Here is a 549,912-nt window from a genome sequence, read left to right on the forward strand (position 1 = left end):
TAACATCCATTAAGCAACCAGAAATTAATTTTAAGAACTCTTGAGATAAATTGCCTTAGACTCTTTATGACATCCGTTCAAGTTTTATAATCTTTGTTGCCTCTTGCAACAATTTAGGAGACAAACCACTGCTGGGAACAGTACAATTCCCTCCACCCCTTCCAGATGACAAAAATTCACAGACTTCAAGAGAAATCTTGGGGAATGGGAGAAGAAAAAAAATACACAAACAGCAAGCACTACAGACATTGAGATTTATTGCTGATTTCCCCATTTGGCAAAGCTGTCAACCCACCGTGGTTCCATGAGGGAATTATCTCCAGAAGCCCCGTTGCCTATGTCACTGTGCCAGCTCAGACGATGTGACTACAGACCTGTGCGCAGCGGCTTGCTGCTTTCAGAACAGTTGGAAACAAAGTCCATCCTTCCTGATACTGAATTCAGGGCAGGATTTGGGCTCTGACATTGTTTGGTATAACCTACTGTCAGCTTTCAACAACAACAACAAAAAAAACGGGGAGCATCCAGTGGGGAATGCTGCTTTTCCTGAGTTCAGTTCCCTGTGCAAAAAGCTGCTACTGAGAGGTTTTTGCACAAGGCCAATGGCATGAGACAGCACAGTTTTTCCTTTACCACATCAATCAGAAATAGTTTTGTCTTGTGCTTTGAGGCAAAGGCTCCTAATCATCCTACCAACTATGCTGCTCTCTTACCAGCACTAATAGCACAGTTTTTCCTTCTTAATAAAAAAAAAACATAGGCCTTTTTCCCTGTGTTTGGTTGCACTTCTTCATTCTTGCTGCTGCATTTTATTCGTGATAGGCTCTCTAGGCTGCAAGTCAGCTCTTTTCCAGCTGGCGAGATCTGGTTCCGCTTTACGTGCCTGTCCTTTCAGTGTACACAAGCAAAGCTTCTCCAACGCCACTGATCACAAGGCTGTAAACAAAGCAAACCACAAATTCAGCATCAGGCAAGTCCCTTTACTTGATACAATGCCAAACACACCACAGCATTAAGAGAACTGAATTAATTTGTCTAAATACATTTCAACCTAGAGACAGTATCCCAGGTGATTTTTTCACTTGTCTTGATAAGAGGCTGAAAAAATAAATGTCTTATTCTACAGATCTCACCAGAAACTACCCTTTCTATATGTTAGGGCTGATGGTAGTTCAAGTGAAAAGACACAAGTCTACGTAGAAAAGATTGCATGTAGTTAGGAGAGTAACTATATGCCCACATGCCAGCAAGAAAAGGAAGGGAAGGCAGGAGGAGATGTAAAGCCTGGGTTTTGCGAGCTGAGGAAATCTGGAAAAAGCATTTTGCTCTGGGGAGTTCCCACTGTCCTAGGGAGGCCAGCAGAAATCCTTGTGTTTGCTGCTCTTTGCGAGGAAGCTGGCGGAAGAGAAGTGCCCTGGCTGAAACGGCACATGTGCCCAGGCACTTCCTTCCCCTGCTGCTCACAGCACAGTGGTGGCTCTAACACTTCTCGCCAAGACTCAGGCATGAAGCAGGATGAATGTCATAAATCCAAATGAGGATGAACGCTTTTTACAAACAAAACCATTCACTGAAATAATCTATCAACCCAACTTCATTTGTGTAATAGTTAAAATCTCCAAAATCTTTCCTGCAATCATATCCGAGAGGAATACTGTAGGATACAGACTCTTCTCCACTTTCGCAACATTGCAAAGCTAAGAATATTGACCTTTCATCTTAGCCTCATGGCTTAGTTAGATTATGAAACAGAAAAGCTCCTTAATGAACTTCATAAACAAAACAAACTTTTATGAAGTTCATTTGCAAGAGTGTTTTTTTTTTCCCTAAGATAAAAATGCATGTGAAGCTGAAGGCTCTGGTCTTTAATAGCATTACATTCACTTATATGATTAGTTTTGGTGAGCTGCTTTAAAAATCGCGTAATTCCCCCTGTTCCTGAGAGGAACAAACATTGTACAACCATGACACAATACCTCACAATTACACAGTAAGCAGCCCTGGGAGGTAGGTGCTGACAGCCTACTGTGGAGACAGAATACCTCCACAAGTGGAACTGCCAACAAGGAGCTGCGAGGGCTGCAGGCTTGTCAAAATGATCTAAAACACACGAGTCTGTGTGCCTGAAATCACTAACCACCTGAGCACTTCTCTTTGGAGAGGGTTAACTCCCATGTCTTGCCTAGATTTCAGCACCAGTTCTAAACACATCTCTGCATTAATTCCTTTGGAAGCTAAGGTGGGATAATGTATTCTTTTTTATTCCGAGGAGAGAAACCCGATGCATATAGGAAGAACTAAAACCAACAGAGTCTTAAAAATTACTTTTTTTTTTTTTTCCTTTTTGTGTGTTCTCTACAAGATTTTTGACAGACTTAAAAAAAAAAAATCTATCACTGCTGTAGCACTCTGAAAATTAGACTGGCAATCCTATACAAAAGATTAAACTGTGCAACACTGTTCTGTAAAAATGCACCTGCATTTAAATTGTTTATAATACCTTATGTCCTTCATCAGTGGAGAAGAAGAAGCCCTTTCTGCAGGACTGGAAGTTTCAGGTATTCACAAGCCCATGCAATCCGTACTTAACTAGATTACTAGGCCAATAGAAACAATCATTATAACAGGGATGAAGCAGATCTAAAATCCATGGCTAAACGCCAACCCTTTATTTACCTTCGGTTTACCATCTGGCAAATCCTTTGGCTTCTGTTTATTGTGGGAGTGACAGCTAACTGCCTTTGCCCATCACTCAGAAATTAACATATGATATCGTCCATGACAAAACTGGAGCAACACTAAAAACCTCAGTGATTAATGATCTCATGAGTGCTTTGCAGCTGCTATCATCTAAGAATATTTCCAGAGCTTAGCCAAGGCACTACCGAGGCACAAACAATAATGGGACTTGAAAATAAATAAAGATACTTTTTAATTGTAACCATGAAAGGGTAATACTGGCCTAAGGGCAGCAAAGCAAAGTTTCTTTTAATGATACAGACACATTCATTATTTATATTACATACAGGAGGGCATGTAGTATATGTGCAATTATACAGGTCTACGTGTTCACATTCATAGTGATACTGCTTTTATTTTTCCATACGTTAGTGAATATGTATGTATTATAAAAGCCTACCTCCAGCATGCAGGACAGACCTGTGCTAATGCATGTAAAATGAGGTCAGGAACAGCAAGTTAACGGCCTGTGCTGGGAGTCTGGCAAGCACATTGCTGTTAGATCAGGCTCTTGTGTACACAGGCCACATAAATGTGAGCTAGAGCTACCGAAAACCACAAAGGACTTACCTTAGCATTTGAGATTATGTATGCATGACATACATATGGGGATGCACATTCACATATACATAAATGGGGCTAGTTTAAAGCAAAACTCTCCTTTCCCTAATTTCTTGATCACACCTGGGAACGGAATATGCTAATTCCATTCAGTGCAGGGCTGAATCCTTAGACTAACAATCAAACTCTGAGGACAGGAAAAGGGAGCCTAAAGCTGTTCAAAAGCAGGCAGGCTTATTTCTAGTAACAAATCTATCCTCAGAGATACATGCCTAACCCCTTCTTTAGTTGTTATGTGCATGGCAGAAGCACTTGAGAGCATCAGCCCTGGGCTGGGATTCCCTTTTGCTGGGTGCTCTTCAAACACAAACCACTGTCTTTGACCAAAGGAGTTTGCAATCCAATCCTTTATATCAGTACCCAAAAACGTCAGGTTAGGTGATTCGTAACGCATGGCTAAATGTTACAAAATCCAGGTACAGATTTGGAAAAAAGTTTATTAGTAGTAGTTTATTTTTCTACCTCTATTTATGCATTCACAGTATACACAGCACTAGGGTCTATTCAGAAACTTGAATGCACTCTATTGGCTGAAAAGACTATTAACCAAACCATGACTCCTACGTTTTACATCCAGTTCTGCCACTGATTTATAGTATGACTTCGAATAGGTCATTTATTTGCCTATTGCATCTTTTATCTAGCTGTAAAACATGCTGAGTGAATCGTGGTGGTGCTAAATGTCTGAAATGTCCACGTTCTCCCACAGAGGGAGAAGAAACACTCTTCTATTCATCTTGCTGTACTGAATCCATCACACCTGGTTCTCCTTACATGCACAATATTACTAGCACTAATAGAGTTTGCCATTTGAAAAGTATTTCCACATGAAACACTGTGTGGAAATTCATTTCTACTGTTGAGAAAAAAGTTCACAAAGGTACTTACCAAGAAATTGTTAGTGCGTTAGCAGTCATGACAAAGAAGAGTGGTGATAAGCTAGCAGTGATAACCTGTAAAATTGAAAGGAGAAAAAAAAAAAAACACAAAACAACTTAGTGACCTTGTGACAACACAAACGAAAACTGAAATACTTTCGTTGAAATTAAATTTCCATATATGCAGACTTTTTTTTTCTTTGCATTTACAACTATTAGAGTCCAAAAATAGACAGTCAATGACAGGAGAAATGCAATGAGACTATTCTAAGCAGTCAAACATTGCTGAAGGTGGAATTCCCATCCTGCCCAACCTCCCTCCCCTGCGTGAGCACAAAGACTATACACAGGCACCTCCTTTCTCCTCTGCCCTGTGTGAGGCAGGCCAGAAGACGACCCAACATGTGAGGACATGAGAGCTGTGCAACCAGCTCAGAGCAAGAACACGAGGTATCCCTGGGAAGCACGTTTCAAACTCAGGTTAGACGGGGCTTTGAGCAACCTAATCTAGTGAAAGATGTCCTGCCCGTGGCAGGGGCGTTGGTCTAGGTGACCTTTAAAGGCCCCTTCCAACCCAAACCACTCTAAGATTCAATGAAAACACACTGCTCATTAGGCTAGGAGATAACGGAGAAAATAATACGACAATCACACACTGCAGTTGAATTTTAACTCCTACAGAATGTGGGATGCAGCAGATGCAGGGCAGGGAACTACAGCAGAAGGTCCCTTTACTGCACACCCCAGTTGGTCTGGTGGGGAAACCTGCTAGCTTTTATTTGCCGATATTATTTTTATTAGCAAACTAGACTGGGGAAGACCAGTCAGGTCCTGGGTCAAAAAGCCTTACATTTCTGATGAGAATGAGAGCTTTAAATGCATAGTGGGCGTAGAAAAGATGGAAAAAGGAAAAAAAAGGGAATGGTGTAAATAAAAATAATGTAACTTCAGCGTGTTTCTACCTCAAATATTTTCTTACACCAAGGTGTCCTGGGTGAAAAAGATGGGGACAAACGACTTCATATTTTGATCCCAGAAACAGCTAGTTCCTGATGTACAATGCTTTGCAGCAGATCCCTGTCTCAACAGCCATGGAGCTACCACATCTGCAGTCTGCTCTCGGTTTTGGAGATTTTGTTGCCAGATGGATAATGTAAAATGGAAAGAGTTCAGAGAACAGTGACAGAGTCATTAGATGGAGGAATTGATTTTCAGTCAACAGTTAGGATAAGCAATGCCTGTGGGAAAGGAAGACTTGGTAGTGATTTACAAATACTTGGGAAACACAAGCACTGAGGAATGAAGGGAACTATTTAGGTTAATACAAAGTTGCCCAAGTAAAATGATGAAATTAAGAAACCAAACATTTAAATAATTATCAGCTAAGATTTCCTAATAGTTGTTTGTCTAGTTGTCTCCCCGGGGATACAGCAGAAACCTCATTCCTTCATCTATTAAAAACTTGTTATAACATTAATACGTGTCCAGCAGGGAAGTAAATGCTTCTTTGTAGTAAACTCCGTGCGCCAGAGCTTGAGCCAACGATTTGTTAGCCAATACCCGTTACATTTGCCACGGCTGCATTTTCAAAGACAGGTTTCTGAATCTGCAGATCACAAGCAGCAGCAGAAGAGATGCTGGTGCATCGCTCCTCCAGCCCCAGTCTAATAGTTGGAGGGGGAAGGGGGCGATAACGTAAAGTTGGTGTGATGCCACAGAATGGCAGTAAGCAACACACAAGAACTGTGGTGCTTGACGGGGACAATACAGTGATTGCCACCTCTGGGGATGTCTCTAATTTAGGAAGAATCAAGGGATGCAGAAATGGCTTTTTTTTTTTTCCTCCTAGGGATTACCGTAAACCACACCCTGGCTGCTCTCCATTTGCTGATGGCACGGGCACCTTGCAGAGGGAACAAAGCAGGAGATGGGTTTGATCCAAAGATGCCACACCACAGGACTGCAGATTTACTCCGTTCCTCCACAGCAATCAAACTGCCAGTATCTATACAACCACTGATACATCTCCTGATGCAAACCACTCATTCATCTGACTTACATAGCCCTGTACTAACTATCAGAGTAACATACGGGAACATTAGGCAATGCTACAAAGCCTGAAGGTAACAGTGGAAGTGAGAACACTGCAAGTCCAACCCCTCCGAAGGTGAATCTTTCATGCACTTTCCCTAACACAGCTCCTAGGCTGGATATCCGGCAGTCCAAACACAGCACCCTACAAATGCATCCACACCTTGATCTACGGGGCTGGATTCTCCCTCACACACCTTGCAGCCACTCTGACCTCCGCAGACCAACTTCTCACATCCATGTCAATGACCGCAGAATTAACTGCACCGAGCTTATCTCAGGCTAACGTGAGTTTATTACATAAAGATGCACAACATCCACTGTCATGCATGTAAACAGGGATTAACGAAGAATGGCAGCTGTGACATTTACACTGCTTTCTTTTCTTTAAGTTCTCCTGAAAGAAACTCAAGTGCTGCGTTTGAGAAGTGACATAAGTTAAAGCTGTGTCACCCACTCCATTGTAGAGTCATGTTTATCAGAAACTTGAGAGGAGGCCAAGAGCAGAGAAACAGGCATTTAAGAACCCTGTGAGAACAGGCCTTATCAAAAACAATACCCCATTCTACTGCGATCATCCCAAAACTCTGCAAAAATGCTACTGCAGGCTGTAGCCTTTTGGACTACTGCTGCAGAACACTCTTGTATTTCTGAAAAATTATGTAAGGGTGCCTCAGTGCCAAAGAGAAACAAAATGTGCGTTGGAATAGCACATGAAATAAGCATGCACAAGAAAAAAAAAAAGAAAGAAAACAAAAGGAAAACACGTTGCTAAAAATGTCCACCTTTGATTGTTTGTGTAATGTAAAAATGAGAAACAAGTTTTCAGAGAAGTTAACCATATAATTTGTTCCAGGGGAAGTCTCTAAAATCTAGACATACAGTTCAGAAGATTATTTTCCTTTTACTGCATTTCAGCGTTTCCTGAAGTGTTTTGAGTGCACGTGTACTTAGTTTAAAAAAAAAAGACACCTACATTGATGTCCTGAATGTCCTTTAAAATAAAAATCACGCAAAGTGTGGTAATCTCTTTCTTCACTTTAAAGGTCACAGTTGTCCTCTTAGGCATTGAGACGCCTTAGGAAAAGGAATGAGCTTGCAAGACAAAGGAAACCAAGTAAAAGGCAAATTAAATTAGTGGTTTCCAAATCTATCTGCTGAATCATTAAAAGTAGGAGATGGAAAGGAAAATTTTAATTAGGCTTAGCCAGCCTGTTTAAAGCAAAGGTCCCCAAGATTCTGACATGCAGTCAGAATTCTACCTAATGATATGGATACTAATTCTACCAAATGATTTAGACTCAATGGTTCAACCCCAACGATTTTAGAAACAGGAATAGTTCCATGAACTCTGGCTACCCACGTGCTTGTAGAAACTGTGACCATGCAGTGCTGCAAAAGCTATTTTTAAAACATTTATACTGCAAACATTTGTACAAAATTCTGAAACAGCTTTCAGCGATTAGGAAAAAAATCTGAGTGTAGCATCATTTAACAAAACATTTCCATGTGAGCTGAAGTTGCTCCTAAGAAATCATTTCAAAACCTTCCTTGCTCAAAAAGGAAACAAAAAAGAAAAAAAAAAGGTTGCTTCTTGAAATAAACCATTTTAATTTTACCATGTCACTCTGCTGTACCGTGGAAACGACATGCATTTGAAGGGAACATTTGATTAACACCTATTTACCTTGATCTCAGCTATTTCTATAGTTTCAATCACTGATTCATTTACAAGTAGTTTTGTAAGTAAACAAACATTTTGGTATTGCAGAGTACATTTGCTGTCTCTGTCAAAAACAGTTCCAGTTCTTTACAAAATCTATCAGCACTGAAGGCAATAACTGCATCCTTGTGAAGGACACTTATCTGGGAGTCAAAGGAGAGTGGTCTGAATCTCCACTGCTGCAGGACCCAACCTGCAGAAAGTCATTGGCCTGGCCCAACGAACCCTAGCTGAAATGGCTTCCACAGCAAGGCAGATAACCTGCATGAGCTAGGACTGCAAGTCCCCCCAGGAAGGAGAAGGAAGAAGCTTAGAGCAGCGATCACTGTGAGCACAGGGAGAATTCTGCAGGACTGCTGGAGCAAAGACTGGAGCTGAGTAGTTAGATAATTAAACAGAAGGGGCTTCTTTACATTGATCACCTAGTACAGGGAGCAAACGAGAACCAGAAAGGGAAAGAGAGGATGACCCAGCACTATGGCTGGACTATGCCACGGAGAAGTCTCTTAAAACAGCAGCCCTTTTACAACTTAGTCGTTGTAAGTACTAGAAGTACTCACGAGTACTAGAAGTGGGGTTGGACCCACCTAGAAGGGATGGGAGAGCAGGAAAATACGGACTCATTCCTCAACTTATAACCTGGACCCCGCAGAGGGAAACAAAGCTGGTGAGATCGCTGTTCCAGCCTCTGAATGGGAGTAATTTTGGGAAGATTCAGTGATAGGAAAGAACCGATCATTGCAAACAGTGAAACAGAAACAAGTGAGGCTGAACCCTTTTACCTAATGACTGAGGACACACAGAAGCTCTGGGGTTTGTGCATTGTAGAAATCATGATCATCAAAGATAACTCATCAGAAGTTGGTAGGGCATGAACTGTGGTGAAACCTTGAGGAAGGACTGTGAGGAATCGTGTAGGAGTCAATTCCGCAGGTCCAGCATTTGCCCCACATCAGGCTGAACTACAGGCAACAAGACCAATGGCATCATCAAACTCCTGGGTACCAGTCTAAGATTCATCAAGCCCAAATACCCTAATATGTGGAAGAACTTGTTGCACAGTAGGAGCACATCCAACATGCAAAAGTCAACCTTCTACAGGCAAAGAGGCGGCACTGGAAAGAACGTGCTCTCGTGTATCTGCATTTATGAAATCTGCTTACGCGATTCATGAATGGATGGAAGCACGATTACCACAAATTTTAAAAAGTTCCCAAAGAACTTTGGTAGGCTGCTACACAATTCCTGATGTGAATGACCCCCTCCTTTCTCCTAATCGCTTTACGGTCAGATGACAAAACGTTCAGAAGAGAAAGCAAAATTTGTTTAATAAAAGTTGTTTTAAAAACTTAGGAAAAAACGTTTAGAAATCATTTATTATTAGAAAAAAAGTCAGAAAAATAGTTTTTACAGATAACAAAACAAAATACATAGACTGTATGGAGAGTTCTTTGCTGAGTAAACTTAAGAACAGCAAGATTACAGCTGGTCCAGCTGTAACTGGATCTACTTCTTGACCACAAAACGTAAGAAAATTCTGCTAAGTCTGACACACGGCTTAAAGACAGGAGATGACAATAGCATCCTAAAGGTTCCCTGTTCTTGACAAAGCAGACACCTGGATCCTGGGAGACACAAATGTGGGACTACACATTCTTTGCTGCCTCACATTCTCCACTGAGCAGCTGTGATTATCTCATAGACTTCACGGCGTCAATTCTTGAACAGGTCAAACCAGCCAGTACTGGCTAGATAAACGTGTCATTCCTGAGTGAGCTATCATTGATCCCTTCCATCCATGACCTCACAAGTACCTTAGCGAAAGATCTTCAAGCTGCAAAAGCTGGCTCTGGATTTTGAGTATCTAACATTTCTGAGGTGTACAGGAACATGTTTATGTAGCCAAGAACACAGATGAGGCCATTTTCAGAATTTAGATTCTGATTTAATCTTCCTATCTGGAATTGAAAGATATGGGGGATTTAGTCCAGACACGAACACGATTTGTTAATAGTACGACTATATCTGTACATACCATATAAAAAGTATGTTTCCTCTGATTCACTGCTAAACTAGAAAGTTAAATGTCATACATTGCTTGCTGTAAGCGAACACAGAATACTTTATTAAAGTTTTCCTTACTTTGTGTACACAGAGCCAATCCTCGTAACCTCACTTCTCCAAACTGCCAAAACCTCTGTCCTTACAGAAATGCATATTTTTTTTTTTTCCAAAGACAGTGTTTTGAAATGGCTCATCAAGTTCACTCACTGTTCAAAATAAATCTTCCTATTTATCATCAGGTCATCTTCTCAAAACATCAGGAAAAAGCTTCTGATGTACGTAACCTTTGTTTTCATTCTACTGGTGGAATTAAAGCAATGTCAAGCTTTTTATAGACATAATATTTGTTTTGTCCCTCTTCTGCATGTTTTAACCAGCTGCTAAGATAATTGTCAAAAATCGCCAGGGAAATGGATCGCTCTTAGCGCTGCTGAAAGCAGCTACATCAAGATAACACATTAACATGAAAAAGGCAGAAATTACAGTGGGCAAGAATCAGTAACAACACACATTATTTCGTTTCTTGAAGGACAGCCACTGAAATAAGTTATCAAATGTTATTGTTACATCTCTTGTATATACATCTACTTGGCAGCAAGCATATGTACATACGCACACATACAAAACGCTATGCGAGGTAGGGAGATCTAGCAACAAATATCTTCAGAACAGGAAAAAAGGAACAGTTAATCTTATGTTATCGTCTCTATTCAATAATTCACATTTTCTGAGCTATTAACACCATTCCTCCTCGTTTACAAACATTTTTCATTTCAGCTGGAGTAGGAGCCATTTCTATCAGCTCTCCTCTACCTTGCTACATTCCAATTTAAGGCAACCAAACGTTGTCAGAGGGGTAACTCTGTATCTTAGCAAGAACTTTTTGATTCAGAGGTATCTGGCAGTTGCAGAGCAGACAAACAAGACATTGACTGGGACAGCTAAATACGTGCAAGAACGCCCAGGGACCCGGCTCTCCCCTGGCTAAACCCTAACTGAAGTGGTCCAGTGTGTTCTGAGAAGCCTTTTTGAAATAACCCAAACCTGAGAGATCTTTGTAGACCAGGTACTGACTGCCATGTTCCACAAACTGCAGAAAGTCAGCGTTGAACAGCCAGAGGCACCGATGAATTCACCGATTACCAAGGGCTGTTGCAGGCACTGGGACCGACCTTAGCTGGGTAGAACTGGGGGAGGAACAAAAAACTCTGCTGGAGCTGACAACCATGGTGCACACCTTTCCTTGCAAGATAGGATGGGAGAAGAACTAAAGTCAGGAACATCCGGATTAATTGTGAATAAAGCAGGGGAAAAAAAAAATCAAATGCAAAGAAAACAAATAAACAAAAAAACAAATAGAAAGAAATAAATACACAGTTCTACTCCAGTGTTTAACAGTCAAAATAAAGCACCATTAACAGCTGTAGGTACTGTGCACAGAAGATCTCCCCAGGACTGCAGAGTACATGAAGGAATCCTGCAAGCTGAACCAGACCAAAATCAAACTTGCATTAACTGTTTAATTTCAGGTCAGTTTGGGGGATGGCCTACCACAGAAATAAGAACTTCCCCAGAAGCTTTCGAGCACATTGCCTATTACAAGAAGGCTTTCCCTGCAATCTGCATCTTTTCTAGAAGCACAAAGAGTCCTTGTAAATCATCTTTAAGATGTCAAAGCTCATCTCTGGTTAAAAGCGATATAGGAAAAGGGGGCAAAGCTCCTCCATCCAACTCTTCTGTAAAGCCTCCTTTATTTATCAACACATTGAAAGGACTCGAGAGAGATTTTAACTTCGTTCTGAGGGTCTGTTGTCACCAATCAAAAGGAAAGACAAAATGTGCTGCTTAACCTAACAGCTCCAGGTGATAACACAGCCCCTTTGAAGGAGCAGTACTCATAAATCCACAGACAAGGAACAATTTTAAGCAGACACAGCTTTCTGCAAGGAAAAATAATGAATCTAGCCTCGAAGCACCAAAATATTGGCCCTTCCAAAAGGAAACGGCAATGCCATAATCCTGCCTGAAAAGCTGAGCAGCCCAAACAAGGAAAGAAACCATTCAAAGTGAAATGCATTGGAACAGGGGGAAAAGCAAAAGAGGTTTTGCTCTTGGTTCTGCTCATTAGCTTAAAGCTAACTTGAGCATGTCTGCTGCATTACCCTCAGTCTGACCAAAGTGCAGACGTACCCTAAGGGCTTTTGTTCCCTGATGGACTTAACAGGAGGCTGACACAGTCACCTTTTCAGCACACACCACAGCATGAATTCAGTAGACACTGCAATGAATTCGTACATCACAGCATCCAGAGGTGAAATTTGCTCAGAGAAGGTGGATTCTGCTCAGCTCTCCTGAAGTTGTATTCGGAGAAGTAAGAAAACCCTTTAACCCTTCCTGATACACACCCTGAGCAGGTTGTTGCTTAAAGGATAGCATTTTCACAATCCACAAAGCATGAATCTGGCCACACAGAAGTCTTACCAGCTGCAGTAGATTTCTTTGAGATCCTTTATTTCATGTCTGCCTAAATGCCTGCACACATGTCCACCTTTCCTGAAGTACATGTTCCTTGAAGGGGATTTGGTCACTCCTCTGTCCTTTCTCTATATTGTACATCTATTTTTTGAGTGCTATTAAAATAATAACGCCAAAATCGATTTTGAACACAGTTCAAAAGAGCACAGTTAGATCCGTGTATTGTGACTCAAATGCAGCCAGTGCCTAAACACGTCCTGGCATTCGCACACTTAGTGGTAAAGATAAAATTCACTTCTAGTGTGATTAATCTATTTGACTTTCATAGCAATTAACTTCTCACCAGCTTAAAACCACCTACATGTTGCATTCAAAACATAAAACATACTAAAAGGAGGGGGAGAGTAGATTAAATGACAAACGAAATCAGAAACCTGCCCTCTAAAATGTTTCCAGAACAGCAGCAGTATAAATGTTCTGTCTAGCAAAATCATCAGATATTTTTAATTTTTTTTAACCAACACCCAAAAGAGCAGTCTCTGTCTCACAGAGGAGTATCTTTATATATTAGCTTTCCAATTACTTTGAGAAAACAGATTTCTTAATTACATCTAGTATGATTTTAGAGGGCTGAGAAACCTCCGCATTTCCATGCCTGGATACATGCAGTTCTAGTATTTAGGGAAGCAGGTATACATCCACTGCTTTCTATCACATTTAAGAAGAATTTTTTCACTGCTGTTTTTTTGTATGTACTTTTTGTTTCCAGGTTGTGATGGCCAACATAGCCAAGACCCTGATCCTACACGTACAAAATCTGACGCAATAGGTGGATGTATCAGGTCCCTTAAAGTCATTCATTATCCTGTCTTCTCATATTAATACATTGTCAAGGACTAATATAAAATCTTTTCAGATTAATATGATACATTAATTATTTTTAACCCAGAGCACCCGTGTGAATGCCAGAAGAACTGCAAAATTATTGTATAACTTCATCATTTTTTTATTCCTTATAAGACGAAGGTGGCCAAGCCATTGTTCCTGCACTGTATGCATCTCATTAGCAGTTTGGCTGGGGGAGAAAATGAGCCATCAGGGGATACTGAAGCTGTCATTACCAGGCCATCCTGGAAGCCAGCTGTATGCCCATCCCCATCCTACAATGCAGAAAGGGATCAAAAAAGCCTCCATCTGTATCTTGCCTCTGAATCACTTCTAGACATCCCTCTCTGCCATCACCTTAGGGGAGTGTGGCACCTGTCTTGCTGCTCTCAGCCACACGAACACACACATACTGTATGTAGCATAGAAACATATAAACCTGCATCACTGATGAGATATGACTGGACATTTGCAAGTACATCCTAACTACTTTTGAATGCCTAAAAGGTGTGAAAGATATCCTGAGACCTTATAAAAAAAATCTCTGTAGAATATTAGATTTGGTTGAAGATTATGGTAGCTATTTCTTTTTGGAGATAAGCAGCTACTCCACCCTAACTTCACCACTCAAACACAAACATCAGACTTCTGTCACAATAAAGAGAAATCAAAACCAAGAAGCATGTGCCCTCTGCTACTGGATAAAATGGCAAAAACTTACATTTCCCCCTCCTGTGACTAATGAGATAGCTGGTGACATGCCATCAACTTCCAGCCTATGAAGTGTAGAATGGCTATGGCACTGAACTCAACTTCTACTTAAATATTTCTCTTAAATGTGACCACTGAAAATGTAATCCAGATACCGATCTCTCTCTCAGTATTCACCTGTATTGAGGAGAAAAAGGGGAAATGATGCAGAATTCATCTAAGTTCTTCCTGAAGCACGCCTTGCTGATACGAAATTGCTATGAATCACGACTCAAACAGGTGGGTGTCTATGAACCAGACTAATAGCATCTGTTTCGCTAAGTTCTGCATGCGAGGCACAATCCACGCAGCAGCTGAAGCCTTCTCAAAGAAGGACAACAAAGGTCATTTAATAAGGGATAAGAAAAGGCTTAATTAGACCAAATAACTGATTTTCTTTGCCTTTGATGAGAAGTACTTTGTCCATTCTTGCTGTTACCGGATTGACTGCTGATGCGCGTACAGATGCAATAGATGAAATATATTTGTATTTCTAGGTTATGTTAAATATAAGTCCCAATGCCTCCTGCTTCCTGCAAAAGCTTCATGCACTGAAATGCTAAACTGTACTTTTCCTCTGTCATTTCAGCCTGTTGAGGAGTCTCTTCTCCTTACGTTCTGTCCCACTGCTGCAACGGCCTTAAACTGCTCCTGCCACTTCTTCTCTCCCTTGAAACCTCTGAGCTCAGAAGTTGGTAGGACAAGGTTTCATAATCATCTTGTTCTTATTATATGAATTATTAAATATTTGTGTAATGGAGCAAGCAATTATCAACAGCAACAACAGCAGCAGTGAAGTGTTCTACCTATTAAGATCCCGAACACCAACTGGAGTGAACCAGTGAACCAAGGATTTGTTTAATCAAGTACTGGTTGATGTCAGAGGCATCAGGAGAATTTATAATCCTTCCCTAATGCAGCAAGTCTGCGGCTGATGTGCACATCAGAGGAAAGGAGAGGGATCTGCACACTGACCTTAGCTTATAGAAAACTTACACCCCTTGGCACACAGTTTATTAGTCTTTTCACTTCTGTACTACAAAGATTTCCATATAATGTTCTCTTATGCGGAAAACACTAGGGACCACATCACCGAAACCATCCGAGCATATCTGACCCTGTAAAAAAAAGTTTTTGTTTTGTTTTCCTTGAATTTTACTGGTTAGTAATATGGCACAACTTGCTAAAGAAATATTTCTTTTGTCTGATTTGAAAAGTATTGCTTTTCATTTCTGGGGAATGGCCAGCTGTTCTAACGCTCTGCCACTGTAAAATACTGCAGTAAAATACACTTCATCTTACATTAAGCTCAGCAATAGCCTTTTGGCATTCCAAGTTACTCTTTACCTCATCTAACCCTTATGAGATTATGAAATAGCGATTACTATAAAGAGGCTGATAACCCAGGTAAGAAGACCCTCTTTTTCATTGTCATATTAAAGAAGCAAACCTAATAGGCAAGCTGACAGTTTGCTATATATATCTGGCACAAAAGGAGTTGGCTGCTTGTGAAGAACCCAGCTCAGCATCTGCCTGTGTCTGTCTTCCTCCCAAATGCTAGGATCTAGTGGATGGGCCAGCAGCCAGATCAGGCAGGATCTTTTACCGTAACAGCCCACCCTGCAGTATCAGGATGTTAGAGTGAAGGTGGGAGACGAGGCAATTCCAAGCTCCTCACGGGTGAACCAGGACTTCCCGCAGCAGTGGCTCAGCTGGCATCCAGGGGAAAAAAAAAGTTGGTTCTAGTGATTAGAGTGTAAGTTTCTTAGCAGTTTGGGTCCATGAAGAAGAGGAAAATTAATCTGAGCTTCTCAGAGGTAGTATATAGCAGAACTGTGGTAGATGATGATATTTTTAAGAATAGACTGATATATGATAGTTTTTAAGAATAGACTGATCAGTGACTGCAAAAATTCTTGACCATTTAGCTACTTCATGTCCATTTCACAATTCTCAAAGTCCAAATCAACCAGGCTGATATTTTCAATCACTGTCAGTTCTCTCCTGAAGTGTAAGAGGACATCATTCAAGGGACTATGACCTCAGAGAGAAAACTTCAACAGTGAGGTGACCAGGCAAAAAACAGCCAAAAGACAGATAGATTACAGGCTATATCAGCATGTTTCTATAAGCGCAAAGAACTGAATGCCTTCCCAAAAGTCAGGTGGGCACTCAATCCAAAGCCATGTGCTTTGGTGTTGCCGCATACCAGATAATACCTTCACAAAGCAGATGGGAAGACTGACAAGAGAAAATGTCCCCGAGCAACCTGGGAATCCAACAGTGAACCTTCCTTCCCCACATCTTTGTGTAAGAAAGCAGCCAGCAAACATACCACAGGCATCAGCGAGTGTAGTATGTGATCCTCTGCCAAACACAGGATGAGACACAGGCTACTGCTGACCTCTACAGTCTTGACCTTGATACACCTACTGCCACTACGGGCTCACCTTGGGAAAAAGCATACAACTGTGCCTCTGCTACAGCCCCAAATGCTCACGTGGGCACCATGGAGATGAACACCAACGCAACTGTGAGCTCTGAGGCTACCTCCACAGCTGGTTTAAATGACCCTGATGTGTCCTGACCCACTGTGCCAAGACTGAGCTGATCCAGGGCACCTTGCTGCAGAGGGGTGTGCTGTACACTCTCATTGACCGCTCTCGCCATTCTATATTGCCTGAGGGTCTCAGGCTGAAAATTGCAACCTTGAGGCCACTGTCAGTTCAGCACCTGTGAGATTTTATGAATTTTGTGAAGCTTACCGTGCCCCTGAGTATTACTGCTATAAGTGAATCCCACGCATGCTGCTTTGCTGCTGTATGGATAGCACAATGCTGCTGAAAGGCATTCAAGGATACTGCCAGAGTCAGTGAGGAAATCTAGTTTAAGGGGAATATTTTAGGTGTGAAAAGGGCATTATATTGCTTTTTCCATCATTATATAATCTAAAGAAACACCTGAAGTGGTTATGATCCTTGTCAATATTGTCAGATGTGAAAGAATTTTCTGTCATGACTAACTCAGAACTCTGTAGGGATATCGCTAGTATCAAAAATAGCAGAGGAAACTTTAGGATGCGTAATCAAGTTGTTTTTTTTTTTTTTTTAAATCTGTTAGCAAAAATAGCAAGTTTCCATCAACCTCTCTCCCCCACAACACGCACAATTTTGTTATTTCTGTGCACATATGAAGTCCACTTCCTATTGTATTTCCCATCTCACGATTCCTTTGGGAAAACCTAATTTATAAGCAAACAATTCCCAGACTAGATAACTAAATCTTCCTGCTGACCCCTTTCCGTACAACCCAACAACAACAGTCACAGTCTCTGTCTTTCCATTTTCTGGTGTGTTTATGCTGTTTTAGTAATGATGTAATGGAAAGAAATCGACATGCTATTATTATTATTATGCTAAGGATTGCAAAGAAGAATTGGTATTCTTTAAGGTTTTAATTTTCCATTCAAAAACAAAAGTCTTTCCAAGGCTTTCTAACCATTCACTGTTACAAAAGGTCAAAATATTCCATCAGAAACCTTAAAAAAAGCAATACTTGGAAAAATGTTGTTTTTAAATGTGATCATAGCTACTCCATTTTGAGTAATGCCTTTTATGAACAAAGTCACAAGGTTATGCACTTGGTTCTGTGGGTGTCAGAAGTCTGTGAGTGTCCCACGCGTGAGAAGACAGTGACAGAAGTGACTACAGTCTGTGGGCTCCCATTCACTCAAAATGGGTGAGGAAGTAACAGCCAAGACGACCTGTTGCCTCCTGCCCTCTTAGCACATCATTCATAGCAACATACATAGCGAGAAAGCTGAATTCTGCCCTCTTCCTTTCCACGTTAGCCATGGATAGGAGAGGAACAAACAGTGGTCATCTCTTGAGACTGTCTGAAGCTTAGGTAATTTCCCTGAGCACCATGTATTTTAGGGATAGGATATAGATCAGGGGGCAAACCCTTCAGTCTGCCTCCCCCAGAGCCCTGTGGCTGTTTGCTGACTTTTGTCAAAAAAAGTCAAAATCCAATCCTTAAGAAAGCATCCAGAGTGGGACTGAGAAATGAACACACTTGAGATTTTGCAAACACTGGTTCTGAGCTGGGGGAGGGAGGGAAGGAGATGGGAAGAGCCATTTCAGATAGCAGCGTCTCACTACCATGAGAAGCTTCTGAAGAAAGCAACCTGCAGTGTGAGACCAAGTGCCTATCAGGGGTCATTGATCAGGCTCAAGATTTGTGAGGCCCTCTGGAGACACCTCACTCATGAAGGGTTTTAAGAACCAGAAAGACAGCTGCTGACCCAGATCCTGAAAAGAACCAGGAACCAGCAAGGGGAAAGAGGCCATTTTCTGCTCATTTTTGGAACCCTACACTGAGACAGCTCTGAAACCTCCTACATCAGTATGTTGTATAATGCATGGTTTTCCCATATAACTTTTTTATTTACTTCAGTACATTTCCGACGGAAACAATTTCCAAACCAGCCCTTATTCTTTTGTCTTCTCTTTGTCACATTTATGATTCATCTCCCAGCCTCGGCTCTCCATATGAAAGTAACTCCAGGAAACAACACAGGATACTAGGAATAGTACTAGTAATAGTAGTTCCTTGGCATAATAGATGCCAAGGAACCAATGAACCTGCGTCCTCTGCAATTCAAACTTCCATTAGATTAGACAAAATCTACTTTTAAATTGTCATTTTCTACTATCAAATATATAGGGAGTGTGTCAAGGGCTGGGGTGAAAAAATAGCTTCAGAAAACATACTCCCAACCAGCAGTCCTGCAGTTATCTTTATGTGCAAGAGAACGACAATACCAAATGTACACAATGCACTTTAAATCGATGCTCGGTACGGATAAAAGGAAACAAACTAATTCAGAGCACCTCTTTTGGGCTCAACCTATCAATTCATGTCTGCTGAGACTAGAGATTTATTATACTGAGCGCAGATGAAAATTGTGCTGCGATGCCACCCCCAAGCAGCAACACGTAACTTTATGTACTTACCCTGTCGTGCCCAAAAGCTGCGTAGCTGCCATTTTTCAGTGAATGCACAAATGCAGCCCTATGCAACACCTGTTAATATACATATTAAAGCTTAACATTGCCTGGAGATGCAAAATCTCCAGTAAGTCTCAGCTATTTTTACAGGACAGCTTCCTTAAATTGTATTAGTGCCCCAGGGAGCCTGCGCCACTTCGCCTAGCGGTCACGGAGCACGCAGAGGAGTTGTTATGGAGACTGATTTCTTCCCAACAATTACATGGCGTAATTAGTGTTGGATGCTACGACGGAACTATCAAGCTGTCTCCATGGAAACTACCTGAAAACCTATACTTACAGGTTTCCAAAACTGGGGTGCTTTACAGACCTTTAAGATGCAGTTAAGAGCACACTGATCACCTTACCTGCTCATCAAGCTCAGCTGAGAAACACTTTCTCTTCCGAGGTATTTTGCAGTCCCCATGGTGACTGACAAACACATGTGACAAGGATAAAGTTACGTATTTCATAGGCTGAACACAAATTATAATAAGAATTTTTACCATCCTTAATCACGTTTATGCATGTGTGTGCATATCCACACGCATAAAAGTACACGCGGCACGTAGGTGGAGGAAGCTCACTTCTACATTTATAAACTCCTTAGCATACACAAAAGAATTAGGGTCATGGAAACTCCCTCTCTCAGATTAGAGGAACCAGTGGCAGGAGGAACCATTAGAGGAACCAGATTAGTGGCACCAGTGTGGTTTGAAGTGCACCTACCAGCACAGTCTGGTCAATTCTAGCACACAAATCTCCCTCTCTCACGCGGCTTTGGCTTGCATCTACACGGCCTTTCCATGCCAGGCAAGCAGAGATCTCCAGACAGCCTCACGTGCAGCACAGGGTCTTTGCTGAATGAAAACATACTGCGTTTATGGAACTGCAGAGGGAGTTTATGACATTCTTGCATAAAGTTTTGCAAGGCCCAAGCCATGAATCTCTGTCACTTTTTGCCTACATACAGCAGCGCACAAAGAGGAGACTACTTCCATCTGCAACAGAACTAAATGGGCAAGTTCCAGGCAAACACATTCTGGTTATAATATAGGTATAAAATTCTTAAACACAATGTTTTATCCAAAATCCTCTCCCATGAGGGCAGAGATGCACAAGGAGACCTATTGCTTCACATCAGGTGCCAATGGCAAGACTCTCTTGCAGTGGCACCTTCTTCTGCAAGGAAATACCCTCAGCAGAAGTAAGGAGCTGACATTCTAGACTAGAATGTTTTATAGCACTTGCACGCTAAGCAGCAGTGCAAGAGAGGAATTAAGAGAAACACGAACAGGAGCGCATGCTTTAGGAAAGGCTTTAAGACTACAAAAATACGGAAAAAGTTGAATTTGTTTTATTTCTCTTGGTTGGTTTGTCCCTGTAATTAAAGTAGATAAAATTCTCATGTCAATTGCTATCTGTGGAGAGGAGCAGTGAGCACAACCAGGCTAAGAGATGCAGAAGATTCACTGTTGTGGCCTCTTCATTTTATGAGAAGCAGGAAAAAATAGAATTTCTGCTTTAATAAAAAAAACATCAGTACTTTCCAATCTTTAGGAGTGTTATCATCCATTTTTTTTTCACTGCTATGAAGATGGATCTACTCTATCCTTTCTCTTCAGGACACCACAGGGACCTAGGAAGCAGATACACAGGCACAAAATATAACATCAAAGACTACAGGAGACATTCTGAATAGCCGTACAGCGGGCTACAGTTAGGTACATCAGACCCACGGATAGGATATTCTTTCAGATGCTTCTCCAAAAGTACTTTTGCAATGTCTGGCAGCCAGCACTAAACACAGGGTGACCTGGGGCAACCACTTCTAAAGTTAACAAACAAGAAACCAAAGCAGCTGTCAGGAGATGCTTTTATGTAGCAGGGAGCCTCCAACACTATTCAGATACACTGGAGATTACATAATTGGGCATAGGATGGACATAAGGAAAAGAACTGCATACTCCTGGTCTGATTAAAGTAAATTTTCTTCCAGCTAATGTGTAAGAAAACCAGGGTAAAATTCAGTGCAACTTGACTTCGGTTATTTTGTCAGAGGAGGGAGGAAGAAAGAATTCAAAATGCACCTTCCACTGACCCTCCCCTTTTACTCTTCCTCCTTAAAAAATGTGTCTCAGTAGATTCCTGCTGGAAATAAGCTGAATTCACCACTCCAAGTTTTACTGGGATAACACTAAACACAATATGGGAGCATAAATTCACAAGTAACCAGTATCTCGCTCTAGGAAAGTTCTGAAATACCACTGGTCCCTCCTATTCAGGATTTAAGCTTTTCTGCTGCCTGATTTTTAGGGTCACTAGCAGGTTTCATCACCAGATATAGATTGGCAGCCTTAATATAAACAAACTCACTGACAGCACTGTTAGAGCTCATTAGCGTTCCCACAGCTGCTTCTGTCTGTATATATGAGCATCTCTAGTTTTTCTTTCCAGTACATGACCCACGATACCAGCACAGCTTTCAAATTAAACCAAGAGAACTTAGTATAGCTTCAAAACCTTGCTCTTCTGGGGATTAAATCTATGCAAAGCTATGACAAAGCATTCCATATTTCTTGGGCTTCTTGAAAGTTTTTTTTTGTTTGTTTTTCAGATCGCTTTAGTGATTTTTTTTTTTTTTTTTTAGCATTTCTCAGGAATCTATACAGATATGACTAATGCACGGGCTATTTGCTTTCACAGCAAAAGTGCGGCGTGTTTGTCACTGCAGACATCACGCAGGGCTACACACACAGATGAAGTCTGTGCTTTGTCCGTCCATGCACAGAGCAATGCTTTGACAAGAAAGCCGTCAAAAATCATTACAGGGAAGAATTCAAAAACCTCATACAACGATTAAGTTGCCAGAGCCAAAGTAAGTATCGTAAAAACAAGTTATGACCCAGCTCCAGTTTTTAAGTGAATGAAAAATTAGAGGGCAGGGAGGCCAAATATGTGGGCTTCACAAAGAATGTCTCCTCGAATCTTTAAAGAAGCCCATCCAGCTCTCATGGCTAGCTTATTGGTGTATTGGCACTTAACGAGAACTGAAGTGGTGGCAGCAATCTCAGCCCCAGCTCATCAGTCACATAGGTACAAAGCATCCAAATGGAAAACACATTTTCTGATTCTCGGCACCTCCCTCGAGGGCTGTGCTGCTCGCTGTCTGAGGACTTCAGCATTCTCCTTTCTTGGCTCATTTGCAGGATAAACATATTCTGGCCTCAAAAGCTGCTCCCTTCCAACTGCTGGTGAAAACTCCAGTCAGACTGAGAGATTAAGAGGATGATCTAGGGCACTACTCAATACAAGAAAAATGCTCATGTGGGAACGCAAAGCCGCTGTTGTTACCCGGAGTTGTTGTGTTTTTTTTTTTTTCCACTGGATCTCATTTCATTATGCAAGTTCAGATTCAAATAGTTTCTATCTTTAATCTTTATCCACTTTAACTTCCTCCCCCCCCCCCCCCCCCAAGGGCGTCACACACTTAGGTTTAAGCACATTTTTACAGCACTAGTTAAACACCGCTTTTCTGCGCCTTTCATCCGTTCATGACTTATGATGTGATTCAGACAGCCCTCGTATCTAGGCCATGCGGGTTGGATCAGCATGCAGTTACGATGCTTCCAAACACCTGCAGGAAGCAGCGTTAGTGATCAGGTAGATATGATTCTTCCTAACCCCTCCACAGGTAAATCTGTGGTTTGTTAGAGTTACAAAAAAGCTGGTAAGAATTTTGCAGGAGCTGGTAGATCAGCCCCTACCTTTGCAGGTAGGTTCAGCTCGTTGCTTTCTGCCCCTCTGGGACTATCTTTGCAGTCCCTCTTGGTCCCATCCTAAAACTGACACACAGTATTTCTGAATTTTTTTTTTAAGCATTCACTGCCTTCTACTCCAGGAATCAGTTGCAGTTCAGCACTGAGAGCAGCAGCTCCTCTGTGTCCTGCATACTGCCTCAGACTGAGCTCAAAAAAAAAATCTTATAGTGAGCTTTAACATTCTTACCATGAGCTTTAAAAACACTAGTGAAAGACATTTAGGAAATTGCTCCTTTTGATAAAATTAGAGCTGCAGACAGATCTCGTGTCCTGATTGTTTATTCCCCTCTTTGAATTCAAGAGGAGGCATATAATTTGAGCACTGGGTTAGAAGCTACAGTAGGAAAAGGACTAATTTGCTCTGTTACAAAAGCCTTCCTAAGCAAGATGAGTAATTAAACCACGCACATGCACACAGACCCTTTAAAACTAAAGAACGGATTGAATTATCACAGTGATAAAAGCTAAAATCTTTAGTTGCTACAAAAGCACGTAATTTCATTGACAACAGTGGCTAGAACAAACTTTGTCAAACTTCGTCTAGAGCTGGCCAAACCCCCACAAATCTAGAAGTCCTTGAACTTTGGGAAAGCTTTGATCCAGTCCAGACCTTGTGGCTCTGATTCACTTCGGCTGGGAAGTACCCAAATCTGCTTAAAATATATTTCACAACACATCTTCGCCTGAATTTTTTGGGGATAGGTCATAAATACCACATGTAGAACCATTTCTCATTACCCACAATACCTACGAGCAGAGCCAGCTATTCCCAAAGCATTAGAAAACAAAAATGCAAGAGCAAGCTCTAGATCAGCTGACTTGCTACCAAGGAGCGAGAAGAAAGTTAAAGCACTAAAATCTGCAGCCAGAACGTTTGGGAGAAATTCAAACCGGTGAGGAAATCCATACGACTTGGACAGCATGAAACAGTTTGCAAAGCAAAAATGAGCCATACCTCTCCCTTCTTGTTATAACCAGAAAAAAAAAAATAGATATTTAACTACAGTTTCTGGATAGGCATGTTATGCAAGTACACTTTTTTTTGTTAAAGGTAACAGCTTCATTACTGTAGTAGGAAAGCTGTGATCGCCAACCACATAGCAAGGCTGTGGTTTTCAGATAACCTAGCTGAGGGTGATGAAACGGGGTAGTAACTAGCAAAGGGGTCAGACCAGCTCTTCTGACTGCATTTATAATTGATAATCTAACAAATGAGCTGTTACTAACTTACAGCAAGTACAGCCAGACCCTAGGTCCGCAGATCACGGGCTAATTCTGGGAAGAACAGACCTCAGGAGGTCAGAGCAGGTTGCTCACCACTTTGTGCAACCGGGTCTTGAAAACCTTCGAAGACGGAGACCGCACGGCCTCCCTGGGATACCTGTGCCCCTGCCAGACTTGTCCTAGGGGTCAAAAAGTTCTCTTTTTTACACCCAGTGTAAACCTCTCATTTAGACTTACGCTCATTAGCCTTTGTCCCGCATCCATCTTCTTGATAACATCTCCATGGGTACTGGGGGAAGGCTGCTGCTAGGTGCCCCCAAAGCCACTTCTCCAGCTGTTCAGCTCCAGGCTGAACAAGCCCAAAGTCCTGCAGCCTCTCCTAAGAGGGGATGTGCTCTAAGCCCCCTGACTACTCTGGTGATCCTCTGCTGAACCCGCTACAGTTTATCAATGTCTTTCTTGTATTGAGGGGCCCAAAATAAGTTTCTAGGCCAAGACAGACTAGATCGATGGGCTGAGTTCAATTACATGAAATTCAGGACAGGAGAGCAACAAAACTGGTGAAGGGACTAGAAAACGTAACTTCTGAGGAACAGCTGAGAGAACTGGGATTGTTCAACTTAGAGAAGAGAAGGCTGAGGGGAGATCTCATCACTCTCTGCAACTACCTGAGAAGTTGCGGCGAGGAGGGTGTTGGTCACTTTTCTCAGGTGACAAGTGATAGGACACAAGGAAGTGGTCTCAAGTTGTGCCAAGGGAAGTTTAGATTTGATATTAGGAAGAATTTCTTCGTGGAAAGGATGGTCAAGCATCGGAACAGGCAGCCCAGGGAAGCGGTGGGCTCCCCATCCCTGGGGGTATTTAAGAGACATGAGGACATGGCACTAAGGGACATTTTTTAGTGACGGGACTCAGTCAATCAGGCTGATGGTCAGACTTGATGATCTTAGAGTTTTTTTCCAACCTAAATGATTCTCCGATTCCCCATTCCAGACGCTGTCTAACAAGTGGTGAGTAGAGGGTGATGATTGTTTCCACTGTTTTACTGCCTATGCTACTTTTAATACAACTCAGGATACTTTTGGTCTTCTTTACTGCCAGGGCACACTGCTGACTCATGTTCAGCTTCCTGTCCACCAAAATCCCTAGATCCTTTCTCACATAGCTACTTCCCAGCCAGCCAATCCCAACCTGTAATATTGCCAGGGACTCTTTGTTCCTACGTGCAGGACTTTGCATTTGTTCTTGCGGAATTTTTTAAGACTCTTGTCGGCTCATTTCTCCGGTCTGTCCAGGTCCCTCTAGAGTGTAACCACGTCCTTCAGCTGTATTGACTAGTAATAAAACCATAGAATATCCTGTGTTGGAAGGGACTCAACAGGATCATCAAGTCCAACTCCCAGCTTCACACAGGACAACCCAAAAATCAGACCACATGTCTGAGAACATTGTCCAAACACTTCCTGAATTCCAGCAGGCTCGGTGCTGTGACCACTTCCCTGTGGAATCTGTTCCAGAGCCCAACCACCCTCTCACTGAAGAACCTTTTCTTAACACCATCTAATTGTGTCCCCATCCAGACTAAAGCAGCCTAATTTGGATATAGGAACTTCGTGGAAGATATTGTCAAAAGCCTTACTAATATCGAAGCAAATGACATCCTCTGCCCTGTGACGATGGCAATGGGAGTGCTGGTATTGATCTTCACAGAACTAGTTTTAACTCTTGATTCTGGGAAGACATGCTGGAAACAACGGCTGGTGCACACACTCTCAGGAGGAGTATTTTTCTCCAATACACCTCTGGTAGGTATTGATTTGTAATACTTGAAATCAGCAGGCCAAATCCTCAGCTGCAGTAATCAGCACAGCTCCACTGAACTCAGTCTATACACAGCATTTTGCCTTAGCTAACAATCCTGACTTACTAAGCACCTGAACAATATTTGTTGCCTGAACCCTTTGTGCAGGTTGCATGGCCAGGCTCTGCGAGCGTCAAATAGGAATAGCATGGGAAACTATGGAGATGCAGGACTTCCTTTGCCCTCCCGTGAGATGCATGGATCTGCCATCTTTCTCTTACCTTTGCAAGGAAACTCCACGCTGCATATTGCCCTGAGGTTGTGCTGCTTTTTAGCTTCACTGTGTGCAACATCAGAAAGAATCCCAGCAGCCCGCTGCAAAGGATGGGGAAAGCTTGTTAGCAAAGTCTCTTAATTTCAGCTAAGCAGTCTCTTACAAGCATCTCAGTTCTAACACGGGACTGAACAGGCACCCTTCAAGCAGTGTTAATCTTATTTGGAGAAAGCAAACTGGTTGACAACAGCTTACATTATATCCAGCAAATCTGGGGTTTTGTTCAGTCAGTGACTAGAGTCTGAGTAAAGCAAGTCCGATGGTCTTATGGTTGGTCTCCAATGCACTTGCATAATCAGAAAAGTAGAGATTATTGGAAACATGAGGTCAAATATTTAACTTGAGGCACTGAAACAGCTCTGAATAAAGGCAATGCTAATTTCAACAGAAACCACAATTTTGGCAGGTAACTCACTCCAGCCTCCACAGAGGTTCAACTGAAAAATAACCATTGGAAGCTTTCTGCCTGAGTTTTCGAGTTGTTTAAACTTCATGAAGCCTAAATTCCAATTAAAAAGTCAAATACCTCTCTACCAGATAACAGATAGACTCTAGAAGACTCAATAGCATTAGGAACAGAACACTCCAAAGCCCTGTGCTGGAAATAAAGTTAATTTTGATTCTCAAGTCACAGAGGACAATAGTCCATCCTGTAGCCAAGGCTACTCTAGAAGGAACTGTTCCACATCTCACTGGACCTCATAAAGCTGACAAGCTTTGGCTCTGGATTTTTTTTTCCCCACTTGCAACATACTTAAAGCCTACTGGCTGTGAACAGTGAAATAATACAAGCCAGCAAGCAGGGAATGGAAAAGGACTTCAAAATACACGTGGCACAAATCACTAGGTGGCTGGTTACGAGGCACAGGATCTTACAAAGTACTGTGGGAAACGGCATGGGAAAAGAGATAGGATCCACAGGGGGCACACGCGGCGAGGCAAAATGTGCCTTGTTCCTTGGTCGGTGTGCTGTTCTTGGCAGCTGATGGCCCCCCTGCAGTAGCAGAAAGGGTAGAAGATCGTGGCGCCCCAGGTTAGAAGTTCCATGCTGGGCTCTGACACCTGAGTCAAGTGCTGCTCCCTGCTCAGGGCATGTGGAAAATCATTTCTCAGCCACATGTCAGTGCAGGTGGTTTTGATACACCAAGCAGTAGGGTAAGATAACTGCTGAGGAGTAGGAGGTACTACAATTTCTTACGCTTAGGCATAACACAAGACCCCAAAGGACTACCTGCTGTGCCTGTAGCCAAGAAAGCAGATGATGCTTTAGTGATAAAAGAACCAAACAGCTGCCAGTTGCAGAGGATTAAGTACCGAGCAGGAGAGCATCCCACCCTGAGAAATCAGTGAGTTCAATACAGCAGCACTGCCCAAACTTCTGAAAGTTCAGTAGCTGGCTAAAGTTTGTTCCATACCTTCTGCCCTGCTGAAAAGTGCTTTTAGTCAAAGTGATTTGACGGCATTTCATGTAATTCAGGCATAAAAAGTGAAACAAGTAATTATCATACCTGAAATACTGATGTCACAATTAAACACCATTTTATTTCATTAAACAAATGGAGCACTTTGTACCTAACTTCTAATGCTTCAGACATTCTGCACAGGTGGTACATTTAGCCCCACCAGTTACCCTTTAAATTGTGCAGGTTTTCCATCAAGTCCTTTACATCTACAAAACACCACATAGACAAGATGCGGGTAAGCAACTTGTTTCTCCATCAATTCCTTTCCAATTATTTTAGAAAAGTGTAGTGTACAACGCTATCTAATGTGTGTACTGAAGCTGGGGCAATGGAAATAGAAGCAGGAGGCTACATCAGTGGTAAAATTGTATTGAAGTAAAAGAGAAGTATGTCTGGGCTAGCTAAATATCCATTAGTGCCTGAAGTTACATTTGTCTTCAAGAAGAAACAGATTTCACCAGCTATTAAGGAACAAGTTATTTGATAGCTAACTGCAATTTGTTTGTAGTAGGTACAGTCCACTCTTGAAAAAAAAAAAAAAACAAAACACTTTTGTACCACCAAACTACAGAGGAATTATTTAACAATCATTTTTAAATAACACCTTTTCACAGAGAATCCAGATATAAATAAGAAAACACATAACAATCAGGAAACATTTCCATCATCAGTTAGCACGAAAACATTTTTCCCTCTCTAAAAAGAGAATACTTCCATTAGACAAAAGACTGGAGAGGAAGGACAGGAATAAATTATATGAGATAATTAAGACCTATGGAAAACATTTATGTTGTCCTGTGAGAATTACATTACAGGACAATGAACTTTTGCTACTCGAAATAAAGGGATGCTTGTTAAAGCTTTTCCCTTTTACCCTCAAAAAACGTTCTGCCAAGTAACAAGATGTACAAGCAAATAAATCCATGTACACCCGTGCAGTGCTGAAGACTAATACTTTGTAATCTCTGCAAACAGCAAGTTTAACAAGTGCTAATCCAACTTGGGAAGCATTTAAGAGATTGCTATTTATCAAAGCTTTGCTACACTAGGTAAGAACTACTTTGCTGGTGACTGGGAACTCTCCGGGTTCACTCAAACAATCACATTTACTTCGTTTGCACAAACTTTAGCACATTTAAATCTTATGCCTTCAAATGCATACCCACAGATACACATTCTCTGCAGTTTTATTGGCTTATGCCAGTAGAAACTAGGATAGCTCCAATTTTTTTTTAAACCGAGAGCCAAGGCTGGAATTCAACAGTAATTTGAAAACATTCACATGTCCTGTTACAGAAAGGTTACCTGGCGCAGCAACTGCTATGAAATCTGTAGAAGTACAAGAACGGAAAGTCCAAGGCACTGAAGAGATCACCTGAGGGACAAAGCAATACACTCAGTGGAACACAGGAAAAAAAAATTACCACTGTTACAAGCAGGGAACAGCAATTATACGAACATTACTAGTTTAACATTCCTTTGAGCCTTTACAGCTGGCTGACTTTTCATTTGTGATGCTTTCCACATTTCTAGTGTGCTTAATGATTTCTCTCTGACCTTGACTCCAGCCAGTCCCTGCCTTTGGTTGAAAAGGAGAAAAAGGACTATACAAAATGTAAGAATATTCTTTGGTAGCATATGGATGATCCTGCTGAAACAACAGTTGCCAGTGGCTAGACATGCATCGCATCCACTTCCTTCAGAAGGTTGTGATGATTCCTGTTGAAGCAACAGGAAACACAGATACATGTTGGCTGCTTCTTCCTCTGGAATTTGAACTCTGTCACACAGAACAAGTCAAGAGGTTTGAGAGAGTTCTCCCAGATCCAGGCAGAGCTCTCAAGTACTTGCATTTCCAGGAACCTGGGCCCTGGTTAATCTTAGCAGCAACAATTCCTGGGACTCCTCCGTCCCTTGGGCTCTACAGATGCAGATGCAGCTCCATCTTTCACTTTTTGAAACGCAGGCCTATTTTCCTTAGCATTTCTGTCTATCCTGGTGGGAAAATGCTATATACACAATACGAACCACCAGTCAAAAGGGGGAATTCAAGTTTACTTAAATGTTTTTGGCTTTATTTTTCTGACTGAGCAAGCATTCTACTGAAAGCAACAGACAGACATCTTTATCCTTCTAACTGTTAAAACGCCTGTACGAGAGCAATATTTTCCACCATCAAATATTCGGTTTCTTCCATTTTAGCCTTTGATCTTTTGCTACTTCAAATCCTGCCACAGGCTTAAGGGATGGAATACACCTCATGAAAACAACAAAACAAAATCTTTGCATAGCACTGAGGGAAATGCAGAGAAGGAAGCTCAGATCTATTGGGAGTGCTGGAGCACTGCTCTCAAGAGGACATGTTCAGTAAGGGAACCTTTGTTCTTTACCATGTACCACCTCAAAAGCTGTTGTTTGTTGTCTGCCCTATGATGCTTCTTTGCAAAGGGCAGTTAAGAAAGATATTACCAAATATCAAACACAAATTACAGCGTCAGGTACCTTCCTCTCTTCTTCCTACAAAATACCTTATTATCAGTCATACTGCAATTGAATTCCACAGCTAACTTCTACAGGGTCTGGCTTCTAAAAACTTGCACGAAAAGGAAAGGCACTACAGAAGCCTAAAAAAGGAGCAACTCAAACCACTTTACCTGCTGGATGGGACGCGGAGGCCAACAACACCACACTGAAAAATAAAAAAAGATTAATTATATATTGCAGTAGTTGTGACATGGCCCCAACATTATGAATTGACAGCTTTGCAATTTTTTTTCATAGTGAAACTTATTTCAGTTATGTAGAATAAATGAGGCATAGATAATAATACTAAAAAAGGTAGTTGGAAAAGAATCTCCAGGGCTGCCACCTCTAACTTGCAACAGGGCTATTGCCAATAGTTGATCATGTCCTCTGTCTTGGGTGGCTCTGCCTGAAAATGCCAAGTCTCAGAAATCTGCCAGCATGGAGATTCCACACCTCTCTGGGTGACTTGCTCCAGGGCTACCCTACCCTCCTAACAAAGAGGTTTTTCCCTGATGTCCAGTTTGCAAATCACTAAAGCTACAACTTATGGCTCTCGTTCCACGTTATACTACCAACTTCTCCTTAGAAGAGTTTGGCTAGATCATCCGGGTCCTTTGGGGACCCAGGAGTTGGACTCAATGATCCTTGTGGGTCCCTTCCAACTCTGATACTCTATGATTCTATGATTCCATGACCTCTAACTGCCTTTCAAGAAGGTGTAGGCGTTGTTAGTCTCCTTGGTCTCCATTTTGACATTCTCAACAAGATGAGCTTCTTCGAACCCTCCTTCTAGCAGGCCATGTGCTCTAGGTCCCTAACACTGTCAGTAGCCCTGAGCTTCTGTCTTCAACTGGGAAGCCCAAAACTGCACAGAGCATTCCACCTGCAGCCTCCGCAACACTGATAATGACTTCTGTCAATCTGATATGCTCCTAACATAGCCCAATTTGCCATGAACATACACTACCGCCCTAGGTTGATTTAAGCATTCCCTGTTACTCCTCAAGCCCTTTGTAACATAGCTCCTATTCAGTCAGACGGTGACACTGAGACAGAATCTAGATGGAACTACAGATTTGAGTGACCCTCTCTCCAAGGACGAATTTCAACAGCGTGCACAAATGTCTTCTTTGTAGGAATGTCCATATGTTGTATAAGAGAGTTAAATACCCAGTCCTATGCATGCAGTTGTACACGTGCTGCACATTCATGCCCAAAATGTTAACTGGAAAAAGAACAAATGCTGCCATTAAACAAGTTGAAAAACATGCATGAAAACGAAACAAAGTACCAGCCCAAATGATACACACTTTTTACAAAGATGCAAGTGAACAAGAAAATCATCTGTGACTAGTTCTTTAACTGGAGAATTACTTAAGACTTCTGAGATCCTACATGGTCTTCTTGCTCTGAGTTTGTAGCACAGGCTGTACAGAGCCTCCTTCAGCACTGTTGATTCTTCCTATCAATTTATATTTTTTTTCCCCAAAACTTTTTTTATTCCTCAGTGTTTCAAAGTTTAAAAGGCTACAGAAACATATTCTGGAGCATTATAGGATGGGAGAAATGAGTATGTCTTCCAAATCAGAACTAGAGCTTCCTACAGACACCAACACACATCCATGTTGAACACAAGGGACAAGAAAGAGAAGGAGAAAAGAATATCTGGAGAAGCCACTTCCCTGAAAAGTAGCAAGCACTGCACTTAGGAAGGTGAAAAGACATTCATTAATATTGTGAATGGTAAAGCTAGGCAGTTTCCCTTGCTAATTACCAGTGATTCTTACAGGTCACTGGGCACAGTAATAGCACTGAAGTATAAACCCAGCCAGTAGAAGGACACGTGATGAAAAGTTAAGGCAGAGAAAGAGCTGGAAATGGTTCCCAGCACACATGATGGCTAGAAAATGTTGCTTGCTGTAAATGAGTGACCTCAGGTACTCATTATTGACTGAATAAGACAGACAACAGGGGACTGGAAGTAAAACTATCACCACTGATGAGAATTATGACTAACCTGTGTTTCTCCACTTTTGCTTTTTGCATTATTACTTTTAAAACAAAATAACAGTGAGATCGGGAAAAGCTCTAAGACAAACTTCCTTCTGCAACCAAGAGGGATTGATAACCATACCAGACATCCCAGGCCGCAATCCAAAGAAAACATGGAGAAGGTTTTGTTTTCGTCCTTGTAAAGTGAAAGGAAGGTTAAGGCACAAGGGTTAGATGGCATTAAAGCTGTACTGTAACTCTGCCCTGAACAGAACATCAGTAGAAAAGACAGGAATATGTTATAAAACCCGATCAGGGATCCAGGAATTTCCAGAAGGACAGCCTGAACCTCAGGCCACAGCAGGATTCCCACGCAGGGCTTCTTCTGCTCCTCTGGTCTTCCCCTGTACCCACTAGTGTGGGCTGGGTCACCTGTGGTTTTCTGTCTAACCAAAAAGAGGTTTTGCCAGCAAGGAAAGTAACTTATGCCTGCAAAGCTGCCTCTTCATTGCGGAAAATCTACTGTAGCTAATCTGTCACTTCTGTAAATTAAAAAAGCTCTTTTACAGCCAGATATAGTTTAGTTGCACAGAATAAAGCCTTTCCCCGTATCTTCAACGGTACCATTTATTCACCATTTGAAAATCTCCTGCCTTAAGTCTTTGCTTTCTCTTCACTGGCAACTGCGAGGTTACCTTGTGAACAAATACCAAATAGTAAAAGATATTGAGATATACTGAAGCTTTCTTCCAAGTTCACCCCAAGAAGGAACATATCTCTACCTGCATCATCATAGGAGAAAGCCCAAGACAAGCTGCAACCCACTTCTAAGACACATTATACATCCCTCCACATGCCAGGTAGACATTTCTACCCCCGCCTCACACTAGCCTTTGCCAGCTGGCTGTCGAGAGAAATCTGGCTCCTGCCTTGGTGAAAAGTAAGTGACTGGAAAGGAATAAAAGAAAACGCAAGATTACTGGAAAAACAAACAAACAAAAAAAAACAGCATAACAAGTAGGAAGTATCAGAAGCACAAGAGTCAGAATGCAGTGAAATACATCACTGTGGTAAAAGAGGGTGTTGGGAACAAGACTGGAGGATCAGAGGGACAACAAAAGGGAGAGGGATGAAGAGGAGGATTGGGCTGGGCACAAAGAAGCAACATCACTCCTCCCTTCCCTACACAGCACAGCTCTGCTTTCCTTTCCCTACGTTTGTCCCTGGCCAGGCTCCCTCTTAAAAATCCCCTGAATAATCATGCTGTAAGTGATGAAGTAAGAACACCACCACACTTTCATCATCAACAAGTATTTCTTCAGATCTGGAAAGTTCCTGTCCATATACATTTGCTAACACTCTAACTTAAGATGTTCTCCCCCACAAAACTGTTTCAGATTTTAAAATGAGAAACAGAGCTTACAAGGACAGCACATGTTAGGAGACTGCTAATTTCAGCTGCACCTCTGGAAGCATTCAACAGAGCCAATACAGTTATTTTTTCTTAAATTTAAATACATGTATTTATAATCCGACATATTGGCGCAATGTTACACCCAGTTGCTTGGGACAGAGCTTTTAATCTGCTCCATCCAGGCAGTGCCTCCACACAGAGCACAATTTTGGTTTTGCACTGACAGAAACAGTTTGAACAGACCCTATGATGACAAAAACTACTTGGCTGTGTTCACACAGCTGCTTTCTTTTCTCCGCACAGCCACATGTCAGCCGTTTGATCTAGTTAGAAATAAGAAGCTACAAAGGCCTACTGATAATAGCGCTAACAGGGGGACATTGCACTAATACCGCTCTAGGAAATTCCCTCGCAGAAGCTCATACAGACAAGACCACCAGTAGATGTTGCTGTCCTGTCTCAGAGATGGAACCAGGATCCTGTCACGGCCAAAACAGTCCTTGAGAGGAAGCAGCATGCTAAATCACAAAATGCTGGGTACCCTCTGCCAGAGATAAGCACATTTACAGTAATTCTGAGCTAGAACTGCCCATAAGAATCACAGAACCTTTAAGGTTGGAAGAGACCTCCAAGATCATCTGGTCCAACCATCCCCCTACCGCCCATGTCACCCACTAAACCGTGTCCCTAAGCACCACGTCCAACCTTTCCTTGAACACCCCCAGGGACGGTGACGCCACCACCTCCCTGGGCAACCCGTTCCAATGCCTGACTGCTCTTTCTGAGGAGAAATGTCTCCTCATTTACAACCTGAACCTCCCCTGGTGCAACTTGAGGCTATTCCCTCTTGTCCTGTCACTAGTTATCTGCAAGAAGAGGCTGAAGAAGTCTGCACTCATCCAGAGTAAAAGGTCTTCTGTTCAGTGCCATTTAGAAATACTTTTGACTGTTTCCTACAGAAATTAAGTCCTTGCAACAACACCGTGTGTCTGTCAGCCATCTTACATAGCTCTCAAACATGCTGACCAGCTTCACACCACTGTGCTTCACAGTTCCTTAGCTGAGAAGCTTCGCCTTTTCAAAATCCTCTACAACCATAATCATCCTTTCCATGTAATGTGGAACTCCTGCTCTCTGCTGGACACAACTTCACAGACTTCAAAGGATACCATCAGCTAACATCATACAGAACATAGATCTCACTTCTCAATCGAAGCTGCAAAATTAAGACCTTCAGCCAAAATCTGAATAAAGGTCGAGGCCCAAATGCAGTTTTCAGCTAAAATGACAACCAAGAGCCATAGTTGGGCAGCTGACAAGTGAAAAAAAAAACAACTGATTTTACTGCTTGTGTAGTGATTCTTCCTTCAACATTAAACATACGGCTATAATTCATTCAAGACTTCATGGATTATCTCTGTACATAGCAACACATTTGCAAGCTCCATGACTAACATTCTTCAAAACAGTTCAATAAATACAACTACCTCCTTTCAGTAAAATTGATTTGCTTTGCACTTCACACTAAATAGGAAACAACAACTGACTTAAAACAAGAACCTACTTCAGGCAAATTGATATTCAGGTACTGTCAACACATGGGACCTTGGTGAACAGACACTGGACCCATACAAACCCCAAGTGGCCTGCGTTACTTTTTCTTTTTTTTTTTTTAATGGAAATAGATCTGATTGGGCTATGATAGAAAGAGATACATGGTGTTATGCTGATGATGCTCATAAGATAAATGGGAACCTAAGTTAAGTAACTATCTTACACCAGTGTCCCTGATGTGTTCCTGCCAGGCATCTTTAACGAGGTCAGATTAAAGCACACATCCATCTAATCAAATGGACAAGCACTGCACTTTTGCTATGCTTATTCCTAACTTCTGTTCTGTGTTCCACTTCCGCCCTGACTAATTTATGTATTTCAGTCCCTTTGACCACCTTTCTTCCTTAGAGCTCCGCATCCATACTCCAGAGCATTCCCATACAACTTTAGTTACCATTCTAAGAAAAGAGGTCAATATATACAAGCAGATGTGATAATGGATGGAGAAGGATCTAGTAGTCTCTTTACACCTTACTTCAAATAAAGCCTTACAGAAATCTAGTGGAAACCTTACACACTGAATGCTCTAGCTTATATAGCTCTTTGGGGAAAGGACTGATTTGTTCCCAAATAAAACAAAAAAAACCACACACACACACAAAAAATAATGCAACCAGGGGACTCTGGTCTGTGACTCAGGCTCTTTTACTAACTACAAAATAACAAGCCAGTTTTATATCTCCAAATCAGAAAAACAGCTAAAGGTCTGAATTACTCAACCCCACTAATGGCACTCTCAACAATCAGTTACTGCTCATGTTCTTTGCACGTGGTACTTTTATAATCACTGCCTCTCCCTCTGGCAATTTAGTTTAAGTTTGATTTTCTGTGGTGGAGATTTTGCCAGGGAGTTACTCAGTAAATATTATTTCTGGAAAAGATGGATCACTTGTGCACATGGTGATTAAAAATTCGTAATTAACACCTCGTTACCTCCCCAGGTGTATACTGGCATGCCCACCTACAACCAGAGCCAAAACCATGCAGCTGCTAAGCCATATTCTTCCAATGAACGTCCTGCTAAATAAATACATTTAAGTAGTGGTAGCTCTGAGTTTCCTAAACAAGACATGGTTAAAAATGAAGACATATACTACAGAAAAACAACAACAGTGTATCAAAAGCTTATTAGTTTTACCTGAATACATAATTGATGTACTGTTGGTCCAATTCACTAGGAGAGGAGAAAAAAAAAAAGTGTTCTTTTAGTAATGCCATTCACTTGATATAATAGATCAGTATAGGTAGTAGTATTATAACACTGTAATGTTGCAACATATTTGCATTATACATGTTATAATTATATAGCATACTTATAATATTATAAACAAACTATTAATATCATAATATTAATCAGCATACTAACCTACACAGCTTTTGCACACTATTTCTGTTGTTACTCTGTCAACGGGAGTCTCATTGAAAGTAAAGATATGGTGAGTTTGACCAAAATTTAGACCCTTTAAACAAAGATGGAAAATTGTTTTGAAATAAATGAGCCTATCCATACCCTATACACATGTTGCACACATACACTTAATATGCAGTGGCAACACACCCTTCCCTATACAGACAATTGCAGATTATAGACACCACAAATATGTCATGTGAACAATGCACCTGCTTTCAAAACTACTGTATGGTTGAAGGTCTGGTGTGCAAAGCTGTTGCAAAGTCTCAAGGTTTTAAGTTATTCAGACATTCACATCCTGCAACAACTCACCAGCTGTTAAACACTTTTGAGATTGTATCCCATTGGGAGACACTGACAGAGACAAACCTTGCAGCTTTCAAGTCTAACACAAACTAACATTTCCTCTTAATGCCAGTGCCAGTAACGAGGGGATATTTTTCCAGGATTGAGTCATCATCCTTTGATAACGGACTGTTTAAAACTAATTCAGTGTTTGCATTAGCAGTATAAATATCAATAACTGCATGGTATTCTTAAGATCATCAACAACAAGGCTCCTCTTGTAAAAGTCATTAACGATTAAACAAGAGTGATCCAGTTCATCCTGATAAAGCAGAGATCCCTACAGTTTACCAGACTGCTACATAGATCAACCCTCTTTTGATAGTAATCTCCTTCTTTTTAAAAAAATATGAAAACACAATACCTGAAAGAACTAGGTTTCCATAACTTGTGAAATACTTTGTAAGCCCCTGCAATTGAAATGATGTGCAATTACCATAGCATGCAATCATTCTGACAAACAACAGCTTATCTGGTCATCGGTGCTGACAGATGTGGAACCCCTCTAAATTACAGTTAGAAACACAGCACAAAGGATACATAAATCATGAGTAAAATCAACCTATCGCTTCAAATTAATGGTTTTCGAAGTGTTATCACCTCAGATTACTGCCATTATGACATATTGCTGCTAGTCCTTCCAAAGAGATGACTTCTAGCTCATGGAAACTAAAAAATGGGGAGGGAAGTACAAACATGTATGCAAATGAAGTACTGAAGAATCCATTCTTCCCATTTTTCACCATTTTTCTGGGTAACTTCTATGATGTGTTCATCTATGTAGGCTCCTATAGCTGTTGGTTCTGAGCCATTTTTGCTCTTTACAGTTCTCTCAGCTCTAGGCTCTCCAGGCTTTCTACCATCTATCTATCTTTACCTACTCACCTCTTGGTTAGCTCCCACTTCTATTTTGGGAAAGGCTTTAAGCACTCAAGTAAGGAATAACACAGCTTCAGGCTCTACTTCTTTAGACCTCTTTACCTTTTTCCCCCCCTTTTACCATTTCTCTTCAAACCAAGCTGAAAGGCAAAACATGTACTTCCTCTATGTTCTATTGGACTATATCCAAATTATGTGATAAGTTAGTTCACCTGTTCACCCTTTCTCTCAGCATCATTATTTTGTGTTAGTTGATAGAAAATGCAATTACATAAAAACTTCAACGGCTACATAAACAGCTTTCTCTCAGAAATAAGCAAAATGGAAAAAAGATGTATTTTGAGCATAAACATTATGTTGTCACTTCCTACATATTTCAACAACACAGATTAGGGCTCCTGGAGGTTCTAAGCAGCGTTCCACCTCTGGTCTAGCAATGCTTTACAAAGGAAACAACTATGAAAGCAGTAACATCACTAGTTACAGCAAACAAGTAATTGAAGTGAAAAATCCGTAGACTGTTGTTTTATCTAAACGAGCAAATGTTTACCATATGACATTTCCTAAAGAAAAAGTAATACTTCTTATCTGTATACAACTTTTTTTAGCATGCAATCTCTAGACCTCCTTAGACACAAATACATATAAACACATAACCTCTGACCTAAAAAATTTACAATAGGAATACACAAAATAAAGAAGGAGTCATCCCTGATTTGCAGACAAGACTTAACATACGAATGAGTCACTCAGTCTTACAGCAGTTCTAAAAAAGTTCTACAAATCCCTTACAATCCAACTTAATGTTACAAATATCCTACTTAAATATCACTGCTCGTGTTTTCTTCAGATTTTTTAGGTCTGTTTTTAACTTTTCAGAGAATTATTATTATTTATTCAAATTAATGTTTAATCTGAAAAAGACAAAATTAAAACATACAAATACCGACAGGTCATGCAACTCTTTTTTGTTTATTTTTTAAAAATACATATGATTGCATCAAAAACACCAACATTTCAACACCCTTCCTCTGGGAACATATTCCATGATATTTTAGAATACTTTTTGTGAGCTTTTAAATAAAATGTGTGTGTGCAATAAAGATATTATTTGTTTTTCTTCATGTTTCTTCTCCCCCCTGAGAGAAGCATCTCTTAGAGGCCAACCATTAAAAACTCCCAGAAAGTCTTAGTGTTGATTAAAACTGTGTGTGTATTTTCTCATCCACAATTAACTGACGGCAGTATCTAGTTTATTCCTTTGTTTTCAAAGGCTATAAAAGGTATGCACTTTCTTTACTGACCTTCTTTATTCTTTTCAAATGTTTCTTATATCAAAAAACTTAAATACCAATAACTTCATAATAAAGCTGATTTGCTTCTACAACACATTTACTTTTCAGAATTCTCCTTCCAAAAGGAAATGACTTACCAACGCAGATCAAGTGAACTAGGGCCCAGAAATAACCATTTGGATCAAACTGCAATAACGAACATCCAAGTAAATTAAAGCATGTTCATATAAACATAGGTATTACTATTTCCCTGCAGTACTTCATAAAGCAAATACATTGGGAGCTATGCTACAAGTATAGAGAAGAAGACTAAGAAAGTCTAGAGAAGACTAAAGTTCTTTCTGTTCCCCTTAGAGATTTGGCATATGCAAGGTATCTCTATCCTCTGTCACCCCGGTTCTCAGCCTTGGTGAGGACAGCTCTATTTCTTTCAGATACAGACACCATTTTAAACAGCCTGAGACTATGAACTCCAGCCTGTTTACTCTTCTATCACAGCCATTTTTCACTCAGCAGAAAAGTTCACTTCTGGCTGCCCCTGGACATTTGGACTGGCAGTCGGGGAGGGCTGAGGGGATCAGAGGAATACCACTAAGGTCTTGGAAGTGGTGTTCTTTTGCCTCCTTTCTCCTCTCAGCCCCTCCAGCAGCTAAGCAGTCTCTCTCCCCAAGGCTCTCAGTAACTGCAGAGTATCCTAAAAGAACACTCTATGAAGAGAGCCTACTGTACTCAATCAATGGGGAAAAAATAAACATTTTTGAGGGGAATTCACTTGGCCTATTTTTGACGTCTGCTTTCAGGTAAAATGGATTATACACCAGAAGTTCCTACTCTGTATCATAAAGGGAGCTAGCTCAGGTGCAACACTGTTGATATATGTCTATGTTTGATCAGATGCATCCAGACAAGTCCCATATTCTTCCCACCTGACTTCGGATATTAACTGAAGTCTCTAAATCAAGGAAGCAGCCGTCCTAAGCCTCCAAAAGAGAGACAGGCATCCGCAAAGAACAGATCTATGCTGGACTGAGCTACTCTAGATCTAGATACCTCCTTTCTTTCTCCAGTGGCCACCAAAAGTGCACAGAGTGATTACAAAGCTTATTTAGGAAACCACTTGCACATTCAAACTGAAGTGATTTGCTTAAAGCCCTCTAAGAAGTTATACCAAGGTCTTTTCTGCCACTGACTTCACTGAAGAGTTCCATGTGTGCACTGGTCAGAGGTTTTGCCAGGATGCAAATACATTAAAACCAGCAAGATTTTAACAAGGCAATACGCCACACTTACAACTCCTTTGCAGGAATCCTGCCCTAGCTTACAAGTAAAAGCTGCATCCCTTATATGAGAACAAACATCAAGGTCAAACTAGAGCTGTTTTACAAAAACAGAGCTCACCTGGGTGTCAAACAAAGGAAGGCACACTGCTGCTACCAGAAGGAACAGCACGCTGTGGGAAAGAGAAAAAAAACAGACTAAAAGCTCGTACTCCCAGTGAAATATGGACACTTCCACTCGATTCTACACTGATGCTTTGTTTACTTCATTTTTATTCCACGTATTTAAAAAGCAATTTCTGCCACCAAAATTAAGTTTTACATCAGACATTCTTCATAGCTAATAATACAGAACAAAGTTGTGCAAGAAGAAAAGCAGCACAAAACATCATTGAAATTGTATTTATTTATTTATTTTTAGGGAATACTGTTCTTCACTTGCCATCTGGCCTCCCTAGGCTTCTTCAGAATACTAAAACCAACCCATCTCTGGCTATGAACAGATACCAAAAAGTTCTGCCATTAAGACAAACTCCTTATTACAATTTCAGCAGTGGTGGCTCCATTAAAAGTATGCTGTTAGCTCCAGAACACAGAGCAAAGTGGGAGAGAGTGGCAGAATGGCAGAAACGATGTAAGTGCAGCTCAAATCCTCCCCTAGTCCATTGAGCTGGACTAAACAAAACCTTAAACTGTGGCTGTCAGGATTTCTACGGGTTACAAAGAAAATGCAGGTGTAGAATTTCTATGGACGATCACTATCAATAATAGTGAATATCTGCTTTTGCAGCTCATTTTCCCGCTTTCCAGGGACATAGAAGGAAAAGACAATAAATAAGATTGAAAACAACAAACTGGTGTCCTTGGCGATAATCCACTAGTGAAAATAAGGCCACAGTAAGTCAGCTAATGGGAACAACGCGGAGGAAGTAGGAAGACAGGGCCTCCAAAGACACTAACATATAAACCAAAACTGTCCACTCTAAGTACAGCTAAAAGATTGCAAAGCGTGGAGGACAGTCTTTCAAGAAGACGGGCAGGAAGAATGAAACTTTTAATACATGTATAGCCAACTTCTGTTTGTCACTTTATCTCCTTTTTGAAGCCTGCACAACTAGGCCCAGCCAAGATTGGTAAGGTTGTTTATCAATGCTAACAGAATGATGCTGGATGTCACCCACCTCTTCTTTCTTAGGAAAGGCATTTTTAGCTATTTTTTATCACATTGTCTTTTTCTTACTGTTTATCCACTGGGTTATCAAACCTGATTTCCATCTCTTTTTCAAAAACATTCTTACGATCACTGCTTTGTTACTTCTAGCTTTTTTTTATTTTTTATAATGAGAAAAAAAATGGATCTATTTAAGGAATTGTTAAAAAATTCATTTTAAAAACATTTAATTACTTCTGTTGCAATCTAGACTCACTGCCTACAGGAATATGTCTTAATATTCTTCATTGTTTTGATGTGCTATTATCTGAAACAAATACAGAAGCTGGAGCCAAAACAAGTCTGAATTTGAATTTGAGCAGTTTTTAAAACTTACCTACAGACTTTCATATGAGAGGTCTGCTGTAAAAAAGAACATATGATATCAAAATTAATCTATGTGATCACAGATGATCTTCCTGCACATTAAAAAGCCACTGAACACTCAACAGCCCATTATGTGTGAGTACTGCTTAGCAAATTTATTTTGAAAAAAAAAAAAAAAAAAAAAGAACAAGGATTACAGATGAGCCTACCCTCATTTTTTTTTTTTTTTTTTTTTTTTTTTTTAATATTTTCAGGTTATTTACCAGCAAGTAAACCTAAAACCATCCTCTAACTTAATACCTGGTCCTCACTCGCATCTTGAAGTGTACCAAAACTGTATTTTGTATGTATTCAAATATTAAGTATCCTTAATTAATTAGGTATTATCCCAACCAAATCAGTCTTGGTCTAAATTCATGAGTTTCCCAATCCCCTGGGCCAAAATTATTCCCCTGAAGACCCCTAGCAAGAGCTGTGTTTGCATTATCCTTCCCCATCATGCTTTTGTTTTCAAAGACAGGAAATATAAGCATGTGAGCTAGAAGAAAAAGATAAAAACACTTTGGCAGGGACACTAGACAGGGAAATATGCCATAGGGACATGCCATGGTCCACACTGTTAAATACCTTAGTCATAACCTTTCAGAGCTCTTCAGCTTGTCACGAATAGCAAACAGCCATTTATTTATCTTCTATATGCACAGCAGAGATAATGAAGGGAAGATCTCTTCCACTACAAGCCACAGGCCATTGCAGAAATGATTTTGTGATTTCCCAGTACTACCTCACACAACAGCTCTGGTTAGACACTTAGAATAGCATTTCATTGCCTAAAAAGAAAAATCTCCCATAGTGTAGTTGAAGAGCCAAAAAAAAAAATTCTTATTAAAGTAAGTAGGAATTGTTCTCCTCCCTTTAACAGGTATTGGAACAGATTCTCAAGCACTCAGAAACAAATCCAAAAATGCATTGTTTGTCCAAAATTTCATGTGGAGATGTGATCTATCTAAGGGTTACAGTAAGCAGAATTACATTAGGTGAGTGAGCAATCACTATTGGGGTTCCCCATGGCTCCATTTTAGGGCCGGTTCTCTTCAACGTTTTCATAAATGTCTTGGATTACTAGGACAAGAAGGTATTTTGAGTACGCCTGCAGATCATACTAAATTGGGAGGAGTGGCTGACTCCATCAAGGGTGGAGAGGCCTCGCAGAAAGATCTTGACAAATTAGAGAGCTGGGTAATCACCAACCGTATGAAGTTGCACAAGGGCAAGTGCCAGATTCTGCACCTGGGAAGGGGCAACCCCGGATACACATAGAGAATGGGGGACAAGAGGCTGGAGAACAGCCCTTAGCTCAAACGATTAAAGTCTTACATCTGGCTTAAGAGAGATGGGACCAAGCCAGTCTTTAAAATGCAGATCAAACCATCAATATGCACTTGCAGTCTTTCATCAACTAAAGAGGAAATGAAAACATCAATATAGATACTTGTCAACAGCAAATCTCTCTCTGGGACTCATTAGGGACTTGCTATCACAGCGAGAGCAGAAAAGCACGCAGCAGTAATGCCTATATAAAAAGAAATGAGGTGTTTTGTTATAGGGCAGTTATATCACAGGAGGTGCCTTGAATACCTCAATTAACAGACCAATTACCTCTTTCTGCACAAACTTCTGGAAGCCACAGGTTATGACTTCTGCTGCATTCTGTACAGTGAGGAACACTGGAATTGGCTGCCATTGGGAGAGAAAAAAAAAAAGCCTGAATCAACTCAGAACAGTCACTGGCATAGGAATGGGTGCTCCTCTTAGGGCTAGCTGTCCCAGGGCTTCGTGTTATTTTGTTTGTTTTTAAATTGTAAACCCATGTCATATCTCCTAAAGGGGACTTAGACCCATTCCAAGAGCATGATCACTATTACAAGGCACAGGCATCTTTAACCCTGATTGCTTCTCCCACTTTTGAGTGCTCAGTCTGTTCATCCAGAGCTACCATTGCAGTATTTGCCACAGGTTTTGCCTCTCTATTCATGTATCTACAGCCTCCACGGCGCACCATTCTCATTAGTTTTCCCATCTCTGTCTGCGGGTACTAAGAATACAGTGTTACTCCTAGCAACAAAAGTACGAGTAAGATTATTTTCGGCAATTGCTTTCAGTTCCTGCTAGGAAGAGCTGCCAGAAATTAGGGTGGAAATATGATAGTTCACACACGAGTGATGCTGAAATTATATCCAACGAGGCATCTGGCCACCATCCCAATATGAAATCATTAAGCAACAAACCCCAGTGATAACAATAATGAGTAAGACGCCCATCGCCCCAAGCAAAACCAACTTGAATTAGTGGTTCATAATACTTCCTCCAAATCAGATCCATGGTCTCTCAGACAGTTGAAACAGAAGCAACTCTCTGCTCCAATTAAGATAATCTAAAGACTAAAGCAGTTGTAGGAAGCAGTATTTCCCTTCTTATGGATAGTATTTAAATCATGAGTAGCGAATAAGTTAATTTCTCAGTGATGTCCTTGCCTTGTAAGTATCAGATAGTATCACCTCCCTGTCTTGACTTTGCAATCAGAAATCTGTATTTTTCTCTTCTTTCCCATAAAGCTGGATAAGGATCACTACATAAACATTTAAAGCCATAGCGACAACTGAGGTGGATCCATAAACACAACAGTTTCACCAAGATAACTCTTAACACCTCTAAATTAGCAAGGAACGAAAAATCACACGAACAGAACTAGCATGAATTTGTCAGCTCCTGCTTCACTGTTTCTGAAAACCAATTCACAACCCTGTTGCTGGACAGCTAAGCACAGTAAAACAGAATTATCTAACATAAGCATCCTGAGCCTGACACGATAGGAAATACAAGTAACTGTAATGAAATAACCACATACAAGGCTGCAACATGACAGCAACATTTACATTATTCCTTTTGTGAAGCCAATTTGTTGGGTTTTTCTTTCCTCCCTCTCCCCTACTCCACTTTTGGCTCTTCCGTATGTGTTTCAGAGCCAACAATGGCTCCAGTTTGCCTAGCCCTGTTAACCTTCTCCATATGTCTATTGTCTTTGATGTGACTATGTCTTTAATTTGTGAGTGGACTTGATGCTAACAAAAAGAAAGGTTTGCTAGTTGGACAGGCAGGGTGAACAGGCTCTGTACAAACCTCCCCTCACAGTTCTGCATACTTTTGCTAATGCATCACAGTCCAGAGCTAAGCAGCCCCCTCCTCCAGTCCCAGCCCTGAACTCCTGGGCAGGAGAGACTGCCAGTGACTCTTGGGAGAGACACAAGTAGAGACTATATTACAGTCCTGGCATTGTACAGTAGCGTTTGAAAGTGGGCATCCCTGGTTTTGATCCAAAAAGTTCACATAATTTCTGCTTTGGAAACAAACCCACTTAATTCAAGTATACTTGTGAGGTGAGCCATTTTGGTACAAGGATTGGGAGAGTGCATTTTTCTTCTCGTTATGTCATAAAACTGTTGTAGGCAAAGTTACTGTAAATAAAGCTGGCACGTAAGATTGAATTTAAGACCAGTACAAGGAACTATATACTAATCATGGCCTAACACTACTTGTCTTTCTTCCTAAAATGGCCACAGAAATAGGCCTCAAAATCCTCATCCATGAACAACAAAAAGCCATGCAGAAATGCGAGATGCTCCTGATGAACGGTTTGGGATAAAAATCAAAAAAACATTCACAGGCCCTCTGCCACTCCAGCACATCTTACTCTTGAATGACCATGGAGTAGGAAAGGCATGGAAATAATGTAATTTACGGGACTCTGAAAGTAGACATAACAAGAGAGTATATAATTCAGACCTCCTCCACCTCTCAGGTGAGCAGGCAGAAAAGGTGCTGCTGCCAAGGCTTTATCCTTGTTTCCAGGCAGCTCTTTCCTTAGAGATCTTTGCTGAGTTTACACCAGGGAAGCCCCATGGAACTTGCTTTGATAAGGAACTAAGAGGAAGTAAATGCAATCACCATGAGAGAGAGCTAATCTGGAGGCATGTGGCTTCTGAGCATACAGCCAGGCTTTACCGGATATCACTGGGGTCTAAAATGAGGCCCACCGCATTGGCCAAGAGGACAGAGACCATCTGTCAGGTTTTTTTGAGAAACGCTGGCTCACTTAAGTAAAAGGCAGTCAGCTTTAATGAAAGCAGGTTTGAGATCCCATGAATAAACATTTGGTAGGTTATTGTGATTCAAATGGCTCATCAATCCAATGACTCTAACCACTCCCATAATCTCTTCCCAACTTTCAATTTATTTTCTCAAATCTTGTAAAGCCTTAAAGCCTCTCACTGAAAGAGTCTTCATCCTCTTCCTGGAAGGATTTCCCACAGAAATGTGTCCCATTCACTCTTTTGCTTATAGCTAAGTTATAGCTAAGAACTTCTGTAACTTCTTCCCTACTTGCACAGTTCAGACTACTGACAATCTGTCTGCAAAACCCTGAGTATCCTGGAGAGATGCTGAGTTCTTCAGACTGTCAGAGAGACCAAGGAAAGATGAAGGTATTTTGTGCTTTTTGTTACTGCTTTACACTTTGTAGGACCGGACTGCTGCTCTAGCACCATTAACAGATTCTGTATTATTTGAGCTCCTCCACCTTTCTTTTCCCCCAACCCAGGAACAGCATTAAACCCCCTGTACGAAGGGAACATTCTTTGCTCAAAAAGTCGAGGCGGTAATGAACTGACTTCTACTTGTGCATTTCTTACCAATCTAGATAGCGCCCTAGAGCCAGCGTAAATAATGCCCACAAAAAGTACTGAAGCAGGAAGCCACGACAGGATTTCGGACCTGTGAAAACAATTAGAATTGCATTACTTCACCACGTTCTGTTTACATGCAGTCAGCAACACTTACTTGCAAGGAATATTACATATATATTCAAAAGTGTGCATATTAAATTTATTGTCTGATTGTTCAATATTCCTCTCACTTACTAAAGAAGTCTCTGAGACAGAAATGGACCACTTCAACTAATCCCAAATAGACAGTATTTCTGCTAGTTCCTTTCCTGTACTTCTTCCTTGGCTGCTCTCCTACAAAAAAATGTTTATTTCATAGTAATTGCTCCTATTGGTTTTAAGGGAGAGCAATTTCATTTTAATAAGTTCCTTGATACACTGTAAAAGGAAGAAAAAACTTACAAATGAAGGCATAAAATGGCGCACTTGCACAGACAGCACACATTTTCACTATGTACAAATACACTTGCCCACCCACACATTCATTTCTCAGCCAGATTTACAAAGAGATCCTTCCTAAAGATCAGATTGTCTCTGTGGGAGCCTGTCTCTTGAGATTTCCTAATGATACTCCTTTGACTAAGCCAAACTCCTAGAGGCAGTTTGACAATTAATGGAGGAATGAAGTCATTGCAGATTGATCTTGCGGTGTTTTGTGTTTTTTTGTTAAGTCTTCGTTACGGCAGTCAGGTCAGGTCTCAGTTTTGAGAAGGGGCTTCAGAATTTGCACTCTTCCTTTTTTGATCTCGGTACTTCAGGGAAAAAATGAATCAGGTAGGTGGTAAACTTCAGAGAGAATAATGTAAGATTTTGAGCAAGGGAGGAAAGAAGTGACAGCAATTTAAAGGACTAAATCAGAGGTTTCCCAGGACTGAAGACAATGTTACCTTCATTCACTCTTCCTAAACCTTGAATTAAAGTTTTAGCATGTAATTCTGTTTCTTTAAAATGAAGGCAAATTATTTGCAATTCATCAGCTTGGATTATGCTTCCAACTAGCATATAAGAGTCAAAATATAGTTACCACTATAGTAACACACTTCATTAAATACTAAAAAACAGACAAATAAAGGTAAAAAAAACAGTCTAAATGAAGATACATCACGCCCAAGGATTTCTATAAGCTTTAAGACAAGGAAAAAAAAAAGTTTCCTTTCTTTATATAATTTTCCAAGATATTTGATTTAAAAAAAAAACAAAAACAAAACACAACAGTGTAACAAGAAATAGTCTTTATATCCTTCTACTGGCACAAAAAATTGCTGTTTATTTGTTTTTTCCCCTCCAGTAGTCATCATCATTTTTACAGAAAACCTGTGCCTTTTAAGGTTATTGACTTCAACTGGAATTTCGCTAAGATCAGGATTTAAAACTGTCATACCTCACTGCCAATGACTTCACATCACCAAAAAAATTGAATTGGCGTAAATTCAAGAAAGAAGGAAGGGAAGAAGAGAAATGAAGGGCTGGGAAGAAGGAACACAAGATGAAAACTTAATTTCCATTTAAAGCATCAAAATACTGCTCTTTCATGTTCCCCACCACTAAATTCTAGGTATGTGAAATATGTCTCCATTTCCAATGCAGCATTGTGAAGTGCAATGGAAAAGGGCTTCAGATACTTTTCCCAGGATGTGAAAAGAGAATTTTATGCTGCCAAGTGGGAATTTCAGGACTGAAAAAGAATGCATGCATGTTTGATGTAGTATGTCAGCACCAACGATCTGTCTTGCATGCAGACCAATTAGTAGCTTCCTATGCTGGCAATACAGCAATGTACGTGCAAAACAGGCAAGCTCAGTGACGTAAAAGAACTGATGAGTTTGTGGTTGCGGGGCTAGATCCAAAGCCCACTGAAGTCAATGAGCAGTTTCCCTGAAACCATTCTTTGAAGCTTTGGCTTAGGCAAGGCTCTTAGCTGCTGCTTAGCTCTGGAGAAAATTCAACACCAGCAGAAACGCCAAGCAGAACACAGAGGCCTTAGGTGCCTACAAGGGTTAGGCAGAAGCTGGGCAACACACTGCAGCACTGGAAGCATTATGCAGGTGATACACACATATCCTCTGCACTCCACTGCGTTCCTCTTTTGGATACAAGTTTTGCAGACAATCACTATTCACCCTGTAGAAGCAACAACCATGATGAGAAACTCCAGCAGTACTGAAGAGAAGCGTATGAAAAGCAGGATATCCATAAAAACAAAGAGAAATTACTCTAAATATTAAGTTTAGTGGAACCGAGGACCTGTTTTTATTTGCTTTATTGTGAAGCTAGTATTCCTGACTTTGTCATATCCTTCAGAAAAAGTGTAGTGATCTCTATGTAACAAAATAATTCTTCTGAAATACTTTGAGATAACCTGAGCTGGCTCAGAAAGCACGAGATCAGTCTGCAGAACAAAAATATTCAAGACTTTGTAGAAACACACAGATGGGTAGCAGTTTGTTATTTCCAGTATGAGAAGACTGATGACTGGATATAGTAGTTTTAAATACTCTAAATATCCTACATGTACACACACAAAATAGATCCAGAGACCAGAATTCTTCAAGAGAGGGAATAAAAAATGTCCTTTCCAGACCACTGGGAGAATATCTTTGCAGGGGAAACAGCAGACAAAAGCTCTGAAGCACTATGTTTTGTTTTGTTGTTTTTTTGTTTTTTTTTAAATAGAGGAGATCTATGCTACAAGTTGAGTTCAGCAAAGCATGCTCTTAATTCTTCTGAAGAAAGATTTAAATTCATGCTTAAGTACTCAGCTGAACGATAGCTAAAACACATCATTTAATTCTGGTCATTTCATTTGTTCCACAGCAGATACCAAATGCATGTTCTGGAAAACTACGGAAGAGCTTTCTCAAGGTTTGTTTAAATCAGTTTCCCTAGTGTATGCTGACATCTAGTGGTGTCTCGACTTTTTTACTTTCTTGATTTAAGGCAGAAGTAATTTCTCATCTAGTGATGAAAAGATGAATTAAAAAGGACATCGCTGATGGCTGTATTCCTTTGTCCTTCAGGCTGTACTGTGAAGACAAAATATGCATAAACAAGAGATATATTTGATAACAATATGTATCAGTAACTGTTACTAAAGCAAAGTTTGGAACCTAATTCCGCTTCAACCAGCATCAATAACTGCTTTCGGCACCAGTATCATTTTATCTAAACATAAAGATAAAAGATAGGAAGTTAAATTTTGTTTCCATTTACAAGTTCACTTAGGTTTCAGGGGTGATGTACTCACTTGCACACATTAAAAAAAAAAACAAAAACAAAAAAAAAACAGAACTTAGCCTGGTTCTTCTCACACACATACACGCAGAAGATTTCATTCTAAATGAGAAGCTACAATCAATTGCTTGTAACCCAAACAGAAAAGTTATCAGCTGTCATTTGCTAATACAGAATCACTGATTAAAAAAAGAAGTGAACTCTGGCAGTCATCTAGTCTGATACCCTAGATTCAGATTTAAGCCACATTGTTCAGGTCATTCAGTATTTTTTTTTAATATCTCCAGTGATGGGGATTCAACAATTTCTGTAGGTAAACTATCTTATAAATCGTAGCATTTTGTGAAATATAAAGGATATGCCACATTCCATACTATGGAATGGATCTATCTGAACACAGTACAGTATTCTAGGTGACTCTTCTAATTTGCAGCCACACTCACTTCAAGAAGATGATCTCGATCCAACAAAGCACATTTGAATTTGGAGTTTGATTATTATACCAACCCTGTGCACTGCAATGGCTACTCTTGCCATGCATTTATGAAGACTAGATGTACACATAAGAGTGTGTCCCATAAATGAGAATCATACACCTCTTAGAGAGGAAAGGCAGATTACAATTTCAGACTCCACTGCAATTAGATTTTAGGAAAGAGGGCTTTTAACTAATATTACAGAGGTTTCTATTATGGTACTTTTAAGATAATCTAGGGAGGAGATGCAGACAAATGCTTAGATGAATTAGCTTGTAGTCTTCTCTAATGGCTTCCTTTTTTCATTATCTTACCAAAAGTTACACTGAATCCACTTTATATTAATAATCTGTTGAAATGCATGTCCTTGAACGTTCATTAGACTGAAACACAAGACTTCACCTATACTTGTGAGGCAGAACACACAGATACACACAAAGTCTTATGTTTTTAGCAAGTTAGCAACTTCCACAACCAACTTAACCACGCTGTAACTCTACTACAGAAAATAAGTATTTAATCAGATACTGAAAACCCCACAGTACCTTGAACACAAGCTTATTTCCACCCAGCCCAACTTCCAGGAGATATGAAGCAGAATTCCACCAACTAACGTCTGCCACCTGAAATAGAAACAAACACTATCTCTAAATTGTTTGTCTTTTTTTAACCATGTGGAGCATGATTTCAGAATCCCTAGAGCTTCTCATGGCACACCCAGGACTATAGTTATTACTGTTTCTCCAGGTTATCAGGGATGGCACTATTCCTCTTCGAATCTTTCATTTTCTGGGTCTTTATTTCCTCCAATTTTTCCTATTACTTTGGTGCTTCCAATCCTCCCAGTTTTTTTTTTTTTTTTTTTTTTTTTTTTTTATAAAGGACCATCTACCAAGATCACCTTAGTCATGTTATTGAATACCCATTTTATTTTTTCTCCCAACACAAGATTAACAATAATAATAGTGCTGTTATAACCATGATAATCTAAAGATGCAATTGAGGCAAGGTTTGTGACAAGAGATATATAGCTGTTCATACATAAACTGTCACTGTTAGAGCAAATAAACATGATTTCAGAATTCAGACTGACTTCAGCTGGATGAACCAATAAGCCCCAAGGACGAAGTGTGTAGTCCTGGTAATTTCAAACATTAGCTTTATACTTTTCATTGTTATTCATGCTGGGCCTAGATTACACACTCCCTAGAACAGAGATGGCATGTTTTCCCAGCATCTTGTGTAGCAAGCACCAACTGAAGTGTCATCGACAATCAAATCATTATGCTGCAGGAGCCTCTGCTTCAGAGCATCTAGAGAAAACGCCTTTACAGACAGATAACTTTGCATATAAACCACAATACTGTTACACACCTTTTCAATGAGAAAAATCACAATTACACACGTTCTGAATTGACTTACCTATCTAATAATTTAGCCTGTCACAAAGGTATTCCTTAGTCTACTGCACAAATAGCATGTGAGGCCTCAGCAATGTCTGAAGGTAGTTTTGACTGCAGGTAAAATTAGTACTGACGTATGGTGATTTTTTTTAAGCTTTAAAATAAATGATCATCTCCCTTCTTCAGGCTAGTGGTTTTCAGAGAGGTGTTTCTTGGGTGAAAATACTTGAGCATTTAGCACAGACAGATACTGCACAACAGCATAAAGTCACGTTAACAGGTACAGAAATGGGTTTATTGATTATTCCCATTCACTCCAATAAGGAATTATTTTTAAAATCTCTCTCATGCACACGTAAATTGACAAATGTTTGCTATATGCAGCATTACCTACAATTAGACATTGTGCATAAGGGCATGACGAACATTCAACGCTACTATCACAGGTCACTTGACCTTTTCCGGATGAGGGACGTTTCAGAGCTTAAAAGCCAGATTCCCTTCTTGTTTGCTGCAGGCTTGATCATGCTCTGTATTCCAAACCACTGATGAGTTCCCATCAACTTTACATGAAGAATATTGCATCATGTCATGTTTTAAAGACAGAAGACAAAGCTTGTAATAATTTCATATCCTCAGCACCACTGTCATGTTCTCTTACATTATAGAGGGAACAAAAGTAACGTCAACAAACAGCAACGACATGAAGTGGGCCTAACACTTGCTCCTTTGTTCATCTACCTTAGCGCTACATGAAAGCGCACCTGAGTCACTTAATTTTCAAGGGATGGTCACTTTTAAAAAGCAGAATTAATAAAATGCATCTCAGATGCATTTCCAAATAACAGGAAAAAGGAAATAACTGTGGTAACACAGACATCATAAAGCAATTCTTTGTCATTGAGCATATGGCTTTTTACTGTTGACTTACCACACTCATGTTTGACATACATTACGCAAGATCCTTTCCCCATACGCTAAAAGCCCTGTCCAAGAGACTGTGTGTTTACTGAAGGAAGCATTCATTGCATATGGAGCTGAGTATACTCAGAGAAAACGGAGATTGCCAGGTGAATTATTCCTAGAGTCAATTACAGCCCTGGAGCTGCAAGTCAGGCAAAAATGTAAGCCACGCTAAGCAACAGTAAAGGAATTAAAAGATATCCAACATCTGCAGATTTTACCAGCATCTCAAAAGAACAAAAGGGAGAAGTATTAAATGTAAGAGGACAGAATTTCACTAACTGTCTCTCAAATTATTAACAGTACCGATGGTCTGTGAACACTTGGCAAAACAGTAAATTTTTCATTACTGTCATTAAGGTATTGTAAGGACTACACAGCTACAACAAATGTCAAGCATGAGAATAAGCAGCACTGTATTTGCGTATGCCTTAAGATGGATTTAAGGTCAGTTTTCATTAGCATAGTAAAAAAGAATACACCAAATCTGCCTGTTACCCATGAGAGCCGTATCCCATGAAGACAGGCTGTACTACAATTACTATTTTTCTATGCTAAAGCATAAAACTCCCATGAAAACCAAGAAATTATGGGGTCTATATATCCTAATTACATTACCATCATCATGTTTAAAAGTTAACTAAGGCAAATTAATGTCTGTTTTACTAAGGCTTCATGAAGTACGTTCTCTAGACAGCAACAGCCAGTAACAGCATGAAGTACCAAAGTTGGCTTCAGCATGGAACGGCAAGACATTTACTGATTAAAGTCATTTTTCAAACAATTGTATTCTTAAAATGGTACTTACCCTTGAAAAAGGGTAGGGTAGGTAAATTTCAGGACAGACAGGACATACTGGAAAACAAACACCAAATTAATGGACCTCAAACATCCACAGAGTTATAACATTAACAACCGATTACAAGAGCAACAAAATACGAGAAGCCCCTACTGAAATAAAGAAACGTAAAAAAATAAGAGACAGTCTGAACATTTTCTGTAACTTCTTTTCCTGTGCCAAAACTGCTGGATGTTCCCCCAGTCACCGTGGAAGGTAGCAGACACAGAAGTGCATGAGGCACAGAGCAGACACACTGAACAGCGGAGAGAAGGATGCCTACCGAGTTGCTCTTTTACTTGCTGAGCACACGGCACACTTTGCACTGAACGGGAAAAGGACGTACAGGAACAAAAAGATACAAGAACTTGTCCGTTAAAATCATATCATACCACAGAGGCAAGCTTTGGCAGGATTAAGACCGATAACTTTGAGATAATTGTCTCCTGATGATTAATCAATTTGTACCTAATGCTGCTCGCCCAGTTTTGTGTAAAATATGTAGTCCATAAAGCCCTTTGGCGATGTAATACACTGCGCAGATGTGGAAGTAGGCTTTGTGTCTTTGCTTTAGCATGCTTTGTCAGGGTCTGCGTGTATGGGTGCAAGCATTTTTTCCCCACATACGCATGCGACTATGAGACAGAAATGCATCGGCCTTTCCATATGTACACCAGGATCTAACAACTTCCTGTGATAAAGTACACGGACACTATTTGTGCAAAGGAGAAGAACAACTGAAGCTTCCTCAGTGGAAAGGAAAGGTACCTGCCATTCCCTCCAGGAGCCAGCAGCAGCTGTCAATGAACACGAGAAGTTGAAAGCTTTCAGCAGAGATGAAACTGCACCGAACACTTTGCAAAGTCATTTTTAGAGGTGGTGGTGACACGTTACTGAGAAACTGGCATCAATACACACAAAGATAAGGCATGTTGGCTCACAAGGGGTCGTGTTATGCACAGATTTGTCAGAAGTAGCAATTGGTTTTTAAATCGGGAGGGCATACCTGTGCAAGTCCATACCCCCATGTCCATTTATATACCATCTGGGACAAACGGAAGGTCTATATTCTGATTATTTTCAGCCTCATTATGTTAAAACCTATTTTCAAGTTTGAAAACAGAGGCCCTACATCAAAGCTCTTTCAGCTTCCTCTTAAGTAGAGTTAAGCCAAGCATCTTTTCCAACACAGGAGGCAGCTTGCCAGCTGTTCTACCCCTTTCTTTTTCACTAGCCAACACACCTCATTTGACAGATTTGGTAGGAGCAATATCTCCTCCTAGGAACTCAGCTTCACTTCTGGACTCTGATCTACTTCTGGGCATCCTTAAGGGCAGACGTGCCTCAGAGCAGAAACCAGCAGGGCACACCAAGAACAGATTTCAGTCTCGTCTCCAGAACACCACATTTCTTTAACTCTCCCTCAGGAAATCCGTGCCCTGGTTACTTCAAAAACACATCTTTTCTTTCAGAAAGCTACAGGCAGAAACACAGACACTCTCTCTGAAAAATTGGACGGGAAGGGGTAGCAGCTGTCTCCCGTATCAACACAAACTATTGCAAACTATGTTTAAGCAGTACACTTTTGTTCACACTTTGGCCACTTGGATCCTTCAGCAATACCAACTAAGCTGCAGAGCGGCAAACAGATTTCTTGCCCTGAATTTGACAGACACCTTGCCCTCAATCTGCAAATTGATTAAACCCCACGAGCATGCACAGAAGCTAATGCTGGCCTGCTACTACACCACTCCGACCACTTATCACGGATGCCCGGCACTATCACCCCACGCCACCCATTTTGTGAGGCGAAGGGGACCGTGAGCTGGGCAGCCAGCCCTCTCCAGCCCCGCGGGGGCTGCCCGGTCCCCGACCGCAAGCCGCAGGCCGCCGCCACGTGTCCCGGGGTCCCGACTTCAGCCACCGCCGCCCCGGCCTCTCTGGGCTCCCCTCCGGAGCACCTCACCTTGTTGGTGAAGCAGGACGCCAGGTAGAAGAGGCAGAAGGCCAGCCCGCCCGCCGGTCGCTTCAGGTACATCGGGCACCGGCCCAGCCGCCCGCGGCGGCCATGGCGGGCCAGCGGCCGCTCCCCGGGGCGCCTCCTCCTGAAGGGGGCGAGGCCGCCATGAGCGGGGCGGTGCGGAGCGGGGCCGGGCCCCAAAGGGGGAATGTGGACACGATTTCTTTGCTAGCCGGGTGTCACCGGCCGTAATTGCACTCGTGTTCATTTAGATGACATCCGGAGCGATGCGAGGACAGAAAAAAACGCAGGCTTGGATCAAAATGGAAGCGTCTGCACGACGAGCAGAGACCAGAATCCCTCACTCTGTATTCATCCGCTGCTTTACACTAACATAAATTCCAAGCCTATTATGACAAACTTTAATTTTGATAATTGCCATTCCTTGCACGTAAGGAATACACACCTCCTGTGACACCTCCGGGCTCTCAGAGATGCAGCCCAGAGACAGAATTTGCCTCTGCTCCCCGCTTCTGACAGGTTAGCATTTCCAGCTTCAAACATTGCACTTACAAATATGCTATTAAACCTATCAGCCCACCTTTTTGCCTGTGTTTAGTTATCAAATTGAAGCTGAATGGAGGTGTATGGATGTGCGGGATTTTTTCTTTCAATGCTATGTGTGAAATGAAAAGCACAACTTCTGAGGAAAACAACAACAACAACAAAATGTTACAGACAGAATTAAATTTTGTGTTCTTGTCCTGCTTGGTTTTAGTCATCACTGTGATGACTAACTGAGAGCATTATCAAGAGAAATTAACATTGTTAATTAGGGAATATTTGATAAGATTTTTTTTTCTTTAAAAAATAAACTGGTTTTGTTAGTCTGCATTTAACTCCGGGATTTGACAAACATGAAATATTCAAAAAAGTCCAACTTTGCAACACAAATTTCCTTTCCAGTTTTCTAAATATCCAAGTAGCTTTCCAGTAAAAATAGGAAGAAAAAAAAAAAAAAGACTTCTCATTTATATAGCGAAAAATTAATCATTTGGGGTACTTTTTAGTAAAGAAAAGCTAACAAATCTTTTGGGACTTCTTTTAGTGTAAACCAGAAAAAAACAGAATAGTGTTTCTTTTATCTTCAGTTGCAGGACACATTTCAGAAAACAGTTAAGAGAACAGCCCTTTTATTAAAAAAAAAATAATAATAATAATAGAATATCTTAACAAGCATAAATTGCTTCCTTTGTATTTAATTTTAGCTGTAGTATTTGAACATTATGTTTGTTCAATGACAAGTTAAGCTTTATAGTAAAATATGTGAATGCTCAACTTGAGATATTTGTGTGTTCTCTGCCTTTGGCAGATCAAGATTATTTAACGGTAAGTCATTTCACAAACTGTAGCCTGTGTTGCTTAACTTAGACTGTTTGGAGATAGTCCCTGGAGGAAAAAAAAAAAAAAAGTAGCAAATAAGAGCAAGCAACTAGGTTTTACAGCAGTACTTATGTACAGCAGTGACGTGTAAACTATGAATACCCCAGGGAGGCAGAGAAGCAGTGGATGACATGTCCTACCTAGTCCTGGGCGTTCTTGTATCACGTCACAGGTCAGCCGTGCTCTTGCCTGATCAGCAGGGCCCTACCTGTGCTGTTCTCATCTTGACTTTGCTCACGTAATGCAATGTACAGGGTCTCTCTGTACATGTGCACCCTATTTTGAAGAAAGCAGCACAAATAAGGGAGTGGTGAGCATGGCCTAAATTGGAGAGGGAGAAGGGAAACTAACAGGTAGAGCAAGGGCAAATCCACCTCACAGCATGAGCCTGTCTAACCTGCTAAGTTGAGTCTCAAAAGGCAAAGTCAGCAGACAGAACTCAAGGGCCTCACAGTCCCCACTGCACCAAGACAAATTCAAACACTTTGGTCCATGAAACGCAATCCTGTGTGGTTTGTAAGGAGTTGGCCCAAAAGAGACATCTGATTTCTTGTGCTGAAAGGTTTGGTCCATCCTGGACAACAGCGATCACTTACATGCCACAGTAACAGATGCAATGGAAATGGACATGTAGATGATACAGCACTTCCACTTCACAGATCTTGTGTTCAAGAGCTCTGAAAATCAGTAAGCAGACAAAAGTATACTTTGCATTGTGCCATAAATTCAGCCTGTAAGACTTTAAGAAAGAATAAGAAAAGCTAACTTGGATCTACAAAGTCTGATGTAAGCATATAATAAGAATAACTTTGACTTTTTAATCTAGCTGAGTGTAGTTTTCATACAAAATATTACACTCATATCTCTCTTCATGTTTCTTGAGGTGTTTCTTATTAAAACTGGGAGACTTGGGCAAAGATTATGTATTTTCATGGAGCAAAATGCAGAGGCAGGTTTGAATTCTTATAAATCACTTAAAGTGTGGAATAAAGAATGAAGATAAAAAATTCTGCCAATGTTGTTTATCATAACTAACTTGAGTTACATATTCAGTAATTGCTAAACAGCTTTAGAAATATTTTGAGTAACATGAAGGGAAGTTTCTGCTCTGTCTAGATTTTAACTTTTTTTCTCAGGAGATGTGAATGTATGGCAAATGATTTTGTTTACATCTGATTTTGCATAGCATTTCTTTGCGTAATTTAGTTCAAAGTTTGATTCATTCATTTAAGGGGTCATGGGATCAAGGCCTCAGTCATGTAATATTCATTTTAGGAGGACTTGCTTTGATTTCTTTATTAGACTGCAGAACTAAAGAATGTGAAAAAGACTTATTTCTGAAAAATAAAAACCGAATAAAAGACATAAGAATATGTCATTATGAATGTGTTTTTCTGAGCCAAAAACTAAAATGTTTTTTTAATCAGTGCTTGTACATGTGTGTGAGAGTGCTAGGTTATCTCAGGGCAGCAGGACATTGCATTGGCATCCTGTTCATTTATATAGCTGATAAATTTAGCCAAAGAAGATTGAAGGGAGCATGGCAGCAATCTTCAAACCCCAAAAGGCTGCTGCTCAGGGAAAGGAAGAATTTCTTTCAGCCAGGGCCGCAGGTGGCGAGGGCAAGAACCGCACTGCTGCTGCTTCACCGGACCGAGCCATCCTAGTGCCTCCCCGGCGCACGTCTGCATGGTGCCGGTAGGGCATGCGTGGGCAGGAGTGTGACCTGGCTCCCTGCCATCTCCCAAGCTGTCCGCCCTTTGGTTCAGCAGCAGAAGGGCTTTCTGCCTCAGTGAACGTCGCAACAGATCTCCTCGGTGATTGTGACACCTGACATCGCTGGTTGCTAATGACAGATCGAATGAACTCTGGCCGGCAACGCTGATTCTCACATGCCTGAGTCGAGGCAAGCGGCGGCTGCTGGGGCTGGCCTGGCAGCCATGTCACAGGGAGCTTCTCCACACAGGGGATGTCAAGGGGGCTGTGAGACCCCTTTCCATCTCTCCCACCCCACACTGCTGGGCTGGTTCCCGGTTATCCAGGGGCTGGGGAGGCACAGGGGCCACACTCCTGAGGGCCAGCGGTGAGCCAGGCTTGAGGGGCTGCCAGGCATCGCTTTGCTGCTGGCTCCAGCAGGCACGTGGGGTGGCTGTACTGTAGCAAGATGCCCCTGGCCTGACAAGAGGACATGTTAATCCCGTACGATTTTCCAGGTAAACGTCGCGTTTGCCTTGGAGGCGTAAAAGGTGGAGGATCGCACAGGAACCATTTGTATTAGTTCTGTATTTATGGTGAGTTATGGGACCCAGATCAAATGAATTTGTTCACTTGTACTTTGAGTTATGGGATCAGGATCAAATCAATTTGTACACTTAGGCCTTTTTTTGCCCCCTTATCTTCATTATTTCCTCAGATAAAGCAACCTTTACCCCACCGGACCATTTATTATTATTATTTTTCCTATCAACAAGGCTCCCCGGCGGCTCTTCGCCCTTCCCCGGCCGCTCTCGGCAGGGGCCGGCGGCCGCTCCCCGTGTCCCCGTCCCCCCCTCCCCGTGTCCCCGTGTCCCTGTCCTCTCTCCGCCTGTCACCTCGCCGGGCAGACACCGGCCGGCGCCGTCCCTCCGGAGCCCGCCGGCAGGTGGCGGTGCGAGGGAGCGGGGCGGCGGGGAGGACCCGGAAGGTTTCGCGTCTGGAGCCCCCGCCGCCCGCCCGCCCGCCGCCGCTTCGCCCGGCCTTGCGAGCGCAGATGGACCCGGTAGGAATCGCCGCCACCGCCGTTCCCGACGCCGGGCCGGGCCCCGGTTGGCAGAGAAAGGTGAGACCGGGCGGCGGTGGCGGCCCGGCCCGGCCCGGCCCGGCTCGGCTCGGTGCGGAGACCGGGCTCCGCCGGGCCTCGGTGGCGGCCGTGTGAGCAGCGGGCGGGGCCCGCCGTGGGCCGGGGCACCGGCAGCTGTCTCGGCTCAGAGAGGGGCTGCTGCAGCCCCGTAAAGCACCGCCGGGCCCCCGAGTTGCGCTGCTGGGGTCTGGAGGCCGGGAGTGGCGAGCTGGGTGTGTGCCACCCCCCTGCCCCCCAGCAAGCCGAGCTGGATGAGGGCTTCGGTGCCCCCGAGGGCACCTTCGTCGTGGTTTTCCCTTCAGAAAGTCCAGAAATGGGGGAGGACGTTGCTCATAAACCAGTGACATTCAGTTATTCCCACGGAACTTTTATACGGGCTGTGTGTAAACTCAGAAAGTTAACTTCCCGGGAAGGCCTTTCCCCTGTCTTCAGAGGGTGCTGATAGCGACTTGTTTACCCCGTGTGTGTCCATTACTGAATGGCCTCTTCGTATCCATTAGGGAACGGCCATCAGCTTCCTTTCAGTGACACCTCACTGAGTTTATGGAACTACTCCTTGAAGTATTTCTGCACTACAGTTCATCATACTTCCCTAAGTGCCCGTAGAAAACAAGCTCTTAAAAGATTTCATCAGCTTACTTTAGAGGCACTGCTAACTAATTATGCTATTATTGGGGTTGCTGGCTTGAATGAAATGTTTATTTACAGTGTCCCTGGGGAGCCCCCAAAACGGCATCAATATCATGTTCCCTTGCTGAGGTAATGAGTGAACAGCTGGCAAAAGAGCTGCAACTGGAAGAAGAAAATGCTGCTTTTCCTGAAGTGGTTGCGTAAGTTTAAATCCCGGATTAGCTATCTCCATAGTTGTAAATCTCCATCTTCTGTCCCCTTTTGTGCAGTGTGCTTATAGCGTAGCACTATAGTAAGTGCTTTGCCTAACTCTGCTTCTTCAGGTTTTTTTCAGTGAAGATGGCTTCCCCAGGTACAACTCTTCCTTAGAGACTATCCTCTGTTACCACTCCTTCTTTCTTGATATTTTCTTCACATTGTTTTGGTTGCTTTAAGCCAGTCCATAAACTATGGTTTGAGAAAGTTGTCAGAAATGTTATTTCTCCTCTTTTAAAGTTTTGTTAATGGTTAGTTTGAAAACTGTCAGGTTATGCATATCACTTGTATTCTCCCTGTACTTGGAAGCTCTAAATGTGGGCCGAGAGCTTACTAGTTCTAAATGCATACAAATTCTGCCTGTGGCCTTGTCTGTGAAGCAGAGCAATGCAACACTGATTTTGTTTAAATTTTATTTTTAATATATAGTGTATATATTTTCTTCTTATATATTTCTAGCTGTATGACTTCTTTCTCTCTCATAAGGGACATCTTAAAAATGGAGCCTCATGTTTCTTCCAGAATGGTAAACAAAGACGTTGAAGTAATGTGCCCTGCAAAGGAGTCATAAAAATAATTTGGGGGGGGGGTGGGGGGGGGAGGGGAGGCAGTTGAGATCCATTAGTTTCTATAGAGCTCTGCACTAGATCTTTTCTATAGAGCAGTGAAATGGTATAAAGCAGTGTTTCTGTTTAGATTGCTGCATTTAATTTTTGGAATCCATTTTTTCATTTTATATAGTGTTGCTGAAGGACCCTTTATTACAGGAGAAAATATTGACACTTCTAGTGACCTAATGCTAGCCCAGATGCTGCAGATGGAATTTGACAGGGAATATGACGCACAGCTTCGACGTGAAGAGAAGAAGTTCAATGGAGATAGCAAAGGTACTTGCACCAGAAGAAATATTTTTGCTTTGGAGATATTCTAGTGGCATTCTACTTAAGTTGACAGAGCTGTGAAGACTTAGCAAATCCCTGCTAAGTAGTAATCACAGACATGCTTATTTGTTTTCTTTCTCAAGTCTCCATATCCTTTGAAAATTATCGGAAGGTGCATCCCTTTGACAGTGACAGCTCGGAGGATGAGGTTGATTGGCAGGATACCCGTCATGATCCTTACAGGGCAGGTATGTGGCTGTTCTAAACAGTACAATTTCTTTAGTTAATAGAAATAAGAAAATGGCATGGTTGAATGAGTTTTCTTCAATGTAAGAAGACATACTAGTTCTGTGGAAAAACCAGGTCACCTAATTGGGAGGTGTTATGCAGGAAGTTGGCAGGTAACTTAAGGCTTCTGTCTTCCAGTATTTTGGCTTCAGCGGCTGAAATCTGATCTTTATAGAGAATATATTGGGGCATCTGCACAAAATATTGAATATTACTTTGTGTGACACTCCAGAGAATACGTAAAAGTAAGTCATGACATAGCAAAAGAAACTGACGTGTTTAGGATAAGAGAAGATAAGACTGCATTAAGATAATACGACTAAAATGTTATTCTTTTTAGTAAATAAAACTATATATTTTTTATGGGCATTGTGGAACCTTAGTGTGCATTAGTAATGTTTCAATGTAAAGCTTGGCTTTTTCTTACTGCTGGCAGATAAACCTACTACTACACCAAAAAAGGGCTTCATAGGAAAGGGAAAAGACATTACCACTAAACATGATGAAGTGGTATGTGGAAGAAAGAACACTGCTCGTATGGAAAATGTAAGTGAAAGCTTAGGGAAATTTTGCTTTGCATGTAAAACCAGAATGCTGTAACGTACCCAAAGAAATAATGCCTCTACTGCTGTATATGATGCTAATTTTGTTGTTTATTTTTAAAAATCAGATGAAGGCAATGCAATGGTTGGTTTAGTTATTCAAATTGCCAGTTTGAGTTGATTTTTGTTGTTAATTTAATATTAGTTTGTTAATGACACTGTTCAAGAGCTTGCATAGAATGTTTTGACAGTACAAAGCTATTGGCAAGTGTGGCACAGAGGCAAATAAAAGATCAGGGATATTCCTGTGAAGTGTATCTATCTAATCTAATTCCTTTTACATTAATTTTGCCTGCTCAACTAAGTAACTTGTTTTCAGTCAGTGGTTTGATGTACAGCTTTTCAGTCTACTTATCGACAGTTAACCTTCAGTTTTCTTTAATGTAACTGGTACAGCTGCTTCAAATAAGGAAATGCTGCAATTGCTGTTTTACAGGATGTTAGGTAATCTTATTATAAATTTGGGCAGAATTTCAAGTTCTGAGTTTACAGCAACATGTTTTGGATGTTGTGAAACTCACTGTGTGGAATGTTGTCACTTAAGTCCTAATTTAACTTAGATTTGCAGATCATAAAGAGAAATTTTTGCTTGTGCCAATTTTTGGTGTTGGCTAATAACAATACTTAAATTTCTGATATTTCTCCTCATAGTTTGCTCCTGGGTTCCAAGTTGGAGATGGAATTGGGATGGACTTAAAGCTGTCAAATCAAGTCTTCAATGCCTTAAAGCAGCATGCATACTCAGAGGAACGTCGAAGTGCAAGGCTCCATGAAAAGAAGGAGCACTCCACTGCTGTATGTTTTTGAAGTCTCTTTATGCTCTTTATCTTGTGTAACAATGGAAGACGTCTTGGTAATTCCTTGAAACATAACCATTTTTAGTAAAACAATTAAGTGATATAATGTTAACATTGATGAAGGAGATAGTATTAGCTCCTGCTAGAGAAAGTCTGTCTTCATTTGAGCTGCATTACTGTGAGAGCCATGTCAAAATAAGAGTAAGCAGCTTCTAGTATTTTCTCTTCTTCTTTCTAAATCTGTCTCATACTCGGCTAAAATGAGTAAACTGCTTGGAAATTATTTATAGAAATCATCTAGAGGATGAATCCTCCGTGGTTGAAGTTTGTGGCTCCAAATATCTGTCTTCATAGCAAGTTTCAGGAAAATGAGGTGACCAAGTAAATTTTAGTTAGTAATTTTGGAAGTCAGTATATAAGCTTAATGGGTGAGTTCAGAGCAGTGCCTGTAGTCTTTCCTGCTGTGGACTCTTTCAAACTTGAATGTTTTACTTTATTGTAGCTCATACAAAAGGAACATAATATTTGGGATATTAGATTCATCATGTGTAAGACTTCTTGAAAACACTACAGAAAGTTTTCTTAACAGAAAGTGTTCTTAAGCACTAAGAGAGTTCTTCTAATACATTATTTTTTCCACCCAGTTGGACTCTTGTAGTATATATAAATATTGTAACTCAATGTAAAGCAACGGATTGTTTTAATGAATTGAGTGTTCATTTCTTACCTGTAGGAGAAAGCAGTGGATCCTAAAACACGTTTACTTCTGTACAAGATGGTCAATGCTGGGATGCTGGAGACCATCACAGGCTGCATCAGCACAGGGAAAGAATCTGTTGTTTTTCATGCATATGGAGGAAAGTAAGTATATTGTTTGGTACTCATGGTACACTTAAGTGTCAGAGATGGCCTAAAAAGGAGAAACCACAAAATACACGAACAATCTGTATGTGTTTTGTTGCTAAGACTTAGAGGTTTTATTCACGTGTATGCAGATGATGATAAATTCTGAAAACCAAATGGTACCGACTTTGAAGTCAAAAAATTCTGCTGTCTTCCTTGAGACCATTTGATGAACGGGATCAAATCCATGGTGACTTTCTGTGGGAAAAAATATATACTCGTTTTTACAAAAAAGTCGTGAGATTTTGGAGAACTCTTTCCACTGACTTGCCCCATACTAGGGAGCCATCATGACGATCTTAGGCTACCTGCAGATTGTCTATACATAGAAATCACTGTGTTACCAGCTCCATCTGTGAAGTTTAGTGTAGGTGCTCTTTCTTACTTTTGGTTTACCTGGAGAATAGTGTTGGGATGAGGAAACACCTCTAGTTCAATGTATGTTGAGAAGAAACTAATAAAAAATACAGATAACCTGTTTCGAGATGTCAGGAGAGACATGAGTTGAGGGCGGAGGGAAGATGAGTTGAAGTGGATGTTTTTTGTTGTTGTTGTTTTGCTTTTTTGTTTTTATTTATTTTTATTTGACATGTGCTTGAATGATATTCAGGAGTGTTCTTTTGCTTATTATCATTCAAAGAACAATGTCTTCTGAGGTGCTTAACAAAACACTGTGGCACTGCCATTACTGTTCTAATGCAAGGATTTTTTCACTTGTAATGTACTCGAAGTAATTATATCCATTAACAGGGCTGTTGTTAGCTATGATATTTAACTAAAATATTCACAAGTTGGGAGGTGGACTCTATCTGATGAGCAACATATGGTCAGAATTCCAGAAATCAAATATTCAATATCTAAGTTTAATCTTAGAACTCTTATAAACGTAATTTGAAATGGCTTTCAAACTCGATACAAAATCAGGTCTTCTCCCCTCATGTTAAAAATCACTATATCTTGCAATGTATTAAAAAAGAAATAAACCAAAAAAAAAAAACACAAAAGGCAAAAGAGCAACCATACATTTGCTTGTAAGGATGTGAATACTTAACTTTGTTATGTGTTTAACTCTTTCCATGAGAAGTGCAACTGAAGACGATAAAGTTATACCTCCAGAATGTGCCATTAAAGTGTTTAAAACGACTCTTAATGAATTCAAGAACCGTGACAAATACATCAAGGATGACTACAGATTTAAAGACCGCTTCAGTAAATTGAATCCACGAAAGATTATTCGTATGTGGGCTGAGAAAGAAATGCATAACTTAACAAGGTAAAAAAAAAAAATGTTGGTGTCCTGTTCTCTTTTTTTAGCATAGCCTCTGAATTCTTACAATTTAATGAATTGTCAGCATCTTCAGGGATTTGGCAGCAGAATTTATAAGCCCGTGAAGTTATCAGGCTCTAGCTGTAAAAGTAATTAGTTTTCTGTTAGCATTTTTAGGCCTGTTTATGGCTTTAAAGTATGAATTATCCAATGTGAAATAGAGAGGGGGGAGTATATATATATAAAATCAATTACCAATCCAGTCTGTTCAAAGAAGTTGTGACTCTGGATCAAGTTCTTCACACACAGCTTGGAAATGAGCAAGCAGGAACTAGAACTGTAGGTTTTTAATTCTCCTTTTTACTTTTTTTGTGTGTGTGTGTTTCTTTCTTAATTAGTATCTATTTTCTGATTCACAGAATGCAAAATGCAGGAATTCCTTGTCCTCAAGTGGTTATCCTCAAGAAACACATCTTGGTTATGTCTTTCATTGGCCAGGATCAAGTCCCAGCTCCTAAACTAAAGGATGTAAAACTTAATAGTGAAGATATGAAAAAGGCCTACTATCAGATTCTTAATGTAAGACAGTGCTGATTTCTCCTCCAATTCTGGGTTGTATTTTCTTATGGGTAAATAACTTAAACGGACAAATCAGCATTTATTTACTTTTCAGGATGCTTGCATCAGCTTCAAAGTATGGAGTCCAAAGGCTTATTTTACTGCTGTTTAATGAGTGACTTAGAATAAATGAGAAATTAAGCACTAGAAATAATACAAAGAAATAACGTTAATCTAGTAGAAAACATGCTGGAACTAGGTGACAGAAAGGATACTTAGTAGCAGGGAAGTCATGAGCAAGTAGTCCTCCTTTTACAGAAGCAGTATTTGGTTTAGAAAGTTCTCTGAAGTCCTTCTGGGTTTATAGAGTACTTAATTTACAATGTTTAATCACGCTTTGGTGAATAAACCTCCCTTCCCTGTTTTTTTTAAGCTAGTCTAGTAATCAGAGAATGAATTAGGATATTGCATGGTACGATATTCTAATTCCTATTTTCTACTGTAATTGTTTCAGACACGTACCTGCTAAATGTCTGCTCTCCATTAGCTTCCCATAGTCATAAACAAACAAGCAAACAAAACAGCAACAACAACAGCCCCCGCCCCCAGCAGTTTGGTGCTGTGAATGGTCTGTACATCGAATCTTGAAATCAGTAGAGCAACACAACCATGTTTTAAATGAACCAAGTATGGAAATTAATTAGGATCCACCATCTGAAACTGAGACTTTTTTTTCCCCTGTGCGATAGGGGTAAGAGTGACAGGTATTTTTAGAGAACATGTTTATCTGTCTCATGCACTTGGACTGTTGGCAGAGTTGACATGAGTTTATGAGACTGATTCTTCTCACTTGCCAAAGCTAAGCTCAGTGATAAAAGCTTAGTTTGCTGGCAGCTTACCAAAACTGCAGTTCCCTGTGAAGCTTCAGCAAAGACTTGGAAGAAATAATGTAAATGGTGGGTGGGGAAACACTTTGTTGTGCTCGCCCTGCAAATGTTATCATTTGGAATAGCACACTTGGCACACTTCATTCACGCATTGATTTTGTTCCTTGCAGATGATGCAGCGGTTGTATAAAGAGTGCAAACTGGTCCATGCAGATCTGAGTGAATACAACATGCTTTGGCATGATGGCAAGGTGAGCGTATTTTTAAAATGGGAAGGAAAGGTTTCATCGGATGTGAAACATTAATACAAAATGAATCGCTGTCTCTGCCTTCAGGTTTGGCTTATTGATGTCAGTCAGTCTGTGGAGCCCACCCATCCTCATGGACTTGAGTTTCTGTTCAGAGACTGTAGGAATGTTTCACAGGTAGGACCTCTTCGTCTGACGATCGTCTGTTACACTGAGTGTTTTTCCAAGTTAAAACAGCATCATTGAAATTCAGAGCTAATTTAAAATCAACCAACACAACTCCAAAAAAATGGTTGTGGCTGCAAATGTGTAGGATTATTTTTGCATGTTGTCAGTACTGATGGTGTTCTTCTCTGAAAGGGAAGAAAGTATGGAAGAATAAAACAGTACCAGTGGAAATTAGAACTTCTCTTGGTTGCTACCTGTAGGTCAACAAAAGCAAAAATGTCATTTTGACTAAAAACTTTAGTTGTAATTTGTGGAAGAAAAAGGAGTATTTTGTTTTGTAATGTAAAGTGTTGAATGTCTCCTCTTTATGTTGCCTAGTTCTTCCAGAAAGGAGGTGTGGCAGAAGCACTTAATGAGCGTGAACTCTTCAATGCTGTCTCAGGTTTAAATATTACAGCTGACAATGAAGTAGACTTCCAAGAAGAGGTACAACTTTCTGTGTTTAACATTTTGATTTGGTTAGCGAGTAGCTATTGCAATACCTTAACTTTCCAAGTTCAGTTTGTATGATTAATATGAGTATAATTTCAGCAATTATTCTGCATCCCCCTTCTAAAACTTCATTATTTTTTCCTCATACAAACATTTTTCAGAAACTCAGATTCACAGACCTCCCCATCCCATTCCTGATGCCCTGCTCCCAAGTATAAAAGGTCCACGTTGCATATAATTGCTCCTTTCATTGTGAAGGGAAATCTAGTGATCTGTCTTAATTTAAAAGCTAGCATTGTTGTCTTTCCTTACATATATTAAAGGTTACGCAGAGAAAGGAGAGTTGCTTTAAAATAAATAAATAAATTGCTGCTTATTGTTAATGTTTTAGGGTTTAACTTCCTTAAATTTAAAATTTATAGGCTAGCATTTTTGATGTTTAAGCATGACCTTAGACATCCGAATCCATGCTAATTTAAATATAGAATAGGAATCTTTGGTCACCTCTTGCTTTTAATGTTCAAATTTTAGCTGTGCCTCCTCAAGGCATGCGTCCTGTTACCAGATACTTATAACATAAGTTGACTAAAAATTCCACATCTACTGATTAAAGTAAGGGCTATATGGCAGTTCTACTCAAATCTTAGTAACAGCACAGGTTTATGCTAGTCCAGTATGAAGTACGTTTGGAACATTTAACTTGTGAAACAAGTCCTCAAACTGATCAAGAGGTGAAGGAAATGCAAAGTAAAATAGTCACGAGGGTTTCTTAGACTTTCTAAGATCAATTTATTAAGCAAAATAAAAATTGCCTCGCTGACTGCATTGTGAGCTTAGATTTGTGTGTGGGTTCAATGTCATCTTTTTGCCTATGAGTTTTATGGGAAAGACATACTGTTTTTATGTATCGGTGAAGTTGAGCCGCCCCTCCTTAAACTTCAGACTTTGACTTTAGTAACTAAAATTACTTCCCTTGGAGTTCAAGAGGAAGTAATCCAAACATAACAATTTGAAGATTAAAATAAACTACAGGACTATGTTACTTGGATTGCACAAAATGTTTAAGTATAACTGTCTTCTACTGTCACCATTGACAATGACTGCAGTGGCTTTGTAATCTTAATATTACTTGGAATTTCTCCAGTGTTGGTGGATTGGCTGAATTACAACAGAGGTGGTCAGAGTTGGAGAAAGGGATGCTTTTGTAATTTGGGGAGTACACCTGGTGTCCTAAGAATCTTCTGTCTTCCCTGCAGCTCATGCATTTCAGTTGTTATATAGCACGAAGCTGCAAAAGAGTGCTACTCCTTTTACTAATTTTTTGAGAACAGGTGTTTCAAGCTGTATTTCCCAAGCGTATTGCACCATACATGTGACAGAATCATTAAAATAAAATTATTGTATATACCTGGTCAGTCATCTAAAGGTACCTTTTAACACTATTTAGGAACATTCTGGCACAGCTTGGCTTTATAATTTCAGCATGTATTTTTTTTTTTCTTTTTTTTGGCTTTCTAGATTGAAGCTTTGGAGAAGATGAATGAAGATCACGTGCAGAATCATGGAAAGAAAGTGTCCACATTTTCAAGTGATGGAGACCCACCTATATATGATGAATAGCACTGGCTGTATAGCTGCTTTAAAAAAAAAAACAAAGCCACAAAAAAACAACACAGATTTGCTGCTTCTGACTATGTTAGTGCAGTGGTAAATGTCAACTGCCGATGTCAAGAGAGAGTGGTTGACTGGGAATGCCAAAATGGAAAACACAGTGAGCATACAGTGATGCCTCAGTGTTTTTTGTTTTTCTTGTTTGATTTTTGTTTTTAATGTAGCCCACACGTCAGGCTGGCACTGCGAGAATGGAATGTCACTACTTTGGATGGTCTGACAGCTTCACCAATTGTCTGGTTACATTAGGCTAATATAGCTGAGGTGGTCATATTTTGTGTGATTCAGAGCTTATATGTTACACTTTAAAAAAAAAAAAAGTTCTAGATCATCTAAACCATTTAGTGAGAAAGCAGACTCAAAAAAGATTCCCTCTTTTTTCCCTTTTGCGACTTGAAAAAAATAATTAAAAATTGTATATGGCAACCATGTCAACGAGCCTTTCATCCTTCTCCACCCAGGGCAAAATGAAAAGTCAAACTGTGCTGTAATCATGAAACTGTTAATTTAACAAAACAATGTCTTTATACATGGAAAGAAAAGTCTGGACCTTTTCATTAAAAGTACGTGGAGCGTGGCTTTAACTGTCTCTGTTAATACAATTGGGTATTAGGAGAAACTGATCTGAATCCAACCTGCAGAGGACTTCTTTAGTGATGTGCTGGAAGTCCTGAGGGCTGCATCCAAGACCCATAACAAAGAGCAAAATCAGTTATCTCCAATCTTGATATACAAGTAGTTCCAAGAACTCAGCGCAAGTCAGGAAAACAAACAACCAAATCTCTGTAACTTTGCATCTGCACTGAAAATCTGGGTAGAGCACCAAACCTTCTTACTCATCTAAAAGATAATCATACACTATGAAATCTAAATACTGATCAGAATTACTTTTAAATTAAGCTTTTTGTTTACAATTGGAAAAAAGAAAAGTCAATTCATCTTTCTTTCATGCTTTTATTCTTAATGCCAGTCTTCTTATTTTAGCAAGTTTTAAAAGTCTAGCAATGTTTTCCCTCCAGCACATTTAAAGATTAACTTACCTAGTGGGGTGGTTTGGAATTAAGAAATTTGGGTCAACTTTTTAAATTGCCGTTTCTGGTGCTGCTCTTTATCAAGCAGAATATTGTGTTGCTACATGTGACATTCTCCCAGTGTGCTGTGAAAGTGATTTGGTTTTGTTTTTAATAATTGGAGAACTGGTGACGAAGTAAAAACTTAAGATCTTGTGGTGGCATTCTTGTGTGGTTCTTTGCATTGTACTGGCCATTGTCAATCCTCAATGCTATGCTAAACCAGTGTTAGGGAGTACTTTCTTCGAGTTTAACAACAGAAAAATGACTGTTTTCATTGGTGCTGTGTAAACAGTAAATAACTTCTGGCCAGTTGCAATGGGTATTTGGATTTTTTTTTTAATGAATTTGCCAATCATCTTGCTTTTACCCCTCTCGTAAGTAAAGCATCTTATGTCTTGTGGATATGTCTTCACCACTCAGTTAAATAGTTGCCCAAAATAAAGACATCAGGGAATGAACAGAATTATGCCCTGATGTGGAGTGCCACAGTTACCTAACACTTTCAGGAAGACTGAAAGCTGCTGTTGGCAAATACAACCCAACCTTTCTCAAAGCATTCAGAGGATAAGGCATTTAAAAAGAAAACCAGTCATATTCTAGGCTTATTAAAAGTCTCAGTACTCCTAACATTTCTTAGAGAAACCAAAATTTCTCTCAAAGCTGCTACCTACTACATTACAGCATTCTTGTAAAGGAAGGATATTAGATTGGTAGGGATGTTTACATTGGGAGCAAGAGAAAGAGAGCACAAATAACTGGAAGTCGGGGGGTGTTTTCCGAGATGTCATTTTGAAACAGGAAACTTGTTCTATTGCACTTGAGTAGAGGTCTCAGTTGGTACAGCTGTTTTAATTAAAATAAGAATAAAATGTAAAAAATGAAGTAATGGTCCTCAAGCCTGTGAATTGAAGCTAGTGGGCCTGATTATATTGCCTGAATGTCTTTTCGCCCAGAGCAGTAATATTTGCTCAGGATTTGCTTGGACTGGACTAGTGATAGGACTAGAGTAAATGTCCTCAAGTTGCGCCAGGGGAGGTTCAGGTTGGAAATGAGGAGAAATTTCTTCTCAGAAAGAGCAGTCAGACATTGGGACGGGTTGCCCAGGGAGGTGGTGGTGTCACTGTTCCTGGGGGTGTTCAAGGAAAGGCTGGACGTGGTGCTTAGGGACGTGGTTTAGTGGGTGACATTGGCGGTAGGGCCAGATGATCTTGAAGGTCTTTTCCAACCTTAACAATTCTGTGATTGTATGACATCTACATACTTTGTCAAGTAGCTCAAACCAAGGGAGAGGTTGCTAAAACAAGGGTTTTCCTGGACTCCTCTGCCATGAAAGCCTCTAGGGTTATCATCAGGCAAACAGCATCTCAGAATTAATTCTGGATATTCGTCACAAAGTCCTGAGGCTAAACTCGGGCAGAATTCCCTACGTTTCGGCTAACAAGCGAGGACCTTTTTATTCTGGAACTATGAGGAACGCGTAACCGCGCTGCCCGCCTGGAGCTCAACCGGCCGCTCGCAGCGCCAGGCGCTCCCCCCCCCTCCCAAAATGGCGGCAGCACCGCCTGTAAGGCGGGCCGCTCCCGCGTCACGCGGCGAGGGAGTGTAAACAGGAAGCGGCCGCCCGGCCGGCCGGGGGCGTTGGGGACCGCTGGGAACCGTTGGTGCGGCCGCCATGAGCCGCGAGCCGCCGCCGGGGGAGGAGGAGGACGGGGCGCCGGGGGGAGAAGATGGCGGCGGCGGCGGCGAGAGCCGGGGCGGCGGCTGCTACCTGGCGCTGTGCGGCCGGCCCGTGCACTTCGAGAAGGCCAACCCCGTCAACTGCGTCTTCTTCGACGAGGCCAACAAGCAGGTGGGTGCGGCGGAGGGCCGCGGCTGGGCGGCGCGTCCTTTCCTGACGCCCTTTTTATTTTTTTTTCCCTATTTTTTTAAATAATTTTTCTCCCCTAGTCTCTTGGTTTGGTGGCTCTGTTCCCGGCCGCCGCTCGCTGTGGTGCTCCTGTGGGGATTTGGCCGCCGGCACCTGCCGCGGCGCTGCGGGCCCGGGGGAATTTGGGAATTTATTTTTCTAATCCCTTGTTATCGCCCTCCCTGTCGTAAGGGTGTTCTGGAGTTCCTCAGGGACAATGAACTGAGTTTTTCAATTCCTAAGCCTCCATATTCTCTCACGTAATAATATTTGTAGCTTTTCTTGTGGCTCTTGACCAGCTGCTTTGCTTTACGTTTCTCAGCTTTCTTTCTTTTAAGTGTGCTTCTGCTAAATATCCCTGTGGGTTTCTGTACGGCCGGCTCAGTGTAGCTAAAAGGTCCCCAGTCTGTCCCGATGCTTGTATCGGCGTGGATGCTGTTGGCTGTCTAATTCCTGTAACCATCCTGTAAGTTCAGTGTTCGCAGCGTTGAAATGTTCACGCTTTCTTCCCCATACAAATAGCACGGTTTGCCATCTGATGTATGGACCAGATCAGCATCAGATTTGAAGGGGGGGTGCAATATTTTTGTTGTGAACTTATTGCTGCTGTTCCGTATTCAAGATTGTTGGGGTCCTTTTTCTCGACAAACCATTATACTTTACGTACATTTCAAGGGACAGTTGAAATATGAGTATGTAAGTGCACTTGTCTGGAGGCGCTGGATCATGACATGGACGTGAGAAACTGATCGAAATAAACTTATTTTCAATTGTAACTTTAATTCTCTATCTTTTATTGCTAATCTAAAATTGTTTAATTTCCAGTGTGTATCTAAATCATCTCTATCCAGCATTTCAATGATTCTTTTTTTCCCCACATAAAGAGTCTACTGATAGCTTGTTCCTTGTTGTCTTGCACAAATTAAGAGAAAGTTGCCTTCATTTTCTATCTACATCGATGTTAAAAGTATTTTAAAATTGTTTTTTATCATTCTGGTAAGAATGGACTTGCTTGCGGTTTATAGCCTTGAAACCTGTATTCCTGCATGGGCGTACTGCACCATCAGCATGGTTTGTATTATGAAACAGTATATCATTATGTCATTATTCCAAGACCTGACCTGTGTGTTTACTGCTTCCACAGGTACAACTATAACAATAAGGCATCTGCTTTTTTTTTTTTTAAGCCAGTTGAAGTTTGTACAGCATGATTTTTTTATCTTAATGTTACCTTGTTTTAGTTGCCAAGCAGTATACATCAAGCAGGTTATACACAAATGTGTAAGCAGTTGTGCTAAAGAAATCCTTTGGTTATTAGTGCAAGTCAGCTGACACTTCTTAGGTACAGGCAAAACTGCAGATTACTATTAACCTATTCCTATCTAGTAACATGTTCTGACAAGATCAGCTTTCTGGGTCAGTGAGTTGCATCTTATCCCTTCCCAATCCCCAAGCTGTTTTCCTCAAACAATGCCCTGCTCTTAAGTAACTTTTTTTTTTTACTAATACTTGAATTAAGTAAGAATATAGAAAACAAACAAAAAAGTTTATACAAACAGCTTCTGTTTTTTCTTGCCCAGTAGTTCAGAAAATGCCTACAGTATTGTGTAGGTACCTTTGTAAACTTGGAGCTCCAGAGAAAATAATTGATTTGTCCTTTTGTAATAGGTTTTTGCTGTTCGATCTGGTGGAGCTACAGGAGTTGTTGTTAAAGGCTTGGAGGACAGAAATCCCATTTCATTCAGGTAAGGCACCTTCACTTTTGTTGTCTTGGAATAGTATTCTGCGGTGTTAAATTATGTGGTACTGATCTACTGTGTTTCGAGCATAAAACTTAGAAGTACTTGTGGTTGTCTATTTTGTTCTTAGACATAATCTTGTAATTAATATGGTATGCTTTTCTCTCAAGAATCTGCAGTCTTCTGAAAAAAATAAAGCTGTGGGTTTTTCTGTAACAACAATATTTCATTAAAACATGTTGTAAATGTGAGAGATTATGGGGATTCAAGCTTGTGATTCTTACAGCAGCTGTGACTTTTCCAAGGATGTGGTTTAGCAAGTTAAACAAAATGAGGTAAACCTAAACGTGCAGAGAACCGTAACTTCTCTGAATTTCTGCCAGAGATTCAAGCATCTTATTTCTGACTTGTGGATTTCTTGGTTTTTGTTTCTTTTTTTAATTTGATTTGGTTTCTTTTTATCTTCTTGTTGAAAGTCATCCTCGTCACCTTCCCCCAGAACCTGTCAGCAGTATTTTCAATGAAACTGCTCTATCTTCAGAAAACTATTTTATAAATGCCTCTGTTAAAAGTGACGACTCTGTACTCTGCTGTGTATATGTTAGGAAGTAGTCTTTTACTCAAAGGCTACTTAAACCCAGGTACGGAAGAAGCAATTTGTTTACTGTGCTGTTAACCTCATTCCCACTTTAACCTCAGAAATTCTTCTAGAGGATGGATCTTAGTGGGGAATTGAGTAGACTTGTGTCTTATTAGCAGTAGTCCTGGTAGTAAAGGAGCTGATCAGAGGATGTCAGTGAGTGTTACAGAACTCCAGAAGCACTGGGACAGAGCTGAGATTGCAGGTTTGAATAGTTCTGCAGTCGTTCAATTCCCCATCATAGGCCAACAGAGCTGAGCAGCTCTAGTAACTTCAGGTGCTAGTTTGTGCAATCTTAGCTGTGTTTCTGTCATGGATGTGTTCAGTACTTCTGAAGAGTGAACTGCTGTTATCTTGCCAACTTCAGAGAGTTGCTGGACACATACAGGATTCAGAAGTTATGTTCAAAAGTATTTGCATTACACTTTTCTCTCTTCTCCGTGTTTTGAGGGTGTATTACAGAATTCTATAGCAAACTAGTTTAGACGATGTTCACATAACTTCTTTTTCTTCCTATATAGAATGGAAGACAAGGGTGAAGTAAAATGCATCAAGTTTTCCTTAGGAAACAAGATACTGGCTGTGCAGAGAACATCAAAAAGTGTGGTAAGACTCCTACGCCCTGCAGAGAGGAAGGGAATTGGAGCTGAAACTCTAGTACTTAGGGTACCAGAGTAGAAGCCTCTGAGGCTAAACTTCGAGAGTTCTGGTGGCTGTCAACAGCTGTAGTGAAAGTTCCTCTCACCCTGAGAGGCTGAGCAGCTGCAAGGCAACGTTATTGCTTTGTGGGTATCATCCTTTAAGAAAGGTGAAGGGGTGGAGCTGATTCCTATAAAGAAGTGAAGTAGAATATAGTAAATCAAGCTTATTTCTATGTATCTCATCCAAAATAACTTGATCGGCTAATAACTGTTCTTTTCTACCTATACTGTTCTGTGCTTCATACTTGCTGATGTGCTTCATGTGTGTCGTTGCAGGATTTCTTGAATTTTATTCCAGACAGCCCTCAGCTAGAATATACACAGGAATGTAAGGTAAATGAATGTTCAAAGCTTATAGGTAAAACTCTAATGTTACTTACACTGGTGGCCTCTACTCTACAAGAGAACTAATTGAGATGCCAAAAAAAATCACTTCCAAAACACTAATGTGAAGTAAGAGATAGGTAGTTGCTACTGTCTATTTGAATTGAGGTAAATTAACAGGTATTAACAATGCCACAAAAAAACACTACAACCCTTCCTGGTTCAGTCACTCTAATTCTGTCTTAGAAGGAACTGGAAATACTGTGAAAGCAACAAATGTCAAGGTTTGGGGAGGAGAAGAGACCAAGAGCTTTTTTTTTTTTTTTTTTTTTTTTTTTAAGTAATTATACTAATGTCAGAAATGTTAATTTGGATGTTTTGCCGTAATTTTACTGATCAGTGATAGAGTATGCAAACTACTGACAGCTTACTGTCTGGTATTTTTAAACAACCCTTCTCATTTCTTGATGATCAGTGTATGAGAAACAGATATTATTGTCCCTGGTACTTTCCAATCGTTAATTAAGAGAAAATACAATGTGGGGTAGTAGAATGCTAAAGTACATTTTTAAATATTGGGGTTTGCAAAGATTCCTTTATTCCCCTGGGCTTTAAAGCTGAAGCACTCCCTGCTTCATTATTGAGGATTATGTATTTGAGTAAAGCGTTATAGCAAGGATTTATGATAGAGTTCTGAGTGTAGTCATGGGAAATCTTAGTTCTTTGTTTCTGTCGATGGAAGGAACAGGCTTTTCTTGCCAAGAATTATTTGAATTGGCAGTATGGTTTGAACCTGAAGAACTTGGTTGTCTTTGGGGGAGAAGAAAAATTGACTGTGTAATAAACTTGTAAATTTTACATGCTACCAGAAGTTCAAGTCACACAGTAGTTATGTTCATACATGGTTTGGGGAGTCTTTGACAAAAGCAGCTGATATATATTGGGCGTCCAGCTGCCAAGTGCATGAACTCCAGTGACTGGATAACTAAATGGCCTTTGATCTCACATTCTTCATTTAATAATACTAGCTTATCTGAATAGTTACTTTTTCCAAGTAAAAGTTCTTGTTTGCTTGTTTGTTAAAAGACCAAGAATGCCAATATTCTAGGATTCTGCTGGACAAGTTCAACAGAAATCGTCTTCATCACAGATCAAGGAATCGAATTCTATCAGGTAATGCAAACAACTCCTGTAGGTTAGACACATTTAGAAATTAGAAAATCTTAATTTCTTCCAGTATCTTTGAATTATTTTCTTCTAGCTTTCAAATTGAGAAAATGCTGTTTTAAAAAGTACAGCTCTTTTGTTTAGACTACTTTAAGGTAAATACTTTTTTTTTCAGAGTGAGGGAAATGTAACAGGTAATGTAGTGCATCTAACAAAGATCCTCTATAAAGGAGTTCTGAATTAAGTATTGAGAAGCCAAGACTGACGTGCTCTTGGCTAGTATAGAAATGAGTTTGTAAATTTAATGTGAAATATTACTTCATGCAGAACAAATCAGCATTTTGGACTAGATCTTCAGAAGTCCCTTTCAACCTCTGCCATTCTGTGATTAAGGAAGATGTGTGCATGCTTCAAATGCAGTGAAGAACAAATGTTGATTAAGATAGTGATATCCTTCTGCAAATTGTTAGCTTCCTCTTATATTGGTCAATTAATTGTCTGAACTAGTCTGTGTGATTTTCTTAATTACCTTTGCATGTGTTTTTGGAGAAATCTAAACAGCCCTTTCTGACATTGGTGATGAGGGGTATTATAAACTTTCTCCAAAGCTGTGTGCCATTTATGCTGTTGGAATCCTGATATTTATATATAATGGTAATATCTCACGTTTCCAGGTATTACCAGAGAAACGAAGTTTAAAACTTCTGAAGAATCAGAATATCAATGTCAACTGGTATATGTATTGTCCAGAGAGCTCTGTTATTCTTCTATCAACCACTGTCCTTGGCAATGTCCTGCAGCCATTCTATTTCAAGGTAAAGGACTATGTTCCACACTTTTTTTCATTTTGAGAGCTTGCTTTTTTTTTAGGTTGCTACTTCAGTCAAGCATTCTGTTTCTTTTCCTGGATTTCTTCCAAGAGGTGCGTGTTTACATCTTTACATGACAATAAGCAAAGAACAAAGCAAAATCTGTAAGCTAGATCCTTGGCAACAGCTTAAAATTAATTCACTTTTTCCTTATGTCCTCTTTGGAAAGAAGTGTACTGAGTTAATGTTGGGCAGTTCCCCTTGAGAAAGGGGAACCGAAAATCAGTGACATAGTATCAGTGACACAGTACTCGACAACTTAAGTATCTTTCAATATCTCTTTTTTTCATTTATGTAAAGGTTTTATTTCTATGTGGGCATTTGAACTCTCTAGCATTATAAACTAAAAATAAGGGCCTTTCACTTACGATTGTAACTATATCCTTCTCCATGCAAGTGGATGAACTTGAAAAAGAAAAGAAAAACATAGTGCTTAAGAAACAGTTACTGTTCCAAGCATGAGAGGGCTAGGTATACCTTACTTATTTTTCTTGGCGCTCTTCCCTGTGGACAACAGTAAAGGTTCCGGTGAAAGTATTTCTCTTTATGGCTTGGAAAAACACTGCAGTGAAAATTAGAATTCGCTATAAGTTAATTGTACAGTAAGATGATTTAGGAAAAAATGAGGAACAGAACTACTGGCTTCATCTTGCTTCTTTTAAGGGCTTACACATTGCTCTGGTAGTCTAAGGGAGTATACTTAAAAAGAAGCATATTCAGATGGTTTTCTTGGTTTGGGTTGATCTCACGTGGGGTCTTTACTGGATCCTGAAGTAATATTCTCGTGGGTGTCTAGGTAGAACATACTCTCACTGCTTCCTTTGTGAGGACTTCAATCGTGCTTCACTCTCCTTCGTATTTTGTGTCAAGTTGTAGCTAAATAACTCTCATTTTGTATTCAGAAAGTATTTATAAAGATTTCCTGAGAAAAGTACTGTGCTAAAATAATCTCTTGAAAATAAAGCTCTAGCAAAGAAGAAATTTCTGTAGTATTTGCATATCACACTCAAGAACAAGTTAATGAGAATGGTAAGTGAAACTCGGTAGAAGTTTCAACAACTCTGAAAATTTGCTTAAATTCCATACGAAAAGAGGAAGAGAGGAGGAAATCTCGAGTGGGGAAAAAGGGTATGCTCTCAGTTTAATGCAGATTCTGGAGTTAGTAGGAACAAAAAGAGACTGTGACTGATAGGAATTACCGATATTTTCCCCCTTCTCAGTAAGCTGTTATTCAAGAGTTGGAGCACATCTTTCACTGTGAAAGAGGAATTTGAGAGAACTTATGTTTGAGATCTCCAAGCCATTTTCATTGGGATTTGCATACAAATTTGTGTTGGCTTAGCTAAGACTGAAATGCTTTGCTAGCTGAAGCTGATGTTATAATATCAAGATGATATTATGATATCTTAGGTATTTGTTTAGGATCCCAGTAGAAAGGTGTCAGTCATCTTTCCAGCTATCATCATTCTTCTCCTCATGGGGGTGCTATTCATCCAACCTTTGACTAATGCATAGTCAAGGCCGCCTTCCAGTTTCAAGTCTTAATGTTGGATTGCTGCTTTTTGTTGTTGTTTCTGTTTAACAGAGTGGAACAATGTCAAAACTATCAAAATTTGAAATTGAGTTACCTGCAGCACCCAAGGCCTCCAAGCTCAGCCTTTCTGAAAGAGATATTGCCATGGCTACAATGTATGTATCTGACTAATCAAGCCTTTTCTTTCCTTGGAAAAGTGTGAGAGTTTGGGGATGCTCTGAGAAGACAAGAATGGCGACATGGTTGCACTTGTTTCTTGTTTTAGCAGTATTCCTGCTTTAAAGGGCTTTAAAGTGCTTTGGTTACTGCCTTGAACGAAGAGTCTAAACAACTCTCCTGAGGCAGGGTGGGGACGAGATGCAAACTGAGGGGTCTTATATGAAATTCTTCTTGATTAGTCCAGGCATCTTGAGAATATTTCATTTTTGAGTTGATCTGCTGACAGAATTAGTCTTATGTCTAATTTGCATACGCATAGACTGCATTGTGATTTACCAAGTGTTGTTTCAGTCTTTCACTTTTAATTGGTCATTTGACTTAGGTAATCTCATCTCTGTTCTTCTAGGATAAAACATGGTTCTAACAGGATGTTAGAGTAAGACAGCTTTATGCATTTGTTTCAGAAAGGATGTCCTAGGTCTCGTCTCCTTCCCAGCTCTTTGTTGTCAAGTAATGTTTTAATCCTGTTGTCTCATTAGATACGGGCAACTTTACATCCTCTATTTGAGGCATCACTCAAGGACTTCCAATAGTACAGGAGCAGAAGTAGTCCTCTATCACTTGCCAAGGTAAGAGCAGAGTAAAGAACTTTTGTGACACTTCATGTGTGTAAGAGACTTCTGCTTTTCTGTTTTGGATAGGCGTACTGACCAGCTCTTCTCTATTTCCATAGAGAGGGCTCCTGTAAGAAGACGCACATTTTAAAGCTCAACAGAACTGGAAAGTTTGCACTAAATGTTGTGGATAACTTGGTGGTAGTACATCATCAGGATACTGAGGTCTGAGTTGTTTGTTTTCTTGTCTTAACTTTCAAAAGTTGGACATTTTCATAACTATACACGTTAGCTTTAGAAAACATTTGTGTGTTCTTAGCATTGCTGAAAGCCAGAGTATTTGCAGGGAAGAAAAAAACCACCATAAAGGTAAAAGATTCAAATTTACCCTTGGCCTTGATGGAAATAGCACTTCATTTTTTTTCCAATGCCTCTTTTTGTGTCCCTTTTTTTAGTATTATTTTACTGTGATATTCTGCTGCACTGTGTAGGTTTTTAAGGCATTGTGGAGAGGTAGAGTTAACTTGGATACTAAATTATTAATCATGGGAACTTCTTGTATCACAAAAATGTGAATGATCAGTTTCTATGACCAAAACTTTTAGTTTGAAAAGCCAGGTTTCTGAAAACTTACAGGAACACACATTATCTTATGCACATGATAGTGTGGGTAAAATTTATTTGACTGTAGTCCCAGTAGCAAGGCTTGATCAGTAGGAAAGCTGAAGTGGTACTTTGCTTTTTACATGCGGAAAGGCTTTCGTTTCTCCTGCTGGGCAGCTTCAAGAACTGGGTCAGTATATCCTGTTAGGCTGGTTAGTGGATGTTTCAGTTGTAATTCATATTAATGCTACGTGTTAACATTCAACCCAGAGCTCTTATAGCCTGACTGAAATGCTGGAGAATAAACACGACTGTATGAACACACACAAAACAAATACCACACTGAGTAGGGTAGCTGCCAAGTCATGTCTCGTTGGCGCTGGCAGTGAAGCAAATTTCCACCATGTGAGATTTTCACTACGAATATTGTACATACAGAGTGAAAATGTTAGTAAATTCTGTATTTAACAAGACTGAAGGGTATGAGTATGAGGATATCATAGGTGGGTGCAGAATTTTTCTCAATTTCTAGAGTCCATAACTAAGCAGTGAATTTGACGTGATGTTGTTATGCAGAACACAAGATGGAAATCAGACTCATTAAGGTTGGAAAGGACCTCCAAGACCATCTGGTCCAACCATCCCCCTACCACCAATGTCACCCACTAAACCATGTCCCTAAGCACCACATCCAGCCTCTCCTTACACACCCCCAGGGATGGTGGCTTCACCACCTCCCTGGGCAACCTGTTCCAAAATGTGAAAAGTGACCTGAATACATGTAAATGGGTGGGAACTTGTATTTTGTGAAAACTAATTTCTCTTGTCAATTTCAGACTTCAGTCATATTTGACATCAAGCTAAAAGGAGAATTTGATGGGTCTACTACCATCCATCAATTTGTACTTCCACCTCGATCAATACAACCCTATCAAATACCTGTAGCAGGTAGCACTATTATACTATATAATAAACGCTCTAACCTATTATCAGGGTTGTCTAAATGCAACAGCTGGCATACCAGAGTGCTTCAGCCTACTAATACTTCCATTATACATAGTGAGGGAGGAGAAGGTGAGGGAAGAAAGAAAATAGCAAGGAACTGATGAGAAATTCTTGTCCCGAATTCATGCTTCTGACAGAAGAGTAAAAGATGCTATTTAAGCTGTACACTTGCTATAATGCTTTGAAGTGTTAAAGCAAAGATCTTTCAAATTTTATTTATTTTGTTATACAGATTATTTGTATGCCCTGTCCTTTCCCCATTGACCACAGCTATAAAAGCTGGTGTGTACTCCAAAGCACTTAATGCTTCCCTGGCTTAAGTCATAACTATTTAATTTTCTGGGCCACATCATGAGCCTGAAAGACAGTCCAGGCTTAGAGTCAAGTTTAGGATCAGCTTAGCATCAATACTAAAGATGATTTTAGATTTTTCTTTCTGGCTTTCTGTAATAAAAGTGTAGCAGATAATTTTCCGGCTTCAAAGTTAATTGTTTGCTAATAGCTAGAATTAGTCTGAGCATAGTTGCACTACTCTATGGCAAAAGGGTGTGGCGCACTCTACAGAAGAAAAACTCTTCTTAGGGATGATTGCACCTTAAAAACTCTTTGACAACAAAATTTTGAAGTCACTAATAGAAAGTATGTGATAAATGTGTGGGTAAAGGTTACTACCAGAAGGTACAAACCTACATTGCTTTTAAAGGAACGAAAGTGATTACATGTAAATAAAGGAAGTTGGAGACAATGCATTTGGAGTCACAGTATTAGAGATGGAATGCTTCAGCATGCGTGACTTCCTACGTGTCGGGTTTCCTTTCCTACACTATCAGTTTTCCTTATAGATGATCTAGTTACACAACTGCATGTAACTTCTTTTGTTTTGCCTGCTTGCTGTAGGACTGCTAGAATGTTACACCTATACTGCCTTTTCAGTGTGAGCTTGTGGTTTGTGTTTTGTTAGCACAGGAGCTGCCAGACTACTGTTGTTCTTCAGCTGATGTTACTTTTTCTGCAGGTCCAGCCTCTGTAACAAGTCAGTCTCCTGTTCCGTGTAAACTCTGTATCCTTTAAGTGCTCCTGGAACGTCAGACTCCTATGTACCAAGCATAGAAAAAGCTAACATGATAGCCTGACTCACTAAATCTGGCTTTAGCTCATTTACCACTTCAAGAGGAAATAGTATGCTTCACAAGAGCCTTTACTACTTTTACAGAGCTATAAATAAGGGATGCATTAATGTAATGTAATGCATTAGTATTTCTCAGTCATTTGAGATACTTGTGTGAAATTACTGGATAGATACACCATGAAACCAGATAAACATCCAAGGCTGTGTTTCAAGATCTTGCAAGAGAGAGGCTGTGCCAGTGAATGCAAGTATGTTAACTCATTCTGCTTCAGTACAATTACGTGAATATAGTAGCAACAGTCTAGAATCAATGCTAAGATGGGTGTTAAGCTTTAACATTTAGATTCATCTTCGTGGATTGTCTTTCAACCTGATATTATCATCAGTGCAAGTGAAGGTGAGCAGTGAGCTGTTTGACTGCGCTAATCTTTGTAAAATGGTGGCTAGTTGGTGTGGTTTAACTTCAGTAGGCAGCTAAGTACCACCCAGCTGCTTGCTCCCCAGTGGGGAGAAGAGAATCAGAAAGACAGAAGTGAGAAAACTTGTGGGTTGAGATTCAGTTCAGTAGGCAAACCAAAGCTGCACATGCAATCTGGGCAAAATAAGGAATTAGTTTTCTACTATTCCATTTTTTAAGAAAGCGGGGATTCAGCACATATAACAGTTACTTGGGAAAACAAAGGCCACAACTCAGTCCCCTCTTGCTTTCCCTCCAGCATTTACGATTGAGCATGAAATATGTTACATGATAGCCCCTTGGTCAGTTTGGGCCATCTGCCCTGCCTGTATCCCCTCCCAGCTTCTTGTGCACCTCTAGCCTCCATGCTGACAGCGCAGCTTGAGAAGCAGAAAAGACCTTGACTGTGTAGACACTACTCAGCAAGAACCAAAACATGTTATCGATCAGTGTTACTTTCATCACAAATCCAGAACATATCTCATAGGGTATTATCAAGAAAACTAACTCTCCTACTCAAAACCAGTAACTACTTTATACCTTCAGTGCACAAAGCGGCTTGAAACAGTGACTAAGCAGATGTACCTAGTAAGATGACTACTCTTAACAGTACTAACTGGGGATGAGCATTTCCTTTAAAAAATCCTGCCAGGGTTATGCTACTCTAAACCACGTTGGGGAAAGCAAATTGTGATCTGTGTTGTCCTTTGAGGTATAGTTTAGATATCCCTGTTTTCTAAGGCAATTCAGTTTATTTTATTCCTTCAACTCAAGGTTACCTCTGGAATCTCCAAGTGAAACTTGAGCCTGTAGTTAACCTCTTGCTTGATAAAGGAAGACTAATGGATTTCCTTCTTCAAAGGAAAGAATGCAAAATGGTTATCCTAGCTGTGTGCTCTCAAAGTAAGTTTAAGTGCTTTGTCTATATTGAAAGTGCAACACTACCTCCTCAAATACTTGTACAAGTTAGCTGGACTGGTCTTAGATTTGAGATCACCTCTGAAACAAGCTTTGTCATATGAAGTGTCAGTCACCCCTCTAAATGAATTAACAGCATGAAATAATTCAACTTCCTGCTACCCCCCCTTTAGTTAAAATGCATCTGACATTAAAGAAACATTTTCAGTTAAGTTTAGCATACAGTTTAGAGATCACCTTTTTCAAGGTAGCTTTAAAGCCCTTGTTATTTCTCCTCTTTTTTTTTTATATCTTTTCAGTGCTCAGTGAGCCGGAAAGGGGATCACTACCTGTGATTGCAACTGTTTTTGACAAACTGAATCACGAATATAAGAAGTACTTGGAAGCTGAACAAAGCTATACTATGGTAAACCATGTTAGCTACAGCAGCTTGTAGACAGGGTAACACTATTTGAATTTCAAGTTGCATTATGTGGCAAAGGCCAAATACCTGTTCTTTACTTAGGAAAGTCAGGTTCCCCCCAATGTCAGTCCCTTGCAGTCCTCAAACTCACAGGAGAAAGATGTGTGCAACGTGCAATTCTTTCCCCACTTGCGGATGACAGCTTTATTCAGCACTCTGCTGTGGAAGATCACAGAATGGGTTGGAAGGGACATCGAAGATCATCTGAACGCTCTATCTGACCCCCCCTCTTCCAGGGGTACCTACCACTTTGGGGCTGCCCAAAGCCCCATCCCAGCTGGCATTGAACGCTTCCAGAGGTGCTGCATAGTTCATCTCCAGTAAGACAGCTAACATACCCTCATACTTGAGAAAGAAAGAGGGTGGAAGTTCAAAAAGCAGCTTTGAAGCCGTAATTATTGCAGTAGTTCCAGACCACTGATTTCATGGCATGCTATACCACTGCACAACCTCTGGAACGCTGCTGCATGTCAGAAGTACTGACAATCTAGCATGTTCTGCTCTTGTATCACAGCCGCATACAAAATTTCTATTCAGGAGGTGGGCCTGCTGCAACATCATATGCCCATTTATCTCCTGGCTGTAAGATACATAAGTAGCAGCTACTTTTGTTTTCAATTTCAATATGAAAGCCCCCAGTGAACAGAATGCATCCAGTGTAACTCAACCACAGATGTGAGTTTGCTCAACAAAACATGTTTTCAATGGGGACCTATAAACAGTCTATCTAGACAAGATTTAACTAAAACTGTACTACAAGACTACACTATTCTTAAAGGGTTTCTCCTTGTAGGTGGTAGAAGCAGGCCAGAGTAGAAGTAATCCACTTCTGAAACGTCCAGTCCGCACTCAAGCAGTTATTGACCAGTCTGACATGTACACCCATGTTTTATCCGTATTTACAGAGAAGAAGGTAAGTTAACGTTAAGTGATGATAGGTTTACTGTGAGCCTACTGCTGAACTGAGCTGACTACTTGAAGTAGCAAGCAGGAGGCTTTATTTCTGTCAGGATTAAAACATCTTGTTTCTCCATTTGTGTGGTTTTAACTTGTCACTAGAAGGGAAAGCGAGGGAAGTTCTACCTAATACTTTCTTCTTGTCTAGGAAGCACCTCACAAGTTCACTATAGCAGTCCTGATGGAATATATTCGCTCTCTCAACCAGTTCCAGATTGCAGTTCAGGTAAAGCACTTAAACGCATGAAGCACCAACTATACCACCTCACTCCATCACGTTACATGGAATGTCAAAACATTCTTAGCCATATGTTTGAGTTCTGTCCACTACCACCTTCTACATCTAAAAACCAGTACTGAGACATGCCTTTGATGGTGGGCTTCTTGTATTCACAGCACTATTTGTACGAGCTGGTCATCAAAACCCTTGTTCAACACAACTTGTTCTACATGCTCCATCAGTTTCTTCAGTACCATGTGCTCAGTGACTCAAAGCCTTTGGTATGTAAGGCAAATTGCTTCAATAAACTAGTGATAGAGGTGGGATGTCTTCAGACTTCCAAAGTTATTTCTACTTTTGCCCTAGGCTTGTCTGTTACTGTCCCTGGAAAGCATTTACCCTCCTGCACATCAGCTCTCTCTGGACATGTTAAAAGTAAGCATTTCAAACTGCAGTATCTGTGTCACATTAGGGTTAGATTTGTCAAACAGCTTACCTGACCAAGCTTGAAGTGATTAGCTAGCATCTAAACCGTTTCTTAGGAACATACTCTTACAGCTGTGATTGATTTCAGAGGCTTTCCACTGCAAATGATGAAATAGTGGAAGTTCTGTTGTCCAAACACCAAGTTTTGGCTGCCTTGAGATTCATCAGGGGTATTGGAGGACATGACAGTATTTCAGCCCGCAAATTCCTTGATGCAGCAAAACAAGCAGATGACGACATGCTTTTCTACACTATATTCAGATTCTTTGAACAAAGAAATCAGCGATTACGAGGAAACCCTAGTTTCACACCAGGTAAGCAATAAGCAGTTAAACACAGATGATTTGTTGTACAAACAGAACTAAGACTTGTTCCACTTACAGGCCAACATGCACTGAGTTCTGTCTTACGATACAGACTCAGCTGGAGTGTATTTTAGTCTTACCTTGAAGCATACTTCCAAAGTTAACTTGGCTTACCCCTTTATATACACTGCACGTAGAGTAAAGCAACTCCAAGACAAACAGGAACTCTCAGATGAAGGTAACTTGTTTGGCTAGCAGTTGCCTGCATCACTTAATTTATTAAAGCTGGTACCTCCACTCACTGCTTTCTCCTGAAGCCACAAACTGGATCAAGATGCAGCCTTTGAGTTCAGTTCAAAGCTCAAGGCCTGTTTTGTGCTACAGTTCCTCTCATTTTAAAACCCAAGCCAAACTCCTTGTACCAACAACCTGTTAGTCACTAGGTAGTCCAAAGGCTCAGAATCCCACTTCAGGATCTTAAATCTGGAGCATAGAGAACGTGAATGGGTGCAAGGCCACTGGTCAGATAGAGGAACTAGATCAAACAGCTGCTTTTACCGCAACACAATTTGTCACACGACTAGAAATACCTTAAAACATTCCACTGCTTTGAAGTTGTTAAAACTTTTTCAACTCTAATGCATCAAAGATGTAAATTAGTACTTAACTGAAGTAAATTAAACTACACTATCTTGCTTCTCAGTTCCTCAATTTCAATGTTAACAAACTTTTATTTTGCCCGCTTAGGTGAGCACTGTGAAGAACATGTCACCTTCTTCAAACAAGTATTTGGAGAACAAGCTCTCATGAAGCCCACAACGTTCTGAAAATACTCTTCCCACTGGAATGTATAAACTTAATTTATTGCATTTAAGTAGATTTTTGAACTACAAAATTGCTATTTTATAATAAAGTATATACAAGACATTTTGGCAAATAGTACTAAAAATATTACAACTTGTGATGGCTTCCCCCTTAAAAATAGAGACGAAAATTGCATTGACCTGCATTTAAAATTAGTGTCAGTGGTTTAGCAGTCCATTCTCATACACATCACCTCAGTTTCGTTGACAAAAAAGCTATTCAACTTGCAATGCAGCTGGTTTAGGTTTCTAGAAGAAAGATACAACCTCTTGAAAACAGAAGTGTTTTAGTAACTTAACATATCTACTTTTAGTAATACTGTTACATGAGCCCCACGTAGCATTTCCTGAGTTTGAAGCCCTGTCCAAAGCTGCAGTTGCTATCTTCTAGTTGAATCTGTGCAGGAGTCGAGTCAGTGGTGGTTACAGTGATAGTCATAGAACACTGCTGCGCTTCAGTTCTTAACAAGAGGTGGGCCTAGGCCACAGTTCATAGAATCCACTGAACACTGTTAAAAACTAGAAGTAGAGGAGTCTCTCTCGTTCTGTACCTCTGGACCTCTCCTGTGCAGCGTGAGTTTTAGCTTTATTTACCGATGGGCCTGAATGAGAGAAAAGAACATTATTGCGAAGTCTCGTCATTACAGCACATCACTCAGCAGCTGTCAACAAGAACCACACACCATCTGGTTTCCTAGGTCCAGCTTAACACTGGAGAGTCTTCAGGTACATGTTCAGCTGTCAAACGCTGCCAGCAGCAGCAGCAAGGACAATAGCTTTTAAATCTTCGTACGTGACTTGCTAAGGGGGTGTTAAGAACGTGTACGCTTTGAGTTTCCCGATTGAAGGAGGACAGCCCTTAGACCATCCAGCTTGCACGGTGAGATCGCTTCTGCACATGCAGGAACCACATCCCACAGCAGGTTTGTTGCACCCATGGCCATGTCCCCGTGTTTAGAGACAGGCTACTGGCTATTGTGCCACATGGGCCTAGGCAGACACCTCCGTTAAGAATGGCACAGTGCAACCATGCTGGACAGGTTGAGCACACCTGTAACAGTGAGCTTGCACTGCCAACCCTCTTTTTCCAAGGGATCTGGCTACTTGCATGACGGAGAGGCAAATTTAAGTGTTTTTTAATTTTCTAATTTTGTATTTTTTTTTCTATTTAAGGTAGGAAAAGATATCTACAGGCAGCTAAGCTTTTTTTGGTTTATGTGCGTTTTAAAGCAGACTCATATCTTACCTATGTAACTAAGCAGAACTGGAAGAAATATTAGTCCATGTGTTGCTCCCAGAAGAACCATAGCTAGATACATCCTGAAGTAGAATATCTTGAAGATTTGAGATTTGGAAAAAGCCAGTACTACAATTCCTCCAAATTTAGTCAGTGTGATTCCACTGAAGACCTGTCAATTAAGAAGTGGTTTTCTTAAGTAGAGTTTCATGTTCTAACTACTTAGCATTTGCTGAAAATGCTTATGTAATTTGAAGCTCCTAGATGTAGTACACCAGCTTCCCTGTTAATCTTTAGAACCCAAACCAACCTACTAGACCTACTCAAGAGAAGAGCTCCCCTTTTAGTCCTACTTGACACTACAGGCCAGGCTCAGTATGATAAAAATACACTCCAATCCGTGTCTCCAATATACTCCAATCTGTACAGCCAAACAATTTTAGTTTGATTTTGATGTCAGGCAGATACATACATATGCTAAAGAAAGACATTACTTGGAGTAAATAAACATTTCAATAAAGTTCCTTTCCTGGGTGGTCAAGTACATCTAGCACTGGAACAGTCTGTTCCACTCGCCACCCCCCCAGCTTGCTCATCTTAATTGCAGTGAGATGACAGTACTGCCCAAGTACTGAGCTCTGCTTTGTTCGCAAAGCTCCAGCATCCTCCCATATTCAGGACTTTTCCAAGTTACCTCTGAGCATTTGGAAGAGAGAAGCGCTTAAACCTTAATGAGACAATTCAATTAATTGGAACTACTGGTTCAGCTAAAGCTGTTAGCTCTGTTCTCTACTACTAGGAAGTATTAGTATCAGGCTAATATGAAGTTAATCAAGTCCTGATCATCCCTATTGCTGGTAGAAGCCTAGGTTGATCTTTAAGAATTTTGATTAGTCATTTCCTCCCCCCCCACCCCACCCCCCTTCCTCACGCCCCCTCCCCGCCAAGCAAGGCCATCCTATTCATCCTATATATAACTTAAGGATATTGATATAGTCTAAAGTTCCAACTTGGCTACTCATTTTTCCCCAGTACAGTAGGTAGATGCTTACTGAACTGCCCATGTGAGACAGAGCTTCTTCTGCACGCTCTACTCTACTGCCCTTAGTACTAATAGTGAATGCTCTTGTGACGTGACTGCAAAATTCCACAGCAATACCACAGCTCTAGATAGAAAAAGAAAGCATGCGTAAGTGTCATTTAGATCAGCATTTTGATGGTAAGGTCTCTACTCAGAACTCTACACAGGCTAGAAAAGTTCTACTTGTGATCAGTTACCAGTCATTGGAAAAATGTCATTGCAAGTTACAGGTTCAGCATTAACTGTCACTAGAGGCGTTTGAGTACTGTATAGCATTTTGTCTGTTTAGTAGTGACTGGTGATAATCTGATTAAACAAGAATCAGAATAGGGGATGGTGTTAGAGAACAAAGGTTTCTTGGTGTTGCAGGAAGCTGACTTCAATACAGTGTGTGTATGCAGCAATCACTTAACAGTGAAATCAGTTTCTAGACACTAGCTACAATAGCATAGCTTTAGAACAACACCAAGTTACACACATGGATTTTATACCATAAGGTCAGTTGAATTTAACGCTTCATTTAAGCAGGCTTTTTAAAATGAAATTCATCATTTACAACATTAAACAGTTTGGAAATCCTTTACTTATGCAGCAGGTAGACTTTCACGAGTATATATGCCTAGTCGTAACATGGGGCAATGGTTTATTTTCTCGTAACATTCTCAGACCTGCCGCAAACCTCTGGAAAACAAGGTTAACCAGAGCATTGGCAGCACTCAGCTGCTAGTAGCTAAGTTCTACAGCGTTTCACCAGGGCATTCACTGCCCGTGTTTTCATCCATTTATGCAGGAACAATACTGATGCAAGCACATCATAGATCTCTGCAGAACATGAATACAGCAGAAGCCTCAACATTAACTTTAGGCATGAACAACATCAGGTGACAGCACCTAGCCTAAGTAGTAACACAGCTATTGCCACAGAACAGAAGCCTTCTATTTTACACTTCAATTGCTGTATCTTAGCTGTACTAGTTTTATTCTGACAAACTAGTTCTATTTTCTATACACCATCTAGAAGTATTAAGATAATTCTACTACTATTGTTCAAGTGTCTGACAGTTTTGTAGAAAAAGACTACTTAGTGTCATGAATGACACACTAAACTGTTCAATACTTGGAAAGAGAAGCAGACAAAAGTCTCGTTAACTCACCATAACAAGATTTACTAGTGAAACTGCATTCAAGCTGATGCCCCAGAGCCACATCACTCCAAACATGTTGACGATTATCATAGCAATAGTTACTGAAACCACAACAGCAGCCCATACTTCAAATCCAAGCAGCACAGTTGTCACCAAAAATATTGATCCCAAGGAGATGCAAAGGTTAAAGATAGCATCATCCACAATTGTCAGATACTGTTCATAGAAGACATAAAATACACTGTGGAAAGAGCAGAAGTTGTGATTAGCCATCCTACTTGCCAGGAACACAGCTGTTTCTGCAGAAAGCCACAGTTTTTTCCATTAGAAGGTGAGTCTGAACTTCAGAACAGTTCCCCCTGTATTCAGCCCCCGATAGGTAATAGCTCTGCTTCAGTAACTGTATTTAAATGCAGTAAGAGAGAATGTTTGAACAAAGCTGCTTAGGGTGATGAGTATCTACTGTCATTTGCCATTTATACAGAAGTCTGGAAACTAGAACTAGCCTTGAAGAAAGATCAGCTAGCTGGAGCTAACAAAGCTGCGTGATCTATATGCTTTATCTAGTGAAAACTCCCAAGTGACTCTAGAAACACCTCAGTATTTTGAGCTGTTTAGGTTTTGTCCAACTACAGGCAAGAAATATACAACAGAAGTCACCTAGTACCAAGAGTAAGATGCTAGCATTGGCTCAGCTTCTGTGATAAAGTAGTTCTGTCATTATAAGAGTCACCAGCTAGAAATGGCTTCAGAATCACTCCTATGGAACACCAGCTGTTACAGGACAAGTCTTTACTACCACTTCAATGAACGTTATACCTGAAAGTCAAGATAACGCTCCTACTGCAACATAAGCAGCTGTAGTAGTGGCTATGTGGTAGTGCCTGAGATTGCTTGTAGTATCTGCAGTAACTACTGCAGAGGGTCTGAACTGATTCATTATGCAATGAGACCACAAGGATGGGCAGGATTCTTTGAAGCCAGAAGATTAGTATTTCTGCAGTACAGACGCTAGTTCCAGTTCAGTTTTGTTATGCTACTACTATGGAAAGTCTGTGTACTATTATGCAGAGTCTCTAGTGTATTGATAATCGTGCAAGCATTAAGCAATATTTGACATCACTACTGTCACTGCTTTAAGTTTAATTGCTTCAGCAACAGCTTAAGTTTAAAGTCAATACAATCAAATTACAGCTTGCAACTATCCAAACTAGCATATCTCCCTAATTTAGGGCAACTACAGAAACCTACTATGAAAGTTAGAAGACTGAGTTGAATCCTGAGCTATATTCCTGAGTTGAATCCTGAGCTATATCCTGTAGCGAAGGAGAGGCTTCTTGATTTTAGTTATCAGCCTAAAGATAAATTAGTGCTGGACATAAGTCTTTTTTCCTCCTGGATTTTTTTTTAGTAAAACCAATTTTTCTTCTCTTAGACAAAACAGAAGACAAGTTTCTAAGGTGTTGTTTGCTAGTAATTCTCAGTTGTGCAAGTTAAATATGTCGCTACAGTAAGAAAGATCTAAGCATACCTGTAAGGAAACACGCGATAGTTCTTCTCTTTGATGCCCATGGTTTCAGTAATGTTGTCTGCTATAATTCGAGCTTTTTTCATGGCGTCAATAAAATCAGATGATGTTTTCAGTACAGTATGGTAAGTACTAAAATAAGTTGCTCCAACATCAGTTTTGTTGTTTATAAAGTTGACAGCAGAGCTATATGCAGCATGTCCTCTGTATAAACAGAATTTCACATGTCAATGAACACCAGTCGTATTTATTACTTTTATAACATGTATATCCTTGTTTCTAACAGTTTCCAAAGCTGATACTGTTGTGGTCTGAAACCTTGCATATTTCAAGATTACACAGGATACACTAGACTATAGAACTTGTTTCTTTATGTGGGGAGGGAAACTGCTGTTCCATTTGTTTGACAATGCATTTGTTTTCACAGTTTTGTTTCAGAAAATACTATAAAAACAGGTGAGACTTAGATGGTTTGTATAAATTTTAGAGGAACGTTAGGTATTCATCCTGACAGGCATACACAGAAGGGCCACACTTCTACTGCAAGCATCTTTGACATTGGTCTAAGCAAGATATGGGGAATATAGCTCTTACCCTTTGCCACATTTAGGATTAGGGTTGTCAGAGAGAAACATTGGCAAAAATGTCATGAAGTCTTGGCCTTGTGGTCTCTGCTTGCCTTCTTGAGTCAGTGGTCGACAACGAATACAGGATGGATCAGTGACTGCAGAAATACCGAAATCACGTTGGCTACAGGATCAAATATTCTTTGTCTTAACACTAGTTAACTTCTGGCTTGAAATAATATGAAACATAATTCTTTAAAAAGCATTTTTGAGGAAGAGACAACTGAACAGCCCTACAATTCTGTATTAAATCTGCAGTCATGTTTTTGCATTTGCTACTACTAAGGCAAAGTCTTCAAGACAACTGTTAGCTACTTTTGTACTATCTACATCAGACCCAGGAAGGATTGTATCAAACTCAAGAATTTCAACAGAAATGGGATAGAAAGCTTCTGCTGGTTTCATTAGAGCACAGAGATCAAAGTTTCATAACAAATTATTCTTGAAATAAATAGTCATTGCATTGGCTGTCTAGGTAAGCCATCTTCAACATGCAGCATTCCAGTAGAATATTTAAGTTCACTCAAACAGCAGTTCAAACAAATTAGAGGGCAGCTCAGTAGGTTCCTACTCACAGAAAGGAAAGCTCTTCACCTGACTCATACCACAATAAAGTGTTTTGGCTGTGAAACTTCAGCCAAGCTAATCCCCTGGCAACAAGGTAGATGCTAATACCTGAAGCATTGCAGAACTGTCCGGTGGTATTGTAGACTCTGCAACAGGATGACTGTGGCTTCACCCAGTCAAAGTAGTCATCAATCCAGGATGATGGAGCATAGCCTATCCTTGTACTAACAAAATAGCACACTCATTAGTAATTTAATATTTAATTCCAGAACGCATCTCTTGATCTCTCTAGTGCCAGTTCTTTCTACTTCAACTCACTCTGGTGCAAGCTCCTTAGTTCACCCTGTAGTCCCCTGCTCTAAGACCTCATCCAAGAACTGGTCTTGCTTGTAACACTGCAGCTAGCAAACAGTGGGAGCTTCTTCCCTGTATTTGAGCTCCATTGCCAGTATCAGCTTTCCATTTCCCCTGCCCACTTCATGCCTCATCCCATCTCAGATATCATTGCCTGTTGTCAAGCAAGGCTCCTCCTTCAGTCAGGCTGAAGGAAGAAAAAAAAAAAAACACTCCACTGAAGAGAATTTAGAAGAGACTTTCTTCAGTTATGTTTACTGTATTCCAGACGCACTTCTCACTTAGCTGCCAGAATATTAGGCTAGTTTATTGACCAAGTTTAGAAGCTGAGCATGCAAGTGATTTCCTAGGAAAGCTGAGTCATACTGAGAGATTTTCATGAACTTTTCCTACTACCATTCCCGATTCCTTGAAGGACCGAGTCCCTTTTCCACATCTAAGTACATCAATACATCCCACCAGTCCAGACAGGATTTAGCCTCATTCTAGGAAGATTACCACAGCTTTTTCCCCTTCCTCCCTTCCATAAACCACAGTATAAAGCAAGCACTATAGTGTCAGTTGCACAATCACCAGCTGAACCTAAGCTACATTAACAGGACACACTGGTCAGTGACATCTCTTCCATATAACCACACAGAGAAAAGCACGAAATACTTACTAGCTACTAATTTCTGCAGCATTGAAGATTTGCTGGACAAGTGAATCATTATTACATCCCATTCCACCACACACCATGTTCTGCCCTTCCAGAGAGGTGTAGTTGTGCCCTTCTTCGAGAACAAAGTAAACAGGAGGACCCGCATGCAGGTACTTGCTGAGCTGGCTGAAGTAATCCATTACATAGGAGTCCTTAAAGGGTAAAGTTTTCAGTTACTGTTACATAATATTGAAGAGGCACAACAGGATTTCAAGCTTTCCATTCAGCCTCAAATTGCTGAGCAGAGACATGATTTTAAGACTTACATCTGGCATTGAAAGAGACTGATCAAGTCCAATCTCTACATTGTGCATAACTGCTGTACTGAATGACAGAACGCCCACAAACAAGGCAATCTGCGAAGAAAGCAGATTCAGGGAGTGAGAACTGTGCAGAAACAACAGGCAATAGCATTCTAGAAATAATTTACTAAGTTAATAGCAATGATGCAAAAAGGCTCTAGCTGAAGCGTGTTACCCAAGCTTAGTACTACAGTAACAGTAAAATCCAGGGCCACAGAGGGGACTGGTTAGGTAAGGGCCAATTTATACATAGAAGGCAGCAGTTAAAGGTACACTAACTACCTTCTGTAAAAAAGCACAGTAACCTCTAATTGAATTAGGCATCATTCTCCAGCAACAGCAAGACTGGATTCATACAGTGTGGGAGATGACATGTTGACATACTCCTGAGATGATTTGATTGTTATGAATACAACTCTATTAAATTTGGGCCTTGAACAATCCAAGATCAAGCACTTGCAAGTATACAAACTCATTCCAATACCAATGCTGGAAGAAAGAAATGCTAGAAATTTCATTTGTTTTATTGTGTTTAGTATTTTTTTTTTCAGTATAAAGCCTTCAGGCTCAACATTCTTGCTTAAGTTTAGAAGACTGCCAACTGTAAGCAGAGTGTACATACCACTATCGGTCTCATCCAATCCTTAAGCAGATATGGAGAATACAGGTTTTTGAAGAACAAAAATAAGATGCTCTCAGAACGTTGCACCCCACTTGTTTCTTCACTGCCTTTGATACAACACAGAATATCCAGTCTATTCCTCTGAAAATGAATTGCAAAGTATGCCGGGTTTAGTAGTTCAGCAGAGGACGCCATCCCAATCACACAGTGGTTAGAGAAGCATTTATACTCACCTCTTGACGCCTAATATCCAAGCCCAGGAGACTTACAAAGCAGGTGACTTGAAGAATAAAATCTATGAGTACAGCCATTCCAGCAAAAAGGGAGAACGTGCGGACTGCTGGCATGGTAGACAGTGTCCCTGAAGGAAGTGAACCAGTTTGTTAAACAAGTAAGCTCCCTCCCCTGTTGGAGAACCAATGGCAAGTTACACTAGGAGTAAACCAAGCTCATTTTGAAGGACAGCTCATTTACACTTCAAGGGTGCCTCTAACACGCTAAGGGTGAGCTTCAAATAGATTTTTATCACTGGGGCACCTTTGCCCAATCAGTGGAAAAATGATTGAATGCCATATAGGAGTCAACATACGCTTATATTTGAAATATTCCCAGTATCCAATTTAGACTTTAGTTGCTACAAATATAGTACAAAGCTCCTGTCTTTTAAGCAAAAAGATCTAATTCCGAATGTCAAGTTCTTAGTATAGAATGCGGCCTCACTCCGCTGGTCTTAGAGCTACACTGGCCTGTCCCAGCAGAGGTAAAGTTAAACCTGATTATAGCAATAAAAAGCTAAGCTAAGCTTCCTCCATAAGGGAGCTTTTGCTTTGTTTAAATATTTTAGCTTTGCATTTATTCTTACAATATGCAGGTATGATGTGAATCATTTGAAGATAAGGGTCTTACCTAAGAAGAATGCTACAGTCTCAGAAAAAGATGACAGAAACATACTAGGTGCCACATCTCCCAAGACTCTGCCAATCTGTTTATCCAGAGTTTCACCCTCAAGGCGTTCATCTCTCTGTTTTAAGATAATTTATTATTAGGAATCATGGAATTAAAAAAAATTTCACATTGTTTTAAATATTCAAACATCCAAAATCATCATTGCCACGTTACCATAAGTTACATAAACTGATTCTAATATAAAAACAACATGAAAATCCCACCCTGTTGCCTTACTACTGTATTTTAGGTTAGGTTTGAAGCAAGTTCAATGCTTCAGCCGAAACCACACACTCACCAAAAGCAATGCCAGGTGGTTTGTTTTTTTTTTTTGGTGTGTTATCAAGCCTGTTAAACTACAAAGCTGATTACCCACCCATTAAATATTGGTGCCAAAAGTTCCTGGTATTAAGTGTGTAGCTTACTACACAATTACTACTCACAGTGCACTAGAATTACAAGTGATCAAAATAGTAGCAGAGTTCTGCAAGTACCGAAGAGAGATGTTAAAATTATTCATTTTTATATCCTTAGTATGTGGACCAGAAGCCATAATAAACAAGCTTGATATCAGCTGACAGCTAAGAATGAGCAGGAGTTTCCACATTTTGGGGGAAGGAGTGAAGGGAGTGGGATAGGGCAATTTCATATAATCTTGGCTTTCTCCAAGACCACTAGATGTCCCCTGATATTCCAGAGCTGCTCAGACTGGGATGAGCACTAGAGTACAGAGGACTTGGCTCCAAAGTAACACCCTTCAAAAATAAGAAATACACATTTAGAAAACCACAAAAAATAAATACCTGAAGTGTCTGCACTATAATAAAAATGTTGTCCACCCCAATAGCCAGCACCAAGAAGGGAATGACTTCTATCACAATCAGTGTCAGCGGGATTCCAAAGTAACTGAAAATGCCTATAGAACACGCCACTGAGCTCAGTACAATCAGGATGCCTGCAATACCCAGGGAGATCTTGGAATCCACCTAAAAAAAAAAGTTGTAATAACTGTTAACCAAATCAGCACCACCACATAGGATAGACTATAGCAAAGGCAGAAAGCTACATTCTTTTGTAGAATGGAGTTAGTAAGAAACTTACTTCTGTTCAGCCCCCCCGCCCCAGAAGAGACAGTACTTAAACCTGGAGCCTTAAAACTTGTAGCTAACTGCACATACAAAGTGAAAATAGATCTAGCTGAGGAGGTGAATAACATCTGAACTGTCAAGTGTAACAAAAAGTTTCCCCCAGCTCTAAGTCAAAAGAGGACTCAAGGCTTTATAACAGGATTGAATGCAAGTGTTCCGCAAAACTACTTCAAAAGCTACTTAGCAAGCTGTAACTTCAGTGTTTAGAAGCAATGAGAACTATAAACATACCAGCAGTCTTCTCCAGCTCTGGATATGTCCCAAAGCTATGGAGATGTACACAAACATTACAATATAGCTTATCAAAACAGTGCCGATATCACTATTGCTTTCACGATTGATTTCATCTTCAATACTCCGTTCAGCAGAGAACGATATAGTCAAGTTTGGATTATGATAGTTCCTCAAGAAGTTAATAAACCTAAAAAGAGAGGAGAATCAGTCACACTTTAAAGAATAAAACACCTTGTAGAAAAGGCTTGTAAATTGGCTGAAGACAAATTTGAATTATCTGTGTGGTACAGGAGTGCACTGTGGTCAAATAGTACTTTGAGGCACACTTCTTGTTTTTAAAACTGTAATACTGAGATGGGGATGCTGGCTACACATCCCTAGAACTTGGCTCCAAGCACTAGAAATACGCTACGCTGAAATACTTTTCATGTTCTCTCCAGAGGTAGGTGATAACTAGGTATCTTGCGTAAGCTATTTCAAAGCAAAAGTGCAGTCTTCCTCAAAGCTAGATCTATAAGTACACACATGAAATATGACTACAGCTTGCTTACAGCACTTGAACAATTTACTAACCCTTATTTCAGTTCCCCTAAATGAAGGGAGATGCTTGTGAGGCATGCAGATGCTAGTTATACTTGCACTTAGCCTCAGACCTTCTAGAACAGAAGTTTGTTTCATCTGAACTATTCGCCAACGCAGCTGGCCTGTGTAAGGCAACAGCAGCTCTTCGGTATGGTGAAGACAATGAAAGCTTTTTAGATCCTCATTTGGAAGATAGCTTTTTAAGAAAATGACAGTTTAAGAATTTCAGAATAATGCTGTACCTTTGCACTGGTGGTTACAGTAGAGCAGATTGAAAGAAGTGCCTAATTCTAACATGAGCAACACATCAAGTTTTCTGTAGCTACTTACCAGCAAGTACTACTAAACTAGATGGTCACTAACAAGACAAGAACTTATCTCTTCAGAGCAAATTAAGTATATCAGATTAAGCGAGTCTCATGACCAGTAACAGTCAGTCCTTTACAGGTTGTGCTGCTTCTCAAAACATCCCTGTAGTTACACAGAGCAACTGCAAGTACAGCAGAGGTGTTTCGCATGCTTCTATGTTTAAAGGTTGCTTTAAGTACTGTATGCATTTTAGAATACAGGAAGCATACTTACTCTTTTTCCCATGCCAAGGCTTTCATTAGCTTTCTGGAGTCATTGTAGTAGTTGTTAACAGGAAGAGTAATAACAAGAGCTGTAGCATTATTATAGTTATCACCTGTAGAATAGGAAAAAAGTGCCATGCATTATGAAACAGAGCTTACATTCCAGTGTTGGCAGGAGCAATTAAGTTTTAAGGGGTATTCAATCAGTCCCAACACTACATTTCTATTGAATCCAATCTGTTCAAACACAATGAGTTCTCAAACACTTTACTGAAATAATCTGGAGTGCTTATCATTCATTCCTATATTCTAAAGTAATCATTCATTATCATTTTCATGGTATCCTAACATTAAACAGTTGTATGCTTAGGCAAGGTGCTATCACATAACTAGTGCTTATGACTTATTAAGAGACAGGATCTGGCTTCCTAACATTGTATCCTCGTATACTTATCTTTTAGTCACAGCAAGTAAAAGAATCTAAAGTTAATTGAATACTTGCCTTCCATGGCTGTTCTAGCACATTTGCTTGATGTATCAATCAAGCTGTTTAACTGGATAAGTTACTGGAATGAAATTCTGGCTTAGAATAATTATGGAAGGGTTTCCTTTGTGAACACCTTAATCTCAAGCTTCCTTTTCAGACCAGTGAAAAAAATACTCCATCTCAAAACCCAGATACATACACATCCCGGCATGTTAGCTTGAGGTACTTCACATCTTTCTCTAGTCCCCAGAAACTAGAGATCCTTTAGCAGGCTCAAACTTCATGTAAGACAGAACACTTACATGCTCGTCAAGTGTGTTCCTGTAACAGACTGCTTGCATTTGGCACTTCTGGAGTTGTCTGCCTTCATTTTCAGCACTGGTCAACTGACCGGTTAGTTAAAACATCCTTACTTACTGCAAATTTTTTTAAGAAGTTTTTTAAGAAGTCAGCTTTCTCTGGAGTGCATTTAAATAGCCTTGTTAAACAAGAAATCAACTTTAGCACCAGAGAGAACAAACAACTAAGTACTCTCAAGACTTAGAGTGCAACACTTTTTGCCACCTACCATCATATCCTCCCAACACCAGCCATGGAAAGACAGGTCCACCAAATGTTCCTAGGCAGGGATCGTGAAGCATGCTTGTGTCATTCAGTGATGCTGGAGCCCTGAAGAGATAATCAGCAATAATTGTCAGCTTATGCTTGACAACTTCAGCACAGCAGCACCAGACAAAAACAAAGTAAAAAGCTATTCTGTTATTACTGACCAACTTGAAACGATATTAAACTGCTAGTGATATATTGCACCTATCCTATGTTTGCTTTAAATTTAAATACAGTTTTAAAGGTGTCTTCCTTAGAGCTTCTAATGAAAGGAGTGACTTCTACCCAACATAAACTTAAGAGAAGTCTTAGGATTGTCTTCTCTACCAGAGCTTTATTACTCAAAGCATACGAAACGTGTTCAAAGCAAACCACAGCCAGTGTCTGCACCAAATCAAGATTAACCTGAAACCTGATTCAAACAGCTCCTGCTGAAGCACTAAGTACTAAAGTAGTAAGACAAACATGCTATACTAATCTCCAACTTCACATAGTACTGCGGATTGAAAAAGTGGTAAAAACACAAGGAGTCCATCAGTACTAATTAGTTTTGTCAGCAAAAGTCCGGCTTGCCTACCATTTAAAGAATAAGTAATAGTACTGCTTACCTAACACAGTATAAGAAGTGAGTGTGGTAGTCAGCATAAACAAAGAACTCATCCCCAACACTATGATCTAGGACAGAATGACTGTTCTGAAAGTAGTTGAGTACACTCAGTATAGTGCAGTTGTTGTTGTAGGGAGCAAGAGGAGCCAGGCAAATGTCTTTCAGCGTTACAGTCTCATTGTCAAAAGATGCAGTTATGTTTACAATAGCATCCTGCAAATCTAGAACCTAAAAAAAAAAAGAAATTAACATAAGAGCAGCACAAGAAAGCATTTTCCTTGCAAGACAGAAATAAGTACATAATATGTTCCTAGAAATTTCCGGAGGCAATGGCACAATCAACAGGAGTGCATGACTAAGTCACTTTATTTAGGTGTTCACAGTAAATTTACTTGGGACTCAGCTTGCAAGTCCATCAGAAGAGGTCAAGATAAGGTTTTCAGAAAGAGGCTTCACAGTAAGAATTATAATATAAGGATTTTACAGTAGGAGTTTTGATATATCTAGTAATAACTAATGATTGCTTGGACAGACGCATCACCTTACAGATGGAAGCCAACTCCATGTTGTTATACCAGCTAGCAATGTTTGGTTCTTTGCTCTTGGGAAGTCTCAGTTACCTGATGGAGAATTTCTTTGGTGAGTGGAGGTCCAAAAGGCACATTTGCTCCTGATGGGTAAGGTGAAAAGATGTCTGGATGGCTGTTTGGCGCTTGAATAATGAGTTGTTCAGTACGAAAGAAAGGCCCAAAGTGTTTGTCAAAGTACTCCTTCTCTTTGCGGGCTTGGCTGCTTGGAGCTGACCAGAGATCTACAGGGTTTGTAGTTGCTTTAATATACACAAAGCCTGAACAGCACATAGCAACGAAGACCACAGAGAAGAGAATAACGGGACGTGGATTTCTGACACAGAAAGCACCCCATGATGTAAATGTCATCCTCAGGCCATTCTCAAACCTTTCGCCAAGCCTCTCACCACAGGTAATTTTCCCTGTTAAAAAAAGTAAACAGGAAATGTTTCAGTCAGTTTAAACAACATTTTCTTGCAGCACACTAACAAGGTTGGAATTTTACTCTGCCCCTGATGCTCACTACAGAGCTAGGGTCTACACTGACAGTCAAATCCAGGGAGTAATCTTTGCGATCAAAGGGCAGAGGCCAGTTTGTACCTATACTGCCCCTTCTTGTGCAGGAAGGTCTTTGACAGCTGTCACAGCACATAAAGCCAGGAAGCATCTAGAAGATGCATGACCATTAAAATACATGAGCTACCTCAGCTGCTATACAAGTTTATCTACAATTCTTTGATGGCAGGGGAAGCGCAGCCAACCTCTATACTTTGAATGGACACAGACTGGTCAGAACATAAGTTGAGTTTAGCAGTGTTCCCTCTCCTGCACCCCAGAAGGGATACAAAGCACTCTAAGTGCTCCATATTACCATATCCCCACCCATACTGTGCACTCAACTGTGCAGTCAGGGCTTTCAGCAACTAGCGAAACAGGGTTAAGCACTCTTCTACACCAAGAGAGGTAACTAGCCAAAAGACTGAAATATAGTACTGTAACAATGGATTATATGGGCTAGCAAAGCTAAAATACTGAAGTGTCCCCACAGGAGACAGATGCATGTAAGCCAAGGTTAATAAATCTATTGCTCTTATGCAAGACATACCATTATCACGGTGAGAGTTCACGGAAAAGGCTATATTGCTGTCAATTGGTGTGTACTCTGAGACAAAGTGCCGCCTCCTGTAAAAGAAAAGGCTATGTTACCACAATCCCTCCCAAAAGGGCTTCTTCTGGTGTTCGTACACTAAAACTAGAGACCAATGCTAGTAAAAAATTCTTCATTTGACTCCTCCAGAATGGGTAGGCATCTTGTTCCTCCTATCACCATCCACTGAAGCAATCTCCAGCTTCTTTAATCCTTCAGAACAACCCATGGACTTGTCAGATTTCTTAAATTTCTCCAGCTTGGATCAAGAACATGTTCTGTATAGAAGTTTATAACAGCACAGAGAACTTCCTTAAACTGATCATAACTTAACGCAGTAACATTAGTAAGACATCTGCATTAGAAATATTTGACTTCACTAGTCAAATGCCTTAAGTTACATGTATTTAGGTTAAAGAAATGTCACAGCAAGGCAAGAGACATAAAGCTATTTTTTGTCCTGAAGACAAACAAGTTACAGCATTGAACTCTTACAGACGTATACTGCACACACATTCCCAATACCTAGAGTGGATAAGTTCTATAGCAGATGGTTCATATTAATCTCATCATTAGATCTCCTAATTATGGGCAGGTATTTTCAGCTATGAACCACACATCTCAGACACCCTCACCATTCTGTTTCGTTTCTTATATATGTGGCTCAAGAAGATTACTAGACAAGACTGCTGAGCATGGCACAAGTTTTTTGTACCCACTGTCCCTGCCCAGATCCAGCTTGTTACACGGCAATTTTGGATTCTGGGTCATAATTGAAAAGCACTACCCTACTTAAGGGCATTAGGTGGCTGAAGCCTCTAGAAAATGCTAATAAGAAATATTAATAGGTTTCCACTGCTCAGGACGGCTAGTACACCCACTCCAAAACATTTATAGCTACAGTAGATTGTATTCTTTACTGGTGAGCATTGTGTAGCACGGAGAAGCTTGCTTGCTGTGCTTTACTTTACAAAATGCTGTTATCTCTGGAAGCTCACTTTGTTTGGTATTTTCAGAACAGAAAGACAGAAGTAGTCATGACAATTTGCAATAGGGCAGTCATTGTTTTGTTACAAGTGTTAGTCTAAATATAAGTTACTGTTAGTCTGCTATGATAGCATGTGGCCACCAATACTAGATACTGCTCTTTCCTAGTGATCACGAGTTGAATTCTTACAGTTTTGTTATCTTTAAGAAGCTTTCAGTGATTCTTCTCCCAGCCACATATCCTGACAAAGTAGAGCACGTTGTACATAACTTGCTTTCACATCTAACAATAGCCAGGACTAATAGAGGTTTAAGCTGGGTATTAGGAAAAATTTCTTCACTGAAAGGGTTATGAAGCGTTGGAGCAGGCTGCCCAGGGAGGTGGCTGAGTCACCATCCCTGGCTGTATTCAAGATACATGTATATATGGTGTTTAGGACATGGTTTAGTGTTAGACTTGACAGTGCTAGGTTAACAGTTGGACTTGATCTTAGAGGTCTTTTCCAACCTTAACAACTCTATGAAACACTGCATGTGGTAAACAGGCCTCTCCATCACTAGAATTTTCTAGCTCACTCCAGTTTTGCATCACCTAAACAGATTTTTGCACTCACTTTCTACAACATGCTTTTATGAGTTAAAACAGCCCTTGCAATTTTAAGCATCTGTCACAGAATAGGACTTTTGGCTGGGTGATCCTAGAAGGAAAAGCATAAGCTTTCTGTACTGGGCAAAGTTGTCTGGGAAAAGGCAAGTTACTTTCAGAGCTGAACATTTTAAATGCTTTACCTGTAACACCAGATACCAAAAACAAGCGCAAAAAATATAAGTAGAAATCCCATGTAGGTGATCCACATGATGACATACATAGCATCCAAACCAAACAAAAGCCAAGGAGCCGGTAATGGAGGGGGTTGAGGTTTTGGACCACAAACAATTGAACAGTCTTGACAGCTGCATGGTCCTGTTGAATCATCCACAGACTCATTACAGCCTTTGGTAGCATTGTTCATAGGATTCATTCCATGGACAGGAACATCTATGACAAGCAAATAACACATTGCAGAGCCAGTTTACTACCAGGTAGAATTCACACCTTCACAACACAAGCTTCCCAGTGTATGAAATGAATCCTTTACGTTGAAGTCCCCTTTACACACAGTGACTTTTCTCAGCCCCGCAGAAGAATAAAACCATTGCTATCTTCCATAGCAGGCATAGCAACTACTTAGAGTTGTCTACTCACTAGGTAACTAATCATGTTTTTAAAACACTTCAACCTGTTAACCTTGTTGCTGTGGGTCATAGAAATACTTTTAAATTGTTAAGCACCCTCTGTCCCCAACTATTCAGACTCCGAAGCCCATAACAGTTTCCTTACGAAAATCCTGAAGGATCAGGACATTGCCCTGCTTCCCCAAAGAATACAAAAACTATTCAGTTTCCTAAGACGGGTCCCATCCCTTAATGAGTTTTAGACATCTATAGCAAGAAGCTGAATAGAAAACAAGTACAACTTTCAAACAAACAAAAAACACACACGAACCAAGATGATCAGTTTACGTTACATTGCTTTGAAAGCCTCTGACTGCATATAGTCATTACTGGGCAACTGTTTAACAAATTAGCATGTTGTCTACTGTATGCAGCCTCTGACAGAAGCTTGACAAGCAAGGACCATCCCCCCCTTTTTTTTTTTTACCTGAAAAGATAGGAATAATGCTGAAAGGAGTTTGCCCATTGTCCTTGCTAAACATGTACTCAATCCAGTTGGTAGCATTGCAGTCCTTGACTTCCTTACCACACAGTAGCCCCAAGGCTTTAACATTACTTGATGGAGCCTCAACATCTTTGCAGGCATTATACATTGCTAGAAAGAATAAAGACAGAAGTCATTAAACCAACATTAGAATTTGGGTGAGCATTTTGATTTTGGGAAAAAGTAAAGATCCACCAAGTTTAAAGAAAGTGCTTATAGCTTTCAAGATGAACATCTTAAGATAGTGAAGTAATGCTTTCAGTTTTATTTAATAAACATTGTAGTGTTTTGTTATGGCTATCTTAGTCTATGTAGGCCAGCAGAACCTGCATTACACTAGAACTTACTTCACTGTTAGAAGGAACGGAACCTAATATCAAGTTATTCTTTCAGAAGAAGTTGTAACTTAAATGATATTCAAGGCACTTTTGACCTGTAGGCCCTACATGACTTTCAAGTGTCTCTCAAGTGTCTCATAACTTGATTATGGGTTAGTATACAAAATGCTCAAGGACTGAATTAATGCTTTAAGCTTGCTATAAAACCAATACAACCTGAACTTATTTTTTTCCTAAAAACAAGATTTGGTTTTCTGTACTGGACTAAAATAGTTCGTTTCAGGAAGAACGAGTGTCTCAGAAATGAGAAAATGCACTATGTATGAACTTGACTACCATTCTCACTAGCCAGTTTCAATATCAAACAGGCTTTGGAAATTCAGTTAGCAACAACTTTGTGTTTCTGAAGATAAAGTCATCAGGGTTAACAGCAAGTAGACATTGACACTGAAAATCTATACATCTGAATCTTCAAAACACTATTATGTGTCAGTGCAAGGGTCTCCTACCTACACAGAAGCCAGCGTTCTAACAGTTTTGAGGGGGACCTACTGGCATCTCTTTGATGCCTTGCACTTCAAAAGACTCAGAGTTGGCTCCTGTCCCCCTCCCAACTCTTCCAGAATAGTTACCTTGATAAAGGTCTAAGTAAAGTATCACATCATCTACTCACCATTTGCAAAGCCTTCTCCAATGAAGTACTGCAGCTCTGTAATGCTGCTTTTGTTCTCTTTTGAAACTGGATCATAATAAGGTATGGTGCTTGTAACATTCAAAAACTCAGACTGATTTGGACTGCAAGTCAGTTCACAGAAGAGGTTAATCAAGTTGTAGAAACATGAGGGACACCTGGGTAGGAAAGTCAATGAACAGCAATCAGATTAAGTGGTAAAGATGAGACATCAGATTTGACCTCCACAGTTGTAAACAGTCTGTTCAGTGACAAAGTATTTAAGATCTATATCTAAAATGTATATTAATATATATAAATATGTACAAAATTATCCATACATTAATTGGTGCTTAAAATCATTTAATACTCTCCAGGCAAAAGTATGAACATTACTCACTAGCAAGATTCTATATGCCCCAAATAGCAGATACAAGCATAAGTCGACTAACTTCAATGAAAACAAGTGCTGCTACCAGGAAGATTGAACAGTACACTTTGTCAGTAGCTCAAGACAAGCTACGCTAGTATTTATTCCACCAGCTAACTCAACCCATACTGCAGTTGTTTCATGGAGTTAAAGTCTCTTGATAGGAGAAAAGAAGTTTTTACAAGAGCTCACTCCAATAAGCCTTTAACTGAAATATCACATCTTCTACAGTTTAAGTAAACAGAAGTGGCTTGATGTGCTTTCTGATGTTAAAAAAAGCCCTAGCTGCTTAGCCATTCATTAGCATACCGGGAAAGAAACTGTAGAGGCAGCTGCAAGTTGTTTTTCAAAGTCTGAAGCTGAAGGACATCGCAGCAGGTACTAACATTGCCAAAATATAAACCCGGACAGAGTTCCTTAAATACAAACAATATTGAGATCAGTGCAGGGGGAGGAAGAAAAAGCACATTTAAGATTAAAAAGTCTTTATAGTTGAGGGTTCTATTTCAGCATATTTCAGAAAATATTTGTTGCTATGGGAGAAGCATAAAAGAAATAATCAGTTTAGACAGTGAGATACACTAGGGAATAGGGAGAGAAGAATCACATGCATTATTCAGAGTGTCACTTCCTTTAAAAAGCTCTTTCAGATGATCTTTAGTCACCAGGGTCTACATATAGAATTATAATAGTATTTGAGAGTCTATTAGCAAGTGGACAACACTTATTTATCCAAGTTGAAAGTATTCCTGCAGCTTATCCTTTAGTACAGAATCTGATGCTATCCAGAAGGTAAGTTTCAAAAGGCAAGCCACTAACCAAAGTCACTGATCACCTGGAAGAGCCCAGTTTATAGAAAAGAGATGCATTTATTTTAAGACTAGTATAACCACTAGCAACATACAAGAATAGTCCATTAAGTCTTCTGAAGCAGCGCAACACACCAGTCAGCTCACCTACGTATTTAAGTCATCGCTGCTACCAGCCAAACCACCATTTAACTTTACAGCTATTTCACACTTTAGGGCTTGGAACTACCATCTGCCAGAAGACAAGCCTGGCAATACCACCCCGTGTTGTACATCCAGTCCAGAAACTCGATTTTAAAGTTTGGTTTTGTTCACTTTGGCAGCTAAAGCCCAGATACAGCCACATGGTCTCATACCAGGCACAGCTAAAGAGACTGATCGTTGCCCAAATTTGCTCCATCTGAATGACTGGTGTCAGTTATTACTTTCCGAATTAAGGAATAGGTTGGGAATGATTGTCTGATAAAAAGTACAGTTTTGGTCTCATCTTTTAGAGATCTGAAGGACATAACTGACAAATGTCACAAATCAGAAGGGTGCTAATAACAGTCAGGCTAAGGATTGCTCAAAGCAGTGAGAAAATAGGCAGGGACGTGAAGAAATCCTACATTTAAAGTTTTGTTTGTGCAAGTCTGTTGATCACATGCTTTGGATACCTCATACCCCTGAATAGAAACAGTGGTGTATCACCGTCACACCATTGGGACTACAATCTACACCTGCAAAACGACAGAGTCTGTTTACCTTCTGATCAAGTCAGAATGAGACAGCTAAAAATCATAACACAGGTCCAAGAGAACTCCAAGGTGTAAGAGAAATAATTTTTAGCAGATCTCCCGAAGAAGCTCACCTGCAGTAAGTCATAGCCATCCTTTGGTAGTGCTATCGGTGGTCCGTCGTAAGCACAGTTGTATCTCTTGTCTCCGGATGCAATTCCACATTCTCCATACCAGACACACGATTGTGGAAGTACCTAACACAACATGATGTAACTGATCAACTGCAAGGAACAACTGCCGAATTTTTCAGCTACTTGGAGTTTGCATGTTACCACTCCAAGGGTCACTTACAGTCCAGATTAGATAACTTCTTGTAATTTTAATCCGAGTATGTACTACAGAAAGCACCCACCAAGAAAAGCATGCATTGACATGGCACACGTTAACACCCTGATCTCCAGCTCAGCTTTCCTCCCTTCTCGGCCCAGCAACGGGCAGCAAGTACTCTGTCTACAGTTAAGTCTAAGTGGAAGAGTTACTGAAGACAAAAAAAAAAAACACATCATCAAATAAAAGGTGCTCTAGAAAAGAGTTTCTTCATGCCAAGACAGTGCATGCGATTAGTGAGTTAAACTGTCATTTCAGAGCACGAGTCAGTGTACAGGGAGAGAAGTACATTGCTTAAATGCAACGCTTTCAGTTCTCCCTGCCACCTTTTAGCCCTTCTTGCAAACCCAGCCACCCCGCAAGAGATTTTGAGGAAGTACCAGCATAAAGGATTGTGAACCAGAACTTGACAGCTCTGCATTCACCACAGAAATGCCACTTATTGTGACAAATTCAGAGGATATTCTTCATCAGCACTTGGAAATGTAAGCATGCAACAAGCAAATATGCAAGACGGAATTGGAGCTTACAGTGGTAAGAAAAAGGTGTTAGGCATCACTTAAAAAATGCTTAGGTTTAGGAACTACTGGGAAAAAAAAATAATCAAAAAACCGCTCTTTATTAGATGCCTACAGTGAAGGAAATAGAAAGAGCACAACAGAACCTTGAAAGCCTTCTGTTTCTGCTCAGTAGAGCTAATACAGAGACATCTGAAATTCTAACCCCAAAATATTTACTCTGAAAATTAAAACATTTAAGAAGCAACACAACGACAACTTGTTTATAGCAGAAGTTCAAAAACAGCTCCAGGGTTTTGCGAAGCACCTGTGCGTCGGCAAGCTCTCATCAGAAGACTGCACGGTACAGTTTCAGAGATAACTGACCTATTTTTTTTTAATCTCCCAAACAACCTTGACTTCGCATTTGTGGAAACACCATATGCTTATACGGCAAGGACAGACTGCTGCGCTTAGTGCCTGACCACGACTAACGCTGTTTGCTGACCAGAGAGGCCCCTGAAAGGCTGTATTCATAATGCCCCAGAGCAACCCGAACCAACAACAGTGCTGCCACAGTATCCATTTTTTATGGACTTTTAGGCATTTTTAGGCACTGGATTCTTTAAAAAGCATGTTAGCAATTGGATGTTTTGCAGGGAACAGAATCAATTTATCTGAACTTGTTAGAATCATTTTCCCTTTACTTAGCCTGGACAACACAGCCCAGCTCAAAGCTACTCACTACAAACTAGGTCCAAAAAAATCAGTTTAAGTACCACTCACCCAGATCACTACTTCATTCATCTACTTCAGCATCTCTTCTAGCCAAACCTGTAACCAGCTGTCAAGTGTTCCCGTTTCTTGTATACAAGCTGCCAAGCAACCCTTCAGGTTGCGCTTTTAAACACTGGATGTTTAACACCCAACATAAGCCAAAAAGTTAAATTGCCATAAAAACTTGGATACTAGTTACAGAAACACATTGTGAATTTGTTCATGCATGAAATAAATACACAATGTCTAAGCTAACAAACAGAGTTTGAAGTCACTATCTCCATTTACTTCCTTACACCTACATATTCCAGTTCTAATAGCAAATACCTACTAGTAGAGGGAAGGCTCTGGCGTCTGCATGTCAGAAATGACTCAGCCATCTCTTCGAGCAGCAGCATAGATTCACTATTATTCTCACAAAAGGGTAAAGATTTGAGCTGTTTACCACCATCAGTGAGGCCAGAATTAGGTATTTCTTGTATCTTGTGCAGGCTTTCATGTTTAGTCTAGAACGGTTTGCAATCATACTTCGGAACACCTTCTGTGCTGCATGAAGGTTTGTAATTTAACACATCCTGATTTAAAAAAAAAAAAGTTATCAGCCTCCTCTTTCTGAAAAGACTTAACTACTTCCAGAGTGAAAAGTTCCACGCAACTGGTAACGCAAAAAACTTTTCATGGGGGCACTTCTTCCACAGAAAGATTTACTTTAAAGTAAATTTCAGCTGTCCCATCAGGCTGACTAGTAACTTCTGTTGCTTTTACAAGTGTTATCTGCATAACAAAGGAAGCGTTAGCTTCACATAACTACACAGACACAACAAAATAAAACACTGGCTGTATTATGTTATCACATAGTTGTCTATAAATTCACCCACAAGGTTTTCTGCCATCAGGATGGAACAAAAAAAATATGTATTTGCACAAGACAAGCCTGGTCACACACAAAGAAGTATTCAGTTATTTCACAAGAAAATAAATCAAGACGAGTTATTTTGGCTTATCAGGGTCAGTTTACACTTGTAAAAATTTGAATAAAAATTTAGAGCCCCATTATTCAAGTTTGACATGGATAAAACCTCAAACAGAAAAAAAAAACACGTTTCTCTCAAACTTTCAGCCTGTTTAGAGAACATGAGCAGGTCAGTTACTCTTAACTACTAGAAGATCACTTAGGCCTAGGACTGCAAGTTAGAATACTCCATTTTATTTCAGTGTTAACATCAACCATTCAATTTCAGTGACAATCTAAGACTAGACACTCATGCTGTGATCTAGCAGGATCTAATAAAAGTTTGAATTTGTTCCCTGAACCGATAAGCCTCTGGTGATACTTGATTTACAGTGGTCAAACCAAGTCAGTAAGCAAGGATGAAAAAACAACCAAAACTTTTGACTGTTAACTTCAAATGACATCAGCGTAGCTCTCAGATATTAGCAAGTTAACAGCATGCTCATCCCTGAGTCAGCCACAAAGCATAGGAAAGGGCTGGTCTCCTGGTGTTCAGTATCCACAGATACCCCCAAGTTACTAAATAACTTACACCATCATCACTGATAAGATAGAGCTGAAAGTTCTTCCCCCAGAAACCCTCTAGTAAAGGCTAGTGTAAGTTAGAGAATAAAATAAGTACTTTGTTCTTTCCACGCCTTCAGAAAAACATTCCTCACTGGTAGGAAAAGATACAGATGAGTAACTGTTGTTGTAAATAAACCATAGTTAACAAAAGGTACTGCTTGCAGAGTCAGGCTTCTACATCAGTTAAGATCTGGGCGAACAATTGTCACCTTACTTAACCGGGTAAAAGTTCTGGTCCCAAGGTGCAGTGAGAAATGCGTTGAACCAAGCTCCCTTCTAAACAAGGCAAGGTACTCCACGAGGCTCTAATGCAGGTATTTTAGAGAATCACATGAAGTCCTCAATATTGTGAAATGAGATTTCCATAAGTATTCTCCCAAGCAATAAAAAGTTGGTTTTAAATTAATGCTGTTCCCTCCTGCCCTGCGCCCCGCCCCCCCCCCCCCCGAGCTCAGAAACCACCTTGCAGTACACTAACGCTGGCCTCCAGTGCTTCTGGCAGAACTACGTTTGAAGAGAAGCTTCGCCTCATGTCAGGACTCCAGGAATCCTAATAAACCTGTACACAAGCATGTATTAGCATTTCATGACTACTGACAGCGTTCTACCAAGGTTCTGTTACAGCTCTCCTATTCCCAGACATTATCATTTGTTTGTAATTGAGCTAGCATTCCAACAGATCATAAACACATTTCCTTCAGTCCAAGTTTCTTCAGTGGCATGTTGAAACAAATCAACAATCCCCAATGCCTCCAGAAACATTAGCCATCAACAATGAATATGTCGCTGTGAAGTGGACAAAGGACAACGATGCTGTTGTATACAGAAACACAGACTACTTGTAATCTTCCAAATACCAAATGACAAGTGAACATTGTCTGGCTCTCCAAATTAAGATCACTAATGTATAGAAAAGGCAACAGCATCAGATTCAGCTGCTTCCCCTTCCTTCGTCTAGCATGGTACATCTGGGATCTTACATGGCAAGACAAGCTATTCCAAGAAACATACCTCCCCCACTCCCCTCCATTCGTATCTAGTCCACATCGCACTTAATAGCGGGTGGATATTACCCACTAGATTGACAAACTGAGCTCTAAGGGATCACAGTACTACTGTGTTATCTTTAATAAATGGTAATGTTGGCTTATGGAGACAGGTGACTAGGTTAAGCTTGCAGATCTGCCCCAGAAGCTGCACATTATTTGACAGCCCTCCCTGTCAGAGGAGGGATCCCTGGACTAAAGGAAGCTTTACAGATTTATATTCTTACTCTGCATCTCTTCCAGTAATTTGTTCAGAAGCAAAGAATCCAGAGACAAGCCTTGTCAGCTAAGTTCCTCTTGCTCCTCTGGCCACAGGTTAAGTGTCTGCTCCCTTCTGAAAGGCAAAATCATTAGGTCCTCCTGGTCAGGCAGAGCAAGTCCTAGCTGTGGAGTTATCTAAGCACATCACCGGGAAGTTCAGGTCAAGTAGGAAGAGAAAGCCACAACAATGATAGTTGTAGTGATCTGTGGGAGCAAGCTGGTGTTAGCTGACAGTGATTTGATTTTATTGGAGGAATAGACAGATGCACTTCTGCAAGCAGATTCAGAAAGCACGAGGCCCCTAACTAGCAGCTGTCTGCAACCACGGCCATCTGCACCAAAGTAACTCCGATGCCCTGCCGAGGAACAGCAGCAACACTGCACCACACCCAGACGGATTGCTCTGGCTGCTGCCCAGCGAAGTGCTATTCACCTCAGTCACCTCTCCCCTTCTAAGAGGTCTTCCCCACCTTCCACCCAGACAGACTATGAACAAGTCACTCCAGATTTTCCAGGAAGCAGCTCCAGAGCAAGGCCGTAAGACTTGTTACGTTGCAGTCCCTGACGAGCAAGTTCCTCCACAAAGCCATTTCAGACCTTTGTACCACAGGCCAGGTAACACCACACACAGAACTGCAGGCCACAAGTCTGAGACTGAGCACAACCTGCCACTAACATCTGCCAGCAAGGATTTCAGGAACATTCCAGTTAATTTGACTCTACAGCCTGGGATCCCAGTGTCTGATGGGAAACAAGCGCCCAGCCTTGCTTAACCACTAGTTTGACAGCTTGTGTTTTAGTGTAATTATAGAGATCAACTGAAACAGACGGCATGAAGCATACTGGACAAACTCTTGTATGCTAAGAAGTTGGTAAGAGAATAAAAAGTGTTTCAAGAGTTTTGAAATTGAGTCCTTAACTTAGGGGAAAAAACAACAACTGAACTTCCTGTAAGTCCACATTCAAAAACAAAACAAAACAAAAAAACAGGCATAAGGGAGCCAAGGTTTTTAATGTAGCTCTTAGATAGGTAGTTAACACTCAGCTAGTAGGCTACCTGTCACAAGCTCTGCCCCACGCACAGTTGAGGGAGAAAGATACATCCTGCATAGGCCAAATGCTTCAAGCTCGTTGCAATCCTGTTATACAAATTAAAATGCCTCTCTAGCTCACTGACTGCAAAAAAGAAGGAAGATGTCAAATGGCACTTCGGTTTACACATACCACAACTGAAAGCATGAAAACATTCTACCAGTACACTTGAGAGAGCACTAGTTCAGCTTCAGGATGCCTCTCTTTTGCAAGCAAACACTACGTAGGCTCGGTCTAACTGAAGGATCAACTTCTTTGAAAGATATCAAGGACACTTTGTGTAATGGTCAGCTGTAAGTAACAGTTAAAAAAAAATTTCAAGTCCAAGGTTTTAATTTCCCTACACCCCCACCCAATTTTGCTTTCTTGCATTAGGCATGCAGGCTTTAATTCTGTAAAGTCACTTTCACCACGTTAACTTCTTATGGACCACAAAGCCACATCCTCTACAAGGATACCCCAGGCCTTAAGGGAACTTGTTTCACGTTCCCCTAGCTCAGCATCCCTCTTTCTGTCACCAGAAGTTCTGTATGGCACCTTTTCATTCCCGTACCAGCCCGGGGCACACCTCATCACTATGTTGTGTGGTATGTCCCTCCAAAATCATTACAGAAATGAGTGTTTGGAAGGTACGAAGTTCATTAGCTACTCCTCTGGAGACCACGAGCCATTAATAATGAATCAGCTTCTCCAGCTGCAACAGAAGGAACTTCTAGTTTTCTGTTCAAGCTCCTTAAAGCAGATGAGGATACCAGAACAGCAGGACCTCAGCACACACACACAGGATGACGAACTTGACAGCTTGAACAGGGTTAAGCGTAAAACCTGACTTAGCATGTTTCCAAGTTGGCTGTGGGGGGGGAAAACAAGACACAACCTCACCAGGTACTCCGTGTTCCTCCAGAAAAGTGGAGCACCTCCCTCCTGCCTTGGACCACGAGGTAAACAAGATGTGACCGAGAAGAAAGGATTTAAAGCTTTATGCTAATTTTTTTCCTAGAGCACCTTAGCAAGGGAAGTCCCAACTCATTTCAGTCCGCGACTTTACAGAAGCGTACACTCTCAATATGAGTACCTCAGTGAGAAGCAGGTCTCACTGCACAGCCGATTACTTTCGGAAAGCTCTCGCTTTCCTTACCAACCCCCGACAGCAGACTAAACGACAGGCGGGTGCCATTCGCGAGCCTCCCCACCAACGTACGACTGCCCGGCCGCTCACACGCCCCGAGCACTGCATAACCGGGGCACGGCCCGGGCAGCCGCTGCTTTTTGCAGCCTCGGCGGGCGATGCCCGGCGGGGGCACCCCGGCTGCCCAGCCCCAGCCCCCCGGCAGGGACTCACCTGTGCGGGGGACAGCAGCAGCAGGAGGAGGAGGAAGAGGAGCAGCCCCCGCCCGGGGCAGCCTTGCGGGCTCCCCATGGCGGTGCGGGGAAGGGAGCGGGGGCCGGCGGCGCAGCAGCAGCAGCGGGGAAGCGGCAGTAGAGAGACGGCAGCGGGGGGAGGAGAGAGGAGGGAAGAAGAAGCGGCAGCCGCGCAGGTCCGGAAGGGCCGCCCTCCCCAGGCCGGGCTGTGCTCACGGCCCCGCCGCCGGGACCCGAGGAGGAGCGGCGGGGGCCGAGGGGACGTGCCCGGGATCCGCCGCCAACCGCCCGCCTCGCCCCGGCCGCGGGGCGGGGCCGCGCCTCACGCCACCGCCCGGCCCCGGCGGCGGGAGACAGGGAGGGAGGGACGGAGGCAGGGAGGCGGCTGGGTCGTACACGTACCCTGCTGGGGGTCCCCTGGTGGGGCGACGAGGGGGGGTCTGGGCGCTGGGTCAGACCCGCATGGGTCTCCTCAGGGCCGGTGGTGCAAGAGAAGAAGCGGAGGAAACGGGGTGTCTGGTCCCCCCCCAATGGGCGCCTCACCCCCGTGTGCAAATCACGCCCATGGGCACCTCACCCCCATGGGCACCTCACCGCAATGGATCCCTCGCTCTGGTGGGCACCTCACCACAATGTGCCCCTCACTCAGACGAGTGTCTTGCCCCAGTGGGTGTCTCGCCCCGATGGGCACCCACACAGTCACCTCCTGGGGTGAGGAGCGCACCCAGGGCCCTAGGGTTGCAAATACACTGGAGGGAACTCCGGGCTGACACCCAACCTACTCATCGTTTCTTGTTTTAGTCTGGTCTTGTGATCTGCCGGGGTCTCGTGATCGGCCGCCTGGTGTGAGCTGCACCCGCGGCAGCCTGTTTGTTTCCGTGCGAGTGGAGGTTTAGTGGCGACTGCATTGCTTCAGTTTCGTCAGAGCCAAGTTGTGCCTCTTCAAAATGAAATATTCCACATATGTTGTATCAGCAGTATGCTAGCAGGTTTTTATAATATAGAAGTATTAATCACATAGTTTATAAATGCCTAAGTAGTCTCAAAAATCCCAGCTTAGGCAAAAGCTTCTTAATTTTGCTTTAAAGTTATCAATCCGTGATTTCAAAGCATTCGTCTCACGATCCCATGTGTGTTTGACCGCATGGCTAGCTGCTATTACGGCACGGCTACAATAAAAATAATCCCTGAGCAAGGTGGCTCAGGTTGCGTGGCAGAAAATCAGTTCTCAGTGTTGATTTCACAGCGACTCTACTGCTGGTGAATTTGTCTTGCCGAATTCTGTTTGTTCCCGACGTGGTGACATCAGGTGGCCTGACAGGTGTTGCAATCATTTGGGAGTATGGAGATTCCACTCAGCTGATCTGTTTGGGATCCGTCTCGAAGGAAACACAGGAAGACAAGCAGGGTGTGACATTTGTGTGCTGCTTCTCTCTGATTTATTTCCCCACTACTTTGTTGCCTTTGTGGCTGTTTAGTGCACATTATACTGCTGGAATTTAGCTGATATTGCCATCTGCTGACAAAAATATAGGTTGTTCTTGGTTTCGTATATTCATGGGCTAATTTATGTTGGCAGGGATCTCTGGAGGGCCATGTAGTTTGGCTTTTTGCTGAAAGCTGAATCCATTTAGGTCAGGTTGCTCAGGGAATTGTTCAGTTGTATTTTGAATAGCTTCAGAGATGGAGATTTCACAGCCTTGCTGAGCAAGCTGTTCTACCCTGTGACCACACGGGATAGTAAAATGTTTTTTCCTGTACCTAAAGAGATTTTGCCGTGTTCCAGTTTGAGTCTGTTGCCTCTGTGCTATCACCGTGCTTGTCCGAGGAGAGTGTGGCTCCAGCTTCTCTGCATCTTCCCATTAGGTAGTGGTGGAGAGCAGCAGTACGTCCCCTGAGCCGGCGTTCTGCTTAAGGCTGAACAAACACAGCACCCCCAGCAGTCGTGCTGGCATTAAACTGGACTTTCCCCAGTATGTCAGCGTCTTGTTTATTCTGGGGAGCCCCAGACTGGACCCAGGACTCCGGATGTGGTCTGACAAGTCCCACAGAGGGAGGAATAATCACAGTGCTTGACCTACTGGCTGCACCCTTGCTAATACAGCCTAGGAAGTGGTTGGCTTTCTTCTCTGCTGACTCATGTTCAGCGTGCTGTCCAGCCCAGCCACCATATTCTTCTCTGCGAAATTGCTTTCCATCCTGCTGCTGCCCAACTTGTACTTTTCCATGGGATTATTCCATCCCAAGTGCGTGACTTGGCATTTGGCAAGTGCTAACCAAAGCTGAAGTACCTAAAGTTAATTAGTGTGTCTTAATTGTGTTGTCATAAGTCAAAATTTTATTCAGCACTATGCAGTATGATCCGAAAAGCAGGGGACCAAATTGCCACATTTTCTAGGGACTCCACGTAAGCAGATGTTGCAGTGGGCGTAGCTCACATAGCTACAAGTTAAAAAAAAAAAAAAAAGCAGGAACCTTGTTTCAGTGCTGGTGAAAAAGGTAAAAGGACAACAAAACTGACTAAACATCTCATTCCCCAATAAACTGCATAGAAAAGTCATCTAAGAATCATAGGTGAGACAGAACTGATTTATAATGTTGCAAAACAAACACAAGGGAATCTATTGCAGTGGCAATTTCCACCATAAACTAATTAAGCCCATAGCATCACACTTCTCTACCACCTACAGTACAGACAGAGAAGGTAATATTTTAATATTTATCTAAATCTCTGGTCGATACCTATTTTTAGAAGGCTGTCTAAATTCACATTGTTGTTCCAGTCCAATGCCTTCACATACTGCCAGTTTTTCTACACTCACGAGTGAAAGTGAGGTGGAATAGAGGCGAAGACTGATTACCAAACACTAATCTGACTAAGCCCATCAGAGTTCTGAAATCCTTTATAATGGCAGATGTGAAAACGTGAACATTTATCTGTTTTCACCTTGCTTCTGTATGCTGCCAGCCAGCGGCTCAGGGCTGGGTATTCCTTCAGTCCTATTGCAGCCTTCAGTCTTGGTTGCAGCTCTCTGCTATGTGTAGTTGCACGAGTATTAAAAAGTCAATGATAAAGATGGCACATTTGACTGTTTCATCTTAAAGTTATCCCTTTCTGTCTGGGCATGGAAAAAGTAGCCCTGAATAATGAACTCAGATCGATGCTGCCAGCAGCTCACGGCATTTTCTGTGCTACCAAAGAGACTGTCCCCGCTGCCAGCTGCGATTGCTTACAAACGTCTATCAAGATGTGTTTTATAAGGCTCCCTTTTAAGCCCAAGATTATGCATAGCTTTTAGGGATTGTCTGCTTGGAAGGAAGGGAATAGTTACTCTGGTTCTCAGCAGTGTGCATTTTCCTGCCTGGAAGAAGATGCTAATATTAATTCATAGCGCAGGATGTCATTTGGTGTCCCTGTCACACCCAGCTGGTCCTTCTGTTGTCCATTAGGATGAAATAAACACTTTCCCTCACTGAATACCCTTTTGGTGTGAAGCTATCTGCCTGGCAGCTAGTGTGAAATAACGACCTGCTTTGTTCTGTCCTGCTTTGACAGCAAGTCCTGAGCTCTGCTTTCAGAGGTGTTTCCATGGCTTTACCCAGTGCAGAAGTGAAACATGTTGCCGATTCCACTAGAAACTCACTTGTCTAGTGGTAATGATCGTGCAATTTCCAAATTGCAGTCTGCCTGCAGAATTACTTGCACGTAGAAATGGAAAAACTACGTGATCACTTTGCAGCAAAGTCAATTAAAATGTCTGTTGCTGTTTTTTTTCCCCTATAATTTATTACAAGCCTTTGTTATTTCTATTGCGATAGCGCCCGGAGGCCATTGCAAGAAGTGGGAGCTAGCTAGGTTAAGCAACACGTTTCATAAGCACACAGGAAGGCAGGGTGTTCTGCATGGAAATCTTGCCTCCTGTGTGAAGACAAGCTTCAACAGGTGGGTGGGTTTGCAAGTTTCACCCAGTTTCTCACACCTCCACTTTTTTTTTTTTTTTTTGTAGAGCCAGTCAAAACCACTGTAGCATGCCCCAAGAATATTTTTCCAGCCAAGTCAGAGTAATTCCTGTACTAAACAAAGCTGGTGTTTCCTATTTGGCATTGTAAGCAAATCGTATTGCTTTCATTTGTCAGCCTTCCTCACCTGTGAAGGCCTGTTCGACTTTTAATTGTCCCGGCCTCAGAGTAGCTATTACTTTGGTCAGATGCTCTTGGCTTCAGACTTTCCACGTGGGATCAACTCATGCTGCGGGGGATGACAGCAGTCGGCCTGAAGCTGCCAGTAGTGTTAAATATAGGCGTAGTGTGTCAGGTGATGCTGAATCAAATCTTTTTTATCTTTTCATCTTTGTATCTGCCCTAGCGTATTTGTAGGGCTGTTCTATCTTGTCCTATCCTCACTCTTTAGCATCACGTGTTTTCTGCATTTATTGTTGAAGGTGCCAAAAAAGTGGTCATTTTTACTACATTCTAGGTGGAGTTATTTATTACCTAGTAGCAAAAGCTCAGGAATTGAATTCAGAAGATGAAAAGCTTCATCCAGTTTTGTCATGAACTTGCTGAATGATGTGGGTGGGTCCCAACCTCTCCAGTACAATTTCCTCCTCTGTAAAGTGGTGCCTATTTTATGGCAACATGGGATCCAAAATACCCCAAAACAGGTTTAAAACAGTGAGCTGCAGGAGGAAAGCACTGTACAAATACAACTTCTTATTAAAGCAGAGTTTGGAGATATACTGCACTTGTTGCTATGAGCAAATGTGCAGAGTGTACTCATGCCAGGTACTATTCACAAGCACTGATTTACTAACAAATTCAAAAGTTCACCTCATTAAGAGCTGAGTATGGCTCCTGGTTTGCATTAACATCAGATTCCTGAGTCCCTGTGAGCACCATGCTGCCACGTGTTTATCTCAGGCTTTGCTGTCGAAGTGGAGGAGAAGGGCAGAAGTATCCCAGGGAGTCCCTGTGGGTACTACCAAAAACTGACTGAGCACCTGCAGAGACTGTTCTTGGAGTCCTCAGAAAGTGGAGCAGTTCTGCCTCTTTATGCAGTATAGTCTGGACAAGCAGACAATGAGACTTGGTATCACATTTCCAAAGGGATTTTAGGAGCTTATACACATACCCTAGGCACTATGTACACATACACATATACATATATACCATACAAGAAAACACATGTGCAGTACATATAAAACTACACTTTGTTTCTGGTCTGTCTTTTATGTTAGTGTCATGCTCTGTTTGTGCATCCGAGCCAGTGAAACATTTGCCATGGCAAAAAGTTGTGTCCCTTGTTCTTTCCTGACGTAGCTCTGTTCCCCGCCGGCACATCACAGATTGCTGCACTGTTCCCTGCTCCCTGGCAAACTGCAGCACTATGCAGAGCTCATGCCAGCTCTGGGTGAGCTGCCTCAACATTAAAAGCAGGACATTAAAGCATTAGTCCAGTTAAAATGCCTTGTCAATATAGTGGGAGCGAAATGGTTTATTTACAGATGGCCTAGGTATGTGCCCGAGGTGTCATTTTGCCACGCAGATACAGGGCACAGTTGCTAAGCATATGGTCTTGTTATTGATCTCATGAGAGGCAGCATCTCTTTAAGTCACTGAAGAGATAAAGCAAAAAAAATATTGACTCATATATTTAAGGTCGAAGAGGCTATTATGATCACATAATATTACTTGTTGCATATCATATAATTTCATCCTGTAATTCCTAAATCAAATGCAAAGTGCTTCAGATGAAACATCTTATAGATTGAAAAGTAATTTTAAACAGCAACAATAAAACCCACTCAAATGATGAAGGAATCCTCTCAAACAATTTGCTTCAATAGATAACTAGCCTCACTGTTGAAAACCCACAGCTCGAAGTTCGAATTTGCCTAGTTTCAGCCTCGTGATACTGCATTTTGTTTTGCTTTCATGTGCAAAATCAAGGAGCTCTGCGTTACCAGAAATCATCCTTTGTGGTTATTTAGACCATGAACAAATCACAATACTATTCTCTGTACAGATGGAGATTGTTTATTGACTTGCGACTGTAGGGATTTTTGACATCGATTGAAAATGTAGCTCATCACAACAGAAAATTGTAGTAATAAGGCAAAAAGCTTGGGATGTCAAACACAAGGTCAAAAATAGAGTTTTCAGTGTAGACTCTTTTTCCCTTTTATAACAATTACAATCCACTGCTTACTATACTAAGCATATCAGCGGGATGTAGACTTTATTTTTTATTTTTTAAACTGAAGCGGGTCAAATCAGCATAAGGACCAGTTTTACATTTAGGAATAATAACTGAAACACCAAGGCATGTTTGACTAACTGAATAAAAGCATAGTCATACTCCTTTGTTCCCAAAGTTGCTTTTTTGAAATCTTTCCTTCAGATCTGACTTAATGGATATTAATGTCAAGGGGAGTCTGCCAGTGAGGTCTGGATCTGAAACAAACCTCATTATGTCATGCTAAATTAAATTTTCCTGTTTTTCAAGCCAGGGCATTGGCTCTGTTTGTTTTGTGAATGCTATCTCATCTGTAAAGGCCTGGAAAATGGTCTAATGAATCAAGTGGAACAGAATAAAGTGGTCTTAACAAGAATAGAAAATTAATTCTGGAATTCTGCAAATAGAAAGAATAGGATACAGAAGAAGGCAAATAAATATTGAAGTGTACGAGTAGTTAAGATAATCTGAGCAGTATGTTCATTTTTATTGAAATGACGGTGTGGAAAAGTGTGTTTCAGCAAAGCAATGTTCCCGTTGTAGAATATTAATCTTACACTGAAATACATAAATTTGTATAGGTTTTATGAAATGCATAAAAGGGCGGGTCAAAAGAAACCAGAATTCAGGAAAGTATGAACATGACATTTGCATGGACCTTCTGCAGAGCTACTGTGAGAAGCCACAACTCCGTTTAGTCCTGTATGTGCAGTACATCACTCCATCGCTGGAAAAAAGAGCCGTGTGTATGATCTTTGGTTGCATTCCTAGCATACATTAACATTTTGTCACCACTGACTCAAGGAGTGTGGCACAATGACAAGGTTTCCAAACAAAGGCAGTATTTTATGTCTGTTCAGTGTTTGTATTAAGGGGAGGACAAACAGGCCAGTTTTTGTGCTACCTCATTTTCAGTACAACAATTCTGAAATTTCCAGGACAACATGAAATTTGGTTTACTTACGGATTTCCCAGTAGTCACTATGATTGGCGGAATAAAATGTAAATTATTCTTGTGATAAGGCTCCGACTTTGAGACAAACAATCATTGTTAAAGTGCATTAAATGTCACCTGCAGCTCTTTGATCGGGTGCTTTAACCTAGAAGAGACTCTCAGCTCTTCTAAACTAAACAAAGGGAGGTGGATCACCAGCGAGACAACTTCGCTGCAAGGAAAGAATGGTGAGTGCAAGAAGAGGCATTAGGTCGGGGGTATGACATTGCCTTTTGTGTCATTACCAAATACCTGTCCCTGCACACTGCACACCAGTGATCATCTGAAATGAAGAGCTCTGTGTATATGGGAGCTCTGAGGCTACACCACCACCATGTCACTGGTAGGATCCCGTTCTCTCTGTGCACCACAGGCCCTTCCTTGCACTTTTCCTTATCTTACATTGGCTTGATATCAGTGAAATAAAGGCATGGCGCTCTGTACTTTTCCTCGACTCCTGTGTCACATGTTCTTGCACCTCCTTTGTACTCACTTGGAGCTGCTGGGAAGTCACCAGCCCTGCATAAATCCCAGGTAGAGAGGGCAGCAGGCTGGGCCCCTGGATGTTGAAATGAAAACATTTGGGCCTGTTATCCTGTCCCCACTCTAGTTCATCCTGACATCTAGGAAGCAGACTTGGTGTCCCTTAATTTCTGGTCTAAATTTGCCCATTAACATGAACAGATGAGCAGTTGCTGCATTTCACCGGTGTGTGTATGAAATCATCTATTTCCTTGCCCAATAGGTTTTGGAGCTTCCACAGAGCACTCTGAAAGCCTTGCACAAAAGGCACTACAACTATGCAAAGAACTACTGTTGACATCAGTAAATCACTTCAGCCAAGAAGGGGAAGCAGGTTTCCAGTTTAGAACAATAAACAAACCACAGCAGTGTTTACTGAGCACTTTAGAGATAACAGTGGCTACGTAAATACTAAGAATTATTAAGGTTTCTTTGTGAAAAGGTTAATTGCATGGTGAGGAACAGTATTGCAACGTCCAAGCCCATCTACAGGTAGAATAAGCACCTTTTGGTTACTGGGAACTCAAAATCACAAACGGCCCTCTCCTCAAAGGCTCTGAGATGAAACAAATGCTCCCAATGGGGAGCTCTCCGTGCTTAAAATCCCAAGCTGGATGAAGAGTGTCTTTGCTGAAGCTAGATTCAACTTCAGCCTGAATGTGGCAGAGAAAGCCTTTGCTGCCAGTACTCCACCGCTGGTCCAAGGCCTGCGTGCCCTACCACCCAGCATTAATGAGAGCCAAGAGGGAGCTACAGGCTTCTCCCTTCAACCTGTGGTAGCTCCACATTTCAAATATTGTCTATAAACAAAAGCCAGTTGTAGCCCAATATTATTCAGAAAAGAGGACCTGGTAACTGTATCTACTCAGAAGGAGGTCAGCAGATACCCTGTATAGGATGTGGCATCCCAGATGTTCCTCACTGGTTGTACTACAACCTAGGCCCTGGTGGTAACCAGTCATGGAGGAAGGTGGAAACAGGACTTGGAAAGTCCTACTATAAGTGGTGGAGAGCATTTTCCCATGGACAGGCATCTTTCAAGAAGCTCTTTTGCCAAGTAGCTGCCCCTTTTGGGGTGAGACTACTCAAAAAAAGAAAATATACCTGGCAGAAAGGAGAGACTGCCTGTGGATACTAGACAGCTGCAGGTTGGTCTCCCAGCATGTTCACTTCAGCCATCACAGGGCCACTGCTGGCTTTCCCTATCCTCTCCCCTACACTCTGACATCAAGAGAAATAGGAGACCCTCACCAACAGTGGATGCTTCCACATTTTAGGAAAATTGATCGTTACAGCCTGTCTGATAGTATTTATTGCTCACCCAGAATCGCTGGCTACTGAAGTCCTTCCAGTGATTATCCTCCTCCTTTACAACTATGAAAGGGCCTTTTATCTTAACAGTGTGGTTGTTCCCAGCTGTTGATCTGAAGAAACTTTAAGGAGAAAGACCAGTATCATGGCAGGGCTACCTAGAGTCCCTCTGGCTTTCTCCAAAGCAAAATGTTCATTTTTGACCCACTGGGGGCTCCAGACGAACCTACCCTCTTCAGCGTTACTTGTTAAAGAAGTCCAGTCCCATAAAATGCTGTGCAACTTAAGTTCCCAATAAGGCTCTTGAGATTTCTGCGTGCTCAATATTTTTTAGTCTGTCACAGGATTGAACCCTGGATACAATCATCCTCTGCACGTCTTGCATAATTCTTTGGTTCTGTACCAGTTTGTCTGCAAGTTTCAGTTAGGCACAACATTATTTTAATTGAAAAATACGACAGCATGAATTACCTAAACAAAGAGATTTCTTTCTGGTGTTGTCTTATGTTGTTGGAAAACTTAAAGCTTTTCTTTTTAATGCTGAATAGAAATCGAGTAGCAATTTCAGCTTGCAAGCAAAGGTATGCCCACTTCTGCACTCTTCACCAGAACCCCAACTTCTTATCTAACTTACTCACAAGAAGAATAACTTTATGATTTGGCAATATATATGGCTAATTTGTTCTCAGTAAACTACATTCATTTGTGCAAACTCACTCAATTTTTTTTTAAACTCACTGAAGCAAAGTGCAACAATTCAGCTGAATCCCAGGCAGATATTTTTTAAGCAGAGACCATTCTGAGTCTCCTTTCAATCTTCTCTGTCCTCAACATCTTAAGCAATTTTTCAGTAAATTGCCAAGGTCTGAAGACAGATGAAGCCCCTGGATTTATATACTGACTGACATTATAACTCGACTCAGTGTAAAATGATCTGTGATGTGTTTGCGGCTAACAAGACTTAGTATATGTTTATACTGCAGGAATGACTGAGTTTTGATGTAGCATCTTACAACAACATGCTTATAACATAGTTCTTTACAAAACCTTAACAATTTGCACTGCCTTCTCCACACAGGCACTAGTAGCATGTCTTATTCTAAGCATCTCAACCACAACAAAGGCCAAAATTGCTGTTGAGAGTTCATTTTCCAGGCCCATGTTAATTAGTGGGCCTGTTTGAGCGTGGCTACATGTAATCCTCTCACCAGCTGTTTGAACACTTGTACAACTGTGCACTTCTCCCTTAACTCCTGCCACAGAATTTGAGAACAAGTGCATTGCATAGTAGTTATGGATACCAAACCATAGTGTCACATACAGGGTCATGCAGAACATAGATTACTTGTATAGCATCTGTACTGTTAAGCATCTGCATAGCATCTGTACTGACAGCCAAATTTCTGGTGTACTTGAGCTATTGAATGGTATACTCTGGTTGGTTTGCTCATTAACTGTTCTTCCCCTGCTCGTGGAAATGCACATATGTACGCTGTAGGGCTGGGGGTGCCTTCCCACAGCACTGCATATACATTGCAAAAAGATCCAGATGCTACACCAAGGAGAAAATCATCTTTCTTATTATTTTTTCGGTAGCTTTTGGCATAATTCGTAATGCTCTGGATCATTTTATGGAGCGCCACGTAGAAACAAAAATGTTATCAAAGCCCTGGACTGGCAGGAGGACTTTTCCTGTTGGGCTGTTGTAGATGGGATGTCACCTGTAGCCCTACATGGCACTTGGAGGTACAGAGGAATCGGCAGAGGCAGCACTGCCACCAAAGGGAGGGCAGCAGCACCATGAGGACCAGCTGACTCCAAACAGCTGCAAGACCTGGGCGTCCTTTTGGCACAAGGGCTGAGTGCTCCCAACCCATGAGTGCACCCCAAGGCACTCATTGCAGGCGTGTGGCCATGCCAGTAGAGGGGCGCATCTCCGAAACAGCGGGAGCACTCAGGTGCATGGGGATGTGTACACTGCAGGCGTGGAGGAGCTAACGTTGGTGCTGGGACTGGTGGGGCCCGGGAGCGTAGGTAGGGCTGCAGGGCAAACACTGCTCTCAGGCCAAACCCTACTCCTGTTGCGGTCCTTCTGAGTTCAGCGATGCCAGATGCAGGCCCGAGGGCATGGCGACTCCATCGCAAGGGCCTCGTGTTCATGAGCATATACTGGAGAGGCTGATCAGTTCTGCAAACTGTTCCAAAAAGACCTTCTTGGGCAATCTAGGTTTACTGTCATGATAGTGTCATCAGGGAACAGCTCCATCAAACCACATTTGCTACAGGGCAGCATTAGCTCTTCCTTTGCTTTTCCTTTGTGCGAAGGAGTCGGAGGATGCGTTCATTTTTCGTTAGCTCTGCTGGCAGCTCGTTTGCCTGGAACAAAAAATCTTGAGGTTAGCAAAAATGAGTGATTATTTCCAAAATATGGTTCAAAAGCATTACGCTTTTAATGCGTAATACTTTTAATGTCATGGTATAACCATGATGTGCTTATTTCAGCTTTGTCTCCACCACTGTTGGAGATATCTTAAAGTTATCTTTCCATGCAGTGTGCAAGTCTCACTTAAGTCTTCAAAATAATCCTAGCATGGGATTTGTGTGGTCAGCTTATTTTGTGCTGCCTGTCCGGGCTAAATGGTATCCTTTGGGTTCCCAATGCTGCTGCCACAAAACTGAAAGAGAATGCGGCTGATGAGTCTTTGGGGAGATGAGGCAGATCTTCAAGTACAAAAGTCAATAAAAATCCAAGGAAAAACTTTAGCTGCTATGAAATAGTCAGTGCTATTGTGTAGGATAGGTAGTAGAATAGCAGAGTTTGGTCTTCTGTACTTACGGAATACAATTTTAATAATTGAAAATATTTATAATGAAGCTACTTCTGAAAATCAATAATTCTGTTCTGCAAATGTACTGTTGTGCCAAATTGCATGTTTTTTCCAAAAAAAAAAAATCTTTAGGAGAAGTTATAATCACAGATTTATGCTGTACAACCTCCTTCTGCAAATCACTACCAACGGCAGAAAAATCTTGCACGTTGTTTGGATGATTGCATCAAAACAAAACGTATATTAGCACAAACTACCGTATGAGTGACATTAACTCTGCTGCCATCAAGTGGATTGATGTAGGAATTACATGCACGGATTTTATATTAAATAACCAAAGCGTTCAGAAAGCATATGCTGGATTACTTGTGTTATAAACTTTCGTTCACGTAATCATAAATCAGAAGTAAATACCAGTCCACCCTTTCACAGCTTAACAAACCCAGCTAGATATTAAATGCTAGAAGCAAATAGTCCATAAACACAACTCAGAGGAAGACATTTTCAAAGAAATGACCAAACATTTAATGTTAAAACACTTAATAGTTTTTTTTTTTTTTTTAAGTTTTCTGCAGAAAAGTTGATGTCATAAAAGGAATATGAAATTGCTTCAATAAACTAACAAATTTGTAGAAGACCTTGGAAAGGTGCATGTAATTTTGAGGTATTTTTGATATTAGCAATGTGCTAAATCCTAAGCCAATTTTACCAGAGGCACCCAGATATAGATTTCTCCTACTGTGGACATACCCTTCGTACACATTTGTGAAATGAGACATAAATATAACTTAGGACTTACCAAACCGAGTAACAGATTACTGTTTCCCTAAAACACAGTCTAGCTATCCCATGACTAGTTACAGCTAACAATTTAACCTGTGGTGCTGGGTTAATGAGTGCATGAGGTTATTCTCAGGCTGACATTACTTCACAGGTAGCAGCACCCTAATAGATGCTTGTGTACAAAAACTGATGGACTGAATGGTGGTGCTGCAGGAGAGGATCAAGATGCAGTCGTGATCTTACATAGAGACGTGGACAACCACCACCTACGTTGCATGCACAGGTGCTCCAAAGCTCAGCTCTGGTCCTAGCCCCAGGTGGCACGCCAGGACGTACCTTGTTCCTCAGGCACGGGTCTGCTCCTGCCTCCAGCAGCAGTGCTACCGTCCTCACATTGCCGCTCAGAACAGCCGCGTGGAGAGCAGAGGTCCCATTCTGGAAAACACCAACGGAGATGTTTGGAATCAAAAAGGCAGTGAAACAAAGATGTTTGCAGAGAACAAACCCACAAACGAGAAATAATACGGAAGAGATTAGGTCATGAAAGCCTGATGGTGATTTAGAGAGGGTACTGGCAGGCTAGTGGACTACAAAGGAGGTGATGTTAAATGCTTTAATAAAAGTGAGAGTCAGGTTCGCTTTACCCCAGTAGTATCTTCTCTTTAAAATTGCCCTTGTCGATAGATTAGAGGTTGAAAAGGACACGGCACTTGCTGCTGCCTGGTGAAATCAGCCATTCACAACTGAAACAGGAGTACGAGCAGTAATGGAAACCAGCTGTGCATTTTATCTCCTTTCTCTCATGATTAATGTTCTCCCTGGCAGGCAGCTGAATGGTGATTTTTATCGTAGCTGACCTTTTGTTCGTGGCTGCGAGCTGACAGTTCACGTAAGTGTGGAAGCTATTTCTTACCCTTAATTAACAATCTAGTTAATGCCACCTGGATTTTCAAGTTTATCAAAACTGCCAATTAGTTGCATCCACAGAGGTCATCAAAGTGTATGATTTATGGGTGCATGCAATTTGATCAGCTATTAAAATGCAGCTTCCAGATATCTGCTATTATTTTTGAGTCACTGGTTGAATTCAGAGGAAAACAAAAACAGAGAGTTACTCACAACTGATCTCTTAGGGTTCTAGCTTGCTGACTAAAGGCAATAAAAGGGCAGGGTATAATGCTGACAACTGCACCACCATAAGCAATCTGTTTACTGTAGAAATAAAATCAGCTGACAAAAAGCAAGATAATTCCTCCCACAACACGATGTCCTTCCTTATTCCAAAAATCAATTTCACAATATCTTCAGAAAAGATTTTTTTTTATGTAGCACTAAAGGCTTAATATAGAAATTTCATTTTTCTCTTGACTTTTTGGGCTCAAGCTCGATCGTCTTCCACTTGTCATGAACGTCAGGTGTTTCATTAGACCCTTTGCCTTCTTGAGTTTCTGTCTAAAAATATACATATTTCACTACTAACCTTCAGCAGGCCAAGGGTGGGAGAGAATTTAAGTAGCTCTTCTATCACATTGTTGTACCCTTTAATGGCAGCCTTCAGCAAAGCAGTTGTACCATCCTTTAAAAGAGAGAAGATCTGCTCAGTCACAACAAATGCTTCACCCACATTCCCCTAGGCTGGAGGAAAACACCAGCTGTTCCCCCCACAAGGTCTCCTCTGCTCATCATCTTTGAGGAGGCACCTCCAGAGATCAGGCTGCTAATTCTAGAGCATCTGAAGGATTTTTCCTCTGAAAACCTGAGGGTGAAATGAACCATTCACACCCCATATCATGTCTGTCCCTCATTTATATGGACATCTTCACTCTCTTATTCCAGGAGGTCCTTCCAGGGAGCCATCCCAGACACACAGGCAGAAGCGGAGCCCAAGAGGGAGCTTTACAACCTGACAAACAGAACAAACTCTGGGGACACTGGGCCACCCTTCAGACAGCCTAGCGGCCTCAAAACATGCCAGTAAGCGCAAAGCTGCAGACAGAGCCCAGGAAGAGGTGGGACTCACATCCCTCGCGGCGTCCCGCTCAGCTCCCCGCAGCAGCATGACTCGCACCACTTCGCTGTGGCCCATCTGCGACGCGATCCACAGGGGTGCTGTCCCGTCCTTCAAACAAAATAAGGGTGCTGAGAAGTTTCACTTCTATATTGTGTACTCCCCAGTATTTTACTACCAAAATCTGCCTACTGGAATGGATGAACTTCAATTCCTCAATAAAATTCTGCGTCATGGACAGACAAATGCAGAGTCCCTTCCAGAAACATGTGGGAGCTCCCTGTAGGATATCAGAACATTTCTGGTTGTCGAGGAGAGGAACCCTTAGATGTTTTCTCTTGCATGGTTGACCTGAAATTGGCATCACTGTTTGAACACTAGAAGCCCTCTGTGGCTTACCAGGTGTGCCTAAAATAAACGGGGAAGTTTAAAATGTAAAGGCCAAAGGTATGCTGTGTAGATCGAAATCTAGGTGGCTGGATGTGGCAGAAGGATCCGTGCATGGATGAATTCTGCAGCTGGGTGTCTGTACCTATTGAATGGAAGTTGTTTATAGAAGCTAACGAACAACTTGAGATGATCAGCAACTTTCAGTGTTAAATTACATTGTCCACTCCTAGGGAATCTGATAAAAACGTCCTGACTTACAGAGATGGTATCTCACACATTTGATCTTCAAGAACTCCACTAGAAAAAAAAAAAAAAAAGTCAATTTTCAAGGAATACAATGTAAACCAATCTGGTTTGGGGAAAAAAAAATATGTGTCTTGGGCTCTTAGGCAATCATGATTTGAGCAGAAAACTATGGGAAATAAAATGCATCTTCAAAATAAGCTAAATGTTCTGATGAATTTCTATCCCAAATGCAAAGGTGAGTTGACACACTGGAAGTATTGTTTCTGCAATTAGAATTTAGTTTTGTATTTTTTCCTTCTTTTCCTTCTAAATGGCCAAATTTGCTTCTCAAGACTATAAGAGGACTCCAGCAGTTAGTTACGTGGCACCAAATTAATTTGCATGGTCCTTTAATAAAAGGCTTTGCCTGCATGGACTTTGACTTATAAGTGAGACCACATGTAGCAGGGTGCCTGCTTCTGCCAGTTCCTCCTGCCAGCCTCAGCAGCCTGAAGACTTGGCAGGAAAAGAATGAGACAAAACCCCGGAAAGAGCCTTAATGAGAAGTTTCAGAAGGAAACAGCTTTTTACTTTAAATAAAATATTTCCACCTTGATCAAAGAAGTAATCTCTCTCCTTGGTGCCAACTGAAGATTCATATGACTTGCTAAAGCTATTCAAAAACATTGTTGAATCATTCTCTGCTTTCTATGGGCTAGTGATTTAATTCATTGGAAGAAACAAGAAAGTTATTTCCTCCTTTGATATTGTATTCTAGTTTTCACCTTTTCTGGTTCTGGGGAAAAGCAAATGTACACTCTGATATCTTTAGTTTTTTCAAATGGCAAAGAACAGGATCTTTGCTGACTCTTGTATCAATTCTCTATAAATGATCTCATGGAAGCTAGTGGCTGACCTCATTCTAGTACATATCCTGTTAATGCAATGAGTGTTCTTTATGATTCAAAAATAACAAAGGCTCTCTTGTACAAAGAGCATGTGATGTTAGCATGATAGCAAAAACTGTCCATCTCCAATGTACAGTGTTTTCCCTATCAGTAAACTGACACTTGATATTTTTTCCAATCTTCTCCCACCAGAGGGCTCTAGAAAATAGCAAGAGGGACATTGAAAAAGCCTATAAAACTTGGAAAATAGTGAGCCACCTACAAAATTTAATGGGCATGAGGAACTAATGCTGTGCAAATCCACATTTCTGTTTACATAAAAAAATGCAAGTACAAGAACAGCATGGGGCACATAGCAGCTTTCTTTCACTCACAGTGATGTTTATAAGAACGACTCTTCAGTTATGAAGCGAAAGAAGCAGAAGGAAATACTTGTGTTGGGTAACATCAATGTTACCATTAGCTGTCCTTAATAGTATTGCTGTTAGATATCCTTGTCTGCATCTCAGTTATAGGGTAGAGACAAAAATACATTGGGAGAAAGAGTGAACACCTTGGAGAATTTAGCTTAAAAAGAAGAAAGATGAAGAAGTTGATGGTGGGCTCACAGTGAATAATGTCAGCTTCTATCTTTTATGCAAACAGCATCTAACAGGCAGGTTTATGTAAATGCATATAAACTTTATATGCAGTAGATGAGATTTCTGTTCATTTTCATGTTGGTGTATGGTCCAAAAGAGATACTACATTGTACTAAGATGCCACGTGAGAATTCCCATATAAACAGATATTAAGACTCAGAGATGAGTCAGGAAGAAAATGACACCAGGGAAAGAAGCAGTTCAAAAAGTACTTTCCATTTCTTGTTCCTCTGACCACCCAGCAGACTGGAGACCATTACTTTTACAGAATAAACAATGTTAAATGTTCCATATGTTTAAGGCTGTGTTTATTATTTCCTTATTTGATTGTAAATTCATAATAGATACAAACTATATCTCCTTATGTCCAGCAGTCCCAAACATTCCCTGACAGAAATTTCTAATGCTCCTTCTCTTACCCATTAACTAAAGAGTTTGCTTTGCAGCTTTGAATCTCAGTGCTTGCTGGAGACTTAGAGTCTTAGAAAGGGCCAGATTACTGTAGGAGGTGAAATTACCCTTGTATCCCCCCTGAGGACTTTCAGGGACAGAGAGCCCCTACTCTCAGGCTGCTCAGTATCATCTCCTCCACCATTCTTCCCACCAGTCCACTTGCACCACTATACCAGCCGAATTGTTGCTAATAATAAGTCAAGCTTGCTGGACTGTAGTCTGCACTCTGTATAGGTTTACCAGCTTGCATATATGTGTGATCGCATATCACGTGGAAAGAAAAAAAAATTAATTTTCATAACATTTTCAGTCTACTTAACCAGTCAAACTAAAGCCTGCCAAAACACAGCATAAAATTCATTGGCAAATAACCTTCTTGCTTTGCTTTTGAGTCAGAGAAGCAAAGAAACATTGCCTACACCGGGCTGCAGACATTGCTCCGAACTCTGTCTAGACAAAAAGATGACAAAAAAATTCCAGCCTGTCTCCATGGGGGCCCAATGTCAGAAAGAAGAAAAGGAGGTTAAAAATCAAGAGGAATGACATTGCCAGGGGAGAAGCTTTCCAGAAAGCTTCCCTCTTCAGCCTTGTGAGAGCTGAGCTGAAGGGCCTGCACACAGGCATCTCCAAGGTGTCAGGAGAACCCTGTGGGACTGGGAGACGGGGCACAAGACAGAAGGGGAACTGGTACCCACTGGAGCAGCAGGAAGACACATACAGGGAAGATGCATGTGATCAGACAGATGAATTACACCCCTAAATTCACAAGACAGAGAGGAAAACATGGACACTTAGGAAGGAGAAGCATGAACCTTGCGCTCTGCAGCTACAGGCAGCCCTGCATTCAGTGTTGCTTAGAAAAGTTTCCTACAGCAGTAAGAGCAACATAGCTTGTGACCGACAGTAGGAGACATCTGGCATCAAAAGTGCACCATCTAGGGCTGCATTCCTGGTAACCAACGTGCCACCTTTGAACAAAGTGCAAATTTGTTAGTAAGAAAGAGACTAAAGTCCATCCAACCATCTCTTTACTAATTAAACAGTAAAAATGCTCCATTTGTTGAGGAAATGCTTTGGATTACAGTGGACCTGAATACAAATGCCACAGACCTACCCAGGCATAATCTTAGCAGGGATCCAAGGTACCCAGAGGCAAATTAAGCCCATAGTGCCGGAGATGAGATAGAGCCAGGAGGGGCATTCACATGGAGTTGAGTCTTTGCCTCAACTGAGATTTGAACATGCATCACGAAATATTGTGTTGCATGAATGTGAAACTGGTTCAGCTAAATCAAAGCCTCCCCAGCTTTCTTTTGACCCACTCAAAAAGGTGTTAATGCAAACACTGATTTATCCTTCTTATCCAGCAGGAAAATGACTTCAGTTTTGTGAACATAAAATGCTAGTGCAGTTTCCAGGCACTAGAGGAGCAGCAAGGAGACACAAACCTACAGATGCAGCAGAAGACATATAGATCAATCTCTGCTGCCAAGCTATGACTTTTCAGGTTCTTTGGGGCAGATGAAAAGAAATACTAAAATACTTGGACAAGCTTGTCACATGCCACACTGTCCTCTGTTATTAAAGTCCTCACATTTATTTGCTCCTGACTCCTGTTTTTTTACTTGCTACAGTCAGCGATCACAGACACCTGGCAGACATACGTGACTGATTGCAAGGACAAGACCTTATCCCATCAATTTATAATGTGCAGTCAAGGCCCAGGACAGCTACCTTGCCTGCAGGGTTTCAGCAGACCACAGGGGAGGCTCTCCCAGAGAAGGCAAAGATTCCTGGGAACGTCTGTCTCTAACCAGACACCTCGAAGTGCCAGGAGCAAAGTTAGCTGTGCAACTCCCACACCTGGCTATTCAAAGCAGCATCTGAAAGTGCTGTTTAAGCACTGATTTTAGAATCAAGACACATCTGAACAATTAAGGATCCATATTTTTTGAAACCAAGAAAGTTTTTGTATGTCTCTGTAAACCAGGCATGCTTATGTATCCCTTAGTTTAAGACCTAACCTATATGCACCCATACTTAACAACAGCACGCGGTGATGCAAAGTGGAGCTAGCCCTCCACCTTCTATAGCAGGGATCTCTGAACCACATCTAATTCATTCATATCATTTAATGATCAAACAGCAGCCCCACTGCCTACAGAGGAGCTAATTTCATGCTCACAGTTGCCACTGGTCTCATGTGTTTACAGGAACAGACTAACGAGAGGAAGCAACTGGAAACATAGATAGCAAAGCTCTGCACATGTACCAAGTACTTACAGAGGTGAAGGTTAATACTCACGCCTGAATTTCAGAGTACACATGGAGGATACAAAATAAAACTAAAAGTGAAAGGTTTTTTTCGAAGATTAGCTTTAATACTGAACCCACATTTCTGGTGATTTCAGTACACTAAATCTAGTACTTTCTCTCACTATTGTTCCCAGATTTTCCAAAGCTTTTCCAAGGATTTTCAAAAGAACGCAAGGACATGAGGGACTATACGTGCTCACAAGTAGCTTGGTGCAGCAGAAACAGCTCAGTAGTTGCAAGAGGTAGTGCAAGGCCCTTATATCTACACTAAACACAGCTTGAGGGTTTTATTTTGATTTAGTCTGGTCCTGTGGCCCAAACGTGCCCAACCTGCACATGGTTCAAAGCATTCCCAAGGATCAGCCAGAGGTCTGATCTCCTTTAGGATGTGAAGCACAATTGGTGCACGCCTAAAATGGAGCTTCCAGTTTCACTTCTTATGGAAATTATCTAGGTTGTGTGCAAGCAGAAACAACTGGGGCACTTCCTTCAAATCCACACTATCACTCCGAACTAACACACAAATGCAGACACAGCCACAATTTACCTTTTGGTGAAGCACCTCCATGGGAACCTGATGTCCAGAGAAAATTCCAGTGTTAACTTTAAATAACTGTGAAATTTACTAATTAGATCCCAGCTCTGCCCTGAAGTGTTGAGCTTACCTGTCGTGGCTGGTTAACCTTTGCTCCTGAAGAAAGGAGCAATCGGATGACATCCAGATAGCCTCCTTGCGCTGCCAAGAAAATTGCAGAAGCTCCATCCTAAGAACAAATACATCCAGTTTATATTGTTTTGAAATTATACTGTACTTTTCACACAAAAACAAAGCAAACTGAATCATCTTCTCCCTTCTAAGCCATTATGCAGTGTAACAGCATATATATACAGCTGAGCTCAAGGAGTAATGACCAAAATCACAAACTATGGCAATGTTTTCATTCAGCATAAAGAAGTACTGGCTCCCATCATGTATCAAACAGCATTAAGTCCTGGGTCTGGCGTACTAAGAGTCTAGCTCACCAAAGCATTGGTCTACATAACTAGAAATCCATACCCGTTTAGGAAAATGTATTTTTTCGGGTTTGTTTAGCTCATGCAGAGGTGCTCTGCCACAGAGATGCATGTGGTGAAAACGTGTTCAAATACTTTGCAGAACTGGAGACTCTGGCATTGAGGCCTGCTGTTTAGACCGAAGGAGTGAGTACTGTGCCATACTGTTGCACCATGCCAGCAACTACTATACCACTGCTCTGGCACATATTGCAGAAGAGATTGGCTCTGTAATAAAAGTGGGTAAATGCAGCACATGCAGGACAGAGTATCTCATAGCCCTATCAGAAGCCAGCATTTCTCCATGAAAAGTTTGTGAAAGAAATGAACTAATCTGGGATTTATTTTTCTTCAACGGGTCTTTCACATGGAGATGTTCTCAACATTAGAAAATTCCTAAGCTTTCTCCATAGGAAAAAAAAAATAAAAAATCATCTCATTGAGTTTTTTTTCAATGAAAAGTTTTCCAACCTCATTAAAAGCCATGAAACCAACTAGAAGTGGAAAGACATACTGCTTAGGTCTTCCTCCTTGAAAACTCAGCGCAGGCCTGAAACATGCACTGAATAGCGTGCCCAGGGGCTGAATTTAAAATGTTTGACCTTGATTGCATGGCAAATGTCCTTCCTGGTAAAGAAGAGAGGTATCTGCTGGCACTGCAGATGAATATCCATGCCTGGGCCCTCTGAGGGGCTGTTTTCTCTGGCTGCTATGCAAGTGCATGAAATAGGGTGATGGCATCAGGTGCTTTGCATCTTCCTCCAGAGACACATACAGGAAGAACGCTTCCATTTAGAAAGCAGACAAGGTTGCATAATATTAAAAGAGCTCTTTAATATAGCATTAATCATGATGGAGAACCTGGTTTGCCTGTCATCCAACCATTATTTTTTAATTAATTATTTGGGATTTGTACTTGATTTGGTGCTATAACAAGAAAGTTGTTTAGAGGCTATAAAATATTTCTGCAAGTAGCACTATTTAGTTAGCGTATTCTCTTGTGTTCTCCTCTACCCCTCACATGATTCAACTTAAAATCAAAATATCTATCTCAACGGTTTGGGGAGGACTGCCCAAGTGCATGCTCGAAATCCCTCTCCTTTGGCTGCCTGCAAGTGAAACTGTCAGCCAGATACCATTGTGTAAAAGCCACTTGGCAATGTCCCAGAAAAAAAAAAAGAGTCAGGCTAGTGCTTGTTTTTAAGAGGTTGTGTTCTTATTTTATTAAGCAGCTGTTTCTGACTGGTTTTGCCTCATGACTTTGAGCAATAAAAATACATCTCTAAATCTGAATGTAAATACTGCTCATTTCCAGGAGAGACAACAAGGAAATTATTTTACTGCCTTTACTTCTAGGTGAGTGTCCCCAGGTGTAACAGCACTGCTATTTTTAAACCAGGTGGAAAACCCTGGGATTAGCAAACAGAGGATGACAAACATTATGAATGTTATGAATTATGCTAACCCTTAGATTAGCAAGGTCACTGCTATTTGGGCAGCAGTGACTGTGGAGAATCCTTCTGTACAGATGTGGGGTGGGAGCAGCACAGAGGTGGGGACACTGTGCGACGAGTGCATGAACACTGGTGGGAGCTGAGAGTGCTCAGTGCTGACCAACAGCATCCTGCAAACCCCATCGAAAAGGCTAAAAAAATTACATATATATATCCACGGGGAACAAATTCCTCTTTGTCAGACTTGTCTTGTGCCCTTGGGTAGGAAAGAGTGGTGGGAAGTGGAGAGAAAACCTGCCACTCATTTTTGTTGAATGCTGAAAAGCCCGGCTTATTTGTGTCTCTGCTGAAGTAAATTAAATCCAGTGCTTCATTGACTCAGTCCAGCTTTCTGAAAAGTCAACTAAACAATGTCAGCTCAGTCATTTTAACCACTCTTTGCCCAAAGAACTGACGAACTAGAGACGCACAAATACCAAATAACATCATTTAAACTGATACTAAAAAAATATATATTTTAAAGACAACATAACTTCTACGACATTTCTTGGCAGAAAACTGATAAACTGATTCTTGAATACCTCAGTGGCTTTGCAGTTATTTATTTCTCTGCCTGCAATGCAAATCTGACATGGTAAAACATGACACGAGCTTTTGTTCAATGGTAAGGGACAGCACAAAGCTGGTGCAGATTTGGAACATAGCCTTCTTACAGACAAGGAACCAAAACACAGCTAAACCATCTTTGTACCACTTCTCCCAAAACTGTGAAAAGCAGACAGTTAACAAAAATCACAACTCAGAGAAGCAGAGTACTACAAAACCACAATATTTGGCAAATGCTTTTCTGTGCTGGAGCCAGAGTACCCACTGCTGTCCAACAAACAGCACATTTGTTCCATCACCAGTGTTGTCAATATTATCCGTGTCAAATAACTCACGTAAAGTTGATCATGAATGTTGGCACCATGCTTCAACAGAGTTTCCACTACCTTTGCATGCCCATACTGACAAGCAGCTAGAAGAGCAGTACCTCCATCCTGTGAAAAAACAAAGAAAGGGTACAGTAGTGTGGGAGTGAAGATGCTAGACTGAATGTCACCATAAAACATAAGCAAATTTTAAGGCTTTTCAGAATTTGGCTCACAACAGTTCTGGAGTGACTAGCTACTGAATCCTTCATAATTTTAGTGCCAAGCCGTGGCCCTTAAATATTTGGCTCTATCACTATAAACATTTTTCTCCTGAGGCTTTTTTAGTGAGTGACGGGAACAAAGAAAATTCTGCTTTTAGTTCCTCATCTTCTACCTTCCCACTAGAGACTTTATTTGCTTCACAACACCAAGCTGTTCTGTATCTCTTCACTTTTACTGCCAAATCCCCTACCCATGACAAGCTCCTCCGCTTGTTGAAGGACAGCACACCCTTCCCCTGCTCTAAAGCCTACCGACCATCTGCTCTTCTTTGACCAGAACTTCATGCTCTGTCATGTTCTGCCTTTCACATTTTAGTTCTGGCCTGAAGAAGAGTAGGGAGGATGCAGCTAAAAGCATTCTAGCTAAATGTGGAAGCATGCATCAGACCAAATCCATGACCCAGTGAACGCCCCATTACTTCTGCTGAAGAAGTGATCCCTGGCAGTTATAGTTACGGTGCATTACCACTAAAGGGAGACCTAGGCACATGCATCGAGTCTGGCATGTAGAGCTGCTCCCATAGGAGCTACCTGAGATGGGAAATACCTCAGTATTGCTGGCTCACAACTCCAAGCCAGCTGAAACAATGGAAATAGCAAATGCGGGGCTTGCCACATCATGTTAAATGCACTGTACCCCACTCAAAAATTGCCATCGTTTCTGACACTGGTATGGAGAGGAGGTTCTCATCTCCTGCCTGGGATGACACCATGCCGTGGTGCAAGGATGACGCCACGTCGTGGATACCTGAGGGTTTCTGTCTCCTTCCCCACCTTCTCCCTGCCTCAAGCTCCTCCTCCACAAAGCAAGCTATCAAATAAATGGTTTCTACAGCTGTTATTAATTGGGGCAAAAGATTATATTTTCCCTCAGTCTTGTTCTCTGAAACAACTGAAAAGTTTTCTCTTAATTTTTCCACGTGGACAGATAGCCAGCAAGACAAGTTACAGACCAAATGGATGAAGGAATCTGTTATAATGGGAAGTGACAATCAAACTTATTAATCTGTAGTGCTATTTCATGCCTATAACAATCTCACGAAAACTCAAGCCCTGACATGGCTGAAGTAATCCACAGGGACTGTCTGTAACTACGCTCAAAAACTATTCACCCTTCTGCCCTGCCACATTAAAAAGCAAGCAAGGCTTGAGTGTCAGCAAAGTCACCAATGTGAAACTGTTAGGTGACCATCTAAGAACTGTTAATTCTGGACTATGTAAGTAAACACGATGTGCAACCTGGTCAGTGGACTTAAGTTACTCTATAGTAATGAGTAACTAGACTTTCCTGTCAAATAAATATCCTAATTTAATAGGAACTGCTGGAACAGAACATGAAAGCAACCACAATGGTTTCTGGATTAAAATAAACAAACCAACAAACCACCTCTACACACTTAAAAAACAATGGCAAAAGCTAGTAGCTTCATGAAACCTGTTTCCTGTCTCCCATCAGCTGAAAGACAGTTTTACTTGAGTGCTGAGTTACCAGATCGAAGGCCTACAAACAAACAAAAAAAGAGACTTTTTAAAAGACTTTCCCTGAAGGAAACGGGGAGAGAAAGGTCAATGAGTTAAGAAAAGAAACTGTACTATCAAGACAGAAGGTCTTCCTCAGAGAGGCAGGGAAGGATGAGCTATAGCAAGCTTAAAAATACTGAGGTTCCCCATCTGGAAGGTAAGTGGTCATGTTCAGCTGCGTATGAGAACAGTTTGTTTATTGCTTTTTTGCTTTTCATTTTCTACAATCCCTGTATTCCCAGCTATGTTATTTTAAGAAGATTGTTTGGTTATTAACATAATTTCTGGAGGCAACAAAATGAGAGGCCCCAAATCAAAGACAGGCCTGCACGGCTAACCACAGTCAACACAGCAGACCTGAAGGCAAGTGCTTGGAGCAGGACTGTGCTATTCCACCGTGGAGATGTCACAGCCTGAGGTTTAAGAAGGAGGACACTTTAAGCAGGATATAAAGTGTCTTACTGTGGGGATCCTGACCTAGTAGTTGGTTGAATTCAGTGAACAGTTTTAGAACAGTTTTTAGATAGATTTTGGGAAAGAATAACACATTTCCAAAACATAACATTAAGATCTTTTAGACTAGAGTGACCAAGGGATCTAGATCACCCTGATCTAGTTCCATTTGCCCACCTCAAATCAAATATTTCCAGGGCCAGAAAAAAATCAAATAACAACTCCTTGGCCCAAGGATTTGGTTGTTGATCAGGAAGGCAAGTGGACTCTAAGACCTGCTCTATTGTCTGTCTCCTATAAAGTCAAATTCATTCCACAGAAGAGACTGAGATTTGTGTGCATGCTCTGGATGGGGGTACCATTTTGGTAAACAGAGAGAGGTCTTGATCTACGAAAAAGAACTTGAGGACGGGAATGCTTTCCATGGAAAACACCTTATGGCAAGACAACACTCAGTTAAATCAAGGAATTGGCAGTGTTGGACAAAACACTGCAAAGGTCCACATTTTTTAGGAGAAGAAAAAAATCAGTCCCCCAACTCCTATTGAGCTTGCATCTTGCTTTCACTTTCTTCCCTTTTTGCCAGCACAAGAGCCTGTTCTCCAGCATGCTCTAGCTGGAGACCCCACTGTTTTACAGACTATAAGGAAGGTAGATGGAAGAATGAAAACAAGAAATAAATGACAGAGTCTTAAAATCTCCTTCAACCATGTGATTCCTTCTTTTTTTTTCTCTCTCTGTTTTTTTTTTGGCTTCAGCTGAAACAAGTAAAATGCTGAAGCAGCATCTTTGGTACTGGCAAGCCTCTCGGAAACTCTGAGCAGGGCAGGGACATGTGAGGAACCACAGAGGTACTTGTAGGGCAATAACCGCTCTGCAGCGGGAGGGAGACGGGCAATGGAGCTGAGAGAAGGCGCTCAGCCTTGGGTTTATTTCCTGCTCATATCCTGTTTTCATGACACAACTTAGCTTTCACTAATCCTTTACTGCAAACCCTTCCAGCACACTGGAAACTCCGACGGGAGCCAGTCCTCTCAGCTACCTCTGTAATTCTTCCTTTGAAACCCTTTTTTCTTATCCCTATATTCTCTCCTCCCTGTCAGTAGCACGTACAGTAGCTGCCAATCTCTCATGTAAGCTCTGGGAACAGCAGCACCCGATGAGACCACGCTCTCTGGTGTACACCTCTCTATTTGCCTGTCCCTTCCTTCACCTCTGTCATCATTGCCTGCAAGCACCTTAGAATTACATGATGTTTTTCTTACTTTTTCTGAAATATGTTACGAGGGAGGGGAATCAATCTTCTGCAATTACTACCTACTGAAAAATACCCTCCAACATACTGTTCGACCAGCAGTATTGCTCAGAAAGCATGCCTCTGTGGGAATCCTTACAAGAACCCAGATGCAAGCTTATAACATGTCTCAGGTAAAGAAAAGTAAACGTTTTATTTTCTGATACATACTTCTAGGGATGTTTGCTTAGCCTGTCATAGTGAATATCAACTCAAATGATACAAGGGATAACAAGAATAGTTTTATTAAGATTGTTCTCCAGCACTCTTGCATATGAGTGACAAATGCAGTAATTAAAATTTACAGAGAAGCACATTACAAAGACGACACAGGGCTTTGCATTGCCTTGCTTAAAAGTCTCTGTTTCCTAGGACGCATTCAAACTCTTTTCATATTTAAATTTAACATCTTCATTTATAATAGAAAGTTCATTGCAAATTGATGAGTTTTGTAATGCCCTTTAAAAACAGACAGGATCAGCCTCATCTTTTCCTATGCTGCTCCCAGCTGAGTGCCTTAATCAGAAAATGCTTTATCTCTGACCTGAAAAGGCATATTTTGTCAACTACTTTGTTTCTAGGGTCTGGGGAAAGGGATGGAAGAGCCTGTTATCTTAGTTGCCCTTTAACAGAAAGATTTGATTTAATAATTTCAAGCTATGAAAATCACATTATTAAATCAGAAAATCGAACCAATACCAAAACAAATGAGAAGGCCAATGGGAGATAGATTCAGTAAAACCCAAACCTGTATTGGTCCAAAAGTGGAAGACATAAGGAGGGGCTGAATGCAGAGAGGTTTTCTTTTCATTTGGATCTTTACACCTTTTTATCTGCCCTAGTGACTCCTTAATTTATTTTGCATGCTTCAAAAATGATCATATATTGTCATGAAGGATCAGACAGTTTCAAGTCTGCAGTTCACCTTCTGGGCCTAGTCATGACCTCCTCACAAACACCTGGACCACAGGTTGCTCAAAGGCTTGGTGAAGGTGTAATTGTCCCTCTAGACAGAATAAGGTACTCAGTCTCTGTCTTCCCCCCTTACCAACAGTTTCCTGCATTCTCTGCCCCCTGCAAAAGCACTGCCCAATTGTATGTTCAGCCCTAGAGAGCAGTACAGGCTCTTCTCGTGGCTGGGACACATCTGCTCCTTCAGCATGCTTTTGTGGCCTCTCTATAGGTCAGATGACTCAAAGAATAGTGTAAATTCACTCACCCAATCATATACAGATGAATGTGAGAGAGTATTTTTCTGAATCTTGCTACCCCCACCTATACCTCACTCTTAAATAAAAGACTCAGAAGCAACTCCATTTTAATGTGCAGCTTCTCCCAATAACCCTGTTTCACATGAGATTATCCAGCACTTTAACATCCGGCTGTTGTATTTAACATTGCATCCTCCTATGGTGTTAAGTTCCACAGCTGCACTCCATGTTGTGGTTAAACAGCCACAATTTCATTCATGTTTTTAAATTTACTGATGGAGGCTTCTGCTGCGGTCAGTGTTGCTTACCACAAGCATAGTTCCCTGAGGTACCAGAATCAATCCACATCCTACTGTACAGGCATGCATGAACACTGTGACCACAGAACCTTGGGATCTGTAATCAGTAATATCTGCTACAGTCCCTAGAGGGTAAGGAGTTGAGTCCCAGTGATGTTCCATCAATTCCTGTAGTATTTAAAGCCTGTGTTTTCAGGGACTTTGAAAAGCAGGTATGGGTTGAGGGAGCTATTCAAATCACTGACTACAACATCTTGAAAAATTGGTTACTCTTGGATAAAGAACTATTTTTCTTCTTCAAACTGAAGCCATTATATTCTTCTGTCTCCTAAGGTGGTACGCAGACACTCCCCAACATGGACCAAATTCCTGTCTGTGCAAGTGGAGTACATATATGCATAAAATAGGATGGTACCTGAGATTTACAAAGAGAGCCTTTGTTCTTGTGCTGGAGAATGGCTTAAGAGGAAAGACTATCTCACTATCAATGGACTTATCTTTGACCAAATCATGCCATTAAGACCAGGTAGTAAATGCTAGTTCCAAGTTAATATTTTCACAATATATTGTAGTACTCATATTATTCAGAAAACATTCAAGTGAGGAAATCATTTTGTCATATTCCTGCTGCCACATCATGTTTCATGTGAAGAGGAAACAACAGTCCTGATTGGCAGAATGTATCAGCATGCAAAACCAGACAAAGCATCTTACCTTATTCTTAAACTCAGTGGAGGCACCAAATTCAAAGAGAAACTTCACCACGTCATTGTGGCCTTGCTGTGCAGCAAAGAACAGAGCAGTTGCACCTGACTGTAGGGAAAAAATGGATTAAAAAAAAAAAAACAAAAAAAAAACACATAACATGCTTGATCAAAGTATACATTTCAAATTAAAACTTATTAAGCCCAATCATTTTAATATAATCTGAAAATACATGATGATTTTGAGGACTGCAGAGGACATAAGGTATCTTTGGTAAGAGGTCAGTTTTCTTATTGCACTGAGAAATGTGGCCTGCATCACACATTGGAATAAAGATCAATCTTCACGAGTGGCTTCTGCACAGTTTTTAATAGAGACCTCTTAGGTTTCATTTACTTCTCTTCAGTCTTCAGATAGGGAAAGAAAGCCCAGAGGGAGAACAGAGCAGTCTTACTCAAGAGAGGAACAGCCAATCTGTAGCCAACCCCTCTACCACCTGCTCCTACAACCTAAGACAAACAGTAGCACAGGATGGATTTGGATAAGGGTGTGGAAAGACCACAGAGGGGTTATTCAGCACAGCAGAGCTCCACTTTGCTTGACTCTCCGCTGGCAAAATGTGACTGCAGTTGGTATGTCACCCTTGTCTTTTGCATGAGTAGCTTCCCATCCAGCCAAGCAGCCTTCAAGCAGCTATTGCCAGTCATGCAGCTCCTACTTTCCCTTAACCTCACTGAAGAAATGAAAGCCCATATTTTATATGAGTTTTATAAAATGTAACTGTATTAGCTGGGTAAAGTAGCTGTATAAAACCAGTGAGTAAATTAATACATGCACAAAAAAAAAATAAAATAAAAAAGAACATGGAAGATTTTAATGGCTGGACAGAAGGGACAAGGAAGGTAAGGAAGAAAGAAGGCAAACGTGCATTCCTAATTTCAGGCTTTCTCACCCCACGTATAATGTGCAGAAAAAGGGAGCTACATATGAAATTCTTTCCAGTGCCAATAACCTTTGCAATAGCACATGGCCCCTTGAAACCGTTTTAGAGAACCCTCTTACAGACAAGCCTATGGGTCTTCCCTTTCCCTGAGGTTCACAGCAATTTCAAGGTACAAGAGCACTAGTTTGAGTAGATAGATTTACTTTCAGATTAGTGCCCTTTGTTGTTAGGGCTTAAATTTCATTTATCTTGCTCCCTCTCTGCAACAGAGTGGTTTTGGAGTATTCCTGTGTTTCTCTTTATATTGGCATGCAGAACCAATGTGTCCAGAGTGAAACTCAAGAAAAGGTCCATAAAACTGTTCTCAACTTTTCCTTTTGTTGCTGCTTTTCAAGCAATGTTTATCTAAGGGAAATTACATGTTCAAATACATGTTTTGTTGGGACAGGACCCCTCTGAAAGATACTGACATTCATGGTTAATGCAAGTTTAGGCCAGTTAGTGCAAAGACACTTAAATCATCAAACACGGCATTCACTGACTCAGTGACTTGAAGACATCATCATGAGATTGATGCTCTAGTTCCAGGTAACCAAGGAAAATAAGAAACATTTGCTTGGGTTGTTAAAGTGACGAAAATACTGCTGTCCTGCTCTTCCTGCCATCATCCCATGTCACGACATGTCCTCATCAAACTGCTGTTCTTTTGGGGCCAGTACCACTCCATTGCAGAGCTATTATAGCCATCACACAGACGAGAATGGCTGTAGATACTCCTTACCACTACTTGAGCAGAGTATGAGGGGAAGGCACTTCTACAAAGCTAGGTGCCGACATTTTCCTTTCCACAAACAAGCAAGTCATGGTGTGAGAGATGTCTTGAATGCAAAGTAGACATGCAGGAAAGGGTGATTAAGTTGTGTGATTGTTCGAGATGAGTTGCCTCGGACTGAAAGGCAGAAACTTCTGGGTATACCGTGTCAAAACAACTCCTGGGCTCACAACAGCATCCTCTTGATGTTAATGACCAAATTCTGCAAGTCAAAAGTAAAGGACTTCTCCTTATCATATCACATTTATCCCATCCAGAAAGCTGTAAATTACCGTGCCAATAAGTAAAATGGCAGATGCTTAAGTGGAGTAACCTGAGGGTTACACCTCAGATATAAGTACCCCACACCAACACCCATGTGCTGGAAATGTTTGGTGAATTATTTATAAATGTACCTCTGGCATCTCACTTTGTATTACAAGTTTCAGACATCTGACTCCTTGATGTCCTTAGGAAAGCAGACCCTGTTTATACATGCACAGCACAGCACAGCACAAATAAGCAGTTGGCAGAAAGCAACAGACAACACTCTTATTATTTCCAATAAACCAACGGTCACTTAATCAATCCCTGTCTGAATGCAGAACTTCTCCTACCTCTCTCTGCAGATTGATATCTGCTCCTTGCAACACCAATTCCCGTACACAATCTATGTGGCCATGGTAAGATGCGACCATCAGAGCTGTTGTGCCAAGCTGGGAATAAAGAAAAACAGATCAGCACCTTCGACAGACACCTTCAGCATTGAATCAGGCTGTCTGCAAGAGACAACACCTTCTTCTGAAAAGATGAAGAGTGTTTATGCTTGTTGACCACAGAACCTGTCTGCTCTTCTCCTTTTCCTGAACAGGGGACCAATCTTCCCCTGAACAGATTTGAAGGCAATTTAAAACTTGCTATCATGAATGCTTTGAAAATGAGTAATTAGCAGGTATTAAAAGAAATACATTACAGACTTGCCTGCAAAGCTAAGCCTGACCATCCAACAAATATGTATGCAATGACTTTGCATTACTGTCCTGCAAAAAGTGTAACAAAAACATCAACAATATTTTGGTTTATGCACAGCTTTTTATCAGAGAATCTCAAAGATATTTGCATCCTTTCCAGAAGAATAACCTTAGACACAGGAGGAAAGTGACTTATCTGAGTCACTTAATTTTGAGTCATAGTCAGGAGTAAGGTCCCAGTGTTTTGAATACTAATTCCCTAACTGAATGACTAGGACAAGCTCTGTCTGTGACTCTTCGCATTGTATCAGAGAGCTTTCCATAGCAGAACTACACCTTCAGGTTCCCTCAGTATCCCAGTAAGGCCACTGCTCCACTGAAAAAAGACTTAAGTTACATGTATGTGGTGTAAGGGCAACATGCAAAGCCCACGTACATAAGGATACAAGTAATATTTTTAAAACATTCACACATACCAATTCAGTCTAAAGAAGAAAGGTGTGACTTTGCAAAAAAAAAAAACAAAAAACATGCAGCCTTAATTGTATGAAAATATTTTAGTCTAGAAAATGTGTATGCCTGACAGAATTAACATCACGATATTTTACAGGGCGTAATAAAAATTCTTAATCGAGGTTTGTCTTATTTTGAGAAAAAAAGGAGCAGTAGTGGACCTTCTTTCTTTACATCTATCTCTATCCTGTTTACTTCATGCCCCCATCTATGCATCCCTTCCTCCCTGTCTGAACGACAGCCATAGGATCAACTCCAGATGTATTGCATGGCGAGTACTTGCCTACAGGTCAAAAACGAAATGAAGATGAAAAATAGTTTAAAGACAATGGGCTTAGAAAATTTCTTGCACTTTGAAGGCATTCATAGTGAGAGAAGCATGTTACATGCTAGAAGTGGCATTAATCCTGTACAACACAGGCACAACTGTCTGTAAGTCAGTCGCAACAACAACCAAAGGAAATCTGGGGACTTCTCAACCTCAGTTTTCTCTGTCTCTTTGCAGTAGCTTTGTACAATCAAGTAACAGTACATATGTTATAGGCAGAATAGCGAGGCATACACCTTATCTGTGTTTTTAAACCATTTCTAATCTCAATACTAGTTAGAGACTACAACTATACTAAAAAAAATAAAAATAAATCCCATGAAATCTGTTGGTCCTCATCAAATTTGGGCTCCTCTTTGCCTGGAAATCTTGCTGTGCCTTCATGTTGGTGTCAGTGCAGGAGATACTGGGGTGGGCAGAGTAGGAGGTTAGGAGGCCAGCACCACAGGCTGTGTGTAGCACACTGCATGCGCCACTCACAGCAGGAATGGCCGCACATCAAATACAAACTTTTACATTGCCTAAGTGGAAACTGTGGTCCAGGGTTATTTTTAAAAAACTAGTTATGAGGAGCAATGTTAGCTGACAGAATCATTGCTACTGGGCTTGGCTGAGTTGATTCTTCACTGTGATCTACTACCACAATGACATTTCCTTGCAAAGAGAAGCCCGAGGTGCTAGGATCTGTGTTTTTAATGTCAGCACCACAAATAACTATGTAAGACACATATCTGAGCACTGGCAAATTCCTAACCCTTTGCCACTGATATAAATCATCATGCTATTTTATCTTGAGTTTCAAACTTGCTTCCTGACAAGGGAAGGTTTTAAATCATGTTTAGGTGTCATGAGACTCTCGAACGTCTCCAGTCAGATCCCTGCCGCACCCTCTCTGCAGTGGGTTTCGGAAAGCGATGTAAAATCAGCGCTAAGGGAATATGTGCATCATGTGCATACACTGTCTTTGCAGTCCACATCTACTCGCCCGCTGTTCAGCAGCAGCTGGAGGAGAGCCAGGTTTCCTTTTCTTGCAGCCCAAAATGCAGCATTGGCGAGCGGTGTTTCTTTCTGGTGTGGAAAAAAAAAAAGAAAAGAAAAAAAAAAACTTTGGAAGACATATTGGACAAACACACACGTGCAAATTCTGCATTCAAGCCAGGCATTTTTCAGTTTAGGGAAGCTAATCTGATTTATTTGCACAATTACAGAGATCAGTCTCCCTGTGCTACCTCATACTGTTTCAGGTCTTCCCTGTGTCCATAGCAGCATGACTTTTAGCTTGGTTTATATTAAGAGCTGACGATGCTGTTCCAGATCCCCAGGGAAACATCACAAAAAACAATATTTTAGCTGGTACCTGCATGGTCTGCTTCTGTGGTGGGGCTGAGCCCAGGTACAAAGGCTGATTCATCCTGCTGACATGTCCTGCTGCAGGACATCCTCCTGCATTTCAGGCTAGCTCTCTGCCATTTCTGTCTTTTCCATACAAAGCCCTGATACGTGAAAAGCATTGCTCATGCATCTCCAACATTATTTGGTTTGCCTCTTTCCTGGAATTAAGACCCTGTAGCTGTCAGCATGTGAGTTATTTTCTGGGTGATGCTAGAAAAAGAATGCTAAAATCTTGCTGTCTACAGCTTTATGAATTCATTCATTTACTATATAAACAAGGCAATATGTAAGGCAAAATAGAGAAACTCTGAAATCTAGACTTCACAGACCACTATGAATCACATTGGTAGCTTTCTCAGTCCTACAAACAATGGCACAAAGCGACTTCTCTGTAGGAGCAAAATATCACTGCCTCGGCATAGGAGGAGGACAGTAAAAAAAAAAAAAAAAAGAGAGAGACAAACTTTGCTGTTGACCTCCTTGCCTGATCCCTGCAGGCAGCTGCCAAAATGCCATGCTGATGGGTAAGCAACATGGCAGCAGAAGTGCTGAGGTGAAACAAAGCTACAGTGGCAATGGTACATGTATCTTACAGCAGGCTTGTGCCTCTGTTTTTGAATAAGGCCAAATATCACTAACAGTTCAGTAAAGCATCACATCATTGATGGTATCTCAGACCAAAACAGTGCCAATAATTCAGGGACCTTACTTTCCAGAGAATCCTGCCTTCAAGATAACCCATAGAGAGAGCAGAATGGATATAAAAGTCAATCGTTCTGCTTCAGAATATTTGATGCATACTTTCCCATGTCTAAATGTCAATGCAGAAGTGTAATGTGATAGAGAACTACAATTAAATAGTTTTATGGCTGACACTTAAAATATATCCATAGATCAGAGTTGAAATTGCTTCCTTCAGTGACTAGCTTGTAATAAACCTCCCAGAAACCAGCAGACACAAGATCACTTCTCTGTGAATTTATTCCATTTCCATCACACTGAGAATTTTTAATTGGTTGCGGTTTTAATATTCATAGGTGTTAACAGGTCATAAAATTGGCAACTGTTTGAGACAAGAGAAGTTTCACCCATTCAGTAAATTGCGGGACAGTTCCCATAAATCATTAGTAATGTTTCTTGTACCAGCACATATAGGGACAGGAGACCGAAAAAGAAAATTACAACAAACATGATAGGCTTAATTTTGGTTTTCTTTTTACAGCTGGTAAATTGCTTTTCCTCTGGTGAATTTACATATAATGTGGATTAAAACAGAGCTAGCAGTTTATACCCTCCTTGCTGGTGACCAGTCAGGAAGCACGGTTATTCTACCTTTACCCTTACAACCACTCAAATTGTATGTAATAGCAGGCAGGTGACCTAAACACACAGTGGTCCATGTTGTCCTTTTTGCTCTAGTTTATTTATAGAGGTCATAGGGATATTGTCTTTATTAAGATATTCTGTAATTCCTACAGTAGTTCTCCAGCAAAGATGTCCTCACACTTTGGATTAGATTCAAGGAAGAACTCTCAAATGCATCAAGGACATGAAATTAGGTTTTTCCCAGTGGTGTTTCTGACCCAATTTGTAATGATCACTATCAGTGCTTGTAATTCCCCTCGTGACCCCCACAGTGCTGGGGATTCCTTACATAGCAGTTGTGTATAGAGCATGCTCAGACTATCAGCTATGTAATGATTAGATAGAAAAAGCAAACGCAAATCTGAGCTGTTTTATATGCTAAGATGAATGGACTTTGTAAAACCATTCAAGCAACCTGGACACTCTACAGGGACAACCTCAAGAAGAACCATGTAGCAATTTGTCTACTGCCTTCAAACCGAGGTTTTATATCTGTGTGCTCTTTGTTTTCAGGTGATATCAACAATACTGACATCATTAAGAGACACAATATGATATATTAGCTTGGAATTATTAATCTGATTAACTGAATATTTTTTAGCAATGAACTGGTTTTAAACCAAAGGATATGACATACACCTTGACTGCTGTTGCTCAGTTATGATTTCAGTCCTGTCTCATCAGATACTTCTAAGGGAGAGGCAATGTTGAATTTCAAGAGATTACTTGGATAAAGTTTTGGTGCAATTCTTATCATAAAGCTAGTCTGCTCCTAAAAACTTCTTAAAATAAACAAATGATTCTCAGCATTGACAGTCAGGGAACAGAACGTATTAAACTTTTGGCAAAAGTGATGCCATTTTTCACCAAAGCATTAGCTAATATTTCATTATGTCATTTGCTCCAGCACCAACAATTTTTGGGATACAATTTCCTTTATTTCATCAAGGTCTCTAAAGCATTACTGCAAAATTTGGCTGCGTTATTCATTTCAATTGTTTGTATGCCTTTTGGAGAGCTCAGAGGTGAAATGCTTGCCTTCTATTGATGCTGTGTTGACATCAAGCAAAAATACTTATTCAAAAATGGAGTAGAGGAAAATATATCTCATAAATTTATCAAGACCATTTCTACACAGGAATGCAGAAAAAGTAAAATGTGATAAAGTAACTGTATGTGTCATCTAAGGAAGACTGAGGAGAAAAGTATCATTTAAATGCTGTGACCACCAGTTCCTGCTCCCTGCCCTACCTTTCACTTGCTGTTTGCAAAGAAGAGGCAGGTCACAGTAGGGTAACAGCTGAGGAGGATGAGTCTAGCTCTTAAACAGTTATCTCGAAGATGAAAGAAAAGAAAAAGAGAAAGAAAAGAGAGAAGGAGAACACTAGTCCAGAAGTTGGTTCCTTGTACTGTCAAAATACAAGAAAATTTCCTTTTCTTATTCAGTTTCCAAACCAGTCCTGATGGAAAGGAGGAGTCAAGTGAAACGTTTTAAGAAAAAGAACTGGAAATCAGAATCAAGCATGATATAACAGAAGTTAGTGGGACTTTGGAGGAAAGATTTTATTTTTAGACTTAGTAAAGACTCTAATTTATTAGATAGTAATACATCCTACATGATGGAGCATGAGTAAAGAGACAGGTAGTTGAAGATACAGGTGTAAGTTAAGGCAGGCAAAAGCACAGAGAATGTGGTAGACGAAGAGAGGATGTTCACGTGTATAGACAATGAGAATGAATGAGAAATGCTAGCTTGTGGGTAAGAAGGATAATAAGATGGAAAACATGAATAGGCAGTAGCAACTGGAGACTGGTTGGAGTCCAAAGTAAGTGCACAGCCTTCTGAGAGAAAGGGAAAATACCAAGGAAAAAAAACACAGAAAAGAGAGAAAAAAACAGAGGCCTACAGTTCTCCAGAGGGAGAGAGAGCAGGCACTGAGCTACCTTGGGCAGGAGGGAACACAAAGTGAAAAATGGCACAAAAAGGGAGCAGATAGGGACAGAGCAGAAAAGAAGATCTGAAGGACAAGGTTAAAACAACAACAACAACAACAAAGACATGGAGGCCAAAAAGGTAGGAGGTGGCAACAATAGGGGGCTGGCACCTTAGTTGCTGACAAAAAAAGAGGAGAAAGGCCATGAGCAAATTAGGGTGGGTGCTGATGAGAAACAAAGGTGGGAGCAACTCACGGAGACAGAGTGGAGGGGCAGGAGAGACTAAAGAGGTATGGGGCCAAGGAAGGACAAAAAATGAGATGAATGCTGAGATTTCACCACTCAGCACACAGCAGGTGCCCTGCTCCCTGACAAGTCAGGGCTTCGGCTGCAGTTGGGAACCACCTGCAGCGTTGAGCAGTCCTGCCATTGAAATAGCACTGTGCAAGCGCAGCACCAGCACTGCCGGGGGAGAGGCATTGACAAGAGGGAGAGGGAAACACAGTGAACAACCCTTCCAACAAAGCAACGCGGCACGAGCAACATGGCAGAGGACTGGCATGGAGCTGGTGATCAATAAGTGAAGAGCAAGCACAGCATCCAGAAAGTGCATGAACTGAGGAGATGTACCTCTAGCCTAAATATAATCCGTTGTTATCAGCGAATTGCTGCTTGCTTCCCTCTTTGCCAATTGATCTTATTAATCCTGTCCTCTGATTTTTAAAAAAACACTTATTTTAGGCATTGTTTTGACTATGACTGCTCTGGCGTGGGTTTGGATGGCAGAAGCACAGTGACAGGAATCACAGAAAAGGGAACGAACCAGCCGAGCTTCAGTGGCCACCACAGCCTGAGCCGGGGAGCAGGGATAAAAGCTGCTTCCTAACTATTACACAACCAGGGCCAGCAGAGAGGGCTGGAAAAGTGGAGGGGAGGCTCCCGGCTGCATCAAAACCTACGGAGCACAGACCCTGAAGCCAGCGGAGGGCCGTGATTTGTGTACCGCTGAGCATCCGTCCTTCGGGGGGACCTCAGCTGCGCAAAGCACCCGCTCCTCCGCCTGCCTCCGCAGCGCCCCAGGGGCACCCCACAGACCGGGAAGGGCGCTTCTGTTTCCTTCTCCCCCCACCCCCCCAAACCGCCCCTCCCACCGTTCTTTCTAAAAATATAAATAAATTAATTAATTAACGAAGCTCTAATTCTAAGAACACGATGGAACGTTTTGCCGGCTGCCGGCACGGAAAGCTAAAAAAAATAAAAAATAAAAAATGAAAAAGGAAGCGGGAGGGCTAAATGCTCCTATCCCTTGTGTTCACCCCCCCCCCACCTCCCGCTCACCTTGAAGGACATCCTGAGCATCCCCGCTCCGCGCCTCTCCGCGCAGCTCCGCGGGGCCGGGGCGGAGCACAGCGCCTCCCTTCCTCCCTCCCTCCTTCCCTCCTTCTCTCTTTCCCTCTCTCCCTCCCTCCCTCCCTCCTTCCCTCCTTCCCTCCTTCCCTCCTTCCCTCCTTCTCTCCTTCCCTCCTTCCCTCCCTCCCGCAGGTTTGGATGCTCGGGAGTTTCTTGCCATCAGTCCCGTTTAAAGGCTGGGTGGTGGTGGTGGAATTTTTACTTTTGATGATGATGATGATGGTGATTTTTTAATCAGCCCCCACACTGCCCCCCTGTACCATCCCAAAATGCAAGCCCCCACCCCGGCGGCTGGCACAAAGCTGCAGATGGGGCACACGGTGGTGAGCGTCCCCTATAGCATCCCCGTAGCACCAACACTGTCCTGCATGGGTGATGTGCGCCCATTAGACAGCCAATAAATTCCTGATGGCTTAATTTTAAGTCTGTGCGAGCGAGCAAGCAGAAAGCCGGTGCGTGTCCTGTTTCGCCTGGCTGCCACAGATTTCATTCAAAGCCTGCGTGATACAAAGTAGGCAAAACGGGGCATGCTCTGGTGGGAGATTCCTGAATTTCTCTGCTATTGTTGGTTTAAACAGAGCCCTTAGGGATTTTCTTCTTTTGATGTACACACATAAATGCCATTCACAAGAAAATTACGAGTGTGCATTGAGAGAATATGCTCGCACTAAGATCCAAGCAGTTTATTCTACAAATCCGCAAGCAGAAGGTTTTCTGCAGATTTTTTCCTGGGGCAAAGTTCTGTGCATACAATAAAAAAAAATGTAGGCGAGCAGATGAAAGCTGCCAATAGCATAAGCTCATTTAAAACTGTATAGCCTGGTGTGAACCTAGCCTTAATTACTGAGCAGATCATACAAACATGATCGATCATTCTGATTGTTCCTGAAATTTAAAAATACTGAATAAACTCAGCAGATTGCACAGTTAAGAGTCATCCTTGCTCTGGTCCAGTTGCACAGCTCTACTTGCCCACTGATAGAGGAAAATATAAGCAATCAGTGCACGCTCCCTGCCTCACCCCTGGAAAATCCCTGTATTTATCCAATCTATTGCGAGTAACATGCCAACCATTTAACATTCGTCAGCCAGAATGTGACAATTCTGACAAAGAAAAAACAAAATTCTCTGGATGAATGACAAAATAGGAGACTAATGCAGTGCAGGCATTGATTTTTTTTTCTTTCTCTGTACTTATTTTAGCCAACAAGGGACAAATTTTGAAGTGCATTTCTCAATTTGCCCACAAAAACTGAAATTATTTCCAATTGCATGTGGTCTGTGACTACAGAAGATGCAAGAAAAAAATAAGTCTATGTGGAAAAAAAATCGGTATTAATAATACTACGGTTAAAACTGTTATTCACATTTCCTAGTTTCTACCCCTTTTCCTGATATTATTTATCCTCACCTTTCCCCTGCTCTGCTAGGTCCTGAAGTTGGTGGTTTCATTCTGGTGGTGGTGGCCTGGGATGTTAGGGTGAGCTGTCAGCTGTCCCTTACAGTGGGGAATACGATGTGCATGTTGACGGCTTCTTCTTTCTCCCTGGAGGATCTGCACAGGGTCATCTTATGTCCTTGCTAACACTTATATCTTGCTCTTTCTTCACTGGTCTGTAGCTCCACATTCCAACCAAACTCATTATACATGTTGGCTTTTATGTTTGTTAGATGTCACTTTTTTTGTTCTTTTTGTCAGTCCCTACATCTATTTTTGTCCATCTCCAGGTCTACATTTCTGCACCTGACCATTGCCAAGTTGTTGTGACTGTGGGGGCACTGGTGCCAAGCTTGTGTCCCATCTCTTATTATCCCACGCCCATATTCAACTACTGTGCATCCTGTGTCTCCAGTTCTCAAGGCCTTCGTCATCTTACCAGACCTGCATTTCTCTACTCTGTCTTGTTACGTTAGAGTTGTAAAGTCACGGTGGTATGATACAAAGATAAACAAAAGTAAATCAAATTGTTCATAGACACCTGGCCAATTAGAAGTATTGCTGTTAGAGCTAAACTGTGTAAAACAAAGTTGTGGGAAGGTCAAGAAAAGTCTTGGCAGAGCAGGTCCAGCAGTTCTGGGACCTTGCAAACTCAGTGCAAAGTCTATGGCCTAGCAATAGTACTACAGTATCTCAGGAATACGCAGTTGCACTACCCACATTTCCCCTGTTCTTGATTCTTGGCAGGACATCTCATATTGCAAGATGTTTGAACCGGTTGGGATTTGTTACCTGTTTGGCACAATTCATCTGCAGGGCAGTAGGCTGCATGCCTACCACATAATATTTCATCGCAATGACTATTACAAATATCCTTAGTCATGTTGTTTTGTACAAATCCAAGGGGTATCTAAAATTAACTGATGGAACAAATGAAAGCAATGCCTTTAAAAGCTGACTCAACTATTCTGTGTAAGTTATAAGCAAACCTCTCCTAAGCCAGAACAGCTCAGGCACACCTATATATGAAGAGTTAAAAGAAGTGGCACAGATTTGGGGTTAGTCAAAACATTCATTTGGGGATCTTGATCCAGACATCTACAAGCTTTTATGCAAACATATGCATTTTCTTCTATTTGCTTAAAAATAGATACCAACAAGCAAATACACGTTTAGAAGTATCATTGAGGCACAATATGTTTGCTTGTTGTGTAAGTAAACAAATCTATTTTGACAGAGTATGGTGGCTAGTGTATGTTTTTTAACTTCAGTGAGCTGTAACATGGGATTCTGCCCGCATCTTAAGAACCTATGGCTGAATTTGATTGTCATCTTCTAGACTCCAGAGTTTTTCCTATTTTCTATATGGCAGTATGACTATCGTGTTGATGCATTTGCTTTCGGTATCATTTGTGTAAAACCACCGATGGGAGCCTGTGACATTTACTGTCTGATTGTAACCTATTCTTTTCTAAAGTTTTAAAGAAGGTGAAGATCTTAACATGTTACAGATTTCAGCTGTGTCTGCATTGTCTTCTTTCCTGTGACGTGTACTTCCATGAATATTTAGTTATTTGAATGTTCAAAAAATGTAAATATGTTTGTATGCTTTTCCAGAAAGAAATGATTGATCCAAAAATGAAAAAGGTAATTTAAAATTTAAATTGGAACAATCTTCAGTAGTTTCCATTACAAATTTTGAAATTAGGCTTACAAAACCCTAATTCTACTTGGTTAACAAGAACAATATTTTAAAAGGCTGCAGTTGACAAATTCTTGACTATGCTGGATAAAAAGGTAACACCACAGTGAAGAACAAATTGTATTTCTATTTTATTAAAGTTATACATTCCCTACTCTTGTTGTCTCAGAGCAGTTTTAAAAACATGAATCATCACCTTCTAGAGGACTGTTGTGTGTTTCTGCCTATGACCTCCTATGTAGACTTGAGCAAGACTTTTGTGCCAAAATCTTCAAAAATATCTTCTGAGGCTTCCTTACATTCTCTTGCCTTATACAGGACAAGCAGAACAAAGGCTACTTTTGAAAGCGTCAACCTATGGTTTTTCACATCAGTTTTCACCAGCAAGATTCAGTATTGGCACACAGTAAGAAAGCAGCTCTAAAATGTCTTTCTCTTTCCCTGAGATTTGGGCCATTTATGCTGCTAAAATCAGTTTGTATCTTGGCTAAAGCCTGTGGTGCACTGTGGAGCGAACTGAGCTTGCCAGTTTGGACAGCAGCAGCAGATCTGCTGTGCTAGCCTGAAGGTCTGTGCAGACCAACAAGTCCAACTGCTTGGCAAGATAAATCAGACCATGCTGACCTCTCTGCCAATGTCTACATTAGTGTTTTAGTCTGGATCGGGAGTATGCTTCTGAAGTGAATGCCCTGATTGTCTCCCTTTATTGTGCTGTTGTTCTTACTGTGGTCTTGTTGTATGCAAACCGGATCAATTTTCTGAACTAAACTCGAAGAATTTCTACAGGAGCAGACTTAGCCAACTGCAGCTGCAAGTGGGTATTCATGTCCTGGGACTGAACGACAGATAATCTGAATTTAAGAAAACAAACAAACAAAAATGAAAGCACGCCACAACATAAATGGGTACAGTATGGGCTTCAGGTCCTCAGCACCAACTGTTTGCTCTGCAGACCAACTCCTGTTAGTCTGCACTACTAGCAAAGCAGACAGCCTGCTTTTCCAAAGTAGATCGCTACTACTACCATAACCAGCTTAGATATCTCTACACTATAATGAAGTCTTTGGTGCAGAAGAAAGACCTTATAATGCTCTGGCTGGTACAGCTATGTTGGCCCATCCCCCTGCCTAAGAAGTAGCCAAAGCCTTGTGCCACTGGTCCTTACCCTTTCCCTGTGCGTGTTCTCTCATCCAGTGAGAATTTGGGAAGTTTCAGTGTTTGCCCAGGATTTATAGAAGTCCTGCAGTAACTATAAATTGGCCACAAAAATAAACCACAGAAATCCTAAGCCTGCCCACTTGTGATTTACTGTAGACTTACTGTATGCGTGCTCTATCGACACTTTGCTTGGACACTGTGAGCTCAATCTGTTCAAGATGCACTGTGCATAGGCAAATACATGTTACAGAGCATGAACAATAAATGTAATACTTTCTAGGCATGCTGTATCTACTCAGCACAGCTTGTGTCATCGGCTTGTACCTGTGCAACAAGTGATACATCCTTGAGTGCCTGGGCATGCTCGAGTGCCTGGGAGTATTAATCATTCCTAAACCAGCATGCTATATCACCTGGGAGTGTTACTTTTGTCCAGGGTTTTAGTAACCCTGAAAGCAAACCCAAACATGAACACAGGCTGGGTGATGAGTGGATTGAGAGCAGCCCTATGGGGAAGAACTTGGGGGTATTGGTGCACAAAAAAAATGAATATAAGACAGCAATGTGCACTTGTAGCTCAGCCAGTTGAATCTGGGACTGCATCAAAAGAAGTGTAGCTAGCAGGTCAGGGGATGTGATTCTGTACCTCTACTCTTGTGAGACCCCACCTGGAGTACTGCACTCAGCTCTGGAGTCCCAGGCGTAAGAGAGGCATGGGCCTGTTGAGCAGGTCCAGAGGAGGGCCATCAGCATGGTCAGTGGGCTGGAGCATCCTCTTATAAAGACAGGCTGAGAGAGCTAGGGTTGTTTAGCCTGCAGAAGAGAAGGATCTGTGGAGACTTCATTGTGGCCTCCCAGTATCTAAAGGGGGTCTCCAAGAAAGATGGAGAGGGACTCTGTTAGGGAGTGTAGTGATAGGACAAGGGGGAATGGTTTTAAACTAAGAGATAGAATTAGATTAGACATTAGGAGAAAATTCTTCTCTCAGAGGGTGGTGAAGCACTGGCACAGGCTGCCCAGAGAGGCTGTGGATGCCCCATCCTTGGAGGTGTTCAAGGTTAGGTTGGATGGAGCCCTGGGCAACCTGGTCTTGTGGGTGGCATCCCTGCCCATGGCAGGGGGCTTGAAACTAGGTGATCTTCAAGGTCCCTTCCAACCCAAACTATTCTATGATTCTAAATCTGCAAACTGCTGCCCAAAAAGTTTCCTCTCACTGTCTGGCCCATGAGAGGAGTAAGCGCTACAAATTATTCCTTTCACACAGGCGATGGAGCTCTGTGCTGAAGTTTTAAATGTTTAGTCCAAGTTCAGACACTGGTGAGTGCCTGTGCAGAGAATGATGCTCTGAACTGTGGAAGAAATGAATGATTGGTCTGTCATTTCAGAGTTGCAGCAAGTCAGTGTATCATCATTTTATCTTTACGCATTTATTTAATTATAAAAGAAGTAAAGTAGTTATTCAAGATATATCTGAGTCTAATCGTGAAAAAAAATGGTCTAGAAGGACTGTACCAAGTACTTGTTCAGTTAATGCTGAAATGGTGGGATCTTTTCAGCATGTTATTATTCCTTTAAAATACGTTGTGTCTTTGGCATTACCTAAAGTTGTTACTTTTAGTAGACTGAGAAGTCTTGAAGTTCACACTATGACAATGCTGGCGATATCTGTGAAATACCAAAATTTTGAAAGAATTTAACTGAAATTTAGCTTCTGACAGTATAAGATCATAATTAATATACCTCCTTCCAAAAAGACAGAAATTATAAATGTTCTACAAATAAAATGACTCACAATAATGCACTGTTAATTTATTTTTTTCTTGTTCAAGCAAGTGCATTTAAACCATCAGTAACTTTGATAAAGCAGTAAATAAAGCAAAAGATTTTCCATCCAGCTGATCGTTTACATTAGTTTTTCCTTTGCTAAACTGTAGCATAACCTGCTACATGTGCTATTTCTTGTTTCCATAATATTTATAAAAATACAGGCCCATTCTACTAAAACTATCACATAAACAATGTACTTTGAGTTACTCTTTATTTTGAGAGATACTCTTAGAAAAGAAGAGTAATAGCAAGAGAAATAGTAAAAATTACTGTAGAAACTAAACCTGCAGACTTTGCTGGCAAACCGTACCAAATATTTATGCATCCTACAAACCATATAAAAATAGAATTGAGAATTTACAAAACTGAACCTGAAAAAGGAAAAGTTTATCTAATAATAGAAATAGTTTACCCAACATGTTCATAACCATACGCATTCATCCTTTTAAGGAGCTACTACCTTGAATTTTTCTTTTCACTCCATGGCCCTTTTGCTGCGGCCTTCTGTGAGAGATGGTTTCATATAAAATTTGCTGCTATAAGCCAGTGCAAGGACACATAGGTTCTAGGAACCACAAGAGCATTGTTAAACTTCCTTCATATGGACCTGATGCCTGGGTTAGCGACCTAGGAATCAAAGACGAGTTAGCATTGTACTTGAATAAGTAGTACAGAATAATTTCCACAAATCTTCATTTGAGTGTTTCAATGCATTTGCTCTTTTGTTTCCTCTTTTCCATTTCTTCCTAGCAAATGAATGCTTTTAGCTACAAAGATGAAGCTTATCATGGAACTCAACTACCAGCTAAGACTAATTTTCCATCTGGTAAAAAGCACCATCGTCCCTTGTTCACTTGTTGACAAATGCATTTCAGCATTCAAACAGCTGAACTTAAAGTTTACTTGTATGTTAGCATCTACACAGATACATCATGCTTTAACATTTTTTATCCTTCCCCTCCCCAAGCTTGAATTTTGCCCTCCTGAAGTTTTACTGCTTCAGGACACTGACACTGTGTGCAGATTGTGACTGCATGTTCTCTTCAGCTGTCATTTCCTTTTCCTTTCCCTACTTATCCTCTGTATATATTGATTTTATGACTCAGTCGGAAGTTAACTGTTTATCCATCTTCCATCTGCTCAGCCAGAGAGAAGCCAGGGAGCCTGCATTCAGGTGCTTTGTGTCTGCACACTTTCAAACTCCATGCACAGCACTTAACTATTGCCTGATACTGGTGCAGGTAATGCAAACCGCAGGCTGAGTCCGTGGAGAATATAAATGAGATAGACAGTGAAGTTCTTGAAATATAAAGGCATCTTCAAATAAAATCACATCATGGCCCCTTTTCCTGGGCATTTCTTCTGTATTATTGCATGTAACCAGTGTGGGAAATGACATGTGTCTGAGAACATACATATCACAGGACTGTGAAAACAATACATGACATGCTATGTGCTTCAATGGGCAGAAAAAACAGCAGATGATCAAAGGTTTGCTCTTTTCTTTTTTTTTCTTTTTTTTTTTTCCACAAAATATAATCAGCTCCTAGTCTTGTAAGCAAAGTTTTGTATATGTTTGCTAACAAAGATAGAAATAAGACTAAATATAAGAAATTGGGCCAAAATCTAATTACCATCCTTAGGCTAAATAAACAGATTCTTTAATGAGGGAGAGGAGACGACCTCATTAATGCTGCACAAGAACCCCAAGACTCCTCTGCAATTAGCACCGAAGCTTAAGATGCTTGCCTTCCCATTCACATGAGAGATTCTGACTGGCAGAATGGTATCAGTTTGGATATTTCTTGCCTGTTCCAAAAACCTTGCCTGTCAACAATGGAAACCATTGCAGAACATAAGTTTCAGGGTCCAGACACTCTGACATCTCTGAGTGTCCTTAGCAGTTTATCACATTCCATAAAACTGACCTGGTAGACTGGTTTCGTCTTCACTTTGAGAGAGTAGAAGTCCTCAGAGGAAGTAACTGAGGATAACAGGCAAAAGGTAAGGATGACAGGGCATAAGTAAATTTGATAGAAATTGTCTTTATACACGACTTACATTGCCAGGTACAAAATTTGCTGAGCTACTGGCTAGAGCTCAGTCTATTCAATTTCTCTGTTTAATGCTCTGCTGGTCAAAATATCAATCCACTAATCAAAAGAACTTAGCTAAAGAACCAAAGGACTACAACTGAATGATAAACTGCCCGAACCACAAAATAATATTAGAGTAGCACTATCTTATCTCTTAACAAAGTGCCCTATAATTAATTTGGCTGAAACCAATTGTTATTAATGAAAAAATATGGAGATTTACAGAGTTATAAATCTTCCACGGAGAATTTTGGTGGCGTATTATATCTGTGCTATGGAAATCTATAATTGTGCTTAATAAAACATATCAATGGTATTCTCCATTAAATTTTCAACACTTTCATGAGGGATTTGTTCTATATTCACTATCTCTTCTAACCTCCAGAAGTAAACAAAAAGTACATCTTAACGTTCCTGAACTGTACTTGTTTGAGTTCTTAGTTACACTTGTTACCTAGAATAAAATGATATAAGCCCTCAGTGTGTACTGCTGAAGATCTGGCTTCCTAGTGTATTTAAACATGAAGTTCTGTTTAAAACTTAAAACTTGATGAGATTGTGGTTGGGCTACAGTTAAGGCTGAAGTAAACCTGAGGCAGTGTCAAAATTTTTGACAGTAACTCTACTTGAAGACTATGAAACAATTGTTGGAAACAGATCCGAAAAAGCACTGCCTTTTAAACACAGATCAGATCATAAAAAATTCTTGCAGAGAAATAAACATCTAACTATGAAATTCATATGGCAATTTAACCCAACCAACGTCTTAGAGGTTTGTTAAGAAAAGCAGTTTACAAAGAATTGGTTTCTTTGAAAAATACTCAGTATATTGTGGTAAGAGGTCTGTTAATAGCTGTTTTCCCTGATTATAATGGCAAAAGCAGCAATAATAGCACCAATGTCAGCAAATAAACAACAGGATGTGAAAAAAATGACAGTAGATATTTTTTTTCCCCAGACATCTGAATGACATGTCATCAGGTACTGACTAAAGAGAGCACATACTTCTGCACAAAGAATTTGGCATTATGTGACCAAGAATTGTTTGCTTCTTTTTGAACCTTAAGACCACAAACAACTCTATAAAAAAGTACAGAAAGTCAAGAGTGAAATGGAAATCCATTACGAAGTAAAACAATAAAGTGGATGGATTTTAATGTCAGGATCTAGAGTTGACTTAATGGAGAATCATGAAATGTAATTTCCTTAGGGAAGTCTTAAATTATCTGTACCTTTTCCTGCATGCCCCAGAACGTGATACTCTTAAGTTCTTCTTTAGAACCATATGGCAAAGCAGTTCTGTCTTATTTCCAGGGTTGCCTTAGACCTTAGTGTACGTAGTGACTGAACATATAAAGCTTAAGACAGGGAATGGCATGACTTCTACAGATTGGGTACTGATGAGGATTTATGTTTTTGGCTTGAAAATACAATTTGCCTCCTCCTAAATGAAAAACGTCTTTTAAGGTACCAACATTCACCTTCCATTCTCTTTTGGTTTAGTACTTCTCTAAAATAAAATACTGTGAAATACCTAACCTAAGTCTTGCATCAGACACTTACCTATTTTTTATGTCTTTTGTCCACAATCTCATTGAGTCATGAGTGCATGCTACAAAGATATTTGTGGCTAGAACATTCCAAGGGAGAACAGAAGATACAAAAAATTGCAGTCACATGTCACAGACTTGGAAAATGTATTAATGTAGTCTTTAGAAAGCTGCCATGCTGAAGCCTGAATTTGTGTGGTCTGCCAAAGACATGCACTGAGATATCATGTGTTAGAGGAGCACAACAGTATTGAGTTGCAGTTCATCAAGAAAGTCTCCATTTCAATCAAGGATCACAATTTAGCCTATTCCTATTCAAAACTGTAATGATTGGCCTGATGCTCAGAGTTAAGGAAAAGTCTTTCCCATTACAAGCGTTTCCTATTATATTATGCAGCAAAGATGAAAATGAAGTATCTAGGCTAATCAAGAGCTACTTCGGAAGATGGTGGTTTGAGTGAGCCAAAATAAGACATGCTTCACTTAAGACAGTGAGAAAACAGCCAAATTACTTGGTACTATTTTAAGTCTACACAAGAGTTTAGTGGTTAAGTTTTGAGCTATGATGAGAATGTGGCTGTGCATGTTGCAAGCAAGGGAGTGCCCTGTTGGAAACTGAGGAATTCATAGTAGTTCTCTATGATAGGAATATATCAAGTAAACTCAAGAAGCTGAATGTGCAAGAAAATCTCAGTACATGAGATTTCTGGCTGACAGAGGAAAATATTAGGTTGTAGAGATACGGTAAGAAAAATGGTAGCCACTAAGCTACAGTGCAACAAGCACAATTAGACAGTACTAAAACATTATGCAAACCACAAACCAGCAAACTGCCAATCATGAAAAAGCTGAAGGAGTGTCAAATGAGATACCTGAATCAAATGAGATGCTGGACAGAGAATAAAAGAACCTCCAATTGGATGGAGAATAAGTTCTAGCAGACACAGCAGACACTAGGAGACTTGCCAACAGGACGAAATTAAAAGTACAATTCTTAATAATTCAATTCTGGATTACACGAAGAACTGTAGGTATCTATTCTGTCTCTACTGACTTAACAGCATTTTCGGATGTGGGTCCTAGCTTCTGTATGCTTCATTATTCCAACTATAAAGGGGATAACTTCTCTTTTTCAACGTGATATAGTAGTAGGGTCCTCAAATACTGTGGTACAAGAAATTTCTGCAAGATGAAAAAGATCATTAGAAAAGTGGAGGCCAAAATGACCTTAACAGAATGCATCTTTCTTGATGAAATCCAGTGAACACAGAGGACTTGCCAGGTCATAAAGTCACTATTTGCTATTAAAACAGAACGAGTGCAGACAATCCTTTTTTTAGCTTAGGTGTACTGCAAGATGCTTTTATTAAACTACTGAAAGTTTACTTATAGACATGAACCAACTAATAATCATGCATAAATATTTATCACAGGACGTAATAAATGACTTACTTCCTTGATAAATGTAAGGAGCCTAATCTGAGCTTGTAGTGTTAGGGTTCTGTATTTACACTCTAGGCTACAAATGTGCTTAACTGATTAAAACTTTGAAAGAGCTGAAGGAGCTCCAGTACTTTGCAGGAAGACTCTTCCACATATTAATTCTTTAGGATTGGCCTCAGCATAAATGCCAGATATGAAACTTCTATGGAGGGACAAGATAGACAAGAGGGACAACTAAATCTTCAATGATCACCCAGTACTTACTCAGGTCTATCTAATCTGAGAGACTTTCTAGCTACCTACAAGGATATTGATTATCATCCCACAGAGTGAATTCCTACATCATCTGGTATGGCAATATACGATGGTAAATGTGGTGCCTGCACATGAATCTTAGGTTTTATTCCTACCTTTTTCACTGACTTGTTGTGCAGCTCACATAGTACAGATTACAAACTCTCATCCATGCTAGTTTTGCTGTCTCTTGAATTCCACAGTACTTGGTTCCACCTTCCAATTCCTTTCTTAAACTTAAGTTAAATATTACAATTAGTATTAGTCACTGAGAATATTTTTTCACAGTCTCCCATTTTCTCTGCAGCTTTCTGGTTTGTGAACTGCATGTGCCAAGTCTTAAATATATTATGAGTAGTATGAGTTGAGATGAGGCAGAATGTAATGAGATGTGCTATGTTGCACGTTAAGAGAATGAAACAGAGAAATTATATCTGCAATTTTGGAGCAAACATTCTTGACTTGAAATTTTAAACCCATTCTTAAATGAACATCTTTCAAAGTAGAAAATGTGAACACAAAGAATGATCTCTGATCATGGTAGCATAAATGCCTACTGATGTAACATAATCTGTTTACATTAAAATAATACAGATCCAGAAACACTTCCAATTGTTAACATTTATTCAATAAAGTGTTCGACGTCTGTCAAGTAACAAAGTCTACTCCTTGCAGACACGAAGAAAAAAGGAAAGCAAACCCTATAAAGGCTGAAGGAAAAAGGAGGAGAGGACTTGCTGGGAGGAAGAAAAGGGCAGGTAGCTGGAGAAGAGTATTTTCTGCTGAGGGCCACTGTCTTACAAATGCTGATTTCTGAAAGCTGCCATCTAATAAATTCTTATCTGAGTTTCTGGAACTTGTAATTAAAATGGAAAGATGACATGAAGGGAAGATAAAGTAGTATACCATGAATTATTGATATTGACCTTTTTAGCAGGATGAAGTTCTGTGTTAGATACAGATAATAAGATCAAATATATTAGTAAGTGCTTTCTTGTGGATTTCTGCCAGCTTTGGATTTGGCTCAAAATAGATTTATTTATTTATTTATTTAGTTAGTTAGTTAGTTATTAATTTATTTTAAAGAGAGATGAAATTCATAAATTTTGAGATTTACATTCAAGAAAAGGTTTCTCCCTCCTCTATACTTTCACTGGGAACCATTCCTTACTCTACTTGTGGTCCTAAAGCCCTACAGAAGTTAGGCTAGACCCATGGCTGCACATGGCCATACACATTGCTTGCACAATACTATCAGAACTAGTGTTCTCAGTTTTCCATCTCCAGGGACAGGCCACTCTGTCATTACCATTTCTATACATACATCCACATGTCTTCTCCTGTCTGCTTCCTCACATACTTTGGCTTGACATAACTCCAAGGTCTCTGTTTAAAATTTTTGGTTGCTGACTTTTTATTAAAATCAAGTTATTCAGCACCCATGTTAGGAATGACACTATAAACACTTTTTCCATCTGCTTTGAGTCAAAAGCAAAAGTTGCCATAACATTTTTCCTAAAATCTGCCCACATCTTTAGGTAGTTCTAGAGATTTCTCAACAAAATCTAAAATATGGCATTTTACACACTCCAGTTCTAGAAAACACATTTAATAAAATATGTTTGTTTGGCATAAGTGTTTAACAAAATGACAGAAAAATCACCTGCAAGGCCAGCAAAATCTTTTTAAATCTAGCTATATATTAAGCAAAATGCACATAATTTTATGAGCAAATGAACAGAACTTCTTTCTCTCTTTTTCTATTTGATAGGTTTATTTTCTGAATGTAAAGTTTCATTCATGTTTTTAAGAAAGCAGATTTAAGATCATGTCATGATTGTTTTAAAGTGTTGGGTTCTTGCTCAGGTAAGCCTTTTTTTTTTTAATGCAAATACTCCCCAATAAATTAACTGATACTCCCTGTTTAAATAATGGCATCTCTTGTGAGCAAGTGCTGCCTTTTATGCTGTGCAACGTAGCAGACAGCTTACAAGAATCTCCTCTTTAAAGTAAAATTGTAAAGGATCTCCTGAATCTAGATTCCTTACCTGAACTACCCACCTGAACTATACCAGGAAAAGTTGTAAGGTGTTATATTCTACACAAATGCAGTCAAAGAAAGTGTAAAACAGACTCTAGTAGACACAGGACATAGATTCTTAGTTTAGGCAGTTATTTTCTCTACTTTCACAGTTCATTCTGCATTTTTAAAGCTTCATCAAATATAGCAGAATCACCTGGTTTATGCTATTCTTATTCTAGGTTTATGTTTTTTTTTAGAAAACTCTTCCTAAGTGCTTACTTTGGAGACCAGGGACAGAGGTGCTAAAGAAGAATACAAAACTCAAAACACAGAGGTGCTATTCACAATCCTTGCATGTGCATGAAGAGAATAGGCAGGGTTCTGTGCAAGAAATGTGTCCAAAGAAAATATAAGTTACTTATTTTGCAGTTATTTCAATTTGAAACATTCATATCAAAAGAATCCTTTTCAATATCATCAACAATCACTGCATAACTGGCGTAAACTACTTTCCTCACATGATGTGCAAAACAATCATTTTCTTTTTGGATGAAGAGGAGAAAATACTTCATGGCTTGTTGGACATATATAGAAGAAACATCTTTCAGAGACTGCTAGATGAATGCCCAGCCTGGAGGTAATCTGACTACTCAGAAAGAGTCTGTGATGATTTTGTAATCTGCATAATTATAATCTTCACTGGTTTCTCTTAATATTGCACTTTACAGTGCATTTTCTTTAAAGTACCCAAATGTTTATTTTCCACCAGGAACATGCTCTGCTCAGCTTTCATTCAATTTTATTTAATTTCTCTAACAATATAGAGGACAAGAGCACTCAGCAAGTTAATGGAGAGAACGCCTTTTTAAGAGCATGCTTGCCTTGAACTTAAAGGCCACTTATATCAGACACTTCTGGTTCTCCATCTGTAAAAACTGATATACTTTAGATCCCTTATTATTTAACAGGTTTAAAAGACCAGTGTAAATCCTATATTATAATGTAGCATTTTGTTCAATAGAATTTTTGTTCAATATAATATTTGAAGATGGTATTACTTATTTTTATTCACACCTCTCATAGTTCTTATAAAATATTAAATATTGTAGGAAGTGGTATGTGCAATAAGATAATTTCCTTTCCACAATGCCACAGTTGGAAAAGAAGTATATTTTTAAGTTGCTCCGGAAATTGAAAGCATTTATGGATAGAATACCCAAATCTGATACATTTAAATTGGCAGTATGCAACATTTATGGAAAACAACTCTTCCCAAGGAGGACACAAAAATTGCTTCCCACAGATGAGTCTCTATGGTGTGCTAAAGCCATAGTGACACAAGACTAGGGATTGTGATATTTGCTTGCAGCCAGAATCAATAGCATGTGGTTGGTACTTCCTGAAATAGTATACCAGGAATCTCCCTTGCTAGTGCTATTTGGCATGTATCAAGGACCATAAAGTTATTAAGTACTTTGCTACTCACATGAATCACTATTAAAATATTAGAGGTATGCGTATCTAAGCATATCTTTGTGTCTGAATCCTGCAAATTTTATTAAGAAAACTGAACAGTGGATGTGTGACTGTGCATGGGGGAGGAAACGCGAATGGGTATGAAACTTCAGATAGCAATGCTGTGAAGCAGTGTAGCTCCTGATACGAGTGACTTAGTTCATAGCTCTCATTCTGCTGCCTCAACCCTCCTTCCGGGTTATCCAAAGCCTGTGCCAAACACCTTCAAAAAGACAGCAGGTTCATTGTCTGCCCCAGCCGAGCAGCACAACCCTGGCACATGGAGCTTGGCTGCGTGCTGCAGTGTAGGGACCTGCAGCCTTCCATCAGCCTTGGGGAACTGACAAGGCTGGGGAAGGGGCGATTTGTGCAGCACAGCCGGGCAGGGTGCCATCCCGGGGACCTGCAGGTAGAAGAATAGAATCATAGAATATCCTGAGTTGGAAGGGACCCACAAGGAGAGCGAGTCCAACTCCTGGCTCCACACAGCACCACCCAAAAATCAGACCATGTGTCTGAGAGTGGTGTCCAAATGCTTAAGTCTGGCGGGCTCAGTGCCGTGACCACTGCCCTGGGGAGCCTTTCCCAGTGCCCAACCACCCTCTGGGTGCCGAACCTTTCCCTAACACCCAGCCTGACCCTCCCCTGTCCCAGCTCCATGCTGCTCCCTCGGGTCCTGTCGCAGTCCCCAGAAGCACACCTTTTGTGAAGGTACAGGAGGAAGCCCAGAAAACCTTAATTTTATGTATGTCACACGACAGGATTTACAGGGATGGGATGCTCGGAGATTTCTCCGCAGTCCCTTAACAAAACTACCCCCCACATTCACTGGGGGGGTCACCTCTCAACATGGCGGCGGGGCGCACACCTGGGCCCGACCCCACCGGCCCTGAGAGCCGGGGGGCCACCGCCGGGCCGCGCCCTCGCCCCGTGCCCGGGAGCTCCGCGCTTCCCTGGGGCTCCTCGCCTCAGCGGGCCCGTCCCGGCGCCGCACCGGGGGTGTGTTCGCGGCTCTCCCCGCCCCGCACACCGCTACAGCCCGGCAGCCCCGGCCCGCCGCAGCTATAGGGCCGCCTTTGGGGCGGCGAGGGCAGAGCCCGGCGCACGATGGCCGCGGCGCGGCGGCGGCTCCTCTGGGCGCTCCTCCCGCCGCTCTTCGCCCTCTGCCCGGCGCAGACGGAGCCCCCCGGCTCCCTGGGGCTCAGCCTCCACCCGCCTTATTTCAACCTGGCCGAGACGGCCGGCATCTGGGCCACGGCCACCTGCGGGGAGAAGGAGGAGGAAGAGGAGGAGGAGGAGGAGGTGGGTGGCGGCGGGCGGCCGGAGCTGTACTGCAAGCTGGTGGGGGGCCCCGCCGCCGCCCCGCTGGGACGTGCCATCCAGGTAGCGTGTGGGGACGGAGAGTGGTGATGGTGGGGACGGAGAGGGGTAATGGGACCGAGAGGGGTGATGGTGGGGACCGAGAGGGGTGGTGGCGCCGCCGACCCTTCCCTCAGCCCCGCCGGCTCGTGGGAGGGAGGCAGAGGCTCTGGCAGGAGGCAGGGCAGCGAGGATGGGGACAGTCACTCGCGTTTCAAGTCATGCAGCAACAAAAAGCAGACCTCCTCGCGAGGGGTTAATGGAAGCGTGTTTTGTCCTTTGGCAGAAACCTGTCAGGGCAGGGAGGGAGCGGCAAACGCACCGAGCTCTGTGGTGTGCTGGGGCTGATGTTCAGAGTCGGCTCCATCAGAGCTCGGAGGCGGGGGGGGGGCTTTCCTAAAGCCTCCGACCTCCCAGAGCTCTTTTGTTTGTACTCGTCTTGGTGGGAGGAGGAGACAGGCGAAATGAAACGGCACTTTGAAAGGGATTTTGAAAGATTTAATGTCTGCTTCGTGACTCCAGGCGATACAGAAAGAATGCACATCTAACATGTTGGTGTCCTGGAAGAAGGGTTAGCGTTTCCAAGTCTTAAGAGGCATTCGCATGTTTTAACAGTGAAATAACCCATAAGATCTGGTCTCAGAAGAGGCTCCAATGTATGAGAGTTTTTCCTTCTTGTTTTGTGGCGGGGACAGGCACTCAAGAGAGGGGAGAGCGCTCAGAAGGTGCAGCACCATGCACGCGCTGGCTCAGCACTGCCATGCGGCAGTGTGCTCAGCCCCCAAATCCTCTGTAATGCCTTCCCTGCCTCACACGACATCTTGGTTTACCTTGCATCTGTGTAGTGCCCTCCGTCACAGCAAGCTCAGTGTGCTTTGGAGATGCTTACAGGTTGAGTAACACAGATTTCCTATCAGTAAAACCGGGCTGCGGGTATTAAATGCTTCATCTAAGGTTACAAAGCAAGGTTGTCGTGATTGGGGAAACTGCTTGCTCCTCTGCTTCTAACACGCCTCTGAAGTTTAGGCATCCGTCCCTCGATACTGAGCACAGCACCCATGCTTGAAGTTCACCTGCTGGTATGGCTGTTTTTGGTACTAGCAAGCCTAATAACCTCTGCTGCTTTCTCAGCAGCACACACTATATCTTACTGCTACAGTAAGATCTCATCCTAACATGCTTCAGAATAACAGCACAGTATAACAAAAATCAGTAAAATAAATATGAGATAAACAGGTCAAAGAAGTGGAAGAAAGCATGTAGTGTGATGAATCGGCATTAACTATTTTTATAATTGTTCCCTTTATACTAACATCCAGTTGGAAACGAGGGTTTACTGTATGTGGGAAGAGGCTGGAAAAGGGAGCGTTCCTCTTGTTAAATATTTGCCTTACAGCTCCTGGGTTAGAAGCAGTTATGGTTCATTCTTGATTCAAGTTCCTAGGACTGCTGACAGCTCAGCCCTGGCACGAGGAAGCGTGGTGCTCCTCCTGAAGCGGTTGTGTAAATGTGAATGCAGCAGCATCTCTCTCCAATTTTAACAAAGCCCCATTGAAATACATAACATGAATACTTCTGTAGTTTACCAGTAGTTGTTGTGGCTTGAGAAGGCTTGGAAAATTCTTTCTGAAGGCCAGGGAAATCCAGCCATGGAAAATGTGATAGCAGCACAATGTGCATATTATCAAGCCACTCCACCTCTCAAGTTCAAAGACACTGTAAATAAGAGAATCTTTTTCTTTTTTTCTTTGGTGGAAAACTGAGCAGAAGTGCATTAAGTTCTTGCAGAAGCTGAGCTTATCTTGCAGGATTTAGATCAGCATAGCCATTCATGTGTTGTTTCTTAGAAGTCTGATGGAGGGTCAGGCAGCTTTTACGCAAGGTGGCAGTGATGGGTATAATAGCCACTGTCAGGCCAATTCCAAGTTAAAGCTGCACTATGTGCTTGAGTCACTCACTTTTGGAGAGTATCCAAAGCTGGATGGTGGCTGTTGTGCTACAAGCAGAGAAATCAGAAGGTGCAGAGGGTGATTTTCCTTTTTATGAAGGGAACACATAGCTCAGTTGTGGTGCTGTCACAAGCACTTAAAATGAGGCAAAGAGAAGAAGAGCAGCCCCAGCTTCACTTCTACTTTTTCATCAGCCTCTTTCGTTCAGCTTGTCGTTCGATATGTCCACTGGTGAAGCCTGTCATCCCCAGCAAATCCAGGGGGAGCATTCATTAAAGCCCGTCCAAGAGCTGACAGGTAGGGTGGGCAGTCCCTGCAGGTACAGCTCAGCCACTAGGTGCAGTCTGAGGCTTGCAACGTGCATTGGACGTACATTGTGGAAAAGCAGCGTGTTTCCCTTGTTTAGCACATAGGCAAGCGGGGCAATGGCTTAATAAGAGCAGTGTTGAGTGAACAGATGCACTGCAGTGCAAAATATGTTGGCAACTCTGATAGATAAATGACATGCCTGGTTTTGCCTGCAGATCTGTCCGCAGTGGTGTGCGGGTGTGAATTAAAGTTTAACTGCATACCTGTCTTGCCTTGCCAGTGGGCGCAGATCTTCTAGGTACTAATTTGTGAACAAGTCCTTCATCGTTGTAGCTTTCTGTAATTTACAGGTGAGGAGGCATTTTCATCGACGTCATTGATCCCCACTGCTTTATGCAGTCTCATTTTTTTTCCTCTGCTCAGGAGAACCAAGGGAAAGGAGGGTAGCAAGGTCACCAGTGGATGCACACCTGCCTGGGTGATGAACTGCAGCCAAAATCAAACGATGGCAGGATGCCCAGTCTCCAGGAATTGCAACGTGTCCCATGGCAGACAGGCTGGGGGTGGTGTGCCTGCAGGTACTGCCAGTGGGAAGCAGGGAAGGCCACTCAGTCCAGTAACTTATTTTCTTTCATTTTTTGTTTTTCTTTTTGGCAGGTTTGCTGGAATGTACTTTAAATAACTGAAACTCCAGTTGCAATGAAATTCTTTGAATTATGTGTCCTAAAAGAAAAAGGTGGTGTCTTGAGTTCATATCAAGTGCTCTGGTATACTGAAATAACATAGGTGTGTGGAAATGTAACACTTGTGTTCAATATTTCTCATTGTTTTCTGTTCATTCAGCCTTTCTTTGAGGCTGTTGCCAGATTGGAGCTGAAAATGCTGTGGCAGCCACTGTTTCCTGTATATTTCCAGCCAGATCATTGTGAATGTGAATTGAGATCTAAAGACCATGTTACAAAACTATTTAGGTATTGTAACACCACAAGCTTCCCTATGTTGGAACTCCGCTTCGAGTATGCATTTGTCAGGAAATATTACCTATAAAGATGCTCTGATGTGGTGGCACCTGCAGCTGTAACTGCACAGATTAATTGCTCAGTGTATTGATTCTGCAGATTGTGGCCCAATGTTCTCTGTCCTCATTGCAGCAACTGGCAACGTTGCCTGTAGCTAGCACAGCCTGAGGTGGTGTCAGCTATGTCAGAATCAAAGTATCCTGGCCTATTGTAGATGTTTGTACAAAAATCAGCCAAGTCACCTTCTCCGACAGAGCTGGAGGAGAGCTGTGTTATAACTTGATCCCCAGACATAGTTAACCAACCTGTGTACATGTGGATTTAGTAAGTCTTTGAATAACTTGTTGAATTCTCAAGACTTAACCCTCAGCCAGGTAGACAGCTGCAGTGCCGAATCAGAACAACTAATGGTGGTCACGTCTTCTGGCAACAACATCATGTTCTGGGCTTGTCAGAAGAGCAGGATGAGGACAGAACTACTGCTAGATGCAGATACTGAAATAGTTACGACTTACGCAGAAAATGCAGAAATATTCAGTGAACATCCATGTTTTTTATTGGAAAGACGCAAGAGGATGTAATTGTATCGCGTGAGAATGATGTAGTTTCCAATCCATTAGTAACTATGGAAGAGGTTAAACAAATTCTGCTAGAGATAAACATCTTAGATTCACCAAGTGTGGATCTACAAGACTGTATCCAGCAAGAATGAGAGAGCCCTAATGTCTTTCCAGTATTAAAAGTGGACAAGTGTGATTGCTGAAGTTAGTTTGCACTGGTTAGTGTGACAGCAGTGGCAAACAAAATTATAGTTATACAGATTGTTAATACTTCAAAGGTAGGAATATACTTGATGCTAGGATACATGGGTTGTGGAAACAACAAAATATATCAGTTTTTTTTTCTTTTTCTTTTTTTTTTTTTTAGTTTGTAAAGGGAATGGTTTAAATATGACATATCACCTTACTTAAAACACAGATCCAGTACAGGGTCAGCACCTCGCAGACTAAATGAATTAAGTACCCAAATGAGGTAACTACCGTTTAATGAAAATGTCATTTTTCTATTGGGGTTCTACAAAGATCTGTACCTGGCATGGTTTATCACATCAATTATCTACACCCAGTTACTGGAATAAGATGTGAATAGGACAGTAAAAAGATTGCTTAATAACTAATTTCAATACTTCACCACTAATCTTAGCGGACTGTTAAAATGAATTTTCTTGAAGATAAAAATACTGCTGTGGGGCAAGCCAAGATGCCAAATTAAAAGACAATTTGGTTCCATGAAGTTTACTCATCATTATTGTATGCAACAGTATCTTTAGAAACTGTCAGAGAGATTTTCAGAGCATTTCCAGAATGTGGCTTTAATTGTGGACTAAAAATTGGGTAGTAACTTCTGCAAATGAAGATTTAATGGGATTCTTTCATTGTCCTTAAAGGGAACACTCTGTGTAACCCATTGCATTTTCCATGGGTATGTATTTCTTAGAAGTTTCTTTTTCAGAATGTACTTTAATAGCATGAAAAAAAATAAATCCATGTTATAAAATTATAACACTAATCTTACACATCCACAAGTAGTTGAGTATTTTTTATAGTTTTGTTACTTCCAGTCTTCTGTGTGCATGTGCTGATGTTTCACAGTCTTTTAAGAGAATAGAGGGTAACTTTTGTATTGGTCTTAATCCAGCTATAAGAATCTTTGTTTCATTAATTTCCTGTGGACATGCCTGCAGAAGTCATAAAGGTAATTGCAGCAAGGTATCAGTAAATGTATTGATAAGAAAAGATTTATTGTAGTTTCCTTAATGAGATTTCTGAATTTTATTTTGTAACATAGAATTATGTGTGTTTCAGGGTATAAGTGTGTATATTAATTACAAGGGGAATCATTATACAGAAAAAGAAAATGCGCTATGTAAAGAAGTAAAATTTAACTCCATTTTTAGTCAAAGCTCTGATCAGAATCTCAGAATCAGAATCTCATCATGCATCTGCAGTGCATAATATTTCAACTGATACCATCTTTTTAATTAACTGTGTTTCAGGGACAGTTTTGTGATTATTGCAATGCTGCTGATCCCAGAAAAGCTCACCCAATAACTAATGCAATTGATGGAACGGAGCGTTGGTGGCAAAGTCCTCCTCTGTCTATGGGTTTAAAATACAACGAAGTCAATGTCACTTTAGATCTGGGACAGGTGAGTGCATGAGCTGTTGCTTAAGGTTTGATCATTTCTTGCCTCTGTATAAAAGATTTGCAATTGAGAGGGATGTTTGAACTAATTATTTTAATTTCCAACCCCATACCTTTTTTGTCTGGTTTATGTTATGATTTTTCTTGTTAACTGATTTAACTTTATTATAGTGATTATCTTCCTTGGAAATTTTAAGGATGTGTGGTTTTGCCACAGGTATCATCCTGATTCAATGACTGTGCTTTCTTCCATAGACATTGTAACTCGTTAACCAGAGGTTATAGAGGGAATTGCTCAGTTAAAACTGGGGCTCTGTCTTGCATTTCATATTGTCCTTTTCCATGGGTCTGTACAGAGAGATTTCACAATCACTTACCATGTACACATCTTGAGAATAATGTTTGAAGTTTGCTTTTGCCTCAAGGATCCTTCTGGTTCCTCTATCGTCCAGCCAGATCTTCAAGGTAGACAGGATAATATTGATAACATGGCCTAAAAAAGAAGGGTCAGCAAAAACAGTGTAATAGGAATTAGTAAGATGACAGTAACATGATCACCCGTATCTCTTCTGCAGGTGATAGGCAAATAGATAACAGTAAAGCCTCTGCATCTGTAACTGTAGCTTTTAAGTCATAGGGCTGGATTCTCAGCTGCCCTCATTGGGCACTGATCCAGTAAAATCAGTTATGCTCTGCAATTTTACACCAGCTGAAAATATATGCCTAAAAATATATGTGTATTGCAGCCTCCGATATATATATATATATAATGTTTTTTTGGACAGTGGTAACTGTTTACTGACACTAGTGATATATAGGGCAAGATTTTTTTTTTTTTTTAATTGGCTTTCAATTTAGTTAATAGCAAGAGAATAATAACAAGGGAAAAACGGTAACAAAGGAAAAAATTATCTTTGAGACTTAGCTGCTGTTTTGTTGGGGATTCAGGTGCAAATCATTCTGCCTCTTCTACTACGTGGGGTTTTAATGCTCCTATGCCTCACATGAATTTCTGTTTTTATTGTTTAAATGAATGACATGCGTGTTTGCTTTTTTTCCACTGTACCATGAAAAAAGCAGTTATGTATAAGCAGATTAATTTTTAGGCCATAGTATCCACACTAACCTAGCACACACTGGTCTGATCTCTCTCTGGTAAAAATGCACTCTTTCTGGTAAAATGCACTGTGGAGGGGCGTTACATCCCTTGATACTTTTTGCTCCCGTAAATTGAGTCACTTAGTCACTCACCCCAGTGAATTATAGAGAAGTGTGGCTTTAAGGCTGGGCATGCAGAGTAGGGGGACACTGAATGCAGAGCATGGTGCTGCTATGAATAGACATGGACAGACAATCACCTTCCAATAAAGCAGATCTTTCATTTTGAGCTGCTTGCATCCTTTGTGGTCTCAGCAAGACAGGGAATTAGGTTACAGACTAAAGTCTGTAATTTGCCTTGCAGTATAATCCAGCGTATTTGTGACCAACACTTGAATATCATCATCAAAACCTTGTGTAACACCCGTGAAGCTGCTCCATCCGACACTACTGTTACCACCATGTTTGTTAGCTTCTTTGGAAGAACTACTGACAGGCAGTTAATCTGTTATGGGTTGAGTAAACTGAGAAATCTCCTTCCTTCAGAGGAAGGATGTGGATTGAGTGCCCTCTTCTCATGGGACTCCTTGGAGACCAGCTATGTGCTGAAATTCTAGGAGTTATTAAAAGATTTCTCAGCAGGAGGCTGTGTCTTTCTCTTTACTCTGGTACCACTTGGAAAGGTTACTGCAAACTCCCTTACTATGAAATGAAGGAAATCCAAGACACAGGTCAAAATGACTTCAGGACTTGTGATCAAGAAGGGATCATTTTATTTGGTGGATGAGTGAGGGTGGGTGGTTTGTTAGGATTCCTCTGTGTGTGGTGTGTTTTTTTGCTTGCTTTTCCCTTCACAGACATAATCTTACATCTGTTCAGTCAGTTAAACCTTAGTTTCAGGATCTGTTTGAACCTGAGATTCACTTTTGACATTTTGCCTAGTATTCTCCCATCCCAAATTCATTCTGTAATGCACAATACTAATCATAAAAAAGAAAAGTAAATACTGTGACAGAGTGTCTACTGAAGTGAACAGGTAAACGCTGAGACCTCAATTCACCTTACCTTATTTCAGGGACCTAAAAATTAAGAGCTTAGACAGTCAGTCATGCAGACTTTCTCAGTAGTCAAGAAAGGCAGACAGACGCTTTCAGAGTGCAGTTGCCCCTTAAATGAACTAAGGCTATTTTTTTTCCTTAAAGAAAAATGAACGTGCTTAAAATTAGATATGTGCCTAAATACCTTGTGGAACAACATGCTATAATACTGGGAAGATATCAGAAATGTAGTTTTCCTCACTGTTTGTTTGTCATATTCTTTATTTTAACATAAGACACCTTCTTCAAACAAAATATGGAAATACTTCTGCATTTTGATGTATGTGCAAAATATGACAGAGTAAGGTACATATGTGTGCAGAAAAGCAATGGTTGAGTTGTAAATTGGTCATCAAATAATCACAATTAGAGGAAACAGAATGTCAGAAGGTTTTTATTTGCTGTGTTCCTGCCGTTATATCTTTAAGACTCAGAGTGTAAGTCCCAGTAGAGCCTTTTGTCAGTATTCTGAAGACAATATTTAATTGAGTAGTTGCACCATGATGAAAGTTTGAGAGTTCATTAACATGGCGTTAGAACACCCACCCGCTGCTGTTCCTGTTTCACAAGAACTGGGGATGATTTTGACAGTCAAAATCTCTTCAAGATCTTAAATCTTTATGCTAGAAGAATGCTCACTCTGTTGTACTTTGTAATATGAGAAAAAGCAAAAACTTTAAAGCAAAAGCTCTGCTTTACTTCCCTTTCTGCCTTTCTCTACTACAGTTATAATTCTAATCAATCACAGCCCTTCTGAATAATAATTATAATGTTGATCCCTGAGGCATTCTCTCCATCCTGTTAACATACCTACTTATGCTGTGGCTATTCCTGACTTGTTTAAAATATTTGGATCAAATGAAGACTCACTTATACCTTTAATTGGTCCAGATTTTCCCAACATAGTTTTCAACGTATTTTAAACTTTTGAATGCAGAATGTTTGACTGAACTTCATTGCTGTTCCCCTGACTCTTTGGATTGCCCGACTTTAGCAGGCGTGCCGTCATCATTGGCTTTCTTAATGCTCAGCAAATATTACACTAATACTCCCCCAGCTATTTTTCTGAACTCTGTGTTTAGATATAGAAGATGAAGGTTCAGGATAGCATGATAGTGCATGATGAAAATTAAATTACTTTCTGTAGGGAGAGAGGGAAACTGAAACATAAATTTAAGATTAGTGGTATGGCCTGTGGAAGACTTGATGCTTTTATATCATCTGCCAATTAAAACATATAAACACGTACAGGAACACGCTCCATTTATTCCTCATTCCCACTACAAGCACAGTCTGAGCCCAGTTGCTAGATTTAATCAGGGAAACACCCTAAATAAACCATTTCTTGCTCATAAACATATGATTTACATATGTATGAAACATATGCTTTAAGAAGTAGTCAATGTGTTGTGTTTTCTTACAGATTTAATTAAAAGACCTTTTGAATGGCTGGATTTTTTTATTTTTATGTTTGTATTATTGTGTGTATTTGGTATTGAGACATTTTATTCCTAGAACCTACAGAAAGATACTTGAAGGCCTGCTCTCCTTAGATTTCCTGACACTATCTTCCTCTGGTTCTTTTTCAGCATCCTCTCAGGAAGCTCTTTGTTCCTACTCATTGATCTCATTCCCTTCCCTCAATGTCTGTAAGTCTTCTCCCACCTTCCTCCCTATGTCCATTCCTACATGTTACTTTCATCTGTGATGTGTTGCCCTAAATTACCTTACTTTTCAACTCAACATAGTAAAATAGCCTTCATGATAGCCTTCAACCCTCCACACTTCCCCATGTTTTCTTCCAGTGCTGACAATCCTACTGTGTTCTTTGTACTTTGCACTGTAGCCTTCATAAGGGCATGTTTGTCTCCTGGACAACTGAGGTTTGAACCATACAAATCCTCTCCCATATGAATAACTTCAGTGTTCTTTGAAGAAATAGGCCGTATGTAAGAAATAATTATGAGCAGTGAGTTGGTCTTTGTCCAATTCCCAACGGAAAAGTGGCTGAATGAGAAATTTCAGGATTATAACTGACAATCATTGATGTATTTGCCTGCAATCTTGGCAAAAAGACCAAGAACCTGGACAATAGACTACCCTTTCATTTCCAGAAGTGTTCTTCCCAGAATACTGCCTGTGAAATGTGGAGAACTTTTCCCTTCTGGTCCTGCACATTCTCTGTCATAGAGAAAGAACTTAACATCTCCAGCTGTGACAGCGAGGCATGTTCACAGGCACTCAGATAACTAAATACAAGCATAGCTTCTCGGTGTCAGTGGCTGGTTAAATTAAGAAGTGGTGTGAGTACAACACGCACAATGCTAACTGAACAATATTGGAAACCCTGTGCTCATTACTGGCTTCTGCATCCTGGGAGGTGAGGCTAACATGCAAAGAATGACTTCCTCGTGGTGTGCAGTGGGAGCTTCTCCAGTCACTTGTGTATGTAACGTTAGCACCGCTGCATTTACATGTATGGGATTAAACAGTGCGGAACACATTCGGTGGATCTAATGCCTCTCATATACTGCCCACAGATGGGCTTTTCTCTGCACCTCTACCATAGCTACTTTTCCAGATGGTAACTACCAAAAAGTCTGGTTCAGCTCTCTCTAGTTGATGTTTTTGTATTACAGTTTCGTCTGCAAAAATCTATGGCTGGGGGGTTGCTAAATACTGATTGTTAGGATTGACTACTAAGTCTCCGGGTCTGTAAGAATGCCTCAAGACTTACTGAGAGGTTACTGAAGAAAGGATGCACTGAACTCTTTGCAACAAAAAGAAATCAAAACCTTTTGTTTTAACCATAATGATGGGATTTTTATTTCATTTAAATATATTGTTATTTTTATTGCTTGGTCTGCAATTTTTTTTTAATTATTTTATTTTAGGTTTTCATGTGCATCGGTAGTTTGAAGTTGCCGTACATTTTTTTTTCTTCTTTTGTGGTTTCCATGGAAGTCTGCCAAATGTGGTGCTGTGAGGCAGTTCTTTAAGCACTGGCAGACCTGACAGAGGAGTGGGTTCCTGATCTAATGCACATATTTGACAGTACTTCAGCTTCACGTACATTGAGTAGTCACAGGCTTAAATCAATTCCACAGCTGCGCAGCAGATGTGGCATACAGGTGTTCGAAGGGCACCACATGGTGATTCAGCTGTGTTACACAGAATACTATTGTGTGTCTTCATTTTGGCCATGGTTTTCTTTAAATGTGTATGAAAGGTTATAGTCCAGGGTGACACTGATGGGTAAGTGAGCATGTTTCAGGTTTCAGTTCTTCAGCAGTGAGGAAGCACAGTGGAAATGGAATTCACCGCTTCTATTTTGCTCATGCTTATGAGAAGGCATCACCTGCTACGAGACGAGACGAGACTGCCTGTGTCAGCAGTCTGAGGAGCATCTCAGAAAAAGAATAGACCTGCATGACAGGCTGAAGCAGGTGCCGTCAGCTTTTTTGGAGAGTAGGTAGAAGGTCATTGTTGTAGCGGTTCAACAACGTGATTACAAGCAATGGTATCCTGGAGGAGCGGTCTGTGTTTTCTGTGTGCTTCTTTTGTGTCCCCCTGAGCTTTCTAAGACAATTGTCTTGGTGAAATCTGGTTTGATGAGCATACGGACTGTTGTCTGCCCTTATTAATATGCATGTACAGATGGAATTCTTAAAGACTTTTAAGGCACAGGGGAAGCAAGAATATTTATGGATAGGCAGTTGCCTGCCCGGTGTAGACCTGGTTTTAAGAGATCTTGCCAGTGAAAAGCAAGAACATAAACCATTATTTTCTTTAGGAATTACAGAACTGTTACCCTTCCCTGTGAGGATACCAGACTTTGCACTGAATGGCCATACTGGATGACACGTAGGGTCTACATGGCCAATATCCCTGCTCTGAAACTTGCCAGTCAAGTAGCAGAAGTTAATTGGTGAAGTATCAAAAACTCAATAAGAGCAAATCTTGCTACAGTCCCCAAAGTATTCAGCTGTTTCTGACCACTGGTTTGGAGATTTTCAATCAGTAACTTAAGGACATTGTTCCACCTGTGCAGTCATTGTGAATAGTTCTGGAGAAAAGAACTCTTCTGTCAACAGAATGACTGCCACTTATTTTGCTTGATACTGTTACCTAGTAAGTCATTTCCTGAATGTAGATATTGTCTGGCTAATTAGCTACCTAATTTAGTATCACAGGAAGTGATGTTGGTGCTTGTGAGGTGGTGTTACGTTGGCAGGGTAAATCCCAACGCTAACATGAGAGGTTTTCTTCCCTTGGTTATCCTACCCACTGACCGAGGTCAGCAACATTCAACAAGTCAACAGTTTCTAAAATAGGTTTCAAGGTGCAACACCTGCTGCAGTGATGCCTTAGTGCGTGTAGACCAGGCAGTTGCCCTGGATTGTAGTTGTACATACTGCATGAACTGAATACACATCGAAAAAGCTTCAATTTCTTTTTCTGGGATGTGGGGTACTGTCATGAGAACATGCTCCATGAAGTCCCTGAATTCTCATGTTCCTCTGTGAGAAGGTTTTCCTTTCTTTTGGGAATGCTCTTGATATTCAGAAGTTGATGTCCGGAATGGATGTGTGAAGATCTAGTCTGAAAGGAGCCCTAACCAAGTAAGACTCTCTTGCAAGCAGAAGTTACTGAATTTCTGCTGTCAAGTGAGAAATTCCAGTGCAGCTGCGCTCAAGTATTGTCTGTCCCTCAGTATCTGTTCTCTTTTATTGACAACTCATATCCACATCATGGCTGTTTAAATTTTAGATGGCCCTTAGGTGCTCAATCTGTATTCAGCCATTTGTGTAGTGGTAATTTTACAGATGTGCAGATTTTTATGACTGTGGACTACCTCAAGAGGCTTATAGTAAAATTTCTGTTCTTGTCAAATCCATATTTACTGTAGTGTTGAGGAGCTTTCTGTCTGTATGGTCTATCTCTGTGAAACACATTGAGCACCTAAAGAAGCCAGGTGGGACTTGACCTTGGCAGCCTTGGAACTGATGAAGCATTCTGAACAGTTTCAGACAATGAATGATCTACCAGCATAAGAATCTCTCATGTGTTACTTCATACATAAAACTCTGGGGAGACTTGCTTCTGCTACTTGGGAAGTGGCAAAGTTATCTAGAAAGATTCTTGTAGTGAGGGAACAGGTGCCTCAGATTACGATCAAATGCAGCCAAAGGAGCCCCAGTGTAAAGAAGATGTGCATTTTCACTAATACCATTGTGATTTTCTTTGACTCCATGCACAGTTACATGACTAGAATGCCACAAGCAGAGAAAATGTACCAGAATGCTGCAAATGTATCTTAGCTTAGTAAAGAATTGAGATGCTAACTCCTCAAGGTTAAGTAATAGACCATGAACACACCCAAGCAATCAGTTGGATGTGAAACAGAGCTACTCTGATAGGTAACAGATGGCTTATAGCAGAGTTCTGCTGCAGCTTTTTTAATGTATTGGAGCACATTGTCAGGTGAAATAGGTTGCTAACAGCTGCTCAGAGGCTACCAGCTGAGAATCTGGACTATTATTTCAATGGGAATGAAACTGCAGATCACCTTCTCACTGTACACAAAAGAAAAGGAGTTTTGCTGGCATTAGTTTTAGTATTGCATGACTTCTATAGAGTTCAAAAAGCTGCTGATAATATTTCTACATGTTCTGTTACCAGCTTTTCCATGTTGCCTATATCCTCATCAAGTTTGCAAATTCTCCTCGTCCAGATCTTTGGATCTTAGAAAGATCAGTGGACTTTGGAAAAACTTACACTCCCTGGCAATATTTTGCTCGTAAGTATCAATTCTTGTGTCACTGCTCTTTTGTAGATATGTTTCTTTAATCATTCACCCAGTAGCAAGAAAATCAGACCATTGGTCTTGCTGAAGATTTCAACTGTAGTGAAGTGTAGTAAAGACAGTGAATGTCAAATACATTTCTCTTATCTTAGTTGTCCACAATAAATTAGTGAAAAGATTGTAACTAAAAATGAGCATGATATTTTGAAACTGTAACTCAGCACTCAATGTTTTTCAGTCCGTTGGGATTTTTTGTTTTGCTTTTTTGTCTTGATTTTTAGTATATCAGAACTACAGTGTCCTTCATCCCATTGGACTCCAGAGTTCCTTGAAAAAGTCAAAGTCAAATACAAGCACAAAATCTTGGAGTAGATAAATGTGTTTTTTTTTGTGTGTGTGTGTGATGACATTAGGAAGATTGTGTAGTGTCTTATCAGGCACCACTGAATTGCTTAGGACAAGAAATGATTTGTTTTTATAAATTTCCATTTTTATGTACTAAGGGAAGTTAGTTATGCACTGTTTTTTATTTTTCAGGTAAGGGGGAGAATTTACCTAAAGCACAGGGGATATTTCTTTGTTAATTCAAATTATAATATACAGCCGTATATATTTTCTATTTATATATAAAAATAATTTCATTCTGACTTGACTAGACTCCAAAGCAGATTGTTTGGAACGCTTCGGAAAGGAAGCTAATGTTCCTGTGAGGAGGGACAATGATGTCATTTGCACTACAGAGTATTCTCGCATTGTGCCTCTTGAAAATGGGGAGGTAAGTGCTTTTAGAAAAATAAAGTGTAATCTTGGAAGTAAACAGTTTTGGAAGTTCACTGTTTCAATAAAAACAGAGAAAGTATTTTTTCAGGTATGATTGCTTGAAATGACAATAAATCCATAACCAAGCATTTAAGTAGCTGGTGAGATATTTGGAGAGTGGACTGACATCTCCTAACTGTCACCAGGAGATAGGGGCTGCTCAGAGCAACCTGTATAGATTCTTTATTATGGTTTAGGTACCTCGCTTTATGCATATGCATTTGAAGATATTGACTGCATTTTCTGAATAGTTTCAATGTACATAATAGAACTTAACTACACAAGAATTCCTCATGGGAGCAAAGGCTGTAGAAACAGATATTTACCATTCAAGAATAAGTATCTATTTAAGAAAAAATATACAAAATACTACATGTTCATAACGTAGTACATGTGCTTGCAAAAGCATTACTCTGATTTTAGCCATTGATCCTTGCTAAGCAGAAACGTGGCTTGTGTTACTTGAATTGATGTTAAACTCCTGGCTGTGCTGTTCACTCTTGCTGACATTCTTGTTTTATGTCTGATGCAGTTAGAATCTACATCTAAACTCCTGCAGAGTTCTCCAGTTTTATGCATATGGATCTGGAGTTGTAGTTTAAAATTAAAGTAGAATTTGCCTATTAACATATCCATAAATTTTTCCAAATAAAATATTTTAAAGAACAATTTCTATAGAAAACTGTTGCTGCTGCCATCCCCTATTACATGCTGTATGACTTCTCCTAAAATAATTGTTCTGCAGTTAGAACTGCTACCAGTCTACTCTTACATGTTTCAGATTATAGGAGCTATTTGAAAATAGAAATCTGTTATCTGGTTGGTTATAAATAAATGAAAGTCTCTTACTCGGTTGCACGCTAGATTGTTAATTTAATAGAGATTCATCATTGCTAATTTTCTTTAAAAAATAAAAAATATACTGGAGCACGTGTCTTGAAATTCAGATAAACCTGCTTTCATGTGAAAGGGTTTTCTAAAGCAACACTGTGTACTTTCTTCAAGAAGACCATTAATATGCTCCCAGGCATTGGACCTGGTAACAATAATATTTTCCAGGAATGTTTGTGCCTTAACCCAAAAATAAATGTGCTTTGGGAAAGAGCCAAAACCTGGTGTTTTTACTCAGGCAAAACTCCCCTTGACACTATCAACAGTTCATGTAACTATTTGTAACTATACCTATTGTTGTTGTGTTTTTTTTTTTCCCCTACTAAAATGTGTTCTTTTTTGTGTGTTGTACCCACTGTTTTCAAAAGAGATAGAGGTACTCTTCTTCTTCTTCTTTTTTTTTTCTTTTCTTTTTTTTTTTAAGGTGTAATATGTGTAATGAGAATTCAGGAGGGTCCAAGACATGTTTTTTTTCCTGACGTTCTGGTTTCAGTATGAAATGTGTAGTTGCTACTGCAAATATGCTCAGAAACAATAGTAATTCTTTTTATTCTGTTATTACTCAAAAGTTTGGCTCTGTGCCCACTACTGATACTTGCGGTTGATATGTTTTAACAAAAATACGCTTCCTTTTTTTTAGATTGTAGTATCTTTGGTAAATGGCCGCCCAGGAGCAAAAAACTTCACTTATTCCCCTAGTCTTCGAGAATTCACAAAAGCAACAAACATCCGCCTTCATTTTCTCAGAACTAATACACTTCTTGGACACTTGATATCAAAAGCTCAACGAGACCCTACTGTAACCCGTAGAGTAAGTACTGTTTTCACAGAGGTATATTCAGCAGCTATATTCAGCATGTTAGAGACCAAAAATGATCTGAATAATTTAAGTTTGCAACAATCAGTATTTACAATGACCTACCTGTAAATCCCTATATTTTCTCCAGGTCTGTTTGACATGAGCAGGTAACTGGGATAGCAGGTAGTTATGGAGGGGAAGTAATGATTTTGTAACAGGCTATCTTCTTTCACTGACTTTGAATATTAAAGGAAGTTGAGTGCATCACGGGAGCTATAAGGAGCCAATGCGGAAATCTGAGCTGTCTCATCAGCCTTATTTTACACTGCTTTCCCTTACTTATTCAAAGAGAGATTTCAGAAAATAGTACTTGAGTTTCTGAAGGAGTAGGAATTAAAGGGCCTACTCAAAAGTTACTATCTGTAGACATATTGTATGAGATACATAGGTGTTTTTAGTGGACTTTGGGCTATCCTGGGGTTTGAAACCCAAAGTCCCGCTCTCATTTAGTGGGGAAATATAAGGAAATCTGGATCCCTCAAGGGAATGGTGCATAGAGAGAGATTGAAAGCTTCACATTGTATTGTTATTTTTGACCTTTTTATTTCAAATGAAGATTCAGTAACAATTGGAGGAAACCCTGGGGTGAGGCACTACACAAGTGTGTGGGTTTCTGCATCGAAAATCATGAAACAGTTCCAGTTACTTGATAGTACTCCCATTAAGTACCTTTATTGTCTTAAGTAAATGTTAAGATGTTGCTCACAGGCAGATGTAAAACAAGTATTTACTTTACTTGCCAAGCAGCATAGCTTTAATGTAAGAAAGTTCTGATGTTATTGCCATGGGATGTAGGACAGATGAATAAAACAACAAGTGTTTTATTGAATTATTAAAAGAGAACACACATTTTCATTGTAGAGACCTACAAAGTCTAGGAAGGAGTTAATATTCTTAAGGAAAGTCTGTGTGTTAAACTTATTAGAGAAACAGATGAAAACCAGACGAGTTCTGTTCTCCTGTCCAAGTAACTGCCTGACTTCTGTTAATGGCTTGAGTTCATGACATATTGAATTATATACGGAATGTTTTATGTCTAAACTGTGGCAATTTGGCCTATTAATTGTTTTGGCCTGTTATTAATTTTACTTTTTACTAACCAATAACAGGACTATTACTGTTTGTAGTACAGCATAGTTCTGCAAAGCTGCACGTAACTATCGACAGTCTTACTATATTAAAAAAAAAAAAAAAAAACAGTCAAATATGATGGCAGGAGTCAAAAGGGTCACTTCTAGCTGTGCTGAAAATACTGAAAGCACAGGTTTTGTTTACAGTATGAAAATGGTAGGCACAGTTAAAAATTAGCAAGTATGTTTGAGTAGAGATTGTTCAGAAAGTGAAAAATAATACAGATCTATTTCCTAGTCTATATATCCCACCTACTTACTGCTCTTCTCCTGCCTAGAGCAAAGTAGCTTTACAGAAGCCAGAGAGAGAGGTTTTCAAAAGCTCTCTGCCTTGGAAAAGCATCTCATCTGTGCCAGCCAACTTCACCTACATAAGAGAGTGTTTATACCACCTAGAGGGGCTATATTGTGAACGAGTAAGCACAGGAGACAAAACTGCAAAATGTTCTGACCCTTTTTCTCTTTGTCCTCCAGTGGCATTTTCTCTGGCCCTTTAACTGTCTTTGGGGGTGCATAGAGATCAAGAATTACAACCAGCTTTCTGTTCTGCCTGGTGCACTAAGGAGGCAAGGAAACAACTTCTGAGCTACAGAAATGTACGCAGAAGTTACTATTGATATGTATATGCTGCTGAGATTTTTTGATGAGTTGAACTGATTAAATTTTTATCTTCTGTTGCCTGGATGCCTGCAAGGCATCAGAGTGAGATACAAAATGGTTCAGCTTCAGGTCACAGGTTCAAATCCAGCTTGAGTCACAGTGATTTTATCTGAGCCACCGATCTTTGTCGGTTTCTAGTGTTTAGTGAACATGTGTGACTGAATGGGGAAACTGTACTGCTCCTACCAGTGTGTCCTACTTGTTGACCAGACCACGGTCTCCCAAACTGATGCTGTGTCTGTACATCTCCATAGTCAAGCTGGCTTTGAACAAGCTTTAGGCTTGGGCACTGGTGGCTTTGTAGCTGCTGGGGAATGGAGAGCTACAGCAGTATGCGTTTGGTTTGAGCCACACAAGCCCAAAATTGTGTTCTGTTGATATCGGGCACCCTGTGAGTATTGGCTTTGATTTGCTGGGATTCATACTGAGACATAACATAAGTACAGGTTTGACTATTGGTTGCCTGACTTTGGCCTTCTGTAAGGCCATGCCTTTAAAATTCTCATAGTCAAGATTTAACCACGTAGAAATAACTGAAGTTGCTATTTCTGCCATAATACAAGTAAGAAAAAATCTGTACATATTTCTTGTGATTCTTCCACAGTATTACTACAGTATAAAGGACATCAGTGTTGGTGGTCGATGTGTTTGCCATGGCCATGCTGAAGTATGTAATGCAAAAAGTGCTGAAAACCAATACCAGTAAGTAAAGTGAGCATCCCATTAATTTAATGTCAGGAAAAAAAAAAACAGTCCACAAACGTTTTCAAATGAGCTTTTTTATTACAGAATGTAGTCTCACAAGAATTTTTTTATTATATTTAAATAATGAGAATCTGCTAATGATTGACATGAAAACATATCGAGAGCTATTGTGTGAAATACAATAATAAAAAGGTCTTCTATTTACATTTTAGCTGAAATAAGAGCTTGTAAGTTTTAATAATTCATTAAAAATCTTTAATTCCTTTTGGAAAACATGGTATGATATCACTTCCCAACAGCAGGAATTAGAAGGCCAACTCAAGAACAAAGTTAGTGAACTTTCTGGAGATATAGAGCATTATAACTGAACTCAGACGAGATCCAATGCTTTTGATTACTACTAGAAAAAAAAAAACAACACCAGAAATTGAATGAACTATATCCTGTTGTCAGTGGGATGATAATTCCTTTTAGCTGAATTGACGATTAAGATACTTACAAGAGGAAAAACATGACTTTTGGTATCATATTCTTAGTATTTTAATGAGGAAGACAGCCATAAAGTTAGTAGAACTCAGCCTGCGTTTTTTGCTTGAATAGTTTGTAGGAGCAGAACTTGGGACTGCTTGCTATTTGTCTAGGTCCTTTGGACAGTTGGCTCTAATATTTGTTTAGAAAAATAGTTGCAGAAGCATTCATTCTGTATCTGCAGTAGATCTGAGATATTTTACAATTATCTTTACGTTCTGTAATTGAGTGTGTTCTTATTATTGTCACATGAGCTATTAGCGAACATCAATGTTATTTCAGTAACTTTGCAGCAGGAGTATGTTCATTTTAATGAATGAATATATTATCTTACCCTTCATTTACAAATGTTACTTTCTATGAACGAGCTTGAATTAAAAAGGGATGGTAACTGGTCACACGCTTACCTGAAATCTATAGGAAAGTTTCATTTCCCTATGAAATTTATGACATCCATGTTGATTTCACAAGGAATTAGATTAAGCTCTATGGCTCATCCGTTCTACGAAAATGACTGTGAGCATTCAGGCCATTCAAAACACGTTTTAAGACCCCGGTTTAAAACAGCTCTTGCTCTTAACTATGATGGCATTGAAATAAACTGATAGAATAATGTGATATTTTCAATTGGTTTCTACTGAATAGTTACTGGGCAAATGGGTGCCTCCATTTCAGATGTATATGCTGGAGAAAAGTAAGTGCAGAACAGGTGAAATCTACTAGAATTAGAATGGTTATACTTGAAAATTAGATTGCCCCTTGGTTATTAGGCTACACAGATAATGGAGGAATGCTGGAAAAAGTCTCTCCAGTCTCAAGGTCTGCTTGTTATTCCTGGGACTCAGTTACTATGCATGATAGTAAGACCTAGCCCATAATGAGAGCCTGCTGTTATGGAGGCTATTCAGCAAAATCAAAATAAATATGGACTATGTTTTCTTGACGATTAATGTGAACTATTTTAAATGTAACAAGATGAAGTTATCATCAGGGCTCTATAAAGACAGTAATAAAATTATTGTAAGCAAAGCATAGCTGAAGAATGATGAAGGCATGCATAGAAAGATGATAAATATTTTGATTTACTGTAGGTCAACAAGCTTGAGCTTTGGAATGAAGCTAAAATAGGGTACATTGTAAGCTGTTATGTATCAGTTTGATTTAATATTCTAGCATAAAGTTTCATAATCCAGTCTAATCAATTCAGTTCTAAATGTTCTCTATAACTCATTTGTGCTAATAAGCTCATAATTGTATGATTAAAGTAACTGATCATGAATAATTTTAGGGAAGTTCTAAAACGTTCTAGTATCACTATTTGACCTCTCTACACATGAACTTATGTCCTGTCCTTTTCACATTATGTGTAAGTTTTGGGATGCAATAAAATTAAGAAAAAAAAAAAAAAGTTTAACAGTTTCAGTAGACTAAGAAGCTTTTATTTCTGTAGGTTTCAGTGTGAATGTCAGCATAACACTTGTGGGGAAACCTGTGACCGCTGCTGTCCTGGATATAATCAAAAACAGTGGCAACCTGCAACAGCTGGGAACACAAATATATGTGAACGTGAGTAGTTAAAAATACGGGAGTTTAAAAGGGACTTTGACAAGTGGGTGAAAATTAGCCATAGTGCAATGTTCATGGACCGTAACAAACAGATTAGGCTTTGACACCTCTTTTTTTAACTGAGAAGATTCTTTCCATACGGTAACACAGACTAAATGATGCAGTGAATGTTATTTATGTTTTTCTCTCATCTCAGTAAACAATGAAAATAATCACAGATCTCAGAATATTGCTTGAGAAAAGTGGAAACCTTCCTGTAGCATGTTGAGTGAACATCTCTCCCCAGTCATAGCTGCCTGCTGACAAATTGTGGGTGCTCCCTAGCAGAGCAGAGATTACAGGCATCTTGAAAGTTGCTTCCCCATGACCTATTTGTATTGAGAATGTAGAGACTGCATATATTAAACTTTCAAACAAGCCACTCTAAGTGGTATCAAGGGAGAACTCTTGGTCTGACTTCCGGATTTCATGTACTGTCAGCAGAAGGGGAGGGACTCTGTGTGGTTAGCTATGTGGCTTTTTTTTGTTTGTTTGTTACTGGAGGGAATGAGGAGTACTTAGTGCAGTACTGCAAGATACAGTCAGCTCACCTTAAGAAACAGTGAAGTATTTAGTAATAATTTGCAACTGAGAGTTGTAGGAAGTAACAACTTAGTCTTTGCTATCTTTCATTGGGAAGAGGAGCTGAGTTATTCATTGTTCATGTCATTGTAGTTACTGCATCCTTGATATTGTAAAGGAACCCAGTTCAAAAGTCTGCGTCATAAAGCAGATTTTTAGAAGCAAATCTGTTTTTTGGGAATTAAGCATGCTCCAGTGTTTCAGGAAGCAGTGTGAAATGTCATCTCTCCAGACATTCTTGAATTTACAATCTAATAACTGTGAACCGTGTTTGGTCTGAAAAACCCTTTCAGCAGTGGAGTCCTGCCTTAGCCTTGTCACATGTTAGCCATTAATCAATGCAGCTCTTCTGCCTTTCCTGACTTGGACCCATAAGCAGGGTCGTCTGAGCTTCCTGTCATCTGAATGCTGTTACGGGAGGTTGTTCAAGGCTGCCACTGCTGACAGGTGTCTGTTGCACTCGTTTTCCTGGTGGGGAGTCTGATCCACACATGCTTTAGACCCACAGACTGAATAGTCAAGCTGAAGAAGCCCCTTGACCTTTCTTCTACCTTCCCCGTATTTCACTCTTAAAGAAAAGGTAATATTGTAAGATTGACCACGTGGACCCTCTTTTTCCTAAGGGGTACACAATGTCCCACATGGGTGTTTTGCATCCTTCTGTCAGAAAACAGCGGCTGTGTTAGCCATCTCCATGCACGACCTTTTCTGAGCAAATGTGTTGGCAGCCTCCAGACTCCTTTGTGTCTGGCCTAATTTAACTTGTATGCCTTTCCTGAGAGTAGTGTAGCCAGTGGGTACAAACGGTTAACAAGGGAACCTTATCTGAAAGCCAAATAGATGTACCTTTAAAATTAGTTTGAGGAATAAATAGAATGCTTGTTTAATCAAAACTGCAGCACTAAGAGTGTTGGGGGGGGAAAAAAAGATGATTAAAACATTTGATCAGAGATAGGCATGTTGGGACTCAAGTTTTGGACAATATTTGAAACCTCATTTGGATTCCCCTCTTTGAAAGAAAAATACTTTCTGCCAGGAAGAGAGAGACAAAGAGCATAAATAATGTTATGTTCTTAAAAGAATGAATTCATAAAAGATCATCTACGAGACTTGGAGCCAAGACAACTTAGCTTCTAACTACCTCTGAAAAAATACCCTTTTCAGTTTGGATTGCTTCTAGCTGTTTAGGGTGATTTGTTGAAAGTGTTGGCCAGGTGCAGGCCTCTTCTCCTGGAAGCCAGTAGTGGAGGAATTAAAGCAGCCTCATTAAGCTCTCCAGCAGCCTGAGGTCCCTTTGGGGAAACTGCTTGAAAGAGGTCGGTGGGAGCTGATAGAGATAGGGCCAATCTTTTGCTCTGAGTTTCCTAGAGCAGTGAGGGTCAGCAAATGGCTCAGAGCTGTAAGAAAACACTTTGTGAGGCAGAAGGGTTTTCTGTTCACCTGTAAGAGAAAATGCTGTTACTTGGACCAGACAAAATAATTTCCCATCACTGTTAATAGGCATACTTGTGAGCTATATGTAGCTCACAGAAGTTTTGGCCCTATAGCCAAGGAGCTTTTGTTTGCAATGTAGAGAAAGGGAAATACTCACTTATGTGCACGGATCCTCATTTTGTCCAGCAGCTGGGCTGAGGGTGAACAAAAATATCCTATCTTTGTTCTGCTCTATCACTCCCAGCAATCTTTTTGCCTATTACCTTCTTCCATTTTTTTTGACTTAGTATCTTGAATCAATAATATATATATTTTTTTGTAATGTTTTATTTTCCTTGAAGATTTTGGGAATTTAAAACCCTCAAAGATCTTCAGAAGCTATTGAAACCCAGCCAGAAAACCTGGCTCTTGACCTATCTGGCTCCTGGCAGCAGACCATGAGGCAATCTGACAATAGACCACAGCTTTGCTTAGCTATGCAGTTGATAGTTTCTATGGGAAGGCTTCCTTATCCAAAGATTTTCAGATGTAAAGACCTAGAGGAGATATGCAGAACGGTCCAGTCTTCCTTCTTTGTATGATCACATGGCAAGGTGTAGAGAATCAGTTTTCCCTCAGTTGTGCTCTCCATTGTGCTAGGTAATTTGAAGAGCATTTGGTAGTGACCTTGGAAGGAAATGCTTCCCACATCACGAAGAAAGTAGGGCTAGGGCTCTTACCTTTTGTTTTGACATGCTTTCAGTAATCCATTGCCTTTCAGAGTATCTTATCCCCTGGTCCAGATGAAGGAAGGATTTCCCCAAGTGTGAAGTCATAGCTTTATAAAAAGTTGTAACTTTAGGAATTTTGTAGGAGGGTTTCCCTGGAGTGCTGGAACACTTATAATTAAAACTCACCTAGCACCACGTGTTTACGGAAGCCTTTTTTGCTTTCAGCTTTTTTTTTTCTTTCATAAAATTTCCTATACACAAATATGTATATCTTATCTATAACTGTTTATTTGAAACAAAGTTTTAGTGCACACAGCTTCAGCCCGGATGTATTTTTGGATGTGGAAAAATAGAAAAAGCATTTGAACATATTTTTCATTATTTGAAAAAAAAAACAAACTGCTGAAACCATTCTTCTGGAGCTTCCTAGTTCTGCTTTTATGTATAAATATATGGTTTTGAAATGGTACAACTGTTGACTCTTCTGACAAACCTAGCAGTACGTGTTTTCCTCATGTCTAGATGATCTTCCCAGGTTTCTGGTGTGAAAATCTAGTTGCTGATAAGTAAATATGTGCACTTGAGAACACTCCAAATACATGAGTGTATGTATAAATAAATACTCTAGGTTTCTTTTTCACCTCTGCTACATTTCTAAATTCCAGCATCACAATGAAAGCTGACTTGGAATATTAACTTTTTCAGCCTGCAATTGCTATGGACATGCCACTGACTGCTACTATGATGCTGATGTTGATCAGCGTCGAGAAAGCTTAAACATTCATGGGCATTATGAAGGTGGAGGAGTCTGCATTAACTGCCAGGTAAAAAGGTTTTGGTCTAAGTAAATGGCATTTGAAGAAGGGATACTGTAGTGTCACTGTGCCCACATGGATAGTTTGGAGGCTGACCAGTCTAGATAGCTCCATTCCTCTGGTACTGTTACTTGTACTCAAAGCAGGGAAAAAGGTGTCTGAAAGTAATTTGCATCATACAACATTGCTTGTTAATAAACAAATGATACATAAATTATATTTACACTCAGTCCTGCATGATTCAAATAAAGCCACACAATACAACAATTAAATGAACTATAAAAATCCCCTTTCCTGTTATGAACTCTGACGTTTCCCTGCTTAATAAAGGGAAGTAAAATTTCCTAAATAAAATACCGACTCAGTCCAGCTGGTTCTTTACTGAAGCAAAACACAGAGAGCTCTGCCTCACCAGAAGGACTAAGGAGGGCATAGGCTATACCCAGAAGGAAATTTTTGCTATTGAAAACATATGGAATCTTAGAAGGAACCTCTGGAAGTCATCTAGACTAGTGCTCCACTGAGACCAGGAATAGGTGCAAAGTTGTATCAGTTCGCACAAAGAAACAACTGATTTCTGAAAATTTCCAAGGGTGGAGATTACTCAGTCTCTGGGTAATTTATTACAGCACTTAATTACTTTCATGGTAAAGAGATTTTTGCTACTGTTCAGTGGGAATTTCCCCAGTTGCATCTTGTGACAGTTGGCTTTTGTCCTGCTGTGCACGTTGGAGAAGGCTTGTCTCTGTCTTCTCTGTAACCCACTCTTGGGTAGTAGAAAATTGCTACTAGGTACCCACCTTCCTTAAACATCTCTTCTCCAAGTCAACCAAAGCCATTTCCTGAGTTTCTCCTTACATGTCATGTGCTTCAGCCCCTTAACAATCCTAGAGACTCAGTTGGTTTGAATCAACAAATGTAAATTTGGAGTCAGAGACTTTACACTGTATGTCACTATGACTAATATATTATTGTAAAGAGAAGGAATGTCTCTCATCATAAGGAATTTTTATACTACTATGACTAATTACTTTCAGGAAAGATCATACAAGACTCTAAAGAACTTTATCTGATCTTGGAGATATCTCTGCTTTGAGTGAGATTGGACCACCTTACCTCCTGGGGTCTCTTCCAATCTAAATTAGTCATTGTTTCAATAATCTCAGGGTTAAATACAGTTAAATACCGATTTAAAAGTCTGTCTTCCTGTTGTTGTCAGGTCTGTCCAATAACAAACAGCTGACCAGAATGTAATTCAGAGGGAAAATTGTCATCAAGCCTATGCTCCTATGACACCTGCATATAATGATTTATATATTACCATGCTGTGCATTTAAAATATAGCTGTATTTAAGCAACAAAAAAGGGTATGTCCAGTAAAATGTATAGGGTGTGTTTTTCATCTTATTGCCACAGTATAATAAGATATTGTCCAAGAAGCAGTCAGAAGAGAGAATTATTTTTACTAGCATGAGTGAAAGAAATGCTCTTTGTCTTCCAATTGATATTTCTGTGCAGAAATTGTTCGTACAGTCTGGTCAGATTTATCATGTTGGTCCTTTCTGTCAGTTCTTTGTTCATGAAAGAGCATTTTTCTTAAATTGCTTCTAGGATACAAAAAAACAAATTAATCTAAATCTGTAAGTCTACGAGTCTATGGTTGTGTGACTGATATTAGTTGTTTGTAACCTAATTTTGTAGAAGTTATGCCAAATTAAATGAGTTTTCCATAAATCTAATTATAGCATTTTTTTCATCAGCAAAGTACATGGATTTTAATTTACTTTTTCTGCTTATGTCAGGGGAAAAAAAAAAGCAGAAGAAATGGATGCTTGAATGAGTATTGAATGTGTCAGACAGTAATAGTATTGAGTATTGTAGTTTCCACAGTCTATCTTATTTTAACCATTTCACAGCTTCAGGAGAGAGAATAAACATAGAATCACAGTATAATTTAGGTTGGAAAGAAGCTCTGGAAATCGCATAGTCCAACCCGCTGCATAAAGCAGGTCTAATTAGATCAGGTTGCTCAGGGACTTGTCCAGTCAAGCCTTGAGCATCGCCAAGGCTGGAGATTCCACAACCACTGATGGCAACCTGCTTCAGTGTTTGACCACCCTCATGATAATGTTTTTCCCTGTAATATTTAATTGGAATTTACCATGTTCCAATCTGTGTCTGTTGCTTCTTGTCCTATTACAGTACACCTCTGAGAAACCTATCTTGTTGCTCTTCACCTCTCTTGCTAATTTTAACTCCAGCTGACCTTTGGCTTTCCTAACTCCATTATTACACATATGGGCAATGTCTTTGTATTGCTCCCAGATAGCTTGTCCCTACTTGCAGCTTCTCTGTACTTTTTTTAGCTTGAGATCAATCAGGAGCTCAGTATTTATTCATGTTGGCCTTCTGCCTTCATTGCTTGACTTCCTGCATATTGGAAAGGGCAATTCTTGTGCTAAGGAGGCTGTCCTTGAAAGTCAGCTAGCTCTTCTGGACTCCTTTCCCTTCCAGTGCAGTTTCACGTAGGATCTTACCAAGCAGATACCTGAACAAGCCCAAACCTGCTTTTCTGAAGCCCAAGACTGTAATTCTGCTATTTGTCTTGCTTACTTGTTTAAGGATCTTAAAATTCAGTCTCATGGTTGCTGCAGCCAAGGCTGCCCCTCAGCCTGACATCTTCTATCAGTTCTTCCTTGTTTGTCGGTGTCACTTTGAACAGAGTATCTGTAAGTGGCTCATGAGTCCTTGCATCCCAAAATTGCCTTTGATATGTTCAAACTAACTTCTGGGTTGCCTGCACCCAGCTGCATTGCCCTTCCAGATGATATTGGGATGGTTAAAGTCATCCATGAGTACCAATGCCTGTGATTGCAGGGCGCTCTCTGGCTGCTTAAAGAAGGCTTCATCTGCCTTTTTGTTCAGGCTGTCTGTAACAGACATCTACTGCATCATCAGCTGGGCTGGGCCATCCTCTGATCCTTATCCACAAGCTCTGCACAGGTTTATCACCTGCCCCAGCACCAGGGAGAAGTCCAGACACTCTCTGCAGCCCCATACATGGACAGTGGCATCCTCCAACTCTGAGAGGAGTCCTACAGTCCTGAGCAGAGTTGCCGGGCCACTCTGTGGCCTAAGTGCTGCAACAAATACTGTATCTCCATCTGCTGTGTGATGTGAGCATCACCTCCCCTAATCTAGCATTAGCCTTTCTCAGCAGTAGTTCAGATCTGAAGATGTTAGAGGAAGCTCCTGGCAGAGCTGGAAGCAGAACCCAGAACTATTGCACAAATGGAGAACACCAACCACAAACAGCAACGTCCTGGGTGCCCTGCTAATGAACTGCCCTGCCAGATGCCCCATTAAGTCCTGGGTCCCTCTTTGCAGCCCTGTGTTGCAACAATCCCTAAGAAGGAAGTGAACAGCAAGTGGGAGCTGGGGGCAGGTGCTTGCTGCTTTTGTTGTTCCAGGGCAGAGTTTACCTCCATTTCTGGTCCCCTGCTCATGAGACAAATGGGTTCACGAGAATGCCTCGTGACAGCTCAACTTCTGCGTGCCGTCACCGCTGCATGCTCCTGCCACCCTCACCACAAGAGAGCTTTAGTGAAAGAGTTAAAATACACTTAGGACTTTGTTCAAAGGAGATAATATGTATTTTGCTGTGGTTAAATTACTTATGATGGTTTTTCATTGTGTCTAAAACAAGTTTACAGAGATGTTTTGTAGTATGTTTTTCTAATGGTAGATCTGTTTTGTGCTTTTTACTTTTGTTTCCTGTAGACTGATCAGATTTTGGTTTATCTTGATATTGCTGATTTTGGATAAAGGATATTCAAGAAGTAATAGACAGTATGAGGAAAAATTAATGATGCAGTTGTCTGAATGATGTACGCATAGTAATAAGAAAGCTGTATAAAAATAAACGAATATCTGGTGATAGTGTAAAAGGGAATTTTATTCCTAGAATTAAATTCATTTTTTGTTAAATAGCTCTTTTTCATAATGTTTTAAAGTTAAAATTCAGCTACTTTATGTAAGAATACTGTGATTCAGGAAGCTGTATGTTGTTAGAGAACACCAAATGACATATGTCTTTATTGCAGTTGTGTATAGAGACAGTGTTAAGGATGTTATTGTTTCTTAATTCTCCTTCCAAGTTCCCCTTTTTATCTCATATTCTCGTTTTGTTTTATTTTGCACAGCATAATACAGCTGGTATTAACTGTGAGAAGTGTGCAAAAGGTTATTACCGTCCATACGGTGTTCCAGCAAGAGCTCCTGATGGCTGTATACGTAAGTCCTTCTCTATTTGGCATCTCATAGTAATGAAAAAAATGTCCAAAAGATGTTGGAAAACAACTGCAAATGTCTTCCTGTGTTGCTTTCGACTCTTTTAATGATAATCTTCTCAGTGTATGTGTCATATGAACTTAAAGCTTCAGACTAGCAGTAGGACAATAGGAGGAAGTAAGCCATAAAAGGCTGATGAGGCGGTAGGACCAGCTACACACCCCACAGTGAGCTGGCATAACCTCTGAGAAGCCGCTCTCATCTCATATCCTCATGACCCTGCTTCTCTTAGTTCTCTGACATACATATAAGGTATCTTTTGGCTATTGGTTGCTTGAAAATATTATTGTACAGCTCCAAAGGTGATAAGGATCACTACTTCTAATCTATCGAGTGCTCAACCTAGCATCTACAATAATAATGCAATAAGATGATGAGAGATATAGCATTTAAAAAAGATGAACTGAGTGTAGGTAAGAACTAAGGACTAAATTACAAACAGTCTGACGGAACTTTGTGACAAGTAGGAGAAAGCTGTGGTTTGTTGTGTTTGGGTATTGAAATGAATGGGAGGTCAGCAGAGCTGTGGGAATGCTGCCATAATGTCGTATGTGGTGCATAAGGGAAGGTGTACAAGAGCATGGTGCTCCGCCTAGGCTATGGAGAGAGAGGAGCACAAGCCACAGAAAGGATAGATGCTGCAGTGCTGTGGAGCAATAACGTGCAGTCTTCTGAATTAAAAAAAATAAAATTAAACAGTCTAAGAAAATGGTATAGATCTTACTTCTAAGGGATACCATAAAGATTAATTCTGTGATCTAGAGTACTCAGAAAATATGAAACAGAATGTGAATGTTAATTCTTCAAATAATGACACATTCACAATTGCAAATGACATCATAATGCCATTGTGCACTGCTATAGAAGACAAATCTTTTCCAAAAGTGCTTATTTTATCATACTTGCTTAGCCTGCAGTTGTAACTCGGAGCATGCAGAGGGCTGTGAAGAAGGCTCTGGCCGCTGTTTCTGTAAGCAGAATTTCCAGGGAGAAAACTGTGAACGCTGTGCTGATGGTTTCTATAGTTTTCCATTTTGTATCCGTAAGTATACAAATAGAAATGTCTGTTCTCCAGAATTTTAAATGTGCTTTAAAGAGTTAGCTGTTTTAATTACAGTTGGTTTGGTTGAACTGTTTGATTTGAGTATCTGGCATTTCAGATTCTCAAGCATACACGTTCCAATAAATCAGTTGTCGTAACACTGAAGATAGTGTGGTTTACTTTACAAAACAGGTTGTGTTTCATATTCAGAATTCTGAATTCATTTAAGACATTCAGAGAGTCTAGCTAGAGCCTATAACTCGCTTGGACTAAGAAGTAGAACATGACTAGTGAGAGATGGGGGAGAAAGTGGCTGTGTGTTTTCCTTGAGGCCTCCAAGGATTTGGAACTTGTATGCCTAATAAACCAAGTTTGTGGCATTTCAGAAGATTCTAAAATAATTAAAAATAATTCTAAAATAGTGCCAGTGTAATGCTGGAAAGATCCTCCTGGCAGAGTATAAAGCTGTCAGCCATGAAGGAAGGGTTACAGTTTGTTTCAGATTTTTTAAGTGATTGAGGGAAAGGTGTTAGTAGATCCAAAGAAAATAAACACAAGAGAAAAATGATGTGACAGAAATGCTGAGTGCTTCCATTTACTGAAAATGGTAATAGAATGAAATCTAATGTCATTGATTAATTTAAAATTAATTAATCATGCTCTTTGTATTGACAGGACAGAGCTTCATGATCTGTCATGATTTTTAGTGAAATAAATGGGTCTATTTCAGATATACCTTACCATTTCTTTTGTTTTAAAGGTATTCCTGTATATCCTTTTACTTCTCCAAATCCAAGCGATGCTATAGCTGGTGACATAATAGGCAAGTTCTTTTTTTTTTTTTCTACCACTTTTTTTCCCTGTGTCACGACTTTTCACTATTTTAGCAGTATGATTTCATTCATGGAGATTTATGTAGTACTTTTGACAGTGTTGGTATTTATCTTTCAGAGAGCCTTTGTTCTTACCAGAAGTTCATCTTATAATCTTGTTCATATTAAACAGTTTAGTGGGATACTTCCAGAAAGAGTTATGGATCAAAATAAGTTTGAGCCTCTGGCAAACATCTGCAGAAGAAGCTGACCATCTCATTTGATGCTTGTGAACAGATCCATCAATGCTTTCTGACACGTACAACTTGTCAGCTGCTTTGCAGTGTAAATCTCTTTCTTAAGGCTAATTGCCCTCTGTTTATGGACTGGCCTCTTGCACCTGGCGAATTGTACGTCGTGAAGAACTTGAATTTCTAAGAGGGCTACATATTTCTTATTTATCCCACTGCAAAGCTGTCTGAAATACATAAAATGATTCCCTTGGTGGGCTTTTGTTTTTTAGTATATATCATTATACTGCAGAACTGAGACATCTCACAGCCAATGCTAAATCTAATACATACTAGTAATGTACTTTAGGATTAATAACTTTAAAAAATCTAGCAACTTTTGTCATATCCTAAAAACAATGTGTTTCCCCTTTATTTTTTATTAGTTTAACAGAACTGGAGTTTATGCTGGCAAATGAAAGTGTTTTCTTCTGTGAATGTAGCAGGCGCTTAGATATAAGTAGACAGTGCACATCCATTTGTATATCTACAAGTTCTAATTGTTTGCTTGAAAGTGTATGCAGTTGCTGTTACAGCCTACAAAACTTCAGTCTCCTGTAGCCAACTATCATCTTGTTTATACAGCATCAAAAATAATTGCCCTGGTAGGCCTCTGGGTATGCTCTGTTGCATGTTTTCTTCTCTCGCATAGTTTTAGAATGAAGAAGAAGAAAAAATGCAATGATAAAATAAGTAAATATAATCAGGAGTAAACAGATCTTAAGCTACTTACATTTTCAACAAGTAACACCTCAATCTGAAGGCTTAGGAAAGGCAGGTATCTCTAAATGGAAGCTTCTGTGTCTAGAAGTTGTAAGTTAGTTCTGGCAAACTAAACACATAATTACAATATATTTTTTTTAATGAGATTTGCACATAACGGTCATATGAATAGTTTTGGTGATTCAAGAGTAATAATTACTAAGTACTGATCTGTTTTTCCCTGCAAAAAATACAAGGAGTTGCATGGTTTCATGCACTAACTTTTGTTCCTTTCTTTCTTCTATTTCCTGTAATAACTAGAAAGTGGCTGCAAACCGGGGTATTTTGGCCCCCAGTGTCTGCGTAAGTTCCATAGTTTCTTTTACTCTTGGAGACTGAGCCCCAGGGTAAATGCCAACATTTAGCTTTCAAGTGAAATGCCAACTCTAAGATTGTAATACTGCAAATGTTTTCTTTACAAATGTGCTCTTCAGCACGCCAGTTCCATGGCACAGGAGTTCTTGGTAGTGACTGTAATGGAAATACAGGACAGTGCAGATATCAAACTGGATTTCAGTTTTTTTCCTGTGATACCTGTGCAATTGCTTTTTTTTTTTTCATGACTGCTAGAGTAAGCCAAAACATACCCTTTCAACAAGCATATCCAAAAATCCAAGCTTTATTCAGAGTTATGAAATTCTTTTGCCACGGAGATGTGTTTATAAGGGAATCTTCCAAAACTCACAGAAGTCAAAAAACAAAAACTTGATGAGGAGTGATTCCTATCTAAAAATGCCTCTATTACATTGATTGTTGTCTATTTTGTGATGCAGCTGTCGGATTGCAGTTTGAGAGTGAATTTAATAATATTATTCCTGATGAAATTTAGAATACCAATGGAAGCATTTCTGTTACTTATCGTTTTTTGGGGGAAATTTATGTTTAACTTTATTTTGCAACCTCACCTTCATGTATCAAGCTGCCCTTTCTAATCAGTACCAGAAAACTGTTTTTGACGTATTTCAATTAATCAGCTCTGTACTGCTGATTTTATTAACTGCTCCTTCCAGAGGCTGTAAATCCAAACCATAAATAGTTTAATTTTAGTCTTAAAAAAGACTTGAGCTACTTTCAGTAGTTGGCATACCACTTGATATCGATGTATCTGTCCTGAGTGGGGACAGGCTAAGTGTGCTTCAACCCTGACATTGAATGCAATAGTTACTTTAAGCCAGATTCTTTCTCTCTAACAGATTTTCCTTTATATCTCCCTCAATACTGAATTCTTACTGATGCTGGCAATCAATAAAAGCTATTATGAAACTAAATGAATGTGAGGAGAAGAGTTTGGTCCTCTTGATCACTGGGGAGTGGCTTTTATTTATTCATTTATGTAATAATAAAAGAGCACTTCTGCAGAGACTGCCTCTGAAAATTCTTTACTTGGTTGCAGAGTGTGAATGTAACTCAGCGGGTACCCGTCCTGAAGTCTGTGATTTTCGTGGAAGGTGTCTTTGTCACTCAGGGGTACGTGGACTTCGGTGTGACAGCTGTCAACCTGGCCACCACTCTTTCCCTGTCTGTGAAGGTAAGGTTGCAGATTGCATGTATGCCATCAGACAGACCCCTGAGTAGGCAAACTTTAATTCTTTTAAGGTACCGTTTTTGCAGGGGTTGAAACAATGTTCACCACACTAAGTGAGCAAGAGACTCTTCTGTTCCTTACAGTGAAATCCTCATGTATTTTCATTCTCCAAGCACTAATTCCGTGCGTGTTTCTACAGTAGGAAATAATTACATAGTCTGTTTTCTTGTGGGCTTTCTTTCTTGGTCTGACTGTTTGATTTAGCTTCAGTTAGCACAGCTGTCTTACTAATAACCTAAGGATTTGAAAACTATTTTATCAGGGAGGTCTACAGCAGCAGAGGATGCTTCACTGCTGGCAAGGAATTGGCATAGTAAAAAAACAGTAGAATGGTGGAGAACTAATGTACTTTTGCAGAGGATCGTTGTTTAGTACCTTGCACAATGTGTGTTGTTTAAATCTGAAAGTGATTTTGCCCTTCACAGTGATTTTTCACATTTTGCCCTTCATAGTGATTTCTTGCTAATTTTAACATCATATGACAGGCCTTGCTCATGTAATCATGAAACATGAATGATCTCCATGGGGTTTCACCAGTGTATATGACACCAAGGACTAGCCTGCTTTTTATGTGAAAGGAAGATTGATCAGTACTGAAGAAGTATAACCTTGAAATACATAATTATTTCACGTGTGTATGAAGAAGCCATCAAGTCCTGTTTGGCCCCTAAGTTTTGTCTGCCTTTGCCGTGAATGAGAGAGGCCCTTAATCCTTGGTAATCCTTGAAAATCCCTGTGCCCCCAGTGGCAGGAGGGTTGGGGCTAGGTGGTCCTTTCCAACTGAAACTATTCTACGATTAGTGAATTGTACATTGAAAAAGAATATAGGCTATTGCTGTGTTTTGAAATATACTTTCCTATAGAGGGTAACAGGATTTATGTAGAACATTATTACTTACTTTCTTCTTTCTCATTATTTTTAGTTGCTGACTATAGCAGTCTTCTTCCTTTTGGGCTTTATATACTTGTTTATGTCTGATGATATAGCCGACAGAATTCTTTATGCACTCACAAAGATGTATTACGTTGTGTTACTAAACACAATGGTTGGAATAAAGAAATACCATGTGACTGTGTCTTTATGGTCTGGAGTAGATTAACTTTTTAAAATTAAAAACATAAAATCAGGATTATGCCTTGGTACACTCTGTTCAGTGGTTTTAAAATACAGTAACTTTTTTTTTCTTAGAACTGAATTAGATAGCAATCTTAGAACAAATCAAACCCATATTGAATATGTTTAAATTTTTAACACCAAAAGCTGAAAAGAGACATAAAAGCTTAAGAGAGCATGCAACAACAAATTGTAAAAGACAGACAAAATAGTTGAAAACACAGCCAGTGCGATTGCTCAAAACTGCTGCAGTTCACAGATTGTTCTATTAAAATAAGCTGCCATTGATTAAATTTAAACTAATGCAGCATACTGCAAACTGTGCTGGAGGATGAGCAGCCCTGCCTGCTACTCCTGTTTGGAGTTGTCATCTTCAGAAGGGAGGTAGCTCTTTAAATTCTTGGGTACTGCAGCTAAAACTGTCCTTTCTGGTCTTACCTTGTTGAACTCTATAGAAGCTTTATTCAACAGGAGCAGTATCAAAATAAAGCCTTTAAACTAATTGATGTAATTAAAATGCGGAGAGAATGTGATATAATACTCAGCTGGGAGGGGACCGTAGTGTTGGTGATGTTTTTGGAAGCTTCAGTATTTGTATTGTTCTTACGCAACTTGCTAGCAAGTCCTGTGTCTTTCCATGAAGCTTTGACGTAAACACAGCAAAGCCAGACATCTTTGGCTGCAGCACGAAGAGGAATCAAAATGGGGAACCAGGAAAATGAACATGCAACAGAAAGACAGTACTTGAGCAGTGTTTGTTTTATATTTATCAGTCAGCTATTTCTGTTAGTCAAATAATGTAAGAGATTAACTGCAAACCTTAGCCTTAACTGCAAAACCTGTGGCAGTTGGGATTCCTGGATGGGCTCCCATTCATGTACCTATAAAATATGGGCCTCCATCGTTTCAACAAAGCAGCACATAATATCTGTGACTGAGCTGTTAGCATAAACCAGTGATAAATCTGAGAGAAGCACCATGCAGCTAGCTGTTACAGTCTGACAGTGTGCCTCACATATCACGTGCAGATTCTTGCAGTGCACTGCTTGCCAGCTTGTAGAATTACGACAGGGCAGCAGTTCTTATCTTGTGCATCCTTTATTTGTCCATCATGATGTTGTGCATCATTAACTGCTTTACTAGTATGCTTGTCAGCCATTAGACCTAGCCTAGCTTTGTGATTGCTTTTTGTCAGAGGTTATTTTTTAAAGAAAATGAGTACTTCTCTCATGGAACTTTTCTTTCCATCTTAAGATAGACTTCTCTTCCTTATATGTGTATTTTGCAAGGAATCAAACTATATGCCTAAGCTGTACATCATGGCATTGCAGTAAGAACCTGATTATCAGTGGTTGAGGAGGCAATTACATTATAAGCATCTATTTCAGGATATTTATATTTGGTGGTGAAATTATGTTTTGTCTGTATTCCTCATGATTGCTTTAAAGGTGTCTTTTGGGCAAATTCTGTTTTAAATAACTACTCGTTTAGACGTGTCTGTCAGGATATTTAGTGATTATTTTTATTTTTTCCCCTATACAGAATGCAACTGTGATTCAGTTGGCTCAGTGGACAATATATGTGGTCCTAGAGGACAGTGTCTGTGCCACAGGAACTTTGCTGGATTTAAGTGCAACCAGTGTGCTCCAGGTTATTACAACTATCCCAGCTGCTTGCGTGAGTAACAGCCTTCCCTCCTTTTACTGGGGCTTGCCATCTTATTATTACAGTACAGAAGAAAATATATTCTCCCAAATATATTTCCATCAAAAACTACCTAGGTAAGCATGGTAGTTTTGTTCCTTCCAAAGCTGGCAACAGTAACACTGAAGATCAAGCCAGTGGACAGGCTTTTTTGGCAGACACACACTCTGGTAGCCCTCCCTGGCACATCATCTCTGTTCCTGTTATCTGTACAAGTTGGATTAATGTAAGCATGGTAAACAATGTCGAGATGAAACAGATCATCTAAAACTCATAGGTTCCAAGCAGTTGTGAGGACCCTGTGATTTATTTCAAAGAAAAATGAAGGACAGTCGACAGTATTCAAAACCTCTGCAATACCAGAGTTTTGAAAGTTATTGCTTTGTATGTACAAGGTGAACTATACTAATATTATCAATGTGTTTTTTTTGTTGTTGTTTTTTTGGTTATACAGCTTGTCAGTGCTCTCCTCTTGGTTCCCAGCACAGCACATGTGAGCCAACAGCAGGGCAGTGCGAGTGTCAAACAGGTGTTACGGGGAGACAGTGTGACAGATGCCTTTCTGCAGCCTCCAGTTTCCCCTACTGTGAAGGTAACATTTGTGATAGAAAATCCTGCATTTAGTTCACATCACCCCCATTTTTATTGTGAGGTTCTTCAGGACATTTTGCTATGTGTCATTTCATAGAAACTCACTGAAGTGTGGGAAGGGAGGGACACACCAGGATTAGGTATTCGAGGATTTCATTCATCTTTCTGTATATTTTCTGAAGTAAATCGTAAGATTAAAACCTTTTTTCAACAATGCCACAGAAACTTTAAGAAGACATCTCTCAGTTGTAGGTTGGTGCTACGTTTTTCCAAGTGACTACTTTGTATACCAAAACAATTAGTCCAAACTAGGCTAAATACATATTTGAACAATCAGCATTAAAGGCTTCTTCTGGTCTTAAAGTTTGAAGTATTTGAGTCGCTCCAAGGTGACTATTAAGACACTTTGAAATTCGCAAAGGTTACATTGTAGATTTTTGCATTACTGTATTTCATAGCTCTGTTTTCAAAAGGTATTTTAATGTGTTTATTTTTAACTTTCTAAAGGAATCAACAGTGAATGTGACCCTTCAGGTAGTGTTGGTTCTCATTCTGTAAGTATTCTATCATTGCAGCTAGCAATATTCATAATTCATGTGTGGTCTGAGCCTTTGCTGAACACATTTGCTTCATTGCTTAAGTGCCTGAAGCCTGATCATAGTCTATAAAAGAATTGCCCAAGCTTATTTTCAGAGTAAGAGTGGAAATGACCTTTGTGTTTTATTCTTTGATCAAAACAATGCAATTACCTGTCTAGGGTGGTGTTTGTTTTTTGTTTGTTTGTTTTCAAATATTTTATATGTGGAATATGCATACCGTTTATGTGTGCTTGGTATGCCAGGATACTGATATATACATGCAGATGTGCATATATGCCTATGCATGCTTTGAAGACCTTCTGGTTCTGGGTTGGACCATTTCAGTACCAAATGATTCACGAAAAATATATTTGAATATTTGGTGTTTAATATTAGTAATATACTAGTATTTATTATATAAAACTATATATTAGTATTTTAGTATTAATATTAGTAATATACTAGTATTAGTATTTAGGATTTTAATATTAGTAGTATACTATGAAAAATTACAGATCAGAAACCATTGTTACACTCCATATAAATGGGTTGCAAAGAAGACCCAGAAAATAAGTCTGGCAGGTGGATGAGGTAGGCTCATGCATACAGCTGTATTTGTCTTCCAACTTTTCTTAAAGTTTGCCGCATGTAAACCAGTTATTCCCTGGAAATAATGTTGATGTGCCTGAGCAAATAACCCTGCTGAGAGACATCCATTCTCTTTTATGGAAAAGGATAGAAAAAGAATTAAGAAGAAAAGCAGAATTTACTATTATTTGTCTCTGCTTGTCCCTAAGAAAAATGTGTACAGGATTGAAAGGTGCCTTGATGCCTCAGAGAAATACGCTTTAGCTTTGTGTAATTCTTTTTTAAAAATTAATAAGTGGAGAAGTATAAGAAAATGTGAAGAAGAGATGTAACAAATCAATTCTACCAAAAATTGCCTAAATCAATTTTACAAAAAAAAAAAGTAGACATCATATCTACTTCACAATGCTGTATGGTACTATATGGGTGATTCAGAACATAAATCATGTAAGATTAAAAGTACAGAATAATTTTTGGTAAAAATAAAAAAATAGAAAAAAGTGTGGCATTGCCTTAATTAAAAAAAATAATTACTAATATTTACATTTTTAATCTGAATTAGTTCACTTTACCACTGTTGTTTCTGCTCTGCCCTCCTAAGAAAAAGGGAGCAGTAAAGGTAGGAGAAAACGTGAAAGTTACTGATTGCTTTTATGGAAATTTGTATTTTAAACTTTTTGTAAAACTGTTAATGCTTTAGAGCAGTTATAATAAGGCTATGAAAGAATTGGAAAGTACTTTCACTGGGATATTTAGGATAAATTAGATATGGAAGAATGGTCCTGTGCTGATAGTATGAGACAGAAAAATTCAAGAAGTCTGAATCAGCCTCAGATTCCATGCTTCTGTGAAAGCTGCCTGAGTTGTTTATAATACTAAATTGTTCATAGTACTAAAGAGCTGTGTGTTTTTTTATGAAACAGATGAATGAACTTCTTTCTGTCATTAGGGCTATTGTCAATGTCTTCAGCACGTTGAAGGTCCTACATGTAGTAAATGCAAACCGTTGTACTGGAACCTGGCCAAAGAAAACCTTGAAGGATGTACAGGTATAGCTTTAAGACATATTTCTTTGAGTTATGAAATACGCCAAATTATTTTGAAAATCATCTTTGTTTGGTGCTCAGTGATTTTAACAACTTGTTAAGAACATGTTTTCACATAACATAATTTGAAAACCAAATTACCTATAATAGCAGAAGTTATTTTTAGAAATTAGACCACAATTTCATGAGTGTTTGTTAGTGCTGTACTCAAGTAACCAGAAAGCAATTCTGTCAGAGCAGTCAGAAAAGACTGGTTTTGCTAAATGCAAATTAGGAGACTTCAAAACATGTCAGTAAATTGCACATACACAAAAATCCTCATTCATTCTTCTTTGCTTTTTCTTCTCACCTTGCACCAGTATGTATTTGTTGTTCTGAACCTTCCAGAGTAGAATCCACTTTGTTGCACTATGACTCCAAATTGCAGATTCAAGATTTATTTATTTATTTATTTCTGCAAAGTATCTTGGAAAGACGAAATGCAGATTCTTTTATTTTTTTTTTCAATCTGTGCAGCATGCCATTGTGATGTGAGCGGAACACTAAGTGGAGTTGGAGAATGTCGACAGGTGAAGTGAAATTATAAGGAAAACATTAATTCAATTTATTTTTGTGAAGATATGTTACTGTAACATGGTAAGATAGAAATCTTGGAACTGATTACTGCTTTTGCACATGAAATGACAGGTGACATCCTAGGGATGTAAAAGTTCTGAAAAAATTTAATCACCTTGAAAGTAGGGATCTTCTCGTCTGTTCATTAAAGGTGATAGATAACGAAGTTATGTCCAGATAAAATGTTTTTGTTCAAATTAGAATGATTTTCCTCTTCACAACTGGAGGGAATTCAAAGTATTGAAAGAATGAAGTTCTGGAGAAGGTGCTGATGAAATTTTTGATGAATACATTTTCTTCACAGGAAAATGGACATTGTTACTGCAAATCCAATGTTTGTGGAGATTCCTGTGACAATTGTGAAGCTGGTTATTATGCTCTTGAAAACAAGAATTATTTTGGCTGCCAAGGTAAAGAACATTTCTAGCAGCACATTTGCACTTAACACAAAAGTCTTTAGAATTCCACAGGTCATATTTTAAAAATGTGGATGTGTTTGTTGAATCATTTATGCAGAGTGTTTTGCACTATTGCTTGTAGCATGTGCAAGTCTTGGTTTGTGCTGGATGTGTTCTGTATTTGAAAATCTCCTTCTTTGCCTTTCAAAGGGAGAAAGAATAGGGCAGATGTTACCACTGTAGCTCCCAGAAATGTCGCTCACTCACTTGATAAAATGTGTTCCTCTTTGAGTTCATTGGCTGTTGCCTCACCATCCTCAGTGCCTTGTTTACTGCCACCTGTCTGAGGTTTCTCTGTCAATGTCTGTTGTGAGATAGCAAGAGGAGCTGCTGAAGCTTGCCCAGCACAGAACCAGTGCAAGCCTGGGCAATCTTGAGCTCTGTGCCTAGCCTTCATTCCTGCATTGTGCAGCTCACTAATCCCTGTCAAAATCTAATACCTCATGCTCTCAGAGGGTTTCAATGAAGTCAGAAATTAAAATGCAATGAAAAGTTTAATGCAGTACGTACCACCGAGATGCAATTCATCCACCAAAATATGTATGTATCATAGCTAAAGAGATTTCCAAATAAGATAACTGAAAGCCATTCCTTCTTTCACACCTACCAGTATACAGGCTCAGGGAGGTTTGGTTTTTCCTGCAAGTATTAGCTGTAAGAGTGGTAGCTCTCTGTTCTGTTTAGTGATTTTCTAAGGTCTGCTGCTGGAATAAGAACTTAAAATATTTTTGATTTTATTGATTTATTGATTTTATTTTTTTCAGGTATGTTTGTGTATTGCTTTAAACCGTGACTCAGTATGTTTTGAAGTACAGTCAGATGCAGCTGTGATATGGTGGAAGTGGTCATCACTCTGCCATGTGTTTTGAGGAGTGTAGAGCTACTTCCCTTTCTTCCTTGCCCTCCCTGTAGATTTGGATTTGCTAAAATTATTGAAAGCACTTTCACTGCTTTTAGTGGGATTTATACCTGTCCAAGGATGATGCAAGAGATTTACTTTTAAAATACTGATGTACTTATGGCAATCGTTTTGTGTGTGCAAAGTTTAAAAACAATGGCTAGTCTATCAAACAAACCTTCTGTGCCTAATTTTCAAACCAAAGCTCTAATGAAATGGATCTGGCTTCGCGAAGGCGCAGATTACTTTAATTCTCCTTGATTTCAGTGAGATTACTTGACATGCTGTAAATATGTTTAGGAACATTCAACCTTTCAAGTTGGTTCTGAATTCTTTAACCTAGACATACACGTTCCTTAGTGTGATATATTATGCCTCATTATTAGAGCTGTTCCTTACTTTATGCCACAAATCCTGTCTCCTGTAGCAAGTCCTATATACGTTAAAAATGTGTATGCTCTTATGTAAACACACATGGTTTTGTTATGTTGTGATACCAGACTCTGAAAAATCAACTTCTAGCTCCTTTTGTAAGTTAGGTGTTCTTTTTTAGTACTTAATCATCCTGAACTGTGGTCCAGCATTTAGTAAACGTGGCTTTTTACTTGTGATTTAAAAGTTATTAAAAAAAAAAAAGAAAGGCTTTTGTCATGTTACAAGCAGAAAAAAAGAAAACAACAACAAACATGAAAAGCCAGAAGTAACTGCAGCTTATCCATGGGTGCTAATGTGTTTCAAAGAGTCTAAGGGGAGTCTGAAGGGCTCCAGAAGGAGGAAATGAGTTGATAATAGTGTTTAATTAGAGGAAGCGAGGTGTGTTTTCTGATAACCTTTATCACTTTTTCTGATGGGATATTTGGCTTCTGTTCTTTGCCTGGCAGGCTGTCAGTGTGATGTCGGAGGATCCATCAGTTCTGCGTGTGCTGAACCCTTGGGTGCCTGCCAATGCAGAGAGCACGTTGTGGGGATGACCTGTCAGGAGTGAGTCAGACTGTCACAAAGAGCTTGTGCTTTAAAGTAGATCATTTGAAACGGCCCATCGGTTCCTTGCTAGGTTTTCACATGAGATTCTGGATTTGTTGATAAATATGTTGGTAAATTGTGGTATTAGTTATACTCACTGCCTGGCAGTTTTTGTCTGTTACTCTAATGGGATGTTTTAACTCTGTTTCCTTGAATAACTGATACCTGTTTTGCAATCACATTGTGTATATATCAATGTACCTGTATATATCAAGAGTTGCACCTTATCGTACAGCTGTAAAAGCCTCTGGAAAGAGAATTCTCATTCTGTCAATCTCATTTGCTGTCTGGAATTTATTAGCTACTAACAGGATTTCTCAGTAGATCAGTTCCCTTCTGTTGCTTTATTCTTTTAGATGTAGACCATACAGTGACTGGTAATTCTTTCAGATTACAATGGTGAGTGGGTGGAGGCTTCTTGCCAAAAAGTGTTGGATGTTGGGGTTATACTCAATGATGAACTACCTGGAAATATCATAAATTCATCAGGCTTTTTTAGCTTACATAGTTGTGAAATGAAAAATCATATCAGAATCAATTTGCTTTAGCTGTTGAGTGACATGATTTAGGCACATTGCCTGAAATGTCTTTACTCACAAATAAGTAGCAAAGGTTCAATCAATGGTTACATTTGTATTTTATACTGGCAAGAATACCGAAACTGACAATCAGAGCAAAAAAATAAAAATTTGGAGGAAAAGAATAGTCCTTTGAATGCTTGTTCCATTTTTTTTTTTTTCCTCCTTGAAAGGCCTGAACAAAACTATTTTTTCCCTGATCTGCACCACATGAAATTTGAGATTGAAGATGGAACTACCGTCCAGGGAAGGGGAATTCGGTTTGGCTATGACCCTCAGGAATTTCCTAACTTCAGTTGGAGAGGATATGCCTGGATGTCTTCTATACAAGTAAGCTGGTATTTTGCTCAAGGCTTTGGGGTGAAAACATAGATGTATGATATGTATGCCCCCATGTACTGCTATGTGTTTGCAAGGTCATGAAGAAACCAGAAGGACAGGGTCTCACTAATCTGAACACTTTGGCACTGTATCACTGTTTGGTTTAGTGACTGTTGGCATTATTTAAAGTTGGTCATTGCTAGTGCAAATATGTTGTGTTCTTCAGAGACCTTCTTTGAGAGGTCATTTTGATTTTGTTTTTTGGGGAGGTTGTTGTTGGCTGTATTATTATTACTATTATTATTTTTTTTAGGAATGCATTTTGCTGTAGGTTTAAAGCAAAGAACTAGTAGCTTTAAAGTCTCTAAGACTAAATGCAGAAATTGTTGTCGTGACAAGGACAGCAGAAGATTGATGTTTGGCTAAATCACATGGATTATAGAGTTTCATAGTAGTCTGTGTCAAGATTTTCAGGTTACATCATAGTGCCATGGTGAAACCTTCACACTTGCAACTTGTCTTGGGCAAGGAGGAGAAAGTCTCGAATTTATCAGGAATGGTAACTTTACGTTACAGCAAACAAGAAAATGTGTGATTCAGTAAAACAAGATGCGAGCAGGAATGTTTCAGCAACATTAATTTTAGTCTCATGATAGACTACAAATAAAGCAAAACACAGCAGAGGGAGTAAGTACATTGCAGGAAGAGTCAGCATAATTTAATTGTGTGAGAAAGGACCTGTTTGATTTTGGACTGAATTGCTGAGCAAGTGAATCAGAATTTGAAAAGAGTAGATTTGAGCAATAAATAGGATTTGCTCGTTTTTCTTAAAAGTTGTACTCTGATACTTGTAGTACTCTGATGCTGATTAGATTTTTTAGTCCACAGATATAGTTGTGTCCAGCCTCTGTAACCTGTCCAAGGACTAATTGGTCAACTACAGACAGACATAAGCACATAACTGTTGTGCAAGTATAGTGATTTTCTTTCTGTTCTTTGCTTTTCACTCTTTCATCTTTTGTTTGTTTGTTTGTTTTTGTTTTTTAATCCCAGAGCCAATTTTGTGGTTTTGCTTTTTTTTTTTGGCTTTTCAGAATTACTCCACATTCACACGTGAAGGCAACTCTTTGGAAACTGTGCTTTCTTAAATTTCTGCGTTCTAACTCAAAATGCTTTTTGCATTTCATATATGCTTGGCATTTTGTAAAGAGGTATTGAAAGGGCTTAGTTTCTAATCCTGCTGAAAGTGTGCGTTACTTTGCTCACCTGAATAAAGCTTTTCATTCATGTAAGTAATTGCCAGATCCAGGCCCTCCACAGTTAGATCCTTGCATAGATAGTCTTCATTCTTCATAGTTACATTCTTCTTTTCAAGAAACTTTCAGAATTTTCACATAGCTTTTTTGTGTCTTGCAGGACCCTGAAACACTCCTGACATTTCTTTTGTGGAAGGCAAATAGCATTACGATATCTACCACACAAAAAGCTAATGTAACACTTTTTGTGAAAATATTTTCATTAAAAATTCAGGTGAAATAAATAGCCTGTGAGTGGTGTCCTATGCTGCTATGCTTCACCCATGCTGCTAACATGGGGGTCTCATTATCGACTGAGAAGCTAACAGTTTGCCTGAAGTTTTAAAAGCATTGGCAAGAGCTGCCTTGGTTTGTGATAGAGCTCAAATAATAAATTCTTCTCACTTCCTACTTTTTGCTTGAAACTGAGGACTGACATCTCTTCCTCCCTCATTACTCGTATGTCTTCTTTCTCTCTCTTTACCTGGGTACTCTAGACTTTCCATAAAAGCTTAGAAACCATTTTGTGAAACTTTCTGAGGCATGTTTCTTTATATCTTTCACCTTTTCTGTTTTGTTCCTATCTATTTTTCAGGTGTTCCCTCAATGCCTGTCTTTTCTTTTCAGCAGTCACCCTTCTCCATTTAAAACAACAGTTGTAAAACCTTCCCCCATGCATCTGTATTTTCTGTTCTGGTCCACTGCCCTTCTGCAGTCACCAAGATTTTAGCCATTTAATCTCTGCAGATATCTCATCCCTATCATCTGTTGTATGTCTGTCTTTGCTTTCTCCATTGCATTTCTATTTAGAAAGTGGAGGTTTCTGTGATGATGACAGAATTTAATAATATGCTAAGTAGCATATGAGAGCTGGTACTCTATCATTTATTTTAGCTTTTAGCAGTAAGAGAAAATATGGCTTTGTGCCCCATTCTGACAGGTTTGCAATTTAGAAAACTTGTGTGCTTTTGGGGATGCAGAATGGACCATAGTGGTAGGGAACTTACTGTACCCGAAGCATCTTGGAATGGGACAGTGAGTGGATTATGATGGGTGAACTGGTGGGATTTGGTTTGTGATGGGAGCTTTATGATTTAGGATGGAAGGGAGGAAGCCAAACCCTTGAGACTGCACAAAGCCTATTTTTTTCCTAATCCACCAACCTTTGAACAAGTCTCTGCTGATTCTGTTGCTCTGCAACTAAATGGGGGCTGTGTGAATTCATTCTCCTGTGGGCTTACTGCCAGTCCAGGGTTGATGTGAACTGTGTGGTTTCAGGGATGTCAGTTCAGCCCCAGGGCAAAAGAATCATGGTATCATACCTCTAAGGCAGTGAGGGATTTGGTAGAGGAGCAGAAGTTACAGTGCCAGTCTGAGATGTCTGCATGCTGTGGAGCATTGTGTGTTATCTCAGACCAGGATCAGTGATTCTGGCCCTTGATACCTTATGTTTCCCTGCACAGGCAGGAAAAATACCAGTAAAATACTGTCCATGTTTCAAAGTGCAATATCAACATGCATATTAGTTAGGATTCCATGTCCTTCAGGGTAAGTTATTATTCAACAAGTGTTTTATTTTACAGGAGGTTTTGTTCCATATTCTCTTGTAAGCTGCTGGAGCCTTTCTTTTCTGTTATGGAGTATGTCTTTTGCCAAATGGTTTTTCTTTCTCTGGGTGCTAGTAACAAATAATATACTTTCCTTTCCTCCTTTTTCCCTTTCTGTTTATTTTTCCCAGCCAGAGGTGGTTGTACCTGTCACTGTGGCTTCCCCTAAGCTCTTCCACCTAGTCCTCCGCTATGTCACCCTGGGTTCAAAAAGCTCTAAAGGGAAGATCTCAGTTGCTGAGGGAAAACATTTTGACACTAACTATACTTGTAAGTGAATTAATTTTCTCATTAGGCTTACCTGTCTTCATCTGTCATACGCAGCATTGCCATTCCAGTGTATACTTGTCTGCATGTGCATTTTTCTTGTAGGCATTTAGTCTGGTGCTTGCATGGCTTCTAACTGTTCCTCTATTCAGCACTTTATGGCTGTTTTTGTTTATTAACTTCAATTTTTCAGAATGAAGTGAGGATAACTTTGAATGTGGAAAAATCAAACCACTACTTATTTCGCATTATCCTGAGATACATTAACCCTGGAGGTGAATCGTTACCTGGCCGCATATCTGCTTGTCAATCTCGGCCTGAAGCAGGTAGGTACAACTCAACGGCACAACAGGTTAGATGAATGTTAGATTAGAGAAGCCTTTTCAAGAAGCAACTAACTCAGATTTGTAATGACGCTTAAAATGCATTGCTTTTAACAGTTTCAACGCTTTTGTGCTTTTCCTAATATATTTTCCTGTAAATGATGTGGCTATGTTTGCATGAAACTTCTGCTAACAGTAATAACCAACATTTGTTTTTTAAATGTTTGCCAAATTCAGGACTTCCAATTCTGTACTTGAAAGCTTTGAACTGCGTGTTTTATGAAGCTTTCAAAGAAGGGATAACAGCATTTATCTTGGTTCAGTTGCCTTTAATATTTCAGTTTAAAGGTGACTTCTGCCTTCTTTCCATGAATAATATTTATTTAATGATGAACCTAATCCACCAAATTAGCTCTGATGAGACCTCAACAACATGACTTGGTCCCTGGTAAAAGATAAGTACTCTATATCCTTGTTATGTCTCTGCCATTCAAAGGATATGTTCAGAATTATCTCTTACGATGCCTAACAGTATCACGCTGCTGGGAATCAATGGTATTTAGTCATAGATCCTTCCAATAATTTGGAGAAGACAGAACTAAAGACATGACAGGTACCGCCCAGCAGAGGGGCAGCAGTTTATAGTCAGGACTGGCTTACATTGCTTGGGAGACAGGAAACCAGCCTGGAGCACAAGCTTTTGTCTTTGTCCATGGGCTTTCAAGAGGAAACCTTTGTGATTCATAACATTTTAGATGCTACAGAGAACCTCTGGTATTTGAAATATACAGCTGAAAGTTGCATGAGAACAGGTCTTGGGTCAACTGAAGATGTCTTGAGTCAGTGGAGAGATGTGTTGAATGGAAAATAATGGAAGAGGGAAGGGAAGTGAACATTTCAGAATATTACAAAACTGGCCATTACAAGGGAAAAAGTCTGCACTTCTGAATCAATTTGCTCAAGACTCATAAAAAAAAAGATGACAATCATTACACAGCTCTGTAGCTTACTTACAATACATGTTGTCAGAGGAGCATTGTCAGCTCCTATTATACCAAGTTTAATGGATTAAATCATAAGTCCAGAGTACCAACCAAGTAGAGACATTTTACACAGTCCCTTATTTTTTTTTTTTTTTTTTTTTCTGGCAGGGGCTGCTCAGAGCAAAGAATTTGTCTTCCCACCCAGCAAGGAGCCAGCTTTTGTCACAATCCCAGGAAAAAGCTCCACAGAATCTTTCTCATTGGTTCCAGGAATGTGGATTGTCAGTATAATGGCAGAGGAAGTCCTCTTGGTAAGAAAACAATTGAAGAAAACAAGTGCTTGAAGGCTGTCATGATAATATTGCTCTGGAGTTGTTTGTCAGGAACAACCCTGGAAGCAATTGAAATTCAACATTAGTGAAAATAGTACAGTGGCAGAATATCATTATGAAAATATACAGTTCAGCCTCTAATTTCATTTTTTTTTCTTCTCTGACTTTCATCTGCTCTAATTTTTCATGTGCTTACAGACTTTCAGTCTATCCAGAATCTGTACTTTCAAATGTTGAAGTAATATTAATATACAGCACAATTGGTTGATCATAAAAGTTCATAGAAATAAGTAATTCTTGCATATCACATAACATATCTAAAGCTTGGCTCAGCTACAGATGATCAAGCCCTTAGTTTTCTGGCAAAGATTCTTCAGAAAAATATTATAAGGTGGGCTTTATAATTAGCAGGTTACTTTCTAAATGTTTTTATCCTCCCATCTTTACTCTCCTTCCACTTACTGAAAAATTTTCAGTGACAGCAGTTCTGAGAAGATGCTATAAAAAGACAAAGTCTTTGAGGTGAGCATTTATGGAAAACCTTAAAGATGCATGATCACAAAGATACTATACTGAAATTCATATGTATATTGTATATGGTTAACAGGTAGCTAATATCTTTAGTCATCAACCCTGGGGCTCTGTTAAATTTATGGAACGCCACGTAGAATGTTACTAAAGAGCTTGCAGCATATTTCTTGCTGAAAGTGACAGTACTATTGTGCCTGTCTTTTTTTTTCTTTAATGCCTTTGAAAAGGAATTTGTTAATGATCTTAGCCCAGTATGTATTCATAAAAGAAAGTTTTTATAAATAAACTCCAATCTTTTAAGTTGAAAAGGCAGAGTAAAAATATACCAGCTTCTTGAAGCACAGCTTAATAGATTGAGGAATATTTTTATGAAGTCACCTGGGATACATGAATCTCCCTTGCAGACTCAAACACAGTTGAGTTGTCTGCAGGTGAATAGCGTACATGGGTGAAAACTGTGCAGAGCCAGCTGTGTATTACCGAGCAGTGCTTGTGCAACTCAAGCTTATACAAACTGATTCTTTTTTTCCACTCTACTGACTGTACCATTTGGCTTATAAAGCAAGAACAACTTTGGGCTAGAAGATCTGTGTTTCTTAGCTTTAAAGCTTAAGTAAGAGGGGCCTGTGCTTTTAGATTCAGAGGCTCTGGAGTTGACAAGTCCTGCAAGGCATAGATATAGTGGGGAACCTCCTTTATGAGCATCATCTTGTACAACACATGATGGGATAGTGGCTGCAGAGTTTCCCTGCTTACAGGGCAGCTGCCTTCAAACTGTCTCTGTGAAGATATAAACAGATTTACCATGACACATAAGGATGTTATTGGCCCATATAGCAACAAAAAATCTACATGTGTATTGGAGATATCCTCCATAAAAATTATTTGTGTGATTGGTTTTGTGCATTGCTACATTGTGAACTTCTGGAGAGGTTCCTTTTGTAATTTTCTGCATGGTCTTGCATTTGTTATATTTGTTCCTAGGATTATATGGTGCTGTTACCTAGTGATTATTATGAAGCATCCATCTTGCAGATACAAGTTACGGAGCCTTGCACCTATCCTGGACGTGTTTCAACAGAGAAGTCAGTATATATGCTATGGAATAAACCATTGCCTTGGATTATGTTGTTATTATACTGCTGCAATTGAAAGCAATAATAATTCTGTGTTTTTGTTTTGTGTAAGTTGCTTGCTCTACCAGCATTTGCCATTGGGCAGATTTTCCTGTGTCCTCGGTTCAGAGGCAGCGTATTACAGACGTGGGGGAGAATACAGAAGAATACCTGTTCGACAGCCAACTCCTCATCAACCAGTGATGTCCCATATCAGTGGAAGAGAGGTGAGATTCCTGCATGTTAATCGCAGTCGCATTTGCACTATTAACTATAAACCTACTGGACTAAAACAGTGGCATATTCATGGCATGGGATTTGCAGATCTGTAACTTATCCCTGAAACAGGCTCTGTGCTAAGTTCTATATTTTATACTGATCTGTGTAAACAGATCAATATTGGCAGATCTATACTGTGACTAGAGTGGATGTTTCACTCCGACAAAAGTATTTAATAAAATAAAAATCCCTGTGTTTTAGGCATACTGTCTAGTTCAGCATACTGCTTAATTGCAGCAGAAATGTCAAAATGGTTTGTGAGCAGTCATGGTGTGTGTATATAACTCCAAATTCATCTTTTTTTGTTTGTTTGTTTCTTAAATAGCTATACTTACGTAAAATATTTACTTCAGTAAAAAAACAAGCAGATGCAAATATGATGCTGCTGTGGGTCCATTGAAAGAGAAACATGTTTCATGAAAACAAAAACTATACTAGAAGCATTTTTTAAAAAAAAAAAAAGCTGTTGTATCAAGTACATGATAATTAAATGTAAAGTGATTGTGTCCTCTGCTACTGTGTTCTGACAGTTCCTTTAAAAAAATGCCAACTACAACAATGATACTTAAATGCCATAGGCCCTGGTGCTTCATCACTGATGCATGTGCAAAACTTTACTGTTATGACTTATTGCAGTGAAGTCAGGATGGCTGTTGACAGAATTATATGCTTGTTGAAAAGTTCACAGCGTAAGGACACCTTGAGAAAAACAGCTTACATTTGAAAATAATTATATAGCCCACTGTAACAAAAACCTCTGTAACCACAGCGCTCTTCATGCAACTACTTCAAAGTATCTTCTGTAAAATATTACTTTAATCAACTTGCACAGGTAAACTAAAGAAAAATCTGATGTTTCAGAAAGTGGCAATGGCTATTTCCTGGAGATAATGCTCTCATTCTTTGTAGGGAATCAGTATAAAGCGCTGCAGTAGTAGGAATTCTGTTCGTGGAAATGTTTATTCAGTGGAGAATTAAGAGTCAATTTTGATTTGTTTTTTAAAGATAGCTTAGTGATGAGAGTGACAGTTTTTTAGGAACATCAGATTTTCCTCACCGATAGTTTATACTGCCAAGAATAGAAATAATAAGCCTCATTTCCTAGCCTTATCTTGCAGATCTGCTGTTATCTTCCTAGAGCTGTTATAATGGCAGCTGTTTCCTGAATCTGGTTGACTCTTACTAGTGGACAAACTGATTATTTATAAGCACTGCTTCCATTCTGCTGGATTGTTTTTTGCTGAGACAGCGCAGGGTTGGCCCTAGACTAATGAAGACCGGTTAGCTTGCAGGGCAGGAAAAGGGAACTTCCTGCAAGAAAAATCTAATTTTTTTTTTTTTTAAATGATGCTTGACCTAGGTCAATTTACAGATGACCATAAATGTTCCTCAAGTTGGTCGCTATGTTCTAGTTTTTGAATATGCCAATGAAGATGACCAGTTATACACTGCTGAGGTAAAAATAAATAGCCCTGGACCTGTCACAGAAGGCAGAGTGAGAATATACAGTTGCAAATACAGGTAAGAATTTCTGAAATGGTTAAATAACCATTTAGAATATAATTATACTTTTTATATATTGGAATCCATTTTACTGCTATGTTGTTCAAATTTTAGGGTGATTTAAAAGCAGATACATAATTCTTTGGGTATTGTACAGATTTTTAAGTTTGTGCAGTCAACACATTAAATATTGCTACTGCTTTAGTGATTTTTTTTCTGTACAAAGGGGTTTTTATATACACTTGTAAATCCTTATAAGCTATTAATTATAGAGTCCAGTAGTAGAGCATCCAGCAGCTCTGTTGGCTGCAGATGTTTGCACTGTTTATGCTTGTTTAGTTAAACGCATGTCTGAGGGTTTTGACTATAAAAAGAAAAAAAAAGTAGCAGCCAGTTTTGCAAGAGTGTTTCCACCCCTCTAACAAGATTTGCTGAAGCAAAGGTATGTTTTTCTCTGAAATTTTGAGTAGGCCTCAAGCCCTATGTTTCTTTATCCTTGTTGACTACTGAGGTTACTGCAGATGTTCCAGAGATTTTGTCTGTCATAAGTGAGATTGTCTTTAACGCTTGAGCAATTCAGAGTATGACTCAAATTAGGATTGTGATCCCGCAGATGTTTGTGCCCCTAGGAGTGTCAGGGGGCTACTGACATGCATCATTTTTTTCCTGTGAGCCAAGTGTTTGACAGATTGTAGACTTAGGGATATTCAGGATTTTCATCAGCATGTTTGTGATACAGAGCAGAACTATATGACTTTGCCAGGTCACTGCTCTTAAAACTCTTTTTTTTTTTTTAATTAAACACATTTTATGGACTAATTCTGAACTTGTTTGCATGTATGATATGTTAAAAGCTTGCTTGTGAAAAGACAAAGAAAGCCTGTGCTACTTTAATGTAGCAATGCAGTAAATCTCTTCTGCTGCCATTCTGCATGAAACTAATGGTGCCATTGCAAGCAAGTTGCTGTGTTATCTTTTCTGAGCAGGAAGATACGTGTCTGTGAAAAAAGAAAACAATCAAAACTGCATAATGAAGTTTGTCATAGAATCATGAATAAAGTATGCCAGGTCTACTTACAGCTCTATCAGATTGATTATTCCCAATAAAACATTGGAAGAGAATGGATCCCAGATTCGGAGACATACTTAGTTGCCCAGTTTCTAGTGAAAATCAAATGAGAGAGAGCTATATTTTTCTTAAGTGTCCTTAGCCCTGAGATGTACTTATTTCTGAGCTGAGCTCTGAACAACAGTGAAACTTTCACATTCTTTGATTCCTAGAGGAGAAACAGAGTTTTATGGTAATTACAGCTTCTCACCCACAGCATGCTGGCTGGCTTTGCTGAGCAGAAGAAAGAAAAGAAATTAGCATCTTGTATCATAGAACCATAGAATGATTTGGGTCAAAAGGGACTTCTAAAGATCATTTAGATCTAACTCCCCTGTCATGGGCAGGGACATCTCTCACTGCATCGGGTTGCTCAAAGTCCTGTCTAATCTGTACGTGACTTCCTCTTTTAGCAAAAAGGAAATGTTTCTACTTTTGGAAGGCTGTAGAGATCATGCTCCCTGGGCAAGGCAGAGTCCCAAGCCTTTAGTAAGATTCTTCCTCTTAGTATATGTTTGTCTTAACTAAAGATGCGCAGCTGATCAAAGGTAATTGATAAGAGGCACAGACCTACATCTCAGTGTACCGCTAGCAGTAGCTCAACTGGAGAACTAAACTAAGGTCAGGAGGTTTGGACTCTGTGTAGGCAACCTACAAAGGGCAAGCCACATTTTGTATGTGGTGCTTCCTTTGCCTCTGCGGTGAGGATACTGCATTCACCAGTGGCCAAACATAGTTGTTACTTATGATCCAGCAAAATGACTGGGTACCTGTGGTGAGGCTAACTAGGCCTCAGCTGGGCTACACAATAGCACAAACAACATGGCAATGCCAGGAGGCTAATTTTTAACCCTCCTTTCTGTCTCAGTTTCCTTTGTCGCAGTGTTGTTGTAGATGACAGAAATCGTATTGCAGCCTATGATCTTCTAGCAGATACAAAGATACATCTTAAGGCATCATCAATTAATTTTCTTCTGGTAAGTTTCTATTTTCTTTTCCATTTGTAATATTTATTCCTCAAATAGGTAAAGAGATGTACTTTTCTCCTTATGTTCACATGCTGTATGGTGGTGTGTGAAAGGGTGTATATTAGATTCTTGAAGATGTTGGTTTGTAGATAGTCAGCGAATACTGAGTCAAACAAGAAAGGCAAATTCCTGTGTATCTTTATTATCTTTGATCTTGGCAAGGGTATTTCCAACTCTCTAAAGCTTTATTTCAGTTCCTCTCTCTTTTCTACATGTAAACTTTAATTGAAAAATATGCTGGTAGCTTTTTTCTTAATTGCTGTATTTTTTGCCTTTCCCTTTTTTTTCTTTATATCTTCAAAACACGGGCATTTCCTGTGTCTCTTACAAAATTTCAGATAATAAATGTATTCATTTTAGAAAAGATAGAACTTTTAAATAAAAACTTTTGAATAAAAAACCTTCACTGCCATCTTTTGGCCCACACTAGTAATACATTTTTCTAGATACTGATTTTTTTTCCTAAGTTGTTTCAGTGTTTACTATTTTAGAAACACTAGCCCAGTTACACAGTTGGTTTAAATCTAAAGTTAAAACCAAACTATGAACACAGAGTAGTTCCGTGGCACTGTTAGGATTAGCAGCTGATGCATACTTTCTTCATTTCCTGAGGCAGTGTTCAGCGTGAACAAATACCATTTAAATTGTGTGGTAGCTCCCTGTAGTAGTTGTTGTGCTTAACAAGATCCGTACCCAAAGGATATTGATATTATTAGGCTGTATCTCCACATATGGAAGTTTCATGATAATATTTTGTCTTCCAAATTACAGTTTCCTTTTTCTAAATGACTTGCTTCAAGATTGAGACACAAAAAAATATTTCCCTGCATTAAAAGTAAATGCTGCACTTACCAAAAGATGAGAATGAGGAAAAGAAGAACTTCTGTTGTATGGACACTATCTATGGAGTCAGTGTCCCAGCAGCTTTGGAGTTAAAGACCCCCTGTTGTACAGAACAGAGAGGCAAAGGGGAACCACCCTCAGTGCTGGCGTTCAGAAATCAGGTCTAAATAGTAAAGGGGGAATGGGATTGTTGAGGTCATCTTTCAAGAGCGGCTCTAACGACTTTATCTCAGACAGATGCAAATGAGCTGTCTAAATCCTAATGATGTTCCATGGTAACTTTTTAGCTGCTCTGAAAGTACAGTTCAGATCTTCAGAGTCTACCCTTGTTCTGCTGCAATACGCTGGTGTCTTGTGGGTCGTTACAGGCAGGAGAAGCACAATGCTTGCTGCCCAGAAAAAGGGATTTTTGGCACTCTGCCTTCTAGCTTATAAAGGGTTTATATTCCCTGCTCGCTTATGCTAAAACACAAGTTGAGCTCCTTTATGACTGCTTCTAAAATGAATAGCTTTGCACGTTAATGCATTCTCCCTATGCAATTGCTATTTATACTAATATGTAATGCTAGTTATCATTATCAAGTGCTTTTTTATTTCCTTTTCATGTAGTTCACACACACATTTTGTAACCTGCAAACTTACCTGTAACTTACGTATTTTGGAAGTGCAGGTAATATCTTTTTATTGGCACTAACTGTTGTGTCTACCTAGAAGCCTTGCCTTATGTCAAAAAAAAAACAAACCACCAAAACCAAAAACATATGAACTCTCAAATTTTTTTAAACTGAATTCTGAATCCATTGAGAGAAATCTCATAGTCACCAAAACTCATTTCTAAGGACTTTGTGTGAATAAATATTACTGTCTTGCATTTCAGAAGGACTAGGAATTCCCCCAGGGTCCGAAAGTCTTAACAACACTCATGAGGGCTTTTTCCTCTGACCCTTGTTCTGTATAATCTTGTTCACCCTTGGCTAGCTTTCGACCCTGCAAGCTGGTCTTCTGTGATTCCCATTACTATACGTATACTTGCATTTTAATTTATTTAACTTCCCAATAGCCAATGTTCCCCTGGGAAGGACAAAAAAATACTTTAAATACTGAGGCATTCAGGTGCAGGTAAGTAAAGATCCAAAACTGCTCGCAAAGTCCATGACAGTACATGGGTTGGGACTTAGATCTCCCTATGCTAACATTAGGCTACGTTGTTCCCCTTTCAGGCTTGGCCCTATTATTTATTTTCAGTATTAATTGCTAAATGTACCTTGTGCTTATTTTCCAGCACAAGGTTTGTATTATATCAGCTGAAGAATTTTCTCCAGAATATGTGAATCCTAAAGTACATTGCATAGCTGTTTACAGGAGTACCCATGATGGAAGGTAACTTGCTTGTTGTTATCCTTTATATTTTCTGAAAAAGACCCTCAGAGAGAGACTAAAGTGAATTTTAATGCTTTTCAATGAACCTTTGCTTGGTGACTCAAAGGTGGTTTGTTGACCACTTTTACAAGGTAGCATTTGTAAAAATAAAAATAAAAAAAAATGTACTAATAATTAAAAGCTGAAGTGTTAGTGTTAATCTAGACAGACTTTGTGTGGAATGTTGGTAATATTAGCCTTTCCCATCTGAACTACCGAGTGCTAATGCATTAGAATACACAAGTATTTCACATGCTTTCCAGTATAATAGGTGTCCAAGCTGGAAAAACATTGCTGTTTCTGTGGCAAGCCATGAATTATCAGGCCTGAAATACTCACTGTTCTGTTTGGATTTTCATTCTGCATGTTGCTGCTTCACCTGGTTCAAAATGGCTTTAATTTCTAATTGGTAAGGCAATGAATTTCCTTTCAGGTATCCCAAATTCACAGATCCACCAGCAAAATGTGGCAGCCCCAAACTACCCACCGTGTAAACCCCTTCTTCACAAGCAAGAATTCCCTTCCCCACCTCATTGTGGATCCTGTATGATAGGCGATGCTAAGTGTGCCCTCAGCATTCATTACTCACAGCAACACTAGGTGATCCTTCCCCTCCTCCTTTATACTTGTGTAGTACCAGTAGTTACAGTACTCATATGCAGTTGGGTCGACACAGGTCAATGTCCCCTTGTTACTGAGAACATTTGAACCTAAATGTTCTCTTCCCTGTTAGTCAGTTCCAGGTTCTGCAGAGCACTTGCTCCATCCTGTTGGAATTCTTCTCTCCACATGTTTCGTTCTTTGTGCCAGAGAGGAAATATCATTCCAGTTTATGAATTAGGAAACATTTTCAATTCCTGTTGCACTTCCCTGTATGTCCTTGTGATTCTAGTCCTAAGTTTTTTTTTTTTGTTTTTTTTTTCCCCCAACTGATCTGACAATGAAGGGAGCCTCAAAGTAAAAGTAAATGTCATTTGCAACGCTTCAGAGGCAGAAAGAGTTAGCAACTAGGTCTAATAGTTTTCCAGATGGTAGTTGCTAATACAGTGGTTGAACTGAAACAGAACAGAAAAATCTGGATATTAAATTGGATAAAAGCATGTGACTGCACTTGACTTGCAAGCATGTATAGCATTGAATTGCAGCTTTAATTCTCCTCCCGTTCAGAATCTTACAACTGAGACCAGCTTTCTAACACTGAAGATACTTGTCCTCTCATGAAAGGCATTTCGCATTCCTGGGTATTTGTACTCTGAGTAAAATGGGGAAAGGAGGCTGGGTGAAAAGCATGATATAAAATCAAGCTAATGTAGATATACGTACCTTTTACTTTGTTGGGTTTTGTTTTATTTATTTATTTATTAATTTATTAAATTGCTTGCTGTACTTGCATAGTTTACTGTATATTTATGTTCTGTTATTAAGACTGTTATCTGGCAGCATTTTCGCTTTCCTGAAAGTGTTTAGTGTTCACCAAGTTGAAAGATTCAGAGTCTTGGCTCAGTTTAATAGTATTATAAGTGGATGCTGCACGTGGTTTCCCACACAAGCCTGGCAAATACATCTCAGTCCTGGCCCTGAAATGTATTTGCCATTCCAGTTCTGGGCCTGTCTTGAGCAAAGATTAATCATTGTCTGCTGAATACTCACAAGAAGTGAATAAATACTAGCGTAAAACCCCCAAATAACATTTTCTCCTGCAGTCTTGGAAACTACTTCCCTCAATCAAGTTCTTCAGAATTAAATATACCAAGGAAGAAATAGTTAAAAACAACAGTGGATGAAATGGGATGTTTTCAGGGAGCACTGTTATTTATTTTGGCATCAATTCTACAAATATTTGAGTGTATACTTAACTTTTAAGTACTTAAGTAGTCCCACTGGCTTCAATGGGAAAACTTGCATGTTTAAGGGATACACCTACATAAATATTTGTAGAACTGAAATTTCAATATCGGTACAGATTCTGGTGAATGTAACTAACTGGATTCACTAACATTTATTTAACTGTATTTTTAACACCTTTGGTTTCCTTAGCAAACTCTTTTTATTGAAACTGTTCAGGTTATGGAAATTTTGAGTGAATAAAAGCAGTCATGTACATTTTCCCCTCTGTGAGTTAGATCTATACCTCTTGTTTTCATTTATTGATCATTTCCATAAAATTCCAAAGAGTAACAGTGGTTACTATTGTGTTAATTAATTGTATTACATTCTAATATGTTAACTTTTGGGAGTTGACTGTTTTTTTTCTTTCATGATGCTTAAGGAATGCTCCTGACCACAAGAGTAATTAATATAACTCTTGTTTTTAGCGTAACATGCATTCCATCAGTGTATGAAACTCCACCAGCGGCTTTGGTTTTGGATGCATTCAGGGATGGGAAAATTTCTGAAGTACAAAGGAATATACTCCATGATCCACTGAGTGCCCCTTTACCTTCTGACTCAGTTAATGGAGTCATCTTGACATCACCACAGGTAGTTCACATTTTGAAAATACTGTTTCCTAAGTCACAAATTATGCTCTTAGTAAAGGTAAATAGATCAAGCATTTTAAGAGAATCAGAACTAATTTATATGATCAAAACATTGCAGATTGACTAAGCCACACAGATAATATACAGAAACAGAAACAAAAATGCCAGCTATCTTTCTAAACCTGTAGTAGTCTCACAGACTGCAGAAGTGCATTACATATACTTGTCATGTGAACAGGTAGGAGCATGCAGAGGTAATGACATACCCTTTGAAGATATTGTTAACTTCCTGAGAAATGCTAAGCCCCCTCTCTTCCGTTGCAACTAAGCAATACAGAGCACAGTTCATGAAATGATGAATATTTCACAAAACATATGTACTATGAGAGCTGTTCTTGCTTCTGCAGAACCAGATTACCATGAGTGGCAGAGTGCCCCAGTTGGGCAGATACGTATTTGTGCTACATTTTTATCAGCCAGTACATCCAACGTTCCCTGTGCAGGTGCATGTGAATGCGGGACGTGTGTGGTCAGGTAAGCTTTCAAATTTGATTTAACTTCTTTCTTCTCTCAGCTTTTTGGCACAGAGGTCAGTATTTGGCATTATGCTTTTTCTTCTAGGTTCCATCAATGCTTCATTCTGCCCTCATACTTCTGGCTGTAGGGATCAGGTGATTGCAGAAAAACAAATTGAGCTTGACATTTCTGAACCTGAAGTCTCTGTTACAGTGATGATACCTGATGGAAGAATGCTGGTTTTGGTAAGTTTATTGCATAAACATACCTGGAAATATTCTTCTCAGCTTCACCAGCCATTTAGAGATGATTTTAAATTATCAATTTTCAAATTTTCAAAATTTTAGGATCTTGTACACTAGTTTTGTTTTTACTTTAAATTTTAAGATATTATGCAGTATTTTTATCGTATGCTGCTTGTATTGTAAGCTCTGGGAGATAGATAATGAAGTATATTTTCCTACCCTTTTGCTTAAAGTGTTAGCATTTTTGAGAAAATCGAAAATTCATAATGAAGTAACATTTAAATATATAATTTGTTTTTCTCTGTAATGTACAATCTAGCTTTTTTGTTGTTTTAAGGAAAATGTCTTAGTTGTTCCAGCAGACAACTACAGTTACAAAATTCTTGACAAAAAGACTGTGGACAAGTCATTTGATTTTATCAGCCAATGTGGAGGAAACAGTTTTCATATTGAGTAAGCATCACTTTCTGAAAAACTGAGCAAGCTAGGATTTAATATTATTTTCACTCCATATTAAAGAAACGTGTAAAATCCCCATCGCTCTGCTACATTAAAACGCTTTTCATGGCTTATGCTGGCCTGTTAATTTTCCATGAGTCATTTTTGCATGACTTTCTATTGTAAATGAAATGTAAGGGTAGAGTGTTATTGCTCACAGTACAAAAGAGGAAAATCTGTGTCATCTTTCCGTCTTTGGTATTTCCGTCTTTGGTATTTCCATCTTTGGTATTTCGTATTTTGCTTGGCATGTCTGAACTGATAAGACTAATATGAGCACCTCTTTGAAAAAAAAAATCTTACCTACATGAGCCACTTACTACTAATGTAATTACTTTATGCGTATCCTTGCATGTGTACTGATGCCTTCCATATTTCAAAGAATTGTTTGAAAGACAGGACCCCAATTCACTGAACCACTGCAAAGCATTCTCACAGCAGTTTTCAAGTGGCATTACTAACATGATTTATATTTCAATGTAAATAGCCCAGAAAGATCGTCAGCCTTCTGTAAGGATTCTGCGAGGTCACTAGTGGCTTTCTACAACAACGGAGCAGTGCCATGTAATTGCCATAGCGAAGGTGCCATGAGCCCCACTTGCAGCCCCCTGGGAGGGCAGTGTATGTGCAGACCTAATGTCATTGGTCGTCAGTGCAGCAGATGCCAAACTGGCTACTATGGATTTCCATTCTGCAAGCGTAAGTACATGCTCTGATGTATTCAGTGCGTGACCTGACCTTAGTTATTTAATTCTCAGATTACACTGCACAGGCACTGTGGCCCCACTTTTCTTTATAGGTCTTGACCCTGTAACAGGCTGGTTGAGCCGTCTTAGATTTAGCATAGTGTGGTGGTTTTACTCAGGTGGGCAGCTGAGATTCAACCACTCTCTCACTCCCTCTCCTCAAAAGGAAAGGGGGAGAAAATACAATGAAGAGGGCTCAAGAGTTGAGATAAGGACAGGGAGATCACTCAACGATTATCGTGACAGGCAAAACAGACTCAGCGTAGGGAGATTAGAGAAATTTATTGGCTATTACTAACAATCTAGAGCAGTGAGAAATAAAGAAAAACTAAAAACACCTTCCTCCCAGCCACCCTCTTCCACCTCCTACCCCCAAGCAGTGCAGGGGAACCCGAATGGGGACTGCAGTCAGTCCCTGATGTTTCATCTCCGCCGCTCCCTCACAGTCACTCTCTGCCCCTGCTCCATGTGGGGTCCCTCCCATGGGATGCTGTCCTTCCCGAACTGAGCCTGCGGGGGCTGCCCACAGGCAGCAGCTCTTCAAGAACTGCTCCCACATGGCTCCGTACCATGGGGACCATCCCCCAGGAGCAAACTGCTCAATCACGGGTCCCCCACGGGCGGCAGCTGCCCCCAGACGCCCTGCTCCTGCGTGGGCTCCTCTCCACGGGCTGCAGCTCCGGCCCGGGGCCTGCTCCTGCGGGGGCTCTCCATGGGCCACAGCCTCCTCCAGGCCACATCCACCTGCTCCACCGGGGGCTTCTCCACAGGCTGCAGCGTGGAGATCTGCTCCATGTGGGACCCATGGGCTGCAGGGGGACAGCCTGCTCCACCAGGGGCCTCTCCACAGGCCGCAGGGGAACTGCTGCTGTGTGCCTGGAGCACCTCCTGCTCTCCTGCTGCACTGACCTTGGGCTCTGCAGGGCTGCTTCTCACTCCTCTCTCCCAGCTGCTGTTAACCAGCAGTTTTATTTTTTTTTTTTTTCCCCCTTTCTTCTATCTGCTCTCACAGAGGCACAAACAACATCACTCACTGGCTTGTCTCTGGCCAGTGGCGGGTCTCTTTGGAGCTGGCTGAAACTGGCCCTTATCTAACATGTGGCAGCTTCTGGATTCTTCTCACAGAAGCCATCCCTGAAGCGCCCGCCGCTACCAAAGCTTCGCCACCTAACCCCACTACAGTCTTAGATGTAGCATAGCATAGCTTTCAGTGTAATGCAGAAGTAATACTCTGTTTATTAATGTTTCTTTGTAAAAGTGGTACCCTTGAAACCAAAGCTATTAATTGTTTAATACTTGGCAGGTTTGGGAAGTGTTAATAATTCCTGTGGTGAATTTAAGCAACCAATCTGTGGAAAAGAACCAGGGTCTCGAGATACTCTTTGAAACTACAGTTAACATAATTGGTTTCCATGACCTTGATCAGTCTTAATCTCAAATCAATTTGATAGTTGGAGCTAAACAAGCCACCTGGGTTTAAAACTAATGAAAGAGAAAAGAATACATGTTGTGTTTGTTTGTTTTATATACAAATTCAATTAGAGTTGATCATTGTAAGCTGGGACATGATTAATTTGTAGAATATTTTTTTTTGACGTAGTGTGCAACTGTGGGCAGCGTCTTTGTGATGACATAACTGGTAAATGCATTTGCCCTCCTCGAACTGTGAAACCAAAATGCGAAGTGTGTGAGAAACATTACTTCAGCTATCACCCTCTTGCTGGCTGTGAGAGCTGCAACTGCTCAGAAAGAGGAGTTATTAATGCAGCAAGCCCAGACTGTGAAAAAAACAATGGGCAATGCAAGTAAGTTTGGATTACGTGCATTAATAATGTTGCTTGAGTGGTTTGCTTCACTTTTTTTTTTTCAGGTATTTGGAGGATGTGGAGAATTTTTATGATAATGAGCAAAGATTTAAGCAGTGCTTGGTGATAGAACTCAGTTGTTACAGGAATACATGCAATGTTTAGTGAAAATTTGGTTTGTGCAGTAACGAATGGTGGGCTTTGGGATTCCCAAGCATGCATTGTTTGCCAGTGACATGCCGTGTTACTCTCAGTAAGTCACCAAATCTCTGTTCATCTCATATAGCTTATCCAATGCCCAGATAGCAGTGGACCTTGGTCCAGAACTTCTGACTTCTGGCACGTGCATCATTTGTAATTGTGTATGTTATCTCCCAAATTGTTAAAACTTTGCAGTTGACCTTCCACAATCTAATGTGTGGGTTTAAGTCCAGTAACATTCTGAAGTACAGTAGAGCTTGAATATTTGCAATGAGTTTTGAGAAACTGATGATAGGTGCTGTGTGTATGGAAACTACTGTTCAGTTGGAGTGACAGACAGGGCCCTATTATGCCCTCTATACGACATATGATTGTTCTAATGTATCTCAGCATGCTGAGCTGAAATATGTATTCTCCTATTTATATTGTCTAAAATATGTACAGCATACAGCTGTAATTGTAGGGAATTATCTTAAATTCTGATGCTGTCAATATTAGTGTAGTAGAACATTCCTATTATTTCCTTGGAGAGCTGAGTCCTTAAATAGCAAGTACAAATATGCAAGAGCCAACACGTTGCGTAAGGCCAAGGTTAATTCATTTTGATTGGATTGGCTATGTTTTTGTAGTGTCCAAACAAAGAGAAATATGGTCTTTGCTGCTCTGCCATTAGTCCTGTAAATATGACAGAGAATACTCATTTTCAGAGAATACTCTATTTCCTGAATTTAAAATAATATCTTAAGTCTGTCCATTTCATATGAACTGAATAATTATTCTATACCAATGACAAAACAGGAAACTGCTTTCATAGATAGAAGTCAGGATTCAGGGTTAAAGTGTACCATATTCTGCACGTCTTGGTGCACTCTAAATTTGATTGGTCTCTGCTTTCATTTTCGCCATACCTTACTCTTACACAAGGCAACCAAAGCTGCACAAAAAATAAATCAAATTAATAATTCGGTTGAATAAAATTTGTTAATTTAGATGTGCTAAGCCCTATCTTTATGCTTGGATAAAATTGAGGATACTGTTTGCAAAAATGGTAAGATTTCCCATTTCAGTGAAAAGCTGCATTGCCTGATTACAATGGTGATATTTTTCACATACAGCCCACTTAGTAATGTAAATGAAATGTTAACTTGTAAGTACAAGAGTTCTGAAGCAAAACTTGACTTTTAGCCAGTTTTTTGGACTGATTCTAAAGTATATAGCCATCTACTAGATTATGACTAATACTTTTCCTTGTGTGGATTACATGAAGTTCAAAGTTCCCAGTCAGTTCCAGTTATCTCTGTGTATGGGTAATGCATTCAGAGAGACTCTGAGAAACCTCGCCCATTGTTTGATGAACTGAGTAATTGTTTTCATATTTTACATGAAGCGCACCTTGTTTGCATGCTTTAACTGTTTATATCCATGAAGTCTGTAGCATTAGTACACATGTAAATTTGGTGCTGAGAGCAAAAGGAGATTCCACCAAATCTCTGAGCATTTTTAAAATCACGTTGTTTACAACTGAAATGTAAAGATGTGAATGGTAATGGTGGCCGATATTCTTTATCAGTGGGTCCTTTCTCTCTTGAAACCTTTGGGCTAGTAAAGATAGATTGTGAGAATAGGCTAGTTTAGACAAGAGCAAGAAAGATTGTCAGACCTACGATTTCATGGGTTTTATCAGTCTGAAGAAGTTGTTCCAAAGGCAGGAGGAAGGAGCTGCTACCACGGAAAGATGTTTTCTGCTGTCTCAAGTTTTGTTCATAGTTTGATGATGTTTTTTGCATCATCTATTTCACCTAAATAATTCCAAAAGTTTCAGCCCTCTCTGTGAGCAGAGTGGAGTTTATCCCTTCTGAAGAGTTGTAAACTAACACAAGGCTTGTGGCAGGTTGAAGTCCCCATAATTATTCATATGCCTGGGATTCCCCACCTTTTTGTTAACAAGCGAGTGCCTTGAGAAATGCCCAGTCACATCCTCCAGCTGTAATCTTCTTCCAGTTGCGCTTACCTGTATACAGCATCTATGTTTCACGTTTGGTATATAGTGAGAGCAGTTCTGTGCTGCAAGGACTGATTAGCTGCAAAAGTCCAATTCCATTATGAGCGTTTATCTTACAAAATCAAATCCCTTTCTAATAATTTCTGTGACCACTATGAAACATTGCAGTACTTCTCACCATTCAAACCTGAGAACAGTACTAACCTGCTGCTGTTTCTTCTTGGGAGTCATAAAGCTGTTTCAAAGCCATGCAATTGCTTCAAAAAGCTACCGGCCCTTTGTTTCAGTCTTCCCTTCCTCCTTCACTCTCTCCATTCCTGCCTCTCCCACTGATTTTCTCTTATGTGTGTATTTGTTGATAAAGATGCAAACCAGGAATAAAAGGACGGCAGTGTGATCAGTGTGCTCCAGGTACTTACGGTTTCCCAAACTGCGTGCCATGTAATTGTAACAGAGATGGAACAGAACCAGATGTTTGTGATCCCCATACAGGAATTTGCCTCTGCAAGGTCAGATAAATCAAATTATTTCTGCATTCATAAGCATTGTTTGCACATCAGTGATCATTTCATATTTAATGGCATGATTAAAGTGATTTTATCATTTAGAATTAAATGTAGCTGTAGAAGAGCACCACACCTTGCAATATGTACACAGATTATCATGATAGCAGATAATTATTTTTTTTTCTTTTAACGAGTTCAGTATCTGTTTTACAGGTAGCCTTAGTCTTTGCAGTATCTGACAGTGCTACAATGTAGATGTCCATTGATTCCCTGAAGCGGTCTATACCCTGCACAGATCTGCTTTATGCATCTGCATCTCAGTTTTTGGATGTCAACCAGGTTCCAGGCTTTTTTTAGCCATATTATGTCAGTTGACATTTCACCACATCATTATATCCAGGAAATCTTCTTTTGTTCTGATCTGCATAATTAAATGTGATAAATGTTAACTTTCACAAGTGACCTTTTATATTGTAGGTTTCGAAAAGCCTACAAGAGGCTTTGGCAGGGAAGTTACCAGCTGTCTCTGACTAATATGTATTACTCAGTGGTTCACTTAATAAACTGGAAAGACAGCTCATAACTAAGATAATCTCAAACAAGTCAATTTTATTTACATTTAGAATATGGTGTACACAGACAATCACATGTTTTCATTCATGTTTCCATACATTTAAATATTTATTTATGTGCAGAATGTTTTGGGGGCCTCACAAAACCAAAAGGAAAGCTCTAAGAATTCTTTCAACTGTGTTTTAACAGGAGAATGTAGAAGGTGCAGAATGCAGTGTTTGCCGACCAGGATCGTTTTATCTGGACCCTTCTAATCCCAAGGGATGCACCACTTGCTTTTGTTTTGGGGCAACCAGCAACTGTCGCAGCACAAATCGTCGTAGAACCAAGGTGTTTTCATTAGTTTTCTTCTTTGCTGTCATGAACCTACATTTACTCCATTATGGAAATGCCAATTTTCTTCCAAAATTCTAAATATTATTTTATTAGTTGTGAAGGATGGGAAATATTTTGCAAGTAATATTGCAGTTTTGGTGCAGCGTCATTAAAACTTAGGTGTAGTTTGAATGTGCCTGTCAGCAGAAATGGCCCTTTTCACCTGTTTGTTTACAAATTGCTAGCTGGACTGAAATTAAGCTAGCTATCTTTATCTTCAGACACCAGTTCATCATTAAAGTCAATGGTCTCATTCATCATGCTTTGGTAAGCACACATATCATTTCACATCTGTATCATAGGCATATTTTGAAACCTAAGAAGTGTGTGGCAGGTTCAACAGAAGTTAAAATTGTCCTTCCCTCCCTGTGAAAAAAAGAGACATAGTGTCAAGGGTGAGACAAGGTAGAAGCCAAGATAGATTTTTAAAGTGACAGCAGCATAAATGAATGGTAGAAATGAGTTAAGATGGTTGAAGACTTAAATAAATAAAAGCAACAACTGTCTGAAACAATGCAAGAGAAAGCGAAGGGAGAAGTAGCATCCTAGAATGATGGATGTTGACCTTGGTTTAGGTTTAGGATTAGACATAGACTGGATGTAATCCAGATTGTGGCACTATATTTTTTACCAGCAAGGATGAAAATCTGGCCTCAGTCAAGTCAGTAGCAAACTTCCATTAGTTTTAAGAAGATTTCATTTAGAGTTTACTTGTCTTTAGGAAAGACTTTTCTTGAAAACATGTCTGTCTTTTTGTCCTGTGGTTGTGAGAGCTGTTCAGGTAGCTATGCATTATGCTTTCTTTTCCCCAGCATAATGATAAATAATAGGATGTATGGTCTTTAACAAAACAAGAGCCAAGAACATAAAATGTGCATTATTAAAGAGCCAGAATATTAGGCTACATTGCCAGCCTCCCCAAAATATCCTGCCATGTCCCCTCCCTTCCATCTAACTTACCACTAACAGGTATCCGGTCTGTCTTTCAGGCAAGTGTCTTTGGTTTGATTTTTAGAGTGGATGTAAAAAATACAGCTCCAGATTGTGTCCTTGGATTTATGTACACAATTCCCAGTCACCTCCAGAAGGGGTATGTCTTCATGTGACTGAAGACAGAGTTTAGTTCATAGCTGACAAGCCAAATGCTAGCATCCCAGGTAGCTTTTGCACATCTGTCCCTCTTAATTTCTGTTTTGAGATCCTTGCAACATCCATTGACAAAGACTTTGGGCTGCCTTTAAAGGGGTTGAATTCATGTTTAGGGAATTACAGTCTAAACAATTTTGCCCCATTACTTAGTGTTGGTGAAGTTTAATAAAGGATGAAACAAACTTTTATTTCCTTTATTTCATTAGTTTGTGGACATGAGGAACTGGCGCTTGGAGGCAATGGATGGAAATATTGACATTCCAGTCACTTTCAATCCTGTCAGTAATAGTGTAGTGGCTGATGTTCAAGAATTGCCTACATCAGTGCATAGTTTGTACTGGAAAGCACCACCATCTTACCTGGGAGAGAAGGTAAATGACACCTAACTCAACTGTTTTAATAAAATGTATTCGTTTTTGCCAGCATTGTTGATAGGGTGCCAGGGAGATCTTTATGTGAACAGCATGGTCAAGAGCTATGGTTCAGAGATCTATCTTTCAGTTGAATGACATATTTAGTTAGGTTGGTTTTTTTGCTTATGTTACAGAGTTTCTTGCTGCAATGTCTAAAAATAATTTTCCAAAGTAATTTCGTGATAAATCATACTTTATCTACTATAACATTAAACCAGAAGAACTTCTTATTGTTCCCATAACAAAATGTAAAGCAGTCAATAGCCTTCTTAAACACAACTATTAAGAACTGTGCTATGATTTTTATATCGCATGTCACACTGTCAAAAGAGACATGTCATGATTTGATTTTATTTAAAATGACAACACTGTAAATGAAATAGTTTGTTTGACCCTACTTTTACCATGCACTATGTGTAAGTGTATATTTTAGTAGGTACTAGCTATACTCCAGTAGGAAAACTCACTAAAGAAATGCTATCTCAATGCTAGTTTTACAAGCTCATAAATATACCAGCCATTCATTTTATTATTCAATATGATGAGTGTAAATGCTATTTTCCATTATCTTCAGCATTTTAACTAGTTCAATTGCAACATAATACTTGGCATAATATATTTTCTTTCCTCTCTCTCTTTGTTTACAAAGTTAAAAGGAAATCAAATATAAAATGTGTAGCAGTGCAGAAACTAACAGTGAATGAGAAATTCAGTTCACATAACCCCCATTTTCTTTTCCCGTGTATTTCAACATTCTATTTAGTAGAGCAATTTTAATGTTAGAAAATAAATACTGTACATATAGAATATGGAGGGCAGTTGATAATACCAATATTTTTGCATTTCCACACAAATTTCAGAAAAAAGCACTACCATAACAGCTCATCATATGGTACAGTCCTAAAATGTGTGTTAAACAGGAAATGAGCTCTAACTTGAATTTTCTTATATTTTTGAAAAATATACAGGATTGTTTTGATTGTGTTGGCAAAATATAACCAATGTTCCAAATTATGATTTCGAAAATGCAGTTGCAAAAGTTAGTAGCTTTAATTACAGCCTTGTGATCCAAGGAACAAATTTCTCTCCACAGAGATATCTGTGTTTTGTTTGTAATACGTTAGAATACGTAGAAACAAACACAGCAAATGCTGATGTTTACCTGCAGAACACTGAAACCTGACAAAGCAGTTCTTCCTGTGCCAAAACAGGCACAAGCTATAAGGGCAAACAGAAAAGGGTGCAAAACAAAGTAATGTGTCTGTGGCAAAACACTTGGTTTCAGCTTAGCTGTTTGCTATGTGCTCTTTCAACTGAAGTTTGGGGCCTTTTTTTTTTTTTAATTAATTAATTTACTTATTTCAACTAACTTCTCACCTCGGTGGACCCTCTGGTCAGTCAGATTTCACTTACAGCTAGCGGTGTAGCATTTATTAGACAAAATCATGATTTAGTGAAGTATTTTCAGTTCTGATAAGTGCTTCTTCTGATGTTGATCATTCCAACTCAAAGTGCCTGGAAGATGTTATCCTTAATTTTTTATGGAGAGTACACTTCCAAAGGGAAGTCAGTAAATTGCCTATATACACTTCAGGCATAAAATTTTCTCAAATTTATATAGTGGACTTGACTATGATATCGTTTTCTCTCATAATCCAAGAGAGAAAGGGAAATTTGAAGTGTTGAAGATTGCTCCATGAGAAGCTGGTAATGGAAATAGGACTTTCTTGAATTCAGTCTTCTCTATCCCCAAAGACTGCAGAGGGTCCTGCATGGGCACTGAGAGATCAAGCCACAAGAGGCACTTGGTAGCTTCTTCAAGGTTTGTCTTTCACCTAGCAGTTTCTGACAGGCTCTTTTTGGAACAAGAACTCCTTAGGCTGTTCCTGGAGCATGATTTTGTCTCTATATATTTTGAACTGAATCACTCATACACAACCCAGGGAAGCTATTTGATAAATGATTCAAACTTGCTTGCCGAAGTCTTTGTTTTGTGCAGCAGTGGGTTTATTTGGTTGCGGCTAAGGCCTTCCATGTTCACCTGTAGTTGAGCCAGAAGACGGTCGGTCTCAGCTCAACCTGCAACAATGGTCTGTTATCACCTTTCTGCAAGAGAGCTGATACCAGTAGAAATCTTGTCCTCCAGAAGGTGAAACAAAGATTTCCTGATAAGGTTCTTATTTGCAGTAAGCTTAGAAAATGCTGGGCAATGAGAGCCACTTTCAGACATGCTTAGTTTTACTTTTTTTTTTTTATCCATGGTTGTTCATGGGGTATACAGTACCAATATCATTCTCAGTCTGATGTCTGCTCCTGATGAGACAAATCTGTTCTGTAGGGTCTAGGAAAGAACACCATTCATGTGAATGTGTGATTTCTCCACAACACAGAAGGCATGATTTAAGGTATGGAAAAAAATAGTGCAGGTAACTATCCAGAGAACAGTAGTAGGTACTACTCAAAAAGTAATCATAGAATCATTAAGGTTGGAAAAGACCTCCAAGATCATCTGATCCAACCATCCCCCTACCACCAATGTCACCCACTAAACCATGTACCTTAGTACGCAGTCCAACCTTTCCTTGAACACCCCCAGGGATGGTGACTCCACCTCCCTGGGCAACCCGTTCCAATGCCTGACTAGTCATGTATCCGACTAACGTCGGATACACAAAGTAAATAAATTAAAAAGTAGTTTCTTCCAAGCAACACATATTTGGTCTAAAACCTAAAGAATTAACATATTATTTACAGTGTTAGAAGGTGGGGTAAACCTGAATACAAGTTTATATTAATATCAAGCAATAGTGCAGTAGAGTATCTCTGATCTGATTGTGTGCATTTTGTTACAGCTTACTTCATATGGTGGCTTCCTAAGTTACCAAGTGAAATCTTTTGGCTTACCTAGTGAAGGCATGGTTCTTCTGGATAAGAAACCTGATATACAACTAACAGTAAGTTTTGAAATACTATTTTTTCTTTCAGCCAACACCATGATTTTTTTGTTTCCTGACAACTATGGAAAATTTTGTTCCTAAAGTGTGCTTAACTTTTATAGCAATGTGCTACATTTCTATAAAACTGATTTTACTGCATTTTGCTCAAAGCTATCAACACACCTCTCTGTGATGCCAAAGTAACATATTATTAAGCATAACTGACTTCAGAGCAAATGAAAAGATAAAACAGAATTTTCTTTGTAAAATGCACCTGTGGAAAAATATTAATTAATGTCTTGAACACTTGGCAACAAGTATGGCCTCAACTATGCAAAATATGTCCTTGATTCCATATTCAATTTATCTTATTTTGTTTGAGAATTTTCTTCAGCATAAATTTAAACATAATCATAAGGCTTGAATGGACTGAAGTAAAAATGCATTTTATGTGTGGTGAAAATTAGAAACTTCTACTGTTTGTTTACATTCCCAAGAGGGTGGTTTTGTTTCTTGAGCCCATCAAAAATATTAACTGAGTGTTCTAGGATTCTGGGAAAGATGCCTCATGAAGTACTATGGTGATATCCAAAGTCATTTGTGCACTAGGATGTAAGGTCAAAGGGTGTTCCTCAGTCCAATACTGTTTTTATTTCCCTCCTCACGACAGCCAAAAATTTCCAAGGTAAGTAAGTTCTTAAAGATGATATCAAGAGGCATCTCCTTTTCTAAAAAGAAGGTGAGGGTAGCAAAGGAGACTCTTTGAAAATACAAAAAAGTTTTTACTCAGAATTGATAACTAATTCTTGTGAAAACTGGCAAGCATTAATTTAATTCTCTTGGTGTTTTATTTGAAAGCAAGGATGTTAATAGGCAAAGGCAGGGAAAACCCTGCTGACAGTAAAACACAGTGCTTACAAAATGACATACAGTTACTTTTACTTAGGTTTTATTTTCCAAATAACAGGATTGATGTACTTCATCAAATGAATTGCATGTGAACACTTTAGCATAAAAAGTAGTGAAATGGTTCAATATTATGTCTTCATTCTCACTCAGGGCCAGCAAATGAAAGTTGTTTATGTGGATCCTAACAACCCACTGCCTGACCGTCAATATTATGGCCGTGTGCAGTTAGTTGAGGTAAGAAATGAAAACAGAATGGCCTTTCCTTTTCTTCCCTGTGGTACGTTTTAAAAAAAAAAAAAAAAAAAAAAAAGCACCGACAATATGTGAATAAATACCAAATACTGGATAATGTTAATGAACATGAATTTCAGTACTGTAGACCATAAATATAGACCACATTTTCTTCTCTCTTTACTGTCACACTGAACCTAGGTTCTGGTTCATGCCACCTAATTTTAGCACGTCTAATTTAGGCATTTTGTCCAACCTAGTCCTTAGCATTCTCTCCAGAGACAGTGGAGTAATACTGAGTCAGTCACCAATGGAATATGACTCATCACAGCCCTAGATGTGTACTTAATAGGGATGGAATGAATTGTTATCTGTTTTCTTCCTCTGACTCTCAGAGGAGACCAGGTGCCTAGTTTAGAATGGGTTTCCAACATTTAGGGGGGTTAAATTAGCATGGATTATTCCTACCTTAAATGTGTGCTCAGAAAGTCAAACTAAGTTATTTCTGTCTCGTGTATAGGCAAAAAAGATAATGGTTCTTCAAGCTAAATTCCATTTTCAGTTACACTATGTCTGTTAGTAGCATGTTAACATGTGAAGGCAGCTCTCAAGACTGGAGTTCTAGTACTTTAGTTACTCTTAAAAATAAAAGCATTTTCCTCCAGCTTTTTGTGGTTTAGTTGGTAATCCCTCAAAGAAATTTGGATGACTGAAGAAGAACCTAAATGCTTCTTCACTTTTTGATACCTCAAAGCCATGCATACCTTGCAAAGTACAGAATACATCCCATTTTTTGCTCATTGTTCCTTTTCTTGCCTAGCTTTTGTTTGCATTCATTGTATTTATTTTGCTGACATCTGTTTCACCCCATACCACTTGGGACCATAGGGGTCCTAAAGTGTTTTTTTTTTTCCCTCTCTTTGTGGCATCCTGTGTGCTCTGCACATTCTCTTTTTAATAAACTGCAGGGCTGTGCTGATTTTGTATCCTTAATGTGCAGGGAAACTTCAGACACGCCAGCAGCAATAACCAGGTATCCAGGGAAGAACTGATGATAATCCTGTCTAGACTAGATGGTTTACACATCAGAGGCCTCTACTTCACGGAGACTCAACGATTAACCCTTGGTGAGGTTGGGCTGGAAGTAACCACCAGCACAGGAAGTGGCAGCATTGCATACAATGTAGAGACATGCTCCTGCCCTCCAGAGTATTCCGGTGACTCATGTCAGGTAGGAAATGTTTGCCTCTGTACTTCACCATTACCTTTTGTCTTGCCTACAGCTATACATACTGGTTTAGTTAGAGAAACAGGCTAGTTATTAAGGTACTTACACAGTTCTTTTAAGTGTGTGCACTCCTGATGGCTCAAACACTTTCACTGTCTAAAAGGCACAGTAAGGTTATTCAAGTCTTGATTGCCTTAGTGGAACTATATATATCAGTTTGCATGTTTAAGGCACCATAATGAGGTCCAAGGGAAGTAACCTGAACCAAGATAGTTCTGAATACTTTCCTATTCTGATAGACTGACTAACACTTTTCCTATTTTTATAGGAAAATGTTTCAAAGCTGAAATTAATTTATTTTTTAAAGTATTTGGAGATATTTTTATGAAAGATAATGTAAACATTGCAAAATTATACCGTTACCTGAAGCATGGTGAAATCCTAGCCTTAATTGTGCATCCCATCCCTGATGCTGTTCCTGTAGCTCTAATTCTTTTGGCTGATGCTTTGCTTAGCTTAGAGCTCAAGTGTTCCGATGGTTAAGTACCCAAAGCAGCAGAATAAAGTAATGGAGTGGTAAGCAGTGTACGAAGTGCACAAAATATGAACAGTTATTCTCTTAGAAAATGGTTGAAGGATAAAGCAGCAATTGCTGTGCTAACCTTGCAAACATTTTTGAAAAGAGAATGAAAGAATAATACCTAGACCACAGTAACTGCAGAGATGGTGAACAAAACATTCACAGTTGGCTTATGTCTCCCATGTGCATCCACTGCTCAGGGTGGCCAGTAGTCATGTGTCAAAAGTCATTTTGGAAGTATTCTAGAAACTTATTTTTCGCACACATGGTGTTCTTTGCCACGTTCAAATTGATGAGAACTGACTGAAGTTCATACTGCCATCCCATTGCTTTCAACATATTGCCTTTATTAAACTAAGGTTTTTTTTTTTTTTTTTTTACATAAACTGATGAAAATACATAGACAAAGGAAGTGATCAAGACAGTAACCTGGGTAGTTTGTAAGCCCTGTATGTTTATGCAGCGTTACTCAGGCAGTGATTTACTGTGCTAATCATCTAGCTCTGTCTGACGGCGTTAGGTGGGGAGAAGGTGATGCCTGCCACACCCTAAGTTAGGTATATATTGAGCTACAGGAACTGCGGAGTTACTTGTTAACTCCAGGAACTCTAACGTGTGCTGTACAACTTGACTCATGTATAAAGTTTAAAGGTGGGGCCCATCTCAGCACATAGCCTCATTAATCTGAGTCAGAAGCTGGAGAATAAGGGAGAGTATAAGTGAACGTGTAAATAGTGAAAGAATAGTGTGTGTTAACAGTTGAGCTAAAGTAAAATGATGGCCCAAACACAGGGGCCACAGAATGTAGGATGGCTAGTTGTCACTTTAGTAGCTATGGGGTGTAGTTTAGCACAGGGTATGCAGCAGAGGCTGTCGTTTCCTCATCTTAAGGAGAGAAGTCAACAGCAACAAGTTCAAAGGGATTTTTACCTAAGACAGGTAATTTATTCATTTTCCCTTCCTTGCTTGCTTCCTTCCTTTTCTCTGTTTTTAAATGAACCATTTTTATAACAACTTATACATCACTTAATATAAAGGCAATAACAGAAGTCTTTTATCTCAGAGTATTTTGCTAACAAAAGTATGTGCAAGGAGTTTCTTTTAAATAGTTTACTTGAAAACGATCAGCTGAACTCCTAAGCACTTGAAAGTTTCTAGAGCTTTATCTTCATGTGGAATAAATTTTTCAGTATCAAGAATGCTGCTTTGAAAACAACATGCCCACACATTCCAAATGTGTTGTTTTCAAGTTTAAAGAGAACATAAGTTTAAAAAAAAAAAAAAAAAAACTGCATAGATTTTTTTTTTTCAAATACATTTTGATATCTGTCTGAAATGAGTGATTCATTTTGCTTTCAAAAAAGAGGCTTTCGGTAAATACAATTTATATGCATTAGAACCTGTATTTTACTTAGTCATGCTGTTTATGTATTTCAGGCCCTGGTTTCTTTAGAAGCAGGGTATACCGACTCCCTGTTGTTCAAGGAACATACTCTCCCTTTTAAAAATATATCTGAAAAATTTCAAGTGAGGATGCCTATTCTAAATAAAGTCCTTGCTCACACTGAAGTCAATATAAAAAGAGCTGTTGATGTTATTAGTATTCTGCCCACGTTTCTTTTTCTATTTATCCCGTATGTGAAGAAAGCAAAAATGCTGCTAGCAACTGTTGTTTAAACAGCAATAACTCAAAATTCCTTTTGGGATCTGCTTTGGAAGAGGAGTTTGGTGATTTGTTTTTTTTTTCCCTCTCTCTGGTAGTTATGTCGTTGATAAATATACCGATTATTTCTGTCCCTGCATGAATACTTATGCCTCAACCACCTGCCATAAGATTTGAGGCACTGTCCTGGAAACCCTTTGCTCTTCAGATTAGTCCCATCGGTCTTGGTGGTGCAATTGCTATGAGAAAGGGTTTACAGTTTTGAAGTTCAACTCTCACTTGTTTTCAGAATGTCATTCTGGCCAGCCTCTAAGTGCGAGTTACAGGCAAGGTACAGGTACAGTGCGGAACTGCGTAGCCTGAGGCAAGTATTTAGGAGGTGTTTGCTTCATGGGGAGCACAGCTTTCTCCTCACTTTCAGACAGCCTCTCATCTTCCTTGCATCATGCCAGCTTAGTAACTAGTGAAAAAGAGCTTAGGAAATAGAGGGATTTTTTGGTCTGATGGGTGTCCTAGGAGGGTCTTTAGCAGAGAGTGTGAGCATGAATGTTTGATTTGGTCTTTACATGGAAAGGCTCCATGCCCAGGAGAAATTCCTTGTACTTGCCGTACCCTTGTACTTTCTCTCCCCATGCCAAGCAAGAATCTGGTTTTAACATATTAGTTAACACCTAGGTGGTTCAGGCTAACAAACTGAATGTCTCTTGCTTCATTCATAATGTTCCTTCCTCTGGTTCAACCCCCTGTTTAAACCCAACTTTGATTTGACACGCTGTGTTTCTGCTTGTGTGCTTTCAATAGCTGAACATTCTTTTCGTGCTTCCTGGGGTTTTGGGACAAGCCTGTACTTAAAAATTAGACCACTGTATGTTTTGTAAGATCATCTAGCTCTCTGTCTAAGCATGGCTTCTTATAGCTCCAGGTGGACTTATTTTGGAAGTCATGATGAATTCATGTAAAAGATATCTCATTAGAAGTATTTCCAAGCAACACACAGTGGTTAAATTAACATCAAGATTTCATATAACCATTAGCTAATATGTGAAATTTCCATATGTTCTTCTCTGAGAATACTGTGGTGTGGAACAAATCTTTTTGTGTGGTTTAAAAGTCGTATTCTACATCTTTGTACATAGCCACAGGAAACGTGTTTTGCTCAGAGGTTAAAGTAAAAATGATGAAATCCCCATACCACAAAATGTAGAACACAAGGTTCAGATGCTTAGGCTCAAGCTTCTTCACCTCCATTCTTCATTGACGTTTGCTGAGTTAAAATACTTACTACTTAAGCTCTTCTACACCCATATTATTGTTTGTCAGGAAATGTACATCTCTACTACTCCTTGGAAATGGCAAACAATTTTAAAATACCCAACTTATAACCTGTAAAATTTACCTTCCACCAACACTCACTTTTTTTTTTCCTTTTTTCTCTCTGTTTACTGTCTAGGAATGTGGCCTTGGATTTTATCGTGAGAATAAAGGAGTATTTACTGGACGCTGTGTCCCCTGCAACTGCAATGGAAATTCAAATAGGTGCCAGGATGGTACTGGAAAATGTTTAGTAAGTAAATATTAACATTCAAGAAATGTATTTGAAAAAGATGAGGGGAAAAAAAACAAAACAAAACACATACCTTACTGCAGTATGGACTGTACAGCATTGCTAAATTCCTAGCAACTAAAATATTCTTTCCATGCTTCGTTCTCTGTATCTTATGCTGTTAAGGAGCATGAATTGTATAAACTTTCATGTTTTGTATGTTTAACATAACTGTGGGTGGCTAGAACAATTTGTGCCCTTGTTTTTGTTTTCTTCTTTCCCTTTTATTTTTTTTTAACTCACGGTACAAAAAGTCACCAAAGTTGCACATATGTAAGTGTTTGCAGTTACTTATAATAAATGTGGGTGCTTATCGTCACATATGCAGTCTTTAGTTTTATACGTATATGCTAGGGTTTGCCAGTGCTGACAAATAGTGCATTCCTGCATAGCTTAGTCTTTGCAGAATCTCTTGTTTAATTAACATCAGTAAATGTCCGCTCATCTAAATTTACAGCTAGATGGATTAAAAAATAGCAGAGTAAATAAAATGAGATAAAGAGGATAAAAGATTAATTAGAAAATGTCAGCTGTTACAGAAGATACAGTGGGGCAGAGTCTGCTCCCTGACATACCATATTAAACCTAAAGCAGCCTCATGGGAGCTGCTTAGTCCTAGTAGTAAGGGAGTGTGACATTTGGCCGACCGTGCTTCTCTAGCTTATGTCCATGACACTTCTTCAAACAGTTTGTTCGGAATAAATTCCCACTTCAAATTTTTTCACTAATTTTTCACTTGCTGTGTAAACAAGAACCCTGCCAAAATCCTTCATGAGTTGTTTTCTCTTCTATTTCTTCCTTGTTCATTCTGAATCCATTCTGCCTGCGGTGCATTCCTGGGCGTTACGTAATTCCCCTCAACTTTGTCTCAACCAACCCTAGCACTTCAATGCAAGCAATAAAGTAATTCAGCACATTCTCAGGAATGACTTACAGTCTGCTGCTTTGGTGAGGCAGGGCAGGCCATGACAGGAAAGTGGTGAAATAGAGCTACAAAGATGAAGAAGTTTTACTTCAGATGAAAATTATAAAGCTAGAAAAGTGCAAATTTCACATTTGCCTCATGAAATAGATGGTTTAGGTTTCTCTTTATCCCCTCCTTCTCACAGCTGTGTTAACTCTCAGATAGAGCTAAATCAACTCTTGGCCCTGGGACAAAATTTAAGGCAAGCAAAGTCATTCAGGATAATGCAGTGAAAAATGAAAGCCTGGAGGGCCTGTATTTCCGTAATGAGCCTCCATCTAATAAAGAGTAGGTTTGTCTCTCTGTATAAAAGCCTTCAAACAAAGGCCTGTAGTAGTGCAGAGAAGGCTTTCCAGCATGGAGCCATCAAATTTCTGTCAGGTTTCATATCCAAAGTGTAAAGCCTGGCCTTTTGATTCCTGCTCCTCACCTGGAGTGCTGGACCCCAGTACCTTCCTCTCATGTCTGCTGCTTTCCAGTAATGGCCTCCATGGAAGGCTTTGTGAGGCTAAGCCCTGGCTGACTCCTCATGGCGGCAGTAAGGTGCTCCTCAGCTAAGGCAATAACAAAGCTGTTGCACGATGGTGAAAAGAGGGGTGCGGTACTGCCCTGCTGAAGAGAATGGAGTGCAGGAGGGGATGGAGAAGACAGAAGAGCTGGTTCTCATCGGTAGAGAAAAGCTGATCTCCTGCCACAAATCAGGCTTTGTGTTCTAGTGGTCCCTGCCTTTCCCCTGAAAGGCATGTTCCCTGTGCTGCAGCATGGTGCTGAGGCTTTCTTTTCGCATGAGATATTAGTTCATGTCATGTACTACCAAGTAGTTCTGTTGAGCCCCTGGCACACTGTACTGTGGCACCCACATGGGTGTCTGGGAATCAGCTGAGAGTTTTCCTTTCAAAGTTTGCAATACTTGAAAGTTGGGAGGTGCTGTGACTCCAGAAGTGTCTCTGTTCTCCTATCCCATGCAGGGCCCTATGAAACTTGAAGGAAGAGCCATGAGGGAGCTGCTGCTCTGGCTTCATTCCACAGTGCTTTGGGAGTACTGGGTTATGTTCTCTGTTCTTTATATGCTATGTATCTAGAGGAACACCATGGCACATTCAGAGTGGCTTACCTGTGAAATACCTTAAACTTCTTTCAGTTATATATGGAATTTCTTCAATGTCTATAGGCATTTTTAAATGGATGGTGTCTTCATAGAATCATAGAATGGTTTGGGTTGGAAGGAACCTTGATGATCATCTAATTCCAAACCCCCTGCCATGGGCAGGGACACCTCCCACCAGACCAGGTGGCCCAAAGCCCCATCCAGCCTGGCCAGGGCTGGGGCATCCTGCAGGGATGGGGCATCCACAGCTTCTCTGGGCAACCTGTTCCAGTGCGTCACCACGCTCTGAGTGAAGAATTTCCTCCTCACCTCTAGTCTAAATCTACTCTCTTTTAGTTCAAAACCATTCCCCCTTGTCCTATCACTACACTCCCTGATAAAGAGTCCTTCCCCAGCTTTTCTGTAGGCCCCCTTTAGGTACTGGAAGGCCACTCTAAGGTCTCCCCAGAGCCTTCTCTTCTCCAGGCTGAACGACCCCAAGTCCCTCCCCCTGTCTTGACAGGATAGGTGCTCCAGCCTTTTGTATTTCTTTAGCTTCCCCTAGTTAAATGGATTATATGTGAACTGTAGCTTTTCCTGTTCTTTCCCAGAACCTTCCACAAGTGAGCCACATAATTAATTCTTGAACCAAAACCAAAACAAATTATGAGTTACTATGTTAAGAGGCTGGTGGAAGGGCAGTTGATGCGGTTGAGAGAATCTGGATGTAAAGAAATGTGGAGGAGGATGTAGTATGAGGAGATGGGAAAGGCAGAACTGTTTCTCATTGTAGGAAAATGCCCCTGTGCTTCAAATCACAGTAGTAGGGCCTTCAGCCAGAGCTTTAAGTCAGAACTCCTGCAATGGAATTGCAGTCTGCTCAGTGACTGCTTCCAGCCAATTTTAAATTTTCTTTTTCAGACTTTTACTTTATTAGGAACCCTCAGCTCTGTGGGACACTGGGTTAGTCTACTGCACATTGTTTTCTTCATAACTGTTTTCTCCAGCTGTAGAACTAGGGAGCATGAATACCTCACGGATGTTATCTGCACTGCATTTTTATGGCTGCTCAAAATGTATTTCAGTAGCTTCTATTTTAAATTAGCACCTCCCTAGGTAAAGCAAAAGCAACTTGTTTCTCCTCTCCCCATAATGTATAAATGTGTGTGTGACAGTCAGGCAACACAGGAATAAGAATGTTGGGAATCATATTTCAGGAACAATTTTGTCATAGAAAAGTAGCTCAGTTTTATTGGCTTCAATTCTTCTTACAGCCTGTGCTTTTCATTATTTATTGAGTTATTCCAGGTAAATACAAATTAGATGTACACTAGGAAAAGTGCATGAAATTCAGTTCTGATCTGAACTTACAAAGATAATTAGTTTTGATAGTAATTTTGTGGGATTTTAAAAAATGCATTTGGGCTTTTAAATGGTATCCGACTTCTAATTAGTGTTAAGATGAAAAATCTAAAGTTGCATTTAAACAGTGATTTTTTTCTTGGATGCCACTGAAATATCATTACAGCATATTAAGGCAATTTTCATTAACAAACTATGCATCTAATTGAATGTCTTTAAAAATGTATTTAGTACTGCTTATTTATCTGTTGCTTTTCCACAGTGGTGAGCAAAATGTACTTCCTACAATTAGAGAAAGATTACAATCAATCTATCATGATAGTGAAAGCAAAAGCAGTTTGGTTTGTAAAGAAAAAAACAACAAAAACAAAAACACACACAAAAATTAATTATGTGGAAGGGAAAGAACATATCCTCTGCGTAAATTGGCTATAATTATTTTTAAATAATAATAAAGCCTTATTGAGTGGGAAAGCACTGTTAACTGTCTTGTTTGTTTCCTTTTTAAGAATTGTCAGTATAATACTGTTGGGGAAAAATGTGAACGCTGTAAAGATGGTTATTTTGGAGATGCCACTCAGGGTTCCTGTCGGATATGTCCTTGCCCTTATACAAACAGGTAACGTAAAATGTCATGAGAAGCCAAATGGACGGGAAAGGAGAGAAAACAAAACAAAACCAAACATTGCCTTTTTTAATAAGCTCAAAATTCCAATTCTGACTCAGTTGCTGAAACACAAAGGCATGCTGCTGATCACCTGGGGGATCCCCAGGCACTTGTAATGTGACTATTTACCAAACCTCCAGTAACATCTTCATAGTGAATACTATAGAATGGAAGTCTTTTCCCTTAATGAGCATACCTGGAAGCATTTTTTTTTTAGTGAAATGCAAAAAGTAAGTTATCTTTAATCTCACATTTAAGACCATATAGCTAGGAGATAAGTGACAATGATGAAAGAAGCCTTTTCGATGAATTCAGAAAATTTAGTAAGATTAAAAAAATAAATAAATAAAAAAAAAAAGCTCATAGGCACTTGTCTAAATTTCTGAAAGATTAAAGTGGCTGTTCAGGTGGAAGCTCTGAAGTACAAACATACTGAGCTTGAAAAAATAAATCTCTTTGGATCCAATAAAATCATAGAACAGCTTGGGTTGGAAGGGACCTTAAAGATCACCTGGTTCCAACTCCCTGCCATAGGCAGGGACACCTACCACTTGGTCAGGTTGCCAAGGGACTCATCCAACCTGGCCTTGAACACCTCCAGGGATGGGGCATCCACAGCTTCTCTAGGCAACCTGTTCCAGCGCCTCACCACCCTCTGAGTGAAGAATTTCTTCCTAATGCCTAATCTAAATCTACCCTTTTTTAGTTTAAAACCATTACTCCTTGTCCTATCATTATCTGCCCAAGCAAAAGTCTTCCTTCTTTTTTATAAGCCCTCAATAAGGTTGCCAGACTCTTAAAATTGGGCAGCAAATTGTGTTTAAAATACATGGTATGTTGAGCCACATTGTTTGTCATCACTAGTAGGTTCTCAAATGTGAAATGTGTTAAACAAAAGCAAGCATTTTTTTTAAAAATCCTAAGCAATAAATTGCTATAGGCACCACATAGAATTTGCCAGGTGCATTAGCAAACGCCAGGTAGCCTTAAGTAAGAGATTTACGCTAGCAGGCAATAGACAGGTTTTTCATTTATCAGAGAACTCTCCAATACATCTGTTTTTGACAGCACTGACTTCTTCTGCAGGTGCTTGCCTGAGGCTGACTGAACATATTTTTACTCATCTTTTGCTTTAAGAGTGCTGAAATATCTAAAGAGACCATGATAACTGCAGTAGTTTCATAGCTACACATTAGGGTGGTAAATACCATTCATTATGTAGGAAGTGCAACCCACCCGGCATTACTGGAGTTAGCAATTTCAACCTCGTTAAAATATATGTAATCTTAGTGTAGACATCTGTATTTTAATACGCAGACTTGCTTTATCCAACTGTTCATAGATCAAAAAATGGAAATAGCAAACATGGCCTATCCACTCTTCACCTGCCATCTCCTTACCAAACACTGGCCAAGTAATGGGTTTCCTCCCCAGAGAAATTTGAATCTAGTCAAATTTTCTAGAAATATCAGATAAAAATGTGTGTTCTGTTAATCAGATATTCTCTAGAACTCCCCAAATTGGTATGCAACTCTATTCTGCTTAGGTTAAGAAAAGAAAAATGATATTAGCTACGTAAAAATAATTTCTAATGTTTCCATCTATTTAAAAATAATAGTAAATAAAAATAAAAATCTATCCAAATAGGAAGAAACTTTGTTTAGCACAGGCTGTTGGAACTTGCCTGGTAAAGATAAAATAGCTGCGTGGTGTTGTTTTATTTTACATCACTGCTACGGTTTTCCTTAGGCATTCCTTTGGGTAGTGAACTATAATACCCTAGGGAGTAATTCTATAGTCTAAGGTTAGAATTTAGAGGAAAAAATATGAAAGAATGTAAAGAATTAGTTGCAGCACTTGTTTATTGGCAATTAAATTAGCTGAGAATTTAATTGGTGGTATAAAACTTTTAAGTCAGAAAGTCATTTAAGTGAGTTTAGCTTCTGGAGTGTAAAATGTATTTGATTATGTATTCACAAAAATATTTTGATTTCTTCTCAAAGATTTGCAACTGGCTGTGTGGCAAATGGTGAGGAAGTTCAGTGTCTCTGCAAAGAAGGCTATACTGGAGTTCGCTGTGAACGGTAAGTGACTTGATACTGAAGACCAAGGTCTTTGAGAGGCACCATAAAAGGAGGTATGTCTGCATTATATAGTATGTCAATGTATGAATATTAATAATATGCAAACGCTTAAGGAGTATCTATTTCTATGAACAGCTGCTATAGCGTGGTGCTACAGTATAATGCCAGATATAAACCCAACACTCCCTGAAGAAATGTAAACCATTTTCCACAGCCTGTTCAGTGAATACACAGTTTTTACCAAAAGGAGAAGCGTCAGCCTCTTTGCAGAAGTGCCCTATGTGTTGTCTTATATTTCACTTTCTGATAATAAAAGCTCCTACTTACTTTGTCCCTGTTCCAATTGAAAACATTTTACCATTTCTTCCAATGTACTCGATGGTGCTTTGGTGCTCTTAATTAGTTTCTAGTAGCAACCATGTAACATTTAACACCATACCCTTCATCCCAAATCATTCTGATGTGCTCCACAGGTGGAGTTTACAAACACAATACTGAAGCCATCTCTTTTGCTGGAACAACATTACAACAGTTTGGCAAAATGAAAGAGGTACAGCAAAGTAATTTAAGGCAGGAAGAGGAAACAATTTCATTGAGGTTCAAATCCAGGAGGAATTTAAGCATAATGGAGAGCAGTTGTCTGATTTGTAAACTTGAGGCAAATGAGTCACGATGTCTCTCCTGAAGACTGTACCTCCAATAGTAGTACATTCTCTTGTACTTCACAACTGTTACCTTTGACATCTAAGCTGTAGGTTAAAGATAGGTTTTCTCTTTTAGATCTAGCATACCTCAGCTCCTCCTTATGGTCTCTAGATTACACATTATTACCCCGATAGATCTTACAGCAGGATGACTTTTATGATTGTTAGTCAGCCAGTCCAGATAATGTATTTTACCTATAAAATAGTCAGGGAGCACTCATGCAGAACTGTTTTGCTGACAGATGGCAAGAGGAAATATCACCCAGAGAAGGGTGGTAACGTTCAGTGCCACTGCTGTTTGAAAACTCAGTGTGTGCTTGCAGTATGATTCTAGTTAATATGTGAGTTCTGGTGGGATCACAGACCAAAATGATGTGGTTGTCTTGGTTAAGTCTTGTAAAATTCTCTGTTTATGCGTGTATTTGTGTGCGTTGTATTTTTACACATTAACTGAATAATTCTTGTATGAGCATTGTGGGAGTTCTTCTGTTTTTAGAAAAATTTCTGCAGTACTGGGAAAGATATTTTTAACATAGTGCAGAGCATACTGTAAACCAAAAATACACCCATTTTGTCTAAGTCAAAACATGAAATCAAAAGTTCCTGAAGGTTTTATTCAGGAGTAGAACTGAGTGGGTTTTTAAATTGTTTTGTTTTGTTTTGTCAAGTGAAAGTATGTTTGACAAAAGTGGGTTCAAACATTTAATGAAAAAAAATATTTGTATCTCTTTGTCTAGTTGTGCTCCAGGATATTTTGGAAATCCACAAAAATACGGAGGCTACTGTCAGAAATGTAGTTGTAATAATAACGGACAGCTGGCTAGCTGTGACCGCCTGACTGGAGGTATGTAAGAGCCTATGGATATGGAGTGTTGTTTTCTTTCTGGGAAGCAGAGAGGGAACGTACTTATCTAAGTTGAACCAAAGAAGACATCTAGAGCAAAAGAAGGGCTTTCCTGAGTCATCGAGTTGATCCTTTTGAGACATTTTTTTCAAGTATTTCCCTTCATAAGTAATATTTATTTTATTTTGTTTTTCAGTTTCACAGGCATGTATTTAGATGCATTATGATTCCTCTTCCGACATGCTTAAGTCGGATCTTGCAACTCTGTGTTATAGACTTACGAAACAGATCTTACAGAGCATTCATAATATGTCTTTTTTAAATGTATCTGGGACAGATTAGCGACATCTTCAGCGTCTGCATCAGGCACTGCCATCTTAGGCATCCCAGTTAACTGTTTGCAGTGGTACTGACTCAGAAGGCTGTTTTATAAATCCTGCTATACACCTATATGCAATTTGGGGCATCCTTGATTTTCCCAGTATCAATCACATATACTCCACCATTACTAAGCTCTTACAGTAATGTTATGCCATAGCTATACATTCACTTTATCAATTACCATTCTGAAGTAAAAGGTCTGATCCTACATTGCTTAGACTGGCTTTACCTTGATTCACCTGAGTCTCTTGAGATGAAATATTCATTTCTATTCAGAAACATGTAGGCCACTGCACTTGAAAAGGACCTTGATTCTTCTGTGTTTTCATTCCCCAGTAAAATTATACTTTTCTTTCCCTGTAGGCATCTTTTCCTTCTGACACGTTAGTGAAGTGTCAAACTAGTAACTTCTAATATTTCCATACTATTAATTTCTCTGCACTGCTGTTCATACTGCATTCAAATGACTGCAAGGATCACCTTCTCTTTGGTCGCAGAGATTAGAAAAACAGCAAGTGATGTGAACTGCTGTTGGCACCTGGTGCATTTTTTCAATAAGCAGTTCTCATTTTGTATTTCATCATTGAAGTAATACATCTTTATTATTTTTATTCTTAACATGGAACAGATCCAAGCAGTGTTTGATGTTTTATCACTCTTTTCTTTTTGAAGCAAGAGTTTGCTAGGACAAACTAATCCGCAGGGCAAAATTCAACAAGCCAGTTTGTTTTCAGTTTGTCTTCAGCTAGATATTCTGATCAGCCCTCTCTTTGTCCACATTAGCAATAAAACCCTCTGCGATCATCAGCACAGCATGTTCTAGCAGGTTTCTATGTGCATGATGTTCGGCACTTGGCCAGATTTACTCATTTCATCATTTCTTGGCTGATGTTGTTTGTGCACAAGCTGTAATAATAGTTTTATTTAATTGGTACTTCATCGCAACTGCTGAAATGTGTCTGGTGTTAGCTTGAGTTATACAACAGCAGAACCGCACATTTATTTCATCCAGAATAATTTCCTTCGTTCTCTTACAAATATATTCTTTGTGACTTGTCTTCTTTTTGGCATCAGTGTTCACCACCAATCTTGTTTAACTTTCTGATGATTTAATGTGTAAGTGCCAAAGGAAATGGCACAGCTGGGCATTTTGTTCCAGGCTGTTTCATGCTGCTGTTAAATTTCAGGTCCAATTTTATCACTGCAGCGTCTCGTAGTTGCAAGCTGTTGTTTACTCTGGGCAGCAGCAGCCTATGCTGAGTGCGTCCTTTTAATTCAGTGTAGATGATGTCCACAACCGTTCTCATTTTCAACAGGAGCTGGCAGCACTGGGAGTTTTGCAGTAGCCAATAGGACCAGATCTGTAAAAGAGATATGGACACCAAGACAGGGAGATTCCTGTCCTATATAAAGACATTTTTAGGAGCCAGTTCCAATCCTGCCTCCTAGAAATTAGGATCCTGGGTTGAAATCCTACATACATCTGGAAAGTGTCAAGCTTCTTGTAATGGGGTTTGTAAAACAAACAAACAAATTAAACAGTGCACTGGACCGGCAGTTGCTTGTGCTAGCTTGTTGGAAAGTCTGAGGGCAATGTTTGTTGTACATCACCTGTAACTACGGCCCAGGCACCGTGCCTTGGGTGATACACAGTGCCTCCTTCCATGCATACAATCTGGGTTTCTCTAAAGCCTGATTAATCCCTTAATCAAACAAGCTGGAACAGATGTAAAGGAAGGTCATATATGTCTCTCAGTACCTAGTGGGTAAGACATCCTTGTGTGAATTAGAATCTGTGGTTTGAACGTGGATGCTACAGTAGATAGGTGTTTTAAATCTATGTCCTGGGTAAAATGGCTTAACTAGAAGGCAACATGGTCTTGGCTCCAATCACAGTGTTGTTATTCTAGGCAAATTCTAGGAATACATTAATCACACTTTGAGGTATGAGAGCCTCCTGCTGCTATACAAGTAGCATATATTTGGGGTTACAGTTAATTTCTTTTGATGGATGAAAAAAGCATTCATCTCATCAAGGTATAGGTGAGAGCTGAATTTTTTAGCATACTCAAGCCTCCCAGATGTTCTCGTTCATTCACAGTGGACAGGGATTTATGAAAGGACAGTACAGTGTTTTAATAGCTGCCAACTAAGACAAGTGAAGATAAAAATGCAGTAGTAGCATTTCCATGAGAAATCTTTGGTTACTGATGATTGTCTTCTAATTTCAGAATGTTTTAACAATGAACCAAAAGATGTGGATCCCCATGAAGATTGTGACTGTAAGTAACTGTGATGTTTTTACTCTGTTGGGCAGCTGAACTCCACCACAGTCACGCTCTCACTCTCCCTCCCCAAAGGAAAAGGGGGTGAAATACGATGGAAAGGTCTCAGGGGTTGAGATAAGAACAGGGAGATCACTCACCAGTTAACGTCATGGGCAAAACAGACTCAGCATAGGGAGATTAATATAATTTATTGCTTACAACTAGCAGACTAGAACAGTGAGAAACTAAAAGCAAACTAAAAACACCTTCTCCCCCATCCCCATCTCTCTTCTTTTACCACCTCCCTGCAAGAGGCGCAGGGGAACAGGGAAAAGGGCCTGCAGTCAGTCCCTAAAGCTTCATCTCCACCGCTACAGTCATTCTGCCCCTGCTCCAGTGTGGGGGTCCCTCCCATGGGAGGCCATCCTTCCTGAACTGCTCCTGCGTGGGCTCCTCTCCACGGGCTGCAGCTCCGGCCCGGGGCCTCCTCCTGCGGGGGCTCTCCATGGGCCGCAGCCTCCTCCAGGCTACATCCACCTGCTCCACCGGGGGCTCCTCCACGGGCTGCAGCGTGGAGATCTGCTCCATGTGGGACCCATGGGCTGCAGGGGGACAGCCTGCTCCACCAGGGGCCTCTCCACAGGCCGCAGGGGAACTGCTGCTCTGGGCCCTGGAGCACCTCCTGCACTGACCTGGGGGTCTGCAGGGCTGGTTCTCACTCCTGTCTCCCAGCTGCTATTGCACAGCAGTTCTTTCCCTTTTTTAAATCCGAGAGGCCCAACCAGCATCTCTCACTGGCTTGGCTCTGGCCAGTGGCAGGTCCCTTTTGGAGCCATCTGGAGCTGGCTCTGATCTGACACGGGGCAGCTTCTGGGCTCTGCTCACAGAGGCCACTCCTGCAGCCCTACTCTGCTACGGAGCCCTTGCCACATAAACTGAATACAGTAGCAAAACAGAACTAAACTTAGATTGCTACCCGCAGGCTTTGGCTATATACAGGTAGCTCATTTAAGAGCAACAGAGTTTAAAAAGGAATAGTGGTGTCCTGTAATGAATCTCTTAAAAGCAAAGAATCAACCCAACACTTGGCAAAAATGACAGGAGGTCAACTAGCCAGATGCAGATGGGGCATTCTCCTCTTTTCTGGGTTTGATCACTTTTCTTAATACTGTGGGTTTTGTTGTTGTCTTTGTTCTTTATGGAAGCACCAGGTGACAAGCATCAAAGAATTTCCATTGCATCTCATTTATTAACGTGCTCAGTGAAATGTTCTATTCACTACTATCAATAATATGTATTGTTTCCCTTTGCTCATTGTCCCTTTAGCTTGCGATAGCTGTGTAATTACATTGCTGAAGGATTTGAGCACAATAGGTGATGAACTTCAGCTGATTAAGTCTCAGCTGCAGAATGTCCGTGCGGATACCAACACGCTGGAGCAAATGAGACGTTTGGAAATGCGCATTAAAGACTTAAAGGTACTGTAAAGTAAACAGAAAAGTTGATCTCAGATTAAGCAGATAAGAGCTGAACCTAGAAACTTATGCAATCTTTTTATCAATTTGCAAGGAAACATGCATGAACTTTTAATGTCAAATACTGAATCCTGACAGCACTGAAATACTGAATCCACAGCACCTTTTGGAAGAAAGTTATCGGTTCCATGTAGTGCTCTGAAAGAGAATCAGTATCGCTGTTGTTTGTCTGTTTTTTTTGTTGTTTTTTTTTTTTTTCCTGAGGCTTGCTCACCATGAAAAGCTCATCCTTGAGGTTAAAAATTTCAAATTAACAATACCAAAATTATTCTAAAGGAATTTTCTTCAGTTGGAATAGCAGTTGCAGTGCTCACAGAAACAAAAGCCCAGCTTTTGGGCAGCAATAGGCCAGCTTTCGTATCAGTAAGGCTGCCTTTATTTACCTCCACAAAGATCTGGCACGTTGAATCTTTACTCATTATCTCCTGTGTCTGGGTGATTTATTGGATATATTTTTTTGTTTGCTTTTTTTTCAGGTCTTATTGAACAATTACCGTTCTGTCGTTCGTAATCAGGGTTCAAAGGCAGATGAATTGGAGAAAGAATTCAGTAAGCTAAATCACGACATCAGTGCTCTCCAGGAAAAGGTGACTTACCAAATTAATTTAAAAGTACACATCTCTTGACTAAATATTATTTGTTTGCTGTATCTAGGCATTTTTACTCTAATTACTTTTTTCCCTTGCTAGGCTGAAGTGAACTATAAAGCAGCTGAGATGCTCTTTAATAATTTTGGCCAAACTCATCAGAAAGGAAAGGATTTGGTTTCAAGAATACAAATAGTTGTCAATAATATACAAGGTAAAAATAGTTTCTAGCTCCATAATATGTTTTGTTTTATGAATCTGTTCAGTTTATTTGCAATATTCTTAATTAAGCATGAGAGATTCTTTTTAGAAAGCAGCTTCATAAAATCAGAAGTTAAGACATAGCTGTCTTAACTTCTGTGGAATTCATTCTTCCTATCAGGAATCTAATACATAATGCTAACTTAGGAGCGTACCTTGTCTTTAGAGTGAATAGGTACAGAAAAGCTTTACCAGAGGGAAATTTAGAGCACTTAATTAACTGTTCTGACTTCAGCCTGACTTCAAACTCAGTTGCTATCATAGGGATTTTTAAATTAGAAGCTTAAAATAATTGTTGTGAGTTTGGTCATTTGGGACAAATTTCATTCCTAATGTCATCTTGCTAACTTTGGGCATGTGACATGGAATATCTTTTAGCTTAATACAATCAGTGCTAAATGGATCTACTTCATTAAAGAATTCGGGAATAGGCATGCTTTTTCAGAAGAGACTAGACCTGTCATTTGAATCTTTTGCATACATTTAAGTGCATCCTCTGTTTGAATTTGACAATACCTTTTTTTTATTTTATTTTTTTTCAGTCCTTTTGGAACAAATAGCTGGTACAAATGCAGAAGGTAACAATTTGCCCTTGGGTGATGCTGCCAAAGAACTGGCTGAAGCTCAACAAATGATGACAGAGATGCGAAACCGCAACTTTAGCCAACTGCAAGCAGATGCAGTGAAGGAGAGAAAGGAAGCTCAGCTGTGTAAGGGCTTGTTCTCTCAGCTTCTTACTTTCTAGAAAGATTGATCTTAAATCTGTAGCATTATTGATTGTTTGGGATGAAGAGTAGGATTTTGCAGTATATCGCTGGGATTTGTAGCAGCTGTTAGTCAAAATCAGAGTGGTAGTTCTGGGGGGGATTTAAAGGTGTTTTTACTTTGTTACAAAGAAATTCAGTTAAGCTGGGGCAAAGCCTTCTTTAATAGCCAGGTGAATCTCAGTAAAATAAAGATGTAGCCAATCATGCATACTTAGTGCTTCTATTTATTATAATACATAGGCTACGATATGTGCAGCTATTTTAGAGAAATTACACTCATAATTTAATAACAGATTTTAAGAATCTGTTGGTGTAGCACATGGGTCAGACCATATGAGAATAGTGCTAGTTTTCTGTTCTTTTATGTACTAGGTGCACTCCGTTTTATGTTTTCTTTGTATTTGGCTGACACATTCATAAACCTTGTATTAATGACCGCAAGGATAGCAAGGTCACAAGTTTATCTCCTTAACAATGTGGTTGAGAAGTGTGAAAGACCATATGAGTGATACTAATTTCCCCTAACTTTGGACTTTGATACCTTCCTTTCAGTAACTCTTCAGTATCCTATCATGTAGGCAGTGAAATGGACATTCGTAAAAGTGTGATACGTTTCACCTTTTTATGTTACTACCTTCTGTGAAATGAAATGTGTCTGTAACTCTCTGCTGATTATAGAGGAAGATTTGATGACTAGCTTAGATGTAGATGTCTGCATTGTAGATGAAATTGGTGATGAAATCATGTTAGTTTCATATTGAAAAATAAAACAATTCAGTATTTGCAGATCATCTTCATCCTTATTTAATTTCGAAATAGTCAAGTACATCTTTATCTGTGCTCTGTGTCTGCAGCAATAAATTTGTGAGCAGATTTGATCCAATGAGATGCTGAATAGCATCTTTGCTATAGTAACAATGGATCCAGTGCTGCAAAGGATGCTTAGTAATTCATACAACCACAGCTTTCTAATCCTAAATGTCAGGATGTTTTGAAGGAGGTTTATTCCTGTTGCTGCCTTCTTTGTACAAAACTTTTCTTTCTGGTCCTGATAATGCAGTACTGGAGCGTGTCAAGAATGAACTACAAAAGTACCACCAAGAAAATCATGGGCTTGTTAAAATTGTGAGGGATTCATTGAATGAATTTGAATCCAAACTCACTGACCTTCGTGAAGCTCTGAATGAGGCGACAGCACAAACCAAACAAGCTGAAAACTTGAACAGTGAAAATGGAGTTCTATTGGAAGATATTAAGGTAATGTTGGGGTTCGGGAGAAGAAAGTTAAATCTCAGGAGATAAGAAGTGCTTTTGCTTGCTGCTTTTGACCTTGCAAAGCCAAGTAGCACTTAACTAAGTCTCTTAGACTTTCTTCAAGTTCTCTTTCTATCTTATGATGTATGTATGTAGGGTCTGGTATAAATGTAGTCTACTCCCACTTGTGACCTTTTCATGTGACAAGAACAGAGTGAAAAGGACATATCTCTGATGAGAAGGCAGAAAGAATCTCCACATGGCCGTTTTCTTTAGCTACCACTAGTCTTTTTGTTACCTATTCTAGATCAAATCCCTGCTTCTGATACTTCCCATAGTAAGTTCCTTAAAGTAATTCACTCTAACAACCATGAAAGATCAGAGAAATAACACGTGCAATACTGTTAAATTATTTGGGATTATGTCTACAGAACTGCTTTTGAGGTCTGATGAAAAAGGTGACAAGAAACAGCTGTTATCCCTGAACTCTGCTTCATTTTTCAAGCTCCCTTTCTAGTGAGATCTACAGAAGAAGGGATGTTGTAAAGCTTTTATTTCTGCCTTTGGGAGAACAGAAAAGATCAGAGTAGTCATCTGGGAGCTGTTTTCAAAGTTTCCAAGTTTGTGAGAAGAAACCCTTAGATGGTCTGTCCCGTCAGGTCATCTAATTGACCCATACTACCTTCGTTTTGTCTGAGTACTAAGAACTGAACTACTGTAGCCTCCTACTTGGCTGTCTTGATGAGCTGTGCTATACTAGTGCAAACTGCTGAGTTTTCTCACTGTTCTAATCAGTAGGATAGCATTTAGATCCTAAACATTACAGGCACCTAATTAACACAGCAATGGTACCTTTGGTAATTCCTACTGCACTTTAGATTAGGTAAATATGATTCTTCTTGCTTCTTATTTTTAAACCAATCACACATTACTCATCTTTTATTTTTCCTCAGAAACGGATTGAGGAGACAAATGAACAACAGAACAGTGTCTTGGATATTTTGAGCTCTGCCCGATCTTCCTTGACTCAAGCTAACAGTATGCTGGGATTATTGCAGAAAAGCAAAGAGGTATAGTTAACCTGTTTAGGTTACGATTGAAAAAAAAATGATACTTTGCTGTCATTGTTATGGTAGCATAGCTCAGTGGCTAGGATGTGAGGCTCATTTGAACTTCACAAAAAAGGAAGGATCTCAGCCCATCGTGGGTCCAAGAGGAGCCTGCCTGGACAAGTTTCTGGAAAAGCACCTCGTTGAGGGTTGTTACATATCTGAGGAACTCTCAGCTGCAGGTATCTGAAGCTTGGGACAATATCTGTGAGAAATACTGTGACTGTGCTACTCTTGTATTTCTTTCTAGGCAATTACTTTTCTCCCCTGTCAGAGAAAGAATAGTTGGCTAGAGACACCTTTGTTCGGACTTAGTATGGCAGTTTTTGTGCTTCTGTATCCATTATGTAAAAACAGAGTGTAACGGCTAACAATTGTTTCCAACAAACTCTGAAGTTGGAAAGGGTTATTTTTCCCCTTGGTTTCGTCAGGTGTGAGGTATATGTAACACTGAAGATGACAAGGACAAAATCAAACATGTATGAATACATATAAAATTTTTCTCTATGAACCCGTAGGAGTATGAAACCCTGGCTGCTCAGCTTGATGGAGCAAGGAAGGATATGAATGAAAAGCTGACAAATCACTCCTTATCAGCAAGCAAAGAACCTTTGGTGGTGAGAGCTGAGGAACATGCCAAATCTTTACAAGACTTGGCAAAACAACTGGAAGAGTACGTTACTGTTTCTGTAAATGAGCACTTTTTATACATAATGTCCACAGTTGCAAAGATCTGTCTGTCCTCTTACTTCTATGACCATTTGTAAAGTTAGAAAAAAAAAATCACTTTGTCTTTTTCTGCTTCTTCATGATGTACAGATGTTGTCTTCTCTTTTTTTTCCCCCAAGCCAGGTCTTCCTGTATTTTTCCTGATTTTTTTTTTTTTTCTCCAGCCCTGGGATCACCCAGTATTATATTACTGTACTAGCATTTTTTTTAACTTTTTATAATCAAGAGAGTCCTAATGTAGAGAGCAGGTAGATATTTAGAATATATTTTTGTAGTGTTTTTTCCAGTATTCATACTCAGTGATACCTTTTGATGTCAAAGTTAAATTCCGAAATACTTAATGCGGCTGGAAACTTCTTGGTAAAAAACACTTTCGTTAATTTTCTATTAATTTTCAGTTTATCTTTTTCAGTTAAGAAGACAGTGTTGTCACAAACAGAAGGCAGCTAATATTGGGCAGTTGCATAGCTCACAGGGCGTGGGTATAAGAGATTTTGTCTATTTCTGATTCCAGAGCTACTGCACCAGTTCTTGGGCAAAAGCAGAAGTGGTCTTGTATTTGCTCCATCATGTATGCCATCTACCACTTCTGCAGAACACTGGAGCAGGCATAGGTTATCTGGAACTGCAGTTCTCTGAATTCCTCTGAACTAAACTATATTTGGGGGGCTGTGGTGGAGGTGGATTATTGTCCTTGTGCCTTGGGGAATTCTTGCTATCTGAATCAGTTAAAGACTGCTTGGAGGTCCACAGTTGTATTTTTCCTGGTACCTGAACTCATCCCAACTTCTGACGAATATTTCTTATTGATCATCCTCTATTTTGAAATCAAAGTAAAAAAAAAATTCTATATAGGCATTAATTAGAAAAAAAGGAGTTCAGGTCTATTCAGAATGCTTCTAATAGTCCACAGTCTTTGCAGAATGCTGCATTTTTCACCCTGTTTCCTACAGAATAAAGAACAATGCCAGGAAGGATGAGTTGGTAGGCTGTGCTGTGGAAGCTTCTACTGCCTATGACAATATTATTAATGCCATCAAAGCAGCAGAAGAAGCAGCCAATAAAGCTGGGACCGCAGCTGACTCAGCTTTGTCAGTAAGTACCCATACGCAGCCAAATAATGGTACAGCTAGGTATATGTGTTTTTACTATCAGAGAGGCACCAGAATCAAAAAGCTCTGTGTCTTGGCATGTGGTATTTGTCTGTGGCCTTTGTATAAGGAAGCTGCTATTCTTCTTGTTCATGTGTTAGTCTTATTTCAGCACTAAACAGGCTGGTTACTGCCTTTCTGATGAGGCTGTCCATCTGAATGCTTCTTGTTCATTTCAGTGAAAAATGAAGAGATATGCATGAGGCATCACCGGGGGTGATTTCAGCTATTCTCTTTTACTTTCTACTAGTAATGCCCATGAGCTCTTCAGCAGAGCAGCATCTAAGAGCTATGTGCTAGTAATTTCTGCCTAATGTCCAAAAACATATCAAAAGTTTGCTAAAGACCAAGACTGCATCACACTTTAATCTTAATAATTGTTGTTTAAGTGTTGCTTTTTGCATGAAGTCTTGCCCTAGCTGATTTTTAAACTGGATTGGGCTATCCCTTTTAGTCTTTAAATTTTAGTATTAAAACAATCTTAAAGTAATGTTAAAGCAATCTTACAATACTGTGCTTCTATTACCAGACTGTGAAGAGAGAAGACCTGTCAGGAAAAGCTGCAAAGTTAAAAGCTGAGAGCAGTGCACTGTTGAATCAAGCACAGGAGACTGAAGGGAAATTAAAAGGTACCGAGAAAGAAAGTGATTGTAGAAGCTTTCATTGAACCACAAATCTTCACAGTTCAGCAAAGCTCTTTAGCACATATTTAGTAGGGAGAGGTTAGTTCCATTACCATGGGACATCTTGTGATGGTTATTTTCAATAGGAAAAAGGTGAGAGAGTGGATTTCTTGCCTCTGCTGTGTAATACACCTTTGCAGTACACCTGTCCAACAAATCTTTATCCTTGCACTTGTTTTACAGTGGATTCAAACCTCATCAGTAACATGAGCACTGTAACAGTGCAGACTAGTGCTGCCACACCACCCATCCAACAGATCGGTGGTATTTCTGTATAAAATTCATAGAGGATATTCACTGTTTTGCAGCTATTGGTCCAAACCTTGAAGACATGAAGCAAAGACTTGGTGTTGCTGACGGAAAGAAGAATACACTACAAATTGATCTCATCGCTCTTCAGAATGATCTCAATGGGATAAACAGAGGTCAGTTACTTGCTCATCGCTTCTGTTTTGCTTCTTTCACCTGTTACTATAAGAATCTGCACATGCATTTGTGTGTTTCAGATGACATCGGCAACATCATCACTAGTGCAAAGGACATGGTAAAAAGTGCCAAGGATGTCACAACTAATGTATTGAGTGAACTGCTCCCAATTAAAACAGATGTGGAAAAAATCAAGACTACCTATGGAAGCACACAGAGTGCTGGCTTCAATAAAGCTCTGACAGAGGCAAACAATTCAGGTAAGTGTTCTGTTTTCTATTGCAGGTGCTTGCTTCTTCAATACCTGCCAAGTCACTGCTAGGTGAATGTGGTCATTTTGCAGAAGGAATTTTATTCATCTAGAAGCTAGGCATCTAGCCTAAGCTAGTATTCTGAGCTCTTTTTACTGCCAGTTGAAAGGGACAGGAACTGCAGAAAGTGATTCAGGCTATCCTGTAGTATGTGCGAAAAAGTACCGTGACTGATGAAAGAAGACTTGAAGGACAGTAATTACTGGTGTGCACCAGTGGTCAATACTGGTTCCGATGCTGTTTAACATCTTCATTAATGATCTAGATGATGGGATAGAATGTGCCCTCAGCAATTTTGCTGACGACACAAAACTGGGCAGAGTGGCTGTTATGCCAGAAGGATTGTCCTGCCATCCAGAGGGATGACAACAGTCTAGAGAAATGGGCTGACAGGAACTTCATGAAGTTTGACAAGGGGAAGTGCAAAGTCCTGCACCAGGGGAGGATCAACCCCAAGCACCAGGACATGCTGGGGGCCACCCAGCTGGAATGCAGCTCTGCAGAAAAGGACCTGGGGTCCTGGTGGATGCCAAGTTGAGCATGAGCCAGCAGCATGCCTGTGCAGCAAAGAAGGCCAGTGGTAACCTGGGCTGCATTAGGCAGAGCATTGCCAGCAGGAGGGAGGTGGTGATCCTTCCCCTCTGCTCAGCCCTGGTGAGGCCACCCCTGGAGTGCTGGGTCCAGTTCTGGGCTCCTTGTTACAAGAGAGACCTGGACATACTGGAGAGAGTCCAGTGAAGGGCCATGAAAATGATAATGGGTCTGGAGCATATCTCCTATGCGGAAGGGCTGAGAGAGCTGGGACTGTTCAGTCTGGAGAACAGAAAGCCGGGGGCGGGGGGTGCGTCATCAATATCTATAAATACCTGTAGGGAGGGTGCCAAGAAGATGGAGCCAAGCTCTTTTCAGTGGTGCCTGGTGCACAGTGCTAGGAGAAGAGGCAGTGGGCACAAACTGAAATACAGGAGGTTCAGTCTGAACATCAGTAAACACTTCTTTACTCTGCTCTTTAATATAAGTTGGGATTCTCATAGTATCTTCTTACTCTTGAAATAAACCTAGTCAAACACTGCAAGGCTCACTATTGAATTCTGAGGACTATCAACACTGACGCAAGAATGTAAGATACATCTCAGTAGGTCAAGCCAACAGTCTGTCTACTCCAGTATTCACTCTCTAACAGTGGCAGAAGGAGATGCTATTCAGGGAACACACATAAGCCTGACCCTTTTCTTCTGTCTGTTATTCTTTTCCTCTCCTAGCATCCACAGTCACTGGATAATAAGGCTAGAGGGCACATCCTTGTCTGTTCTATTTAGTGGTTTTTGGTTTTTTTTGGTGTTGGCATTTGTTTGGTTTGGTTAGATTTTTTTTTTTTGGTAGACCTGAATTTATTTAATATGTTTTTGGAAATACTGATTCTGTCCGCTTCCACAAATACCCTTGGTCACAAATTCTCTGAGTACATAACCTCTGTATAAACTGCTGGCTTCCGTTCCCTCATATAGTGGACTAATGAAAACAGTTCTGTCATCACACTACTGCTTTTTCGATAATGGTGTAGTCATATCTCATACATCTGCATGTTTTTCTCCCCCATTCTACCTTCAATAATGTTTTTTTTTCGTTACAGTTAAAAAATTGACAAACCAGCTTCCAGATCTGTTCAGCAAGATTGAGAGCATCAACCAACAGCTAATGCCAATAAGCAACATCTCTGAGAACGTCAACCGCATAAGAGAACTGATTCAGCAGGCAAGAGATGCTGCAAATAAGGTCTGTCCTGACCAATCATACTTGACCGTAGTGATTTGGACACACAGCAGTGTTTCTGTTCCTCTTTCTCTTTATAAATAATTGTGTTAAAATATGAAAGACCAGATATAAATTTAATTCAAAAGCACCACCCAGCACTTAAAGTAACTGTGATTATGGGAAGCATAATTCATACATAAGAACGGGTGGATACAGTAGCATCCAGCTCCATCCTTCTCCTGTAGTGCTTTTTTCCAGGTCACCTTTCACATCTTATTTGTTCAATAGCCTTTACACTTCCAAGTAACATTGTGGTGACTTTGGCGGTAGAGGCAGAGTCAGTTCTGCAGCTTAGAGGCAGAGATCTCCACTCAGTGGAACACTGGCACTTCAAAAAAAAATAAAAATAAAAAAAAAATGTTGTGCAGCCCTGGGCTTTTGTGTCTCCATCAGCTACTAACATCTTATTAGAATGCTCTTTCTCCATTTAAGGAACTGCTGTAGTTGTAGTAGTAGTATCAAGGGGATAATATGGTCTCGGTTGGCAGTAGATGCATCCCTGAGGTGATCCCAACTAGCATACAGTCCTTACAATGAATAAGAAGAATTTGTGACCATGGTGTAAATAGCAGGAATAGGATATGCCTTTATTAGTAGTAGAGGTGCATTATAATTTCCAACAGTCAAGTCCAGCTAACTGAAGCATCAAGATATATATGTAGACATCTGAATAATTCATAAGCCTGCTCTTTACAGCTGCAGAGCACATCCTTCCTATTACATGTAGTGAAGGTAACAATTACTTGAAAGAGGTGAAGTAAAGTTTGATTAATTAATGTCTGGAATAAAAAAGTGCTGTGTTAAGTCATAAGCGTTGACAATACAGAATACAGTATCATGCATTCTGTTTCCTAGTTATATTGTTTGGTAGGATCAGAGTCCACATCTGCAGTAACTGATGGCTGCAACATGACCAGGTTGTGTGTTTAATTTCTAAGAAATCTACTAGACAATGAAACAAGTAGTAGCAACAAACACTTTTTAAGTGGTGAATTTTGTTTTTCTTAATAGGTTGCTATTCCTATGAGGTTCAATGGCAGCTCCGGTGTAGAGGTTCGACCTCCAAGCAACCTTGAAGATTTGAAAGCCTATACTTCACTTTCTTTCTTCCTCCAAAGACCTAAGAAAAGATCAGACATCCCTCAGAGGGCATCAAATAAGTTTGTCCTGTACCTGGGTAATAAAGATGTAGGTATATTTTGAGATTTAATCTGATTTTTAGAACTGGTGACATGCTTTGAGAAACAGATGGGAGAGGATTTATTTTGACTGAAGTTTATAGCTACTGATAGCCCCCTTTGTTTTTTTTTAATTGCCATTATGTGATGGAATAAGTGTTTTGTGAAATATAGACTGACTGCTTTGCCCTTTGATATTTTGCTGTTTTGCTCCTTTAGAATTTATTTCTGAGTCATGGATATCATCATACAGTCCTGTCAAAACTGTCAGTTTCTGCAGCAGTCAGCACAAACTTGGCCATACTCCTGCTTCAGATCTTTGACTCTTATCATAATATTAGTAACTGTGAGTTTCTCTGTTAGTTTAAAAAGTGATTGATTCAGCCATTAATTTCTTTCTCTTCTGAATATGCAGAGTAATACAGAGCTGCTTCTGCGTTCATGCTTGCTCAAGCACCATCATTTAAAAATTTTCCTGCATGAGATTCCTAACTACATATTTTTGAGTCTTGTTATCTGACAGCAGCTGTATCTGTAGTGGGTCCCATGCGTACATAGAAAGCTGTTTTAAAGTAGTTACGCTAAACTGGCTTTCACCTTTTTATCCCCTGAATGCCTGGTCAGGATACCTGTTGACAGCTTCCAGTCACCTCGGTACAAACTGAATATTGACTGAGTGTTGTTCCTAACATCTTTTCTACTTCACAAGTGTTGTGTCTAAATTTTTAGTAAATGCATCATATTTTCATGGCTTTAGCTGGAAGATATTACAACACTGGAAAGTATTTTAACTATTAATGTTATAAACATAAAAAGTCATGCGTGACTCTTCAGTTAATTTATAACTATACTTACTGAATCAGTGCAACATATATGACTACAATTAGAATAGAATAGAATAGAATAGAAGGGACCTACAAAGGTCACCAAGTCTACCTGCCTGACCGCTTGAGGGCTAAACAAAAGTTAAAACGTATTATTAAAGGCATTATCCAAATGCCTCTTGAACACCGACAGGCACAGAGCATCAATCACCTTTCTAGGAAGCCTGTTCCAGTGTTTGAGCATCCTCACAGTAAAGAAATTTTTCCTGAAGTCTGGTGTGAACCTTCCCTAGCACAGCTTTGTGGACTCCCACATGTCCTATCATTGGTTACCAGTGAGAAGAGATCAGCACGTCTTTGTCCATTTCCCCTCCTTGGGAAGTTGTAGAGAGTGATGAGGTCACCTGCTAGCCTCTTTTTCTCCAAACTATTTATTATTCCCAGAAACAGAACTGATAAACTCAATAACAATTCTCATCACTAGGTAGGTGAATGGCTTGTGACTCATTCACGGTATGATGACGTCCCTGAGGAAGTGCGGCTGTATTGTACCTTCGTTAACATTAATCGTTTATTTATGCTTTGCTGTTCTTAGGCTTCCAAGGACTATATTGGTATGGCTGTAAAAAATGGTCACCTTACTTGTGTCTATAACCTGGGAGACTATGAAGCAGAAATAGCTGTGCAGCCATTGGTGATTGAAAGCAACACTGAGGAAGCCATCATGGATCAAGTTAAGCTTGAAAGGTATAAGACCCACAGCACACAACAATCTTTTCCCAGATCTGCAAAGATTATCTTTTTATTAGTGTGATATGATATTTTGTCTGTCTGTTATGGTTTCAGGATCTACCAGTACGTAAAGCTGAATTACATCAAAGCAGCAACATCAACTTCTCCAGAGTTTGAAAGTCCTTTGACTATGAGCAGTGAAGGCATAGACACTCTCCTAGATCTTGATCCCAGCAGTGTTGTCTTTTATGTTGGAGGATACCCACCAGATTTTAGGGTACAAAGAGTCACTTATTCTTTTAAAGAGATTTCCATATTAATCATTCTGTTGTCCTTACAAATAAAAGTTGGAAATAGTAGTCTTTCTAAGGCTGTATAAAAGTTTATCCATGCTAGCAGGAATAAACTGAACGCAAGGAAATGCTTCTTCCTACAGAAGCTGCCTGGCTTGCAGTATGCTAGAGCTCAAAGCAGAGAATATGATGTTTTTTTTTTTCATCTGCCAAGGATGCCATGAAATCTGTCTAACTCTGCTAAGTACTATTCCCAATCCACCTCTATGATTCTGCTTTAAATTGTGCTTCATTACTCCTGGGGTGTTATTAGGTGGCTTAGATATTATATCCAAAGATGTAATAATTCTTTGACATTAGAATATCACATTCTGCGTTTTACTGATATTTGGAATAGATCCTAGCCGTTACATGTCAATGTAAAATTTTGTCAGCTGGTGTTGACAGGATGTTTTTTAATGACACTATTTTGCAGCCTCCACGTAGTCTGGACTATCCTCATTATGAAGGCTGCATTGAATTAGACAACCTAAATGAAAATATTATCAGCCTTTACAACTTTAAGAGGACATTTAATCTCAATACCACTGAAGTGCAACCCTGCAGAAGGTATGATATAGACTCAGAGTGATTCATGGTTCTGTGATTTTATCGTTATATTTTTTTTGCCTCTTCACAACAAGAAGAATAAGCTCTGTAGCTAAACCAGTGATTTTTTTTTTTCTTCTAAATCTTGGTCACTAATACACATTCTAGAGAAAATTGTCAGTGTTGGCGTAATTGACATCTGTAGCAATCTCAGTCCACTGGCCAACAATTTAAATGTTACAAGGTCTTACAGGGTCTTGCACCTGGGTTGGGGCAATTCCAAGCACAAATACAGGCGGGGTGGAGAATGGATTGAGAGCAGCTCTAGGGAGAAGGACTTGGGGGTGTTGGTTGACAAGAAGCTCACCATGAGCCAGCAATGTGTGCTTGCAGCCCAGGAAGCCAACTGTATCCTGGGCTGCATCAAAAGAAACATTGCCAGCAGGTTGAGGAAAGTGATTCTCCTCCTCTGCTCTGCTCTTCTGAGACCCTACCTGGAGCACTGCATTCAGCTCTGGGGCCCCCAGTTCAAGAAAGACATAAACCTATTAGAACAAGTCCAGAGAAAGGCCACAAGGATGATCAAAGGGCTGGAGTACCTCTCCTATGGAGACAGGCTGAGGGAGTTGGGGTGGTTCTGTTTGGAGAAGAGAGAGCTCCAGGGACACCTGAGAGTGGTCTTCCAGTACTCAAAGAGGGCCTACAGGAAAGCTGGGGAGGGACTCTTTGTCAGGGAGTGTAATGATAGACAAGAAGGAATGGCTTTAAATTAAAGGAGGGTAGATTTAGATTAGACATTAGGAAGTATCTTTACTCTGAGGGTGGTGAGGCACTGAAACAGACTGCCCAGAGAAGCTGTGGATGCCCCATCCCTGGAGGTGTTCAAGGCCAGGCTGGATGGGGCTTTGGGCCACCTGGGCTGGTGGGAGGTGTCCCTGCCTATGGCAGGGTGGTTGGATTTAGGTGAACTTTAAGGTCCTTTCCTACCCAAATCATTCTATGATTAATACCCAGACACAATCATTGGGCTAATGAATACATCTCCTCTATAGGAGAAATATTAAATTAAGTGCAGAAAATCAACCACTAATTATTTAAAATCAGTCTTTTCCTCTCTGGAGACCATATACAAAACCAATAGAAGCCAGTGAAAGGTTTATTTTTTACTTGGGTTAGATCAGAATTTGACACTGTCAGTGGCCCTGTACTAAACACCTTAACTTAATCTTTCTTAAAACATGAATGATAGTAAGTCCATATGGTAGTAGTTTTTATTCTCGTATATTCATACCTGTGACATTGAATTATTACAGATACAAGGAAGAGTCTGACCAAAACTACTTTGAAGGCACTGGTTATGCCAGTGTCACATATAAAGAAACAAATGCAAATGTGTCAATACGTTACGAGCAGACAATTCAGACTACTTCAGATGAAGGCATAATATTTTTTGCAGCAAATGAGGTAATTCTTGGAATGCTTCTGCCTGTTTAAGGGTCCCAGAAATTTTTTAAGAACTTCAGTCACTCGGAAACATATTAGATTTATAATGTAATGTAATAACTGCAGTGAAATTTCTTAAAACTGTTGGTTTTGTCCATATAGCAGATGAGTAGATTCATCTGTGTGTTTAATGGCTGCTGAATACTCACTCTGACTGAAAATCGTTAAGTAGTTCCTCCGTTAGTCAATGCAAAGGATTTGGGGTTGCGGGGTGCAGGGAGAGTGTCATTTGAATCAAACCAGTTTTGAAGTACTGAAATCCTCCAAAAGTGGAAGTGCATTTTTCTCAAATCTAGAGTAAGGCAGAATTTAGAAAGTGACGTAGTGACTTACACCATGGTGACTTAAACCTGTAAAAGCTGCTCAGAACAGCAGTGATACTGCTTATCTATTAATATTATAAGAATATTTGAGATCACTATGACATTGTCTTGTAATTTCTCAGTGCTGTAAAGAGTCAGTAAACATCTTGAAATGAGAATAAGTCCTTCAGAGATTTGAGGAATATATCTTGAGCTGATACTAGGTCTGTTTATAAGAGCTTTTAATTACAGTTATTCTTATAAGTTTTAGTCTGCTTTGTTTTATCTTTTTCCTTGGCATAATACTGGAACAACTAGATAGGTTGATTAAAATAATTCACATGACACTGAAATATATGTGAAATGTTGGTCAATTTGTGTGTTTTTTATTCTTACCACAGGATCAGTTCATCAGTGTGCTCATTAAAGATGGCCATCTAGTTTTTAGATACAAAATTGACTCTGAGCCTCCAAAACAAATAGAACGCAATGCAACTTTAAATGATGGAACATATAAACAAGTAAGTAATTTTAAACAATTAAGTGATCATTATTTGTAGAAATACACGTTAGCTGAAACTAAACATCCTGCTAGCTTCTAACTAAACATCTACTTAGCAGTCATCCAGATGTCATTAAAACCTTTGATATTGATTCATTGTCCCTTTTCCCCTCCCTGAATTTCCGTTTAAATAGTGTAGGTAGCAGTGACTGCTGGAAAAAGTCCTTATGCTGTACTGGGTCAAGTCACCTCCAGTCAGCTGACTGACCTAGTCTTTGTAGGAGGCAGCAGCTCCTGAATCTTCAACTGCAAATAGAAGGCAATGTTTGAATGTTAGGTGAAGTGTATTTCTAGGACAATCTTCCTAAGAAAAATAAAACCTCACCTTGTATTTGAATAGAAAAGCATTTTCCTTAGGCATTGGCTTTGGCTAAGTGCCTAAATTTTTAAAGTACCTTTGAACTACTACTGTTACTATGAATTTAAAGCACTAGTACACAGGAGGAGGAAAAACAATTCTGTGTCCTGCTCTCTCAGTGTAATCTGCTAAATCTTGCTCTGAGTGTAATGTGCTTAATAATTTTTGTTTCTATTAAGCAAAGTAATTCTCATTATTCACATATTTCAGATTAGCATGTTGCTTGTCCGAAGCAAGAATATGGTTTACATCAGCTATGATATTAAAGCCAACATAAAAGCCTTCAGTTTCACTAAGTACTATCTAGGCGGAATTCCATCTTCTCTGCGGAAACAGTGAGTAGCTATAAAAAAGACTGTAATATAATAGGCTTTGTATGGTAACCCCATCTAAATTCTTTCCTTAGGCAATTTCTTTCACTCTGTATTGTGTATCTTACACAATATGCAAAGAGACAGTGTATAATATATGATTGTAATCTGTGATTTTTGGCTAATGGTGGGTTCTTCATTTGAGTGTGCCCTTAAGAACAGGTTTGATCAGCATGAAGTATGTTTGTGCAATAAAGGTTGCTCTTGTGTTTTTTTTTTTCTATATATTATATTGTCAACATTTACTGGCTATTATAGTGGTGTGTGCTTTGAAATATCAGACTACCAAACTCTTTTTCCTTCCGTTCCCTGAAACCAGATTTAATATAACCACACCTCCATTCCGGGGCTGCATGAAGAATGTGAAAAACCCTAAGACTGCATCTTTTGTTTTTGATGAGACTGTTGGTGTCAGCAAGAAATGTTCAGATGACTGGAAGGTAACTAAGAGTGGTATTTTAAAACGTTTGCTAGAGTTCATAGATTCTATTTTGTCTGTAAAACCTGGATGTTACATTTTTCTTAGGTCAAAAATTAGGTTTGGTTACATGTGATGATAATGAAAGAAGCTGAGTTTAGTATGAAGATGAAAGAAAGGAGGCTCCACCCCTACTGCGATAATTTGCTCCAGCATGTAGTCCACCCTCTTAATTAACACAGGGTACAATTAAGAATTCATATTTACCATGTAGATTTGTTGACTTCCAGTTGCTGTTGTTAATTAGGCCAGAATATTTAATACTACTCAGGATCTTTCTTCTTGTCGAGGTGCTTATGCTTCATGATTAAATCACCTCTCAACTGTTTCTCAAAGTGAAAACTTTCAAAACCATCCTGCAAACAGTAGAGACGAACAATGCGTTATGCTCAGCAGGCCTCATCTCCCTGTAGAGCTTCTCGCATCAGAGTTAGTTAATGCTAATGAAACCAATTCAGTCAGTCTGTTCTGTACTGAAATTTTGTACGTGCAGTTTTCTGTATGTTTGGTTTGGACTGGAGTTGGTCGCAATTACGTTGAGTAGGGCAGTTATTGGTCCATACTGTCATTTCTTCAAATTAGAAGGAAAATCACTGAAAGTATTATCATCTCTTTCAGCTCATCAGATCTGCATCTTTCTCCAAGAAGGGCACGCTGAGCCTGAGCGCGGAGGGTTTCCCATTTCCCCAAGATTTCCAAGTTGGCTTTGGCTTTCGCACAATGGCATCAACTGGAACACTCTTAAATTACAATCTAAGGGTATGAAACATGTTCAACTTACAATATGTAATTGTTTTTATTTCTTGATTAGAATGTTTGTCTGTGACTTTGTCAGTTTGGCATCACAAACAAGTCTCACATAGATGCCTGTATTTTAAGGCAAGAAACAGCTACTATAATCATCTTTAGAGCATGCCATCTTGCATGTCATAGGCCAGAGAAACTCATCCTGGCATTTCTTCACTCAACCAACAATTAGTTTCATGAGAAACTGATCTTTAACCTTGAGCATTCTGCAGAGTAGCTTATGCACCACATCACCACCGTCCCAGTAAGATAACTGTTGCCTAATACTGTTGTCTGGGGAAAATTTCTGAGGAAAAACGGGCCCTCTAGATGACAGATAAATGCAGTTTTAGTCTCAGAAAATTTCCACAAGAGACCACAGGGAACTGTATTAATGGCAATAACACAGGGAGAACTAAAGGCACCTGCATTAAGGCTCATATTGTGCAATTCTTTTTTAGCCTGATATTCTTACCATCTTTCTGAGTCCTGGCTTTGTATTTGCAAAGATGGGAGAGAAGGAGCTCTCTCTAAACAAGACATATGAAGATGGGTTAATGCATTATGTGACAGTAATAAGAAGAGCCAACAGGTGAGTTCAGTCTTTCATCTGATTCTTTTATGTTGTGCTTGGCAAAAGCTTAAAAATTTGTGTAACTTGTTCTTTGGGTACGCAGATATCCTCTGTGCTAGCAGAGGATACTGAAATAATAAAGTAAAAGGAGATTTTTGGTCTATGGGAAATGTATGTCAGTACCTGTAATGTTTCACCTGTACATCACTATGCATATCTCACACACTGTGTGAGTCTTGTCTATTTGTCACGCTGTGGGTATGGAGTTCTTCCCCTTCCCATAGCCTTTATGTATGTCACTAAGTTATAAATCTATCTAAGATAAGTGGTTAAGGATTCAGAGAAGAAGCTAATATCGCGTCTGTTTTTTTCAATAGTGATCTGTTATGTAGATATCAGAAAGAACAATTTACCAGAAAACTCCTAAATCCTATTGATTTCTGGGCAACACATAAAATGAAATAAATGCTAATTAAAGAGGAAAGTTTTGAATGATTGTCTATAACTTTGGGTAATTATAACTTTTAATCTTATCTGTACTAACTGTTGCTAATGTGTTAAGTGCACTATTTTGACACAACAGATGCAATCCTGTCCCATAGCTGTCAATAACATATTTTTATGAATTTCAGTTGGATCGGGATTTCACTGTAGAACTGAATAGCTAGAGGCAACACTTACTCAATACCTACCACTGAAAAGCAGAGTTAATTTCACAGAAGTGGAATTCAGCATAAGCACATACCTAAAAAATGCTAAGAGTAAGCTAACGAAGCTGTAGTGTAATTACAAGCTAATGAAAAAACACAGCTGTCAAATGTTTCTTTTTTTAATAATATATTTCATTCAAATTCATAAATGTATTTCTTTAGATTTCATGCTCATTTTTCTCACCTTGTTTCAGAGTAAGTCTACTGGTTGATGATAAGCCTGCATCAATATTAGTTGACTCTTCAAGATCACAGATATCAATGCAGCCTATAATATTTGGTGGAGATGATTTTGAAGGATGCATCTCAAACATCTTTATAGAAAGGTATTTGGCCTAGATGGATTTTAGTTTCATGCATTTTAGCCTGTTATCCTTCTTTAATCACATTAAAAATGATTTTTCCTTAATTGCTTTTTTTTCTACGTGTAAAACCTTCATGAATGCATAACTTTCCTGCTCCAAAATATTCTTTTATCCAGACGGATTACATATGGTATCAAGTTGCAATTAAATCTGTTGTTCAGATGTAATGGAATTTTAGTCTGAATCATACCCATTTAGTAGTCTCTTAATCAAAGAATAAACTCAACATAGTGAATTGGAAGTGTCCCAACAAGGCATCCAAAAAAATCTGCTAGATTGTATCATTATAGCTTAAACAGGGTGCCTGGTAGTGAAGTGAGCAAAGCTTGCTGGCAGAACCAAACCAGTTACACAAGCAAATGAGAGTATGTATATAAAAATCAGATGTCTGATTTATGTTTCTCTTTTTCACTTGTGTTTTTCAGTATTAGAGATACCTTACAGGCAAAATTTAGGAGAGAAATGTGATGTAAAAATGTTCTTTAAGAAAAGCATTCCTTCAGTCACAAGTGATCTACCACTGTGGCTTTGTTTTAGCTAAGTTTTGATTAATATTTATACAAGTATAGAGTTTACAGGAAAAAAAAGGCATATTTTGATTATACACTATTTTAAAAGAATATAAGACAATGAAGTAACCTGCATATTAACCTCCCCATCAGAAGCCAAATCTGGAGAATTGCTTTTATTACAACATAGATGGAGAGTTGATATTGTAGCTAGTTAAGTGAATGGAGAACTAGACTAAAACTGAAGTTCAATTTCTGCTCCCAACCCTACCACTCTTCTCATAGAAAACCATAGGCAGGGAGCTCCGTTGCTTTTTCTCAGTTGTGAAGTGTTTTGTAATTTACTCATTGAAGGTGCTCTGTGTGACCTACAGAATGATAGTATTACTTAATATTATTCTTTATACACAAAGGAAATTGGTGTTGACAGTCTTTCTGATAATTTGACTATAATCCCAGAACTGCATATTAAGTTGTGATGAGGTTTACTGCTTGACAGATCTGATTAGAATGCCGTACTTACGGGAGAGGTGAGTGATTGAGCTAACAGGACCTGATGTTTCCATTTTTTCTTGATCTGCCACTGGCTATGCATACATTAACCAGAAAAGTTTTGTAGCCTGATCCAGAAATTTTATTCAATCAAGGCTGCTGCCGCTTTTCCCCCTTTTTTCAATGGTATTTTTTTTTTTAACAGTAGAGCACAAAAGACTTTGTTTAGAAGAGATGAGAATAAAACATCTTTTTTTGTGGTTTGTGGGTTTGTTGTTTTTTTTTTTCTTTTTTCTTTCTTTTTTTTTCCAAAGCTAAAAGGAAAAGGCCAGAATCAGGACAAATGTGAATTTGCAGTGTTGAATGTAATACATTTTCCATCAAAAACTGAAAATTGGTACTTTAACATCAGATCACTGGGAAATCCATTTTGTACAGAACAGTTTTACAGTGCGTTGTTGATTGTGCTAGAGAAAAGGCATGCTGTGTCACAGCACTTACTGTTTTCTTCATTCTAGGACAGATCAGCTCCCCAAGGTTCAAAATCTTATTCGTCATACTGAAAAGAGTGGTGTATCCCTTGGAGCTTGCCACCAACATGAGAACCTTGAACCAATGCTGCTGAAAGAATTCAAAAATCCACTCAGGTTTAAGATGCTCAAGGTATGCCTATTTTTACTGTCATCTTCACTCCATATTGATGCATATTTGTCTGCATGGCCATGGTTTGTAGAACCAGGTGTAACTGTTTTACTGTCATCTCACATCTGAAGCATGTTCTTTCTGTGTTGAAGTTCCATGCTAAATGCATACCTGCTCCAGAATGACAACTACTTCTGTCCTTTAGAGAAGGGTGTTGACTGCCTCAGGTGGGAATTTTTAAACGTGTAGATTGAATTATTCTTTTACCTTCTGTAAAAGTTTCAATTCTATCTTACAGAATGAAAAATACGTTGATCATTTGACAGATTATAACGTGCAGCATGACCAGCAAAACCACACTTTATCAACTTGGTTAAATGCCAACAGTGAAGCGTATCTCCTTGGAAACACCCCCAACAGTTTTATATCCTACACGTTTTCTCCACCTTCGCCTACAGACAGGTAATACAAATGTAATCCTAATATTTGAATCTTCAAAGCTGATTGAATCTTTGGGTGCTAAAAGCTAGGATTTTTTTTTCCTGCTTATGCTTTTGGATACAACAGAAGAATGGTTCTAAATGTTCAGGATTTTTTTCCCTTTGTTAATATCTTCCCAAACTGCGTAGATTGACAGATGTGGTAGACAGCTACAGAGTATATTGATGACAACTGCTAAGCCTGAATACGTAAACCTTCATTTATGTTCAGAAATGCAGAAAATGCAGAACACTGGGGTTCCACCCAAACCCTATTCTGGATTTCACAAATTTGAGTTTCACTGCCATTTTTCTGGAGAACAGAAAGAATACAACATCTAACAAAAGAGACCTATGCATGAATATGCTTACTTTCCCCTACAGGTTACATTTTTCTGTAGATATACGGACTCGATCATCAAGAGGATTAATAATTTTCATGGAGGAAACGTCTGAGAATTCTTATATATCTCTCCACATTTCAAAAGGACATTTTGTCTTTACACTTAGTTCTGGAGGAAAACGATTCAAAATCAAAACCAGTACTAAATACAATGATGGGCAATGGCACACTGTAAGTATTATGGCACAGGAACCATGGTGAAACCATGGCAAGCATTCAGCACGCACGGCCTATTGAACTTTTAAGTTATTAGGCAGAGACAGGGAAGGAAAAAAATGAAATTGTTCCTTTTGGCCATCTGAAGTTAATTCATATGCTTGAAAGCTCATGTGGTTGACAGGTGTCTGTTATGAGAGAGCTTACAGAGACCGATAGTCCCAGCATGTTATTTTCAGTTTAAATATTTCAACAACACGGTGCTTAAGTTAAAGAAAAAAATACCACTAAGGGATCATTAAGATACAGAATAAAGGCAGTATTCTGATTTCTGTCACATGCACACAGAAAGCATGGAATTACTCCATTCACAGGCTGTAGCAAAGGTGGCCAGAATTTGGGTCCCTGACAGTCAGAATGGTTGGTGTGCGAGATGCTACTCGTTTTTAAACCATCTTGGTATTTGATGCAAGTATTTTATTTATCCACTTCCCTTGCTACTTTGGCTAGTTTCAGACCAGCCTGAAAAATACACTCTCACTTTAAGACTATACTGTATATGATTAATTTTTTTAAACATCTGTTTTTTTGCTGTTTGGTGCTCTAGCTGCAGTGGCTTTCATTGGCCTTGGGTTTTCACGTTCTGTTATGTTTGCACCCTGCAAAGGTGGTCTTCAGCAGAGATGGGAAGAATGTACTCCTTGTTGTTGATGGTCTAGCGGCCCAGCATGGAAGATTAGCAAGAAATTCCCCTGTCAGCATTAAGCCACCAATCTATCTGGGAGGCCTGCCATCACTGAAAAGACAGGTAAATAACTGTGATGCATCCACTTCCACATACTCCCCAGGCTGCACTAATTACATGTGGAAGTGTTAATATGAAGGGTTTCCATGTTGAAAAGGTCTGGCGGATATTTCCTAGCAGTGACTGTGAGCATTGTCTGTAGTCGATGTTTGCAGTTGATCATTACAGATCATTTTCCTCAGCTGTTGACACAGCTCTCAACTGGACCCATATATCCAACATGTGCTACTGAGGCATGGCTGACAGCCATGTGCCTTTTTCATTTCTGTTCTTTAAGAAATAGAAAATACTGAAGTCACATTTGTAATTCCAGGGATAGCGTTTTCCCACAGACTGCTTATCTCAGTGGGCTAAGTGATAATCCATAAAGAGCAAAGGCTCCTCTTAATTAAGAAATTATGGATGTAGAACCTGATTTTAATCTGAAGTAGAAGTTGTTCCTATTACTTCAAGAATGAGAAAATTATCGATGCAGGGCATTTTGTAAAGGCAAGTTAAAATAAACAGCCTCTTAGGAAAGAAAGGGTGTATTTGAGATCTTACAACTCCCATTGTGTTGTCCTTCTGACACATCATTGGGAGCATCTGTTTTGCAAGCAGGAGTTCTGTTAACTGGAAATCAGCTATTTCATGTTTTCAGCTCTTTTAATTTCAGAATATCTCTTCACTGCATACGAGATGGAGTTTAGGTGCCCTTAAATAACCATTGTCTGTCTACAGTCCAACAATACAAAAAACTAGCAGGTAGTCTTACTAAAAGGATGGTCATCATGCTTTGGTATTCATGTCTTGAAATATGCTTTCAGAGTATACCAGTGAAGAGTTTCAAGGGTTGCCTGAGGAATTTTAAGATGAATGGAAGAATCATGAATGTACCTCGGCAAAAAAATGGTGTGCTTCCATGTCTGGATATTCCCATGGAGATGGGGATTTATTTCTTTAAGGAAGGAGGATATATTGCCATTGGTAAGCTGTGTAGAAATTATGGTTTAAATGTATATACATGTACACAGAAGGATTTCTTGTACTTATTCTTGTGAAGTTTTCCAACTGTCTCTTCCAACAGTTGTTCATCTACACACTCTTTTTAATTCTCCACAGACAATTTGCGAATGGGCTTGGATTTTAGGATAGTATTTACCATTCGGCCAAGGAGTTCAACAGGTGTATTACTCCATTCTGGAAGCAAGCCAGACAACTACTTGACTGTTTACATGGAAGAAGGAAAAGTAAGTACCTGAAATGGAATCACAGCCTATATATTACCATTCTTCAGCAGGGAGGAGTTCTGAGCTTGAGCCCTGGACTTAGGTGTTACTACATTTGTGTAGAGGTTTAACACTGAACAACTACTTCAGAATGGTTTAATGCCATTGTATGGAAACTGGAGCATTTAATGTGTCTCTGTGCCTACAGTAGGAGCTTCCCTTGTGTGAACACTAGCATGCACGTGTTCTTTGCATAGCAGTCAGCAGAAGGGCACAGTCTCCATTTTCTCAGGCTTCAAAAAGTCTGAGAAACCTTACAACCCTAACCCTAAAAAGCCTTACAACCCTTACAAAAACTGGCTGGGCTTTTGGCCAGAGGCTATAGGACTCCATGGCTTATTTCCACTTCTATTTTAGTCATCATTTGGCTGTACTGATGCAGCTCTGTAACAACATTCATTAGGGAACTTGTGCAGTTTTTTTGTGTTAGCATCTGCTCTAGTTGAGAGGTGTGTCATGGTGGTGATTTTTATCACTTGTTTTTTCATAATGTAACAGCTTTAGAATGTATGTTGGACCCCAAAACCATTGTGCTTGCTTCCGTATAGACATCAAATAAAAATACGTCTCAGCTCAACAGAACCTGTTGTCTGGCATGGTTTAAATGAGCATAACTCTACCTACCTTCAGAAAGGCTCAGCTTTGCTCTTTTCTCCCTAGTCATAGCTATCCATTCGCGGTCGTCCCTAGTGCAGGTCAACAGCTAACCAGATTAGGGAACTTGTTTTTATTATTTGTCTTCTTGTCATTGGTTAGCTTCACCGAGCTTGCTGATCTGGTTCAAGACACGGCTAGCACGTGGAAGCAGGGCCATCAATAGCTGGGGAGTCCTTAGGGACAAGATCGAGCACTTTTTTCAGCAGTAACTTTGATTCATGCTGGCTGTCAGTGTGGGCAGGGTGGTAAAAGGTCAAAGGGATACCATCAGTCCTGACACTATCAAAGGGAACTCACTACATCAGTTACCAGACTATTACCAAGTTTGTTGTAACCATCACAGAAAAATAGTCTGTTTACAAGGAATGAGGAGCAAGACGTAAGAAAACACAAGCAGATTCTTGTTTGAAATATCACGGTAAATAGTCAAGCTACAAGCTTCTCAAGTGAAATACATGAAGACCAAAGCTATGTGAAAGGCTGGAGAAATATATTGCAGTGATTCTGTCTGGAGATGCCTAGCATGTAGGTGACTGCTTTCCAAAAAGGAAAGGGAGGCCTAGTAGGAAAGACTTTGTCTCAGAGAGATTATGTCAAAAGAATTAACATAATTTTGTAAGATTGAGGGGAAAGAAAAGACAAAGGTCTTGCTCGTACGCTTGTAAATTCTGTAATACATCTCCTGGGATTTGATTAGGGAAATTTACTTTCTTTCCGGAGATGATAATTTCTGGAATAGGTATACAATGACTGTGACCCTTAAAACTAGGTGAAACCCAGCCCTCCGCAAGTTCAGTAAATTACTAAAAGCACTGTATTTTTCTGTTCCTCATTTCTTTGCCATGGTAACTTAACAGATAACTGTTTTACAGCTCATTGCTGCTGGAAATAGTGGTGCTGGAGAATTCCATGCAACAGTCACACCTCGGCAATCTCTGTATAATGGACAGTGGCATACAATTGCAGGTATGTTGTATCACACTGATTCTTCAGAAATTTGGAAAGAAGGGTGAGCAGAAAGCATTGCAGACCCAGATTTTTATTAATCATTTCACTTCTGTTTATTCTGAGAATACTCTTAAGAACAATGTGTTTTGTGTTAATTCAAGGCATTACATGAGAGGGCTTTTTTTGGGCTGTATTTAGCCCCAGAGTACCTAGATGTGTCAACTTGACTTTGAATTGAGACAAAATCAATATAAAAAAGATTAAAAAAAAATAAAGTTAAATTTCAAAACAGATGTTGTTTAAAAAATAGTGTCATATCTAGCTGGTTCTTCAATAGTGTTGAGAAAGAGTACTCATATACCTGCTTCTTTGCAGTCTCTCAGAAGGGGAACGCTGTGCAGCTTGATGTAGGCACACAGAGTAACTATACCACTGGACACCCACCCTTTTCTCCTAGACATCTGCATCAGCCACTCTACTTTGGCAAAATTCCAGGTAACTTTATTGCTGCTTTATTTCTTTATGTAGCTACTGTTTTTTTTTTCCTTTCTAAAACAAATGTTCTGTTCATGCATGTAGTCCTATATCATTCTCCCCTCTTTTGAAAGCCTTGAAGTAGTTCATCTTTCAAATCATTTTCATTTAATTAAATTTGATATTTCTACCTTGTTGTAGCAATTTTGGACACACCGTGGCTTCCAGTTAAAGACTCATTTTTTGGCTGTCTTCGAAATATTAACATCAACGGCAAACCTGTCTCCACCAAGAGAATTTCAGAGGTTCATGGTGTAGTGAGTTTGCATGGGTGCCCGGCCACATAACTTTGCTGCTGCAGTATTTGTACACTCATCAGGTTGGGCCTGCTGAAGAACTACGTGAATTCATGCAGCGTGGGTTCCACTTCTGCTGATCACTGGGTCACTGTCATCAGGCTGGATATTCACAAGAGCTGGTGAGCAAATGCATCCTCTGGATGTGGACTGCGCCAAAGCAAATTTAAAGTATGGACTTCGATAAACTCCCTATTAAATGTTATTGATTTCCAAGGTAATCCATTGTGTCTTTTGAAATATATGCAGAAAATATAATTGTATATACCCTACTGGGCCAAATTCTGCTCTCACCCACAACAGCATGCAACTAAGTAACTCCAGTGACTTAAGTTCAGAAATTTGCCTTAATGCTGGTCGTCTTGAGAGCAAATTTGATCCACTAATATAAAGAATTCTATAAAAAATATAAGTCTCTTCGGATTGATGAACAGAATGTTTATACAGAAATGTACATTAATGTTAAAAATAATAATATAAATGGAGTTTGAAGCACTTTAAGGAGTGAAACTGGGAGTTTGTTACAATGCGAGGAATTCTGGGGCCAAATAAATACAGTATGTTTTTAAAACATTCCATTTTCCTGTTTGGTTATTTCAATCTGGTATTTCTTTGGTGTCCATTTTACAAACACCTAAATTCTGCTTGCTTTATACATATATTTCTGTAGCTTTAAGGAGCTGGTTTGCCTGAATAAGCAGGAGTCCATCATCTCTGCTTATTAGAATTTGGTTATGTAAAAACCTCAGAGTAATTTTTCTTGTAAGCTTCAGAGCCAGAAAGTTTCCTCCATAGACCTCTTTTTTTTCTGATTAAATGAAGACAAGATAGTTTAGGAACAGCACTGCACGTGGTATGGTTGTGTAGTGTGAACTGCAGGACTAAACCAGCAAAACTGTTTTCTTTGGCATTCAAATCTTTGTACCTGATCATGACCCATGGTGGAGTGAGGGGACCGACTTTGCTTTTGTTTTCTAAATACAGGGCTGACCTGAATAGACTTGACTTGGCTTCACCTTCTACTGTCCTTCAAAAGCAGCATTTTGATGCTGTTTTTTGTTTTATTTTTTTTCCCAGTTCGCTGATGACATCCCTTTTTTTGCAAAATAAAAAGTTTTTCTAAGGCTGGCCACTAGGCGGGAGAAGACAGTGATAGAAACAAACCTTTCTTCCCACCTCCTGCTATCTTTGCTCCCACCTTCCCCTGTCTTCTTGCCCAGGTGCAGCAGGATGTCCTCACGGTGCGTGGAATGAGGTGCTGCCTGGATTAACAGAAGATCCCAGATCAATAGCCCTTACAGCCGTGGTTGTTAATCCCTTATTAAATTCTTGCAGCTTCAGGTCTTTGGGGTGACAAAAGTGTCAAAAAGCTGCTCATGCACAATCTTGCATTGCTTTTTTTTTAGCCCAACTTTGTATCTTTGCCCATACAGGGGGCTCTCAGTGATTGAGTTACTTTTGGGGAATGGGATGGGGTGAAAGCATGCCAGGGTTGATGTCTCTGAGGGAGCGCAGAGGATTGGCACGCAAGGGTGCCCTTTCTCTAGAGGTGCTCTGCAAAAACTGCTTCTCCTGTATGGCTGCCTGCAGTTGGAAAGGAAATACCCACATGCCTAGAGGTAGTAGGATTTGGAAATAATCTTTTCAGATAGAAAGGATTCAGGTATTGCTACACGTAATGCCTTTGAAGTAACCCCCTGCCTTTGAAGTAGACTGTCAGCTGTAGAGGTGACCAAAACTGTGGAAATGCACAATTGGTTTACTGGCCTGAGCTGGCAATGATAATTTCTATGTGGAGAAAGGAAGAACTGTTAAACTTTATCAAGATATTCTCTCGTAACATTTCAATATCTCATGCCCACCAGACTGCTCACTGAAGCAGGTTTTCCCTAGCCCCAAGATAGCCTTTTCCTTTTTCCCTTCCCCCATCAAATAAGTAAATATAGCAAAGATCTTTGCCTCACAGTCTGGAGCCAGTCCTGGATTTCAATTCCCTTGCACTTCAATTTATTTTGTCAGAAATATTTTTTAATGCTGACAGGAAAGAAATGAAAAATGTATAAAGACTTCTGTAAATGTATGTTGTAATATCTGATAAGTATTAATTCCAGTACAATCCTAATACATTAAAAATGAAAAAGTTGAAAAGTGCCTCTGATTTTAAGGGTGGCTTGTTTTCTTTTTTTTGTCATTTTTTTAATTGTTATAAGTAATATTTGCAAGGCTCTCATCATTCAAGCGTTGGCATTTGATAGCTGAAAGAGTATCAAATATACTCAGTACACTGCAAGTGCGTAGCTAAACAGGCACTTTAACAGACTGATGTTATGATCATGATGTTATGATCCCAGATCAATTACATAAGGAGAGCAGATTTCCTCTCTAGATTAAACCACGTTGATTTTGCTAGTGCCAAGCCCCTCCCTCAGCCACGTCAAGGGCAAGGGGTTCTTTTCCAGTTAATTTGGATTGGATTTAATAGAAGCATGTTACCTGGGGCAGATGACACTAAGTCCAATGAGCTCCCGTTTATTATAACTACAAAACACAGCCAGATTATAATGAGAGCTGAAAGCCAGTTAACAGACCTAACACTGAGATGTGCAGTCAAATAAAATGAAATAGATCACAGGGCAGTCAGGAAAAAAAGTACAGTTACTGTAAAAAAGTTGTGTATATACAAGGAAAACATTTTTCACTTCACTGCTTATAAATGACACTGTTATTTAAGTCTCTAATTAACAAAAGCTTCCAATTAAGACGTCTTAACAGACTGCCTCTATCTCTCCTTGAAGGCCTGTGCTTTTGCTACTGCAGAGCTCTTGTGTAAATACAGAGCCCTAAGCCCTGCAGTCAACAGCAATATGAATTGGGTGAATTAATTCTCTTTGGTTTTGCAACCACTTATTTGGATTCACCTGTGAGCCATTTCATTTCATCCTCCTGCTAGTAGCTTTGCCTCTTCTAGAGTCCTTGGTGAATTTTGTTGTGTTTTTTTTGTTTTGTTTTGTTTTGTCCTCGTTATTTTTGCCCCCTCCCCTCTTCTTCCTTTTTGTCCCTCATAAAATTAGTGGAGTAGCCTGGAAAACGTGGTCTCACTGAAATCTCTATAAATGTATTATGGCTTTGTAATGAACTCTTACCGTGCTTTTTGCCTCCTACCATTTTCTTTGTGGTTTCTTCATTTAAAAAGTTCAGCATCTTTCTCCAATGATGTAAGGAAATTTAGGGCACAGCGGCCCGGTCTTCTGTAAATGTGTCTGCACTTTCTAAAAATACATTAAATGGATGTCCCTGGCAAAAGGAATTGCTTTATGTTAAAAAGGGATATGGCCATGATGCAATGTTACAGCTTCACTTAAGGCATTGAGACTGCAAGGCATAAGCATAAACCTCCTTTGTGTAGCTGGCCCAGACATCCCAAAATTGCAAGGGGCTGGTCACTGCCAGAGCTGCAGTGAAGCATCTTCCAAGTATAAAGAACTGCAAGCAAATATAACTAATCAGTCTTTATTTCTCTCTCAATTTGGGGGATCCTTTGTAGCAATGAAACCAAGCTCCGACCTGTCGTTCATATCATACCCCGCTCCTGGTTTGCAGCTGATAGCATTCAATTTTTTTTTTTGTTTTTCCAACACAGTCCTGTCATAACTTGGCCCCTCAACCAATTGCTGTGGTTCCTGCAGGTGGTTCTGAACGTGAAGCACACGTGAGATGCTCCATGAGATGCAGTTTCTTTGCGAATATGTCACTTGCTCATTGGTAAAGATTGAGCATTATTACATGGGATAAAAAGTCAGTTGGTTGGCATCATGATCTTTTTGTCTCTGTTCAGTTATATTTATACTTGGAACAGCAACAGATTTCTGTATTGTGCATGAGCCTATGTCTAAGATCCCTGTCACAGAAGGACTGTGTGCTGGTAAGAATGAATAACTACGTGCATAGGAAGCTCCGTACTTCATAAATTCGTATGAAAGACAGCTGTCACTATCAGAATTTCAGTCCTGAAAGAACTTTTCAGATCTGGTTTTTGAGGCTTGAAGCGATAACAAAGAAAATACTTTCCAAGTATACTGAAATAAATGGCTCTGTGTCCAGCTCCTGCAGACAGTTTTAATTAACAATGTGTTCACAATGGAATGAGCTGTCTGGATGTCATCCTGGGCAAGAGGCTCTAGGTCCTCCTGCCTGAGCAGGGGGTTGGACCAGGTGGCCTCCAGAGGTCCCTTCCAACCCCAACCACTCTGTGGTTCTGAGCCAAGATCTATCACTCTGAGATACTACTTTGGACAGAAGATTTACACTGTTAGATGACAGCACCTGCCATAAATCGTAATTCTAGATCCTTCTGATTATTTTCTGATGAGAAAATCTGTCTGGATCCTGCACACCTCGAGGGTTAGTAATAAACAGTCACCAATTCCTCCAGCTAAGGCAAAGGTATCAACCGATAAAATTTACCTCAGAGCAAAGGTGTCAAGTGAGTAATAAAGTTCTAACCTCTCACTTAAATCAAAGGTAATGACGTACCCCTGGGGACAGAGTAACCTAGTACAAAGGAAGCTAAAGGCTCTGGGCAGTTCTCCAAGAAAATACATAGGCATGATCCAAAGTTCAGTGGCTTAATGGAAGGATCTAACCACTTCACAGGACTTTGGCTCATACACTTTATTAAAACACGCCGAAAACCCTAAATACAGTTTATAAAAATGTGCTCTAAAGTTATTGCCAAGTTTTACAGAGAATTTTTATTGCAGATTAAAAGTTATGTAATAAAGGGCAGGACACGGTCTCCAGAAAACCTGAGATAACCCTTTTTACATAAATATACGTAAATGTAAACTTTGGACAAATACAAGTAGTATTTGTAGCAGCAGGGATGGAAAGAAGGAGGCCAAGGAAAGAGTCTGTTGTGACTGACAAATACTAGGGGTGAGGGTAGCACTGATGGGTGGTCTGAGAACATCAGCAGTGAGCCAAATCCTCTGAACGCCCACAGAGCCCACCTGGCCTCCGTCCTCTCCTGTGCTCCTCTACATCAGAAGCAACCGCGTGGGTCCCACTATGCCTTTACCAGACTCAAAGAAAAGGAAAAAACCTGGGAATTTCCTTACCCCTGCATGCAAAAGAGTAGGTCTACATTTTGAATGTAGGAGCGGTAAGCGGTGAGGTTGCTGTAACTTTATATTGCCACGTTAAAGGAAGGAAATGTGCCTGCTGCCGAGCCGCTTGAGAAGACGTGATCACTGAATCCACGTATGTTGCATTTATCATGAAAGATAAAATGAGTCAATGTGACGTATACACTCAGAGCAAATCTAATTCAAAACAGCGCAGAAACACTAATGATCATCATCGTTATTTCATTAAACAGGAGTGAAAAAGTTAAATCTTCCAAAGACTGAATGCCATTAAACAGAACAAAGGCCAGGTGCATGATTGGTATAAATCAACATCGCTTTATTGTTCCCTGATTACAGCTGATAGGAGAAAAGCTGTAGTCTTGTTTGTCTAACCTATTGTTTTCAGATGTTGGGAACACCATGTGTAGATCCTACGGAAAGCAGTTTGCTACAAAGAGTCCCATGAAGAATGCTTCAATTCACTTTCTACAAAAAAAGAAAAAAATATTTTCTATCAGTAGGAAAAAGAACTCGTGAAGAACTCATGCCATCCTAGAGGGCGGGTGCAAAGAAAAAGACTTCACAGCTAAAGGAGGAAAGGTAAGTGAGGAAAAGTAAGCCTTAAGTCTGCTAGGAGAGGACTTACCCCCGCCCAGGGGAATGTCTGCAGGAGAGGAGCTACCTACGAACTGCAATATCTATTAGCTTCACTGGACAATTTCTTGCTGCCACCACACAGCCTGGAGTCCAGCTGCTGCTCCCTTCCAACCCGAGGCTCAGTGCTGCCCTGCCAGGCAGCAGACGTCCTCCCTGTGAACCTACAAACCTCTGCACGGGGAATTCAGAAAAACGGTAGGACAGGCCTAGCCTATGGCAGGAAGGAAAACAGCACGAAGCTGCCACTCCTAACCCCTTTTATTTCGCTCTCTGGCCCTTTTCCTTTTGTTTGTTGTATATTGTATTATGGAACGGAACATCTGGACTCTCGCAACAGCAGCTGAAATTTGCATGCATATAGCAGATAATTAAACACGTGTCTATCTGCAGCTGCAAACAGCAATTAGTCATGAGAGAGCTTTTCACACCCCTTCATGCCTTTTCTTCTGTTTCCCCCCGAGTGCCCTCTTGAGCACACATCTCTGAGAGGCACTGAGAGCTTTACGCTTGTGAAGGCAGTTGTATGGCTGAGCTTAAACCCTGTAACACAACGGTGACCAGGATGAACCTTCTCTGAGACACCACCTTCTAGTAGAAACTACTTTCTGTGTAAGATGTGGTACAAGCAACCAGACACCCGTGTCTGCTTCCCAACTTAGCTGGGGCTAAGCTGCTTTTGTTCCTAGTTGCACCTTTCAGCTCTGAGGAAGCCCAAAGTCATTTCTGACTGCTGACAGCTTCTCTGCCTGACCTTCGCCTCTCTGCAGATGGCCAAGGCAAAAACTGAGATCTCTACTCCCTTCAGCTGTGGAGAAGCTTACGCTAGCCCTAGAGCTTCCACTCCAGACCTATGAAAGGCATATTTTAAAACTATCACATCGAGTATATACATATATCCTGTGTCTGTTTGATCAATCATGAAAGTCCCCTAGCAACAGAGCCGTGGGCAGCATTTTGTCACCTAGCAGAGGTGTCCTTGTTTCTCTTGTAACGGAGTCAAATTCTCTAGACAGGTAAAACAGATGCTGCTCAGGGGATACCAAGAGATACAGCTTAGAGTCAAACTTCTAGTTCAAGGAAAACCAAAGACTGCATTGCATGTTCCTGGATTTTACCCTCTGGCATCATATCTTTGAATTTATCTGTATGCTAAAACAGAACATAGTAAGAGGGCAGGCACAAGTAGGAGAGGAAAGGGCTGGAGTGTGATCAAAGGGATGGACCACTGTGCCTTGAGCAATGATTAGATGTGGAATGGCTTCGTAACCTGGACAACAGTGATTACTCCATGTGGCCCTTTGCATTTGCTACCTGATCAAGGCTTTTGTTGAAGTGAGCGTCTCACACCTACATGATGATCCTGCTGGAGGATTCCTGTACGTGTTTGAAATGACATTCTTGGGTAACATTTCCATGGATTTACTTGTGTGTGTTAATAGTAAGCAGGCATTCCCAGCTTTGATAAATTCACGCTACATAAAGTACAAATTCATACTATAAAAAAAAAATAAAAAAAAACAACAACCTGCAGCTTCAGGAACTTATTAAGGCCCAAGAGACCTGGTTGCAAACAAAAGTTTGCTTTTCATATAGATTAAATGAAGTCTCCCATGTTTCAGTGGGGAATGGTAATATAGTTTTTTTGTGAATGGCCTATAACAGCAATGCACAGAACAAGCCTGGCTGGCACCACCAAGCACTGTCACATGCACCTGCAATTCAGGCACAGCTATGCTTATGGGAGCACATTCCACCACCAAATCCAGAGAAAAATGTTAAGGCTTTTACTGTTAGCATAGGTGAACTCATTATTTTTGATTTGGGGTCCACGGAAAGTTCAACGATACTTGATTTTAAGCAAATGGAATGGCCAGACAGAGACTTGTAGGTATGTGAGACTGTCCAGTAGCATTGGGACTTGCTATGTAACATCTGCCTAAATTATTAAGACCCGTAACATTTGTTACCATAACAGTAACATTTATGGTTACTCATCTCACAACTCCAGCTACATAAAAGTTGGATGTCTACTCTAAACTCTATAATCAGCCTACTCTACACTTTCTATAACCAGCGAAGGGGGGGTTAGTTATTCCCTAACAGAAGCACACCCATACACCATCCTGACCGTAAGATGTAAGAGGACATAGCAGCAGCCAACTCAGCTCCGAGTTCCCAAGGTGCCATCTGGAATAGCAGCAAGAAATCCACTGAACAAATTCCCTGAAGATAGCTGCAGCACTTGATTATAGTCCTAAGGAATAATTAGACTGCCTTGCGACCTAGCTATACGAAAAAGCCATCGTATAGGGTTGTCAACAGGCCTCACTGAAAAAAAGGAACAAGACAGAGGGAATTACCTCCTGCTTCCAACTATAGGGAAGAAGTGTCATTATAACTGCTTTTGTCACTCATCCTTTTCAGAACTGAGTTATCCAGATATAGTGTGGTTAGCTCCTGGCATCTCCGCGTTACGATACTGTGACTCATCGTGATGATAGTACGGCGCTTGGATCCATGACAGTAGATCTGCCAGCATCTCTCCACCTTCTTAGTTTTCAGTGTCTTGGTGGTAACTGGAAGAAATCTCGGTTGAACTCGCTGTTTTCGTGATGAGCCGGGCACACTGGTGGGTTCACATGCATCTTATCACTTTCTACCTTACACCAAAGAAATTAACATATATGAACTGTTTTTTTTTTTTTTTTTTTTTATTTGTTTTTCTCTGTGCTTTATATGATTTGAAGCTTGGGAACATAAGGAGAAGATGTAGGTTGAACCCCAAGTGAAAGGCATATAAAATAAGGAGATGCAAGACAGAACGCATATTTATGTGTATTTACAATCCTCAAAAAATAGGCAAGTGAAACAGTTAATAAAATAAAAGGAATGGAAGGAAAAAGAGAGGAACTCTTCCTAGATGAACTGCAGCAGGAAAAAAAAAGCATTGGAGAAAAATGCTAATGGAATGAAAAATGGGAGAGTGCACTGAGAAAATAAAAGATGATTTCTCATTGTGCTATGTCTGGAAGAGGAACTCCGAAAAAGTGGCCTGCAGTAAAAGCACAGCTTTTCTCACTGTATTATCCTGTTTTTGCTGTGCATAACTCATAATGGCTGAAATTATGCAACTCAATTGAAGATGCTTACGTGATACGTAGCTCTCAGCTTCACAAAACACTGTTGGAAGAACAATAAATAGTGAGTCAATACAGAAAAATTCACCTGATGTGTGGTTTTAAAAGGCACGGTGCTGTTTAAGGGCAGAAATCCTTTCAGAATCCAAACACACTTAAAAAAAAGAGAGGAGGGCTATTAGATTTGTCATCCTGCAGTTATTTCCATAAGAACTTTGATGCGTGGTACGATTTGTAAGTCACTCCTGCGATTATCATTAGATGCACATAGAATCTTGGCTTGCCATTTCCCTTTATCTGCAATGCAGTGTTTCACTCGTTGGGCAAATGCTGTCTGCCACGTCTGATAGCAAGAACAAGTTCTGATAGGCACTGTTCAGGAGAATGTTTAATTCTCAAGAGCGTTTCTTAATTCACATACCTTGACTGCCAAGTGCCCAAATAGAAACATGCTACAAAACAGTTGGACAGTTTGTATTCCAAAAAAATGGCATAGGTTTCCAGAAGTGGAAGAGTGGGAAAACCTAATGATGTGCATTATTATTATTATTTTAGAGAACACAACCTTAGTCAACTGTATGCTGCTGCTTATTTCTTTAAGTACTAGGAGGTAACACATACATTCTTGGTTCTGCTTAATTTCATTTTGGAGCTGTTAATTCACATTCTAGCCAGTCAAGCATCAGCTTCCAGTTTCTTAAATTGTATTTTAAATTAAAGTCATCAAATTACAAATACATATTTTTAACGTCTGCTTTATAGTTTTACACATCAAAACGTGAAGAATGTTGTATGGATTTCACCAGACACTTCTGACTATAGAACAACTACTAGAATAAAGATGATATAAGCATGTGGATCTGTCTAGCTGTTGCCTCTAGATAATCCTGTAGCCTGAGTGAATATAAATATACATAAGGCTTGAATACACACTTAATAGAAGATGATCCCTTCAAGTTTATACAGATAGACAAGATGACTTTCCTCACATCCTCTAAATTAAATGGTACAATTAGTTATATTGCTTAGAGAGCAGCAAAAGCATTCAGACCAAAGCACAAGTTTCACAGATGAAAAGCTAGTATCCAGAAATAAAAACTTTGATATCTGGGGTAGCATCTGTCTCTCAATATGCTTTTTAGGCTTCTTTTCTGCCTTATGATATATGCTGCAGATCACACTGCTACTTTTAAAAGCCACTTGCCATGTCTGTGTGTGCAAGCCTCAGAGAAGAGTTTTGTAAAGAACAGAGCACTATGTTCCAGGAGACAGCATTAAACTCCAAAAACATAAGGAACTGAAATAATCAGGGACAGAGATATCAGTAGCTAACACAGCATGTATGCAGGGGAAGAAGCTCACCATCTTTGTAGGTATATACACTGCTAACAGGGCTTCTCAAATGAAAATAATCCGTGTGGTCTATTCCAGTTATAGAAAGTCAAGATGCTTTAGTCTGAGGTGGTTGTAGACTGCTGAATGCCTTGGTGTAGCATAGCCACCAATGTCGATGCACAGACAGGTGCAAATTTATTGTACACCTACAAACCTACATCAACAAGAAACTGTAAAAATGGGACAAGAAGGACATCTGTGTGGAAATCTACTGCTTGCAACTCTTATTAATGCCAGGAGACTCATGGTTCTGCCACAGCTGATTCGAGCCTTCCTCTCCTTCCCAAGTTGAGCTCTTGGTGCCTTTCACACCCAAACGGCAGCCCTTCTCTTTTTCATGCCTTCCTTTCTCTTTACTTCAAGCACTGGTCATTGCAGTTGTGACTACCTTCCAACAAAAAGGCCCAGACAATTACCCTGGACATAGGAAGTACCAAACTGTCTACATAAACCTGTGCTTTGTGTCACAAAAATCCTGTCATCAATGGGGTCTACTGATTTTTTTTGTCACTAGAATTTTTAACAAAATATTTCCTGCTTTCAGAAAGATGAGGTACAAGGGGTGCAGATTTCAAAACTGAAGGACAAACCCTAAGACCAACATGGCCAAAATAAAACCTCTGTAATCCAACTGTGGCCAATCTATTTTTGTAGAGGAATAAGCTAGTGAAAAACGTTAAGATGCTGAATATAAAATACATACAATGCCAAAAGTTCCAAATGAAAGTAGAAAAGTAAGAATGTTGCTGACAAGCAATCTTTATGTAATCTCATTTCAAGCTGCACTATGCATCAAGCTGCGTGACACCCACAAGAAAATATTTACTGCTAAACTAGTAAAAGGAAAATATACCTTAGCAAGATATTCTATTTATTCCATTCTAACCATTTTAGAATACACCAATCTACAAGGGTTTCTGATTATCTTAAATTACAAGGACTTGGGGGGGGGCGGGGGGCACTAACACAAAGGGTGTCTACTAAAGCTGTTATGTTTGCCACAGGTTATCTGTGGCCTTGCTGACTACTCACTGTTCATCATAAGCTTGAAAGTACAAAGGCACATCCTCAGTAACTGGGCAAGTGGTTTGTTCATCAATATTATACACATAGTTAGAAATGTATATGCATATACAGATGAATATGTAGAGGTAAATCCTTCCCAAATGCATCAGGTCTTTAAAATGGCTTCAGGCGCACACCAAAAAAAAAAAAAAAAAAAAGAGACGAGAACTGGAGGAAACCTCCAAAGCAGCTCAGCAAAAGTATTTGAGGTTTAAAATATATGGCCTGCTTCTGAAAGGTCAAAGTGAATGGGGTTGATGGGTTGTTATTTGTTCTACAATGTGAAATACTAAGAGGGACCCAACCAAGATCCCGTAGTATAAAAACAAGTGTATTATGTGGGACAGTGTTTATATATTCCAGTTTGGGCAAGACAGCTCACCTCACTCCCTCACACACGAAGCCATAGAGCTCACCAGTTTCAATTTGCTGTTATCCCTTTCTTTCTGTAACTAAGATACAATCGTTTTCACTGCTCACTGAAACAAGAACAAGAGGGAAATTTAATTTGCAGGCTCTCCATAGTGAAAATATTTTAAGGACGTTTAGGCAAAGATTTGTCTGTTTTGATCCAGAGGAATTTATTCTGACTGCCCAGAAAGGACTGGACTAGAACTAGCTCAGTTCTGGCAATCACTTTGTGCTTTGCATTTCACGCTCACTGGCCATACAATTAGGTTAAGCACGTATTTTTGCAATCAAATGTAACTCTGACCTCTGTAAGAAATTATTCTTCTAAAAGTAAAACATTCTAAATTGGCTCTTAAAAATTCAAGTAGGATGATGATTATTTTGTGTGGAAGCTTTTCCAATTAATTTTCATTGAACAGGCCAGCATGTGGCTGCCGCCTGAGCAGAGCAGCTGCTAGTCTCTAATAGTTTTGCATTGCTTTGTTTTCTCCGAAACTTTGTGTGCATATGTTTGGCCATTAGCAAGTTCTGAAGAAAAAAGCAACAAAAAAACCACAACAAACCACCACCATCACCAAAGTGCCGTGTCATTTAGCATGCTTTATATAGCAAAAATTACACACCTTCATATGCCTAAGTAAAAATAACTGTGTCTCTGCACATGAATTTATCCCGTTATGTAACTGACTGTATGCTGGGTCCAGAGCAATTATATGTGTAGATAAAACCAAATGTTATTAAATATAACCAAAATATTTTAAAAAGCCATCAGGAGAGATCAGCACCACGTAAGAATGCTTAGAAATTGTTTTACTTTCTCTGTCTCACCTTTCACTTTCCTTTTAGACTTTACAGGAACTTCACCTGCTCTGCCCCAGCCATCCCCATGGTTTCTCTGTGCAGAAACACCACAGTTACAGACTAGAAATACTGAGGAAACAGAAAAAAGCAGCCGCAAATGAATGCTCAAGAGACCAGGACAGAGGAATCAACACTTCTGAACTAAAGTCCACTGCCACAACTGGGGGTTATTCTTCTAACTGTTATTACTGTAAAGCTCTTTAATCAGAGGAAAGAGTCAAAAGACTCTGTTTCAGTACCCTTGGAAGACTTTGGATGAAGAGGCTCATGAGATGTGTTTTGTTTTACCGAGACGTATGCATAGTCCCTGTCTATTGACAGAAGAGGATAGTTATTTCAACGCACGTGCCCGTCCTTAGGCAGGGTGTAGCCCTTAAAATGACAATGCATATTAATAGGAAAATGTGAAGAACCAGCTCTGAAGATTAGCTTAGCTCTGTAATATCGCTTAGTTGCTGTGCCCTATGGAAAATGCATGATGATACCAGATGTAGAGCTCACCATTCATTAATATTTAAGTGATAAGACACAATAGGCAGGCACCTTCATTGTTGCAAGAGTAAGTGGTAAATTACGAGGCACAAAGCGCAAGAATAAGTGGCTTTAGCTACTTATAATGTACATTTCCTTACAACTGTACTTGTGAACTTAGACATTTTTTTCCTTCAAAATACAATATATTCAAGAAGGGAGGATACTTACATTTATGCATTCACTTGCTGTTACTGGCAGTCACTGACACAGGTCCCTCTGACAGCTGGTGAGGAACAGAGAGCTCTATCCTGGATTCTTACACCCCTGCATAACATACAATGGGGCTGCACCTGGTATTTAACCAGAATGGCAAATCCGTGAAAGGAATTCAAAATTACAACACCTGACTCTGCAGGCTTATATCCGAAATTGGAAAAATGTGGGAGACATTGTCATGATCTTTATTGGTGTTTGCAAATACAGTCAGGCTTTCTGCAACACAGGAAAGAAAGTTAATTCAATTCTGAAGGACTTTACTACTTTTTACCTAAATGAGGAGTGACTCTGACTTAATTGCTGGTGATCATATATTCTAAATGCACTGCTGAAATTTCATCTCCATCTTAAGAAGTGTAAATTGCACCAGGCTTATTGAGGTGATACAGGACAGAGGTAGAATTTTGGAACAAAATAGGTAAAAGGAAACCCATCAAAATCAGATTTAGTGCACTCTAAGGCAGAAGCAAGGATTTAGATTGCCTCATCCAGACACAGTGGAGAAGGACCCTGGGACAACTAGAACCTAATTTAGAGAGTAATGAAAGGATACTCAAAAAAATATGAATAAAGGTTTTTTCTTGTTTTTATTTCCGTCTCTCCAATGCTTTAGCTAAATCACTACGCTTTAAATATATATATATATATATATTCTCTCCTGTTATCATTTTTACCATTCTCTGTAGCTCATGGAGGTTATAGTAGGGCTAAATTCCAATTAGACTTACAGAGGAAAATTACCAATGAAAAAGAACTGTTGACTCAGGGACTTTGTGAGGATGACAACTGCAGGACTTTTCCCTCTCAGAAGCACAAAGGCAGGGCAGAAGCTTGGAAAGCTTGTCAAAGGGAAGAACAATTCACTATTCAAAGGTACAGACTATATCGAATAGGACAGCAGTGCCCTGCAAAGCAGGTATAAAAACACCACCATTCTGCCTCTCTTATAGGATGTGAATATTGTAGCCACTTTGTCTTTTATCGCTTTAACAACTGCTGGGAAACCAGAGAAAAGTCTTGGAAATATTAGGCCCTTTGATTTATTTAAATTACAATTCTTGTTCCCCATCAGTAACTTACTTTACTGTCCTTGAGTTAGTTAATTACAAACCGGTTTCCTCAATTTCTTTTCAGAAGAAAGATAATAGTAGCATGATAGTGTGCTCTCAGGAATTAAGACAAATATAACAAAAAAGGTGTCTAGAGTGTTGGTGAACCGAGAACCATACTAGCTCAGATTAGCCATTACAAGTCATTCACGTAGCTCTGTTCACTCTGTTTCCTCACTCCCCGACCATATTTAGTAGGCTGAATCAGCAGTACCACATCCTCCATGTAAATCAAACTAAGAGTGACCCATCACAAGACCTCATCTGCCCTTACGTGCAGGCAGGGAAACTTACAGCCTTGCTGATTTCTGATCGAGTTCTTCAGAAAGAATGCAGTTCTGATGCAGTGCATAACAATATGGGCACTATAAAACTGCTGCTGCTAAGCTGTCGGAGGCAAACTGCAGGTGTCATGCTGCTTCATTATTGGTGTTTAAATGTGTTATTTTCCTGCTTGAGCAGCTGAAGTGCAGATTTGCTCTGCCAAGTTTTTTCCACAGATTTATAGCCATGTTTCTGGAGACTTGGTTTAGCTATTCACGTCTTGTGTTTCAAAATTAATAACTAGCTATGGGAGAGTTGTAAAAGCATTTGTTACAGAAAACAGATTATCAGTGCCAGCCCTGAGCAGAGCCTGGAGATAAAGGGTGCTAGAAAGAAGACCTCAAAGAATTCTAGCTCCTTATATATGGGGCCAAAAAGCTGTAGAGAGCACACAGCCCTGCTACACTATTATCCAACCACAGGGGCTACGAAACAGAGTTTAGCTTTGGAAAAGGAGTAGGTGTTTCACAAAGGACTTGGCTCTTCGCTGCTCCTTAGAAATGGTACTCAGAGGTAGGAGTTTGCCTTCTCTGTCCCTAGTTCTCAGGGAATCCATGATTCATTGCCTCTTGATCAAATTGGTTACATATGGCTAAGGGAAATTGTAATATAAACCACTTCACCATGAACTCCTGCCCACAGAAACCTGCATGGGTGATTAAAAAAAAATAAAAATAAAAAATTATTGCTATAAGGTTTTCTGGAATGCAGTGTCCTGAGCACAACTGAAACAGAATAAAGGCGGTACTACTGCAAGCTGCAACTTCCTTTTTGCGAGGCTGTTTGAATTTGTGGAGTCCAAATTTCACATGTAAAGCAGTGAGTACGTTGGAGAACATGTAGTTCCGTCTGCACGGACTTCCTAAAAGTCCCTGAAGATTCACAGACTGCAGATCATGCTGTTTTGGAGATGTGCACTGTAACAGAAGGCACATTCTCTTTAAACATCCACCTGAGTATCAAGCTTTGCTCGGTAAGACAGAGGGACTGGGAATCAGCAAAAGCATCTGATCCATACCTGACAGATTTCAGAAGGCTCCCAGCATCAGACAACCCTTGCTTTTCAGAGCGTTGTTTCAACATGTTTTTGGTACAGAGTATTTCCCTAGGTGGTGGTAGCTTTTCCTGTAGGACATATACTACGGAAATATTGCTCCTTGATTCACAGGAAGACGGATGTTTTTTTCTAGACAGGGAAGAGGGGCTGGTTCTAAAAGTAGACTGTGGTCCCATTCTTTTATATATTAGTGAGGGAAAAAAAAAAAAAAGTGATCCTTAAATTTTCACCAGAGCAGCTGTAGCACTGCCCTAGCTGGCAGGAAACAAGACCAGGTTGTAATAGCCTTTGTCTATACCCAAATTTAAGCACAACAAATAAAACCTCTTCCTGCGACGGCGTGTGTGTGTGTGTGTGTGAAAACATTGTGGGTGTATTTTCAGTCTACAATACTTGGCTGTTTGGAGTCAGAATGGGTACATTTATGCAAGTGTACTTTCTCATATATCCAGTATTTGGAACAAGAAGCAAGACCAGGCTGTATCTGAACAGGACTTGGAAAATACTGTCTGTTTCACAGACAAATTCACCTTACAGCTAATAGAGGTGTTGAGGGGTAGGAAGTAACCACAGGGTTTTAGACCCGGCTGGGCTCGCACTGGGAAAGTCACAAAGTCCCTGTTCTAGAAATAAGCTGCTCCAGTCTCTGCAGGAGTGAGCTCTGCCACCAGCTAAGACCAACATCGAAAAAATAATTTTAACTTTTATTTATTATTTTTTTTTCTGCAAAGGAAAAGGCACATCAGCAGAGAAAGAAAAGAAACAGCGGGCTTTGTGAACAGCCCAGTCGCTTGGCTGCCGGGAGGGAAGGCAGCGGGCAAACACCCGCGCTGCACACACCGGTGTGGAGAGTTGAAATGACGTAAGACCCCACGCAGACTGAGGAGAAAAGAAACAAAAAATTAAAAAATAAAAATGAAAATAATAACAGTTAGAGCTTGAAGTACTAACTCCCATCTCGCCCCGCGCATGCGTGGCCGCCTCAGCGCCTGCGCCGCTGCTGAGGGACGGCGGGCGGGCGGCTGTGGGGACGGGGCCCCGGCGCCTCCGTTGTACCCCTGAGGGGCAGGGGGGAGCCGCTTCCTCCTCCTCCTCCTCCTCCTCCTCCTCCTTCTTCTCCTCCTCCTCCTCCTCCTCCTCCTCCTCCTCGTCGCCATGGCCGGCTCGGAGCAGCCCCCGCCGCCGCGGCGGGAGGACGGGGACGCGCCGCTGCCCGTGGAGGACGCGGAGCTGGCGCTGGCCGGCATCAACCTGCTGCTGAACAACGGCTTCCGCGAGTCCGACCGCCTCTTCAAGAAGCACCGGTAGGGGCGGCGGGCACCTGCCGCCGGCTGCCATCTTCTGCCCGCCCGGCGGGGCAGGGGCGGGCGGGAGGGGCGCAGACGGGGGTTTGGGCTGCCGTGCCAGGTCGTGGTGTTATTGTATTCAGGCTGAGGGGTGCCTTCGTAATCCCTCCTGGCATGGAGCAGTCGCCCTGTAGGAGCGGCGTTGGCGCTGCCCCATCAGTCGGTCCTAAAAACGCTGCCTCGGTTTGTGCCCGAGAAGGGCTAATGCCTTCCTTGGGCTGCGGTCGTTGCGCATCTGGTCTAAATAATTCATGTGCACCATGCTGCTCTTGTCTGGGTGATTAATAAAACCTGACTTAAAAGAGCACCTCGTAGGTGGTGCCGCACTTTAGTACTAAAATGTTATTCGCTAAAGGCAAAGCTTGCTGCCAAAGGATGTTTGGAGATGGGGGGCGAGGCTTACGAATTAAGAAAATGTCCCTTTATAATAGTGGAATAGTAACATCCCCGCGTAGCTGCCGCAGTTGATGCCCTGCGTTTCATCCTGTCCCCGGTACGCACCGCTGCGTTACGTACCGCTGCGTGGAGCCAGCTGGAGCGTGGCAGGTGGCAAGCGAGGTCCCAGGTTTACATTCCTCGTGTCCCTGACACACGGCACGTGTTCGTGTGAAGTTATACACCGTGTGAGTTATTTATTTCTCGGGTCTGTTGGTATCATCGGTCGTTCTTAGGTATTCAAGAAATAACCCCCCCCCCCCCTTTTTTTTTTATGGTGCCAGTTAAGGCACACTTGGTGGGGTTTCTTCCTCTCCCATTTGTGATTGAGCCGTGGCTGTCTCACCGATGTGAATCTGGAATTAGCCTAGGGCTTCTAAATATGTGATGCTCTTATATTGCATGGTAATGCCAGGGAGTAAAATTGTTCAGATTCCTGTTTTCAAAGTGCAGTTTAGTTCTTCCTGCAGAGGAGGAATGAATATCCTCTGCAAATTGTTCCTTTGCTTGCCTATAAGGTTTGCTACTATAGATTTTACTTCAGTGCAGAAACTTTTTATTTTTTTTTTCAGGTCCGGACTTCTCTTTGTTTGATTTTTATCCAGAGGTGCCTTTAGATTCAGTGTACTGTTTGATCTTGGCCTTTAAATGCTACCCACGAAGAGTAAATAGGAATTCTTTCGTAAGATTAAATGGTTTTATGATTCATAAATTAATAATCACTGCCTTGGTTCTTAAATGACTGTGAAAATCTCTAGCCCTGCCTGCCTTATCCTAAAATTTGTAGTAGGGGTCCACTTACTGAGAACTAGCAGGTCTTTATTGTGTGCTACAACTTCATGGACAGGTAGGAAAGAAAATGCAGCAAAGTGAGCTTAATTTCCTGTAAATTCAGATTTTGGTGACGTGGGGAAGTTCACTTTTGTCAACAGCTTTCAGTCCAATACTTGATTTTGATGCATGTTTAAGTCCTTGTAGGACTTAAGTAATACTGTTGCATGTTTATTTGCATATGCCGTTAAGTGAGTATGGTTTTGTTGGTGTGTGCTTGAAATTATGAAATAGAACCCATCATAAATGGGACTAGCAGGCTGAATGAGCAGCTTTTGGGAGCTCTCCATAGTTTAGTATGAATGACTGTCATTTGCAGCAGTAGAGCTCAAAGCTGTGTGAGGGAATGCAGCTTTTTGAGCTTAACTCCACGTGTGTGTTGTCTGTTTTGCCAGTGACCTTTGTTATTGAAAGTGTTAATTACAGACTACTGTCTTTGCAGATAGTTTAGCTCCATTTCAGAAGGTTAACAGTTATCAAATGACTCTTAGACATGAAGGGATGAGTGGAAAAAAAATCTTTCGGAAACTCTTCAAGAACCTACAAGGTTATTTATTTGGAAACTCAATTACACAGCAAAACTTCAGTTCCATTAGCCACATCATTTGAACAGTTAAAATCGTTCCCTAGAAACTACTATTTTTTGCTTCTGCTTTTTATTACTTATTTCACTATTACTTTCGTTACTCCTTCACTTGCCACCTGAATGATCTTGTGAAAAATCAATTCAAATCGATTCTGCCATGGGACAGTGGACAGACAACCTTGAAGAGCCTAAGGAGAGCTGTTCCAGAGTGGGCTAAATCTGGTTTCTTTGCTCCTCTACATTTTCAGATCTTCCAAAAAGCTGTCCAAGCCCCAAATCTGAAAACTTGTCGTAATGCAGGCCTTGAGACAACAAAGGTTGAAATTGCAGCTGTTTTTTTTGTTTGTTTTACTGCAACGGTAAAGTCGTGCCTTTGAAGATTGGTGGTACTGTGAATTGCTTGTTTACAGAATCATCGTTTCTGTGTCATGCAGAGGCATAGTTAAGAAAATATTTTGGTTTTTGGTGTTTACAGCTGATATGTATCGATTTAGAAACTAAAGAAGATGAACTTGTCTCTTGTGTCAGATGCAACATGCAGCTGGAGCTGCATTGATGGCCACTGCAAAGCGGTTAATCTTTTCTCAGGAGTAGCTTGTGACTTGTTTTTTTTTGTTGAATTATACCTGACAGAAAGTAACAGGGTTTGAAAAATCACCTGCAAGTACCATCAGCATCTGCACAAGGTTTTTTGTGAGTTGTTTTCAGGAAATCAAGATTCCCCACCTGCTAGTAGCGAGAACCATCTGAACGTCAGTCAAAAGTAAACAAATATTTTCATAAACCGGCAACGGACAGCACCGCTGCCTTCAGTGCTCGCAGCTTTGTCAGGTCACCGCAGTGCCAACTCATAGCTGAAGCCGTCAGGTATTAATCTTTCTATTCAATTTCTATTCAATTTGGACAGTACTGATGGCATCCGAGTTCTGATCAGGTTAAACTTGAGCATGTGAAAGTTGCAAGAGACGTGGAGGTTGACCAAGGATGAAGCCACTGGGGATGGAGCCCACAGTCAGCCCGTGGGATCGTGTTTTGGTGGGCCACGCTGGCAAGAAAGCTGGCAGGGAGTTTTCTTTCTGCCTTCTGGCTTTGTGGATTCCTCAACGCTTAAGAAAGGAAGAAACTGTCAAAAAGCATTTATTTTTGCTGATTCTTCGCTTTTTAAGTGCATTTGCAATTCAAAAATGGTTTAAAAACTTCCTTCAGTGAAGAAGAGAGAGGATTGTGTCAAATATAATCAGAAGCTTTTTAGCTGGATGTTGACTCACAGCATAAAGCATAAGATTAGCGATATTATAAATCCAGCAGCCTTCTGTCTCCAAGTGCAGAACCTTTTGTCTTCTTGCATGAGCGACTCTTACTTCTGAGAAGGCTTAAGAAAACTTTCAACCTGTGTGTAAATAGAAAGGGAAATGGTGTGAGATGGATAAGTGTATGATAAGGTCTTCTCAGAAGAACTAAATAAGGACAGTGTAAAGGAAACACGAGTCTACGATGAAATGCTTTCAGGTTTAAAGAATGGGATTGGTGTAGGAAAATACACTTTATGACCTGTTGTGGTAAAGGAGAACACAAAGAAAAATGGAAGGAATGAAATGGAAAGTGAGAGAAATACTTAGTCCATGTATTTTGAAAACCTGATTTTTTTTAAGATGATGTTTTATGGTCTGCTTATTGAGAGACACACAAACTTCAGCAATGACCAGAACTTCCATTGTGATAGGTGCTTGAAACTAATATTACCAAGGTAAAACATGTGGCTCAAAATAGTTTTGATCCAAATACCAGAAGAGACGAGATGAAAACAGATAATGGAAATACAAGGTGCCGTTAAGCCAGCACTGGTCAGCAGGTAGGTTATGGGGTAGCTGTTGTAGAAACGTGTTTGTGGAGCCCAGCAAAGGAACCTGAAGGGCAAAAGTGGAATGAGCCTGTGGAGGTTTCAGCAGCTTCTCTAAAGATAAGGGCGGGCGCTGAGGTCGGTCAGTTGGGGAAGGATGACGGCATCTTGACTGACAACACAAAAACAAGTCACGAGTGCCCTGATAGCAACCCCGGGAGCTGTCGTTTGTGAGGGTGACAGAGGCAGGGCTCTGTGGGGAAGCCATTTTCAGCAACACCTATATGTGTAGTAAATGTGTACCTTAACGAGGTAAGGTGTCATTTCTTGGGGTCAGACAGAGCGCGTTGTAGTAAACAAGGGGCACAAAACTAGGATTGGTTTTCTCATTTTGTGGTTAGGTTAGAAAAACGTTTGTGTTCTGCATTTTAAACCTGCAGACGTGGATGCGTAGAGATGACCACATTGAATGTGACAGTTCTGTGGCCTTCAGAATGGCAACGGGTGTTGTTGCCAAAACAAGTGGTAAAAAGGATGGAGGGAGGGAAAGAGACCCATTTGCCTTACAGAGCAAAAGCTGGTGGCTTGGAGTTCATGGGAAGATGACAGAAAGCTAAGCGAAAATCCAAGTGCATAACTCAGGCGTTAGAAGGCAGATCTGGCGGAGACTGCAGAAGAGATGTAGTAGGTGGATCTTATTTTAAAACCCAAGACAGTAACTTTGCAAAAGATGGGCAGCACAAGGAATTTTCGCTCGTGCTAGTATAACCACTCTTTGGTCTGCTGTCCTGATAAATTATTTCAGGCTATTGTGACGGGTCGGATCAGAGACGCTAAGAAGTGATGTGATTGATGTCACTTAAGCTGCTGTAGTTTGTCCTGGAAAGGAATTCGGGTCAAGTTGGTTGAATCTACCTAGTGGAAAAAGATTTTGAAGTCTATAATTCTTACAGATTAAGCACGTGTAGTCGGACAGTTGGTACAAACAAGTCGATAAAACTAGCTTGTCTCTCAGCTCTGTAACTACTTTTCAAAGCAAACGTGGAATTTTAAAATTCTTCTCATAATTCCCAGTGATTTAATGTTTGTGTACATCCAGGCTTAACAGCCTGAGTTAGAGCAAAACAGCAACCCATTAATTTACAGAATGACAAAAGAAATTAGGTGGAAAAAAATGGATAGGACAGGGCCACAGGTTTATTCTTTTTGTATTCCTGAATTTCTCTTTTGGTTGGATATTTCTAGTGAAAGTAGAAATATATCTTTAGAGCTAATTTAAAATTTGGAAAAAAAAAAAAAAGGTTATCCTAATAATGAAATGCAAGCTAAACCTAAATCTGACGTTTGCAGTTCTCAACGTATCTTAATGCTGTAATTCTTTCATGCCCCTTATGTTGCATTAGCTATTTCACATGCCAGTGTTGGCTGAAATGTTTTCTTGTATAAAGATCTATCCTCTGTAGTCTCACAAATTATTTTTAGAATCTCTTCTAAAATAATCTTTGGTATAATGACCAGGAGATTTGTATGTTTTTGCAGTGAATTCCTTACCTTTTTGCGTATGCTGTGCTTCTGCTTGTTTTAAAATATTCATTAGCTGCTTCTATATTTATCTATGAACTTGCATGATTCTTAATTTTTCATTACGCTTTACTCTCCCACTTTGGAAGAAAACGATTTGTTTTGTTCCATCTTAAGCATCCCCATCTGAATAATAACTGGATTTCTTAACGGATCGTGGCTGAAGTAGCAGTGCCTAGAAAAGCCAGGGGTTATGCTGGTGGGTGAATTATATTACTTAAATATAAACCTGAGATAGACTATAGTAGCTTTGGAAGCTGATATATTCTGAAGCAAAATATTATCATGGAAATAGATGTAGAAAAAAGAAAATACTGGGAAATAATTGATTTTTCTTTTGACGTGCTTCAATTCTGTTTTTTTTTTTTATACAGCCCTTTTTTATCATTTATCTCAGTCTTATTAAACAGAGGCTTAACACTTCTGAATGTTATCATCGTGCGTGAAAAAAGGGGCATGGCAATCACCTTTCTTCTGAAAGTGAATTGTCATCTTGGGTGATCTTAAAGATAGGCCATGAAATGAGGTGACTGACCTGAGATTTGTTGGGAGAAGCAATATCTCATATAACAACACTTTATATAGCTGGAAAAAAGATCTACTTCAGCAAACTTATGTTTTGCTATCCATACCAACTTGATTTTGTATCTAGCAGCTTTTATTGTGGTATCTTGTAAAAACAGTGTTAATAGCACACAGTTTTTAATTATAAAAGCATCTTCTGAGCCCTAGTCTGATGGGTGAAGTTCAAACATTATTTTACAAAATGCATCTGGAGAGAATAAGGGTGATAAAATATTCAGAGATATTTCTGGATTTCTGTAGTAAGTCACATTTTGCTTCTAATTTTTATTTCAATGTAAAAAAAAAAAAAAAAGTTATAGTATCTGTTGAATTAGCTGCTCAAAAAGTACATCCAGGCTATGGCCCCTTCTCTCTTCACTTGCCACTCCTTTCTGTGTAGAAAATTCAGTAATTTTCCAAGTATGGTAACACATGGAGGAGGGAAAAAGGGATGGTGTTGTAGTATTGATGTTGATACCTCTTTATTCTAAAGGAAAAACTGTAATTGTTAGTATTCACAGGAAGCAAAGGTAGGAATTTTGCCATAATACCAATGCTTACAACCAAAACAGTGATAAACAGCAATAAAAGAACATACTTTTCATTTGATCAGCATCTGCTGAAGTATCACGACGTACCAAACGCCCAGCATCAGTATATTATCTTAATTATTTCTTTGCATGACTGTACTTTTTTATCCCTACTACTGAATGCACTTGTGGGATTTAAGGAAACAATAACTCCTCAGTGCTGAAACACTGTTTTCTCTTTATCTGGTATTATTAGCTTTATATTCACCTCATAAATTACACAGTCTTGATCTTCCCAGCACTTACACCTTGAAAAGAGATGGTGGGTATATCTAGCTTACTTCAGCCCTTTAAAAATGCTTGGTACTTCAGCTCTTCGGAAGCTGGAGAAAAGTGATCGGTTACTTTCAATATTTAGGGTATTTAATATTATGTCTTGGTTTGGAGGTGGTTTTTTTTGTTGTTTTTTGTTTTTTTGAGTAGCATCTATCTTAACCCTAAAGTGTGATGAAGGTGAATTTTTCTTGAATTAGTAGTTAGTAAATTAAAGTCGGTTTTGCTCGTTGCGATTTATTTGGTTAATTCACAGGGCAGCTACACGTTTTGTCATCAGAAGAACAGCCATGGAACAGCCATGACATGTTTAAGTTACATGATGTCATTTAAATGTTCAGGGAAAATAATGATCATGTCCAATTCAGTGACAGACATCATTAACATTTTATGATGCTCAAATGTCAGTGAAGTGAGTGCTTAGCTACAAAGGCCAATGTTGCCTTTGCAAATGCCTTGTTGAAACAAATGGTCACGAAGTATTTAACCAGGTGCCAAAGCAAAGCTAGGTGGTGGATATAAGCACAACTGGTTTCAGAAGCAAAGTGTTTGCTCTGCACAGGTGGCTCCTGAGCAAACACTTGTATGCTGGCACAGGTTAAGAACAAAAGTATTGTGGCAGTGGGGGATTTCATATTTTAAGGTCTTAGTGGTTTGGAGTTGCTCCTGCTGCTGCTTATCACATTTATGCGGAAGTTATTGAGAACAGTACTTCGGCAAAGTGGTGGTACGGGCCTTGAGCTTAAATGCTGTTCCAAATTGGGATGAATTGAAGTATTTGTTAACCTCAGTTGGGACCCCCAGAATTTGTACTGTGGCATGTAAGATGCTTTGAAATAGTTTGAGAAGGTCATTGAAAGGTGCTTTGAGGTAGATGGAGAATCACAGAGTAGCTGGGGTTGGCAGGGACCTCTGGAGGTCATCTCGTCCAACCCCCCTGCTCAGGCAGGGCCACTGGTTGCCCAGGACCATGTCCAGATGAATTTTGAAGATTTCCAAGGAGGAGACTCCACAGCCTCCCAGGAGAACCTGTGCCAGTGCTTGGTTGCCCACACAGTGAAGTGCTTCCTGATGTTCAGAGGGAGCCTCCTGTGTTCCAGTTTTTGTGACCATTGCCTCATGTCCTGGCACTGGGCACCGCTCAGTCCTCTTCTCTCCCTCCCTTTAGGTATTTATACACACTGATAAGATCCTCCTGAGCCTCTCTTCTCCAGGCTGAATGGTCCCAGCTCTCTCAAAGGAGAGATGCTCCAGTCCTTTGATCATCTTAGTGACCCTTTGCTGGACTCTCTCCAGTATGTCCAGGTCTCTCTTGTAACAAGGAGCCCAGCACTCCAGGGGTGGCCTCACCAGGGCTGAGCAGAGGGGAAGGATCACCACCACCCTCCTGCTGGCAATGCTCTGCCTAATGCAGCCCAGGTTACCAGGCCTTCTTTGCTGTAAGGGCACGCTGCTGGCTCATGTTGAACTTGGTGTCCACCAGGACCCCCAGGTCCTGTTCTGCAGGGCTGCTTCCCAGCTGGGTGCCCTCAGCATGTCCTGGTGCCTGGGGCTGTTCCTGCCCGGCTGCAGGACTCTGCGCTTCCCCTTGTTGAACTGCAGGAGTACGATGCAAAGGTCATTTTGGGGACTGTCCTGTGTTACGTGCATGGATTTGTGAGAGAGAATGTAGTTCGGTGGTTTCAGTATGGGACTCGATGCCAGTTTTTTCTTTGTCTTTGAGCTAATTAAAAGTCTTGAGACTTTTCTTCACTTGATGGAGGTTATTGCTGCAAAGTGGGGAAGACAACTTGAGTAGTGCGATGTCCCAGCTTGTGTTTGTATCCAGTTCTGTAACCCAGTCAGTGTCAGTATGGCTGATGTTTTGCTGTTAGTGTTATCTCAAGTGCTTCCTCTTTTAAATCTTAACAACTTTGGGGTTTTGGCAAAAGATGTAAAATCGTGTCTGATGCTGAAAGTCACTGCAGCATGCATTGATAAAGATTTTGAGCTGAGGGTCATTTTCTTGGAAGCGTGCGTTTCTCAGAAACTTATTTTCATCATTAGTCATGTGTTAGTGGTTGCTGTGGCTGTAGGGTGCCATTACAAACTCGTTCCTAACCCTCCAGGAGAGATAATCCTAAGCTGTTGAAGAATTTATCATTCAACGAAATACTTGTGAAGATTGAGCGCTAAGCACAGTTGTTGAAAACGGCCTTAAGATGCTGAATTAACATTCCCAAATGATTTTGCATGAAGCTGCGACTACGGTTTCTACCCAGTGGCTGGGCAGGAATATGGCAGAAGCATTGGGGAAGAATTGTAAACGAAGTGAGCTGTGAGCATCAAAGTGCCAGGGGCAAAGCAGTTCTGAAAAAAAAATATGTTGAAAAGACAAATATTTATTTGGAGAAAAACTTCTCAGTTTTACTTAAGGATACTTGAAAATTTATCTCTTCGAAGTATTTTTTATTAATTGCTACAAACGTGTCAGTATCTTTTGTAATCTTGGAAAAGCAGTTGACTCAACTGTAACTAGCCATCAGACCACTGTAGTGTTAAAATACACCAAAAATAAATTATAAAGGCTTTCAAAATGTGTATTTAAATATTGATGCCCTCACGTATACATATGCACTCGAAAGAACAGGTTCTTAAGTCCTGAAGGAAAATGATTTTTTTCGAAAAGTTTGATCGGCATGCCTGAAGTAGTGTATATATCGAGCTGCTGAATAAGAGATCACGCTGTTTCATTCTCCAGTATCTTACTGCTTGTTCTGTTTTAATGGCTTTGCCCCTAAATATGGCCCTTGTTCACACTGCTCTGTTTGACGGTATTGCTCCCATGGATAGGGAATCACTTTACGTCTAAAACTGTTTTATTTCAAGCTTTTAAAGCTTCAGTAACTATTTCTGCAACAGAAGGATCTGTGTTTATAAATATTCATAGAAAATGAATAATGGTCTAGAATTTTAAATATTTTCACAGGCAACAATTTTACTGTTTGGTCTATAATTCCACAGTGTTTAATTTTCATTTATGCTTTGCTGGAAAGATTCGTATATGCCTTGCCAAGTCCTAAGGAATGTGTGGAGGCTACTTTCTTCTGAGAGCCAAATGTGTGTTGCTGAGCATATCTGATCGGCTTCTGCGTGCTTTAGAAGAAGAAAAAAAGAAGTAAACAAACCCTCAAAACCTTGGTCTTGCTGTACAAAGTTTTATTAAGAGTGTAAAACCAATTTTACAGGTAGTTTTTCTCCAGGTGTTCAGCTGCTTGGATTTGAATTACTCCATTTGAATGACCTCCCTAGAGCCATGCCTAATAGCAAAGGCAAATTTTCAGTGTGGTGCAAGCTTAATATTTGAGCAGTGCATTCCAAGGATTTTAATGAAAAGTGCAAACCTAATTAACTATTTATGTCACGCGTTTTTCTTTTATTTTCCCCTCTTTTTGGAAGGCTGTTGTGGTTGACTGCTTTTAATTCACTCTGATAAACAATCTGGAAAAAATCCTGTTCTGAACGGTTTTCAGTATGAAATATTCATTGCCTACAGATGCTGAAAAAGGACTCTGACGTCTCCTTTTAATAATAATAATAATAAATATATGGATGTATATGTAGACATATATACACAAACCAGGCTTGCCTTCCTGCTTGCCTCCCCAGAACTGCTTTCTCTCCGTATGTGCAGGTCTAAGGAAGCTCAAAAATGAAACAATTGGTTTATTTTTGAGTTTTCATGGAAGCGTGACCTAAGTGTGGCTTTGTACATCAGGACATAGGCGTACAAATGTCTTGTGATGATCCTTTCTGCAGCTCTAGGTGCATGGTGTTGAAGATGCAGGAGCTGTGCCCTGGAAACGTGTCCTGGAGGATCGGTGCTCTACAGCAGAGGGTTGGGGCTGAGCACCGCGGTCTGTGTGAGCTGCAGAGTGGGTTAGGAGACGGGCATGTAGCCTCCGCAGCAAGCCTTCGTGCCCAAAGCGCCCGAGGCAGCTTTGTGCAGCTCGTTTCTGGTGACACAGCTGGTGGTAGAGAGCAGTCCTGCTAGTGAATAATAGCCGAGGCATTTACAGGCAGCCCTCCTGGTTGGCCTGGCAGCAAGGAGCAAAACACCTGAGCTGGTTTTCTTTTGAAAAAGTAATTAAAAGATGTGGCAGAAGTTATGCTGGTCTTAAATGGATAGGCATATCCAGAAATGAGCAGTTAGATAAAAAGGGAAGGGTTTTTCAGTTCTATCATTACTCATCTTCTCAGTTTTTCTCTTTTATTCTTGCTTGTCTGCATTTTCAGACACGGGTGGCAAATCAAAAAGTGAGACTAAAAGTTTATTAAAAAAATCTTATAACGTGGCTTTACAATTGGGAGATTTGTGTTGTAATAATCTACTACACTTTCCACGTTTTTCATGTCTGCCCTATTTTTAAAACTCTGCCTTAATCTGAACCTTGCAGAATTAAGTTAGTAACCTATTACTGTAGTACATACTTGTGGGGTGTCCCTGTTGAATAAACTTACCTCTTCTTAAATACTGGAATAGAAGGTGGTGTTTGTAAACTTTTTGTTTCTAGAGTATTGTGCGTGTTTTATCCTTAGCTATCCTATCGGTCTCTATCCTATCTGTTCTCTAGCCTATTGTAGTGATATATATATGGGCACAGAAACTGACAGTCCGCTGCTGAACATTATGTATCAGTGGTACTGCTGAAATCATTAAATTATTTTTATTTTTTTGAGTGCCTTCTGTCTGACAGGGGCTCCTGGTCTGTGTGACTGCGGTAGTCACAGAGCTTGAAACCTGCCCTGTGACTTACCAAGATTTGGGCTGTCTACATTTTTTGATCTAGCAGTTCCTTCACCTCTTCTGTTGGGAGGGTTATTCCAAAACAGTCAATCGTCTTAAAACTATTGTACATAGTATAGTAAGATATGTATTCTGGACTTGAAAGAGATCAACTCAAAACCCATATGCCTTGTAGGAACTTCCTATTTCTAAAACCTTTTGCTATGTGGCCTGTGATTATTATTTATTTTTTTAAATCAGGATACAATTCATGGGAAGAGGGGAGAAGTGGGAATCTCTTAATAGAATCAGTTAACATTCATCTGCTAGGTCAAAATCATAGTGATGGACCATAAAGAAGAGAAAGATCAGTGGGTTTTTAAATTTAGAATCATAGAATCACTTAGGTTGGAAAAGACCTTCAAAATCATCAAATCCAAGCAAATTTCTATAGCTTTTATTTTTTTTTGACCTGCACTAAATGTATTTTGATGGCAGTAGATGCTTTAAAAAATTCAACAGCTTAGTGCTTGAAAAAGTTGTTATTTTTAAGGATACATTCAAATCCTAGTAACAATAATGTATCCATATATACATATGTATATATAAATTTAGTTTGCCTTTACATTTCCATTGTATTTTGCTGAATGATACAGTTGTTGTTTGTAACTTGATACAAACCTTCCTCTGGCCCCCAAATTTACTTATAGATGTATAATTTAAAATTAGAAAGAGCAATATTGATCTTTACCTTAAGAAAAATGTAAATGTAGTTAATGATGCTTTGTTTTCTTTACAGAAACCATAGCCCATTAATGAGTTTTGGAGCCAGTTTTGTCAGTTTTTTGGTGAGTAGAGGGGAACAAAGCACACATCTCTTGTGGTTAATGTTTGTATGTGAATGCATGAGTTCATAATGGTTGATACTCTAATCCATTTCTTTTTATGAGACTTATTTTTTTTTCCAAGTTATAGATTAAGTGTAGGTAGAAAGCAAGTCATTATGTTATATAAAACTTGTTAACTCATGTGGTTTAAATAGAACGAAAAGGTTCTGTGATTCAGCTTCTCAAACGTGAAATATTTATGTGCTCCATTAAAAGAACCATAATAAAACCCTCTCTTTAATGAGCAGTAGAGGTACTATTAAAATAACAATCATAAGTATCCTTTCCCTGATAGCTTTTACTACTGAAAATTTCTTCATCCATATTGCAGGGTAAAAGTTGGTTGAATCCATTCACGTAGCTTCCTTTTTGAATATATGAGAACTGAGAATATTGACTAAAGGAGTCATAGACTCATAGAATAAGAGTCATAAAATTAAAATCTGATGAAAACTTTTCTTTTTTAAATTTATTAAAATGAGAATATCTTTTAAAAACTGAGCAGGTACATTTGAAAACATTTGGATTTTGGTTTTAGGCTGTCCTTATTCTGACGTTACTGCTTAATGTTAGGTTGCACCAGAAATTGTCTGTGGTAGTACTTTTTTTAAAGACAGAATTTATTATAGTATTCCAGAAATACATATGTTGTAAATGAAGCTAATTTGAATTCTCTCTAGTGTCTGTAGACTTTGCAGTATGGAATAAAATACGTTGTGGCATATGATTTGGCTTTGAGTGAATGGAAAGGAGAGGAGAAAGGGAAGAGGGAGAACCTCTCAGGCTTGCTTATCTGAACTGATGCATTGAACCAGGGTAACATCGCAGTGCAGCGTTAGTGGATCTTGAAAATATCTTGCTCAGCTACTGTTCTAAACATAGCTGCAGCACTCTGTCATTCAGGGCTTCTGTTTAATAAAGCGTTAAGAAAAGAAGTTACTTGTCCTAAAATTCTTTCTGAATTGGTTCAGTGATAATTGGTCTGGTGCATGTTTTCTTTTGTATGAAGGAAAAAAAAACACTGACCTTGTGTAGGAATTGTGGTTATTTCTTACAATGCAATAACTGTTACTTATTACTGACTTTGGAGGCCTATTACTTATGTGGATGAGCTATATAAAAGTATCTGCACAGATGTAAATCATGCCGTACAATAATTGAAATTTTTTTTATAAATTCTTCTTCCACATAACGTAGTGTGATAACATATTCAGTTTGACGGCATATGAAGTTTTATTAAGACAAGGGAATGGGACTAAGTTAATACGTTCTGAGCCATGAAATTTTGGTAAGGCACGCTCAAATCTATAGTTTGTTTCTGTGTGGAAGTATATATACTGTTACATGTGTGTATTAAGATGTTTTAAAGAAAGAAAATTTTATTGTTAAGTTTTCATGAAAACTTTTCATACCGTAGCTTGTGTAGAAATAAAAATACTTGATTTTTATTACTCAAATCTGTGTTCTCTTTTTGAAGAACGCCATGATGACATTTGAAGAAGAGAAAATGCAGCTGGCATGTGATGACTTAAAGGCTACAGAAAAACTTTGTGAGAGTGAAGAAGCTGGAGTCATTGAAACAATCAAGAATAAAATTAAAAAGAATGTAAGAACATTATTTGTAAAACATGGAATCATGTATTGGATAAGTATTTCTGGAAGCTTCCTTTCTGTGCTACTTGTATTTTGGCTAGATGTTTCTTGATATGCAAAGGACAGTAGAGTTTAAACAATTAAATTTGTCACTTTGAGACTACTATTTTTGATCATCTTAAAAATCTTTGTTAAAAATTCCGTGCTCTGTGTTTGTGTATTCCAAACAGGTTGATGGACGAAAATCTACTCTATCCATGATAGATCGACTGCAAAGACAAATAATTGTAGCAGACTGTCAAGTCTACCTGGCTGTGCTCTCATTTGTAAAACAAGAATTATCAGGTGTGCTGTGGCTTCAATGTTTAGATGCGTGTTTTTTTGCATGGTATCTTTGTAGTAAAGGTTGATCTTGAAGTGGCAAGAGTAGCAAGTGGTTGGATGTTGTATGTTCCTGTAGAAGCTTAAGAAGAGTTGGTGCAAAGATGGTTAGCATCTGAGTGCTTCCCATGGCCTGCAAGATAAAAGAGGCTATAAAGACCTGAAGCCCAGGCCACCTGGGAAAATCTTTGGTGTCCCATCTGCGTTACATTTCTGACAATGTGGATGACAAAATGCCAACGAAAGTAATTTTAAATGAAGTGTGTTGAAGATGGAACTGCTGAATCAGTTCTTATTCTCTGGTCACTGAAGTGTGTCCTTGCATGCCAAAGAGGTTAATTCCCGTCTTGTTGACTAAAAACCTCCTTGCCTCATCTGCAAAGCTACTTCTAAGGTTCTCTTACATTTTTGGACCTTGGAAGAGGTGGCAGCCACAACTATCAGTGAAAACCCTGCTGACCAGCTGAAACAAATCAGGGAAATAACATTATTTAAAATAATTATTTAAAATACCACTAAGATCTTCAGTCAAGGACATACTGCTTTCTGTGATGTGCAGATTTGGTTTCTTCCAAGCCAGGGCATCAAGAACGTGTTTGGTGCTAGCTAGAAGTAGTTCAGGGCGTATTTTTGACTGCTGTATCAACGTGTAGTGCTGCAGAAAGATTTTCCTACTAGTTTTGATGCTGTTCTGGGTTCTTGCCTTTTTTTTTTGTTCTCCCCCTCCTCCTCCTCACAGTTATTCATTATATATTCTGCAGCTTTGTAACTGGGTTGGGTACTATAACTGGGTGGTGTCTGTTCCCTTTCTTTTCTGCTGCTCAGAGAACTGAAGTGGGTAGCAGAGTACTGCAGACCGTGCAATGTATTTGGGTTATTCTACTGAGTAAAAAATGAACCTGAAATCTGTGGTTAAAATCCAAGTGGCTAAACGCCATCTCATTGACTGTTAGTTACTGCCATTGTGACACCATTTAGCTAAACTGTTCTGTTATTTTAGGATTCTGGGTGTATTATCTTTCTGATTATGCATAAACATCTTTTTTTTTTTTTATGATGATGATGTTTCTGTACAGAAATAGCAACCACATTATTGAAACTAGTCTCATTTCAAACAAATGGAGAGGCAGATCAACAGTTGAGTGAAAAATTTCTGGTGTTTTTCATCCTGGAACAGTTTGACAAGAAGCATATGATGACATGCAAGCTGCTTTCTCATATGCCTAACACATTTCAGATTTTCCTCTCCACCCTCATGGATGTAACAGAAATAGTTCAACAAAAAGTTAGTAATACAGCAACTTACATTAGCTTCCAATAGCAATATTGAACTACCTTTTCTCGATATTTACCTCTGTTGTCATGGACCTGACAACTACTTTCAGAAGTTCTTGCTGCGAAATCTCAGCTCAGTGACTGGGCTTGATCTGTTTATTTTTTTATGTTCAAAAATCGTAATTTCAACGTTGTGGATTATTCTGCCTTAGCATAGAAGATCTGTAAAGGTTCTGGTCCTAGTATACTGTTAATGGCAGCACGCTGGTGAAAGTAAAGCCTCAAACTATACCTTTCTCCACATCAAGTCATTTTTACTTGACTCATGGGCCAGAATGCAGTAGTTTTTCAAAGCTGTTAGCAGAAACATGATGTGTAGGATAAGTAAATTTTTTCCTTATTATTTGTCTGCTGCATTGCTATACAGAGTTGTAGCAGTATTCATCTTGTTGTGAAGTACATACTTTTTGGCTGCACAGAACATCTTAAAAGCTGACCTAATTGCTGAAAGTTGGAGTAATATTAGCCTCATGATGCAGCTGAATCATGGCAGGGGGTTGCATTTTTTCTTACAACACTTTAAATATGGAACTCAAGATACAGGATTAATTTTGTAAATACTTTCTGTTCTTATTGATAGAACCCTTCTGTCAAAACTTTGATAATAAATTTTGCAGTCTTCCTTTCTGTGATTAAGACTGTCAAACTAACTTCATCCCTTCTTTGTGTAACAATAATCCAAGAAGGAGTAATATAGGCAATGACCATGCTTTTTCTGGATTATTTTTTTTGTAATTGGAAGGAGTGTCTATAAGCGTTTGAGATCATTGGTCTAGTATTGATAGCACTTTCCTGTTACTTGATATATTCCATTTATGATCAAATTCTGGCACTGGTTATAATGCTGATCTCTGCAAATTTGATGATATCTATTTATAACACTGCTTCTATATCCATACTTTCATTTTCTCTCACTTTCAGTCCTCTAAATCCTTTATCAGTGCAGTTCCTGAGTCTCAGGGCTTTAGGACAGGCAAAATGCTGTTGTCTACTTGTACAGTTAATGTGTACACGTATACTTTGTGTTTATTTTCTGTTTACCACTTTTGTCATTGTCCAGGGATGTGGTATAACCAAGATGGGTGCTGTGCCAATAGGCAAATCAGACATTGTTATATTCTGGAGTCATGCCCTCCTGTAAAGAGAGAAAGACTTCTCATATTCTAAACTAAGAATATTCAAGACCAGATCTTAGGGAAATTTAGGTACCCGGCTTTCATTTGAAATTGAAGAAGTTAGACAACTGAAAAAAATTTGAAAAAAATTTAAGCATTCTTTTATATTTTTCTATGATTTTTTTAAAATCGATACTGTATTTCCCAGTTTAGGGCAGTGGGAGGGAATGATTATGTTGAAAATCTTATTGTCTGACCCAAAGGAAGATTGCGTGTGTTTTTATTTTACTTTTTAATTTAATTTTATTTTAAAGTATTTCTCCATCAATTTTATTTTAATATGATTTGGGCTTAAGAGGCAAAATCTCTTTCAAGCTTTTCTTTGTTTGCCAGGCAGTAATTTCATCTCTATTCTATAGTGGGGCAGAATTCAGCATTAAGTTGTTTTGTTTTCTGTATTTCTTGGCAATTGTATTGATAGATGGCTACAGGAAAGTACCTTCGTGTTGCATGCTGTTTTAAAGTCTCTGTTTGAAAAGCACTCAAATTTGTAGTACTCAATATGAAATATCTCATCTGTATAACAGAAGTAGCCCTTTTTGCAAAATTATTTATATACAATAAGCTAATTTAATGCAAATAGAGAAAGCGTACTAGGATATGTGAAACAATATTTACTACTTGCCGTGTTCCAATTCTGAAATGTGTTTCTTAAAATATTTTTTCCTTGATCTTTAGCATACATAAAAGGTGGGTGGATCCTCCGAAAAGCCTGGAAAATTTACAATAAGTGCTATACGGACATTAATACACTTCAGGAAATATATCAGAAGAAAACAACTCAGGAATCCTTGACTTCTGATGCTGCAAATGATAATCATATTGCTGCAGAAGGTGTAACGGAGGATTCGCTAAACAGACTGAAAGGTGCTGTTAGCTTTGGATATGGACTTTTTCATCTTTGCATATCCATGGTGCCCCCAAACCTGCTCAAAATCATCAACCTGCTGGGTTTTCCTGGAGACCGCCTACAGGGGCTTTCTTCACTGATGTATGCAAGTGAAAGTAAGGACATGAAGGCCCCTTTAGCTACGTGAGTAGCTATATTGAAATGCTTTGGTAGATAACTTAGTACTGAAAGTAAGTAAATGGGGGAAAAAAAATCAAAACCAAAACCGTCATGTTGCTTTAAAGAAAACAACAGCAGGTAAAATAAGCTAGTAGTTTGTCGTTTAACATGTCATGGTTTAGTAAATTCATCACTTGCTAGTGATCTCTCTGCCATTAGTTATTTATGTGTGTTTGGGATTTGTCAGTATTGTATTCTTCAGCACCTGCTATTCTAATGTCTAGTAAATTACATGCCAGTAGTGTGAGTAAATGCAAGCGTGCCCTGAAGACTCAGTAGGTTTTACCTGTGAGCTATATTCTCTTTGATGGAGAGTATGCTATTTTATATGAGAGTGATCAATGTCAGTTATTCATCCTTATTGATTTCAGTTATTTATCCTTATTATCAGCCAACGATCTCTTCTGTTATGTTTTTTAATTTTAGCAAATTGGGGGTGTTCCCTTACTGTCTTTCTGATCTGCTTGGAGGAGTGTTTGTGTGTATATATTTTTTATTTTTTTCCCAAGCCTTCGTACTGTATTCAGGTCTTTTTATTGGGTGAAAGGTTAGCCAGATTTTATAAAGCCATTTATGAGGGCAGTTTGTTATTATATTCTCTCCAAATTAATACTTTTATTGCTGAACCTATTTTAAGTACTGTCAAATGTCACTTCTGAAACATTGACAGCAGAGTTAGTCTTTTGTGCTTGAGGAGAACAGTTTTATTTCTGGTTGCTTAAGAAACCTTAAGATTAAATGTTCCTGTTGATTTCTTTTGCCTCTTTTCTGGGAAAGAGACTAGCATTCCCTTCCCCAGAATGACAGTAGAGGTAGGGTGGGTGCTATGATCTTGCAGAGCTTTGTGCTCTGCCCTTGTTTCCAGGCATGATGTAGGTCATGCAGAAATCTGCTCTTCCAAACACCAGATATGTTTCTGTTTGCATTGATTTCAGATATGTATGTGGGGGTGTTTTTTTTTGTTTGTTTGTTTCTTTTCCTTATGAACAATTAATTCATAATGTTTTCCTGGGAAGGGTTCTGTTTTAAAATCTGTAGACTTGTGAAGACTCAATTGGTATGGTGCTTTGATACTGTGAGCTTGATGGTTACTCTGCCTTTGGGTGATGCTTGGGTAACGTATGTTCAGGTGCAGTTTAGGAACACAGTGGTGTATGGTAATAGTAGTATGTTTGTTCTAATGTCAGGTTATATAAGAAAAGATTCATATCCTTTGTCTTCCAGGATCATTTAAAAATTTGCCTACGTAGAACATTGTACTGACGTGTCTGTTCGCGCTGTAATCATTTTTGCTCTTGTTTCTTTTAGATTAGCTTTGTTGTGGTACCACACAGTTGTTCGCCCCTTTTTTGCTCTTGACGGCAGCGATAACAAGGCAGGATTGAAAGAGGCAAAAGAGATTCTTGCAAAAAAAGAATCTGCTTATCCAAATTCTTCTCTGTTCATGTTCTTCAAGGGAAGGATACAGCGATTAGAGGTATTGCATGTTTCTGTTCTTCTGACTGATTTTTCCCCACCCATCTCCCCTTGGTATCTGATGTTTTTCTGGTGTGAATGAACTGTGCGAGCGTCAATAAATCTTGACTAAAGATGTAGACATATTGAAAGATAAGAAAGAAGAAAGGATCAACTTCTTCCTAGTTGCAAGTTCACATACCAAATCAGCTCTTCCACTACTTCTATCGGAATTAATAGCACTTCAAAATGTGTTTTTCTTCTGCTTGATGCATTTATAACTCCATGCTATAAGAAACTGCTTCTGGTCACTCATGAGCTTCTTGTGGTATAAATAGCTATTTCAGTTTTGCTTGTCAAGCTGAAATCTGAGTATTATCTGCTGAGCACATGGCATTTATCTTCCGCTTTTCATTTTATACATTGTTCACACACAGCTAATCATCTTCAATAATTTCCCATGAATAATTGCTTTTGCTTTTAAGAGGACAAAACAGGATGTTTTCTGTTGCTATGGTGAGCTGTGACCCAAGCAGAATGTATTCCTTGGAAATGTGTTTCTGAATACTGTTGCAGAGTGGTATTCTTGAAACACTGCAGCAGCCTTGTGGTTTTTAGCTGAATTGTTCTTCAAGAATCTCTGATAATCCAAGATGGCGATGAGTACTTTGAACAACTCAGCTTCTGCATTTATCTGACCAGGATATTTCTAAGGCATTTATGTTGTCAAGAACACCCAGCAAAAAAATATGAAACCAGAATGTTTGTCTCAATATCATAGTTAAGAACTAATCCAGATCTTGATGTTGGTGGTCCATTTTTTGCTAGTTTGCAGTTAATTCTCACAAATGCAGCTTAGTATTTTGAAGGGTGGCAGCAGCAGTAACAGAACAGAGGGGCAGTCTTCTGTGGCCCATAAGATTTTGTAGGCATTTTCTTGTATGTGGTTTAACTGTGTGTTGTGTTGTGGTTTGATAGCTTTGTCTTTCCGGAAGCAACAGAATTATGCTGTCACAAGCAAGCTGTCAGTCTGGGAAGTGTTGCTGTTTACTGGGTGGGAAATATTTTAATGGTCTTTGTTCAATCATGTATATTCCATTTGTTTGGAAAAATTTGGGTTTGTTAGGAATACCTATACAATGAGTACAATTGCTATAGAAAATGTAAGTATGTTGATTGCCAGAATATGACTTCATATATGGAACTCCTTTCCTTTTTCTTTTTTTTTTTTTTCTTTTTTCCCTCCTCTGATATTTAATGTAGTGGGGAATAAAATTCTACAACTACAACATGATTCTTCTGAATTCCAGGACAAGTTAGGGCAAAGTAGTAAACGTACTTGTTAATAACATGAGTACAGATTTCTGTGTGTAAATACAGAGGATAGATTTTGGATGAGTGTCAATTTTGCTTCAAAGTAGAATTCTTTACCTGTTATTTTAGAGTATTTGTGTATAAAATGGTGTTGTTTATAGACACCCAAGTTTAATTCCAAGTGAAATAGTTTGTGCTGGAGGCCACGTGCCAGCGTTAACAAAGTTAGTTGGCTTAGGCAGGCAGAATGCAATGCAGTAGGCTATGTAGCCATACCTTAGTCAGCAGAATGCTTACTGGTTGCTAACAGGAAATAAAATGCCCCTTTTTTGTTTGCATGAAAGATTTCCAATCAACAACTTTTCTTTTTCCCTGCTGAAACTTTGCTCTGAGTAAATGCTTTACTTAAATATCTCAAGCTCTGTTAAGAAGGTACAAGTTTTATTTGCTCAAATATTGTTGCCATAATAGTGAAGGCAGGTACGTTACTGGGTGCTCCTACAAAGGCTGGGAAGCACTTACATAGCTGTCCTTGAATTTGTTGATAGGCAGGTAGGTTTAAATTCCTTCCACCTCACATAGGAATACTATTTTGAGATGGTTTACAGTAATTTGAAAGTCTCTGCTTTATCCTGTTTAACATGCAAAGTATACCAGCTGCAGTTCAAGGTATATTTTGCAGCATTTAACATCTGGTGTTTTTTAACAGTTCTGTGATAAAATTTAATTGTACACAGATGAAAAGCTCATATGTTCTTATACAGAAGAACTTGTATGTTCTGAAAACAAGAATTGGGAACGGTCACTGTAGGGTTTGGGTTAGACCCTACTAGCACTCAGGCCATCAGATACTTTTTTAATAGCTTTTGATCCTACAAAATGTACATTTTTTGTAATTTTCAGCTGGTGGTATATTTGTCTTCCATTAGTCTGTGTGCGTGCATGTATTTACATATATACATATAAGTTGTAGAGATTGAATGCCATCCACAGGGACCTTGCAGGCTGGAGAGGTGGGCCCAAGCGGTTCAACAAGGCCAAGTGCAAGGTCCTACACCTGGGCTGGAACAATCCTCTCCAATGAAGACAAGCTGAGGGAGATGGGGTTGTTCAGCCTGGAGAAGACTCTGGTGAGACCTTATAGCGGCCTTCCAGTACCTGAAGGGGGCCTACAGGAAAGCTGGGGAAGGGACTCTTTGTCAGGGAGTGGAGTGATAGGACAAGGGGGAATGGCTTTAAACTAAAAAAGGGGAGATTTAGGTTGGATATAAGTCAAAAAATTCTTTACTCAGAGGGTGGTGAGGCACTGGAACAGGCTGCCCAGAGAAGCTGTGGATGCCCCATCCCTGGAGGTGTTCAAGGCCAGGCTGGATGGAGCCTTGGGCAACCTGGTCTGGTGGGAAGTGTCCCTGCCCATGGCAGGGGGCTGGAATTAGATGATCTTTAAGGTCTCTTCGAACCCAAGCTATATGGTGATTCTATATGTAAATGTATGTGTATTCCCCAGAATAAAACAAAATTAAAATTAAATTCTTCCCCAGAGAAAGAAACAGTAAGCACGCTTCAGCATTGTTCACTGTAGGCAGGGAAACTTCAAAAGGCAGAAGCAGTAATGCCAGACTGGACGCTGCCAGTCAGAACAATCCAACAGGAGAAAACCGTGAATGAAGATGGTCTAGCAAGAAGCAAAGACACGTAAAGCATGTGAGTCTATAATGGTTTGTGCTCCAAAGAGCATGCATAAGTATTAGTAAATGTTTAACCGAGTTTGTTTTTTTTTAAATGTAGCTTTATAAGTACTATAAATGCAGACAAAGTGTTTTTTTCCCCAGACTCATATTTTTGAGAATTGAAGTCAGAAGGCATTTGGACACTATGAAATGAATGAGTGAGGGAAAGGAGGAGGGTGGACTGGGAAAGCTGCAATCAAAGTGCACCAGAAAGTTAGGAGGGATGGGTGTAGGCCTAGCGTGTGAAAGGGCAAAGTAAGAGGTGGTGTTCTGAATCTGGCGTATTTCTGCCCTTTAGCGTGCAGTATTACTTTATCTTTTACCTAACCAGCAACAAGTTTTAAAAATCTTTATCTGCTTTTCTAAATGGGGGACAAATAACCCCTATCTGAAATAGTTTTTAAAAACCACCACCACCAAAAACCGTGGCTTCATATGGAGAGGGGCAAGATGGCTCCTCTGTCTGGCAACACACTCTGGGTCTGTATATGTAAACACCTAGCCTTTAGGGCTGGGCCAAAAAAATCTCATGTTCTGAGGCTTGATCTGTAGAGTTCAGTTGGTGTAGATGCATGTTACGAGGCTGGATAAAAAGTGCCAAATACTCCAGCTGACTGGCAAAACACCAGTGGTATACTCAGGTGTGTTTAATCTGCAGGATTTTATGTATTGTCAAGGTTTATTTTCAGAAATTGTGCTAGCCTCTGTCATTATTTGTTCAAGGCTATAAAATATATGAACCTCTGTTGGTTCAGGAAGCTTTCTTGGCTCTTTAAGCTCTGTAGATGGTTGTTTTCTGTAATTTGAAGTCAAGAAATGAAAGATTATCGTACTCACATGAGCTTTAATAATCCTCTTCGTGGTTATGTAGTTCTATATATTACAAGTTTTATGGATTAATCTTTTCTTTTGTCTTTGTCCAAGAGAAGCATGAGTGATGACCCTTTAAGGAATTACAAGTGTGTATGATAATGAGAGCTTAAAAACCAAAGCAAACAAAACCAGTCAGCCTTGATGTTCTACTTGCTGACTCTTCTGTCTGTATAATTCTTACCGTTTACTCTCTAAAACAGTAAGTAGATGGTAATGAATTTATTTAAAGAATACTAAGAGTAGTAGTATTCTTTCTAGTAAGAGTAGAAATTCATATCCTAGCATGTTGTCACAATCTCTGGAGACAATTGAAACTTTACTGAGGAGTATCCCAGGAGCTTATTTACTGAGCTCGATGCTTATGGAAAACTTACGTAGAAAACACTTTGAGAACTGGACCGAGAAATGGATTGTAGGAGGTTGCAAATCCATTTAGTTGAATGCTCATATTATTAGTTGTTCAGTGTTTCACGTGTTGCCCTATGTTGGTGTATCAGATTGCAGAAAATGATGTAATTATCCTTAGTTATTGTGTGGAATAACAAGCCCTGCAAATAAATTATTTATATCTTACAATATTTTTAGTTAGTTTTTTTTTTTTTACGTTTTTAGAAAGTGAAATATCTTCCCAGAGAACTAAATATGTAGACTTTTTCTTTTTTTCTCAGAAGTTTTCAAAATGAAATTTTACTGAATTTTGAAACGTCTTCGTGCCAAAGATCAAGTTTTAAGCCCCCTTTTTATCTATTTATCTAATTTATCTATTTTTCCCCATTCTGTAAGACTGAGCTCATAGTACTTAGTTTCCAGCCAGTCATGTTGGGCTGATGCAACGTTGGTATTTTTCATTAACGTATAACGAGGAGAACGTGCTGCTACAAAACTGAACAATCTGTATATTGCTCAGGCTCCCTGGAAATTTTAAGGACAAATATACTAAAACCAGAAAGACAGGTGGGTTGTATTCTTCTATCATGCCAACAAGCATCTTTGTTTCATCATTGCTTTGTTTTTGAAGTATGCAGTGTTTATATTGTTACAGCTATGGTTGCCTTTGCTTTGTGCTGTCTTGATGCAGTGTATATGATCTATGGTGAAGTTGTCGTTCCTTAGCAACTAAAATAGCTTTCCCTGATCAAACAAAGAAAGAAATCTAATAAAATCAATCTAGATTTAGAGTTGGGATGGGGAGCAGGGGGCAGGGCAGGAAGCAGTGGCATGCCTTAAGATACAACACTACAAATTTTTGCAGGAGTTTTGGATTTCTTTTACAGTGTTGTAGACATTTTTCTTGTTCAGAGGCAAATATCTTTTGTAGACATTTGCTTGTACAGTTTTGTAGACATTTGCAGGCAGTAGTGAGTGGTCTAAGGATTTTTTAATACAGAATTGCTATAGCTGTATGTAAGAATGAATATAGGAACCCCCTTAAAAAAAACTGTAGGCCACATTGGGAGAGATACACGGCATATATATGTAGAGTAAATGAGCATAAAATGAGCTAAATGTTAATTTGCATCTTCCTAAAGGCCTCAAGCCATTATGATGATTGGTACAGAGAAGTCTCTGGGAAAACTAGAGATAAGTGCAGTCAGAAGAACTATCCTTCTAGTTGTTACAAAACTATCAGCACCTTCTTGGATTCAATAGCAGATAGAAGGAATGCAGCGACTGATCTGGAAGGCTGAGGAATGTAACTTGTTGGTGATCATTATTACACTATTAAACTCCTCCGATATCCTGGCCCTGCCCCATTTTTTTTTTTCTCTCTATATTTGACTTTTTGAAGGCAGGTTCCATACTGTATGTTTTAATTTTTTTTTGTACATGGTGAAATTGATGATTATTACCTTCCAAGTAAACGCTTTGTTTTCTCATCTAAGGTTTCATTTAAATATAAATCCGAGTTGCTTTATATTAGTGATACTTCCTTTTTGTCTTTCTATTTGCCTATTGTATTATATTTCATGTTGTTAGTTTGAAATAAGTGGGAAAAATCCATTAACTAAAGGACCTCTTTAAGATGTGTGCTTATCATTGTAAATAAAGGCTTTGCCATAATTTGCCCATACTCACATTCAAAAGTGATCAGATCTAAAGAGAGGAAGGAAGCTTGTCAAAGGACTTGCAATGTGGATCTGGTATATGAATGAGTATGATCCCTTCTTCTTCAAACTCATAGCTCTGTGGTGACGTTTAGTTCTTTTAAAATCTAGAATCAAATCAGCTTTGAGTTTTTCCTCTCACTAGGATGTTTTGCCTCTCATTTAATCAAACCTGCAATCAGTATGACAACCTTTTTTTTTTTCCACTGTATGTTTATGTAGAAAATTGAATGTGTTCTTTTAAAATCTGTTGGATAATATGATTTTTATAACTGTAGACATCTGACTTTTTTTTTTCTTTTCCTTTTGCCTTTGTTAGTGTCAAATCAATAGTGCCTTGACTTCATTTCATACTGCTTTGGAACTTGCAACAGACCAAAGGGAGATTCAACATGTCTGCTTATATGAAATAGGTAAATCAGATATTTTTATGCTATAAATATATCACTTTCAAGTTTTGATTAGTAACTTCAATAAAGAAACTGGATTATTTTTATCAGGATTATCAAAAGGTTTTGGAATACTGGCCTTTGTCTTGGTTGGATTATGTTGATGATAATCTTGACATCTTGTTTAGGGGAGTAGCATTCAACAATTAGCTTATATTTGCAGAAAACCTTAAAATTATAAGTGACGCAAAAATCATAGAATAGACTATAGAATCAGAAGCGAACTGTGCACCTACAGAAGGTTCATTAAAATAAGCAATGAATTCATCTGCTTTGTCAGTGGAAGCACTGTTTCTGTGCCAAAAACTAATAGGTCTAATGGAGCTTCATAGATTGCAAGACCTATATTTCATTTCATGCTACTGATGTAAGAAAATGAACAACAACAACAACAACAAAGTTTAATTCTTTGTTTTTAGTTTGCATAGAAGTCTTTAGAGTAGAGAAAATATGTTGAGTCAAGCTTTAAATGTGTCTGGTATAGGTATCTTGTCATAGTCAGGAGGAATAAGAGGAGCAGGTGGTAACTTTGTAAACATTAGCATTCTACAAAACAGCCTTTTTATTTTTATTTTAAAAAAAAAAGGAGCTTTTGGTGTCTGTATAGATTTGCTATTGATATGAAATGGATTCATCGTCTTGTATCACACCTATAATTCAATATTTTCCAGTTAACTTGAACGAGATTTTAAAATGATTGTTTAGTTTTGGTTTTAACTTTTCCAGTTATTGGTGCAATTGTTAAGCTAGCTCCAGCTCTCATAAGCAAATTTTATGTTTCAGTAATATTTGTTTATACCATGTTTGAATTACTGTGCTCTCATGTTAAATTGGTCTAATTTTTAGGTTGGTGCAGCATGATAGAGATGAATTTCAAAGATGCATTTGAGTCCTTTGAAAGGCTTAAAAATGAATCCAGGTGGTCGCAGTGCTATTATGCTTATTTAACAGCAGGTGAGTATTTTCAGTGATGCGGGTAAGTGATTAAATCAGCGATGTGATACGGCACTGTTTTGTTTCGGGAGAGTTGACTAGTGCACCTAGTGTGTTCCACACTGCCAGCTGCTTGTGCAGCTATCTGTCAGACTTCACTTATGTGATTTTATGTCATTTATTAATGCATGTGCATATGCCCTTGTCCTCCAGCTATAATTATGATATGACCTATCACTACAGTGAAAATGTATTGCAAAGATTTAGGTAATAAATCATTAGAGTTTGGGTGGTATTAGTCCTTTAATGGATACGAAAAAAGAAATGCTGGCTTGTTAATGATCACAGAAGGATACCTGGGAGAGCTGGGATTGTGTTCAAGTCCCACTCTAGGTCCTTTGCAGAAGTGTGTGTGTCCCCCCCCCCCCCCCCCCCCCAACTTAATGATATTTGATCTTTTTTTCCTGTTTCATATCAGAGAAGTATTAACACATTTTTGCTTCTGTGTCATTATAGTGTGTCAAGGAGCCACTGGTGATGTCAGTGGTGCTCAGGATGTGTTCAAGGAAGTTCAGAAGCTTTTCAAAAGAAAAAACAATCAGATTGAACAATTTTCAGTGAAAAAGGTTTGTGTTTAGCAAAGGCTAACTTGTTTCAGTACAGTAGATACACCTGATAATTGTGTTGCATTATTTACCAGTATTTATTATTGAATGAATATCTGCTTTCTCCTGTGTTGCTTTTGTCAACTTATTGGGAAGGATTCGGGTGGAAAAACAATAGTGTCACATATTTTAAGGAGTCGGCAAACGAGATGTTAATTAGCTATTCACTTTTCAACTCAAGTAATTATTAAAGAGACAAATACACAATACCGTAGTTGTTTTGGTGATTTTTCTCTCTGGCTTTGCTTTTCTTTCTCCTTTTTTATCTTGTCTTTTTTGTCAAAGCCTTAGTTCTTTTTGACAGCTAGGGAAGTCTTGGAAGTAGACAAGTCTAGCCTAGCCCAGACTTGTCTAAGAAGTATCACCCAACCTATGATCTTGCAGATGTTGCTGGATCAACATCCAGTCAGTATGTTCTTGAGATTGTGAAATAGAAAAAAACACGTCTAGGATAAAGAAGCTTTAATTTTGGTCAATATGTAAGTCCTGTAATTGAAAGATTTTGATTTTCATTCTTAGTCTTTAATCTACAATGACGTTTTATTAAAATTGTTGGGTGTTTTCATGAAACAATTACTGTTGGTGATATATTGTTTGTGAATATTATGCTTGCTGTAAAAGTACAGATGACAGATCTTCCCTCTTTTTTCTTTCTTCCCAATTTGCAGGCAGAAAGATTTAGAAAACAAATGCCAACCAAAGAGCTCTGTGTCCTGGCTTCCATTGAAGTATTGTACTTATGGAAAGCACTTCCAAACTGTTCCCTCTCCAACTTACAGCATATGAGCCAAGGTATAATATGGGTCCTTGATCTATTTGTTTTAAATGAGGTATACAATTTTCTTCTTTTGTGCAGACTGGCTGACTGTTGTAGCATGAAAATTTAAACCAGCATGCATATGTGATAGCAAAACAGTTCGAGTAGCAGTGGAATAAGGACCCATTAAGATTCAGCTTAACGCTTCATTTTTACCATTTGTATAGTTTCTTTTGGAAACTTTTTTTTTTCAACTGTTGCATATAGTTGGGTTTCTAATCAGTTATGTATGCCCATTAGAATCATAGAATTATCTGGGCTGGAAGAGACCTTCAGGATCATTAAGAACAAACATAAATAATTGCTCAAAGTGAAACAGTAGTGTGGTAGTTAATGTTCAAAGTCAGCAGACAAAATTGAACTCATTTAAACCTAACTATAAAATTAAAAAATAAAACCACTAATTTATTTCTGCATGTTAATTTTCTTCTAAGAGGGAATATGTAGCTTGTGAGGCTATCCATGATGTGGTGAGGTTTCTTTTTATGTTGGCTGCTGGGAGCAGAATCTTAGTGGTGAAAGGTGTTCTGCTCTTGCCTCTTTCTCAGTCTCCAGATGTCTTTGGATGAGATCTGTCTAAAAAAAATTATGTGTAATTATGGTAGCAGTGTTTACCAAGAACTATTTACTACCCTTCCCTCCATCCACACATCAGTCTTTTTTGCATCCTGCAGTTTCCAGTTATACTCCACTCCTTCAGAAAATTAAAAATAAAGTCTGCCACTCAGATTTCTTTGGTTCTGTAATTGTGAGATTTTGGGGGTCGTACATGATTTTTACATAAAGCTAGAAAACTAGGGTCAGGACTAGTTGTTTTTTTCTTTTCTTTTTTCTTTTTTTTTTTTTCAGGACTAGTTGTGGTTTTGTTCTTTTCTCATTTTTTTAAAATTTAAGGTAATTTGTCCATTTAAATTGTATGGTGGCAGTGGGTTGCATTCAGATCCCTAGTTTTGTAGTCTCAAAAGACAATGGTGAAGGTTTTAAAATGAGATTTACTTGTATAAAAATAGATTCCAGTATTTTTTTTTTTGTAATTTGCCTGTAGAACAATCAACCTTATAGATTGCAAATGGCATTTACTCCTGTCCTGCATATTCAAAAGCAACATAGATTTTTTCCTTTAAGCTTCCATCTGGTGGTGCACATTTTAATGTGAAGTAGCAATATGGATTAAAATTCAGTGACGAACTTCTTGTAAGGCTTGACACTGACAGATATGTCTGCATCAGTGATCCTTGGTTCAAGATTTTCTGCACAGTGAAAATGTTGCCATGCCTTATGTGTATCTCAAGAATGATGAGCTGATAAAGGATTTTTCTTTTTGTTTGCTGCTTCTTCTCATGGACAAAGCGGGGTTTACTATGCTGGAGGGAGTTTCCAGGCTTTTCCTTGGGGCTGGAAGTTGACATAATAAAGCTCTGGTTTGTAGGAATTAAGTTGAACCCATGTGTATCTTCATAAGTAAAATGCCACGTAACTTTAGACTTTCAATAAAAATGAGAGCTGCCAGAATTATGTGTTGTGTAGTGTCCAAATACTTTATGCAGCCAATCCTTAATTAATCATAGGTGGTTTATTTGTGATGCGGATAAACCGTTTTGTGACTGCAGACCTGGTTTAAATCCATCAGAATTTGTTAGATGAAGCAGAATGTGAAGTTAAAGGAGCCCTACTGCTCCTAGACCCTAGCTCCTTTTGAAGACTTGAAAAATCCTGCAGACACCCCTGTTACTGTAGTCTCCGGAAGCGATGGTGCAGACAAGTGCAAATGGTTCTTCATGGAACTAGTCTTGGCTTAACAGAGCTGTTCTGAGCTGTTACTAATAGGCGTGATCAAAATGGAGCCTGACTCATCTAGAGATGGTTACGTACATCATGATTCATTGAGAACAGCACTATGCAGCTGAAGGCACAGTCTGTCCCTAGATTGTAGACCATCAGAGGTCTGGCAAATTAACCTTATCTGCTCATCAGCACTGGGAAGTGTGATGCCAAAGTACCCTAGTCTGGGATTTTAAGTCCAGTACAGATTTCTGTGTCCGTCACTTGGCTTCAGTTAAGAACAAATCAGCTTTGTCTGGACTGCTTGGTTGAGGTTTTTTTTTTTTTTTTGCTGTTATCCTTGTAACTTGGACTATATATTTTTCTTTCAATATCTGGAACAACCCGGTTGCCTATTAACACCAGGAGGAGTTGATTGTTTATGAACTTTAACTTTCTAGTGAATACTTCAAGGACAAGTAGAGAAATGTATTCTCTTCCATTGAAAAGAGCACACCCACTACTGCAGAGGGCCAATTCGTTCCTGTTAGGAATTATTACCATAAGTGACAGATTGCTTGAAGAGACTGACACAAAATGGGTTGTATTTTAAAGAAACCAAACTACTCTGATGTAGATTGTTATTAGCATCTCCTTTTTCTAGTTAAATTGAACTGTTAGACTAAAAGTCACCATAGATCGCAGTTCTTGTCTAAGGAAGGATTTCAATCCATCTTATTTGTTTATTGAAATCTTTTCATTAAGCTTGTCAGGATGTTGATGATTCATCAGCTGTTGGTTTGAGGAATTTGCTTCTTGGTGCCATACACAAATGCTTGGGAAATTCTGAAGATGCTGTTCAGGTAAGTTGTTAAATGATAATTATACCATTAATCCTGTTTTATGAACTATTATATTAAACAGTAAATATAGTTGAGAGTGTTAAGCCACTAATTTTCAGTGCTATCGGTCCATCTGTTGTATGAATCCCTATGAATCCCAACAGAATAGGTTGGGTTCTTTTCAAATCTTGTAATTTAGTGTGGCTTCGTTATGGTATCTGTTGTAAAAAATAATTGGCTAATGTCGAGCAAACACGGAAGCTAACGTGGCTTGTAGAGGAAGAGTTAAGGGGAAGCTGGGTAGAAGAATGGAAAAGTTCTTCTGCTTCTGGGTTTACTCCATCCGACAAAGAAAATTCAACTTAAAAAAAAAAAAATGAAGGCTGACCTTTTGAAGGCATAGATATACTGCTCTAGAGCTATTAGACACTGAGAGCTCTAATTATTAGCACGTACCAAAAAATAATTTTGCCATTGCTCTAGACTGTAGGCACGCTCCACATCTCTGTAGGCAGAACTTTTTTTTCTTCACTCCCCCAAATGGAATACAATTCACATAAGGAACCTGGGAGCTGATGCTGGTTTTAAATGTATGTTTTCTGTTTTTCTCAAGCATAGTTTAAGTAATCAATGCACTTACTCTTCAAAATTAAATTTCCTTGTTAGGCCTAATAGTTTTCAATATAAAGTTGGAAAAATTTTGACTCAGTTAATACATTGCTTGGTAAAAATACAAACAAATGATTTTTACCTTGATGTAATAGTGTTAGTGAAAACCTCTGTGTCCTTGCTTAAAGAATCTCTACCATTGGAAATTTAAACTTATTTTAGCTCTGGGCTAATTTCTAGTGCTTGAAGTTGACAGGTACTTCTGGATTTTTAACCGAGCAAACAGTCTATTTTAATGTTATTGCAATCTTTTTCTTTGTATAGTTTTTTCAGCGAGCTGCTAAAGATGAGCTGTGCCGTCAGAACAACTTATACATCCAGCCATATGCTTGCTATGAACTTGGCTGTCTTCTATTAGACAATCCAGAGGTAATAGTATAATTTATTTTTTTAAACTCTTAAATATCTACTGTAGAGATTTATTTATTTATTTTACTAAGAAATGTAATGTGATTTAGGTAGCAGCGTTTTTATTTCAGTGTTAAGAGCTTCTGTAAGGACGTTCTGAGGTGCTTAATGCATCTGTTGGTAACACTGCAATGACATACTTTGTTACTGGGTTTTATTCGTATGTACCAGAGTCTGAGACTGGCTGGAATTGTTCAGGGGAGTTGCTACATTCCTGACATTAAGTGATGTCTTACTTCAGGATTAAAATAAATGTTTGCAAACCATCTGCATTTCTATAGCTGAGATGTTTATGGACAGCAAGCACTGAAGCAAGAGTTTTGATGAACAAAGCACTATACTTTGTTATTTAGTACTTTTCACTGAAAAGCGCTACAAAGACTTGTAAAAAACACTTTATTTTCTTTTCACCCCTCTGGTCATGCCATGATACCCTTTTTTTTTTTCATACATCACTTACAGCAACAGCATATGTAAGTACTGGGGTATAGAAATACTTGCATCGCCCCTGAGGATGCAGAGAACCCTCTCTCCCTGCACTTGCCCTGTGTTCCTGCTGTTGGTGACAGCAGAGGCCTGGTAAAAACGCCTTGGATAGGTAGGGATTTGTTTGCAAATAATAATTAGTGAAATTACATTTCCTAGGTGAATGTCTAAGATCCTGTTCTTGCATATTTAATTTTCTCTTGGATACTGTTCAAGTTCAAAGATTACCTGTAATAATTTTTTTCTCCAAATAGAAGCGGGTGTTTTCCTGAAGTATCTCCATATTCTTGAATCAAACTTATACTGTGAACGATATGGCATTTGTCAAGTCTTTTCATGTTGGGAATATTTATGCCCACTCCTGGACAAATGTCTTCATAATCTCTGTGGTGGTTTTGCCCAGCTGGGCAGCTGAACTCCACCACAGTCACTCTCTCACTCCCCCTCCTCAAAGGAAATGAGGGAGAACATACGATGGAAAGGGCTCAAGGATTGAGATAAGGACAGGGAGAACACTCAATGATTATCGTCATGGGCAAAACAGACCCAGCACAGGGAGACTAATTTAATTGATTGCCTATGACTAGCAGACTACAGCTGTGAGAAACAAAGCCAACTAAAAACACATCCCACCCTCCCACCCACCCTCTTCCACCTCCTCCCCCTGAGCGGCACAGGGGAATGGGGACTGGGGGCTGTGGTCAGTCCCTGACACTTCGTCTCCGCCGCTCCCTCACAGTCACTCTCTGCCCCTGCTCCCCGTGGGGTCCCTCCCACGGGATGCCGTCCTTCCCGAACTGAGCCTGCGGGGGCTGCCCACAGGCAGCAGCTCTTCAAACTGCTCCCACATGGCTCCGTACCACGGGGTCCATCCCCCAGGAGCAAACTGCTGGAATACAGGTTCCCCACGGGCAGCAGCTCCCCCCAGACCCCCTGCTCCTGCGTCCTCAAAGCTAACTCAACTAGGGGCATGCATACCATCGTACTATTTTGTGATATATAAGGAAAGTGATTTTAGTCGTTTAAATTCCTGGAAAGCTGTATGTGCTTGACACTTTGGCTTTCACTCTGATGTGAAATAAGGCTTTTGTTGTTCTGAATGAAGAAAGCAATCACCTGATTTTCATACTTGGTTGATGAATACATTTGATTGCTCAGGTCTTTGCCTATACTCTGCCTCCTGGGGAGCTCCAAGTTTCCTAAAGTCGTGCAACTTCACCACTCACTGTGCTGTTTCCTTCCTCAAATGTATCCTCATTACTTGGGAGTTTATGCTGCTTTATGTAGTACCTCCTGAATCAGATTGCAAGTTAGGGGAAGTGGTTACAGGGAACGAGCTTTAACCCCCACCTCATTGTATGTAGTTTTATAAAGTCATGGGGTTGATAGTGTCTCATGTTCTTAAGATTCTGGGTTAGGTTGTTTTTAGTCTTACCTTACTTAATTATCTGAGCTGAACCTTTCCCTTGAAGAGGAAAGGAAAAGAAAGTCTTTCAATAAAGAAGGACTATCACAATGAAGGACAAAACTAGAGAAAATGCTTTAAAAAATAATACAAATAATACTCTTTTTGAAAACTGTGATGCCGTATGACATAGAACTCGTCTTTGAAGCCTGGTAGGGAAGTCTGAGTTCAGTAATGTTCCTGCTGCTTTTTTTTTTTTAATGTTTAAATTTGATTATGTTAAGTGTCTCAAAAAAAAAAAAAAAAGAAAAATGTTGCAACTGGTGCTAGGTAGAAGTGTGGTGGGTAGTGAGGTTATCTCAAAGCTCTGCAAATTTAGGAGCACTCCTTCTGTCCTTGCCTTATATGTGAAACATGCACACAGAAACCAAACATACTTCATTTTGTGTGTTTGAGGGCTGAACAAGCCTTGGCTTGTAGCTGCTACTGAGAAGCTGTGGTGGCACTTAGTATCTGAAAGGAAACTACTTCTCTTGGCACGTGGATAATAAGGAGGCAAATGTTGCTTGACTTGAATAAAGTGGCATGGGGTGGGAAAAAGAAAAAGCTGGAATTAGAGGTGAGTGGATGCTATTTTTAGAAGACTGCATTTACTAGCTTGAGGTACCATGCAAGTCATATTTGAGAGCTCTGTAATGTTCAAGAAAGAGAAGGGAATAGGATTTTATTACTCACCTTTACCAGAGAGGCTAAGCATATTGAAGAATATGCATGTTAGTATAAAAAGCATGCTTTTGTTAAATATACATTCCTTTAAAATGACTCATAATTACATGTTTGACCCGTCATGCAATCTGAATCATCTTCGTTAATTTTTAACTTGGTTAGAATCAAATTCTTTGAGATTTTAGTATGGTTACATCAAGAGTAAGATTTTTTTTTTGTTCTTATATGCCGTGAATGTAATTTAACCAATGTAAATACATAAGACCATATTTGGGTATAATTGAGTAAGAAAACTAATTTTTTCTGTCTCTTATCAAGCAATTCATTATTTATTTGTAGTACTTCTACAGTACCTTTTTTAGGAATAAAATGTGAACTTTTTGTAGTAAATATTAATCTGCAAATACATACATCTTTTCTTTGGAGTTTGAAAATGAGATTTCTGAAAACTTTTAGTTCCTTAAAAAAACAAATTTTGTAAATAAATGGCTTAAACTTCAATTAAGAATCAAAAATTACTCTATAGGTCAATTAGTCATGAGTCACTAGTCTCCCTGTGCACTGACGTAGCTCACCAACGTCAGCAGCAACATCCATGTGAAGCTGCAATTGCTCCTTCCTTTGTTAAAGACTTGAAATATGTAATACTTGACTTGACTGCCTCATAGTATTTCTGGTTTCCTACCTAACCTGAGGGGTTTTCGTCTGCTTGATACCTTGTTTTCAAGGTAGAGATGCTATTCTGGACTGACCAGGCTGTATACTTGAGATACTTTCTGTAACATTTGCGATGCATTTCTAATGCAGTATCTGTCTTTTTGTAGACTGTGCCAAGAGGCAAAACCTTACTTCTCCAAGCCAAGGTAAAAACTAAGACACTTTCAAACTTATCTTTCTGAGAGAAGGGTATTTGAGAGGTTGTATTGTGTTTGTTTGTTTTGTGGGTGTGTCAGTGTCCCTCACCTGTAATCTGCAGCGCTAACATGTAGGTACACATTTTTATATGATGCACATTTATGTTATGTAGATATGTATTGATAGGTCAGTCATGGTACAGAGTCCACGTTAGTGACCTCTGCTGGAGTGTTAGGACTTTGCCTAGTTTTTCAACTAAGACTCGGATACAGAAACGTTGAAAACTACAACTTGCAACTTCATATATGTCCTGTCTGGTCCCTGTCTTGGGAGTGAGTGTTGGGATTTTTCTAGAGCTGTAGGACTTGTGTAACTTCCCAGGTACTGTTAATCTAAACAGATTCCAAACAGCACATTGGAAATGGAAGCTTTCTGCTCTCTTCACCAATTTGGAATTTCTGTAATTATTCAGTTGCTTTGGGTAATGCAGGGATATAAACAGCAATAAAGAATCTCCACCTCTTCTCTTCAGTCTGTTTTGCAGTGTGACCTCTTAAGCATTACTAGTAAAATTATCTTCATATGCTAAAGTGAAGGAGGCTAATAGTTGCATGTTTTTTTGTATTTCAGGAGGAATTTACGGGCTATGACTTTGAGAACAGATTGCACGTCCGCATACATGCAGCATTAGCCTCTCTAAGAGAAGTAGTTCCACAGTGATGGACAGCAAATTGTGTTATCCTTTCCCACAGTTTCTGCACTTTAAGATGAAGCAGAAGAAAATGCTGTTGGGAAGACCAGCTTTTCTTCTGAAAACCACTTGTGCCAGAGACACTTTCATAGTATGGTCAGAGTTGGTATGGCTTAGTAAAATATTACAATTTTTATTGGAAGTAAATCAACCAGGAAGAAGGTTAAGTGACCTTGTATATTTTAACTCTAGTTTTTATTTTGTTTAAACCAGGCTGAACACAATTACTTGTAACTCTGCAAGTGAGCCTAAATAAGCACACAGGTTACTTCAACAATATTGGCAGATGTGATTTTTACTTTTTAAAGTAGATTTAGATCTAAAATATGCTAAGGGGAGCATTTTTGTTTTGATTAGAACATGATAAAAGTGGTGTAAGTGTTGAAGATGGGAGTGGGCAGAACGCTTTTTTTTTTCTTCAGGTATTAGCCAATAAGCAAGAGAGAGAAAACTGGCCACAAAAAGCAGGTCCTACTAACTTGGAGTGGTTTATTTCAGTGACTTCATGAGTAATGTGTGGATTTTAAACCTCCCATCCCCCTTCCATTCTTAATTCCTTCCCCTCCCAACCCAGCTCATAGTTGCGATATAAATTATGTCAATGTTTAGGATCTGTGCTTCTGGTACATTCCAGCCACGTACTTTGTTTTACATGTAATTACAGTGAGAGCAGTTTTTATTTTTGTTCTTAATATTCTGAATATACATTAAAATAAGTAAGCCAGATAGAGTAATTTTACGTATTTTCCATTCAAGCTGCTGAACCTTTATGGCAGTGACCTTTAAAGGTATTAAACAAACACACCCACTCCCCACCTCCAACCCTATTTTGGTAGCTTTACCAATACTACACTATCTTAAGTCTCTGTATGGTATTCCAAACCTGTGGTGTTAAGATACCAAGATACCAAAATACCTCTGAGGGCTTGATACTTTTTCCATGACCATATAATTTTTAATACTTGGCCATCTATGTGCTCATGTGTAGCTTTTTTTTTTTTAACTCTTTGTCTGTAATATGTAGTATCTCCTTGTGTTGTATATTCAATTAGTATCATGTTCTAGGATGGTCAATATTTTTTTAAAGAAGCTTATGAATGGAAATCTGACCAGAAAGTTAGTTCAATTGTGTTACTTTGTAGAGCTAAGAAAACTGGGTATCTTTGGAAATAGTTATCTAAAAGCCTTATCTTTACTTTGGTCAGGTTGCCTTAAACAGTTCCTTAGCTTAAATATTTTTTTCTTACCTTTTTGCAGAATACGTTGCCAAGGTTTTAGACCTTGCCTGCACCTAACCTTCATTGATTTGCTTTTGAGGTTGCATCTAAAGCAAGACTGATATGGAGGAGAAGTAGTAATATCATATTTGGTAGGCCAAATGAAATGGTTGAGTCACTTTTATTTCTCTCTAGAAATACACGGTTCCTGCTATGAAAGGCATTCCTAGAGCAGTTAAACACTTCTGTTGCAGTTCCCGAAGGAGAGGAGAGACTTTATTTTTCTATATCCTAGGTATGTTACAGATAGTAGTACACTGTTGGGTTTTTTATTCAATTTAATCAGTAATATTGAGTCACACAGGAGTGTTCAACCTTATTTGAATTGGTCAATCCAAATAAGTATTGAATAGAATATAATATATATTGTGTGTGTATATGTATAGTGACTGCTTAGAATTCGAATCATTATTTAAAAAAAAAAAAAAAGGTCTTTGATGTACTTGAAATCTTATTTTGTCCTACCTGACTTTTAACATTTTGTAGTCAGAGAAACAATCCACTCTGGGTGAATAGCTAGAGACGGTACATTTAATGACAAAATTCCTTTAAAATGCACTGCTTAAATATAACGTTGAGACTAGGCTGTTCAGGACACAAAGCACCTGCATGCGATTTGTGTTGGGATGTCTAGGGGTCTACATACTTGGAGGTAGCTAGCAAATTGTAGTAAACTTATTAAAAGGCCTGTTCTTCTCACCAGGCCGGGAGAAGGTATGGAAAGACACTATATATTAACGTAACAGTTTAGCTCTGTGCAAGTTGCAGCTTTTCTGTGGATTTAGCAACTCATCTGATTTCATCACTGAAATGGTACTATCTGTTTCTGTAATTTTTTTCTCCCCTCACAGGAGAATCTCCTACCTTGTAAATGTCAAAATTATTTTTTATGTTAGATTGTGCCTGTGATGAGAAAACATTTCAACTGTATTTTGTGTAAACTGATAAGTTTTTATACTTTGGAACTCGGAGGCATGGTCTAATAGCAATAATGGAATATGCATCTTGCTAGTTCATATGTTAAGACTATCTTTACTGGGTCAGGTATTTTTGTTGATGTTGATGCAGTTTTTATCTCAATATGACTCATTTCAAATAACTAGAATTTATAGATGTCACTAAGTGGCATATTTATTGTGATGTACTGTAAATGTTGTTAATTTACAGAACTTGCACTTTTATATTTCTGAGTAAAATTAAAAGAAACGTGGACATGAGTTTTGTTCCTTTGCTCCTCAAATTTGTCTTTTAAATTGGTGGCCTCCTGAACAAGATGATATCAAGTATTGGAAAAACTTCTGGGATGTCAAGTGACTCTGTAACAGTTTTCTAGTCAGCAATTACCTCAGCTTTTGTTCTTCCAGTATAATTATAGTCTCCTGTTTTGGAAAGTGAGTTACATGTGTCATGTTGAGATCAACCATAGAATGAACAAGGTTTAACATGCGTTTTTAAGAAATCAAATTTACTTGTTCTTCATTTAAAAAAAAAGAAATAAAAACAACACACAAGTGTAATTTGTTGTATTCCTACACCTTTGAAAAATGTTTCTAATTTACTCTAAAGCAAACAAAAAATTTAATTTCTCTCTGATTTTTAATGCTTGTTTCATATTCTGGTTCTGCTTTATTCTGAAATAAAATTCCCCAAACGTTATATTGAATTGCTTATCAATTTACAACAATCTGATCATCTTCCTAATGACTGATCGTGCTGTTGTTTAAAAACTGCTCTGTAGCTGTTTGGAAGTTGAAAGGGAACTAGCATTATACTGGTGTAGAGCTATACGTGGTTTTACAAAGGTGTTGCTAGAGCCTTGGTGGTGTGGTGAAAGCAGGGTATCATATATAAGACATGTGAATTCACTTTCCAGTCATTACTAAATTTTCTTACTAACATTGATAATGATCATTTGCATGAAAAATCACGTGATCACTGGACTGTATTATTAAAGGTAATATTTAGAAGTAAAGGTATACTTCTAGCTGTCTTTTAATGCAATTGGGCAGCCAGTGGCATTTGACCAAAACATCTGTCATTGGATCAGCAGAGGGTCTTGAGAGCTGGTCTACAACATAAATGGTAGACTCCACTGAACTTCAGGAGTAAGTAATACAGATACACTGCCTCTAATTCTTCATCCTGACAGAGCTGTACAAGAAAATACTCTATATAAAATTAAAGTTTGAGGGTGGGGGGGGAATGGGGAATTGCTTCTCTGCTAGTTACAATTTGAGTAGATGCTTATACAACATTGCCTTTCATTCTGATGTTTTGAGGTGAGTAGAAAATGCTTCAAGAACTCCTTTTCTGTGAGTCTTTCTGGATAAGATGGAAATATTCTGCAAGCAGGTGAGTTCCAGTTCAGGCTTTTCTGGAGTTGTATACTGAACTACTTCTATTTCACTGTATCTTTTTTAAACAAGTTTGGACCCCTTTGGATCTCATTGCTAAATTGCCCAGGATTTTCATGACCTGTGTAGTTGCTGTGTTTTAACCACAGGGAGTTCATGTTCAGTTGTTTTACTGTTACCTATAACTTTTTTTCATTGCTACTTTCTCCAGAATGCTTTTTATCTATTGATGTGAATTCTTCTAAGACAGTTTTCCAGTGTACAAACTGATTAATCTCTTGTGTTCGGCAGGACTGGCTGGTCCTTAGCCAGATTTTTCAGTCATCTTTTTTTTTTTTTTTTGCAGGCTGTGCTTATGTATAGGGGGTGCCCAGAGAGGCTCCGAGACAAACAGGTGCAGATTAGAAAAGCTCGTCTGAGTTGAATATTCCAGACATGCAGAGGGGAAGAGAGACTGTTAGACTTGGTTGAACAAAAAAGACGTTTATGTAATATACACCTACCTGTGTTTCATTCAGAGCAGTATGTTTAATGTATTGAAAAAAGGTAATTGTACTCCTGGAGACTATACCTATCCCCACAGGTTTCACTTGCAGCAAAGGTCCTCAGCAAGGGGAAGATGGAATCAGAGACATGTGCATACACCTTAAGTAAAAACAGTATTTTGTAGCTTTGGTAGGTAAAGCTAGAAAGTTTTCTTGGAGTTTTTCATATATGAATGCAAACCTCACTTAGAATTCTACTGAGGTTTCTGGGGAGTAGAAATACAAAGGTGGTGTGTACGAAAAACGCAAGTCCTGTTCTACCTCTTTAGGTGAAAGATTCCAAGTTAAAAAAAAATAATAAAATTAAAAAACCTAACCATTGTGATACATTGATCTTTTGTAAATTGTCTTTGATGAAGAGTTAATGATCAATTTTTTTTTTATTTTTTTTTTCCTCTCAGAAACAAAAGGTTTGTCTGGGACCTTGATTCACTGAACTTCTGTCTGGTAACTAGTCTCTCTCTCATGTAAGATTTTAACCTTGTCTGGAAGCTATTACTTCTGCAGATGGGGCAGAAGATGGCAGGACAAGGTCATTATCTTCAGTTAGGCAGACTGCTCTTAGGCTGACAGGCTCTTCCTTTTTGGGCCAAAGGGCAATGTGTGTTAGTGGAGCAGCTGGTACAGTTCTCATCATGGATTTAGTCTAGGTGGCTTCCAAAGCTGGCATTCAAGTTCCAGTGTAGTGAATTAGTTCCCAGAGATTTTTTTTTCCTATAAGCTCCTGGGTTGTGCTCTTCCTAAGTTTCAGACAGACATTGTTAGTGGCTGAAGCTTTTTAAATATTTAAGGACACTTGTGCTTCTGTTCAGTGACCTCTAATTATTTTCTGTTTTATGGCATCTGTATCTAAACATCTTCAAAGCTTTTGATGTGCAGTTTCACAGGCCTGGAATTTTTGAAGTTTTCCAAAGGATATTTACAAGGTGTATTTTGATCCATATTCATTGAGATGTTCCCATGACATTCTGCACACAGGTATGTTTAGTGTGTTTATGAAGTCCTGTTGCTTCCATATGCTCTCCATACTGAAATCTAGACTTCAGATTATTCTGACTCCAAAAGTAATGCATTCTCAAAGTATGTCCTATTCTGTAACATTCTATTATACAGAAGCCATTCTTCCTAATTTTGTAGGTCTTAGTGTATTGATACTTAACTTTGCAGGCCATGATGTTAAGAAAAATAAAATCATTGACACTCTCCAGAAGCGATGAGGTATTGTATGTGGGATTTTTTTAGTGAAAAATTGTTTTCTAAGGATTCTTTCATGGAAGAAGCATTTTGTGGTGTTTAGCATTAACATAGTTTCCAGTGAAAGAACTCAAAAGTGGTACACTGTTCTCTTAATTTTGAGTAAACTCTTACAAATATAATGTTACGTGTTACTAGATGAAGCCACTGTAGATCACCTACACACTTCAGGAGCAAGGGCACCTGAACCTTAGATCGTCTGTGCCCCTGGAAGCCCCTGCGGGTTGCTGCAGAGTCACAGATGCCCGGCAGCAGGTAGGTGGGCGATGATTCCTCGTCATCGATGGAAAAGGGTCAGAACGGACTAGTGCTGGGATCCACTGGATCTGGCGGTGACGCAGGAGAACTGTGATGTCACGGCCCCGGGGAGGCTCCGCCCGTGGTGCCCCGGCCTCAGCGGGGAGGCTGCGGTGGGAGGGGGCCCTCAAGCAAGCAAGTATTGGGGCTGGGGGCTCAGGGAGGGGGGGCATGTCCTGCGAATGTCCCAGGCTCCTGTGTAGATGGTTCCTGTGCCTCGTCACAGGGGTGTTTGAGTTTGGTCTGCCCTAAGGGGATGTGCGTGGCACAGTTTTAAATGCCCACGATGGTTTCCTCGCTGTAGGGTCAGACCCCGCTGCCCAAAAGGCCCCGCAGTGTGGGGGTGAACCATTTGGACGCTGCACATGGTAACTGCCCCTGTTACATTTAAGGAGCGTTTGGGAAGCCTTGGAGAGGGGCTGTTGGTGGTGTGGCACGAGATGAGGTGCTGCAGTCACGTTGGACACCTCACACTGGGATGGGATAGCAGATGCTCAACTTACCCATCTCCTTGTTGCAGATGAGAACCTGTAAGGCACCTTCCAGTGGATGAAGATGAGCCTTTCAGTGACCGAGCTATCTGTTCCAGACAGCCTCCACACCTTACTCGAGGGTGTGACCACAGCGGTCATAAAACACAAACCAGTAGACACTGCAGAGTTTGTAGCTCTCTATTTCCAAGACTTCATTGCCTTTCATAGAGGTTTGTTCCTACCAATGCTTATCTGAAGAGGACGAGTTATTTGGGTGCTAACTCCAGTTTAATTTGTGCTTCTGTTTTCAGACAATCTAAATTTGGACTTACAGGAAGTGGTGAAAAAATTTGATTTCAAGTACGGTAAGATGATTGCTTATTCATTTTAAAATATTTTGAGACCATGTTCCAACATAAACAGATGCAAGTGGTTTTCATTTACCGTGGGCTACATCCCCTCCATATGTAGCCCTGTGAAAGAGGCGCATAGGCTCTGTGCTATTGAAGAGGTGGACGTCTTCAGAAAGCACTTGCTTCCATTTAGTGTGGGAAGAGCTAGTCCCCTGGGATGCTCTGCTTTCTGCTCAAGCATAGGGGACAGCTAGGGTACTCTGGGGCATTTTAAGACATTGAAGTAGGATTTATCACGTGCTAAGCAGATAGCGACTTCACAAGTTGTACCTATTCTTTGCAAATAGATATTGTTTGTTTATAGAAACCCAATTTAACTCTGCATGTTACTGATTCCTTTGGAAAGTGCTGGGAGTTCTCAGCTGCTCCCTGGGTTTGGCTGTACGGGCTGGAATAGGTGGTGCTTCCTGGAGGGTTGTGTGGGAGCAGCGATGGGTGCGTTTTCTAGCCTGCAGCCTGTTGGTATCTGTCCTGCTGGGTTGGGTCTCCCTTGTCTGCTTACCAAAAATACCAGCGTGTTCAAATAACCCATCACCTGGGGCTATGGTACAGACAGGTTCTTTAGGGATCCTGGGCAGAATGAGAACGCTTCTAAGTTGTAGCTGTGATTAAAGCGTTATTTCACAGAACGTTGTAATTAGCCTAGCACTGGATTTTTATAATCGGAATCACTGTAGAACAGAACTTTATAACTAGCATGGCTTATGGTTACTTAGCATTTGTTCTGAGCACCTGGAGCCTCTGCAGACTGGGGCAAATCTTAATGTTTAGCATGCAATATAACAATCATAATCTAGGCTCAAAATACACGTAAATGAGTACGAGTCACTCGCTCAGTCCTCAGAGGAAACAGTTGGTGGTGGGAGCATCCCTGACCACCAGGGTGTTTGTTGGTTTTGCTGTCCAGCAGCGGTTCTGGTCCAAGCCCTACTTAGGACTTGCAGCTGCATGATTTTCTAGGCAGTGCTCTGTGTCCCGTTACTTTTCCCTGTTCTGTGACGGGACCATCACATCCTGGTTGGCCAGGTGCCTGGGACCTTCAAGATGCTGGCAGGGAGGGAAAAGTTGGCCCAGTGTCCAGGACCTTGAAGATGGGTGAGGAGGGAAGACGTCTGCCTGGTACCCAGGACCTTCAAGGCCAGGGATGAGGGGGAAAAGGGTTGGGCTGATACACGTAAGCAAGCTGGTCATGTAATGGCTATTTGCCTTCTAAAATGGCATTAGTTTTGCTAACCGTATTACTAGGGATCAGGGGATACAGCTCATTATCCCCATTGCTCAGAGTCCACCTTAGCTAGCTTCTGAGTAACCCTGCAACTAGCCAGCACTGGAGACAGTCTTGGTCTATAGATTGAGAGTTAGGCATTGAGGAAATTACAGCAGTGATGAGATGTCTCAGCTATGAACAGGAAGTGCTATTATCTTGTTCCTAGCTTAGGTTCTCCTCTAAAACGAAACTTAGAACCACTGACTTCAGAAGTAGTTTTCTTCTTGTAAAAATGTCTGGTGGAGATTGCAGCGTGACTTAAAATATCAATGAAACATGCATTTTAGTGCATTTGCAAATGTTGCATTAATGATAACACAGCTGTTATTGCGTAATGTCACATGCAGAAACTTTGTCTGAATACCTGTCAGTGATTCGCTTATGTGACTGCAAACTGACCCCGCTGTAATCACCACACTCCAGTACTCTTCACCCAGAGGGTGGTGAGGCCCTGGCACAGGCTGCCCAGAGAAGCTGTGGATGCCCCATCCCTGGAGGTGCTCAAGGCCAGGCTGGATGGAGCCTTGGGCAACCTGGTCTGGTGGGAGGTGTCCCTGCCCATGGCAGGGTGCTGGAACTAGGTGATGTTCAAGGTCCCTTCCACCCCAAGCCATTCTGTGAATACAAGCCAGCCTTGCCCTTCTTCCCTTATAGAGCACTTAGAGAAAAGAGCACTTAGTTGAGCAGAGAAATTCTGTAGTAAGCTCAAGCAAGAGCTTACTACAGAACTTGCTACAGAACTACCTCTGGAGTTTCCCTCTATGTTGTGAGCGTAGTTTTGGGTCTGTCTGGGCACTAGCAGGTAGCTAGCTAGCTTCTGTAGCTGCAGGGGAGCCTTTCTTTTCTATAGCACTGCCTGATACTGACAGTGGGGCTGTGTTGGCTTGGGGACAGCAGAATAATGTTTTAAGAGAGGATTTCTGTCATCCTTTGAGTTGTTTCATTTCTGATCTCATCCAGTCGTGACTTCAGAAGACAGCTCAATGCTAAGCTGTGATGGTGTGTCCAAGATTCACTGTCTTTTCTGCTCTGTGCTACAGCCACAACTGTACTGGTCTTACACATTGGCTAATGCTCACTAAACATGACAGCCAACAGCTCTTGCTCTTGTTTTTAATCAGTGTTGAGGGGTTTATTGACCAGGTGGTGGAACACTGTTCTGATCCCATGAGTACTGTCATGTGTTCCTCCATTGACAGTTAAGCACTCAGCCGTTTGTCACCCTGTATCTAAAATTTGTTCATGGCTTACCTTCTTCTTCATTTCGGTATGTGTTAAGTCACGCAATCAAGATTCTTCAGGAAATTAAAATGTCACTGTCTGTGCATCTAAAATAATTTGTGTGGGTCCAAAGTGTTCTCAGGCATTGCAAAGGTGAACCGTAGTCTTCTTGCTGGCTTATCTGATGTGCTTAACACAAAAAGCTATTTTTTTTTTCTTTAGTGGTGTTTGTGGACAGTAGTTGCGAATGTAGCCATCGCTGTAGGATCAGGAATACAGTTAAGGATTCCTTGCTTTTAAAGTTGTGCTACTGCCTTCTGAATTTTCTTTCCCCTTACTGATAGCCAAGCAACACTCCCCCCCCCCCCCCCCCTTAATTACACATCTCTGCAGCAGCCTAGGAAGCCTCACAGTTATGCAGTAGATCATCTAATTGGGTTGACACTGAAATCACTGTTTGTTTAAATGGAAACATTTGCTAATCTATTGCCATTATGTGCTTTTTACTTTGCAGAAAATCTGACTGGGGAACTAGTAAGGAAGGCATCGTACCACAGAGACACTTCACTGTCTAATGAGCCCCAGAAAAAGGAAGCCTCTACTGATACAGAGGAAGATCAACTTCTTGAAGACCTTGCTATCGAGTATAGCTCCAAAGTAATTCAGTGCCCATCAGCTGTCAGTTCTGTTGCAGAAAACAAACCCTCCACTGGACCTGATGGAGCTTCATCCCCTGAGGGCCCTGAACTTGCCTATGTGCCTGCTGATCCCGAACAGCTCGCTGCCCATGTGCTAGGTAACAGTGATTCTGCTTATTCTGTGAGGGATGTGGCAACCAGCGTGCAGACTCTTGATGAAGACTCTCAAGCCTCAGAGAATTCGTTTGCACTAGTAGACAATGCTGACGAAGATGCTGCTGCTGCCTTGGCAGCTGGGGCTTCTGTCGAGGCTGTCAGGTCACAACCAGGAGTGCAGCATTGCTCCTCCGTGGCTGGAGAACCAGGGCCCTCAGACAGCCAGGCTGATGTCTCAACAGATGATGTAAAACAAGTTTCCTCAGTCCTTTTGCAGGAAGAACCATTACCTTTTCCTCCACCACCACCACCACCACCATCACTTTCTTCCCAAGGGCAGTTGCAGGCTGCACCTTCTGGCAGTGCAGCTGAGGCTATCTCAACGACTGAGGGGTGCAATAAGCCGCTGGTGGATGCAGAGGTTCCACCTTTCATAGAGCAGTTCCCAGAGAAAATAATCATTCCCTTTATAGAACAAACAGCTTATCTGTTAAAGATTGAGCAGCCATTAAATGCAAGCCAGGTCTCCTGTGCTAAGACCTTAGGTCCACCTGCTGCTGCTGCAGTGTGCCAGCCTGAGAGAACGGAATCCACAGCACACATGGAGTCAGCTGAGCAAGTTTATGTCATGTCAGGTAAGAAAGGTCCTTGTGTCATCATCCTGTTCCAGCATCCAGCCCTACTACCTTCGTCAGTGGTCATTAAATGGAAAACCACCTGCATCAATGCAGCGGAGAGGCAGTGACTTTTGAGAAGCCACTGTACCAGCACTGCTTGGCCACAGTGCATGTTAGATCTCTGCAATCTGTTCCTCTTCTTAAAAGATCTCACATTCCAGCATTGACGTATGAGGTTTTCCATTTAAAAACAAATGGTGGTGGTTGCCTGTGCTGTCTTGGTGAATCTGGCGAGTTTCTGCAGCTGCGCTGGGTGGGCAGAGCACTGGTCATCAGTTCTGCAAACATGAAGAGAGCTGGTGCGCTGATTCTTGGTGAGGCCCTTGCCGGTGTCTCTTCCCGGTGGTGATAAGTGCCCAGCTCATCCCTCGCCCAGCTGGGAAAACCCTCCAGGGTGGAGCTCCCCTGCCCCAGGTCTCCCAGGTTCTGCAGAATCTGTCCAAGCCTTAGCCCAGGTGCTAGGAGAAGAAGTACAGTTGTGAGGTCTCAGCAAAGCATGTTGTAGAGGAGAGCTGAACGTGAGCAGATCTGTAAATTAACAATATTGGTTCTTAAGAAATGGTTTTGGGAGAGTTTGGCAAGCCTCAGTTTCAGAAGCACTGGTCAGATGGCTGAGTTCTCAAATGCTCACTCAGAAGAGCCTCTCACCACAAACAGTTTCACTTTCCCAGGCTGCAGGTGTCTGTCAGCTGTGTTTCAAACTGCATCTTCTATCCCAGCTCTCTTCTACCATGCTTGCTTTTACGAAGGTATGTTTGTCTTAAACATAAGGACTTAGACCGTGACTGGAATTCACTGCTCCTGACACCAGCCCTCTTACATTTTTATCTTTGTAGCCATGGCGTCAGGGGAAGCCGGACAGCCACCACCATATTCTAATGTGTGGACCCTCTATTGCCTAACTGACTTGAGGCAAGGTCAAAAGCCACCATCCCCTGGCCAGCTGCCGCAAGTGTCTGCTCCAATTTACGCGATGCGAGAAGAAAACAAGAGGGGAGACATTCCAGCTTTCATTTTAGTGGGCTCTACGGTTCAGACCGGGCGGGACTGGCAGGCTCTTCCTAGCCACGCTGTCTTCACACAGCAAGGGGCAGGTGCCAGGAGACTCACGGTAGTCCCAGTCCCCGTAGCCAGGCCAGCTGATGAGGAAACAGGCAGGCCGGGTGTGCCAGACTTTATCTCGGTTGCCATCTCTCTGGATAACGTGATGTCTGCCAAGCAAGGCTGACCAGCTGGCGACACGCACGCAGGTATAAACGCCCTTGCAGAGGGTTACAGGGGAGATGCTGGGGGTTTGGCTTTTGCTACTGACAAGCGTAATTCAACCCATCTTCAACTATAATTTGGTTTAAGGCCAGCGATTAAACTACTTGTCATGCATAACAGACCCAGTGCCTTTCCCAGCTTGTTACTTTGCAATTAGTACTACTGCTCTTGCTCTGGTTTTAGCCTAAAGTAACCAAGATTTAATCTGACATTTACGTACATTTGCATACAGATCAAACTTAAAAAAAAAAAATCAGACTGCAAGTGTAGCATGACAGTGTTGCAAAATACTATTTCACTTTAGAGTTCATTTAGGTAACATAATTAAATTGTAGTTCTCAGTCTATACTTTGTACTGAGTTCATGCTTTTTTTTTTTAAACAGGGTGAGAAGCGATGCTGGCTGGCCTTCAGGCCACCTTTGTAAGGAATGGAACAACATCTTAATAACTGCTTTAAAAAAATGACAGCCATTAGAATTGCATCCTGTGCATTTTATACTTTTCTAGCCCAGCACAACGTACCCAATGTAACTTTCAGCAGGCACTATGAAAATGCACTCTTGCAATATGACCAGAGGCAGCGGCTGCAGCTGTTGTGTTGCTGAGTGCTCCAGCTCCTTCACTGTGCTAACGGTGTATGCATAAGCTCAAACAACACAGAGATTATGCAGAGCTGAAGTTAGTTCAGTGTGTAGTGTAAAAACGGAAAAAAAAAAGTATAGTTGTAGCCTATACTGCTGGGGTTATGCTCACAGGAAAAACTGCCAAGAGAAGGCATTTCCTCTTACCTATGCAAACGCCACCGCATCACTGCCCTACCTGGGTAATTCTAGTAGTGTACACTAAAAATGGAAAGTATCTCCTTGCCTTTGGAACAGTTTCGCTGGTCCAGCTTCCAGCCTGGAGGCCCCGCAGCCTCCCTGCAGTTCAGGAAGGAGGCACTCCCTTCCCCACCTTTCCTAAGCAGGAAAGAGGGCACTGGAGCCCACTACACCTTCGCTGCAGCAGCTTTTGCATTAGGCCTGCTCTGAAATGCTCAGCGCTACTAAACAACACTCTAGACCATATGCAAGAAGTTTTGAAGCCTTTATTTAGTAGCAATTAAATTATTCGATTAACACTAACCTCCAGACAGCAGTTAAAATATTGTACAAAGAGCAGCTTGCCCTCTCGAAGCTCTGTACACAGTTCAATATAAACTTACACTCTAAGATTGAATGCACCCCACTGAAAAGGGGTAAAGCAGCTGTGCACAGGAGGCCTCGCCGAGGTGCCTTACTACCTCTGAAATGCACAAGACTTCCTCCCAGGGAGTTTGCACAGTACAGACACAGGTCCTGTCCCCCACCACCGTGTCCCGCTGGGTCCTGGGCTGGTTCAGTTCTTGCCTTTTTGCAGGGGTGCTCGGCACCAGAACTTCTAGTGCATTAAACAGATTCTTTTTTAAACCTGTTACTAGTGTGCAGTTCGAATCAGATCTGTAGGTGTTTAAATGGCTCTTAATTCCATAAACCATAAGGTTGGTAGCAAAACAGGAGAGCAAAATTCAAAACACACTGCACAAAACATTGAATAAATACCTCTGAGTAATGTTACCAGCTTAACCAACCGCGTGAATGCTCCAGAGATGGGCACGCTTCTGGAATCTGGCCAGAGCTCAGGATTCAAGGGAGTTGCTTTAGTAAAAGAAAAGCCACTTTATGAAAAATTACATCTTTACAAGAGTAACACACCCTCCTTTGCTTTAAGAACAGACTATTGCAATTACTTTGTGTGCTTTTAAACATTCCCATGTCACAATAAATAAAACCAGTTTTTACTTGTGCCGACTTTAGCTACGAAAGAAAGTATTCACAGAACAGCCGAGGGTGTTCTAGTCCTCATACACCACAACCTAATATAGGTGTATTCAGCAAACGGGGCAGCTCTACACCATGACGACGCACTGGCTTTGTCCGCACAGGACCCACCATCAGCCACAAAAAGTACTCCCTACCTCAGGGACTGCAGGTCGTGTACCACCAGCTTTACTGTGGAGACGTGTAATATTCTGTTGGATAACATGTCAGTTTTTTCAGGAGGTAAGTAAAACGAGGGAAACATTAAAACAGATTAAGACTTATTTGTGTCTCAGCCACAGGCTTCTTATTGCAGTTTAATAAATATCAGGCAAGTTAAAGTAGTTTCTGTCCCAGTAGTTGCCAGAATAAAGCCAGTCCTGTGTACCGGTGTAGGGGTTGGGGCCTTGGTGGAACCATCTGTAAGGAAACACGCAGCACGTTAGGGAAGCTGTACACACCTTTCTGTGGAAGTTCAGAACTGCTTTGCTGCATCTTCAGTGGTTACTGCTCAAAGCAATTACAGGAGCCCTCTGGATTTTAAATTCATAAGTGGATTTAAAGCAGTCTTCAGTATTTAGATTTCCCCATTCCCAACACCACTTTAATGTCTCCCAGGTGAAGTTGCTGACGCTTTGTTATTTTGTCACTCAAAGCAGTGGAGATTCACATAAAAAGGACAGATACTTCAAAGCAGTTGTGAACGATCATTTTGGCATGCATGAACACTAACAGTTTTTTCAAGACACGTAAACACTGCAAGCACCACAGTCCTGGAAACAGAAAAACATTAGGATCTAGATTTCCCCTTGTGTTTCACAGCCTTGTTTTGCAGTGCACTAACTCAGAACAAGCATGTTAGCTCCCCTCAGCACCGATGAAATGCCCCCACAGGCTATGGGGGAAGTCCTGGCCTATCACTGCTTAACGCCTTGCACCCCAGTGTTACTGCTGTGGGGCTAACCCCAAAGCCAAGAAAGCTAATTCCAGCTGCAGGAAATTATGTGCAAGCTTCTGCTAAGCTGGCTGGTGCCAGGCACACTGGCTGTGGCCTTCATTCCCCTCCTCTCTCCCCCTGCCCCCTCTGGAAGCAAGCTGTGTGTACGTGCCCACAGATGTGCACACATGTAGCGGCGTGGGGAGGTGGGTACGGTGCAGTTCACAAGGCCGGACTACTGGCAAGTGTCCCCCGGTGGTAAGTAGGGCCTGTCAGAGCACCACAGCACAGGAGTTTGTCCTCCTCCCTCATGCCAATGCCGTATGGTGTTACTGAGCACTGCTTGCTGGTTGGGCCCAGCTCGATTTTCCGCCTCACAACAGCAGACCGCACGCTACCAGCCCTCTAGCAGTTAAAGGTTTTGCTGTGTTCTGCCAAGCCACGTTCACAGTGCGAGGCAGGTTGCTATAAGCCCTTTCTGTGGTGCATAAGCTCGGTAACCTCCTTTCAGCTCCTCAGTGGTCATAAAAGCCAGTTCTTGCTTTATACGCCTCGCTGCAGTGAGCGCACTTGCTTAAATCATGAGCGTGCCTGGCAGCCCACTTTAACTCAACGCTGCCCTTCTAGGATACCATTGGGTCCTGAGCAGAAATTAAAGCACGTTAGAACCAGTTATGAGAAACCAACTTTAAATAGCAGAAGTCTGAAGGCAGCCAGTCCTACAGTGCCACACCACGGAGCGGAGCAGCTCGTAGGCAAGGCTGGCTGGGTCCAGGGGTGTTGAGATGCGTATCAGAAGTAACGCCCTGTGCTGCCTTCGCAGCAGTAAACCGAACTGCTCAATGCTTCAGTGGTGGTTCTGCCCCGACTGAATGAAGGAGCCAACAGAAGACAGAAGTCACTGTTAAACTTGTACGTGGCTCACGACCACATCACCTCCACGCAGGATGCATCAGCTGCTCTGAAGTAACGGGTGTGTGTGCACCTGTGTGCGCCTAACACGCGGGTAGTAGTGGCTCATGAGCACGAGCCGAGGAGAAGCAGGGCCATAAGCACGGTAGGTTCATCCCTCAGAGGAAGGAGCTTTTACTCTCAGTACCTCACTGCTGTGTCTTCAGCACTGGAACAGATCAGGACAGCGGAGTGTCCTCCAGTGCTGCTGCTACTGGCACAGGGCAAGGACGGGGAGACCCAAAGCGATCGGGCAGCTAAGTGATAGGGGAAGGAGGGGGATCTGAATCACTAGCAACAAGCACTGCTCTGCTTCAGAACTGAACCAGTCTTTATTCGAGAGTTCAGACTGCTGCTCAGCACACGTCACTTCTTCAGAAACACCGAGGCTCCCCTTCTGAAGTGGATTCAAAATAAATAATCACTAGGCACTTCGGAGAAGTCTCTTAGGAGGGAAGAATCTACTAGACAAGCTAAGTAATGGACCTTTCTGTGGCCTGGAAATTGCAGCAGTTTACATCAATTTACATCATGCTGCAGATGAAGACCTACAGCTGACCCGCTGGGAACAGGTAGGAGAGCTTCCCTTCCCAGTATGGCTTTTTCCCCCCAAGCACAGCCCTTTACATTGAAATGGAAAGGAGCTGTTCCTACATAATTTATGTTCATTCTCTGGAAGCAGCCATACTTGGCACTCCTACTGAGGAGATCAAATACTAGGGGAAAAAACAAAAACCTGGAAACCAAGGAGTTCTTAAAGGATACCAGGCAAGTGGTGAGCAGGTCTAAAGTTCATGCACTGCCTACGTGCACTACAGCAGCTGAAGAACCTTGTGAATGGTTTCTGCACTAATTAGAGACCCTATAAAACTACTGCTCTGAATTGTGCTCTGAAAATTCCCCTATTCCTGATACTCGAAGTCCAGGTGCTTTGAGCTATACCTTAAGGTACTTCAGACACCTGAAATAACCCGGTGTAGTTATCCCTTGCTTTGAAAACATTTGGCAGGAGCTAGAACCAAAGCTTATAAAGCCTCTGAATTCAGGAAAGGAAGAGGGAGGTGTAAGGCTGTCCAGCATTTACTCGAAAGCGTTACAAAGATGTTATTTTGCACCATTTTCAGGGCAAACAAACTCAAACACTTCAAGAGAGCAGGCATAAGAAAAGACAGTTCAGGCATAACCAAACCTGGGACTCTGGGATGATGGGTGACTTCATTTGGAGAAAAGAAAAAAAGTGATTTACAGTTACAAATAGACATTTTAAAGACATTTAATCCATAGTGTCTGAATGTATTAATAGCTAATTCATAAAGAAGAGATGAAGCTTGCTTACTTTTAGAGTTTAGCCCTACTGTTTCTTTTCTTTTCCTTTTCTTTTTTTTTTTTTTTTTTTCCTGTGAAGGGATGACCAACCTATTGCTATAAATTTAATAGTCTCTGGTCAAACTAGATTTATATGGTCATGTTTTCAAGATTGACTTCCCTCTCCTTACAGTTTAAAAAACTATTGTGGCCGATGCCTTGTAAGCTAACTTTTCCCTCAGTTCTAATTTTTGCAGTTGGTCACGCTCTCAGAAAGGAGGAAATGACTCGGAGAGCGAGGTGAGGAAGACATTTCACCACTTTGAAAACAGCTGACTGCGGCAGGAATGCAGTACTGCCAACACGCAGCAACTGATCTGAGAAGTGACAGCAGTCAGTAACCTGTCAAGTTCACTGGAGGAATCATTTCTTCCTCCCTTTGGCCAAGCACCCAAATCTGAGGTGATTATAAGTTAATCACCAGCAGTCCGTACAAGCAGCTATCAGAAGCAACATCTTCGCCAGGCCAGAACCAAGAGATGCCCAGAAAAGACAATGCACTTTGCATGTGAACGTGGGTGCGCGAGCAGCGAGCGGGAAGGACTGGAGACAAGCCTGACGCACCCCTCTGGAAGCGCTGCAGCCTGCGCAGACCAAGTCTGCAAATACAGCAGCAGCACCACCAAGCCAGGTGCTTTTTTCACACTGACACAACTCTGCACATTGCTGGCATGGACTGGCAGTTAACCTGAGTGTTCAAAACCTTTATACAACTAACTCCACGTGTAGCAACGCGGGCACACTAACCTTGTCTTCCAGTCTTCCTCTGACTTTGAACGATTTTTGCGGGCGGTCCTTTGCTTTTCTTCTAGCCTCTTCTTTTCTTCACTAGCTAGATCTTGAAGGAATAAAAATACACAGGTAAGTAAATATTCACAAGGTCTCAAGTACATACATGTGTATATAAAAATTTACATACAAGAGACAGTCATTACTCCATCTGACACAGCAAATTAACAAGGGAAGTAGAAAAGTTGTCCACTTAAAAATCATCTACATAACACAGTAGTGCTCCTGTTCTAGCCCAAGAGCAGAGCCAGGCCAGCTGTGGCACAAGATCAGCCACTGACATTAGCGGTCTCGTGACCACTAAATACACATTTATTCATGGCCTGAGGACCATGAAAACATTTCTGTGACAGCAAACGTGAGCTACGGTAGGCAGCATATCTGGAATTTATTTCAGTAGGGAAACTGATAAAGTATGACATGATGCTGGATTTATTGCCAAAGTCTGGCCACCTGCCGGAGTTTTGGGTAAGCTGTTACTAGTGCTTAGTTTCTGGTCAATAAGAGTTTGGAATATTCACTTCCAAACCATGAAGAATAATCTTTGCAACACGCCTTTTTTTGTTGTTGCTGTTAATGCACTAAGGTAGCATGGGTCATGGTCCTAAAGAAGCTTCCATTTGGCCAAAAGGACAATCTTGTTTTTCCTTCAGAACATCTCAGGAATAAGTCAGAAGTCAGACTAAGAAGCAGATTAAATGAAAGGCACAATCTCTTTCATACTTGAATCCTGAAAAAGCATTTCACAAACAGCTCAAAAAGAAGTAATTGAGAGAATTATTTTTGGAAGACTAACTGCATGTTACCAGTCTATCTGCTAGATCAACGTTACGCTGTTATTATAGTGTAGGAACGTGGCCTCTTGCGAAAGGCACAGGTACTGCACTTCAAGTTTAGACACAAGTTATTGGCGATGCTGTGAACCAGGAATGTCCTTCTTGCTGGCCATGAAACAATCCAGCAGACAGAAGAGACTGTTCGTAGGAATTCACTGATCTCCTTTTTTATAAGCCTCAAATAAGTTATCAGCTTCTGAGAAAAAAAACTCCTAAGTACGATCACACTGTAGCATGCCTGTTTCATTGTTTTTCATACCTAAATCTCAGACTATTTATCAGAAGTAGTTACAATCATCGTGCTATTACGTAGGTGAAACTGAATCAGAGGTTTCATGACTTACCTAAATCACTTAACAAGCCAGAAAAAAAAAAAAAAAAATCAAAAGCCCCCATGCTTTTAGCCTACAAATGTGGCCACCCTGCTTTATAAGTAAAATGACAAAGAGAAAGGGGCAAAAAAGGGCTGGGGGAGGTTGTTCCACACCATAATCAAGTATTTAACACCAAGTTGCCTGTCAGAAGACTAAAAGACACATTTCACTCCATGACATTACAGTAACAATCTCTATGAGGTTTCTAAAAAGCACACAATTTCTACTCATTGGAAGTCTCATAATGCACTTCTAATTCACTATTCTAGGACAACAAAAGTGTTCAATTCCCAGCGAAGAATGATTTTGCATCAAGTACGTTTGACGTTGCAGTTTCAACTTAAATACTTTCGACCGCATTAGTCAGAATTGGCACATCAAAATATTCCTTTTGCACTGGCTGATGAAAACAGAAACTGAAAAGTTCACAAATACTTTTGATGCTCTGAGACTCTCAGACTAGTCTCCAATTATAGGGCTTGACTACAGAGCACAGCAAAGGTCTAAAATTAAATAAAAAGCATAACATGAAGTTTAAGAGTCCTGCTTGTATGTAAGAACACACCCAAGTAGGTGGTGCGGTGTGTTCCTGGCCAGGAGCTAAGCCACTCATTCACTCCAATCCACCCCAGAGGGACAGGGGAGAGAATCAAAGAGCAAAAGCAAGAAAACTCCTGGGTCAAGATTAAAGACAGTTTAATAAGTGAAGGGGAAAAAAAAGAGGAAAAAATGATGCAAAGGCAATCACTCACCACCTCCCAGCAGCAGACCTATGCCCTGCCAGTCTCCAAGCAACAGCTGCTTTGGGAAAACATCCTCCCTGTCGAAGTTTTGTTGCTGAGCATGGTGTTAACAGCATGGAAAACCTCTGACCAGCTGGGGTCAGCTGTCCCACTGCGTCCCCTCCCAGCCCACTTGCTGTGGGGCAGGGCACAGTGAGACACAGAGGTGGCCTTGACACTGCACAAGTGTTCAGCAGCAGCTAAAACAACGGTGTGTCATCAGTGCTGCTTTGGGCACCAATGTAAAACACAGCACCATAACGTTAGGCTGCTACGAACAAAATCAGTACCTGACCCAGTACAGGTGGGCAGCATACCTTTCCCACTAGAGGCGTACCAGTTGAAGAGTTACTGTCTTGTAGCGTGGGGGGAACGTATCTTTATGGGTAACTACTTATTCTAACAGTTCATCTAACAGTTGAAAAGTGGAATTTGTTTCCTTTTTTTTTTTTTTTTTTTTCCTCCAGTCCTTCAGTTTTAACGAGAAATAAAATGTACCTATTTCTCCATTTTCCATGGCTCTGATATCTGGTCGTAGCCGGCAGTCAGTTTTGGGAATGACGCTCTCCATTTCTTTGTCCAACTCATTCAAAGCCATGGCAAAGCTAGTGAAGTTGTACATCTGAAATACAGAGACACGGATGAAAGGTGACTTCCTTACAAAGCCTCTAGCTGCTATCCTTAATACACAAAAGCAGCTGTCTAAAAACAAACATCCAGATGCTTTTATATTATTTAATCACTCAAGATAGGAATACACAAGACACCAGCAGAACAGCACTGTCAGGAAGAGTGTAGCTGATCCTTGGTGGTTCTGTTTAACCAGGACAGCATCCAATTACTCAGGGCACTATTTCTCTCTTATCTTCTTTTTCCAGTCCTACTGGTATTTTCCCCAGCTCTGTAGAGAGACTTCCCCCTTGATTAACCTACTGAGGGCAGCTTTTCTTGTTCCAATCCTTTTTTTTTTTTTTTTTTTCTCCTGTAGTTGCACACACACCCTCATTCCCTGCCCACTGGCTCTCCAGCTCCACAGCCCTTCACACGCCTCAGTGGGGGGAACAGAGGGGAGAGAAGAAGTGGGGAAGTTGCCCATACCTCTGGCTGCATGAAGCACTCCATTTTTCAGAGAAACCGACCTAACTAGAGTCATGCCTGTGGTGGTTACCCCTCCAACCCCACATTACAGTTAGAACTGTAGTGGGAAAGTTCGTTGCTGTGAACAGGCAAGCCCACACCCATTAGTGAAAAAGATGACAAATTAATTTGCTTTGTGTTGACCAGGCAGGACAACAGGATAGCATGCACTTTTCAATAAATAGAAGCACAGCTGACCTGTGCTGAATTTGGAGGTCTTGGAGTTATCTTCCATAGCAAAATACTTCCAGGAATAACATACACACTCTCAGAATCTGGCAATGGCATCTCATCGGGTTCCTCAGTATTGCCCACCTAAAAGTAGCACATCAAGAAAAGGGAAATATTTTACTGTTTTTATTATCATCATAGAATGGTTTGGTTTGGAGGGGACCTTAAAAATCACATCATTCCACCCCACCACCATGGGCAGGGACACCTCCCACCCGACCAGGCTGCCCAAAGCCCCATCCAGCCTGGCCTTGAACACCTCCAGGGATGGGGCATCCACAGCTTCTCTGGGCGGCCTGTGCCAGTGCCTCACCACCCTCAGAGTGAAGAACTTCTTTATACCAAATCTAAATCTCCACTTTTTTAGTTTAAAGCAATTATTCCTTGTCCTACACCACTACACTCTTTGATAAGGGTCCCTCTCCTGCATTCCTGTCTCATGTTGAGCTTCTTGTCATCCAACACGTGCAGGTCCTTCTCCTCAGGGCTGCTCACAATCCCTTCTAGGCCCAGTCTGTATCTGTGCTTAGGATTGCCCCAGCCCAGATGCATCACCATCATTATTAGGGAGTCAAACAATTTACACTAATTCATTCTAATGCTGGAACTTATGTAAAAATTACCTTGACCAAAAGTAAATTTCAGTGACAAACTTTTCAAGATGCTTGGCAAGAAGGACAGCAGCATTAACACAGAAAGCGTACTCCCTCCCAAGCAAAGACTACCAGCAGTTTCTTACATCAATATCTTCATGGATAAAATCCAGACGATCAAGTGTTAAGAAAGGTCACTTTTTCTACCAGAAAAATGTCCCATTTAATCAAAACACAAACACTTCTATACCTGATTACATTAATTCAGCCACATAAGATTATGTTACAGTACCGAACTAAAGCCACCTAGACAAACAGCAAGACCCTCCCAAGCAAATTCAGTGTCGCTATCACAGCTAAACGCAGCAGCACATTTCAGAGACCACAGGAGAGCAGAGCTGAACTTAAAGGCAACTAATGCTCTAAAAACTTGGCTACACGCCAACAGCTTTAATTCTGCTGCTAATAAGCTTTGCTCTCTGATGGTTGCATCAGATAATAGAGGCTGATGTTTTAGTATAAAAATCCACTACCCAGAATGGACTCAACTGTCCTCTGAGCTGATTCAATCTTTCAGAAATTAAGAGTTTGAAGCAAAACAGATCAGAAAGCTACTTGTTTAACAAAACAAGGGCACTTCAGTAACAGACTGTCGAACTCCAAACCAACTTTTATATCAAAAAAACTAGGATGCATGCTACAATTTGAGGCTGGTTTGATACATAATCTTAAAAATGTCATAAGAATTACAAGGAACTGGGAAAAAAGAGGATTTTCCAAGTGCTCTTGCCACAAGACTGCGTATTTTATACTCAGCACTGCTCAATGTCTCTTTCATAAGCTATACTACTAGAAGGGTAGTAACAGACTTGCCAAGCAAGACCTCTAGTGTCTGCAACCAGGCATGCATGAGGGCAGGTGCTGGTGCCTTACAGTATTTCCTTCCACATATTAGCACTGAAAAATTCTGTACAAAATTTTTCACCTTGATTAAAAAAAAAATGCTCTAGTTCATTCAGAGCTGAATTATCTTGGCCTAACTCAAAGTCTACTCTTATCCTGATATTGATAAAGTATCACTTTTGCATACATGAAGACTTCTGTAGCACCCTGCAAAATTATATTTCCAGTAGTTTTACCCCTATAGAAATCAGAGATTTGGATGGAAAACCTGGGGCATTTTGAAAAAGGACTTGCATCCCAGCAGGTCCCCTAAAGGGAGGCAGAAAAAATCCTACATTAGCGAAAACACAGCAAGAAGGAATTGCTGGAAAACAACTTAAAAAAAAAAAAAACAACTGAAAATTCTAATTAAAAGGAATTTGAAAGGCAATGTACCTTCGTGCCTGAATAACTGCTTTATTACCTTGAAGGGACAAACCATATCCAGGCATTATACTTGAGACTTGGGTCACCTAAAAGGTCAAAAACTATATGCAATATCAGCTTCTCAGACACAAGGGGGCAGTGGGATTACATATTCAATGAAGACTACGCTGACTGATAGCGTGCACTACAAAGCTTTCAGTTTTCTTCATAGAACTAGTTCTGTTAAACAAATAGAAAATACTTGCTTTATTAGTGTCAGAGGAACACGTAGCTTGAGCTTTACACAACAGCATGCTTCATTTTGAACTGTAAAGCAAGGGTCATCTTAAGCTTTGTTGTTCAGTGGTAGCTGAACAAAGACACAGGGTATGTTTTTCTTTGCTCCTTTCTCCCTAGAGCTCGCCAGGCCAGACTCAAGGAGAAGCAGTAATCCCCAGTGCCTTAGTACTCTCCTGATGACAGGCACTGGAGCAATCTCAGATACAGCAACAGTCTGAACCTGCACAGGAACAACTGCTTTTAAAAGTTATCTCCCTTGTTTTTATATTAAAATGACCAACACCAAAACAAGAATCTGGCTATAGTCACCAAAGGGGAACAATTCCTCTTGTAAGTAATTGTGAATGATTGTTCTTCATCAAGCTGTATGGGAAAACCACCATTCACCTTAAACAAAAAGGTGCCAGAAATCTGAAACAATTAATAACATTTCTATTTTTCTTCAAGAATAAAAAAAAAAAAAAAATGCAATTGTGGTGGTGGTGGGGAAATTAAATGATTCTATGGCTGGGGCAATGTAATAAAAAACAATTCCTTGGAAAAGATGAAAAACAGCATCTCCTATCAAGATGAGAAGCTAGTCTATACTGCCTCTAGAAGTTCAAGTTCTCCTACTAAAATACAAATGTTATCATACATTATCAGAACCACAGTCCAACTAAGAAATATGCAATACTTCCATTTGACTTGGGAGGAAGGGGCAGGTATTGAACCAGCCAGCAGCTAGAAAACTCCAGTATTTGGGAAGCTTTAATACAAATCCGTGAGAGCACAAGCATTTTATCCCTTAATACCGATACTCATCCAGTCTGGTTTTGTATCCCACTAAGAAAGACAGAGCAAGTGAAAAGTAATCTTAATGCTCTTAAATGCTACTAAAATATTTAGCTGTCCTATCACGCCTCTGAGATACCACCTTTATACGTGACTAGTACCTGTTTACTGCTTTTCTTCTCTTCTGCATTTTTCTTGTCATTTTTTTTGTAAGCTTCGAAAGTAGCTGGGTCAACACTGTACAGACACTCTGTCCACTTCCCATACAGTGCACAAAGTTTCTTTTTGCTGTCAAGAAAGACCAAGTTTACAAAGGAGCTTAAAGAGATTTATTTCATTATTTCAGACAAAAATAGATGAAAAAAAGAACTTCTGAGGGCAATTCTTTTAAACTGCACACTTCGTGTTACACAATTCACAACCTGCTGTTTCAGGTTTATGCCCTTGGCACACTATGTTAAGGGCACTCAGGCCTACAGCTCCCATTAGAAACTAAGGGCAGCAACTTGTTTCCTATTAGGAATGAAACTGTTACCTTTTGTCCTGAATGTATCCTTCAACTTTGTGCAACTCCTTCCCAAAGAGGCCACAGGGCTTGAAGCTTAGTACACACTTCTCGCCAGTTCTGTAGGCAGAACAAGAGGGCACTAATTACTTCCAAATATTTCTCCTTTTTAAACTCCCAGCAAGTGAAAGCACTCACATTCTTAACTTACTTGTGGTTAGTTATTTCCACATTTCCGTACTGCTCAATCCAAAGTTTGCCCACAATGATGTTATGCACACAGCAAGTAGGATTTGTCCATGTGTAGGCTTCATTGTGTCTGTGGGATATAAAAATAAGTTATTGCATCTTTGTACTGAATGTCACTGCTGCAACAAACCATCTTCTATAAACGGCATCAAGTCCTGAAACAGACATCGCAATAAGCCTGGCAAACTAAGAGTTTTCTTAACATATTGCTACTGGTTTTATCAATTCCTTAAAACAGCAACTTCAGTGTAGACACTGAATGACATTAGGAAAGCCAACAGGACTCAAGTGTGCTGGTCTTGGTAGGACTGGATGCCCAGGCATCTGCAGAACACAGACATAAGCACCAACTATTACTATTATTATTACATAGTTCATTAAGGCAAGTGATAGTAGTTCCTTTCATCTTCTCATTCCCTCCACCCCACAAAGCAATCTGCCATCAAAGATTAGGATGTAGGCGTTAGACATGCTCATTCCTAAGCCACGAGACTCTAATGTGCAGTTATCATCACAGATGTGGCCATGTACCTACGCAATTTTTACTTATCAACTTACTCAAGGAGCTCCAAAGTCATTGTGCCTTTTGGTTCCGCTTCCACGCTCTTGCCCCAGAATTTGAGTTTAGGATAAATTGATCCATGAAACACAAAATCATTATTTAAACCTTCAGCATAGAAAGCGCTGATCGGTGGATGATGGCTAACTTGCTCTGAGAGAAGCCTAAATCCAAGATCATCTCTGCAAAATAAAAGTTCTAAAAATCAGTATTCTGAAGATACAAAATAAAGATGACTGAAAGCATGTATCTAAGGTATCTAGTACAGTGAAGTTATTTTCCCTGTGGTGAAATAGATAGTTGGACCCACACACAGTTGCTGTACTCAGTGCAAGACTTAGTTAAAACCCTAAGGTAAGACAAAAAACGGCTAAACTCATACATAAAATATCCTCATTCTAAATAACCGAGGACATCATGTTAAATGTAGCAATAATGACCAAATCTGACCAGTTAATGTGTTTACTTTCGATAGTGACCTCTTCCTTAAACTTTTGCTTAGTTATAGACCAGATACTCACTTGTTTTAGAGAAGAGTTTGCCCTCAGTGCAGCTGCATACTACCATATTAGCATAGTCTATTTGTATTCTGGACACTCATATAATGAATGTGGTACTTCTAACATCTCATGCAACTTTTCATTGAGAATGTTTCAGAAAAAATGTCATTTTTGTATTAAAAAAAAAAAAAGACGCTTGTTTTTCGAACTGACAAATTGTATAGCCTCCTCTGAGTTGAAAAGTTCAGCAGAGGTTGAAATTTCCCTGAGGGGTGCATGGCTGAACACCAGCACATTGCAAACACCTCCAGCAGCTGTGAGAACAGGCAGCATCTTACAAGCCACCTGACAAATCCAGTCAAACATTAGTACATCAAATACCACCCTCCACTCTTCAGTGCATCTTCTGTTCATTACCTGATCAATTCATATGTCTCTCCAAGCAAAGGGTTGAAGGGCTTCCCCGTACGTTCCCACTGTGAGGCTACAGCAGACACAGCAAAGGCAGCTACACACTGTTCAAAAGAATGAGCACACAGTTCATCTCCAGGATTTTAGTCTTTATCAAACATCCACAGTCACAGTATTACACAATGCCTCTTCTGAAGTAGCACACAAAGCTTCTGGTTTCAAGGGAGGGGAATAAATAGTTTTTATCACAAAGGCTAAAAAAAAAAAAAAAAGGCAAGCCTTGGGAAAAGCAAAACACTTTCCTAGATAAATAAAACTGGTTAACAAGTAAGAGCATCAGACATAAAGCAAATTATAGCAGTTCCTCCTATACTGAGACCATCTACAAAGAAAAATGCCCAAATGCATTTAAAATATCACAACCAAAGTACCTGCATTCGCTCCGTTGTGCTAGAAAGCGAGCTGGCTTTGTGGATGAGGTATGTATGCTCCATGTACTCTGTAAGTCGCTGAAGGAAGCTCAGGGGCTCGTTGAATATAACTGGCATCGTGATCTTGGACAGCTCCTGATGCACAAATGAAATTTGTGTGAAAAACCAAATGAGTAGATACACTGACCTGCAGTAACCCAAACCTAATTGGCTTATTACAAAAATAAATTATGCTCTTAGTGCTAATGCAACGTGCGTGACCTGGCTCTGCTAATGCCGAAAGGAAAAACCCCGCTACATCCCTCGTGAGCTTGGTAAGCTTGTGTTGGCATGTAAGGCTACTTTAAAACAAAAAGAAAATCAAACATCAAATACACTAACTTCCTACTAACAAACACATTAAGAAAAGTAAGATAAAACAACGGAGTGAAGTATGAAGGGTCCTTTCAAAGACTAAGTTATTTATTTCTCTTAAAAAGGATATAGGCCACCTAATTACTTAAACATATTATCTATTTTGGAGGCAGGTGGGCAGGCTGGGAATTAGAACAGACAGCAAAATGTCGCTGCACAGGAATACAAACAGGCATTTTTTATTCTGAAGAAAAAGGGAATTTCTATAACAGGAGTACCAATTTAAGAGAAGTCCTGAAGTGTTGATGCTGCTTATTCTCTTTCACATTTTTAAACGAGCACGCCCTTTGAATGCATAATGAAGCAATGTTTAAAGCTATCTGCAGTAGCAAATTAAAAGCATAGTATGACCACTGGCAATGTGGGTAGTAAACAGCACTGTTCTCAACAACAATAGCAAGATCTGGCACCTTTGTGGATTTTTTATTTATTTATTTTTTAATTCTTACACACACCTTTTGCAAGACAGGCTTTCAATCTGTTCTTTGTATTTTAGGGATATAACACTTCTCTGCTAAAGCCACTGTGACAAGCGTCAGATGCTTCACAACTCGGGAGGCCTGGAGCTACCGATAGAGGCATTCCCTAGCATTTCCACTTCTCCTTGCCTGGTGTTGTGTGCTGTTTCTAACTAGAGCAGGGGAGGAGGAAAAAACAACAGTGACTAAACACACACATGCCCTTTTGTAGGCTAGTGTTACAGGATGATTGAGCTTTATCAACAGTAAGTACTTTCAGCCCACTACAGGATCTAATGGGGAGAACAACTCTTCTCAATTCACCCTTAGCTGGAAGCAGATTACATGCCAGCCAGCTAACCTCTGATCTGTTCACTGTCTGGCCAGTAACACTGCTAGGTGTGAAGACTGAAATACTAGGGGAGCAGGGAGAAGAGCAAAGTTAAAGTTTCTGTGAAAGTTAAAAACAACAAGCTGCTACCACAAAGTACTTTAAGGCTTAAATTAAAGAGAAAATGCTCTTACTCAAGCAGTATTACACGAAGCAATTCTTATTTTCCCTAGTTAAAAATAAGCAAAGCACAAGAAGCAAATTAAAAATAAAAATTTAAAAAAAATCCCTCTCCCCTCTCACTTAGGCCTCAAACGAAACAGTAACTTCAAATCTTTTATCACAGCTTTCTGATTACCCACCATTCCAATGCATTTTCTTAAGATACTCCAAATACTGAAGTCATTTCTGGAAAACATTGGAGATGGCAAGCTTGTTCTGTGGAGAGAAATGGGGAAGAAAGAGAAACAGTAAGAGAAGTTTTCCATTACTAATGATGAGTGATAAACCCCAAATACTCTTCTTTGAAAGTAAGAGTTTTCCAAATCACCCAGTAAACTGTAAAGCCAAACCACTCTTGGCAAGCACAAAAGGGCTGGGAAGCTTTCATTACAAATACCAATCTCATTTAAACTTTCATGTCCATAAGCTCATTTAAACAAAATTCCATTTAGTTATTAAAAAAATATATTAAATAATACATTTAAAATTAAAACCAAAAGGGGAAACAACAGTCCTACTTCAAAGCATATAAGCTGTTTTACCTGACCAGAAAGCTGAATTTTTCCAAAATCGGTACCAGAACCATTCTCTTCGTTTTGTATAAAAGCAATGGAAAAGAATTTATTTTCATGAAGGACACTGCAGGTACATTCGCTATGTCTGAACAGATTTGGGAGTTAAACAGTGGGGTTTCTTCTTGCTAGTCACCTGTGTAGCAACAATGACGGGCCATGGCATTTATTGCCTATAACTATAATCAACCCTCAGAAAGAAAGAAGGAAAAAAAAAGAACAGAAAAAGAAGCTTCATTAAAGAACTGAACACATAACAACCTTTTCTATAGGGGGCTGACATATCCGGAAGCAGGTCTGAAACATACTTTCAAGACCAACATTTAGGCTGTGCCATACAGCCTGTATTTCTCAGCATTACTTGAAATTGGGTAATGATTTTGTTCCGTTTTTGTACTGCTACCAACCACCTCAACTATTTACCCAATTTACCCAGAGAAAGGCAGAAATATAGGTCAATGCCTTTTGTCCACAGCAACACTAAAATCAGTGTTTGGATCATGAAGCTATTACCAATGAGGAAAACCCTCAGTAGGTAAGAACTACCTAACAGCTCACTCAAACAGCACAAACTATTTAATTGCAAAGTTTAGACAACTCTGCCTCACAATTGGCACCCTCCTAACCAGGAAGGTGCTGTTTCCCCCCATAGTAGCTACAGCAATACATTTTTCTTTTCTTTTAAGAGTTGCAGTGTGTAGGATGTAGGTGCCTCCTCCATCCTACTTTTTTGATAAACAGAAACATTGCCAAGGGGAAAGAAAAAAAAAATTAACTCAGGCTAAGTCGTCAGTTTCATTAGCCCTATTTGCTAAGTTACCTTCCATACTTATTTGTTACTAAAACACCTTTACCAAGGTTGACCCTTCAGTTTTCAGCAAAGACAAACAAAAAATGTTCCTTAAAATACAAGCCCTATCCTATCAAAAAATAGAATATGCCTGAATTCCTTAAAGTACTAAACTATGTTTCATCTTACTTGCTAGCAGCCTAACATGGACTTGTTTTACTCAGTCTCCCGTGCAGAGAGCATGAGTGGGTAGTAAGATTTATTTTAACTGATCAACATGGTATCATTCCTTCCCTATTCCAACTTTCCACTGATAGCAAAACGTGGTGAAACAGATCGTTTTGAATTTTATTAAGTATCAAACACTTCTGTGGCTGCTTTGATACAAATGTCCAGGAGAGGACAGTGTCCACCAAGCAGTCAGCCTTACTTTCATTTGCAGCGTGTACTTATTTTTCCTGTGTATCCTTTAATGAATGGAGTTAGCAGAGCATATATTTTTAAGTCCTTCTACATGTAAAACACTCACGTACTTCTGGTTTGCTGAAGTATACATAAGGATTGCTTGCCTTAAATATTAAAATTTACATTTTCATGGAAGTTAATCTCCATTCAATTTAACTACTTGGAAGTTGGCATTCAGTTTGAGCCATTCACCCCACATTTCTTCCTATGAGTGTAAGAGCCCAAACCGATGTGATATTCAGTTCGTTCCTCCACGTAACGCATACACACTGAGGAAATAGAACAGTTTTAAGCCACCAAGAAGGCTTGTGGGGGACAAGTGAGGACATGTGCAAAAATGACAGGCAGCCAAGACCTGAGGCCTACTAACCTTGGCCTACTCCCTGTGATTAAGGGAAAGGTTTGTGAGTGCAGAAATTTCCTTCCAGATGTCAATTTTAGAAACAACTCGGGAAGTTAATTTTAGCTGTGACAAAAACATCTGCAGGAATTTATTTGCAGTAGAACAGATAAGATGCATTTAAAGATCGTTCACTGAAAAACACTTGTCAAAGCTTTACCTTTAGCAGATTAACTACTACAGGAATCCTGCTGGGAAGGAGACACAGGGCATGAAAAAGGCACGTTCAGCTCGCTCTTCATGTAAACCTGACCAAAAGACCTCCTGGCTCACAAAGAGCCAAGCACAAACATCTTTGAAAGGTTCCCCTAAAGGAAAAGCTGACTACAGAAACACAGCAGTAAGAGGGAAACAGCAGCAATAAATAGATGTTATAACAAACATTGGTAGGTATTACAGAACACTTCTGTGGGAGGGTGTTTTTTGTTTTGTTGTTTTTTGTTTGTGTTTTTTTTTTTTAAAAAAAAAAATTTGGTTCAGATTTAAAAATTCCCCCTTAAAGAAAGAAGTGATTTGAATGCTTTCAAGCTAGTTATTTAATCTACTACTCCCCCTAACTAGTCAAATCCTCTCCCGTGAAGTTTTCAAAAATTATGAAGTATACTCTCAAATCAGCCTAAAACTACAAGAAGTCACATCACCCACATTCTCTCAGGCACTATGACCACTCCCGTAGGATGCAAGCCATATTAAGAAAACCAGACTTAAACGGCAAATTACAAGTCGTAACTAAACCTCGACATTTTCATTTCATTACCTAGCACCTGCCTAGAAAGCTTAGAAGGAAAACAGTCTGTTGAAAACCGGGTTGTAACTGCTACAAACAGCACACCTTTGGTAACATATCTAATGGCACCGGCTTCACTTGTCTACATCTGTATATCCCAACGCTGGTATTTGTTTTTAAACCAACAGATTTATTCCTGCATCCCCAAAACAACAACAACAAACCAACAAAAAGCAACGTCCACCTCCCTGCAAAACACACACCACTCAAAAAAAAAAAAAAAAGGAGGCAGACGGTAGCTCAGGTGTTCTAAATGGAGGTAGGAAAGAAAGTCTTATTTATACTGACAGGCAAACAGTGTTAGGTACTCTTATGTGCAACCCAAATGCAGCTGCAGATCCTCTCTCTATACATCTAATAAACTACAGGAAGGTATAAAGATTTTAGGCAAAATAAATGTATCTAGTCTATTCTATAAGCAACTTGCTTCCGTGTGGTTAACATGGTGTAATGACGGAATTAAGTGCTGTCAAAAAATTATGTTCCTTTCACTTTGCGTGGCATGAAGAAGGTAACGTTTCTGCTCTGAAAAGGACACAGGATGATGCATATTTGTCTACGTGCACTCCGAACTAGCCCCAAAACAGGCGCAAATTGAAGCCAGCAGCTCCAGTTAGGTGGCACAGTTCTGAATTCAGAACCGCAGCCAGACACAGCAGGCAGATCCCTTACCACGACAAACACCACTGCCACCACGAGTCTCAGAAACAACGCTGGAAGCACCGCACAACTCCCACCCCCTGAGATGGCTCTCGTGGAGGTAAAGTTTAAATTGGCAGTGCTCTGGGGAAAAGCAGTTTGCATCAACATACTTGCAGACAAATCCCAGTGTGTCACCAAGGTGCCAGGTAAAAGTTTGACGTTACAGCTCAACCTAAAACATGCTCTGGCTATCTAGTCATGTAAAACGTAACCACACATTCTTATCTATATGCAACAGGGAGGCTTTCACTTTTCTTCTGCAGTATATTAATAGCCAGCCAATTTATGCTCTAGCTTTACTGTAATATCCTACACCTTCTTTACTACTAAAACACAAGCAACTCAAAGAGAACAACCTATGAACAGACACATACAACTTTTCATCTCTTATAAAAATAGATCTTAAACGTTCCTCCAGTCACCCGCTCCATACAGTTCTGATAACACTGTGCAGCATTATGGAAACTTGCCAAGTTTTTTCTTTTCACATTAAGTAGATTATCAGTTGCTGTTAAAACTGCTCAGACAATGCATGTCAACACGCATCATCCTTTTTACGTTGATCACGAATTGCCCCCTTTCTCCTCCTGCTTTCCAAGGCAGTGAATGTAATTCAGATGTTCACCTTCACCTAGTGCTTCCCCACCCTAAACTTCCTGTGCTAATTAGGAAAGGCACTTAACCAAGGCCATGAACACCACCCTGCTAACAGCACAACAGTGCAGAGCAGCACGCTTAGTCAGCTGCTTTACATTACCTTCCCTAACCACACTGCTACTCCACCCAAGCCCTCCTTTGCCTTAGTCTGCCTGCTACGGGAGGGACATGCGTTCAGAGGTTGAACCTTGAGACATCAAGTCTCTGACATTGCCACATGCTTTGACAGTCGCTGCAATTTAGCTAGTTAAGATCCCAAGTGATTAAAGCACGACTCGCTTGCTTTTGTAAAATTAAATTTTAATTCCCTGTTTTTACTGAGATCTGGTGTCCTCATCGTCGTTGTGTGTGTCCAAACCACTCCCAAATGAGACTTTCTGAAGCATGCTGAAGTCTGACTTTATCTGTAGCACAAACATCATGTTGCCCCTTCACTGAAACTTGAGAATCATGGTGTCTATTACATCTCATTAACTCTAGACCTATTGTTCTCTTTTATAGGCAAGGAAACAAACAAAAATGGATCATTTGACAACACAAAATAAGCACATAAAACATAGATGAGACTTCTAGAATAAGACTCCCTTTGTTCGCATTTGAGTTTCTGATGGCAGGCTAGCAATATTTTTCATTCATTCCTAATACCGACAGAAGGATCAAATGACTGGAAATTAAAGAGGCAATGGGAGGCATTAAAGATACATGAAGGAATTAAAATCCACATAGACTTCAATAAGATCTACTCATTTTTACACAGCACATTCTATTTTATTTTTACTTGTTCAGAGTTGATCATCAAAAAGCAAGATGCAAAGGAAAACACTAGCTGTGAAAAAACATTCTTCATAAAATCTTAGAACGACTACTTTCCAACCATCCCTAGCAAACCTTTAGAAGTTTTCCACAATTAAGTTTTCAGAGATTCTTGTGGTCTTTCACTTGCTGTTAACGCATACTGTAATACCTTAAGAACAGGCAACATCCTACCTGTGTTTTTTGATTCCGTTAGACATGGACTCTCCGCTGCCACAGACCTTTTCTTCAGACATGCTTGAAGTTATTGTGTCTTTTGAATCCATGCTGTCCTCTAGCGAGTACGCTGTAGTTGTTTCAAACCCACTTAATGATTTTTCAGATTCTGAATCTGCAAAAGAACAGGTGCATGTTAATGAATCTACCGCCGGTGCTGGACTTCAGTCACTAACAGATCTTCTCTCCTTGTACAAAACTGAAACCTAAGTCGGCTCCTGTGTCCTGATGACAGCATCCACTTGGGAAGCAACTAGTACTGTCACAGATCGCTGCGGCTCTATGTCTAGATATAGACTAAAGAATACAGTAGATTAAAAATCCTGTAACCAACAGAGCCCAAACCTGATGTTTTCATTAAACTGAAGCTACTACAACTTGCTTAGGACAAATGCCAGTGTCACAAAGATGCCAGTAGCTTACCTAACAGTTAATTCAACAGTCAAGTACTGATGGCTCCTCCTGTGCAAGATTTCGGTTTGGTCAAAATTCTTAGACACTCGGTGTTTTTCAGAAGCCTTCACTTCCCAACTCACTGAACAAGTAACAAAAACCAAAAGGAGGTATTGTACACAATACACTAGCCACGCAAGTCCCAGCAAAGTCTAAATGATAAGCTCATCAATCAATAAGATAAACATTGTACTCTGGAAGGTAGGTTAATAGTACAATCCACATCACAGCTACAACTGAGAATATCAACAACACCTTACTTCCAACCAGCGTCTTGGTCAGATAGTGCTTAACCAGCTCGTGAGAACAGATCGTCTTGGCCTAAATTCAAGGGTAAAAATCTCCTGGCACAAAGTCTCAATGTGGCTGAGGCTGGAAAGGACCTCTGGACATCATGTAGTCTAACCCCCTGCTCAAGCAGGGTCAGCAAGAGCGCATTGCACAGGATCATGTCCAGGTAAGTTTTGAATATCTCCAAAGAGGTCCCAAACCTCTGGGCAACCTATGCCAGTACCCTGCTACTCTCACAGTGAAGATTTTCCTCATGTTCAGCTGGAACTTCCGGGGTTTCAGTTTGTGCCCATTGCCTCTTATTCTGTTGCTGGGCACCACCAAAAAACAGTCTGGCCCCATCCTCCTGACATAGTCCCTTAAGATATTTCTATACATCGGTAAGATCCTCTCTCAGTCTTCTCTTCTCCAATCTGGACAGGCTCAGATCGCTCAGCCTTTCCCCATAAGAGAAGTGCTCCACTCCCCTAAATCATTTTCATAGCCCTCTGCTGGACTTGCTCCAGTATCTCCGTGTCCCTCTTGTACCAGGGAGCCCAGCACTGGACCCAGCACTTCAGGTGTGGCCTCAGCAGGGCTGAGCAGAGGGGCAGGATCACCTCCCTCCACCTGCTGGCAACACTCTTCCAAATACACCCCAGGACACCATTGGCCTTCTTGGCCACCAGGGCACACTGCTGGCTCATGGTCAGCCTGCTGTCCACCAGGACCCCCAGGTCCTTCTCCGCAGAGCTGCTCTCCACCAGGTCAGCCCCCAGCCTGTAGTGGTGCTTGGGGTTATTCCTCCCTAGGCGCAGGGCCCTGCACTTGCCTTTGTTGAACTTGATGAGGTTCCTCACCACCCAACTCTCCAGCCTGTCCAGGACCCTCTGTATGGCCCCACAGCACTCTGGGCTATTTGCCACTCCTCTCAGTTTTGTATCACCAGCGAACTTGCTGAGGAGGAACTGTGTCCCTTTCTTCCAGGTCAACTCTCTTTCAAACTTGACGAGTTTGTCAAAGGATTATCCAATTGCAAGTCCCAAGAAGCAAGGGAACAGCTCATGACAAGTGAAGATGCACCAATTTCTGTCTCATTTAGGAAGCCCTTTAGCAGAAACCAGGTACAACAACGAATGGTAGACAGCCTAATGCAAGCCTCATCTTCCGAAAAAAGCAAACCCAAACTGTCGCAGACACCATTTCTGCTCTGCACTTCCTTCAGCATATGTTACTGCTCTTGGCTGCAAATACCCAGAGAAACAATCACAAAATTAGTCACTCTCATACACTGATTCTAATTCAAAACCAGCAATCAAAAGCCACTGAAGTAGTAGCCCATCCAAACCAGTATCTCAGCCACAGTCGTCCATTGCCAGGGACTGTCTCGTTTTCTCTTAAAAAGCAATCCCAGTAGCTTCTCCATAACATGTCAATTATATATTGCTTTGGTGAAGGGGACAGTGACAGGAGGACTTTCTACTATATCCAGACCACAGAAGTGTCAAGAAAGGGACAAAATCCTGATTAATAGATGTACTATGCCACAACATCTCCATCCGCTAGAGAGGGTGAGATCTAGAAACATAAAGGAGATCTTTGCTTTCGTTAAAAACATCCATCTCTATCCTCATCAAGTCAGTGCTGAAATGAAGCCAGTTGCTAGGGAATGAAAAGAAGTGCCAGCTGGTGCTGAGGATATGCTAAAAAAGTGGACTGGCACTCCACAAAACCTTCTCACAAGTTTCCCCAAATTTGTCGGTCTAGTTACATGCCAATTTATGACGTAACGTATCAAAGCATTAGTTGGGTGGGTACTGTTTATAAAAAGTAGGATAAGCAGATGATTTTTTTTTTTTTTTAACCTGTGGGCAACTGTTACATGAATACAGATTTCTTCAGAGACCAGAAGCCTGGGTAGTCAGAAAAACACTGCTGCATATCCAAATAGCACAGGGGAAAAGACACGCTAGCAGTGTAACACAACTTGGCCCTCACCATCCTGACCACCTCATACAGCCAACACATAACAAGCCATAAATCCCTTTAAGGTAAGGATTCTATTTAAGTAGCTGCTTAACTGTGCCAACAGTTATTGTGACAGGGAAGGCATGAAACAAGGACCAAACCCCGTAACACAACAGAGGAGTCTGCCTGCCATAAGGCTCCTTTACACCATCAGGGGCTGTCTTGTGTTCAGCTGAGCATCACGACAACATTCCCCACAACTCCCTCGATGTGAATTTCTGCAACAGATCTAGGACCCCTGAGGTGGAAAGAGCAGAATAGGTAAGCTTCACCAGAACCACTGATCATCCTGGTATGCCTCTCAGCATAATGAGAGCTTTTAAAGACTACACGTGCTCAGTTCTCCAAATGCTGGCCGTATGGAGATAATTATGCTGAAGTGACTGAGCTCAGCACCTGCAAACCTCTCCAGAGCTGGACAACGACCAGCCTTCTCCAGGGCACATGGCTTACTTAATCAAAAATAATAATAATAAAAAAAAAGCATGCAGTACAATGAAGAATGGTAAAACCAGAATGAAACCAGACACTGTTAGAAGAAATTCACTCTCTATAGATGCTCCTCCCATTTCTCTGAGAAAGGGCTCTCACTGAGAAAGCATGTCTACAACAGCTCCTGACATTAAATAGCTCAATCACCAATCCCTAAAACCTCAACTACCTCTTTGGGAAAACGAGCTTAACAAGCCTTGAGAGTTTGTTTAGGTGTCAGAGTGAACAAAGCCGGTACTGTATCACAAGCCTGATCAACAGGCAACTCAAACTAAATTTTTCCCTATGTACTTAGAGCTAACTCTTTTCTGAATTAAGATTAGCATACTCCCCCGTTACTGTAAAAAAAGGATTTATATTCACAAGTTGCTACAGAGCAGCTGTCAAACAGATGACTAGGAGAAAATGAGATTTTATTCTAGTGAACTGAAGGGGGTGGGGGCCGAGGAGGGGGGAGACAGAATAAGATTCCCTATACAGAAGCCAAAATTTAAGTGATCTTTAAGACAAGAAAAGGCTGAAGATAAAGCTCTCCAGCCCAAAACCCAAAGAGTCAGGGTTACAGTAAAAACATCAGCTACCTTTTGCAAGAGTGGGACAACAAAAGCAATGATCACCTAAGTCAAGAGAAGGTCATCTCCTATTGCAACGACTGGTCTGTCTCCAGTTTCCAACACAAAGATTGGTCAACGTATTAGAGCAATAAATACACCTTCAAAAGGTATTGTTTATCCACTGGCAAGGTTGTGTTTCAGTTCTGACCAGGTAGTTCCCACCCTCTCTCTGAGATGCTTGGATTTGTTCTTTTAACTATCTTTAAGGCAAGAAGCCCATAGGCCAACAACAATATTCTCGCAGAGGTGGAACTTTTTTGGTTCACATTCAAATATAGCATTTCACAAAATACCCTAAATATGGAAGGGAAGAGCTGTAAGTTCCCATGCCTTTTTTGTATGACTTTTAAGTGAGCTGATAACTAGAAACAAACTAAGAAGTGAACAAAAGCACCAGAACTAATCTACCACTTCTAGCAGAGCAGCATTTAAGTACAGTATTTATGAACACAGCACCCATGAGTAGCACGTAACAGCTGAAGCTGTACTATGGCAGGTTAGGTTTAATATAATCTACATATGCCTGCAGCTAAATAATTGCATTTATAGTAAGATCACATCTGTGTAAAACTGTCCATGCACACTTCAAAGCACACAAAAGCTTTGTTTACAAAACAAAACAAAAAACCCTCTTGGATAAAACCTTTTACAAAGAAACATCAAGACAGTTGTAAGCTCTTCCTAAATTGGGTCTTGGATTTGCAGATAATAAGAGACAAGGCAAAATCAAGTACCTACACCCCATAATTCTTGACCTGCTTAGCCATTTTGCAGCATTGTAGATGACTGCATTTGTATTTTGACTTCAAATGCTTCCTGAGGCTTGTGTACTTGAAACTGATAACATCTCCAGCTCTCCAGAAGATGCCACTGGTCTTTGTAAATTTTGCCACTTGTTCAGTGCATCTTCCCTTCCATGATGCCTCCCTTGCTCCACTCTGCTTTAAATGTAGGAGAGTTTGGCACATGTTAACCATTCAAACCTGCAGCCAAAAGCTCAGGCGCTTCACGTGCTACTAACATTTCCACCACTCCCAGGATGAGAAGATGAGAGCACCAGGAAGCACTGTTAAATGACCTATTACTAACAGAGTTCAGGTTAACAACACACTTAATTTTGCTGGTTTTAAACACTGGAGATCATGCTTTTGTAATACAGAATAACTCCCAGTTCCTGTAGGTTCTTCCTTTCATGTTCAGTATCTACTGCCCTCCCACTGCAGGGGATTCAGGATTTACTGTAACAGCCAGAAAGCATTGATAGCAGCATATCACTTAAAATTAAAAAGAGAGAATAAAAAAAAAAAAAAAAAGGAAGACTTCAGCAAATAAACTACTACAATAAGCAGTCTTCCCAAATTATAAACATCTTCTTCACCCCAGTTTTGGGAAAGAAGTAGGGCATTTCTGTAACAGCGCTCACAATTCCACAATACCCACAAACAGAAATAGACAACACAGACTGATCAGTGACCAGTTTAGTCTATGCCAACATTAGCAAATAGCATGCCTCAGCTGGAGCAGATTTGTACACCAAGCAGATGGTGCTGAGGACTTGGCACTTGAACTAGTTACATTTCTGTTGGTTTTCTCCTCAGATTATCTCTACTCTCCTACTATGGATCGAATGTCTAATAGGAACTGAACTGTATCTTCTGATTCACCTTCATTCAAGAGCCCAATTCATGCATTCAGATTGCTCTGCAGCATGAATCAGAGCATGGTCAATGGGGACAAGATGCTGCTGCTGTGAATATGCTCTTTCTATTACATCTCATGTTCAAAAACATGTTTGGAAATTCTTGCGTTGCTCCGAATTGTCACAGCTAGTGATACTTTTGTTGAGAGTAAACAAGCAGAAGTGTCTAAAGCACATAAAACATTTTGAAAAAAAAGAAAAAAGCGGCAGCGGCTCCTTCTTTCAACTTGTCAAGTCAAAGCTAAGGATTCTTCAGCTCAAAGTGCAAGCTGAGTTATGCAACACTCTCACTTCTGTAAACTCACTCCTACAGTGAAAATTTAAAAATTCAGAGAACTATAACTAGGCAAAAACATAACTGGAAAAAGATGGTGTACTAACAGAAAAAATACTCTCCAAGTAGTGATATTTTGCCATTGATAGACATTATAACCTGTCACGGCACCCTGTTAAAATACATTGGTGTTTGCTGAATCTCTCCTGCAGACTAGTAAGATGATTTGTGAACATGCCCATTTATCCAAAATAAACAGACATTTGCAAAACAGATTTAGCAAAATCTTCGAAAACCCAAAGTCTGAGTATTTTAGATTTCTAAAAATTTTTGGCTTGTGACAATTGGGTCCATTGTTCTCTGTTAGGAAAATATCACCCTATCCCCTCTCTCATTAGCCCAAGAAAGGAGACCCACATTCCCAAACTCTGAGCCAGTGTCATGTGTCCCCTGACCCCTCTGCTCTCACTACGTTGTTGCACTACAGTCCTTCTAGCTGAAACTCCACAGACATGGCAGAAAAGCATTATCAGGATCCCAGTGATTAGCTTAAAAAAAAAACACAAACAAATGAAAAAACAAAAGCACCCACAACACGCTTTGTATCACACCCACAAACATCTAATTCCTTTTGTGCTCATGGCAGAAGTCGTAACATGCATCCAGCAGCCAGGAAACTATGTCACATCTGCCTTTCTCTAGCCCACAAAATCAGAGTGCCCTTCCCCCAGACACGTGCCCTCAAAGGCAGAGAGGACCCAAATCACTGCAAAGCACCGAATGTGAGCAGCCTAGAGAAGAGAATCTAACGCAAGTCTGATGAAGTTGACAGACAGTCAAGAAAGTGAGCATGTCCTGGAAAATTATTGAAATTGCAATCAAGATGAATTATGTCATGTAACTCTCTCCTTTGGGAGAGAGAATTAGCATATGTTACACTGAGCACATATATATATGTATACATATAAATAAAAATTTCACAGCTACTTGACTCGGTGTGATTTGTTTGCAGCTTCAAGAGGCAGAAACACCACCTCTCTCAACCAGACAAGCACCTTTGTCACGTTCATTCAAGAAAAGGACTTAGGAGAGGTATAGAACAACAGATCTCTAAAGCTGAGAGTTCTCTCGTACACGCAAAGCAGGTCTGGCTGCAGAGACTACATTCCAGCAGCACCATATAAACAAGTATTCTCTGCTTTGTTACAACAAGCAAAGAGCCTGAGGCCTTTCAGCACAATTATTCATTGGGTTCTAGTTGAAGAACCTGTTTCTAGAGTTCTTCAATCTCTTCCCCTTGCCGATGATTTAAATTTGTTACTATGCCTAGGAGTAGTCTTTTGTTGATCCACTGTGTTCCTGTGCTATACTTGAGATACTCTTGAGAACTTGACCACAGAATCCACTTTGCCTGTTTTTATTCTCTGCTTAGGTAAGTCGTGCACAACAGAACAGTCATCGAGGAGACTGGGAGTGCTGCTTTTCCTCATCTGTCAGAATCATCAGACAGCTGAATTTGGAGAAAAGTAACCCCAAACATACTTCCTTGTAAAGTATGCCAAACTAATTATCTACTACATTTAGACTATGTTCACCCTTCAGATTTTCCAGATCCTTCTTAGTTGTAGTCAGCTTTGCATTGTGGGATTACCCAATTAGAGCTATTACTGAGCTCCACTATGTACAGCCTCTACACCAACTCATACTGTAACCATCTTCATGCAATTCAGAGTTTTCCAAAATCACTACCTGCATGTTCTGCGAACAAAAATATGAAAGATTCTAAACTGAAGAGCAGACAGTGGCCAGAAAAGATATTTCAGGAATACACAAAATATTTTGTTTCATCCTTTTCTTCCACCTGTGACACCTAAGGTATACAAAAGTGAAATAAAACAAGCCTTTCTTAAATTCATTATCCATCAAAACCAGTGTTTTTTACACACATCTTAAGAAAAAACAAGCACCACCATGAAGAATGCAAGTCATAAGGCTTCCAGATACAGTTACATCTCCCAAAATAGGAGTCTTAAGTTTTGCTATTTTAAAAAAGGGCGTAGACACCCAAGCAGTCAGACCTTTTATGACTGTCCTAAGTTTTGTAGCTTTCTGTCACACTCAGATGAAATGATACAATTCTACAGGTGAAATTGGGCAAGATTTTAGAGGCCCACTCATAAAGCACATGAAGCATTCTCCTCAAAAACAGTTCCACGTTAGAAAGACAAAGATTTCACTTAAAGTGAGACAGTTCCCCCCATCCCTTCAATGCGATCACCATGCTGGCTACACACTTGCATTCTGGACATAATTACTTACCTGAAACAGCATCATAGAACTGCTCTTCACTGATGATGCTGAGAGGAGGAGATCCCTTAACCAGAGACTGCTCTAGTTCATGGTGTTCAGTAGCTAGCGTCTCTAATGCTTCTGACAAGATCTTGTTTTTCTCCTGCTCATGCTCCAGTTTCAAATTCCTCACCTATAAGTAGATACATGTATGAATAAAATCTCATCTCTCCAAAGAATGCGTAGCTGAAAGCTATTCAGAAAATAGACTCAAATAAATAACTGGTTCGAAGGCAAACAGCTGGAACTGAGGCCACACTGATTAATGAGAATATTACAGCATGTCTGCGACCACGATATGGCTGTTACTCATCGTTTCTCAGTAAATGAGAAATCTTGTCAGGTAAGATCTGATATTATAAATCAAAAATCCACAAGCAAATTCAAACCAGATAATTGTACTTTAAAACTCAGGGGAAACGTTTACAACTCAGACAACCTTAAATATGGAGTTACAGTGATCAGTTTCCACATGCACCAAACTCCTTGTACTAGTCTGCTCTAATTTGGGCCAAGAAGAATCATCTGAATTGAATTACAAAGCAAATGGCAATGCCAGCTACAAATAACTGCAACTGAACTGTGAGCCGAAAATGTTTAACCCTGAGGATTGGAGAAGGAGGTTAAAGCAGAGACTCCTCTACTAACTGATTTAACTTCCATATAAACAGCTCTCCACCCTCCCCCCCCTCCCCCCCAAAACAGTTTACAGAGGAGCCAGAAGCTGACGAGGAAAGAAGACCAGCCACCAGATGGTGAAAGGTTTGTTGTTTTTTTAAGCCCACACATGTAATCACCATCAGAGAGGAGAATATCTGCATATTGAGTCCAGGACTAGTAACAGGAGAGCAACATGTCCTTCCTATTTCCTCCTCTTTTTTTTTTTTTTTTTTTTTCCCCTGCTGGTGCTTCCTGTCTCCTCCTCCTCCTCCTCTCAGGGGAAGGAGGAGAGCTCATAGAATATCCTGAGTTGGAAGGGACCCACAAGGATCATTGGGTCCAACTCCTGGCTCCACACAGGACCACCCAAAAATCAGACCATGTGCCTGAGAGCAGTGTCCAAACGCTCCTTGAACTCCAGCAGCTCGATGCCATGACCCTGGGGAGCCTGTCCCAGTGCCCGACCACCCTCTGGGTGCAGAACCTTTCCCTAACACCCAGCCTGACCCTCCCCTGTCCCAGCTCCGTGCCATTCCCTCGGGTCCTGTCGCTGTCCCCAGAGAGCAGAGCTCAGCACCTGCCCCTCTGCTCCCCTCGTGAGGGAGCTGCAGGCCGCCATGAGGCCTCCCCTCAGCCTGCTCTGCTCTGGGCTGAGCAAACCAAGGGACCTCAGCTGCTCCTCGTATGTCTTCCCCTCCAGACCCTTCACCATCTTCGTAGCCCTCCTTTGGATGCTCTCTAGTAGTTTTAGGGCCACTCTTCCTCTCATCTCCAAACCACTTGCTCTCTTCCTTTCTCTTCCTCTCTCCCTTCTTGTACCTGTTTAAAAAAACTTCCAAGCATCCCCAGCCATTGCCTCGTACTCCAACTTACTCTCAAGGTCAGGTTGCAACTCTAACTCCCCCTCCACCACCAACATGCACAGACGTGACACTCTTGGAACAATTACAGGGACAACTTACACATGTTCCTAAGCAACTTGCACATATACCAACATTACCTTTTTGAATCTAATTTAAGAATCATTTGTATGTCCCTATCTGGTTACTTTTTAATTACAAAAGCTCCGCTTTGGAGGCTTCAGCCCCCTCATTTGTAACCACCACTCAAACAGTGTATTCAGAGTTGGGCACAAATGAGGAGGTGAGAATTCATGGGCTAGAAAGGAAATACCAGAGCAGATTTGCCACTTCCAAAGAAGAGTTTCTATTTTGGCAGTAATGTATCCTCTGGAGAAAGACTTATGGAAGAGATGTTCACCCCCTCAGTTGTGCCAAAGAGTAGATCAGCTGGTTTTGCTGCCAGGCTCTGAGTGTAGAGGGGTAGTCCAATTAAATGATAATTAAAGAGTATAAAATTGGGTTGCTAATTGAAAGCAATAAAATCAGTAAGTCACCTACTACCTAATAGTTTTACCTTGAACGAAATGGAAAAAAAAATCTGGACTAGTTATTGTCACCTTCATTTAAAGTTCACTGTGGAGGTTCCAGTGAAAACATTTACTGCAGTGTTTCATAGAAGTCAGATGTGCTGCTGCAGGGGTTACATTTAGTAAGCAGGTTCTGCAGGGGCTACATCTGTATGCTATCAAACAGTTAAGGAACTGCCCATTTACAGAAACAGCATTAATATTTCCCTCTCCTGAGAGAGATAGCGTGAAGCACTGATATAAAGTGGTGCTTTTCATTATCATTGAACAGCAACAGAAGGAAACCAGTTACTGAAATGGCATTTACATATATTTTTTTTTAGGTGTAAGAGTTAGATGCTCTCATCCTTAAATGTTTTGTTTTGATAGACGATTTGAGTAATTTGATTATTTATTTAAAACTTTAATTTCAACATTACTGGAAAGAAATGGAAAGAAAATCAAAGTATATCTAACAAAACCCAGACAACCCTTTTTTTGCTTCCACAATAAGCATGGTAGTGTGACTAAAGCAACCAACAGATATAAGCTTAAGACCAAAAAAAAAAAAAAAGTCCTTTATTTTAAGTTTCCTCTGTCCTGTTGTAATAGAGAACTATTCGGGATTTCAGAAGGTATACTGAAAACAAATTACCTTTTTGGAAAATAATTAGCCAGCTTTATAGAAAGGTTCACTTTTCTGTGTACTTCCAGACTTCCTAGCTGCCAAATGCTTACTAGTATAGCAGTTATACGCTACTAGTAGGTAATGAAAAAGCCTTTCCATCTGTTGCATAAGCAATACAACATTAGCCAGAAGCTAGGGAAAAAGAAAACATGAAATTTGTTGCTTGCAGTTTAGGGGTGTGCACAGTAAGAGTTTACTCTCACAGCTCTGAAGGTAGTGGTTTGAAAGTGATGCCCTTAAGCACCAAATCAGTTCAACAGTGTTAATGTGAGAAGTGAGGAAAAAAAAGTGGTCTTACTACCATTATTTGACTAATTTCACTTGTAGAAAAACAACGCTTTCAGAGACAGAACTAGCACAGCCTTCATGTAATCTACTTAAAAATGCAGGTATCACCGGAGAAATAATCGTTTAAAATACACATATTATTACTTATTTTTATAAACATAAAACAGCTTTAAGTGATACCACCATTTTGTCATCTTGCCTATTATTGATCAGCTGTATGTCTTTAAATCTTCCTGCGGTAATTTGACCATGAAGTTAGGATTTTTATTTTTTTTTTCCAAAACTACACAATCCATGCTTCTAAGCTTAAGAAGAAAGATGCAAGCAGATCTGTGGTATTTTCAAAGCATATGTTTATTTAAAACCATAACTAACTGAGCTATATGTTTTCCCAAAGCGTAAGTAGTAGTTTGTTCTTATGCATGTTTTTCCCCATACCCTGTTTTTTTGATTCACAAGACTTGGCTAATACTAAAGTTCTGAGATGAATGCTTCCATCTTCCTGCTGGCTACTCTACCACCATTTTTGGAGGTGATACTTCAGCTTTATCCCCTTTCCCACCCCAGTTTTTAATTCCCTATCCTGACTTTCCTCAGTGTCCCAACACACAAACAACTGCAAGGTTACAGAAGGAACATCCAGAGTAGTTCTTAAAATGCTTATTAACACAAAATCTTTAGCATTTATCTGTAAAGTGGAGAACTTTCAGAAGAATTTGCATTTCAGTATATTAAACTGGATTCAGAGCAAAGTTTTTTTGTGGAATATCATCTGATTTTGTGAAGTTGCATTAGCAAGTACTTCACTGCATTTTACACACAGTGATAAAAATATTTAAATAAAAATAAGGTAGTAAATATTACCACAAACTGCTGCAGGTGTCAGTGTATACGCAGCCCTGGAAATTCAGTTCAAGCATATCCAGAAAAATATCAGAAGAGACATGCTAATGACAGCCTGTGTAAGGCACAGCTTGTGATACAGCCATGGTTTTTGTACCTTTTGTAGTTTTGCCTGAGCTGAGAGAGAGACAGATGGCAGTTCGCATCACACTGGGTTCAGCTCCTCATCCTCCAGCTATGGAATGGCTGTCATGTTTCTGATCCCTGCTGCTGATCCCCGGCAACGCCAATGCCAGCACTGTAAGCTCTCAGAGCTTCGTAGGGACAGCAGCACAGAGCGCTCCAGTGGGACCAGCATGAGGCCAGCCGAATTCTCAGTGTTCAACTGGTCAGGCTCCGTACCCTACCCTTGTCGGGAGCTATTTTGTACAACAGCAAGTGCAGTTGATCAAGAAGGTTGGGCTTGTGCTTGCCCTGTTAGACAATGACAGTTGACATCAGCTTTGTTTTCATCTCTAAAGGAAATTTTATAGTGAAGCATCATATTTGCAATTGCTGATGGAAAACTTCTAGCTTTGTCTCACAGAAATAAACACACACTCAATCATTAACCTTGCAGCTACAAACACAACTATAGCCTGATACACTGACACAGAACCACCGAGACAAGATTTCAGTATCTAGGTCAGCACTGCAATTTATTGTTATTATTTTTTAAATACATCTCCAACTGGAGAGATCTGATACCCAAGTTCTGGTAACTGGTTTCACTTCTGGTTTAGCTGAAGGAGAGTCCACCCTGTAGACAGTCAAGTTCTTCAGGCTGTAAGTGCTGAATTGTGGATTTTAGTAGTAGAATCTAGTTATTGTAGCAATCAGGCCTCTATTATTATTTTTACAGGAAAGCAACAGGCTGTTTGCAAATACTTCTATTGCCTTTCCATGCTACTAGAAATCTTGCTAAGCCCAAGAGCATGACTTTAAATCAACTCTTTCACTGCATGTTTCTGGCAGAATGGTCACGTGCCTATTCCAAAATATCAAATAGCTTATCTGTGTGTCACAAACACCAGTCCCATTCCTTTCCATATCTTCAGCTAACATGAGGTAGGTGGGAGACCAGAAACGTGCCTGTGACCACTACTTTTCTTCCCTTTTTTTAAAGGCTGAAGTCTTGAAGTATATCTGTGTAGCCTGTAACCAAGGCTTCTCTGTCCATCCTGAAGACATCTCAGTACAATACACAAAATACTTGCTTTGTGTGGTGCTAGATGCTTTTAATTTAAATTGAGGCCCAACAACAGTGGCACTTTTGTACAGTAGGAAAGGGTCACACCACTGTACGCCCAGATAATAAATGATTATCTCAGCAACATGCTATTGCAGCTGCAAGTAAACCCTCTAAAGACAACAGACAGCAAGCAAAGCACAGAACAATTCTCACAGTATGTAGGGCTACCTGCCTTTACCATTAAAACAGTAAATTAAAACACAGCATACCTTAGCTCTAGGTTCTCCTGGACTGAAAGAGAGAAAACGCAGACTTCACAACACCACAGGATGATTTAGTTAAATTTTACATTCAAAAAACCACCCAACTTCAGTGCTAGGAATAAGAATGTCCAAAATATGCAGACTTTCGAGTTGTGTAGGAAGGAAGAACCACCTCTTTCACATAGCAACCACCAGGGGATCCGAAGCCAGACTGCCGAGTGTCAGTACACTGCGTACCACTTCTGCTCTGCCATAAGCTGACTGCAGGAAAGCCGCCTATGACACTGTCTTACTGATGTCTCTGGTGGCTCAGAAGTGGAGCTTTGTCTTCAGAATGAATGGCTTTGTCCATTTGCCCCAGAAACTCCATCCTCCCCAAAACGTCACCACGTATGGGACATCTATCATGAAGCACAGGCACACAAGGATTCAAGTTTTCAGTAGCAAGCTAAAGGCTAGTCTAATATCTGGCTGAAAATTTAACATTTAAGCAAACAATTTGAAAAATGCTGCTGCAGCAGAACCGTTAGCTTTCAGTAGACACCTCTTGACATTCAAAAATGCAGTCCTACTTTCTGTAACAAAGTAAATGCCAAGCAAACCTGCAATCTGTTTCATGCTACACCTATTTATATGCAACTGTTAGTTTCCAAAATCAGCTACTCCAACACAACACACGCGGTATCCTGAAAGACCTAAGCTAGTGGACAAAGCTGTGCCTTGAAACTCGTTAGACTATAGAAAACTATTCACAAGAAGTGCTGGGAATTAAAAATGAGGATTCTTTCCCTTGTTCTGTGATCTTCATACCAAATGAACCCCCCCTACAAAAACCTGACGCTGACAGAGCAAACTACCACCTCAATGCAGTTTGTGGTATGTACACTGTTTGTCTATTCTAACAGACAAGCTCACAATTGCAGTTTTGCTGTTAGTACAATACTGTCCCTATTGCTAGCGCCTCCATGCATAAGCCAGTTCTTTGTGATGACCAGTTTAAACTAGTCCTGAGTAAAGCTGTTATTACGTTACATCTGATGTGGAGTGAGAATACATGATTTCAAGAGTCAGGTCTGCCTCTGCATCTTGGAGAAAACCTGTTTTTTCATTTCATCAAGGAAGAAATCTAAAGACTTAGAATAACCTCCCCAAGGCATATCTATTTAAAAACTGGAACAGTTCTATATATTTTGTTAGCTAGCTTTGAAGCATGCTATTACAGCACTGTAATTCTACAGGACTCGTTTCTGTGAAAAAGTGTTTTTCAGACTTTCCGCTACCTACAGTGGGACTCAGTTGTTGCCTAAGCAGCTACTGAAGTGGAAACTGAAACCAGTTACTTTCATCTGGAGTTCTTGTAGTTTAAAACATGCTTGAGCCTTAACAGAGGACATTTTCCAGAAAGAAAAAAGAAAAAAAGCTTGATTTTTACCTCTGCTTGTGGGACTTAACCCTCATTAAGCACAAATTAGTAGTATACTATACAAAAATGCATAGTACTGCTTTTCTCCTACCCTCTCTCACTAATTCCCACCCCCCTGCCCCCACCCCCCAAAAAAACAACGATAATGTAAACATGCCCAAGTACAGTATTTGAGTTACCAGAGAAAAGGCTCAAGTGCATTATGAATACTCTTATGACACATCATAAAACTGCAAATGTGACAGCTCACATTGGGAACACTTTGTTGTTTTTTTCCTTTAACAGATCCAAACAGTTTCATGAATACATCACTAGATTCCTACGGCCCTAAAACACGTAAACATTTTCTACAAAACCTTCTGAGTTCCTATCTGTTTACACACAGGCCCTTCCACAGAGTACCCCTGCTGACTCACTACTCCCAGTCACCATCAGCCACAGGGAACTTGTGACAAACATACGCTACCTTAACATATGTTAAGATGTCATATCCTAACCCCCCATCTCCTGGAGTAAAGTAGCTCTTGTAAACTTGGTCATAGCCTTTGCTCACCCCAGGGTGCAGAGAACTGAATAAAAACGTCATGCTTTACTTCAACCATTGCTTTTTGCTTAGGTTCTCTCTCTGTGCTATAAGCTTACCATTTACCTGGCTTTTAGAGATCCATCAGATCTCTAGCTAAATATAGAAAAGTCAGGTAGCACTTGCCAGTGACTTGAACTACTGCTAGTGCAATTACTGAAATGCAAAACGAGACTTGAAGGGTTAATCAAAGAGATACTGAACTCTCTGATGATTGGTAAAGGGTTACTTACTGTATCACAAGACATCACTAGCCTTCACCACAGAAGTCTGGCCAGCTGAGTCTACAGCTACAGCATCTTATTGAGGTCATCAACTTCAAAAGAAAAAACCCCAGATGCTACCATAACATTTTGCTCTCTTTCAGAGTCATATACAGGCAACATCACCATTAAAGTTCTTTCCTGGTCAAAGGCTGAAAGACCCCCAAACACACAAGCAAATCCCATATGTATAAATTCCTAGTCCTCGTCATCTATTCACTTACATCCCAACTCAAAGCCCATAGAAGAAACCAAAGGCTTTGTGATTCAAGTCACAAGACTCTGCCTCAATCATTCCCCAGATGAACAAAAGGATTCGTTGTTAGTCAACTACCAGCGTTCACCTCAAAGTTCAAGACGAGGAGTACAGTGGTGCTAATTTGGAAAGGCTACATTTCAATCTTCTGAGTGCAGAGTTACAATAGCTCCCTATACTTGATTAATTAATAAAATTCTGCTAATGAAGGACAAGATACAATCATAAAACTGCAAAACCACTGTTAGAACCAAGACCCAAGCTGTTATCCAGAAACACAGACTTTAGCAGGACTTACCTCTGCCAGGCCATGTCAACACCCATAGACACTGAAGTATCAAGAGAACTGTTACTCAAGAGAAGAGCTGGAGATTCTGATCTTCTTCCAGGATACAAATGCATTATGAAAATCCCTAATTTAAGACCACCTAAATTAACAGTTTCTGAACCATTCACATGCTAGAGAGAAATACCTTTTGTCTCCCACCTTTCCCTCCTAGGACACTGACACTTCCTCTTCAATGTGGAGCTTGCTGCCTTGCTTCCCATCTCCAATTTCCACATTTGGCTATAACAAAGTTCATCTGTTCAGAGGCCAATGAAGCACCCCAGTTCTACCAGCGGAGAATGTTGCAGCTCTGAGCCAGGACCCCATCCAGGAGTGCAGACACTAACTGCAAAGACTTCATTTCTGATTACAAATTCGAAGCACGGCTTTGGCTTAAAAGCTTTGGCTTAAGCTTTTCTATCAGAAGTTCTTCTGTTTTGTTTCTAACATGAAACTTTTTGGCAATTCCAAGTCTCCTTCTCTAAAAGTTTTTTTTTTTTCCCAGCTGCATTTTATTTAGATCATTCAATGCACGCTGATAAGTCTCATAAGGAATCTAGTTAGGTTTGAGAGCTGCAGAAGTTGCCAGCTTCCAGAGCACATTTGGTTCCTATTTGTGTTCCAGTATTATTATAATGATGATTAGTCAAATATCAGGAGTTCAGACAAAAAGCCTTCTGATTCTGTTTTTTTTCTGTTAAGTATTGTTTCTATTCTGAGTCAAGCTGAAATTAAATATGGCTGCTATTCATATTTGCCAATAGCTTAAGCCAAAATAAGTTAGGGCTGAGTGACATCAGCGGTGATGTACATGTTTGGGAAGTTCATTTCAAGTTGCAGAGCTGCAAGATTACAAAAACAAAAAACCCCCACACCCCAAGATACTCTGCTGCCCCAGAGAGATTAAGCATCTGTTTCCTCAGAGGCATATGCCACAAGTAACCTTACCCAACTAAGTGCCTTGTTCAACCAGATCTATTGCCAACAGCAGTAGAACGGTATATTGCTGCATGCTTTCAGATCTGCCAGGGACTTTTTTGGTCTTTTCCTTTTGAGAGGCTCTGGACATCTTTGAAGATTGTTAGTCTGGTCTCTGTTTGTGAGACTAAGATGTAAGTGTTCTTAAGAACGCACACAGGAAACATTTCCTTTTTTATTCTCAAGGACTGTTTTGAAAACGGGTCTTAAGGCAGTTTTGATCTAGCTACTTCCCTTAAGTATTTTTCAGTATACACCGCTGACTACTTTGATCAACCTGTTTGTATACCCTCCCTTCCCCCACACTTCTTCCCAGCTGGATCGCAGCGAACCCACGTATTAATGTTTTCCCTTTTGAAGTAACTGTCACATTTTTCCTATGTTTGTGTTGGCTTTTACTGGCTTTCTAGTGCTACTACACAACTGGACATATTTTTGACTCAGAATGAGACCAGCTTCCTATCAAAAAAATTAACACTTCTGGAGCTGGTTGTCTGTTCTGCAAGCTCCATATTCAGAATCCTGTTAATTAATTATAAAGAATAAGTAACTTTGTTTTAAAAGCAATTCCAAAAACCATGCATGCTGTACAGTTATTTCACGATTATGAAAAACTCACGCGCTTTATTAGCTAGTTCTTACTTCAGAATAGGAATGCTTAAACAAGTATGGACGCTAACCAGACTAGTTTAAAATAAAATAATCTGAAGTCCTACCTAGGCCAGAAGTCAACAGTGAGCTTCACAACACAGTGCTAGAGTTGCGACCTCTAAACAAAATCCACTTTGGAAAGCATTCTCACTTCCTATCTTTGAGAACAGACGCTTCTCAGCTTTCCAATATGAAAGTCTCAGACTTCGTAGAGAGACACAAACACAGAAATCTCATTTTTAGTTGACATTTGTGAAGGACTTACAGCGTTAAGAAGTTTGTCTCTTTCTAGGGAAGGTTTTCCTCTCGGGCGCTGTTTTGACCTTACCCTGAAGCAGGCAACAGCAGGCAGACACACGCTAGGCCCTGGGTAGGCTGATAAGGCACTTCCTGGAATTTGAGCACGTCATACTGAAGTTCATCCTGCATTTAGGGCAGACACAACTGCGCTTCTGGGCTACAGGAATCCGAAGTTCACACCCTTCTATCACATTAGCAAAAAGACATTTGCATTCTGAGAGTACGAAATACCTTCTCCCAGTTCACATTTCTGCTAGGAAACATTGCTAGAGTCTAAAACCACTACAGTTATCCTAAAATATGACACCTACTGTTACGTTACAAAGAGACACTACCCAACACACCACCCTTGCCATGCCGAACAGCTAGATAATCCAAACAAATGTTCACACTTGGTGGGACAGATCTTTTCTCATTATGAATAATTTCGGTCAGTTTTATCTTTATCTGGGGGATTTTAGCACTTTTTCCTGTTGCAAGAATTCAGTGTGCTATTCATTGCTACTCAGGTCTGTCTTGTACAACACGTAACAAAGAATTAAGGAAATAAAACAAGCTTGCTTCTGAGTTACATATGCTTCCATGGACAGCTAGCTCATCTAGCAAACTTTTTAATGATAAATCATTTATTAATTCCCAATATGCAATCCAGTGGCTCCTGCACTTCAGAGGAAGAAGTAGTCTCAGCTTAAACTTCTGGTAAGCTCTTTTATGAACTTCTCCAATAAAAACCACTGACTCCTAGAAGGAAACTAGAAGGTAGATTTGATGAAAGTATAAACTTAAGGAACGCCACCACCACCACCCCCCTCCCAAAATGAAATAGGATCTGATAGCTTAGAGCGACAGGTTGCTTTTAAGATTCTTAAAATTGTATGTGGGAGCAAAGACAAGAGTTAAAAAACACGGACTGTATGTTATCAGCTGATTTATGACACATGGTTCCTTCAAGTTGTCTCCAATAACTATACTACGCTACCTCTTAAGTACTATGTGGATGTTTCAGCAAAGATAGCAGCATCAAGATGACTTTTATATCCAACTAGTTGCCTCTGGTTTTGCCTCCTCTTTCCAGTGAAGCAGTCAGCCTCTGGAAGCAGTGTATAACTGAGAGTTATGCACCAATATATGCTGGCAGCCACCCAGCTGAAAAGCAGCTTTGCAGAAAAGGACCTGGGGGTCCTGGTGGACACCAAGCTGAACATGAGCCAGCAGTGTGCCCTTGCAGACAAGAAGGCCAATGGTATTCTGGGCTGCATTAGGCAGAGCACTGCCAGCAGATGGAGAGAGGAGATCCTTCCCCTCTACGCCAAATTGGTGAGGCCACCCCTGGAGTGCGGGATCCAGTTCTGGGCTCCCCAGTAAAACAGAGGCATGGACACACTGGAGAGAGTTCCACGTAGGGCCACCGAAAGGATCAAAGGACTGGAGCACCTCTCCTATGAGGAGAGTTAGAGAGAGCTGGGACTGCTAGAGAGAGCTCGCAGAAGAAAAGGCTCAGGGGGATCTCATCAATGTCTATAGGTGCCTGAAGGAAGGATACAAAGAAGACAGAGCCAGGCTCTTTTCAGTGGTGCCCAGTGACAGGACAAGAGGCAACGGGCACAGACTGAAACATGGGAGGTTCCCTCTGAACATCAGGAAGCACTTTTTCACCAAGCAGAGTGACTAAGCACCAGCGCAGGTTGCCCAGAGACGTTGTAGAGTCTTCATTGTTGGAGATGCTCAAAAGTTACCTGGATATGGCCTTGGGGAACCAGTTCTAGGTGGTCCTGCTTGAACAAGGGCATCTTGTCCAGATGACCTACAGAGGTCCCTTCCAACCTCAACCATTCTGTGACTCTGTGAGAGCAGAATTTATCCCTGAGCACTAAGAGTGGCTTTAGAGGTGGTGAAGAAACAGAACAGATAAAGCTAGATTTCTACTATCCATAGGTATTGCAACTGCCTAAAGTTTCAAGCTGTGCTAAAGGCTCAGCCAGCTCATTTTCTCCTCTATTTGATTTGTCTGACCTTACAGCAAGGTGTTACACTGGAACAGCAGACAATCCAATCTGCATGCGTAGCACAGAACACTTCCACAATTAATAGTCTTGTTGGCACTGCCAGTAAGGTATAAACTACTGACATATATGGATTAGCACATTACCCAAAGGAGCTATACCATTGTCTTGACACGTTCTCCATCAAAATGATGAAATTGTATTGTATGTATGACTTTGTGCCATTGTCTGTCAGTTGAAGTTCTCCACGTTCCTGCGGATGCACTTCTGCTTTCCAGAAGGTGAAAGCAGTTTTGTTCTCTCTAACATTTCTGCCACCATAGCTCATGGGAGAGAGAGAGAGAGAGAGAGAGAGAGAGAGAGAGAGAGAGAGAGAGAGAGAGAGAGAGACCTAACAAACAACACTAAATTTCAAGCTTAATGGGAAGGTGTATTTCTATTCAAGAGTCAAACAACATATCCAAACAAGCTTATGTTATAGAAGCAGCATAGCTGTGGCAGCACAAACCTCTCTGAAGCAGATGAACAAGCATATAGCCTGCTTCCAGTTATAAGCTAAGGACTACTCCTACATTATGATGCACGCTGTGGACTTCCTGCAAATAGGCATGCTTTAAAGGCATTTTCATAAAGTCTTGTAGTATATCTATGGATCTAACAGTTATTGCATTGATATCTGAGTTTTAACATTAATAATGTAGCAGCGATGAGTACAAGACGAGAGAAAGCACTCCTGTTTAAAATACCACTGACTGAGTCCACATTTACCTTACAAGTGGCTTAACATAAAGCTATGCAAACCAAGCGAACACAGCACAGGTGTCACTCCCAAATGCATTCTATAAAGACAACAGAGATCCAGATGAGGGCTATCACTACATCAAAGCTAGACATCTCTTGCACTGGACTCTTCAGGATATTCATACCAAATGGATATGCTTTATTCATCAGGGGCCATGTGTCTTACCACTCCTTTGCAGCAACATTCAGCTCAGCTCTTTACTATAAATGAAGTATCATTTGCTTTGTGGGTGCTTATCATCTGTCCTTGTGTGAGCACAGGCCTGCGTTTCCGATTTGTGCATACCATGGCACACATTATTTTTTTAAGTCTATTATCGATGCATTTAAAAAGCGATGATATTAAGAACAGAACAAGCACTCTTTGGAGAAACAGGTTACTAACATTCATTAATGCCCAGGCCTTGCATGTACCTTCAAAGAAAAGTATAATACCAGTGATTTATTTTCAGTCCATAAACACTTTCCAAATATAGTCCATTTGCCAATTCTAGAGATAACCTCAATGACTCAGCAGTCAGCATTACACAAATGCACTTCTTCACTGGGCAGCACAGCAAGCAGGGATAACACAGCTCTGAATACTAATATTAAAACCAAAAATGTTTTCAAAGTCACTGGCAGTCTGGGAGAGACCAAGAGGCCAGCAAGTACATGTTTAGTTTGAGAGATTAAAAATATCAGAGAAGAGGTCAAATTCCACAATGGCTTTCCTCTATTGTAAAAATGCTATCAGCTCTGAGGAATCACTGAATAAACAAGTGACAAGGATAGTTTGGTTGACAAGACAAGGTTGCAGACAGGTGAAATTAACTACAAAAAGTGACACCCATGCACACACCACTAATACTGCCTAAATGGGAAAACATCCGTTTTACTCTTCACACCTGAAGACCCCGGCATTTCATGAAGCCAGAAGCAAACTACTACACAACTGAAAGCACAGCAAAGAACATGAAAAGTAAATTTAGACTCACCCTCCCTTATTCAAGGAAAGGCCACACAAGTGCACACTGACAGCCTGCTAGGCCATCAGGCAAGAGATCTTTAACCCTTAAATCAATGACATTTAAGGAGGCCAAATAAAACATACCAAAAAATCCCAACACATGGCAAACTAAGAGGATTTCACAACAGTTAAGCGACATTAAGCAGCAGAAATAATTTAAGGCTTCAAAACAATATTTTTAAAACAACCTCACATAAAACATACAGGTAATAAAAAGTTAAATATCAGGTCTCCCTCAAGAGCATGTGTTAATATCCAGTACTAACCAGGGTAAGTGAAATTTATTTTTCAGATGTGGAGAAATATATACTTTTCAAAATTATTTCATGAAACTAGCTTTTATCAGCTTTACAAGGAAAAAGGCATTATTAAAACCCTAAGTTCCGAGAAAGAAAGGTCAAGATGGAGAAGATATCTCCAGAGAATTAGTAAGCGTGTGTGACTGCAGTCACCCGGTTCAGCATCCTAATGTTTTATGCAACTGAGAGACAAGAACAGACCACACAGACAGACTGCCACTGCAGTCAAGTATCTTACACACTTGTGGGCAAAACCCCAGTCATCAAAGTATCATAGATTCAACCGTAAATCCTGTGTTGTTTTTTTACTGCTTCATTTTTTTTCCTGAAACTTTACCAGTCCTTAGCTGACAATACTAGATCTGGGACCTAGCAAGTTTTAGAGCTCTGCTTCTCATCTCTGTTCTTCCAACACACATCAGATACACATTAAGCCAGAAAACTAAAAACAAGCTGATCAGCTTTACATGCCATTATGAAATCACAATGACAGTAGAAGGATAAAAATGTGCACCCTCCTTGTTCCAGTTTGTTTTCCAAGCATGGTGGAGAGGAAAACAACCACCATCCTTACTGCAATAAGGAGCAAAAACACCCAAATACAGTTTCCATTCTGCACATTTCTTTTTGCTTCTCTGTCAGCTTGTACACAGACAAGAGCACCATTTTCAAATACGTTCATAGAAAATAGAACTGGATGATTTCTATTTTAAAAACTTACTATATTAAATACTGTTCCATTAAACTTGATTGCTGCTTCATCTTTCCTCTTTGCAGGCTCAGCTAAGCCCCCTTTCTCCCTGTGTATACGTTAAAAAAATCCACAAACAATTTGTATTCAAGACTCAGAAGTAAACCTCAGACTTGGAGCTGCAGAAGCACAGAGAGGACGGGTTTAATTTCAAGCTAATATGCTTTTACACTGTGTTTCCCCAGAGGCCCATGAACTGATTCCACGTTAGTTTACACAAGGCTGCTTAACAACTGCTGAGAACGATGACAACAACAACAAAAAGTCTACAAGCCAAGCTTTGAGAAAAATATTAATCCACTCTAGAAAGTGCAAGAACAGGTTAACAGTGTGCTTTGAGTTGGGCAATATGGTGCTGAGTGGAGAATGCCTTCAGACAAGTTGTGTGACTAGCTTGCACACAGACCAGTAAGAGAACAAGTCACAAAGGGTTTTCCTGCCACTAGAAATTGTTTAGATTTGCCAACAGATTATATTCAAACACATCATTACCTACAAAGAAAAGGATTAACTTTTGAAACATACATGCTTAAGGAAAAAACCTTTGGGACCCTGCTGCACCAAATACCAGCAGCATTCATCTTTTGTCCTATAGTAATACCCAGGCAGCCTTCTGTCAGCCAGGACTGTCTGATGCCCAACAGCCTTTCATATAAGCATTTGACCAAAGATCTTATCGTCTGCTTTGAAATTGAAGCACTCTATCAATATACATAATACTCTTTCAGAAAAGAAAAGGAATCATATTTACTTATCTTCTCCCTGAATGGAGTCCCGGTATTTGTTATTTTACCAAGCCTCCATCTGGGCTGCTGTTCAGCTTCCGTGCCCACTCTGGTGACCTATGAGTCTTGGCTGCTCTAGGAAAGTCCCGGCAAAAAAGTTATGTTTTGAATCCCCCTATCTCATGGATACTTTGGACTTGCTTAATTGCTTCCTTTGCATAATGCTGACAGGGATGCTATCTTCACAGACCTTTAGGTTGCTTTCTATCTGCAAAGCTGCAGTAAGTAAAGAAAATGCTTCCAGTGGAAAAACATTGTGCCATCTGCAAACATTTCACTATTGAATTGCTTTGAATATCTCATCTTTAGAGCTTTAGCACAGGCAAAAGACACATATGTATGTAAAGCACCAAAAAATTAGCACAGCAAGAATCATCAAGGCATGACTACAACCGTTGACATGACAAGTAAGAAGAGAAACAATCTGCCAAATGACTTCTGTCAGCAGCTTTGTTCTCTCGTATTCCATGCCTACACGCCATTCCACAGCACGTTACATCCCGTGCTCTCCTGGTTAAGGGACAAATACAGCCTTTATCTCAGCATTTGTTTTAGCACAGAGAACCTTCCAATTAACTTGTTACTTCTGAACAAGCTTCAGGCTTATTTAAACTAATTAACACAACTAGGTATTCCTAGTACATTTCTACTTATTTGGAGGGAGAGAGGATAGGGTCAAGTCAGACTCCTACAGCCAATAAAGATTTACTCAACACCTCAAGTCTCTCACTACCAGACACTTCTTACCTTGTCCAGTGCAATTATCAGTCTGGAAACCCTTCTTTTCACCAAGTTTACAAGCTGAGCAGCATTTCATCTGTTTGTAGTGTTGCCTACAGGCCTTGACACACCAATGTCTCTCTCACCTTGGTTTCCACTACCTTCAACAAGAGGCTCTGAACTGAATGGATAACAGAATCTATTGTGCTCCAGTGACTGACAGTAACAACAACAAAAAAACCAGGACTGCCATCTGTACCTGAGCACAAGAAAGAGCAGAGAAAAAGGCATCGGTGTCATGACTTGAGGGACTAAGGACTGCCATGGTTAAGTCTAGCACAACAGTCAGCCAAGACACAATTCTGTCCCCAGCCCTAACACCAAAATCATGAAGTTTAATTCCTTTTTTTTGCTTCCCTAGTTTCACTCCCTCAACCCTCTTCACCTCTCCCTCCCCCACTTGGAGGGCTCCTAGGACCTGACAGAGGTTAATGCAGCTGAGTATTTGGCCAGGCGGCAGGCAGGACAGGATCACTGATCGCCTCCAGGGCTTTTTCTATATGGACTTGTTCAGGGTGCCCATATCAACCATTCTCCCTCAGCTGCTCAGCATCATTGCTGCTCCCTCACCTTCACCCACATGAGGGAACTGATAATGAGAAGTCTCGTTACGAAGTCACCTGGCCACAGCTTACAAGCACCTTCTTCATTCACAATCCAATAAGCTGGTCTATGTTACAACAGCCATGCTCATGCATGTCTTCCAGACCACGTAACAGACACTTAAAGACAATTTGTATCCCAAAGAGCAGGCACACATTCATTCACCGAAGCATGCATGAACATACCTAATCCTTGGATGCTCCATTATGCTTTCACAATATTCAAGAAATATGAAACAAACCAAGGCAGTACACTGAACTTCTAAACTAAGATTAATATTTACTAGTTGAACTGCATGAACTTCTTTTTTTTTTTTTATTTGCAGTACAACAGTTATACATACAGAAGATAACATATTACGCCATGGTAAAGGTAACCAAATCCAAGGACTATGACCTACAGCTTGCTGACCTTAAAGTCCCTGCAGAAATGACAAGCTTAATACGTTACAAAAAACTCTGTCCAAGTATACAGCTCATTTAACCCAAGAGATGAAGAAAACAAGAACTTTCATTTTCTGAATCCCATATATCAGTGGCAAACGGTTTTCATCAGCCTGTAAACAAAGTCCCTTTTGAAAAAAAAAAAGCTATAAAAAAAACCACCTACAAACAAAGGAAGAAGATCTAAGCCACCAACAGACTGCAAATGAAGCCGACCGCTATTTGTTCTAAATTGGTACTGCAAGATCCAGCATTAATGTTAAATATAGGCTTTGACAGTAAAAGTGAAACTTAAGAGAGTCGAGGTACTTATCAGTACACTATCTAACGTCGGTTAATTAAGAAGCAAGCTTAAAAAAGAAAAGAAGCTGATTCCTTTTCTGAAAAAAAACAGGATAAACCATACCTCTCAGGTTCGTATGGCTTCAGTGCATGGAGCTCAAATAGCAGGGACAGATTTTAACCTTACCCCGTTACTCTAGCAAAAATAACTGTGCAAGGAAGGAAATCACAACCTTCAGTTAAACTTCAGTTATATAAAATCGCCACGGACTACAGCAGTACGAGAATCAGGCTGCTTCCCGAAGGCAGATCCTGCTACCTGCCAGAAATAGTCCAAGGGAAGTCCTGCTCCGAAACACCACTTCCTAACCTTGTGCCAAAGTCACTGCAGAAACCCTTCCGAGAAACCCGGCAAAGCCCCGGCTTGCAGCGAGCAACCGACCTGCCGCCCCCCCTCGCACCTTCCAGCGGGGTGCCGAGCCCAACCCTCGCCTCCTCCCGACCCGGGGGTGCTCACCCCATTGTCAGGAGGGGGTAAAACCCCCTCGGGCAGGCGCTACGTACCGCCGAGCCGCTCCTCTGGAGCCCCGTCCTTCAGCTCGCAGCGCGCCGCGGGCGCTCCCCGGCGGGGCCGGCGCCTCCCTGCGAGCCACGGGGGGCGGCGAGAGGCGAGAGGGGGGCGGCGAGGAGGGGACCCGCGGGCACCGAGGGGGACCCACGGGGACCGAGGGGGGCCGGAGGCGGCCTGCCGGGCCCTGCCGGTGCCGGTGGCCGAACCCCCGGGGGGGCCGCGGGCAGGGCGGGAGCGCGGCTCCCGGGGCGGGGAAGGCCCCGCCGCCAGCGGGCATGGGGCTGGGAGCTGCCGGGGCTCCGGGCCCGCCCCGGGGGTCGTGCTGGGAGCGCACACACCCCCCCTTCGTCATCATCGGCACCGTCATGGTCCCTCCTGTGGCGTCACGGAGCGGTGAGGTCACGCTGAGGAGGAGGAGGAGGAAGCAGGCAGCGCCTGCTGCACCACAGCCGCAAGGGGAAGGGGGCCAAGCGTCGCCCCTTTCCTTCTTTTGGTGCTCTGCGAGCGGTTTCCTTGTGCTACAGCTTACCCTAGAGAGGGGGAATCTGAAAGAAAACTCGGCTCCAAGAGGCAAAATGGGGTTGTGCTGCCTAAGTTAGCAGCCGGGCAGCAGCGCCTGCTATGCTGACAATTTAACTCAAAGAATTCTCCTTAAAGAGGCAAGATAAAAGGGTGCAAACGTGCTTGTTGTAGGCAGAACCAGGTTTCATGGGATATTCGCTACACGGGCAGAAGGCAGCGTGGAGCTTGCAATTCCTCTCCGGCAGAGGAAGCGTGCTCAGGGAGCTGCCCTGAGACAAGCTGCAAGGAAACAGCCCACCAGGCAGTAGAAGAAGCCTGGAAACAGCAGGGCAGGCACGAAATAAGCTTTTAAACGGCTGTTGTAGTTAGTTACCCTTCCCAAAGCTAGCTGGGCAGTTTTAAGTTCACAGCAGTGACTTCTTGCTAGAGCAGAGCATCCAGAGTCATTCCCAGTTACAACACCTGAGCCTTATTTCATCACCAAGATCATGGTAAGAAGAAAAACAAATGAAGGTATTTTTGTTCTTAAGTATTGTTTAGACAAGTGTTCTTATATTAGAGTTTCATATTTCAGCAGTCCTACTTTACTGTTCCATATACTTGAAGGAATATTAAAGGATTTCTGTGGGGGTCACTTGCTAATGCAGAACCCAATATATTGCTTCTGCAATGCCAGCTGAACTACAGCCTAGACATCAACGCTGAATGGTAAACAGCAGTACTCTGTCTTTCAAAAAATGCTGTGGGTTTAAGAACAGCAACACTAGGGACATACTTTTTCAAGAAGCTCAAGTTTTAGGGAGAAATTGCTGCTGTAGTTCCTTTCCTTTATGAGATTATGGTGTCTCTACAACCCTGGATTCCATTTTGAGACAAAACTCTCCAGGATCACATCTCCCCCTGTCATGACTGACTGGTTTCACTAGCTGTGGTGGAAATTCAAGTTCACACCTCTGCCTATCCCTCTGTGCCCAAATCCATGTGCTACCAGATTGAAATAAGGCCTTTAACGCCTACTAAGACTGCTGAAGTTCAAGTAAGGTGAAGTTACAGTTTCACCATATGTTTTGCCATACTCTACTCTGGAAACCTATTTTAGTCTTGCTCGGAGCAAGATGCCAACACAATTAAGGAATACTAACCAACACTATACACCCACTGCTGTAACAATTTCCCCCTCATCCACAAATGGAACTGCCAACTTCACTATTAGATTTTCTTAAAGGAAAAAAAAAATGTAAAAAAGCAATGCTCTGCTAGAGCTTGACTCAAGTAAGTCTAGAAGACTTGTGACTGGAGACAAAAAGGCTTGGAAAGGAATGAAAAAAAATTAAATCAAACCTAGACAATGGAGCCAGTGTTTGCAGCTCACTGTTAAATAACTAGAAGACTAACAGCAACAACGCAACCTCATTTTGATACATAGCTTGCTGATGACAAGAGCCAAAGGGAAGCACTACTGTTACCACAATACAGGAAGACAAATTTATTCTATGGCACTAGGGTGTCCTCTGGGAGATGAAGGGGGCGGGGGGGAAATACTAGGTCTTCCACCCCAGGATGTAATGAGTTTGCCATATATTCCCAAACTGAAGCAGTTGCATTATGCTTAACACCATACAAGATATTTGTCACTGGAAAAGCCACAAGTTCAACAGATATCACTCATACACCCACTAAGCACATGGTCTGAAAAAACAAATTCAGAAGCAGTACTGTTCAACACTTCAGCTAGCCAGCATAAAAAAGAAAAAAATTAAATATTTTAACCTTTGAATAAGCAAAGCAACTGCTTCATTGAGTTCAAGCATTCAATTTCAACATTATAAGCAGTAATTTGCAAGCCAGATCAGACTATTGAGCATTCAGAAGAGAGACTAAGATATCCATTTTTAGAGGAACTTAGCTAGTCTTTAGAAGAGCAAGCTTTCATTAGACATTCAGCATGTGAAACGACAACCTGTCAACAACATGAAATCCTAAGGATGCGTTGGTGTTTTGTTTGTTATTTTGTTTTGTTTAAAGCAGGTAAGCCGGGGAGCTAGCAAGACATACTAAGCCATTCAGACCCTTTATAAAACCCCACAGCACAATACGTACCCCTTCCTGCTTTGTGAATAGGTTGAGGCAGTCAGCCAGGGCCTCACAAGTTTCCTGGGATACTTCAGAGACTACATCGACTTTTTGTAGGAGAGGAGAAGGTATTTCTGAAAGCATCAAAGGATTAGTAGCTTTAGGGGGGCATTATAGATTCTACAGGATTCTTTTAATTATTTTGTTTTGTCTAACTAATACAGACATAACATTCATATTCTACAGAAAGCCAGTGTGAGGAAAGAACAAGTAGCACTGAGGGAATATAAGTTTTCTTTTGCATCCTTTACCCAGTACTGGTATAAGCGACACATGAGTGGATCAAGTTTCTTGTTCAGCATGGCTTGGAAAGCTGAGGTGGCAAGCTACGCAGCAAGACACTGGTAGACTGACTAGCAACCATCTCTTTAACCTTTGTTTAGATTTAAGAGACTCAAGAGTTGCCAGGAGCCAGAATTCAAATACAAAGGACATTGAACTGGTTTAATATAAGTTCATGTGAGAAACGTAGGTTTTTTCCTTCTAGCATGGTACTTATACAGGACGCAAAAGCTTGCGACAATGCAGCTGGAGATTGAGTTTTGAAAAAATAGATGGGGAGCTACAAGGATACTGATCAATAAAAGGGGGAGGAGATAATATTTTCATGGAGTCATCTCCTAGATAAGCAGCATGGCTTGCATAGCAATGCCACCTCACATTGTGCTATGGCCAGTTATGGCAGGGGCTATGTCTAGAACCAGAAGGGCACTACAATAACCCAAAGAGCAGGTAGCAAGTCTTTAACAGTATTTGAGTTCATCTGTCAAGTTTTGTGATGTGCAGCAATTCCTCAGAAGTCAAGCACACCCTTCTCTGAGTCAGTGTATTTGTTGCAATGAAACTAAGCGTTCCTTTAGCGGTCCCAGCCTTTAGGATCTGTTGAAACCACGTTATAACACAGGTGCTTCAAGCTGATGTCACACCAGTAAAGATTATGAGGTTCAGCGGTGACAGTTTTAAAATACCCGCTTGAATTTATTTTGCACCTTGTGCAGAACACAAGGTATAGCACATATCCACATCCTAATTGTCCTTGACGCCGAAGCTCCCATCTGAATGGAGTTAGGAGTCCCCACTTGGAGCAGCCAAAAAACAGCTAGCACCTCTAGAAGGAGGTGCAGCACACTGAATGCAGGAGCAGACACATTTGCAATAAATATGTTTAAATCTCAACGACACCTAGGTTTATAATAGCATGTTGATAGACATCTAGAGAACGATTTTTAAATATCTAGTCCCCACTATAGCCATTTTTATATTACTCAAAAGCAAGTTCAGTGGCTTGCTCCAAATATTTTGTCAAATACTGTGAGAACGGGGAGAGCCGCAGCAGTTTTCTGTTGAGACCTACAGAGATTATGCATGAATGTGTAAACAGTTCACTGACCCATGAAGTTACAAACTCATTAGAAGAAAAATAGGAACTTATTACTGCTATTGGCCAAGACTAGCAGTTTCTTGGAAACAGATAATATCTGTTTTTGCTTTACTAACGGTTTTGTTTTTTTTAAACTGTATATTCATAGAAAAGAAAAAAATCAATGTCCTCCTTGGTTCTTCAGGTCAACACTGTGGGGTCAGAAAACGTTCCCACATCTGCCAAAGGGAATTTAGCCACCTCAATACTAATTTTGAAGCTTTGTGAATAATTATTTAACATCTTGTATTATTCAACATCTTTGTCTGTGACATGGGAAGTGGAGTTGGGTACATCCTCAGCAAGTTTGCAGACAACATCAAGCTGAGGGATGCAGTCAATGTACTGGAGGGAAGAGATGCTATCCAGAGGGACAGGGACAGGCTCAAGAGGTAGGCCCATGTAAACCTCATGAAGTTCAGCAAGGCCAAGTGCCAGGTCCTGCTCCTGGGTTGGTGCAATTCCAGGACATGAATACAGGCTGGGTGATGAGTGGATTAAGAGCAGCCCTGCACAGAAGGACTTGGAGGTATTGGTAGATGAAAAATCGAGTATGAGCCAGCAGTGCGTGCTTGCAGCCCAAAAAGGCAATCATATCCTGGGCTGCATCAAGAGAAGTGTAGCTAGCAGGACAAGGGAGGTGATTCTCTGCTCTCATGAGACCCCACCTGGAGTACTGTGTTCAGCTCTGGGGACTCCAGAACAAGAAAAACATGGAGCTGTTGGAGGGAGTCCAAAGGAGGGTCACAAAAACGATCAGAGGGAAGGGGCACCTCTCCTGTGAAGAGAGGCTGAGAAAGCTGGGGATGTGCAGCCTGCAGAAGAGAAGGCTCCAGAGAGACCTTATAGTAGCCTTCCAGTACCTAAAGGGGGAAGCTACAGGAAAGCTGGGGAGGGACTCTTTGTCAGGGAGCGTAGAGGTAGAATCATAGAATATCCCCAGTTGGAAGGGACCCACAAGGATCATCGAGTCCAACTCCTGGCTCCACACAGGTCTACCCAAAAATTCAGACCTATGACTAAGAGCACAGTCCAAATGCTTCTTAAACTCCAACAGGCTTGGTGCAGTGACTACTTCCCTGGGGAGCCTGTTCCAGTGTGCGACCACCCTCTCGGTGAAGAACCTCTTCCTGATGTCCAGCCTAAACCTCCCCTGCCTCAGCTTGACACCATTCCCTCGGGTCCTATCACTGGTCACTAAAGAGAACAGATCGGCGCCTGCCCCTCCATTCCCCCTCATGAGGAAGCTGTAGACCACGATGAGGTCTCCCCTTAGCCTCCTCTTTTCCACGCTGAACAGGCCAAGTGACTGCAGCCTCTCCTCATGTCTTCCCCTCTAGTCCCTTCACCATCTTTGTAGCCCTTCTCTGGACACTCTCCAACAGTTTCACGTCCTTTTTGTACTGCGGTGCCCAGAACTGCACACAGTACTCGAGGTGAGGCCACACCAGTGCAGAGTAGAGCGGGACAATCCCTTCCCAGGATACGGTTGGCCCTCCTGGCTGCCAGGGCACACTGCTGGCTCATATTCAACTTGCTATCAACCAAAACCCCCAGATCCCTCTGCAGGGCTGCTCTCCAGCGTCTCATCGCCCAGTCTGTACGTATAGCCAGGGTTGCCCCGTCCCAGGTGCAGGACCTGGCGCTTGCTCTTGTTAAACTTCATGCGGTTGGTGAAGGACAAGGACAAGGGGTAGGACAAGGGGTAACAGCTTTAAACTAAGAGACGGTAGGTTTAGATTAGATATTAAGAAGAAATTCTTCACTGTGATGGTAATGAGGCACTGGCACAGGCTGTCCAGAGAAGCTGTGGATGCCCCATCCCTGGAGGTGTTCAAGGCCAGGCTGGATGGGGCTTTGGGCAACCTTGTCTGGTGGGAGGTGTCCCTTCCCATGGGAGGGACTGGGGATGGGGCTGGAACTAGGTGATATTTAAGGTCCCTTCCAATCACATTGTGATTCTGTGAGGATTGTTTTATTGTATGATGAATTAGTCTTCTCTATGAATTAGAGTGTTCCCAATAGAAGACTGGCATCTGTTATGAAATGTTACTTTTCTTTGTGAAGCAAAAACTCAGTGTATCAAGTTAGAGCAAGTGTATCCAGTAGAGCAAGATAGGTTAATGCCACAAAGTAACTGACCCCAGCCGCATATGGAGAAAAGACTCCTCATTGAGAAGGTACAGGCATGAAAGAAGAAATTTTCCCCCCCCCAAACTGCTATTCTATTACAAGGACATAGATTTGTGCAAATATTACAAATTCATGCAAATATTACAAGGGTATGGACTTGTACAAGAACAACTTGCTTTCTAGTTTGAGCTTCATAAATTTTAGTCACAATATTTAAGATGCACTGAGGCTACAAAGGCACAACAGTTAAACACACAAAGGCATCCTGTAAGAACATTTAATATATGAACAACAACCGTACACATTTAAGGTGTTCTAATCTCTAATAAGGGAGATCAATTAGATCAATAAGAGAGATCAATTTAAGATTTATTATTTAAAAGAAAACCTGAAATCTTCAAAGCTGGCATAAAACTCATGGCAGAAGTCCGTGGAATATATCGCATCACACCATGCCTCCATTCCCCGTATAGTTTTACAATTTCACTTCCTGCCCTGTTTGCTATGCCCCAAGCTTTCACTGTTTCTACTCACTACAACAAAAGTTCTTTAAGGAGGAAGCTACATGAAGAGAGCTAGCTGTTTGTACCTTTCAGGAGACACACTCTGCAATAAACTACCAACTACAGATTTTAAAAGCTCTTGGAAGTAAACCTTTACCTTATATTCCTGTGATACTACCCAGTAAGCACTATATCTAAGGGTAGTTTCACTTCATCACTTCATTTACAGACACTAATAAATTGAGGAAAGCCATCGTAAGTTTTCAGGAGTTTGAAAACAACATTTCAGTGAAATAAAAGCACATGCTGCTTAAGGAAAAAAAAAAAAAAAAGAAAATTGCCTGGTAACAAACTGCATTTTATAAGAATAAGTTTTACCTTTTGTAACATCCAAAGATTTAACCATTGCAAGAAAGTCTGAAATCTCTTTACTGAGTCTTTGCTGGCATGCTTGAGCTTTCTGGAAGAGAGCAAGGGCAGCAATTTCAGAAGGGCCTTGTTCTAGGGAAAGCATACATCTATTCTCTTAAGTACATTGAAACTTTTTAATTTGGAGAGCATTACATATTAACAAATTTGAACTTGTTTTTGAATTACCTTCAAAGACAAAAGCAAACAGAAGATTTATGCACATATTATTGACCAGCTTTTGTTTAAATTAGCATAACAAACGAAACCCCAAAGTTATATAATCTGTTCTGCTTTTCCAATTTTTTCTCCCCTTTTTTTATTAAAAAGTTTGAAAACCCAGGAAAAGCCATTGCTTGCCCTTTGACAAGGAACACAAGAGTAAGCAAATGCATAAATTAGCTGACATCTGGCAAGTACAAAGACTTACAGGAACACATCCCAAGATCAAATCCCAAGCCTGTATTTGAACGTGCAGTTATCTGTTGATAACATCACCTTCTTGAGCAGGCTGCTGGGAACTGCCAGCAGCAGTTATCCTCCCATGTCCTTTCTGCCATTCTCTTGTTGTACCGAAAGGTTAAGGTACAAGTCATACGGTGCTCAGTCACATGATTTATTTTTTTTGCATTGCAGTGTCAGAAATTCTGCCTACTCTCCATTAAAGCAAAAGGGTTTTAGAAGCATGTATACAGCAAAAAACAAGAATCACAGCCTCAACGCTAGAATAATCACAAAATGACTCATTTACATTGGAAGTCTGAACAATCCTTGTGCAATATACCTGATGTGACCTGAGGTGTTAAAGGCTCATTTCTAGGCCATTTCACTCCCTCTTTTATAGAGGTACATACAGCTGAAGGTTAACTTTGGTAACATCAAAACTAGAGTACAAGCACAGTATACAAGGCTCCCTCTCCTGGCTGAAAGACTTAAAACAACTTTCTACTTTGTAGTGCTGGTAAAATTGGAAAGAAAAAAACACCATCCTATAACTAGAATAAACACGCCATTTTATGCATACAGTCCAAACAGGAATATATCACAATAAACAATGCAAATACAAGCATCATTTATGTACCCAGGGAAAGAAAGAACCATTACTTTTGGCCAAAAGTACACTAAGTATCCCTGCACAAAACAGTGCAACTGCAACTGCCTAGATACACAAAACAAGTATTTAGTACATACTTTCAGAGTTTCTTGTAGGTCTGTAACAGATACTGTATCATCTTCCTCATCATCACTACTCAGCTGTTCCTGTGTGCAGTAATGAGTGCTATAGGCAGAGTGGTCTTCTATGGCTTCCAGCCAACTCTGAACAGAAAAACAGAAGTTAATACATTTCAAAGGTCATCCCCAGAAGGCAACAGCATATATGCAAAAGAACAAATTAAACTGTTCTATATATATGGCATTCAATAGAAAAATGTGACATCTTAGGAAGCAAAGACTAACAAAAGTTTCAACATATTCAAGATAAGATGCAATGCGGTCGTAGTGCTACTAGAACTTAACTGATCAGACTTGAAGCACAAAAAGCTCACATAAAAACGTTGTATCAATTAATAAAAGACTGCAGAAATTGTATTTTGCACCTTTGGTTTTCTGTTCAGACAGCAAGGTCCCTGTGGCAAAGTCAGCCTTCTTTTGCATGACAAACTCTGTACAAAACTTCAGGCACTATCATAATTAAGAGGTCGATTCTTTTCCTGCTCAGAGGATGACAGAGGGGCTGAGGTTAGAAGGGACCTCTAGAGGTCATCTGGTCCAAGCCCTGCTCAGGCAGGGTCACCGGGTTGGCTCAGGACCAGATTTAGAAGGCTTCTGAATATCTCCAAGGATGGAAACCACAACCCCTCTAGGCAACCTGTGCCCTTCACCAGACTCCCTCCAGTATATCTGTACGTCTGTCACAGTGGGGAGCCCAGAACTGGACGCAGTATTCCTGATGCTTCCACCTCTGCTTTGTCTCTAGTTAACATACCTGTAGAAGTACAATACTAACTACACTACAAAAAACTCGTGTCGTTTCCCCCCCCCCCAAAAAAAATATTAAATATCATCTGTGAGGTTGGCTAAGAGTAGACCATATCATGAAACCTCCTTTTGTTTGGGATAACGAACTATGACAGAAAGTACAACTGAAGGAAGTTGCAGTAGAAATCTACCGGATGGAGAAGTTTATGAAAAAGAAGAAGTTAGACTACAAGGCATAGTACAGACTCAGCTGGAAAACAAGGAAATACTAGTTTTAAAGATGCTAGCAACAATATGCTCATTTTTGCAATCTACTCTATAGTCATGCTAAGAGATTCAATACATTCACTTACATTACCAAGTCCTGATAGTCCAGATACTGAATCTGTCACTAATGCACCCGTAGCTAGCTGCATGCAAATTATTTTCATTATAGAAATCATTACATCTTAAAGCCTTCAATAAAGGCTCATTTTTACCTCTCTTGTTTGAGAAGGAAGGCTATTTTTAGGGATCTTGAAACGATGAACAGTGTCATCAAAACACCTGACAGAAAAGAAGCAACTGTCTGTAGATTTTACCTAAAGCAATGGGGAGAAGAGATAAAATGAGTATAAATAATCAGTAAAAGGCAAAATTGTGTAAGAGTAAGCAAGGTGGAGAATTACTCTCAGAAGTTTTTGCCTCAGTTTTGATGCAAAACAGGTAGTTTACAAAAAGCTTTCTCAGAGCAGCTGTGCAGAGTGTGCTGACTTGCACTTTACCTCATGAATGAAAAGACAGAAGTTCTCTTTGTCAAGACATTATATTTGCATAGCATTGATTGATTCAGACAGGATCTCAGCAATGGTGCAAAACCACCGAAGTTAAGGAATTTGTAGGTATAGAAAGGCAAGAATCACTTTTCATACAACAAGAACATATGTAACACAGCTTGCGGTGCCAGTTTATAGACCTAGAACAGGCTATCTAAAGAAGTATTGAGATTATCCTAAATGCATTCCCCTTGAGCACTTCATCTTTCTGCACATTATATGCCTTTCTTTCCCTCTCATACACTTCAGCAGTAAAAACGTCTGAGATACAATTATTTTTTCTTCTGAGAGGTGGATTGTCACACCTGGCTTGTTTTTACTGTCTTCCCTCCATCCCTTCCCAAAAAGGATTCCAACAAACATAACTGAATTTAAGGAAGTGTTCAAAAGTTGACGTCAGAACTGATTTGTTCTCATCTGAAATGAATTTAATTTACACATTCAGTCACCAGTAGTCAGTGACAGTTACAGGAGGAACTAGTTATTTGCTGTTCTGTATCACATGCTACAAACAACTGTTTTGCACAACTCAAGAGGCATACTATCAGGAAGTCTTATGTTTGTTTAAATCTTCAGGACTTTGGGAAGAAGTGAAAGAGCTAAAAAGCAACACAGAATACTTTGCCTGACAAGAACCGCTATGGTTTTTGCAACAGCCCAAGCTTTTTCACTTAGTAAAAATAACAGGCAGGCTTGCAACCTAGCTGAAGCTTTCATCGTCTGGATATAGAACACTATCACAAAACAACAACAAAATCAAAAAAAAAAAAGCAGACAGTAGTTACAAATCTTATTTCACTTCCTACCGTGCACACAGCTTGTGTTAGATGCTTGCATCCCTGACGATGCTCGTTATTTACAGCATCAGCTCTTTGAAAGAAAAAGAGATTTAATAACATGAAGATTGGAATTATTTAAATCACTTATCAGAAATTTAAATAAAGAACTTACTGTCTCCGATACCAGGAAAGGACTCCATGCTCGAGTACTATCCAGTAGAGTTTCCAACCAAAAAATCGTGAGCTCTAAGAAAAACAAAACCAAACCCAAAAAAAAGTAAGGTTAAAAGCTGAACAGTTACTAGTCCCAGTAAGCTTGATTGCTTGAAGGTGATTACATAAAACCATCAGTCGTGAGGAAAACATTTTACCTGCTACATGTCATAAAATGGCTTGGGTTGGAAGGGACCTTAAAGGCCATATGGTTCCAACTCCCCCACCATGGGCAGGGACACCTCCTACCAGACCAGGTTGCCCAAAGCCCCATCCAGCCTGGCCTTGAACACCTCCAGGGATGGGGCATCCACAGCTTCTCTGGGCAACCTGTGCCAGTGCCTCACCACCCTCATAGTAATGAATTTCCTCCTAACCTCTAATCTAAATCTCCCTTCTATTAGTTTAAAACAATTTCCCCTTGTCCTATCATTATCTCTCCTGAGCAAGAGGTTGTTCTCCATCTTTTTTATAAGCAGTCTTTAAGTACTGAAAGGCTGCAATGAGGTCATCCCAGGGCCTTCTCTTCTTCAGGCTATCTTGGTGGTTGCAAACATCTGAGAAAACTTTACAATTATAGTGCTATTTTCTTTTCTGGAATATGCCATAAGACAAAAAGCTTTGATGAGCTTGCTATTCAGTCAGAACTGACATATTTAAATGGTGCACTTTTTAATTTTACAGGGATTGTTAATCACCATACAATTCTACTTTGTTTTGTTTCTCTTGATTTTCTTACATCAAGATATCTAACTGCAAAATTTTACCTTTCACAAGCCTTGGTACACAGTTTCAATTTAAAAATCAGCTCTTATATTTGTGTGTGTGAATAGGAAAATTTACACTGAAGAAAGCTTCTACAAGTCTTCAAAGATTTCATAAAAAAAATAAGCACTCATACAAGATTTTTAAAAAAGCTCTCAAGGGGAAGAGAAAGTTCTTTGAATATCATAGAAAAACAAGCATTTGACTGACATTTTCCCTGAAAGTTTTAAAGATTTTCAAAGGTGAACTTGTGGCAAAATATTAGTCATAAATTAAACACACACCAATTCAGGAGAGGAAAAGTGTTTTGCCCATCACACAGATAAAGGCACAGGCTCCCTCATCCATCATCTGCTACTTATGTACATAAAATTACATACTTGTATATCTTATACGCTATTTTAGAAAAAAAAAAAAATAACATACCTTCCACAGGAGACCTTCGTAACGTCTCAAGGGTTTGTTGGTAACCTGCACAAAAATTAAAGCTTATATAGGAATAGCTCAAAACTAGCCAACCTTTGCAAGTGGCATTTTAAATGGGTGCAAAAGTTCTTACCTTTCCAGTTTTACCTCCCAGTATCAGTTTCATTTCTGCACCTTGGGCTAAATCAAGGGGTGTCTGATCTGTTCAGCAACCAAGACAAAGCATGAGAATTTGATGAAAAAACTAGATGCAATTGGCTTAAGATAATAACCCTAACACTGTGTATACCCATTGGTCCCACAGACATCTGAAGTTTACTGGAAATGGGGAACCCCAGCTCCTCAGGGGCAGAAGATGAACAGGATTCTGAACTTTAGTGCACTGAGCTGCCCTACAGAGTTCTACCAGCCACAGAGGGTGCCTTTGCTCTTGGTTATTTAAGTTTGTTTTCAGCACTTCAGCTATGTAAAACAGTTCAGAACATTCACAGTTAGCAAGGTGGAGGTATCTTTAATCAGATGACGTCAAATACACCATAACATCTGCGTGAGGATTTCCTGGACTTGCTTTCATGATTAACCTAATGATCAGAAGCCTTTTCCTGAAAAGGCACTTTGTCTGGGTCATGCCTTCAATCTTAGCACTTTCGTTACCAGTGTCTAAAGCTCAGTGTTTACACCAAGAAAACAAAAGCCAGGCTTGTTTCATGGTTAAGACAGATAACAAGTAAGCTTTCTAGAAATTACTAAAGTAGGAAAATAAAAGCTTATATGAGAAGTATTTTGCCACAGGTTGTAAGTCTCCTGCAATTTAGTCAGTGTTGGACTACCTGTATTACTGATACAGAGCTTGTAAAGCACTAAGTTTTTCCCTGAACATTAAGTTGTAAGTAACATAGCTTATAGAAGCTGTTAAGTTTTTGTTTTCTCTTAACACACTTTATGTACTTTCATGTGGTACTCACCATTTTTGTTTCTTATTTTAGGATCTGCTCCACTTTTCAGAAGTTTTAAAGCACAGTGTTTATGGGCACGGTATGCTGCACAATGCAATGGTGTGTTCCCCATCTGATCTGTACAGTTGATATCAGGTGGTTTGGGCTTATTTAACTGAACCAAAAAAAAAACAAAAACAAAAACCAACAGTTTGGTTGGCTTACCAGTTTCCCCTCCCTCTCCAGATGTCACCTTCATCCTTTTGAAAGCTTGAAGTATCCTAGTTAGGAACAGTTGTGCAAGTTTGGCAATGAAACAGGCAGGTAGCAGTTGTTCTGAGAAAGGAAAAGACTACAGCTATCAAGGAAAATGTTCAGCTGTAGTAAGGAACTTTTTTTTTTTGTATGCTATATCCTTCTCACCTCTTTCTCTGCTCAGAATCTTGGTAAGCTGCACAATGCCAGAGAGAACTCCCCAACACCGGAGTTCACTCATCTATATTGTTACTTTATCTGACTTTTGGCCTGAGCCAAAACTTACTGTTTTTTATGCAAGACAAGAGTCACAGTCTGAAAGTTAGTACTGGCCAGTACTAAATCTGGAACAAGTTTATGTAGCCACCCTGTTTCAGAGAATAAAGATTTTGTATAGTAGGGTGGTAGGCCTGCCATTCTCAGCAACAACACTACTCTGAGCCATTTAAAAGTTCCTGGTATAGGCAGTCTGTCATACAAACAGTTCTGCTATGTTCTGAAGTCTAACTACCACAGAAACTTAAGATTTGAGCAGCTATGTAACTGAGGGGAGGAAAAAATAGTTTTAATTGAACATGATTTTGAGAAACTGACCCTGTTCCCATCAAAGAAAAAGGTTATTAAGTATGACACCACTAACGCCCCTAAAATACCACTATACTTCTCCTGCAATATGTGGCTATTTGAGGTATACATGCAATTATAGTTAAGCTTCCAAACCAAAGGGAACTTCCTTAATAAAAGGGCTAAGTTGGTTTTTAGCAGTCTTAGGGGACTAGATTCACAAGTGACTGATGACAATTCTAGAGAAACTCAGTGTAAGCCTTCTACATTAGCCACATGCTACATCAGAGAAATTATTCCTTAATAACAGGATTCCTGTGGCAACAATTTAACTAAGCATCAATATTAACCACCTTAATGTGTTTCCTAAAGGATAAACTGCTACAACTGTTACTTACAGTTTAACTGGAAAGAGAAATCAAGAAGAAACAGCTTGTGAAAGTATAACCTCATCAACACCAAGATCTCACGTACCTGAGTTCCTGAGCAAGCACAGATTTTCACTCCTTCAGAGCAGCTGTTTTATATCTGCCCTACCACTGCCCTTCAAAACACCTTTTAAGCCACCTGCCTGTGCTTTCAGCAGCTTATACCTTGTTACAAGGTACTATTTGAAGGAAGTTTCATATGTAGACTCATTGAGATAAAAAACCCTCCAGCCATTTCAGTGTATGTACACGAAAGTTTTTGAGAAGTCACAGGAAGAATGCTTACTGTTTTTGACTCAAGTAGACTGAAGAACCCTGTTTAAGACAGCTACGGAACGTCTAACTTTTAATACTAACTTTTAGTAGATCTACTGAGAATCTCAACAGAAGGAAAGCACAAGAGCCACTAGTAGGTTGACTTCAAGAAACCACAATAGAAGGAGTAACTAGAAGGTTAGAAACACATGCAGGAAAAAGAAAAAAATGGTCTGAAGTCCAATTAGAAGGTATGGAGAAACTATACGATTAAGTTATCTTTCCCAGACAATTGCGTTAAAATATGCACCACAGTATTTTTTAGCAAAATTTTCAGGATAAAGGAGAATTAACAATAAAAAGGTATCTTTCAAGTAAGTGCCATTCTGTTCCAAATGGAGGGCACTAGAGAACAAATTCTTGTCTATTATGTCTCACAAAAGAAGACTTAAGCAGCTAAAGAGGTTTCATGAGTATAATAGTCTGCTAATTAAAGGAAAAAAAAAAAAGGAGCAGAAAAGTCCTAAACAACAGTAGGCAAAATATAAGAAATTCTCAAGATAAAGGGCCATTCAGGAGAGCTACACAAGCTCTCCACTGAGATTTTATCTAAGGTTAGAAAAGTCAAGGAGGTTGTAAGTAGAAAAAAGTTCTTTTGATTTCTTCAAGAGTCAGCAGTAGTTTTAAAACTGTAATGCAATGGTCACAGGTCCAATTCAAAGGATTCCAGGAAAAACCCATGTCACTACTAAAAATTCTCAGGCCAAAAAAAAAAAAAAAAAAAAAAGTACTTTGAGATGTTTTAGAGGTCCACATATAGCTGTCCTCACATAAACAGAGCTCAATGATGCTAAATCTGAAATATATACATATTTTAAAAACAAAAAAAGTTTTGTTACATGCCATATGAGAGACAGCACAAAGCTCTTTTTAACAACAGATTACTATGAGGAGTCACCTTTTTCTATATTTTTCCCCTATATCACTTTAAGGCTTAGTCAACAGGCACACAATGTCAAATGCAGCAGGTGTTATGAATCACCAGAATCAAGAACAGACCACTTATGCCAGTGTATTAATTACAATTAGTACAATTATGCCAGTATATTAATGTACTATTCTTCTACATGAGGTACTCCCTATGTCTCTGGTTCTCTCTCCAGTTCAGAGAGGACAGTACAAGAAGTACAGATAAGAATATCAAGGCTGACCCAAGATTTTAAAAGTTTCCATGCAGGGAGTTAGATGGACAAGGGCTCTTTAGCCTAAAAGGGATCAATTTAGATGAGGGAAAGATAACAACGGAATGCCAAATCATTAAACATACAAATCCCACAGTTGTGAATTTTCCATTAAAAGTAAATAGGAGCATTCAGACTGCTTTAATGTATTACCTTTTAAGACTAAAGGTGCTAATCAGATGGAAAATGTTCTACACTGCACATCTGACTTCCAAGGAAACTCTTCAGTACTCTCAAGAAAACTTGAGTTTAAGCACTGAAACGCTTCAAAATCCAACTGGTTCTTGGCAGCCTGCTACAATTGACTCTGTTCTGCAAGCCGTTATCTAGTTGGACTAGGTAGTTTGCAGAGGCACCTTCTGGTCTCAGTTCTTCGGTGATTCTGCTTCTCCCATAGCTCTACTATACCACGGTATTTTTCAGTTTAAATTACTTTCAATGTGTGTACACACACACAAAGTCTTCAAGTGTTTCTCAACCTGGAACTGTGTTGTGCAGGTTACTGTTCATTAAACACTAGAGACTTCAGCTGCAGTGGTTGGTGGGAACAAAAGCTTACTTTCAAGACTGAAAATAGGCCATCCTGCAGTGGAAACACACTGCTATGTCAAGAGATCCAGAACCATTACACTGGAATTTACAACTATATGAAGACTATTTAGAAAAATAACACGAAAGATGTAGAAAACCACTGTTTTGCAACCTCCAACAAGGAGGCTAACAAACACCTGGGGCTTCAGCATCTTACTGATATAATATGGTGCACAGCACTAATATTCGGAAGTCACAGCACTTTGAAATGCAATGCCCAATGTCCCTTTGTTATACATTAGCATCATAGCTTCAACCACATGACACTGAAGTATTGCAAATACTTGAATCCTTACCAAAGCAGACAGTTTCCCTGTTTCCCCATCTCTTGCTGCTCCTAAGAGTTCTTCTTCCAATTTCCTTTCTTGTGTCCTTTCCACTGCTGTTTGGGAAAAAATAAAAATAAAATACAATCAGTCTCAACGAATTGGCAAGTATGTCTGAAGTACACAAGCCTAGGGAGAGAGAAGCGTTTCCAGGATTATTTATTTGGGATAGGTATAAATGGATTATTTATTCAGAAACAACTGTGTCAAAGACAAAAATCTGATGTTCAGAAAATTAATAATATTTGACAAGACATGCGAGTTTGTATACACACATGCATTAATTACTTTTAAACACTTATAGCCCAAATCCAGCCTCTAGTAAAAGAGAAAATGTGAAAACTACATGCCAACCCCATCATATCTTCCTTGCATTCCTTTCAATTTCTCTTCTATTCTTCCTATCATCCCACAGAAATTTTATTCTTCTCTTACAATCAGCAGATGAGCATTGGTAAGGACTGTTATCTCTACAACTGAGCGTCAAATCTGAAGAGATCCCTTTTCACATATATAGTCTGCAGCATTGGACACAGCTCTTCAACATTATTTAGGGGCAGTACATAGTAACACTTGGAGGCAACAGTTCTTGGACTCTCCAAAACTGTAAATAGTGAGGCTATGTGGGTATTTGGACACCACTTCCCTTACTTTCATCACCTTCGAGATGGTGGAAGAAATGTGGGGAAGGTTGGTTTTTATTTTTAATTCTTCTTCATTTGGGATAAGCTCCAAGACTGCAACAGCAAGCTCTAAATTTGATCTAACACTGAGTCACCTTTGCAAGCTGTTCAGAATTTTGCTCTTTATCAATCTTGTTGACAAAGCCATTTTCTATTCTTGACTTCAACTTTTCCTTTTCCAGAGTGCTGCAGCTTTGACTGCCATGTACTATTCAGAGCTGTATCAAGGATCAGCCCAACAGGATTGAAATATTTACTTGAATAATGCTATTAACATTTATAATACACAGCTCTCCAAGTCACTTGCAGACATACCATAGAAAAAATAATCTGTCAGTATTTTAGGAAACAAAATAAGTTGTATTTTTTCTTTCTAATTTCCGTATTTAGATAGAAAATTCAATTGAGCTTCTGTAACTTGCAAGAAAATAACAGATTTTAGAAAGTGCAAGTGTTTAACAAACAATCTATAACCTATTAAAGTTACCTTCCAACATATTCCTTATGTCTTTATCATGAGTAACTTCTTTTGCTGTCTCTCCACTCCCATTAACAATAGAAGTATCAGCATTACACTGCAAGAGTAACATCACCACCTCCTGGAAAACAATTTGAAGAACACTGCTTATCTATTCCAGTTGTGGTAAGGCCAGAACCCAGCTTTCCAGCTTTTGACATCCTGTAAGAGGAGTTGTACAATAACCTATCACCACTAACAAAAACAGGAAGGAATGTTTCCAAGAGATTGAAGAGCAGGACTAACTGCCACCTTCTCTTTCATAGCAGCCAGGTTGAGGGAACTAACAGGGTTATGGCTGAACAGACCCACTCTGATTTAAAAGCATATCAAGTGTATTATATAAATACTGAATTTGACAGATGAAAATAATATTACTGGCTCTTGGTAAGAGAAACCTTGTGGCTAAATAGACACTCTTTCAGTAGGGCCAAGAGATTATTCATAGATGTAGTGCTAGTTTGGGAGTGATGATAGGAAGCAGGGAACAAATCAAACTAGTCTCACATCACAGACCTGTATGAAGCCCGCTAGTTCTACTTATCTATGAAAAAACAACCGTTCCAGACACCGAATGGTCAAGTCTGTCCTAGTTTATATTTCTGCCCCTCCAGAAGCCTCCGAGATTAAAATAAAACGTGTTTTCTATCTACGTAACTATACATTTAATTAGGAGGAACAATTCCTACTCCTCTTACTCAAACATACCAGGCACAAATTGATCTGTTGTACTTTAGCAGTAGATGAGATCTACTAGCAGAGATCTTTACACTGTCTTCCACATGGTAACACTCAAGCATTTTCTCTGGCATTAAGCAGAAGCAGCGCAGAAGCACCAGTTAGTTACACAACTGATGCACAGTACGTCAGTGGAAGACAAATACTACTATTTCTTTCTCTGTCCGCTAGCAACACTGTCACCACCAGAAAGCCAAAAAAGATATGACAAAGTGTACCACAGAAAACCACAGACCAGTCTTCTCTTGTCTTCAGAAAAAAGAAGATATTTGTACCATGTTTTTGTTTTGGACAGAGTTACAGCAGCTATGCAATGTGCCCAGTTCTTTTGAACACTCTGTACCAAAACAAACGATAAGTCTTTTTCAGAGAGATGCTGTATCAATATCTTTTTGAAGTGATCTTACTGCTAGAGTTTCCTTAACAATCCTATGAGTGAGGCTTAAAAAATCTAACACATTTTACCTTACGTCCTGTGAAAGCTGCACGATGGAGCGGGGTGTCTCCCATGTCATTCAGCACATTCACATCTGCACCAGCCTAAATGGCAAGAGCAAAAGACATCTGAATGTTATTCCAACAGGAACTGTGAAGATATTCCCTGTGACTAAAGGGGGCCTCATGACAAAACTGGATCAGAACTTCATACAACCATACTGGAAACAAAGGTGAATTATGTATGCAAGATTCATAGCCAGAATCGTACAAATTGCTTCAAAAAGGAAAAACCTCTTGTGTTTTTTCCAGGCATCTCTTTCACTTTTGAGAAGGTAAACAGAAAAGGTTAACAGTTTGTAGGATTGTTTTTTTTAGTTTGACTGTTTTGGATTTTTATTGTTTTTTTTTTTTTTTAATTATTTTTTTTCCCAACTTACTGAAAGAACTGCAATAGTAATGGAGAATGTGCATATCATAGGTGTATACACACAGTAGCACTGGTCTACTGGTGCTGCCAATTTAACAAGCAATATTCTCTCTAGCAAATACTGTTGCACTTTCACTTGAAGTGAAAACGTCCTCGTCAGCATTAAGATGGTACCTATCTGAAACGTAACCTGTATCTCCTCCCTTCCCTTCTATAATTTTTGGCTTGAATACCACTTCGTCTTGTCACACGCCTTCCCCATCTCATACTGTTTCTCTGAAAGGAAGACTGCTTGGCATCCTGCATAGGAAACCAAAAGATCTTACCAGTCTTTCTGTAGGGAGTTTTTCTATACTTCTTTACCTAACCCCTCAGAAAGTCAGAAAGCGGACAGGACATATTTACCTTTATGGCTTCCATATAGATCACTTAATTTAAATCAGACCACTGCTGTCTGACTCTGGTTCCAGGGCCCTGTTCCTGACAATTCCTCACTCACTAAGTCATTTAGCACAAAATGTAGGCACAAGTACAGAGAGCACACTACATATGCCTAGCTTTCAGTGGGGCACAGCCTCCTTTATTATTCCATTTATTCTTTAAATAATACCCTTTCAAGAGCACTACAAGCTATGAAGAAAGCACTTAAAATTACACACGGTCTTTCATCTCTGGAAGCATTGATAAATATGTTAAGTGACAAAACTTCACCTTTTGCTTTAAGTAGCCCTCTTGGATTGAGGACAGCGTTATCTACTGAGCAGGCACGTAGGCTAGAGAAGAACTTCTCAAAGAAACGTCGACTTTGTTTCCTGCTTTAGAGTTATGATTATGGATGGTAGCCTTTATTCTGAATGAAATTCAAGTTTAGATTAGCTACCTTTGTATTTGAGACTGTTCAGCACATTCCTACCATCTACAGCAAAATCTTTCAAACAGGAATAAGGTATAATACAGGTAGAATTGGTTGAAGATTCTGTGAGAGATGAGGGGAAAAAACTCAGCCAGAAACAACTCAAAACACAGTGCAGATGTGACTACGAAGATACGAATAGGTTAGGTTTGACCACAAAGGTTAACAGTTCATCATTTCAAAGATGTAAGAAAGAAATTATGAGTCAAACTACAATAACACGTGCCTAGAAAAAAAATGCATACAAGTTACTCTGCACAGAATTCTGCAAATACTTCTACACAAAACTTAGCTAGGTAACATAAGTGCTTGCACCTGAAACATTTTGGACTTTCCTACAACTCACTAAGTGAAATTTCCTAAATTATACACTTTCTGTATCACATTAAGATAGATCAGGCCCTTGAAGCATTTGAATTACTAGTATGAGACGCTGCTTACTATCTGCAGAAACCCATCGCTCAGACTTTCACAAGCACATGCCCATATACCACACAATGTCTTTCATTCCAACATTCAGATGGTTACATGGATGGCACACAAGCTTAACGAGAACGTCAGCTTAGTACTGCTAGTACTGATAAACACTGTTCAAAGTAACAGCTGTATACTACTGCAGTATCTCAGAGACTTCCAATGTCACTATTTGGGATCCTCGTAAACTGGGCTGATCCTAATACTGCAACTATTTCACTCCTTAGTTTTAAGGATCAGTTTAGTTATCTCTGTTACCTGCTGATAGGAGTGGCTCCATCTCTCTGCAACGAAGACTTTCTTCTATTGCAAAAACCTGAATAAATACTAAGTTCTTCTACAATAACAAAGATTTTTCAGCCTTACACATTGAGGCAAATAGAAATATACCTTCAGCAAATCCTCTACCACAACAGCATGTCCAAAGTAGCATGCAAGGTGCAGAGGTGTCCAACCCATATTAGATTTACTTCTGCCTAAAAGACACAAAACAGAGTCAGGTAAGTTAACTGTTGGTCACACAGCATGAAAAAGACCTTGTCATGTGCTCGGAGGTTTGTACATATGCTCATTCTTCACAGTAACAGAGGAACAAAGAGGCTGGAACCATCAGTATTATTCATGCTATCTGAACTACTAATTTACTATGTGGTTTGAGAAAGTAACAAAGTCTTTCTTAAAGAGCATTTAAAGCATGTCTTGGAGGATTGGCAGTATGATTGAAAGTCAAGAACCGTCCCACAATCACTTCTTTAGGATTAAGATATTAAAGCATTACAAATTACTACTAAGGTGACAAACCCCTGTTACTTGCCCATTGCAATGCTCATGTGTGTTAAGAAAAGATGCTTTGTGCTATGTTTTTACTAAGCGACAGACCCACAGCACTCTGAGTGCCACCTAAAAGCTATCACTCTGTTTGGAAGCAAAATGAAAATAAGGCACTAGAAAATAATTTAAGTTACTTCCACCTCCGTGTTTCCCTTTTCAAGTATGCTCAAGTGTTGAAGCTGGGAACGTGCACAATGTTAAGTTTGCCATGAGGAAATAAGCCTCTTGCACAAGTTAAAAAGAACTGCTGGACTTCACGGTTTGTCATTCTCTTTCTGCTCTCATTTTACAAATTAACATTAGAATGTAGTTAACAGCTGAAACACTTTCCCATTTCTTATGATTGTTTCCAGCTAACACTTCTATCTTCTATTGGCCATTTCTCTCGTTACTTGTTTCCTCCTTCTCTGCTCCTTCTATTGTTCCAACCCCAGATTTAATACCTTCCCCTCATCCCAGTCTGGCCTACAACAGAATTCCTGCCCTATATGACTGATGGGCTCAAGTACCACAGAAAATAAATGCTGCGTGGATCAATAACTCTGGGGCTATGTATGCTGGATAATACACTAAATGGACACCTCACTTCAGTAGAGCAGGAGGTTCTTTCAAAGACCACAAAAAGGGGCCTAGCTGCACTGAATTCATACAATTAGCCCAAGACAGTTCTTAATTTCAGCACTGACAAGGCAACGCTGCTGCCAAGGATTTCAGTCATGAAAAATTCAGGAACCTGTCCAGATTTGCAGTTCTTATTCAATAAAGTGCCAGAGGCCCTTGTTCTGCACCCACTCAATGTTTGCATTTTTGATGTTAGCCAATGTGTTACTTCTCAACCTTGAGGCATTTGTTACTCCTCTTCAAGTGACCACAAATGTTTGCACTTTGATGTCCTACTTTATTTATTTAACAACGGGACTTCATTACACTGGGAAGAACACAGGGATAGAAAAGTAGACTAGCACAACAACAAAACAACCTCCCCTACCCATTTCTCTGCTTTGATGGCAGTTAGCTGTAACTCTCAAATGTTACCATTTATTTACAGAATGAAGGCAAACTAGGCAGTCACATTTTGATTGTGGTCTGTCAGGATACTCTACAGTCATTAAAATGCATACTGTGGCATGACACTATTGACCACTGTCTTTATTTCAGAGTTCTGTGGTGGTTTTTTGTTTGTTTGTTTTAACTTTGCAAAGTCCTAAACATCCTATTTTCTTGAATTTAAGATGGCCATAGAAAACGACCATTTTGGATGAAACCCTGTTTGTTGGTGTTTTAATGTGGATATCTTTTTTTGAAGCTGGTGAACTGAGAAAACTGAAAATGGAAGTTCACACCATTTAGCTGGATCATCATCAAGCAAATCGTGCTTATCTGCAAGCACTGACTGACTAGAATCCAGCCACAGCACGAAAAGTCTGGATTTATTTTCCCTTCCTTCACTTTGTCTGAAATTGGGACCGCTGTTGTTAGACTTCATGCTTGTGTATCTAGAGAACAGCCTCAGAAATATGGTCAGCCTTGGAAAGACAATACAGGTTTTATAAGATGTTGGAGGAAGGCTTTGACACCCAGCCACGTTAATCTGTCAGACTTTAGTCTCCAAAGGCACACTCAGGAGAAGTTTACGCTACCTCCGGTACAGCCTTCCACCTGCTCCAGAAGTACTTTATTCCAAACCAAGTGTCATTGCCACATCAGATGCAAGTCCTGAAGGAACTGCGGCAGTACTGAAGACAATCCCCATACCCTGACTTTCTAGGGAGATCCAGAAGGCAATGACGGAAGGACAAGAGGCTGAAGAGAGGAAGATTGAGGGTTGCAAAAAGTTGGTTACAATCTACAGCCTGCATTTTAGTTAATCATCATGTGGTTATGCAATTACTATCTGGCAGTACCCAACAGATCAGGATTTGTAGCAATACACAGTGGTTTCGGTAATGAGGAGGCAGTAGAGGCTGGCTGGCTGGAATTTGTCTTAGACTATTTTCAATGGGATGCTCTACAGGAGGAGAGTTAATTGAAACAGCCAGTCTCCAAAGAGTGACTGCGGAAGAATGGAGATTTAACTCAGGTTTCACACAACCAGAACAGTTCCTCCAGAGGACGCTTTAGTTGCACTTCTGTCCTCTAACATTTAGAGGAACCATTTAGAGGTCATAACAGAGATTTCACTGCATATAGATTCCCTATCCAGATTTAGTTTAACCTAAACTATCACCAGCACATTCCCTCTGGTTTCCTAGACATAATACATTTGCAGGCATGTATTAGCTGGTTGGCCATGTATCACTGAACTGAAAGAGCAACAGCTAAGCACCATGTACCTAGCCTTTCATTAGGTCAGTCTCTTCTACCTAGCTACAGACTTTCACAATACCAACACTCAGCTGTGAGCAGGAATGCTGAACAGAGACCAATTTGCCTGACATAATGTAGGACTGCACATTATACAACTTCATTATGCTTTCTCGACTTCAGATTATGTTTAGGAACACATCTGAGAAGCTCTGCAAATGCCTCCAAGCACTTTTTTTTTTTTATTCCAGCTGTTTAGACTACACACAATGCCATGAATATTTGCAAAGGACACGGTTGTGAGGGAGCAGGATTCTAGTTCCTTCAAGCTCTGTCTAGCTTCCTTTTAAATTATGAACTAGCTCGCTGAAGATGAAGTATCAAGGGTCTGGGTTTTACACACAACTTGTTTTTCCTGAGGTGAGCACATTAACTATTGGAAAAACATAGCCACCAATGAGTAGCCAAACAAAAGGATGAGTAAACTGATGATTAAGAACTAGAGTTGGGAAAGGGACAGAGCTTATTTAGATAACAGCCTTCCCTGCTCTCTAGGGCAAGGTGTTCCCTCTTTTGAGGCTGAGAGGAAGCATAGCTGCTCTCTCCCCTCAGTGCTATTGTCTCAGTGTTGCTTAACAGTTAAACATTGAATTGCCAGGCTGTGTAAAAAGAGTGGGATATACATCCATCATTTTGAAGCAACCAGGAACATACTCCTGTAAAAAATATAAAGCTGTTAAATGAATACAGAAATAGGGCAGTCTGCTACTGCTAACAAGCTTGCTGAGCTGGCCCCGATTTGAAGTTTTAACACTCGGCAGGCTTAACTATGTGAGCTATGCATACGCCAAACTTTAACACTGGCCAAAGACCCAGACGCAGACAACTGGCAGTTTTACTTTCATTTCCCAAGTGACCTAGTACACTACATAGCAAAAACTATGCCTTTATCCCAACCGTCCTCACACGTGACAAGAGATATAGCTGCTGCCATTACACGATAATGAAACATGGCCCTAAAAATCATATCTAGCAGAGCAGAAATACAGTACCTGATCTTTTCTGCAGCCTTGATGGAGACTCTACCTCCCAGAACCATCCCATGGCACCATGGTATGTTTTGTTTAATATTACAGAGCTCCGAAGTTGACATAAGCTTGAACATAGCTAGAAAGAGGTACTGATTTTTTGTCTTGTTGACATTTCTAGCTTCCGTGAATTACTCAGAGTTTCTGTACATACTTCTGTACTCTGCTTTTATGCTCTCTCCCCTATGCAAGTATGGTCTTAGGAGCCACAGGGTAAAAACAGTTGTATAAGGATTTTTTTTTACTCTATTGAGCACTCCAAAGAAAACAAGGTTATACTGTCAGTGACAATTCCACTCTCTGTGGCTTCAACAGTGCGGTTAAACATTTGAGAAGGGCTACTAACCTTTACAGTTGATATCAAAGATTATTTCTCCTTTGTTCATGGTATCCAACAGCTGCTTAACTTCCTCAGCATTTCCATTTCTAGCATCATGGAGAAGCTGCTGTTCTGCTTCAGTACTCATCTCTAATAAAGACATAAAAGAACCAATTTTGCAATGTCTTTGCTATAAGATATGGCTTACTATTATCTCACTTTTCTCCCTTAGATATCAACACCAGTATGAGAAAGATAATTATTTCCTATGTTGAACATGTTTAATGCACAAGCTGTTCTCAACTGGCCAGCACCCAGTCATGCTCCTAAGAGGCATTAAAATTCTTCATATTAGCAAAGCACTTAAGCTTTTAAGAGGCAGTGGGGGGTGGAGATGGTGGGGGGAAAAAAAAAAAAAGTTGTACACTTTTTAACCCATATCTTCAGAATTAACTGAGACTTATTTTACTGCTAACCTTGGGGAACAGAATCCATGTTCACATGGAGGCCTCAAATACCCATCAGGGACTAGTATAATCAGTTCCTGGATCTCAGATACCTGACCCCACAAACCTGACTTGAAGGGGAATCAGATACTCGAACATTTTTGCAGATTTGACCTTCTTTCTAAGAAGCACAAGAGTACAATAAGAGGAGTCAAATTTTCAAAGCAGCCTCAGAAGACTGTGATACACAATGTATTGCTGCCAAAACCAACAGTAAAAGAAGAGCTTGCCCAAACATAGCGTCTCCAGTTTTGGTATCTTCACCTGACACACCAGGCTTACCAGAGCCTGATGAATCAAGATTCCTAAAGTCGGTTAATGACTACAAGGAACATAACTGGTCTAACACAGTTAGTTTTCCTATACTAGCCTTAAAAAAAAAAATGCAGTCCCACAACTTGTTTACACTCTGCTGCATTGGAGAGGCAGCTCAATTGCACCACACACATTCAAAACTAAGAACAGATGCAGGGAGCTCTTCCACTGCTGTAAGATGAGAAGCTACTCAGCAAGAAAAGGCAGTAAGAGCACTGGGTAAGCAACGGAAAGCCAGTAACAGATCTTGTTAATATCCCAGACTGGGAGAAAGAAATCTAGAGTAGGATACAGTGCCAAGTGGCCAGCAACAGAGAGGAGAGCTTTCCTCTACTTTTTGCTCAATCAGCAGAGGGAGGGACAGAATCAGTTTTCAGAATGAAGGCTTTGCCAGGGAGAAGGCTCTTTTCTAGCACATTTCAGAAGAACAAACTGGATCATCACCTGCAAGCTATCACAGACACAGCATACAACCTTCTTCTCCAGCAGTGGTTAAAATACCCGTTTGTGCCTGCTTTTCAGTTCTGCTAGGAAAAACAGTGCTAGTCCTTCTAGTAAGCCTTCAAGCCCTAAAGCTACCTTCTCCTTTAAATAGGAGTCTACCCACTTGTCTGAGGCAACACAGCGGTTTGTTTTTACTGGGACAGGTATAATTCTCTTCAGTGAATCAGTTCCACCAGTGTCTAGAGAAAGATCGAAATCAAGTATGTTAATGTATTAGCAGTCTGCAGTGGTTTTTCTGAAGCTGAGCAATGCTGTTTCAGTGGGACACAGAACGCAGCACTGAGAATCACACAGGCAGAAGCTTCAGAGGATAGTTAGAGCTCATTCTGCTGGCTTACCCAGAGGGGAGAGGGGGAGGAAGGAAGCAAAACTCATCCTTCATTACACACACACACAGAGTATTTCTTTAGCAATTTCTTAAATACATCAGCTGAGAGAAATATACTCTTATTGCTCCCTACCATTTGTCAACATCTCGCATACACGGCAGGTATGAACAGCAATACGCTTCCAACACGTTAAGAACCCGCTGTTTCCATTTGATATTGACTAGCAGGAAAAAAAGACTGCTTGGGAAGGAACCAAGGAACTGATCCAAATGCACAACTCTTGTATGCAGCAAGGCCAGTCGTGTGCATGAGCAGAATGTTAAACGGCTGCGTTCAGCAGACAGCTGAATCACTCAGTATAACTACTTACACGATTTCCCCCTCCCCAAGCGGTCATTCAGTTAAAATCCCTGTGACTTGTTTGTACTCTTACAGCAAATATTACCATAGAGCGACGTGTGTGGTGACACAGCTGAGAAAGGTCTGTCTGCTTCACTGTTTCAGTCCCCAAAGCTTTTGCTGCTTAGGCCAAGTCTCCAATTTCAATACACTTTGTAAGCTTGGAGCATGCAACGATGCAGAAGAATGACCGTCTGGCTATTAGTCATAGTTAGAAGGATCATTCACGTGAAATTGTTCCTACTTCTGGGGCTGGAAAGTGAATCTGCATGCAGTTACTATGTAAGTGATACAGAGTCTGAAGTTTTAGCTAACTAGCTAAATTAAGTGCCTAAATGAAGCCGACAGCAAAGGGACTCTTAACAGAACTCAGCATAGTCTTCAAAACACTGTTTTAAGCAGTATGATTTGCTCCTTAATGGAGACGAGCAACTGCCAAGAGAATTTTGAGTGGCAAGCTTACAGTACTGAAAGAAATCAATACATAGGCACTCAAACCCTGTGTGCTTACAGTTAAATTTCATATGCCTGTGTTCCACTGCGGAAGGGAATTTATTGTTTGGTCACATCACCTACCATCAAAATAGCTCCAAAATCCTCACCTACCGGCTTTGAGGTACTGAAACAGATCACCAAGGCAGAAACTGAAGAGTTTAGTTCAGATTTATCACTCATGAGACACTACTACCAGCTTAACCTATATGAATCGTGCTGCCTGAATGCAAAGCTACCAGCCACTTCAAAGAGCAGGCATCTGTTCACAGCCAGTGATGTTGCCAACATTAGCTTATTCCATTCATCAGCGGATACAAGTTAAACTGCCTTTCATGGCTCCTCTTTGTGTCTCCTACTGTTGAAAGGCTTGTACACTAGTCTATACAGTCACTGCTATACCATAAGAAAACAACAGAAAAATAATACTTATTGTCTCCAAGACAGTCAAGATGTGACTGCGAGGCACTCCCGTTGAACTCATTAGTACCACCTGAGCAGTACTTGACTGCTACTTCAATCTTATTCATTTAAGAGGGTAAAAGAAGAGCATTTAAGATGCTCTGCTTTTATCTTCCTCTATGAATTCTACACCAGAGTGATTTTCTCACTTGATTACAGCACCTGCCTTCTCATTAAATTTGTTTCCTGATACACACTAGAGAGCCCAGGTTACCATTTTGTTTGCACACATGCTTAAGGAGTCTTTCAGGATACCTAACCACAAAAGACGACCTAACAGATGCTGATATACAAATTGCAGTTACTCAACTGCTGGAAGAATCCAAGTGAAGAAAAAAAAGGTAGCTGCTTTTCTCACCAAATAGTCCACAAAGATCTAAAGCACTGTCCCTGACCGAGCAGCAATACTGTTGATATCAACCATTTGCTTTTATGTTTTTTGTCTCCTGCCAAGGCCTTCTGCCACATGTATACAGCCCAGAACAGCAACAATACATGCTAAGAAGAACATGGCTGGTTAGCACTCTGCTGCAGCTTGACAGGGTTGCAAGCAGCAGGAACACGACTGGCACTGCCCAATTTAACGTCGAGGCTCTGAGTCAGCACCTACCGGTAGCGTAGGAAGCTTTCAATTCATGACAAGCAGCAAGGCTGGCAAGGAGCACAGCGTTGGCTAGTATTTCAGGAGATCTCCCTCTAGCAGCGAAGATGAGACTCCTGCAGGAGAGGACGATACTTGCTTAGGAAGACTTTTTACGTGTCCCAGCAAGCACGCCTCATGGAGCGATGCTCGTAAAAGCGGCGGACAAGAAGCACCCAACCACACCGACAGAACCAGTCTACAAACCCACACGGCAGACAGTACAACAGGGGAAAGAGCCGGGATATCAGAAGCACCTAGTGATGTTATCCAGGAGCAGCAGCTACCTTAACCTCCAGCCAGTGGATTCAGCGCGTCCCTGTGATATGTCACGGTGCCTCATGTGCGAGCACTGCCTACCTATCACAGAATCACCTAGGTTGGAAGAGACCTCCAAGATCACCGAGTCCAGCCTCTGACCCAACACTAACAAGCCCTCCACTAAACCATATCACTAGGCTCTACATCTAAATATCTTTTCAAGACCTCCGGGGATGGTGACTCAACCACTTCCCTGGGCAGCCCATTCCAACGCCTAACAACCCTTTCGGTAAAGAAGTTATTCCTAACATCCAACCTAAACCTCCCCTGGTGCAACTTTACCTCCCTGCCTGCTCAGCAGCAGCAGGTGCAGCGTGCTCAGCACCCTTGCTGGGGCAGCAGGCACTAAACCCACCCCTAATTTCTGGCACCCCACACGTGGCTCGCCTCCGTTCTCCAAACACTTTTTCCAACCCAGGCACCTCAGCCAAGCTCGCAACGACCGACGCCAGGCCAAAAGCAGGCGGGGGCAGGCGCAAAGGGGCCACAACTCCAGCAGAGCCCACCGGGCCCCCGCTCCCCAAACCCAAAGCGTTGGGGCTGCCCCACGACGGGGCCGCGAAGGGGGCTCGACCCCGGGGGAAAGACGGGGGGGGGGGGGGGGGGGGCGCGCGGTGATAACGGCAACCCGAACTCCCCAGAGGCCGCCTCGCCTCCCGCGGAGGTCAAACCCACCCGGGGCCGGGCTGAGCCCGCCGCCAGCCCCGCTGCCACCGCTCCGCAGCCTTACGGTCCGGTGCGGTCCTGTGCCCGCCGCCGCCCAGCCCCACGCGCGGCCACTGCGCGATCCGCACCGGCACCGCCGGCCGCTCCCCCACGGCACGGCTCGGCTCGGCTCCGCCCCGACACCGCCAGCCCGCCCAGGGGCCGAGCGGGGCTCCCGGCGCCCCCTCGGTGTGTGGGGACGGGCAGCCGGCTGCGACCGCCCTTCGTGGGGCGGGAGGAGGAGGGAGAGGCGCGGGGAGGCCTCACGGCTCCGTCCCCCCGCCGCGTCCCTTCAGGCCGCCATGGCCGGGGAGTGAGGGAGGTGTGCTCGCACAGCGCCAGGCGGCCTCAGAGCAGGCCTGTGGGCCAACAGCAGTGTTGTGTCGCCTGTGGGGGGAGAAGGTGGTTGGGGAAATCGCCCTCATTTTGTATACAAGTGTGAAAGCGAGTAAGCACGCAGGTCCTACAAATAAAACACGGAGAAACACCCTAAAAGAGGAGGTGGGGTGCAGACTGAACTACTCCCCCGCTTCACCCACTATCCTGCCCTTATTTAATCTCTCCTACCTGCTTCACCCAAAGCCTGTATCTTGCTTTTCTGCCTTTAGCACCTAAGAGGGGTTCTGCATTTTGAAAGGTCCCACGGTGCCGCTGAAATCCTGCAGGGACTTGGAAAGGAAGCAGGGAAGCTTTGTGGTGTGGAGGCATGGCCAAGGCTGTGTCACATGCAGGAGTGCTGAAAAAGCAGGGCAGGAGTCACAGGTGCCGTGAGAAAGTATCTCAAAAGATTAGGATGAAACTCCTCTTCCAAAAGTGGGCAAGTTCAAACCTGAGCATTTATTGTGAAACTCTTAGGATATAAGTAAAGAAGCTTTTCCTTTTTTTTTTTTTTTTTTTTTTTTTCCCTTGTATGTAGCTATGTATATCTTCACCCTTCTAAGAATGAAGAACCAAAAGAAAAAAACAGCAGCTCCATACCTACGGACATCACACAAATCTACTGTGTTTGGATTTCTCCTGCTTTTCATTAGTTCAAATTAGCTGACCATTGTTAAGAGACCTGCTTCCAGGGATGCTTCAGCAATAAGTGCACAACATCTGAGAGGCTTCAGTGAAGGATCCCATTGACCTTCCTTTAGGAGCAGCTCTTCAGGTTGCTGTCCTTACTTTTAGAGCAGTGACAGTCTCATACTCACATTCCTATTTTTTCTTACATGCTCAGCTGCTCCTGTCTAAGCTTTTTTTCCCTTTATTTCTTCCTCTTGTTTCTGGCTTTGAGCCACCTTTCATAACGCAATAACCGCTCCAAGCAGCATCAATAAAACCAAGCCTCCCTTTCTTTTCCTACTTTTATTATATTTTACATACACAAATAATATGTATATTTATATACTTCCCCATATTTATCATATTTTTTGGTGACAAGATGGAAGTGTCAGCAGCCCGCCTGCTCCACAACCCATTGCAATGCAGTGCAGTGTTTATAGCATAGGACTTTACCCTTCAGCCAGGAGTTAGTTGTGTTGTCTCTCCCTGTCCTGCACTGGCAAGTAGGGGCAATGAGTTGAGAAAGAGCAATGGTGCAGGAGGTTTGCTGGATGTCAGTAAGAAAACTAAGCCAACTACAAATGGCTTAGTGAAATACCTGTTTTACTAAGAATAAAAAGAGTGATATATATAGTGTGTAAATCTTATACCCCTTCAGATGCTGTGAACCCCACTTTCATACAACATCAGACTGACCCTGGAGGGATTTCTCCCATGGCACACTATGCAGATCCCATCTGTGGAAGAAAACTCCTTCTTTGGTTATTCGAGCTATTGTATAATTTCCTTACAAGAAAACAGCTATCATAGAGGATGTTTGCATGAGAACTTCTTGCTGCACTGTCAGATAAAGGCAAGGCCACGCAGGTGGCGTAATCGCCAGCACAAAGAGGGAGCTGCCTGCAGGCTCCTTTTTTGTAATGAGCTGGTGGAGTTTATCCTGAGGACAAGGGATCAGTGCAGCACAACGCAGCCTGAAGGACACAGCACAGACCTGTGCCTGTTCAGCTGAACTGTATCATGGATCAGTGACTCCTTAATGTACAATGGTCTCCCAGGCAGCATCACTAAGCTCCCCTCATTTCCAGAGTCTTCAAGAGGCATGTGTTATTTACCAGTGCTTTGCCTTCTTGCACACCCCAAAGTAGTAATCCAGTGAGTTTTGGACTCTGGAGTGTGGAAATGCAAAAAATAGTGCAGCCTATATCTTTTTTTTTTTTTTTTGATTTATCTTTTATCTTCTCTTGTCTTTTCCTTTTCAGACAACCTGCTGAAATTAGTGACGCAGAAAGCATGAAACTTCCCATGTTAAAGTTGAATGCGCTGACAAGCAGCCTTGCACAGAACTCACCAAACTGTTTTGTGAATTATTTTCACAGCATAGTGTATTTTATATCATCTCCAGCTCTGGGATGGGGCGATGGGGCAACCTGACTGCAGAATTTGAAGCTGTAACGCCATAGCCTTGCCTGAGGATAAGCTTATTTAAGGAGGGAGCTTCCACTCTGTGTAGTGCATAATCAGCTAGCTGAATTCACTGCTGCAGGCAAACAAATCATATGACTAGAAGTATCAGAGCTGGGAAATTTCAAATAATACCACTCTTCATTGCCATTACTTTAAAAAAAATAACTTTAAAAATATAACATTACTTTAAAAATAAATTACTTAAAAAAATAAAATTACTTTAAAAAATAATATTGTTGTTGATGTCATTACTAACAACTATACAAGCCGACATACTGATCATTTCTCATTTTGCAAGGTACCATTGGCAGCTGAGGGAAGACAAGAAGTATCTCCCTACACTCTTTCTGGCTCTGCATAGTTGACCTAGGTTGCTAGTGGATTAACCAGGGATGAAGTAAGGACTTTTGGAAAACATTCAGACTGGGAAAGGAAAAAGAATAACTGGGCATTTATATTGCTACCCCCCACGCAACTTCACAATTTTATTTATGACAGCACTTTAATATGCTGACAATTTTTTCTTCCTCTTCAGCTCAGCAACAGAATGTACATGTGAAAATGATTAGCGAAGTAAGAAATTACACAATAGGTGTGTATGTAGGCATGTATGTTTTTACACAGTAAAATGTTTAACAACTGAATATTCATTAATTTACCAACAGTCATTAAACAGAAAACAAAAATTTGTTCCCTAACAGCTTGCATGCTTCTGGACTCTGGAAAGCAGGACAGCAAACACAAGGCCGGGTTGTTTTTCCATACCTGTGCATGTCAGGTTGCCAGAAGACAGGCACAGCACACAATTAACAAATGTGCTGACTCTCTCTGACAAGATCCCTATGGGTCTTCTTGGATTACCAAGGGCAACTTCCAGTGACTGATGAAAGCAAATTTTCATGTTGTTCTGTCTGCAACAGGAAATTTTACAGATGCAAATCTGTTGCTGGTATTTACGTTGGAGGAAATAGCCTTGTAAAGTGGTTAATCTGTAGATGGTGTGAGCCTGATTAACTGTTGAGATTGCTCTCTGCTGTTCAAAGCAAAGCTGAAAAGCTCAGACAGATTTTGGAAGTGTTCTTCAGAAGAAAGCATCAAATGAAAGAGAAGAAATCATTTAACATGCTTCTTTCTATGTGAATGCATGTACAGCAGGAGAAAATGTGAGGATTCACCGTTACTACACTGTATTAAGGCCTTCATGTTTCTCTAGCTCTACAGAAGACAAGCGTGTGCTATTACAGTCCACACACAACTGGATGGTAACTAAAAAAGGAAGAAATGTTCTTAACCAAATTGTCACAAAGTCACTTGTATATACACTTCTTCTGTCTTACCAGACAAGTAGCTTTAGGCAAAGATTAGGGCTTGTTTAATGCACATCTTTATTGTGATTGAAGCAATTTGGTTTGGTTTTAATTCCAGAATGACAAATTAACTGCATGTAGAGAGATTATAACTGTGAACCTTACAGCTAATTTTGTCAGTTTGGCTCCCAATCTAGCAAAATACATCACTGTACAATTTTAATCAGATGAACTACTTCATTCTTAAATGTGTGTATGTCCGTTATTGGGTGTCTCAGACTGAGATTTACATCAGATGATGAGTGTAAGCAAACAGATCATTAGAGAAAATTCAGTCTTGTTGGTTAGTGTAGCAACGTGCTGTCATTGAGCTATTACTAACGTAAAGCTTCAGTACTGACAGAGCCTTAGTGAAGAAAATCCTATACAAAAACAGAATACAGAACTGTGTTAATTGCTAGTACATGGCCTTTGTTCTTTATTGTTCTAAATCTTCCTCTTTTTTTTTTTTCAAAAAAAGAGAAATTGGAAATACATAGTGCTGCTTGAACTTTTGTATGCAAAATCAAGCAGAGTTATTGATATTGTACTCCAGTGTTTTAGTTCTTTTTATACATTTTACTTATTTGTGATTCATCCCTGATTTGTCCTCTTATGTTTACATGCCAAAGTTAATAGTCAAAGTCTCATCAGCTTTAATGTGGTTAAGATTTCATGATGTATGTCTTACATGTGATTCTTGATCACAAATCAGAATTCTTCACTTGTATCAGCTGTGGCATTTTACTCCTAATTACTCCTTAGCATTTACTGTGTGCTGTCAAACTCTGTACAGTTTTTGTGACTTCACTTCTGTACCAACTTGGTTTATTCTATAAGGCAAATGTTTATAGGCTTTGAATCAGAAAGTTAAAAAAAAAAAGCAAACAACAACAACAACAAAAAAAACAGACTAGTGAAGATGAAAGAATTTGCAACAACAAATGGAGCTCAAGTGAGCTAAAGTTACATATGCAAAGAAAACTATGTTTTTCAGTTAGTTCCTTTTCCTTCATAGTAACATAAAGATGTGGCTATTTACCTCCCCCGTCTGGACAGATTTGGTAATGGAATGAAAACGGTATATTAAAAAGCATTTTTGAAATTTTGTTAATTTTTCTTTCAAAAATATTGGTATCTTTTACATACATTGCATTTAAATAACATTCTTATTTAAACTTTTTTTTTCTTCTAAATTTTGCTTCCTTATCTACATAAATATTATTTATATCTGGTTTAAGGGTTTTGTAGTCTAGGATTAGATTCTGGTTTCAGAAAGGCATCAGTAAATGACCCAGTTTATTATCTTGTCCTGACAAGACAAATGCAAAAAATCTACATTCTCTGTAGTAATCGGGGCCAATTCCTGACCTTCAGGGTCTTTATTTGCTTAATTGATTTGATTTGAGCTTTAAATATTTTTGTTTGCTATCACAAAGGAAGAACTGATGGACCAAAGGTTAGCTTTAGTAACCTTTTTAAACACCAAAGTCCATTCATTGCTGTGAAGAACACCAGCTTGAGAGACTCTTGGCTATTAATAAGAACAGTGAGGTTCAGTTATGCAATAAAGAAGACCCCAAATGTTTCAGTAAACTCTACTATGCTGGAATCCCAAATTTGAAAGCTAAGGATATATGTTTCATATCCTGCTTTAACAAAATGTTTACTTCAGACAAAGAAAATAATCAGCTGTTAAATACTCTTGTGCACCATATCAATTCAGCTACTCTAACATTAGTTATCCATAAACATGTTGGAGATTCATTAACTATATTTGTATCCATTTCAATTCAGCAAAACTTATCATAATTATAACTGACAATGAAAGGAAATGACGGAGTCCTCAGAAATCCCTCACAGATGTCTATAGTCCATACAGTTTTTGTGATTTATTCTTTGTGTCTTCTTATCTGGTACAGTTTCTTCCTGGTCCAGTGATAGACTGTTAAATTCCTTCAGATAAGGAATTATAAGGACAACAACAGTCAAAAATATTGACAGTGATAATCTTAAATTATTTAATAACAAATACTATGAATACTCATGTAAATTCATTTGTTCAGCTAAGTCAGAAGTAGCAACTTATAAAATGCCAGCACTATGTAGAGATTGCTATCAGAAAATTTCAAAGGTCCTGTAATGCCATAGTTCTCTCTTTAAATTTATAAGGCAATTTAGTATTAGGACAAACAGATGCAGCACCATCCATGCAGCAGGTCCTTGTAAATTAAAGCTTTCTGTTATGTTTTGGTCAGAAGGAAATTGCTTTTCTTTTTTTTTTATTTTTTTTTTTTTTTTTTTTTTTTTTAATGTAAGTGGAGTATGTAATTTTGCCTGATAAAGTCTGCTTTTTTTGTCATGTTCTGAGACTGGGTACATTCTTTTTATTACTCTTTAAAAACAATTAAACTAACTCTGCCCATGACACTGAAGGTAAATGTAGAGTCAGAAGCATCATTGACCTTGGAAAAATTCCCTTTCCAATTGTCAAACATGGGACAACCATTAGTATTCACAATCTCACAATTAGAAAATTATGCATTTAGCTATGTACTCAAACAACACCAGGATAGAGTTCTATTTTATTTTTCCCAATTGCTATATATTGGATTCACTAAGAAAAATGATTTATTTTCCAAGTTCCATCTCTGAAAACTGACCATGGAATTTAAAATTCTGAACTTAGATAGCATCACTAGTATTGTTCATTAAGTACTGATATGCATCTAAAAATATGTATGTTCTTATATACTTCCAAATTGCAACTGATTAAAATTTAGGAGGCAAAATAGGAGTCTGAAAATGATTTTCTTGAATCTAGGTCCAAAAGTGGAACCAAAGTTTTCCTTCTTTACCACCTCTGTCATATTTTGCCCTCAAGTTAAGGTCATAGTTAATAGTGGTAATCTAATTTCCAGTAGAACTACAAACCCAAGAATATGTTCACATAAGCATCATAGGAATTACTGCTTTCACAGTCATTTGTGTCATTTTCCTGCCCGAGACAAGATTAACTGTGTCCAGGACTAACCACTCTTAGAGTTTCCAGTGATGACAGCTCAATAAACTCCTCAGCGCTTAGCTCTTCCTCATAATTACCTGAATCTTTCTTCCTCCAAAGATAACAAGTTGCTTCATCAGCACATAGTATTATCTCCATCCCTGCAACAGATTTTTTTGTGTAAATGTATCACTTCTTTTCACTCAGGATGACTGACTTTGTTGCCAAATTCTCTGTAGCGTCTGGTTTGAGTCTCTCAAACATTCAAATTAAATCTTTGTACTTATATTTTCCACATCAGAAAGGCAGAACAATATATTCTTTGCTGCAATCTGTAGCATGTTAAGGTTGCCTACCTCTCTTAAGCTGCTCTTTACATTAACTCCTTCTCTCAACTCTTTTCAGATGTCTCGTGGGAGAGTGGCTTGAAAGCAGGGCAGAGGAAAAGGATCTGAGGGTGCTAATAGATGCTTGCCTGAACGTGAACTGGCAGTGTGCCTAGGTGGCCAAGAAGGCCAACGGCATGTTGGCTTGTATCAGGAATAGTGTGGCCAGCAGGACCAGGAAGCTGATCATCCCCCTGTACTCAGCTCTGGTGAGGCTGCACCTCAAGTACTGTGTTCAGTTTTGGGCCCCTTACTACAAGAAGGACATCAAGGCCCTGTAGCATGTCCAGAGAAGGGCTACGAAACTGGTGAAGGGCCTGGAACACAAGTCCTATGGGGAGCGGCTGAGGGAACTGGGGTTGTTTAGTCTGGAGAAGAGGAGGCTTAGGGGAGACCTTATTACTCTCTACAACTACCTGAAAGGAAGGTGTGGGGAGCTGGGGGTCGGCCTCTTCTCACAGGTAACCAGTGATAGGACTAGAGGGAATGGCCTCAAGCTGCACCAGGGGAGGTTTATGTTAGAAATTAGGAGAAATTTCTTCTCAGAAAGAGGAGTCAGGCATTGGAACAGGTTGCCCAGGGAGGTGGTGGAGTCACTGTCCCTGGGGATATCTAAGGAAAGGTTGGACATGGTGCTTAGGGACATGGTTTAGTGGGTGACATTGGTATTAGGGTGATGGTTGGACGAGATGGTCTTGAAGGCCTCTTCTAACCTTAATGATTCTGATTCTATGATTTTTTTCCAGATTTGTGATTGATTTTATTGCTTTAATCCAGACTTTAGTTAGTGCACATTCTTCTTAAAGTGCAGTCCTAAAGTTGACACAGAATTCCAGATGGGGCTTTAGCAGCTCCACACAAAGCAGGATTACCTCATGTTTCACATTATCTCATGTGTGTTTGGACATGATGGCATGGTGGTTCGTGTGTAAGCAAAAGCATAGCACTATTGGCAAACACTTATTGGATTCACTATAGCCCCCAAATAATTTCTGTGGAACTGCTGTCTAACCAGTAATTCTCCGCCCTGAATTTCTGCAGTTGATAACAGTGCTGAATTTGTCTCTGCTCATTTGCATCCTGTTGTGTTGTGTTGTTTTGGTTTTGCCTCTTTTTTTTTTTTTTTTTTAGAATGTGTCCTGTTTGTTACAATCATTCTGGATTTGGATTCTGTTCTCCAGAGCAGGTACAGATTTTCTCAGCTTCCAAGAAAGGGGAAAACAAACCTTAGTTTCAAAATTTCAGCACCAAATCAGTATAAAAATACATCAGAAGAAAGCATATAAACTTACAAACAGCAAAAAAAGGTGATGCCCATACTTAGCACTGAAGCAAAAGAAAGATCTTTATTGATCAGTCAGTGCTATCTATAAAAGAGATATGTAAAACTTGTCAACATTGAACAAATGAACTGCATTTCTCTAAATGTAATGTAAACTGCTTGCCACACCTATGATTTTTCTGCAATCCTCTTTTAGAGGAAATTATGTAGTTATAAGAATGCCATTTGCTCATTTGAAATGACAAAAATGCAAAGTAAAATGACTGTATACGTAAAGTTGTCACTGAAATTTAACTGCTTATACAGTTTATTTTTAAAATAGTATGTCAGGAGTAGGATGGAAATAGCACCTGACGTGGAATTTTAACTCTGTGTCAATGTATGATGGAAGTAGATTTTGTAACAATTTACTAGTGTGGTATCTTGACCTAGGTATTTGGCACACTCACTGTATGAATACACCAGGTTTCCTTTCCTCAGGACAGTACTTAAATATACCCCGGGAATAAATACAATAGCTCGTTGTATTTGAAGATCACTCATTCTTTCAGAAGGATGTAAAAATGGTGCAGGGAAATAGCACTGCAGCACTCTGTGGATGGAAAGGTTAGAAGGAAAAGCTACTTGAGCAGTTATGTGGGAGTCAGATATGTCGATACTTGCGCCTGAAGGTGTTTTGGTCAGGGGATAGCTCTGCTTAGATAATAGAGTTTGTACATAAGAAGCAGAGGTCACAGGAAGGGAAGGTGCTGAGAAGAGCTGGGTAAGCACAACCAGACCTGACAGGACCGGTGCCAAGGTGAAGGACAGGGAGGGCTGCAGGAAACACCTCATAGAGGAATAAGCAACGAGAGGTGCCTCTGGCCCTGAGATTGAGACACTGGGGCCTTGGCTGCTGTGGCTTTTGGGTACAGCTGGCTGAGGCAGAAAAGGCAGCACGCAGGGAACCCACTGCACCCCGCGGGCAGTGACAGGACACACCAGTGCAGGGCTGGGCAGGAGGCACAGCCTCGTCCTGTCATCTCAGCCAAAACCAGCCGAGGTCTGCAGCTGCTTGGGTTTGTCTGTGCCTGCTCAGCAGCTCGAGCTAACGGCTTTCTCCGGCAGCACGCAGGGAATGGCGGCCATGAGGCAGCCCTCAGACCGGGTGCGGCTGAGCTGGGCTGGGCGAGCAACGCCCGACTCTCCAGGAGCCCGTGAGTCTGCCACACCGCCATTTCCCTCCGTCCCTCTTGCCAGCAGCCATCGGGCCTCCCCACACTAGCAATAGGGACGGGACGTAAGGGCAGCTGCCACCGGGGAGCTTGCGCAGTGAAGCCGCCCGCCCTTTCCGCCCTGCCCGCCTCCCCTCTGGCCCCGATGGCGGCGGGCGGCCCCGAGGCGGCCCAGCAGCAAGTGAGCGGCGGCGAGGAGGGCGGCGGGGCTGCGAGTGAGGGGCCCGCCGGGGCACGGCCTCCTCCTACAGGGCGGGCAGCGGATGGCTCCGTCCTGCGAGGAGCTGCTGGCCGGCTCCCTTCAGGCACCGGCGGGTGGCTGTGGGTTTGTAGTGAAGAGCCACTGCTGGTGTCTGCCTGCTAACGCTGCAGCTGCTCCCTGCTTCATTTCTGCTAATTGCAGCCTCATCCAGGGAAACAAGAGACCTGGGTGCCTGTGGAAGAACAGAGTGAAATTTACTTGTTCTGTAAATCAGGACTGGACCCCCCCAGTTTTTATGACCGCCTGTTACACTGAACTGTGTTTGTAAATAGGCAGTAGGGGAGCCAGGCTTAAAACCGTGGCTGGCACGCAAGGTTGTGTGTTTTTTGCTTTACTTCTTTATTCATCTTTACGCAATGCTCTTTCCAGATTGATGAAATTGAAGCCCTGTCATCCATATATGGTGAAGACTGGTGTGTGGTTGATGAAGATGAAAAAATCTATTGCATTAAGATTAGTGACTGTCTGGACCAGCCAAAGTGGACGCTCTGTCTGCAGGTACAGTGCTGTTGAGGAGTTTGACACAGAAATTGCAAGTGGACTCCTGCAGGGAAAAGCTTGTGCCTGCATGAAAGCCTTTGAAGTAGGATTTGATATCTCCTCAAACAGATTAAGAAGTTTTTGGATTGAAATCTTTGATACACTTTTCAGTGGTGGTTCCCGTAACACATCAATGTGCTTGTGACGTTGGCAGTAGTTACGTATCCTAATTCCACACCTGATAAAACCACATCTCAGTATTTTTCTCTGTCTCATTTTAGACAAACTGGTTTTGTACATTATCTTTGTATAGGACACCTGAGTGAATCTGGTGCAGCTGCTTCTAGATTTACTTTCTGCAAAGTGTGGAAACACAAAATTCAGATCAACTTGACCAAGTAACTTGCCACTTTTATTATTTCCAGTTCTGTAAACGCGCTTCATTTAGTGGAAGTAACGCTGAAATGTCTACTTGTGGAATTGCAGAGCCCCTTAAATTTAAGTACAGTCACCACGCAGGCAGCTCTTTTCACATTTCTTCTGCACTTCATTTTGCGTAACACTTCATCCGCAAAAAGTATGCCACGAAATATGGTATTTGTATGCATTACCGTTATTGGAATCCTAAATACAGATATACCTGTTTTCCTGTCATTCTGTAACAGCGTAGCCAACTGTTTTTTTCATTTGTAACACTGATAGTAGCCCAGGTGTTCAACGTTGGAATCCATTAGTAAAACTCAGGTAGCTGAGAGCAGTAGTATAGTGAACGTTTACCCTGAATTTCTTTCAGGTGATTTTGCCTCCAGGATATCCAACTGCAGAGCCACCTATTTATCAGCTAAAGTAAGTGAAGTTTCTTGCTGAGTTTTTTTCCTTCAGACACTTGTATTTCTTTCTTGAGTTACCAGTGTTAATTGTTTAAAGTGTAAGTTGAGGTTTAGTTAAGATGACTTCTTGAATTAAAATATCCTGGGAATAGTGGAATGTTTCAAGCAATCATATTTTATTCTTTCCCCCAAGTCAGCCTCATGAAGTTCACTATGATAGTCTGATCTCTTGTCTCAGAACTCTAATTCTTACACTATTATTTTGTGGCAAGGCAGCAATTAGACCATGGAGGTATGGTAGCTGCTACTTGACATATTGGACAATATCTCACCACTTTCTAGAGTGTACCACTCTTGTTTCTACCCTTCTTTCAGCTTGTAAGGCATGCTTTTCACCTGAGCACTTGCTCTTGTTAGGATGCAACCAGAGCAAGTGCCACTTTTTTCCTTCTCTGCTCTCCCCATGTCCCTTGGTATGAAAACCAGATGGCAATGGAAACATGTCAGCCAGACCCCTGATTTGGGTGATAGAGGGATCAGGCCTGCAGGGCATGACATGCAGCATATATGCTAAATTTTGGTCAACAGCATTGGCAAGGGAATGCAACACAGTGCTGGTAAATTTGAGGTAAAATTTATAGTTTAACGTGAGACTAAAAGGGTACAGATACAGAACTGAAGGACCATGCTAAATATAGTAAGCACGTTTCTTTACTATATTTATGTCCTTCACTATGTTTAGATCCTTCACTATAATTCATTTATTACATAATAAAATATAATAGTTACATTTTAATATAGTAAAAAGTAGTATGGTGCAGAAGGAGTCAGAAAGGTATGCTAATATGTAATGTGACTCTGGAGAGAATGGCCTACCATGAAAAATGAGTCCAGCTTACTTACCTGAGATATGGAAAGGCTGCCAAAGTTGGGAATCTTAAGGGAGAACTAGGTAATCATGCTTTTACCAAGATGTTTACATCTGAAATTTTGTAAGTGGGGATGATTGACAGTGTTTATTTGCAAGGTGTTTATCATGTTTATTTTGAAATGAGTGTTTGTTGAGATGATGGAGTCAACATACAGGCACCATTTTCATCATATTTCTCTTCATTCTAGTGCTCCTTGGCTTCGAGGAGAGGAGTACACAGAACTAGCAAATAGCTTGGAAGAAATATATATGTAAGTTACAGATTGGGGAATATAGAAAAAGATGATATATTTCCAGTTTCATGTTGTGCTCAATGTGTGCTTTCAAGTACCTGCTTGAACTAGTGGGTGTAATAAATGCTGCAGTAGCCATAAAACAGTAAGTTTCTTTTACAATCAGACAGTTAATGCTATGTATATACTATGTTTAACATTTTATGAGAATGAATTGTCTTAAATGCCAACAATTTTCCTTTATGTTATTTTGACCTGGTTCTCTAAGGATGGAGGTCTTCATTTTGGCTCCTAATTTTGAGATACTTTCAGAATTCGGTGATATTTCAGTATGAGAGTATATTTCTGTATTTGGATGTTAAACTGCAGGATGTGAAAACATTTCTTCATGTCTTAGAGCATAAGTGACAAAACAGTTTTTCTTAAAAGACAGCTAAGGGATAAGTAGGTTTTGAAGCAAACACAGTTAGTAGAGTCTATTAACTAGAATCCGTAACGTAACAGACCATTTATTATCACAGTGTGTAGCTAACAACTCATGATGCATGAGAATAAATATAACATTTAGAAATACTCAAATTATATGTTTTTGAATTGCTGTGAAATTGGGGTGTTAAGTGTAGTAGTTATATGTGGCTTATTTAAACCTTTCAGATTCCAAAGATAATTTAAACTAAATGAAATGAAAATATGTCATAAGCAAGCATGGTTGTGCCCAGAATTATGACATCTGAACTTCTTGCTTAAGAGACGTGTTTTAATGCCGTAAAATAAGGGAGACAGCACTTAGCTTGCATGAGGTTTGTTTTTGTCTAATTACGTAGTTATTTTGGGTAACTGGATTTCTTATAATTTAAGCAAGCAAAATTAAATTAGAAGTGTTAAAAAAGCACAATGATTTAAAGTTAAAAGTTCAATGGGATCAAATTAACCACAGTGGAGGAAAAAGCACAGATTATCATTGACTCTATCCAGATTCATTGGACTCTCTACCAGAGTCAGAGCTGCTCAGTGTCCTTCATGAGCTCTGTCCTGAGCATCTGGAGCAAGTTGCCACATGAAGACCGCAAGGAGGAATAGCATGGCTGTGAAGCACTCTCCCTGTTTTTACTACAGTCTTGTAGGTTGTTACATTTTGCTAGTTAGATAAATCCCTGGCAACTCTGTTTTTGTCGCTTGTTGAGAGCCCTTGTTGCTCTCCTGTCATTTTTGTTTGTTCAGCAGGAAATGAATGCGTTTGTACTTTAGACCACATATGTCATTTCAGATTGTGTTTAAAACCCTTCTGGAGTTGTCACTGATGTGCACAGTGTTTGTGAAAGCCTTTTATCAATCCAATGTTGAAACAGTTGTCAGGTAAACATAGTTACTCTGCATTGTTTACAATGTGTGTTTTAGTCATCTAAATTGCTTAGTTTTGCAATCTAAAACAATACGAACCATACTGTTAGTCACTCACTATGTCCTCTTAAGGAGGTGGGAAAAGCAGATAACGATTGATCACAAATCTGTTTTGGGATGCACAAAGTGCGTAAAACTGAAAAATGCAGAAAATGTTTGGATTTTTTATTATTTTTCCAGATACTCTTCTGGTATACTTACTTGTATACAACAGAGAAATCTTATTCATTGTCTAATCCCTCTCATTCCATCATTAACATAAATGTAGTTCTTCATGTTTTAAAGTAGTGCTTCTGTATGATGAGCAGCAGCATGAAATCAGGGCTTTGACTCGTTCTGGAGTCTGTTTGGATTTTGGGGACTAAGCTGCAAGTTTACGCATTCTTTATTTTTGCCTGAATATTTTTCTTAAAATATGTAAATTTGTTTGAATTACTGATTGAATTTGACAATAGTACTGTATACACTAAGCAATACAATTTTGTTACTGATGTGTACTTACATGCTGCCCCAGATGGTGGCAGTAAAAATAAAATTATTAATGAGAGACCATGAGTTGACTAAGGCCCTATATCTTCAGTTCTGGTTTTGAGACAAAATATGTCTTGAAATATGTCACAGTTCATAAGCATGTTAAAATATAATTTGGAGGATTATTTTCAGGATACCATTTTCAATATATTTAGGGATGTTTGGGTCCTGCTGCACATAAAGGCAGTGTTTCATAACTCTGGATGTGCACATAAAACCACTTATCCCATTCTCCCCCAGTACCATAAACATGCCTGTGCCTGCTAATTAAGGACTCATAAGCTTAATGATTACCTCTCCTATAGGACCCAAACTCCTGTGTATTAGGACCCAGTGTGTCTGCTACCACTGACCTACTGTCACAGTCCACCAGGTTTATTTAGCCCCTACTGAGTGCATGAGGGGAAAGAGAAGGGAGGCTGTTCCAAGGAAGAGACATCCAAAACATAAAGGGGAAACGTCCCCTGCAGCCACAGAGTGGCCAAAGGAGCTCACCACTGGCAGCAAAGAACTTTTTGAAGAGAAAACTGATCAAGAACAAGCTCAAAGGCTGGAAGTGCTGGCTTAGTATTCTTTTGAAAATACCGGGAGCTGTCCATTTTTCTCTTCTTGTGGTTGCTTTCACCTTCTTTATATGCCAGAAAGTTTCCATCAGTTACCTGTTTTCCTTTATTATTGGTGTTTTTAATATCAAAAAAAAAAAGCTATAAGGAGGCAGATTTTCACTTGTTTCACATGGTGAGCTGCTTAGATAGAATATTCCACAGGCCTCTCTAAGCTCTTTATCTAGACTGTAAAATTGTATTTCTGCATGTCTGAAGTCTGCATGTTATTTAATGTAGATACTTTCCAAGTAAAATCTGAAGAAAAAAAAATGTGTATATATATTCTTCATTCACTGTGACTTTTATCTTCCAGACAGAACCTTGGTGAAAGTATTCTTTATTTATGGGTGGAGAAGATACGGGAAGTTCTGGTAGAAAAGGCACAGTCAGCAGATCCAGGTATTTCAGAAAATACATGGGTTTTTCAGTTTACTTCTTCATCTGCAAAGTAAGATTTCATTGAAAGTTAAAGATCTGTGCCCGGTTTCGTTTGACCTAGATAATAGAAAACAGTGTCTAGTTTGATGGCTTATTGTTCTACAGCGATGGCTTCCGTCTTCAAAAAGCAATAGGGGAAAAAAAAAAAAGGAAGGAGGTGGTTGCAATGAACTAGAACAAAGTTCTCAATTCTCTCAGATATTAAATTACTTGCGTGAAAGCAGAGTGCTGCATGCAGATGCATTATGCATCTTCCTCTGTTCTGCTGAGAAATCATTCATAGCAGTAATTAATTTCTGGAGCTGAGTGCACTCTTGGAGGATTGGGATTAGCCTGAAAAGGAGATAAACTTTAGTGGAATATGCAGACAAATAACCAGGCATGCCATCTCAATTGCATTGTGCTGCACTGGGATGAGAAGTTACGTCATCACTAGAATTGCAGTGATTTTTCTGCTTTTATAGTGACAGTTTGTGTAAATTCACTGCTGCTCCTTCCAGAAGTGGTGGGGCCTTTTTTTTCCCTTTCATTAAAGTGCTAAGCTACCATGAAATGCATGAGTGATGTGCCTGCTTATGCATGTGGCAGAAGGAAATAGGGATATTATTAATGGGGAAGATGTTAGCTCATTCCTGTCAAGAATGAAAGACTGAAGAAGAAAAAAAACCTCACATTTTCAGTGCTTCTTCATGATAAAGTCTAGTTTTAATCTCTCAGTAAACTGTACATTTGGCTACTACATTGCACAAATTAAAAAGACATTTTTCACTGACAGGACTAAAGGAGTGGATACTGAGAAGTGAAAGTTTTGGTTTAAGTATTGGAAGTTTATTGGGTATTTTGACTGCAACCTTGGGGCTTTTATTTCTAATAATTTTTCTAGGCCTTTTGAACATGCATCACCTTCCTCTCTCTTATTAAAAATACTCGTGTTACAAAAACTGCATCATCACCACATCATAGGTCCTCCAAGGAGGAAATTAGATTGTGATACATTAACTTATCACTGTTGTAGGTTCTGTCTAAATCCACTTGCCAGAGTGCTAGAACTATATGATATTTACTCTTCTGCAGTTGACTGTTATTTTTCGTATGTCCTGTGCAGAAAAGAAAATAGGATTTTGGGAATCCCAGAATGCTTGAAACATTTCCAGAGAGATGTTTCAAATCTGATCATTTCTTAACCTTGTTGAGTACCATTGAACAGCAGCTTTACATTTTTCCTAAACTGACCAATAACTTACTGGAGAATTTGTGAAATACCAGATTATTTTATTAGTCTAAATTCAGATTAAATTACCATCAGCACCATGAAATTAACAATTAGTGCTATTGTAAATGTTTAATGGAAATGGTAAGCGTGAGTGTGAGTTATTATTAAAACAGAAGATACTGTGGATGGATTTCATGACGTGAATATTGTATTCCTAATTCTAAATATGATTTTATTAAATACTGGACAAGGTATTATTCTGCTCTTCATTTATTCTTACTGGCAAGCTGATTTGAACTGAAAAGACAGACACATTAGAGAAAAAGAATTAGAAAATTTGTATTACTTGTCTTGCAAAAAAAAAAACTTGTAATAAATCTACTGCTTGTATGTTACTAGAACCAGATATTAAGAAAACCAGTGAAGAAGTTGACGAAGATAATGGAGATGATTTTCTCATAGACTATCAGCCTGTTCAGGAAGATCCAGTTAAATTGTTAAATTATATCACCTCTGAAAGTCAAGAAGGTAAAAAAGGTTTCCTCATTAATTGTGATGAAATCGTTTATGAGAGAGAGGCCCTATGTTTCTGTTTTTCTACTAAGCTTTTGAGTAAAATTAGTAACATTTAAAATTATAATAAAGATTAATAACAATCGCGAATAACCCTACATGGTTTTGGTGGTTCTCTGTTATCTTGCATACTTAACTTTAACTAATCTCTTTTGAAAGTTAAGACATTCTTTACTTTTGTAGCCATATGTGTTGTTTCAGTATCCTTAAAAAACACCCAAATGCTTCCTTGTTTGTGATCAGTAGATGAAGAGCTGCCATCCATACATCATGGAAACCCACTCACAGATAGAAGGAGTACTTTCCAGGCACATCTGGCTCCTGTGGTGACAACCAGACAAGTTAGTAGAGATCAAGCCTACTCTTTTTGTCTGTACTTTGAGATTGACAAGGTATTACTGAAATAGTTGCAATTAGATGAATTTGTCTTTCTTTGCATTTTTGTGTTGATATTATCTTAAGTAGTCAGCAGTTTTTGGTTTTCATTGTCAGCTAAGTAACTTGTGTCAGCTCTGCAATTCTTCCTGGTAGTTTTCCAGTTCTATTGTGGAAGCGGGTGGATGTTGCTATCCCTTACTTTTAAGTGTGTTAGATGTAGGGCAGAGAATAAGAGCGTTGCATTTTGACTTTTGGATGTTTGCAAAGTTTTCATATGATACATGGAAGTGACTGAGTCTGTTGTGTTACTTGTGAAAGTGAATTAAAATCAGCTTATAAATATTTTTCCCTTCTTCAGAAGGTGATTCTATTGAGAAATACATTTGGATAATGCGTAAGTAAATACTTAGACGTAAATGAGAGGGGTAAGCATGCTTGCAGAGTTGTGTATATCCACAACTAGAAAAAAATGTCTGCACTGGTTCCTGTCTCTTATGGGAATCAGTGTTAAATATGGATCTAGATAGTGTGCTAGAAAAGGACAGCTGTATTTTGTTTCCCATCGTGCTTCTCTTCTTTCAGCAGTTTAACACAAGGTAAAGATTGTGTCATTGTGGTTAATATTAATGTGTTTTTTTTGGGGGGGTGGGGTGGGGTTATCCAGTTGCTTTTTGGACCAGAATGAACTTTCAGAATCTGTGGTACTGTATGAAAATACACCTTGTGTTTGCTGTCAATCAGTTGCTTGTAACTTTCTTTCTTGCACCTCTCTGCTTTTTGTATGCAGTTGGATTTTGTAGACATCTATCATGTTTCACAGACCTTACTTTTCAGTTTCCCAGGCTGAAGACCGACTTCCCCAACTATTTTGGTACTTCTTGGATGAACTTCCATGTGTGCAATCATTTCTCGTTTTCCAGCTGCTTCTGCTTTCTAACCTTTCTGAGATGCAAACCAGAACTGTACACAACACTGAATGCAATCACACCAAGGATTTATGGAGTGATAGAAAGAGGTTTTTTGTTTATTTTCTGTGTTCTTTTCCTGATAATACCTTTCAGTTTGCTTTTTTAACCTCTACTCGGCACTGAGCTGGTGCTTTCATAGAAATGTCTGTTACAACCCCAAGATCTCTTTTTGTGAATGCTTGTAACAAGTTTGAGTCACTTTGTACATCACTTTGCACATCACTTTGCATCTGTTAACATCTCTCTCCTCTGATGATCCCTGTTCAGTGTGGAAACTACTGATCTTCTTGTCTTCTCATTAGCTAGCAGTTACACCCTGGGAATATTTTCCTCTTTCCTTGTATCCAATTCTAGTTTTTATTTTAAAAAAATTTAGAAATGGATTTTGTCAAATATTTTTTGAAATTCCAGGTGGGCTAGATCAACTGGAAGCACATGCTCAGTGACTCTGAAAGAATCTTGACAGATTGACAGATTTTAGAGGCATAGTTCCCTGTACAAAAGCTGTAGTATCTTAAGCTTTTTTTTTTTTTAAATACCATCAATTAATTTGCCTAGTACAGTTATAATACTTGTTCTGCAGTTCTCTGAGTAGTTCCTGGAGTACTTTTGAAATGTTGGTATCACAGCAGTCACCTTCTGCCGCACCAGGCGGTTTCAACGGGCAGGTTAGATACCTCAGTTACAGTTCAACACCTTCATGCTCCAATTCCTTTTAAACTTTTAAATACACGTGATCTCATTTTGCTGATTTGTTTCTATTCATCTTATCAGCTTGCTTAACATTATTCTGTGGTAAGGCTCCACTGTAGTATCCCTGCCTGACCTTTTTTCATAAATACTGTACATTCATTTATTATTATTTTTTTTGTGCTACTGCTGTATATTTTTTGAGCGATTCTTCTGTATTATATTTATCTGCTGGCAGTACAGATTTCTGGTAGGCTTCAGCTTATTGTGTTTGAGAAAATATTATTACAAAATAGTATAAAATATAAATATTATAAAATATTATTATAGCTTCTGTTTTCACACCTGCAAAAATACGCCGTGCCTTTCACATCTGTCTTGACATCTATCATGTTTTTCTCTGTCCGAATACATCATAATGTTTTGAACATGCCTTCAGCTTTCTTGAGCTGTTCTCTTAGTGCTTCCAAAGCAAAAGCAATTTTATTTGTTACTCTTAATGTGGAATAACTCAATGTTTTAAAATACTTAATGTGTTACCATTTTCACTAAAGTAGCATTGCGCTTTAGGGTCTTTCTTAGCAGTGCTCAGTCCCTATGAACTGTGAGTTTTTATGAGCTGCTTTGCTTTATAAAGAGAGGGAATTGGAATCATTGACTTTTTGATTTTTAAAATATTCTCACTCTGATTTGTGAGTAAGATCGTTCCTACCTAAAGGAAGTTCATGCATGCAGACACAGGTTTCAGAAAGGGCAGGTCTGTGTCAAGAAATAGTACTTAAAGCAGGTTAATAACTTCCCTTTTGCATGCAGAGATGTTCTTAATTTCTTCTTTTATGACTTCTTTTTAAAAGCAATGTATACTTTAATAAACCTAGGAATTTCAGGTCAAGGCTTCTTGTTACTTGCATGGTATAAAGGTAGTGTCAAATCCATCTGCTTTGATAGAGTCATACTGTACAGTGTGAGGGGATCAGTCTGCGCTGCAGGGAACCTTTACTATGACATGGGCTCATTTTTATGAAAGAAAGCAAAAAGAGGTGAGGAGTGAGGTAAAACATTGTCCGTTTAGAGAGCACTAACTTGTTTATTAACTGAAGTGATTAGTAAGTGCATTGTCGGTATGTTACAGTGATGGCTGTTGATGTTTAAGACAGTACACAGATTGCTGTGTAAATTCCTTTATTGAATATTTTAATGCAGCTTTCAGTAATGACAACCAGCATAATACTGTAGTTATTTACATAAAATAATAGGTTACTATAAATTTTATGAGGGGGAAAAAAAGTGATAGGTATATTTCAGGTAGCAAGCTAGATTTGATACTAGATTTGGTACCATTGCTTTTCCTTGTCTCTGTCTGGTGTGTTTTGGCATTTAAAATGTATGTGGTTCTTGGACTTGACATTGATTTAGAAAGGTAGGACTAAGAAGTGATCTGTTGTTTAAAGGTCGTTATGAACAGGTGCTTCACTGATGTGTAGGGAATTTTCCCTTAATTCCCTAAATCAAGAAGAGTAGAAAGGGGAGCAGGGAAAAAAGGCTCATGATCTGCAATAGAAGAAAAGATAGGTTACTGCTTAGCTGTGAGATGTCTGTCTTAGAGGTTTATTGCTAATACAGACATACAGTGAATTTTTGAGAGATATTTTCTGGAGCCTGGTAGCCAACATATAACTAATGTCAAAGGTGACAGTAATTTCATATGCTTTGTACCCTAAATCCATGTATTAAAATGTTTATGAAAGCATATTAAGTAATGTGAGTTGTCTTTCTTCAACATTCCACTTCAGGGAAGGGGACAACAGGAGAAAACGGGTGTCTGAAGCAATGTTCTCAGTTCATAATAGCATTTTTTTCATTGAGGTATCTTATATTTGAGATAATCTTATATTTCTTCAGAAGCATTGGAAATAGCACAGTGTAGCTATGACAGATATTAAATACGAATACTGATTACTTCTCAGAGACGTTTTTCTTTGGAATGAAAAGCAATTTACTTACCAAGCATGTTTTTCCAAGCTTTCTCAACTTCAGTCATACTTTGCTCAAAGTAATATTAGTTATGCGTTGTCTACCAGAACAATGTCTTGATCAAAGCTCTTTTTACTAGACCACGTTGAAGTGTTGAACAATTGCTAGCTTGTTTAATTAGAAACAGAAGCTGCACTAATACTGATAAGTGTTTTGGTACTTCTTAAGAAGAGAGATCGATATAGTGGGAACATCATTTTTTTGTGGAATACTGACTCAGACCCACAGAGGAAAGCTGTTGTTTTTTTTTTCCAATTCTTTTTGTGAAATGGAAACTCTGAAAAGCAAGTAAGTTTGAGTAAAAAGAAAATCTAAAAGTGAAATGTGGTAGAACTTTCCAAACATCGTGTTACTGTGATATCAGTAAAAGTAACGTGTAATGTGTGTAATGTAATAGGAAAACATGTTGTGCCATTATTCCAGCTTAATGTTACACTTGAAATAAGCAAGTAGTTGTAATTGATCCTTAATACTGATTTAAAGTGTTTTCTAGATCTCACTCTCTCTCTCGTTTAGTAAATCAGTTTGATACTTATACGTGTTCAGCAATAATATGAATGCACTGATTCAAGAAACAGATGTCTGCAGTATCCTGGAAAATAGCATGGGGGTACTGAGAAGCTGCTTGAGTTAGCAAATTGAATATTTAATTCATTTTATGTCAAAATGTAGAAGTGCTTCCCTATAGTACTGAAAAGGAGGTGTTTGTTTAACAGTAATAGTGAGATGATGTGTATGAAATCCCCTTACTGAGCTTTTTTCTGTGTTTTTTTTTTAAAGGTAAAGAGAGTTCTTGAAAAATTATATGAGAATAAGAAAATTGCAAGTGCCACCCACAACATATATGCATACAGGTGAGAGATTAATAGTGATTTTTTTCAGTGTTCTTTGTCAAGTGAGTGCAGGGCATGAGAAAAATAAAATGCATCAAAGAAATTCCTTGCTAATAAGAAACTACTCCCATGAAGATTTATTTGCGTGTTAAAGGTTTCAGGCTTTATTTTGGACTTGAGATCAAGAAAGTGCAACATATAGTAAGGAAAAATATTAAGATAGTGAAGCAGCACTAGGAATAAAAACCAAAAAAAAATAAAAGCGGATTTGAACATGTGTTGTTAGACTTTATATAGGGGGTGTGAGCAAGGCAATGCTACTTCATCCTGAACTAAATGTGGTTTTATTTAGGCAAAGTGACATTTTTCAACCTGACCTTGCATTTATAAATGGCTCAAAGATTTCAGTTGAAATAAGGGCTGAAGCAGAAAGCCTGATGCAGACACCTGGCATATGAAATTTCCTGAAATACATGAAACTTCAGGGAAAATGGGAAACAGATAGTAATGAGTTTGGCAGTGGTCTATCCCTGGCAACTTTTGTGAACATAGATTATTTGAAATGAAACAGTCTCAGTCCAGATAGCGATGTAGGTTTTCTGAGGAATGTGACAGTAAGAGGAGCCCCTTTCATTGCTGGAGGAACTGGTCATCTGAAAAAGCGCGTATAGAAGGTGATCCCTTCATGCACATCCTGGAGTGATCCTAATGAAGCACGAAATGAGAGTAAGTGAAAGCTTACCAATGTATCTACCTAAGTTAAAGGTTTCTATAAAGAGAGGATTTCTATTGCTGCTGCTGCTGATGTGACACCTTCCACTCATACTATGTAAATACACTTCAAAAAAGCAACAGAAACGTAGTTACTGATTCATATTTTTCATCTAAAACTAGCTGCCTCTTTGTCATTGTGTCATGTGTATATTAACTAAGGGTGGAAGTTATGAAATCAATTAGGTAACAAAACAGTAGAGTTCCGAGCATTACTTCTGTAAATTTAGACCTGGGCAGCTGTCCTTCATTTGAAACAACATGCCCCAAAGTCTCCCGGAGTGCCCCCAGTATAATTCCTCAGGCTTGCTATATTCTGTCACAGGTCTGCTTTGGAGGAAGGCTCAGTAAATGGCATGGAGAATCTGAGGCAGAATTTCAGTAATAGTTTTACACTGCTGCTGCTGAAATACAGACCTAACAGATTACTAATAATCACTTCTGTCAGAGTTATTCTATCATGTAGGTGTGTACCATATATAATTTGAACCTGCATCTGATGGAGTTGGTTGAAACTACATGTAATTATTAGGCTAAAAACCTAAGGATTTTTCTTACTGGGGACTTTACACTGGTAATGAATATGGAGTTAACCTGAAGTAGTTACGGTATATGTAACAGCTTCTCAAGGCTTGTTCCACTGTAGAGATAAATATTTGTGGTTTACCCTAAGCCACATCCTGTTTTCATGTGAATGTCCTTAGTGGAGAAGCAGATTGATGCACTTGCTTATGAAAGATCTCTGAGACTTCGTTAATCACTTAAAAATGTTAGTTGATTGAGTTTTCATTAATTCTTTATTATTATTATTTTTGTTTTGTTTTAGAATATACTGCGAAGATAAGCAGACATTCTTACAAGACTGTGAAGATGATGGGGAAACAGCAGCAGGTGGACGTCTTCTTCATCTTATGCAGGTTATAGAAATTAGTCTTTGACTTCTGGAAGTCTTGAACAGATTTTAAAAAATCACTACAATGTGACTAATAAACTTATACAAGATTACTTTAATTCTTGCTTTGCTGTTGGCCCAATAGGTGATTGCTTACTCAGAAGTCAGAGAACAGACTGTTGTATACATGTAATGAATTGGATTTTCCAAGTCTTGGATCATAAAGATTCCTATGCTTCCTATATGGTGTAAGATGGATAGAAAATGAAGACTGGAATGAGCTGATTGACACAACCTTTACTTCAATTTCCTTGAATATTTGTAACATAAAAAGACACTTCTATTTGAACTTGCAGAGTAAAGCTTCAAATGCAAAAGGGAATGGGAGTGAAGCAGTTAAGTTGTTCTAACCATTGTATGTATTTCTTTGTGCTGTTTCCAGGTCTGACTCTTTAGCCCTCGTATTTGCATATATTTTAGTTTTCAGATGTGGAACTAATATTCCCTCTACAAAGTTACTACTAAATGTACATTGATAAATTTTGATTAGCTGGCATGATAGAGCCCCTTGTAAAGCCATAAGTAAAATACCATAACTACAGGGAACAGCTGGATACAGTTTATGCCTCAAGTCACTTAACTATATCAGAACACTAATTACTGTTTTTCATTTTGATTTTCGATTCACATCACCTTCAGAACAAAGGTTTTCTTTTCCCATCCTTTGCTTGCTTGTATATTCTGTCATTTAATGTGCTGTACTCTTATTACTGGAGACTGTTTTAAAGTTGTTATGTGGTGGGTTTTTTGCTTTTTTGTTTTGTTTCGTTTTAAATTTCGGAGATTTCTCTATTCAGGAAGAAACATTATAATTGTAAATATTTTAGCACTTTTCATTTAGAACTTTTTGAAACTTCCTAAGTAACTCAAACTTGACTTGGGAAGGAAAACTTAATTTATATAATATATGCAAGTATATGTGGTAAGTGTGAAAATACTAGTGTAGTCATAATAATGTAAAGAATATCTTTGCAGTTACTGTACCTCAATTTACTCTGAGCTTATCAACTCTTTTTCAGTATATTAATGTAAACTCTTGAAAGGTGCCAAATTTACTGTGTCTGCTTAACGGTCCATAAAAATCCAGTTTAGAAAATGACATGAAATTTCACCTTTCAAATGTGAACTGATAGTAGTTATTACTGGGAATACTTTTGTTTTGGAATTATGATTCTGCAGAGATCAGAAAAGTGCAATTTTCACTCCTGGGAAAAATTGTAGTAGTTTAAAGACTAATTTCTAGTTGTTCATATAGTTCTCTTAATTCTTCTCTTGCAGACACTTAAGACACATGATATGGGCATGAAAATCAGGTGGTTTAATACAGTTATTGTTGTTGTAGTTATAGTTCTTCTTTTGCAATAGAAATCTTATCTTGTTTCAGATAAACCTAGCACTTCAGTCAAGATAGCACTTTCCGGTTACAAGAAACAGTATTTTAGATTAATACTTTTGAACTCAAAGTTAGAGTTAAAAATTTCCTAACTGTTTGACATCCTGTTTACTCTGAACAGTTGCTATAAATTGACTTTATGGATGATGTGTAAATGTAGAGTAGAAAACGCCCCTCAGAAAAACTGCCCTTCCTTTGTGTTTTTTTTTTTTTACATTATCCCTTAAACTTTAAAATTCTAATAATGTTTCTGTTTTCACAAAGGTAGAGTCTTCTAAGAGGATTTTTCAAATTAGTCATATACATATATATATATATATATATATATATATATACACATATATATATATATTTTTTTTTCCTTAATGGAGATGATGAATGGTTGTTAACCTGCTTTATAGATAACTGGCTCTTAAGGTGTTTTCCTCACCTTCCACTTCACCAGATCGCCCTCTGTCTTGCAGACCACAGTGGTTTTGCTCAGCCTTATGCAAATAAAGCTGTTCTTGCTGTGTCTGGCCATCTGTATGCACTAGTGGAGCACTGCACAGGACTTGAGAGTAAGCTGTTTGTGAGCGAAAATCTTTCACAGATATTTTAGATGCTTTAGTTTGAGGAACAAATTCGGGGTCATGGTCACAAACCATGTCAAAAAAGCCAACTTGTGATTGTCACTACATGTTTTCATGCAGTAATGTATTTCTTATATTTTGGCAAAATGTGTGTGTGTGACATTTAGTCGGCTGGAATCACTGTATTACTAGCATTTGCTGCTGCTGGAGATCTTTTTGAGGGTAGAATTGCTGTAAGGCAGAATAATGGCTGGTTTTCGAGTCTAGTCAAGCCACATTTAGCTGTCAAAAATAAAGCTGTTGAAGGTCTGCGTTTCTTGCCTTTAATTGCAATAAAGGAAGTCATTGCTTCTGTTTAACTCTCTCCTTGACTTTGTTGCCGATAGTCTTAAAAACACTATGTAAGAGTTATTTAGTTCCTTTCCGTTTCCTCCTTTGCTAATACAATTATTTCACGTTGTGTGAACTTTATATATGCCTTTTGGAATTCAGAAAGGAACTGCTCGGTTGTAAGGGATGCTAACTCAGACCAAGAAAATACAGATGTTTTTCTGTGTTATCCAAGAGTTGTTGCTAAGTCCTGCACTTGGTAACAGTAGTAGATTATTCCACAAAATCATAGAATATCCTGAGTTGGAAGGGACACAAAGATCATCAAGTCCAGCTCCTGGTATTATGGCATTTTAGGTATCCATATGAACCATGCCTTACGTACCCGTTCCCTGGCTGCTATTAACTTTATCCATCATGGTTTCCAAAAATGTGGATAGACAATCTACGTGGTGACAGAGGTGCTTTGGAAATAAAAAGTGTCTTATTAAAAATAATGAAAGTAACTCAATAAACGTCCCTTTAAATAATGCCTGAGGCCTTTGATACATGGATGAGCAACTGTAGAGCACATGAAATAACTTTTCACCGTTTCTAATGGGATATATTGACTCATTTTACTTTCAATTTACCTTTGAGTAGAAGCTTGGACAGGGAAACTTACCACAACTACTGAATCGTTGTTATTTGTTACCTTCTGACTTCTGTGCTATGTGATACAGACATGAATGCAATTTCATCTTAAAAAGTAGGCTTTTTCTATTAAGAAAGATATCAACAGTAAAACTAGTTCAATAAAAAAAATCTTTTTTATAGTTGTTTGTTTTTGTTAATTTTATTGTTGTTGCTGTTGTTTTAAACAGATTTTGGATGTCCACAATGTGTTAGTTGTGGTATCCCGCTGGTATGGAGGTATTCTGTTGGGACCAGATCGTTTTAAACATATCAACAATTGTGCAAGAAACGTCCTTGTGGAATACAACTATGTACATTCAGTGGTAAGTTTCTGTCACTTAAAATGAAGGTGTTTATATGTGAACTTGTGCAAACTGTCACTGTTAGATGAAGCAAGAAAAATACTACCCATGCCATCCTCCGGTTGCTTTGATGCACTGGTAGGGAGTCTTTGCACTGATCTTATGCCTTACTAATAACTTCTTTCCAAAGGAGTTAGTGACCTGTAAATGTGAGGTGCGCAACGGAGTGCGGCAGGAGTGGAGGGCTGTGGTCCAGAACACCAATATGAGGCTTGAGGGAGGGCAGGAAGGGTCACGCTGCTTTCTGTGTGTTCAGAAACCAGGCAGCTGCTGCCTCTCATGCTTACAGGTGTGCCTGGTTCTAGTGTGTAGACAGACAGAGCTTGGGAATCACTGTAACTAGTAGGAATTTTAAAATGCAAATGCTTTAATAGACACAAATCATTTTCAGAATCATAGAATATAACATACAGCATCATAACAACAGCAAATACTATTAAAAAATAGATGATAGGCATCATTAAAAAATCAAGCTAGACTAGAAGAACTCAAACGATCTAACAATAAGTGTTACAGAAAAGATGAAGGGAAAATGTTTCAAGGGGGCTTAAATTACTCAAGTGACAAAGTTCCAAATGTCTTTATACGGCATTTTATGTCAGGGATGTAGGTAATTTAATTATCTATTCCTGTTTTCAACATTCTTTTCTTCATCCTCAGAACAGCATATTAGATTTGTGTATGTTATATGCAAATACTAACACATGCTACGATAGCAGAGTTCAAACATTTTGTTAAGGTCTGTTTCCATGGAAGGGAAGAGATTAAAATGTCCCATGTTCAGTCAGATATACATCTGGCAAATTCCTTCACCATTTTGAGAAACGCTTGAGATGAATGCTTAATGAATTTAATTACATGGATCATAATCTACCAGTGTGTTGAAATCCAAAATAAATTTTAAACCTCTAACTAATACAGGAAAGTATAGTGAGACAGTATAGCTAGAAAGTAAAAGTACAAAAACTCATACATTGATTGACTTTTCACATGTGAAGAAATATCTTGTTTTTCAGAGTTGGCAGTCAGAGTAGTACAACAGGGTGTTGTTCCATTAAGACTGGTAAAATTTTGTTTTTCCCCCATTGTAGATTTGCTTTGTCTAGGGAAGCGGTTTTATTGTGCCGGTGTATGGTATATCTCTTGATAGGGCCACATTCCACACTAGGAGCAGTTTTGCAGTATAGTGTAGAAGTATTCCTATACTGGTAACGTCCTCCTTGAACAGAAATGGCTTAGATTATTTTTTACACTTGTTTTGTTGTTGTTGGCATAGCTATGTGTATAATTTTAGCATTGCTGAAGGCAGAAGTTTCTAGATAGCAAGCAGACAAAATAACAAAACTGGTTAAATACTTTACAGTTCAAAACTGTATCAAGTCCCAGTGAACTATGAACGCTTCATATTAAAAATAATTATTGTGAGTGACTTTGAGAGAATGTTAACAATATATAAGAATGTTGTTTTAAATTTTGATTTGCTTGTTTTTCATTTCAGGATGAATCATCTAAACAAGCAGGAAAGAGCAAAAAAACAAAGAAGGACAAGAAGAGAACAGAACACTAATTTATTTTTAAAATCTATAAAAAGATTACTTTGCACATATTTATACAAAGGAAACTTGTACATTGTTGTCTTATCAAATACAACAGACATTTTGTATTCAACAGAGAATTCAGTAAAGCTATAGATATGTTTTCATCTTGTTTTGTGATTTCTTCTGCTGTTGAGGAATAGAGCTTAGGCACAAGTTTTCTCTGTTCATATACATCTTAGCATCTTTCTGTGAGGGTGTTGTAACATCTAGAACCATTTCCCCCCCCTCAGTGATGGCTGAAAGAAATTTCTTCCAAAATTCTTTGAGGATCTTTCTGTGTCTTTCAGACTCTGGGAGCCTATCAGAAACTTGAGAGTTAAGTATTGTGTAACTGAATAACCGGTGATTTCGTCAAAGAATATGGGGCTTTTGAAATCAGACTGTTACAGCTAGTCACGAACATTAGTAAATGTTCTGAAATTAGTTCTGTTGATGCAAAGTAGGAAAAAAAGGTGTTAAAAATATTATAAACACTTGGGTTTTCTCCTCATTTACTAATAGCTTCCAGACTTTTCTCTAAAGCATTACAAAAAACTAACTGGTAAATCGCTGGTATTTTTCACTTACAAAGGATGGACTTTATTTATCTCTTGTTTTTTGTCTATTTTGTGTTGTTTTTTTTTTTCTTCCTCAAGTTAATTTCTAAACTTTGTGATCTTCGAGTTATTAGCATGAGTCAGAAATGCGTTCTTAGGTACAACTGATATATTTTACTCACATAGTAATGTCAGGGCTGTAAGTATTTTTAATGTCATTTCTCTGGTGGCAACTGCATAATTTAAAGGTGTGTCTGTAAGACTAGCTTATTTGACCACCAGTTTTGTGTATGCCTTTTGGCTGATATGTTTTTACACTTAACTGTTCATCGCAGTAGTTCAGTAGGGGTTCCCCAGAAAACCTTCTGCAAGGCAAACTTCATCTAATTAAAGTAACTGTTCAAATTTTGGTACAGCAGCAGAAATATTCCCTAAAAATTTAGGTAACTTGAACAGTACCACTGAAATACATATTTTAAAAAAAAATTAAGGATATTATAGACTCTCTGGCAGATAGATCCTGCACTGATCTGTTGAAACAGTTGTATGCAGTTCTACTACCTTCTCTGCATTTTAACGGTCTTTTGGGTTCAGACTTAGCAGCTGCACTTGCTAGCATTAAAATAGCAGTCCTTCCGGGGAAGGAGTTCTATATATTACAGTATAAAGAAGTCTGGACACTTTTTGCATCATGCTTGTTGTTCATAGTTTGTCTATCTTATCTATAGACTCTTTTGTAGTCAAAATTTTGTCGTACACTTACGATTCTTTATTGACCTAAGTATTCCAAAGTTTCTAGTGCTTTTATGAAGGTCAGAAATTGTCGAGATGACTTACTAAGGAAAGCAGGTGAATTGTGAGATGTTCTGCTGTAGCTGCCATAGATTCAATTCCGCTCGTGGTACTGCATGGGCTTTTCAACAGCTCATTTGGAAGGGTCTGAGCTTTAGTGTCTTCAGTCTGAGGTTTGTGGAAACTTAGGTGTAAGACTTTTTTTTTCTTCCAGAAATTACAGATCTTTGTCAAGATTTCACATTTTAGTGTTGATGGCAAGAACTAAAAACCCCAAAATGGAAGAAACATGTTGTTGATAACTGCTGCGTGAAAGTAGTAGACCACATAGGTCATCCAATTAGTGAGCAAAGTGAATGCCCTATAACAAAATGACTGGTAACAGATCATTGAAAGTAGGTTGTCATAATGGAAATGTGTTCTTATTTTCATACTATTTCATTCAGTGGGAACGTGAAGTGCTGGCTAGCTGTGGACACTTTTTGATTACAGAAGTTGTAGTCTCCTCCTTTTTTTTTTTTGTTTGTTTTGGGTGTGTGTGTATAAGCATAAGTTTGAACTTCCTTTATTCTAAGAATAAGTTTTCATCTGGCTTTCCAGAAGAGTTTTGCAACACAGGAGTCTGTCCTTTCCTTTGAAATCAATGCCTCAGTTTGCCTGATGGCCTCAACAACTTGCGATACTTCTACTTGGATTATTAGCAGTGCTGCAGGGAGGCTGCATCCCGGTGCTTAGTTGAATGCAATTGTTTCTCCTTTGTAATACAGAGGATGTTAGATTAGCAGTGGTGTTACACGGCAGGAGCAAAAATTTGGCACTGATACTGCAGTTGAAGTCTTTGAGGTGTGTCAAGAGTGTATTCACACCGGGACTGGTGCCAAGGGACACACACAACCTATTGTGTGTAGGGTGAAGCAGCAGCAGACATGTGGAGCGCATCTTGATCCTTACACTTTGATTGTCATGTATAATGCGGTTAACATGTTAACACAGAAACCAAGAACCTTGCTTCTTTAGAAACTGGGCTATAAAATGTTTGGTTTCTCTTACTTACTGGAGAACACGTTTGCTGCTGAAGCTAATTGTGTTCTGACGCTATAAACCAAAAGAAAAGGGGCGGGGGGGGGGGGGGGGGGGGGCAAGCAAACCAGGTCTTTTAAAAATAGGTGAAATTATTCTTTGTAACAGTTGTGGAAGCTGCAGATTCCTATAGTCTAACCTTAAATAGACAGGCATAGAATAACAGAATGGTTTGGGTTGGAAGGGACCTTAAAGATACCTAATTCCAGCCCCACCGTCATGTGCAGGCACACCTCCCACTAGACCAGGTCTCAAATGGACTGAAATTACTGGCATCTCGTCTCTGGACTATAGTAACTTTAGATTGGTATTAATTTGTTAATTAAAAAACGCTGTGAGAACAAAACAGGTAATTAAGAAATGTTTGCTTTTTCTGAAAGGTACGTGTCACTATTTTTGCAGGGTTCTGTGGTGGAACTAAGTTAAGCAGAATCAGCAAAACTACCACACTTAGTGGGAAATATAATTTTTTTTTTTCACTTCACTGAAGTGTGCTGACACAAGATTAGCTTTAGATATGGCAGTTTCCTCCTTTACCAGGTGTAGCAACTTAACTTGCTTTTGAGTAAGTTGAAGATCTAACTCTGAGAGTTTTATAGGGGCACAATCTCCATGTTCCTGTTAAGTGCTTTACCATAAATTCTGACATTGTAAACTCTTTCTTCCACACAATGTAATAGTCTTATTTACCAATGTAAGCTATGATGATTTAATAGTTTCCTGCTAGTTAAAGGTTTATAAATAAGGATCTAGAGGAAAGTTTTGAAAAATTAGTTAAACCAGAATGGGGCACAATGTTCAGTCCAGAACTTGATGGTGTGACCTGATGAGAAGTCAGGTTCTGTTGAATAAATTCTGTGTGTTTGAACTGGCAAGTGAGATCCAGCAAGGGAAAGATATTTCCAATTATTTCCTAGTAAAATGTATGATGTTAAACTGAAACAGCAGTTTTAGCAGTAAGTTTTTCTTGTCAAATATTGTAAATTTGTTGAGAAAAATATAGGCTTTATATATATCCCCTACTTGTGGAATGGTTATAAATTTCATTAGAAAAAAAGAAAAGTATTATAGTGAACTGTTTTCACTTCACTTCACTGGAAATTAATCAGGACTACAGCTGAAACCTAAAAAACCATTACAGGATCCCAATCTCCTACGAGGTAGTATCAGAATGATTTGTTTTTTTCTTTCTTGCTCAAACGTGAGTGACGGGACCAAGAGCTGGAGTTCATATGTGGTTTCTCTGATCAGGTTAGTTGGTTAGCAATGTACCTTTTAAAGAAATGCCAGGTGATTTCTCTGTAAAACAGAGACTTTGAATAGAAAAGCATTAGTAAATTCCAGCCATTTAAAAATGAACTGTCATCCTTGCTAAAAGTTGTGATGACAGAATATTTCAACTAAATTTCGCACCACGTATCTAGATTTATTCCACGCCAAAGTATAGAAAGATCACTTGTTTTCAAAACCTACCACCTGTAACATTTTTAAATGGAGACAAATTTCTCTAACTGCAGCATAGCGATTTTGAACTGTTCATAATTTCTTGGTCTTCAGAACACTTCATTAAATGGGTAATTCAGGGTGATTCTTTTACTGTTTACTGTGTGTTTTCATTAAATACCTGGGGAAGCAGAAGCCGTAACATTTACTTGTGGATTAGTCTGTGCTTATGCATTTATTGTCTAGCACGCCTATTTAAATTAAAATTACGTATCTCTTTATAGGATTATCACCAAATAGTTCATATGATCCCTGACCCCAGTAGAAAAACAGAAGTTTATTCAGAACCTATTAGACAAGTTTTCCAGACTGGTTTAATCATGGTTACAGCCACGCACGCAGATCTGCTAAAAGCAGATTTTAGTAGCGGGTATCCTACTAAACTTTACTTATGCTGCTGATATTTTTAAAAACAAACACACACAACCTTGCTGACTGATGTAGATTATCCTTTGGATGTGAACAGGTTAGTTACCTGTCATTGTGACTTGTGCAGAATGGGTTTGTGATCTTGGGTGCATCCCCAAAGCACGTGAAAACAGCATCCATGGTCATAGCAGCCCTTTCCACACAGACTTTCCAAGCATGGCGTGAAAGAGTTGGGTGCCCAAGACTGTGAGAAACCAATTTAGATCTAAGTTAGCTCCAAGGAGAAATGTTGAGGGAGAGGAATGGAAAGGAATTATGTAGCCATATGCTCCCACAAAGCACATTCAGATTTAAGCCATTTGTTACCTCAGTTGTTTCTCATGAAAAACAGTGAGGCTGCTGATTCTCCTTTGCTATTGAATAGTCTATGGGTATAGTGCTCAGCTAGGATGAGTCTCATCTTCAACTTCATTTGGGAGGCTGTGAAATCTGACTTTCTTGCTTTCCAAATGAGTTAACTAATAGACTAAAGGGATTTTGGAGAGTGTACCATACCTTTCATTCTCTTCCACTGACATACTTTATTAATTAATGCACAATTCCACTCAGATTTTGAGAAGCTCAGTAAGCATTGCTTTTGTCTTAGGGTTGAGGAAAGTGAATCAAAGAAACCACGTAACACACTGAAAAGTTTTGAGGGGAGTCTGCTTGGACCAGAAGCGGAACCCAGAATTTCCAGGTTCACAGGGGCACTTTAGGGACTGCCAAATGTTATTGTGCTGGAGCTGATGTTCTAATTCTTGCAGCAAGACTAGGGAATACAAACATCAAAGGAAAGCAAGGAATTCAAAGCGATGCCATATTTATTAGCTTGATTGTTTAGCTTTTTCTCTGCATCTTACCTTTAACAAGGTCTAGCACAGTTGTTAGATATGTGTGCACTAAAACTATGGCAATCTGTTGCATGCTACAAAATTGAGGATGTGGTCATTATATGTTGGAAGCAATTATATGAGTAACCTCATTAAATGCTCATAATACTCTCCCAATTCAGTTCACTCAGCACTGACGATTTTGGGTTAAGATACAGTGACAACCTCTCTGTTTATACTTTGTAAAGCAGCTTGAGAGAGAAAAAAAGAGTCCAAAACGTTACATTAATTTTTTGCAAAGAGCTGTAATTGCAGCTTCCCAGCTCTGAGGCTGAGTAGTTGCAAATAGCATCAATAACGTAACTGTCAATGTAGCTTTAATTATTTTATCAAAGATTCTCTCTGAATCAAAAATGCATAAACTTGTATGGGGTTTGCTAATAGGAGAATCCAGTTTTAGCTGCATTTGTTACAAACAGTAGTTTTCTGCTTTATGGCTTGCCTATTTGTATGTTCTTTGCATGACAATATACTTTTGGAACACAGTTTAGATCTATGATTTTTTCTGCTTTTGTAAGATTTTTGGAGTATTTTGATCATCATGGGGCTTTGGAGAAATTGTAACAAATGCTTGTCTTCCAAAACTGGTGGCTATGAGTGGGTTCATCAGAGACACCAGCCTGTAAAAAAGTGTGCCAGCTCGATCTGGCATTTCTTGCTATCTGGGGACAAGTTAGGAATCAAAAGCATATCCAAAAATTTCCAGTAGTAAATAATAGTTAAGAGATTGGGTCTTCTCCTACCTTCTGCACTTGAAAAAGGGAGGAGTGCTGCTGGGTATGGAGAAGTCCATTCAAGAACTCCTTCTTGACTGAGGACAAGCATCCCACTGTCTTGCAGAATCATAGAACGAATCACAGAATGACTTGGGTTGGAAGGGACCTTAAAAATCATCTAGTTCCGACCCCCGCTGCCATAGACAGGGATGTCACCCTTGGCATCAGGTTGCCCAGGGCCTCATCCAACCTGGCCTTGAACACCTCCAGGGATGGGGCATCCACAGCTTCTCTGGGCAGCCTGTGCCAGTGCCTCACCACCCTCTGAGTGAAGAATTTCCTCCTAACCTCTAATCTAAATCTCCCCTCTTTTAGTTTAAAACCATTCCCCCTTGTCCTGTCATTGTCTGCCTGAGCAAAAAGATGCTCTCCAATAAAAATAGGTCTCTAATAGAAGAAAACTTTCATGTATTTTCCTTTAGATGTGGATCCTCTAGGCTGTGCAGTTTCTGTGCAGCCAGTTATGAAGGTTTGAAGCAGGTGTATTGCATGCAAGTGGATTGCTGCTCTAGGTTCGGTGCTTCTTTCCACAGGACTACCACTTTGAATGCACAGGGGCGAGCTGTTTCTCCTGTGATAAAAAGGTAGTCAAAAAGAACTGGCTCAAAAAAGAACTGGCTGCATGAGGAAGGAGACACTAAGTATAATTAGGACTTGGTAACTTTTTATAAAGAATCAGTGGTTTGGCAGCAACCATGGCAATTTTCCTGCTGTTCTCTGGCTTTGAATGTACAGAAGGACTGTTGCCCTCCTTAGAAGCTCGTAGAAGCCCTGTGATATTATTTATCGTCAATAACATGCAGAAGGAAAAACTCCTGGAGTAAGAAATTGACTGTTTATCAGAAAAAGTGAACATAAAATAGTCAAATGTCACTTCTGGTTACCATATCAGTATCTTGAGCCACAAACCATTGGAAGGGGAGCACACCAGTGATATATTTTCTATTTTCTTACACTCTTCATTAGGCTACTGGCTGTTGAGACAGACAGGATATAGACTTAGCTGAACCCTTAATCTGCTCTCAATTTTATTCACCACTTTATTTTCTTCTCAACCATGTAATATCTGAGACTTCTAAAACTTCACGTAGATCAGCCTTCATATTACTAGCAGAAGAAAGACTAGTGGCATTACTTAGTAGTTGTTGCCAATCTGTGTTTTCTATGTTTCCAGCCTTACCTGGAAAGGAAATATAATTTAAAGCAGAAATGGACATGCGTGCTGTGCAGTTATTTGTATGGATAATAAACTTTTGTGCTTTTGTACTGCTGCCATTTAAACATTCAGTAAAAACACTTTGAGAATGCTAATGAATTTGTTCCCACAACAGAAGCACAGACATGACGGCCAACATTTTTCAAATTTAAGTATCTAAAATTAGACACCAAAGTGTTTTTAGAACCTATAATAAAAATGATTGAATTTTTACAACGGTGGAATACTCAGCTCTCTGCAAGTGGCTTCATTACTCATACAAAAATACACACACTTGTGGAAGACTCACAATTCCTCCCACCAGCGTGGAAAGAAAAGCCTAGTCCTATTAAAGTTAATTGCAAAGCTCTCATTCACACCCAGGGAGTCAGTATTTCATTCCTTGGTTCTGGGATGGTAGCAGCCTGTGTCACTCAGGCTGCTATGAGTTTTAAAAACCTGATTTCTGAGGATTAGGCCATTACTGATTGATTGCTCTGCTAAGTAAGTAGGCATATGCTTACTCACAGAGTACCAATTTTTAGCCCTATGCTCCACAGAAAGAGGAACAGCAACAGCAACAAAGCCCTCTACGCCTTTGGTCAGCAAAAACATACAACGCAATGCAGAAGGACCGTAAGCTTACCGAAATATGATTACAAGAGATAAGCAAGTATGAAATTGGTAGCGTAACATAGATTAAATTCCCATGAGGATATGTAACCAAAACCAAGAAACATTTTCCAGAAAAAGTTGAGATCCATAATCCTAACAAGAAAAACGTTTCTGAGAAGAAGGGTGGGAGGAAGAGGGAGAGGAAGGAGAGAGAAAATCTTGAATCAGCCCTCATGACCACCCCAGATAATTATCAGGTTGCATAAAGAAGAACTTACATTTTAAAATATGAGCTTGAAAATACTGCATGTTTTTTTCCTGGTAACTCCTCTACAGATACACATGGTTGCAGATGTGTTGGTATTTATTAAAATTTAAATATCTTACAAAAATAGATTTATCTGGCATCAGAACCTTTTAATTTTTTCCTTTTGACTCTTTTTTTTTTTTTTTTGGATGCTTGTCTTTTTGGTCTCAGTTGTTAATACTACTTATGAATCTCAACTTTTTGGATTACAAAAGTTTTTTTCTGGACTGAACTGACCTGGATATACAACATGCACAACAGCACTGCTGAAGCTGATGGGAACATAATGGTACCATGTAACGGGACTTCATCCCCACAGCCGGAGACCTCAGAATTTTCCATGGGCGTCTTGGTACTCCTGGCTCTGCTTATGGTGCTGCTAGCTCTGGTCACAGTCCTTGGAAACGTCCTGGTGATCCTTGCTTTCATCATGGACAGAAATCTCAGGCATCGGAGCAACTATTTCTTTCTCAATCTTGCTATTTCTGACTTTGCAGTGGGTAAGTTGCAATGCTGGAGACCTGTAGTATTTACTTTCTAGTAATGTTAAGAGGTGCAAGGGGGCCTTATTTTGGTGTGTGGTTTCTTGTAGAAATATTTCCCAATCGTGTGCCATGGGGAAGGGTAAGGAATGGTAGAAACTGTGTTAAGTGTTTTAGCAGCCTATTATGTCTCAAAATATGAGATACATAATGCATCATTTCTCGTATAAATACTGGTAACGTCGCTTATCTTTCAGAAACACATTATCATAGGAAATAGGTCCTTTGTCATGCAAGTAGATGTTAATGTTTTTGCTTCAAGAAAAAAATACTTCTGTGTGTGAATCAACATTCACTAAGAAAGAGTGGGAGTTTTTTTGTAGTAAGTTGACTAAAGTCTAGAAAGCCAAATTACATACGGTTTACAGTATCTGGTGCATCTTGCTTATGTTGTTGATATCTTCCATTTCAATCTACTGTAGCACAATACAGATAATAACCTCAGGTTTGCAACTAAACAGTGATGCATAATATTTTTAAACATTTTGTAGAACATTGTGCTATCTACAGTCACCTTAGGAATATGTGCCAGGTAAATAAAAATAGCAAATCAAACAATTCCTAAGAAGTTTAATAATATACATGTCCATTTATACATAGGAATACAAGTCTGAAACTTGTTTGGAGAAAAAACACAATTAAAACAGTGTGATGTGCAATTGGAGATTGATGTATTGAAATGCTCTGAACTGTTGAATGGCTCTGGCAAAAATCTTGCTTAAATTACTGTGTATGCAGATGAACGCTTATGAAGAAGGGTGGCTCTTTCCTGAAGTCCATATTCTGAATTGCCACATCACAACAACAACAACAACTTCTGAAACTGTTTTTATTCTGTATGATATTTTGATCCCTTCCCCCATAAGGATGATGACTTCTTCCAGCTTGTAACTGCCTTGTTGTGCTGCAGAGCTCTTGCTGCCTGCGGTCTGGATGCACGCCTAATCTTTTTGAGGCACCCCTCTGGTCACCCACTAGTCTCACTCAAATAGCATGAGCCTCTGCACAGAAGCTGCAGCAGTCTGAACACCCAGACAGGTGCTTCTGAGAGAAAACACCTCATTGCAGCTGTACCAAAATTCAGATCATCCCCAGGGCTAAGAGTCCTGCAGATGTCACCTTGAGCCCATCATGTCCCCCAGTCTGGGATGTTTGATTCTTGCCTGTAGCTCTCAAACCCTATTCTGCCAGCCAGTGCCCTGCAACCTGGACCTTTGTCAATGACAACAGTTCCCTCCCTACAGTACAGGGTGCCTTATGGTACACAGGAGAAGAAAAACAAGAAAACAAAACAAACGAAAAACCCCAGCAGTGGGAAAACAAAACAAAACAAACAAACCAACAACAAAAAAAAAAAAAACAACAATTGATGGCATTCTGTCATCCTGCTCATAGTCTAGCACCATGTTAAACAAGTACTGTCTTCTAGTTGAGAAGTTTGAAGTAGGAAAAAAGTACAGCTTATTTGGCATTGCCTAACTTCCATAATTTTGTGTTTGATGACATTTGTCGAGTTTTTCATTCAAAACTTGGTTAAAAGCTTTGCATACTTAAGCATCACGCTGACTTGTAGTTCTGTAGCTACACAATTTAGAGTCAGGATATGCATAGATTATCTTTAGTTTCTACTAGATCCTAACTGCTAAAAGCGTGTTTTTAAGCTTGCAGAGTCCTTTGCTTTTTACTTCTAATATATGCATTCTATCTGATTTTTGACCTTCGACAATTTCTGCCTCATCTCTATACTTCTGGATCTATAGCGTACAGAGGTCTCTTGAATCATGGTAGAGAGGGAGAACAACAGGTATTCTTCTCAAGATTTTTAGGGAAATGGAAACTCTCAAGATACTCTTCAGTACCAGTCACAGCATCATAGACTATTATAAAGTAATTCTAAAATTGATTTTTTTCTTTTCTTTTTTTTTTTTTTTTTTTCTCCTGTGAATGTTAAAGTACATGATGTAACCTTTTGTTCCAAGGAGCAGGTATTAGTTGCTCTGTAGAGGCATTTAATTGCAGCCTTGATGCTGTTCATTCTTATGGTTTGCTGCATTTATCTGACATACCAAAGTACACTGTTAGCTCTTCAGCCTTGCAAGTGTGCCCTGTGACTCTGTGTGTAGTAAAATCACCTAGAATATTGTTACAATGAAATCATACTGGCAGTTTCATGACATTTGGATTTAACAGCCCAATTTTGGGTAATCATGGTCACTTATGTATGTTCCCACTGCTTGATGTGTTCCCACAGATAATACCCTGTCAGTTCACCACTGAAAAGTGGTTATGATGATATTATGACAAAAGGAAATGTAAAACAGGATGTACATAATAAAACCTTGCAGTTTTGTTAACGTTCTGATTATACATTTTGAAAGATTAATTTGAAATTCATATTGTGTTTCTATAAAACTTACTTCTGGAGCATTTTTGGATATCATATAGTGCTTCTAAGAGGATAGAAGCATGGCAGTTAGACCATATTTTTGGAAAAAAGTAAATTATAGTAGAGGGGAAAAGGTTTCTTTTGTCTTTATTTTAATGTCAGTAGCTTAATATAGAAAGTTCATTGATTGCATGAGAATACGAAGCCTTCCACCTAGCAGTTCCAGTCAGCATCACTTTTTTGTTAGATACCACAGGAACGTTTCTATGTTTGCATTGTGCTGACTGATGCATGTGTTTCCTTTATTTCTACAGGTGCATTCTGCATACCACTGTACATCCCTTATGCCCTGACAGGGACCTGGTACTTTGGAAGAGGCCTTTGCAAGCTCTGGCTAGCTATGGACTATCTCATGTGCACAGCTTCAGTGTTTAACATTGTCCTTATCAGCTACGACCGTTTCCTGTCAGTTACAAAGGCTGTAAGAACATTTCTAATTCCTTCTTTATATATTTTGAGATTTATATAAAACTCAGAGTACTCACAAAAAACACTAGAAGTTAAGTAGTCCTTCATTTTCCTACCATTTTATTCTGGAGAAACTCTGATGCTTGAGTACATTGTAATAGATACTTAAACTCTGGCAGAAAGGTTGCTGTAGATATGCTTTTTCTTAGCCTCTGAGAATTTACCTAAGTATGCAAAGTTTGCAAAGATTTCATAAAGATTTGGCAGATGTGGGCAGCTATGTTCTTTGGAGATTTTTTCTGTGCAAGGTATTTCTCAAGAAAGTATACTGGAAGTAAGATGTTTCCTTCCATTTACCTAGCTGTATGTGCCGTGGCCTTGGGATTTAGAGACAGGGGATTTCCTTGCTCACAATTTCAGTGTTTCCCTCCTTCTGCCTGGATTAGAAACTATCTAATTGCACTACAAAGGGAGGTGGGGAGGTCAAGGTGGGAAAGAGGCAGTGGGAGTAAGGGTGACCTGGTCTTTGGTCATTAAAAGAGTGGTAACGAAAACTAGTTTGAGTCAAGGAGGCACTTAGGGTTGTGACAAATACTTAAAAGGAGAAGAGGGTATGGAGAGAGACATGGGGTTGACTGACTGCAGAATAGGTGAGGATCTGTTTCCCCAGGGGGGTGACTGACACGTGCTGCCAACAGGCAGCTGAATGGAAACGTCGCTTGAAGTAAAAAGAAGGGATCAAAACGTGCAGAGAGGGGAGAGGTGTTTCGTGAGTGTTATCATTCTTCTGCTTCTAAAGATATCTACTAAATATTAATACCCACAATTTCTAAGCTTTACCTGGTGGTTGGTCCACATGGAAGACAATCGATATCCTTTGCTTTTGATGAGCCTACTAGCTCGAGGGATGTGAGCTGTGTGTTAGATTGGGAGGTTCTTGTTTGGGACGTGCTGATACAATGCCTTATCTCTTTCTCTTCTTCCTCGGTGTTGCGGTTTTAGGGCTGGTTGTTGTTGTGTTTCTCTTGTTGTTTGTTTTTAAAGCTGAATAATAAAGTATGAAAAACTCTGTATTTATGGAATTGCAGTGTTGAAAAATATTAATGAAGTCGTAGAGCTCAGGATGTGAGAAAAGTAAATTAAAAAGGCTTCTGCAACCCAGCTGGGCCCCATGTTCTTACATGATCACCTTCTGTTGTTGTTTGTTTTTTTTTTTTCTCTCTAGATAATTAGAATGGAGTAAGTCCAGAAATGTGTAATTTTTTATCCAAAAGAAAAAATATCATGTGTCCTCATGGACTTAGGATCCACCTCTGCTGCAGGACTAGCTTGTGGTCAGATGCAAGTCATTTCAGACTTGAGTTTTTGTGAAGCTGCACTGAGCTTCCTGTTTTCTGACTACTAAATTGAGATGCTTGTGGTCTTGCAGAAGGCTGCAAATTCATTACTGCAGATGAAGGGAACTGGAGTGGTACTCTAAGCTGATGTTTTAAGATGTAAAGGAGTCTGAAATATCAGGCCCAGATGTTTGAGATTCTAAAATAATGCTTGTAAAACTGTGTCATTACTCTGTTACTCATGATAAAATAGGAACAACAATGCCCCTCAGGTCATATGTGAAAATTAATGAAGATACCATTTATTAATAATTGTGTAACATGCAGTTACTACACCAAAAAACAGCATAGGAAGTTGGTGAGGAAGATAGTACTTCTGGGTCTCAGTAAAGCCTGGGATGAGAAACGTTGAACAGTATGGCATAAATAAAATTGACCAACTTCTCATTAAGTGATCATCTTGAGTGTTGAAAGATGCAGGGGTCCAAGAGCTAGAATTATGTATTTTACATACTGTCCAGGCTGTTAAAATGGTGGTTTTAACTCATATTTCCTAACTTTGGATGATATGACTTTAGCTCCTAATATCTTTTCAAAGATTTTTACAGCTAGAGAGTAAAATAAATTAATGCAGTCTGGGTAGACATAAAAACATCAACGTCTGCAGTAATACAACGAGCTGTTTACGAGGTAAAGTGAGTGTTAAAACAGAATGTTTCAATAAAATAAGGGATGTTAAAGCATATGTCTGGGATAGATTGTTCTATTACGGCAAGAGGAAATAATATTTAAAAATATACTGTCTAGTGTTTGCAGTCTCTCATAGCATCCTGTCAAATGCAGAAGTCTTCTACTTTTGCCCGTGCAGGAAAGAAGTCCAACAGCTGCTTTGACTCTCCTCGAAGCCTGAGCATGCATTTCATGAATCATAAACTGATTCCTTATTACTGTCTGACTGTGGTGGTGATGAAAACAAGCCATGTCTCTGTACCCCTAGAATGGTAGTTTAGCCATCGTAATTTCCGGTCCTTTCCAATCCTAAGTATTAAAATTAATTACAGAATTGCAGTATTTGATGAGCAAGATTAGTAGTGTTTTTAGGACCTTACAAAAGTGAAGATGCTCTATGTGTCTGGGAAACTGCAGAACAAATATTACATCTGATTTGATTGCTTATTTTTTTGAGATAGTTGTTCCAAAATGTTACCTGAGTAAGTGACAGGTCCTTTTCTCACAGGTATCTTACAGAGTCCAGCGGGGAATAATGTCCAACCCTGTTGTCAAGATGGTGGCCATCTGGGTCTTTGCCTTCCTCCTCTACTGCCCAGCAATTCTCTTGTGGGAACGTGTGTCTGGCTACAGCACGGTGCAGGAAGGGCAGTGCCACGCTGAGTTCTTCGACAACTGGTACTTCCTCCTTTGTGCATCCACCCTGGAGTTCTTTGTGCCGCTGCTCTCAGTCACCTATTTCAACGTGCACATCTTCCACAACATCCAGAGGCGCCAGAGGCGCGGCAGCATTCAGGACTCTGAGGCTCCAAGGAGCAGCAGCTCGTCCTGGAGATCTTGCTTCTTGCCAAGGCCTGATGTGTCATCTTCGTTGGAAGTGGAGGACAGTGTTTCATCATTAACGAGGTCGTTGAGACCATCACTGGTTTCTACCTGCCCATCTCCACCACCAATGAGTCCCACGCCTCTCAAAAAGGACTTCTCTGCTTCTTTCCGCACAAATGCTGGGTCAAAACTGCAAAGAGACAAAAAAATTGCAAAGTCGCTTGCCATAATTGTTTGTGTCTTTGCCATTTGCTGGGCACCATATACCTTACTAATGATTATTCGTGGGGCCTGCCAAGGTCGGTGCATTCATAGAACCCTGTATGAAATTACCTTTTGGCTTTTATGGCTCAATTCCTCTCTGAACCCATTTCTTTACCCACTCTGTCACATGAGGTTTCGAATGGCCTTTATGAAAATATTGTGTCCCCAAAAGTTTGCAAAGTTGAGATCACCTTCTATTTAGAGAGTTGAAGTAAATAATTTACAAATAAGGTTTGTCTCCATTTAGTGATTTTTTTATAGGTATCTTCAACAGAAACAGAGAAAATATTTTGTTGGCTAGGGACATTGGTTGAGTGCAGTAGAGGCATGTACTTGCTCTGATTTGCTAGTTTTCAGATTTTTTTTGTTTGTTTATATGGTTCATGCAAGGCTAAACAACATCTAATGCAAAGAATTACTTGGTTTTTGCTGGATGTTCTTCCTGGTTTGTGGGTATGATGTGCTCTTTTTTTTTTATTTCTTTGCTTTTTTAAAGTGCTATTAAGAAAAAACTCTTCTATGGATATCTCCACAGACATTCACTGGAGGGAGATACCTCTTTTTGTATGTGCTGAGTAAAACTTTTATATCCAATTTGTGAATCTGAAGCTATCAGTGAAAAAACATTTCTGCTATATTTTTGAAAGGTCATGTAAAATCCTCACAGGAGCAGTATCACTTCCTTTAAAAAAGTGTTATGAAGACAACATAGTGCTCTGTAGTGGTTATGTTTACCAGGCTGGGCAATATGCAAGTGAACAGACTGCCTAATCTGGCATATCTGTCCTTTTCTAATTATAATATTGTCCATATTTGATGTTGCAGGACATCATACACGTAAGTTAGTAACTCTGGATCTTCTAGAAAATGAACGTTTCCATGGTAATGATTTTTTGAGATTGTTTATCAAAATTGTAACAGACATAAACAGTTGTTGCTCTTTTCTCCTGATAGTGGCTTCCTCTTTGGTCAAGCTTCAATGACTTTTAGTGCCAGATTCCTGCATTATTAGATTACCTAAAAGATAGGCCAGTCCTGGGCACCCGATCACATTGCTGTTGAATTAGCAGAGCAAGCACTACAAAGTTCGTGCTGGATTTGTGATTTTGACTGGCTGCATGAGAACAGACAATACCCTCTCGGGTGGAAAGGTTTGCAAGTACAAAGATATTCCATCAAAATGACTGGGACAAATTTGAACTGACAGAGTGATTTTTATTCTAGATCAGTTCTTTTGTGCCATGTTACTGTGATGATATGTGGATTTTCTCTGCCACTGAACCAGCATCAAGCTGGATTTTCTCTATAGCTGAGCAAGGGCCATATTACTGCTTGAGAATAGGGTTCACAGAGATCTGTCTGAAAGCTGACACAGAAGTGTCTTAAGCAGCTATTAACAAACTGTGGGTGAATAGGCAGTGCTGGAAAGAGCAGGTAATGTGTTGGAGAGGGTAATGGAGTTTGACTCTAACCCATTCCACATGTCAAATTTTCTTACCTTATGTTTGGTGTTGGAAGTTGCACAAGGCTTTCACAGATAGGTAAGTGAGAGTTACTGGTTATTTTTTTCTCTTCATGTGTGTATACACACAAATGTATAAATTAAGGAAATAGGAATTGAATGCACAGAATAATGAAGATTTAAGTAGTCTTCTTTTAAAATAAATATCTAATTTGAAATGGGCTGTAGAGGTGTTGCAAAACCAGAGGACTCATTTGTAAGCACAATTCAAATGCATGTAAACAGCTCAAACATAGCACAGAAGTTAATTTTATTTTTATTTTTAAATCATATTCAGTTTAGAGATCTAGAGCTGAAGACTTCTCTTGACAGTTTTCATGGTGGCAGAGGATTGTATTTCACAACTTATTATGCTTCCTTCCCTTACATAAGTAGTAGTATGCATTGTGAGCCTGATTGCAAAGAGAGAAACAGCTTCAGGAGGTCATTGATTCAGCACAGCAGTTTTCACTGTTATGAGCTAAGGTGCTGGCATAGATTTCTGTAGGATGTGCTTTTTCTGTAAGGCTTTAAAAAAAACAAACACAAAACACCCACACATACACATTTGAAACATTTACAGAATAGCTAGTGTACTAAATAAACATCTGTTCAACAGAGAAACTGTAGGCGGGCCCAAGCTGGGAAAGACTTGAATTGTCTGCTTTTGTATCTTTATGCTTTCAGTATAAAAGAACGTTGTGCAAGAAAACGGTTTGCATTTTATGACTAAATGTATTGATTACTTTGAAAGAATAGCCTTACACAATTATTGAGTAGGTAAAATGGATCCACACTGTAGTACTGGAAAAGAAGAGTTTTTCAGGGAGAGAGCATAGTGTGCAGCAAACTTGAAACCTCAGAGTACTGAAGTTACTAGCGATCAATGTTTTTGATGTTCTGTATTACACCCACAGTGTTCAAACCATTTTGTCACACCACCCCTGTTTGTTTGGAGAGTTCATTTTATTTTTCTAATTGCTCTACTGCTCCCAGGTCAACTCAAATGCTCAGCTGGTATTCTCACAACGTTAAAGATGTCTTGCTCAAAATGGCATCCCAGGTCTTCCCCTCTCTAGTAGACCTGTTTCAGGCTTCTGCTAATATGCTTATTCAGTATTTTTTCTTGTGCATGCCTTTTGTGCACTGACACAAATGTACCTTCCTTGCCAAGTTTGTTTTTCTAAGCAAAATCTCCCTATCCATCCATCACTCATCCATTTCCTCATTTCATGCCCTTGCACTTTTTCCTGTCTTTGCAGATGTCCAATAGCTACTGTAAATACACTGTGATCATAGGCTTATGACTGTGAGGTTCAACTCAAACTGCAACAGCATTTTTCTAAATTTACCCTCTCATGTCTTAAAAAAAATAAAAAATAAAAAAAAAAAAGTGCATGTTGGAAGAAATGGTGTTATCTTTGTTTATTTCTTAGACAAGTCCTTAATCCTAATGATTCTCTGAATGTCTGTCCTTTATGTCAGGTTGTGGTTTTCCTCCACAGGGAAGAAGAAAGGAGAGACCACATAAATTTCTCCCTCAGCCCCATGAAGGACTATGATAAAACTTCCACAATTTTCCTATGGATCTTGTGGCATCTTTTGAAGATTGGTGCAACGTTTGACTTTTTTTCAGTGATTGGGAACCTCTCTTCATCTCCATGACTTTCCAAAAAAGATAAAAGACTTTCAAGGATGCTGGTTCTCTCAGCATTCTTGAGTACAGCCCATAGGGTTCCATGGACTCTTACAGGTCAAGTGCTCCCAAGTAAATCCTGACTCAGTCCTCACCTGCAGGTGAGGCAGATTCCTTCCTTGAGTTTGCTCTCTGAACACAGAGGTGGGAAAGACCTGGTTAGTGAAGGCGGAAGCAAAGAAAGCAGTGGTAACCTCAGCCTTATCTACATCTTCTATCACTAGGTCACCAGGCCTGTTCAGCAACAGGCCCATTTTTTTTGTATTCATGTTTTTACTATTAATGTGGAGGTGGAAGTTCTTGGTCTTTGTGTCATCCTCAACGTCCTTTACAAGCATAAACTCCAGCTAAGCTTTAGTTTTCCTAACACCATGCTTACATGACCAGGCAGCAGTTTACATTCTTTCTTTGTAGCCTGTCTTTGCTTGGTATATCCTCATGTTGCCTTTTTACATTGTAGCTCTGCTATGAGTTCCCTGGTTAGCCAGTCTTCTGATATACTTTTGTTTTCCGGAGAATGGAGATGGACGTATACCTACTTGTTTTCCTGAGAATGGGGATGGACTTCTGTTGTGCATGGAGAAATCTGTCCTTAAAGGTCTGCAGGTTTTCTGAGCTACTTTGTGCTTTAGAGCTGCCTCATGTGGGATCCTACTACCTCTTTCCTGAATAAACTTCAGTCTGCTCACCTGAAGTCCAGGAGGTGTGCTCTGCTCCTTTTTTTCCTCGCTAGGATCCTCCTCCGCCACTTCATGGTCACTACAGCTGGAGCTGGCATTGATTACACATCCCTAACCAGCTCTTCTTTAACAACGAACAGCTGATCTGTGCACTAGCATCCTTGACCCATTGAGTACTTGTATCACCTTAAGCGGGCATCTGTTTGCCATATTTTATCATTCCCGAGGTGTCTTCTATTCCTATTGCCCTACAACTTTTGCTTTAATTCTCTTTACAATATATTTCCCTTAGTTTCCCAGACATGATCCGAGCACTGCACATCTCCTCCCCACAGTGTCCCCACCCTCCCTTTCCTTGTTTTGTGCCCTATCTCTCGTTGAGCACCCAGCATTACAGCCCCGGTCTGAAAACCAGTTGCGGGGTGTGCTGCGGAGCTGGTGACCCTCAGGCATGAGTCACAGCCCTGGCCTGCTCACTTCTGTGCCACCTTTACCAAAATAGATGAAATTATGATGAGGAGGGGTGGGTATTTAGCTTACTGTTCTCAAGGATAGACTTGCTTCCTGCTTCGGATAACTTCAAAAGGTGACACTTCTGCAAAGTAGAACTGAATTTTAGACACTCTGTAGCCAGCAGCAGTGAGAAATACACTTCTCTGTTTTTAACTGTGTAGTTTAGTAACAGCAAGCACAATGGTGCCTATGTTTACAGTTAGAGAAATAGAATTGTAGTAATTTACATCCTGTTGACCATTAGGGAAGTGAAAATGAGTTTTTTTTTTTTTTTTTTTTTTCTTTTTAGCTTCAGCTGAATTCAGTGAGTAAAACAGCTTACACAATGCTAATATGCAAACTGCCTGACTTCAAAAAGAGCTGTTTTCAGACTAACTTTTCTGACCTCAGTAGATAAAGATCAGCCGTCAGGAGAGAAAAGAGATCATCATTTGCTTTAAAGTGTGCATTTACTGTTGCTTATGAGGTATCTTTTTTACAGACCTTTTTTTTTTTTTTTTCAGGCCAATAGGTGCATTCAGATCAAAAAGCATGAGAGACTCCAGGCTTTGAAATCTTGTGATCTAGTATGTTGATATTGAGAAGTAGTCTGGATGTTTCAGTATTCAGCCCATCCTGTTAAAAGGTTTGTCTCAATCTATTGGATAAATCTGTCAGATGCAAGTTTCTTCCCAGACTCAACTGACCTGGCTACACAACATGCACAACAGCACTGCTGAAACTCCGCACACGATACGACCATGTAATGGGGGGTTTGTCCCCACAGCCAGAGACCTCAGAGTTTTCCATGGGCGTCTTGGTGCTCCTGGCTCTGCTTATGGTGCTGCTAGCATTGGTTACAATCCTTGGAAATGTTCTGGTGATCTTTGCTTTCATCATGGACAGAAATCTCAGGCATCGGAGCAACTACTTCTTTCTCAATCTTGCTATTTCTGACTTTGCAGTGGGTAAGTTGCAATGCTGAAGATATGTAATACTTGTTTTCTAGTAATGTTAAGAGGTGCAAGGGGGCCTTATTTTGGTGTGTGGTTTCTTGGAGAAATTTCCGAATCGTGTGCCATGGGGAAGAGTAAGGAATGGTAGAAACTGTGTTAAGTGTTTTAGCAGCCTATTATGTCTCAAAATACATCATAATGAGATAAGTAATGCATTCTTGGTCTTGTAAATGTTTTTAATGTTGCTTCAGAAAAAAAAAAGGAGCAACTACTGTATGTAAAAAATACTGATTGATGGAAAGAGGTTCTTTGCCACAGTTTCTGATTTACTTTTGCTCCTCATGTAAAACTGTTCATTACACATCATCATAAAATCTGTACGTTTGACAGAGTAACTGTTTTCTTATGCAGCTCTCTGAGGTACATCAAGGTAAATGGATTACTTCTCTATGCAATGCTAATGGCCTATGAGTGTATTACATTAGAACAAATGCACTTTACCACTGTAACTTTTCACTGAATGCAACTCAGTGCACGATATGGATCAGAAGGATTGTCCTGATGCCAGCAGATTATTGCTTGCATCTTCCATCTGTTTTCCTTATTAGCCTCCTTGTTGCATAGTGTCAGTGCAGTAGTCCTGGAGATGCAGAGGATCCAGTCCTAGTGGGTGATGCCAGGCGAGGAGGCAGGGGCTGTGAATGCATTATGCCATGCTCCTGCAGGGTTCAGACCATTAAAACAGCAAAAAAAGATGGTCCAGTGGGAGATGTTCCAGCAAATAGGAAAAAGGTCTGGTTTTTAAGTACTTCAAATTACTGAATATGATTTTTTTAGAAGGCTTTTGGTGTTTCAGTGAAGGCTTCCTGGCTCTTTAAATGTAGCAGCTTCAGCACAGAGCTGTAAGTTTTTAAATGTGGGTCCTAGGAGCAGAGGGAGTGATTGTATCTAGAGAAGCATGATAAAATCTTCCTGCATCATCTTGACTTGAGGCTAGAAAGGAAGCATTTCTGCACACAAGTGCTTTCTCTTTAGGACAGTCGCAGAGACCAGTACTCACTGGTCCTTGAAGAGGGAAATAACACTTACCAACATACTCCACTTCTGGCAATACCACCCCTCCTAAATGCTGTTGCTTTGCCAGTGCTGAATAGTGAAATATATCAGGCTAGCCTTGAAGATTTTGCTTCACTTATGCCAATTATTAAAAGAGGTCCCTAATTCTGGTGCCTACGCAATGGGCAGAAACCAAAGGAGCTGGAGCCTTTGCTTTCCTGCTCCTGGCAGACAAATTACTGGAGCTGTCATTTCGTTGCTCAAACCTTCTGCAAAGATGTGTTTCTTCTGATATCTTACAATTTAGTCAAGAGATTTAAATACCTGCCTTCTACATCAGCTCTTGTTGTGATTGGCGCCTTATAGAGTCTTAAGTCAGCCATCAGGAAATGATTGCTCTCAGTATTTTGCTGACCCATAAACTACCTAAATCTAGGACTTCATCTCTGGGATCAGTCAGAAGAGGTTTTATTTTTTGGAGCTGCTGTAGCATTTTTTAAAGTTCTTATATGTCTGGAATCTTTCCAAACAATGTGACTCATTTTGTTTGCATCCTTTAATTAGTAATATTAAGAATGGTTTCATATATGAACTCTTAAAGCTTGGTTCTTGCATCTGTATTTATATCTACAGATAAAATCCTTCAATAATCATTTTTTGACATGGTGCCAAACATTGTTTTGTCCCACTAAAGTCGATGAGAGCAATAGTTGTCATCAACAACTCTGAAAAATGGGGGTTATTTTTTTGTACAGAATTGATGCTGCTTACATTTAAGGTGTATGTTAAGACAAACCATCACCACATCATCCTGAATGTTCTGTACATTCTAAGATCTTGCCAGACATATTAAAAAAGAATAATCTGAAGAGTTTAAAATGTATCTCGAAACTGTGTACAGTTCTATATTTGCCTTTGGTGGATCAGCATTTTCAGAATCAGATATTGCAGTATACTTTTGAAAGAATATTAGTGGTAAAGTAAAGAAGTTGCTGGCTTAAAAATAAAACACAAGCATGACTTAGAACCATAGAACCATAAAGTTATCTAGGTTGGAAAAAATCTGACCTCCCATCAGTAAACTTCAGTGCCATGTCCACACATCTCTTAAATATCTCCAGGGAGTGATGTTCCAATGCTTGACCACACTCTCCATGAAGAAATTCTTCCTAATGTCCCATCAGACCTTCCCTGGCATAGTGTGAGACTGTTTTCTTGCATCCTATCACCTGTCACCTGAGAATAGAGTCTGACACCCTGCTCACTGCAACTTCCTTTCAGGAAGGTGTACAGAGAGATGAGCTCTCTTTTTACTGGATGCAACTTAGTGCAGCCTATGGATCAGAGGCATTGTCTCACCAGCAGACTGTTGCTGGCATCTCCCATCTGTTTTCCTTATTAGCCCACGCTTCCCATAGTGTCATTCTCCCCGTATTTCTTGTAGAAGTACTTCAGTAGAAGGTCTTCTGGACAAAAGGTAAATGTAATAAAACAAAAAATAGTTCTGGGGTTAACCTTAGTTGGAGAAACAGCATGATTTAAAACACCACTTAAAAATGGAATGGTTTTCATATCTCAGTTGTTTCTGCTCTATCTGTGGTAGAAGAGGTTTCCACACACCACGCAGCCTCTCCAACATATTGTCTGTAGCATACAAACACTAACCAATCTTACATTAATAAGCTATGCTAGCAGGATCTGTAGATGTGTTTGGGGGGAAAACTCTAACAGAGATAAAAGAAGATATACAGCAATAAGTTTACATTTTGTAGCATAGCCACGATGCATAGAATGCTGCATACTTGCTGCAGTACTGGCTTTATATTTTTAGAGACTATATAGTTGGTTAGACTGCAGTTTTCTTCTGTGGATCTTTCTTTGCTGATTTGCCCCACGTTTATTCCCAACAATCAACATACACTAAGATCTAATACATAGAAAGTCTTCATCAGATTTCACGAGAATGTAAAAATTTCTCTATATAACTTACATATACACCTTAAAAGTATACTTTTTTTTTTTTTTTTTCCCCACCTAAATATCAAAATATTGTCTCTCTTTGCTTCCAGGAGTACTGTTTGCAATCTGTAACAACGGCATGGTGTCTCTGTGATTGCTTTCCATAGGTGCGTTCTGCATACCTCTCTACATCCCTTATGCCCTGACAGGGACCTGGCACTTGGGAAGAGGCGTGTGCAAGCTCTGGCTAGTTATGGACTATCTCCTGTGCACAGCTTCAGTGTTTAACATTGTTCTAATTAGCTATGACCGTTTCCTGTCAGTTACTAAAGCTGTAAGTACCCTATTTATAGTCTCTCTCAGTTTTGTGGCAAGACTGTGGGATTTGGCAAGGCCATATCTTGATATTGGTGATAAGCCCTTTGCCTTATTGGTGAGTACAGGGCCCAGATTAATCGAGATAGTAGCCCTGAGAAAATATGCTTGCATGTGGAGATAGTTGTGGCTAGATGCAGTGCTGAGCATGCTCCAGCCCAGATCTGGTCAAACAGATCTTTTCTCACAATCTCTGCTGCAGGTTGCTGTTGTGCTGCCACTTTAAGGAAAGCAGGCTGAGGAGTGAAAAGGCTGAGACAAAAGGCTGGCAAAAAGGGACCAAAGAAGGAGAAAATCTGACGTAAACTGGATTTGGGTTTGGACCTAAATCAGACATGGGAGGAAAAGGCTAGGGTGGTGAAGTGAAGGACAACAGGGAGGATGGCTAGGCCTGAGACGTGGCTCCAAATGACCCTGGAGAAGACTGGGAAGAAGTGCAAATGGGGCAGAGAGTGGGCCAAAGGACAGACTGCAGAGAGCATCTGTGGGTATGAGGCAATTTCCTCTCCATGTCTGAAGCAGAACCCCAAACTTCAGATGCACTCTATGTCTCTGCTTTCTGCAGAGCATCCAATGCACCTTATGTGTGCTTTATGTCTTGGTTCATACTAAGGCTGGAGGCCAGCATTTCCCACTCATTGCTCTGTTGGCTGAAGTGGCAGAGAAATGTGGGGCTGAGCTAGGAGTTCCAGCTCTTGGGTGACCTATGGGAATGTCAATATTATGCCATATGAAAAAAAGATCAGTTGTATTTTTGTTAATTATAATTACTTGAACTTATTACAAATGCCTTTTTATTATTATGTATTTCTGTTATTTAATTTTGTTTTAATGAAAGAAACTGGGAAATCAAACACGAAAACATTTTGCTTTTAAGTGAAATTACATTGGAAAACCAAAGGCTCAATATTTACAAAGTACAAACCAGGACAAAGATAAGGGTGATTTTGTGGTTTCATCAGCTAATGTCTGCACTTCAGGGTTGGATTCTGCTCCTATGTGTTCATGGAATGTGCAATAAATGATTTTTCAAAGGTGCACATTAAATTTGTGACATAATTTCTGTTGACCACTGTGCCACATTTAGTCCTGTATCTTGTAAAGTGCTGTAAAAAACAGTGCAGTTGTCAGTGAATGGGAGTCATTCTCTGAGCAACTATAAAACGTTAATTACTCTGCCAATTCATGCTGCAGATGTTTCAGACAAGGCGTACCAAATTACTAGGTACTTCTAACTCTGATGGATGATCATGTTTCATTGCCTGGACCAGGACCTTAGAACTATGACTGATACCTAGACAACCCTGTGTTATGTCAACATCAATACCTGAGTGAGCTTGAGCTGATGAGCAAAGATGCAACTCCATTAGCAAATGCTATGCTAAGCTCATCTTTGGCTAATTCTCTTGGTTCAAATATTTGCCTCTTCAGCTGCAATTTTTTTTTTTTCCCCCTCACAGGTATCTTACAGAGTCCAGCGGGGAATAATGTCCAACCCTATTGTCAAGATGGTGGCCATCTGGGTCTTTGCCTTCCTCCTCTACTGCCCAGCAATTCTCTTGTGGGAACACGTGGCCGGCTGCAGCACGGTGCAGGAAGGGCAGTGCCATGCTGAGTTCTTCGACAACTGGTACTTCCTCCTTTGTGCATCCACCCTGGAGTTCTTTGTGCCGCTGCTCTCAGTCACCTACTTCAATGTGCACATCTTCATCAACATCCAGAGGCGCCAGAGACGTGGTAGCATTCAGGACTCTGAGGCTCCAAGGAGCAGCAGCTCGTCCTGGAGATCTTGCTTCATGCTGAGACAAGGAGCATCTTCCTCATCGGAAGCAGAGGACAGTGTCTCGTCCTCCATAAGGCCAAAGAAAGAGTCTTTGGTAGCTGAAAGCTTATCTCCATCCAGAGCCAATTCTGTAACCCCAGAAAATGACCTCTCCATTTCTTTTTGTGCAAGGACCAGGTCAAAACTACATCAGGACAAGAAAATTGCAAAGTCGCTTGCCATAATTGTTTGTGCCTTTGCCATTTGCTGGGCACCATATACTTTACTAATGATTATTCGTGGGGCCTGCCAAGGAACCTGTGTTCATAACTCCCTGTACGATGTTACCTTTTGGCTTTTGTGGCTCAATTCCTCTCTGAATCCATTTCTCTACCCTCTCTGTCATGATAAATTTCGAATGGCCTTTATGAAAATATTATGTCCCAAAAAGTTTGCAACATTAAGATCAGGCTCCTTTTAGAAGAAGAAGAAGGAAAAAAAAAAAAAAAAAGACTGAATCATAGAATTATAGAATATCCCGAGTTGGAAGGGAGGGACCCACAAGGATCATCGAGTCCAATTCCTGGTCTACCCAAAAATTAAGACCATATAGTCCAAATGCTTCTTAAACTCCAACAGGCTTGGTGCTGTGACTACATCCCTGGGGAGCCTGTTCCAGTGTGTGACCACCCTTTTGGTGAAAAACCTTTTCCTGATATTCAGCCTGACTCTATTCCCTCGGGTCCTGTCCCTGTCCCCAGAGAGCAGAGCTCAGCGCCTGCCCCTCTGCTCCCCCTCGTGAGGGAGCTGCAGGCCACCATGAGGCCTCCCCTCAGCCTGCTCTGCTCTGGGCTGAGCAAACCAAGGGACCTCAGCTGTTCCTCGTATGTCTTCCCCTCTAGGCCCTTCACCATCTTTGTAGACCTTCTCTGGACACTCTCCAACAGTTTAACGTCCTTTTTGTACTGTGGTGCCCAGAACTGCACACAGTACTTGAGGTGAGGCCGCACAGCACAGGGCAGAGCAGGACAATCCCTTCCCTCAACTGACCAGCAATGCCATGTTTGATGCACCCCAAGGTGTGGTTGGCCCTCCTGGCTGCCAGAGCACACTGCTGGCTCATATTCAACTTGCTATTAACCACAACCCCCAGATCCTTTTCTGTGGGGCCGCTCTCCAGCGTCTCATCGCCCAGTCTATACGTATAGCCAGGGTTGCCCCGTCCCAGGTGCAGGACCCAGCACTTGTTCTTGTTAAACTTCATGCGGTTGGTGATTGCCCAGCTCTCCAATCTGTCCAGATCTCTCTGCAAGGTCTTTCCACCCTCGACAGAGTCAACAACTCCTCCAAGTGTAGTATCATCAGCAATTTTACTCAAAACACCTTCTAGTCCTACATCCAGATTGTTTATGAAAACACTGAAAAGAACTGGACTTAAAATGGAGCCCTGGGGGACCCCACTGGTGACTGGCTGCCAGTCTGATGTAACCCTATTTACCACAACCCTTTGAGCCCTACCTGTCAGCCAATTGTTCACCCACAATATTATGTTTTTATCTAGCTGTATGCTGGACATTTTGTCCAGTAGGATCCTATGAGAAACCATATCAAAAGCTTTACTGAAATCCAAAAATATTACATCAACTGGCTTCCCTTGATCGACTAGGTGGGTGATCTTATCATAAAAGGAAATTAAATTTGTTAGCAGGACAGCTGTAGTACAGCTGAAGTACAGCTGTATCTGTAGTGGTTGATGGATGTAAGTAGCCAAGGCCTGTAACTACTCTTTTCAGAGGAGTAAACTAGTTACAAAAACTAGGTAAGCCTTTGGTGAAATATATTATCCTTCAGATTAATACATGTGCCCAAAGTTTGTGGACTTTTTCCGGGTATTCCAATTGGCAAGGAAAAGGGTATTGCCTCTGCCTGACTTTTCTTAGTATAATATTCACATTATCTTCATTCTTATTGTGGAAGATACTTTCTTCTATTGCAGTACTGCTTATATTTGTGTTCATGGGTGATATTATTTAGCAATACGATAAAGGTTGGTTATTTGCCATAAGGCCAATAGTGTTCAAAAGTTAATATCTTCTCTATTTCATTTCTTTTGAACAGTTTGTAGTGCATTCAGAAGTATTTTTCCCCTTATTATAATATATCCAGGTAATTTATGACTTTGTTGTCAGGCATATAGCAGGATTACTTTCTCTCATTAATGATGTTCGGATATCAGGAGAATACAGGGATTACTTTTTAAAAACAGAGTGAAGATGTTCTCTGCAGAAAGGCATTAGTCTACATATCTGCTCAGATGAAGCAGTAGAGAATTTAGAAGTATTTAGATGCATTAGAAGTATTAGATGCGTTTACATGCATCTCTAGCTGTTCTTCAAGAACCAAGACTTTAAAGCTATAGTTTTGAGAGGTCATAGAAGAATATTATTTCCTATTCAAAAGCATTATAGATATGAAGGCAAGACCTATAATAGCCTGACTGTGATGAGAGAGAGTAAGGAGAATGCATCTGTGAGTGAATAATCCAACAGAGCACCTTTCAAACTTTTGGAACTCCTTGGATCTCATTTGATTGTGTGTCCCCACAAGAGCAGCAGCACAGCCTTGCAAGGGCAGAAGACACATGGCTTGAGTACTCCGATGCAGGAAGACATCTCCTCTCTCCTTGAAAGCACTGAGCAGCTGATCATGAATGGAGTCATCTGCTGTTCTCTCATTTGTAGTTAGTAAGTACGGCCTGCCCTTACTCCACAACAGTGAGAAAATTTGTGGCTACCAGCCCAGGGGGAGATGTGTGCAGTGGTCAAAGCAACTCCATCTTTTTATACTCCCCTCTGGATCATTTCATGACTCCCAGTAGAATTGTAACCTGTGCTGTGAAAAGTGCAGGTCTAACAAGCCCTGCTGACTTCCAAATATGACATAATGCACAGGCACTAACTCAGCTCCACAGCTGAGCAACATCCCTACTCAGTTCAGGGTGCCAGTGGGCAAGCATTACAAATAATTGAGAAACAATTAAAAGTGATTTTTTTTTAAAATCTCATTTGTCCCCTTCCATGCATCTTCTATTTCTATTGTCAGAGGTTATGATAAATGGATAATTTTCTTACATGCTGAGGTTGTGTTTGATTTGCTGCATGAGCTAAGAAAATGACTGACACCAATGACTACCTATAGTTTGTGTGGTGATGTAGCTGAGAAAATATAAGAGGTAATAATAGAGGAATAATATGAGGTAATCTTCTTCCAATATGCAGTTTCCAAGCTGTTAAGGGTTATTTAGTTACAGAATTTTGGAATTTTAAGGTACTAGGTTCCTTAATAAATAAACAGGTGTAACTTTTAAAAATGCAAATAGTTTCTCTTCATCGTGCTGTCAGTAAGTACAAGACTAGCAGATAAATGAACAATAAACACTAAAGAAATATGAGAAGTAGCAGATGTCCCTTTTAACTTCTGGCTTTATTTAGTGCATACTCATATAGTATATTAGTACGTTTTACTTATCTCTCTTCTGAATATTCTCCTCCTGGGCTGAACTACCATTTAATCACAGTTACTTGTTGTGCTATATTATGTAATAATCTAAACTCATCTGCTTACACCAAATATGTATATGTATGTGCTGTGGTTTAACCTGGCAGGGAGCTAAGTACCCCAGAGCTTCTCACTCAGTCTCCTCAGGTGGGATGGGGGAAGGAATCAGAAAGGTAAAAGTGCAAGAACTCATGAGTTGAAACCAAGAGAGTTAACTAGGTAAAGCAAAAGCCGTGCACACAAGCAAAGCAAAACCAGGAATTCATTTGCCACTTCCCATCGGCAGGAAGGTGTTCAGCCACTTCTAGGAAAGCAGGGCTTATCACAAGTAATAGTTTCTTGTGAAGACGATCACTACAAAAGCCCCCTCCTTCCTCTTTCTTTACCCAAGCTTTTATTGCCAAGCATGATGCCTTATATTATGGGATGTCCCTTTGGTCAGTTTGGGTCAGCTGTCCTGGCTGTGTCCCCTCCCAGCTCCTGGTGCACCCCCAGCCTCCTCGTTGGCAGGGCACCACAAGGAGTAGAAAGTCCTTGGCTCTCTGTGAGCACTGCTCTGTAAAAACTAAAACATTGGTCTGTCATCACCACTGTTTTCATCGAAAATCCAAAACACAGCACCATACGTGTCTCTATGAAGAAAATTAACTCTATCCCAGACAAAACCATGACACTGCTATCAATCAATAGATATATCCAAGGCAGGTCAGAATACAGTAAACAAGTGCCCACTACACCAATCTGTTTTCTTTAAATGCAGAGTGTACAAGCTTTTTGTCCTGCAGAGCTTCTACCATTCTTTCAAAATGCAACTTATAAATTCAGTAATGTTGAATATATGCAAACAAATCCTTTTGTGTCAGCCTTAAGTGCAAATGGTTCCTTAATGCTAAAGAAGACATGCTTTTAACAGTGTAAGCAGTAGGGAGTTGAATATCTCATTCTGGTTAGCTTATCAGAGGGTATCTGAAATGAAGCCATTGCCATGTGTAGATAAGGACATGCACAGTTATATCTATGAAGTTATATATGTATATACATATTTGTTCTTCCTCCTCCTTGCTCTTTTCTTTGGCTTGCATCTCATAGCAACATGATCTCTGGTACAGGCCAGAGCTAGGGCTGAATGCTGTTACCAACAGGGACTTAGTTTTTTTTTTTGCAGCCTGAGGCATCTTGACATCTCCAGCAGAGCCCTGTGCAAGGCCTGGGAAGAGCAAGGAATTCAAAAAACCCAATAAATGGTGTCAAATTTAGGTAGTAGAAGATACTGAGCACAAGGTCCTCGGAAGGATGGTGAAGCACCTAACTCTGCCTCCATTTCGGCTTACTTGGCATGTTGGAAGTTTCCAACATAATTACTCTACCTGGGCAGTGCTTCTTGGTGCAAACTTTGTTTCAGAGGCATGGGCAGATAGTTCAATAATACCCCTGGCTTATTTTTGGCAGCCTTTTTAACTGTACTGGAAAGTAAGTTGGCAATCTGGTTGTTTTTTTCTTCCCCACATTTTGTGAGCTATGGTTAGTGGGATACAGAAGTAAGAAAGAAGCTGATGGGTGGGAAAAATTGAATGACTTAAATGAGGAGTTAGATTAGGCTCTTTATTCTTCTGATGTAGAAGTTACTTTCAATGGAGAAAGACACAGGACCTCTGTAAATTGTATTCATTATCCTTCAGCCCGGCAACAGAAATATTGGGAACTGTCAGAGGGAGGGTTTAATCCAAGGAGGTATGATCATGGGGGTACCCCATTGACACTGCTGATCACTATTTCTTGTGAACCATGAGTCCCTGTGGAGGTTGCACAAGTAAGCCACATTACAGATCTAAGTGTTAATGGTATGAAATTCTCCCTACACCTGCTCTGAACTCGTGGGCAATGCAGTCCTGTAACTAGACAAATAAATAAATAAATAAATACATCTGCATTGCAATGAGAAACAAAGCTGTCAGGAAGCTGGTGTAGCTCACACTTTGTGTGAGTCAAACTAATGCTTTGTGGCACTGATGCTTAAAATATAACAGAAACAAGGAGTCAGTGCTTCAGGTGAGGCACATGAGATCTGCAGGTACTGGAAAGGTCACTTACGAAAAAGTCCCAGCATTGCAAGAAACTGTGTGCCAAATGAATTATTAGGGTACTTGTTGCAAATTAGTCTCAAAGCCAGCTTATCACCCCACACACTCAATACTGTGATGTGATCCGTTAGAGCAGAAAAACAATAATAAAGCTACTGGATGGTTAGGCCTCAGCAGTTAATGTTTCATTGGTGATTCCTCTGGTGCTGTGCAGTTTTCTTGCTTGGTATGTTACCTGATAAAAGGGTAACATAATAGCTTTTCTGTTACTGCATCAAGCTAATGACTGGAGAAGTCAGGAGCTCCTGGGTGATGGGAAAGTGGACCTCGGAGGCAAAGCTGTTGGCAGAGTGAGGAAGTGCTCATGTCCTTGAAAGAAAGAACCTAAAACAGTAATGAACTTGGAAGAGGGAAGTCAACTTGGAAAATTCCAAATGGAAATTTCCCCTTGGAGGAAATTAGAATAATAGTGGTTGAAGAAATATTTTTTTGAACAACAGGAGGAAAACAGACCAACAAACACAGCTGAGCTCAGGTAAAAAAGAGATACATCTTAATTTCTCAAGAAGCTCTTTTTACCACTGAAGACCATTTAGTCAATATAAAGCATACTTTTAACACAAAGAACCAAGCAGTAAATTGTATAATCTTATTTCAGAGTCCCTGTGTCTGGGGGGCTCAATCAGACAGCATCTCCAGACAAATGTCCTGGTGAGGGCTTGGATCTTGCAAGCCAAGAGGTCTGTGCTAACAAAAGGCATAAGTAAGTATGTTGGTTAGAGGGAAAAGTGATACTACGTTTAATGCAAATTTCATTTCTTCCTTGGATTGACATAATAATATAGGATTTTTCACATACACCTTATTTGGTAAGTGAGAGTGACCAGGCAACTTCCTTTCTTTCGTACAATTTTATATTTTTTTTAATCCCGTTTCTAAATACCAGAGTACAACTCTACTTTAAAGTACATAATTTTGTTGAAAATTGCTATGAAAATGTATGAAGAAAAGGCTTTTATAAACAAAACTCAGATGTGTATCTAGGTGCAAAAGTTGGAATTGAATATAAGGTGGTGTCACTTTTTTTTTTTAGGATGAATCTATCTGAATTCTGGAAAGATGGCTTTTTAAGTTTTATTATTGAATTTATTATTTATTATCAATTTATTATTAGTATAGTCCTTCATAAAAAGTCTTCTTTGGGCTCTAACCAAAATAAGTGAGGACAGGAAGGAATGTCTTGTTGAGAAAATCTTAATGAAGACTGATTATTGAAGATTTATTGAGTCTTATGGTTATTTGTGTGACAGTCCTGTGACCACCAAATAGGCCTTCGCTGCAATGGCTGAACTCACCTGGACTCTCACACCCAACATTAACCTTGGACCTTGGAGCACCGTTTGGATGGAGGAGGGTGTCCTGCTGTGAGCAACATCGGAGCTTGCAGCTCAGGTTTTGGGTGGATTTCTGAAATTGACCTTGGACCCAGCTTATCACCTGTTTATCTCATGATCTTCTACAGCTGCACCTGAGGAACTGAAGTCTTCCACAATGGCATAATCTGTGGTAATATTTGTCTCTCAAGGAAAAATCGCACTAGTGGAGCAAATCCAGTCTGACCCCAAGGAAGTTCCTAGCTCTGCCTTACAAGGGTTGTTTACTCTTCCTCCCCAAAGAACTAGAGATCTAGAACCGACAGTTTCTTTTTATTTATTTTACCAGGTTGGCATGGCATGATGTGTAATGTTATCCCACTACTTTATTATTATATTGATCTTCCTTTACCAGCGGTAAGGGGAACATCCTTCTACATATAACATTATTCAGCACTGTTTTTTTTTGTCTTGCAAGCTCAACACTTTTCTTGTATCCTGTAGAACCTGGTTTCCCATTTTGTGTCAAGTAGTTCATGTTCCTCCATACTGTTGTGCTGATTGTAGATCTGCTATGGCACGTATTTCTGGGTGCCTTGCTGAACTGTTCCCAAAGCACACTGGTACAGCTTTTTCAAGTATCTCAGAACCAATTGCTGTTCTCACTTGCATTACCATTTTCATTTCCTATATTCTAAAGATATCATTCTCTTTAGGAGGCCTACACAGAAATCAAATATCCCCTGAGTAAAATCTGTTGTTAGTAAGTTAGCATTTTATCATAACCACAAATACCTTCCCTTGCCTTATAAGAATTTCACCATTTGTCGTCTTCCTGCTGTTGGGCTGCTGCTATTTTTAGGTGGAAAACAAGTGTTCTTGCAAAACTTTTATTTAAAATAAAATATGAATAAAAACAAAGAAAGCAAACAAAAAAACTGTAATCAGAAATGAAGGAAGTTTAAGCAAAGAAACACAACAAATTTATCCAGAGCAGAAAAATTCAGCTCCTCTGTTCTGTTTTTCTACATGTGTTCCTTTGGTTTAAAAACAGTGTTTTAACAGCAGTGATAATGAAGTTAGAAATAGCTTTTAAATAGCATAAAGTAGCATGGCTGAGTTTGTGTGTGGCAAAACTGGAATAGCATCATACAATGAAGGAAGGCAAAGCTCTATTATTATTATTTATTTATTTATTTATTTTACTATGTAGAAGAGACTGCTTTCTTTAACAGAGTAGAAATCAAAGAAGCAGACTGTCTCCTTCCTTACATCACCACATCTAGGTATTACACTACCAAGATTTTTCCCCTGTAGCTCTTTATTTTTCAGGATCTGGCTACTATACTTCAGGCTGGATCAAACTTTCTTGCCTGTAAATATTTGCACGGTGCTCTGATCTTCACTTGGTTGCATGCTCTCTCACTCGTTTGCTCTCCTTGCCAAACAACTCTGCCCAAAGTTTTTATCTTGAGTATATATATATATATATATATTATTTTTTTTGCAGGAACTCCCCCTTATCGCTCTATCTTTAAAGAAGAAAATTCGTTATACCTATCAGTTGCAACAAAACTCAGTGTAACCAATAGTGACTCTTCACTGATGTTTTCTCTCTTGAGCTGTGGAAAATTTTTAAATTAGCTGCTCCCTTTCCTCCATCTTCTGCAGGACAAGGCATGATGATTTGTGGTTGCCTCCTTCGTGCTGGTATCTCTTGGCTCACCCTCTTCTAAAGGAAGATCATTCCTTTACTTTTCACTCCTGCTAAAGAGGGTAGTCACATTTCTATGTAAGTGACTTGTAGAATAGGAGGCCAGCTTTCCCTAACCACCTATATTGGCAGTGAAATGAGAAACTCCTCCAGAAAGTAGCTTAGAGAAGGGGTCTGATTAACCCCCTGAGGCAGCAGATCAGAGGCCTGTTTGTCCCCAGTGCGCTTGTGAAGGCAGGCGCTGCGAATGCATCTGCTCGTTTTCCTCTCACCAAAGCCTGATTTTTGACGTTTTCCTGTTCCAACCGACCTGTTCCTGCAGATGTCACTAGTGCTACACAGTATTTTTAAACCTTGCAAATCCGTGGATTTTTCAAAAGGTGCCATTGGTATGTACAATACTACATGATATCACACCAGCGCCTTTCTGCCAAAAAAGCCACTAGATCCATTATATTACATCTAATATTTACTTTGCGGTAGAAAGATTAGTGGAAGGGCTTATTGCCTTGACAAAGAAAAGAAGAGTTTAGTTATACAGATAATCATCAGTCAGTGCAGGACTTCTTCCTAACTTGCTCTGCATAGAAACTGCCTTGTGCTCTGCATTTAAAACAAGCTTTCTATTGCCTGTGAAAAAAAGACACTGAGTTGAGAGCAGGTTCCTCAGTATTGCCTCATGGTAAAAAAAATGGTGCCCTCTCCTCTGATATAAAAGGCTTTGTTCTCGTGATTGCTTTAAGCTATTTAATTGTGGATTGCTGCTAAAAAAAGCCATCCAGCTCTCCTACCCTTCCCGCTGTTGCTCCTGCTCCTGGCTACATGGTCCTGCCCCACTCTCACCCTGGGCAACGGCTTGTGCAGCTGCACAGGAAACCAAGTCTAAGAGCTGATCCAGGTGGAAAGCAACCATTTCTATTTTTGATTACTTAGTTTAGGTCGAGTTAGATAGAATACCTTTTTTAGCTTACCACATAAGCATACAAGTGTTAGATGCTTGTCTGACAGCTGACCCTTTGTCAGCAGTTTGGTTTTCAGTCAGATTAAAGCAACGAAGAAGCTGCAGCTTTGGATATGAGTATATGGATATATTTCTCAATAATTTTCTACAGGGCAGATCTTTAGCTTGGCTGACTTGGTAGACCTCCAGTGACTTTAGCAAAGTTGTGCCAAAATAGACCAGAGTAGGGTCTTGCCCAGTCTGCACGGTGGACATCTTCATGGGGATCTGCTCAGATGGGCTTTTGGGGATGGAGCTTTTCCACAGGGGGACAGATCTCAATTCTGCCACTTTTTCTGTCATGCTAAGGGTCTTAGCATCATTAGCTCTGGCTGAAACCCTTTGTCTGAGAGAAATTGTAACTTAAAATTAGTGAAGTTCCCTGCTGAGACATTTACATTCAACCGATTCCGCTGCTTTTGACAACTGACTAGACTGTCCTCAAGTACATACAAAGGCAATATGTCAGTGCAAGTGCCTGCATTACAGGACATAGGCCAAATTAATTTCTGGAATAATGCCATGGAAATTAAGTGATCGGTATAGTCTCTGAAGTTTAACTGTTTACATTATTTGTATTATATTTCAGCAATAGTTTCTGGTGTATGCATATCAATTGGTTTTCAGCCTGTTCTGCTATTGCTGTTTTAGGTTAACTCATTGCCTGGCTTTTCTGGTGCCAGGCACAGTGTTTCTATTCTGTCCTCCATCAGTGGTTTCTTCACACTGTTTAATTTCATAAGGTACTTGTTATTTTTTTCATTATTATACGTCAGATTTTCTTTGCTGTGTTCTGCCCAAGCAGTTGCCCCTTTGTTGATGTCTGCACCAGGCCTGTAGGCTCTGTGTATCCTGATATGAGCAAACAGCACTGGCCTCCGACTCACCTCCTTTTACAATCTTATACCTAGTGTTGTTCTCTTCCTCCCTATCATGTTGGAGGAATTAGAAACAGGGTCCTTTGAGAATCTGTGTGTAAACACTTGTTACTTTTACTTAATGAAGTATTATCTTTATATATTTATATTCCTCCCATCCAGCATGCAGGTTTATGTCTTCCTTGCTACAAGAATTTACGTGTACAAGAGAATGAAGAAAGGAGAACTTAAAACAAAACTGCGTCAAAAAGGTACTTTAATTTCCTTCTGAGATTTGTGCTGTGTCCAGAGTCTCTGCCTCTCTACAAGTTATTTCTTGTGCAGCCACTAGATTTGTTCTCCCTTGGTACTGTGGGAGGACACATCTGTGCAGGGAAGACAAGCAGAAGGTTAAGATTAAACCTGTTTGAGCTTTTAAGCCTTGAAAGGCAGACCTAACTCCATTCAGAAGCCGGTGTAGAGAGCAAATTCCCTAGATATTAAGCCTGCAAAAACATGTGATGCTGAACTGAAGAGCTGCTTTGTTTTTTAAAATATGTCATAAAACCATGACCAGCTTGGAGAGGGCAATGAGCTTTCTGATGGAGCTAAGGAGATTTCTTCTGGTCCTGTGCTGAGCAGGGCCAAGCTTAATAGGGAAAACTCAAGTCTAATTTGATTGGGCTCACAGACTGAAAATAGGGGTTTTACTGATATTCCTGCTGATGGGACTTCAGGCTCCCAGTACCACTGGGAGACAGGTGGGGAACAACACTAACACTGTAGCTCCTTCTGAGGAGTGCATTTTGTTCATGTTGCACTTGGTGTGAAGCCAGTACCGTTGGTCACCCCTAGTGGAGTTTTGCTACACCTCATTTGGCCAAAATATTGTTTACTTTTTTAAAAACTGTCTGACCTGAAGGGGAAAAGTGCGTGTTGGACTTTCACATTGCTAATAATATCGCAGCTCGGTGGTCAGGTCGGGAAGTGGGGACTGCCTCACCCACAGTGGAGCAGCTTAAAATCTGCCTGTAGTGATTAATATTCCTGGCCTCGGACTGTTTATATCTTGCACTCGAAACCACAGTGTTCACACAGGCCATCGCCTCCCCTCTTTCCTCCCCCCGACCCTCCCAAAGCAAAACTCACCAGTGTAAGAGCTCCCATGGGTGCTTTTCGGCTGACCTTGCTGCTAGGATCTTTTCATCCCGGATTGTCTGTCTTTCTTGCTTCAGGCCATTAGCCTTTGCCTTGTCCCCTTTGACTGCCCTGAATAATTCTTGCCTCTGCATGGCTCTTCCCGATTTAGATTTATTAATTGAAAGGAAAGCTGCCACCGTGGCCCAGCCACCTGAAGGGCTGCTGGTGAGCCTGCGGTGGGGCAGCAGGCTGCAGAGAGGAACACTCCGCTTCAGACTGCCCTGGTGGCTCCTGCCATCAGCTGTGCTTTGCTGACAGTCAGGGCACTTAGCATCCAATTTAGCTTTTCTAATAAGGGAAAACTGCTCCACAGCTAGGAGGTGAGTTTGAAAGCTGTACCCTGCCCCAGAGAAAGGAGGGCAGAGATCTGAGGTAGCAATGCGACACCATGCCCAGGAGGCAACTTTCAAGAGTTGGGTACCCACTGGGAACCTGGATGTCCAGTCCTGCAAGGGCTCAAATTCTAAATTTTCTTTGTATCTAAAAAAGAGAATTGAGGCCAGGTTTGCCTAACTTATGATTCTGCTCAGACCCATGAATTCAATATTTGGTGATGTCCTCTGATTCTTTTGGTTTTGCATTAAAATTGAGGCTTTACAATTTTTATTTATTTATTTATTTTGTCCTGCAAACTTTCATTAAATTCCTGCTTCAATTTATGGCCAAAAGATAATGACTCTTTTAATACCTCAAATGAATGCTATGAATGCTGTGTCAGGAAGTTTTTGACCTATAATCCATCTATTTGCTGGTCAAGAGTGAAGGTGTTTGTGGTGTTTGCTTGGAGGGGAGAACAAAGAGATGGGGGCTACCCTGAAAAAGCTTCATCTGAGCAGATGAGGTGGTCATTAGGCTGCCCCTTCACTACTCTGATGGGGTCTGCGGTGCTCCAGTAACGGAAGATGCTGGTCCTTCAAAGGCACCTTCTTTGCCTTCTCTGTTCCTTAACTGCCCTAAACATATCTTATTTCTGTGTAACATCTCTTATTTCTGTGTATGCAAAATTCTCTCTCCATCTGTGCGGTTTTGTTAGAGGAACAGAAAGAAGAAGCAAAACTATCTTTTTCTTAAAGCAGAAGATGTGGTAGGAGGAAGTTCAAGAGGGACATGGCTGCTTCAAACTGAGTAGGGACAGCAAAGTTTCCTTGGAAAGTGAGGGAAGACTTGAAAAAGAAATCAGATGAATAGCTGCCGGTCAGTCTGTGTTTCACAGTATTGGTGAACATTGTGCAATGTGTGACTAAAATTCCACCAAAGGAGAACCAAATGATACCATGAGGTTATTAATGCAGAAAGCTTCAAATACTGGGGGATGCATTCATTAGTCATAAAATAATGCCATGGCATCATGTTATTATTCCTTTCTATAGTTGCCCACAACCTCATAAATGACAAAGAGGGGCCCCCAAACTTAAGGAATGTCTACAATATGGAGAGTAAACCACCTCTGAAGTTTGAACCTTCACATGAATGCTGATTGCCTGTGTGAAGTCAGCCGAGAGACACATTCGGTCACGACATTTTAAAAACTTCACTGCTTTTTAATAATACAAAGTTTATACTTTTATCTACATACTTAAGTTCAATAAATATTGATCGGATTAATGTTTGCTACAGTGACATGGGATGCTTAAGCTCTTCTATTTTAAAGTCTTAGGTGAGCATCAGAGTTTAAGGTGATTTAAGGATTTAGATCAGTAGAAAATAATAAATTGTCTTTAAACCTTCATGCAGCTTAGCAACAGCTTTGCATGCCATCCCTCAGATATTTTAAAGATTTTTAAGGCTTCCTCAGCAGCAGAGCTTGCTTCAAATCCATCACATTTCAAAGCTGACTCAGAGTTTCAAGTAGCGTCCCTCTTGAAGTGCTCTATGTTGTGGAAATAACCCTTTCCCAAATTATTATTTTTTTAAAATTTAATTTAATTTTTTAGTTTAGGCATGCTGTAAGCAGTTGTCTTACGGCTTGGTCTGGCAGTATCACCCTTGTAGGCAGACGACACATGGCACTGAACAGAACTCCCATGTGCCCCGTCATTGCCAGCTTCAGTGAGAGTGGTCAGCTTGAAGATGAGGATGAAGGGGCCATTAGTACCACTTTGTATAATTGCAGAATAATTTTGGTTGGAGGGGACCTGTGAAGGTCACTTAGTTCAAGAGAAGACATTTGAAATGAACAAGCAAGTTGTACCTTTTTTGTTTTATTTTGTTTCGGTTTGGGTTATTTTTTTTCTCTGCATTCGTTCCTCTGATTCCCTAAGGCTGTGAATAGTAAGTGAAAGCACACAGAGTACGATGCCACAATTTATGTTGTTTTATTTAAAAGACTTCTAAAGAAGAACTAATATAGACAAACTGTAAATGCTAGGGAATGTTTTGTGGTAGTGATATAGGAGTCACTACGCATGGGATCCACCACAGCATGGTAAATGCATCTCCATAGCACCCTGCCCCATCAGAGCAGGCAATGGGCTTTTGTAGGGCCAGGCTGTGGGGAGCCACAACACCTCCTTCCTGCCTCGCTAACAGACCCAGTTTTGACAACTAGTTACATGATAACCTAGTCAGTGTTTAGCAAAAACTGAATTTTAAAGGTGGCAAGTGTTAGAAGTGTCAGCAGATGTAATACAACTTTTTTCTCTATTTTACTTTTTTTTTTCCATTGTTTTGCCTCCTTTTGTTTTGTTAATGTCTCCTAAATTTTGTGGACCTACACATCACTCTGAGTCACTACAATTTCCTTCACAGCCTGGTCACAGCCTTTATAAAGTTTTAATTGAAAATGCCATGCCCTGTTACACTGCTAGAGGTAGGGAAAACAAAGAAGACTGGGGGCGTGCTTGATTCTCAGCCAGCTGCTTTAATAGCAAATAGGATCAGACTCTTTGTATCTTCTTCTGCTCATGTGGAAAATCTGTATTAATGATCAGTAACATCCAGCCTATACCAATAGCTCTGTATTGGTGCTGGGCATTATTGCCTTCCCTAATTTTATTAACTTATAATCAAATAATAAATAATTTTCAAGGCAATATTCATTGACATTAGAATACAGGAAACTTTTAATACAAATTATGTGACATATTGAAATTACGCAGTTATTATTGGTTTTCGAGTAATATTGCATTTTATTGACATTTTGCAAATTTAAAATAATGCTACTTCAATGCTGTGTTCCCTAACACAATTAATCTGAATAATTTGATTTGTAATATTGTTCAGAGCATGTTTATTTTATTTTATTTTATTTTATTTTATTTTATTTTATTTTATTTTATTTTAATATAGCAATGATTGAAAACCACTGAGTGGTAACAGAGGAAATAAAGAGTTCCTGGGTGTCTTACAGTCCTCTGCTCTCTCATGCCACTTTGCTGGGCCACCCCTTCTCAAACACCTGAGGCTCATCTTGAGGTGTAATCAACTTTCTGTCCCACAGCCCTTCTCAGAAACTTTGCCTGAGCTGCACTGTTTTTGCAGTTAGCTTTCCCTCCAGCCTAAGTTTACTCTTGAACACTCTGTACACACAGGTCCTGTGCCAGCGTTGTCTTTTGTTTTAGATAGGACTTTTTTTTCTCCAGGGTGCTTGTGACTCATAGCCAGATCTCTGGCCAGCATCCCCCTTGTTAGCCTGAGCAGCCAGACTTCTCACATCGACTTTCCTAACCTTCCTGCTGACCTCTCCACATCTCTTCCAGCTGGAAGATATCTCCCTGAAATGTGGGCGACCAGGATTGTATGCAGTTTTCCATATGGTGTCACCTGGGCCTCATACAAAGCCATGAATGCTTCCCTACATTTCCTGGAAATACCTCCTCTGCTACGTTGAGAGTTACCTTTTCAAGAAAAGAAATTGAGTGAGTCTGGCAAGGTCTACCTTCAGTAAACTCATGCTGCATTTTATCCCATATTGCTTTTACCTCTGCATCGTTGATTAGATTCCCCACAGACTGCTATTTTAAAGCCTGGTAGGCTATTGGAGTGCCTCTAATAGACCTGTAAATACGGGTCATATTTTTCACCTTCTTAATTGCAGGTCATACACTTGGGGTTCCCCAGTCCTATGGCACTGTCCACAACTTGCTAAGTTTATCAAAGAGATTTGCTAACAGACTTCAAATATCATGTGTTAGAGCTTTCCTAACAAGGCAGGATATTTTCTCATCCTTCCTATTTCAGCATACTCATCGCCTTTGTCTTAGTACGGAGCTGTACTTTCAAGATTCAGTTCATCTGACTTACCTACTCTTTTGGTCTTTGAAATCTATAATCTTAGTTACAAAGAAATCTTGCTGTGTTTTACATTTCATTTAAGTTGACTCTGTTTGCAGTAACTTCATAAAAAATATTTTCTATACACACCTATCTTTTACAGTGCTTTAATATGAACCAAACCAAGTCTAGACTGTGACCATCTCATGTTTGCTGAAGGAAGGTTAATGAGGATGAAGACACTTGCTGGCCATCCAGCTAGTGGTATTGTCAGACCATACTATCATGAGAAGCATTTGGTTGCTAACCTATATCTAGGCTGTGATAGTTTGACAGCACTTTCCTCTTGAACAACTTCAGTGAGGTTTCTGGGCAGAGCCAAATCTGGTGGTGGAATTTAGTGGCTGTTTATTGGAAAATTCCCCCCAGAGTGATTTTTTTTTTCTCTCAAGATCTTATTATATATTGGTGCCATACTTCTTTCTCATCATGGATTCCTTCTAATATAACTGTGTTATAAAGTTCAGGTTCTTTTTCAAGTTTCATGGTGAAATTCACTCATCTCAAGAACAAAAAGGAAAATAAAACCAACTGTATTCTTCTCAGGAATAATACTGCATGCTTTAAAATGTCCCCCTGCTGTAGGTTTTGGAAAGATCAGTGAGAACAAGCACATTGTATAAGCTATTTTCAAAGTGGTTTTAGTTGTCAAAATGAGCTTCTTTTATTTATGGCTTTGATTAACTGTTATTCAGTTTAGAGACCGAAAATTTGGGAAGAACGGAAGGCTATAATGAATGGCCAAGAGAACGCATTTTTCTAAAATAGAAAAAAACACCAATCAGACTATTCTATAAGCAAATGTGCCCAATGGAGATAGTCCAGACAACTGCACCTGGACACCACCTGGATATAATTAAAGTCCCACAGTGGAAGATGGGTTAAATTAGATGCCAGAAAATTTAACACTGTCTCTCCTTTATTCACCTGCAGTGAAGGGATGGCAGTTGCTCTGAGCTGGATAGCACAGTAGCATAGACTTTCCGGAGTCTGGATACTTCAAAGGGATTTTTTGTTTGTCTGTTCGCTTTGTCTTTTTTTTTTTTTTTTTAATTATTTTATTTTTATTTATTTTTTGGCTCTAGCAGTGTCAATATGCACTGGACTTTCTCTGCTTCTTTACCCTTAAAGGAGCAATTTTGGTACATAAAAGTATAAGACAGCTTACACTGGCTGTGCAATAAATTTTTTTGGTCTTTCCCTTGTTCATATCCATGGGCCAGGCACAGTCCCTGTGTGTCTCCTCCTTGAAAGTGTTGATTCTCCTTAAAACAGCACGCACTGGGCCTTTTCTTTCTCTTACCCATTACTGTGTGTGTTATTTATTTCTGAATGCACCATTTAACACTACACTTCAGATACACTCATTTCATGTGCTGTTTTATTATCCTGAAATGGAGAAAACATAAGGAAGTTTGCATGTATTTATATTTGGCCTATTCAGAGACTGGTTTGAAATGAAATGTAACGCTTAAGCTGAAAAAAAATTGAAGGGGAAAAATTAAGTTCAGCGATACAGAATATAACAATCAGTTGGTTAAAAGCTAACATAGTACCTTCATTAAATGTTAAAAATCTCTGTTGAAACATTATTAGCACAGCAGAGTTTTGAAGAGCCAGAGGTAAATAATGACTCAGAGCAAATAGCAAGAAAAAGGTCTGTTTGACCTTATTGTGATCAGAAACTGTCCTCATATATGTTCACAATTATGTCTAATCTCACTATCATTATCTTTATATGTGATCTTACTGAGTTTCTGTAGTAAGAATAAATGGATAAAAAGCACTGAGTCAAGCCTTTCTATATATTATTCTGTTTTACTAGTTTTGTAGAGGAGCTTGGGACAGAGGTCTGTTGCAATAGACAATGCAAAGGGTGAATTGGTCCCTGAGTGACTTTCTCAGACCTGATGCTCTAAAGGAAGACAAAGTGAGAGGCATGAAATCAGATGTTAACATGATTTCCATAACTGGAGGCTGACAGATAAGCTGGATGTGGATTTGGCTGTGCTAGGTGCTTTGTAATCACAGGATGGTCTAGTCCTTGCCTGAAAAACTGTTAACATCTTTGATACACAAGCAATAAAATAAAATTAGTACATGAAGAGCATCTCAGCCATATGGAACTCCTTTTCAACCTTCAGGTATCCTGGAAGAGGAGAGCCTGAAGAAGGATTGAGGATGGTGGCTCAGACCTATCTTGTCTATCTTTCTATTGTTGAATTCAGTATTGTTCCTCATTAAGAGAATATATAGTAATATAAATGTAAAACATGCTGATACATATGTAAGAACAATAGCAATGCTGAAGTCCCTGCCAGTGCTCAGAGTCTTCTGGTACTTCCTCTCCTCTGGTGCTTAAATCTCCCTAAAGTGAGGTGTTGGTGATTCATCTTTACTGGAGCAGCTTGGGGACATGAGGAGCAGTCAACGTTGTGGTGGGGAGAGCATGCTCCTTGAGAGGGGAAGGTGTGAAGAAGGAGAGGGGAGGGAGCAGTCAGTTGATTTTGCTGCTTGTAGCTGGGATGAGAAGAAAAGCAGAGAGAGGAGTGGGACCCTCAGGAAGAGGAGGGTGGCAAATGAGGTCTGCACTTTGGGAAAACTGGAAGTCAGGATGTGAACTCGAAATTTGGGATCAGCATGAAGAAGAGGGCAGGCAGCTACAAAGGTGTCACAAAACCTGCTTCAAGTAGGCACAGGTGGTAATGTGTACCTGGGATTTTACCTCAGAGAAAAGCTGCTGTGATCAATGTAAATGATGATGAAGAATTCCATCATAGATGGATAGAGGTGTTTCCATTTTAAAATAAATTTGAAGTGACTGTATCTTTGGATACAGGCAAGATCTATAGGGCAGAAAAGATGGTGGTAGTGTTAGGATTTTCCCCATCATAGGGAATAAATGCTGAGCTTCCTCACACATAAGATGTCTGTGTAGAAAAGAAAACCAGTCTTCTACCTTTGTATGGAAGCGTGGCCCTATTCCCAGCCAATCCTTCAAGTAACAACTGAAGTTAGAACAAAAGAGAATCAAAATGATTAAAGAAAAAGAACTTAGGCAAAAATTAGTCTTGAAATATATATATTTGGGCAGAGTATGAATGTTTAAAAGATATTAATGCACCCTCTGAGAGATAAGGAAAGGTTCTGCCATCTCTTATTATCTGGCTTAGTAGGCTGAATAAGTGAATAATTCAGAGAGCAAAGTTTCTCCAATGAATGAGTCACCTAGACTCCAAACTATTAGCATGCAGCCAAGGCACATTGGAAAAGGAGAGTTCATCCATGCTGGTTTTAGTAACTGCTCCACTCAGTGGGGGAATAAATCTGTTTTTCCTGAGTTAACACAAGATCTGAATAACCATCAATTCCCTCCACAGTATCTGCAGCACAAATGGTATCACAGATGCTTGATTGTGGGTATAAATTAGCATATTATGCCCATAGGGGGAGGCTAGATGGTGATGGTTTAGTAGCTGAAGCCTGCTGGCCTCTGGTAAGTGCAAGTGTAATGTCAGATGACTCAACTCACCAGGTGAGCAGGAGGGGCTGTGCCTCTGTGAAAGGAAAGGGTGAAAAATGCAGACATATCACAGAGCTGTGCCTCTGCTCCTACATGCAGTGGGTGCCTGACAACAATGCTTGCTGATACTGAAAGGGGAGGAAAAAGCATCACAGAAAATTAAACCATTGAGAAGAAAGGATGGAGAAATATCCAGGTAAAATGTCACTGCATGCTAAGTCTTTCCTCTCACCAACTGATCCATCCTTCTGGAAGCGGTATGACAGCTGCTTGGAGGTTTTGCAAGTTAAACAAGCTATTTTACAAGTTTATAAGCTATCAGCAGAAATTCAGGCCTCCATCTAGAAAGCAGTGTCTGTGACTGAAGAGCCTGATATGATTTAAAAGGGAAAGACAAAACAGGATAGCAGATCTGCAGTTTTCTGCTGGCTGCAGAGAGTTAGGGAGAGGACAGAACAGCTATAGCTTCATCTTGTCACCAGCCCAAGTTAAATACGGACATATACAAAAATCACAAGTTATCGCATGCACAAGCAAAATTTCTCAAGTTTCCCACCCAAACCCCAGGGGGATCATGATTTTGTGAAGCACTGTTGGGCTAAGTACACTAGGAGTCAGTAGAATTGTGCCTGCAAAGGCCGAGGAGAAATGGATTTTATTGGGGTTTAACTAAAATCCCATCACAACCCTACTTCTGGTTCCCAGGGATATTAAGCAGCTTCAGTGCTGGACCAAATCAGGAGTGGGGACCAAAACCATCACGGCACAACGATTCACCATGCCAGCCTTGCTGAGACACTGTGTCCTCTCCTGCAGCTTTATTTTGCTTATTGTACTTCCTCACAGCAGGCTTTCCCCCCTTCTTTTTTTTCTGTTCCCACCCTTTATCAGCAGGATGTATCAAGAGAAACGGGAGTTTTTCATGTTCTGGCTGAGCACACAGAGATGTACCTCTAGGAGTGACACCTTGCAGGCTGTCCTGTGCCATCAGTCACCTGCTGGTGCCGTCTCATCCAAGACAGATCCAGCTCTGCTCAGCAGTCTCATGGCATCCCCAGAATGTTCACTGCTAGGTAGGAATCCAGCTGCAGGATTGCTAGAAATGAAACGATTCCTAGGAGGCATGAGCAGGGCTGGAGCAAGTGAAGGGCAAAGGGAAACATCTCAGGTACTGTTGTGAGCTCACAAATGGAGAAACAGACAATGATTTGGGGTAAGACTGCAAACTCCTGCTCTAGCAGAGGCCCCAAGGGACTCTGTACTTCCCTCAGATCTGCTGCATGGCAGGAGGAGGTAGCCACATTAACACCCTGCCAACGTCTTTACCCAGCCCCAGGGATGGAGGTCTTACAAGAGCAGAGTTTCCCTTCCATGGTTTGAGGTTGCAGCGGATGACCTGGAACAGCAATGTTTACTTCTCTATTAGTTATTGACTTTCTTCCAATTTACTGACAGTCCTGGAGGTCCCTGGGACTACTAGGAAAGCTAAAAATAAAGCTACTAGTTACCTTAATTAATTATCTGCTTTTCTTTCCTCCCAGGAACCAAGAAGCCACTTCTCAAAATTCATAGGTCACGCATTCCTCTCTCAGCATCCATGTAACTTATTTAAATGTTAGAGCTACAATATTTGCTGTGCAGCCAAGGATGATGACATTGGGAAGTGGCTTCTCGTGTAGCCACTCCAGTTTTTGATCTTTAATGCAGAAGCAATCACTGAGTTACACAGAGCCCTTTTGCCTGCATTATGATGGCATTTTCCACCTGATGAGTATTTTTACTGTTAAAGGGGAAAGGTTGGTGTGGCATTGCAGTAAATTGCCTTGAAACGCTCGTAAGCAGTACTATTTACTGCAGTTGCTTATTGCTAGTAAATTGATATCCTTGGAAATACTGGGTGTTGCTGTACAAGGGGCTCACAGGCCAGGGTGTTGGAGGGCTGGTTTGCAGCAGGAGAGCTGAGCTGGCGCAGCTGCAGAGCCCCCCAGCAGAGGCACAGCTTGCAGGCAATGGGCTCAGTGCATCCTCATCCTCAGTTCAAGGGGAGGAAGGTGAGGAGGAGGAGAGGACACTGAGGCTGAGCCAGGGCTGCCCCAGGTACTGCTACAGAGCGGAGAACGCTGCCTGTTAACTTGCCTCCCATCACTCCTTTACATGAGCTTTTGCTAGTACAGCTAATCCCGCTCTAGGGATTTACCAGGAATAAAAAACAGGAATAAAAATGTCACTGCTTAAACCAATGTGGTTCCACAGATAGGGGTTTCCAGTGCAGACTTAGCCTCAGGTCAGTTTTGTAAGGGTAGCTCTTGTCATCGTTTACAGTAAAGCAGGACTGTTGGGAAAAAAAAAGTTGGAAGGGTTGCAGCATCACTGACTCTTTGATTTTGCCAGTTTCCTGGTGCTCACTACTCTGGAGCCAAGGGCCCAGCAATGAGCAGGTGTCAGGACAATCACAGAATTTATTTTTTTTGAAGTCCCTTGACTGTGGATGGAAGATTTACAGCTGCAGTTGTAAGGTTGGAAACGAGGAGGGGAAGCAAAAATAATCCCAAACCAATTTCGGTGACGTGGGGCTACACCCCATCAAATTTTTGGCTTGGGGTTAGTGACCAGGGGGAGGCATGGAGCTGACCTTCCCCTCCCAGAAATACCCTCACCAAAATATTCCCAGTCTGTGTTATTTGTGCAGTTTCTGGTCCCAAGCCTCCCCACATCCCTGGGCTGAACTCCCACTGTTCATCCTCAGTCGCTTTGGGTAACGCAGAGTTTTGCTGCTGAAAAGAGACCTGCGTTTCCAGTAATATTCCTGTCTCACCAGCCTTTAGTACTTTGCAGATCATTTTTTACATCACAAAGGCAAAGCATCCTGAGCGATGCCCGTGGCAGGAATTTGGCGGCTCAGCTGGGTCTCCGTGGCCACTGGATGTCACTGTTGGTCCGCAGAAATCAGCCGGGATGGCTAAATGTGGAGGAGAGCGTTACACTTTCCCACCCTTTGCAGGATCCGATGCACAAAGTAGCTCTGAGCAGCCCAGTTACATGCAAAAGGATGCTATAGGTGTCATAAGTTGCGGGTGTGCCCTGCCTGTGATGAGTGTTTGCCATAGTTTTTGTTCCTCATTGACGATGGAAGGAAATGGTGATGAAATTAGCTAAGTTGTGGGACTGAAAGGAAGTCAGGGTGCTCCCCACAGAGACAGGTTTGAGCTGAGGACTGGTTCATAGGACTCGCAGTTTTCTGGTGTTTGTCCTGTACCGGGAATCAGTTTCCAGATCTGAGAGTCCAACACTGAGCTGTCATGCTTTAGGGAAGGTTTTTTGCTCCCAATAACCAATCTGTCTTTAGATTAACCCTATTAAGATATTAAGATTTGTCCTCTCATGCAAAGTTTTGTACTATTCTCAAGGCATAAGGGGTCATCTGTTGTTTTCTATCTAAAACCTCAATGTTCAGGGCATGCAAAAGTTCCTAAGTTTCTAGCAAAAGGAAATAGTGAAGTGGTAAGAAAATACCTCCTCACAAATGACTTACTGAAATAAGACTCCAGGAAGGCATTTTTTCCAGTCCCCAAAGAAAAAACACTCTGATGAGCATGGTAAAATATCTTCAAGTATGTCCTTAGGAGATACTTATTCTTTCTTTCAACATGTTTCTTTTCCCTGGCATCTTGACCCAATAGGATACCTTAATAAATGACTAACTATATCATTTGGATCTGATTCCCTTGGGTTTCTGTGAAAAACAGATGTTCCTGTGAATGACACCCAAATGTGACCTCGATGGTACTTTAATAGTAGCACTATTGAAAGGAATGAGGAAAATGCCATGGAGGAATGAAGAAACAAAAACAGGATTGAAAAAGTGAAGCTGGCTAAAAGAAAATGGATTGCTAAAAATCCATTACTAGCAATGGATACTGAAGAAAGTCTGGAAAACATCCAGCACATAGGAGAGCACCTAGCTTATTTGGGGGAATGGCAATCTGTGCACAATGCAGGCATCCATCAGTCAGTGTTAATCCCCCAGAGAAACTCACATGGCATAATGGGATGTCCCAGCTCAGGTCCAGAAACCACAGAGCCACTCCTCAGCATGTCTCACTTCTGGAGGAACCGTGTCCTTTCCAGGCCCCATGCTTTTGTGCTCAGCCAAAATGGGATCCTGGCTGTGGCAGGCAGAAACTCTCCAAGCCCATCCCATGCTGCCCACAAGCCTTGCAGGAAAGCTTGGAAATAATGGGTGCTAAGGTTGCTACCTGGCCTCTGGGTAAGGTGTGACTCTTTTCCAGCTGGTGGGAGCAGGAAAATGAGAGCACACAGGGTCTTCTCTTGCATGCATGAATGTGCCCTACAGATGTTCTCCCTCACTTGGGTGCCTCTTCCCCTGGAGAAGCATATTGCCCCCCTAGATTCTTGTAACACAGGAGACTGCTTTAGTCATGATGGGCCACTTTAAATACAAGGAAATACCCAGACAAGTGACTTCTTAAGCTTTTTTTCTCCTTTGATCTTTTCTTCCTGGAGGCATTTATTTGATCTTGGAAGGATCTTAAGGCTATATTCTGCCCTAGCAAAGATATGACAGAGAGTGGAGGAAAGAGATTTTGGGTCTTTTCTTCTGACGATCCCCCTATATAACACGGGCAAAATATTGGCATATTTTTCCCAGAAGCGTAGGAGCAGGACATGGCAAATCTGAACTGAGAGAAACTAAGTGAAATTTTGAGGATAAAGCAATAGGAAAAGATTAAGTCTATGAAGAGTAGGATGCTTTTCTAGAAAGTAGGACATGTCTCTCAGAAGACGTGGATTCAGGAGACCCAGAGCATGTGTAACTATATAGAGGACACCTGACTCTTTTGTTTCTCAACTCCCTACCTGTAAAATGTCCCCCATCCTTTATCTATTTAGCCCTAGAGGAACTGTGACTTTTCCTGTTAATGCAGTGATGGACCAAGGGGTCTCACTTTCTGCTGGAGCCACTAGATGGGACCAGAGTAAAATAGTGAAAAGAATTACACCATTTAGGCCAATAAAGACATGCTATCTTTGTTCTTTAGATACCAGTCTTGGGGTTCAAACCAAAAGTCAATTAAGCTTCCAGATTTACCTGCCAAAAATTATCTATCTTCTTTGATTCTTCTTTCTTCCTTCTTTGAAGTAAACTCCATCTGCATACCTGCCATTTGCATTGATGTGTTAGAGGAATCAAATGGTGTAGACACAAAATCTGCAGACAAAATACATGAAGGTGCCATTTGGGCTTCTGCAGCACCTCCCTCCCTTCATTACAGATTATTTTCTGATAACACCAAGAGGTTTGTTGAAGACCGTGGAGATCCAGTTCAGACTCAAATGGAGAAAAGCTGGGCAAAGCAAAATGAAACACCATATTTATGTTTCCCTCCCCACACACTGTGGCTGGGGAAAGAAAATCAGAAGGACCTCAGACTCAAACCAACCAAGTCAAGGCATGAGCAAGACAGCATCTAGCACTCCTGCCCCATTATTTTTCCCTTTCCATCACCCCGGTCCTGACTGCCCACCGACGTGCCACGTGCGGTGATGGTGAGCCAGGCAGGGCAGGGAGTGATGGGACCCTATGTTCATCCATACTCTGCCAAGGGCAGCGCACAGGCGGTGCTGCAGGCATAGCAGTCCCTCCTAAACCACACTGCAGACAATCCTCTGGAAGCTGAAAGTAAGCAACTTATTTACATGAATTTTAAATACAGCTTAGTGCCCAGCAGCCTGATCATTTAAAAACTGGGTTAAAAAAGCCACTGTAAGGCGAGGACCTTACACACCAAGCTGCAGCCCTCGGTGCATTAATATAGCTGAGTGGAGATGCTAACATAACCTTACCTGTAATGGCATGAACACACCACTGTAATAATTCATTTAGAATGATGACACCTGAGACCTAATTTAAAACTCCTAGATGAATACTGTTCTCACATTCAAACCCCAAGGCTGCTGCAAACATACCTAAGAAATCCTAAGAACTATAGTGAGCCTAATTGAATTGGACTTAAATGGACCATTGAGGTGGCCTCACCGAGCTCTGGGGAATTTATATTGTCTATACTGTATCAGAATCACAGCTTGAGCTGAATAACGGGTTACATTCAATCATGTTACTGTAACTCATGCTTGAGGAGAGGGGGAAACCTTTTGCTATCAGCAAGGCTGTATGGAAAACAATTTCAAATCACTTTAAACCCAGTTGGCAACTACTTTGCCAATTACGGAGTCCTTTGGGAAAGGTGTATGCTAGGGCTCGGGACTAAATGATTTATGTCAAGCGCCCCAGTCCCCTGAGGCACATACAGGAGGCTGGAGAGGAGGTGCTTGTGGCTAATTATTTCTCCTAAGAATACTTTAGCAAGGTAATTTGCGCTTGCAGATGAGTCACGCAGCACGCTGAATGCAACACAGGGAAAGCAGGGGCTGCAGCGGTACAGCATGCAGGCAGGTAAAAGGGAAAAAGGCATCTTCACTCCTTAATCTCGTATGCAAAACCCTGTTCCCCCCCCCGGACCCCCTGCCCCAGAGGGCCCCTGGTTGAGCTGTGCTCAGGGGGGGACACAGCAGATCCCAATCACTGCGCTGAGTTGCAGAGGGGAGGACAGCATCGAAAAAGGGCGATGGAAGCCTGCTCCCTGGTGATGTTGGTGCAAACCTGCTCACAGAGGGGCACGCAGACGGGAAAAGCTGGGCAAAGAGGAGTGGAGAACAGCCAACTGCACCTCCAGCACATCCCCTTGGCACGCCGGTGGTTTCTTTGCTCCTGTTTTCTAAAATCTCTTCACAGGTGTGTTGTTGACACTATGTTATAATTTATGAAGCCACAGATGTCTGGAACGTGTAATTCATTTTGTGGATGCCAAGTGTAAATCCTGTTGTTCCTTGCATGGCACAGTCCTACCTGCTAATAAAAACACCGGCCTCACAGGTCCTGGTTACTTCAGGAGGGGTGTAGCAAACCCCGTTTGGACGTGCTGCTGCCATCAGTTAAGGCATAAATAGTATTGATCTTACAAATGATTCAAGCCTGGTTTCAAGATCCTCTCTTCCCCAAAAGACAGGGGTGTGAAGATGGGACTGGCTCTGAGCAGGCTGAGATACAGCCAGAAGTTTGGGGTTGCTTTGCAGCTGAAGCACACATTACATGGTCGTGCGCTTTCTGAGCTCTACCTCCCAGGTTTCCAGCTGATTTTAACATGTATCACAGAATTCACCTTGATTTGGCTCTTCTCATTCGTGCTGGCTGAGGTGCTGGCTTTGGGATCTCCAGCCTGGTAAGGAGATGGACTGGTGACAAACGCTGTGCTGCTTTTATTGGTCAGGAGTTAGCAGAGATTCAGACACACTCTCCTTTTTGTGGTTATCTGCTGCTTTGAAGCAGCTGAGGAGACAAAAATGTTCTGAGAGCCCCAGTGGAAACACCACTCATACCTTCTGAGCTCCCAGCTGAGCCCAGGGTTCTGTGCAGGAGATGCACTGGTCGCACTGGTGCCTGCTGGTGTGTGGGTGGGCAGTGAGCCACCAGGGGCCCAACCTGCAGCTGCAGCACTGTGGGTGGATCAATCTGCAGTAATAACCCGGGAAAGATCTAAAGCACCTTTCTTTCCTTTTTTTTTCTTTTTTTTTCTTTTTTTTTTTTTCTGCAGTGACATAGGCAATAACACAGCTGTCATCGATGGAGAGGGGCCAGCGAATTTGCTAACCCATAGCAAACAGATGAGTTGTGAAATATCGAGTAGCTAAACTGGCTGGCTTCAAAACAGCAATCTGACCAAATGTGGCTCCTGGCTAAGTCTAGTTTGCCCAAAGGATCTGTGGGCTTCTGTTCTGCTCACGCACCAGCCTTTCCCTGGGAGTGTGATGCAAAATCCATTCTTGTTGACCCAATTAAGGCTCGGCTGCAAGGAACAGTCCCTGCTGCAAGGACCCTATCTCAAGCACCAGCCACAGGGGAAAGCCAGGGCAGCAAACATGAAGCCTTAGCAGGTATTTTAAACCTAGGGCTGGCAAGAAAATGGTCTGTAGTTTGTAGTGTCCTGGGCCATATATACTGAAGCGAGCAGGCTCCAGAACAGCCTTCAGCTGGGGTTTGATTTTGCTTGGCCGCATTTGAGCCCAGGATAAAAACACTCTCATCATGCTGAAGAAGATCCTGGCTCAGGGATCCTGATAGGGATGAGAGGAAGGGAGGCAGCTGAGTGGCAAACACCCTGCCCCTGCTCACTCTTCCTCCCCTAACTGCAAGGCGTGCAGTGGAAGCTTTCTGTCCCCTGGCATGTTGGCAGAGTGGTATCCTCCACTGGATATCTCCAGACCCTGTTTTTTTGGGGCACAAACCTACCCCAAAAGCCTGCCTGACAGAGAGCAGCCATGGCACTTTTAGCTGGGAGCATGCACAAAGCAGGGCACTGGTTCAGCAGCAAGAAAGTCTTTCACTTGCTCTTTTTCTTCTTTTTGATCCACTTCCCTGGAGTCTTTTCAGGCATGCTCACCATCAGGCACACAAATCCCTGCCGCAACAGCTTAAGAGTTGTTCTTTCTGTCCCAGCTGATGAGAAAAATCATTATCTTGCAATGTGGTCAAGATCTTCCAGGTCTTTTATTACCCAGAGAAGGATCACAGAAAAACTCCTCACAACTTTTCCTCTTTCAGGATGGGGAGTTTACAGCTGCATTATGCAGATCTCCTATGCGTTTCTTTTTATTTTATTTTTTATTCTTCCCATTTTCTTTTAAGCTTCTTCCCCTTTGCACATCTGAGCTCTGCTGATCACAGAGGTCAAACAGATTGAAAACATGTGTGCAAGTAAAGTGGCTTCACCTTTGACCTCAGACTATTCCTCCTTGGGAATGTTTAATTTGCTCTAACCAAATGTATTTTTATTTTAATGGAATGCTCTTTGCCTGAGGCAAACTGTGTGGAAGTCCATCAGATGTGTTTTCATTTTACCACTTTGTAGAAAAGTGTATTAATCCATTTTGCTTTACATCTGGATTTTTTTTAATACAGCGCTGGGATTTTCCCTGCTATCTGCAGAACTACCCATGGCTCCTGTGCAAAAAAAAATATAATAAAATAAATAAAAAATCAAAACAAAGTAATAGGAAAAAATGGACAAAGAAGTGTTTTTAAATTCACTTTAAGAACAAAAGTTGATCCTGATTGCAGGGGGTCAACAAGGGGTCAATTATTTGGCGTCCTGGGCCTACATATTTCTTTTTCTTGTGGATCCTGTATTTTCCAAGGATGATGCTATGAGCAGAGGATGTGGAAATTTGGGCTATAACACTATCCCAGATGCTTCCGGTGGGATGAGGTAAGCTTCACATTAAGATCAAGCCGTGGCTACAGCTCCTTACTTCTGGCCTGTGCCTCAGTTATTTATTTCAAGGCTCATAGCCCTTTGTGGCAGAACACAAAACAGAAGACATAGCCATTTCAGAGTTTGTTAGGGTTTTGTCTACTTTGAATGTCTTACGCATTAATTTCTTCCCAGCAGCTCCCCTAAGCCATTTGGAGCAGTTTTCAAGCTGGTATCCAGTCTATTCATGCATGCTCCATGCCTATATGTCCAGCCTACCTGCTATCAGTATAATAGCCTGGAGATATGGCTAGCTTCGGTTTTATTTTATTTTTTGCTTTGTGAAAGATAATTTCCAGCTCGTGTAATCGTCATCGCTAGCTGTCTCACACTTCTGATCCTGCCACCTCTCATTTCTAGCTTGAACACTGAAACCAACAGGACATGACAACCCGACATGAGAAAGGCGGAGGACGTGTCAGCCACTGACAGGCCCAAATGGCAGAGCGGGTCTGTGCCTGGCCATCTCCATCCATTTTGCATAGTCCCCACGTCCTACCTGAGCAACTCACCACTTTCCCTGAAGCCCCAAAGGGTGCACGAGCCCTGGGGGGCTGCAACATTGCCCTACTTTTCCCCTGTGCCGCCACTTAACCATCAGCTGTCAGAAGAAATTATTGCAGTGCTGCTACTGTGTGGAAAACTACAAAAGGCAGTAACAACGGCAACAACAACAATGAAAAGCATGATGTGTAGGTATATAAAGCTACATTTCCCCTCTTGTGGATCTAAGGGGGGGTTTCCCACAGGTACAGGAACATGGAGCCAACTGATATTACCCCCTCTGAGTAAACTCAGTAAATAGTGGGCAGGGGGAGATTACATTTTTATTTTATTTTTCTTCTCGTGTGTGTGTATCAGTTACTCCTCAATAAGATCCGATTTCTATCAATGGGAATATTATTTCTAAGTATTTGCTAACAGCTTGGACAAAACATTTTCAGTCCGGTGAGAGGTTCACTTTGGCTATTCACTATTCATTATGCATGGTGTGTGAGTGTTCACATAAGTCATATGGCATTGTCTCTGCTCCTTACTTGAATAACTCTGGTTAAACAGGAGACTAATGAATGTTGGAGCACACATGGTGAATAGCTAATAATGAAGAACATGTTCTCTCACTTGCACCTGTATTCAGCAATAACCAGGGCTGTCTTACAGCATGGAGTGGTGGGGCCCATAATCTGGGCCTCCCAGCTCCAAAGGCCTCTTTGCCCTGTGTCCCCAGACATTGCATGATATTTGCTGTGAGAACTCAGCTGGTGGGCACTGGCATATAAACCAGGTGACTTCTCAGTACTGGGGGAAGGAAATGGAATTATACATTTGTTTATTTAAATGTAAGGAAACAGGAAAGAAAAATAGGACAAATCTATCACCAGTCCTGCCCCTTATACTTCACTCTGGCAGGAAATCCGGCTCCCTCATATTGTGGTTCTGATGTAGAGGAGACAAGTAGTCGTACCACGGGTGTACCTCCACAGTGGAATGAATGATGGTGTGATTTTAGCATAAGAAGAATTAGTGCCAGGTTCCAGTTAGCTAGCGTGACTTCCAGTACTGCTGCAGGTGCCCTGCACAGGCTTCAACACATGCTGGCAGCCAGGGACTGGGGTGGCCAGCTTGTAGGCTACACAGCCTTGTAGGCATCCACAGCCACATGCTTGTAGGCATCCACAGCCAGACTAAAGGGGCTGTGCACTCATATGGTTGTGACCTCCACCTTTGATGAAGCAGACAAAAGCACCCCTGACCATGTCCCTTTCTCCTTCTTCCCACCCTTAGTATATTCATCCTTCTCAGGGTTTTTCCCTTGTCTTCTATGATCTTGTGCTGGCACTACTGTGTTAAAGCTGGCATCCTCATCATATCGCTTCTCCTGTTTGCTTTGCAAACTGAAACCCAAAGATACCTGAAGTATCTGAAAAAATGCTAAATATACTTCATATACACTGTCACAGTCACTGATGGGGGAGTATGAAGGAAAACATTCTGCTTTCAGAAGCATCTATTCTTATTTTTCTGTATTGACATCTTCAGTTTATGCCCTAGTATACGCTCACCCCCTCATAGGCTGCTCTAAGCCCCTCTCTCCAAGGGGACCAAAAACATGTTTTGAAGCTGTATGTTTTGAGCTGCTCATAAACTCAGAGATTTAGACAAAAATGCACGTGGTGGAGTCCCTGTCTGCTAAGAAAGTCATTTTCCATGTCCTACCATCTGGTGCTGGTCAGAATACGTCTGGGGAATGGATGCCATTGTGAATTTCACCCTTTGGTCCAGAAAACTTTCAGGATTGAAGGAGAGTTTACTGAAGTAGCATTTGTGGCCCTCCGAATATATGAGGTGATTTATTGTTCCCAATAAATAGCAAATTGAATCATCACTATGGATGTGCTGAAAATATCTTCAGGATTATTTGTACTCATCAGTGAGTACATCTCTGAAATCTTCAAAAAGGTGATAGGCTTGAGGGAAAGTCTAAACATTTTCTGTTGTTGGTTTTGAGAAGCAGAGGTGGATCTGCCTTTGTGGGTATCAGTGGTGGTGGGGAAGAAGGTTTGGCTGTGGCCCCAGGGGATGGTTAGACCTTGGATTTGTTGGGTTCCTTCTGATACCATCAGCTTACAATGCTGGTCTTCACAGTTTTAGGGGTTGTATAGCCATGAATGAGAGGTTTATACCTCCTTTTTTCTTACGGTGCCGGTAGGGCAGGACTATATTACTATGTTGCTTTTATCTCTTCATAGTCTTGTGCTCTCCTATCTGCTGACTGCTTCTGCCTTTTTCATTTCTCTTCAGGGAGACTACAAGGTCTTCTGGTGCTGGGAACATTATTCCTCATGTGTTCACAGTGTCTCACACAACAGAACCCTGATCTCTGCTGGTGGATATTAGGCACTCTAGAAATACAATCAATAAATAACACTTATTCCTGCTGCATTGGTCTACTAGTGCTATAGATCAGATGGGAGAAGAAGGCTTTTAATCTTCTTACTGTCAGGACTATACAGGTATATTTTTGATAAAGAACTTTTAAACTACCATACAGTGAAGAGTTGGAAGGTCTCTTATAAATCATACTATATTCATATATAAACATAACTTAAATCAAGCTGATGAGCAACACCCTCAACAGGATAAATGTCTGATATTAGATTTCAGATCTGTTTACACAAAGGATTGATGACAATCGATATCTGCCCTTGGGATGAGTGGGGAAACAATAAAGCTAGCAATCTGCTAAGCTAGACCACTTGATGTCACTATTGCTTGATAATGTGCACATGCAACTGCAAGAGTATAAATGGGGTTAGTTCAAAAGAAGAGTGGGACATGGGGTTTAAAGAAGGCCTCTGGGCCATCTATTTAAAAAGAACGAGAAAGATACACTATTTAGGAATGCGCATAAATTCTGTTTCTGTACATTTTGCACTGTTAGCAGAGAACTCTCTTCCTTGCTCTGTGCAAGGCTGAAAGCCCTCTGTCTTGGGTTTTGAGTAAAAGGATTTGTAAGCTTTTCACTTGTGCATTATAAGAACAAGACACCTTCCTCCCCTTTCTGACATTTCTATGTGAAAACATTGTTATATTGGACAGAGTGCCCCTCTGATCCAGTAGCCCAACTTACATTAACAAAGCAATTAATTTTCTGTAAACCAGTGAAGATTGGGCCCATAGAGATAACTATGAAGCAAAATACTACTTTCATCCACTGCCGTGAAGACTTCTGGCTACTTGGCCAATTTTCACAAAATCCAGCCTGGTTTTCTTCTGATGAGTTTGGGACCTCACCTGTGTAGTCAACAGAGGAAACGTTTCTATTTGCTTACTGCAGAGATTTCACCATTCAGGTATCTCGTTAGTCACAGTTGAAGTGGTAAATTATTTATCAAAGTCCATGGTGAATAAATATCTAATACTCCTACCCACACAACTTCATCTACGTCCCATGGAACTGGGCAATGAGTTTCTTCTCCTTTTGAAAGGTCTGAGGTTACTAAATAATTCAGAAGATTCACTCCTGGCTGTGATAGGATACACAGCTTTAAACTACCTCAAAGTGCTTTTGTTGGGAATTAAGCTACGCTGGTCACTCTTTTTCCTTTGTTTTCTGGTAATTTGGGTGTTTACTTGGAGAAAAGGTGGGTAAGGGCCTTTCTACATGAAAACCTGACAGCAATTAAAAAATAGGTCCTTGGTTCTTGGAAGGACTTAAACCACAGGCAGTTTGGGTGTCTCTTTCCTGGATCATCCTCTTAAATGGAGAACTCTTGCAATTGTCCTGTTTGACAGGAGCTGCAAGCGTGCTGTGCTGACTCTGGGTATGTGTATTTTATCTGGTGGAGACTTTTTTTTAAATCATCAATAATCAATTAACTTTTCTTTGTCTATTGGCTTTCTCCATCGCGCGGTAGAGCTAGTTCGAGCTTCTTACATATCTCTGATTACAGAGAAAGGACAGAGATGGGCAACGTCTAAATTATTTGCACACACAAATTGACCATCGGTGGGATTTAATCCACATTTCCTAAGCCCTGAGCCAAGTGCCTTTACCACGGGACAAGCTTGCCTTATTCTTAGGAAATCAAAGCTTGAATCTCACCAGACCTGCAGCAGCTCCCATTTCTTCATAAAAGAAGTTCAGCTACAAAAACAGTGTCTGTCGAAGGACCTGATCTTGTTCCTTTATGTTCCCTATAGAAAACATATGTGGGTTACTACAGTAACTGATGTGGTATCTCCCTCGCAGGGAAAAGGGAGGTGAGTCCATGGAAGGGGGATGATCTTCCTTCACTTCAGCAGCTTGAAGACTCAAACTTCTGAAACTTTAGGAATGGGCTCAGGAGTCCCTTAGCCCTTCTTAACAAATGACCAAGATTCAGTTTTAAGTTTTAAAGCTGAAGCAATTTGTAGCAGCACCACTGACATATTGTTGGATGGTTGCTGAAAGTAGAAAATTCAAAATAATAGTACATCAAAAAAAAATAGTTTTTATAATTTATATATTTTTTTCTTTTGGCAAATCTTTGAGCACATGCACCACACTTTGTATAAGCTGGAATAGCAGCACCTACCAGAAGAGAGGTGAGATCATAGCTGGCACCTCAAACAGAAATGTTGAGGACAAACCTGTGCACCCTTATGGTGCAGTGAACTCTTTGCTATCTGCCTGGCTGGCTCCAGCAAAGCTGCTCGTGCTCATGCTATCACAGCTTAATCATATTAAAAGTGATGAGCAATTGAGAAAAGCATAACAGAAAAGACAAAAATGCACGAAAAAATTCCTTTCTGCAAAGCACTGTATTTTTTGTACAAAATATTGCAGCTTCTTGTGAATTTTAAACCACCCTAATGAATTTCATGTTGGGGAAACTGTTCTTTACCAAGTTCTATAGCCTGTTTTCAAAATATCACTGGAAGGCAGAAAAACCATGTATCTCTATTAAACTATATATATATATATCTAAGAGTATTTTCCATGGACTTCTCATGAATTTCTACAGACCCCCCCCCCCCTTTTTTTTTTTAATAAAGAATATTGTAAAACTCTAACTAATGTGATTGGTGACCAAGTTTCAGGGATGTGTCATGACATCTTTAAATGAATTGCCTTTCATTTCATTCAGTCAATTCTTTGGCAATCTACAGCCAACTATACAAGAACAGAAGAAACACCTGAGTTTTTAAGATGAATTGTCAGTGCGAAGGAATTGGGAAAGGCTTTAATGAGCTGTAGCTGTTTGGTTTTGCTTCTCTGACAGTCACATATACTGCAAGTAAAAGACCAAACTGAGTGTTTTAAGAATTTTCAGAATCACCCTACAATTTTATTGTTACCTGGGCATTCTGGTGTGCTCTCCCACCACAAGACCATTCTGGAATTGAATGGTCAGTGATAATAAACATTGATAATAGATTACAGAGTAGGGGGAAGGTAAGAGATATTAATAAGGTAAGATTTTTAATTAATTTTTCAAGTTAATTAAAATGTCCAAAAGCACAATAAAACTGCAGAAAATCTGGCAAGGGAATGGCAGCCTGTCTGATTAATGCAAGTCAACTGTCTTCTGAGGGTAATAGTAATAATGATGAGATTATGGATATGGAAGAACCTGCTAAAGAGATATGAGATGCATGTAGAATACAAACTGTGTCCTAGTTACTATTTTATGGTGCACAATGGATCTTATTAAGGAGGAACAGCAGTAAGAATTACCACTGAATTGCTCAATAAAAGTATTGTGTAATTAACAGTGCTGCACCATCAGCTTGAGTGCTACCTCCCATTGATACTCCATATCCTCCATTTACTTTTGGTTTTTAACTAAAGTATGGGAGTTTCAACGGCAGTTGCATGCAGCTTGAAAAACATGTTGTCTTGTTCATGATGATGCTTGAAGGAAGGGAGATAACTGCTGAAGTGCTGGAGTGGAATACAATATTCAGAAGAGACTCTGAAGATCTTCCAGAAGTGAGATTTTGATACTGCTTTCCCTTAGTAAAAATAACAGTGAAACAAAATCCTAACAGTAAGCAAGACAGTCAGAGAAAATAAAAATACCTTTTTTTTCTGGCATCCTTGATCTAACTGAGTTTCAGTTTTGTAAGTATATGCCCCCCATCCAAGCAGAGAATAAACCCCACTGAGATACGTCAGTGCAAAAGTGATGAAAGGGATTCAATAATGGATGTTTTTTCAGAGAATTAAGTTTCTTATTACATATACATACCATGTGCCTACACCACTAGTGTTCTGGTTGCATGTTCTAGACATTCAAACAGAAATACTGTAAGATACTAGTTAGAGGCATCAGTATCATGAAAGAGAGGATACTTGTATAGTTCTGTCCTGGTGGAAAGGGAGCAGTCAATGTCATCTGAAAAATTATGGTGTTTCTAACCTTGTTTTGCAGATCTAAGTGCTTGAGGTAGTTTACGTAACTCTCAAACAAGTATCCTCGATGTTGAAGGACAGATGCAAACCAAATCTCCTACCCTCCAAGCTTTTCCCATCATTGCTTTTTATAGATAAACACAAGCTGCAGGCTGCAAAGCCAAACCCTTCAAAACTAATATTGAAAGATTAGTTTGACTACAAATTTGGCCAGACCAGAAATGATATCTGAACTGCCCATGTGGTTCAGGGCATTTGGAGCCTGCGTTATGATAGAGCAGGACTGTGTTCATAATGAATTGCTTGCTTTTTTAATTTTTTTTTTTTTTTTTTTTTTTTTTTTGCTAGCTAATTTTGCCAGGCTCCTGGTGAGATTATGCTGTGTCCAATGTTCATTTTATTCAAGCTTCTTTCTGTCAAGAGCAAAATTCTTAATTCCATCTTCGGTGTTTACCCAGGCTGCTCTTAAAAATGAAAATAGTACCTGGAGGATTTTAGTCTTGGTGAAATAATAAAATAAAGTAAAAACCTCCTGTCTTGAATTCTGAGTAGGCTGCATCAGCACATGCAAGAGAAATTGTTGCTATAGATTGCCTTGTTATTAAAAGGGGAGGGTGGAGAATGGCAGGAAAGGTTTGAAGCCTGTTGATGTAAACCAGAACCAGTTTATAGGGAGCTGGCTGAGGACTGAAGTTTTATAAGGTGCACTTTAAACAACCATGCAGTGTACTAAAAATACCATAAAAACTATAGCTTCCAGCCACAAGTTTCAGAAAATGCTTAGTGGCAAAAAGTGAAAAAGCTGCAAGATATAGGGCATAAAGAAAATCTGATACTCGGAATGGAGGAACATTTAGGTTTTGCTTCAGGCTCCGGTACAGTGCAAGCACGAGAAACTACTGCTAATACTGCCATAATGTTCAGTATGACAGTATTTATCTCCTTAAAGGCAAAAGTATATAAATGCCAGAGAACAGCAATCACAAATCAGTATCTGAGACCGATGTAGACCTTTCTCTCCACCCTCCGAAGATCCCATTAATGCCCATGGAGATGCTGCCACCCATTCTGCTATTTTTCTCCTGACGCCCCATGGGAGTCATCAGAGCAGCCAGATTGCTTGATGCTTACCAAAGCCCTTTGCTCCTTTTCATCAGAAAACCATCAGAAAAACGTCAGTTCCCTCTGCATGACCCAGTCCCTTGCCCCATCAGCTGTCACATTCATCACCAAGCGCAGAGGGGAGAGCCCAGGGGCAGCTGAGCCTGCACACCCTGGCTTAGAAATGCAACACCCCCAGCAAGGGCTGCCCTGCTGCTGGGAGAGCAACCAGCCTGAGAGATGCTCTGTCAGGTCGCAGGCTTGGGAGCCAGTCCTGAAAAGCATTGTCAGAAAGAGCAGCCATTGGTGGTGCTTGCACCAGGGGTTTCGGAAGGATTTTCTTTATGGCTATTTGTCCCCACTAAAAGGAGAGTGATGGGAAGGTTTGTTTGCATCTCATGTTTAGGTGTGAGCTGGTCTCTGGAATTTACTGCTCTCAGATATTTATATAGGGAAAAAAAGGAGGAAGGAGTGAGAGAGACTGGAAAGGGAAGGGAGGTGGAAATGGAGGGGAAAAGTTGCTGCACTTACCCAGGCATTTAAATGCTTCATTAGAAGTGTTTGGCACGGCCCTGTCAATCACAGGATTTTAAGGGGCCCATCAGAGATGCCTCTGTGAGGCACGGTACCTGCCTTGCTCCCCTCCTGCTTGCACACCGTGTCAGGAAGGTATTAACCTGCCACTGAGCTGTGACAGGAGCAAACTACAACGCACCAGTGCCAGCTCAGCTGTGCTGCCCAGCACGTGTGGGATCAGACAACGGCTCCTTCCCTTCCACCACCTTCCCGAGCAAACCTCTCTATCTGATTTACAGAGAGGGAACAATACCTAGGTCTGCAGCTTCAGTAGCAAATCCCTTCCAGCAGTTGTAAGGCTATAGGGAGAAAATAGTCGTTCTGAAAAACATCACAAGTTTTTTTTTTTTTTTTTTAAGGATGTTAAAAGCCCGCTTTTAAACACTCTTCTCCCAGTCTTCACTCACAGTAACAGGAGCTGGGGTCAGGCATCCCTTCTCACAATGATTAATACCTTGCTACAAGAGGACTGCCATTAAAGGGAATGAGACTTCCTGCCAAGTGAGGCTTTCCTCTGCGGGAGGAAGAGTGGCTCTGTGTCTGCAAACCATGGCAGACACCAAACTTCCCAATTTTATGCACAGCTCAGGTAGCCACAGCTTTGACTGCCATCTCTTGCACCCTCGCTTTATGGCAAACATCAAACAGGAGGCCATTTAAGGAAAAATAAAATAAATCAGGCCTTAAATTTAAATTGTTCTGATATAAATCATTCATGCAACAGATTGCATTTATTTATCGCTTTTGTTTGCAGTGCAAGAAATCTGTTAGATGCCCCTTCAAGAATTCATAGATTAAAAACCAAAAATCCTTACAAGATGCAGGCTCTGTGCCCAAAACGTGGTGCTTTCCTATTAAAAATCTTTATTCATCCTCAGTGTGGCATCACTTGCCCTAGCCATTGTCTTTCTTCTTCCCATCCCTGAGATCCCTTCCCAAGCAAAGGAACCCTCTCCCTGCCCCAGCTGCCGTGGCCCTTCCAACCTGCCCATCTCCTGCCTGGCCAACCAGCAGATCCCCTTGGGATGGCAGAGATCCAGCAGCAGCCTCACAGGCAGCAGGGCAGTGGGGAGGAAGAGGTGGCCTGTGTCTACTCCTGGGACCAAAGAGAGAGGACGAAAGTTCATCTCAAAAAAAGTTAAGTGGGGCAGTCCTTCAAAGGCTCAGATTCACCTCTGAATAGTGGGACATCTGGTGACATTAGCCAAAGTTTCACAAAAGCTCCCCATGGCCTTTTCAGAAATAGAGCAGGTTTCAAAAAGAAAGAAAGAAAGAAAGAAAATACAGAGCCTTATCTATTGGTGTTGATTTACCTCAATTTTCTATTATAAGGTACTGCTAAATCCAGCAACGGATTTTAACTTTATTTTCTTCTTCTCCAAAATAGGAGAGATGGCTAGTCACAAATGTATGTTATTTACAGAGACGTGGTTTTGTCCTGCTTTCTTTCTTTATTTCATTATTTATTGAGTAAGATAATAGCTTATGGTACTTACACAGAGCCAGCTGTTTGCAGGATGCCAAGAGCAGGTGGTCTGGGAGGCCTCTGATGAATTGCAAAAGACACTTACCAGCTGCTATCACTGTGTGAAATGAGCAAACCTGCAAAATCTTTATTTTCAATTGGATTGTACTTTTAAGTAAGCAAGGGAGACAGCCAGTATAACTACAGACCATGACCAACAACCCACATAAAGTGTGTGCAAACACAAGTGATTAATGTACTAGGATCTCAAAACATCTACAACTAACGAGTTGGATTTCACAGGGTGCGGGAAAGGGAAGGGGAGAAGGAGGGGATGGGTGGGAGCAGGGGTGTGCATGGGGGCAGCAGGGCAGGGGCTTCTTGCAAGTAAAGAGGAACAAGGAAATATTTGATGAGTCTTAACAGCCTTTCTCAGGTTCTTAACAGCTCCCATATTTCTATTCTGTCAACCAACCTTGTAAACAATGATGTTGGACTTTAAAGTTTTTATGGTCTTTTTCTTTCTTTCTCTTAAACACCCCTCAACACACATATACATTTTTTTTTCCTCTCTCTTTTTTTTTTTTTTTTCAATTATGTAGGGCACTCCTGTGTGCTACCTCACCGGGGCACAATCCTTTGGTGGTAACCACATCCTCAAATGGTCACTGAAGAGATGCAGGGATAATGGGTTACAAAGACAGACATTAATAAGGTAAGATAAGAGAGGGGAGGTTTATTAATTTTTCAAGTAAAGTTAGGATGCCCAAGGGCACCGTAAAACTGTAAAGAATCTAGTGAGGGATGAGAGGCCTAGCTGATTAATGCAAGTCAGCTGTCCTCAGAGGGTGATTGCAATAATGATGAGATTATGGAAGAACCTGCTGAAGACAAATGAGATGCATGTGGAATAAAAACTAAGTGTCCTAGTTACTCTTTTGGAGTGCACGATGGATTTTATTAAGGAGGAACAGCAATATAAATTACTGCTGACTGAGATGCTGAAGCGAGGAGCTGGGCTTGCTTTGCTGGAGTTTCTTTGCCTGAGACGTAGCATGCAACCCAGGGTGCCTCGCTTGAAAACAAGCCAAAGAAAACATGGAAAAGTTAAACTGGGGCTTCCTCCCCTACTGAATAAGTAAAGAATAGTTCTGCTTTGTATCTTTGATGTATGTTTCTCTCTGCCTCCCCTGCCTGCCTCAGCTCCATTACCTCCTCGCTTTCCTGTGTCGGGGTGGATAATTCAGGGTGTCTCAGTTTGTCCCAGGAGCCCTTACTCTGTCCAGAGGTGGCTCTTCTCCAGGCAGCCTGGCCACGGTGCACAAATGAGGCAATGCTTCTAAGGGCAGCAGTTTTTCCCAGCTGCCTTCCTCTGTCTTCAGAACCACCTTTCCTATTTCTTCATTCCTTGCCTTTTCCTACCCTTTCTCTTCGCCACCCTTTCACCTTCTCCTCAGCGTCCCCAACTTTTCCTACCACCTTCTCAGGCTATTTCCCCTCCCCCCTTGGTGCAGTGCCTCCTGCTGCCCCTCAAGCAGAAGACCAGCAAGCAGAAGACCTGGTGTGGCAGAGCATCCTCTGCAGCTCGTAAAACATGTAGGATTAGCTGCCCAAAGCAGGAGGGCAGGGGACGGCTTCCAGATGCAGGAGGTTGGTGAGCCTGCGCTGAGTCACTCAGTGGGAACCAGAGTGTAATTAACACCATAGGGACAAATAGCACCACACAGTCTCCTGTATAAAATTTGCAGGTCCTCTGTTTCTTTTCAGTGTATTAACTGTCCATGGTAACAGGAAATAAGAAATTACACTATTGACTGCTTGTGTTGTGGTGCATAGTCAGCGTTTCCATTAAAAAATCTGTTTCTAATGGGTTTCAGTAATACAGTCAAGAGCATTCACTTCAAGATTAATCCTGGTATTTCGATGTCCCAGCCAGACAGCATTTTTTTTTCTCCTACAAAACTTGGTAGGTCAGTTTGGGCATTATAGAGCTTTACTGCCTCCCTGCAGCCCAGAGACTGCTTTTGCCTGCTCTCTCTCATCTTTCTTTTATTGTTCTTTTAAAGCCATCGTATCTTCTGATCTCTTTTTTGTTGATTTTTTTTTTAATGGCTGCAAGTAACTACAGGATGTCAAACAGCCCTTTCTCCCAGCCTAAACAAATATAATTACCTGATAGATTAGCATTTCTGTATTAAGATGGTCTAAATACATATTTATGGAGCAGACAGTAATTATTTTAGCAGCTCCCTACATATATATTTACATGACAGACCATAATGTTCTGCAATGTCAACCCCCATAAACCTCAGATGTGACATCAGAGCTGCACATGTCCTGAATCTTCTGGGTTTTGTGCCCCATGCTACAGGCAAGTAGCACAAATTTACATGGGGATCCCCTTTTGCTGGAGGAGTGGTCACTGCAGAACAAACAGAAAATGACGTTATATAAATAAAATACATTTTGCAAATAAAAAAAAAAATCACAAACAAACAAAAATAACAGCCCTAAAAGATCATGTAAGAATTGTGCCTCTGATTCCCAGTAGCAGATGTTTCGGGTGTTGAAACTCCCACCAGAACAGCTGCAGGAATGTAGAATCACATCTGGGCTTGCGACGGGGCTGCATCATTACCCACTGACAGCAATGCAGCCAGATGCTTCCAATTCATTTTAGGGACACAGCTTAAAGTTTGAGCCTGTGAACATCCCTGCTTTACGATCGCTACTTATTGTTTCCTGCGGCTGCTCCTGGAAAGGCAGCAGAGGCGGTGGTGTGAGCAGGGGTGGCTCACCAGCAGGCTCTGGCATGGGGGCAGAGCTGGGACAAGGGGCTCATGGAGAGCAGGGATGAGCTTCAGCAGCTGAAGATCATCTCTTCCACCCCCCAGATAAGGGCAGTGGAGATATTCAGTAGACACGGGATGTTTTAGGGTGGTTACTTGGTCCGCCATGTACCTAAAGTATGACTGGCTTGGTCACTCTCCAGCAGTGTTTTCTCATCTCTCTAATGGGACTTCATATTCCGTGGTGACAGCTGGGCTGTGCTAGCTCATTGTTTTATGGAGGGCTGCTCTTCCTTACCCACTACACCACATTTCAACACTGATGCCTGGCAGTGGTTAGCCCTGCTGTTATGATGAAAGAAGTCTTGTCTCCCTCATTTCTGGCGTGTCTCAGTGGGAGTGCAGGCATCAACAAAGAAAACCACTTTCTCCAGGCTGATATCTAAGAAAGAGATAGTTTTAAGACATAAATATACATCTCGGGTATCAGTATCTAGATTTTGTATGAAATCAAGTTTTCTGAAATCCTGAGTCTGGACCTGTTCAAAGGTAGGTGCTGGGCTGCTGGGATAACACAGACAGACAGACAGAGCTGTCCTCACCACACCACAGCTGTTAATAAGATAATTTATTATTTTGCACGTAAATACATGCAAATAACTGGAGGTAATTAGCTATGAGATTTCCAATAAAGTGACTAATTTAATCAAAGGTGGTTAGTGTACAAGTAAAGGTTGTACTACATCTTTAAAAAGGAACTAGTAGAAAAAAAGAAAATGACAGAGAAAGTATTTACCACAATGATCTTGTCTGTCATCTTGTTGTCACTTGCCCAGTAGCCACAGACTAGAGGAAAGGCAGCAGAAAGTTTTAATATGGTTTCTAAAATGCCTCAAGAATCACACATGGACTCCAGCTGACAAATGGGGAGGGGGTTGTTTAGTTAAGCTTACCAGTGTCAAATGTTTTAAAGCACAGATATACGAGCAGATGGATTTCTCCTTCCAGGGTGGAGGATTAATTGTCAGCAAGGTGAATGGCATCCATATTCTTGCATAACGGGGAGGCAATTCTCTACTTGAAAGTTGTCAAGAGCATTTTTAGAGGAATTTATGTTGATCTTTGGCTTAAAAAAAAACCCTTCTAATCCACAAATCAGAACATCCCTCTCCCCAGGTGGTATGGCATTGTTTTGATTATTGTTGATAAATGTGTATTATGACAGTAGCAATGAGGTTTGATAGGGTTAGATAAACTCCAGGTATTACTGAGAATACGAATTGCTTCCAGAATTGATCTTTTAATGAAGACCTTCCTGCCTCCCCATGTGAGGGTCAGAAACAGAGCAGCACTCAAGTTAAATGGGAGGAGGATGCAGTGAATCCCTCCTGAAGAAGCCCCAGGGGAAGGGTCTCCAGCCCATGATTTCTGCACCCCTGCATTGTCCTGGATTTCCATGACCCTTATTTAATCTCTTTGCCTTTTTTTTTTTTTTTTTAAATAAATGTTTTACTCAGTGTTACTGACTGGGAGGAAATGCTTGGAGGGAGGTTCATCCCTTTGAATGCTGTGAATCCTACATGATGGTCAAACACAGGGTGACCCCACCACCTGTGCCCCATGCTCAGGGAAATCTGTACTCACCTCCAACACACAGGTGCTGTTCTTCTGCTTCTGAAGGAAAACTGAATAAATAGTGGATGGCACAAAACCCCAAAAGGGTTCACAAGTGCCTCTGAAATAAATTAGGAGTGTGAACTCCCAGTGGCCCAAGGCTGTTGTTGAGGTGGCAACAACAACCAGGGTAGACACCGCTTAAAAATACCTATAAGGTTTCTTAAGAGATTACCTAGGAGTGCAAATCCTTTCTCTGCCTGCAAGGTTCATTAATGTCATCATTGCATTGCATGGAAGCAAAATAGCAATATAGAGCAACTAATGAAAACGAAGGTTAAATACAATTTCTCTGCTTCCCAGGGGAACAAGTTTTTCATGAAAAAAAAATCTATGTGTGAGAACATATGTCTCTCTTTTTTCCTTTCCATAAAATTTTATTCAAAACTTCAAGATAAACAGGAGGAATATATTAAAATAGCATCTATTTGAAACATAACATGCTATAATAGACTAGAGTACATGAGAAAAATCAATAGCTTTGCATAAGCATGAAGTCCATAATCACTCTACAGATATACCTCAGAGAATATATGCATTTTAACTGTCTTTGTATAAAACCTTCCAGGGAACTGAACATAATAATAATTAATAATGTAATTAATACTTAATTTATAAAGGGCACAGTATGCCCCACTCTCCTGCAGAGGCACTTGGGGTGATAAGCAATTGAAAAATAGGATCCAAGTTAAAATAGCTCATTAAAATGAACACAAGAAAAATAATAAATAAAAAGCCTATGGGAGCAGTACAAAAGGAAGAAAGATGTGCTACTGTAAATGCAATGGCAAAACACAAAAATACTTAAAAGCTCCCAGCCTTGTCCTGCTCCTATCAAGACTCCCATTCACTTTGGTGGAGCGGATACTGGAATATTGCTGGGATTCTTGGGAAATCCTTGTGTGCTGCCTTATAAAAACAGAAAAGACATCCATCTTCCATCAGTCAGAAGCTCAGTGGGTTTGTAAGCTTGAGGTTCCATCATGTTTAGTAGTCACAAATAAAGCCTATGTCAGTGAACTGGTTGTCACTTACCTGTGTGCTCATGGACTTCTCCAGAGTTGATTCAAGAACATTAATAAGTGCTGCCTCTTTCCCAGATTTATTTATTCCTGGCTCTGCTAATTCCACTCTTTTTTCCTGGTTCAAAATTAGGTTTAGTGGTCTGCAGTTCTCAGAATCACGCCTGCAAGACTTTCCTAAAGACTGTTGTCTTGGCTCCCATCATTCAGTCCCCCGTTAAGAAGCAGGAATGACGGATAACCTGTTATTCAAAGCAAAGTTAGTTGTGATGCTCCATATCAGAGTTCACCTGGAGCTTTTGAATTTAAATAAATAAATAAATAAATAAGCACAAAAAACAACCAACCAATCAACCCCCCCCCACACACCTATCTCCTGATTTGTTGCCATTTGATTTAATTTTCTCTGAAGCCTCTTCATTGATGCTTTGTTTATTATTCATAATAGTATTATTTTTTATTATTATTATTTTTATTTTATTTTTTGATATATCAAATTCATCCCCCATTTAGAGTTACTTTGGTGTGAAAACTTCCTGGCTTCTGATGCAAATGCTAATACAAAAAAAAAAAAAAATTAGCTTTCTGTAATATGCTTGGCTTTGATGATTTTTGACCCAACTAACTGTCTTGTGGGCTTTCTGCTTGAAGTATCTAGGTATAGATGCTCCTCAGTTTTTCTTGTCTTGCATTAGTATGTTTTGTATTTTATCATGCCTATTTTTATATTTAGATGCATATTTTATATTTAAAATATCATATTTTTGTTTATTTCCTCATCCGTGTATGATTTTCCTTCTTTTGACAAGTGCCTTTTTACTCATATTAGTCTCTTTTATTCTGACATTTACCCATGCTGGCATGTTTGGATCTTTTGATTTTATTTATTTATTTTTTCCTAAATCAGCAATATACCTTTAATCTGAGCCTATTATGTAGAGTCTTTAGGCAGATTCACATCACCAAAAAATATTTTCTCTCTTTTAGTAGCTCATTTTATTTTGTTTTATTTTTTTCCTCATCTTTGTGTAACATCACTTCTAACAAATATTACATAGTATGACATTTTTGACATGGATTTAAATGCATTATAGTCACTATTACAGAGTCACAGTTGCATATTGAACCTTTGTTGAAGTTCCTATTTAAAACCAAGTAAAACTAAAAAAACCCACCACCACCACCAAAACCCCATCTTCTTGCAAATTCCTATAGACTAGTTGCTCTGAGGAGGAGACATTTCTCATGTCTGAAAATTACCCCTTGTGTTGCAACTGCCTCAGAGATTTAGCATGTTTATATGGGAGCTATGGGAGTATCTAATCATTGTGTACCTTCACAGATTTGTTAATCTGCCATCCTCACCGGCTTGCGGAAGACTGTAACACTGCATCTCTAATTGTGCATGGGATTCCAAGCCATAGAAATTCCAAGTTATTTCTGAGATGATTATTTAGTCTTATACTCCCCAATACTTTAAAAAATGACTCCACCTGTTGACCGAGTCTCCTTTGCATCATAGTGTTACAATGTGCTGCTGATCACCTTTATGCTTCTAAGTGGTAGGTATGAATATAAGGATACTTTAATTTTAAAACAGGTCTTTCAGTTCACTCATTTTAGTTTTTAGATTTCTGAAATTTGTTTACAGTCATTGATACATTTACAGCGATCTCGTGATCATGATATCTGTAGTGAAATAGACAGTCTCCCATTGTCTGGGTAGTCTGAGCTTCACTGTGGATTTTTGTCCTATTGCTATTCAGAAGTATTGAGCCCTTGTGACTTTGTCACTGCATCTCTCACCATTCTGTGCCCATCCACCTCATGCTTTCCTCCTGAGCTGGTATTTTTTTGAAATCTTACTTTTTCGGACAGCCCCTCACAGGTCTTTTTCCTCAATGCTTGATTAGGTGGAGAGATCTCTTGCGCACAATGGCCAGCACAAAATGCATGAAGTGCTAAAACATCTCCATCTCACTCTGAAGCTCACTCGGGGGACTCTCCTAGCTACAGAGCACGTATGTGTGAGAAGTTAGCACCTACCACACCATCTGAAATCCCAGAACTTGTAGGCTATATTGGACAACTGTGGTTTGATGCTTTACGTCATCCTTTGGAAAGACACAAGGTAGCACATACCAAATGATGAAATCGAATAGACTTTTTTTTTTTAATGTATTGTTTTTCTTGAATTTCTGTATTTCCTCCATAAGCAGATAATACCCTAGTGAGGCATGAGAAAGAAGACAGAATTTGCAACTGTGACAGAGAAAAAAATTAACTGTTTATAAATAAATGTTTTTATTGCAAGTGCTGCATGAGCCAGTACTTTCTGAGAACCACATTCACATCAAGATGGGTTGGGGGACTGTGTTCAGTTACCAGTGATGATTACTTGGAAGTATTTGACTGGGAGATGTATGCAGTCTTCTCAATATTCTTATTCAGTTGTATAATTCCAAGCCCTGCAGTGTTGTTATCCCTTAAGAAAACTACTTTCTATTTCAAAAGCACCGACTCTGAATGTTAAATTGAAAGGAGATAAAAGAATCACAGTGGTAAAAACTGAACAATTCCACCCTCTTCATTATACAACAAGCTGATTCAGTATTTGCTTCTTTACCTTTTTATGCAGAAAAAAAGTCTACTTTGGGAAATCTGTGACACTATTATTAAATGTCACTGAGCAGAGCTGAGTATAGTGATGACTCATCCTCAAAAGATTTGATTTAGTTTGCACAAGCTTCCCAAGCACTGAGTTCTCATTTTGGGCTATATCAACTACAGTGCCTGGATCTAATGTAAGGACTATTAACATCAGCAGGAGTTCTTCCTCTAGCTTCAGTGACCTTTGGATCAAGATCTTGGTGAGAATGTATGCTCTAGAAATTTTAATGGTGTTAATCATGAGTAATAACTACCCATAGTTCATAAAGGCCAACTGAAAAGTCAGGCCTTGTTGTCCTATACCATGAAGACATTGGAATATAATCTGTGCCATAAATCTATGAAAACAAGCCAGATACAGTATTTGGAAGGGATATGGCCCACCAAGAGGTTATATGTCGTAGCAGTGGTAAATGTCACATTAATTCAATATCTTTTTTAAGAGTTGGTTGAAAAAGACAAGAAAAAGGAAGAACAGAGAATTCTGAAGGAAAACAGGATGAAAGAATGCACTAGGAGAAGCAAGTTCAATAGTTTAGAAGTGAAATTAAGGCAGAAAAAATAGCTAAGAGTTCCAAATTTGAACAACACTAATCCAGAATGGCTCGACAAGTCTCATTTACAAATGGATTTGCAGCAAGTATGATAGATAACGCTCTCCTCACCTGATAAGATGGCTTTCAAGTCAAATAATCCTATGGGTTAGATAGCACCTAACTAGGCACCAGACCAAGAGACTTACAAGAGAAAAAGTCCAGTCTTAATAAATAAGTGGGCCACTTTTTAACTTCTTAGAACTTTGGGGCAGTTTGGGTTTATATCTATAATTTCAGGCATTCTGTGGTCCTGGAAAGGAAGGCTGGATTCATTACGATGTTCCAGTGATATTTAAATTACAGACTTACACAGGAGAATTTTAGCTATGAAACTCCAGTACAAGGCTAGTGAAATAGGAAATGTATGTAAAAGTCTAATGTTCCTGCCCAATTCAGGCAAGTGTAAAAGATCTGCATGGATAGCTAAAATGTTGGCCAGAAAGGCAAGGAATTTTCCATTTAACCCTTTTAAAATTGAACATCAACATCTACTCTCAATTTCACAAGCTACTTGAACAATCATTTCTATTAATAACATGGACTTGAGTCTCTGCTCCTTCAGGAAATTTTAGTATCAATTTCCTTAAGTTAAGGAGCTTTGGTGGCAATGGATCTTCACAGTAAGATGTAGCTGTGGCACTCAGGGACTCCCTGCTTTTTGTAGATATGCATTATGATTTCTGTGTCCCTTGTAAAGTCCAAGAGACATTAGGGAATGAAACAGGGAGAAGAAATGGGACAATGCTGGAGAGCTGCTCCCTCAGAGGCAGTGGGAGGCATAGAATAAATTAGAACAGCTCTAAGTTTTTGTAATTTTCACAGCGGGTTGGACTTGCAGAGTTGCTGAGAATTAACACCTGTGCTTCTGCAAAGCAAATCCTCAGGAGAAGTGTCACAGACTTTGACAGAGATGGAAGCAGCAGGGTTCCAAAGAAACCAAAAGGTGTCCCCTGGAAATGTGTTCAATGCCTCTAGGATTTAACAAGAATGCTATTCTCCCTGCAACAAATATATTAATTTTAGGTTATCATGGATGCATGGAGATAAGCATATAAATGCAGAGGTATATGTGCTTATCATATCCTCCAGAAATTTTTAAAACCTTATAATGTATTTCATTTTAAAGTTATTTTCTGAGGAGGAATCTGGGTAACACAGCATGGAATTGCAGGTGATAGAAAGATACCACTCATTGACCAGCTTCCTAGGGATCTGTGAAGGTTTAAATCTATGGGAAAATTCCTCAAGTTCAGAGTATGTCGCAGAAAAGGTTATTTCAGTATTTAACAAGAAGGTAAATATAAAACAAAACTGGCTGGTGGCCTGAAAATCCCCAGGGGCTTTGTGATGCGTGATACTGTTAAGAGTAGCTTCTGCCTTTCCTACCCCAGCATGCTGCTTGACTGCCAAGGAGCCTTCATGCTATGAAAACCATGCCTCTCTAACTGGACAACACTGTACTTGAACCTCTTGTCTGCTACCTTCAACAGAGGCTGTTTTCTGCTTGCAGATTTCCTTCCATTTTTTCTCATGCAGTAGAGACATTTAGTGATTTTGTCCTGCACTTCACTTTTGTGATACCCAGGGCTGTGCTATTATTTTATGTGAATTTGGAAACGTACTGGTGCTGAAGAGTCCAAGGACAGGACAACTTGCCAGATGAAGTTTTCTTGTGATAGGCTAGAGTTAAGAGTAGGTGAGGAGTGTTTTGAGAGAAGTGGAAAAAGATGGCAAGGAGACAAAAGAATTTATGAGATGTTATAAATACAATATATGATGGCAGTAGAGGCTATAAGAGTGGAGGCAGGACTTCCAACAGAAAACAAAGGGACAGAACCATTGTTAAAAGACAAGAAAACAGGGAAGGTGTGCTACACATTGGGCTTTCAAATGTTATTTCCCTCCATCCCATCCTTGAATACTTTCAGCACACTTAATAATACAATGATTGCATTATAATTCATTAATTGCACTCACTGTAAGATCTTGCTGAGGAATTATTTAATTCCTCCAATTTTGGGCAACTGTTATACCATACCAAATGTGGGCAGAAGGGAAAAAAAAGTCCACTCTTCCTGTGTGGCATTAGTGATATATCAAGCAAAAGAGAATCAATTTAATACATTGCCACTGCAATGTGAATTTCCAGAACCATTGAGCTGAAAAGTACAATCCCACCAGTCTAGTACCATGAAAATGAAAGTTGATGTCTGCCTGGATCAATTTTATCATGAAAATAATGGCATCACTCTGGGCACAAGATTTAAAGCCTTCAAGGCTTTGGGGAAGACACACTCAGTAACCTACATACAAAAGTAGATTGATTGAGAGTGGCTGGAACACACATAAAGCTGACATTTTTACCCATCTGGGCCTTTATCAAGACTGATAGGCTGAAACATTGTCTTTCTGAACATTCCTGCTGCTTTCATATGTAAGCTTCTTGGTTTGCATTACTCTTGAGACTCACAAGGTGTGTGAACAGTACGTTTGATATACCACTGGATATGTCTTGATGGTGCACAGAAAATGAGATAAATTCACCCCCCATCTAGATGTCTCAGAAGGAAGGCAATTTTTTCACTTTTTAATCTTTTTTTTTTTTTTTTTCCTAAACAGAATAGTCTACACACCAACTTACCTGGTAAATATCCTGAGAACAATCTTTTCTGTAGATATAATCCATATAATCCTTAGGTGCCTGTCCACCCAGCCTTGACTACACAGGACCTTTAAGCTGCTCCTGGATGCCTGAGCCTGGCAAGCGATGCACCTGGCTTACAGCCTGCAAATCTTTGGCCCTTCTAGCCTCTTGGAGATGTGGTGCCATTCAGTAGATATTTGCCCTAGCTTAAAACAAAGCAACCCACTGGTAATTGCAAGCTTGAAAAAAAATTAAGAAAGTGTGGCAACGGACTAAAATGAACCAGGGTTCATTTTAGGAAGTAAACAAAGGCTAATGAAAATGCTCATAAAGAAGAAGAAAAACTTAATATGCTGTTATGAAAACATATAGTAATTATGAACATTAACAGCATCAGAGGCTGGTGCAAAGAGGATTGCTTGGTATTTCCCTGAAGATAAAAAGCCATCTGTGTGCTTCAGGAATCATCATTTTTTGCTTCTCCAGGGTAGAGGATGATATGCAATTGCTAAGCCTCCATTTACTACATACAAACATTACCCTCTGCGACAGTGGCTGTTGAAAAACATTGTACACCTAATGGCAAAAAACAAACGGTCTAATAAGACAGATTCACAAGTTACCACTTAGGTGAACAAATCCAAGGGAAGCAAAAGATTTCACATAAATTAAGTGAATTTTGTGCAATAAGCTACTTATCAGAACAACTTTCTCCTACTTCACTCCAGAACATCAACCAGTTTCTACAACATTTGATGAAGGAAGAAGGAGGTCGAACTTACATCACTGAGAGCTTTGACTCCCAGTGGTCAGGCCCTGCTCTGCTAGTCAGAAGCACCTGTGGTCAGATGGCTTCAGTGCTGGAGAGGAAACCTCTGAAATCTTCTGAATTACTGCCTCTTGGAATAGTAATATGGAAGTGCCAACTTTTGGCTAAATGTGCCCTGAATTTTTTACTTATGAAATATCATAATAAAAACTAACAAAATGTTTGTAGAAAGGAATGGCCTTGGAGAAGGCAAACTGGTTTTCTTTTGAATGAAACTGAACCAGAAACATAGGTGCTCTGGTTGTAATGGGCTTTTGGTGCTTTGAATCAGACTAGAATAAAATGCACAGAACAAAAATATGCTTTGTAAAACAGAAAATGAATAGTGTGGCTCTTGGGTCCCCCAATTCTGACAGTTTCGTTCTGTGGTTACATACCTGTTGTGCTAAGTAACTTACTATGTAGTTTGCTCTGCCCCAATCACCTTTAAATTCAAGGAGATGAAGCAAGAAGAAAATACGCATAGGCACACAAAGAAAAACAACAGAGAGGTAAGAGAATCATTATTCATACTGTAGGTAAGAAGGCAAGCTAGGAATAGTTTGTCTTCGGGTTTCTTGCCTAGAGACCATCCTCTAGATGAATGGTGTTTCTTTTATCAGTTGTAAGTTATTACTACATTTGAGATGGTGTGGGTATGACACAACTGAAGCAGGAAAGGTCTTACTTTGCTGTAAGGGCTAATTAATATTATCCTGAAAAATATGGACATAATAATACTTTCCCAAGTTCACCACTCCTGTTGAACAAATACACTGTCCAAAATACGTATTGACAAATAAACCGACGTAATCATTTCAGAAGAATAGTATGTTGTTTAGAAAAAGAAGATTAAAAAATGAAAAACAGACAAACAAACAAACAAACAAAAAAAAAACAGAAGACTTGCTTGTTCATGTATTAAATTGAGATCAAGGGAATGTAACCACCATTTTAGAACTGTCACCGAGTAGATCAGTTCTCCAAAAATAAACTCACATATCCCCTTTTCAATGAGCAATTAGCCTGACCAAAATGCAAACTCAGAGGCTTAGAAGTGAGGGCATTATAACTGTTTCTTCACCAAAGGTCTTGTCATATATTCTTGGGTGTGTTTTTAGAGCAACACATGGGTTGAGAGCCTTTAGGGGCTGGAACCACATCTTACGTTCCTAGATATATAAGAAGTTGGGTAAACTTCTATTTAATGAGTGAAATGGTTTTAAACTGGAATGTTGCATACAGTTTGAGTCACCCTGGTTCAAGAAGAATGGATTTAAGGTAGAAAATATGCTGTGAAGGGATTCTACAATGACATGAGGAGTAGGGGAGCTTGTAATAGAAAGGTCTGGAAGACTTACTTATGCTCAGGGAATGAAAGCTGAGAGGGAATGGAAATTTACTGGTGGGAGGGAGTAAAATGCAGAAAAGGACTTTAGCAAAAATATATTCTAGATCAGACCTTTAACAGTGAGGCTAGAAACCCCAGTGAACTTGGAGATGGCACTTGGTAAGCTTCTGAAAGGACTTTTCAAACAGTAGTGTCTGAGAAAGCTGTGGGCTTGAGCTGTGATGAATGAAGAAGCTTGATCACTCCTAGGTCTCTAAAACTGTTATTTATTTCCACATGCAAGACCTGTTTAAACTGCCTGCCCCAGGAGCAGACCGTGGCTTCCACTCGCACTACCCCTGCTCCAGGGAAGAAATAGTCTGAGATACTCAAACTGCTTCTCCATGGCAGCATCATTTCCTGGGGCAGAAGTGACATGAGAGTTGTAGATCAAATAATAAGTTATGATGCTACTATAATAACAGTAACAGTGGACCTGTTTCATAATTTTATAAGCCAAACTGCAAAGAAAAATGAGTCCCAAACCCAGTTGGTCAGGGTAAGCTCTTCCAGATAGGAACCATCTTCTATTCTTCATTCAACAATGTCTAAAATGGGTTTCTTCTTGGGTCTGCCTGGTACAGTATCACACAAACTTATAAAAGTATGTATTGCTGCCACTTATTTCCAGATTGTCTTTTGGATTTCTATGGGCTATCATATACTGTTTCCCTTCTCCCTTTTGAGCAAGTAGATAAATAGATGTTGCTGAAACAAAATATGAAATTTCAAAACTGGTCAAATTCATATTTTCAGCTGACCTTAATACACAATCAAATTTATAGGCATTTTAAAATCTACATATATATATATATATATATAATATATTTCTATCAGACTGATTTCTGACACCTCCCCTAAAAAAAGAAAAGGAAAAAAAAGTTTTTACTGCCTTATAAATTTCCTCTGGGTATTCAACAGTACCAGTCACTATTGATGGAGTTGTCTGAGTTCCCTTCAAACCGTGGTTTTTGTCAGGGAAATCTTGCATTCTAGATCTGTATGTGATTTATCTGAGATGCTGTCCGATCAATAAAGTTTCACTTCAGCAGCCAGAAAAAAATCTATGCAGCGGTTATCCCCACGAGGATTTAACTAGTCGCTGTGTAGGTGCTGTTAAGTGAACAGAGAAGAGGGTGAAATGGATCTAACACAAAATATCTCTTAACTTCATCCTTTCTTCTGAGCTTGTCTGGGCTGTGGACCCTGGCCTTTTCATTGTGGCTCAGTTCAGTTAAGGGTTTCTCTTCTCTTTCATGCCTAGGGAAAAATATTTCAGCAACATGGGCCTCTGTACCAGGCTGGTCACCTTCGTAGCAATTACATTTTAATGTCATTCTGGTACCAAAGCCAAGCTCTGCTGGGTGCTGTCACAGCAAGCGCTAGCACCAGAAGGGGAAAGGCATCTTTTCCAAACAATTCAGTATTTCCCTTCCACTATATAACGTCTCATACTCTTTTACTCTTTCCTCAGGCAATAGGACTGTGAACTTCAGAAATGTGCAGGTTTAATTCAGAAGCTAATATTGAGTTTAGCTGCTTCCAAGATTATTTACACATTTGAAATGAGCATGTATGAAAAGTTCCAGATTAAGTGCCTTGACTGTAAATCCTGCATCCATACTGTAGTTATTTCATGCCTGGGATGAAGCCTGCATAATCCCTTACCAGTTCTCTTTTAAAAACACGAAGGAAAACTTTACAAATGAAAACAAACTCTTTTCCCCCTAAAGAGTTGTAACATTATTTTTTTTTTCAGTGAAATATTGTGTTTTTATCATGGATAAAAATGTGAAAAAACACCAGATAATTTTCCCCAGTAGCACTAGGTAATTGATGCAATTTAGTCTGTGGACTATCTGTGTACCTGAATTAAATCTGCGACAACTCAGGGGCTACCTGAGCACCAAATGTGAAATTTGAAATTCATTTTCCCCTTGTCCCCAGTGAGTTGTAGAAGGAAGAACTGTGGGTCCACTGTTCCAGCTGGAGATTCAGGATGAACTGATGGCTCTCCTGCAGACTTTCAGCATGCCCCAGGCATGGGAAGCTCCTCAAGACTGAGATACAGAGCTCTCAGTATGGACCCAAAGATGAATTTTCAGAGCCTGTGATGGCAGCTCTTTGTAGCCTCCAAATGTCTGCAAGGGAAGGTCCAAGGCAGCCCAGTTCCTGCTAGGGGAGCACAGAAGATCTCACACTTGACGGCACACTTTTTCCCTCTCTCTGGGACCCGTTTCTTGTATAGGTACTACACAACACAGGGGTCTGCTTCTCCAGGAGGGAATGAGTGCTTCTCTTCCCGCCCTCAGCTATCACCTGCTTGTCTCAAGGCTACTTTTGAGTTTTCTCTGGCAGGGGAAGGATTATACATTTGTCTCCCCCTGACAGCTATCACCTCAGTAAAGAAACAGGAAACAGTGGCCTCACTACCCACAGGCTCTTTTCAGTGGCCTTTATTTAGCATCCATCTTGCTGGCTGGCACTCGGATGGCTTTTTATGTCGAGTCATGTGGACAGGAGAGGTGTGCAGAAATGTCTGCTCCATGAGAAGCAGACAGGCTGATGCATGAGTTGGTGCCAACCTGCTCAGCTCTGTCAAGAGGAAAGTGCTCGAGGGCAGCTCTTCAAAGCTCTTAATGAAATTAAAACTGAAGATATGGACACTTCTGTATAGAAAACTCTTAAAGGGTTTGAGACAGGAGCTGAGAAGCCACTGGATGATCTAAATGTAGGATTTTGGTACCGACAACTGCAAATCTAAAATCTTGCATGAATTTTTGAATGGATTTAATTTATAAACCTTGGTGTAAATGGCTGGTCAGAGTTACTTGTATGTGTTTAAGAGCCTTCACTTCAGGACATCACCTCTCCACTGGAAACATGGGACAGTATATAGCAAGGTACTGTAAGGAATAGCACTTCCCTGACTCGCCATGTGGTGGGAGGAGAACATGTGAGGTGCTCAAAACTAGGCAAGAGGCGAGGAGAGACTTGAATGACTTCAAAAGGAAACATTTAACACAAAAGAAATGAGTGTTTAAGCCAGAGTTACTTTAAGAGCAGATTTTCAACTTGACTTGGGCCCTGAGTACATCTCATAGACTGCACCAAGACATGAACTATCTCCTGTAATCCTGCAGAGATTTTGTATTTCCTAGCATCCTCCCTGTCCTGGAGAAGAACTGCTGGTCGCTATCAGAGTTACTGGCCCTGAAAGTTAACATATAGTGGCTGCCATGGTGCTTTCTGTAAAGCACACCTCAGCAAGTTAGCCAGTAGACCTCAACAGAAATTAATTAAATAGCTGTTTCCGAGCCTGTAATATAATCAATAGTCACATCACTGTGTTATGTGGATATAACTGTCTGCTTGCAGAAAGATTGTCCAACGCAATGTGGTTTGTGTTTGTACGCCCTTATTTAATGATCATTAGCCCCCCAGGAATCAAAGGCTACCTTAAAAATCCTGGCTGTGATGCTGGAATGTTTGTCCTTCATACTAATGAACAACTGGTGAAAGTTTCTACATCTAAGGATCAGCTTTGAAATCATTTACTTTCAAGTTTTCATGTTACAGGAAAGTATTTTGTACATATTTTTTAAATGAAACTCACCTGCTGGTGGTGGAGCTAACAGCTGGCTGCACGTGAAGAGTTTAACAGAGTGCTAATTAAAATCAATTACATGTTGATTGACCTGCCTTACCACTAAAGCATCCTAGCCCACTTGAAATGCCTCATGGAGCTCAGCTGGGGCTTGTTTACAGTGGGGGCTTGCTTTTGCCCCACTGTAGCTATCACTAATCCAAACCATTATTGATGGCATACCATCTTTTGCAATTAAATCTGGTAGGAGGATGCTCATGTGTAGCCCTGCTGGCATGCCAATGCTGGGGTGAAAGATCACCTGAGGAAGGGGGACTGGCCTTCTGTTTTAACAAGGTGGAAGTTTTTGTTGATGTGGCTTCTCCAGGGGTTCCTGCTGGTGTGATCAATGGCCTGTAATGAGCACAAGGTGCAGCTGTCTGCATTGCACTGTGCTGTGCTGCTACGCTTGCCACTTAACAGGGTTTGCGTAAGCACAGGAATTTAGGCCTTTCTGACCTCTCTACATTATTTTGGATGAAATAAGATACAAATTTAAAGAACAGCTTCTACTCCTGAAGACCTCCCTAGGCAAATAAGTCCGTAACCATTTACAGATGCCTCTGCAGCCACTGCCACTGTCAAGGGCAAAGGTTTCCTTTGAAGCAGCACTCTTTACAGACTTCCTTGATAAATGATGTCATGTAAAACAGGAACTATGGCCTTCATGCACAGTGCAAAGAAGCAGCTAAACATGAAGTACTGCTGTTATTTGTGTATACTTGCTTCTGCATCATATACTTTCTCTGACAAGTCTTAATACTTTACAACAAGTATTCCAATGTTCATTCTAGCTACAAAGCTCAGATTCCGATCAGGAGTTGGACTCTCTAAGGTGTCCTGTTTTGGATCATACTAGTGATTTACATCAGTATTGTCATACAGTGAGATTAATTGCTGGTAATGTAAAAGGTATTTCCTTACACCAGCCTTTCAGAATAATTCAATGTACTCTATGATAACTGAGCATCTCATTTCCCTTTTTTTATAGCATACTACTCCAAGTACAGCAGTTTGTCTGTTCCTATTCATCTCCTCTCTGTGTTAAACTGTCCCATTCTCCTTGGCTCCTTTTATACAGAAACCACATCAGGCTCCTATTCATCTTGTTTCCTGCCTCTGCTGTATCCTTTCAAAAGCTGGGTGTACAGAATGCTGTAGCTGCAGCATGAGCATGATTGATACTTATTGTGGGACTGTGTAATCACTACTTTCTTTTCCTCTCTTTAAAAATCAGGATAGTGTTCCACTATTTTTCTTTTAAAGGCAATTAAATTCTGAGCAGACTTTTCATTAAATGATCAACAGTGTAGCTTGGGGACTTCTCCTTAAACATCCGCATAGTTGCATTCCTCATGTGCCAGTGCAAAATGTCCAAGATTGCACTACACAGTCCTCCATTTCCCCGTGTCAGATATTAACACTTACAATTTAACAACTGAGAAGTACATTTTGGAATTGGCTGCATTTCTCCAGTTTATTCTCTGCTGGGATTTTGATATCCCTGGCAGGGGATGTAGGAAATGAAGGAGACAGTCCTTCAGACTGTGAATTATCCAGGAGCAGCAATAAGGCCTGTAATGCCTGTGCATCAGAGGCAGAGGAGCAGGAGAACCACTAGGCATCCTTTTTAGTTCAGCAGGGCAGGTCACTCTGTAATTACCCTAAATTTATGAAGATGAAGAGTTTTATTTGATGAGGTGTGCTGTAATAATCTGTAATATTTAAGAATAGTTGCCTTCCTGTAGATGAATATGGAAAGACATGCCATGTACTTCTGTCAGCTTCATTTCTAGCTGAACTTGATTGAATGACCAAACACAAGTTTAAGTCAGAGGAGACTTTCTTTATTATATTTCTCTTATTTTCATTCAGACCGCATTATATGAACTCATGGTACATGAACCAAGCACGAAAAGTACAGTCGTCAGAACTCTGAAGGGCTTTAGTGTTACATTAGTGAGTTTCACTCCCCTTGGTATAATATAAAAATGGCAAAGATGGTACGGAATGAGCGTTTTTAATAACTCTCATAAGTGTTCTATTAACTGCCGTGTATCATACAAATGAGATGCAGAAACTAGGAAAGCATTTTCAGTTGCTGAGTAAAAACAATTTAGGGTGTAAATGTGCTTCCAGATCTGCACATAGGCATCTTGCCAATTAGATTTCTGTTTTTTTTTTTTTTTTTCCCTTTTTTTTTTTTTTTGGAAAAGTTTTGGGAGAGAAATTTGTGACACAACATCTCTGGAAATATCCTTCTATCTAGTCAAAGTGCTTTCGAGGCTAAGAATAGCTCACAATCTGCGCCACGTTGTAGTGGTTGATGGTCACCTCCCTGTGTTGGACAGAAGTCAGAGCTCACGCTGGCTCTCTGAGATGTCTTCTCTCCTGAGTTTTCATTTGAATACCTGCAGCCTCAGTATCTGAGACCTGTCAGCTGCCTTGGAGAGCCTTGATCTTCAGACACATCTGCACTCTCTCATGGGGGCTGGTGGAACCAGCTTGGAGTGGAGATGCTGGGAGGGTATATATATACATAAAAGTAGAAAATGCTTATGCAGCTAATTAGAGGTAGCCATGGTGTTTTGTGGCATGTTGATATAACGTCATTAAAGTGAAAGGTCTGTCAAACACCTGCTGCTGTCTGTGACCTCCTACCTGGCAGCAATGCGAGGACAGAGATTAGAGACACACATGGCAGAAAAGCAGCTGTGTGACATGTTTTTATTCCAACCAGTGTATGCCATACACAGCACAAAAGACTGTTATCTTTATTGTTTTCTACTCTTCTTTAAAGTCTTCAGCGATTGTATTTCTTTTTGTTGGTACATAAATACCAAAGTGAAGAGGGATGGTACTTCTTAGTAATGTATTTCTCTCTCTTTCTCTCTTTTCTTGTTTGTTTTGGGAAAAATGGATCAAAGAAGTGCGTTTTGCTTAGCAGGCACAAAAATGCACAACTATCCCAATCTTTCAGGAAGGCTCAGAGGAAGACTTATACATTGACCCACTATTGATTATTTCTTTCAAAAAATGTTATGCAAGAAAACCTCTTAGGCTTTCAGCATAGAATCTGACCTTTACTAAAAGGAAGTCCTGCTCTAGAAAAGACGCTGTAAAGGAGAAGTATCATAATTTTCAGTACCAATATAAGCAGGGAAACCACTGTGAATACCAATGTGAAAGACTGTTCAGAATCCGAAGAAATGACAAGAATGTAACTGCAGGTGCCAGGACAATGTAGGTTACACCACCCAGATGCTTTCTAACGATCACTCAGACTTCCTCCAGATCCAAAGTGGGACAGTGGGCAAATGGATTTCTGACAGGGAGGAATTTTTATGATTTACATTTCCCCGGTCACATGCTAGCAGCCACTGGGCAAATATCTCCTTGACAATAGAAATACACACAATGAGATTTCTTGAGATGGATCATTGATCATCGTACAAAACGTCTTGATGTGATTGGTAAAATGGAAAGGATAAGGATAGGCTACCATCTAGTGGATACATTGTAAAATTATTACATTTGTATTTAGCTTGTTTTGTGACTTGAATAGCTAAATCAAAGAAAATCAATTCAACTCATATGAGCTGAAGTGTCACCTGAAAGCACTCTGACCATGTATCCATTCAAACTGATTTTAAAAAAATCTTGCTGTGCTTTCTTCTGATACCTCATAGTAGCTCTGCTGGTCCCAAAGCTAAAAGAGATGAGGCAGATAATACCATATTTGACAGTTGTCCTTATTCCTCGTTGATACGTAGTATCAGGATACAGACATATGGCCATATGTTAATACCTGTAAGGTAATTTAAGGCATAAAGCAGAGAGAGGTCTAAGGCAAAATATGCAAGTAAGATATTTAACTCAAATATCATGTCGCGTGACTAAAGGGACAACATAAAATACTCAATGTTGTAGTTAAGGCTTAGCAATTGCTAAGAAAGGAGTACAAGTCCAATTTTGTTTATATCTCTGCAATGCCCAACTGGCTTCAGTGGAGTGATTTCTAACCTGAACTGCCATGGTCTCGTCTGGAGGAATAAGGCCTCAGAAGCATCTTGATATGTTGATGTACCTCTATGTATGAGATGTGCTTTATGTGATGTAAGTAAGAATAACAAGAGTATGTCATGCAAATCATGTCTCCTGAGTCTAATCTAAGTTGGTGGAATCATCACTGCAACCGGAGAGATAGAAGGGGAATGGAGCTGCTGAATGCATCCACATGTCTTTATGCTCTGAGAGCTGCAACTCAGTTATAAAGTACACAGTATTAAAGGCAAAACTTTTGGATAAAGAGCTGTGGGCCAGGTTCCTTAGAATAAGATTCTTGTTACAGAAAATACTTGCATATCAGAAAGAAAGACAAATAGAAAAAATAAAGCCTGCTTGATCAGGCTTGTGAATTACATTGATGATGCTCTGTTCTGATCAGACAATGCAACTCACTGCAATTGTGACTTCAGAATCCTTTGACATTGTCTAATGACAATGAGACATAATATGGATCTACCGTATTAACTGAACAGTACATACGTCTAAAATTTTTTATTTTCTTAAAAAATGGAAATGTTAGCTGGCCTGTGCACTAAGCCTCTTTTTGCTGTGTACTGAACTTCCCTAACCTTCCATATCTGCACAGAAAGTAAAGGGTGTGTGCTGTGGGATGTGTGCATGGTATGTGCCTCCCTGCAGGGATGTACCGAGCCTGCGGTGGCTGCTTCAGCTTCAGAGCAGATGTGAATGTTGGGAAGTGTGCTGTGGTGCCTTGAACCTCTGCTTCTCACAGTCATGAACTGGTATTGGGGTAGAGTGGGACAGACACCACTGTTTGTATGGACCTCTAGCAGAATACTACTGTTCTGGAGTGAAAGAGAGGAAGGCTGAGGATGTGACAGGGCCCTGCACCTAGGGAGGAATAACCTCATACAGCCCTACAGGCTGGGGGCTGACCTGGTGGAGAGCAGCTCTGCAGAGAGAGACCTGGGGGTCCTGGTGGACAGCAGGTTAACCATGAGCCAGCAGTGTGCCCTTGTGGCTAAGAAGGCCAACAGTGTCCTGGGGTGCATTTGGAAGAGTGTTGCCAGCAGGTGAAGGGAGGTGATCCTGCCCCTCTGCTCAGCCCTGCTGAGGCCACACCTGGAGTACTGGGTCCAGTGCTGGGCTCCCCCGTACAAGAGGGGCAGGCAGCTCATGGAGTGAGTCTGGAGGAGGGCTACGAAGATCATTTAGGGGAGTGGAGCACCTCTCTTATGAGGAAAGGCTGAGGGATCTGGGCCTGTTTAGCTTTGAGAGGAGAAGACTGAGAATGGATCTTATGATGCATATAAATATCTTAAGTGAAGGTGTCAAGAGGATGGGGCCAGACTGTTTTTAGTGGTGCCCAGTGACAGGATGAGAGGCAATGGGTGCAAACTGAAACCCAGGAAGTTCCAGCTGAATATGAGAAAACACTTCTTTACTGTGAGGGTGACAGAGCACAGGCACAGATTGCTCAGAGAGGCTGTGGAGTCTCCTTCTCTGGAGATATTCAAAACCTGCCTGGATGCCATCCTGTGTAACCTGCTCTAGGTGATCCTGCTTGAGCAGGGGGGTTGGACCAGATGATCTCCAGAGGTCCCTTCCAACCTCAACCATTCTGTGATTCTGACACCAGAAGGAGGAGGGGTTGCAAAGAAAGCTTGTTCATAGTCAGTTCAGGTGGGCAGTTGTAATTCTGCCAGGCTGGAGCTGCAGTTTCTCCCTAGTGGAACCTCTTTCCTGGCCCATCATTTTCTGGCTGAAAGCTGGAGTTAGAAGGGAAGTCATCTATCTGCATGTTTTTTGACGTTTCCTGCTATCTCCTTGTGGCAGGTGCCAGCCCAAGAAGCATTAGGGGGACAGTGAGAGTCCAAATCAAGAGTCCTTCAAGTTGCACAGTAAGATGTAGCAAATGCCATGAGACTTGGTGACAGGGCAATGAGAATACAGAAAAAGACATAGAATTAGACCTGTAGAAACCTCTCCACTTCTGATAACTTACACAGATGTACACATTCCTTCTCCATGGAAACCAAAAGAATACTCTTCTAGAATTTTCTAATAGTCTTTGTCCAACTGATCCTAGCCCACCAAAGTCATGCCAGTGCAGTTCACTTCTCAAGGCAATGTTCCTAGCATTCATAAAACCTTCCCTGGGTAGGACATGTTTACACAGATTTGCTTTCATTGATCTTCTGTAGAAGCCTGTTTTCCACATGGGTGTCCTGCTGCCTCTTGCTCATTGCAGAGCTAGCACTGTAGAATGAGTATTCCTGAAACAATACTGAGAAAAACATTCCTGTTCTATAATTACCTCTAGCGTATTAGCTACCTTGTAATATAAAGGGGAAAATTATATCCAGTGCTACTAAAAAGCTTCCCAAATTGCAAGAGAAGTCTCAATCAGTCACCCAGTTTCTGCAAAAGGAGGCACAAATTAACAATGTCAGAGTATTTGTACATCTGTACATCTGTTGGTTATTTTATTTTTTTTCTGAAAAATCTCACGGTTGTTATTAATACTTGAAACCTTACAATATACATATATATATATATATATATATTTTGCTAGAAAACAAGTCAATACCAATGATCACAAGCCCCTTGAATTCAATATAGTAAGGTGTAAACATAGTGTAAGTTCACAGAACTCAGGAAACAGAGGGTAATACATAACCAGAGAACACATTTTAGTGACTTGGGATGTTTTGCAAGCAAGATGTGAATAGTAAACTTTACTGGCATGGAAGGGAGCTGGAGATTACCAAATACAACAGGGTTAAGGTACAGCAGCTCCTACATCTCAAGCAACAAGGAAGGAAGGACAAGGTGCTGGAGAGGCAGGAGGAAAAGGAAAGCAGAAGTCTGTACATTGATGTTTTGATAGTAGTCATCCCAGGATAGGAAGTTTTCTTTTGACAGCCTGGTTTCTGTCTGCACATGTGAAGATTTACAATTCCTGCACGGACATTTCTATCTGTTGCTGCGTTTGAGTTTTCACCCCATGGTTGCACCAGCTCCCAGTCATGTGCATATCTCTTTTTTGGGGAATGGAAACATTTTAAAAAGCCTCTCTCCTCTCCAGTCTGTGTGACCTTGCATTGAGCAGAGCCAGGCAAACATTCAGAAAAAAGTCCAAAAGCGAACCTGAAACCTGCCTTTGGGTTTTGTTATGAACTTGCAACTGATTTTTACCATAAGTTTTATGAGCATAGACTGAGTTGGAGGGGACCTGGGCTGATTTAAGGTTTTACAGGGAACCATTTGATACTCAGAGGCTTAATGTGATTTTGGCTTGAAACAAAGTAATCCTTGGCTGACTTCTGTCATCTGAATCCCTTACCCAAGGTGAAATCCAAGGGCTGTGTAAACTTAAGGCAAATTGAACCTAGTGCACACACACATACACACACATACACACAGAGGTTACATTTTATCATACGTCGCTTAATTTTTCATGGGACTGTGGCTGTGCTGAGGAACATCAGGACTCGTCTCCTGAAGCCCCATGCCAGAGCTAAGCGTGCTGGCAAAATATGAGTTGTACAGAATGAAAAATCAAACCCTGCCCCTCTATAAACAAACATCTTACTCTCCATATGTTTGTGGAGTAATAGTGACATCCTGTGGCCAGTTCTGATTCGTCCCAAGCACGGACAGGCTGTTTATTCCTGCCAGTGTTAGAGGTGAGGACCTGCTGCAAGGATGAAGGCAAAGCCTGGGAGGGAAACTTCCACCCTTTCCTTAATCTAGATGTTAAATTCCAAAGGGGAGGAAAGGGTTACGACACGCTTGCTCTTTAGTCATAATCCAAACATTAGGGCCCTTAGCTAATTTAAATGTAAAGTGATTTTAAACATGCTTCCTGAAGCCGAGCATGGAAATGAATGCCCATGGGAGCTGCTGGGCATGGCAATTGGAGGGGGGAATGGGGAACCTTAGCCTGGCATCCAGCACAAGGAGAGCCCACCGGTGAGGTGGGAGGCAGGGATGTTTGAGACCGTCCTCCAGGGCCTTGCGAGATGATCCAAGTAAGCCGAGTATAAAGGTACGAGCAGGAGGTAGCACTGAAATGGAAGAGCGGTTTCATTTCCCAGGCACGCTGTATTTTGATGTTAACAGGCACGGCTGTGGCACTGTGGCAGGTTCGGCAAGGGACAGCTCTTTTTTCCTTGCAGTTGGCATGTTCCTGCTCAAGTATGGGGGAAATATACTGCCAGGTGAGCCAGGTACACAGCTTGCCCAGAAAGGGGAAAATTTAAGAGGGAAAAAAAATAGGTGTAGGGCAGCCAATAAATTGCCAATGAAGAGAGAAAACAGGCAAAGAGAGCAGTTGGCTAGAGCCCAGCAGAGGAAGCTCAGTGCCTGGGAGACCTTCTTTCTGTGCTACATTATTTCAAAAGCCAAGGAGCCACTGAAGTTCAAGGAGGGAAGAAACTGGAAAGCCAAGGTGACTTTGCTTACTGGCAATCTCATTTTTATTACCTAAATTATGGTAATCCTGTGATATGGCAGATACCGTTTCTGTCCGGAGGTGTCGACTGGTATTGTCTGATCCCCTGGGATGCCCTGGACAGTGGGATCCCAGGCGTCAGAGGAAGCCAGCAAGACTTGAGCAACACTGTGTGATCTGGGATTATGGCTGAGCTGAGAAGCAGAAGGGAAATATAAAAAGGGATAGAGTATATATAGAGAAAATGGTTTCCTGTTGTATAGGGAAAAGTAGGAGTGGAGAACAGATGAAGTTGTGAAGTTTTTCAAGTGACCACAGCTTCCTCGTGGAATTTGATTGTCTCAAGGTATTTCCTGAATTGCACAGGCTTGTTGTATGGGGTGGAGCTCACATTGTATCTGGTCTTTGAGAGAGAATATTCTGTCTTGCAAATATTTGATTTGCATTTACAGCCTGGAAGGTAGTGGTGGATATATAAAGTCATCCCTTGACACTGGCTTGGGGTTCAAGTACTTGTTTTCTACTGGGGTTACTGGGGTAGGAGACCTATTTTATTAGACTGCTGGCAAAAAAAAAATGATTTAGTGAACACATAGAGTTTTAGACTACTCTCACAGGAAGGACTGAATTTCTATCAATGGAAAATATTCTTCCATCTTCTTTTTAGAAAACTATAGAAAGCCACAAATGTCCTTTTTGTGATATCAGGTACAGATAGAAAAGGAACATTTCCTAAAATGAAAAATAAGCAAAATTTGCACAAAGCTGCATTAGCTACAAGCCAAGCAATGTCCCTGGTGGCTGGCACAGAAAGCCCTGGACTGATACATGGGGCTGTAATTCAGTGTCTCTGAGAAACAGCAGAAAAACCAGAGTGACTGAGGGAAGAGTCAGTGAGGTAAAACAAGACAGATGCAAGAGCACTACTGATGTGGCCCTGAAACAAAACAGCTACCTGGAGAGTTTGGGAGCTGAATGCTGACTAAAAGAAGCCAGGAGCTGTAAAAAGTGAAGCAGGCTCCTGTAGTCTGGTTCTCTGCCTGTGTTCTGGGAAGTGAGACTTCATGCATTTCTGTAAAATAAAAGGAACTGTATCAAAAATATTTTCCTGGGCAGCCTGCTCTAGGTATCCCTGCTTGAGCAGGACTTTGGACCAGATGACCTCCAGGCGTTGCTTCCAACCTCAACTGTTCTGTGATTCTGTGAAAAATACTAGATCACCATGATTTTCTTCCCCTAATAGAAACAACCCACAGGGCCTTGGGTTTGAGCAGGCTGCTTGGGCAACAGCAGCTTTTGCCTGATAGACCAGCAAGGTCTCTGTGGTGAGTGTGTCATCCACTGCTGACTCAGTGCCCTCCCAACACCTGCCTCTTGTCACTGTGGTGTACAATTCCCAAATTGCCTTCCTGTGCCAGGTATCACACTCTCCCACTTGCTATGCTCTGACGTCACCAGTTTTCAGAAGTGAGGTTCTTCAATATGATCATTAACTTTCTCCATTGCTCCTTGTCCCTTTGCTGTAACTCTTTTCTGCTGCATCCACAAACTGCTACTTCTACTGGAGTGGTAAGAGCCAGGAGTCCCTTAATCCCACCACCTTTCCATATCCTGAGGTTTACAGAGGCAGCTTTCAGGAGCTTTTGTGCTAGAAGAAAGTAATTTGTTAAGGTTTAGCCCTCTCATTGTTGAGATTTTGCTTTTGTTTGACTGGAGATATGGCACCTCCCAGAGTTAGAATCAAACATTTGGTTTCAAGGGACAAATGCTTGCACTGGACCTTGTCTGATTATAAACCTGGCCTGTGGTAAAAATTATTGCTAAACACATCATACCAGAATAGAACTCTATGGATCTGTACAAATATATACAGGCATAGTTAACCACTAAAATGTCAGATGTTTAGCAGGATAAAAGTGTTAGGGAGAAGTCCCAGAGAATCAGCTTTTCCATTCCTTGAAATCCTCACATGGGTGAAATAAATGGAAGATCCTTGTTTGGGAGTTTTGATTTTTTCCCCCTCCCCCTCCCTCGATTCCCAAAGCTCAAGGTCTGTTATTCTTTTGTGAAAAAGAATGGGGCAATTACTGCCTTTGTAAGCATGTTAGCAGAGGAGAAGTCAGATTTCATGAAGCCTGGTAGAGTTTGGAGATTTTCCACAAAGAGACCAGCATTTCACCTATTTACCTTGTTCTGCAGCTCATTTTCACTATGACCTTGAGTCCCCAGCACACAACTGCTTCCATGCAAATAAATTCCCCTCCTGAGGCAGTACTGGGTAAGAAGTGGATGTGTGACCTATTGTTTCATGTGTCACAGTCCACCCTGCACACGGTCCAAGACTTGAACCAATTATAACCAACTGTGTGCCTCAGGCTGCAGAGATGCAACTCCGCTGGGACACTCTGAAATCTTTGGAAGTCCATATTCAAGTCCTCTCCCCTGGAAGAACCCTTTTCCTCAGTGTCTTTTCTCTTTTACCTTACTCATTCCTCCCAAATTGCTCTGTGTGCCTCATAGGCAAGGGGATTATGAGGTCTGGGATGCTCACTGTTTTGGAGCAATGGGCAGGGATAACTATTAAGATAACTAATTACCAGGATGTCCCCATGTCATGTCCCTTTACCAATACAAGGTGCTAATATTTCCACCTGGTTTATCCATGGAAGCTGGTGGAGCTCTACAAGAAGGAGGTTGTTCTCACACACGGTACATTTCTGGACCTCATGGAAGGCCGAGGAGGAGCAGCAAGAGCAGTGTGGTGTGTGTCTTCGTGCTCAGATCATTAGGGAGCTTTCACAAAGCACAGTCACAGCACTTGTAACACACACCCGACACTGCTTTCTGCTTCAGACGATTCGTTGCTTCCTGCATGATAACTGGAGCACTGGAAAAGTACATACTAGAGCAAGATGTGAAATCTAGCAATTCTGTTAAGGTTAGAAAAATTCTGGCTGAGCTGCAGCAAGAAAGCAGGTTGTTAAATGCCAGCTGAGGCAGAAGGTTTTGTCTCATTGGAACTCCACTTATTCTATGCTTGAACAGCTCTTGCAGCTGCAGGAGCCTGAGGAAACCAACGTATACAAAAGACAGGCTTAGTAGATATTAAACTGGCATTCGTTTATTGGAATTCATTTTGGCCAGTTTTCCTATTTCTGTCCAGGAATCCTTGTTGGTGGCATGCAGGAGCTAGGACAGCTCTTTCTTATACCTGCATCACTTACCTATAGTCTAATTTGAAAAATTAAGAGGGACACTTTTTCACTAGCATTAAAAAAGGCATTCGGGGAAGTAGAAATTTGGGCACCTTTTCATTATTATTATTTT

The 549,912-nt window shown here is 40.2% G+C and overlaps 12 protein-coding genes and 1 long non-coding RNA gene across 46 annotated transcripts; 8 read left to right on the plus strand and 5 right to left on the minus strand.

Annotated features, from left to right (window-relative positions):
• Window positions 1-240: 240 nt before the first annotated feature.
• TMEM241 (transmembrane protein 241) lies at window positions 241-56,036 on the minus strand. Of its 3 annotated transcripts, none has more exons than XM_040547851.1 (15): window positions 55,866-56,032; window positions 53,870-53,916; window positions 51,241-51,318; window positions 46,956-47,037; window positions 43,867-43,944; window positions 42,218-42,240; window positions 40,792-40,843; window positions 39,531-39,579; window positions 37,584-37,629; window positions 36,602-36,637; window positions 30,572-30,606; window positions 29,223-29,292; window positions 26,402-26,495; window positions 4,249-4,313; window positions 241-936 (listed from the first exon to the last, which is right to left on the minus strand). In XM_040547851.1, the coding sequence occupies exons 1-15, from the start codon at window positions 55,935-55,937 to the stop codon at window positions 876-878; spliced, it is 888 nt and encodes a 295-aa protein (XP_040403785.1). In that variant the 5' UTR covers window positions 55,938-56,032; the 3' UTR covers window positions 241-875. The 3 variants fall into 3 exon arrangements, with proteins under 3 accessions (XP_040403785.1, XP_040403784.1, XP_040403786.1); XM_040547850.1 differs by having other exon boundaries at window positions 42,218-42,243; window positions 55,866-56,030; XM_040547852.1 differs by lacking the exon at window positions 26,402-26,495 and having other exon boundaries at window positions 42,218-42,243; window positions 55,866-56,036.
• Window positions 56,037-59,212: 3,176 nt separating this feature from the next.
• Window positions 59,213-71,010, plus strand: RIOK3 (RIO kinase 3). Of its 4 annotated transcripts, none has more exons than XM_040547856.1 (13): window positions 59,213-59,593; window positions 60,850-60,971; window positions 61,768-61,913; window positions 62,051-62,155; window positions 62,632-62,741; window positions 63,449-63,592; window positions 64,328-64,455; window positions 65,579-65,770; window positions 66,184-66,343; window positions 67,380-67,460; window positions 67,545-67,634; window positions 68,004-68,111; window positions 69,636-71,010. In XM_040547856.1, the coding sequence occupies exons 1-13, from the start codon at window positions 59,591-59,593 to the stop codon at window positions 69,735-69,737; spliced, it is 1,491 nt and encodes a 496-aa protein (XP_040403790.1). In that variant the 5' UTR covers window positions 59,213-59,590; the 3' UTR covers window positions 69,738-71,010. The 4 variants fall into 4 exon arrangements, with proteins under 4 accessions (XP_040403790.1, XP_040403788.1, XP_040403787.1 ...); XM_040547854.1 differs by lacking the exon at window positions 59,213-59,593 and adding an exon at window positions 59,909-60,120 and having other exon boundaries at window positions 65,582-65,770; XM_040547853.1 differs by lacking the exon at window positions 59,213-59,593 and adding an exon at window positions 59,941-60,120.
• Window positions 71,011-72,457: 1,447 nt separating this feature from the next.
• On the plus strand, window positions 72,458-87,984 carry RMC1 (regulator of MON1-CCZ1). 2 transcript variants are annotated; one of them, XM_040547858.1, is made up of 20 exons: window positions 72,460-72,710; window positions 74,436-74,512; window positions 75,668-75,752; window positions 76,124-76,180; window positions 77,258-77,344; window positions 78,013-78,153; window positions 79,793-79,896; window positions 80,440-80,529; window positions 80,634-80,739; window positions 81,954-82,065; window positions 83,138-83,182; window positions 83,595-83,648; window positions 84,483-84,611; window positions 84,926-85,032; window positions 85,883-86,002; window positions 86,195-86,272; window positions 86,443-86,547; window positions 86,633-86,701; window positions 86,841-87,066; window positions 87,805-87,984. In XM_040547858.1, the coding sequence occupies exons 1-20, from the start codon at window positions 72,534-72,536 to the stop codon at window positions 87,882-87,884; spliced, it is 2,049 nt and encodes a 682-aa protein (XP_040403792.1). In that variant the 5' UTR covers window positions 72,460-72,533; the 3' UTR covers window positions 87,885-87,984. The 2 variants fall into 2 exon arrangements, with proteins under 2 accessions (XP_040403793.1, XP_040403792.1); XM_040547859.1 differs by lacking the exon at window positions 85,883-86,002 and having other exon boundaries at window positions 72,458-72,710.
• On the minus strand, window positions 87,905-115,981 carry NPC1 (NPC intracellular cholesterol transporter 1). Its single transcript, XM_040547857.1, has 25 exons — window positions 115,673-115,981; window positions 108,823-108,945; window positions 107,473-107,579; window positions 106,737-106,912; window positions 105,669-105,836; window positions 104,756-105,005; window positions 102,938-103,014; window positions 101,884-102,254; window positions 101,265-101,491; window positions 100,619-100,719; window positions 99,574-99,676; window positions 98,407-98,596; window positions 97,831-98,013; window positions 96,989-97,103; window positions 96,316-96,443; window positions 96,083-96,223; window positions 95,425-95,514; window positions 95,120-95,310; window positions 94,213-94,328; window positions 93,506-93,635; window positions 92,915-93,115; window positions 91,393-91,624; window positions 90,210-90,323; window positions 89,167-89,329; window positions 87,905-88,522 (listed from the first exon to the last, which is right to left on the minus strand). Exons 1-25 carry the CDS (start codon window positions 115,748-115,750, stop codon window positions 88,440-88,442), a joined length of 3,858 nt encoding a protein of 1,285 aa, XP_040403791.1. The 5' UTR covers window positions 115,751-115,981; the 3' UTR covers window positions 87,905-88,439.
• A 5,724-nt stretch (window positions 115,982-121,705) lies between these two features.
• On the minus strand, window positions 121,706-154,176 carry ANKRD29 (ankyrin repeat domain 29). Of its 3 annotated transcripts, none has more exons than XM_040547860.1 (11): window positions 154,088-154,176; window positions 149,015-149,125; window positions 146,863-146,961; window positions 144,501-144,599; window positions 138,755-138,853; window positions 135,972-136,070; window positions 135,854-135,880; window positions 130,386-130,484; window positions 129,846-129,941; window positions 128,702-128,800; window positions 121,706-127,130 (listed from the first exon to the last, which is right to left on the minus strand). In XM_040547860.1, exons 1-11 carry the CDS (start codon window positions 154,106-154,108, stop codon window positions 127,047-127,049), a joined length of 933 nt encoding a protein of 310 aa, XP_040403794.1. In that variant the 5' UTR covers window positions 154,109-154,176; the 3' UTR covers window positions 121,706-127,046. The 3 variants fall into 3 exon arrangements, with proteins under 3 accessions (XP_040403794.1, XP_040403796.1, XP_040403795.1); XM_040547862.1 differs by lacking the exon at window positions 154,088-154,176 and adding an exon at window positions 152,066-152,090; XM_040547861.1 differs by lacking the exon at window positions 135,854-135,880.
• Window positions 154,177-170,190: 16,014 nt separating this feature from the next.
• On the plus strand, window positions 170,191-284,806 carry LAMA3 (laminin subunit alpha 3). Of its 2 annotated transcripts, none has more exons than XM_040547864.1 (77): window positions 170,191-170,588; window positions 175,898-176,050; window positions 183,924-184,041; window positions 184,704-184,822; window positions 186,398-186,568; window positions 189,011-189,108; window positions 191,090-191,205; window positions 194,676-194,794; window positions 198,988-199,078; window positions 200,046-200,177; window positions 200,938-201,000; window positions 202,303-202,344; window positions 203,435-203,569; window positions 206,283-206,417; window positions 206,899-207,036; window positions 207,543-207,589; window positions 209,151-209,250; window positions 209,764-209,816; window positions 210,167-210,272; window positions 212,100-212,199; window positions 212,993-213,149; window positions 216,174-216,312; window positions 217,784-217,926; window positions 219,463-219,563; window positions 219,667-219,820; window positions 221,233-221,393; window positions 223,352-223,460; window positions 225,637-225,734; window positions 228,089-228,254; window positions 228,661-228,787; window positions 228,875-229,014; window positions 229,352-229,467; window positions 230,000-230,211; window positions 231,859-232,063; window positions 234,631-234,775; window positions 235,535-235,675; window positions 237,076-237,240; window positions 240,135-240,236; window positions 241,278-241,361; window positions 242,359-242,589; window positions 246,280-246,393; window positions 250,355-250,464; window positions 252,516-252,596; window positions 254,038-254,144; window positions 256,757-256,807; window positions 258,119-258,270; window positions 258,804-258,914; window positions 259,017-259,128; window positions 259,718-259,885; window positions 261,003-261,199; window positions 262,150-262,266; window positions 262,824-262,978; window positions 263,988-264,129; window positions 264,715-264,814; window positions 265,177-265,293; window positions 265,375-265,554; window positions 267,239-267,381; window positions 268,432-268,608; window positions 270,018-270,169; window positions 270,269-270,431; window positions 270,923-271,056; window positions 272,349-272,499; window positions 273,242-273,361; window positions 273,971-274,095; window positions 274,451-274,571; window positions 275,228-275,368; window positions 275,857-275,987; window positions 276,874-277,005; window positions 278,564-278,708; window positions 278,986-279,149; window positions 279,551-279,740; window positions 280,393-280,533; window positions 281,337-281,496; window positions 281,632-281,759; window positions 283,328-283,421; window positions 283,779-283,898; window positions 284,079-284,806. In XM_040547864.1, the coding sequence occupies exons 1-77, from the start codon at window positions 170,313-170,315 to the stop codon at window positions 284,222-284,224; spliced, it is 10,200 nt and encodes a 3,399-aa protein (XP_040403798.1). In that variant the 5' UTR covers window positions 170,191-170,312; the 3' UTR covers window positions 284,225-284,806. The 2 variants fall into 2 exon arrangements, with proteins under 2 accessions (XP_040403798.1, XP_040403799.1); XM_040547865.1 differs by lacking the exon at window positions 216,174-216,312 and adding an exon at window positions 216,503-216,635 and having other exon boundaries at window positions 170,292-170,588.
• A 7,095-nt stretch (window positions 284,807-291,901) lies between these two features.
• Window positions 291,902-297,797, minus strand: LOC121065215. Its single transcript, XR_005816943.1, has 3 exons — window positions 297,588-297,797; window positions 296,853-296,919; window positions 291,902-294,936 (listed from the first exon to the last, which is right to left on the minus strand). It is a non-coding gene; the product is annotated as an uncharacterized LOC121065215 (long non-coding RNA).
• A 3,316-nt stretch (window positions 297,798-301,113) lies between these two features.
• TTC39C (tetratricopeptide repeat domain 39C) lies at window positions 301,114-340,553 on the plus strand. 2 transcript variants are annotated; one of them, XM_040547887.1, is made up of 14 exons: window positions 301,114-301,429; window positions 313,736-313,784; window positions 315,301-315,429; window positions 315,647-315,761; window positions 318,986-319,340; window positions 320,685-320,853; window positions 327,173-327,266; window positions 328,149-328,256; window positions 328,752-328,861; window positions 329,569-329,692; window positions 332,244-332,341; window positions 333,254-333,358; window positions 336,839-336,877; window positions 337,500-340,553. In XM_040547887.1, the coding sequence occupies exons 1-14, from the start codon at window positions 301,281-301,283 to the stop codon at window positions 337,587-337,589; spliced, it is 1,734 nt and encodes a 577-aa protein (XP_040403821.1). In that variant the 5' UTR covers window positions 301,114-301,280; the 3' UTR covers window positions 337,590-340,553. The 2 variants fall into 2 exon arrangements, with proteins under 2 accessions (XP_040403821.1, XP_040403822.1); XM_040547888.1 differs by lacking the exons at window positions 301,114-301,429; window positions 313,736-313,784; window positions 315,301-315,429; window positions 315,647-315,761 and having other exon boundaries at window positions 319,284-319,312.
• A 2,859-nt stretch (window positions 340,554-343,412) lies between these two features.
• CABYR (calcium binding tyrosine phosphorylation regulated) lies at window positions 343,413-350,105 on the plus strand. Of its 3 annotated transcripts, none has more exons than XM_040547889.1 (6): window positions 343,413-343,482; window positions 343,868-344,050; window positions 344,132-344,185; window positions 347,236-348,150; window positions 349,029-349,442; window positions 349,843-350,101. In XM_040547889.1, exons 2-5 carry the CDS (start codon window positions 343,897-343,899, stop codon window positions 349,418-349,420), a joined length of 1,515 nt encoding a protein of 504 aa, XP_040403823.1. In that variant the 5' UTR covers window positions 343,413-343,482; window positions 343,868-343,896; the 3' UTR covers window positions 349,421-349,442; window positions 349,843-350,101. The 3 variants fall into 3 exon arrangements, with proteins under 3 accessions (XP_040403823.1, XP_040403825.1, XP_040403824.1); XM_040547890.1 differs by lacking the exon at window positions 343,413-343,482 and adding an exon at window positions 343,598-343,715; XM_040547891.1 differs by lacking the exon at window positions 349,029-349,442 and having other exon boundaries at window positions 343,414-343,482; window positions 349,843-350,105.
• A 421-nt stretch (window positions 350,106-350,526) lies between these two features.
• Window positions 350,527-428,611, minus strand: OSBPL1A (oxysterol binding protein like 1A). 18 transcript variants are annotated; one of them, XM_040547869.1, is made up of 29 exons: window positions 428,012-428,155; window positions 426,867-426,973; window positions 423,277-423,399; window positions 419,098-419,183; window positions 416,921-416,995; window positions 415,688-415,799; window positions 414,488-414,573; window positions 410,888-411,032; window positions 410,056-410,123; window positions 409,923-409,967; window positions 408,691-408,764; window positions 408,546-408,609; window positions 407,404-407,505; window positions 406,136-406,261; window positions 404,915-404,996; window positions 400,448-400,554; window positions 379,306-379,468; window positions 371,115-371,271; window positions 365,895-365,970; window positions 364,330-364,464; window positions 363,905-364,002; window positions 362,987-363,169; window positions 362,391-362,498; window positions 362,210-362,299; window positions 361,836-361,962; window positions 358,667-358,783; window positions 357,830-357,953; window positions 355,298-355,388; window positions 350,527-351,717 (listed from the first exon to the last, which is right to left on the minus strand). In XM_040547869.1, the coding sequence occupies exons 3-29, from the start codon at window positions 423,395-423,397 to the stop codon at window positions 351,615-351,617; spliced, it is 2,865 nt and encodes a 954-aa protein (XP_040403803.1). In that variant the 5' UTR covers window positions 423,398-423,399; window positions 426,867-426,973; window positions 428,012-428,155; the 3' UTR covers window positions 350,527-351,614. The 18 variants fall into 18 exon arrangements, with proteins under 18 accessions (XP_040403803.1, XP_040403801.1, XP_040403804.1 ...); XM_040547867.1 differs by having other exon boundaries at window positions 427,893-428,155; XM_040547870.1 differs by lacking the exons at window positions 426,867-426,973; window positions 428,012-428,155 and adding an exon at window positions 428,490-428,611.
• Window positions 428,612-437,713: 9,102 nt separating this feature from the next.
• Window positions 437,714-456,825, plus strand: IMPACT (impact RWD domain protein). Of its 5 annotated transcripts, none has more exons than XM_040550185.1 (11): window positions 437,715-437,849; window positions 438,300-438,428; window positions 439,204-439,256; window positions 440,360-440,422; window positions 443,255-443,340; window positions 444,992-445,120; window positions 445,409-445,557; window positions 450,016-450,089; window positions 451,666-451,756; window positions 454,950-455,084; window positions 456,622-456,825. In XM_040550185.1, exons 1-11 carry the CDS (start codon window positions 437,814-437,816, stop codon window positions 456,688-456,690), a joined length of 1,014 nt encoding a protein of 337 aa, XP_040406119.1. In that variant the 5' UTR covers window positions 437,715-437,813; the 3' UTR covers window positions 456,691-456,825. The 5 variants fall into 5 exon arrangements, with proteins under 5 accessions (XP_040406122.1, XP_040406119.1, XP_040406120.1 ...); XM_040550186.1 differs by having other exon boundaries at window positions 445,409-445,506; XM_040550183.1 differs by lacking the exon at window positions 437,715-437,849 and adding an exon at window positions 437,878-438,117 and having other exon boundaries at window positions 445,409-445,506.
• A 7,484-nt stretch (window positions 456,826-464,309) lies between these two features.
• LOC121066550 (histamine H3 receptor-like) lies at window positions 464,310-474,279 on the plus strand. The gene is made up of 3 exons (XM_040550189.1): window positions 464,310-465,326; window positions 468,069-468,235; window positions 470,797-474,279. The coding sequence occupies exons 1-3, from the start codon at window positions 465,077-465,079 to the stop codon at window positions 471,577-471,579; spliced, it is 1,200 nt and encodes a 399-aa protein (XP_040406123.1). The 5' UTR covers window positions 464,310-465,076; the 3' UTR covers window positions 471,580-474,279.
• A 1,728-nt stretch (window positions 474,280-476,007) lies between these two features.
• On the plus strand, window positions 476,008-485,533 carry LOC121066551 (histamine H3 receptor-like). The gene is given in 4 exon segments (XM_040550190.1): window positions 476,008-476,514; window positions 476,516-476,714; window positions 479,885-480,051; window positions 481,553-485,533. Coding segments are annotated over 4 exon segments (1,239 nt in total). The 5' UTR covers window positions 476,008-476,424; the 3' UTR covers window positions 482,336-485,533.
• The last annotated feature ends 64,379 nt before the right edge of the window (window positions 485,534-549,912 follow it).

This window comes from Cygnus olor, chromosome 2, assembly GCF_009769625.2.
Source record: "Cygnus olor isolate bCygOlo1 chromosome 2, bCygOlo1.pri.v2, whole genome shotgun sequence".
Taxonomy (NCBI): domain Eukaryota; kingdom Metazoa; phylum Chordata; class Aves; order Anseriformes; family Anatidae; genus Cygnus; species Cygnus olor.

Bases quoted from the DNA above. Each gene is read 5' to 3' on its own strand.
- IMPACT (XM_040550183.1), top strand. From the start codon at position 437,932: ATGGCTCCGTCCTGCGAGGAGCTGCTGGCCGGCTCCCTTCAGGCACCG. The intron at 438,118-438,299 runs GTGAAATTTACT...TGCTCTTTCCAG, and splicing joins GGTGCCTGTGGAAGAACAGA to ATTGATGAAATTGAAGCCCT. The intron at 445,121-445,408 runs GTAAAAAAGGTT...GTTTGTGATCAG, and splicing joins CACCTCTGAAAGTCAAGAAG to TAGATGAAGAGCTGCCATCC.
- LAMA3 (XM_040547864.1), top strand. From the start codon at position 170,313: ATGGCCGCGGCGCGGCGGCGGCTCCTCTGGGCGCTCCTCCCGCCGCTC. The intron at 201,001-202,302 runs GCAAGTTCTTTT...TGTAATAACTAG, and splicing joins TATAGCTGGTGACATAATAG to AAAGTGGCTGCAAACCGGGG. The intron at 223,461-225,636 runs GTAAGTTTCTAT...CTTATTTTCCAG, and splicing joins CATCAATTAATTTTCTTCTG to CACAAGGTTTGTATTATATC.
- CABYR (XM_040547889.1), top strand. From the start codon at position 343,897: ATGAAGATGAGCCTTTCAGTGACCGAGCTATCTGTTCCAGACAGCCTC. The intron at 344,186-347,235 runs GTAAGATGATTG...TTTACTTTGCAG, and splicing joins AAAATTTGATTTCAAGTACG to AAAATCTGACTGGGGAACTA. The intron at 348,151-349,028 runs GTAAGAAAGGTC...TTATCTTTGTAG, and splicing joins GCAAGTTTATGTCATGTCAG to CCATGGCGTCAGGGGAAGCC.
- OSBPL1A (XM_040547870.1), bottom strand. From the start codon at position 423,397: ATGAGTACTGAAGCAGAACAGCAGCTTCTCCATGATGCTAGAAATGGA. The intron at 415,800-416,920 runs GTAAAATGTGTT...ATTGTTTTCCAG, and splicing joins CAGCTTTCACAGGACGTAAG to GAGGTGGTGATGTTACTCTT. The intron at 371,272-379,305 runs GTAAGTAATTAT...GTTCTTTTGCAG, and splicing joins GTTCTATGATGCTGTTTCAG to ATTCAGAATCTGAAAAATCA.
- TTC39C (XM_040547887.1), top strand. From the start codon at position 301,281: ATGGCCGGCTCGGAGCAGCCCCCGCCGCCGCGGCGGGAGGACGGGGAC. The intron at 315,762-318,985 runs GTGTGCTGTGGC...CTTGATCTTTAG, and splicing joins TGTAAAACAAGAATTATCAG to CATACATAAAAGGTGGGTGG. The intron at 319,341-320,684 runs GTGAGTAGCTAT...TGTTTCTTTTAG, and splicing joins ATGAAGGCCCCTTTAGCTAC to ATTAGCTTTGTTGTGGTACC.
- NPC1 (XM_040547857.1), bottom strand. From the start codon at position 115,750: ATGGGGAGCCCGCAAGGCTGCCCCGGGCGGGGGCTGCTCCTCTTCCTC. The intron at 105,837-106,736 runs GTGAGTAGATGA...TATTCTTTCTAG, and splicing joins TGGAGAAGGCTTTGCAAATG to CAATGTATAATGCCTGCAAA. The intron at 103,015-104,755 runs GTAAAGCATTTA...TTTCTTTTACAG, and splicing joins TTTGGTATCTGGTGTTACAG to GAGGCGGCACTTTGTCTCAG.
- RMC1 (XM_040547858.1), top strand. From the start codon at position 72,534: ATGAGCCGCGAGCCGCCGCCGGGGGAGGAGGAGGACGGGGCGCCGGGG. The intron at 82,066-83,137 runs GTAGCACTATTA...CTTTTTCTGCAG, and splicing joins CTATCAAATACCTGTAGCAG to GTCCAGCCTCTGTAACAAGT. The intron at 86,548-86,632 runs GTATGTAAGGCA...CTTTTGCCCTAG, and splicing joins TCAGTGACTCAAAGCCTTTG to GCTTGTCTGTTACTGTCCCT.
- TMEM241 (XM_040547850.1), bottom strand. From the start codon at position 55,937: ATGTACCTGAAGCGACCGGCGGGCGGGCTGGCCTTCTGCCTCTTCTAC. The intron at 51,319-53,869 runs GTAAGTACCATT...TTTCTATTTCAG, and splicing joins TACCCTACCCTTTTTCAAGG to GTGGCAGACGTTAGTTGGTG. The intron at 39,580-40,791 runs GTGAGCTCTGTT...TCGTTATTGCAG, and splicing joins TTCCTTTGTTTGACACCCAG to TTTGATCCAAATGGTTATTT.
- LOC121066550 (XM_040550189.1), top strand. From the start codon at position 465,077: ATGCACAACAGCACTGCTGAAGCTGATGGGAACATAATGGTACCATGT. The intron at 465,327-468,068 runs GTAAGTTGCAAT...TTATTTCTACAG, and splicing joins TATTTCTGACTTTGCAGTGG to GTGCATTCTGCATACCACTG. The intron at 468,236-470,796 runs GTAAGAACATTT...CTTTTCTCACAG, and splicing joins TCCTGTCAGTTACAAAGGCT to GTATCTTACAGAGTCCAGCG.
- ANKRD29 (XM_040547860.1), bottom strand. From the start codon at position 154,108: ATGCTCAGGATGTCCTTCAAG. The intron at 136,071-138,754 runs GTGAGTTATTTG...ATTTGTTCTTAG, and splicing joins ACATTCATGATCAACTTTAC to GATGGAGCTTCTGCAATTTT. The intron at 135,881-135,971 runs GTAAGCTCAACA...TCTGGACATCAG, and splicing joins AGGTTAACCAGCCACGACAG to GTTCCCATGGAGGTGCTTCA.
- RIOK3 (XM_040547853.1), top strand. From the start codon at position 60,052: ATGGACCCGGTAGGAATCGCCGCCACCGCCGTTCCCGACGCCGGGCCG. The intron at 66,344-67,379 runs GTAAGACAGTGC...TGTTCCTTGCAG, and splicing joins CCTACTATCAGATTCTTAAT to ATGATGCAGCGGTTGTATAA. The intron at 67,461-67,544 runs GTGAGCGTATTT...CTCTGCCTTCAG, and splicing joins TGCTTTGGCATGATGGCAAG to GTTTGGCTTATTGATGTCAG.